Raw genomic sequence first — 576,716 nt, 5'->3', positions numbered from 1 at the left:
ATAGGGAGGGACCCATGGCTCCAGCTGTATATGTAAGGGAGGAAGGTCTTGTCAGGCATAGGTAGGAGAGGAAGTACTTGGTCCCATGAAGGCTGGATGCCCCAGTATGGGAGAATTCAAGGGGGGGGAGGTGGGAGTGGGGGGGCACATCCTCATAGAAGCAGGAGAAGAGGGGATGGGATAGGGGGTTTCTGGGTGGAGGGGTGGGTGGAAATGGGGAAAGGGGATAACATCTGAAGTGTAAATAAAGTATCCAATAAAAAATTAATTTCAGAGAGAGAGAGAGAGAGAGAGAGAGAGAGAGAGAGAGAGAGAGAGAGAGAGAGGGTTGTTGTCCAGAAGCAAGACCTTCAGGGGAAATCACATCATATCTGGGACATAGCAAGTCCTTTATCATAGTGACAGGCAGTAATCAAGTGTTGAAATGGTAGAAGAGACTGACAAAGTAAACAAGGGTTACATCAGTACTGAGCTTGGGAATTATAGCTGGTACTGTGCATGATAAGAAACTGGTACAGATTTTTTAAACAGGAATAAAAAGTCAGAGTGAAACACAGATTATATAAAAGCCTGAGAAACTTTGCCTATAAAGAACCAGATATCAAATACATAGGGCTTGTTAAGCCACAGAGTCTCTGTAACTGTCCAGTTATGCAATTAAAGCATGAGGCAACCACAGGCAATATGTAGATAAATAGACATGGTGGTGTCTTACTAAATAAATCTTTAGTAACAAAAAAGCAGACAGCAGCTGGATTTAACCCACAAGTCACATTGTTTGTCAACCCCTGGATTCAATTATTTATTCCAAGTCAACAAAATCATCCTGAAAGCTATTGCTGTACTTTTGATGAGTGATAAAGAGAGCTTGAAGAAGCTGATGAGGTGTATGGTGGAGATGACCATAGAAACATCCTGGCAGGACTGGTGACAAACTGAGATACCTGTTACCACCAAGAAAAATGGAAATTAAATGGGAAAAAATGGAAAAAAATCATAAAGTCAGTGATTCAAGGACCTGATCAACTAAACAGAATTCTCAAAACACCAATGACTGAGAAACACTTAAAGAAATGGTCAATATCCTTAGTCACCAGGAAAATGCAAATCAAAACTACTTTGAGATTCCATCTTTTGCCAATCAGAATGACCAAGATAAATAAAACAAATGACAACTCATCCTGACAAGGATGTGAAGTAAGGGGACACTCACCCACTGCTGGTGAAAATGAAAACTCGTATAGTCACAATGAAAATCAGTGTGGTGGTTCTTCAGGGAGATGAGAATACCTTCAGGAAGATGGGATATACTACTCCTGTGTATACACCTAAAGAATTTCATCCTACCATAGAGATCCTTGCTCAACCATATTCACTGATGCTGTAGAGATAATAGTCAGAAATTGGAAACAACCTAAATTTGTGTCAACAGAAGAATGGATAAAGACAACATGGTACATCATACTATAGAGTATCAGTCAGACATTAAAAAAAAAAAAAGTGGGGCTAGATAGTTCAGGAACCTAGAGGAAATTCAAATACTACTGTTCTATGAAGGAATGAAGCAATAAAATGACTCCTGGCACCATTTTTCTATACCCATAGATCAGTGTCTTTCTCGGCCATCATCAAAGAAGCTTTATCCTAAAGTAGATGGGAACAAATACAGAGACCCACAACTGGACAACGTGCAGAAAGTGGAATACTCAGTCCTACATGAGCTGTCTCCATCAAATTTCTCCTTCCTTCTTAATTGAGGTTTTATTGTGCCAGAAGCATTTCTGAACCCCAAAAGACCACCAAGGAGCTGACTCTGATATAATTGTATTAGGGTCTCTTTATTACAAGCTTGAGCTTGGGCTTTCCGCCAATCCTGACACAGCAGGATGGGAAGATAGAGCAGCCCTGAGCCCGCATCACGGTAAGGTTTTGTAAGGAATGGCAAGCAAGTAAGGGGGTTTAAGCCAGCAGGTGGGTGCTCTGAAGCAAAACCATGAACAATCACAAATGGTCTAAAAGTGCATCTGAAACAATCAGACCAATCTTTGGTTGACTGTTGCTAGGAAGTAGCTAGGGAGTAACTCTGGGGTATGGGCCAAGGACAAGCCATGGGGTCCTTCCTGGTACTTGGGTGTAGCTTGGGTTTAGCTGCAGGTCTAATTCTCAGGCTCTTTTCTTTTTAAGATGGAGGAAGTTCTCAAGATGGATTAGGTTTGGCCTCTTAGTTCCTTTCTCTTAGTTCCTTTCTGTAGGTTGTGCGAAGTTGACACAAAATATCCAGATATTTATATCTTTCATATAATACCATATATATTATATATCTTTATATAATGATATTATATTACCTGGAAGAATTTAATGCCATCAGTAATTTTATCTGTTCAAGTAGCAATAACAGAATGCAGAAGATAGGTGACTTATACACAGAAGAAGCTTATCTCTTGTACTCTAGAAACTACATAGTCATTTAATGCCAAGGAAGTGTAAGTGAACCCCAAAGGACCAGTCAGGAGCCAAGCCAATCCAATCATACCAAGGCCTTTATTCGAGCTAGCTCAGGCTCAGCCTACCACCAACACGCAGGACAGTTTTGGTGGAGAGGAGCTGCGAACATCTATAGGGGCAAGGTTTTATAGAAAGTAGCAAGCGGAAGCTAAGTGTTTCTAGCCTGGCAAGCATCTAATTGGAGTGCTCATTCCCTCCTTTCTCTGGTGATTAGAAGACCCAATCATGGGACTTCCTGAAGCTTCATGAAACCAGTTAGCAAGGTTCTTTGAGGTGTATCTGGGGCATGGCTGAGAGACAGGAGGAAGTCTTGAGGCTGAATTCTCCTGCTAGCCAGGGTCATCTTCAATTGCAAACGAATGTGTGGTGGATCCAGGCTGCAACTCTGTAGCACACAGACCTATTCAGTTAGGCTCTACTGACCCCTGGCATTGTGTCTTGATTAGGACCCAATCTCCCCATTAAAGTTGGTGGAGCTCCAGGGGTGGAACTGTTTTATGGAAAGCATGAAGTTTAGGCCAAACATGTTTGTGTACCCATTGGACACCCTCAAGATCATCCAATAATTTGTGATTGTCTGTTTCTGCGTTAACCTCTGTAAATAAATGAACCAAACATAATTTCAAAAGGGGTGAGTGCCATCTGGGAAGCTCTGTACTCTATAAAGGGTGAAGGGGAGAAGAGTCACCCAGTCACCGTCAGTCTCTAAGGTCAATTTAATTAAGGTCTCTTTTAGGGTTCTATTCATCCTCTCTTCCTGTCCTGAACTCTGGAGTCTTGAAGTTTCCAATCAATCCCCAGAATATTAGTTAATTCCTGACTCATCTGTGTGGTGGGATACATTTGTATAAAGCTCAGTGATTGGGCTATATGAGAGGTAGGCGAGGTGGAGTCAGAAGGAGAAGGAAGAGGAGGAGCTAGGAGAAGAAGGAGAGGTAGAAGCCATGGAGAACCATGCTTATATCCAGGACAGTCCTTGGTAATGATTTATATCATAAAGTTAGATATTGGGTTACAACTCTAATTGTGTGGGCATCTTGTTTATTGAGCATTTCTAATTGTATAAAGCCTTTGGATAGTATTAAGCGTTAGAGTCTCATTTCTATTCAGTACCATATGGATGGTGGGATGGTCTGGGTTCAGCCAAGCCTTGTGGAGACAGCATGGGAGATTGGCAGAGCCATCTCCCACAATGGCGTCTCATGGGTGCCAGGGCCAGTGTCTTTGGCCACCTGAGACAGCTAGTGAAAACATGCCTCTACTCATGGCCTCAGGCCTTGCTTAGTCGGGAACATGGCAGCTCTATAACAACAAGCCAGATCAGGTGCCCGCCATTTTAAATATTACCAGTAACACACCTGGGACAAGGATGCAGGTCCATTGTCTGACCCCATAAGCCTAGAAAAACCATGCCTTGGAAGAATTTCTTCTAGTAGTGTCTTTGTTACTTTGTGCAGTCTCATACTCAATTGGAAAAGCTTCAGTCCATTCTGAAAAGGTATCTATGAACACCAGCAAATGTTTGTATCCGATTTTTCCTGGTTTTTACCTCCACGAAGTCCATTTTCCAATAGACTCCTGGCTTGATGCCCCAGTATCAAGTACTGGGGTTCTTCTCATTGGCAACTGCATTGATCAATTGACAGGCCTTACAGTTCTTAAATATTTCCTGAATTCTCTGGGCTCCCATGTGTGAAGAACTATAGATTTTTTTTTTCAGCAAATGTAGACCTGTTTTCCTGGTACAATTTGTCTGCAGGCTGCTGTCCTCTACCGCCTCTTATGACACTGAGACATGGGTAGGTTTCTGGCCCAGACCATATCATATCTTCTGTAGTATAATCAGGCTGGTCAGGGAATGTGGGGTCTCCTGGGTCTAGCACAATCAAGGACATGAATGGCCCAGTTTCTAGGGCCACCCACCAGGCTGTTTCAACTGCCTTGTTGATGCCCTCTAAAATGGAATCTCTTTCCTTTTGATGCCCTGGACAGTAAATGGTGACCAGCCTTTTAGGACTCCATAGAGCCCTTGGTAGGGAGAGGCTTCTCTCTCTCTCTCTCTCTCTCTCTCTCTCTCTCTCTCTCTCTCTCGCGCTCCCTCTCCCTCTCCCTCTCCCTCTCCCTCTCCCTCTCCCTCTCCCTCTCCCTCTCTCCCTCCCTCTCTCTCTGATGGTCTTTCCATCTGTCATCAGAAGGCATATATATATATATATATATATATATATATATATATATATCCCCATGAACATGAATGGCAGCAAAGGCACACTAGCTCTCTGTGTCTCTTGCCTTTTCTTAGCTCTGACACCTTGACCAGAGCTACCAGTTCAGCTTTCTGGGCTGACATTCATGACAGAGGTGGTTCCACCCATATGATCTCCGTGTTTGAGACTACTACTGCCCGAGCATACCTCTGTCCATCCTGAATGAGGCTGTTGACATTGGTGAACCACATTACCTCTGCATCCATCAGGGGGTTATTCAGATCTAGTCTGGTCCCATGGATATGGGCTAAAAGGTCGGAGCAGTCATGTAGACTGACTTAGTCAAGCAACGGGGGCAGCTGAGCAGCTGAAAGGTTCATCCTCTTTCTCTGGAAGCCTCCTGGTTTTGGCATCTCCTATGGTCTTATGTTTTGGCTATGGCTGCCAGCTGATCTTTGCCAGGTCACGAGTCTGTTGCCTCTGCCCTTTCATCTGCTTCTCTTCTTCTTTGAGACCTGCCAGCAGAGGTCTCAAAGGTAGAGGAACCAGGTAGAGAGATGGTGCAGGAGATGGATGGTCTGGTATCTCTTCCTTCATATCCTTTAGCTTTTTGATAGCCAGGGCAAAAACTTCTGCTTCTTGTCTAGGGAGAAAAGGTTTAAGCCAGATGGCGGGTCCTCTAGGAAGTCTCATCAAACCATCACACAAGGTTCTGGGTGGCCAACTTTGGGTTTAAAAATTACTTTCTCAATCCCTTGGACCAATCTCAAGTCAACTGACCTTCTGGGGGTCAGTTGGTATTGAAAATGGGCCATTCTGACCTGCACAATGTAGTCAATTTATGGTTTTTTTTTAACATCCTTAAAATTACTGAACAGTAATTCTAAATGGGTTGAGGGTGCCTGTCCAATGTTAATACATCCATCAAAATCACCTCGTCAAAGTCACCTTGTAACAAGAAATACAAATATAACATACAAAAACACAAATGTAACCCTCCCTCTCTATCGGGCAGAAAAGAGAAACAACCAGAAAGTGGCACTCAAAAGAAGAGGAAGAAAGAAAGAAAGAAAGAAAGAAGGGAGGGAGGGAGGGAGGGAGGGAGGGAGGGAGGGAGGGAGGGAGGGAGGGAGGGAGGGAGGGAGGGAAGAAAGAAAGAACTCTAAAATACAAAGGAGTCTGATCTCTCCTCTCTATCTAGCAGAAAGGAGAAACAACCTGTAGGTGGCGCTCAAACACACAAAAAGAACCAAATTGGTATCTATCTTTCTATTCTCTGAGTCCTAGCCTGCCCCAAACCAAGACTCAGGACATCTCCTGGACCTGTCATGGCCACAACGACTCCCAGACACATCTGTTCTAATCACAACAGACCACAGATACAGATTCAAGATCTTTTTCCCAAATGGGTAGAACACCCTCAGCTTTCTGAGCCTACATGCCCACCTCAAATAGAGACTCAGGACATGTGTCTGCGCCATGGTTACGGCTCCCAGATACATAGTCCCTAACCACAACCAGCCACCGAAATAATTTGAAGGTCTTTTTCCAGAACAGAATTACAAATATGACACCACTCAGAATTTGTGAACAGAGAAAGACACACACACAGCCAGCAGTACTGCACAGATGTTCAAAACCAAACTCACCAACCACAGCATAGCTCAGACCTGGAAGGATTACCATAGCAACAACCAGGCCGCTGGGCAGACCACACAAATTTAGCATGCGAACAGTCAAAACTAGAGTCACCACAGCACTACTCTGCGACACAGACCGAGGCACTGTGTGGGTCCAAACCTCCACTGCCACCGCCATGGCACAGGCACAGGGAGGGGCCACTGCTGCTGCTACGTGGCCGTGGGCACATGGGCTACCACTACTGCAGCCACCGGTGCGCACAGACATATTTAGCATGCAAAGAGACAGGAAGCTCTTACCAGGGTCAAATTTAGCTTATGGACAGACAGGAAACAGGAAATTTATCATACCCTACAAACACACACATATATCTAATCCTTCATTTAAAAAAAAAAAGTCTTCGAGAGAATATAGAGCTAAACAGAACATACTTCAACATAATAAGCCATATAACGGAAACGCACAAGCAACATCATTCCAAATGGAGAAAAGCTTGAAGCAATCCAACTAAAGCTACGGTCATCACGGGAAAGTTCATTACCTCACTCATTGTCAACTTCGTGCTGGAATTACTATCTGAAACAGCAATGCAAGAGAAGAAAGTCTCTGTCAGATGGATAGCTGACAAATATTCTCTCCTATTCTGTGGGCTTTTCCTGTTTTATGGAAAGTGTGAAGTTTAGGCCAATGCCCATTGGACACCCTTGAGATCATCCAATAATTAGCGATCGTCTGTTTCTGCACTAACCTCTGTCAGTGAACCAAACGTAACTTCAAAAGGGATGAGTCCCCAGAAAATGAAAAGGATGCGAATAGGAAAAACAAAGCAAACGATCCCTATTTGCAGATGACATGATGCTGTATATGAGAGATCCCAAAATTCTACGAGCAAACTCTTAAAAGTGATAAATAAATTCAATGATCTGGCAGGACCCAACCGTTGCCCTGAATTCTTAGGTAAATGCAGTCCTATTCGGGAAGTCCTTTTCTACGCCTACATCAGGTAAGGTACCGCTTGTTTTCTTCTAGGAGTTTTAGTGTTTCAGAATCAATTTGCACAGATCAATAGCTTTTTCTGTACACCGACAGTAAACATACAGAGCAGGTGATCATGAATACATTCCTATTCAAAATGGCCTCAAAAAAAAAAAAAAAAATCTAGAAATAAACCAAGGAAGTGAAGGACCTCTACGATAAAAACTAAATTTCTAAAGAGATAAAGACACTAGAAAAATGGAAAAGCATCTCATGCTCATGGATTGGTAAAAGCAACATTCTTTTTTTATTTATTTATTTTACTTTGTTGTTGATGATGATGGTGATTGTTTTTTTTTCCAAGACAGGGTTTTTCCTCTGTCTACCATTGGTTGTCCTGAAACTAATTCATTCTCTCTCTCTCTCTCTCTCTTGACCAGACTGGCCTCAAACTCACAGAGACCTGCCTGCCTCTGCCTCCTAAGTGCTGGGATTAAAGGCGTGCCCTAAGGCCAGGCAGAACTAACATTCTAAAAATGACCATTCTACCAAAGTTTACTTACAGGCCCAATGCTATTCTAATCAAAACCCTTATCTCACTCTTCCCAGAAATAGGAAAAATATCCTAAAATTTATATGGGACCAAAAAAAAAAATCAGGAGAGCTATACCAATCCTTAGCAAAAATAAAAAATAAAAACAAAATTGGAAAAAATTGTCATTTTAGATCTTAAGATACACTACATAATCATAGCAAATAACAATATGGTATCAGCACAAAAACAGACATGTAGATCCGTGGAACAAAATTTAAGACCAAAACATGAGTGCACATAATTCCAGCTACTTAATATTTGACAGAAATGCCAAAAACATACACTGGAAAAATGAAAGCATCTTTAACAATGGTGCTGTGAAAATTTAATGTCCCATGAAGAAGAATGAAATCAGATCCATATGCATCACCTTATACAAAAAGTAACTCCAAATGAATCAAAGACCTAATTGTGAAACACTAAAACTACTAGAAGGAAACATAGGCTGGCGATACCTTATCTGATATAGATGTAGGACAGGAGCCCTGAATAGGACTCCATTTACTCAAGAATTCAGACCAACAACTGGCAAGTGGGACATCAGAAAACTAAAAAGCATCTGCACAGCTAAAGAAACAATCAACCAGGTAAAGAGGAAGCCCACAAAATAGGAGAGAATCTTTGCCTGGCTATACATCTAACAGAAGTTTAATATCCAGAATATATACAGAATTAAAACCTCAAAAAGCAACAAGAAAAAAAAAAAAAGACCCATTCAAAAAATGAGCCTGGGATCCAAATACAAAGTTCTCATAAGAAGGAAAAAGAATGGCTAAGAAATATCTTTTAAAAAAATATTCATTATCCCTAGCAATTATAGAAATGCAACTCAAAACAACCCTGGGGTTTCATCTTACCCTAAGTCACAATGGCAAAGGCCAATGGAACAACCAACAGTAAATGCTGGAGAGGACGCAGGTAAGTGAGAATGAAATGTGGTACACGCACTCTATGTAATAGTATTCCTCAGTAAAGAAATATGAAATCATGGACTTCAAAAGTAAATGGATGGGACTAGAAAAAAATCATATTGAGAAAAAAAATCATATTTCATACATATATGAAAACATGTAACAAACGTTACATGTTTTCACTAATTGGAAGCTCTTAACTTCACATCTTCAGATGTCAGTACATAGCCTGTAGTAACTACAGAAACCAGGAAGGTAACATAGGACCATTGCCAGAATAAGGATGTTGGAAAACCAGAGGGTAATAGCAGGGTACAAGTAATCTGAACAGGGAAATGGCCTCTTTGAGCACCCATAGAGGACTCCCTCCCCTCTTCCCCACTACATGCCTGGTCTCCAATAGCTTTCTTTAACCATGGAGGAAGATTCCACAACTCCTTTACTCCTGTGTCCTTTTTGACTCAAAGCCAGAACCACGTGGTTGATATTATCAAATTCAGTTGCCTACTTAGATAGAACCTTGGCCTCTCCTTAGATGAAATATGCATAAGCTTCGAATTGTCCTAAGAATCTGCTGAGGGTAAATTGAGTAGTTTTAGACTAATTTCATTGGAAGAGGTAACTTCAAGACAGACTAATATTGACTGAGTATTGTAGTTACCAAATTCTGTCTTGGAGAGAGAGTTGGACAGGAGAGTTAGGCACACATCACATCCCTACCCAGAGAGGTATTGGCAATTGTTAAGTGCTGGGAGAGGGAGAGTCAGTGTTCTCTAAGAGTGTTAACTTTCAGAAAGGAACCATGCTCCAGTGAAGACCATTGGGGTGATATAATTTGGTCTTGATGTACTCAATTAAAAAAAAAAATTAAAAGGACACAAAGTTTCATGGGTAAGGGAGGTGGGGTGGATCTTAGAAGACTTGGAGAAAAGATGAATATTATCAAAATATGTTATACAAAATTCTCAGTGAACTAATTAAAATATTTTTAAAGACAAAAAAAATCCTCCACCCTCGATATCTCTTTGGACACCTAAAAAATTGACCAGTTCTTCTCTTACCATATGACACTATTCCTGGGATAATGTAAACAAATGTCTGCTCACCCTATACAGGGGATTGACAACAAATGCAAAGTAAAGATACTACTTACTAACTTGTTCAACTTGCACACCAATGTTGGGTTTACTTGTAAGAGTCTGGGTGGGGAATTACTTTAGGGACAGAAATTAGTAAAAGACAGCTCCATCACAAAAGCCTATGTAGGCATGGATGACAACTCATGTAAGCTGTCACCCTGGAAGTCAGTGTACACCATGAGTTCCTGAACACCATGAAAGTAACTCAACAGGTTGGAGGATTCCTCTTCTAGGCACCTCAGCTTGTCTGATTATCTCTCGGCAGTACTCACTGCTTATACATACTTGGAGAGGGAGGGACCTAGTGAATCTGATCAGTTTCAGGCACTTCCTAATGCTTTGGAGTTGTTTACTTCCTATGCTTAAAGAGCTTCCCTACAGGATGGAACGTTTTACCTCCCTTTAGAGCATCCTGCCTATGCTATAGATTCCTGCCAAAATAGAATGTTTTCTTCTGATTTAGAGGAAATTGCTATGCCAGTGTCCTCCAGACCCCAACTAGTGTAAAATCTCTTCCACCCTGTCCCACTTCAACAAAAATCTGCCAGATTATTCAGAATCTCCCCTGCCCTTGGTGTCTCCTGTGGGTAATTTTTCCTCCACTAACCCCACCCCTCCTTGGCTATAAATCCCCATTTCTCCATCCTGTATTGGGAATGGAGCCCATGTCTATTCTGAGGCCTCTTCTCATTGCAGTATTTTCTGCACACAATAGTAACCTGTTTTTACCACATCATTGTCCAGCTCCAGGTTTTTCTTTAATTATATGCATTTTGTGATAATAAAATGATAGCAAAAAGTAATAAACATTTGCTTCAACCTGGAAAGTTTTTATTTAAAGTATTTACATATATTGAAAAAATCAGACTGGTGCCTTTAAAGCTCCAAGTTCTCTGTTTATCTGTAAAATGTGTGTATGATCACCACCAGAAAATTCTACACTTCCTTTAGATGTGAACCTCTGTCTGCTCCTCTTAAAAGTGAGACAAGGGTTCAGATTCCAGGTCCATTCAATTCTTGGCTCTGCTGCTCAGACTGCCAATTAGAGCATTTTGCAATGCAGACATCTGTCCACTGGACTGAGACCAGCTCTTTTCACAAAGCAGTTGTCAAAAGATACTGACTTTCTGTGGCAACCTGCGTTGGCTTCCAGCTCATGCCCTCTGAGGTTACAGGGCTTCCTCTTCTATCACTAAATCCTTTAAATGGCCAGAAGTTAAGCAAACTCATTTTCAAAGCTAACTAATTACAAAATCAAAAAGTCATCCTTCTGTCCTTTGGTTTATGGGACTTTTATGATGCTCACATCTATCGTTTACAAAGAAAAAAATCACTTAAGCCCAATTTTATTCTTGTAATCTGTGAGTATTCGAATCATCTTGAGAGAAATGTATGTAGTAAACATGGCTTAGATGGATTCCCTTGAGCCATTGTTATCTTTTAGGCAGGGAACCAATGACGCCAGCTTCAATTTCCTGAAGGTATCTGCTGAATACCTGAGACATTTTCTCTTTGCAACATAACTAATTTTTCTTTACAAGGTAAGAAGTTCTAAAAAGAGAAAGATAACACTTGAAGTTTCATTAGTCTGGATGTAGTTTAGATTTTCAGCTACATAGAATTGCTTTGAAAGAAGAAAATCATGAAAATAGCTTTATTGTTACATTTTTTTTTTTATAGTGGGTGTGTGAAGTGATTAGCTTCCAGGTAAAGATTATATAACTGTATTGATCAGGGCACCTGGCTCTTCTACACTTAATCGAATCATGCAAACTGGCAGGAAGAGCTATAAAAATTCCACCTGCTTCTTTTCTGTCTCCTGAGCTTGCATTTTAAAAGGAGAGACGCCTTGCTCACAAGTTAGGAGAGACAATGGTGAGAGAGGCGTCAATGATTCCAGATCATGGGTAGAAACAAAACAAGGTGCTGTGTCGGTTCCTTGTGGTATAATTTTAAAATTAATTGGGTGATGGTAAAGCTATCCAGCTGAAGTGATGCCTGTGCCCTGGGACACACAACACAAGCGTCTGTTAGACACCTGTCATTCAGACAGAGCTCCAAACTGTATCAGGCTGAATGCAGACAGCAGCTAACCACACTGAACTACTGCGTGTTTGCCCCTATTTTACCTTTCTAGGATGCCGGTGTTGAATAAATCCCACCACTTTTTTTGGACAGGAGGAAACAACACAAAATATAAAGGTTTTCTCAAGCCGGGCGGTGGTGGCGCAGGTCTTTAATCCCAGCACTTGGGATGCAGAGGCAGGTGGATTTCTGAGTTCGAGGCCAGCCTGGTCTACAGAGTTCCAGGACAGCCAGGGCTACACAGAGAAACCCTGTCTCGAAAAACCAAAAAAAAAAAAAAAGGTTTTCTCGTCATTCTGTATACCTGGGCAATTCAATTTTCTTTCTTCACAGCCAATGGCCCCCGTAGCTGCAGCTAAAAGTACAAAATTTTTATGATCTGGGGAATATTTATGCCAGGACAATGCTTGACCAAACATAATTAGCCGAATTTAGATAAACTCTCAATCTGGCTTTCTTTAACTTGAATAGAAAAACATCACACACTTCACTGAACATGAATGGATTTGAAAATGAACATTTGGATTATCAGTAAGAATATTTTCCCAGAATAATAGGCCCAAGATTTTTCGATATGCCGCATAGAGTTCTTTGTTGACCCAAAGAATGCGTCAGCCTTCTGTTTTCTCTGTCTACTCCTATTTGCTGATTTTCGTTAATATTTATAATAACAGAAATAGTAGGTGAGGGAAAGCAAGAGAATAACAGATCCATTGAAGTCTTTGCTCTTTGTTTTTTCAGTGCTTCTCATGCATTTTCTTGGGGATAATTAGAGATAAATGGTATGGTATTATGTTTGCTCAGATAGCAATACAAAAATGCCTATTTCTGTCATTTTCAGTAATAGACTTTCAAGCTATATTTTCCTCAAACTTGATCCTCATTATTCCAGTAATATTTAAGCTATTAATTTCTCCAGAGAGTGCTTTTTGAAAATGGTAAATTATAAGACAAATCCTAAAATTACATTTTCTTTAATTTACAGTATTGTTCAAGCCATACTGTTAGCGTAAATGAATAGTCTGAGCCGCAGTCTGCAAGAAAGCCTTGAGCATTAAACAGTTGGCTTGGAGACAGAAACATTAAGAATATGATTGAATTTTTTTTTTTTACAGAAGATGAAATAACAGCGTGCGCAAAGGCTCATTTATGATAATTCTAACATTTCTGCTACAGTTATAGAAACGTAACAACATTTACCAAAGAGAAAGGAAGAAAAGAAAGAAAGCGAGAGAGGTGAAGGGTTTTACTTTCTAACCGACTGCAATGATATCAATTTTGCCCTTCGTGAAGCGATATTCGCAGTTGCATGCATTCTCCTTCATTTGAGTTTCAAGTTTACCCTTTGGGGAAAAAAATACAAAAGCAGGGCTTTTCAAAACAGAAGTCAGTGAAAGCAAGTGTGTTTGTACTCAATGTCTAAAGCGCAGGCATGTTATAAACACGTAGGGATGGAAATGAAGTCAGTCAAGCTGCTCCCAACTGGGGGAAACAATGGAATTTATGAGGGGCTATAAAACACCAACATGCTGATTTATTTCATCGTGAAAAGACACTAATTACGCTAATGTACAATGAAATTTTGTGGAAGTTTGTCCTGAGTCTAAGGGTGTATTTATGTCATTTATTTACTATGCTTCATTGCATTACACACTAGTTATAGTTGCTTTCCTTTTGTTTTACCTTTTTCAAGGATGGGAACTTTAAAATAAAGATAGAGACTACCTTTCCATGCGACTATGAAGACAAACCTACTTGAAGACATGGACAATCTGGTTGGTACATTGCTAACAATAACCAGGGCTAGGCAAGAAAAGGAAACGCTTTAAATTCTCCCAGACTAAAATCACTACCGCCATCTAGTGGTAACTGACTGTGAGTCTCCCAAATTCCAGAACACATCAACAATTTTTTTTAAATGCCATTTTGTTTCTGAATTCGTGCTTATGTCAGAGAGTTGCGCTTTATAGGGAATCTGGCGAACTCTTCTTAGTTTTTCTGGAAGACGACACTACAATTTGAAGAAACGTGGTGTCGTGAGCTGCAGCGTTTCACTTCTGAAGCCGATAAGCATAAAATGACAGGGCTGCCATGTAGGTAGGGAGACATGACACCCGTGGGCAGAACACATACTAGTCACCACTGAGTGACAAAAGCCCTGCTAGGATTCAGGATGGCGCCTGGAATACAGCACGCTGGCATGAGAGCAGGTGGAGGTACCACGGCATCAGAAACTAGTGTTTTTAAAGACTTTCATGAACTGGTGTTTTTAGAGGTTTTCATCAGTCTTAAGCCCTGAGGGAAGAAATGTTAACATGGGAGTCTCACCAAGAAGAATCTGAATGGACAGGCCCTGCTAAATTCACCCCAGTTTACTACCATGAGATTATATATATATATTTTTTGGTCTAATCATATTAATCTATACAACTGTCCACTTCGCATTTAGCCTACTCATAAAAATTCAGTTTTGCCTGTTTCTTTGGGTTCGAATTTCTGAAGGCTACTACTGTGTCAGAGAAAACTGACTAAATGTGTTTTGTTTATTTGTTTGTTTTTCTTTTCTTTCCCTGTGGTCGGATGTTTGTTTAGTTAGGGGAGGTTTGTAATTTTTTATTTTAATATTATTTTATTTTATGTGTTTGAGCATTTTCCCTGCATGTATGTATTTGCAATATATATATATACACCCTCGGAGGTCAGAAAACAAAAACAAAGTATCTAATTCCTGGAACATAGAAGGTTGTAAGACATTATATAGGTACTAGAAACTGACTCCAGGTCCTCTGAAAGAGCAACAACTGCCCTTAACCGTTGACTCCTCCTTTAAGCTCCTGTTTGGGGTTTTTTGAGATGGGGTCTCTATCATGAAGCCCAGATAGACATTGAACTTGCTGTGCAGCTGAGGAGGATCCTAAACTCTTGATCTTCCTGTCTCTTCCTCCCAAGCCCTGAGATTCCAAGCATTCACTGCCATTCCTGGCTTTGGAGGGAAGATGTGCTGTTCAGGGGGTCAGGCTTAAGCACTGATAAGGGGAGGAAAAGGTTTTATTACATGCTATCCTTCTCGGCACATGACACACACACCACACACACGCACGCACGCACGTGCGCCGGTGCTCGCGTGCGCGGGCATACACACACACACACACACACACACACACACACACACACACTGTAGCTGTAGGTTACCGGGTTCTCCTGAGAGGAAGCCTAGGAATGAACTGGAATGGAGGGCGAGAGAAACGTGGGGCCAAGACAAAGTATTCTGATCAAGGCCCGAAGTTTAATAATTTGCTTTCACATATAAAAGGGAAGCCCCACCCCCCAGAGTCTCTTCTCAGTTCAGCCCAGGGGCTGGGCAAGGAGATTGCAGTCCAAAAGGTGTCAAGGTTAGCTCAGCAGGCAGTCCATTCTTCTTAGCTCAGGTAGCAGGCTCCAAGGCTGGTAATGCAATGCATCTCAGGTCCTACTGTTGCTTGGTCTATTGTGGTAAATGACTTTGCAGGCCTGCTCAGACCTGGGGGAAGGGCACAACACAACACACCACACACACACACCACACATACACACCACACACACACACAACTCAAATGAAAGTTTTCTTCAGTGGGCATGGACTGGGAAAGACTTCAAAAGACAGACAAAACTTAAGTCATTTCGGAAGAAAGAGAATGAATTATATAACCAGAGAAGACCAAGAAAGGTTGAAACAGTCAGAGAAGCCTAGAAGACAACGTCTGGTCTGGCATGTTTGGAGGATCACAGACAACTTATTGCCTGCAAAACTTTCTCTTATATACAGGTGAGGGAGAGTGGGAATGTGTGGAAATTAATATAGGGATAACTATTAGGATGGTCTTACATGTCAAAATAAAAAAAAAATGCTTCACTATATCTGTGGACTATACGCAGCTTACATTATTGTGTATAGGCATTATTGTGTCCAAGAAACACTGGGCGTTGTGTTCCACGTAAGCACCAGTCAATATTGTCTTCAGACTCTCTGTGGGGGTCACTGTTCTCTTATCAGGTGGAGAGTAAAGGTGTTGAGGGACACAGTGGCATGCTGAGCCTTGGAAAGACCCTTATGTCACTGATGTCAAGACAGTGGATAGGAGCACAGTGCATTCCATGTTGGCTGGTGTATTTCCCTTGTCTGCCATCCTGGTTACACGTACTTTGTTCTTCCTCTTCTCCCCTCCCCTTTCCTAACCCTCCCCTCCCCTCTCCTTTCCTTCCCTTTCCTCCCAGAGCACTTAGTACTTCCCTGTGAAGTGTTTTAAAATTATTATTAGTTCTATAGTAATTTGTCAATCCATATTTGCAATCTCAATTATGCCTGTGTTGGTTAGCTAGGGTTTTGATGTTGTTATTGTTGCTGCTGCTGATGTTTTGTTGTTGTTGCTGTTGTTGTTTGGTTTATTTTTGTTTTGTCTTGTTTTGTATGCAATCTCTTAGCAAATTATAATTTGTAATAGATTATCTATAATTTGTCATGCATTCACTGCCATTGCATATGTGCAATTTTTTAACAAATTATCTAGAATTATCCCTGTGCTGGTTAGTTAGGGTGTTGTTGTTGTGTTAGGGTTGGGGAATTGCTGAAGGAAGACCCCAAACTCAAATAGTATGCAAGAACAAAGAGCATTTATTCTGCAGAAACAACCAGCATGCAGGGGTCACCACTGCATCAAGATGGCAACCCCAGACAAAGGCACACAGGCCTTCTCATAGGGAACTGGGAGATCTCTCTAGAAGGATTAGGTAGCTCTAATGAGATTGGTAGGAGCTAAAGCCCTAACATTAGTACAATTTTGATTGGCTACTATGTTAGGGTTAGGCTATCTAAAACCTCATTGGTGGGTGCCAGGATGCCCCATGGACTGCATTCCTGGGTCATGAATGATTAACCACCTGATGGGCTGCCCAGCACAGATGGTCTATCCTGAGGCAAGACATCTCCCATTCATGTGGCTTCAGGTTGTTCCTCAGGTGGGGGATTTTATTGTCTTATTCCTGGACTTCGGGGTCTGCTACTGGAGTGGAGGGCCTGTTAGTATTCCGTCTAAACTCCACCTCCCCAGTTACCTGGCAACAGCCAGGTATGCTCCGCCCCACAGTTACCTGGCAACCGCCAGGTAGGCTAATCCACTATAAAAGGGGCTGCTTCCCCCCCCCCCACTCTCTTACTCTCTTAATCTCTTATTCTCTTACCCTCTCTCTTACCCTCTTGCCTCTCTGTCCCCTCCCCCACCTTCCTCTCTCTCCACATGGTCATGGCCGGCCTCTACTTCTCTCTTATCTCTTCCACTTTCCGCTCCCCACCTTTGCCTTGCCCTATTCCCTGAATAAACCTCCTCCCCCTCGGAACCGCCTGGTCTGGAGTGGTCTGTTCTGAGCTTCGGTCGGACTTTTGCTTAAAACAACTAACAGGGCCTATGGCAATTTCATTGTCTGCTTCTGGAGCTAGTGTCTTATGACTTTTTTTTTTTAAATCAGGCCTGGTCCTTAAGTGGAGACAAATGGGATTTATGTTGCCCTTTTGGTTGTTGTTGCTGCGGTTGCTATTTGTTTTTTTGTTTGTTTGGTTGGTTGGTTGGTTGGTTTTTTGTTTTGTTTTTTTTTTTTTTTTTTTTTTTTTTTTTTGGTTTATTTTGGTTTTGTTTTGATATTTTAGTCAGTTTCATACAAACTCAGGTCACCTGGAAAGAGGGAACCTTGGTTAAAGAATGACTCCATCAGACTGGCCTGTAGACAAGTCTGTGAGACAATGCTATCCCAAGACAGATAGACTGGGAAATTAAAGAGGCAAACTGGGCAAGACAAGAAGAGCAAGCCAGTTTTTTGTCATGTTCATAGATTAAAAAACCAAAAAGCTAGAGCTAGCAAGATGCCTCCATGGATAAGAGCACTGGCTGCTCTTCCAGAAGACCTAAGTTCAATTCCCAGTATCCACAAGGCAGCTCACAACTGTCTGATGACTAATTATTGGCCATGCAATAATCCCAGGATTAAGGAGGCAAAGGCAGGCAGATCTCTATGAGTTCGAGGCCAGCCTGGTCTACAAAGTGAGTTCCAGAATAGTCAAGGCTGCATAGAGGAACTCTGTCTCCAAAAACAGAAGAAGAGGGCGGGAGAGATAAAACACACACACAGGAAAAGAAAAACGGGAAACTATAATGAAGATTAAAAGATAGATAAGTCTACTTATGACTCATGACAACTCTTTTCAGACTTGTTTGACCAAGAAATCTCTTACCATAAAATTTATACTAATTACACTGCAGAGCTGTGTCCATGGGCAAGCAGTGGCCATCATAATGACAAATGGAGTCTTTGATGACAAGTTGGTCCTTTACGGAATTAATGTCACACTCTTAGCACCAACACAGATGAGTGTCTCTGTCCCCAAACACTTCATGTATTTACTTTCATAAATGCCAGAGGTCCACCAGGATGCATAAAAATGAATGCAAGTCTCATTCAAGTACACAACAAATTCCAGAATGAATCTACTGAACTCTACAATAAAAGCATCAGCTACTCACTAACTATGATTTCTCACGGGCTGGAAAGATGCCTCACTGGTTAAGGGCCACTTGTTACTCTTGGCAAAGGACCAGAGTTTAGTTCCCAGCACCTACATGGCAATGCATAACCATCTTTAATTCCAGTTCCAGGAAACCCATTGCTCCCTTCTGGCCTCTGCAGGTATCAGGTGCATATATATGGATGTAGGCAAAATACTCATATGCAAAAAGTAATAGATCTTTAAAGATATATATTATATATTATTATTATTTTAGTATCATTAATTTATTATTATTAAAATACATTGGTATTTTGCATTAAAATACATTGGTGTATACATTAAAATACATTGGTCCCTCATTGGTAGAAATATGTGGCAAGAATTAGGAGATACAGCCTTCTTAAAAGAGGTATGTCATTTAATGCAAGCCTTGAGTTTCCAAAGCCCGGGGCCATTCCAGTTAGCTTGCATGCTCTCTCCCTCTCCCTTGCTCCTATTTGCTGAAAACATCCTCCAGCACCATGACTTCTTCCCTGATGCTATGTTCCCCACCATAATGGTCATGGACTTTAACCCTTTGGAACTGTAATCCTCCAATAAATCTTCTTTTTTTTTTTTACAAGTTACCTTGGTCATGATGTCTCTTCCCAGTCAAAGAAACTAAGACACTTGGGAATGGAATCTCATGAGAAGCATCTCTGTGATACTAGATTTCCAAATCTGCAGGGAAGCTAGAACCTAAGAAGGATCCATCCCTGCACTGTGCACACTCCATGTTGCCTCTCAGAGACTCCCTGGAGCCACCCATCCTCTGTGGACTTTTGCCTTTGAGGGACATCCACTCAGAACCTTATTCTTAAGACCCCATTCTTCACTTCACATCTATTCCACATTTCTCTTTCCCTTATCTTTAGTGTTTAGTCTGACTTTCGAGCACCCAAGTCTGAACTGACAGTGGAACCTGGGAACAAACTCCTCTGCCCTTTTCTGAGCACAGAACACTACAGTGATGTGGTGGAAGTCACACAGTCTCTTTATTTTTGTTTTGTTTTGTTTTGTTTTATTGAGAATTTAATACATGAGAACTCTATTTACATCATTCCTACCCTTCCTCTCAACTCTTCTCCATGTCATCTCTCAAATTGAATACCTCTTCTTTAATTATGTTTACATGGTGTGTGTGTGTGTACACAGTCTGCTGAGTCTACTTAGTATTTATTATTCATGTGTGCATGTGTTTAGGGTTGACCACTTGGCATTGAATAACTATCAAGGGAACGCCTCCCTAGAGAAGACTAATTTTCCCTGTCTCAGTAGTAATTAATTGCTTGACTACAATGCAGTAACTTTTATCCAGTGATGGAGCTTCGTGGATCTTCCCCCATCCACATTTGGATATCAACTGGTGCTGCCATTGTACCAGTCTTGTTTAGGCAACCATACTGGTGAGATGTTGCAGGTACGACTTCCCTGTCACATAAAGAAGACATAACTCCTGGTTCTCTAGCTCTTAAACTCTTTCTGTCCTTTCTTCCATGATGCTGGCTGAGCTTCAGGTGTCGGGATTGTGTCGCAAATGTATCACCTGGGGTTGGGTACTCCACAGTCAGCTGTGCTCTGTACTTTGATGGGTTCTGACCAAGCCATACAGCCTTGATCATCTCAAGCTGTCCCTCTCATTTCTTCATCTCCAACGGATGTCTCAATGTGGATTGCCCAAGACTACAAGAACGGCCTCTGCGCTTGCCTTTTCTAAAATTCCTCAGGCCAGTTCTGCCATGTCCCTCAAAGAGAAGGCCTTTTGCTCCCACACAAAGAGGAATGTAGTTTAAAGGAGCTATTGGTTATACAGCATCTATGGGATTAGGATAAAATTTGAACTGGGTTGCTATTTTCAGGCAGTGTCTGAGAGGCATTTGGAAAAAAACATACCCAAAAACTGAGAAGAAAAATAAGAAAAGCCTGCCTCACGCTGTCAAACTTGTCAGAGTAAGTATTTATCAAACTATCTTGGAGAAATAAACATCTTTGGAGTAAGGAATTCTAAAATGAATTATTATAAGAATATTATTATTTATCATTTTTTCAGTAGCAAGATGGACAGTGATAATATTATTGTTTGATAGGAAATATGGGGGAAATGGAAGATATTTTTTGGACTTAACAGACATTGCCTCCCAATTTTATAATCATATTTTGATACTTATGTGTGTCTTACAATATTTGCTGCTAACACAACATAAAAAGTTGCAAACTCAAAGTTACAATAAATTATACATAGTATAGTTTCTTAGAAGGTCTCTAAACAGTGTGAAGTGTTCAGCATGTTGCATGATGCAAGATCCGAAATCATATTTCTCTGATGTGTTTATCTCAGTGTTATAATCGTGAAATGAATTCTTCCCCATTTATCTTGTCTGCAGAAAGCATTTTATTAATTAGTTACACCACTCTCAAGGGTATTAGGTTTTGTTTTGGTTTTTTTTTTTTTTTTCAGAACCTTCAGTGTCAAAACTTCTGCAAGTATAAAACTGCAACTCATTTGCAAAAGAAAAGAAGTGTTATGAAATAATTTCTAAATACAATTTGAATAGCAAAAGTATGCCCAGGGAACATAATTCCCAAACTTCGCTAAGCATTGAAGCACTTATAAACTGTATTGTTTATTGATAGTTCTTTATTGCTATCCTTTATTGATAGGTCTTTTCATAAAGGCCAGAAGGTGGGGATCTTATTTTTGTATTCTGTCAGGATAGCAACCCAAAATTTTCATCTTATTTTATGATTAAAATTGTTTGCAATTCTTGGTTTTGTTTTAATTTTATTCATACATTTCAAAATGCTTATTGTGTTGAATCTTTATGTGGGAATATATTGCATACATTGTGTTTCCATTTAGAAATATAACTAATTCTTAAAATGAATATCTTTGGGTGTTTAATGATTTTTTTTATTGCAACCTTATGCTTATTAGAATTTTGTATAAGTATAATTTTGTATAATTTTGTATTATTTAAGAACTGATTTTAAGATGAGTTTCTTCAGAAAAACGTGAGTGTTTCTAAAATGCACCTATGGAAACAACCTAACAAGCTTGGAGCAGGGACACTGATCCGTAGACCAGAGGAATTCTAGCCCCAGACCTGTATAAACAAGTTTAAGGCTAGCAGTATTCAAGTAAAGAAGCAACACTGTTAGCTAATAACCAGTTAGCTCTCTTGCTATCTCATTCTGCCTGGTGGGATTTTTACCCAACTTAGCCTTTCTCTGAAGGTACCATCTCTCCAGGGCCCACATCCAGTATCAGACCTTGTTCATGCCTTAGGATGTTTTTCCATCTCCACACATGTCTAATTTTTAAAAGTCCTTTTGCCTACCTACGATTGGCAGATGGCTCCTTATGACCTGAGACTAATAAGTGGGGATAGTGTTTGGATTTACTGATTCTTGTACTGTTTTGGCTTTGGATAGGTGCCCTCACTTCCCATACAATTTCACTCTTGAACCTAATTAGACATATAATTACATTTTATTTCATGTGAACAGCCCTTATTGTCTATGTTACAAAAATCAAAGGCAATAGTCACACTTTTTAAAAACTAGTTTTTAGCGAGCAAATACCCACATTTTCAGCTCCTAGCCGTTTCTTACATTACCTCAATATTCCTTATTTTTCTTTTGATTTTAACGGTTTCAGATTTTATCAAGTTTCTATGTTATCTTTTTCTTTACATAAAAACTTATTTTTCTACTTTTTAAAACATGTCTCATGTAGCCCAGGCTAGCCTCTAACTTACTAAGTACCCAAAGATGACTTAGAACTTCTGATCTTCCTCCTCTATCCTCCAAGTAGGATAGAACTGTAGGCACATAACATCATGCCCTGTTTTACTATCATTGGGGTTGAACCCAAGGCTTCATGCATCTACCAACTGACCTACATCCTCAGAAATTTCTATTGTTTCTTTAATAAATGGGAATTCCCTACTCACACGTGGTGGTGGTGGTGGTGGTGGTGGTGGTGGCTGTTTTAAAGAAAAGTTCTCCTGTAGCCCAAGCTTGCTCAAACTCACTACGTAGCAGAGGATGACTTTGAACTCCTGGCCCTCTTTGACTCTACCTCCTGAGCACTGGAATTGCAGGGGTGGAACATCACACCCAACTACTACTCACATTTCTGAAAGTGAAACAGGCTCTTAATTATAAAATCTCTGGGGTTTTTTTTCTGCAGTAACAGATGATGCCAGTAATTATAGTGGCTCAGAACAATTTTTCCTCCTCTGACTCAAGATGACAATGCAGTAAATTAAGTAGATTGTCATCTTCCATTTCATCATAACTAAGATATTCAGGTTGACAAAGCAGCCGCTGCAAGGAGTAACATTGTATAGTATGTCACCTCACCCATCAACTCCTAAAGCTTCCACTAGAGATGTTATGTATAAGTTCTTGCTTCCAGGAAGCAGGTAAATCCTTTTATTTATTTATTTTTATTTTATTTTATTTTATTTTATTTTATAAAGAATAAAACATGGCTCCTATAGGTGGAGCCATGCCATTGTCTCCTTCCTTTAAGATTAATCCAGGCGGTCAGCCTGGCCCAGGAACCTCCTCTAGAGAGGCAGGCTTGCCCCAGGTCATGCTAAAGAGGTCAACAGAATAAGTTATTCCTATAATGGATGCTGTACTTTTCTTTCCCAAAATTCCAGCCCCCAGCACAGAGCAAAGCATAGCTACAGTTTTGCAAGTGTGCCTGTTTTTCTGAATACAACTTTTCCCTTTCTTATTTTTTTTTTCTGAGCATTCTTTCCTTAACACATTAGATTTCATTCTTTCTCTAAAGCTTCCCCATCTTCTGTGTGGGAGCTTGCCAGTCTTGTGCTTGACCTACAGGCCAGCTTAACCAACAATGCTTTTTTTTTTTTTTTTTTTTTTTTTTTTTTTTTTTTCTTATCTTCTCCATTCTCTTCCAGGAAGCTGCTGAGATTTACAACTTGCTTGCCCTGAGGGTTTTCTTTTAAATGCTACTAAAATTATCACAGAGCTTCTCTTTGAGTCTCTCCTTAAATTGTCTTATTAACGAGACTAAGAAAGGCAAAAGGAGCCCCTGATCTCTGGTGATCATCTGGTGACCATCAAGGGACATTCCAAAATGTCACTCATTCAGGAGGGGAAAAAATTGCCATACTAGAAAAAAAAAAAAAAAAACACTAACAATAAACACAGGTTTTTTGCTATTGTATTACTGGAGGAAAAAAGTACTGTTTCTAGTTGTGGTGTGACTCAGCCCTTAACACACACCTGGCTGGAATACAGACATGCTTTAATACACACCTTTTAATCACAAAAAATGAAGGTAAAGTTAGTTTGTAGAAGGAAGCAGCCATGTTTGAAAGTGGTGTTTAATTGGGTAGCAGACAAAGTGATGAATCACAGAAATATTTGACAGAATAGGATATGACCACAGTGCAGGGGAGAAAGGAGGCAGTTTTACTGGGACAGTTGTACAGAGACAGGTTGTAGAGAAAGAACAAGTTAGACATAGGTGAAAACAGAAAGAGCCAGAGAATGAGAAAGGGCCATAAGATTAGAAGAGATTGCCAGAGTTAGTTTGAGGCCAAGCAGAGCAAGAGAGAAGTCAGATTGAATCAGTTATCTTGGAGAGGAGTTTGAGTCAGAACACCTGAGTTGAACCAGCCAGCCAGAGTTCAGAAAGAGCTAGAAAGGTTGAGTTTATTCAGCAGTTAAGTCTCAGAGGCTGAAAACATTCTAGGACTAGATAAGATTATAGAGAGGCTAGAAGCTTCTGGGACTAAGCCTAGATTAGCAAACAGAGGCAATAAGCCTCTGAGATAACAATTAATTCAGGAAAATAAAAGTTACCCTTCTCATTGCACTTTATGTCCTTGTTTAGAATGCATGATGCTCTCCTGTCATGGACTCTTGCCTGCCCCTCTCATTTCATTTCTGTGAAGGAATTGTCTACCAGACTTGTGTTAATGTGTACGTATCTCACAGGCTTCCATCTTGGGTCTTGTTTTCATCCTAACCTCCTTAAAACCTTACAGGCTTTCTTAAACTATTCTCATATTTATTAAGAGTCACTCAATATCTGTAGCTCTAATCCAGATGTCTGTCTTGAGCAGATATTCAACTACCTCCTGAGTGCATCTACTTGTTTATGACTATTAACTAAATGTTAAACCTGTATGTCTACACAAGCAGATGCTCTTTCAAATGGTACCTGTGAGTTTCCTGTCTATCCATGCAAAACAGATAGATAGATAGATAGATAGATAGATAGATAGATAGATAGATAGAAGATAGATGATAGATAGAAGATAGATAGCTAGATAGCTAGATAGATAGATAGATAGATAGATAGATAGATAGATAGATAGATAGATAGATAGAAGATAGATGATAGACTGGATGGATGGATGGATGGATGGATGGATGGATGGAAAACATCATTTCTGCCACTTCAAGCCATTCTGACATTCAATGCAGAACAAGATCAGCTATTCAAAAAATTTACTGGGCAAACCCTGTGAAAACTAAGCAGAGAAAAAACTGAACTTAGATAGGTAAAGCCTTCAGAACACAATGTGGGAAGCTTTTCAGTCTAATTATTATTTAAAATCTCTGACCAAGCTAAAGGAGTAGTACTGAGAAAGTTAAGTTAGAGAAGTCCTATGGCGTGCACAAGAGCCCAGCTCTCACAACCATACCAAGCTCAGTCATTCACTGAGAGCCACTTTTAAGAAGAGTGACCTGGGAGGGAGGCTGTGGGTGGGGGAGAGGATGCAGGAGGTGGAAAGATGGCTCAGTGGTTAAGAACACTTGCTGCTCTTCTACAAGTCCTGAGTTCAATCCTCAGCAACCTGTGGTGGTCAAGACCATCTATAAGCGGATCTGATGCCCTCTTCTGGCATGCTAATGTACATGCAGATAGAGCACTCATATACATAAGATAAATAAATAAATCTTTAAAAAAAAAAGAGTGACCTCATCATACACACCATAGTAGGTCTAGAGATGCAGCCACTGGAGGCTGTCAGTCAACTAAGTTCACAACCACAAATTCTCTTGGCAGATCTATGGCTACCACACAAATGCTGTTCTTTCTCCTACCAGGTCAGAGGAACAGCCATCCCATCTTCAGACATCTCAGGGTTGTCAAAATCTCTGGTCTCATAGGACTCTAAAGTTCACAAGAGGAACATTAGAAAGTCAAGGGTTCAAAGAGAAAAGAGCTGTCAGTGTCCAACACACAGGAGAAACATAAACACTGCACAGCAGAGGGAACAAGTTGACCACTGCCAGTCACTACAACACATAAGACAGTTCTGACATGTCCTTGAGACAAGAAGAAAATATATCAGGCTAATTAAACTTAAGTATAAATCTCTTGCTTGAATATGTGTGACTGGGTGTGTGGGCTTTAGGAAAATAGGAGCTCTGCGTATCATTCTAAATGTCAGTCATCTCTTTCCAGTACCCAACTTGAAGACCTAGTATGTGTAAGGTAAAAAGTCCAAGCTCATATCCCAGTTTTGAAAACCCACCAATCCCTGAGCTCAAAATCCCATCAATCCCTGAGCTTGCCCCCAGATCAGACCATAGAACCTCCACCAATCCCAGGCCACCCTGGAAAATTCCATCCCTTCCCAAGAAACCCCATACGTGATGGTTTGTATATGGATGGCCTAGGAAGTGGCACTATTAGGCGGTATGGCCTTGTTGGAGCAGGTGTGGCCTTGTTGGATTAGGTGCATGGCTCTAAGACTCTCGTCCTAGCTGCTTGAAAAACAGTCTTCTCCTTCAATAGCAGCCTTCAGATGAAAATGTAGAACTCTCAGCTCCCCTGGCACCGTGCCTGCCTGGACACTGCCATGCTCCTACCTTGATAATAATGGACTGAACCTCGAAACCTGTAAGCTAGTCCCAATTAAGTGTTGTCCTTATAAGAGTTGTCTTGGTCATGGTGTTTGTTCATAGCAGTAAAATCCTAACTAAGACATCATATAAAGCCTGCCTCCTGTTCAGTTCTTTGTTGCTTCTCATCCAAGCAAAGCCAGCCACTCTCCTATGTCTTTCTCAATAAATCTCTTATGTAAAGTTTGTTGTGCACTGGGACTTTATGGTATTTGTTGGCTACTACCTGCCAAGATATCTTTCCCTTCAGAGCTGCAACAACTGTATTGGGGAAACCTTTTTCCTCAGAACTATAACACTTATAGTATGAAGTCCTACAACTGAAGATAACTGAGTATATAACTGAACATATTTTTTATACAGAAAAAAATATCCTTTTTCTCTAGTTTTTCAATCTCATTTGGTGACTCAATGTTCATCAAGTCACTCAGTTAGAAAACTAGGAGATATGTCCTTCACTTCCAACTTCAAGAATTTCATAAAGTCATCATCAAATCAGTCTATTCTATCATCAAAACTATTGTCTGTCTACTGTCTTCTGTTTATTTCTATTGTTTTGCTGTTAGAAGCATTTATAGTAGCTTCTACTTTGCCCTGGTCTAGCAGATTTCAGTCTCTCGCTGTGTCAATACATGTTTATGGTTGGAACAAGAGTTGTTCCTCTTCAATACACCTTTAATTATATTTTCCTGTATGAAACAATCACATTGATCCGTATTATATATGAGATATATTCCAATGTGTTTTACATACCACAGACTCAGCTCAACATTGAGTCTGTGGAATTGATTACCAACTCTCTTCCTTCATTAATTTAGTCAGCACTTATTGGTTATCTACGCTGTCAGAGATACATTTTTCCCATAGAGTAACTAGAACTTGTTTTGCCTTAATAAGCCATATTCTTTCTTGTTTTCTAGGTTTTGTACACTATACTTCTGATGTCCCTGACTTCAAGATCTATTTTAAGTACTGCATCCTCTGTGAAGTCTTCTATGCCCTTGTGAGGGTGTGCTTCAACATATATAACTTAATATGACATTATCATATTGGGTTTCAATTTATCCAATATATATTAGGTATCTGCTAAGTTACAGCACTAAAATTAGGTACTGAGGTTACAAGAATGAGACATGGACCCTTCTATTAAAAATCTCAGGACTTACTATATCTTTTCTTCATGAGACTAAAATCTCTTAAAAGACTTGGGTTTGTGTTTCCTAAATATGGCAAGCATTCTGCTATTGGAGAAGCAAATTATCCAGTTTTTTAAAAATCTCTTTTGACTTTCATGGATTTTATTGTGTGACAAAACCTTCCCTAGAGAGATATAACAAACACACATCTACTCACCCCAGATAGGAGCTCACGACAGACCAAAGTATGGATACCACCAAAGTCTACCTTGATGAGCCATTAAATTTATTGGGGTTACTTATAGAACAGAAACAACTCAAAGACAGCTGCATTTCTAAGGCCCACCCACCCCAACATGTGTGACATTTCACAAAATCTGGGAAACCTGGAAATCAGTGTAAGGGGCTCTAGCAGGCCCAAGCATGGCTAACATGGCTCTGGCAGACCTTGCCCTTCCCCCTTCCCTCTCCCTTGTAAACCATAGATTGCATCCCTAAAGCTGGCCACCAAGGTCTAGTCTTTTATTTGGGCACTTTTTCTTGCTAGACTCATTCCTAAGGCTGATCACCAAAGTCCAAGTATCAAAGTATTGAACCCCAATGAAGCAGAAACTTAAGGGTTCTTTGAAAGTCAGTTGGACTAAGTGGTGTTTTGCTGGGGCAAACATGTGAAGGAGTAGTTCCCTGAACAGACACAGGTGAAAGACTAAGACAGACTTGTGACAGAATGTTTAGCTGAAGCAGACACAGGTGAACGGAGGTTCTGCTAAAGCAAGCACGTGAAAGGACATATGATGGATTCTTTGCTAACAAAATGCAGGTATTGTTCACCTTACATTGCATAGTTGAACTGCATTTGTCGGGACTCCATAGAGAGAATTCCCAAAAAAAAAAAAACAAAAAAAAAAAACCCTTTTGGTGGTATGCTGCAGTTTCTTGCAGGTTCTGCAGATACTAGCTGATTGGCAGAGTGATGTCAGCTGAGGCTAGATCATACCACCATTATTGACTCGTGTTTGCTATCCTGACTCTACCAAACTGGACTCTACCATATCTGTGAAGAGTTTGCGAGTGGATCCAGTTGCTGCTGCTGACCTGTGAACTGAACTGTTGATTTCCAGACAACACAGATGGGAGTTGCTCCAAAGAACAATGGTTCTAAACAGGTCCACTTCCCCCACATCCTTTCTTTTCTACTACCTCTGGTGGGTGGTGGGCTAAATGGGAGGTTAAAGAATTTAAAAACTATCATTAAAAGTGGGTTTTGAAAAAAATTAAAGTTACAGTCTAGCAATGAAAAGTCCCCTTTTGGCTGCCCTAATTAACATCCCCGGTTAAAATATACCACTACCTTCTAGCCCATTCTATCACAGACCTCCCGGGTTTTTCCCCTTAAAAATTTCACCTGCATAGTCAATTTGCTGCTGGTTTCTGCTGGGTCATAAACCACTTTACTCTTCTTCCTTGATTAATGATGGATCTCTCTATGAAAATGAGTATTTGGGTATGGTTTGGGCCTAATCCAGGGTCCAGGAGGCAGTTCCCTGCAGTGTGCAGATCCCTTCACACCACACAGCCTGAAGGCAGCTCAATAGGTTGGAGAGTGTCCTATCCTTTGCTTTTTCTTCCAGGCAACTTGATTGGTTTCTGCTTCTCCTAGATAGCTGGTCTAGTCTCAGAGTCTTCCTTGCAGCTTGGCTTGTCTGAATCTCTGCAGTTTTTATTGTTTACTGTGGCAGGGAGGGGCCTAGTGAATCTGATCATTTTCAGGGAGTTCCTGAAGCTATTTTGAGTTGTTTACCTTCCTGCCCTAGGAGCTTCCCTGAAGGATAGAGTGTTTCAATTTTGAATGAAACTGTAACACTATACTTCAAATTTTCTGTGGTCCTCTTGAAGCCATGCAAAGAATACCTGTTTCTTCTAAGCCTAATGATGTTAGTAAAGGATCCAGTCTGTCAACTTAATTTCCCTCATCATGAGGTTTGATGATCTTATAAAGAGTAGCAACTGATTCTCTGTAGTGAGAATCTTGGTTTCTTTGGGGGGAAAAAAACAAAAGTATTAAGAGAGTATGTTTTCATTTTAATCCCAGGTGTGGGATATGTGACGGCTTCAGATTGTCCACAGCAGATGACTCGCTTCATGCTCTAGCAGGGGTGAGATTTTGCCAGCAGCAGACAGTTTCTTTGATTGTACAATATTTAGAATTCTGAGGATTTTCAGAGGCTAATATATGCTAGGGCCCCGAGAGGTTGGTTGTGTAGATTGTCAGTTGTTGGTTAGTTGCTTTTGGTTGTAGTTTATTAAATAGTCCTACACAAAGCAAAAACAAGAAAAAAGTTAGATATCCTGACAGTGAAGATTAAACTTGCCCCAAGGAACTCAACATCCCTAATCAGCAGGAAGTCTAATGATAATGTCATCCCCTTCCTCCTCTATTCTTTTTTTCTCTCCTGCCTAATGTTAGGGGGTTGAAAGAGTGGAGAAGGATGAAAGAAAAAAAGAACCCACAAAGTAGCCAAAAGTCCAACTCCAATGCTCCTCTTAGAGGTGGGTCGGTGTTACTTTTGCTTCTTTTTAAGGAACAGAAAGCTTCATAAAGGAATGTGCATGTGTTTCAAACGTGATCAGAAAAGCTATCCTTGGCTCCACCTGGCTCTCACTAGGAACCCAGCCACCATTAGAGTTCTGGCCCTTCAGAACCAAGCCACCATGTTGTAAGGGGGTCGCGTGGAAAAGTGGTCTGTGCTTATTTATGCATGCTGACCCCAGTTGAAGACCCAGTTGACAGCCAATATCAACTGCAAGGTATGGGTAACCCCATCTTCAGATGATTCCAACCCTCTCAGTTGATGCCATTTTCGGCAGAGAGAAGCAGAAATGGCAACGTCAGCCAAAATGAAAGATCTTTTGTGAGCAAACCAAACGTCATTATTTTAATCCACTAAATTTTTGTACATTTACTATGTAGCAATGAGTCGCTGAAACAATACTAAAATAAATTACAACCCAAATGCTCAGAGCAACTTCTTAGATAAGCCTCCAACTGGATACAAATGTTGTTTTAGGATCACAAACCCAGAATGCTCCAATGAAGCATGAAAAGCTGTGCCCAGAATTACAATTGGCTTATATAATTAGCAGAGCGCAAGATGCATACAGATAACCTAAACTTTTTCCATATTGAAATACTTGCCATTGTAACAGGCTTCTGGCTTCCTTTCCCAACCGCCATATACTCTTCTTCACACGGCAGCCAGAATAGAATACTTAAAATGTTAGTCAAATTATGTCTTCTTCCTACCCCCAAAGCCTTCAGTAGCTTTCAATTTTACACAAAACATAATTGCAATCATCCCTCTGGCCAGATGCCTACCTATTTTTGCTTCCCACCTAGCTCATTTCCTTCTCCCACATTTCACATTTATTCTGCTTTACCCACTTGACATCCTTCCTGTCCCTAGAGCTTGCCAAGTGTGTTTCTATCTTGGAATTCCCCCCAGCTTATTTCTGCCCATAGTCAAGATTGCTATAGTGTGGGGATGAAAAGATATCACAACATAAAATAGAGCTCCCAACCCTCTATTGTTTTTCTTTATAGCTAACCATCAGTTGACATATTACATGAATATCTGTTTACATGTTTATTTTCCATCTCCTTCCAGTCGAATGTGGGCAACATGGAAGCAGGAACTTTATTGTTTGTCTCCAGAGTTTAGAACAGCATCTAGAACTCAATAATTATTGTTAGATATATGAATAAATAACCTTTAAAACAAGAACCAAGCTAGGCATGGTGGCGTATAGCAGTCATCCTAGAGCTTTGCAGGTAGAGGTCAGAAAAACAGGAATTTGAGACCTGTGCTGTACAGTGACTTTCAGCTACTATACAGTACTATACAGTACTTTCAACTACTACAGCAATACCTTGTCCAAAAGAAGTAAGAGGTACAAGATGTAAACATTTAAATCAAGTGTGATTTACACTTAAGATTCTGTGTTCGCCTGTGTACTCAGGTATTAGTAACTGATGGTAGCTGTGTTATATATGTTTCTGAATGCAAAAACACAAAGATCTGTAAAAAAAAATTTTAATATGAAACATTCACTATGAATTGCATGTATAAGATGAAAAATGCCACAAGAATGCAAGATATAGCCTAAAACCACAATAAATAACTTGACAGCATTTCAGAAAATATTACATGTTAATTGGTATATTTACCTTTAGTAATTCTTGTTTAACGCTATTTAAAACCTTGGACTAAAGTAGAAGGCTGAAGGGATGCAGGCTTACACTGCTGTGAACATCCTGAACACAATTTGTTTACATCTAACACCCTTCATTCTTTGCCCAGCCTCAAATCTCCTACAGACGTTCCTTTAACATTTCTATAGTGTAATGAAGCTCATTTAAAGGCCTAGAAATAAAGTTTCCATTTGTTTATAAAAGAAAAAAATGTACAAATATATAGAACTCTGGCTTAACAACTATGCTTTCTTTTAATGTCTTCAAGCTGTTGTTCTATTGACTTCTGGATCGTGAAGGTTCTATGAAGACATAAAAGGATGGAAATAAATCTATAATATTTACAACAAAAACAACAGAAAGTAAGTGGAAATTATATATTGCCAACTGAACTTCAGAATAAGGATTGCCAAAGGTTCTGAAGGCTACCACCTCTCATAACAAAGGTGCCAATTATAAAGATCACATATGTATCCACCAAATAATAGTTTCAAATAAACAAATGAGAAATAGTTAAAGAGAAAGGGATAAATCCACTTAATCGTAAATGTCAATGACCTTACCTCAATATTTGATAGAAACTGTAGAGTGAAAATTTGTAGAGACATGAACAGCTTAAACAACATAATCTGCTGATTTAACCTGTTTAAATTTGTTAACAAATGAACAATCAAATATAGATTTCTTACATGTACATGTGGGACATTTAGCAAGATAGGTCCCATTCTGAGCCCTAAAATGAGACTCAATAAATTGTAAGTGATTTAAATCATATAAAATATATTCTGTCACCCTGTTGAAATTTAATTAGACAATTCCAGTTTTCTGAAAAATCTTTCAAGATCTTAGAAATCTTAGATAGCATAAGTTTAAGTAGCCTGTGATAGTAATGAAAAGACACCATATCAAATTTCAAAGAAAACTACTTAAATCAGTAAGTACATAGGAGGAAAATCATAATTCTAAATAACTACATTGTAAAAGAAGAAAATTCTCTAATGGCTACACTTCTATTTAAAGAAATCAAAGAGGCAGAGCTAAGAAGTACACAGTAAGTACAGGAGAGGATATATATATTTTAAAAATGCTTAAATTAATGAAACTGAAAACAAAAGCAATAGAAAAAAATTAATACAGTTAAAAACATTTTTGACCATATCAATAAAATTAACAAAGTTCTAACAAGACTGACGAAATAAAAAGGAATTCATGCCAGGTAGTAGTGAGTAGCACATATCTTTAATTCCAGCCTTCAGGAGGCGAGGCAGGTGGTGAATTCTAGGCTAGTCTGGTCTACAGAGTGAGTTCCAGGACAGCCAGGGATACACAAAGAAGCCATGGCTCAAAACCAAAAATCAAAACAATAAACATGAATTCACATATTAACAGCATGAGGAAAGTAGCACCGCATTAAAGATGCTACAGGTATGTGGAGAAATGTGAATAACATTGGAAAATAAGTTTAGCAGTTTAGACAAAGTATCTTTCAACCTCACAGGACTAAACTCACTCAAGAGAAATCATCTAAAGAGCCCAACATTCCTCAAATACATTGTTTATAAGTAAACACCTTTCAAGACACACAAATATAGTCATTATCACTGGTTAATTCCTTGCTATCAAACAGTTGAGCAGTAAAAGCTAAACCCACAAAATCTCTTCTTCAGAATGTTGACCCATACTAGAGTCATTCTCTGAGAGCATTTAGCCCAATACAATACACTGGAGACTTAAGAGTCATAGACATGGTGAAAGTGATACATCAAAACGAGAGGTTCAAAACATCAGAGACAGCCGGGTGGTGGTGGCCCACGCCTTTAATCCCAGCACTTGGGAGGCAGAGGCAGGCGGATTTCTGAGTTTGAGGCCAGCCTGGTCTACAGAGTGAGTTCCAGGACAGCCAGGGCTACACAGAGAAACCTTGTCTCGAAAAAACAAAAACAAACAAACAAACAAAAAACATCAGAGACACAGTCAAACTCAACAAGAAGAAAATAAAGACTTAGTTATAACGGGCAAAAACTTAAACAGATCCTTTGCCAAACACACATAGAAAGACGGTCAATATCAGTAATTCTCAGGGAAATGCAATTTAAAGCCACCGTAAAATCTCACTAATGAAATTTTAAAAGCAGGAAGTATCAAGACCTCATATTGCTATAAACTTATAATAATATTTAAAAGACTATTCATACCAAGTGTTTATTTACAAGAATGTGGAAGAATTGAAACCATGATATGCTGATAATGAAATGTAAAACGCTACAAGTATTTTGAAAAAATGATTGAGCTATTTTTTTTTAAAAGCTTGACATATTCAAACTCTGATCTAGCCATTGCACTCCTAGGACATGAAAGAAATAAGTCATATACATAAACATAAATTTTAAAGTTTATCAATAACAAATGTAGATGTGAGATAAATGCCTATCAAAAACTAGACCAAGCCTCACAAAATGGCTCAGTAGGGTAAGCCACTTGCCATCCAAATTGAGTTTGATCCCCAAATCCACATGTTGGAAGGGAAGAGCCAATTTATCCTCTGACTTTCACACATGCTGTGACATGTATGGGCCCACACACTAAACAAGTCAATTAATTAACTAATTAAAAAACAACATGCTTTTAAGGAATTTAAAGTAATTGAAGATAAAAGTTCTAAAATAAAAGTTAGAAAAGTCATTTTATAAGATAACTATATCAACAAATGCAAGTTCTGTTCTGATTATAAAATACATATCATTTATGACACATATGTTTCTTTAAGACATCCTCAGTCCATCAACACAAAACCTAGCTGTGGTGTCTATTCATGGTTGTTAACGTGACTACATCTGGAACTAAAACCCAAAAAATGGAGGGCACACTTGTGTGAAGGATTTTTGCTTAATTTCAAGTAGGAAGATCCACTACTAATCTGGATCTTTGAGAAAGGAAGGCATGCCTTCAATCGAGATCTTTAGTCAAAATCTAATCTGGGGAATGCCTTGTGCTGGAAGCCTATATAAGGACAGGGAAGAAATTTTAAAATTGTTAGAAAATAATGTTAGTCATTCACACAACTCCTGGCCAGCAAGACAATAAAGAGGCATGCAAAACTTTTCAGTAACTATGAAAAGATGAGGGAAAATAAAAACGAAGTCACCAGTGTTCTAAAATTTGATTAATTTTACAAGTCTGCAAAGACACTATTGTGCCTGGAGCAGCACTGGGTTCTAAGGCAGGTGAAGACAACCTATTCAACACGAAGGGCGGAGGACGCTGAGTGTGCACAGTCAGAAGGATGGAATCAGAGCCAACTCCATCACCCCACACAAAAACTAAACTGAGTGTATCAAAGGCCTCCATTTGAAACCCAAAGACCTCCATTTGAAACCTGGAACGCCTACAACTGCTGGAAGAAAACACGAGCAGTACCCCACAAGAGATGGGTGTAGGAAAGGACTTCCAAGAGAGGGAATTTCCTTGCCTGAAAAATAAGGCCAGTAATTGACAAGTAGGACCTCATGAAACTAAAAAAAGCTTCTGAATAGCTAAGGAAACAATCAAGTAAAGAAGAAACCCACCGAATGGGAGTGGACCTTTGCCAGCTACACATCTGGCAGAGGATTAATATCCAGAATACACAGAGGACTCGAAAACAAGGAGTCAAGAAAACAGATGCCCTGATTACAATTTGGGCTAGGAAACTAAATAGAGCATTCTCAAAAGGAGAAATAAAAATATCTAAGAAATACTTCGAAATAGGGCTCATTGTTCTTCACAATTAGGAAAATGCAAATTAAAAGAACTTTGAGATTTCACCTCACCAAAATTAGAATGGCTAAAATCAACAAAACAACTGACAAATGCTTACAAGGTTGTGGGGAAAGGGGAATCCTCATTCGCTGTTGGTGGACAAATTGGTACAAGCAGCCAATCGGTATGGAGAAATGTGGAAAATAAAATAAAATAAATCCCCATGTGACCTAGCTATACCACTCCTTTGCATATGCCTAAAGACCTCAACATCCTACTCCACAGATTCTTGCTCAGCTATTTCTATTCACAATAACTAGGAAGTGGAAACAAACTAAACGTTCTCCAACAGGACGGATAGATGGATAATAGGAATGTGATACATATACACAGTGGTTGATACTATCTGTAAAGAAAAATGAAACAGTGAAACTTGCAAACAAATGAGTGGACCTAGAAAAGATTCTATTAAGTGAGATTATCCAGCCCCAGGAAGACAAACACTACCTGTTCTCTCTCATTTGTAGTTGCTCGCTCTGAATCTTCAGATGTGAATACATAACACGGAGTAACCGTAGAAATCAGAAAGGTATGAAACGATGGAAGGGAGGACCTCCAGAGAGGAGGAGAGAGATGACAATGATATGAAGCATGAAACAGAAAAAAAAGGAAGGGGGATCTCTAATCGGGGAATACAAAAGAGAAACAGTAAGGAAAGACAACACCAATGCTGTTTGATAGAAGCCTCGAGGAGTTATATTTTATATTTACCTAAATTTTCATAACAATATGTAACTGTGAGTACATACATGCACACTGAAGGGACCAGTATCAGCAAAAGACACTACAGGACCAAGTTCTCAGCACAAAGGAGATTTATTTGCCCTAGAGGGACAAAAGGCAGGAAATAGGGACAAAGAGCCAGAGGATGAGGGAGAAGGGGGAGAAAGAACAAGGGAGAGGGGGAAGGGGAATTTAGGGGTGGTAGATAACAAAGGATTGCCTCTGGATAGAGAGACACGCAGAGTCCATAGGCAAATGGCAGTTTATAAAGGTAAAATGTGTTAAGATATGGTGTTTAATTTTGATTGGGCATGTTAATTAGGTGAGCCAAAGGGGGTTTCTGATTGCTGGACCTTGGTAGTTAGCCTTGGAAGGAAGAAGTGGCCATATAAGGGGATAGACCTTGGTGGCTAGCTTTAGGAATGTCATCTAATGGTTTGTTAGTAAGGCAGAGGGAATGGGGAGAAGGGGAAGGCCTGCCAGAGGTATATTTGCTGTGCTCAGGGTAACTAGAGCCCCTTCATATACTATACATACATATATACATACACACATTTCTTATATGAAATTATGCCACTTGGACTGACAATGCTCCATAAAAGAACCATATGCTAACAAAAATTCCAGTACCACATGAAAAACCTCCTTTTGAGTGGTTAGTCAGGTTAGTCCATGTGACTCCTAAAACAATATAAACTTGCTGCTGCCATGTATGCTTCTCAGAGGTTGAAAGTCAACATCTGTCACAGAAGACACTGCACACTTAGGACAAGGGACTTAGATGATTCAAGTGGAATCTATCCTGAAAACCTTCTTCCTTCAACTTAGCTTCCTTCGTACCTGTCTTAGTCAGGGAGTCATTGCTGTGAAGGGACAACATAATCAAGGCAACTCTTATAAAGGCCAACATCTAATTGGGACTGGCTTATAGTTTTAGAGGTCAGTCCATTATTCATGGCAGGAAGCATGGCAGCTGAGGCAAGCAGACATGGTGCTGGAGGAGCTGAGAGTTCTACATCTTGATCTTGAGGCCGGTAAGAGGAGACTGTCTTCCACAAACAGCCATAAGGAGACTCTGATTCCATACTAGGTGTAGCTTGAGGTCTCAAAGCCCACCTCCACAGTGACACACTTCCTCCAACAAAGCCACGTCTTCTAATAGTGCCAATCCCTATGAGCCAAGCACTCAAACACATGAATCTATGGGGGCCATACCTATTCTAACCACCACAGTACCAAACAGTACTATTCAAACTGACAAGAGAAGGCCCAGCTACCTTTCTAATAAATAGCATCAAATTAATACTCACAAATACTTCCAAAGCTTATTCACCTTAGTCCGTCTCCAAACCTGCATAAATTATCCTGTCTTTGTCCATATTACTTTCAGATCTTATTTTTTAAAATCTGTCAGAATATTAATAGTAACCCTTGCCTGCCACAGTGACAATAGACTTAACTCATCTTTCTATCCCTTCTTTCTCTTATCTTCTCTCTCTTTTTTTTTTTTTTTCAGACAGACTCATATAGCTCAGGCTGGCCTTGAATTCTGATCTCGATGCTTATATGTCTTCAGTGTCTTCAGGAGTTAGAGGCATGTGTCACCATGTCCAGCTTAAAAGCTGTCTTATTAAAAAAGTTTTTACTTTGGCCAATTTTTCAGAAAAGTAACATATGATCTTAAAGACCCTGACAAGAACTCATGAAAGCCTCCTTGTCATCAGGTCCCCAAGACTCTAGACAGCAAAGTTAGAGGTCTGCTGAGCCTCCCAATTAGGCTGAGAAGCATAGCTCTGATCATAAGAGTGAATTAAAAGTAACATTCCAAACATCTCTGAGCAATCATAAGTAAGCTCTAAAACAATTAAGTTTATGTCCTAGTAAATAGGACCTAATTTTGTTGGGGTTTTCTGTTTAGTTGGTGTGTAATACTTTATCTGGTAAGACTCAAAAACCCTTTACCCTTAAGAAAAATTTGTCTTCCTCATAATAATACTTGTGTTTTCTTTGTCGAGATTTTTAGTGTCTTTAAGGGTAACATTTCTTGGGGTGTGCAAGAGGTAAGTCCAAGAAGCCAATTTCACAAGATGATCCTGAGGACTGAAATGTTGAGGTTTCTTTTGAGGCTAGCAGGTTCTTATGAACTGGTGTCAACAGAAACCTGTATCTACAATTTCAAGGTGACTCCTGTTTTTCTGCATGCATTTATACTACGCCAAATTTGTATACTAACTTGCTTTCACAACATCATTTCATCAAGGATAATTTAGAATGAGATTTGCTGATGAGGTGCCTGGACTAACAAAAATTATTCAGCTGAGATGTGTCTCAATAACAAAACCGAAACAAAATCCCCAAGATCCAATGGTCTGGTTTTCTTTGTATTTTTTTTTTTTTTTTTTAATGAGGAAACTTAAATTGCAAAGAAAATTAGTTAGTATTCTAGAATCTCTTCCTTAAGAAGAAGACAGGGAGATCTGAAACAAAGAGAATGCCCTACAATAATGGAGGCAAACTTCTGAAGCCACTGATCCTGAAAATGTAAAAAAGGGATCATGAGCCAAAAATGTCCTCCTAATATTTTGACTATCTGGAGTCCTGGGGTCCAGGACTGGAAGAGAATAAATCTGTGGTACTCTAATCTACCAAACTGGTGGGAAACTAATATAAGTGTCTATAAATTATCTTTTTTCTAGTAACATTGCTGAGTAGACAAGACTGACCTTGACCTGCCTCAGCCTTCAACAAGGTAGCACTTCTCAAGCCAATTAGGAAGTTGAGTAGACCTTTCACTATGCTGTCTAAAGTCCTGTGGACATGGCTATCAAGAGGCTGAGGCAGAAGAATCAGTAGTAGTTCAAGGCTAGTCTTGCCTGCCCAACAAGGTTGAAACTAGTCTGGGTTGCATGAGACACTGGCTCAAAAACAGAAACAAAAATAACTCATCCATATTTAATACTATAGTTGGATAATTTTTGACTCTCATACACATCTATGGAGCCATCACTAAGCTCAATCAAAATAATCAACAGAGGGCTGAGAATATGATCCTTTCTCTACTAAATTGCCTTTCATCATTGTCAAAAGTCAGTTGTTCAGAAAGGTAGGTCTGGACTGATTCTGTTGAATTAACCTATTATATTTGACTTTTTAAAAATTATTTCTTTTATTTTTGAGCTGTAATTACATCATTTCCCTTCTTTTTCCTCCCTGCAAACCATCCCCAAAACCCTACTTTTCTCTCTTTCAAATTTACAGCCTTTTTAAAATTAATTGCTGTCACATACATATACACTCCTGAATACAACCTGCTTAGTCTGTAAAGTGCTGCTTGTGTGTGTCTTTTCAGGACTGACCATTTGGTATTGGATAAACCAGTTGCTGTGATCTTCCCTGAAGAAAACTGTTTCTCCACTCTTGGCATTACTTAGTTCCCTGTAGTTCTTTGTGAGGATTGAGGCCTGGTGGTCTTTCCCCCATGTCTGTTGTTCTCGTCCTTATTCAGCTCATGTTTGAGCTTTATGGGTGCAACTTCTGACATTACTAGGATACAAATTCTCACAGCAAAGTCCCCGGTCCTCTGGTTCTTACAATCTTTCTGCCCTCTCTTCTGCAATGTTCCCTGAGCCTTAGGTGTGAGAGTTGTATTTTCTCTCTCTTTCCCTCTCTCTCCCTCCCTCCCTCCTCTCTCTGTTACTTCCTTTCTTTAAAAAAAACAAAAAAAAAAAAAACAAAAAAAAAAAAAACTTCTTCTTTAGACAGGGTAGCCCAGGCTACCCTCAAACTTTCCATCCTCCTGCCTTAGCCTCCTACCATACTGGGATTGCAGGCATGTGCCAACATGAGAGCTGGTCTATTCACCTCACCACACTCTTACCAGCAGCCCCTCTCAATGACTAAAGCTTTATAACAAGTTTAAATCACAGTGTTTGTATCTTGCAGCTTTGCATTTTTCACCAATGTTTGGCCTATTCTAGTCATTTCCATAAAGATATGAATTTTATAACAATCTTGTCAATCTCTTTAAAAATCTGTTTCAGATTTTCACTGAGGTTTAGTTGAACCTTGTGATTAAATTGTGACAGGTCGGTCCCTGTCCCACTACTGAGTCTCCTGATCTTGAACAGAGTAATATTTCCATTGACTTAACTTTAGTTTGACTTCTCTCAGCAATGTTTTCTGGCTTTGTTTGTTTTTGTTTTTTGGTGACTAAGTCTTGCACAGTTTGCCACATTTATACCTAAGATTATACACTTTTGTTTCTATGGTAAAAAGATTGTATGTTGTGATCTTAAATGGTGATTATGAACATATAGAATGACAAATTATTTAGGGTACTATGATAATATCAAGAAACCTTGCTAAACATTAGTTAGTTCTAGTTTGCTATTTGTGGATTCTAAATTTGTGCTTGCAGAATGATGTCATTGGCCATCGAAGTTTTGCTTCATCCTGTCCTGTTTAATGCCTCTCATTTTTGTTCAAAGCCTCTGTTCTTATGTGGCCTCACAGAGTCTTTGTTCTTCATATTAAATGTCAAACCTTTAACATTTGTCCATATGATAAAGAAAGCTTGATAAAAAAAAAAAGAAAGAAAGAAAGAAAGAAAAGAGAAGAGATGAGTAGAGAAGACAAGACAATAACATACCATTTGTTACCTTCTAAAACTATCTTAACAGAGACTCATGTTTCGGAGGTATTCATGACTGGCCATGAATATGTGATACAAAAGGCTGTTGTTTTGCAAACTGGGCACGCTTCTCAGATAATACATGGGGTCCATTTTAGAAAATAAATCCCCCTTCTGAGAAAGAGAAATCTTTAAACAACTAGACGAGAAGAAAAATCCAGAGCGATGATGATTCTACAACTTCCTAATGCTGCAACCTTTCAATACAGTTCCTCAGGTGTGGTGACCTCCCCAACCATAAATTATTTTTATTGTTACTTCATAATTCTAATTTTGCTACTATTATGAATCATAATGTAAATGTGTGATAAATGCAGGATATCTGATATGCTATCGATATATCAAAAAAAGAATTGTTCTAACACACATACACACACAAAGGTGTTGCAACCCACAGGTTGAGAACCACTGATCTAGAGGATGGTTTGAGATCCAAGCCCTGTATGCAAGGGGAACTCATAACTGGTTTGTTTTTTTTTTTTTTTCCCTAGTTTCTTTTTCTTTCTTTCTTTCTTTCTTTCTTTCTTTCTTTCTTTTTTTTTTTTCTTTCTTTTTGGTTTTTCGAGACAGGGTTTCTCTGTGTAGCCCTGGCTGTCCTGGAGCTCACTCTGTAGACCAGGCTGACCTCGAACTCAGAAATCCACCTGCCTCTGCCTCCCAAGTGCTGGGATTAAAGGTGTGTGCCACCACTGCCCGTCTGTCCCCTAGTTTCTTACTATTACCAAAGGCATAAAAAAAACTGGGAAGATTTTTTCATGTTATGTCTTAGAGACTAGCTGAAGTGTGAGCAGACGCTGTCTGGGCTACTGAACTACTTGCCTAGGGGTTCATGAAGTAGGACCAGAAGTGCTTTTGAACAGAGCCAAGAGATGTAATGCCAGGCATTCAAATGGGAACATAGGCTGTTTTAAGGAAAGAATCTGTGCTTACATACCTGCAAACATCTCTGGAATCTTTATTACAAATTAAGAAAACCCTGTTGTCTAGTTTTCTGTCAACTTGATCCAAGCTACAGTTATTTGAAAAGGAAAAAAAAAAAAAAAAAAAAACCCTCAGTCAAGAAAATAAGATCTAGCTGTAGGGTATTTTCTTAATTAGTGATTGATGCACAAGGCCCAGCCAGGTGGGTGGGGCCACCCTGGGCTGGAGGTCCTGGGTTTTATAAGAAAACAGACTGGACAAGCCATGAGGAGCAAGCCAATTAAGTAGCACCATGGCTTCTACATCAGTTCCTACATCTGAGTTCCTGCCCTGTTTGAGTTTCTGTCCTGACTTCCTGAACAGTGAACACTGATGTGGAAGGGTGAGCCAAACAAACCCTTTCCCCCCCAGTTGCTTTGCTCATGGTGTTTCATCACAGCAATAGCAGCTCTAAGATAAGCAGTAGCAGCTCTAAGCAAACAGCCAAATCTATGTTGGCTGGTTTAATATTGGCACTCCAGAGTCATGATGAGAAGTCACCTTTGAACACTGATCATGGTTCTTCAGGCCTGTTTCTCTCAATACTAGTCACATACGTGACAATGCAGTCAGTGATTTAACAAGTGACTTCACTTCATTTATTTTATAAATGAATAAAGCTCAGAGAAGGTCTATACTTCATACTTACATTGAAAGTAATCCTGCCAGTATTGAAGCTTTGGCCTGTTTGGTTTAAAGGCCAGTGTGAGAAGCTGAGGAAGCCTTTAGCCAATGAGTAAAGAGCAGATGAAGTCCTGTGTTAATGTATACTGTGGACAGGCTATGACTATGTCAAGGACCCCAATGCCTTAGACCCCTAGGAATGGCAAAGCCTTTCCCCAGATCACATTTCAAGGAAACTGATGCAGAGAGCTCTGAGAGCGAATGTTGCCAGTGTGCTGGTACACATGTTTACAAATGATTGACAACCAGCTGTGTGCAAAGACTAACATCTGCAGCTTCTCCCGCTTAGATGTTTATAGCCTGAGACCACCTGCCGACAGAGACCTCCTACCCACACTGGCTAACCTTCCCCCCAGTGGTGTGCATGATAAACATGCTGAGGTTCTGGGCTGCCATAGTTGGTACTGCTCTGTCAGAGCGTGCATGTTCCACTTGATCCTAGCTTTTCTGCATTTGTGTTTGTGTGTCTGTTCTTCCTTCACTCCCCTGCTGCCTCAGGACTCTTAAGAATGTCCCCAAGGGGTAAAGGTAAGCTTTAAGTAAGTACTTGCTACCCAAGAAAAAGTCTATGCCCTAGGCCCTTTTGAGAATTGTTTTTCATGCCTATCAACACACACAGGTGAATTGGGCTTATAATCGAGTCACTTTAACAAACATTTTGAAAGGAGGAAAAGAATAAAAATATAGTGAAAAGAATTTTGATTGCCATAAATTGTATCCAAGGATGCTTAAGATTGAGTTCAAGTATGTTGTCCTTACTTGCATCACTCTAGGTAGAATTCCCAGTGTGTGGTCCTATGTTTTGAGTTATTCCCCACAGGGGAAAAAAAAAAAAAAGCCTCTGATTTTTAGGTACACTTCAAAACCAAACAGCAACTATAAAAAAAAAAAAAGGAATACAAACAATCGTTGTTTCAGCTGTAGTTAAAGGAGATAATGCTATCATAAACAGGCAGACCTGCAGCCTGCTCCGAAATGTCTCGTCTGGTACTGGCTGCAGGCAAACTTTGAGCCCTTCTTGCTAAAACCACAGAGTTGCTCAGCAGGAATAGTATCATTCGAAATCACTCCTTTTAATATACCTACTGATTATCCAAACAACCCTGAAGCAAGAGATCTGAAACTCACTGTTCTGGGTGGTGCTTCCTGCTGCCAGAGGTGGTGTGTTTTACTTAAAAGACACCAAACCACAGTTAGATTACAATTTTAGATCAAAACATCCCAGTGAATAAAGCAATGAGAAAAAGAATTCTCTTTGGTAGCAGCAACTTACATCCGGTGATTCAAACTCAAAAATTAGTGTAAAAAGACTAATATGAAAAGTACTTTAGTGGATGTTTGACTAACATTAGCACTGTTGATAGAACAGTAGATGCTGGGACTGGAGAGATGGCTCAGTCATTAAGAGCACTGACTGCTCTTCCAGACGTCCTGAGTTCCTTTCCCAGCAGCCACATGGTGGCTCACAACCATCTGTAATGGGATCCACATTTAAATTGTTCATTCACCCACTGATAGGCATCTAGGTCAGTTCCATGCTTTTGCTCTTGTGAGTACAGCAACAAAGAACATGATGTCCCATTGCCTTTTCATACCTTGCCTTAAGCACACGATTATAGGACTCCTTAGCACATACTGAGATAGAGAATCACTCACTGCTGTGATTCTTTCTTTCTCTTTCATTCTTTCTTTCTCTTTCATTCTTTCTTTCTCTTATTTTTGAGATTATAATAGAACTGAGTCATCTTCCCACTCTCTCCCTTTAAACCTTCCTCCTATATGCCCCTCCTTGCCCTTTTTCAAATTCATGGCCTCTTTTTTTTTCCCCATTACTTGTTATTACATGCAGAGCTGCCAGAGGGAGTCTATCCGACCCCCCACCCAGAGTCAAACAATCCCTATTCAGTCCCCACTCATCTGCATGCTAAAAACAAAAATCAAAATGGGAGTAGCATTTCTTAATTAGTGATTGTTGGGGGAAGGCCCAGGCTGTGGTGGATGGTGCCATCCCTGGGCTAGTGGTCCTGGGTTCTATAAGAAAGCAGGACGAGCAAGTCATGATGAGCAAGCCAGTAAGCAACGCCCTCCCGTGATCTCTGTATCAGCTCCTACCTCTAGGTTCCTGACCTGTTTGAATTCCTATCTTGATTTCCTTCAGCGATGGACTACAATGTGGAAGTGTAAACCAAATAAAACCTTTACTCCCCAACTTGCTTTTGGTCATAGTGCTTCATCACAGCAATAGAAACCCTAAGACAGGCACTGACAGGGTCCAGTAGGGCACCTTGTTATCTTCATTTTGTTAAAAAATGAAGAGAAGAGAAGAGAAGAGAAGAGAAGAGAAGAGAAGAGAAGAGAAGAGAAGAGGAGGAGGAAGTAGCAGCAGCCATCTGAGACTACATTGTAACCTCAGTGGATATGCAATCGCAGGCAAATACCTGACTATCTGGTCAGGCACTGAGAGAAAGCAGATGGGATATGAAGTTAGGAAGTGGACATGCTGGGGTGGGGGGGGGGGCTGTCTAAAGACAGTGAGGGGGTTCGGGTGGATAAAATCAAGCTTATGGTATTCATGTATAAAATTGTCAAAGAATAAACAAAGAATAATTTTTAAAGATGGAAAAATTGCCATTCATGTTTGCTTTCTTTAGCAGAAGTGTTTATTAGTATACATTGTACAAAATAATGGGTTTCATCATGACATTCCGTGCATGTACATATTGTACTTTGATCGTATTCATACCCCCATTACTCTCTTTTGTCTCCCCTTCTATTTAAATGTTAATTTGTTTCATTCCGGAATCAATTCAACTCAACTCTGACCCAAAATCATTTCCATTGGGGGGGAAAAAAATCCACACTTAAGAGTTTTGTTTGCAACAACCAGTTCCAGGATGGTTACTATCAAATTTGCTTTTGGTCATATTATTGTGATTAAGAGAATCAAATATTGGTTAACAAACAAACAACAACAAAGCCAATCTCAGTCCACCATCTCATGGCAGACGGCTCTGCACACGATTCCATTTCAGAAAACTTGTCTTTTTTAACTCTGATTTTTATGGGTGGAGTCTTTCATGCCCACCACTCTGGCCCACCACATTCAGGGCTCAGGAGAGACAGAAGAAGAGCACTGAGGCCTCACGGACTATAGAATGTGATAGGCCAGAGACTTTTAATCATGTCTGAGCCTTCTGAGGCCAGGGCGATTCTCTGATGAAGCCAGAAGGTCTCTCCATTCAAGCTCACACTTGTCATTACAAATAGAGGAAAGAAACTAGTGTTCCTCCAAGAACCTTCTTTCTCTACCTCTTTCTCCACAAAGCCCCCATAGCATTTAATACTTTCCAGCCACAGTGACTCTCCAGTGAGACCCAAATATCTCCCGCAGGTCTTAGGGATGAGGAATCTGATTTCTAACAGATTTTTAGTACATAGATCTTCCTCCCCTGGTAACTAGTGATGTTTGGTCAAAGTGAGTGGTGAGATTTTGAAGTCTTAGAAAAAAATGTCCCAACTATTTAGCCCATCAGGAAGAAATACATGTTCCTGTCTCATATCTCAATCCATAATCTCAACATGCATCACAGTGGGCAGCACCCGCTCCTCCTGAACACATTCATGTATGTCACAGTGGATAACTTTTTACACACTATGGTGTCTCTTTTCCTTCTCCTCTGGCTATATTTCTTGAAACTGGGAATTTTCCAGAAAGAACAACTTGGTTAGAGGTCCACTTACCAAAGTGAGACTGTGCACCCAATGTTCATCCTTTTAACTGTTAGTCCTGTACCAAGAAGCTCTTGCAATGAGGTAAAATGTCTCTTGAAAGTTGCTCTTGAGTCACTTCTTGGTCCCTTGGACTCCTTTCCTCTAGAAAACTATCTCACTAAGAATAAGAGTGACTCAAAAAACAAAGAATCAAAAAACAAATGATGGGCTGGAGAGATGGCTCAGAGGTTAAGAGCACTAACTGCTGCTACTCCAGAGGTCCTGAGTTCAATTCCCAGCAACCACATGGTGGCTCACAACCATCTGGAATAAGATCCAATGCCCTCTTCTGGTGTGTCTGAAGAGAATGACAGTGTACTCATACAAAAATAAATAAATAAATATTAATAAAAAATAAAATAAAACAAAAATTTTTAAAAAAAAAAAGCTTGGTCTGTGTCCTGAACAGAAAGTTTTCAAAAGAAAAAAAAATGGGTAAGAAATAGCTCAAAAACATGTTTATTTACCTACATGTACATATATGCATTCAATAACAATTATTAAAAAACAAGAGGCTATGAATTTGAAGGAGAGCAAAAAGGGGTATGGTGAGAGAAAAGAGAAGCAGTGTAATCATAATCTCAAAAATTTTTTTTAAAATTAAAAATGTCCTTTATCTCTAGCAATTAGGGAAATACAAATAAAAACAACTGGGATTTCATCTTACCCCAGTCAGAATGGCAAAGATCAATAGACCAACTAACAACAAATGCTGGAGAGGATACTGGGAAAAGGGAACCCTCATTCACTGTTGGTGGGATTGCAAACTGATGCAGCCACCATGGAAATCACTGTGAAGAAATTCTCAAAAAGCTATGACCCCACTATACCACTCCTTGGCATGTGCGTAAGAGACTCGGCATCCTACTTCACAAATATTCACTCAGCTGTCTCACTGCAGTTCTATTCACAATAGTTAGGAAGATGTTGTCTCCAACCAATGACTGGTTAATGAAAGCGTAGTAAACATACACTATGGAATACTATTCAGCTGTAAAGAAAAATGAAATCATGAACTTTACAGGTTAAGTGGATGAAACTGGAAAAGACCATGCTGAGGGGTGTAACCAGACCCCAAAACACAAACACTACATGTTCTCTCTCATTGGTTGCTCCCAGCTCCAAATCTTCAGCTGTGAGTACATATCCTAAAGTAAGTGCAAGGAAAATAAAGGGGGGTCATTTCTGGGGTAGGAAGTGGAGGAAGCATTATGAATAGCAGGGTACAGTGTCTGACAGAGGTCATGAGAAAGGGGGCTCTAATTAGGGAGGGAAGACATAAATATATGAGGGAAGAGTGTAAAATAACAGTAAGGATGTCTGAAAAAGTCATAAGAAGTCATACTATTAACTATCTACCTAAGAAAACTATAACACACACACACACACACACACACACACACACACACACACACACTATTCTCATTCTCATCTGGATGAACAATGCTCCCTCCAAAAGCCAAAGACTACCTAACAAAACCCCAACACCAGACATGAGAAGTCCTCCTTTGTTTGTCAGGGTTGTCCAAAAGACTCCCAAAACATTATAAACTATTTCTATTGCCTTTGGTTCCCCACTAGAGATGGAAGGTCAGTCCCTATTGAGGAAGACACCATGCACTTCAGATGTAGAGCCTCTGAGCTGGAACTGATCTGAAAACCTCCTTCCTGAGGACTAACTTTCATGGTACCAGAAGGTGCCATGCAAGCTTCCAAAGGAGGGAAGAAACCAACAGCCCTCCTTCGCACGGCACAATAACCCTACAGGTGCATTCGTGGCACATAAACTTTGACAGTAACCAACAGCTCTCTAGACTTAAGGTCTGTTCAACAAAGGGAAAACCAGTGCTGAAAACTTACTGAACTACCCGAGAGCTAATGAAGTTGTGGATCTTGAAAAATCCAAATCTATACTCTAAATATTTGTCCTTACATCCATAGATAAGTTTAGTTCTCACCCCTCATCAAGGAAACTTCTCTTTGCAACAGACTGAGACTACTGCAGAAACTGACACAACTTATCAAAATGCAGAGTTGTGGAGCCCAAACCCAGTGGTGCATCAACAAAATAGTCCCCACACCTAAAGGCTCAGGGATCATTGTGGAAGAAGGGAAGGAGAGACGGTAAAAGCCAGAGCATCAGGAAGATTGCCAGGAAACTGTGTCTCTAGTAATGTCAGAGCTGTACCCCAAAAATCTCACAGATGAGGCTGCCTAAACATGAGCTGAACAAGGGCAATAACAAATATCACAAAGAGGATGGGGGGAGACCATGAGGCATCAGTACTACACAAAGAACTTGGGGCAACTAAGGAACACTGAGAGCTGGAGAAATAGTCTTCCCCAGGGAAGAGCACAGCTACTGGTTATCCAATACCAGATGGTCAACCCTGAAAACATACATTCAAATAACACTATTATACATACTGAACATGTTATATTTAGGAATATATATGTATACATATATGCACGTAATAACAAGTAATGGGGGGGAAAAGAGGCCATGAATTTTAAAAAGAGCAAGGAAGAGCATATAGGAAGGTTTAAAGGGAGAGAGTGGGAAAATGATTTAATTCCATTATAATCTCAAAAATAAGAGAAAGAAAGAATGAAAGAGAAGGAAAGAATCACAGCAGTGAGTGATTCTCTCTCTCAGTATGTGCTAAGGAGTCCTATAATTGTGTGCTTAAGGCAAGGTATGAAAAGGCAATGGGACATCATGTTCTTTGTTGCTGTACTCACAAGAGCAAAAGCATGGATCCAAGCTAGATGCCCATCAGTGGATGAATGAACAATTCAAATGTGGTACACATATACAATGGAAACTTGTTTAGCTATAAACAAGAATTAAATTATGAAAGGTGTCCAAAATGAATGGATCTAGAGAGGATATTAAGCACTATATTTAATTGCTACATTTGGACTCAGTTCCTGTTTTCTTTAGAACAATCAACTAACTTAGACTGTCCTGTCCCGGGCCTTCCAAAATAGCCACCACCTGTTTGGGAAAGCCTTACAGAACCTTTCTTCCTTCTCAATGGCATCTTCCTTCAGTATACAGATTACCTGCTTGTCTGTGGCCCAGATAAAGAAACCTTTCATCTAACTGTCATTTGGAGGTCATACCTACTAGTGTCTTCTGGCTACTAGGTCCCCACTCAAGACACATGTACTTTCTCAAGAAGTGTAATTACTAAGACAAGTGCTAACTCCAGAGACATGGCAATTATCTAGACACCAAACGAAATTGCCAAAAACAACAACAACAACAACCCCTTATGTACTGTATGGACTACTTTTCTGTTGCTGTGATACCATGGCAAAGGCAATATATAGAAGGAGGAACTTGTTTGGGTTTCCAGTCCATATGTATAAAAGTCCATCATGTTGGGACAAAGGCATGGCAACAAACAGTATGCATGGTGGCAGGAGCGGGGAGGTGAAAGCTCACGTCTTTTAACACAAGCACTAAGCAGAGAAAGCAAACCACAAGTGGAATGATGTAACCGCTTCTCAAAGCTTCCTCCAGCAAGACTGAACCTCCTATATCTCCCCTAACAGGACCATCAACTGAGGATCAAGTGTTGAAATACCAACGTCCATGGGTAATATTTCTCATTCAAATCATCACACACACACACACACACACACACACACACACACACACACATTTCTGAGAATGCTGGGCTACTGTTGCATCCTGATTCCCTGACTTGGACTCAGAGCTAAAGCTATTTGTGAGGTCTGTATGTGATGACCAGAGGATGACACTTTAAATTGGACTCTGTCTTTGATTTATGCTGCTGCGATAGAATTGTCTAGCAATAGCAACTTAAAAGAGAACATTTGATTCTGGCTCACATTTTAGGAGGACAATCCGTCATGGCAGAGAAGTCAATGTGGCAGGAATGTGACATAGTTGGTCAAATCACATCCATAACCGGGAGAGCAAAGGTTGCTGCTGCTTACCTTCTTTTTTCCACTTACACAGCCTAGGATCCAGGACAGGGACTGTCACTACCCACAGTGCATGTCCTTCCACTTCAATTGATCCAATTAAAATAATTCCCTACCGGCATGCCCAGAGGTGCTTCTAGATTTGGTCAAGTCACAATCAAAACTAACCATCATACACTCTCTGTATGGAAAAGATCATAAAATCCTTTAAGTAACCCCTAATTATTGTTCCTTCTTGACCCTACTGGCCATAAGAAAATTCTTTTTTATATGCTCATGAAATAAATTACTTTAGTGCTCATCCAAATGCCGAGACTAGGTACTCAAGAGCCTACCTGTCAAAAACCTTAGGCCATGCCTTTGAACTTTGGCCTCAGTCACTCTCTTCATTAAAGAGCTATAGAAGCTAACACTGGGACAAGGAATCACTGAGTAATACCCCAGAATATGCTAGATATGTTAAACTCTAACGCCTTTCACTGGATTTCCAATATCTGTATTCACAAATACCAAACCTTCTTGTGGAAACCCTATCAGTCAGTATCAAACCTTGTCAAACCCTAAACATGCTACCCTCCTACCATACCTAAGATCCCCTTTCCCTATACTAATATTTTCAGCAACAAAGCCACACCTACTCCAACCAAGCAACACCCCCTAACAGTGCCACTGCCTATGGGGCAAGTATTTGAACACATGAATCCACAGGGGCCATACCTATTCTAACCACCACACATCCTAAAGGTAAAATCTGTCTTTGTTCATGGTATTGACACAAAAGCAACACTCACTTCAAAGGGAGTAAGAGGGAATTTATTCTGGAGTCAACTACGAATGGCAATAGCCCAGAAACAAGGATTTAGGTAGCCTCAAATTTCATGTTCCAACATGGAATCCGTTTCATAAAATTGTTCGTAGTAGCAGAACAAAGAAAAACATAAATCAAAACACTTTTCAGATACTTCGGTGAGTGCAACAGGTAGACAAGTTATAGCAATACAGGTAGAGCTCAGCTTTAGAAGTTGGGTGCTGTCTGAAAGCATTCTCAACCCTTTGGTTGTTGAAACCAGGGCTTCTTACGTTAATAAATTCCAAAAGAGCTTTTTTCATTAGTCACAGGATGTTAGGTCCAAGATGGAGTTGGGTAAGGGATAGTAGCTATTTAGGAGTCGAAAGATGGCCCAAGATAAGTTGTAACTAGGCTGTGAAGTTCCAGCATTCCACCTTTTCCATCACTGAAGTGCTAAGCAGTCAATCTGATTTGCAGATAGAGCTTCTCTCCAGGGATTCTCATTCACAGTGGTTCAGGGACATTGGAGCATGACTCCCTTGGCAAGTCAGGGCTGACCTTCCTATTGGTGAGAGTCTGGTATTGAATAACCAACTACCACTGTGTTAGCACTGATTGTGAATTGATATCTAATGTTTCTTTCATGAAGTTGGTCACCCTTGTGTTTGTGTGTAAGTCTTTAGAATTGTAATCTCTTCTTGGTGCATCTCTCTCTCTCTCTTTTTCTCTTTCTCTCTTTCTCTTTTTGTTAGATATTAAAACTATGCCTTCTTGATAGTAAAGTGTGTTTCTTGATGACAACAGAAAGACAGAGCCTCTTTTCTAGTACAATCTGTTAGTCTGTGTCATTGTGTTGGGGAGTTGAAAGCCTTGATATTGAGGCTTAAAACTGAACAGTTTATTTTTTAAATTTATTTATTTATTTATTTATTTATTTATTTTTTAATTTTTTTAAAGATGTTATTTATTTCATGTGTGAGTATACCATCGCTGTCCTCATAGACACCAGAAGAGGGCATCCCACTTCAGATGATTGTGAGCCACCATGTGGTTGCTGAGAATTGAACTCATAACCTCTGGAAGAACAGTCTGTGCTCTTAACTGCTGAGCCATCTCTCTTGCCTCTGAACCGTGTTTATTTGCCGGGAGCCAAACTCAGGAAATTACCTGCTATTCTAGAAAGACTAGTCAGTACAAGGTTAAGAAAGGACGTTCACAAGTCTCAGAACCCAGGAACTTAAAGAATGTCTGGCATTTCCTTGGAGCTGGTTATGACAGAAGGATGGTCTAGGGCAATAAGGTTATGACAGTGGGATGGTCTAGGGCAATAAGGATTCCATAGTAGGATAGCCCTAAGCAATGACCCTCTCCCAAACTTCCCGGTTTGCTGTGTCTTTATAACCTGCCCCCAAAATTAAAGTTTCAGAGCTTGATGAGAACCCCAGACTTGCTCTCATTCTTTGTGTCTCTTGTCCTTTCATTCTTTCGCCCCCTTCCCTAAGGTCTCGTCGAGGGCATTTATTAACTCCTGTTATTTTATTGTGGTGATTTTTTTTCTGGTCTTTGTTGGTTACCTATTCTGGTATTATTTACTCCTTGTTTCTTTTGAGAACCTTTCTTCAGACTGAAGTGTTTCTTTATCTGTAGAGCTGACTTAGTGAATATAAATCTTTAAATTTGCTTTTATCACAAAACATTTTTCTTACTCCTTGAATTATAACTGATGGTTTTCCTGGGTATAGTAGTCAGGGGTGGTAACTATGGTTGGTCACTCAGAGCTTTTAGACCATCTGTCCAGGCCTTTTTGTCTTTCACTCCACTGAAAAACCTGGTGTTATTCATTCTAATAGGCCTGTCTTTATATGTGACTTGGTCTTTATCCTGGGCAGCATTTAATCTTTTTTTTTCCTGCACATTTAGTATCTTGATTATTATATACTATGTGGAGATCCTTTTTTGGTCCTATATATTTAGTGCTCTGAATGTCTCTGGAATCTTGATAAACATCTTTCTTTAGATCTGGAAATCTTTCTTCTGATACTGTTGAAAACATTTTCTGAGCCTTTGATCTGGGGTGGGTTTATTTTCCTCTACCTACTGTGTTTGGCCGTTTCACAGTGTCTCAGACTTCCTGGATGTGTTATGCCTGGATTTTTAAATTTTTCATATTTCTTTTTTGACTAAGTGATCCAATCATTTTACTGGCTCAAGACCTAATATTCACTGATCTCCTTATCCAAATGTTGGTGTTGCTTTCTTCTGGGTTTTTTATTTGATTTCCTTGAGTTTTTCATTTTGAGTTTTATTTCAATTTGTCTTTTCTACAAAGATTCCATTTCTTTGTTAAGTTCTATTTACATATCTTAACTGTTTTGTTTTATTTAACAATTTTATTTCCATATTCCTCATTCAGTCATTTATTCATATTCTCTTTGAAATCCTTGAATACATTTTTTTTTTTTTTCAAGACAGGGTTTCTCTGTGTAGCTCTGACTGTCCTGAAACTCACTCTGTAGACCAGGCTGGCCTCGAACTCAGAAATCTGCCTGCCTCTGCCTCCCAAGTACTGGGATTAAAGGTGTGTACCACCACCGCCCAGCCTTGAGTACATTTATAATTGCTATTTTTGTATGATTTTTCCCTCTATAAAGTTTTTTATTATTCATTAGTTGAGATTTCTACCAGCGGGGCATATGAAGACTGAAGTGGCTACCTCCTGTAGCCAGTGAAACTTCTAGGAGGGAGAAGGACATCAACCCACCCACAAAACCTTCAGCCTAAATCGTCCTACCTACAAGATGCACAGGGATAAAGTCGCGCAGAAATTGGGGGAATAACCATCCTATGACAGACCCAACTTGAAACACATCCCATGTAAGATAGCCAGTCCCTGACACTATTAATGATACTGTTGTTGTGCTTGAAGACGGGAAACTAACATAACTGTCTCCTGAGAGGCTTTCTCCAGCAAGGTGTGGAGACAGATGCAGAGACCCGAAATATTTGGGAGGTCCTGGTTGCTGGAAGAGGCATTTCATCTTACTTGTTCTTCTTTGTATTTTTATAGTGGGACTTAAGCATTTGGAGTGAGAATACTTACAGTGTTTCATGTTGTGGAGCTCTGGAGATTGCCTTTGTTGGGTAGGTGTTTGAATTTTTGTTTGCTGTTAACCCAACCTATCAGGTTGTAGACCAGCTGTATGATACTGGGTTTTCAGACTGTGGTAAGATGGAATGTCAAACCTTTATTTACATTTCCCTGTTGGCTACCAATATTGAGCACTTTTTACGATGTGTATTAGTCACTCATGTTTCTTTTGAGAACTCTATTCAGATCCATAGCTTGTTGTTAATGGTTTTCTTGATGCTTATTTTTTTAAATATAAACTATACTTTTAGTATTCTGTCTAAACTCCACCTCCACAGTTACCTGGCAACAGCCAGGTATGCTCCTCCCCACAATTACCTGGCAACCGCCAGGTAGGCCTGACCCACTATAAAAGGGGCTGCTTGCCCCCTCCTCACTCTCTTACTCTTAATCTCTTACCTTCTCTCTTACCCTCTTGCCTCTCTCTCTCACGTGGTCATGGCCGGCCTCTACTTCTCTACTCCTCTGCTTCTCTGTCTCTGTCTCTGTCTCTGTCTCTGTCTCTGTCTCTCTCTCTCTGTCTCTCTCTCTCTGTCTCTCTCTCTCTCTCTCTCTCTCTCTGGCGGTCTCTCTCTCGCTCTCTCTATTTCTCTCTGCTTCTACTACCCTCCTGGCTCCCCTCCCCATGCCCTCAATAAACTATTCTATACTATACTGGTGTGTGGCTGGTCCCTCACGGGAAGAGATGCCTCTGCATGGGCCCACTGAGACATCCCCTTCCCCATACCTCTCCACACACCCACAGAACATACTCTCTTTATCTTTTTATAAACACTTCAATACTCTTTATTGGTGTGTGTGTGTGTGTGTGTGTGTGTGCATATGCATGTCACAACACACATATGGAGGTCAGAAGACAACCTTGTGGAGTTGGTTCTCCTGAAACATTCATGTGGGTTCTGGGGACTGAACTCAGGTCTCTAAGCCTGCATCTTCAAGCACCGTTGTCCTCTGAACCATCTTGTCAGCCTCTGATGCTTATTTTTTAAATTCCTTATATATTCTAGATAGTAATTCTCAATCAGATATGTAGCTAGCTAGGATTTTTCTCCCACCTTGTACACTGCTTCTTCACTTTATTAACTCTTTATTGTGCAAAAAGAAGTCTTTAATTTTATGAGCTCTGATTTTCATCTATTAAGCTGACTTGATCAGCAACTAGAGTCCTATCTTGAAAGTCCTTATCTGGGCTGGAGAGATGGCTTAGCCGTTAAGAGCACTGACTGCTCTTCCAGAGGTCCTGAGTTCAATTCCCAGCACCCACATGGTGGCTCACAACCATCTGTAATGGGATCTGATGCCCTCTTCTGGTGTGTCTGAAGACTGCAAGTGTACTCACATATATGAAAAATAAATAAATCTTTAAAAAAAAAAAAAAGAAAGAAAGAAAGTCCTTATCTGTAGCCATATGGTGTATTGTACTCCTGACTTTTTCCTGTAGCGGTTTCAGAGTTTTGGGTTTTACATTAAGGTATTTGATTTACTTAGAGTTGATTTTCCTGCAGGGTGAGAGGAAGGAGTCTAGTTTCATTCTTTTACACATAGATATCTAGTTTCCCCAGAACTAGTTGATGTCTTTTATGCAATGTGTACTCTTAACATCTTTGTCAAAAACAATGTAGCCATATGAGCTCTATGCTATGATCGATCTGCATGTCTATTTTGTGTCAAGCTAACTTTTTATCGATGGCTCTGTAATATAACTTGAAATGCCTTCAGCATTATAATCTTCACTCATGACTGCTAAATCAATGTGTACTATATTGTTCCTGTGAATTTTAGATTTTTTTTTTCTATTTCTGTAAAGAAAGGCACTAAAATTTCAGTTGAGAGCATACTATATCCATAGGTTGATTTTGGTTTTATGCTCATTTTCAAAATATTGATTCTTCTGATCAGTGAGTCTGGGAATCTATATTAGTTATTGTTTTATTATTGTGATAAAACACCATCACCAAAGCAACTTATGGGAAGAAGGTTTCCTTAGAGCTAACATCCTGCTGAGCCCAGTGTACCTCTGGTGTGAACAGAATGACACGGTTCCTGTCCCTGGGAAAAGGCCCCAGTGTGAGCCTCCACGAGTGTCAGTGGCTGTCATGGGTGTAAGGCTTGTCTGTTTAATAATGTACATATTTTCACATTCCTCCCAAGAATGTCCTCCCTGTTATTAATGACTCCATAAGAATTAGAGTCCAGGAGTCCAGGGTATAACTATGTCTCTACAAAACAGTAAATGCTGGGACCTTCAGGACAGCCTTTAAGGCTATGGGAAAGAGCACTAAATACATGAGTTCAAAATATAGATAATTTTTCAGTTATGGAAAATATAACAATGCAATATGAATTATGATGGGCTTCATGAATCTAAAGGAACAAAGGCAGCTGCACTATGAGCCAGCTTGTCAGAAAGATACAAAGGCAGGCAGATTCCTGAGCAAGGTATGGACCAGGTATGGTAGAAACACTAATTTCAGGGCAAAATCCCACACAAGTAGCTTATCGCTTCTGCTGTACAGAGGCGGGCAGATCTCTGAGTTCTTTTGCAATGTTAAAAGAAACTGTGTGCTTGCTGTTTCCTAAGAATAAAAGGGCTGGGGTCACAGGATGCTGATTCATAGGTTTATCAAAAGGAAACCAGAAGTAAATGACTGGATTGATAGGTAAAATAAAAGACTGGACCTGTGTTCTGGGGAGATGAGCTATCCAGAGAATTTTTTAGGATAAAAAGAGAGAACTGCTTGGAGAACTGACAAACACATGGACACACACACACACAGCAACACAAGTTGTTAGCTCAGATCCACGATTTGACTTTGAGTCATTCTTTTCGATGTTCCCAGATACCCCTTCTCTCAGAACCCCTCTCTAAGCCAAGGCTGGTCTTTGACAACATCCCAAAAAGCTAGCATGCATAATGGCAAAGACAGGCCTGACAGCAGGCAGCAGGCAGCAGGCATGGCCATTGGAGCTGGTGCCTGGTAGAAGGTGGAAACTGAGAGTTCACACTTCAAACCTCAAGCAGGAAACAGAGAAAAGTGGGGATGGCAGAAAGCTGTTAAGCAGTAAAGCCTGTCTCCAAGAATATACCTCTTCCACACATCCTAAACCTACCCAAGTGGTACCATCAATTTAGCATCAAGTGTTCAGATATCCAAGAGTATAAGGGATATTTAGCAACCAAACCACCACATTCCACTTGTGATTGCCATAGTCTTGTGGCTATAACATAATGCAAAAAGTTGCCTTCCAGGAACAGAAATGCTTTATGCTCTCTTTTGCAAGTTGGAAGCTTAACTGCGTGGTACCATATCCTGAGGGAATCCTTTGCTTTATTCCAGTGGAGATCTGGCTTCTTCTCAGTGGTGCTCATCCCCTTAAGAAGGACAGCCTCTTCTCAGGCATAAGCTTTGACTATAGCATTAATCTTGCCAGTGTCTTATTTCTCTCCAAAATGTACATTTTGTTATTCTTTTCTGGCCCCTTTTTTTTTCTTTTTCATTGTAGACCTACATATAAGTGATTACTAATAACCACACAACAGAGTCAGTAGTGGGATGTCTTGAAATCTCCTTTGTCAAGGGAAGTAGTGTAGCCTCCCAGCAGCCACGGACAAACTGGGTTCACCTGAAAGGAGGGCTGGACATGAAAAGGAGACAGAAGGGTGAGAAAATCATGGAGCCAAGACAAAGTTCTCTGACCAAGGCTCAAAGTTTAATATTCAGCATATGCATATATATATATGGCACTGAACCCATCCTTGGTTTCAGCTGGATTAAGTTGCAAAGCAGGCTCAGCAAGCAGTGTCTTCTAAGTTCTTGCAGGAAGCTGTAAGTGTAAACAAAGCAGATGACTTCCCCTAAGTGTTAAGGTCCTATGTGGCAAACAAGGTCTGTTCTGTCTGCTCAAGGCTGGGAAGGGTACAAATTAGTCCATTACTTGAAAATTTAGCCTCATGTAACATCTTGGGAAACACAGATAGAAAGCAGCCACAGTTTTTGCCAAAATACTATGGAAGCAGTCTCTAATCCAATGGCTAACATTGTTCTCCTCTGAAACCTCTGGAGCTGGGCCTCCACGGCTTTTAGCAATACTGTCTTCTAAGCTCAACAGGGTAAGTAGTTCTTTAAGGTCTGCTTACAACATTCATGTGCTTCTCTAGTCCAGAGTTCCAAAGTCTTCCTCAGTTTGTTTTCAAACAAACAAACAAACAAAAACAAAACAACAACAACAAAACCAGCATGGTCATGTCTGTCACAGTATGCTGTCTAGTTTTATGTCAGCTGGACACAAGCTAGCATTATCTGAAAGGAGGGAACCTCAATCGAGCAAATGAGATTTTTATAATTAGTGCTTGATGGAAGAGGGTGCGGGTGTGTGGGGAGGGGCACCTGTCCCAGCAATTGACAGGTTCCAGTACAGGTAAGGAGTAGGTGAGGGAGAATAAAGTCAGGCACAGTGGTCAGGAGAATCTTGCAGCCTTGATTGGCAGTCAGAGGCTTCTTGATTTATACAGAACTCAGTAGTCGGGGATAGATACGTGTTGCTCCAAGAGATGTAGATCGTATCATTTTTGTTCCCAGACACGTTGTTTAACTTCCTCTTGCACGTCTGGAGTTATAAGTTTAGTCATCATTGACAAACTCTAACACAACTGAGTTATTTCTTACAATCATTTCCCCTCATCAGCCGTAAAACCCAACTTCTAAGAACCTAGAGGCATATTTTGCCAAAGCAAACATATATGATAAGTGACAGCCAGTTCTCAGGCTGGCAGCATTTGTGGTTTCAAGGGCACTAAATAGAAAAAAAAAAAAAAAATCTCCAAGCCAGCCCAGGCAGATTGCCATGTCTCAAGTTGTGTATTATTAACTCTTAATGGTCAGAGTGCCAATTGTCATTAGGCCCAAGAAAAATCTTCAGGCCAAATCTGCTGCAATTATTATTCAATTTCTGGCGTAATATAATTGTTTATATTTTATACAAACAGAAACCCCAATTAAGACACACAGCAAGAGCCCACTCCTTGGTACCAACTTATGTTTTAGTTACTAGCCTATAGCTATGATAAAACTTGACTATACATGGAATTAACTAAAATTCAAGTGGGAGTATCCCTGTGAGGGTTTTTTCTTAGTTTGGAGAAACCCAGTTTTAATCTGGACCACTTGAGCTTGGAAGACACATCCTTAATCCAGATCTTTTGGGGTGGGAAAATCCACCTTTAATCTGAGCTGCAGTCGACCTAATAATGGACGTGGAAGAAGGAAGCTCACTCTCTTTCCTGCTTGCTGTCACTCTCCTGGCAAGTCTCTACTTCTTCAGGACTCTGGTGTGTACTAAAGACCATCTGAGACATCCATCCTTATGAACTGAACAATTACTGGATTCTCAGACCTTCCATTGGTAGACAGCCATTGTTGGACTACCTGGATTACAACTTATAAGTGTTAGTTGTCCGCGTTAGAAGTCTGACCGCAACTCGGAACAGACCACTCCAGACCACACGGTTCCAAGTGGGGGAGGTTTATTCAGGAGATAGGGCAAAGGTGGGGGGAAGAAGATGGAAGAAGAGGGAAGAAGAGGGAAGAAGAGGAAGAAGAGAAGTACAGGCTGGCCATGACCACATGGAGAGAGAGGAAGAGAAGCAGGGAGGGGACAGAAAAGCTAGAGGCAAGAGGATAAGAGGGTAAGAGATGAAGAGAGTAAGTGAGAGAGGAGGGGGCAACCTGCCCCTTTTATAATGGAGCAGGCCTACCTGGCTGTTGCCAGGTAACTGTGGGGAGGAGCATACCTGGCTGTTGACAGGTAACTGTGGAGGTGGAGTTTAGACAGAATACTAACAATAAGCCATTCTAATATATCCCTTTTCTATCTATATATGTGTAGATAGAAAAACATATATAAAAAGATAAGAGATAGACAGATAGATGATAGACAGACTTTTTTATTTTATTGGATATTTTATTTACATTTCAGATGCCATCCCCTTTCCCCATTTCCCCTCCCTAGAAAACCCCTATCCCATGCCCCCTTTTCCTTTTTGCTTTTATACGATTTTTTTAAAATGTTGATCAAAGGCTTTATAAGTTTGGTATTGGTCAATCAGAAGTGTAACCCAAAACCCAACCTAGATATATCCACTATCTTTGACTGGTGGAGACACGTGAACATCTGCCTCCATGCCCCCTTCTCTTTCTCTCTCTTTCTCTCTCTCATCACCTAGTTTCTCCTCTCCTTCTTCTCCTCTCCTTACTCCTTCCTCTCAGTACTCCTTCCCCCTTAGCTCCTCCTACATATCATCCTTCCTGTTAAAATAAAACTTTTCTCTTTAAATACAATTAGAGCATAATTATGCCTATTTGTATCAGTGAGGTACAAGATAGTCCCAATACCCAGTCCATCATTTTGTTGACTAACCAGAACCTCTGTCATCTCTCCTAACTAACACACTTAGTTCTGAACCTGGCTTTTTTTCTTGGCTTTAGAATGAATGTCATCTGAAAACCATCCACTCAGATCTTTTCTCTCGAAGTGAATAGCCAGAATTGGCTATGAGACTATAGGTTTTCAACCCCGTCAGAAATCCAGAATGACTGAGTTAACTGAAATTATGGGAAGCACAAAGCATAGCTTCTAAAACTTAGCCAATTTATAGAGACTGCTGAACACCTGGACAGTCCCTATACTACAGAACATTGAAGTATCAAATCTTCAGCCTTCTGGCCCAGAATCATCTGACAGACCTTAGTGATGCAGAATTATTAAGGGCTGATTACTCTGTCTAGGCAGATATAATCAGTCGACTATTCTGCAAGTGTGTCCTTTTCTGGATAGTAATTTGTCTGTAGATGGAAAGAGGCAATTCTTGCCTAGTGGCTGTCTCCCCACAGCTGGAGTAACTCCAAAGATACTCAATGTCTTCTTAGAATCCAAGACAGGAAGCTGTCAGGAGCAAACAGGTCTCTAATCAAAATGAACATTAATATAGAAATGTTTGTAACATCAATTCTGTGGACTTCTGACGTTTTGAAAACCAACTATCCATGTAAGGTAATCTGGACTGTTGGATGGACAGACTTTCATTCTGCAGTTTCTGTTCCTTTAGAGAAACCTACTAGAGGTTTTCAGTACCAGAAGTGGTTGTAGAACAGAAGTATACAGATAAATTTGTTTATTTGTTTGTTTGGTTTGATTTTTTGAGACAAGAATAAACACTGGCTGTCCTAGAACTCAATCTGTAGAACAGGGTGGCCTCAAACTCAGAGATCCACCTGCCTGTGTAAGGACAACATAAACCTCATTTGTCTCCATTTAAGGACCAGGTTTGATTTTTTTTAAAAAAGGCCATAAGGTACCAGCTCCAGGAACAGACCCTAAGTCCCAGAAACTAGGCCTTAAGACACCAGCTCCAGGAATATACCATAAAATCAAGAACAAGATCACAAAACCCCCTCCCAAAGAACAGCCTGGGGATAATCACAAAATTGAGGAAATATCTTATTTGTGCATTTGTGCAAGTCGGTCCTATCTCATCTTAAGGTTAAATGTTCATGAGATAGGAATGCAGACCACTGACCACCTGTAACCCCCTAGCACCCACCAATGAAATTTTAGATTAGCTAATCCTTTTAGAGAGTTCCCCAGTTCCTTATAAGAAGTCCTATGTGCCTTAGTCTGGGGTTGCCATTTTAGAGAATTGTTAACCCCCTGCATGCTGGATGTTTCTGCAGAATAAACACTCTTTGTTTTTGCATACGATCTGAGTTAGGGATCTTCCTTCAGCAATTTTCAGATCCTTATACCTGTGCCTCTGGAGTGCTGGAATTATAAATGCATCTACCACCTCACAGCTGGCTTCAAGGATTGAAGTTTTTAATATTTAAAATCAACTTTCCAATTTGGCAAATCCCCACAGTGATTGAAGCCTCTCCAATTGCCGAAGCCTCTTCTGGAAACTCAGAGACTATTCTAGACTCATGGGGTTAACTATATTAAGAGCTTAAGGAGATTAATGCATTTGGTTGTCCTGATTCACCAGGTATGAGAGGCAATGGATTGGATGACTCTGTATATAAAACTTTTGACAATTTGTGGAAAAATAAGAAAAATGATGATACTGGTCAGTTTCTCTTACCATCTCTGGATAAATTGACAAAGGACAAGAATGAGCTCTGTGATAAAACTAACCAACTTAGCATCTCAGGGCACAGTGAAGGATAACAATGAACTTAGTGATAAAACAGATGTGTGAGAACAGTCTAAGGGTTTCACAGTATGCCCTGGAAGAGAATCTCCCCTCCAGCAGCCACAGAACTCAAGATGTAGAAAATTAAACTGAAGCTCTCATTATAAAGTTGGCTGAGTTAGGGCTGGAGAGATGGCTCAGTGGTTAAGAGCACTGACTGCTCTTCCAGAAGTCTTGAGTTCAATTCCCAGCAATCATATGGTGGCTCACAATCATCTGTAATGGAATCCAATGCCCTCTTCTGGTGTGTCTGAAGACAGCTACAGTGTACTCATATACATAAAATAAACAATTCTTAAAAAAAAAAAAAAAAAAAAAGTTGGCTGAGTTATAGTGAAAAGTAGAGTCCTAGCCTTGGAAGATGTCAGCGGTTAAAGTGAGGACATTAATTGGTAAAGAATGGGATCCTGTAACCTGGGCTGGATATGTGTGGGTAGACCCTATTGAAGCTGAGAACTCTGAACCTCCCTATTCTCAAGGGTTCATCTCACCTGAGAAAGTAGTCTCTCTACCCTAAGCAGATTTACTCTCATTCCCACCCACTGAAAATTGCCCTTTTCACCTTTGACTGAGGAAATTAATCCTCCACTGTTTGCTAAATTAGCAGTGACTTCCCCTGAAAGAGATGCCAAGCAAGACAATACTGATGTCCCTCAGGGCCCACAAATAGTTGCTTCTAGATTAGTAACCAGACTAAAGGCTGAGAGAATCCTAAAATGGTATCTCAGGGTTTTACTGCTCTGAGGAGAAACTGTATGTGACCAAGGCAACTCTTATAAAGACAACATTTAATTGGGGTTGGCTTACAGGTTCAGAGGTTCAGTCCATTATCAACAGTGGGAACATGGCAGCATCCAGACAGGCAAGGTGCAGGAGGAGCTGAGCGTTCTATATCTGTATCTGAAGGCTGCTAGGAGAAGACTGGCTTCCAGGGAGCTAGAATGAGGGTCTTAAAGCCCACGACGCCTACAATGTCACACTTCCTCCAACAAGGCCATATCTCCTAACAGTGCCAGCCAGTCCCTGTACCAAGCATATTCAAACCATCACAGATGGAAATAGAGTTAAATCAATGAGGAGGTATGCTACACTACTAAAGGGCTTAATGAATTAGCTAATTCATTCAAGCAGAAGTCTGAGGAATATGTGTTTGAATGGATATTAAGGTTTTAAGATAAGGGTGGAATGAAAGTAAAACAGAATCAGGCCTGAGTTTATTGATCTGAACCCACTGAGGGAAGATTCTAGGTTTAGTATGTGTAGTGGCCAGTTTTGTGTCCCTGGAGTAGTCCTGGGTTCTATAAGAAAGCAAGCTGAGCAAGCCAGGGAAAGAAAGTCAGTAAGCAGCACCTTCCATGGCCTCTGCATCAGCTCCTGCCTCCAAGTTCCTGCCCTGTGTGAGTTCCTGTCCTGACTCCCTTTGGTGATGAACAGTGATGTGGAAGTGTAAGCTGAATAAATCCTTTTCTCCCCAACTTGCTTCTTGGTCATGATGTTTTGTGCAGGAATAGAAACCCTGACTAAGACACTATGGAAGTTTGCACAGTAAAAATGGGTGTTAAAAGTTGGTTTGAAGTTGGCTGAAACGCTTGTCAAAAAAGATGCCTGATATCTTCTGGCTTAGTGTTGATGAAGGGATTTTCAGGCTCTGGGAAATTGCAATGCTAGAGTGGGTATACTGTGTAAAACCCAATCCTCCACAATGGGAAGACCCAGAAGACATGTCCTTCACTAATCCTATAAAAGGTAAAATAATTAGAGAGACACCATCACATCTGAAGAGCTTTGTAGTGCACTTCTCCCTGTGCCAGACTTAGGGTTCTTTAGAGATGTTGCTACTCAACTGGAAGAATTGAATGCAATGGGTTTGATTGAGCCTCAGAGTTGAAGAGGACAGATGGCAACGCTGAATCACCAAAGGCCAGATGATGATAGTTTATTGTAATGGAACAAATAGACAGCACAATGTTCATAATGGCCTAACCCATAATGATCAGCACAGGCAAAATGATTTTTATGGTTGCATGACTCATATGTACTTTGGGGTATTAGCTAATCAATCATAGTTTTTCCAAGCACGAAATAGATAAGAAGCCTACTGCTTCTGGCCTTTGATATGAGTGCAATTGTAGTTGGAAGCCTTTAGATATATTGCCTTTGCCAGAGAAAATAGTGAATTAAAAATGGTATTGCATCTCTGGAGGACTTGCAGGAATAAAGTGCCAGCATCAAGGACTTGAAAGATGCAGGTGTAGTTTGGTTCCTACCAACCACATCTACCTTTAACTCTTCTATCTGGCCGGGGCAGAAGACAATTTGATAATGGAGAATGACAGTTGACTATTGAAAACTCAATCAAGTAGTGACATTAATTGCAGCTGCTGTACCAGATGAGGCATTCTTACATGAACAGATTAACACATCTGGCACATGGTGTGCAGTTAATTATCTAGCAAATCTTTTCTTGATATCTGCCTGTAAGGACCACCAGAAGTAATTCACTTTCAGTTGCCAAGGCCAACACTATACCTTGACGGTTTTACCTCAAATATATATTAACTCTCCAGCACTGTGTCATAACTTAAGTTAGAAGGGATCTTGATGGTCTTTCGCTCCCACAAAATACCACATTGGTACTGATCCACTCTATTGATAACATTATGCTAACTGGACCAAGGGAACAAGAGATAGTGACCACTTTGGAATTGTTGGTAATACCTATGCACATTTGAGGATGGTGTGATGGTTTAAATATGCTTGGCCCGTAGGAAGTGGCATTATTAGGAGGTGTGGCCTTGTTGGAGTAGGTGCGGTCTTGTTGGAGTAGGTGCGGTCTTGACGAAGGAACTGCTGCACTATGGGCTTTGAGGTTCTATGCTCAATCTCCAACCTGTGTGGAAGAGAGAACCTCCTCCTGGCTATCTGTGGAAGACAATATCCTGCTGCTTTCTTTGGATCAAGATATAGAACTCTCAGCTTCTCCAGCACCATGTCGGCCTGCACGCTGCCATGCTTTCCCCCATGATGATAATAGACTAAACCTCTGAAACTGTAAGCCAGCCTCAGTGAAATGTTTTCTTTTATATGAGCTATGTTTGTCACGGTGTTTCTTCACAGCAATAAAATCTTAACTAAGAAAGATAGGAAATGAATCCAACCAAACTTCAAGAACCTTCTACCTCAGTGAAATTACTAGCAATGCAGTTAGTTGAGAGAGGGAAGACATTCAGAGATATTCCTTCCAAGGTGAAGGTTAAGTTATTGTACCTAGCCCATCCCATTCTCAAGGAAGAAGCACATTTAGTAGGCATATTTGGATTCTGGAAGTAACACATTCCTCATTTGGGTGTTTTACCCCAGCCCATAGACAAAGTGACCCAGAAGGCTGTCAAGTTTGAGTGAGGCCAGGAATAGGAAAAAGATCAACATGTCCAGGCATTTCTACCACTTGGATGATATGATCCAACAGACCTGATGATACCCGGGGTAATGTCAGTGGCAGAGATGCTACAGCAGGTCCCAAAGGTGAATCGTAAAAGTGATCTTTGGGATTTTGGAGCAAGGCCTTACCATCATCTGCAGACAACTATTCTCTCTCTGAGAGATAGCTATTGACCTACTTTTGGGCCTCAATGGAAACGTAACGTTTGACCACAGGACACCGAGCTACTATGTAACCAGAGCTGTTCATCGTGAGCCGGGTGATATCGGACTCAAGTCATAAGGTAGATTCACAGGAGCAATTTATTATCAAATGGAAGAAGTATGTATGTGCCTGGGTCCATGCAGGACCTGATGGCACAAGCAAGTTACATGAAGAAGTTGCCCAGACACCTATGGTTTCTACTCCCAGTATAAAGTAGTCTACTGACAAACATGCATTATAGCTTCCTATGACTGGTTGACTGAGGAAGAGAAGACTAGAATCTGGTTTATTGATGGTTCTGCATGTTATACAGGCACCACCCAGATGTGGACAGCTGCCCCATCAGAACCCCTATCTGGGACAACCCTTTACAACACTGGTAAAGGGAAAATTTCATAGTGGGCAGGCCTTCAGGCAGTACACATAATACTTTTTATTTTGAAGAAGAAATGGCCAGATTGTGATTGTTCGTTGACTCCTGGGCTATAGCCAATGGAGTGGCTGATGGTCATGAACTTGGAAAGGACACGATTGGAAAACAAATGAGAAAGTCATCTGGCATAGATTTCTCCAGATGGGTAAAGGATGTGAGGATACTTGTTTCCAATGTAAATAAATGTTCATCAAAAGGAAATCTCAGCTGAGGAGAGGTTCAGTAATTAATTAGATAGAATGACCTGGTCGAAGCACAGTCAGCCTCTTTCCCCAGCCATTCCTATCATTACCCAGTGGATCCAGGAACAAAAAGGTCATGGTGACAGAGATGAAGGTTATTCATTGGCTGGACAATACTCCATTCATGGAAGCTGACCTTGCCATAGCTGCTTCTGAGTACCAGATCTGTCAACAAGCGGAGACCAACAATGAGCCCCAGATATGGCATCATTCCCCATAGCGACCAGCCTGTGACCTGGTGGCAGGTTGACTGCATTGGACCACTTCCTCCATGGAAAGGACAACATGTTGTCCTTACTGAAGTAGATATTTGTTCTGGTTATGGATTTGCCTTTCCTGCATGTAATGCTTCTGCCAAAGCCATCACTCATGGACTTAAAAGAATGTTTTATCCACTGTCATGGTATTCCACACAGTTTTGCTTCTGACCAAGGAACTCACTTCACAGTCAGAGAAGTGTAACAGTGGGCTCACAACACACAGGATCTGGTCTTAACCATGTTCCCCACCATCCTGAGGCAGCCAATATGATAGAAAGATGGTATGGCCTTTTGATGACCCAGGTACAGTTGTCATTTAGGTGGCAGCAGCATGAAGGGTTGGGGCAAAGTTCTCTAGAAGACAGTATAAGTTTTGAATAACATCTGATATATGATATGGTTTCTCTAGTAGTCCAGGAAACAAGGGGTGGAAAGGGGAATAGTTCTACTCACTGTCACCCCCATTAGCCACTAAGAAACATTTTTTTTTTTTTTTTTTTTTTTTACTTTCTGTTCTGCTGGCCCAGACATTTTGGTTCCAGAGCTGGGAATCTTCCTTCCAGGAGCCACAGCACACATTCCACTGAACTAGAAGCTTGGGCTTCTCCCTGGCTACTTTGGATTTCTGAGACCCTTAAGCCAACAGGTTAAGAAAGGAGTTATAGTATTAGGAGGTGTGGTTGATCCGGATTACCACAGGAGGATTGGGTTGCTTCTCCACTATGGAGGCAAGAAGGATTATGTCTGAAGTGCAGATCCTTTAGGGCATCTCTTGGTGCTACCATGTCATAGGATTAAAGCCTATGGGAAACTAATCCAGGCAGGATGACAAAGGGCACAGACCCTTCAGAAATGAAGGTATGGGTCACTCCTCTAGGAACAGAGCCAAGACCTGTTGAGGTTCTTGCTGAAGGTAGAGGAAAGACAGAATGGGTAGTAGAGGAAGGTAGTTGTAAATGTCAGCTAAGATTATGTGACCGGTTGCAGAAAAAGAGGATTATAATTGATTTTAGTGTTTCTGTTGTATTTTGTTAAGAATAAGTTCATACGATATTTGTGGGTTTTTTCTTAATTACTTTAGCATATGATGTAACATCAATTAGGCATAGTTATGACCTGGTATATTATATAATATATAATATTATATAATATATAATATATATATAAATATATAATTTATATTATATAATATATAAAGTATAACATATAACATATAAAATATGATACATAATATAATATATAATATATAATGTTTGCAATTGTACATGAAATAGTTATATTAGGTTTAGGTGTTACTATGTCCAGGTTATTGTTTTCATTTGGAAATTAGTTGACAAGGAGTGAGTTTATGATGACTACTTTTGGTTGTCAACTTAACTATATCTGGAATAATTTAAAGCTCAGAAATGGAGGGCATGCCTGTGAGGGATTTCTGCTTAATTTGAAGTGGAAAGATCTACTTCTAATTCCGATCTTTGAGGTAGGAAGAGCTTTAACAAAGATCTAATCTGGTCCACACTTTCTGCTGGAGCCTAAGGACACAGAAGAAGGAAGCTTTCTCTCTTTTCCCGCTTGCTAGCAAGTGTATTCCTTTTTTGGCATTAGAGCCAGGATTCCAGTGTACACTGAAAACCAACTGAGACATCCGGCTTTATGGTATGTATTCTTGAACTTTCTGTTCATAGGCAGCCATTGTTGGATTAGCTGGACTTCAGCCTGCCGAGTCATTCTAATAAATCACCTTTCTATAGAGATTCATTCTATAAATTCTGTTAATCTAGAAAACCCTGACTAATACAAGGAGTATTCTCAAAGAAATCTGAATGCACTCAACTTTTTGGATGTGTGTGTTTTGTTTTTTGATGGTGCCAGAGATTACTAGGATAGAGCTCTAGGAAAGTGCTCTATCACTGTGAGAAACTAGGAGTTAGACATTCTGGCTGGCAGACAGATGGGAGCCGACCACGGGAAGGTAATATAAAGGTGACGAATTTTCAAAACAGCAGGCTTCTTCCTCACCATCCTGATTTGAAGTAAGAACCAGGCAATTTAAAACAAAGGCCCTGTAGGCTTCCGTCTCCTATCTGCAGGCCCCTTGCTGAGAGACTGGCTCAACTGGTTCAAGGCTGGATCAGGACTGGTTATACCACAGTGGTGGGCTAATTAACCATTGCGTCTTTCTGCAAACCCGCCAACTCTTCAGTAGGTGGAGAAAAACTCTTGGGGGTTGGGAGGGGGGCAGAAAGCCAGCCCCAGAGAAGTCTTTATTCAATAGCTGATTCTGTCTGCTGCTGTCTCTGGTATTTGTTGAGATTTTTCTGATGCTACCTGTTATGCTCAGGATTTTCCCTGCCTCTTAATTCTTTAACTGGCAGAGAAAATGAACCCATCAAGACCTCTTGACTTTATCAACTGAACTACATTGCCTACCCAAGAATTTTTAACTTTGCTTGAAGGTCAGCTTGAGACTTAATCCTGTGAGAGATAAAACTTACTGGAAAGAAAGTGCAAAGAATTGTAAAATACATAGGAAAATATATTTAGTTTCTGCCTTCAGTGACTATATATTTAATGAGTACATACTATTAATGTGGAACATTAAGTACTAAAACAGGAAGGGCAAAATATGTGGCTATATATATCATGCTTAATTTTTGTTTTCATTTTATGTGTTTGGGCGTTTTGCCTGCGTCAATGCACACCATGTGTACTCAGTGACCGAGGAGACCAGATCCCCTGAAACTCAAGTTCCAGGCTGCGAGCCATCTTGTGGGTGCTGTGGTTGATCTTAGGACCAGTGGAAAAGCAGCCACTGCTCTTTGCTGCTGATCTGTGTCTCCAGACCCTCAATGACCGCTGAGTGAACGTAAACCGCATAGCCAACTAAGATACATTCACACATTCATTGACCCTACCTGTTTCTGTATTCAGAGTGTATTCCATTCCTAACAATTCTCCTTTAAGAAATAAAATTGGAAGTATCAAAGTCTTAATCTGAATATCCAGTTGTTTATAACGTTTTTTTTTTTTTAAATTCCTCCCTCTTTTGCCCTCCCTATTTACCAATCACATTGCCAGATGTGACGAATTAGTACAGTTTGCTGTTCCATCCTGAAACCTTTGTATTGCCACAGGCACACACATAAACACTTCAAAAGAAGGGTACTACATAGTCCTAAAGTTGACGTCTCAGTATTTCAAAATCTTATCTTTGAACGTTTTCAGTATATAAAATCTCAAAACATCATACTTTGTTTATTGGTGACCATATCATTTCTCACCGATGTGAAAAAACGTTACATCGGTTAAAAACTACTATCTACCTCCGTGCTAGGCATCTAGATTCTAGAAATCCCGCGAATCTTTCAAGTTGTGTTTTGAAAGGCGCTGTTAGGATAAATCAAGCTCGAATGAATCAGTTCTATCAGGTGTTAGTTGACCCACTATTAATCCTAACTCTAATGCTTCCAGTTCTATTTCAGATGTCTGCCTAAAGGACTTAAATCCTTGTGCAGGTTTCTTAAACCTCTCAAATGCAATCCCTTCAGAAACTCCAGACATTTGGGATTAAATTTTTCATTCTGGCCCTCACTAAAGAAAACCGACATCCCAGAGCCAAGCAAGGATCTTTTAGGACAATAGCGAACTGTGATGCAAAAGAATTCCTTAAGGGAGAGGGCAAGGGGAATACGCATTCGCGGGCGTTCTCATTAGCATGGGCAAACCTATTTCCAGCATGTGGCCTGTTTGGTGGGGGTGGGTGACTAGTGCACTCAGCACGTCTCCCTGGACGTGCAGGACGAGGAGTTGTTTTCCTGGCCAAGTCCGCGTATCCGCCCCTGCGCACTCGCCTAAATTCAAACCAGAAGCCACGGCGCAGACGCAGCCTCCCACCGACCACTTCCCCGGGGAGGGGCGGAGCAGCCGTGTCTTCCGGGTCGCAAACGGAAGTGGAGGAGTTTGAATTCTGCGAGCCGTTGAATGGGACTGAGCCGGGTGGGCGTACGGCAGCGCTGCGGTCGACGTGAGCGGTAACGCAGCGATCCTGGGACATCTGCTCCGTGCCAGGTGAGGACGTGTCCGGGAGGCACGGAGGGTCACTGGCGGCCGGGTAGGTGTGAGCGGTATAGGCTTCTCCGTGCGCTGGACGGTGCGCACTGCGGCTGGGAGCCCCGAGCTGCCCTTTATTAGAGACAGAACGGGGGGAGGGTTGCACGGAGGGGTGCTCGTTGTGGCTCCCAGTTGCTCCTGAGACCGGTCCCTTACCGCAGAGAAATGACAGCCTTGAAATGCCTCGAGGGGATTTAAGCTGAAATCCGAGTATCCTTTGTGTTTTAAAACCGGGGTATTTTTCTTTCACACCTTGACGTTTCTCGTGTACCACAAAAATCTGAGCCCCATTGCTCATTTAAACAGGCTACAGTAGCAGCGGTGGCTCACAGATGTAAGTTTGCTAACAATGGGGATAGGGTCTAGTGTCACCCCCCAACCCCCACCCCGTTCCGTCCCGTCCCCGCTTTTCACCCTTTTCATTCATTGCGTGACTGTTATTATCGAGTTATTTTAGAGGAACTCAGTGCCTCAAGAATTGATTTTTCTTCGAGCGTTTTTGTTTGGGTTTTCTTTTTGTTCATCTTTTATGATGAACTGGACTCTCAGAAACCCTGACAAAAAGCCATACTTTTTTTTTTTTTTTTTAATAGATGTGCAGGGTAAACGTAAACTTTCTTCTGAAAGAAGTTCAATACTTTTGCCTTATTGAAAACTGTCAGGTTGCTTGTGTGCTTTGTAGAAAAAAGATACAAAGATCCTTTTAAGGTTTTAGCAACTGGATAATGTGTCATCAAAATGTATAAGTATCATTTTAAAGTGGTACTTAGTAACATCCAATGTAAAGCCATTTCTCCATCCTCCTCCATGCCCGCTAATGAACGTTGTTTTCAGTATTCACCAAGAGGGAGAGAAACTAAATAGCAAGATCACTGTAATGAAAGTGTTTTCAATAAGGCTGCCGAAAAGCTATTGGCTGTCCTTTGCCAGAGAGTGCAGTCAAATCTGCTAGCTTCATAAACGGTACCAGCAAGCCACCTGTTTTAGATTTTCTGTATCCTAATGTGCTTTTGCTTCCAATCTCTTCCTTCGGTTTTGTTTGTTTGTTTGTGTATTTTTTAAACCTACATCAGTAAGTGTCATATCTAGTTTCCTTCAATGCTGGTGCCTTGCACTCCGACTTCACAGATTTTAACTTTCTAGAGGGTGGACTTGGATAATTGCCTTTTAACTGAAAAATTAGACTGTTCTACCAGAGGTTTAAAAACATGGTCTTCCTAGAAAAACCTGGTAATATATTAATTAAAGACTTCTGTTTAGAATTCCCGTCACCAGTACCTCATAGCTGTGTGATCTTGAGTGGGGATGTTGTTAAACCTCCCTGACTCAATTCTCTTAAGTGTATGGTGCAGATAAAGACTTCGTTGTGTGATTATTGTGGGAATTCAAGGAACTATTACATGTATATAAAGCATGGTTATTAAAGTGTATTTTTTATGTTTGATACTATGTGTGAAAATGAGTAATGGACACAGTATAATTAACTAGTGAGAACTACAAAGCAGAAGACCTTACTATCTTGCCTGCATTCTTTTCTGTAAAAAAAAAAAAAAATCTGTCTAGTAATGTTGGGCCATCATCTTTCTAAAGACCACTGGCTGGGTGAGGTGATCTGCAAACTATATTCTACTATCAGCTACTCCTGCAAGAGAAAATGGTACACCTTTTTGAATTAAGTTTGCATACTTAGCACAAGTCTAGAATTAGATCATTCATGTGATTTCTTCTTGAATTTTGGAGTTGGAATACAACAAGATTTTGGAATCCAAGCTGCAGAGATCTTTTTGTGTGTTACAATGAGCAGTGGGCATAGTGATCCAGTATGTAGACACCAAAAGAACCTGTTTCCTGGGATATATAAAAATCAGTACACGTTGGCAGCTCATTCAGGTTTCTTTTGAATTTAAAGGGATATCACTAATATAAAATTCATCTGGTAATTCAGTTTGTAAGCAGTACACATGATCCATCTTAGGTGTATAATTAAATGTATTTTAATGATATTTCATTGTAAAGATGTGTTTAAATCCATTCATCTATTAATGCATATTTAGATCACTGGGATTTTAGCCATCACTGAAAAACTACTTGGACATTTGTGTGCAGTGAATATGCGTTCATCCAGTGTACTCTAGAAATAGTTGTACATTTAACATTTTCTAGGTAAGAGTCACATGAAATTAACCATTGTACATACAGTGTTCACTGACAGCACATTTATAATGTAAAGCCATCACCCCTGCCTAATTGAAAAAAGAGTCACAACAACAACAACAAAAAAAGGCAGTTAAAGTTTTCAGCCTGCGCCCTAATGAACCTCCCATTTCATAGGTGACCGATTTAATGTCTCCCTGTTTTCACCTTATTAATCTCTGATTTGTATTTTGGTTACTTTGGCTAAGAGTGTCATCATATTTCAAATCAAATCATTTCTTGAGTCTTTTTCGTGTAAATGTTTTAACTCTTGTGTTAATTTCGTTCTGTCTCTTCTGGCTGCTGCTTTGGTGCTTGGTCTCTGTTTTTCTTAGTCTTTGATGTGTGTCATTGAGTTCTCTGGTTTTAATAATGTAAGCATGCATAGCCTTGAACTTTCCTCTGCTTTTACTGTTTCTTTTTAGGGACTAGAAACTCCCATAGGGCTCAAGTCACTGAACTAAAGCCAATCCTGCTTTTAGTGCTTCTTAAAGGTGCTGATAACTTATATTTTCTTTTTCAGTTAATTGTAAATTTATATTATTTCTTTAAAATACATTTCAGATTTTATCCCCTCACCCCATTCCCCCCACCACCCAGGAACCCTCTATCTTGTCCTCCCTCCTGCCTCCACAAGGGTGTGCCCCCACCCATTCCCCCCTCCCCCCTCCCCCCTCCCTGATTGTAAATTTTTTTAATGTAAGTTTTTAAGTTTTTTCAAGTTCATCAATGACCTAGTAATTTAAGAGTATATTACTACATTTCATAATTTATGATTTCTGTTGATTTCTAGTCTTGTATTATGATCTGATCTAAGTACAAGAAATTAATTTTTTGTGGGTCTTGGCACTCTTTCAATCTTTCTTAAGCATAATCTGTTATTCGTTATACACAAACAAAAAGAGCTAATTGTTCACTACCTTACTCTAAAACCCTCCCAAAGTTTTCTTTTAAAGCTTTGTTAATGTATATGAGTGTTTTGCCTGTATGTATGCTTGCATGTGAGTGTTGGGAAGGAGGGATCTTTGGCACGAGCACTGCCCTTAACCATTCAGCCATCTCTCCATCAGTCCAGCAAATCTTACTTCATGTCAACGATTTTCTCGCTTGCTTTGTCTAGAAATGTACTTTTAGTTTTTGAGACAGGATCTCACTGTTGCAGCCTTGGCTGGCTTGAAGCTCACTGTAGACCGAGTCTAGCCGTGGACTCAGACATCCCCCTGCCTTTCTTTACCTCTTGAGTGCTGTTACTAAAGACATCACCACCACCATGCTCAGCCAAACTGTACTTTTAGAATTTATATATTAGCTCTGTGATCCAGTTTTTGGTTTCTGATATAGTTCTGAATCTGTTTGAGTTGTTTATTCAGTTATTTTGTTGCAGCTTCTACTTTTGTTAATTTTTTCTGGTGTTAGGAACCAGACCCAGGGCCCTCTGCGTACTATACATGCCTTTCAGCAGGGTCTTAGCTCCCCACTTTGTTTCTTATTACTGAGTTGTGTTCTTCATGCATCATGAACGTAAATCCTTTGTCAGGTACATTCTGCAAATGTTTTTTTCCTTGTACATCTTTCCATTTTCATAACTTGGAAAATTCTTCTTTTACCACAATCAAAACTAGTTTTTCTCTTAGAAAATTAACGTTTTTTAATGTAGTTTTTCTGTATGGAAGTCAGTGTTTATTTTTTCTTCCCAAACAAACAAGTCAGTTATTTCTACAGTATTTATTGCACAGACTGTCAATTCTGGAATTTAATTACCATGCTTTCTTTGTTGTGTAGCCCTTAGGCGGAGTGGGAGGGAGTGTGGCTTCCTTTGTTATATTATCCATCTATTAACGCTCTAAATCACCTCTGAAACTTGGCTTAAAATAAAACAAAAGCCATTGTAATATCTCTGGATCAAGAATTAGGAACCGCCTCAGGGCCTCTCCGAAGTTACCCCAGACTCTGTCTCCAGAAGTCTAAGACAGATAGTATGTGCTTATGTAGTAAAGCTCCTGTCTAAAGTAGAGATATGCATTCCATGTCCTCTTCATGAGGCGTCTTGGAAGTTCTTGTCATCTGGCAACAAGCTGCTAGGCATGAGAGAACAAGGAGGAAGTGGCTGACTTATGCCATGGCAGTGTGTAAGAGGTTTGAGCACTGGGGAGCACTGGGGACAGTTGGCAAGTGCGCCAGGCACAAGAGACACTCAAAGTAGTGCTGGACAGGGCACTAATGCAAGAGCCACTGCTGCTCACCTGCTGCAAGGGGTTTCCTTCCTAAACAGTGAGAAGATTTTCAAATGAAACACAAAGTGTTTTGTTTTACACAAGAGTTGTAGTTCTGGACAAACACTGTCCTAACATAGCAAAAGGAAGTGGGGAAAAGGAAAAGATGTTTAACAGGTATTAGTTTAATATTTATTCAGAAATGTAAGAGTCCAGGCAGTTCTTTGTTGTGTAGGACCTTTTGGTGTACTACAGGCTATCCCATAATCCTAGTTTAAGTGTTTTAATAAATACTCTCTAGTATCTTCAAATCTACCATTCTACTTGAACTATTACTTGTTTAAAAGTGAGGAAATTACCTAACTGTACTATAGTATGAAATGATTATATATTATTTGATTATAATCATATACTGACTAAATCTAATAAAATAGTTAATTTGAGATTTTTGAAATTAAGATAACAATATGCTCTTTTTTTTTCCTAGTAAAATGAATGAAAATAAACCTGATAATTCACAAAGTCTCGGTAAGTAACTGAATTTAAAATATTTTTATTATAATAAAATCCATTTAGAATGCTATCCAGCCAGTAAGAATGAGTATTCTGATACATGCTTAGTTAATATGTTCTATTAAATTATAATGATTATGTTCATTTCCACAAACTAAATTTGCTGCTAGAAGACATTTGTCCAATTTATTTTTTTATATTTTATATTATTTATCAAATACGCTTTGAATCTGAATAAACTGTTTCATTTTTGATGGTTTTCCCTTTGATAAATGAAGACAATCTAAGCAGTAGACAAAAGTCTAATATGGAAAGGAAATTTTCTAAGTTTACAATTCCCCCTGTTGATACATAGCGGTTTTATAAACAGAATCTGTTTATAATTTTGCTACCTTGAATGATGAAGAATCTAAATTATTACTGTATACTCGTATGCACCACTCCTCCATTTAGGCTTTGTGGGGCTTTTATTTGTTTTGCTTTGAGACAGTCTCACTATATTTTTGTCTGACTAGCAAATGTAATGTACTCACTATGTGGACCAGGCTAGCCTTAACTCAAGAGAAATCCACCAGGCTAGCCTTAACTCAGAGAAATCCACCAGGCTAGCCTTAACTCAGAGAAATCCACCTTATTCTCCCTCCCTTGTGCTGGGATGAAAGGTGTGTGCCAGCTTGCCTATGCCAGCTTGCCTATGCCTAGCTCTTTTTATTTTTTGAGCTCAGATCTCCTTGAATGTTGAGCTCCTCCATCTGGCTCAGCTGGCTAGGACAGGATCCAAGTTTCTGTCTCCTTGGTACAGCAATGATAGACAAGCACAATTGAGTCTACCTATTTTATAGGTGCTACACAGATTCAAACTCAGGTCTTCAGGGTTACATGATAAACCTTTTGCCAACAAACCACCCTTAATATTCTCTTGACAGTCTTTTTTTTTTTTTTTCTCTTGAGACAGGGTTTCTCTGTGTAGCCCTGGCTGTCCTGGAACTTACTCTGTAGACCAGGCTGGCCTCGAACTCAGAAATCCGCCTGCCTCTGCCTCCCAAGTGCTGGGATTAAAGGCGTGCGCCACCACTGCCTGATGACAGTTGCTTTTATTGTGTCTGTTGATTTGCTCCTCCCAACTCCTGTACCCCATATACCTATTGTCTTGTTATGCCTCCTGATGATATCAGCAACGCCAGGCGTTGGGAAATGTTGAAGATGTATGTAATACCATTGTACAGTTGCTGGGTGTATTGTTAACTTGCTTAATTTCCCTCCAGTCTTTACTTACATTAATGTGCTTAATAGGAACCAGTATTTGCTGTAGTAAGAGGTAATTTTAACAGTAAATATAATGGACTAGAAGAGTTTTGATGAATTTTTAATAGTCTGCTATAAAAATTAAAAAGTAGTCCGTTACAGAGATGATTACTTGAACTGCAGTACCCTGTGCCTTCAGGGTCTTTTATTGATTCCAGGTCTTTTTAATGTATTGGCTATTTAATGAATGTACCTCAAGATCCTCCAGCAGCCTTTTTTTTTTTTTTTTTTTTTTCTCTTTTTTTTTTTTTTTGTATTTTTATGAGCTTGTCTGTGGGTGCACACAAGACACCTGTGCACTTCAATACATGTGTGAGCTTTATAAAACCCTTACTCCTGTATAGATCCATTCTCCCCAGCTTCTAAGCCGGTTTTAGACTGGACACTCCTGCGAAGCTCATGAGTCAGCTAGGAAAAGGGAGTTCTGAAACTCCTGAGGTGGCTTTTGACCCACATGTGTACCATGGCCACTGTTCCAACGGGTACACTTGTGCACACGCGTGTACACTTCAGAGAAGCACTAATTCTATACATGATTTTTTACTTTTCAATTTACTTTTTTGCTATTAGCTTGTGTTTTCTGCCGAAAAAACGATGACTGTCCCAATAAATATGGAGAAAAGAAAACGTGTGAAAAATGGAATTTCAGTGTCCACTACTACTGTTTGGTAAGTCAGGTGTTGTGAGTTGCCTCTTAATTGGTCGTGAAGATAGTAATGTATACATTCGTTAATTCCAACCTGTTTTCTTGGAGTGTATTTTCTAACTGAGAATATATTCATAGTTAATGTCAAGTGGAATTTGGCAGAGAGGTAAAGAAGAAGAAGGAGTTTATGGCTTCCTCATAGAAGACATCAGGAAGGAAGTCAGTAGAGCTTCCAAACTGGTAAGTTCTTGTTCCTTCATTACGCTGAGCACCACAGGTGCTGCTGGCGCTGCCTTGGGACGTTTCTTGTGGGTCTCTGGATTAGAAATTCATGACTTCGTATTCTAATGGATAATTTTACCAAATGTGATGAGTTTTAATAAACATTTTTATATTTTTACAAAAGAAGAGTTTTACCTACACTGAAAAAGAATTTATCAGGAGGGAATTCCTGTTCATTATCTCACTCGCTTTCGGGTTTAATTTAGTTTTAGTTTTTGAAGCTGGCCTACAAGCATTGCTCTTATTAGTCTCTTTCTTCCCTACCCTTTCTCCGCTTTCATTTATTCTCATTAAAAATTATTACTGGCAGGTGTTACTTACACATGCTAACGAGTTACCTACCTTTGATATATACATACATCTAGAGATGGACGACCGACGGACGGAGTCTGTTTGTATTGTATTTGCCTCAGTTGCCTCGTACTCCTGTGCGTCCCTTTCACCTGGTCCTTTCACACTCATGTTCTTCCTTACATTGTGATGACCTGACTTTTATTAAGAGCACGTCAAGCATCCTGGGTGAACGTCTGTTTTCAGGATCATGGGCTCCTTACAGTGGCAATACCATGGAAGAACCTGTCCCTCCCTCCCCTAGTAACCATTAACTTCCTGTAGATACTCAGAAAGGTATGGTGCCTCTTTACCCCAGCCTCCCTAGCTGCTGTCATCGGCCTAACCAGCTCAGAGGCAGCAGGGAGACCTATGAACTCTTCCCAAGACAGGGTGTCAGTGCCAGTCTTGTGGGCTTTGGTGCTGGTAATCACAACTGCTATGAGGGTTTGGGCAAGAACAGTGCCCTGGTCCAAAGGCACCGTTCCCCCTCCCTCCTTCTTCTTCTATCCCCTTGTTCTGTGATAGCCTCTGGGCCTGGGAAAGGGTAAGATTGAACACTTCTGTTCCTTACTAGGAGTTTGATCTTCTCTGGAACAATCTAGTTTCTTATGGTTCCTGTCTTAGGTTACTATTCTGTGATGAAACATGACCAGAAACAACTTGGGGAGAAAAGGATTTGTTTGGCTTACACTTCCACATCACTGTTCTTTAAAGGAAGTCAGGACAGGAACTCAAACAGGGACCATGGGGGAAGGGGCTAAGAATGCAGGGGCTTACTGACTTGCTCCTAGGGCTTGCCCAAGCCTGCTTTAAAAAAAAAAAAAAAAAAAAATAGAATTCAGCATCATCAGCCCAAGGGTGGCTCCACCTACAGTGGGCCTTTCCAGTCAGTCACTAATTAAGAAAATTTCCCTCAGGTTTGACCACAGCTGGATCTTCTGGAGGAATTTTCTCAATTAAGGTTCCCTCTCTAGCCTAGGTCAAGCTGACAAAACTAGCCAGCCCAGTTCCTCTCTCTCTTTCTCCCCCTCTCTCAATTTTAGGATTTGCTAAACTTGATATAATATCTATTTTGAGTTTGTTTTGTTTAGTGCAATAGTTTCCATTTCTATCCATTTTTGTGCCAATATCTGCAAAAAAAAAATAGTCTATATTTGGTCTGAGTAGAAATAATGAGAGTTGAAGACTGAAAAACTTGAAAATACTAGAAGTTCTTTTCAGGAAATGTGATAGTAGATACTGATTTTCATAGTAAACAGCTTTAGATATAATTTACCATTTTGTTCATTCCAGGGCGAAGAGTGCTAAAATATTGTAGTTCAGGAACTCAAAGGTTGTCACAAAAACACTGAAGTCACTTAGATTAGTGACAGGTATTAAATTGGTATAGAGAAAGTCTTTGACTTCAGTTCCAAAGTCTTGAGCTGGAGGGAAGACTGGGTAACAGAAGGCTAGGTTACAATTGACATAGTTTGTGATGCCCTGTAATCTCTAACACAGCCCGGCTCTTCCTCCCTGCCCCATGCTTGCAGAAAGAAGACTCAGACTCAAAATATATTTACAACTACTTTGGTCTTATTGCTAGCCTCTTCTCTTACTAGAATCATAACTTAAGATAATCCATTTATTTTAACGTGCATTCTGCCATGTGTCTGGTTACCTGTGCTCAGGTACCATGTGTCTGTCTCATTTTTTGGGCAGATCTCCTACCTGGCTCTATCCCAGAATCCTTTCTCTCTTCCCACCTCTATTTCCTGCCTAGGCATAGGCTTCTTTATTGACAGATGATGCTTCCATACCACACACAACGTATTCTCTCTACAAAGTACTATGTTTCTCTCCCCTGTCACTATAGTCCATTCTCAGTGTGTGCCGGTTGTGAAAACTAAGGTTGATGGGAAAATAAAGCAGTGTCACTCATGAAAACTTAACACAGAACAAATATAGCAGAAGCATTTATTTGCTGGAGATGGTCACTTTTTAAGATGTCATATGTAAAAACATTGGGTGAGTGGTTAGCATAAAGAGAACCAGTGGTGAAATCTGAGGATCTGGGGCTCTAGAGGAACATTTCTGTGAGTGGTTCCAATAAGCCAAAGGACTTATTCAGGATGCAGGATCAAGATTCCTTAACCTCTTACTAATAGCAAACTTGGAATTAAGGGGAGTCTCCCTTACAAGTTTTTATAGCTGTCAGTTTTCTTAATATATCCAAATCTTCTAAGTATGTTGTGAACCTATGGGGATATTTTCACCTGAGAGAAGTGCTCCCACACCAGAAGAGGGCATCAGATCCCATGATTGATGGTTGTTGGTTGCTGGGAATTAAGCTCAGGACCTCTGAAAGAGCATGCAGTACTCTTAACCGCTGAGCCATCTCTGATCAAGTCTTGGTGTATTTTATCTTTAATTTCCATGATGCAGCCTTTTGTTGAGGGAAGGTTCTCAAGAAAGAAACCCAGGGACAGGAAATGAAATAGAGACTGGATGGCTGGAGAGATGGCTCAGCGATTAAGAGCACTGACTGCTCTTCCAGAGGTCCTGAGTTCAATTCCCAGCAAACACATGGTGCCTCACAACCATCTGTAATGTATACAATTCCCTCTTCTAGTGTGTCTAAAGGCAGATACACTGTACTTATATACATAAAATGAATAAATATATCCTTAAAAATTAAAAAAAAAAAAAAAAAAAAGAAATAGAGACTGGAGGAGTGCAGCTTTGGCTTGCTCAGCCTGCTTTCCTGTACAGCCCAGGACCAGCAGCCCAGCCACAGTAGGCGGAAATCCCACACATTCATCACTGATGGTAAAATGCTCCCACAGACTTGCCTACAGGCCAATTTGATGGAGGCATTTTTGTAAACTGAGGCTCCTTTTCTCTGACACTCTAGACTGACAAAAAAGGAAAAACTTACCCAGTGCAGATCTTAAAACTTTGTCATTTGGGTTAGAATAGAGTATACTATAGCAATAATTAATTGTCAGTCTTTTTTGCCAGGAACACTCATTATTTTATCAAGCTATAGTACTGAAAGTTTTTATATTATACTCCTGTTTTCATCTCTTCTAGAAGTGTACTGTTTGCAAGAAAACTGGTGCTTCAATTGGATGTGTTGTACCCCAGTGTAAACGAAGTTATCACTTGCCTTGTGGACTTCAGAAAGAATGTATTTTCCAGTTCACTGACAATTTTGCGTGAGTTATTTAACTGCTCATTACATATTAAACACAAGGAGCTGGAATAATGATTTAGCCGTTAAGAACACTGACTGTTCTTCGAGGGGACCCAGGCTTGGCTTCCAGCACCCCCCTGGCATCTCGAAACTCTCTGAAACTTGTGTCCCAAGGGATCCAGCACCCTGTTCTGGCCTTTGTGGGCACCTGGCATACAGTTGATGTACAGATATATTTCCTTTCAATATGCCTTGTATACATTTAAAGAAATTTTAACTAAAAAAATTAAATATAAATGTTAAAGAATGATGAGAAATGGCCCAAAGATATAGTTTCCAAGTAAAATTACATTTTAAAGTTGTACTGAATTTATACATGTTACATATGCAATATACATAAGGAGTGTGGGTGAATGAATGTGTACTTGTATATAATATTATATTGTATTACATATCATTTCCTTTTGGAGTTCGTTCTATATAGTAAAACTTGAGTTACAAGGTCTGAGATGGACCCCAAGATTATTACTCACATTCAACTCTCAGCCCTAGGATGAACTTTTGATTTATATTTTTCTGAAACATTTTATATCACACAGTTCAGAAATTAAATTGCTCTATAAACTTTGTTGAGTTAATAAAAAATCAAATTTACTATGACATACCCCATGAGTACAGCTTCAAACATGAAGATTTGTGAATTTTGGCGTTTGGTACCATGAGTATTTGTTGAGTCTTCGTATTTCTATTAATATAATGGTTAGGCAAAATGGGAAAAAAAACCAAAGCCTTAGAAATACAAAGGAAAGAAGTAGATTAGGAGCAGTTTGTTACTTGCATAGGACGTGCCACCTGATGGATGGGTTAAGTTCTTGTACCCTAGGTGATACCGAATTCGGTAGTGTGTACCCGCTGGGTACAAGGAGATACAGGCTGTATTAGTAACTAGTGCAGTGCTGTGTACTCTATTCCTAACAAAATAGTGAGAGTAGCCTACGAGGAAGTGTTACCACCACAGTTTGTTTCAAAGCATTTCCTTGATTATCGGCTGTTAGACTATAGGGCCCACATTTGTGAAATAGAAGAGGATGTTAACTGAGTTGTGTTTTTTCTTCCTTATATAGTCTTAAAATTTTTCTATTTTTAGGTCATTTTGCTGGAAACATCGACCAGTTCAAGCAATTACATCTAATAAATACAGTGGCTCTTTGCCATGTACTATCTGTTTGGAGTTTGTCGAGCCTATTCCCACATATAACATATTACAAAGTCCCTGCTGTAAGAATGCTTGGTTTCATAGAGACTGTTTACAGGTAAGATAGCCCTTTTAATCTTTGTCTCCATAATATAAAATCTATTGCTTGTCAATTTGAATTTTAATCTGGTGTCATGAAACAAAATATCATAAAATTCCAGTATTCCTCTCTTGGAGCCTATAATACTCTTGGGAGTTCTCTTCTCACTTCTTAATAAATCTGTGTTTACTCTGCTCAAACAAAGAAAACAGTATCATAACAACATTGGGGCCAGAGATGTAGTTCAGTGGTCGAGTTCTTACCCAGTGTGCATATTGTATAGAAAGTGCTGTCAGTCAAAACCAGGCCAAATAGCAAAGATTTAATGTTTTAAATCTTCATGTGTATCCTTTTTTTAAAAAAACAAAACATGGCACTTTTAAAGCTAGGCATGTTAGTTAGCACAGTAGTACTAGGCAGTAACTCCACCCTGGGCCTTCATGGGATGGTAGTGGAAGGGTTCAGAGAGGCATTTTTGAAACTCATTGCCCAAATCAGTCTAGATGAACAGATGAAAAGCCTGACTTCAACCTCTGACCTCAACATGCACACCCAAGAAGACATACATACACTGCACACACATATGAATAACACTTTACTATAGTTGTACAGGATAGATAACAGATTCTGAGCAGGAGGCAGCTGCTCCAGGCTCCAGGCTCCTGCCCTGAATTTCTTCCCTCAGTGATGGTGTGACCTAGGAGCTGAGCTGTAAGACAAAAATAAAAAATAAGCCCTTTTCTCCTGATGTTGACGTTCACGAGTGTTTTCTCATAGCTACCGACAGCAAACTAGAATGGTATTAAAGTTTGAGAAAGTAAATTGGTGACTGCTGGAAAGGCAAGAATCATGTATTCATCAGATGTTTTTTAAACTGAAGAAAGAGTTGTCTTTGTTTAGGATGGCTCTGTTTATAGGTCTCAGAGCCATTGCACAGGAAATACTCCCGTGATACAAGAAAGCAAAGAACATGTTTAGTTATTTAATTCACAGCCTGATGAGAGATGCATTGCTAACTAGATTTTCCCATTTTTGCTGTAGGTTCAAGCAATAAATGCAGGAGTGTTCTTCTTTAGATGTACACTATGCAATAATACCGACATCTTTCAGAAAGAGATGTTGAGAATGGGAATTCACATTCCTGAAAAGTGAGTAACATTTGGCTTTTTGACCAAAAAGCATTTAAATGTAGTATTTACTAATATTAACAGTAATCATTTATGTCTGATTAGTGATTGTGGCTAAGTAGCCATGTCATAATGGGTCAAGTGCCTTCTCCCAGATGCCAGCTTTTGAAGAACAGGCACTATGATGTCAGTATCTCCTTAGCTGATGTGTCTCAGTCAAGTCCAGTTCTGGGTGATTTGTATAGCATCTTCAAGTGTTCTAAGCCAGGCTAAATGGGTTTAAAACGGAAAAGGAGAATTTTTGTAATGCCACAAGGTGAGAAATCCTGAGAAGTGATAGTAACCTTGAAAGCTAAAGTTGGATCCTAGTCCTTGGTTTATAGGCCAGCATTGGCCAGGAACCGAGTTCCAGGCTTACCCAGGCTACATAGTCTTGGGCCAGAGAGAGTGAAAGAAAGAAGCACCAAACAAACATGACTTATTCCCAGCACTTAAGAAGCTGGAGAAAAACTTGAATTTGAAGCCAGCCTAGAATATAACAACAAAAAATTGGAATACTAGAAAAATGTAGATTTTAGAAAGTTTGTTCAGTTTCTCATGTAGTATTTGAAAGTTCACTGTGAAATTGAATGTTAGATAAATTAACGTAATGGATTTCTGTGCTGAAAAGATCAGCCTAAAAAAATGGTATAACTTTAATCCTTGCTTCTAAATTATCAATTCTGTTAAGCCAAAGCACACATCATATCTTATTTCATTATAGAGATGCATCCTGGGAATTAGAAGAGAATGCATATCAAGAGCTGTTGCAGAGCCATGACCGCTGTGATGTTCGGAGATGTCACTGCAAAAATGGCCGAGACTACAATGAACCTAATAGGTATTTCTGCAAGTTGTATTTTGTTTAGTTGTTTCTTCCTGAGACTTAGCTAAGAATGTCAGTTTTCTAGTAAATTAGAGGATGCTTGAGGTTTTAACTTAAGACTAAGCATGTTTATTAAGTGTGTATGTTACAGAGAAATTTCTGTAATCAGTATAGAAGATTGTTTTATAAATTGTCATGAGCCAAGTTGAGGGGGTGTTGTAAGTGTAAACTTTGTTTGTTTGTTTGTTTGTTTGTTTGTTTTGATTTTTTGAGACAGGGTTTCTCTGTGTAGCCCGGGCTGTCCTGGACTCACTCTGTAGACCAGGCTGGCCTCGAACTCAGAAATTTGCCTGCCTCTGCCTCCCAAGTGCTGGGATTAAGGCGTGTGCCACCACTGCCTGGCTATTGTAAGTGTAAATTACACCCAGAGCTCCTGTAACAAAACACTGAAGTTTGTTCATAGGCTAACGTCCCAGAACTAGGTACTTGTGACTAGAGTGTTGCCTGGAGATGATGCAGATGACTGTCTCTTCACTGTGTCCTCGTGGTTCTCTCTCTTGTCTGTGGCCTGTCGCCTTCTAAAAATGTTATTGTTCCTGTTCACGTAATCTTCCTTACCATAAGAGGCTTAGAATGTACGAGTCTTGTTTTTTCATAAAAAAATGATTCTCATGAATCAAGTAGTAGGTGTGAAGAATCTGAGCACTGTCCAGCTTCTGAAGCATCCTGTACATCACAGGTCCCCTACTATTTGATGTTACTATCATGGTTTAACCTTTTGTCTTGGAACACAAACATCTGTTACCTAGATGCTTGCCTTTCGTTCTAGTGGTAATGTATGTAGCAGCTGGAGTATGGGTCTAAAGTCAAGGTAAACTGGGTGGAGATCCTTACTTTAAGGCATGTGGCAATATATAAGCTTAGAAAGACTAGCTCCCTGTGAGTAGGTGTCCTCCTAGTCACAGAATATACACAGCGGTGCTTCTTTCCACTTTTAAAATTGTGAGAATCTTAAAGGGGGCCTAGTATGTGATAAACACTTTTCACTGTCTTCTTCCTCTTTGTGAGTGGGCAGAACTCCTTTGTAGAAGAGAGTCAGGCACCTATGCCCTATCCATTCACACTCAGGAGAAGATGCCCATACATACAGGTATTGGGAGATTATCTAGCACCTAACTCTCACAATATTTTCACATTTTCAGGGAATATATTTGTTTCAGTGCAAATGATTGTGTACTCATTCCCACACAATGTGAAAAAAGCTTCCTGCCCAGTACCTTTATGTGTGTTGAATAGTTTTACGACAACTTGACACAAGCTAGACATCTGGGAGGAGAGAAACTCAATTGAAACAGTGCTTCCATAAGATCTAGCTGTAGGCATTTTCTTAATTAGTGATTAATCTGGGAGGGGCCAGTCCATGTGGGTGGGGCTGCCCTTGGACTGGTGGTCCTGGGTTCCAAAAGAAGGCAAGGCAGGCTAAGCAAAATATGGGGAGCAAGCCAGTAAGCAGCACCCTCCATGGCCTTAGCATCAGCTCCTGCTCTTAGGTTCCTGCCCTGAGTTCCTGACCTGCATTCTCACAGTGATGGGCCCATAAATACTTTCTTCCCAAAGTTACTTTTGGTCGTGGTGTTTTATCACAGCAATAGAAACCCTAATATATGCACTTGTACAGGAATGTATATGGATTATCATATCACAGGGCAATGAGAGACAAAGAGGAGCGAGAATATGAATATATGCCAGGAACAACCTCTAGATCGTGCTGCATTGCACAGCACCTGAAATGTTGGAGAAAAGTTTCTTTGTTTGGTTCAGGATATATACTGTGTACCTGGATACTACAGATCAGATACTGCTAATACTTAATACTTCCATATCACACACAGTAGTCTCTCTGGAAACATACTGTCTCAAATGTAAAGGGAAATATATTTCTGCTTATCATAAACCTTTCAAGTAGCTACATTCTTTGTATATTTGTGTATGTTGGTATTAGTTTAGGTTTTTAAGTTAAGGAGGTCTGGAGGAAGAGATTACAAAACTTAAAATGAGAGAAAATACTTTAGAGTCATGTGTGGTGAGGCATGTCTGTAATCACAGCACTTGAGAGAATGGCCAGCCTGGGCTGCATAGTGATTCTAAGCCAACCTGGACTACAGTTCAGACCTTTCCTAAGATAGTCAGTACTTCATAGGCGGAGATGAAGTATTGGAGGTCTAGTGTTTTCCTTCCTTTGGTAGCTGGTTGCGGTTTATGGCAGAGCTAGTGATCCAGCACTAACAGACCACACATGTACTTTTGTCTGTGTCCTCAGCAAATGGGAAGTGAAGCGATGTCAGAGCTGTGGTTCCAGCGGAACCCACTTAGCCTGCTCCTCGCTGCAGTCTTGGGAACAAAATTGGGATTGTTTGGACTGTAGAAGAATTACCTACACTTCAGGTAATAATTGTAATGTTGAATAAAGTTGGTTTTGTTCAAGTACATGTTGTTGAAAATGTTTTGCTGATGTTTCTGTTGAGCTAACCTCGAGATTTAAATATGTAGATTTCCAAAAGGCCCCCAAACACCCATTAGCCAACTCTACCAACGTGACACTGACTGACTGCTTGCTGGAAGAGTCATCGCCTAAGCTCCCCAGACAGTCAACTGTAGCCCCGCATAAAGAACTACTGAGGTATGTATTTTGAATTTTAGGGAAACATAAAAATCACTTTGAAAAAAGTTATGACTTCAAATGCCACTCATACATAGGCTATTGGCTGATCATGCAATTGTTGAGAAGAATGATTTTTTTTCAAACTGTAGGACCCAACATGGGATGCATGAAGTTAGGAAAAGGCAGGGGGAAGTAAAATAGCTGTGAGTGGTCACAGAGCTATAGTTGGAATTGGAGACCCGCCTGAGACATGAGGATCTGTGTCATAAAGGAAGAGAAGGGGAGTGAAGGGAGGGAGGGGGGAGAGCAAAATATCAGGCTGCATTAACCAGTTGGTATATTTTTCTTCTATACTGAGTTATAATATAAAATAATTTTGAAGATACAAACATTATAGAAAAATATCTTTACAACATTACTTGATTCCAGACTAAAGCAAGTAATTGAGTTATCAAGCACAGCATATCCTTCTAGAAAAGAGTCCCGTTTAACACAAAGGTTGATTTTTTTTTTTTTTTTTTTTAATGCTATAACCGTTGCTTGCTTTATATATAGTCAATGTCAGGAGCCTTAAAATGTCAGCTCTTCCTTTAAAGACTCAAGGTTTATTTGTAAATGTCATTGTGCTTATTTCTACTTCCACAAAGTTCTAAACTGAGTAATTCTCGTAATCGTGCATAAACATTTAAATAAAACTAGAATTGAATTTTATGTTTTATCAGGTATGTTTTTATAGTTATGATTTTTAACTTTGCATAGCTAAAAAAAAGTTGGAGTCTTACTTTGCACTGTAGAAAAATGTAACTGTGCATGAAGGGAATTTTTTGAAAGTATTTAATAATTCTGTTTGTAGAAAAGTAGAATATTAGATACTTGCCAAAAAAGTGAATTACTAATTCAACTGAAAAACTTCTTATAAGTACTTTTACATTAAAATGATTCCTTGTCTTATATTCATGTAGCTTGAAAATAATTTTGATATTTAGGTTTCCAAAGATGTTGCACTAGAGAAACGTGACTGGTTTCTGCGTTAATGTCCAGTCATGCTTGAAAAGCGGCAGCTTTGACATTCTTAAGGAGCAAGAACACAACTGTTAGGATAAAATGTGTCTGCAGGGTTTGGGGCAGGACAGTGTTACAGAAAGGTGACCCATGCACATTGAGTCCATTACTTGTACCTGCAGATGGGAAAGTTGATGCAGGAAAAGGCTAACTCATGTGACTCATGGATGTTAGTTCTCAGAGGTTCTGATTGTGCACACGGACCTTCGGGCTCAAGGATGCGTATTTATAACGACTTCATAGATGATCCTCTTGCTCTAGGACTATACTTTTAAGAATTGTTGATCTAGATGGTCTAGACTAAAAGATATTGAAGGAAATGTGACTTCTGTTGATAATATTAGCTGTATTATCTGTTAAAACTTCATTATAGATACTTGTTTTAGTTATTGACAAGGAAGCAAGAATTCAAACTTTATACCCTTAAATCTGAGTTCACATTAGACATTCAAATAATCTTAACATTTCTGCAAATGATCATAAGTTAGTAGATAGTTATAATGGGGGAATTTAAAAGTAGATAGTCAGATAAATGTTTTTGTTTATGGTTCCAGTATTAGAGAAGATCTTTTTAAAATTAAAAACTGAACAAAACAAACAAACCTACATCTTTTAATGTTCTGTAACTGCTGTTTCACATAAACTCCTTTAATGTTCTTTATTCAAATCTGTATTTTATAGGCAAGGCAGCAAATTTAGGAGAGACATTTCAACAATATTGATAGAGTTAGGATTCCAAATTAAAAAGAAAGCTAAGACATTATACATCAACAAAGCCAATGTGTGGAGGAGTGCCTTAGAGCAGTTCCAGAGCCAGAAGTTTAACCCTTCATCCTCCATTGAAGTAGTGTATGTTAATGCCAATGATGAGGTTGGAAGCCAGCATCCGGGATCAAAGCAAGAATTTCTGAGTCACTTAATGCTCCATCTTGAGAATTCATCAGTGTTTGAAGGGTCCTTGGCAAAGAACTTATCTCTAAATTCTCAAGGTAATTATTTTTATTATTATACACATGGAAGGTAGCATGTGTAGCTAAAACCAAGGTACTTGGTTTGAATATTCTTTAGGTATATCTGGAATAAATAGTTAATATTTGTCAGTAAATGAGAATTTGATACTTTTAAAAGTAAAGACTGAAGTATATCTGGGTTTGGAGAAATGACTTAGTGGTTAGGAATGCTTGCTGTGCTTGAAACGACCCAACTTCAATGTGCAGTACCCACATTAATCGGCTCGCAACTCCAGCTTCAGGGCATCCAACAGCTGTGCCCTCCTTGGACACCTGAACTCTTATACACAGACGGCTTAGTTATGCAGGCTCATAATTAAAACACAATTCTTACATCTGTACTATAGCAGTGTGATTAGTGACTTCATAATTAAATATGTGTATTTCAATTTTGTATTTTCTTGAATTTCATTCGACTCACATACCAGGTAAAAGGGATAGTTATTTGGGCCCTTCGTGTTCATTCTTAGACTTTTGAGACAGGGTTTCTCTGTAGCCCTGGCTGACCTGGAACTTGCTCTGTAGACCAGGCTGGCCTTGAACTTAAGAGATCAGCCTACCTCCGCTTCACAAGTGGGATTGAAGGCATGTTCATTATAATTAAATACTTAGTGTTTTTTTGCAATATGGACTTTATGTTAAATTTGTTTTATGATTTATGCCTAACTTTTTAAAAATAAATGCACTAAGTCTCAGGAATGAGAGGCAAGTGTGGGGCTACTGCTCTGGAGTTGACACTTTTACATGAACTTGCTAAACAGGATTTTCTTGTAACAGTTTCATATGTGCTTTTCTATCTTTAGGTAAAGATCTATTTTGGTTGAGTAAACACTTGAAAACTTGGTAACTCGGTTACAAGTTACAATGGGTAACTTGGTGTTTCTTCTTAGGAGGTTTTTCTTGCAAGGAAATTGAAAAAGAATAAGAAGGTTTATTACATTTTAATTTCTTCCTTTATCATTGCCTGAACCATAATTTTTTTTCTATTTATAAACGACTTAGTTCTACCCCCTCTCTAATGCCTTCCCAAATAATTAGTTGCTATTTAAGGATGTTTTGGCATAGTGAGTGGAAAGCACAGAAATGTAACCTATAAAACCTGAATTTAAGACTGTGTATATCTATCTAGTGGCTCTCACTTTCGTGGTGAATTACCCTCCCTGGATATAAAGTTTTTTTTTTTTTTTTTTCCAGCTGGAAAATCTAGCTGCATAAGATTATTAATGAAGATATAATGATATAATATATTAAATGTTACTTATTGTTTTGAAGAACTAGTGTAATTATAAAATAACATTTACATAACTTTCTTACCCATTATAATTACTACTAAAACATTTTTAATAACTTTTAATTATTTAAAGCTATGAGTGTTATATGGTAGCATATAGTGTTGAGTAAATCTCCCTTTTTGTAAGATATATACTGACAACCTTAAAAATGTTCCTATGCTTTGATTCACTGATAGCATAGTATGAACAGATCTGCTCCAGTCGTGTTTGTTTGAGTCAGAATATGTAAGCCGATAGTGATTGCAACATCATGTCTCACAGTTAAATATGTCACAGAACCTGAATAGCCAGTAGGAAAGGATGCTTTGTACTGTAGTACATTCTCAACTAATGTACCTAATAATAGCTGTGACTGTAAACCTATTTTGAATAAATTTAGAAAATTTTATAATACAGTACATGGGAAAAATTGGAATATAACTATGTATATATTTACTCAATAACCGACAAAAGTAAGGCAGGAAATATACACTCACTATGATACAATTAATTATAATCACATTTTAAAAAATTATTTCAAGTGAGTGGGTGTTTTGTTTGTGTGTATGTTTACGTACCACTTAAGTGCCTGGTGCCTGCAGAGGTCAGAAAAGGGCAGCAGATCCCCTGAAATTGGAGTTACAGATGAGTGTGGGCTGGGAACAGAACCCATGTCCTCTGCCAGTATAACTCCAGTGCCCACTCATAGATAGTTTCTTTTGCCAGAGATTTACATTTCGTTCTACATTAGGTAATTTCTATCCACGTGGGATGTTTTTAAATAGATTTCTAGGGAAGGTCTATATACAGGATAGTAGCTTCTTACGGTTATTTTACAAATGTTCAAAATTTTAAATTACTTTCTCGCTGTAGATGTCCTCATTTTAAATTGTCTTATATATTTTATTTTTATCTGTATTTACAGCTATGAAAGAGAATCTTTACTATGAAGCTGGCAAAATGCTTGCCATTTCTTTAGTTCATGGTGGTCCTTCCCCTGGTTTCTTTTCTGAAACTTTGTTTAACTGCCTTGCTTATGGACCAGAAAATACTCTACCAACTTTGGATGATATTTCAGACCTTGATGTGGCACAGATTATAATCAAGGTAAGAAATAAACCTGTTCATTAAAATATAAATTACATTCTAGTTGTATTTTAGTATAAGTGATAGATCTGTTGTACATACCCAGAGTTCAGAACCCAGATCAGAAACTAATACAGTTGGTCATGGTTGAACACGCCTGTATAAATGTCACCAATTTAAGTCTTCAAGGCTAGCCTGGGCTGTATAGTGAGACCTGTTTTAAAGACAACAACAATCAAAAAGGAACATAAAAAACAGCTAGAGAATCGGTTTTCTTTTTTCATCATGTGGTTTCTAGGATGGAAAATGGACATCTCTTACATATTTCTTGGCATAATTTTATTCTACCCTGTTTTACTAAAGAATTGGCTATAGGACTGGAGATCTGGTTCAGTAGTTAAGAGAGCATACAGCGAGTGACCTGGAGTGGTGCTGCATGCCTTTAATCCCAGGGCTTAGCCGGCAGAAACAGATGGATCCTATAATTCATGGTCAGCCTGGCCAGCATAGAGAATTCTAGGCCAGCCAAGGGACTGCGGAGTTAATACTCTGTCTCACAAAAAGAGAGAGAGAGAGAACTGCTTTTGGCAGAAGATCCAAATGAGATCCCAGCATGCATGCATGGCAGGCACCTCCCGCCCACTTCTCGCTCCAGATCATCCACAGGTGCCTGCACTCACAAGCACATACCCCACACATGGAAAAAAACTTTTTAAAAAAAATTTTTATAAAATTGAATATAGAATGCATTATCTGAGAATAAATGGGTAATGTGAGCATACTTTTCCTGTTACAGATAGATGCTGCAGCTGATTTAAACATTTTAAAGTCAGTAATGAACGAATACTATAAGTACCTAGAGTTTAGTGGATGTTTAAGACTTATGACAACATTAAGTGATAAATACATGTTGGTAAAAGACATCCTTTTCTACCATGTAATTAAGAGAGTCAAAGCACCTTTTGAAAGGTAAGTTGCTTATTTCTATGTTAAAGATTCTATTAAATAACTTATGTTTATTTGGTAATAAATATAAATGTTTAACTTCAGAGATTTTTTTTTTAAAGATTTATTTATTTATTTAATGTATATGAATACCACCATTCCTGTCTTCAGATACACCAGAAGAGGGCATCAGATCCCATTACAGATGGTTGTGAGCCACCATGTGGTTGCTGGGAATTGAACTCAGGACCTCTAGAAGAGCAGTTGGTGCTCTTAACCTCTGAGCCATCTCTCCAACCCCAATTTCAGAGAATTTTAATGCTATTTAAAATAATACTTTAAATTTTAACCTCTCCTGAATGAGCGCTGTTCTAATTCTGTCCAGAATTACATGAAAGGCTTCCTCAGGGATATACTATCAGCACTTCAATTATTAATTTTTTTCCTAATAAAAACTCACTTTTGTAACCATTTGAACTGCTGTCTCTACTCATTCATGTAATCAATAATGAATACCTGTCATCTGCTGGGTAAATAGGAACCAAATATAGTTGGTGTTAGCTACATTTTTTTTTTTTTTTTTTAAAGACCCAGGCTGTCTTCTAAGTCTTTATATAGCTAAGGATGACTTTGAGCTATGTTATGCCTTCTCTACTTCCTAAGTGCTAAAATGACAGATACATGCTGTCATATCTGGTCAGTAATCCCAAGTCAATCCTAATACTTAAGGATAATGTTGAATTATGGGCTAAGGCAGTTCTCAACCTCCTGATGCTCTGAATCTTGAACACAGTTCTTCATGTTGTGCTGACTCACAACCTTAACTTACTTTGCTGCTACTTCTATTTTCTTTTCTCTTTTTTTTTTTTTTTTTTTTTTGAATTTTCTTGTGGTTTTATTACTTATGAGATAGAACTCTTTATTTTCAAAACCATAAAAAGATGGTCAATATTTTATTTATGACTTAGATTCTTTCTTTATTTTTTACTATACACTAAATCATAGGAAACATAGTCTTCCAACTGTCAAGTTCTTTCTTCATTTATGGGTCTCGTGGATGTCTGTTTTCTCTACAACCCAGAACACACACACACACACACACACACACACACACACACAGAGGTATATGTACATATACTTAATCTGTATATTATTGTTTTGAATGTTTAGGTGTTATCACTACTCAAAGAACTCTTTCTTGGTGAAAAAACTTAAATCAGATTGTTTGTTAGTTCCTCATCTCTGTTCAGCTGACAGCTTAACTGTAATTTTGCTACTGTTGTAAATTGTAATATCAAGATATATGACCTCTGAGGGAGTCTCCACCCACTGGGCTAGATAGATGGCTCAGTAGTCAAGAGCACTGGCTGTTCTTGCCAAGGATCTAGGTTTTGTTCTCAGTACTGCATGGCCTCTAAAAACCGTGTAGTGTCCTCTTCTGGCCTCTGGGCACTGTATTCACATAGTGCACAGACATGCATTCAGGCAAAGCTAGCCATACAAATAAAAAGAAACCTTTCTTTAAAATGGATACTGGAGAATTAAGAGTACACAATGATTACTTGCTTGATTCATTCAGCATTTCATAAACAGCAGTCTCAGAACCAGTAACGTGCTATCAAAATGGAGTTGTTTTCTTTTGTACAGAGATTCACAGCCCTAATATGAGTAGTCTCTGGGTAGCTGTACTGTACGCTTAGTATTTCCTTTCAAGTTTTAGTTTTTAACTTTTTATTGATTATTGTATACCTGGACATAGATATCTATGTGGTTATAAAATTCTTAATGTTCCTGTTTAAAAAGTAGAAAGTGAAGTGTGTTTCTAGCCTCATTACATCTGTTTTCTGTCCACTTGTTAAACAACCATTTTTATCATTTTGGTGGTTTTTTCCCCAGTTATGTGTTTGCATGTGTACATATCTGTGTGGGTGACTGTAGGCCAGAAGAGGTGGTCAGGGTTCTCTGTCAGTCTCTACCTACTCCTTTGAGGCAGGGTCTCTCCCTAAACTTGTCTACTGGGCCTCCTCGTGTCTTTCTTTATCTTCCTGGACTGGAGTTGTAGGCACGTGCAGTTTGCTTGGCTTGTTGCATGGGTTCTAGGATCTGAACTCCATTCCTGATGATGACATAACAAAGCCTCTTAACCATTGAGCCAACTTCCCAGCCCCTCGTCATTTTCCTTTATATTTTTAAATTTTAAATAATAGCAAATAAATATGTATTTATTTCATTAAACATCATGGTGTGTCAGCCATCCCTCCCTCCCTCCCTTTCTTTCTTTCTTTCTTTCTTTCTTTCTTTCTTTCTTTCTTTCTTTCTTTCTTTCTTTCTTTCTTTCTTTCGCATGACAGTATAGTCTTTAGACCACGCCATAACAATGATTAGACATTTTTCTCCTTTTTACATTTTTGTTTTATTTTTTTGAGGCAGGGTTTCTCTTAGTTCTGGCTGTCCTGAAATTCACTCTGTAGACCATGCTGGCCTTGAACTCAGAGATCTGCCTTCCTCTCCCTTTGGAGTGCTTTCAATAAAGGCATGTGCCATTACACCTGGTTCCTTTTGTTCCTTTTCTTTTGTATTTTAGTTTTTCAAGAATCCATTATTTTAATATATCAATTTGATTTTTTTCTTCACAATTTCATGCTTTATTCCCACCTGCCATCTTTCTCTCTAATTTCCCTTGGTCCATTTACCCCTGTCAGTATGCACATGGGTGTGGCAACATCTGCTGGAGCATGTGCAACCCAGTGATGGCTAAAATCCCAAAGAAAATTGACTATCTCGTCCTATCTGTCAACAACTGACAGTAGTTCCCCAGCTAGTCGGACATTGTAAGCCACTCTCCCCCATCCATGCTGGAATTTTGAAACCTTTTTTTGTGAGTTCTTAAATACAGCAACTATGTTATATCCTGAGACAGATTTACAACACTCTCTACCATTTTCCAGCTTTTACATTCTTTTTGTCCCTTTTCCCCTTGGCATGGGAACTGAGGTGTAGGGAGATTAATAAAGGTGTCCCATTTAGGGCTGAGCACTTATTCTTAGTACTTCATCTAGGTGCGAGTCTTTACTGTTCATTGCTCTGACCAAGGTTGAGAACAACCCAGATCTATGCTTTAAACAAATTCAGAAGACAGTTTGACAAAATGACTGGTTAGCAAAGAGTAGATTTTTTTCTAGGAACTATGACATGGAGGTTTGATCTGGCCTCATTTCTCCCTTCTGCAAAGCATCCAGAATAGGCTTTCCACTATGGTCCCAGTGAACACATCTGGCCTGTTAGCTTTTTGTGGCAGGCATAATCTAGTTGTAGCTGAGACTGGTGATAGCTTTTCTACCTGGGCATCTGCATAATACCTTTGGCACTGTGGAAGCTCATCAGCAGTGAGTAGAGTAGTGTTGGGCTGGAGACTGAGATTTTCCTGTTTCTTCCACTCAAGGTTCATGGTGTGTGCATGCATGCATCTGTAAGGTTTTAACATATAGTTGGGTAGGCAGCCAAGAGCACTGCCAATTTTCCGTGTACAGACCTCCCTACTTACAGGGACGTATCCCTAGGATTTCATTTAGCAACCCATGTGTAGGACGTTTGCCCAATCATGTGACATAGTACTTACTACTTTCAATAAAATACAATTTTAAATCTAGAAAGGCAAGTGATTGTTTCCATAATTATCAATCTTTTTGCTTGTTGATTTGAAAATATATCCTAGTATTTTATCTCATATCTAAAGGCACGTAGTAGTTTTTGTTGGGCTCTTTTGTTTTTTTGTTTGTTTTAATCAGCTATTTATAAAATGCCAGGTAAGAGCTGGAGAGAAAGGCCAGAGGTAAAGAGCACGGACTGCTCTTTCAGAGGTCCTCAGTTTCAATTCCCAGCAACCAACCACATGGTGGCTCATCACCGTCTATAATGAGATTCGGTGCTCTCTTTTGATGTTCAAGCAATATTCAGGCCCAACACTGTGTATATAATAAATAAATACATCTTTTTAAAAAATTCCAGGTAAATTTGCATAAAACACACATGTATGTATGTTGCCTTATTATTTCTCTCTTCAAGTTTTAAACAGGGTCTGAAAACACTTGGTGTTTTAGAGAAAATTCAAACTTACCCAGAAGCATTTTATAAAATCCTCTGTCATAAACCTGAGACTCTCTCTGCAAAAAACGTCAGTGATCTGTTCACAATTCACACGTTACCGGATGTGCAAACTTTGAGGTTTTGGAACAGTTACTTAGAGGCTATAGAGGGTATGTGAAGTTTTTTTTTTATTATGTTTTTTATGATTTTTGTTCTTGCCCTAGGAAGACTTAAATCTGTTACTTGTATTTACAGAGGAAACAAGCATAAGATAAAAGTGATGAGAAAGGTTACTCAGCACACTTATATCATAAATACAAACAGATACATAGTTTAAGATGGAAACACTTTTTTTATTAAAAAAATAAAACTTTAAATATGCGTGGTCATAACAGCAAGGAGCAGTCTTGGCTAGTTTGTTTCATCTGTTTCAGTTTAAAGTCAAACTGAATTATTCTATATCAGCTTTACTCATGATACCATTAGTATTTGTTAATAAATATTACCTATATTATTTCATTTTATAAAAGAAAAAATTTTTACTTTCAACTTAATTTCATATAAATTTTTGCTTTTTACCTGCATTTATTTTTCTGCATTGATTAAGCTGTCATATTAGCAATCATATAAAAGAAGTTAACAATAAATGGGTAGACATTGATTTTCTTTGAGTTCTGCATTGATTTGCGTATTGAATGTGCTGCTTAGCACATCTTGTGTCTTAGTTTGTCCTAGATGAATGTCAGAATCTGTTACTTCAGTAATCTCAAGTCTAGTTAGTCTTTGCTAACAATGCATGTTTCATGGATTTAATTATCTTTTCTCTTCAATTGCCAACTTTTCAGATGGTAAATCTGCAACAACAATGGAAGACATTCTTATTTTTGCAACTGGTTGTAGTTCTGTCCCACCTACTGGATTTAAACCCTCTCCTTCAGTTGAATGTCTACATGTGGATTTTCCTGTTGCAAACAAATGTAAAAACTGTTTAACTCTACCAGTTACCAACACATATGAAGAGTTCCAAGAAAATATGGATTTTGCCATAAGAGACACTATAAGACTAATAAAGGAAGAAAGGTCTCACTACCTCGGACACTAAATGTTTCTTCTAATGAAAATGCTTCTTTTAAGGCTGCTATTGATACCTATTTTTATTAATAATCACTTTTGAACATTCTGGCCAGCCTCTTGGCACAACAAAATTTATGACTTTCTCATAAAGGGATGGTTTGGTTTCTAAACCACTGAAGGTTTGGTTAAGGCCTTCTCGTTATGTTTGGTGATAGCTTTCTATTCCTGTGCTGCCTTCATAACTTTAATATGAATATTTTCTATTACTGCGCTTTCTTGATAACTTCATATATTTTTAGAATGGTTGTACAAACCGTTCAGCTGTACAGGTGCTCAGCTATATTAGCATGACATGAAAAACTGTTTTCTCGATTTTTATAAATTAGAATTACCTTTTTAGGATGACACTTTTTCTAGTTTTGTTCAGTTGTCTTTTGTTTGTTCTGCTTTACTGTTTGTGGTTTTTTTTTTTTGTTTTTGTTTTTTTTTTCCCTCTCTACATAGTCCTGACTGGGAACCTGGCTATGTAGAACAAGCTGTCAAATTTCTTTATTTTAAGCATTAAATAGAAAAGTTGGCTAAGTCATCTCATCAATCAGAGATATTTTTAATGTTTTTTAATTAGGTCACCAATACAACAATTAAATAATGACTAGTTGGAAATAATGTATAAAAAACAAAGCTTTACCAATAACTCTAGGACCTATGTATGTGTCCTTGAGCTTTGAATCATGGCTGAGGAGTTTTCAGGTGTGACTGAAAATACCTTAGAAAGTACATATTGTTTATATCCTTGTGTAGTCAGCATGTCTCATGTTTGAAACCATCTAGGTGTCTGAAGAATCTCTGTGGACAGCCATATGGTTTCACTACATAACAGCTGTTATTAATATTGTTGTATGATTGGTAAGATCTCACCGTAGCATTCTATAGTTACCTTCTTTTGCTTTCAAAAGATACATTGTATAATCAATGAATGATTTATAATTTAAAACTACATATTAAAAATACTCTAATTTTTCCACATAGAGATAACTAATGTATTTTGTATATTCTTTATAAACTATTTATTTTTCAATTTTTGTTGTCTTATGACTGGGTCTTTCTATAGAGCCCAACTGTTCTAAATTTGCAATCTTCCTGCCTTAGCCACTTAGGTGCTGGGTTTATGACATATATCAATGTGTCCAGCAACATTTATTTTTTGAGTATATGAATGATATCAAGAGTTGTCCAGGCCAACTGGACAATCAAGTGGGACCCTTAGACCCTGTGGAGAGGACTGAGATTCGTAAGAAAATAAGGAGGCACAGCAAGTCAAGAAGTCTGATCAAGGTGGCAAAATTTTTATTGTTCACACAGGTTATATACTCTGAAAACAGGATATAGGGAGGGGTAGGAAAGGAAAGAGGGCTTTGCAGGTGGAGGATGCTAGCTGCAGCTGCAGGGTCTAAGTTATTCTCACAAAGCCTTTCCCTTACCAGGGGTTCTAAAAACATCTATCTAGCAGGATGTTGTCTAAATCTAGAGATCAGGAGGAAGGGTTACTAAGGTGGGTTGCTATGAGGCCTTGTTTGAAGTTCTGAGAACTGACAAGTGAATCATGGAAGGTAAGCAGAAAGAAGAATAGTAGATAGGAGAGCCAAGGGTGAGTGTTTGCCAAGAGTAAGGCCTTGCCATGGCTTCCCACAAAGAGTAACAAGAAACCATGTAATAAAATCAAGATATGTACAGATTCTTTTCAAGGCATGATGGCACACTCCTGTAATCCAAGTCCCAAGAGACTGAGGCAAAAGGATCAGGAGTGATAGCGCAAGTTTAAAACCATCCTGGCCTACAGGAGGTCCTGCTCAGTAAAAAAATAAGTAAGTACATGTCCCACTTGATGGTAATGTCTTCACACATTAACACATAGTATGCGTTAGCTGTTGGTCATGGATTGTTACTCCCCAGAAACACAAGACTTAAAAGGGATTCAGGTCCCTTAAACAACAGGATCGAGCTGGTATTGGTAATGCCCTTCTTAATGCCAAAAGAAAACTCAGTTGTCATCATAGTGCCGTTTTCGTGGTTACCTCAGAACCTCCCAAGTTGTACTTAACAGAACTAATAAAGTTTCTCTTTATCTTGAGCATTTAGCAGGAAGGCATTTCTTGTGTTACATTTTGCTAGATGTTTCAAAAGTAACTGAGTGATCCATCATGAATAGTTTTAGCCTCAAACTCAATAGACAGCCTTTATTCCAAGTGTGGTGATAAGTTGGGTCTTTACGTTTTAAGCTGTTTAATTCCTACAGAGTTTTAAAGCCTGTTAAATTCATACAACTCCAAAATGCTATTTTTCAGCTTGTAGTTTGAATTATCTTTTTTTTTTTTCCCCTAGGATAGTAATTAAAGTGAGCACAGCCTTCATAGAGCATTGGGTGGGATTATGGAGCATTCGACCAGCTGGGTACAAGTGATTTTATTGCCTTTACTTTGTACGTAGAACATGGCCTTCCTTGGTGATGAGATGGTCTAAACATTAATAGGATACTTCAAGTGAAACATTAGATTTCAAACTGTCTTCTGGTTCGAAGCTTTTGTTCCATGGTCTTTAGATCAATCTATATACACTTGAGGCTTATGAGAGAAACTGCAGTATTACTGTATCATGCTTGTAATTGTTACTATTCTGTTTTGTAGTATAGTTCTTTTATTAACATACTTAGTTTCAAAATCACGAAGGAACAGTTTTATGTTTGGTTAAGTAAAAAGACTGAACTAGCATGGTCTCTGTTGTCTGCATTAATGTTTCCCCCTAATGATATTGGAAGCTTTTGGAACTTGCACATTCTGTGTTTGTACAGGGGTGTATAATGGTAAGTTTTTCCCGTGACTTTCCTTTAGCATTCAGTCATAAGAAAATGGTAAGAACTAGACTCTGTTGATAAACATAGTTACTATTACATGTTTGTTATGCTTCGGATAATGCAGTGTAAAGCATTAAACACACACTTAATGGTGAATAACTTGAATTTATATTATCTGTAAGTCGGGAAATTTTGTAGTCTTTGAAAGAGACCCAGTTTTCAAGTTCTATTTTAACCACCTTCAGATATACTCTACTACCCACTGTGTACCGGATTCTCTGCTTAGAAATCGTTTATAAATCAGCCTGTTTAAAACTTATCAAAACGCACAGTGCTGGGGATATAGGCAGAATGGTTTGCCTAGCTAGCATGGGTTTAATTTTAAAGTATGACCAAAACATTAAAATAAAAGCATGAACACTTAATAATGTTTCTAAGTAAATGTTTTTATGCCACTAAATGTGAAGTTGTGAGGTGCTCAAACATTAAATAAATGTGTTGAGAATCTATCGTAGGTAAGATTACTATTGCTGTGATGAAAACTGACCAAAAGCAACTTGGGAAGGAAAGGGTTTATTTTGCTCACTGCAATATCACTGTTCCTCAGGGAAGGAAGTCACAGCAGGAATCTTCAGTTGAGGTGGATACAAAGTGATTGCTGCCTACTTGCTGCCTGCCTACTGGCTTGCTTGCCATGGTGTGCTCATTTACTTACAGAAGCCAAGGGCACTGGTCCAGGGGTGGCACTGCACAGTGGGCGGGCCCTTCCCATCAGTCACTCATTAAGAAAATGCCTTTCAGGCTTGCCTACTTCCTGATCTTATGGAGACATTTTCTCAGTTGTAGTTCTCTTCCCTTGGGTGTTTCTAGCAGTGTCTAGGATCTAATAAAGATGTGATTATCTATTAATGCAGATGTGTTTCTTTTCCTTTTGATTAGTATATAATTTTTTAAAACAATGGCTATCATGACATGCGTACATGTATGTTATGAACTTTGGTCATCCTCCCCTTATTACCTCATACTTATCCCCTCCCCTATTTCCAATATTGACTTAAACAAACAAGCTAATAGTAGCTTTGTAATAGCTTATTAAAGTGGATAAGATCCAAGATCCTTTACTCTCCTTGTCTGAGTGTTCTTGGAACTCAAGAATGAACTGTTCTGGGCTATTTTTTTTTTTATGATAAAACCCTATTGTGGTTCAATTATTTAAAAAAATCTGGAGTTAGATCAACAGCTACAGTAAATTCAACTCTGAAGTCATGATTTTTTTCATAATACAATATAAATATTATTGATCTTAGGTTTGCAAGGACTGTTTTATATAGTTTCTCTTCTGAGGAGTATATTTTTGTTTATTCCCCACATTACACTTGGGTGGAAATACAAACATGCACACTGTATAAATGTTAGCATTATCTTAGTATTTATATTGTGCCTTATGTAGGTATTGGAAGGAGTTTGTAATGGAGCTGAAAAAATGGTTAAATGACAAATTTGTACTTAAAAGTGGAAATCCTCAGGTGAATAAGATTAAACTATAGGAAGGTGGAAAGCCATTCTCCTTTATAGGCCTTGTATACCAGAATCCTTCCCCTGGGGCACAAACTGTTAATTTTAGATAGCCTGTTGTAACTATAAAGATAGGTATCTTTATATCTGTCAAATAGAGCTCATGTTTTTATTGTAAAAATGCAATCTTGATTTTCAAAAATAAAATTATTTCTATAACTTTGAAAGCCAAAATTTTGAAAGTGTAATTTTATCTCAGGATCTGACTGCCTCAGAATTAACCCCTAATGCAATGTCATCAATGGATTCATTGATTGGTAATAAGTTGTCATTGCATATATTTTTGACATTAATAAAATGCATTAAACGGTCGATATGGGATTTATTTCGTAATCACAGGACCAAACCTGGCTGTGACCATCCAGATTCCTCGCAAAATCTTTTTGTTGTTTTTTAATTTGCACTATTGAGGAAATTCTGCCATTTGGCTTTTCTCTGATTTTATAGCCTAGCAGGCCAAAGCCTAAGCTAGGTCATTTTCCTGAAGAAATCCGACTGAGAAAATGACCACGTTTGTAGTTTTTGTTTTCAGAGAAAGGAAGCGAGGGACACTACTGTCATGGAAATCAAGAAAACGCAATTTGTGGTGTCTCATTTGGTCTTGTAATGTTTAGGAGGATTTACACTTCACGGAAAGCTCAGTATCAATTAGATTCTAAGCACTACATGGCGCCCCTGCCCTGAGAAGCAGGTTGAGAGGAGCGATCTCAGGAGGTTTGCTCCAATTGGTCGGAAACGCTGCTGGGAAATCAGGAAACACCAATGTCTGGGACTAAAGGGGCGGGACTGAGGAGGCGGGTCCGCTACCTCTTGACCTGCCCCCTGATTCTGCTTCCGGCGCGGGAGGTCGGGCCACGTCATCTTCGGGCTCCCAGTGCCAGCCGGGCAGTGGATGGTGGGAAGCAAGATGGCGTCCCCGCCCAGCATTCGGGAGAGGCAAACAGGTACTCGGTATTTCCTTCTCTCCGGTTTGTGCCTGAGCAGCGACCGCTCATCATCTCTGGGTTGTTCGTACAACTCGGAGTTGAGCTTCGAGAGCTGCTCCACTTTGAGGTTGTGGGGAAGAGATGGCTGTAGCTTCACAGCCTTTGCCTGTGCTACAAGAGGTTTGAGTAGGCTGGTTGCTACAGTGCTAGCTACTTACTTTTTAATTACAGAGTTTCAGAAGGCCGTCACGGCAAGGACTGGCAGCTGGTGTTTTCTTTTCTATATTGTCACTTAACAAGGTTTATAGGTTTGTTGTATTTCAAGTCTCCCAGGTTGGTTTGGTTTTCACTTTCAGTTTTAGGTCTTTTAAAAACCTGTTTTTGACACTTGAGCCATTATTACAAAATCTAAGTATTCTTTTCAGAGTTCCTTACTTTATGCCACCTTCTTTGGACCCGTATTGGTAGAAGAAAAATGCCAGCTGATAATGATTCCTTCTTCAGCTTGCTGGAAGGGACTTCAGAATATCCATAAAAATTAACAGCGTCTTAGTTCAACTGTTCGACAGATAGTAATTTTAAAATGTATAATAGTTGCATCTTAAGTAGAGCATATTTGTACACCCATTTATAAAGCAAAATAAATTTAAGGATACATATTCCCTGATTTTAGATTTTTTTTCATGTGAGATACACCTGTTTTTCTTTAAGTAAACAACTCTAGTAAGTTGGTGTATGTATATTGGCCCCAAAATAATTATTTATACATATGTATGTATATCACGTATACGTATGATATGTATAAGTCATAAATGATTTACATATGTATGCAATACTACTTGTCTTGAAACTTCCAAAGAGAGTAAAAATAGGCCATAAGCCATAAAGAACTTTAATTATCTTGAATGTTTGCTTATTTGTTACAGGCAATACAACATAACAGTAGAATTTCAACTGTGCCTGATTCCTTCCCTTGTCTTAAAAAAAAAAGAATGATAGATTTGAATGTAGCGTACTGAGCAGAAACCGTACTGAATTGTACATTTCTCAGTAGGTAATTCAGTAAAACTGGTCATGGTAAAGCATAACTTAAATTTGGTAAATATGATTTGAGTATGCTTGAGAATTAATTTTATTTGCAAGCAAATAGAAGCCTAGCTTCTCTTAGAAGTTTGGGTCCAATATCTTAAGAAAACTAAATGAACTAGATTTTACTACCCATCAGTAAAACTGTCCTGATGAAAGGGAGCCTTTTTAAAGTTGAATTTATACAACAGTATATTTTAATATGCAGACATTGTAAAACTGCACTGAGAATTTATCATTAGTTTAGGTAGTTTCTGCTATCTCCATTTTACAGATGAAGAAACTAAAGTACAAAGGTGTTGACTAGCATGCTTATTTCTTGGTTTGTCTCCCTGTAGTACCCCTGTCACCTTAAATGCCACCTTTGTGAAAACTTCATGTAACACATTTCTTCTCTTTCCTGTCTAACATTCAACAGAGTAAGCTGCTTCCTCCTGTTACTCAGTGTTTCACAGCCCAAATCAATTACTTTTTCTCTTGCTGTGATTTCATCTGGCCTCTTAGCTTTCAGCAGTACATGCTGGTGTCTTGGTCTTCTGTTGCTATGAAGAGACATCATGAACATGACAACTCTTATAAAGGAAAGCATTTAATCAAGGCTTACTTACAGTTTCAAAGGTTTAGTTCATTATCATCATGGTAGGGAGAATGTTGGCCTGGAGGCAGACATGATGTCGGAGAAGTAGCTGATAGTTGTTCACCCAGATCCACAGATAACAAGGAGAGAGAGTCTGAGCTTGGAAAGGGCTTTTTGAAACTTCAAAGCCCACCTCCAGTGACTTCCTCCAACAAGGCCACACATCCTAATGTTTTCAACTAGAGCCACTCCCTGGTGACCAAGTCATTAGATCTCTGAGTCTAGGGGGACAATTCTCATTCAAACCACCACAGCTGGTGAGTCCCATGTCTACATGGCTAATGTAGACCTCTATTCTGAAATCAGGCCACTTGATATCATTAATGAAAGCTTCTTTCTTGTAGTTCCTCATGCAAACTCCATATGGTTTGTCTTTTCTTACTTTAACTCAGTTCAGATTTATCAGTAAATCATGCCAGTTGCACTCTGAAACTGTCCAGTACCTGTTGCTATCCCCAACACCGTCTCCTTGAGTTTCTGCAATAAGTTCTATCTGTGCTGTTCCTTTTACAGCCTTGTTTCCTTTAGTTCATTCACAGAATGCACCCATACTAAGCATGGCACACATTTGTCTGAAACCTTTTAATAGCTTCTTCTTTTGACTATGATAAAGGAAAGCGATCTCCAAGTTCACACATGAACTAGTCTCTGCCTTGCTTGATCACTTTTGTTACTTTGTTACCTTTCCTCAAACTCCACACTTGGATCCTCCCCCCCTCCATTTTTTACCCTCTCTGTAGATTCTTTCATAGTAATTTATGTGGCTCACTCCCTCACTTCCTCTAGGCCTTTACTCAAATGTGCATTTCTCAGGAGACCTTCCTAATCACTATTTCAAATTATATCTCACCTTACTTTTCTCCTTTCCTTTCTCCCATTTTTTTTCACAGCATTTATTGTGATTCCATACATCCTAGGTTTTACTTAATTTGTAAATGACCTTTGTCCCTTGACAATAATGAAAAAATTCATGAGGACAGGTAGTTTTTATTTGGTTTGTTTTCCTTCATGTGATGCCCTATAGTTAGGCAGTATCTAGTACGTAGTAAACACTCAGTAAACATTTGCTGAATGAATGAATGAATGAGCAAACAGTACATATAAATGACAGTGTTTACTCAGTGAATGAGTGAAGATATTTTTCTGGGTAAGGGTGAAGTTACCTTAACCAAGTGTAAAACTGTAGGGTAATATATTTAGAGCTCATAAAGAAAATTAGTTTATTGTTTCCATTAGAAGCAGTGATTTCTTAGAGTGTTAAGCTCTGGTCAAGTAGAATTACATACTTTTACCACTCCTTAAACATACACTGTATGCTTAATTAACAAATTTTGTATCAAAACATCTTTGAACAAGTTAGCCAAGGCTTGGAGTTGGAGAAGCTTTCCTAGTTGAGCCAAAACAGTGTGAGATTATCTGCTGGAGCTGGTCGTTCATGGTGAGATGAATTAATGTCTATTAACTCTGGAGAATGCCACATGCCATCTTACATGGCACCAGGCTGTGGTTCTTCCTGCTTGTCATTAAGAATATGATCAACTTCTAGAAATGGGGTTTTCTTGTGTCTTTAGTGCCTGGGCGTGCGTGGGAGGAGAGCACCATGAAAGCTCTGAATCCAGGAGCACTGTGTTTGTGCTATTCATGTGTATTTATAGAATTCTATAACCTCTGTCACTCTTTGAAGTAGGCATAAGTTGATGGTAATGTGTATACTGTAGTACCAGCATTTTCAGGGAAAATAAATATAGGTTGGGCTATATTCTAAGAACTATATCCTAGTTCTTCTGATGGGTGACGAGGCTGTAAGGGCATCTGTATATTATAGAGTGCTATATTTGTAGTTTGGATTGTTGGTTATTCCATATTGCCTGATGTCCAGATGTGTTTAAAAATCAAAGTAGCCAGGCATGGTGGCACATGTCTTTGATCCCAGCACTCAGGAGTCAGAGGAAGGCAGATCTCTGAGTTTGAGGACACCCTGGTGTACATAGTGAGTTACAAGGCAACCAGAACTGTATAGTAAGACCTTGTCTCAAATAATAAAGTAGATTTGAAAGTAGTCACTCTTAAATCACCCAATCTGTACATTGTCTTGAATGCTTGGCTGTCTCAGTTTCAAGTGTTTGCATGCAGGAAGTCATATGTTTAATCTTCAGCACCACATAAAGACCAGGGACTGTGGTAGTGCATGCCTGTCAGTCACCCCAGCAGTTAGGAAGCAGAGGCAAGAACGTTAGAAATTCAAGGTCACTGTCTGCTACACAAGGAATTTGAGACTATCTTAATACAACTGTATTGGAAAAAGGAAAAACTCACACAGCCACATACACACATAGAGAAGTAGCACCAGCCAACATAGCAGATTTTCATTTGCCTTAGGAAAAAAAAAATTTTTTTTAATCTACTGTGGTTTAAACAGGTGAGCAATAAAACCCACAAAATCCTATAACCTGTAAAGCATGGCTGCTGTGGTTTTTTAAAGTGGATAACTTCAGTCTTCTACATTATGAAGTCTCATTTTCTCCAAGGATTATAAAATAATGAAGTTGTATAACCTTTCAGTGGGTTTACTGGCTGTAAAAAGTATTCTTAACTAAAAAAAATAGACCTCCTGTCATGGATCTCCATAGGAAGCAGTTAAGCCTGCCATAGATAGTCTTGGTTTTATAAGGGTTTTCTTCATCAGTAAGCAGTTAGCTACTAAGACTGTTTTGAGATATGAGAAAGCAGTTTCTTTTGGTGTGTATGTAAAAGGCATTATGGGATTGTCAGGGGAAACACACATGCTTTTTCAGGAACGTGGGGTTTTTGTTTGTTATTTTTGTTTCCCACAATGTCAAGGATCAAACTCATGTGTTCTGGGCAAATGCTATCCCTGAGCTATCCCCCAGACCCCAAAGAGCTTTGTCCTGTTTAGTTTTCACAACTTTTGGGACAGGTGCCTTGTTTTGTTTTGCTTTGTTTTTTTTGTTTTTTTTTTTGTTTGTTTTTTAGCTCCCAAACAGATGCCAGTTATCTGTTGGTGAAATTATCTTAAAGATCTGACCCAAGTTTTTACACATCCAGTCATTTCTTTAGTCAGTTTTGTTAGCATTTATGCATTTTGTTTATGGTGAGAAAAATCCAAAGACCTACTATAAATAACTGATGCAAACTTTATTTTCAGTGGCTCTGAAGCGGATGCTGAATTTCAATGTACCTCATGTTAAAAACAGTACTGGAGAACCAGTATGGAAGGTAAGGGCTACTTTAGTGGGAACTGTGGGCTTTTTCTTAGCACCAAAACGATAGGAATTGGAAGAAATTTCTTGAAAATATAAAACCAGTAGTCTATTTTAATTAGAATTACTGAATATTTTATTTATTATTACTTATACAATATAGCTGTTTATATAGCATGTGTAGTCTACAAGAGGATCATATAGGATATGTGCTAAGCTCTGTCATTTTGTAGAAAGGACTTGAGTGTCCAAGAATTTGGTACCTTGGCAGGTCCTGGACCCAAACCCAAGAATACCTAGGACCAACTCTATATGTTCCCCTGGCTATACACATATAGTTGTAATAATGTTTACTTGTAAGTTAAGTACAGAAGAAATTACGAGTTGGAACTGATGGCCAGCATCACTGCTCCTGTGATCTAGAGGCACTGTGATGTAAAACAAACGCTACTGGAAAGTAAGCATTATGGTAGCGTGGTTGGAGATCTGATAACAGACAGCACTGGGTGACTAAAGCGTGGGGAGAAGCATTGAACAGGAGATTTCTCATGCCGTGGGCAGTGTAGAGCAGAACTGCAGGAGACCTTGGCAGAGTGGGATAGGACATAGGAAACTTCTTTGTGCTACTCACTGTGGGTTACACTGTGGGTTGCTTATTACTGTAATTTTCCATTTAATATTTTCTGATCCTGGTTGTTTAGAGATAACTGAGGCTGCAGAAGTAGAAGCTGCAGATAAGGGGCTACTATATATTTAAGAAGTAGAAGCTGCAGGTAAGGGGCTACTATATATTTAAGAAGTAGAAGCTGCAGGTAAGGGGCTACTATATATTTAAGAAGTAGAAGCTGCAGGTAAGGGGCTACTATATATTTAAGAAGTAGAAGCTGCAGGTAAGGGGCTACTATATATTTAAGAAGTAGAAGCTGCAGGTAAGGGGCTACTATATATTTAAGACCTAGAGAGGAGTTTTGGACTGTAGCCCAGGTTGGCCTGAAATTCACTACAGTCCTGCCTCAGCCCCCGAGTGTTCCATTGCCGGTGTGAGCCACTGCATCTGGGTTAGGGACTTAACTTTTTACAACACTCTCTAGTTTACCTAAACTGCTTAAATTTCTAAATTTTCTTTATAGTGTTGAAACTTGTTAAATTTTGGGCTTTTACTTTTCTATCTATTCGTGTGTGTGTGTATGTGTGTGTGTTTTCCTTGCATATGTGTGCACCATGTAAGTGCCTGGTGCTCACAGCCACCAGAGAAGGGTGTTGGATCCTGTCTTAGGGTATCTATTGCTTTGATGAAACTCCATGACCAAAAAGGAAAGGGTTTATATGGCTTCCACGTCCATATTGCTTGTTCACTATTGAAGGAAGTCAGGTCAGGAACTCGAACAGGGCAGGCTCCTCGAGGCAGGAGCTGTTTGAAAAGCTGTGGAGAGGTGCTGCTTATTGGCTTGCTTCATTGCTTCACTTGGCTTGCTAACCCTGCTGTTTTACAGCATCGGGGCAACCACCCTGGGATGGCACCACCCACCATGGGCTGGGCCATCCCCCATTGATCACCAATTGAGAAAATGCCTCACAGCTGGGTCTAATGGAAGCATTCCCTCAACTGAGGCTCCTTCCTCTCTGATGACTCCAGCTTGTGCCAGGTTATTCCAAAGAACCAGTCAGTACAGATCCCCTGTAACTGAATTATCAGATGGTTGTGAACTGCCATTCGGGTGCTGGAAATCAAACCTGGGTCCTCTGAAGAGCAGCCAGTGCTCTTACTACAGAACCATCTGTCCAGCCCCATAGTTTAGTTTAGTTTAGTTATCTCATCTATACATGTTCTTAGAAAGAGTGTTTATAGACTAAGAAAAAACAAGTATGAATTTGTTCTAAGTTCTTTATGAAAGGTTAAAGACTTTATAGTCTGACTGTTAAACTTAGAATATTTTTATAAGAAGCTTCTAAAAGTGTTGCTTTATTTAAACCTAACTGATAATGTTTTAAATAATATATAACTATATAGATGAGCATTTGAGAAGTAGAAATACTAAACTGAACATGGATAAGAATTCAATATAATGATTACTAAATATGATTAACTTATGTTATCATAATGTGGGTTCTCAGGTGGTTGTTTATTAATAATGATGTTTAAACAAACCACTTTTTTAAAGGTACTCATTTATGACAGATTTGGCCAAGATATCATCTCTCCTCTGCTGTCTGTGAAGGAGCTCAGAGACATGGGCATCACTCTGCACCTGTGAGTTTTAACAGATTTAAAGTCAAATTTTTAAAGATTGTTTGTAGAGAAAATTAAAGTTAGGTTATAGTGCCTGTGTAACCTTGAGGTTTAAAAATAGTCTGACTTTGAGCTATATAATTTCAGAATTTAATATTTTTTTTAATTTTCCATTAGACATGGCTGATCTTTGAAGAAAAATAATTTGTGCTCTTTGGCACTCTTCAATCTCTAAAAGGAGTTTGTCTAATTTAAGTATACTTTGAAAAAAACCTATAAATTAGTTTATCAGTAATTGAGCATGTTAAGTGACTACGTGAAATAATGGCCTTCATTCTTTGCTTTCGTGACTTGTAAGCATGCAGCCTCTTTATGTTACCAGTGAGCAGACTGTAGTGTAGAAAACTAACGTAGAAAACTATGATCACCACATAGTTGGATACCTGCTTGATGACAGAGCTGTGGTCATGCTGTTTGTCTAATGGCTCCTAGTGGCAGTAATATGTACAGTTGAGATCTAACTCCATCTGGCATAAGGGTAACAAGACAGACTCCAGTTTGCAAGTAGAGGAAGCAGAACACTACCATCACCAGATGGAATGGCTTATAGGCATGGATGATCCCTGAGAGCCTGGCCTCTGCATGAATAAACTTTATCAGAAAAGTTAGCCTCTGCAACAACCTAGTTTAGACCACTAGTTTCTAGAAATGGAGCTATACCAGGTAGACGGTTGAGTAGAGAGCACACAAAGAAAACAGCCTATGGCTTCCATCACATTCCTCTCACTGTGAGTAGTGACATCTGCACAGACAGGAGTTACTGAGTACATCACGACCAGCAGCATGAGCCCGTCCTTCTTGTTGAGTACAGGCATGACTGAAGAGCTCTGTACCTAGAACGCTAGCCATAGTTCACATCATAAGCATTATAGCCAGTACATCGCATGACAAATAGATCTTCTTACATGGTGAAATGGAGATAATTAGATGGAATTATTCCAAGAGAAGTCGTGAGCATGTCATGTTTGAGATTATCCGATGATCTCCTGTGCGTTCCGTTAGGAAGCAGCCTGTACAGATGTGTACTTAGTGAGTACAGGTTCCTGCTCTCTATCCACAGCGTCATGCAGAAAGTAGAGCAACAGAAGGGCTACGTATTAAGCTGGAAGAAAGTTCTGTTTACTTTTCACTTCTAAATGCCTAATCATGTGTGCTTCAATTCTTACATTCCTTCCACAGGGCCAGCCTTGCTTTCCTGGTTTTCGTCCACCACCCTCCCCATGTATTTCTATGAAAGTTGACATTGACTTTCAATGTATAGTTGCTCTTCCAGGAGGATGGTGGTAAAAGAGAATGTCTGGCCATGGGAAATACTAAAGACCTTAAAAATGGGGGAGAAATGAAAATAAACAGAAGTGACCCTACAGATAGATATGAGTAATGTCAACAGTGTGGGTTTTCTTTTGTTTTGTATTTTCTTCTTTCTAAGGTAAAGACCAGGTTAACTAAGTGACTAATAGCAATAGGTACTAAGAACACTAGTCGCTGAACTATAGACTTCTAGTTTGAGAACTGTTCTTTTAAACTGTCTCTTTAAAAGTACCTGAGGGGGAGAAGTGAGTTGCTGTTCTTTCTGTTTTCCAGCCTTTTGCACTCAGACCGAGATCCGATTCCAGATGTTCCTGCAGTGTACTTTGTGATGCCAACCGAAGAAAATATTGACAGACTGTGCCAGGTGATAAGTGGATTTTATCTGGAACTTAAAATTACCTGATCATTTGAATATCAAGGCAGACTTTTTTCTTTAAAAAAAAAACAAAAACAAAAACAAAAACAAAAACAAACAAACAAACAAAAAAAACCTCAAAACCCAAAGAACATAGATGCTCATTATGGAGAATGTGAATTTCTTTACCGGTTTCCACTTTGAGTTTTGATACTATCTTTTAGTTTTAGTGGAGTAGATTTCTAATTTTTGGCTAGAGAAGCATTATATCAGTAAGACTAAGACTCACTGGCAGGTGGAGCCTGCCCCTACTCCATCAGCAGGGCTGATGCAAGAGGATTGTTGGTTGAAGATTGCTACGAGGTAGACTTTGAGGCCCATAGGTGCTGCATCGTTAGAGCATATCTCAAAACAGTAACAGATTTGAAAATAGAAAGCCTAAGAGGGTCTCATGTAGCCCAGGCTGGACTTCGATTCACCATGTAGCTGGAGATGACCTTGAACCCCGTAATTCTCCACCACGGGATGCACTCACCACCTACCTAACTCTCCTTTATCCACTGACAGTATGATTGTAGTTTTAATCATTGAGTTGTTAGCATATTTGTTAGTTTTCTTTCTTTTTTGAAACAGAGACTCAGCCTCCAATTCGTAATCTTTTTGTGTTGCTGTCTGAAGCTGGGATTAAAGGCATATACTGTCAAGTCCAGCATCTTAGAGATCTTTGTATGCTAGACACTTAGCAGGTTTTTTTTTTTTTGGTTTTTCGAGACAGGGTTTTCTGTGTAGCCCTGGCTGTCCTGAAACTCACTCTGTAGACCAGGCTGGCCTTGAACTCCCAAGTGCTGGGATTCAAGGCGTGCGCCACCACTGCCTGGCTACTTAGCAGGTATATGATAGTATTTTTATGCATTCTATAGACAGCCAGTTCGTGCTTTTGATGTCCTGTTTAAGAAACACCCCAAGTCCATGCTTTCTTTTATAAGTTTTAGGGTTCTGGCTCTGTCATTACTTTGTTCTTATAGAGTACATTTTTGTCATTTATATATCCTGTCTTTTAAATGTGTCACATGCTCCAAAGCCTGGCTTTTAGTTTTAAGAGCTTTTTTCATGGGCATCCTTTCTACTGTAAGAGTTATACATTGATTATATTTCTAGGATCTTCGAAATCAGCTCTATGAGTCCTATTATTTAAATTTTATTTCTGCAATTTCAAGAAGTAAACTGGAAGACATTGCAAATGCAGCATTGGCCGCTAGTGCAGTCTCACAGGTTACCAAGGTAAGAGGCACTTGGTCAAGAGCATTGCTGGTGTACAACTCAACAGTGTCTGAAAGCTCCCAGTTGTTCACACCCAACCAAAACAACCTATGAAGCTAGACGTTCTCCTTGAAAACATGGTCATTGATTGTCTTTAAATTAAGCTAGGAAAAATAAGGCAAACTAGAAGAACTTACAACTTGTTGACTTATGAGACAAATTCTAAGTAGATGTATGTTTATTTCCGGCCAAGGGTCATGAGATCCTTGTAGCTTATTTTAGAAATAATTTGAAAGTTTGTTGTACATTATTTGTAATCATATTGATATTGCTTTATCTGTACTCACTGCAGTAAGTCACTGGATCCTCCTAATCTTTTCTTATTTAGGAAAGCAGGTCTAAAGAGACCACAGAGTATACTATAAGGATAAAAATGTACAACAGGCCAGCATTCCTAGTGACATCTTAGCCAGTGACACTTCAGCTACAGGCACTCTCAGATAAATCCCAGCTCTACCCTGTGTTATGTGTGCCTTTAGAATTTTGAGAGGACAGCAGTTGTGGGACTGTCTAGACAGGAAAGATGAAGCATGCATTTGCACACCCCTCACTGCATCTTAGACGTAGGCATAGCCCATTGCTGCTTGTAAGTAGCTTTTAAGGCTTCTTCATGTGTGTGTGTGTTGTCGCTTTGAAATTCTCATTAATTTCACATAAGCATAGAAATTGTTTTCAATTTGTTGAACTAAATTTAATATCATTCAGATAGGTTTTTTTTTTAGAATACTTTAAAATTTTTACTTATGTGTATGTGTGTATGTATGTACACATGTTGGGGTCAGAGGAGGGTGTCAGATTCCCCGGAGCTGGAGTTACGAGCAGCTGTGAGCTTGTAACCCCACCTGATGTGGTTGCTGGAAAACTAACTCTGGTTAAACATTTTCCTCTGGGAAAACAAGTGGCCTCTGATCCACTCCGCCTGGATCAGTGTTATAAAATTAGTAGTTATAAATTCATAAATGTTATGGTGCCGAGACAGCTACTATGTGGTTGTTAAGAACACGAGGTTACAGAGTAGAGACTGTAACTTACAGTTTTCCCTCAAAGGGATGTCCATTCCTGTCACAGCCACAGTTTTACTTTTTGTATCTTTTTAAATTTTGTTTTCTGAAAATATCACTCTTTTTATTGCCCCAAATTTGTTTTCATTGTTTTAAAAATATTTTTGTTTTTATTATTCCTTTTTAAAATTAATTAATTAATTAATTAATTTTTGTTTTTCGAGACAGGGTTTCTCTGTGTAGTCCTGGCTGTCCTGAAACTCACTCTGTAGACCAGGCTGGCCTCAAACTCAGAAATCTACTTGCCTCTGCCTCCCAAGTGCTGGGATTAAAGGTGTGCGCCACCACTGCCCGGCCTGTTTTTATTATTCTTAACCTCCTCATTAAAAGATGCATATTTTATTTATGTGTCTGTGTGTATGAGTGTATGCCACATGTGTGTAGGTGCAAGTGGAGGCCAGAAGAGAGTTGGACTTAAGAGATTTGTAACCTACTACACATGAGTGCTTGGCACTAAACCCAGGATCTTAGGGTGAGCAAGCAAACACTCTTAACCATTGAGCGATTTCTCTAGCTCCTGTTTTTCTTTTTTATTTATTTTTATTTTCTTATTATTTTATTTTTTAAAATTAATTATTTTTTTTCATGTATGTGAGTACACTGCTGGCGTCTTCAGACACACCAGAAAAGGGCGTTAGACCCCCATTACAGATGGTTGTGAGGCACCATGTGGTTGCTGGGAATTGAACACAGGACCTCTGGGAGAGCAGTCAGTACTCTTAACTGCTGAGCCATCTCTCCAGCACCCAGCTCCTGTTTTTTTTTTTTTTTTTTTTCTTGTTGTTGCTTTTTTTTTTTTTTTTTTTTTTTCTTGTTCTTTGAGACAGGGTTTCTCTGTGTAGCTCTGGCTGTCCTGGAACTCACTCTGTAGACCAGGCTCGCCTTGAACTCAGAAATCTACCTGCCTCTGCCTCCCAAGTGCTGGGATTAAAGGCATGTACCACTACTGCCTGGCTCCTGCTTTTAACTCTTTATATTTATATAGGTAGGCATCCTGCTACTTGGTATAGTTTTTAATTTTTATTTATATTTAATTTTAATTTCCTTATTTTTGCCATTTGGTGATTTAGCCAAACTAAATTTTTACTATAGCTATATTGTAAAATTGTTTTTGTTTGTTTGTTTCTAGGTTTTTGACCAGTATCTCAATTTTATTACTTTGGAAGATGACTTGTTTGTATTATGTAATCAAAATAAGGAGCTTGTTTCATATCGTGGTATGTAAAAACATAGTTTACAAGTCATTGTAATATTTGACAAAATAGCAGTATATCTTAAAGTACACAAAACACAAGCCTCAGATTAAATTATGTCATAGATAAATAAAACATACTAAATTTGGTTTGTAATTGAGTTAAGTACAAGTTCTCTGGCCTGCTTGAAATTCCCACAACGGCTTGCACAAGTGATGCACTCCTGCTAAGTAAGACCGCATCTCCGTGCAGGACAGTTAGTTATCTTGTGCTTTGACCCTCAGCAAAAGGAACATACTTTACTTCTGTATTTATTTAAATTCTGGTCCAGATTGTAAAAACAAAAGACAACATTCTCTTGGCTTCATTGAGATCTCTAGTACGTTTTCTTACTGAAATCAGAGAAAAAATTTTCTTTAGGAGACATGGTCTTGTTTTGTAGCCTAAGCTGGCTTCAAACTTGGGATCCTCCTACCTCAGCTTTCCAAAGGCTTTTAGATATCAACACTGCCATCCTGGGCTCACCTGAGGGTTTTTTTTTGTTTGTTTGTTTTTTTGGGTTTTTTTTGTCAGTTGTTATTTATAAAAGTCTATTTACAGTTTGTTGTTTTTTTCAGACTAATTAGCACCTAACCTAGCTTCCCATAAGTCTTTAAACTTAGAAATTTTATTTATAAATCTGATAAAAATGAAAACAAGCATTTTTTTTTTTCTTGGCTGATTCTATTGACCTGCTAGTCTCTTGTCCATCCTGTCTATCAGGCTGGGCTAGGACACTTCACTATAAGTTCCATCAGGCACTCTCCATAGCATTTATAAATTTGGTACAGTCTTTTTTTTTTTTTTTTTAAAGTAATTCAGTCAGTCCAGGCAAATTTATAAACCTATTAAACAAAACTGCCAAATGTTAAGTAATTTAAAAATAACTAAACTTGTAATAAATTTGAAGTTTCCTAAGCATTCAAATGCTTTCATAGTGACACTTGGGGTAAAATTTGCATTCCTGTCTTTTTAATGGGCTGATGACATATTTACCCAATAAAGTAACCATGTCTTGTCTCAGTCAAATGGAGATCATCTGAGACAAGGGAACTTGATGTTACCCGTCGGGTTGGGATTCCTGATGAACAGTTTGCAGCTGTTAAGGCCGCTTCCTGTTCGTAGACATGGGGCTGGAGTTTGGACCGCAGGGCTGTACTTGTGAAGAGATTTTACTCATGCCAGGTGATTGACAGATTGACCCAGAGTTAATGTTCATCGCGTGTGTTCCATGCTGCCTGTTTTCATCTGGCCTGACTGGATGACAGTAGCGCCTCAGTGAAAGCAAATTTCCTTGGATTTGGTACTGCCTGGTGAAATAATTGTTGTTATCTTCTCTGTTCAGACACACTCTCCTTAGGTACTTTGATATGTCCAGTTAGTTTTTGCTTTCCTCATATGCTGATCATGTTATATATTGGTTTTGTCATTCAGGTTAGTATCTATATATTATATATGTATGCAAGCTTAATAAAGATGTAAATTTTGATTGCTTATTTTTTCCTCTTTATCTTAGCCATTAATAGGCCAGATATCACAGACACAGAAATGGAAACTGTTATGGACACTATTGTTGACAGCCTCTTCTGCTTTTTTGTTACATTAGGTAAGCTTTTCAATCTATCTGTTACTTCAAAGAAACTGATTATTTAACAACTCATTTTGACATGTTACACACTCTAATTTTTTTTGAGACAGGGTCTTACTGGCTGGCCGTGAACTCATAGAAATATGCCTACCTCTGCCTCCCCAGTGCTGAGATTAAAGATATGTGCTATGATATCTGGCTACAATGTTATTTTAAGCTGTCTGAATGTAGAGAGGTTCTCTAAAGTTGAGATAAAGCATGCATTCTATAATATTGAAATAAAATAATTATAGTAACTGCATACCAGTATTCCATGTGAGAAAGCATTCACATTTGCCTTGTCTTTTGAGGTGAGTTCTCATGAGCTCAGGCTAGCCTCCCATGTGCTGAGATGACAGATACACATCACTATCCCCAGCTCAGCAGACCTTTTGAGTTAACTCCTTAGATATGATGGGTAGTTTCAGCTCCTTAATGTACTGTTTAAGTGGTTTGTCAGTGGTTCCAGCCTGTTGTTGACTGTTTTCTAGCTGTCTTTAGTTACTATCATAAAAGCTTTCAAACGTACTTCTGAGTAGAAAGGTCTGTGCGTGGTAGTTTTTAAGGCAAGTGTAAGAGCATCCAGAAAACACTGAACTTAACACAAAATGGTAACCTGCATCATCTATTCAAGTTTAGCATTTCACTGAATTATCTATGTATAGTTACTTCAGTTACATTGAATTTACTATCTAGAAGATAATTTTATACTTTAGTCTTAGATCTTACAGAAAAGTGATTGCAATTTAGATTTTATATATACCTAAAACCTCTTGATTAAGGTAACCCTCACGGATTAATAAACTCTATTAATAAATATTAATAAACTCTTTCACAAGTAGAAATAAAAGAGAAACTATTTGAAGCATATATGGGGCTTAGATATATGAGGAGAATTTGTATAAATTCTTGGGTTCCTCCCTTTCAGAGAGTCCTTCCCCAATTTTACATCTTAGCCTCAAACTCAGATCTTTGGTTTCTGGCCCAGTAGGTCCCCTTATTTTTAGTCTGTCATTTCTCTGTTGCCACATGTCTCCATTTTTTCGACTTTTGCCTCTGTCTAGTGCTTTGCCTGTGTCCTCACTACCCTGCAGTGGACTTGGGTGTTGGTTGGCTGATGGGCTGACCCCAGGGCTGTACTAGGTCAACACTGCAGTGCAGTGCTGATCTTCAGCCTTTGTGTTTGCTGTCCTCACTGGTAAGAAGGCTGCAGGGGTATAACCTGTAGTTAAAAACAGGCGTGTTACCTCTCTCTGCTTTCCTGTACTCTCTTGCCTTCTGCCTGTGTTATGCTCATGGCATGCATGAGAGTTGTTACTGTTACTAGCAGAAGTCATAGCAATAGTAGTAGTTACATTTTAAAACAGTAGATTAGAACAGAGATATACAAAAAATAATATCCAGTGTTTTCCTTATATATACTACATAGTAGGTAGAAAATAGTCTGATGATGTCATCGGTTTGTTGTTGTTGCTGTTTGCTTGTTTGCAGAGACAGGGTCTTCCTGTGTCACTTGAGCTCATCTTGAATCTCTATTGTTCTGCCCTGCTTCTGAGTTCTGGGATCGCAGCCTCCTTGCCCAGATGGCTGTCTATGTATTCTCCCTTTTGCTATTTTTGGTTGGGGATGGTTCTTTTAAGGTACAGGATCTCATATATAGCGCAGCCTCGCTGGTCTTGAAGTTTCTTATCTCAACTTTCCCAAGGGCTAGGATTATAGATGTGTGCCACCATGTCCAGGATTTATACATTTCAAGTACCATTTGAACTTTTTATAACAAGCATGTATAATGTAGGCCATCAGAAGGCTTTTAAAATTAATAGTATTGTACATTTTCACTTGAAAGTAAGCATGTTTTCCTCTGGAAAAGCAAGTGCTTCAGTGACAAACAGTCATTAACACACTTCACGGTTTTCTGTCTGAGGTTTAGCCTTTGATAAATCACTTACTGCATCATAGAGAAAGGTACGAGGAGATTCAGTGAGTTGATGTGGGTGTGGAGAGACATTGAGGGTCACTCCGAGCTAGTGAAGACCGTGCTTGCTCCTACCATTTAAGTTGGCATTACAAAAGGATTACAGTCATTTACTGTTACGTTATTTTTTAAAGTAGTCGCAAACTGTTGTAGTCCCTAAACAGTTTTTATCCTTTCATTTTGAACCAAATAAAGCAACTGCTGTGACTAGAGGGTAAAGTTATCCTTTGAACTACGAAAGGAAGTCGGGATGCTGATCTAGTCCATCCCCTGAAAATATTAGACCTGCTGATCAGCTCCATATAAACAGATGCCTCTGCAGCCTGTTTATTTCTTAAGGAGAGGTTAATTTCTGAAACCTTGTTTTCACTCTTGAGATGTTTAAGTCCTTTTGTGTCTAGCATGAAGTTGTATGTATGGTGACATCTGCTGAAGTATGCATTTTAACTAAGAGCGGAGGTTATCGCTAACACTTACTATTAACATAGGTGCTGTTCCCATCATCCGATGCTCAAGAGGAACGGCAGCAGAAATGGTGGCAGTGGTGAGTTTCTGCCTCTGAGCACAAACACTGCTGTGTAAATTGCTCTCCCATAAGGTCATTAGCTGTCTCTGTCAAGGACTCTGGCTACCTGGGTTGTCCGTGAAGTAGCAATGACAGAGACTTGGTTACTTTGAAATTACTGCCAAAATAGAATGCCCTTTAAGAATGTCTCTGCAGTAGAGTAAAATTGTCAGTTCCGTGTGCTTGTCTTAATCTTCACTGCACTTTGTGACATGCACTTTTACGTATTTTACACTTACCTTTCCCCCAAATTATTCCATATTCAGCTTTTTGTTAAATAGCAAGTGATTATTAACAACATACATTTTTAATATTCATGTTGAGTTGAAGAAATTTTCCTTTAAAGATTAAAAGGGGGATTAGGGAAACCAAAGAATTTCTTTTTTAAAAAAGTATACATGGCACAGAAAGACTGTGTAATACACTGACTGCTGTGTGGCTCGGCTGCCCGAGTAAGCCCTGGTGGAGGCCGACTCCCTCACGCGCCACATCTGAGCTGAGCTTTCTGTACCCTGCTCTCTCTTTATTCTCCCCCATCCAGATGAGCCTGCTTTACTTTAGTCATGCTTAAGAGAAGCTTGGTCACACTGCAAATGCTCATTACTTATACCAGGATTGAAACACATATTTTTAAATTGATTTTCTTAAATACAAGTTATACTGGTATTGAGATAACTAAAATGCTAAGATATTTAAGTTTTAGAATTACCACTTTGTAAAGAAGATACAGACTTCTTGATTATATAACTAAAACACATTGAGTCACCTACATAATGTTATAAGAAAGTGTTAATGGTTCATCTAAAATTTGCTTTTCAGAAACTCGATAAAAAACTTCGGGAAAATCTAAGAGATGCAAGAAACAGCCTTTTTACTGGTGATCCACTCGGAACTGGCCAGTTCAGGTATTTATTTGCCTCTTGAGTACAAACAAGAGTTAATGTACTTGAAAATAAAATAGGAGTTTTTGTTTTGTTTCCCTTGTATGATAAGAATACTTTTTATCGTAAGAGAACTAATTCTTACTTTTTGATCTGACATTAGAGTCAAGGTTTTGACTTAAATTGAAGCATAGGAACCATGCAGAAATTATCTTCTTTTGGTAGAAATGTCTCTATATGTTTCCATCTGTAGAATGCATTTTGTTTGCATGGCTTTCAAGGTTCAAAGCAATTTTTTTCAGCTCTCAGTCATCTTCTTGGTGATAAGTGGGAATGCTCTGTTCCCTCTTCCTCTCTGAGATACTAAGACCTTGCAAGCTATCTCTGTCGTTTAGCATGAGCAAGTAATGCCAAAGAGACTGACTTGTCAGTTCCTGTCAAGTAGGAATATTAAAGACCCATGTAGAGTTGAGTGCATTTTGATTTGTTTTCTTTTATTTTTTGTTTCTCTTTGTTTATAGCCCTGGCTGTCCTAGAACTTGCTCTGTAGACCAAGCTGGCCTTGAGATCTGCCTGCCTCTGTTTCCCACATGGTGGGATTAAAAGCGTGTGCCACTACCACTTGGCCTGAATTTTGATTCTTAACAGAAGTAAACATTATTGACATAAAGAAATAAATTTATGGAAATGTCTAAGAATTATTAAGAGGAGAGAGTTTTGTAAAATGACTTCTTACCAACAGTTTTAATGAATTAGTAAAGCCTGTGGGGGCAGAAACTATGTCTAGAAATAACATTTACTTATTCATATACTCTTAACTGTGAGGGCTTCTTGACTATGAACAGCTCACAGGGGCTCTGTGTTTAGTTATTTGGCCCTACCAACTCTCAGTCATTGTATGTCCTCCTCCACTTTCCTTGCTGTTCTTAAGTATCCTTAATATTGTTTCTCATTAAGCGGACACATCTGTTCTCACTGGTTGGTTTTCATACCTTACCTAATAGTCTCCTTTTTACCATGCTGTATTATGTACTCTAAAAACCAATAAAAGGGTGCTATTTTATTTAGTTGGATAAACTTCAAAAAATTTCATCTCATTGCAATATTATAACATTTTATCATAATTTGTTGAATATATTTTAAATTATTTTAATTAGCAATTTGTTGGATAGGTGTGAAATGTGTTTAAATACAACCATAGACTAGTGCTTATCAACCATCTTGATTCTGCTGCCCACAGACATGCCACGTTTAATAGTCTTAACCAAGTGTGTGCTTCTCGAATCTAGTGGTGTGTAGTGTAGCATATCTAGAAGCATGTAATGCTAACTTATCATGCACAGGACAAACATAATGAGCAAATTATGTAGCCTCAAATGTTAGTGCCACAGTTAAGAAACCCTGCCATAAGCCGTCTTCCTCTCTTTCCACATGTGCTGGGATAATAAGACTGTAGTCGTAGTGATATTATCACTGATATTTTAACCTTGAGTCAGTGCACTTAGGAAAACCCACTGACCTATGCCTATGGGGTAAAAAGGTACTGGTGTGGTCCTTGCACAGGGAGATCTCTATAGCTCATGTGACCAGGTAGAGGAGACTTGTGAAAGTGGCATGCACTGCAGAACAGGAATGCCTCTAGAGAACATCACTAGTACTTGGTAACACCTGGTAAGCAGACTCTGTGCCTCCATTTTGTTCTTGACCTAAATTGTGATACTGGAATACTAAGTATATAATACTAAGTAATACTAAGTGAGTAGTTACTGCTGTGGAAGGTGTCTTCATTTTTTATATCATAATGTGATAGAGCTTTTTAATGCCCTTCTTACAAAGCTGCTTTCTTGAATTTGTGTTTATATTTGTAGGAAGGAATGTAATTTTAAAGTATGAAACTATCAAACATTTGGATAAATTTATGTAATTCTACTATTTTCCCCAAAGAGAGCGATACCTATTCCTTTTTTGTTTTTGTTTTTTTTTTTAAAATATGCACTTTATGTCAGAGAAGCAGTTTCATTGACTATAAAAAATATTCTGTAAATGTATTTCTATAGATCTCCTTTAAGAAATTCTTCTGAGACTTAAAAATCTAATATTAAGTATTAGTTCATGATCATAACTGACTGTAGTAGAAATGTTGTTTTACAGTTTTAATATCAGCTGTTCATATCAAAATGATACCCTGGAAAGTACTAGAAAGTTTTAAATATGTACATTGCTGTCAAGTTTATATAATGCTTTGACGTACATTTGCAGCTTCCAAAGGCCTTTATTAGTCCTTGTCGACAGAAACATTGATTTGGCAACACCGTTACACCATACATGGACATACCAAGCGCTGGTACATGATGTGCTGGTAAGAGACTAAATATAGCACTTCTTATTGAAATGTGATAAATTCAGTAGTTACCTTAATTTTAAATGAGCCTTGTGGCTATAGACACAAAGTTAAGGGGAATAAAACTGAAAAATCTGGATAGAATAATAGTGATATAGATGTTCAAGAAGTTTGTAGTTGGGAATTTATGATTAGAGGCATTATTGGCAGCGATGGAAAGGAAGCAATGAAAGAAATAATCAACCGGATTGTTTCATGCTAAGGCCATAAAATTTAAAATTGAAATCATTTCTCTTAGAGAGCAAAACTAGTTTTTTCCTTTTCTTTAGGGTTCAGATAAACTTCATTTAATGGTAAAAAGGAGCAGTATTTTCATGTTGTCTAATGTTTTCTGAAGCAATTTTAATTACATGCTTAAAAATTTGTATACCTATGTTCATATTCATCAGCTAAATGTTTGTTTTGTAATGTATAGAAATAAAGCACAGCCTCAACCTTCAAAGGCAATGTAAAGAAAATATATGCAAAATAATTTCTTTAACAACACTAGTAACATCACAGTAGTCTTCCATTTCATAAACAGAAAAGCTGAGAAGCAAGAGAGTTTTCCAAGCATAGTGCTCATTTTAGTCACCCTGATGCCCTGGGAGCTATGGCAGGAAGATAACCTGGAGGCTATCATAGCCGTAGGGGAGACCCTGCCTGAGAGAGTTCAAAGAATCTGAACCCAGAACATTGGCTCTAAAACAAGCATTCTAGTTAACTGACTTCCAGGACTATAACATAGCATCACAAAGATGAAACTATGCCAGCGGCTCTAGGAAAACTGTCAAGGAAATACTAGTGAACATCCTTTCAGTACAGAAGCAAAAGGAACCAATGAGAGCCTTAGAAATAAGCATGAAGGCATAGCTTAAGAGGCCAAAGGAAGGTGGAATGAATGAATGGGTATTTTGGACCTAGGCTTTAACAACTACAAAAAGACACAAGTACTACTGTTTCCCTGAAGCTGCTTTCTAGGAAGAAGAGACTGGCAATAAACAAAGGAAACAAAACCTTCAGAAGGTAGAAAAGTACTCTAGAATAAAATGCTGATGAACAGCACTGAGATTTTAAACCCAGACAGACCTCACTTGTAAAATGACAGGCAAGGAAGATGCAAAGGTCAATTATAAATCGTGTAGCCTCCTGGGGCAGAGTACTCTAGGTGGGAAGGTTCCAGTGTTTGAAGAGTGGAAGGGTAGCACACTAGCCACAGTGAGGTAGCAGAGAGAAGGAAACAAGGTTGTGTAGGACCTAGAAGCAATACAATACAGTACATGGGCTCCCGTCACACACCAAAACAGATTGAGATGAGCTTAAGGCAGTTGGCGAAGAAAAACAGTTCCTTTTTTTTTTTTTCTTTTTTTACCTGCCTAGAGAGTTGAGAAAGGAGAGTGATTGCTGGAAGGATACTTGTGAGGTCCAGAAAAATGAGAGTAATTACCACATTTTTGTGACCCAGTGGGAATGATGAAGAAAACATTTAATGATGCAGGAGCAACAGTGAGTCATATGGACCATAGCATTAGCATTCGGACCATTTGTTGTGCAGGCCTCAGGGACATTCTGACATATTTGGCAGCATCCCTAACCTTGATCAATCCTCAAAGTTTCTTTGCACCATGCCAAATGTATCCTGGGGAAAAGAGGTGTAGAACGAGGTAGTATTTGCCTCTGATTGAGAGCAATTATTACTGACTAGTGAAGTGAGTTTCAACACTGGAGTAGGTTTAGGGAGGAGGGGTAAGCCAGTTTGGAGATAGCAAAAAGAAGACGGACAGTCCCAGGTCCAGAGCTGTGTGAAGGTGAAAGAAAATTATCTCATGCTGAAAGAGGTAGCCCTCTGGAGTTCAATTAGAGAACAAAACCACAGATGTTTAGAGAGAGATTCAAAATGCCGTTTCTCAATGACTGAGTTTTAGTTTCAGAGCTTGTAACAGCGGGATTTTCAGACCTGAGTTCAAATGGGAGATGAGATCTCGTGGTGGAGAGGCCTGCAGAGTGGGCATGTTGAGCATCTTAGCTGCCTCCAGTCATGCTTCATCAGTAGCCCTCCAACTGTGTCAAGGGAGCCAGGGGTCTAAGGGTCTGAGCGAAAGCATGCCATGTAGGGATCATCTCTCCTGTTTGTGGCCGTGTGGAAGCTATCTAGAGCACTGAGGTAATCTAGTGATCTTTCCTTCCTACTTTCCTTCCTTCCTCCCTCCTTCCCTTCCTTCCTTCTTTCCTTCTTCCCTTCCTTTCCTTTCTGTTTTTTTTTTTTTTTTTGTTTGTTTGTTTGTTTGTTTGTTTTTGTTTTTGCTTTTTTTGTTTTGTTTTGTTTTTGAGACAGGGTTTCTCTGTCCTGGCTGTCCTCAAACTCAGTATCTACCTCTGCGTAAAGGCATGTGCCACCACCACTGGGCTAGGATCCTTTTTAATTGCTACATTTAAAGCATTATTTGGCCCCTTGACTCTCCTAGATATAGGAAATTGAAATATAAAATTCTGTACATATGGGAAGGAAGACATATGTACATAATTTCAACAGAAAAGATTAATATTGAGTCCTTGTCAGAAGACAGGAACATAGAACTGACCAAGGCTAACACTGGCTGCTTGTGATGAAATCAGAGTGAGGGATGGAAGTTTTCATGTAGCAGTAGTACTCTCTGTCAAGTTAGAACACACTCTGTATTGTTATTTAAATAGTAAAAACTTAAGACAGAGCAAACACCATGGCTCACGTTAGAGCTTGAGGCAGAGGAGCAAGTGGAGGCCAGGTTATTTTCCTAAGTGTCCTGCAGCCTCACAGAGGTTGCTCACAGCAAACCACACAGCTGTGGTGACCTACTTCTGCTACTTTTAATGCAGTTTTAACATTTTTATTTGTTGTTGAGTTTTTCGAGACAGGTTCTCACATCATAGCCGTGGCTGATCCGGCTCACCTCACAGCGGCCCTCCTGCTGTTGTGGCAGATTATAACTGTGCTATTATTACTTTTTTAAGCTCAAGGATGGTTTTATTAATTTAAAAAGAAAACCTCTGGGGAATGTGGACTGTAAATCCTGACAGTGTGCAGGGAAGAATTGAGGAGAGGTATAAAGTCCTGTCACGAGAGGTAAGCTGGCATGCGCCATCCACATGATGGGAGCCCATGTACCAGCAAAAGCTCCCCTGGGCACCTGCTAGTGTCCAGAGGGAGACAGAAAAGGAGGAAGTCAGAACTGACAAAGATAAGGAAGACCCAACCTGACAGTGGTTTTAGGGACCCTTACTTACTGATTTTTTTTTTTTTTTAAGCTACTTTGGAATTTTCAGTTTTCAGAAGTCTTCATAATTAATTCTCTTTGTTTCCACAAGATGGAGTAAAATGTCTACTTTGGTAACAAGGTTGACTTTTGATTTTTTATGTTGGCCTGAAAAACCTAAACCACTGATAATTATTTCTATATTAGATCTTGGAAACAACTACGATAATTGAGACAGCTTTTCTGTGCGTCAGAATGGTTAGTTTTTAAATTTAAATGGAAACTATACTCTTCAGACAAAAAAGTTTGCAACACCCTTCTTGTTTGAGAATATAAGAACCAATAAATGATTAGACAGTCAGAGGCTTTCATTGTGCCTCAGCCTTGGGTGGGCAGATGTGACTGTCCACCATGGGAGAATGCTTGGTCAGTAGTGGACACATTTCAGTTTGGTAGCTTTGCTTTTTTTTTTTTTTTTTTTTTTTTGGTTTTTCGAGAGAGTTTCTCTGTATTCTCTGTATAGCTCTGGCTATCCTGGAACTCACTCTGTAGACCAGGCTGGCCTCACACTCAGAAATCTGCCTGTCTCTGCCTCCCAAGTGCTGGGATTAAAGGCGTGCGCCAGGTATGTTTTCTTTTACTAAGCTTTGTTCTCCAAATCACAGACGTCTCTCCTACTAACTAATCTTAATTCCTGTGCTGTTTCCCTTCATGTTCTACTTGCTTAGTGACTTTTCTATCCCTGTTTTGAGACATGGTCTTCCTGTGTAGCCCTGCTGGGGAACTCACAGCAGTCCTTCTGCCTCAGCCTCCTAAGTGCTGGGATTACAGACCTGAGCCGTCATGCGTATCTCATTATATCCTTCGTTGTTGTTTTCTGGGTTTATTTCCTCTCCCCACTTGTCATCATTGACCAAAGTTTTGTGGTTCTAAAGCAATATGTTATCATCAATATATTATCATCTGCCAATGTAAATTTGGATTTTTTCTAGTAGTCACACTAAAAAGATAAAAAGGAGCAGATGAAATTTATTTTAATAATCTAATAGTGTGAGTTTTAGCTCTCAGCACAATCAATGTATATACCATTAAATTTTATATTCCTCCTCTATAAATGTGATTCTATTAATTCAGGGTTTTTATATACATCTTTGTTTAGGGTAGCTGCATTCCAGGTATTTAATTGCTACTAATGACAATAGAATTGAACAGTGTAGTTCTTAATCATAAGGCCCAAGATCTTTATCATTTTTAAAATTGAATAAAATATTAAAGTTTTCAAATATTTTCATTTGCCAGCAATGTACATAGCATAGATTCCGTCCAGTTCACAGATCCTATGCTCACGAGGAGATCTAAGAGTGAGCAAGCTTTTTAGAGACATTGCTGACACAAGATTCCTTGGGTTCTGAACTAAAATAAAATAGATGATGCTTACTAGTCTAGTCAACATTCACACTTAGTGGTTTAAAAAATTCTTAATTCCTGTGGTATTTGTGCTCCTTGCCCCATCTGTATGGTCAGGGAGCTCTGTTCACATTCACACAGAGATTGAGGATGATGAAACCATCTCAGTCCATACTTTCATATCACTATTGTGGGTTACATTTCATTTAAGGCACATTTCAAATGAAAACAGAATCAAAGTATAGGGTTGTGGGTCAGTGGTAGAGTGCTTTGTAGAATGAGTGAGACCTTGGCTTCACTTCCTAGTACCACAGTCCTCTCATGATGCCTGTAGCAGTCACTCAGCTTGAGATCTTATGCACATAGACTTCATGTAAACAGGGGTGTTCAGTAAGTAAAGTACTTGCACAAGCATGAGGACCTGAGTTTGGATCCCCAGCTCCCATATAAAAGCCAGGCATGGCTGCAGAGCTCAGAGATGGGGACAGACAAATCCAGGGGCTTCTTACTTTCACATTTTGGTCACAGAAACTGAGTCATGTTTTTCTAAAGACTTCCCTACTTTCTGCGTTTGGCTGATTGGTTGTACTGATGGTACATTTCCCCGTGTTGCCTTGCTCCACAATGGCCTGTGTATAGCTGGAGGTAGAAGTTTGATTGGCTTCAACTCTGTTAAGTCCCCTTCATGCCCGTGTTGGATAGTTTCTGCTTTATGGCACTGTCAGAAATGGAATGTTTGTCAGTGCTATAGCGATGAGGCAGGTCAGCAGATTAAATCTGCTCTGCCCCCTGCAAAGTTCTCCGTGCACCTTTCCTTACTGACATTGGTGATGGTTGTCCAGGTTATGTGAATGGAGACTGTATAATGCTAGCATTCCATCTATATCTCTTGCAGCTGATATGCCTAAATAAATAAATTTCCTTACCAACTACTTAACATGAATGTTTAGTTTATTTGTTTACTTGTTAGTTTGGAGAGTGAATTCATGCCTTAGCAATGTGCAAAGCAGTTAACAGTGGTGGTAGTTGTTTGGTTTTATGAAATGGACTTTTATATTTGAGATAATATGAAATAATTTTAGTCATTCATTTTGATATACACATTATGACATCTTTGTTCTATCATATTGGCCAGGGAATCTAATTAATGTAACTCCTATTAGTCTTCAACAGCTCTCTTGTTTTCAGTCATCAATATTTTTTTCCTGGTTCATTATGAGATCATTTCCTGACTCAAGCCTAGAAGCAGCCATTTCTCCAGAAGCCATGATTCCTTTGGGTGACAAATAGCACTTAAAGAGCATTGTGCGATATGCTGGGTCTGTTACTTCTTCTGCTACTTCTTTGCTTGTAGACATTTTCAGTAGTGAGAGACATTGCATAGTATTCCTCATTTTCTGAGAGTAAAGGATGTGTCTTGTTATGACTTACTGTAGTAATACGAAATTATAGCATTACATTAGACAACCATTGGTTTGTGTACAATTTAAAAGCATCACTGTGGCTTAATTTTTCACTTCATTCTTATGTGTTATAATCCTTGTTTTGCTTGAGTTTTATTTGACAGCTTGATTTGAACCAAAGAAACCTTATATGGCTTTTGTAAAACAAATTATTTGGATTTAAGTTATAAAACAACTTAAAATCTGAGAAATAACATAATAATAACTTAAGTTGTTAAATAACTTCATATCCCTACGTCATCATGCTGATACTGTTCTCTCTGCTTATTCAAGAAATAATTATGATTTGCAGAAGAGCCGTTTACCAACTCTAGATACAGTTTATCACACCTTTTCCTAACTGTTTGCTTTCTCACTGACGGTACGTCAGACCCCACACTACTGAACTCTAGAAGAGTTGAGTTCCTAGGGTGGTAAGACAGGACGATGCATTTCTTCTGTCCTGAATGGGCAGGGCCAGGATAGGAGCAGATCCTTGGCAGATGTGAGAACTCGTAGATGGTACCTTGCATACCTGTGTTGTGTCTACTTCCATCATTACCCAGAAGCATGTGTTTTGACTTCCTGTGTGTATTTCTTTATCATTGGTTAATATAAGGATTACTTAGTGGGAGCTACTGTCATTAGTATGAAAACTTTGGTTGCTGACACTTTACTTTTGGCTCCTAAGTACATATTCAATAAACGAGTTGTTCAGTGATTACCATAACAGCAGTTGAAATTAAAAAGGTTGTAAATTCTTGTCAAAATGAGAATTATTTACTTTTGCTTTGTCACGTATGAATGAATATACATCTTAGCTCAGCGTAAGTAGGTGTCACCTGCTGTTCCAAGTAATCTTGCTCACTCACATTAGCTGTCTGTGGCTGTACACATAGATTTACCTTAGCCTGTGAGAAGAGACCAAGATTGTCAAGGCGGTGTTGAGCACTTCCCTGTGGGCTTTATTTCTGTCTGGTCATTTGAGGTACCATTGTCCATCCTTTCTGATCTGTCAGTGGCAACAGTGTAACTCCTATTGTATTATAAACCATTTGTATTGTTTTTTGTTGGTGTCCAAATTTTTTTTATATGATTGAGCAGAGTACAAATTGTTCTACCTTCCCAGTTTTTGATATCAAAATTAACTTTTTTATTTGCCTTGCTATTATATAAACAGTGGGAATGTTCTTTCTGCTATTGTTGTTATTTCTCAGAACTCTTGGCATCTTTCGTTCCTTGATCATTTTGTGTTTTGAATATTCTGTCAATACTCAGTAATAATATGCTCTCCTATTTTTAGAGCAGCACTTTTTGTATTTGAATGTGCTGTGTCATCACCATGGAAATAGTACTTCACTAGAAATCTAGTTAGTAAAGCTTAGCTGTTTAAAGATGTATCCCTTCTGTGTTTTGTTTTCATAGGCAACTTTTAAACGCCAGGCTTCTCAGATACAACTCTCAGTGTCTATTCATTGTTTAAAGTGCTTTCACGGTTGTGCTATTTTTACTTTACTCCTGTATGGATGGCTTTTGTGCAAAGTGAAGATTAGATATTAAAATGGGACATTGAGAAGAATTTAAACCAGTCACTAGTATATTTGAACTGTGATGCAGAATTTTTTAGAAATATATTAGAGGTTAAAATATAATAGTTTATTCTTTGGGGCTTTTTTATTTTTTTTGAGACAGGGTTTCTGTGTATAGCCCTACCTGTTCTAGAACTCATAGACTAGGTCAGTCTTGAACTCACAGAAACCCACCTACCTCTGCTTCCTGAGTGTGAGGATTAAAGGCATGTGCCACCACACTCAGCCAACAGTTCACTCATCTTTGTCATATTGGACATTTATAGTCACTCTTGTTAGCCTTTATCTATACTAAAGCATTTGGTTCCAAGTAGCTGTGCTGTTTGGTAAAGTTAGCACAATATTTATGCACAGGGCCTCCAAAGAAATAGAATCTCATCCTGTTTCTGCCACATTCTGTAGATCCTTGGCACCAAAGTCAACTCTTTAAGGTTTACTTGTTTCTTCTTTTAAATGCAAGTTGTATTAATTTTTCTAACTGTTATGGTAAGGATAACTAATGGATACAGTCCCAAGAATAGCACCTTCTCCATGCAAGCAAGCTCATGTAATGGACTTCATGTAGCAGTAAGAGAAGCCTGCTTTATTGATTCTGTGGTTCATTTGAGAAAAAGTAGACATGCTTGTCTAGTCTAGCAGTTAGGCATCTGTACATTTCACACTTTTTCAATGTTAGAAAGGAAATGATGCTTCAGTAAACTGTGGTAAAGGATCAGTTTATAAAAGTGAGAGAATATGCTCTTAAGGATCTCAAGTCAACACTGTTGAGCTTGCTTTTACCTAGAATGACTAAATTGTGCTAGGTCTACCTAACTTGCCCAAACCTAGAAAAACCATTAATACCTCAGAACCAAGATGATTGCGTCACGGTTACACCTGATAATTTCCCTTTCTTGCTCAGCATTCTGTTTATCACCATCAAACAGCCATGTTTTATCTTATCCCCTTATCCCATCTGGCCCAAGGGAAGGATTATTTGACTCATGGTTTGAGAGGATGTAGTACTTTTAGGCAGGAAAGGTGACAGGACCAGCTTCTGTCAGGACCTTTTTGCTTGCTGCATCATGTCAGCATTTAGGAAACAGAAGGAACTGGAACTGTGACCCCAGGTGGTCCCACTTCCTTCAGCATCTTAACCTTATCCCTGAAATGTTTTGCACCATTAGCTGGGGAGCAGGCATTCAGGCATGTGAACTTGTGGGGGACATTTTCCATCAAATCAGGTTTTATCTCTTAACTGACTCTTCTCGAACAAAGTTGATCCTAAAGTGTGAAAGAGGCCACACCATAGGTGAAAAAGGGAAGAAAGCAGAGAAGAGGTTTACTTTATTTTTACCTGTTGTGTGTTTGGATTTTGAGAAAGAAAAAACAAAGCAATTAAGTTAAGCCTCAGCCTCACATGAGTAAAATTAGTTAAGCAGAGATGGGTAGCCACTGCTAGTCTGACCCACGCTTAGAATTTATGTGAACAGAGGTGCTGTTAGTCTTGTGTTTTAACCTTTTAAAAACATAATAATGACCATTGAAAATATAACCATCATCATAAAAACATCATCAATGAGGAGGGGATGCTCTGAGATGTGTTAGTGACTGATAGAGATATAAAGTGTGCACTTGCAGTATAACAGAAGTGTTGTCTATGAAGAAATGTTTCTAGCAGAAACCATATGATTTTTCTGCATGTATATATTTGAAATTGTAATTACTTTCATTAAAATTCAGCACAATGAGAGCACATTTATGAATAGAGGAGGGTTGAAAGGGCACCTGTTCAGTGTTAGTCTGTATTGTGCTTGGAAATACTAGAAAGGGCAGCAACACTGGTTATTTTCCTTGTCTAGGAAATGTGGCTCTTAAACTGAGAAAAGCAGTTATTTTAAACAAGTTTACTGTTCCCTAGGATTTCCACTTAAACAGAGTACATTTGGAAGAATCTACAGGAGTGGAAAATTCTCCAGCTGGTGCTAGACCAAAAAGGAAAAACAAGAAGTCTTACGATTTAACTCCAGTTGATAAATTTTGGCAGAAACATAAAGGAAGGTAAAGTATCAGAAATTAGAAGGTTTATCCTTGAAACAGAACTGAAGTGCTGCCTGACCTAAGACACAACACACAGGACACTGAGTGACCCGTCAGCGGCAGCTCTAATGAAATCAGACACAGTGAGAGTCAGGACTGCGCCACTTCTTCCTGACTCCCTGGCTTCTCACTGCAGAAGCTCAACCTGCGGGCTGCCCAATCTTTCTCCGCTCTGTTGTCGGCTCCATGGACCTGTCTTTCACTTAGTGTTCCCTAGGAAAACTTTGAGGTCATATTTTTCCTTTTTGTTGCATGTTGTCCCTGATACAAACCCCATACTTTATATCTTTAGTCAGTCATCAGAAGCAATGAGTGAGAAGATTGCAGTGTTTTGCCACACGATGTTGTGGACCAGTGTGTACATCCCCTTGCTGAGTCCTTTTAAAGTACGTAGTGGGGTCAGTGACTGTTGTAAAAGTTATCTAGTTGCCATTATGTCCAGAGAAATCATTCTGAACAAAGAACAGGGGGTTCGTTTTGTTTTAAGAACTAGCACAATGTTTTTCATTGATTTTTTGGAAGCATTTTAAATGTATGTCTGTAAAGATACAGGCCTGTCTCTGTCCTTGATATGGGTGCTCTGGGGCCTCATCCTTCATTGTGTTTAAAGAGAAGTAGAAGGTAGTAGTTTGACATGCTGTGGAAGAGGGTAATATTTATTTTTATATTTAGAATGTAAAAAACGAAAAGAAAGCCATGCGTCTTTAACAAAGATTTGGTTTCTAAGCGAGAGTTGTTAATGCCTTTTTCTGACTATTGTAGCTTGAGATAGTATTAAAATATTTTAAATAGTACTCTTTACTTTGGAATTCAATGTCTACATTGCCTTCTGTAATAGTGGCATACATGACATTACATATCACCAGAGAGGCAGTAAGAGATGATAGAAGTGTTCTTTTTACCAGTAAGGATACTGAGAGCACTGAATTAATACTGAACATTTTTTTAAATGTTGTCATTATAGTTAAATGGTCCCTCTGACATCTGCTAGTTTTGGTGGTAATATTTAGTTAATGTTTAATATATGAGACTTACTTTGATTTTCAGTCATATTTATTTGATATTCAGTCAAAAATATTTTTATTTAAACAATGTATACTTGAAAAATGTTAATCTCAATGAAAAAGCTTTTAGCTGTAAAATTTATTCAGATTTATGATTATGATACATATTTTAAATGATGCAATTTTGTCTGCTGTTTTGTATCCATGCTATATATAAAATATATTCAAAGCTATACGTGTTTTTAAGATAATAATCTTATATATTTCAAAATACACACGTAAAACATGAATCTTTTATTACCATGCTCATAGTTAATCTTGTGCAATTTTGCTTCAGTCCATTCCCAGAAGTCGCAGAATCGGTCCAGCAAGAGCTAGAATCTTACAGAGCACAAGAAGATGAGGTCAAACGACTGAAGAGCATTATGGTAAGATCCTGTTTGCACTGGAGCATTATGGTAAGATCCTGTCTGCACTGCAGCATTATGGTAAGATCCTGTCTGCACCCCGAGAGTAAAGGTATAGGAAGGACATCTGCAGAGGATTACAAAAATGTTTATTTCCTTTTCCTTCATAAAAGTCTAAGACCATTTATTATTACTTAATAACAATAAAGTTATTATCAACTTACTTAATGTTGTTTGTTTTTGAGGAACTGTCTCACACTATAGTGTAGGCTAACCTCAGATTCCTGCCAGTCCTGCCTAAGCCACCACACCCAGCTTAGGTTTTTTTTTTCTTGTTTGTTTGTTTGTTTGTTTGTTTGTTTTAAATCCAGCTATTAAGAAGAAAGTGTATTTTGAGGAGTGGGATGTGGTTTGAAATAATACAAGTAATATGATTATTTGTATGGATGTATATCCCAGGATGGCTTCTTCTTCTATACTGTGGTCAGATTTCAGCTGAGTCCTGTGTCACCTGCAGCAAATGCCTGGGCATTTCTTGTTTGAAAGTGCCAGCTGACCCTTTACTTACTGTCCTGATAAACCGGTAGCTACTAGAACCTTTCTGTAGTTGTCAAAATGTGTGTGCTTCCCCCCCCCCCCCCGCCCCCAAGATACTGTTTTTGCTCAGTGACCCAGTTTATTATTGCTTATCAGTAATCTTTGGAATGTGTTGATTTTTCTGTTTGGGCCTGACAATTTTAAAGTTGTAAGAGCCTTTTCTTTCCTTCACAGGGACTAGAAGGAGAGGACGAAGGAGCCATCAGCATGCTTTCTGATAACACTGCTAAGCTCACATCAGCTGTCAGGTGAGCACATAATATGTTCCTTTGTAATCTCCTATTGATGAGACCCACTTTGGAAGGTAAGAATCTGTAGTAATCGTAACAATAGGGAACAGTAGATAATAGCAAATGTACCTCTGAGTTTGAAGAATTGAATGCTTTGAACACATTTAGGTTGATTTCTGTTCCTCTCAGATACAGAAGAATAACTGCCTCTGTTTCAAATTTCCAATTTGAGTAATTTTACTAGGAAAACAATATTAGTGATAAAGTAGGGCCAGTCATCATTAATTTTGCTATTGCTGTTAATTCAGTTGAAGCAGGTTTTGATACTTTTAGAACTATAGGTAAAAGCATGTATTCATTAATCTTATTTTATTCTAAACTTCTAAACATTTTAAATGGTATGTGAAACTGTAATGTGTTCTCAGCAGACTATTGTATTAACATGATGCACATGGTATGCGTGCAAGCCTAAAGATTGAATTCAGTTGGCAAGTTAATTTGTCCCTTCGGTTCAGTGTTCTGAATCATGAGTTTCCTCATGAGGCACCAGGCAGGGGTTTTGTTAGAGTCTTCATTACTTTCTTTAAAATTTTGTGGTTAATTTTCAATTTTTTGTAACTTATAGTTCTTTGCCAGAACTCCTTGAAAAAAAAAGACTTATTGATCTCCACACAAATGTTGCCACTGCTGTTTTAGAACACATAAAGGTAAAAGTAACTTTTTCTATCTGATACCCTGATGTCTGTTCATCATCTCACTGAGCGAGTGTCATTATAATGTATGATTACAGAGAGCAACAGTGCGGTGCTCATTCTCCTGGAGCCCAGGAAGACCACGTTTAGCAGTTGGGGTGTGATACTGTCTGTGCCGCAGTGTCTCAGTTCTGTCTCTACATTTGCTGTGTTCATCCCGTTAACACACAGCTGTGTATCCAGCCATGGGCAATGCAGATTTTAACTCCATTTTGTTTTGTGTGTTGGTTTTTGTGTTTCAGGTGGTTTTGCACTGTAGCTCAGGCCCTCAAACTCACTGTCCTCCTGCCTCAGCCTTTTTAAATTCTTTTCTGTTGTTCTTATGATTATTATTTTTCTTTCTCTTCTTGTTATCATTGGCCAAAGTTCAGTGGTTATACATCAGTGGGTTTTAACCAGAATATAATATCAGTTGCCAGTGTAACTTTTGATTTTTCTAATAGTTGCATTAAAAAGGCAAAAGCAATAATTAAATGTACTTTAGTAGTATATTGTATGTAATCCTTAATGTCCAAAATATTAGTATTTCAATATATGTCTAGAACATGAAATATTTTATATCCTCTTTTATAGATGAGATCTGGTAAATCATTTTATATTTACAGTCATATTACATCTCAATTCACATCAGCCTCAAACTCTTTGTCTTCCTGACTTCACCTCCCAGGCCTGAGATTATATACCACAATGCCCAGTGTAGACTTTTTTTTTTGATATGGTACTGTCTAAAATCCACACTAATCACATCACTCATTTGTGTAACGTGTTCTAAAATTTTTGGATTTAGATGACTATTAACTTAAAAGCACCTTTGTCTTTTTATGACAGTCATTTTTGAAGAATATATATTGGAGCTTACGGGTGTTCATAGTTCTTTTTTTTCCTTTCTTGCTTAATGAATTCTTCAGTATTTGGTAGTACTAGTTCTCAAGGCATCCAATGTTAAACCCAATGGCCAAATGGCCAGACCCAAAGACTTGTTTTCCACTCAGTATGGCCATTTGAATCACTCTAAAGGAGAAGTGTATATGCTGCTTACAAAAGATGCAGAAAGTACATTGATTTTTTTGTTTGTTTTTGTTTTGTTTTTTTCTTTGAGAAGGAACTTAGACATTTTATTTGTTGATGGTTTAAAAAAACCCAAACACTAGAAAAGAATCCATAGATAATGAACATTGTGCAGTGTGGTATTCCAACTTGCATAATTCCTGTTAAGCTGATACCTTGATATTATTGATAGTGTTTTCACATTCCCACACATATAAAAAGTAGTTGTGCAGTCTGTCAGTGTTTCTGTTAGTGTCCCCACTTACGTTTCATCTCTGTTAAATGGCAGAACAACTGTTCTACCCGTTTATGTGAGGTCATTGTCTCCTGAAGAGATAACGTTGTATAACACCAGGTGAGACGCTGTTATTTTCTTCTGTAGGAGAAAAGAGTCTTCTCTTACAGTGCTAAGATAAGACTGTAAGTCCAATACAGAAAGTAAAAAGTTAACTGCCCTAAACTAATAAAATATAGATCCTGGTATATATGTAATATAGTATAATTATGTAATTAAAACTCTGTGATCTGTTCAACAAACATTTTTGACTATTCATTTTTTGTTTTTTTGTTTTTTTGGGTTTTTTTTGGCTTTTGGATTTTCTTGCTGGCCACCATGTGAAAGTAGACAGTTAAAAATAGATTCTTGAGGAAAAATAGATTCTCGAGGCTGAAGAGATGATCCAGATAAGAGCACTTGTTGCCCTGGCAGAATTTCCCAGCACCCAACATGGTATAGACCCCAAACTTCCAAGGGGTCTGATGCCCTCTCCTGGCCTCTGAGGGCACACAAGTGGTGCATAGACACATGCCAGCAAAACACCCATACACAAAATAAAAATAAATATTAAAACAAATTCTAGGAAGTGTAGCAGTTGTTTATAGTCTGTGAATGCTTTGAGATTTAACATTATTCCCTGGTTTTCTTTGACTTATAGATATTGTTTCATTATTGAAAATTTGTTAATTCTCATATAATATTTTCTGACTTCTTATAGCTGTGAAAGTCAGAAAAATGCAAGCTCCACTCCTGCTACTAAACTAGGTTGCATGGCCCCAAGATGCTAATTGTTATACTTACAGAAAAGTTTGGTTACTTTTATACAAAAGGATACATTTTATAAATGTATCTTTCCACCACACATCTTTTTGAATATACTCTTTAATAGGTGCTACTAGAACTTTTGGTTTTAGAACATTTTGGTTGAAATAATTTACTCATTTGGTCATGTTTATTGGGTGTCTATATATTTGCTCATGCTCTAAAAATGCTATAGTAAACAAAACAATTTCTTCCTTCTATAGCTTGTATTATAGTCATAATAAATATAGTGGAGAAAAGATGTCAAGAAGCAGTGTTAGAGCAGCAAAGCAGGCAGAGAAGAGGCAACAAAGAACAGCTGACAGGCCCGGTCTGAAGTTAGGAACTTGATTAGGAACACAAGTCAGCAAGTATTTGAGTTGAGTTCTGAGTCACTGGAAGCAGTCGGTTAGAGATCTCAGAGGCAGCCATTGTAGGCAGAAGGAGTAAAAGGTAAAGACTTGGGGACATGGAGGACTACAATGTTTCACTGAGGAGACAGTAACAGAATATAAAGTTCAAAAGGCAAGGGTTTCATTAAGATGGAGTCATGTGACACTTCAGGGCAAGTATATTGAATGAGAGGCAGAGTTCTGGAAATAGAAAGCTGTCTAAGAAAAGCACAGTTGGCATGTGAAATTTCTTGTGATTGTCATTTCACACACATACATTGGGTACGTTTTCAGAATTAGTTTATACCAGTAGAGGCTGTCTGTGTAAGATAATTTAATATGCCATTATTCCTGACCTAAGCAATTCTTCTTGAAAGACCCTATGGTTTTAGGAAAGTGTTTAGTCTAAGGTTGTTATTGCTAGGAGCTAATTTACCAGAGTGATTTTTGTATTTAAAATAACTTGTATGCAAATAACCTTATTCATTGATCAACAGTCAGGACATAGGAAAGCCATGTGCACTACAAAGAAAACCATTAAAGCAGAGGTTTATAATACAGATTATGTAAAACAAACGAGTATTCAACAATCATTCTTTAATTTGTTAGATCAAAGTGAACTCTAGGGCCCCAAAAGATTAGTAAACTTAATTGAGAATATTTCCCCACTCCTTAGCCAGCTAGAGTGTCTTCTAATGTTCCACCAAAACATTAATTACAGATGATGCCCAGGACTCCTAAAAAGGTCAGTTTCCTTGTGTCCTGCCTCAGAAAATTATCTAAGGGGATATACAAAGCAGCTAAACTCCAAGGCAAATATTGAAAAGAAATGCTCAATGCTGTTTCTTGGGACAGGAGGTTTGCTTTGCAGAAGAAAACAATCATGTATTGTCTTCTGCAAAGAGATAGATGAGTGACAGGCCTTCCCAGTGTATGTGTCTCTTTATTGTTTTTATTTAATTTTTTTGCATTTATGTATACACATGTGCCACAGTGCACATGTGGAGGTTAGAAGACTGTTGTCAGAAATCAGCTGCCCTACTTTGTAGGTTCCAGGAGTCAAACTGAGTCCCAGGCTTGATAGCAAGTACCTTTATCCAGTGGGACATCTTGCCAGTCCCATTTTTACTTTAACTGTGTGAGTACTTCATGACTGTAAAACTGTGGTCTTGTGTTTCTCTGTACAGGAGTGGATTGAAAAGACTGTTGCTGGCTTCCTTATTGCTTGTACACGAATCCATTCCTTTGTCGACTTACTATTTAGATTCTATTCTGTTGTGCCCTGGTATGATCTAACTGAAAGCAGCTGGTTCTGTGTCCCCAAATCACTTCAGACTCAGTTCAGAAACAAAATACAAAGACATGAAAATAATAAGAGGTCTTGCTTCTTGGAAAGAGTCTACAAATAATTACATGACTAGGGTAACTCTCTGTCTGCTTAAGTGAAATGTGTGGATCCACATGCCACAGAAGTAAACACAGTGTGACCTCCTTGTCCCCTTTCAGTCTGTTGGCCACTCAGATCATTCTGATGTGACCAAAGTAATAAACTAGGGCTGGAGAGATGGTTCAGCCACTGAAGGCTAGGCTCACAACCAAAAAAGACAAAAGACACTCAACTCTGTGTAAATAAACATTTGGTTATAAATTTGATGATTAAAATAGAAATTTGTTGAGATTCTTACTATATTTTTATTTCTTATTATATTTTTACTTAGTGTTTATTTTGAAACAGGCAAGAAAACTGGATGTGTATTTTGAATATGAAGAAAAAATAATGAGCAAGACTACTCTGGATAAGTCCCTTCTAGATGTCATATCTGACCCTGATGGTATGTGCTATAAACCTGAGAATATTTATAAGGATGAATCTAGTGCTTCAGGCCAGACAGAATTTAAGTAGAATTACTGTATTAGTAATTCTGGTATTAACTATAAGAACTATTTTATGCTGAAAATTTGTCAACATATCAGTTCTTAAAAATGGAAAAATGATTTCTATTTTATTTTATTTTTATTCTTCTTTGGTAGTGTGTTTAAATACTTTATATTCATTTTTTTAATGTGATAAATATGGTCACTTTTATTCATTTCTTTAATGTGATGTATATGGCCATCAGTTCCAGCTCTCTCCAGAAGATTTGAATGAGTGACATTGTCTCTGCCTCACTATAGTTTATCCAGAGAATATAGTGGAGGATGTAACTTAAGACTGTTTTTATTTTACTTTAAATGTTGAGGAATACACTTTTAAAATCAATGTGGAGTGCTTCACAAACTGCAGTAGGGACATCGCTCACTGGATAGAGTGCTTGCTGTGCAAAGCACAGGAGGACCTGACCAGCTGGGTGCTTCAGTATATGCCTGTTCTCCTGCTACTGGAAGCAAGAGACCCAAGGGCAGAGTGGAGCCCTGCAGCTTGCCAGTTGGGAGGGTCAGGGAGCAGCTGTACCCTGCCATTAGATTCTGGCTATACATGGCATTTTCCACTAGGACTACGCACAGAAGGAGCTGATAAATAATAGGATAAATAATTGAATTTTTCTTTAAAAAAAAATGAGATTAGAACATTAGTTGTGCCAGAAAACAAGTAACAAAAAAGGAAGGTCAAAAAGACCTAGCAGTCAGTGTGAAAGGCTCCAAATCATGACCATCTATCTGACCATCAAATAAAAACATAATAATAAATCCTGGGTTAGAGCCCGTGGGATAAAAAGGAAGCCATGATTCTGTAGAGGCAAAATAGGTGAGATAACTGAGATTTCATAGAACGTTTACATGATGTCAGAGCACTGCGTCTTTTAATGAGGCCTCATCACTGTGACAAATGCCTGAAACAGTTTAAAAGGACGGAAGATTTTAGAAGTCTTGGTCCACAGTTGTCTGGTTCCTCTACTCTTGAGGTGATACTGAACATTGTGGTAGAGCAAACAGCTCACCTCATGGCCACCACACTAGAAGATCAGGGTTACAGCACATGGCCAGGGATCTCCTTCCACCTGCCTCCTACTTCTTATCATTTGCTAATAGTGTCATCATTTTGTGAGTCTATTGGATCAGAACTCTTAGGAACCAATCACTTCTCAAGGCTTATCTGCTCACAGCCAAGGGTCCTACTACATGAGCCTGCTTGAGACATTTCATATTTGAACAATAGTACTCTAAAAATACCTGTTCATCATAAAGAGAGAAATAGAAACTTTACAGTAAGAACCAAAGTTATACCTCATTAGGTAATGTCATTAACGTTATCAGTAATGAAATACCAAAATGTTGTAAAACCAAAAACTTGGCAAAACTGCCACTGAGGTTTCATATTTGGGAAATAAAGATAAATTGAGGGGTGTCTGGATTCTGAATCCCATGAAGCTTCGAGCTTCATCAGCTGTCTTTTTTTTAAATCTGGTTTTACTATTAGCTTGTTGTAATGGTGGGCTTTTGTCTTTTTGGTTTGTTTTTGTTTTGTTTTGTTGGTTAGTTGGGTTTTGAGATATGTTTAGCCCAGGCTGGCCTTGAACTTGGAATCCTCCTTTCTCTGGTCTTGTTAGTGCTGAGAGTACAGGCATACTTCCGCATGACTAGCTCTTAGTTATGTCTTTACATCTTAGGACACACTTTCGAGTGAGATCTGGTAGGTTACTGAGGCCACTTCTTTATCAGTTTTCTGACAGAGTGCACCGTGTGAAAGAAGAGGGATGGTTGAGTTGCTCTGGAGAATCTGGACCTTGAGTTATATCAGTAATCACTTGGAAAACTCCCAGGGAAATGGGGAATTTCCTTGAAACCTTAGTTTTGTCTTAAAAGTTTGAGCTAAATATATATCCATTTCATGTTTTAATATAAAAGTATGGTTTTCACCAACCTTGTAGTAAAAACTCCTCAGAAGGGGCAGTTGGGTTTAGGAAATAAGACTTTTGTCTCAGCTTCTGATGTCATTTAGCTAGCAGATCTTATAACCCGACACCTAGGGATGATGCCTCTGCCTCAGACAGTCCTGTGTTCATTCCTTGCCATCTGAAGATGTGCCGCTTAGACTTGTACTCCTGCCTGGGTCCCTCCTTCCCTTTTAGGTTCCTGCCTGAGGGTGCTCGTCGAAGTTGGGAGACAAGTGAGGTGTTTCTGTAGTCACTCCTCTATCCCACCCCTCCTTCCCCTGTGTATGCAGCTGTGCTTTTGTTCCTCCTTCAGCCCATGTGAGCAAGAACCACATGTTTATGTATAATCCTGTTACATGTATACATGCCTTGAGTCTTAAGGTTCTTCTAAGTGTTAATTATAATGCTCAGGAATCACAATTATAAGTCTTTTTTTTTCCCCTTCCCATGTAGCAGGGACTCCGGAAGACAAAATGAGGCTGTTTCTTATCTATTACATCAGCGCACAGCAAGCACCATCTGAGGTATGGAAACTGACATGGGTGGGGGTGGGGGCTTATCTCCAGGTACCAGCTAGACCTTGTTGTTCAAAACAACAAGAAGAAGATCACTAAATATGAGATGCTCATTTATTCAAACAAAACAACTGGAACAGATAAGGTGGATTCTGTTAGCTGCAGTTGACACCACAGTCACCGTGTGGAAGTATAGACTGACCTCACGTGTCAGAATTCTTACTTCTGAAAACCGACTGTCCTAAACTAAGTCAACCCAGTTTGCTGTACTTTTAAGAAGATTGATCTTACCATTTTAAGATTGTTTTAACACCATACACTATTCCAGAACATATCTTGTGTGCTGTTTCGTAAGGAAAGGGGATTGGAAAGGCTGGACTTCTTAAATTAACCGAGTGTAGCTTTATGTAATAAGCAGCAAGCAAAACAGCCTCCAAGATGCCATTGCGAGAGAATTGTTCACACCAGTTTTTGTTATTGTTTGATAAGTTGTAAAGCGTCCACTGGTCCAGAGTTACTAACATGTTAAATCACTGTTCACTTAGGGCCCTTTCACTCTGCTGTGGGCAGTATTCATCACTTAACTTTTCTTATAATTTATGCAGGAAAAAAAAGTGTGGTTCTTCTTTTCTAGAAAAGCTTTCTTATCAGTGAAGGTCTGCCTGTTTCTTAGTTTCCCATATCCTATCTACAATATTTTAAGAACATATTCTTTGAAAACTTAGTATTGCCTTAATTTATCTGTCTTATTTTTAGTAAAGATTTTCATAAACGTTGGTGATCATTAAGAGGTTTAAATCGTGATGACCAGTATTAATTTAATCATCCTGAAAATACAAAGGAGTTAAAATCTCTAGTTGATGATGAACTTAAGTTTTGCCTTGGCAGGGCAGGGGAGATGACTTGATTCATAAAGTGCTTGCTTGTCATGCAAGCATGAGGACCTGGATCTGGTCCCTAGCATCCATGTGTCTTAAAAAAGTGCCAGCTGTTTACCAGTAAGCCCCATCCCTGGGGCTTGCTGAGCAGGCAGTCAGACTGACTCCATGGCCTCCAGTGAGAGACCCTGTCTCAAAAGGTGAGGAGTGATCAGGGTAGCACCTGACTCCAGGCTCCGAACTCCACACTTAGTCACAAGAACACACACAGAGGTTTTCTTCCTTTTGTATTGGAGTCACTATGGTGCTAGGCTGTTAACTTACACAATTTCATCAGGCTTACTCATCAGGGGAGAAATAGTCAAAAAAGAGAAAACAATTTTAAAGTGGGAAGACAGCTGTTCTTCAGCAAGAGACTTGGAGCCCTCCAGTGTAACTGAGAAGAGAAGTCTGACCCACAGGCCCTCTCAGGCTGTGTCACTCCTCCATTTTTCTGGCTTTGAATCACTTCTTCAGGGCTTGTCCTGAAGAAAGCCAGGAGAGAAGAAAACTGATGAATTTCCCGAGGGAAGACCATGCTTTACACTTTCTGGGCTCTCTTCTCAGCAGGTGTGCTTTCTGCCCCAGATACCCGCTTGGGTGGTCATTTAAGGTCCCTGACATAAACAGCAAACATAGTCTTCTGTAAATGTATAATTTTTTATCATAGAGTTCTTTTCTTATGCAGGTTGATTTGGAGCAGTATAAAAAGGCTTTAACAGATGCAGGATGCAACCTTAGCCCTTTACAGTATATCAAACAGTGGAAGTAAGTTTTAGATTCTTTTTACTCTCCTAATGTTTAAGGTAAGGTCGTAATTCAAATTTTGTTCCTAAGAAAATAGGAATGCTTGTAAGAAAGCTGAATAATGTCATGGAGAATTTTTATGTCCAAGCACATATCATCTCCTCGTCTAGCCCACCTTATTCACAGCTTAAAGCTACATAAAATAGTGACTCCTTTTATTCGGGAAAACTTGGTATTTTCTTTTCTGATGCTTTAGAAAGTTGGAAACTGAAATCTTGTGTACCAAATGTCTCTAAACTGTCAACTAGTATCAAGAAAAATACCAAATTTTAAGACCTTTGTGCCAAGGAAATGGCAAATTAATTGGTGCATCTATAGTCTACTAGAAGGAATGTAAATTTCAATAATTTTCCAGAATGCCATAAAAGGACCTTCTACTCCTTTTAAGGATTTATCCGAAGAAATTACTGAAACCATAAAAGTATAGCAGTGAAAACCAGCCTGAGTATCCAGCAGTAAACTGGGCAGGTAAATGGTGGTACTTTAGCCCCGTGCAGTGGCACACTCCTGTAATCATAGTACTTGAAAGGCTAAGTTAGAAGGGTCCATCACAGGTTAGGAACAGCTTGGGCTATATAACAAGACCATGTCCATCTGTCTATCCTTGCTAAAACTAGTATTTTTGTAAGATAGAATCCAACTGGATGGTTAAATAAGATAGAAGACTTAATGGCATTGGTGACATTCGTGTTATGTTAAGAAAAGGAAAGTTGTTTTACAACACTGTTGATTAATTTGATAAATACTGTCAGCTTTCCATACCTGTCAGCTCAACATTTATGGGCTGAAAATACTCTGGAAAAAGCAATTGATAAATTTGGTATGTGTTTGTTTTTCTCCTTAATGGTTATTCCCTAAACAATACATATAGTAGTTATTTACATATCCTTTATAGTATGTGTTCTTATATTTTTGGTTGTGAGCCTAGCCTTTAACGACTGAGCCATCTCTCCAGCCCAATGTGTTCTTTATAATTTAAACATGGTTTCAATTATAGGAGATGACATACAGAGGTTGTATGGACATACTATACATTTTTTATAAGGGACTTGAACATTCAAAGATTTTCATATTTCTGAGGATCCTGGAACCAACTCTCATGAATGCCAAAGGATGCTGTCTAGATTTCCTAATTGGGATTATGATGAGCAGGGCCTCACTGTCATCGAATTTACATGTGTTGAAGAAACGGTTAATAAACAAATGAAAGAGTAATGTTGAGCTATGCTCAGTGATTCAGAGACAGTAACACTGAGTGGTCTGATCTTAGCCAGTGACTAGATTTGCTTAGTAGGGTAAACATCTGCGTAGTGACAGTTGAGCCAGAATTAGAATGACAGATTACAGTATGATCTGCCCGCATGTGTACGTGCATACATTTGGGTGTGTCTCAGAAATGCATGTACCTGTGCCTGAGTGTCACTCCACATACGGGCATTAGCCTTTGGCTGCTTTTCCTTTCAGACCTCTGAAGCAAGCATTGCCTCGGAAATGCTCTTTGCATCTGTTTCAGACAGTAAGATTAACTCTGCAGCTAGTCTCCACTATGGAAGAGCATGTCACTGTGCTTCTGGTGACATTTTAAACTTCTCTTCTATTTGACCATGTTCTTTGCACTTAAAATATATTTAATCTCTAATTTGTAACATCTGTTTACTTTCTGATTGTAAAATATTAGTTTAACAATTTTAAGAAATTGAGAAAGATAAAAAGAAGGTAAAATTCACCGGGTATTGATGGCACACACCTTTAATCCCAGCACGTGGAAGGCAGAGGCAGGTGAATCTCTGAGTTTGAGGCCACAGAGTGAGTTCCAGGACAGCTAGAGCTACACAGAGAAACCCTGTCTTGAAGAAGGTAAAGAAAAAGAAGGTAAAGTTTGGGCCAGTAAGATGATGGCTCAGCAGGTAAAGTCACAGTAATGCTGGTGACCTGAGTTCAATTCCCAACATCCACTTAAAGGTGAAAGAGAACTGACTCTACATGTTCATCAGAGAATACAAGCATACAAAACAGGAATAAATACTTTTTTTTTTTAAAGAAAAGGAAAATTTTATTTGTTCCAGTAATCATGGTGCAGCCTGTAATTCCAGGACTTAGGAGACTGAGGCAGCTCTTAAGTACATGGCTATCCTGGGCTACATCATTTCACTGTCCAGAGAGTAATTCCACGTTTCACCTGCATCAGTGTTGCAGTGTGGTGTCCTCTAGTCCCACTGTTAGAGCAGCACCTCCTCAAAGCTGAGGAAGCTTTGTCACAGTACTCAGCCCTAGAGCTACTTCCACTCGTTCCCCTTGGCTGTTTGTATAGTTTCTAATAGAAAAGCCAGTTCTAGTGAAGGCATTAGTCCCAGGCCCCTGAGGTAAACAACGCCCTGTTTATAACCTCATTTCTGAACAAAACTGAAAGCTTTGGGTTTACTTTGGGATTTCTCTCTTGATACTCTTGATACTTGATTCTTGTTAGGACAGAAGCTGAATGTTTTTAGCATTTCAACTACTCCATTGTTAATGATTTTTTTTTCACTTCTGCCCACCCCCCTCGTGTAAAAACATGAAGTAGCTAAAAGTCATGAAAAAATACAGTTGACATAATGTCTGTGGCATGCTAATAGTGTGTAATGGGCCAGGGCTACAAAAGGATGCTGGCTCTCAGTCATCTGGGTTGCGTTTTATGCGCACATCTATAAAGGGAAGAGCAAGCATCAGCATCCTGGCAATTGACTACCTAAGAGTACTGAGAGCCTTTTGGGAACATTTTGTATTCCAGAATTGTATAAAGAATTGTAAAAACATATTAGAGGAAGGTATTTTTTAAAACACATGAAGTGTTATTTTTCCCCAGTTTTTAATAATTACAGTTTAAAGAGATTCTAAACTTTCATAAAATACATGACCATGTGCAGTTACATACAAAGCTGCATGGTTTGTGATATAACTGATGGGAAGACATCACTGGGTAGTGACCTAAAGGACTAGTGATGAAGGAAGTGGCTCTGAGCTGAGTCCTTAGAGGAAATGTGGCATTTCTTCTGGTGTTAAAGAGGGTAGTGAGTTTGAAGTCCGCAAAGGACAGCTTGAGCAAAGGTCTGTCAGGAAGCAAGGGAGTCTGTGCTATGTACAGCACTAAGCTAAGCTTAGTTGGTACACACTCATTGACCATATGGGAAGAGGAGAACCCCTCCCATTGGGGCTATACTTCTGGTTTCTGCCTGATTCTGCAGTGTGGAGTTGGAACCCCGGCCCTCGACCTGCTCCAGTGTTCTGCCACTGAGCTGCCTCCAGCCCTGCGTTGGTGTGCGCTAGGGATTCTCAGGTTTTGATGTTAACTATAATGTAATTAGTTGGAAACAATTTAAAAAAAAAAAAAGTCAGTGCATCTTAGAAGTCAAACAGCAACTCTTTTAATACCAACATAATGAACAAATAACTGTCTCCTTGTAAATACAAATCTCCATATTTCATAGGGCTTTTGCCAAGATGGCCTCAACTCCTGCCAGCTATGGGAGCACTACCGCTAAACCAATGGGGTGAGTATTTAATAATGTTGGTTGAATCTTTGTACTCAAACTTTAAACGTTCATGTCTTAGAAACACAGTATCTGATACCTTCCTGAAATCCCATTGTGATACAGAAGGTCAACATTTTTTCTGACTTCCTGGAGTAGTCTTAATTCTCCTTTTAAAATGTAAGGGAATATCTTTCACAAAGTATGAGGCATTGGCTTCATATGCTTCTTTCTTCTTAATACATCTTTCTAATCCCAGCACTTGGGAGGCAGAGGCAGGTGGATTTCTGAGTTCGAGGCCATCCTGGTCTACCAAGTGAGTTCCAGGACAGCCAGGGCTACACAGAGAAACCCTGTCTCGAAAAACCAAAAAAAAAAAAAAAAAAAAAAAAAAAAAAATATATATATATATATATATATATATATATCTTTCATTTTTAGAAATATATAGTTAAGACTGGAGAGATAGCTCAGCAGTTAAGAGGACTGGCTGCTCTTCTTCTAGAAGTCCTGAGTTCAATTCCCAGCAACCACATGGTAGCTCACAACCATCTGTAATGGGATCTGATGCCCTCTTCTGGTGTGTCTGAAGACAGCTACAGTGTACTCATATACATAAAATAAATGAATAAGAAAAAAGTCATTAAAAAAAAACCCCAGAAATATATAGTTAAAACTATTTTATATTGTTAAAGGTAGGCATGCAGCCTACACATGACAAATACAGTTCTTAGGGCTGGGGATGAGGCTCGCTCTAGAGCACCGGCAGTCGACCTGTGGATCGCAGCTCCTTTGGGATATCCCACGTATCAGCTATTTATACTATGACATAGTTCATAACAGTAGAAAAATTAAAGTTGTGAAGCAGTAACAAATATAATTTGATGTTTGGGGGTCACCACAATATAAGGAACTGTGTTAAAGGGTCTCAGCATTAGGAAGGTTGAGAACCACCTTCTAGAGACTGCTATAGTATTTGTGTGACCTTCCAATTTGATGACAAGGCAATTCTGGTTACTCTTTTCTATATCATACACATTTCAAATTCCTAATTTTTGTTAAAGCTAAACTGGTGCCCAGGGGAAAAGAAATGTGTCTAGTTCCAGCAACCCAGCAGGCCTCCCTCTGGAGGTGTGAGCCGGGCTGCCCTAAACCCAGCCGCCTCAGTAACAGACCTACCTGGCATGGAAATCGTCTCAGGGCCGTGCATCCCACCAAAGGTTCTTCTCTGATTTCTGTTCACAGAGGCTTTCCGTCCTGTTTCTCTTAGTTACATATGGGAGACGGGGCAGGATAAGGGAAAGGAAAATCATTCCTATGAGTTTAACAAATAAATAACCCAGGGTTGTCTTCAAATTTTATAGACTATGTAAAGCCTAACATTTATTACATATTTTATTCTTGAGGATATTAATAAATGTGCTTTAAGAAAATCTTGGCTAAATTGAAAACTGCCACTAGCTTTCTTATGTGGTATAGAATTACTCTTCTCTTACCAAATGTCCTTTGAGCCGTGTTGTAAGACTTAGAAGTAGAGCTATAAACCTAGGGTGGCAGTTACTCGCATTCTCTGTGTTGGTTAAAAGTTCACAGTGGAGGCGGTGCTCACTGCTCATTGTGCGTAACATGTTTCCATGTAGGTGTTGTGTGTGTAGGGAGACGGCACACAGAACAGAGTTAAATGCTACTCTGTGATACAGAGAGCACAGCAGCACTTGACCTACTTGTAATATTGACAGGCAGTGTGGTGCTGTGTATGATTGAACTCCAGAAGCAAAAAAATGAATTACTGTTTTTCATCTGATGTATTTTTGCATTAAAACAATCAGAAACTATGTGTAAGGCTAAGCAATTATATTTAGGGCATCTCTTTATAGCTTTTAGTGATTATTTTATCACTTTTATTATTAAATAAGTGTTTATTAACTTTTTATCACTGCAGCAGTGATAGCCATGGAAGTAGAAATGCTCGCAGCCCTTTGATTTATAGAAAACAAGGTGACGGCAGAGGGAGCAGCCTGCAGTGTGTAACGGGCCCATCGTGTCAGCAGCCGACTGTGCAGCATATACTGTATACTGTATACTTAATGCCGTCTTTGTTTGTCTTTTGCCCATACCTAGTCTCCTATCCCGAGTCATGAATACAGGATCACAGTTTGTGATGGAAGGTGTGAAGAACCTGGTATTGAAGCAGCAGGTGAGTACACTTGTCAGAAAACGCTCTGATGACTTAGAAATATAACTGTTGATTGGTTCACTACCCAGGCAGAGAAACTTCTGAATTTTTTCAAGTAAGAACTATGGGGAGAAAGTTAGAACCAAAGGGTCCTTATTGGCATAGTAGAATGAGATTTCTTTTTATGTGTAGTTTAGAACTTTATGACTATATACTTTTTTTTTTTTTTAAAAAAAGATTTGCTTATTTGAACTGTACTGTCTTTACATAACTCCAGTATTTTGATGAATTTCCATTTTTCTTTTATCACCATTTTGTTGTTGTTGTTGTTTTTTAAATAACTGGAACATCTCTAGCAAATCTAAGATTTCACATCAATACTAAGATACAGTGTTTCTCATCAGTACCAAGCAGTATCTAGATACAGGTTTTGCATCAATACTGAGATACAGTGTTTCATGTCAGTGCAGAGATGTACTGCATCTTTACTGCTTAGAAGAGTGTGTGTGTGTGTGTGTGTCTCCATCAATCCCAAATGTTGTCCTCCTGGTCCCCCCTCATAGAGTTCCTCCCCCGTTCACCCTCCCCTTTGCCTCTGAGAGGGAAGCTGCCTTCCCATATCCCCCCACCCTTGGACCTCAAGTCTCTACAGGAGTAGATGCATCCTCTCCCATCGAGGCCAGACAAGGCAGCCCTCTGCTGCATCTGTGCCTGGGGCTTTGGACCAACCTATGTATACTCCTGGGTTGGTGGCTCGGTCTCTGGGAACTCACAGAGGTCCACGTTAGTTGACACTGTTGGTCTTCCTGTGGTGTTGCCATCTCCTTGAAAGCCTTCAATCCTTAGAAGAGGTTTTGAAAGCTAAACTAAAAGACAGCTGGATCTTATTGTGTAGATACCTGTTTTCAGAATGTTCTCTTTCTCTGAATTTCTTCCACACTTTTTAAATCTTTGTTGTGTTTTCTTGTGGTATTTTATATAATCATTATATGTATATTACAAATCCCATGGCACTTTGCATAAAGTGAATTTCTGGTTTCAAAGAACCTTCAGATTTTTTATTTAGTAATAAATAACAAATGAGCATCATGTGTTGTTACTAAAGAATAGTGAGAAATCTTCATTTGCTCTGTGGATTAAAAGCTTTCTTTTTCAGATAATGGCATGATTTCCCGAGTACTTGGAAATACTCTTGAGCCTCAGTAGAGGAGGTGCTTTAGTGTTGTTGTCAGCACCCATCCTTCTGAGTGTTCAGGCTGCTTGTTTTAACTAGTTCACAGTACTGTCCTGTGGCACCTGAAAATAATATGTAAGGTTGTCAAAATTGGTTTGCTATTATTTTATTGTAGCAACACAAAAATTTGTTTTAGAGTTTATGAAATACAAAAATTATCATTTATGACTTTAAATTACTTTGCTTTTCATAACATTTCAAACTGTTAAGACATCTGTTTTGGCATAGGCAAAAGTTAAAATTTAAAAGTAAAAATTGAGCCCAATGGTGGTGGCGCACATCTTTAATCCCAGCACTCAGGAGGCAGAGGCAGGCGGATCTTTGAGTTCAAGGCCAGCCTGGTCTAAAGGATGAGTTCCAGGACAGCCAGGGCTACACAGAGAAATGCTGTCTCAGGAATGAATGAGGGGGCGGGGAGGAGAAGGAAAGAAAGAAATCAAATTTCTCTGTAGAGGAAATTGAATTTCTCCTATTTCTATAGCTCTTCTGCCACCATCAGAGCCATAGTATTAACACGGAGGGTGTATGGACACAGCTTCAAATGTCGGGTTGTCTGGATGGGTGTTCATCTCTAATTACTCCAGCCCACTCTGTAAATTCCTAGCATTGAGAATTTACTTAAGAGTCACAGAGTATGGACATTTGTAGTTACTCCTAATGATTTGGCAATAATGTAGTTATTGCCAAATTGTTCTCCAGTATAAAGTCTCTCTATTGTAGAAATACATGCTAAACTCATAGAAGCCCATTGTGACAGTGCACTGTCCTGATGCCTAAATATCTAGGGCACTGTGGAGTTGTAGGGGATGCCGGAAGGAAGAGTCATCAGAAAAAGACTGAGCAGAGACTGCATTTTATACTGCTTACATCTATAAAGGATAGTTTGGGCTTTTTAATTTTTAAAATTTTATCATGGGGACATAAGTGGAGTTGGCTCTTTCCACCTTTCTCTGGGTTCCAAGAATGGAACTCAGGTCACTAAGCACCTTTTCCTGCTTGAGACTTTTCATTGGCACGATAAAGATTGTTTTGAGATGTTTTTATCAGAATAAACTTTTTTTTTGGTTTTTTTTTTTTTTTTTTTGGTTTTTTTTTTTTTTTTTTTTTTTTTTTTGTTTTTTCGAGACAGGGTTTCTCTGTGTAGCCCTGGCTGTCCTGGAACTCACTCTGTAGACCAGGCTGGCCTCGAACTCAGAAATCCGCCTGCCTCTGCCTCCCAAGTGCTGGGATTAAAGGCGTGCACCACCACCGCCCGGCCAGAATAAACATTTTAAACTATAAATAATCAGACAAGAATTGAATTAGCCAGCAAATTGAAAAAGAATAGAATTAGCAATGTTCAGTTTTCTAGGTTACTAATAAGAGCTTTTTGTATTTTGTTTTATGGACAACATGAGTTTTCCGCATTCTAAATATTAACCTTCACATAGCCAGTTGAGTAATATTTATAGATTTGAATCAATTTGAGTAAGGATAATTATATAAGAATATGATGATATAAGCATGAAGTTGCAAATTTAGAAACCCCCACTGTCCTCGACTCATCTACCAAAGCAATTTATCTTTAAAAAATAAATTATTAATAAATAAAATACAACCAATTAAAACATCCTGGAAGACAAACATAATTCCATGTATGATCTCTATTTAGGATTATTATTTGTAAGAAAACTAAAAATTCTATGCAACAGAAAATTTGAATTCTGAATATTATATAATAACCTTTTCACAGTATAAATAGACATCATTGTACATTAACAGTCTAAATGTCAAGCATACATCTGTAAAGTGAGCAGGAGTGGAGATAAGGTGATAGGTTTCCTTCTAAAGCCCTGTTACATTTGGGCGATCTGCTGAAATAGCTGTGGTCTGTCTAGTAATGACTATATAAGGGGCTTGTTTGAACACTTTAGGGTTTAGGGAGGGTTGAAAGATTTGCATGAGTTTGCAGCTCTCTGGTGAAATTAGGTGTGGAGGGATAGATGTGGGCCTATATAATCCTATTTTGTCAGTTTTCTTGGTGGCATTATTACACTGTGATAGAAAAGAAAAGTCACTTCTTAAGATTTTATGGCTTCCTCATCCATAATATGAGCATTGGAATTAGTCTGTAGATTTGCTTCTAGACTATAATTGTAAAACTTGGGAAACATTGATATTTATTCCTTCGCCTCTGAGGATTTCCATCTTTCCAGCACATTGACTGGGACAGCAGAGCCCTGCCTCCAATCCTGCTCCCGTCATCAGCATCAGAACTACAAAGGAGAAGTTAGGGATGGTACTACAGAGCGAGCAGTCAGCACTTCCAGGGAATCCTCTGCTGTGGCTGTGCAGTATGAGTGTTTAGGTTCCAGTTTTGTTCATATCTTATTTTCTTTTTTCTTTTTTTTTTTTTTTTTTGTAAGAATTAGATCATTGGAGAGGTTAACTTGGATTTTTTTTTTCTAAAACTTTCCAGTGACTAAAATCATAAAGCCAGTCTTAGGAAATAGTTCCAAGTATATAGTTTTTTTCTTCTGGTAAATTTCTCTCTATTTAGAAACAGATTTTAAAAACTATGATTCATAAATTATGATTTATTGTCTATGGGACTCTGAGTCCTAAGGCTATGTAGTGTTTTCTGCCAGGCATGCCTAGCCTAGGCCTTTAATCCTAGCACTAGGTGCTGAGACGAGTGGGTCTCTGTACTTACCAGGCCACCTAAGAAACTTCCATCCACAGCAAGTACTGGGCCAGCCAGGGCTACATAGCGAAATCCTGCCTCAAAAACAAAGGAAAATATATGGTGTTTCCCATTTTATTTCTAAACTGTCATGTCTAAGTATAGAGAAAATTGTGTTTAGAATGTTTCCATCTAATTTTGTTTGTACTTCCTTCAGCGAGGTTTATAAACTAACAGCACTCTACAGAGAGACTGGTACATTCTACTGTTGTGACCCACATGTGCGAGGTTTATAAACTAACAGCACTCTACAGAGAGACTGGTACATTCTACTTGCTGTGACCCACATGGCTACAATCCAGTTTTTCTTTTTTTGAGATCAAGTCTCCCTGTATCGCTATGTAGACCAGGCTGGCCTGAAACTCACAGAGATCTGCCTGCCTCTGCCTCCTCAATGCTGGGGTTAAAGGTGTGCACCACCACACCCAGCCATTTCAAATTCTTCATTCACTAAAAGTTTCTCCTGGTTTAGCTTCAGCTGTTATTTAATACAGCCCAGAGCCTTAGGGAGTCTCAGTTGAGAGACTGTCAGTTAGATTGATTTGTGGCCATGTCAGTGAGAAATTATCTTGATTCTTTATTCATGTGGGAGGGCCAGGCCCACTATGGGTAGAACTGTTAATGGTCTTGGGGCTATGTGATAGCTGAGGGTGATCCTGTAAGCAGGCCAGCAAGCACCATTTCTGCATGGGTTCTGCCTTCCCTAGATGAGCTACAACATGGGAGTGTAAGCCAAAGAAACCCTCTTCCTCTGGTTGTTTTTGGTCAGAGTATTTATCTTAGCAACAGAGAGAAAATTACAACAGTTTTCTTACCTTATATAAAGAGATTTAGTGTGTAATGAATTTTCCCCCTTTGGTTATTGAGACAAGACTCAGACACTGTAGCCCAGGCTGGCCACTAACACATGGTAGTCCTCCTGCCTTAGCTACAGAGTGCTGAGATGATAGGGATAAGCCAGGACTCCTGATTTCTCTTTTAAACTATTAACCCAAGCTTCCGTTTACACAAAGGACACCTGAGTGGAGTGTCAGTTGGTGACAGATATCCATTATTTGCATAAGCACTGTGGCTTCTATCTTCGAAGATGATTCTTCCTCATTCTCTGCAGCTGGAGGCACCTCTTAGTCATACGGCCGTCTGTGAATATTGACTGAGGGGTGAATCAGAGGTAGTTGGTTTCTTTTTATCGGATTATAGAGACCATGGAAAAACATAAAGAGTTGTGAGACCTTGAACAGCTTGCTAAGAAGACAGTTTAATTGCATTGTAACATACTTGTTGGTAAACATGTCATCATTTGTAGCACAGCCATCAAATACAGAATAAGATTTAATTATACCCTTTCTGAACATCTCTTATGGTACACGAAAATTACTGCTTAAATGCATGAATTCCTGCTTATTCTCAGTATGGCTTTTTCCATATTCTTTCTATGCTGTACAGCTCTAGCTGTGCATTCAGATTCAGAAAGGTAAGTGGGACTTGGGGGTAAAGCAAGAAGGGGACAGAAAGTCTTCAGCTTTGTAGTGTTCCTTTGCCCCAGAAATTCTTTGAAATGTGCTTTATTAATTATTGTGTGCGTGTTTGAGTATTGGCATGGGAGTGCCACAGCGTGAGTATGGAGGAGTGTGGAGGGCAGAGGGTTAGAAGGAGCTTTTACACAGAATTGGATTTTCAGTGGGAACTCTGGGTGCCAAGGCTATTTACTTCTGACAAATAACTGTGCACATAAACTTAGCTTTTGTTTGACAGAAAGGTAATCACATATATAGAGTGAGCAAGTCGTTATTCTAGTAGTTAACAGAACTAATGTCTTCCACAGAATCTACCTGTTACTCGAATTTTAGACAATCTCATGGAGATGAAGTCAAACCCTGTAAGTAGCATTTATATTATGTAAATTCTTGGATGTACCAGACCAACTGATACAAAAGGTGATAAATCCGGGCTGACTCAGTGTTGTTGAACACAACCTGTGAGAGAAGCAGAGTCTGTGTACTCAGCGCCATCTTGTAGCCATTATCACAGAATTGTGATTCAACCATCCTGACCAGTTGTCATCTGAATTAAATATATACTAACTCTTACATGTTTAATGGTAATACATCCTGAAGAATACATTTCTATAAAAAAAAAACCAAACAGGTGACCATCAATAATGTAAGAGGAAACAGACCAATTTAAGGAAATTAAATTAGAAGAAATATACATAGTAAAACTTGTGACTATTTCAGATGGCACTAAATTCCCTTGGGCCAAACAAGTAAATAACAAAGTTGTTGGCTGGATTAATAATGCATAAATATTATTAGCATTTCCTAGGCAAATCGTTGTCCAAGCTGTCTATCCATTGGCTGGCTGCCTCTGCCTCCTCAATGCTGGGGTTAAAGGTTAGCGGTGACTTGGAAAGCCGTCACCATGGTTCAGCACTGGCAGTCAAGCTGGCTAGCTCATGAGTCCGCCCATTGAGCTCTTCCTTTAGGTCCATCAGAAGCCTGTAGACTGGACAGAGGGGCTGGGGATTTCAGACCTGAAAAAAATGAAAATAATATTTCAACCAATATGACTCCTTCAGTAATTGTTAAAACATGGTTATGATAATTTACAAAAACAATTTTTAAATTCACACATGTGGAAACTGAAAGACCAGGAAATGTCCAGCTGCTGTTATGAAAGTTACAGGAAAATTATATGGTATGATAAACTTTAAAAGAGTCTTGTGTTGAAGAATCTGTATAATGGAAGTGATACACAGTGCAGTTGTAATTGACTTTGTCACAGGCTCCTGTGCACATATGACCAGTTGTCTTAGAAAATACTTCATTCTGGGCAGTATATTCTGAAAGGTGGACCAAGCATATAAAGGTCAGAATACACGTGAATGTAAAGATACAGAGGACAAATACAACAGGTTCAGCACACTCAGGGTGCTTTGTTACTGATCTTTGTCTGTCTTTGTTTGATATTTGTTATAGACCAATAACTATAACAGCAAGTACATTTATTGTGTACTTATGTGCCAGGAACCACTCAGCAAATTGTTACCTCATAAATAATTTAATCCTCAGTTAAACCATCCAAGAAAAGTATTACTGTTATTCTCATTTATAGATAAGGAGAGTGGAACAGGATGAGGTGGGTTAACTTGCTGGGGTTACATAGTGCTTTTACTATTATACTGTGTTAGTTAGAGTAGGAACTGTGTGCCCTTCACAGTCTGACAGAACTACAGAATGAAAACCATTGCAGGTCATTTACAAGGGAAAGAGGGTGACAAAGAGACATGGCCGCTGCATGCAACAAAACTGAAATCAAGTCCTGCACCTCCTGCTCCTCCTGCCCAGAACTAGTTGCAGCCATTCCTTCCTCAGTCTTTATAATGAACACGTGAAGAGCTAAATTTGAATGAGTCTTAGTCAGATGTTTCTTTGAGTTGTAGAAGTTCATTTATCAATACTCTTGAGTTTATAATTAAAAGCACATTACTACAAATGGGTTTTTTATTAACTAGAAGAGACTTTTTTTTCCCATTTTGAAAGCATTTCTTCAGCCATCTGCTGTGTAAGGGAGCTGTCTGCATTCCCAGTTCTCTCCTGTTTGTAGATAGGATTCCAAGGTGATTTGGAGACATTGAGGAGATTAGCAAAGTACAATAAGTCAGACCTGACAGTAATTGTGAATGGCTCTGTGCATCTCATTTCTGATGCTTTGAAATACTGGAGCCTGAACTGAGCATGTAGCTCAGCTGGTTGAGTATTTGCATGGCATGTTCAAGGTCTGGGTCGCCTCCAGTACCACATAAACCTAGCATAGTGACAAATGCCTCCGTTCCCAGCACTTGGAAGGTGGAAGCAGGAGGATTTGGAGTTTGAGGTCATCCTTAACTACACAGTTAGAAGTCAGGCTTCATAAGTAGGCTACATAAGACACTCTCACATCCTTACTGCGTTGTGTGTATGTGTGTGTCCACGTGCATGGCACATGTATAGATGGTCAGGAAAATTTGTGGAAGTTGGTTCACTCTTTTCAAAATCACAGGTCCTGTGGATCAAATTCAGGGCATCAAGCTTAGCTGCAAGTGTGCCTTTAACCGCTGACCTTCCTGTAGGCCCACGAATGCATTCCTGTCATTTAGACTTTAAGTGTCTCCATTTGTTCATTAAATTTGTTGAACTTAGGTAAGATTCTCAGAGAGGCTCATCTTGCCTCGAAAGTCCAGTTCCCATGGGCTGAAGGATTATGGCTACCCTGAGGTGCTATATTGATTCAGAGTACTGACTGCTAGGTTCAGGACTGAATATTATCACTATGTATACATTTGTCATTTGCCAGAGGGTTGGTTTGGTTTGTTTGTTTTTGCAGGGAGCAGGAGAAATCAATCATTTGGTTGGTTCTGCTGTTGAACAAGAAGACAGATCAGGAAGTAGTTATATCGTAAAATAGCGGATCTGTATATCACAATTCCTTTAGTATCAAGAAGCTTCCCACTTGTAAACTTGTAAAGTTTCACAAGTCAGAGTCAGAGAAGCTTAGAAAGCTAAGAGTGTGGGTGACTCAGTGTGAGGCACATCTGACCTGGACTAAATTGAGGGTCTTTTCAGCTTTTATTTATCCTATTTTATGCTAACAGTCATGCATTTATCTGGAGAAATTATAATGCATTAGATGGTGAAATGCTGGCCACATATACAGCTGATATCCAGTATTTTCTACATTTTAAATTCTAAATTCTAAAATTGATCCGGTCCCAAAACTTGCATACAAAAGACTGAGCCTCTATATATTATGTGTTCTGTATATTCAGTAGAGTCACAGAAAGACAGAGTCCTGAGCTAATCCCTTGGGCTGTAAAACTATATTCTTTAGGTGGGTTCATATCCTATTTCTGTTACTAAATGTGCGACCTTAGGAAAGTCACATTATCCCAGCTTGCCCATCTAAAACTGTGGGATAATAATAGGAACTGCCTGAAGAACTGAGGATTAGTGCATGGTTGCATGGAGTGCCCTGAAAACACACCTTAGTAACACATAGTAACATCTCATTAAGGCTTACAGACAGTGGTTACACATTCCGTGAAACAGAAGAATTGTTACAATCAAATACTGTGCTAATCTATGACCTTCTAAACAGAAGTTCCATAGTCATGGCAGTGTGTCCTATTTTTGTTTTTAATAGGAAACGGATGATTATAGATATTTTGATCCCAAAATGCTGCGGAGTAATGACAGGTGAGGAGCTTTTATCATGGGTGGTGTTGGTTGTGGGGTCTCCCTCTGAGAATGGAAATAGTGTTTTACAAGACAGCCTGCTGTTTACTAAAATTCTAACTGTGGGAGACTAGTTAAAAACTGTGTATTGTAATCTCTTCCAGAGATAATCACTGGTAATTAGGATTAGTATCTTATTTTCCTTTAATGTACACACAGAGACATACATTTAGCTGTTTACTATTTATGCAATGGTGTTATAAACAAAGTGGGGGATTTAGAGAAAGTGTTTTTAAGTGAATATAGTTATTGAACTAAATGAGAAGAAAATACTTCTGTGATGGAAACAGTTGTTTAAGGTGGTAGTGGCAGGAGTGGTGGTTTATATTTCAGGAAGTCATGTCCCTGAGAACCATTTCTATAAAAGCATTTTATGCCAATTAAACCATTCAACTGTATAATTTCTGTGTTCTGTGAAAGACACAATATGGTTATTTACCTTGGTTACTTTTCAAGAGTTAATTCACGGTAGTATGAAAAATAACTTAAAAGGCAGATAACAAATAGGCAGAATTAGAAGAAATGACTGAATGTCCCTAGCAGTAAAACTTCAGGAGTAAGTTTCCTGAGTACACCTGATGTTAACTCGTCAGCACTCTTCTCCCAAGCCTTCACATTTTCATGGCTATGTGGAAGGATGGTCTAGCTACTAGGATTTAATTGTTTATTAAATTGCTATTCTCTTTTTCTTCTGAACTTAGCAGAGGTGCTGTTATATAAGAACTAATAATAGCTGCCACTGGCAAAAGAGAATTTAGCAGCAAAGTACAGAAGAGGGAATGAGGACGGACCTCTGGTAGTACAGGGTTTTCCTTAGGAGTGATGAGATCTGCACATGTACCACAGCCCAGGGTCATTTGCCTCCAAGAGAATGTGTACCTCTGTCTATGCTAGTAATCTAAGCGTAGCCATAGGACTCTTTAATCCTAAATGCTAAGACAAACAGGCTCAGAGCACTGTTTTATCAGCCTTTTCCTGTGTTATCCCAAACCCCGATTATTAATAACTCATGTTACTGTGCTATTTAAGTCTCCGTTCTCTCCACCTCCTCTCTAACTCTGAAAAACTTAAAACTCTGAAACTAAACCATTGAAACATTTTGACGAGGTGCACATCTCTCCCTTTTTGTGGAGTATAGAATCCTCTAAACAGGCCATAGACGTGAGAAAAGATGGCAGGGATATGCTCAACAACTAAACAGTTCACACTGGAAGAAATCGAAGTTCTCCTACCACACTGTGCATTTTAACTCTGACATGTGAACACTTGCATTTCTTATATGCCAGGCTATTATTTTTAAAATGTCATGTGTGATAAATTGGAGGCTAAAGCAGAATGTAGATCCGGCCTCCCATTTTCCCTTCCCATGCTGAGGAAGATGCAAAAGGAGGTGTTACTGTCTGCGTGTGGCATTGCTTCACCTGTTCCCACCTCCTGTCCGTCCCACAGAGGCTGTCTAGAGTTTATGTCAGTTGTTAGTAGGTTGTCCCATTCCCTCGTAGACATTGAGATATCTACCTTCTAGCTCCTTCCTCTACAAAACTGAAGAACCCCCTGCTTCCCAAGAAGGTGGACCTGGAATACCTTCTTAATGCTGCTCACAAGTGCACATGAACGTGTGTCCCCATACCCATCTTTCCCATAAAAGAAGCCAAGGATGAAATTTTCAGTGCAGTTTCTCTTTATTGCAGCTCAGTTCCTAGGAACAAAAATCCATTCCAAGAGGTAAGTTTAACAAAAACCTTCTCTGCTCCTAAAAAAGAAAGATACTGTAACAGTAGTCCTGAAGAAGAACTAGTTTGTCAAAAGCATGGCTTGTGATCAGTGAAGAGCCATTCAGGTAAATTCAACTCTGCACACCCAAGATAGTCTTATAAGTCCTCAGCAACTTGTATTGCTCTGCTTTTCTTAAGCTTACATGTGGCAAAATAGAAAAAGGAGTCTTTTGGATTACAGTGAGAATTGTACATATGGAATTTCTACAGTGATTCCAGTGTGTATGAAGATGTGACTATATGCTTATTTGAATACAGACACTTCTCATTGTGAGTGATGTGTTGAAAGTTGCATGTTGGGTTTTCCAGTGTTTCTGCCTACAACAAATAATAAAAATTCAAAACTAACCTTTAGAGCAAGCTCTTGCTCTTCTTTGCTGTTACTGGATCGGATACTGCAGTTAGACTGTGAGACAGCAAAGGGCTTAGACTGTAGTCTTAGTCATCGTATCTCAGTTTCAGAACAGCTTCCAAATGAAAAGCCATGTGCTTAAAAATTAAAATGCTTTAACTGTGTTTTCTCCCTTTTCCTCCGTCTGTACTTTTAGGCCATTGTCTTTGTGGTAGGAGGAGGCAACTATATTGAATATCAGAATCTTGTTGACTACATAAAGGTACAGTTGAGCCTTCTCCTTCTGTCTCTTGGTGGTGTCTCATGTCATTAGAGTTTGAGCATTGGCCAGTGCCTATCCTGACCTCTGCATAACTACTTTCCAAAAGGTGGGTTTTTAAGTTATACTTGTCAGCATATGCCTGAAGTCCCAGCTACTTGGGAGGCTGAGGCAAAGGGTCACTCAAGCCCAGGAATTCAAAGCCAGTCAAGGCCATGTGGCAAGAGTTCATCTCTTGTAAAAATAATAAAAATAAAAATACCATATATAGAGAATTAACAATTTACTTGTTTTCCTGTCATAGTCATGATTCTACTAAAATTATACTGGATTAGAAAATTTCATAAAAGTATTTGGGCAATCTCTTGATGCATTTTAAATATTTAGAGACCTAAAGCTCCCCTTCCAAGATTTGTCTCCCTTAAGATGATTTATAGAACTCATTCACCTAAATAATACATGCTTTCTCAATTGTACTAACTTATATCAGCAACATACTTCTAAAAAGCATTTAGGGTAGCAAACTATAAATAGAATCCTACTGCAAACCATAGAGAGGAGAAAGCTAAAAATACATGAGGCACTAAGCCGAATTTGAAGATTAAAATAAAATTTGTAGGCTGGAAAATTGGCTATTTCATATAATAAAGGACTCTCACTTGATTGCTTGTCCTCAGTCATGCACACTAATGTACTTTTTTTTCTTTAAGATTTATTTATTTATTTTATGTGTATGAGTACACTGCAGCTGTCTTCAGACACATTGGAAGAGGGCACTGGATCTCATTACAGATGGGTGTGAGCCACCATGTGGTTGCTGGGAATTGAACTCAGGGCCTCAGGAAGAGCAGCCAGTGCTCTTAACCACTGAGCCATCCCTCCAGCCCACTAATGCACTTTTAAGAATCTGTGTCAAGGGCTCCCTCTCTTGCACAAGGAATAACTTTATGTTGCATGCACACGTATGTACAGGCCTAAGAACAGGTTAGTACTGGAATACTTGGTAAGCTGAGTGTCTTTAAAATTACACCTGATTCATTAGACAATACAAAGGATTAGTACTTTGCTATTTTTTGCTTTTATGTTATACAGATGTTGAAAACATGGTGCTACGTCCATTGAGAAAGCTTAGCCAAGCTAGGGAAAAGAAAGGAAAAGGCATTCTTATGCCCATTTCACCTTATTCCTGTATGTTGATGCAGTTTAGGATACACACGCGCACACACACACACACACACACACACACACACACACTTTAAATATAACACCACTTAGAGACAAAAGACTTTTAAGAATAATCCCTCTCCCCAAAATGCCCAGCAGGCTAGCTAATTCCTGGGAATATTTATACTATTTCTTGTTGCACAGATATATCTGAGTTCTCTGTTTTTTACAGGCAAAGCAAGGCAAGCATATTTTGTATGGCTGCAGTGAGATTTTTAATGCTACACAGTTTATAAAACAGGTAAAGTGTGCCTTTTTGTAGTTGTTTCTATTAGCGTGACACAAGTTGCTGTTGGTCTCCTTCAGAAGCTATCGGTTATTCAGTTGAATTCAAATCAAGTAGAACAAAAGCTCATCTCGTTATTACATTTCACTATGGGTATAAGGACGGTTCCAGTGAGTAACATTTTAATAAGGTTAACAACTCCAACTCTTTTGAAAAGGTAATTATTTAAAATTGAAGTTATCCTAGTAGGCCATATTTAATTCAGCATTTCTTATATGCTGTCCACATGTCCAGTATTGTCAGGCACATAATATTTGGGGCTCAGAACTCCTTTGTTGATGAACAGTATGTGCTCAGTTGATATGAGTATGTTCACTTTGAATGTTAATGGCAACTGTAGCTGAGTGAGTGGGCTCATTTCCATAGTCCTTTAAATTGTTCCCACTAATGTTCTCAGCAATTACATTGATCTTAGATTTTTTAATTGGTAGGCAGATTACTGATCAGCAGCCTGATCAGTAATGTCTAGATGTCAGCATTTGGGGGTATAGGTAAAGGAGATACAGCTTCTGTCACCCTCAGACCCTGGGATTTCCCTACAAATTAGGAGCCAACTCAGGTCAGACCATGATTTCATGGTTTTGATGCTGAAAAGAATTTAAGGACTAACAAGTTTATTAAGCAGGTGTTGGAGGCGCTATTAAAGCCATTTTATTAAAACCATTTTAAAGGTTGAAGCATGGAGCTAGGCAAAGGAAATGTGTTCAGGGGAGAGTAGGACACCCCTGAGAATCTGGATGTAGCATCTCAAAGATGAGTCACAAGTAACGGGCCAACATGTGGCTTTTTCTTTTTAACAGAGTGCTGTTTTTCTTCTCTTGTGTGTTTTTACTCTCTAATGTTTTGTTCTAGTTACTTTAATGTTGTTCTTTTTCCTCCTTAAACTGGAATAGAAGTTTAGTTCTAATAAAAAAACTCAGTATTTAGCTGGGCAATGGTGGTGCATGCCCTTAATCACAACACTTAAGACACAGAGGCAGGTGGATTTCTGAGTTCGAAGCCAGCCTGGTCAACAGAGTGAATTCCAGGACAGGCAGGGCTACACAGAAAAACCCTGTCTTGAAAAATCAAAAAGAAAAACAAAACAACAAAACTTTAGGGTTTAAATGCCTGGACCTGTGTCAGTTTCATTCAACAAATTTGTATATGCTGTACTTTCATGAAATTTGAAATATTTTGTAATTTACCTTGTGATTTATTCTGTAGCCCAAATTTTGTAGGTCTGTTGTTTAAATATTTTGTGGTTTCAACAACTAATTATCAGGATATATACACCTGTTTTAAATGAATTATAATTTCTTTTATGTTCCAACGTACTGTCTGTCATGCTAAATTTTCCATGTTTATTTAAAAAGAATGAGCATCCCCAGAAGTGTATGTATCAGCTGTTTGTGTCAGCTTAATCAATGTAGCCTAATACAGTGGCCCATCCTGTAACACCAGCTCTTCAGAACAGGAGGATGCAACTTCCAAATGAGTTTTAACTGTGTAGTAAGATCCTGTCTCAAAAAAAAAAAAAAAAAAAAAAAAAAAAAAAAAGATAATTAGAATTCTTGAACTCTCTTTCTGCTTTTACCTCTATCAATTGCTGTATTGGGTTTTGATTTATTTTTTGAGACAGGGTCTTATGTAGTCCAGGCTAGCCTTTAACTTAACTTGGTACATAGCCAAGGATGACCTTCCACCTCTCAAAGGCTGGGACTAGAGATGCTTGCTCAATTTCACAGGGTACTGAAATCAGATTCTGAACTTTGTGCATGCTAGACAAAGGACGGGACACACTGACCCACGTCCCTAGCACATTCTGTATACAGAGACATTAGGTAGATACACTTAGGACTCATCACCAAGTCTTCCAGACTTTTAGCTGTATGCAGCACACATGTAATCCTGGTAATGTTGTTTGTCTTTCCCCATAAACACAGAATTCACCACACACTGCTTTATGAGGTTTCTCCCTCACTTGTTGCCCTAAACTCTGCTCTGATTCTTCAGGCAAGATAATCAACTCCAGGATTTCTGTCACAGGTCTGCCTGCCTTGTGCAACACTAGCTAGAGCCACAGAACCAGTGTCATCTAAAGGTTTTCCCTCTTAGGCTTGAGTTGTTCTCCACTGCTTCTGGGGAGTTGGTTTCTGTGGTTTTGCTGAAGGCTTAATACTGTTACCACTGGGAGAGTTAGTTCTATAGTTTTTCTGCCTTCCCAAACTGGAATGGGGTTGTTTTTTTTTTTTTTTTTGTTTTTTCTTTCTTTCTTTCTTTTTTTTTTTTTTTGATACTGCTGCAAACTGTTAGCACTTACATTTCTTAAGAACTTATTTATATTTCTGATAAAGAGTTTCATAGAGTTTAATATCAATTACTTATAATTTTATATTTTTATTTTTCCAAGATTGCTTGTAATGTTTATATTTACATGCCGTGACAGTGTTATGTTTGAAAGCATATGTTAAATTATTTTGTTGAAATATTTTTAGAAATATATTGTAAGTAGGAAACTTAAGTTTTTTGTAATATGAAAACAAAAATTATATTTATAATTTTTTCTTTCATTTTAGTTGTCGCAGCTTGGACAAAAATAACACAGAAGAATAATAATGGGGTAATGAGTTTGGATAAATGTAAAAAGAGCCAGATGTGTCCTTCTCCATAGCCGTGTCCTAACGGTGCAACCTGTCAGAATCAGTCATTTTTAAAGAAATTCTATACTTCATATGCTGTATAATGATTAAAATAATAAACCATTTCAGAAATAACTTTGCTTATTCTTGTTTGAAAAATGAAAACATACACTGGGAACAAGGAAGCCCAATATAGAGATACTAAAACAGCTTACAGCTATCAGGTGAAGTTGGTGAATGTTGCTGTTGTCACACACACACCAATGTTGCTTGAGGAATTCCCCACTTACATTTTCATTTCTTTTCCAGTGATTTCCCATATTGCTTCTGGATTTTTAGGTGGAGATTTTAAAGCCACTTTAATATTTCTTCTGGCACATATATATGTATTCATCCGTAAAGACTGCTTTTTATAGAATGTTGATAGGGCAACATATGATTTGCAATGGACAGATATAAAACATCAATTCTTGAGAGTTCTGAATTTAAAGTAAAAATATGCAGTACCACAGAAAACAGTAATTATTCATTCACTGTTACTCACCTGAGTGATGCTCAAGAAATGACAAGGCTATTTTTAAAATATAAAACCAAAGAAAAATGAAAATAAGGCTGATAGAAATGACAAAGACAACCCAACACTTGAGAAAAGAATTCAATCAGGAGATTCAAAACACTAAAGAGCTGAAACGGAAAAACTTAGTAGCTCAAGTAGAACTTTCAAAGGAAATGATTTATAAATAAAATAAATTGAGCAGAAGATAGAATATCAGGACCCAAAGATAAAGTAGAGCATCTAGAACAAATAAATATCTAAACATGTACACACACAACAAAGGGAAACACAGGAAATCTGGGACATCATGGGAAAAAAAAACCCTTAAAATTATAGGCATAGATGAAAAAGAAGAATCACAAGTCAATTGAATAGACCAGATCTTCAACAAGATCATAAAAGAGAACCACAAACTAAGGACAGACATATGTGTACAAATACAAGAAGCACACAGAACGCCAAATAGGCAAGACCAGAAAACAAAAATCCTCATAACAACTCTGTTAAAACACTAAGTTTACATAACAAAGAATATATTGAATACTGCAAGAGAAAAAAATACAAGTCAAATATAAGTGAAAATTCATCATAATGACAGCTGATTTCTCAGAGGAAACTTTGAAATCTAGAAGAGACTGTACCAGTAAATTCTATATCCTAAAAGACTTATAAGCCAACCTAAAATAATATACCCAGCAAAACTATCTTCCATGACTGAAATAGAAAACCTTACCACAACATAAGCAACCTAAAAGAATTATATCCAACAAACCAAACTTAAAAGAAAATACAGGAAGCATTATCTCAGGCCGAGGCAAGTAATGAGAGCATAGCAGAGGAACTGTAGAAAGGAATATAAAGCCATAAAAACACCATTGAAAACAACATCAAAAAAACCAACATGACCACAATTAACACAATTAATTTCCATAATAACTTTAAATATCAATGGCCTCAATTCTCTAATCAAAAGACATAGACTGAATGGGTCCAGAAACAAAATCCATCTATCTGGTGCCTACAAGAGATACATTTTAGTTTTAAAGATAGGCACCACCTTAGATTAAAAGGATAGACAAAAAGTACTCCAACTGGGATCAGGAAGCAAGGTGCCACAATATATGACCAAATAGACCAAACTAAAGCATACCAGAAAGAGTGACATTTTATTCAAGAGAACAACCAAGAAGATACTACTACCCAAAACAAAACTGCACCAAACTCTGGGGTGTCCCAATTTCATAAAAAAATCTACTTCAGGATCTTAAAAATAAAACAAACCACAGATTAACATCAGTCCATTAGTAGTGATTTCAGTACATACAGCCTATTGCTATTACCTTTGCTTGTCTGTCCCACAGAAGCAGAAGGTAAGTTCCAATTGCTAAAGACACCATGCATATTTGACACAATCTTCCAACAAAGAAGGGAAATCAACAGTCCTATCCAGCTATAGCACCTGTAAACCACATCCATAATCAAGATGACACAAAAACTCTTAAGGGTGTAATAGCGGCATACATACCTTGGCAGTAACTAGCAACTCTCTAATTGGACTTAAGACCTGCTCAACCCAAACCTGCCAACTCAAGATGTCCAACAGAACAAGTAAGTATCTTTACCTAATGAGCTCACCCACATGACCTGGCAGGTTTAGACCTATGGGGGATTGGGAAGGAACTTAATACTTTGGGGTATGCCATCAGAAAGGTCAATTTCATGCAGTAGATGAAGCTGTACTAAAAAGGGGGGGGTGTGCGTGGAAGAAATTCAGAAACCTTGTCCAAAACCAGGAGCTTCCAGTCTGTCACTCACTGTGCGGTTTTATACTGAGACAAATTACATGGCTCACATCCTGACTGGTTCCAGATGGTGATGTTTCACCTCATACCCTTAAGTTTCCTGATGTTTAAGTAATGTTCAAAAGAAGAAAACATCTGCACCGAAATGTCCCCTCCCAGATCATCATATTCATGCTGACAATTTTTCACAACTTTTTGAAATGTTACAGCATTTGAGGGGAAAAGAAAGCTTCAGGAAATGAAGCTTCCAATCTGACATGTGAGTAAATGAATCTGGAAGCCAGAGTTCTGATTCCTTCAAGTGACCACACCAAATAAATAGACTGAGAGGAAAAACAAATGGGAATGATTCAACTTTATTGAACACCACTGGGCTCAACAGAACTAGGAGATTTCAAAAGTTCATACCCAGTGAGACTCCAGATGGTTGAGTGTGTGCCTGGCTTTAAACACTGAAGCTTCTTATACTGTGGAAAGCTCAACACTATGATCTGTGAAGAATCAGCCCACCACTGTGGTTCGATATCAAGAGGACAGGTGGCTACCCTGAAAGCAAGCTGGCTGTATCGTGCTTGATAGGTAGCACTCTGGGAATCCAGAGGCAGCTGTGTGAGCGCTAGCCATCTCCAGAAAGTGCAGCTGATTGTAATATCATTTTGACTTGCCTGTTACAGTCATTTTCCCTGAATTTTAATTTTTTTTTTTACCCAGATATTTTGTTCCCCAATTTTCACTGGTATATGTCAGGAGAATAACAGTAATTCATTAAAAGATTGCACATACAACCAAATGCACTTTGTTAGATCATCAGGCACTTGTCACCAAGCCTGATGGCCCAAGTTTCCACCATTCACATGGTGGAAGAGAAAAACAGACTTTCACAAGCTATCTTCTGACCTCCACCTTTGTATCATGGCATATACACACAATAAATAAATGTGATTTTTTAAAAGAAAAAAATATCAACAGCCAAATAGAGAAACAGACAAAATTAAGTGAGCTCAAACAGGTCATTCAAAAAATGCATAGCCACGAGGAGATAAAAGAATCAGGAGGAAGAACTGAGACAGCCTTCAGTAACATATGCATTACAAGGATAAACTCCCAAGTTCCTGGAAACTGAGAGGGCCATGGGAATATCAAAGGGCTAGGGGGAAATCATATTCAAAAACAAAAGAGATAATGGCCTAAAGAGAAAATAAATAGGGCAAGTCAAAGACACCAATACAGCTTAACCAACTCTCCCACAAATCATCCCAGAATGAGCAGAAGACACAAAACTCACTGGTAAATGTAACTATAGGACAGATATGCTGTACAAAACTAATTCATGTCTTAATATTCAGACTGACTTCTAAAAGAGAAGAATTACACTTATATATAAAATATAAACAAAACTTTGAGTATCAGGAAGATGCAATGCAGAAAGAAGTGGAAAATGCAACAGCTAAAATTCTTTATGTGATGTGGTAAATGTGATGAATCAGAACAACAAAGAATGGACTCTTCCAAAAAGAGAAGAGTTCGGAAATCCTAGGAATACGATAGATAAGACAGCCAAAAAACTCATATGCAAGAATGGCAGCATGTGCCTCTAAATCCTAGCAGGTAGAAAGCAGAGGCAGGTGGATCTGTGAGTTAAAGGCCAGCCTAGTTTACACAGTGAGTTCCAGGACAACCTGTATCAACAAAAGGAAAAAGAGGAGGAGAAAGGGAAGGAAGGGAGGCAGGGGAGAGGAAAAGAGGGAACAGAGGAGTGGTACAGCAAAAACAAGTGGGCTCAATGGCTTCAGCCATCACAACCTCACCCCAACCCACCTCCGTGTGTGTGTGTGTGTGTGTGTGTGTGTGTGTGTGTGTGTGAGTGAAGGGGAAGCCTCACAGGGTGAGCCAGGCTGCCTTGTTGGGAAGATGCTGGCCGACCCTACAGGACAAGCCTACAAGCTCCATACCCAGCCAGTTAGGCATTGTGTATGGCTGGATCAGCATTCAAGAGAGTCCTTGTCTAAGATTATAGAATTGAAAATAAGTGAAATCACAAGTCAGAGGACCTAGGAACCACTGTCAGAGACTCTGAGTGGGAGACAGACACAAGAGGCAAATGCAGAAATGGAGAAGACTGAATGCAGACATTCAGGAAGGAGGAGAATTGGCTTGGACAAAGGGTATGGTAGTTGGCAGCCTCATTTGTGGTACAGTAAGCAGACCATCTTCCCTAAGGATAACTGGGTACCAGTTGCCCACAGAATGAAGTCAGCAGGTGTCCCCACCAGCATCACCTGTCCTTTATGCAGCTCACTGTTGGTGGAACTGAGAACTCTGAAGCTCTGCTGGAGTTTGTGACTTACACTGCCTCTTGCCTTGGTTCAGTGTTTAATGCTGAACAGGATCTGAAAGCACTGCGACTGTGGTTCCTATACAAATCTTAGTGCTCAGTCTGCTTCAGCCATCCCCATCACACCAGGAGACATTCACGGACAGAACATTAGCCACCACAGATTATGTGAACTGGAGACTCTCCAGAGCATAGGAGACCTTCCTACCCATGGCTGCAAAGCTAAGTATGGCCAGCAGTAAGTATCTACCAGACACCCAACACTTGACCAGTCCAGACTTACTACCAATCTAAATGGTAAGAAAGACAAAAGATTCCATCTCCTCCAGCTGCCATTCTCCAATGTCAGAGGACCTAAAAAGACACCACTCCAAAATTTTGTTGTTTTAACTTTGTGGCACTTGCTTTATAGTTTTGCTTTAAGTTTTATTTTTTGGCTGGGCAGTAGTGGCACATGCCTTTAATCCCAGCACTTGGGAGGCAGAGGCAGGCAGATTTCTGAGTTTGAGGCCAGTCTGGTCTACAGAGTGAGTTCCAGGACAGCCAGAGCTACACAGAGAAACCCTGTCTGGAAAAACCAAAATAAAATAAAATAAAATAAATAAATAAATACGTTTTATTTTTCTTTCTTCCTTGTTTTCTTGTATAAGTGGTTATGTGTGTGTGTATCATATATGTAATGTGTATATATATGTCCACGTGTGTACATGTTCACGTAGATATCCATGTACATGTGGAGGCCATCAGGTATCTTCAATCACTTACTACATCATTCTTAAGGCTGAGTTTCTCATTGATCCTGAAGCTAGCTTATTCAGCTAGAGTGGCTGGCCAGCAAGCCTGAGGTACACTCCTTCCACCATCTCCCTAGGGTTGGAGTTACAAATGCACAGGACAGTATTTGGCTTTTTAAAAGTGAGTTCTGTGGATCAAACTCAGTTCCTTGTGCCATAGCAACAAGTACTTTACCAACACAGCCACCTCCACAGTCCTCCCCTTTCCCCACACTTGGGTACTGAGGTTATTGTTACTGTCACAGCACATTCTAATCATGCCAGTTTCTGTTCTGTAGTTATTGGTAGCATAGCACCTAGCTTTAATTAATTTAAGTGTATTTCCTATCTGAAATGTATTATTTGGTTTGGTGTTGTGGTCACAGAGTTTGTTTTCTCCTCAGTGAGGGACACTGAAGATTAAGCCCTCAAGAAAAAGCAGCTCACTGAGCTCTTCAAATAAAACCGAAAGAGCTATGCATGCCAACAGATGTGCAAATTGTAGATCAGAGATACAAGAAACATGAAAATATAAACAAGAAAATGTTGCTCCTAGGAGATCATAACTCCTCAATTAACAAATCAAAAGAGACAGAAATAGCTGAAATTCTAGACAAAGATTTCAAAAGACCACCTGGAAAAGAAATCACTGGCTTCGAAGAGAATACAAGCAAGCAAATGAAGGAAGTAAAAAACCAATACAGGGTGTGCATGATAAATTTTAAAGCAGATGAGGTGAATAATACAAATGAGTAATTCAGTAATGAAACAAATTAAAATAACAAAATTTGAAAATGAAATTTCAGAGAATCAAGCATACAGTGGACAGCATCACCAACAGGCCACATCGAGCAGAGGAACGATGATCAGAGATGCAGGATAAGGTCCACAAATGCTACACCCAACACCAATTCGGAAAACATTACAATCACATATGTCCAGCTCAGTAAACCAGCAAGTCCTTGATATGAATATGAGACAAAGAAAAGAACAAAGCAATATTAAAAGTAGTTGGGGAATTAAATAGCAGGAATTATCAAGGTATTAACTCTCCAATAAAAAGATCTAGAGTAGCCGATTGTGTTTAAAAACAAGGCACAAGTATTATTCTCTACAAGAAACAAACACTGACAAAGACACACAGACTAATAGTGGCAAGATGGAAACCAATGTATGCAACAAGTGTGATCTATAAAGCAAGCAGTACCGGCTCGTATCTACCTGATAAAGTCAATTTCTACCCAAGGTATAGGCCAGTAAGCTGGCACTGTGGGTAAGGACACTTGCCACCATGCCTGATGACCTGATTTCAGTCTCTAGAATACACATGGCAGAAGGAGAAAAGCAATGTCTACATGCTGTCCTCTGACCTCCTGTGCCATGGCACTCCTGTGCACATATGCACACACATAAATAATATCTAAAAAACAAAATTGCTTAGTAAAGAAACTCACTAATAAAAGGACCTATCCAGGAGCAGATCTTGGGTGGCAGCTCTGCCCCCAACATCCAAGAACCCAGAGGAAGCAGGGATCCCAAGTGCTCGAACTCAGGCAGTATCTTAGATAAGCAGACAGCAGGGCCCGCCCTAAACAGGGAGTAACTGGGAACCAAAAGGACCCAGGAAGTCACTCCCAGCCTGGAACACTGGTTTCTTCCGGTCTGGGCCAGAGCACTGAGCAGATCTTGGGTGGCAGCTCTGTCCCCAACCTCCAAGAACCCAGAGGAAGCAGGGATCCCAAGCGCTCTAACTTGGACAGTGTCTTAGAAACTAGTTCTCAGATCTGAGGCCTAGATCAGACCTCTGCCAGGTCGGCTGTTGTGTGGACCCCGGATTCCACCTGAGACATGCTGGAAGGTCCACTCAATCCAGATCCACAGAAGAACAAATGAACTCAGAGCTTCAGACAACATATCCTGAGATATTCTAGAGGAGACACTGCACCCAGAACAGCAGACACCTAGCTGGACTACTACCTTGGAGGCACCATATCCTGAGGCATCCTAGAGGTACCACTGTAATCAGTGCAGCTGGAAAAGATCACAGAGACATCTGGACCCCTAGGAGATCAGACACAAGCTAGATAACTAGAAAGACAGGCTTCAGTCAGAGACAGCAAGTACAGGCAGCACTAGAGTTAACCAGATGGCAAAAGGCAAGAGCAAGAATGTAAGCAACAGAAACCAAAGTTACATGGCATCATCAGAACCCAGCTCCCCCATCAGAGCAAGCCCTGAACACCCCATCACACCAGAAAAGCAGGAATCAGAATTAAAATTACTTCTCATGATGATGATAGAGGGCTTTAAGAAAGACATAAATAACACTCTCAAAGAACTTAAGGAGAGCACTGGTAGACAGATAGAAACCCTTAAAGAGGAAACACAAAAATCCCTTAAGGAATTGCAAGAAAATGCAACCAAACGGGAAAAGGAATTAAACAGAACCATGCAGGATCTAAAAATGGAAGTAGAAACAATAAAGAAATCACAAAGGGACAATACCCTGGAGATAGAAAACCTAAAAAAAAGATCAGGAGTCATAGACACAAGTATCACCAACAGAATACAAGAGATGGAAGAGAGAATCTCATGTGCAGAAGATACCATGGAAAACATTGACACAACTGTCAAAGAAAATGCAAAATAAAAAAAGCTACTAACCCAAAATATACAAGAAATCCAAGACACAATGAGAAGGCCAAACCTAAGGATAATAGGTATAGATGAGGGGGAAGACTCCCAACTAAAAGGACCAGTAAATATCCTCAACAAAATTATAGAGGAAAACTTCCCTAACCTAAAGAAAGAGATGTCCATAAATATACAAGAAGCTTACAGAACTCCAAATAGTTTAGACCAGAAAAGAAATACTTCCCGCCATATAATAGTCAAAACATCAAATGTACAAAACAAAGAAAAAATACTAAAAGCAGTAAGGGAAAAAGGCAAAGTAACATATAAAGGCAGACCTATAAGAATTACACCAGACTTCTCACCAGAGACCATAAAAGCCAGAAGATCCTGGACCGATATCATACAGACCCTAAGAGAACACAAATGCCAGCCCAGACTACTATACCCAGCAAAACTGTCAATCATTATTGATGGAGAAACCAAAATATTCCATGACAAATCCAAACTTACACAGTATCTCAACACAAATCCAGCACTTCAAGGAATAATTGGTGGAAAACTCCAACACAAGGAGGGAAACTACAACCTAGAAAAAGCAAGAAAGTAATCTTCCAAAAACCCCAAAAGAAGATAGTTACACAAACATATCTCCACGGATGTTAGCCCAAAAGCTTGGATTAGCGAAGACTCAACCCACAGACCACATGAAGCTCATGAAGAAGGAAGACCAAGAGGGGATGCCTCAGTTATACTTAGAACGAGAAATAAAAATGCTCAAGGGAGCAAATAGGGAAACAAAACATGGAACAGAAACTGAAGGAGGGGCCATCAAGAGACCTTTCCACCTGGGTATTCACCCCATGTACAGCCACCTAATTTAAACACTGTTGTGGATGGCTGGAAGTGCATAATGTGAGGAACATAATATAGCTGTCTCCTTAGAGGTCAGCCAAAGACTAAAACACTCAGAGGACAATGTTCACAATTAACCACTGATATGATCAGGGGTTTCCCAATGGAGAACTTAGTGAGAGGACTGAAGGAGCAGAAAGGGTTATTGACCCCCAGGTGGAAAGCAACAATACCAAACAACCAGAGCCCCCCAGGGTCTAAACCACCAGCTTGGGAACACATAGGGAGGGACCCAAGACTCCAGAGGTATATGTAGGGGAGGATGGCCCTGTCAGACATAGGTGGGAGAGGAGTTTCTTGGTCCCATAAAAAAAATGAATGAAAAATGAATGAATGAACACACAGTGGGGGGGGATGTGAGGGCGGGGAGGGGATAGTGAGGGGGGGGTAGGTGTGGTCACTGCCTCATAGAAGCATGAGGATGGGATGGGATAGGAGGTTTCTGGGTGGTGGGAGGAAGTAGGCTAAGGGGATAAAATCTGAAACGTAAATACTACAACCAATTTTAACAAGCGGGGGGGGAAAAAAGTCTTCAGAACCAACATCTTTAAAAAAAATGTCAGCCCCCTGGGGGTGGGTTTTTTTTTTTTTCTTGATACTAAAACTTGTTCTGTGAATTGTATATTGCAGAATACACAGCCTTGGTGTATCTACTCATCAAGCATACTGAGCAGACCTGCCCAAACCTCTGATGTCCTGGAATTCCATCTGGATTCAGTGAAGACACAGCATCAGAGGCTTATCAACTTACTCTCCCCCCACCCCTCTTCTAAAATCTCAAAGCCCTTAATCAGCTTGAAGAAGTTAAAGAAGAGTCAGCGCCCCTATTCCCTGAGCTTGGGGACTAATGTGGTTAATAATGGTCTGTCTTTCTAGGGACAAGTAGTGGTTTTGTTGGAACAGGGGGGATTAGCTAGGACTTACTGCATAGCCATAACCTACTGGTAGAAATCTGTATAATTATTATCAAGATGAAGTTATAAATTCTTAAATGGTACAAAATTTACTTTGATCTCAAATTTAAGGTTTTCATTGGTACGAGCCTCTTATTAATATAAAAATGAGATGAATATTGATACACTCATGGGCATTGTGCCTGTATAACACATTTAGGAATACAATGCCTAGACCCAGCCCTTTTTTTAACTTTTTTAACTGATTTGGGACGCTTAACCTATGAGTTAAGGGACTATAGCAAATTCATATTTTTGAGTTTATTGTTAGGGTGCTTTCCATATTTTACTTAGAAATAGCTGAGAGGAGTTAACAGAAAACAGTCAAGGTTACCTTACATGGATAGTTGGTTTTCAAAACATTAGAAGTCCATAGAACTGATGCTACAAATATTTATATATTAATGTTCATATTGATTAGAGACCTGTCTGCTCCTGACAGCTTCCTGTCGTGGATTCTAAGAAGAAATTGAGCATCCTTGGAGTTACTCCAGTTGTGTGGTAACAGCCACTAGGCAAGAATTGCCTCTCTCCATCTACAGACAAATTACTGTCCAGAAAAGGACACACATGCAGAATAGTCGACTGATTATATCTGCCTAGACAGAGTAATCAGTCCTTAATAATCCTGCATCACCAAGGTCTGTCAGATGATTCTGGGCCAGAAGGCTGAAGATTTGATGCTCCAACGTTCGGTAGTATAGGGGCTTTTCAGGTGTTCAGAGGTCTCTATAAATTGGCTAAGTTTTAGAAGCTATGATTTGTGCTTCCCACAATTATAGTTAACCCAGTCATTCTGGATTTCTGACAGGGTTGAAAACTTATAGCTATTTACCATAAGAGAAAAGATTTGAGTGGATGGTCGTCAGCTGACATTCATCCTAAAGCCAGGTTCAGAACTAAATGTTTTAGTTAGGATAGATGACAGAGGTGCTGGTTAGTCAACAAAAGGATGGATGGGGTATTAGGACTATCTTGTACCTCACTGGTACAAATTGGCATAATTATGCTCTAATTGTATTTTGAGAGAAAAGTTTCATTTTAACAGGAAGGGTGATGTGTAGGAGGAGTTAAGGTAGGAGGGGTACTGAGAGGAAGAAAAGGAGTAAGAAGAGGAGAAGGAGGAGAGGAGAAGCTAGGTGATGAAAGAGAGAAAGAGGGGGGAGACAGGGAGGCAGATATTCATGTATCTCCACCAGTCAAAGATAGTTGTTATATCTAGGTTGGTCAGTGGGTTACACCTCTGATTGAACAATTCCAAACTTATAACGCTTATGATTAACATTATTTAAAAAAAATGTATAAATGCAAAAAGGAAAAGGGGGCATGGGATAGGGGTTTTCTAAGGGGGGGGGATGGGGAAAGGGGATGGCATCTGAAGTATAAATAAAATATCTAATAAAAAAAAAAAAAAAGGACCTATCCATCAAGAAGATAAAGCAAGCTGAGCATAGTGGCACACACCTGTAATCACAGCACTTACGAGGCATCTCTGTGATTTCAAGGCCAGCCTGGTCTACATAATAAGTTCTAGGACAACTAAAGCTCCATAGTGAGATTCTGACTCAAAAAAAAAAAAAAAAAAAAAAAAAAAAAAGGAAGAAGAAGGTGGTGAAGGAGGAGGGGGAGGGGGAGGAGGAAGACAGAAGAAGGAAGGAAGGAAGGAAGGAAGGAAGGAAGGAAGGAAGGAAGGAAGGAAGGAAGGAGAAGAAGAAGAAGAAGAAGAAGGAGGAGGAGGAGGAGGAGGAGGAGGAGGAGGAGGAGGAGGAGGTGGTGGTGAAGGAGGAGGGGTAGGGAGGGAGGGGGAGGAGGAAGACAGAAGAAGGAAGGAAGGAAGGAAGGAAAGAAGAAGAAGAAGAAGAAGAAGAAGAAGAAGAAGAAGAAGAAGAAGAAGAAGAAGAAGAAGAAGAAGAAGAAGAAGAAGAAGAAGAAAGAAGAAGAAGAAAGAAGAAGAAGAAGGATGACAACGACAATGATGATGGTGATTTAACAACTGTAGGGGCTGGAGAGTTAACAGTGTATATTATTCTTAGCCATAGACTTGAGTTCAGGTCTCAGCATGTGCATGAGGCAGCTCACACCTGCTTATAATCCCAGTTCTGGTAGATTCAATGCCTTTTGACTTCTCAGACACCTGCACACATATGCACATACACATAAATAAAATTAATAAAGAAACATCAATTGGGTCAAATGGAATTAGCACACACCCACAGAATATTGAATTCAACATATATAGAAAATACATTCTTACCAACGTTTTTCCTAAGTAAATCACATTTTCAACCATAAAGCATATCCTAATAAATACAAATAAATTGAAGTTTATTTTTGTGCCTTATCAGAATATCTAGTAAGTAAAACTAGAAATCAATAGCAAATACAAATATATGAGTATTAAATAATGTGCTCTTCAATTATTAGTTGTCACCTTAAAAATTAGAGAATTTTTAAATTCTTAGAGTCCAATGAAATGAACTTACTGGGACCTTTAGGACACAGCCTGGGAACACAGAGGTGAGTTCAGAGGTGTGAGTCCTGATGCCAAAGTCTCCAAGGGTTCTAACAGCCAAAGAAAGTGACAAGTAAGTGTGTGTGTTTCTGTGTAAACAGGTGAATATTATCAAAAACTTAGAAAGGAATCAATAGAGGCATCAGGTGACATTTAAAAAAAAATAACAAAATTTTAAAATTCCTTTTTCCAAGTGGGTCAATGCAAAAATGTACTCAGTGACCAGTCAGTGACTGTAGATCCTGTTGCACTGGTGGTCAGTAGAATTCAAAAGAAAGCTCAGTGTTCACAGTTACTGCCTCGGGGGATTGCACATAGTGGGTGCTTCTGCAGTGAAAAAGTGCTTCTGGTTACTTCTGTACTCACAAAGTTTAATCCACATATCCAGCGCACACACAAAAGAAAGAACAATTATGGGATTGGCAATAGAAACAAAATTAGCTTTATATCCTTTCTTGACTCCTGTGCCCTTTTCCCTGTACTCCGTCCTTCGTTACCTAATGCTGCCCACTGATCTCCCTTCTCTAAATTTTAGATACCCACCTGTTTGTGCAAACACTCACTTACATGAATATATTATAGGTTAAGTTCCATATATGTGGAGTTCTGAGTTTGAGTCACCTCACTTTACAGGTCTACCCATTTCCCTGATAGTTTCGAGTTTTTCTTTATAGCTTCATTATATAATATTTATTATATTCTCATTATGGTTCATGTGTTGTTGGACATCTAGGTTGGTTCATTTAAAAACAGATCATGTGACTTCGAAATTCTACTTGAATATATGTGTGCAGTAGATATACAAAGGAAATGAAATTGCTATGTTGGAGAGTCACGTGTATCTGCACTATACATGGGTAAGGGAGAAGGGAGCTGTGGTCCGTATATGTAAGAGAGGAGGAGATCCTGTCATTGGTTATAATGTGGTGGGACCAAAGATCATTATGTCAAGTGAAATGATTGAGACACATGAAGACAAACCTCATGACCATCACATGTGTCCGTATATGTAAGAGAGGAGGAGATCCTGTCATTGGTTATAATGTGGTGGGACCAAAGATCATTATGTCAAGTGAAATGATTGAGACACATGAAGACAAACCTCATGACCATCACATGTGTCATCTAAAGAATAATGTTCTAACAGACAGAGAATAGAAGAGGAGGAAGGGCGGGAAAGTTGGATGAGTGGAACTAAGTCATCAATACATAGGACAAACAAGCACTGGGGTGTTACTGCATAGTGGCCTTACACGTAAGTTAAGCACTGTGAATTTCAAAAAGGTAGAAATTGTACACCTACTGGCCATGCTAGCCTGGGGAAGCAGGTTAGCCCTGCTGGCCCAGGAAGCAGGTAGGTGATCTTTATTCTCCTTCCTGTCCTCCAACTCCCCAGTCTCATCTCCAGGCCTGTCGTAGACCACCGGCTGGGGCCTATCCTTGTCTGCCCCCAATTCCCAGTGGAGCCTACAGATCTTCTCATTCAGCTTTCCTCTCTCAACCCAGCCCTTTGTCTCCACCAACATCAGATGTGCACACTACCTGGAAAGCAGCTAACCACACTGGCCTGGGAAGCAGGTAGGTGATCATCTCTCTTCTTCCTGTCCTCCAATTCCAATTCCCCAGTATCAGCCTCAGCCCTGTATAGGAGCAGAACTCTAGAACCACTACACTCTCCTAAGATTCAGAGAGGAAAACAGAAACCAGGAAACAAAAGACCCATGGAACAAAGACAAGACCAGATATCAACACCTAGAATCACAATCATTCCAAACCCAGACACAAGCATAGAAACACAACAAGAAGAGTCAGGACAATGTGTCTCCATCAGAGCCAGCAACCCTACTACTGTAGCCCTCAGAAATGTAATATAGAAGCACAAGACAAGGATTTCCAAATATCTAGTATGAATATGATCAAGGGCCTTAAATTGGTCATGAATAAATCCTTAATGAAACCTGATAAAATACAAACAGTGGAAGGAAATACACAAAACAACTTGAGACATGTAAGTAAAAATAGAATCACTAAAGAAAACCCAAAGTAAAACTGGAAATGAAAAAGTTAGGAACTCAAACAAAAACACAGAAAAGCTTCATCCACAGAATACAAGAGATGGAAGAGAGAAATTCAGTGACTGAAGATAAGATAGAAGTATATATAATTGATCCTAAGGGAAACTCCTATGCCTGATAAACACTTTCAGCAAAGATACTGGATGCAAAATTAACTCACAAAAATCATAGCCCTCCTATTTACATACTAGTGACAAACAGACTGAGAAAGAAATCAGGGAAGCAACACCTTTCACAATAGTCTCAAATACTATAAAATATCTTGGGGGCAAGTTTATTCAAGCAAGTAAAAGACTTATATGATTAAAAACGTCAAGTCTTTGAAGAAAGAAATTGAAGATATATATCAAAAGATGGAAACACCTCCCATACTCATGGATCGACAGAATTAACATCGTAAAAATGGTCAGCCTACCAAAAGCAATCTACAGATTTTATGCAATCCCCATCAAAATCCCAACACAATCCATCCCAGATCATGAAAGGACAATTCTAAACTTCACACGGAAGCACAAAATCCAAAAATAGCTAAAACAATCACAAAAAAATAGAACTGCTGGAGGAATCACCACCCACAATCTCAAGTTGTACTATAAAAGTATAGTAATAAAAACAGAATAGTATCAGAAATGTTGATCAAGGGAATCCAACAGAAGACCCAGACCACATAACTATAGATACCTGATTATTTTTATAAAGAAGACACTAATAAACACTGGGGAAAAGACAGCATGTTCAAACAAATGCTGCTGCTCAAACTCGGTGGCTACATGTAGAAGAATCTAAATAGACCCATAATTACCACCCTGCATAAGACTCAGCTGCGAATGGATCAAAGTCTTCAACATAAGGCCAAATATACTGAATGTAATAGGATAGGAAGTGAACCCCCTGGAACAGGAGAAGACTTTCTGAGTGGAAAGTTCATTAGCACAGGCACTAAGGTCAACAATTAAGAAGTCAGATTTCATAAAACCTGAAAAATCTTCTGTATGGCAAAGGACACTGTCATTTGGACAAAGCCATAGAGACAGTTGCTCAAATGTGTTCATTGCTGCTCTATTATTAATAGCCAGAAATTGGGAGGAAAAAATCTAGATGTCCATCAACAGAAGAATAGATACAGAAAATATGATACATTTGCACAATGAAATATTACTCAGCTCATAAGAAAATAAAATCATGAAACTTTCAGGTAAATGGATGGAACTAGAAAAGAAATTATCCTGATGTAACACAGATCCAAAAAGACAAATATGGAATGTATTTATTTATTTGTGGATGTTAGCTGTTAAGCCACTGACAAGCAAGCTACAATCCATATAGCCACAGAGGTTACATATAGAGTAAGGGAGTAGGTTGGGGAGGGATCACTGTCCTTAGGAAGGTGTTGTGGATAGTTTTATGTCAACTTGACATAAGCTAAAGTCATCTGAGAAGAGAGAGCTTCAATTAAGAAAGTGCCTCCATTCGATCAGGATGCAGGCAAGCCTGTAGGGCATTTTCTTAATTAGTTATTGTGAGTGGTGTTATCCCTGGGCTGATGGACCTGGATTTTATAAAAAGGCAGGCTGAACAAGCCATGAGGAGCAAGCCAGTAAGCAGCACCCCTCCATGGTCTCTGCATCAGTTCCTGCCTCCAGGTTCCTGCCCTGTTTGAGTTCCTGTTCTGCCTTCCTTCAATGATAGACCACAAAGCAGAAGTGTAAGCAGAGTACCTTTTCCTCCCCAGTTTGCTTTTTGGTGATGGTGTTTTGTCACCGAATTAGAAATCCTGCCTCAATCAAAGGGGGAAAGAAAGTAGTTATGAATGGAAAAAGCAGGATCAAATGGGTGTGGAAGAGGGGGAGTGGTGGAGAAAATACAGGGAGCTGTCTGTCTGTTTACCTGACAGGTCTTTTGTGTATATATTACCATTTCTAATTTTGTGGTTTTATGGGTTTTGTGTGTGTGAACATGTGTCTCTGCATCTTTGTGTTTCTAACACTTTTCCTTTGGCTCTATCTTTGGTTTGTTTTTGCTATTTCTATTTCTTTTTTATTTTATATTATTATCATTATTATTATGTAGAGGCTTGTTTATTTTTTCCCCTAACGAGAGAGAGAAAGAAAAGTGTGGATTTGAGTGGGAGGGTTTGGAAGGAGCTGGGGGGCGGGGAGCAGTAATAAGGATATTATCATATGAAAAAGATCTATTTTCAATAAAATAAAGCAAAAAATAAAATTTACAAAACAGATATTGTTTTTATAACATTTTAGCACAAGGAGTTGATAAATATATTTATACTGATTTTAACACTATATAATATAATCATAAATCAAAATATTTGATGGTATCCACAGCACCTCACAAATATTCATTATTTATCAGTTTAAAGTTTAAGAAGATTTTTTTCCTTAGCTTTAATAGAACACAAGCCTATTTTAAACAAATAAAAAATTCCTAAATAATTTTTTGACTAAAACCTTACATTGACTAGACAATGCATATTTGAGGCTCTTTGGCAAATATTTTGTCTGAGACAGTATCCCAGTTATTTGTAAAGTGATGCACAGTAGAGTTATCTGAAAACAGGAGCTACAAATCAGAAAATGCTTCCATAAGATGGCCCAGAGCATTTTACTGTCTTACTAGTTTTTTGTTTTGGTTTTCATTTGTGTGGGTGGGTGTATGTTCCTTGAGCTACTTTTGCCTTTGTTTCTTATATGGTTTGCTTGTTTTTGAAAGGAAAGAGAAAAAGCATATAAAGTTCGGTAGGGTAGGAAGGATCTGGGAAGAGTTAGTAGAATGGAGAAAAACATAACCAAAATATATCAAATAAAAAAAATGTTCAATTAAAAAAGGATTGGCCCATAGTGAAGGCTGCAAGCCATTTTCTTAATTAGTGATTAGTTCGAGAGTACATGGCCCATTGCGAATGGTGTCCCCCTTAGTTCTGGGGTGCTAAAGAAAGCAGGATGAGCAAATCATGGGAAGCGAGGCAGGAAGCAGTGTTTGTCCATGTCTTCCGCTTCAGTTCCTGCCTTCAGGTTCCTGCCTGGAGTTCCTGCCCTGACTTCTCTCCGTGATGGAATATGACCTGAAAGCTGAAGTAAACCGTTGCCTCCCAAAGTTGCTTTTGGTCATGTTGTTTTGTTTTATCACAGAAATAGAAGCTCTAAGTAAGAGAGGCAGCCTTCTCTGGAGTGTGTGTGTGTGTGTGTGTGTGTGTGTGTGTGTGTGTAAAATGAACTATTCAGGGATTTGTCAGATTGTCTAATATGTTAATGGCTATCTAAAAATGGCTATCTGCATGAGCAAAACCTTACAGGTACTCAGTCTAAGAAACTGAACACCTCAGCAGTCCCAGTTGGGTAGTGAAAGCCTACAAGTTTCTTGGAGGGTTACCAAGGGCAACGAAGCTGGCATGGATAGATGGCAGGAAGCAACAGTGAAGGAAGCATGCACATACCACCTTTCCTCCGACTTTTTACCTCTTGACTGCCCACGTTGAGGGTGGATGGTCTCTTCCATCACCATCCCAAATGTCAAGCCTCTGAAAACTGTCCCCAGACACACAGCTGTACTTCACATCTCTTAAGCCAGCCAAGTTAACTACAGCCATCACTCACGCCAAAGATTCCTCTTTTGTCTTAAGACAGTTTGGGAAGATTTCCATTTAAAAAAGAAGTCTTTAAATCATTGCCATTCTCCTTCACAAAACTGCCAAGATGGACATTGGTGACATACCCATATAAGTCTATAAAATTGTCAATGAATGTAAAATATTTTTAAAAGATATAACTATAGAATAAAAGCTACAACTCAACAAGGTGCTCATAAGTTAAATACTAGAGTGAGTGATTTTTTTTAAACTTATGTCTGACCAATTATTTATGAGTCTTTCTCAAAATAATTGGTGTTTTCAAATCATTTGTGGGTTACAATGCTAAAATATTTTTAATTTAGTTCTATTAACTTTTAGATGTATTTATTTTATGTGTATGTTTGTGTGTCTGAGGTTATGCACATGTGTGTAGGAGCCTGAGAATGTCGGAAGAGAACTCTAATCTGGAACTGGAGTTACAAGCATTTGGAGGCTTCCATGTGCTGGGAACTGAACCCAGGTTCTCTGCAAGAACAACCAAGAACTCCTAACCTCTAAGCCATCTCCCAAGCCCCAGTTCTGTTAACTTCCTAATTATACAATTATACACAAATAAATGTTGATTTGTTATTGTCGGCTTTAAGAAAAGCACAGGTAGGATGACCCTTATCATTCTCGGATACCAGTCACAGAAATCTGACTTCTAAACTTGATCCTGTTATTAAATAGCATATACTCAAAATCCACAGTGATCAATTGCATGGGTCAACCTTACAAGAGACAGAGGAAAATATGTTTCTCTTAACTTTCATGGATACTGTTATGTCCACTCCATGTAAGTTCATTAAGCCTAATAAAAACACTGTGGGTTCCTCTTGCCTGCATGCGAGGGAACCCCAGTGCACTGGTTAATATCATTAAACCTCATGTTTTTGCAGCGAATCCCCTGTCTGTGTGTTTCTGCAGGAGCGCGTCCCCTGGTTTGGATCTTAGAGTCCAACATTTGGAGGCCCCAGCGAGATTTGCGCTTTCTGACCCCACAGCTCAGGGATTGGAGGTTTGCTCGAGCAGGTTTGTGTGCTTTCTGTTTTGTGTTTTGTGTCTGTGAAGTGTATAGCCTGGTTTCTGTACCCATGACAGGGGCAAGAATTCGGCAAGCCATGAAGAGCAGTCTGTATGTGACCCTGGGATAGGGTCAGGTCCCGAGTTCTGAGAGGGAATTCATGGTAGTGCAAGCAGCAGCGGGTGGGTGGGGGGTGGGGGTGGGGGGGAGGGGTAGACATACCCGCAGGCCACAGGCCACAAGACTTTGGAGGATACTCCAGAGTCGGTCTGGGAGATAGGGTCAGGAACGACCCTTCTCTGTCTGAAGGTGGTTTCACAGCCACCACTGCCTGGGGTGGCTTCTGTTGCTGTCTTGTGGCAGTCTCATGCCGGACATCAGTGTCTGATTTTGTTTATCTATTTTGTTCGTGTTGTTCATTGCTTGTGGTGTTGGAGGGTGTTGGAAATTCCTTTGGAATCTGTTAGATTTGGTCTAGCGAAGGCTGGCCAAGTTGTCTGAATCTGTTAGATTTGGTCCAGAATAAGCTGACCAAGTTGCCTGGTTACTGGATTCTTCCGTTGGCAGTTTTTCTATCTTGATTATCTGTAAAACCTGGTTAATACGCCCGTGACAGGGGTGAGGTGAGCTGTCTGTGTTGTTTTTCTCTGTTTTCTTTGTGAACTTTCTGTGTGTTGGTTGTTATTCTTTGTGTTCTTGAACTTTGACTGATGTTATTTTGGACTGAATCTACTGTGTTACCTATCATGGGACAGACACTCTCTACCCCTCTCTCTTTGACTCGTGACCACTAGCAAGGACAAGATGGTAGCAACTCCCTAACCTCCACTTTGCTCATCCCCCAGCTCTACAGAGAGGGCTCCTTCACAGCTAAAAGCTGTCTTTCAGGCCACAGCACCTGTCACGGCCCTCGTTCTAAGACTCTTTACCTTGGGTGAGAGATTCTTCTTTCATTCTGAGCTCTCAGGAGTGCCAACTTCAGTCTTTCTCTCTTTTTCTAGCGTATCTCCCCCAGGGTTCAGTCTTTCACGTGTCACCTGCTATCGTAGGCTTCTTCCCCTCCTCCTTGGTCATTTGTGGCCGGCTACAGCCCAGCCGGCTTGCTTGAAGTGGTGGGTCTGGGACCCTGCTTGCTACCATAGCCCCTGTGTTCTTTGGACTCCTATTCTAGGACTTCTCCCCTTGGGCAAAAATTTTCCTTTTCGTTTTGAGACAGCTTTCTTTCTCATGGCTGAGAACTCCAAGCTGGGGCTGGAAAAACTGCTCCCAAGAGCTGCCAGCTCCAAGCCAGCATCCTCTTTCTCTCACGACTCAAAATCTCACTCCTTCTGACTCTGACTCTCCTAGCAAGCCTCTATGTTTCTTCCTCTAAGCTTTTCTTCAAAGTTTGTCTTTCCTCTCCTCTACATTTAAAATTTACCAGCTTAAAAAAAAAAAAAAAGAAAAAGAAAAAGAAACGGGGAATTCAGGGGGCCTCTCTGCTGGAACACCCAGCCACCACGTGGTAGAACAGCTGCCACATGGCAGGGCAGGCCCCTCCCCCACTGCTTCTAAACTCGCCATTGAGATAGACACTGGGTTCCAACTGACCAGACCCGATTGAGACTTCAACATGCCTGATGGTAGGGAGCACCTGAAGGTCTACCACCAGACTCTATTGGCAGGTCTTGTGGGGGCTGCATGTCACCCCACTAATTTGGCTAAGGTAAGAAAAGGTCCAAAGACCTACCGAATCCCCTTAAGCCTTCCTAGTATGGCTGATGGAGACTTTCCCTTATTCACGCCCTATGACCCTACATGTGCTGAGCATAAAGCAACAGTGGCAACAGCCTTCATTGACCAATCTGCAATGATATTAAGAAAAACTACAGAAGTTAGATGGATTAAAGGACAAGTCTTTTAAAAAGATTTGGTGCAGGTAGCTGAAAGGGTGATCTATAACAGAGAGACTGAGAAAGAAAAAGAAGGAAAAAAAACAGGAAGAAAACTTGACTAGAATCTCGGCCAGTAGTTAGAGAGAGTCGAGGGCCAGGTAAGAGAGTACCGGGCAACCAAAGGAGGCCCATAGATAAGGATCAGTGTGCCTATTGCAAAGGAAAAGGACACTGGGAATGAGATTGTCTGAAGAAAAGGGGGGATGGACCCCGCCGAGCCTGAGAGGAAGCCCCAGGCCACGAAATACTGGCCCTAGGCGAAGACAGTGACTAGAGAGGACAGGGCTTAGACCTCCTCCCTGAGTCCAGGGTAACCCTGAGAGTGGAGAAAATGCCTACCCAGTTCCTGGTGGATACTGGGGCCCAACATTCAGTCATTTTACAAACCATGGGCTCATTGTCTGGCAAGAGGTTGTGGGTCCAGGGAGCTACTGGCAATAAACAATATTCATGGAACACCTGAAGGACAGTGGACCTCAGCGTGGGCCACGTGTTCCACTCATTTTTAGTCATTCCAGATCCCCCTACTCTCTCCTGGGTAGGGACCTGCTTGCAAAGATTGAATCCCAGATCCACTTTCTTCCAGAGGGCCCCCAAGTAAAAGACAGACAAGGAAATGTGTTACATGTGTTGACTGTAAAACTTGAGGATGAATACCGCCTCTTTGACCACCCAAAAGAGAATCCTGGAGATATGGACTGGTGGCTGAACCAGTTCCCTCAGGCATGGGTGGAAACCACAGGCATAGGTGATCAATGAGTAAAGAAGTCCAAGATGGAATTAGACCTCATATCCTCAGATTGCTAGATCTGAGATACTTAAGAGGTATCAGTCAACATGGAACACACCCCTGCTCCCAGTATGGAAGCCAGGTACCAACGACTACTGACTGGTGCAAGACCTACGTGAGGTAAACAAGCGGGTGACGGATTTACATCCTACACCTTCTCCAGCTGGGTAGAGGCTTTTCCAACAAAGAAAGAAACAGCAATGATGGTGGCGAAAAAGATCCTAGAAGAAATCTTTCCATGGTTCAGGGTGCCTAAGGTAATCGGTTCAGATAAGGGGCCTGCCTTCGTTGCCCAGGTAAGTCAGAGATTGGCCAAGTACCTGGGGTTTGATTGGAAACTTCATTGCATTTATAGACCCCAAAGCTCAGGTCAGGTAGAAAAAATGAATAGAAGCCTAAAAGAGACCTTGACTAAATTGTCCATGGAGACTGTCAGTACAGACTGGGTGGTGCTCCTTCCTCTGGCTCTTTTTAGGGTTAGAAATACCCCTTCAAAGTTTAACTTAACTCCGTTTGATATTCTGTATGGAGCACCCGTTCCTCTAACTACCTTAAGAGAGGTTATTGAACTTACTTGTCATAGTAACAGTGATTTGTATGCTAGGTTAAAAGGACTTCAGGCAGTGCAGAAAGAAGTGTGGACCCTCTTGGCCCATGCCTATGAACCAGGGACCCCAGAAACATCCCATAGGTTCTGGGCGGAGACACGGTCTACTCTAGAACCGCAGTGGAAGAGACTGGTGTTGCTGACCACTTCCACTGCTGTGAAGGTTGATAGAATATTGGCTTGGATTCATGCCTCTCATGTGAAACCAGCTCTGTGGGGAGCTGACAGAAGGTGGCTATCATCCTTGCAGCCATCTTGAGCATGTACCCTGACAAAAGACTTGTTTTCAATAGCCTACAACAGCTAAGCACACTCTGATAACATCTTGTTTCAGATACCCAGGATTTTCCCTTGGGTGTGTGAGACTTATAGGTGTGATTTAGAGATAAGACCTGAGGGTGTGACTTAAAGGCGTGACTTAAAGACATGGCTTAGAAGTGAGACAAATAAAAGTCGAGAGGCAGACAGAAGAAATTATTAGATACTTGTACTTGGGAGTAGGCACTTGAGACTCAAGACAGGCAACTATTATTAGACACTTACACTTGGACTAGACACTTGGAAGAAGTAACTTGGAACTGGGAAAGAGACTAGCAAGTTAGGACTGAGATTAAGACCTGAGACTTGGTACTAGGAACTAGGGACTAGGAACTAGGGACTAGGAACCAGGAACTTGGAGAGAAGAAGAGAGACTGAAGAATAAATGGGATTGAATCACACACACACACACACACACACACACACACACACACACACACACACACAAAACACTGTGAAGAGAAATCAGGTCTTTCCTGCTTTGCAGATGAAGACATTTAAGTATAGATTTCAGTCCCTGTCTAACTTGGAAACCAATGGTATTTGAATGGGACAGATCTGAGTTTAGACTCTTCCATTTGAAACAAGAAATTCAATTACAGAAAACCAGGTGACTAAGGCACTCCTACCAGTACACTTCTGCCTAAGGACTTGATTAGCCAAGGTGGCTCAGTGGGTCTAGTCCTTACAAAAAATGTCTAATGGACGAACTGATGGCAGGCAAAGATGATCAGAAACACACCTTATTTTGATGTTGCTTCAAAGTGCCTTTGTGCTTGCTAGCAGTCATCCATCCATCCATCCATCCAGTCATCCAAGGAGGCATTCATTAAGCCTCTGTCCATTCAGCATACTCTGGAAGCTAGAATTACAGAGACGGAAAAACAGATTTATAACTTCCCAAACATTGGAGCCAGTACCATACATGACACATGAGGAAATAAGCCATGTTCAGAAATGGGAGTGTCTAAATCATAACCAAATTTCAGCTATAAGAAAACGTTTGGCAATATTGGGATCCTTCTTAGGTTCAGCTAGGCCAACCAACAAGGTACAGAGTCTAAGAAAATCCCTTGGCAATAATGGGATCCAGTCTGAGCCCCTGGTGTTTGCTTGGCCCTCAGCCCAATCTTCTTGCTTCAGAGAGGTACCCTGCTAACTCTGAGTAGAAGTACCAAAAGGGGTACTTAGCCCTTAGCACCTTTCTTCAACCTAACACTCTTGAGCTGAGCTGTGTCAGCCTCATCTGGTTTCTCTCCTGGATAGTAGTGCTTTTGTTGTATCAGCTCAAGACAAACCATCATCAGATCAATTGTCACATATCCATACTGTGAAGCTACCAAAAGTAATGGGTATCCTCTTTGCTATATACATTGTTCTGTTACAGTTTCATTGCAGCTTCTTAAACTACAGGTGTGGCCCCCACTGAGTGTGGAGATCATGAGAAATTTGGCCACAGAAGAGGGGCTCTGAATGCACAGCAGCCAAAAATTAATTTGTAACCAGAAGCACGATGAATACGAGGTATGTTTGTTTGTTTGTTTTTGTTTGTTTGTTTTTCAAGACAGGGTTTCTCTGTGTAGCCCTGGCTGTCCTGGAACTCACTCTGTAGACCAGGCTGGCCTTGAACTCAGAAATCCACCTGCCTCTGCCTCCCAAGTGCTGGGATTAAAGGCGTGCGCCACCACCGCCCGGCGAATACAAGGTATGACTAGCAGTGTTTGCTGGAGGGCAGCTGACAGTGTCACTCAGCCTGTGTGCACTGCACTGTATACCATCATGCCAAACACCACCAATGTCAGATGTGAGACTATGGTATGTTCTTAACCACCATGTTTTTGCTATACATTCAAGGTTTCCTGTCCTTATAGAGCATAAAGTCACGATGGGACACGAAGACAGTGTTTCCTACCATCATGGAGCCCCTCAGCACATACTGAGTTGGTATAGCCTTTGATTCCATTGTGTTAGAGTATTTGGTCTAAAAGGTAGTTCACTGAGTTGCTGACTTGTTTCATTAAAAAAAAATTACTGAATGAATTTGGACCTGGAACTCCTAGTAATGGAGAATACAGAGCCTGAACCAGCCATCTTCAGTAACCAGGCAACTTCCAGTAGAGGGAGTGGGACACCAACCCAGACACAAAACTTTTGACCCATAAACTATCCTGCAAGGTGTGCTGGGGGAGGTACAGAACTTGTAGGAGTGGCCAACCAATGACTGGTCTAATTTGAGGACCATGCCAGAAGAGGAAGCCTGTGGGGTAGTGGGCTATGAGAGGCAGCTGGGTACCTGGTCGAATGCAGGCCTTGAACCCCAGAGACCCTAAAGGAACAGTTGGGCCTTGTCCTGGGCTCTGGTTCCTTTCACTTAGCTTCAGGCCTCCACGGCCCCTTCCAAAGAGAGGTTTGTGGCCATTGGTCAGGTAGCACAGGTAGAGATGTGACCACAGGCCTCAGAGCCTCAAGATATCTCCATATTCATGAGATACCTAAAGGCCAGAGGATGTAGCCAATTAAAAATTCCTTCCCAGACCCTCCTCCTACTTGCAAAAGGTATTTAACCTCAGGCCTGCCCTGAGAACACAGGGTACAGCTTCATCCACTGTTTGCCATGACAATAAACATTTTAAGACCCGGACTACCTCTCGTCTTTGGGGCCTCCTTGGGGGCCGTGGGGTCTTGCCACCCTCTAATCTCCCACTGAACACTTCTCTGTGTTCCAGCCATGGAGCCCACCAACTCAAGCAGCTAGCTGAGCCAGCCGTGACCCAGTAAACAAGTCACTGTGACCAAGAGTCTCATTTCCCTATGGGGCGCCTTTGGAGCTCATCTTTCCCCCAGCCCATACACCCCATCTCAGTCATTCCACAGCCTCTCAGAGGCACCTGAGAGCCCAAGGGCTGAGACCAGTTGGTCTCCAGACACCTCCTGGCCCGGGGATCTCCAACCCAAAAGCTCCACCCCCACAGGACCTCAGACTGTTCTCCCTACACCTGGAGTGGAGTTATGCATTTTCCCCCAGCCCGACATTGACCTGGCACAGCATGTCATGAACTCGGTCAACTTTCCATGCTTCTGTCCCCTGAGCCATGGTAGGGCCTTTCCATGCCTGCTCTTAGAACCCTTTTTCCTCCTACTGGGTTGGTTTGCCCAGTCTTGATATAAGGGTTTGTGCCTTATTGTATCTTGTTATGATGTGTTCAGCTAATATCCCTGGGAGGCCTGTTTTTTTTCTGAAGGGAAATGGAGCAGGAACAAATCTGGAAGAAAGGGAAATTGGGAGGAGTAGAGAAAGGGAAACTGTGGTTGGGATGTGTTGTATTAGAGAAGAATCTTTAAAGAAAATCGCTGAATAAATGTGGGATTAAGATAGAATTCCCAATAATTTATAAAATGGCCCTAAAAGTACTGCTTTCTTTTTTGTACTTCATATTTATACAAAGGCATGACTTTCAGCATTGGCAACTATAAAATCAAAATATTGATACTGGCTGGTCTATAGTATGAAATACTCAGTCAAAATTTAATTCTTTGCATAAAATAAATGTTTTCATCTCATTAGTATGCAAACTTACTTTTGTCCTTTAAAATGATAAAATTATGTGTATAACAAAGAATTAGTTTAAAATATATTTCTTCATGGTTTGTCATTAGTAAATGATGGATTTCTATAACATACTTGGCGGGGGGCACATAAGAGTCTCTCAGGCAGAAAAGACTCACCAGTAGAGAAGTCTAAACACATCCTAGTCTATATGACGATGGATATAGGGTTAATTTTAACTGTAGAGGAGCGGTGTAGATCACTAATATAGTATATTTTGTATGTGTGCATACAAGTTAGTAATATTGTTTGCTTCCTGGAAAGGGGACAGGGTTTCAGGGGTACATGGTTATGTAAGGAAAAACAACTTCAACACACTAGCTGGAACTGTGAATCTGATGGACTGCTGACAAACTCACTCTTGCCTCTCTGAAGCATTTAACATTGCCATCAACTCTCTTCTTGACCTCATTCTCTAGCCTTCTTGAATTCAAAGTACCAATAGAATAATTTGACCTATAACCTAATTTCTATCACTTTCCTAGGTTTCAGCATTTTGGATAAGAATCGAGGTAAGAAAATACCATGGCAGGTGTAAGGGAGAGAGACACAAAAATCAAACTGAAAAACAACGGTGGATTTGCCACAACACAGTTTGGAAACAGCTAATCTCACTGCTTATTGCCATTAGTGAAAAAATAAACATGGATTGCCTAGCATGTGTAAAGCCCTGAGTTTAAGCCTGAACATGATCTCTCCTTACCCCACAATTAATCCCTAGTCAGGCATCTGAAACTAGGCTGCCTGAATTCAATTCCAGTCTCAGGTCCTATTAGCTGTGTTGCCTTGAGAGGGCTACTTACCCTCAATAAGCTTTAATCTTCTTACCTCTAAAAGGGAGGAAATGCATATCCATCCTGCTAGATGTATGTGGACTGGAACACTCCTTCATGGATTATGCTAGGTCCCATATCTAAAGTTCAGTGCCTGTTCACTGCTGGTCTTACATCCCGTACCACACACACCAATACCTGGGCCACTGCTAACTGACCCCAGCAGAGGTCTATAGACATGGTGTGAGGTAGCTCCCTTGGAATGGTTCTTGCCAAGAACCAGGCATCTTTAACCCCTATGTGGCCAGACTCCTGCCTGAGAGACTTTTATAAAGCCACAGAGACTTTGTTGTCCTTGTTCAAATTGCCCACCATGGTGTGAACTGTGGTCCAGATAGCTAGGCATGATTCTGTGCCCCATGCTGTACCTCTCTCAAGATGCAGCCAGAGGGGTCCATGAGCAGCATACTGCTCCAGTTGGAAAGATGTGGCTTCTTCATAAGCCCTGTGAACGCAGTGATTCAGACATCTGAGTACCAGGAAGCGTTCCAAGTCATCCCCAAACTTCAGTTACAGGAAGGGAGGAAACAGGCCAGTCAATTTTCTCATTCCTCGGTTGTCATGTGTGACTTGCTTTGCCTCCCTCCTGGCACAGCAAAGGATGTGACCACTCTCATGTGGTCTATGTATGGAACACATGCCAGCTGTCACATTTTCCCTGGCTGCTCTTGTAGTCACGTGTGCCAATATCCACACCCACACATCTGTCTTGGCCCACTCTGCATCCTGATACATCAGGACATGCTCCAGGTTCAGCAAGGTCAGGATTCAGCCTCACTAGCCCTGGCATACAACACCTGAGTTCAGGGAAATGATCAGTGGGGGACCTAGCCTGGAGACAATCTTCTGGCTCCAGAAGCTTGCTGTATGGCTTTCTAATGAACTGCTTGTGATCAGAGGGATATCGAGTCAAAGGCAAGAGGGACCTGAAGCTACTGAAAACAACAAATTTTCTCCCCAAAAGTGAAAATAAGCTTCCACATCAAAGGGATCTTTGTCCTTTGTTTTTCAGGCAAGCACCCTTCTTGCCTAATACTTTCTTCTTCCCCTCCACCTCTTCAAGCTCGCTTCCCTCCCCATCTTTCAGATTAACAGGGTGTTCTAGTTAGTTTTGTTAATTTGACACAGCCTAGTCATCTGAGGCATAGTCTCAACTGAAGGACCACCCAGAGCAGATGGCCCATGGGCATGTCTGATGGTTCGTTGATACAGGAGGGCCCAGCACATTGTGAGCAGCACCATTCCCTAGGCAGGTCCTGAGCTCTATAAGGAAGCTACCTAAGCATTAACCTGAGAGGTCCATTTGCTGAAAAGCATCTCCTGTATAGTCAGCCAGGGTATGTGTAAGGATACACTCCCTAGCAAGCGCACAATAACTGGGTCCACCAGCATCCTTCAGATGAAAAGCCCATCAGGAGGAGGCTGTTAGCATGGGAAACTCAAGTCCAATCTTCCTTTTGCCTGTGCAGTGTTTCCTTTGAGGACCCACGTAAATTACAGAAGAGACTCACAGTGGACATGTTTGCAGAGGCCACAGCAAGGCTAAGCAGCTCATGTGCTTAAGAATTTTGAGAAGCATCTAACCATACTTTGTTGTATGTATAGTGTCTTGTGAGGCAGTGGACCGGGCTACCAGATAGAAAACCTGGTAAAGTCGAGTGGATTCAGGAACCTCAGCAATTCTCATAATTGAGAATGGTAGGCATTTAAATGTACTCCCAAGCAGGTTCCTGTCCTGGAACACATGACTATGACACCTCATTGAAAGTATTGTGACCATCAGTCACATAGGGACAACACACCTGAAGTCCTTCCACATACAGACAAGGCATCCCTAACATCTCAGATCAAGCCAATAAAAAAAATCTGCCTTTAGATTTCAACCCACCCCAAAATGTTTATCAGGTCCTATCAACAAGGAATAAAGTACATTAGTTATTTCACCCAAGATGTCTGAGATGCCTGTCTTATCAAGCTGTACCACTTCAGGGAAGAATATTCGCTCAGGAAGCTTTTGATGCTGCCCCAGCCAGTTGAATGCTTAAGCCTACCACAGCCACTTCCTGCTTGGTGGCCCTGACCTTGGTCCCTAGCTGCCTACTGCATCCTGCTGCCTGCTACCAACTCTGGGGCAGCAGAAGAGGCCTGGCAGCCCACCTTGCTCCAGCTGCCCCTCAGAGAGCTCCAACTCTTTGGCCACTCCAACCGGGCCAGAGTTCTGTGGATCCCCCCAGATAGCACCCAGTACACAGACCAGCAGTGTCTTAGATTAGTGTCTATTGCTATGATAAAACACTATGACCAAAAGCAACTTGGAGAGGAATTATTTCAATTTACAGCCTATAGTCCTTCATCCAGGGAAGTCAGGAAAGAAATTAATGCAGAGGCTATGGAGGGGTGCTGCTTGTTAGCTTCCTCTTCATGGCTTGTTCCACCTGCTTTGTTATACCACTCAGGACTACCAGCCCAGGGTTGGCACCACCCACAACAAACTGGGACCTCCCACATCACTCATCAACCAAGAAAATGCCCCACAAATTTGCTCACATGCATACCTGGTTCCATCTTCCAAAATGACTCTAGCTATGTCAAGTTGACAGAACACTAGCCAGCACAGAGAGCAATACAATTTACATATTAAACAACACTATGTAGATTGATCTAAGTTCATTTTAAACAGAAGAAGAAAAAGAAGAGAGAGAGAGACAAATTACAATTTACAGATCCCCTCTCCCCAGAACAAAAAACAAATTTTAATCACTTTTTTTCTAGGTGGGTCACTATGAAAAAAAAAATGGCCTCCATCCTAGTCTTCCTAATTCCTATGCACTAACAGTCAGTGGAATTAGAGAGAGAGCCTGACTTTCACAATCACTGCTTCCCTCGGAGGAGGAACACATGCTGGATTCTTTAGGAAAACAAAAATGGTTCTTGCTACTTCAACACAGAAAATTAAATGCATACATCCAGCAGGGGATGAGGGCGGAGTGAAGTCGGAGGGTAGGGAAACAGTAAGGAATGACGATGGTGTTAAAACTAGAAAAAAAATCTATGTGCTCTCTTTCATGACTTGTGCATCCTTTTGACTGTACTCTCTGAACTTCCTCATCGTGGAAAAACTACCTTCTGTTGCTTTTATTTCTAAATTTTAGACTATATTCACACTTAACTAATTTACATATAAAGGTACCTTACAAGCTAGGATCCCCATATCGGGGAAAATATGTGATTTTTCCCCCCGAGTTTGTATTACCTTACTTAATATACTTTCTAGATCCATTCGTTTTCATTTAAATATCATGATTTCATTTTTGTTTATGGCTAAATAGTATTCCATTTTGTGTATGCACCACATTTTATTATCCATTCATCAACTGAAGGGAATCTAAAGTGGTTCCATTTCCTTGTTGCTGTGAATGGAGCAGCAATAAACACAGATGTGAAATTATCTCTGGTAAGATCATGATCATGGGAAGAGCTTCCATGCTTCTGGATTGGCAGAATTCATATCATGAAAAATGGCTTACCTAAAGAACCCCACAAATACAGTGCAAATGCCAATCAAAATATTCATATCATACTTCACAGATCTAGAAAAAAGTAACTCAAGAATTCACATGGAGCCATAGAATACCTAAAGTGATCCTAAGAGCAAAGAACACAGCGGCAAGGACTTCAACAGCCACAGTGACAAAGTGCCCAGTACCAGTCTCACACCCATAAAAACAGACTGGTAGACTAATAATAGTACAGACTAAAAGACCCAAAATAAACCAAGGCCATGGCTATTCAACAAATGGTGCTAGAAAAACTGTCTTCCAGGATATGGAATTATACCCATATCTTTCACCCTGTACAAAAACACAGTGATCAAAAGACCCTAATTTAAAACCCAAACACTGAAACTCCCCAAGAAAAAGCATAGTGAATATTCTTTAAAACACTAGGGTGGGCAAAAATTCTATTAGAACACCAATAGCACAGAAACTTGCCTCAGGGATTGGGAGATGGAATGGCATGAAAATAAAAGATCCCTGACAAACACAGTTAGCTATCAGTAGAGTAGAAAGATGGCTCACAGAGTGGGAGAGGATCTTTACCAGACATAATTCAGACAGGGGGTTAACATCCATAATATACAAAGAACTACAAAACTTAAACACCAAAAAAATAAAACTGCCACTCAATAAATGGTCTAACGAAATGAACTGGTTTCAAAAGAAAGAAACGTAAATGGATAATAACTTTTTAAAAGTGTTCCACAGCCCTCAATATGTGAGGGGCATGTGAAAGTGTGAGCTAGCACGCTATAACCACACAGTGGGGGGTTTGAAAGCAACCCGGGCAGCAAGAATGGTTGCAACAGCTACTTGTTGAGCATCTAACATGTGCTAAGAATCAGGTAAGCATGTTGCATGTGTGTCCCTGGGTAGCAGCTAGGCAGGAGAGATGATTATTACTGTGAGCTATGAAATGAAAAGCCACCCTTCAGCCTTGTGTGCATGGTGCAGGCTGTGGTGAGCACCCCGTCAGTTCCCCTGTGCATGTGCACAAGGTGAGCATTTACCCATCACGTGTCAGACATGAGTCATAAACAAGAGTCTAGAAAATTGCCACCAAATGGGGAAGAAACCAGGCCTCCAGGGACTCTGTAGAGGTCTTGGAAACAAGCCTCTGGGGTAAAATAAGCTGTGTCAAAAAAAGTTCCAGGAATTCTGACAAATGCACTGGGTGTTACTTCTGTGACTTGTGTTCACTTCCAGCAAGGCACAGCAGGAGAGGGGCTCCTTTTGAAATTGTCTAGTGAGAAGATGGCTGTCTTAGTTGTTTTCTGTATCTGTGATAAAGACCATGATCAAAAGCGACTTAAGGAGGAATTGGCTTATAGTTTTATGGTTCATCATGAAGCAGAATCAGGCAGGAAGTCAATGCAGGAACCTGCAGGCCAGGACTCAAACAGCAATGGAAGAGTGCCACTCACTGGTCTGCTCTCCATGGACTGCTCAGTTTTGCTTTTATACAACTAAGGCCCACCTACTCGTGGGTGACATGACCCACAGCAGGCTGGACCCTCCCAACCAATCATTAATCGAGAAATTTCCCACAGAAATGGCCACAAGCCAATCTGATGAAGGCCATTTCCCACTGAGACTTCTGTTTCCTGGATGAATCTAGCTTGTGTCAAGTTCACAAAAAAGACAAACAACAACAAAAACTAACTAGCACCGTGGCCCAATAGCTGGATGAAAGCCACTAAGGTAACTGTTGTGCCAAAAGTCCACAGAGCCACTGTAGTAGGCTAGACAAGGGAGCCTACAACCTTGGGCCCTACTATAGAGCTTCATAGGGACCACAGGAACAGACCATGCATCTTGCTTGGTGCTAGGGAAGTCCGAACGATTATGTTACACACTCTTCCTCCTGCCGCCTTCATGATAACTCACTGAAAGAGTTACTCATATACCCAATTAAAACATGAGCATTGAGGCATAAGACGTTGTTTAATAATGTTACCAGTCAAAACACAAACAAACCAACCCATGGCAGAGCTGGGATTAAAAGGCAGGACTATAATTCCAAAATCCATCCTTTACTGTGCTACCTGCTCATGGGGCAGCATTCGAGTTGCCTGGCCAAAGACCCAAGGATGCGTAAGAGATGGGGTGGGGCTGGGGGGTGTTAGTGTGATCTCTGTGACTATTTATGAGAAAGGAGATGGAGTCTAATATCATGGTAATCCTTGATTCTTTGTACATGACATATTTTACCCTACCTCAGTCAGGAAAGGGTAGCTAATTAGCTTCAGATTACAGTAAAGCTGCTCCAGTAAGAACCCTGATACCTACCTATTGTTTGGTCCTTTCTGAGGAAGACAGCCCTAATTATACCTCTGCTATCCAAAAAAAAAAAAAAAAAAAAAAAAAAAAAAAGTACTAGAACACATGGCCTACCAATCTAGCCAGGTAATTGGACCAGAATAGCATCTATAAACTGAGGCAGGGCAATTTTAGCTCAAGGGGACCCCATGAAGGGGAAGCCTCTGATGGGTGGTACCAGAGCCAATAAGTCCTTTCTTTTAAGGAGTGTGAAGACAAGACACAGAGAAAGAAAGAGGTACTTTGTGTTAGGCAAAACAGAGTGAGCATGCAGAAGAGATCAGGACAAAGGCCCTTGTGACTGAGTCCACTGATAGAGGAGAATTACTTTTAGTGAATCCCCGGCTCAAGAGAAGCCGCAGAAGAAAAGTTTGTACTGCTCAAATCCAAGCATCTTCACTGACCTCCCAGGACTGAACTATTCTCCAGACTCATGAGTCCTAATAACAAAACGGTTCCAGGGCCTGCAATGTGCCTGCAGTCTGGGTCCACATGAATCCTCCCAGTGACGCATCCAGTCCGTCAGCATCTGGATGAGATTCTGATCATTCAGCCAGCAACCAAAAAAACCATGAGAAGATTATGCGAGGAAACAACAGTCAATTCAAGACAGGTTCTACTGGGATAAAATACTTCGGGAATGGATACTCCTTCTGATGCAATCTTGAGACCCAGTGGCCCCAAAATGGGAAACAAATGACAGTTGCAGCCCCTGTGCTGTGGCTTCCCCATGGCAGCTTTGCTCTGTCAGTGTTCTTGCTCCTGACAAACCCAGCACGTTATCTTCCATCCCTGCCGTCAGCTTTGTCATACTCATGACATTGGTTTTGTCTGACAGTGAGATTCTAAATACTCTGAGAAACTTGACAGAAAAATGAACAGGTTAAAAAAATGAATAAATAACTGGAACCTTTTCCTAAATCTCATTTCCATCATTTTTATTATTTCTTTGAGAATTTCATACAGTGTACTAGACCATACTCACTTCTCCTTCCAGATCTTCCCGCTGCCACCCATCTTTGTGTCCGATGTTTTTCTTAAAACCCTGTGCTGCTCACATACACTGGGTTGTGTGGGCTTCTATAGAGCATGGTCAAGCCACCGGGGCAGCACCCTTAAAGAAAACTTCTTTTCCTTTCCCAAGCCGCCATCAGTTGCCAACAGCTCCTTAGCTAGAAGTGGGACTTCATGCCCTCCTCCCTCTCCATGCTGTGATCTCATCTGTCTTGAACTTGCACAGACTTGTGGTCATTCCTTTAAACAACAACAACAACGAAGACAACAAAAACCCAACAAACAAAAAGCAAAACCAAACAGACAGAAACCTAAACAGAGAAATCCTAAAGTTAAATGACATCACAAGTCAAATGGATCGACAGAGTATCCACCCAAACACTAAAGTATGTGCATTCTTTTTAGCAGCCCATTAAACTTTCTCTAAATGGACCACATATTAGGTACAAAGAAAGTCTCAACAAGTATACAAAATTGAAAACATTTCTTGCATTGTATCAGGCCGTTACATAATAAAGCTGGATACTGACAGCAATAGAAACTACAAGAACTTATAGAAACTAAGAATATTCCCACCATCTCTTTCTTGAGATAATTGTGGTACCTTTGTTAGTTCTAGACTACATCTCTGGACCAATCTGTATTCAAAGCAGCAGTGGTCTGGCCTCTTCTTCGGGTACTACAGCATCCTTGGGGCTCTTCAGGGTTTGCCATCAGAGACATTACTGTCTTCTGACATAACAAGATTAGCTCATGAAACAGCTGTTGGTTTTGACTATTATGCTTGTATTTTTTTTTTTTCATGCCTGGCAATTTTTCCCCTTTAGATAGGGATTGGGAATGAGACCCAAGGTATTGTATATTCTAGGCAAGTCTTCCACCACTGAGCTGCACACCTACCCATTCCTGTGATGATAGACAACTAGAAGGCTAGGAAAATCTCAGTATCTCTGTGCTTCAACTTCGACTTACTATGGTAATACTATGCTATTAGGGAGGCCTGAAATTATTTTAAACTTTATTTAGAAGAAATATTTTCTCAGGCAGGAGACTATTCACATATGATCCTAAAGTCTCCATCACCTCAGTTCTCAGCATAAAATGCCTGTCAAGGACTGTAAATGATAAAGCAGGCCTCATCAACTTCCTACATAATAAGCCGCATGGTGTCATTAAATGGCAGGCTTTCCCAGAATAGTGTCAAATTCTCATCTCAGGCATCATGCCTGATACAAGAGGAATGAGGGGGGAAAATCTTTAAAATGATGAAATGACAGAGAAAAAAAAAAGCAGAGAAGCCCACCAGATGTATAAACCATAGGACCAGACACTAAAAACATGAATTTCATACAGCAGTATCTCCTCAATGCATCCATCACTGGGTCAATATGAGGTGGGCCACTAGCTGCCTGACTTGTTTCTGGTTCTTCTGACCACAGTCTCTTCTCAGCTCAGCCTATTCACTGGAGGCATAGACTCTATGCTGCAGGGGGACAATATCTAAAGCACTGAAATCACCAGTGCCAAAGCGAGAACAGCACTGACCTGTTTGTCTGTGACAATGAAGCTATTCTCTTCATGCTTTTAAAGATGTGGTGGGAGAGGCCACTGGGCTGTGTGGTCTTAACGGCTGTCTGCTCACATGTTGCTGCTGAGAGGCATTCTAGAACAGAGACATGATCCACTTTTAAGCTAAAATCTAAATGTTAATTTGTGTAGCTGAACAGTTTCTCTTTTCTCCAAATGGTTTTTACTAGCCAAACAAGTTCTATTTTCAGACTTGACCACATCATTATCTAGCATCTCCCATGTGGCTGAAAAATGGAAGATTGCACTTTCAACCGTTTCACTGAACTTCAAAGCCAACATTAACATGCATAGTACAAGCTAATTTTCAGGGAACAGAGTTCCACAGAGGTCAGCTGCCTTTCACTTGGATATTTATTAGGAGTGAAGCTGGTGAAGGGAACAATGAGACCTTTACTATCCTGGTAGCTACTGTTGCCACGCAGGCAAACTCGTCTCTCACCCTCTCAGGAGGCCAATACCCTAAGAAGTCCTACCCTGTCCACTTCTCCCTTGGGTTAGCCAGGCCAGGTGTGCATGGAGCTGAACAGCAGGGAGGGAAGCTTAGTGGAGATCTCTAGGGTAAGGTATATGTGGCTATGTACCACTGGCCAGGGCAGTTGGAAGATGCTTCATCTACACACTCAGGCTATAGAGTGTGTATGTGTGTGGTGGGGGAGGAGCCTTAGAAGGTCAAACAAAAAGTGAAGTCTGATAACTGTCATGATAATAAATTCTTACTAGGGTTCATGGTGGGGAAGCCAGCTTTATGGTGCCAGGTTCCAGGTTGGAGCTCCCTCAACAGTTCATAACATTGGGCCAAAACAGTCCCATAAAAAAAGGACCTAATTCTTCACAACCGAAGGCAAGTGGATCACCCTGTACTGGCTAGGGTCAACTATCAACTTGCCAGAGTCTAGAATCACCCCCCCCCAAAATGGGCCCCTGAGCATGCCTCTGGAGGATTATTTTGATTTTGTTAATTGAGGTGGAAAGACCTGCTGTTGTTAGTCCTATTCTCTGGCTGGGATCCTGGTCCAGACAGACAGACAGAGAGCTTGCACTGAACAGAAGCAAGTACTCATCCCCTCTCTGGCTTCTGATTGTGGATGACATGCCACTGGCTGCTTTGAGCTCCTGCTGTCTTGACTTCCTCTCCATCATTCTTGATGAGCTAGAACAAATCCTTTCACCTTCAAGTTCTTTGTCAGATTATTTTATCACAGCAAAGGGAAACAAGTCAGACACACTCTTAATTAGTTTACATTAACCAACACCAAGAAGAGAGTTTACATTCCTGGGAGAAAAGAGGAAAGCCAGGCTGATATGTTATCTATGACATTAAGTGATTATAAATTTGTTTGAATAAAGCAAAGTTTGTGCAGTTTCAAGGATGAGAGTGTAGTAGGAAGACTTAGTAGTCCAGGGTCAGCTCTGTTGAAAGTGTCAGTTTAACAAGGACACAGAAGAGATGAAGCTTGAATAAATGCTGAGCCTTGTCACTCCGACCTCAGAACACAGAATAAGCTAGCTCGCAGGTTACAAGCTTGGCAAGGAGAAAAGGAAACCCCAATATTTCTGTTCTTCCTCAGGGTAAGATGGTGGCGGTCACTCTGTATTCTGGTTAGCGATGTTCTTTAGCCATGCTTCTTGGCATTAGCGAGCTGGGATGCCCACTAGCGAGCTAGGCAGCCTCTCTACTCTTGGCAAGTCCTCAGTATCATCCTCCATGGTCATGCATTAGGTTCACCATTATTAAATGCATTTGTATGACCATATTTATTATTACAGCTGTTACCAGAGATTTTAAGGAGTCTGGTCTGGTGAACATGTGTTACCACTGAAACTGGAAACCCCCTGTCCCTTGCCACTTACAGTTCTTAGTCTCATTAATAAAAGAATGTAGGAATAGTTTAGAAGGATGCTTGAAGACAATTTTATTAGAGATTAAAGGAAAATCACAGGTCAGGCAGCTCTGAATCTCAGCAGGTAGCCAGAGCAGGTGGAGAGGGGAGGGGGGGAGGGGAGGGGAGGGGAGGGGAGGGGAGGGGAGGGGAGGGGAGGGGAGAGGGGAGGGGAGGGGAGGGGAGGGGAGGGGAGGGGAGGGGAGGGGAGAGGAGAGGAGAGGAGAGGAGAGGAGAGGAGAGGAGAGGAGAGGAGAGGAGAGGAGAGGAGAGGAGAGGAGAGGAGAGGAGAGGAGAGGAGAGGAAAAGCATGTCTCTTGAAGTTAGGCATGGCGCCCCACACTCTGCTCTCTTTCCACCTGGATATCCTTTAATATGTCACCAGGCTTATTCATGTATAATTGAAACCTAACAAGAACTCCCCATTGAGAGTTCTCTACAGTCAGGCATTGTGCTGAGTATTCTATACACATTTTTCATTCTACCCTATCTTCCCGACGAGAAAACTGAATGACAGCTAAATAATCCACTCAGTCTCAAAGTTCATAAAGTTAGTGGTGAGGTAAATGGCAGAGCTGGGATTCAAAGCCAGTTGTGTCTGAAGGCTGCTTTTGTCTTAACTATTATTCTTCATTACTTCCCCTGTAAGGCAAAATTCTTCCGTGTGCAGAAATGGCTTAAACAGAAAAACAGGGTTATTAAAAAAAATACTAACTATGGTTCTGCTTCCACTTAAAACATAGAAAAGCACAAGAGAAGATTGCTTCCACCCTACAATACGGAAAGACTTAATAGTTCCGTTTACAAAATTTTAGCTTCTGTTGAGCCTATCAGATCACAGGGTCCCTCTGAAAGCTGTGGGCAGATCACAAGGGCTAAGAAATCTCCAACATCCTGGGCCATTTGCAGAATTGGTGGTGTCCAACATGTGACAGTTTGACACGATGCTGCCATCAACAAATGTGTTGGGCTGTACAAGTAGCCATCCATGGATGCCTGGGACCCAGGCCACGTGCTAGACATGCCTGGAGAGTCCCGGCAGCTCAACCCAGAGGAGGCAATGTCTATGTCAGATACAAATAAACAAACTCCACTGAATTATTGACCAGACTGACTCAGATTCTTGCAGTCCGAGCCTGATGGATGAAAAGCTACCCCTTTGATTCACTTCAGTCTTTTCTCTTTTACAGTGTCTAACGCCCAAGGACAAACTGTGCTATGGAAAGGAAAAACCAAAACACAGTGTTCAAAAGCTAGGCATGGTGGTATATGCCTTTAATCTCAGCACTTGGGAGACAGAAGCAGGCAGATTTCTGTGAGCTCAAGGCCAGGATAGTCTATATAGTAAGGTCTAGGCCAGCCAGAGTTCCAGATTCTGACTCAATGATGATGATGGTGATGGTGATGATGATGATACAACAGAATCTGACTCATAATGACTCTAGAAGGATGGAGGCCTAAAGCAGCTAAAATTTACTTATTAAAAGAACTGTCAGAAACAGTGAACAACATCTACAAATGGAGAAGCCCAAAACACCAATAAAAATTAATTTTGATAACTCAGATGAACATTCTGAAAATAAAATGTGTTATCAGAAATAAAATACTTTTGTTGGATTTATTAGCAGACTAAACATGGCAGAGAAAAGATTCAGTTAACATGGAGACAGGTAAACATAAATTATGTAAACTGAACCATAAGAGCATACTATCTGATCATAGGGAGAAAACACTGGGGGTGTTGGTGAAGGGGCATGGTAATGTAGGATTAACTGAATCACAGGGAAAGAGACAGGGCTGAAAAAAGTGACAAGAGATAATGGCTAGAGTCTCCCCCAAAGTCACGAGCCACAGAAGAAGCTCAGAGACCCCAAATAGACTAAATGCAAACACACACACACACCCTCGTCTCTGAATACTAAAAATACTTGAAATCCGTAATAAATGGGAATTTTGGACAACAAAAAAAAATCAGAAATGTTGTATAATAAGAATAATACAGTAAGCTTTTTGTCAAAAATATGAAAGCCATAAGGCAAGTGGTATTTATTCAAAGAAATATAAATGTTATAAAGAATTATGTCTTTCAAAAGTAATGATGGAATAAACCTTTTCCAGACAATACATTGCCAGCATAAATGAACATGAGGAATATCAGAAGAGAGCTTTTAAGACAAGTGACTGTCAGAGCAAATGGAAATTTTTCTTTTATTATTACTATATAAATTTTTATATTATTTTATGTATATGAGTACACTATAGCTGTCTTCAGACACACCAGAAGAGGGCATCAGATCCCATTACAGGTGGTTGTGAGTCACCATGTGGTTGCTGGGAATTGAACTTAGGTTCTCTGGAAGGGCAGCCAGGGCTCTCAACCACTGAGCCATCTCTCCAGCCCCCACAAATGGAAATTTTGTTGTATTCAAAGAATTGAAAAGTCCTCAGTGATATTTTTGAATACAGACTAAAATGTTGGGCATAGCAGTGTGTGCCTGAAACCTCAGCACTAACCAATCAGCGAGCTCCAGCTTCAGTAGACATCTTGTCAAAGGAAAAGCCATACAACAGTGACTGAAGAAGATGTGCAAGCTCAAGGCTGAGTTCTGGCCTCTGAACACCCGAGTATGGGCACGCACACACATACACAAAAACCGCACACATACACAAAAACGCACACCACACGTTTTAAAAGTAAAATTAAAATCTGGAGATGAACATTAATTTTTTTCTAATTAAAGCTTGTTAAATTATTGATTACTTAGAGTAAAACTAATAAGCTTGTGTTGTGGGATTGACACGCACAGAAGTTACAGGTAAGACACGACATGGAGCCGGGAGATGAAGGCGCAGTGGATGAGTGTCTCCTGCTCAAGCTTGAGTTCAATCCCTAGAACACACAAAGAAGGTGGGCTTGGTGGAACAGGAACGGGAACCCCATCACTCCATCCCTGGGGAGTTTGGGTGTAACACATAGTCAGGCGGATTTCTGGGATAGCTGGTTACTTGCCTAGCTCCAGTAAAGAGATCCTGTCTGGCCTTCACGCAGAAATGGGTGCAAATACCACCTCCTTTTTTTTTTTTTTTTTTCCGAGACATGGTTTCTCTGTGTAGCCCTGGCTGTCCTGGAACTCAGTCTGTAGACCAGGCTGGCCTCAAACTCAGAAATCCGCCTGCCTCTGCCTCTGCCTCCCAAGTGCTAGGATTAAAGACGTGCGCCACCACTGCCCGGCTCAAATACTACCTCCTAACACACACATTTATACCATATACATATACATATACACTCATGCACACACATATACACACTCACATACACACTCATACATGTTCATGCATACACGCTTACACATACACATTCACACATACACACACATACACGCTCACACATACTATCTGATCAGCACTTGCAATCTCAGTTCTTGGGAGGTGGAGGCAGGAGAATTATGATTTGGAGGCCAGGCTGAGCTATACAACTAGATCCCCTGTTCCCCCCCCCACCTCCCCACACACACACTCAAAAATGCATTTGTTCATATCACATTCTTCAAAACAGAAAAAGGACAACTGACAGAAACCAAAAGCAAAGTAGACAAATCTACAAACCAGTGTGGAGAACATGACATGCTCTCTTCCTGCCATGTGATGCAATAATATAGACGCACAGAACACCAGCAACTAACTACATCTCACTAGAACAGCGCATCCAGGAAGTATCGGGTTAACGTTTTCTCTAGTGCACAGGGAGCACTCATCAAGAAGGACCACGCTTTAGGCCGTAAAACAAACTAACTTTTCAAGTAATTGAAGTCTTACATATTATAGTCTTTGCATGCTATGAATTAGACTACAAGCCAGACAGAAAGACATTTGGAAAATGTACAAAGATTTGGAAACCATACACTCCATCTCTAAATAAATAAGCTTTGAGCCAAGTAAGAGCTGATGGGAGAAATTAGTAAATATTTTGAATGTACTGAAAACAGAAACATCACACATCAGAACTAGTGGAATGCAGCTACAGAAGTATTTGGGGCAAATAGCACTGAGTGCTTTATTCAGAGAAAAAGGGCTTTGAAAGATGCCTGAAGCCCAGCATTAGAACCTACAAGAAGAGGAACTAGATAAAATCAAAACACACAGAAGGAAAGAAACGATAAGAACAGGAAGCAAGAAAAGGGAATGCAGAAGCCAAAGCTAGCCCTTCGAAAATTTCAATGAGGTTTATAAACAGTTAGAGGAAATTATCAGGAAAAGGAAGGAAGGGCTTGGAGTGCAGCTGAGTGTTCCAGTGTTGGCCCAGCATGCACAGGGCCCTGCGTTTAAGCCCCAGCACTAGTGGGGAGGGAGGAGAAAATATGAGTTGTCCCTATCACAAGCTAAGAGCACTATTGGATTTCACAGTTAAATGATAAGGAGAATTAGTAAAAATCTTAGGCCAACAAATATGACAGATAAAATGGACAATTACTTAAAAACAGTGGTACAGCCTACCCATGAGCAGCTGGAAATTAAAAAATACCATGTCAACAAATTATAACACATGAACCACTTGAGAATAAATCTAACAGAATACATATGAGCTATGTGAACCGAATATTAACCATTATTTAAAGAAATTAAAGATTTGAGAAACAGAATTTGAAATCATATTGTGGGCCAAGCAATTTAACATTATAATTATAATATACCCATCCCACAATTGATCTATAGAGTCAGCGTAACTCTGTGAAAACCCCGATAAGTTTTACTGATAGGATTAAAAGCTAATTGAGGGGCTGGAGAGATGGCCCAGTGGTTGGGAACACTAGCTGCTCTTCCAGAGAACCCAGATTTAATTCCCAACACCCACATGCTGGCACACAACTGTTCATAGCTTTAGCCTCAGGGAATCAGTGGGCACCAGGCACAACACACAGTACACAGACATATATGCAGACAAAATACCCATACATATCAATAAATTAATTAATAAAAAAAATGAAAAGCTAATTGAACTAAGGAAACTTTTGTTACCTGCTTTCAAGACAGCACTGACATGAGCCTAAGAGAAGAAATACAGACAGAAGTCCAGATGCAGAGTGTCCCTGTGACATCATCAGTATTCATGGTGAGACAATGGTGCTTTCTATAATGGTGCTAGAAAAATCTACCCAAAGAAACCATTAGAGTACCAATGGAAACATTTTAATCTTCACCTATGTATAAATAAATGAACTCAGGGTGGATCATGGTCCTAAAGGCAAGAATCAAAGCTATTGTATCTGCAGAAGAAAGGTTTTGTAATTTCAGGCTATGCAGATTTCCTAAATAGGACATGGAAATTATCAACTATTGAGCTGGAGAGATGGTTGAAAAGTTAACAGAACTGGCTGCTCTTCCAGAGCATCTGAATTCGATTCCTAGCACCCACATGGCAGCTCACAACTGGAACTCTAGTTCCAGGGGATCTGACACTATCACACAGACATAAATGCGGTCAAAATAGCAATGGACATGAAATAAAAATTAATATTAAATGTTAAAATATGAACTATCAAAAGTTCACAAATTATATCTCTTTGAAATGTTGGTTCTTTGGTGATTGTCTTATGTTACTTTATGTTGTTGTGATAAATACCATAACCAAAATCAACTCAGGGAGCAAATGGCTTACTTCAGCTTACAGTTTATAGTCCATCATGAAGGGAGGCCGGGACAGAAACTCTGTGGCAGAACTGAAAGCTGAGGCCCTGGAGGAAAACTGCTCATTGGCCTTCTCAGTCTGCTTCCCCACCCCCATCCCAACACCCATGTACCTGCCCAGGGGTAGTATCACCCATAGTGAGCTGGGCCCTCCCTCGTTATCATTAATCAAGAAAGTGCTCTACAGACTTGCCTACAGGCAATCTTATGCCTACCCTTAATGAGATAGAGTTATATAAATAAAGATATAGTTAAACTAAAGAATGCTAGGCTGTCTTGGAGACACATCTAGGGAGAAGGTGATGCTAAGAGACCAGTTGCCACTGCTAGAAAAGTCTCTCTAGACCCCCCACCACCACCCTTAACCCCCACCACACACTAGATATCAGCTCTGGTTCCTGTCATATCTAGACAAGGAGGACTCCTTCTGACATGAAGTTCACTTGGGATCCCTGCTTTGTAGCATCTCTTTGCAAACTCAGGGATGGAGATGTGACTGGCAGAACCTCCATTGTGTAATAGTACTTAACTGCAGATGACACGCTGAAAGAAAGCATCCCACCCACACTGCCTGCCTCCACAGTGGGCTAGTGCTGCTTGTACAGTGGGGTACTCCTTGACACGAGAAGCAAATTCCCAGCTTTCTCAAGCACAAATCTTCCCATTCACTTCGCTCATCATTAAACATTAGTAATCTTAGGTGAATGGCCAGTGTCATAAAACCTGAACTCTCCCTGTGACTCAGGGCCTGGGTCTTATCTATCTTCCTGACCTCAATGTGACCCCTTCATCCTATATCTGGGTGACTCAGGGCCTGTCTCCATGGCTCTGGCAGTTGAAGCAGGTTGAAATGCTGGCCCTGTCAAAGCCCCACCTTGGGCGACATGAATCAGATGTTCACTGAGCTCTGTTCTACCACACTGTTCAATGTGTATCATGGGAGTGAATGCCTCATAGCTAAGAACCTTTCTCTACAGTTAAAGAAACAGCTTCCCATACTCACTATAAAAATAAATAAAGGCAAAAACTACTCACAGTGTTTGAATGAGAATGTCTCAAGTGGGCTTAGGTATCTGTACCCTGGGTCCCAATTGGTGTTGGTGTTTGGGAAATCCATCCTTGCAGAAGGAAGTGCCTTCCCAAGAGCAGGCTTCTAGGGTCAAAAGCCTTTGCCCAGTTCTACTTCGGTCTCTCTGCTTTCTCCTACTGGGCCCACTCCGGCTGCTATGTGTCTGGAATGTGCTGCAAGTGCTTCTCTCTGCTAACTAGCAAAGTCAACAAAATTACCACAAAATAAACAGAACCTAGCAAACAAACACAGAAGGTCTGAAACTCAGCGGCTCCATCCCCACTAACTGACCCAAGCCACCACCTAAGACATAAAGAAGGGGATGTTCCAAGGAAGAGAATCCCAAGGAAACATATTTATGGATCACAGGATCGCTCAAACAGAAATCCTGGTAGAGCAGGCAGACCCCACTGTCTCCCACATTTACACAGCGGGGCTGTGTCACTGGTCTCTATAGGAATCACTCGCCTCTGAAGAGATCCCTGCTGATGCTTACTCTGCCTCCTCGCTTAAGATGGCTGCAGGCCTTTGTTCTTTCACCTTTGCTTTTTTTTTTCTATAGATTTACCTTCTGAACACATACAATTTTTAATTTTTTGTTTTTGTTTTGAGGCAAGGTTTCACATAGCCAGTCTAGCCTCGAACTTGCTGAGGTTACCCTTGAACTGCTCATCCCCTGCCTCCACCTCCCAGTGCTGGAATCACTAGGAATGTTCCATTACGCAGTTTATGAAATGCTGGGAGTTGATCCCAGCTTTGGGCATGCTTAGCAAGCAGTCTACCACGTAAGCCGCATCCCACAAGCCAGCCGAGGCCTTTGATTTCTTATTTGTGGGCTTCACTTTCAGCTCCATTTTTATGATTTCTTAAAAGCCTGTGGTTTCTTAGAAGCCTTTGCCTCCCCAAAACACTCTATACCTTACCTTTTTTAGGCGGTTCTATAAGACTAATTTCAACTGAGTGGTTGTGTGCAAGTGGCCACTCATGGCCAAGTGGCAATACCACAGTAGCAAGCAATGGAAACTCAGAGAAAGGGAGAGATTCATCCAGAGCTCAACAAATCTGGCTCAGCATGCAGAAGCCCCGGCAAGAGCCACCGTGGCCCTTAGCCCCTTCTCCTATCCCGTGACATCAGGATCTGTGCTAGATCACCCTGCCTGTTCTCTTGGAGGGCCCTGACAACAGCTCAGGGACAACAGAAATCTGTAATTTACCCAGTTCCCAACAATGGTCCCTAAGAACCTTTGGAGAAGAACATTTAAAAAAAAAATCATAAGAGAAAAAGGCTGAAGTCATTAGCAAAGAAAATCCCAAGAGGAACTCTCGCTTACCCCTGCAGCGCATACCCAGCTTGTACCCAGAGAGAAAAAAGGTTTTATGACCTTACAAAAAAGTTACATAAACAACACTATCCCCTTTGTTGGTTCCCCCTCCTCCCCAACCTCACTTTTTTTTTTTTTTTTTTTTTTTTTTGGATTGTTTTGAAATAGATAATTTTACTGATCCAGCAGCCAAGAACGGTTACTCTGTCTTGAGGATCTGTCGGATGCCCCTTGGCAGCACTGTTTGTTTGCCTAAGATTATTCATGTCTGCTGGGGACATAAAAATGAACCCAGGGTAGGAGATCACTGCACCTGAGTGCATTTGTTGAAGCTGACGCACAGACGGTTCTCAAGAGCCTCAGCCTCCTCAGTTGTTTGAAGCTCCCCCTTGATGAAGATACAGAAATGGGTGTCTTTACATTCGGGCCAATCAAGTAAATGGTAACACAGAAAGGAGATGCCAAACCTGCCAGTGTCCAGAGTCAGGAAGGCAAAAGGAGGAGAGAGAGGTAGAGTGCCAGGCAAAACTCTGCAAGAGCGTTCAGTGCTCAGGAGCTGCTGTGCCAGGAAAAGGACGTGCCATGCCGCAAGGGAGGAAGAACGCTACAAGAGGAAAGTTGTCTCAGACATGCACATACCTCGGGAAACTGATTAGTTCCACGGCTACCATTCCCTCCTCGATCTTCTGTCTCAAAGGAGGGATTTCCAGATGTTCTGGCTAACCGGGAGGAAATGGTTATAGGATCCGTGCTGTTCTGAAATGAGGCTACATTATGCAAATCATAGAATACAACCTGGTGAGAAGGGAAGTTGAACAGCACATGGAGCTGCTTCTGCTTTGATGTAAATCTGCTTGAAATACAAGTATAGAAACATCTACAGATGTGCCCTCCTCAGGCCAAACACACAAAACAAGGACCTTAAGAGAGACAATCAAAACTAAACTTCCTTCAAATAGGAACACATCCCCACAGAAGGTCTTTGTACGATAGATCTCTGAAAAAGAAAGTCTACCAAATCATAAGGCTGAGGAGAGAGGGGGTTTGCCTCTCTTTAATTATGGACACTCGGAACAATAACTTTTAAATGTCTTTTCCCTAGCAAAAAGATAAAAAGGAAATCTTTGAGAAATTATATGTAGCGTGTAATGCCAGGTGTTTTTAGCTCCACGCTATCAATGTTCAATTCCTTGATGCAATACTTGAGCCCTCCCCTTTTGTAAGAAGTGTCTCTAGAGTAGATACTTGGTCACTGTCCTGTCCCAATAACAAGCACAGAACCGGACTCACAGTGGGGCTGGGCAAGTACAAGTGTAATTATCCTCAATATGAGCAAAGCCCACGATGTCACAACAGCTATTTACACTGTGCCCTTCCTGCAAACTGCCTGCAGAGTTACTTTCTGAGCAGAGGGGACTGTTTTGAAATTGGCACATCAGGTTTGAAGAATGAGCAGAGGGTCCATACTTGTTAATTTACAAGAACACATCGATTTTTATTAGTTTTGAGCTGAGAAGCATCCTGGGAACACAAGAGGAGGCAGAAATGAGGCCATGTTGATTCATGAGACCCTGCCAGCCAGCAGCTCCCGTACCACAGCAGACAGCATTCCTCACTGTTTGTACTGGAAAGCCATGAGAGCCCAGGGAGTATGTCTTATCAGTTTCCAGGTGGAGGCAGTGGGCCCAGCCACTTCAAACGGGGAAGCAGGCCAGGGGGAGGCACAACAGAGTCATGAAACCCACTGTCCCCTGCTGGGCCCAAGGCTGTGTGGACACAATACCTGACTGTTGTCCTTGAACCTGTGTTGCTGCTGCCCCCTCTGATACTTGCAAAGAGCCTCAGTAGGCTTAAGGAAGAGTCTTTTTCATCCTGATGGAGGAAGTGACCAAAAACAAAAGACCCTTGCTGCCTCCTCTTGCTCAGTGAAACCTGTTAACTCCTTATGATTGCATTGATGAAACAGAGGAAGGAGAGACAGAGGAAGAAACAGGAAAATCAAAGCCCCCAGTCCTGCAGTCTGAAGCAGCTGTGTTTCCCATGGGAATATCTATCTGAATGTGCCCTAAGTGTGCTGCTTCTTATCCAGCTACTCATCTCCCTGCTTCTTATCCAGTGTGCAAGATGTTTTCCTCCCCTGTCCCTTCAGTGTGCCTCATTGGACCAAGTAAGAACCAGGACAAATTTGTGAAAAGTTGGAGGGTGATATTTTTTTTGCTCCTTTTCTTTCTCCCTGCATGGCAGCTAATGGGCCGGTTCTCCCCACACCGTACTCCTGAATGCCATGGTTTGTCTGAGGTCTTTAAAGTATCTCTGCCTTCTGGGGAAAACAGTTTCTATATCCTCCCGCAACCCCAGAAGCTTCAAAACCCACATCAATCTGAAACAAAGTGTATGTATCCTTCAGGTAAGCCAACTGGATTGAATTCAGCAGAAGTTCCCACACGGTCCAGTGTTCTGAGCTGGTGGTTCCCAGGCATGAATCACTATGAATTCCCCTCTCTGGACTTTCTCACAGCTACTTTGCTATTCTCTACAGGAGGGAGATGCAGCATCCCCCTGTCTGTCTCCATGAAGTGCTTGTCAAGGACTGGAAGTCATGTTCCTTTCCTCTTAGGAATTCCAGGGGAAATGGTTTCTGGATTCATGTCTCAGAGTTGATAAGCGCTGTGACTTCAGACCACAAAATAGCTTGGGTGACAGGACCCTTGACAGATAACAGAAAGACAGAAATGGCTAGGAAGAACAACAAGCCTTTTTTTAAAAAAAATTCAACACAATCTGATACTGATTAAATCACTAGCTTAACGTGTCACACCGGTTCACAATCTACATATTTGAGATATGCCCATTGCCATACATTGTATTAGAGGCCATGATAGAGTTTCTATGATGTGTTTGCTAGCAGTGTCTGATTTCACCTGTTCAAGAACACTGTGTTGAAAATGACCTTAATAAGTCCAGTGGCATCTCCAAAAGAGCTATCAGTTTGACTGAACATTTCCACACACCAGGGACACAGTTTTATCCTTAGACTATTAAGACTGTCCAGGTACTCAGTAGTTGTTTCTGTTGGGTTGACGGTACATGGAGTAGAAGATAAACAACCAGTCCAGGCCCATTTGGCACAACAGTCTGATAACAAGGACTGACAACCAAGGCCGGCTACGGCCACCCAGCTCATGTCAGGACTTGGTCAGCAATGCTTTTTGGTAACACAGAGCTAAACAGCACCACTGAACTCTGCCACACAGGCAGTATACTGTCCAAAACACATGGGTCATCCAAGAAATATGAAGCCAAATGAAGAAGGCCAGAATTCCCTTTGAAAGGCCAGCAGACAGCATGGCGCCAGCCGGGCATGGGGCCTCAAACCAACATCGGTTTCGATAAATCAGTAGCATCTAACTTCCCACCCTGCAGGGCAGAACTTGGACCTACCACAGATGCTGCCTCTGACCTCTCTCTCACTTCTTCTAGTGCTACCTTTCAGCACTCCCGAAATTTTAAATTCAGACACAGACTTAATGCCACTTAAGGCCTAAGATGCTATTGGTCTACCCAAACCAGAGTGCTTTCTTAATATAAGGCCAGAGACTGGATGCATAGCCATCTACCATACAAATCACAACAGCAGAGATCTCTGGGCATTATTGGCATGGAGAGAACCTGAAAGAATCTTCTGAGAGGTAGTTACAACTGGGAAACATGCACACCCTGTTGCCAGCCATCCCAGCATCCATTTGGGTTTGTTTTCTTTGAAAGGGACTACAAGGTTTGGGTTAGCATTCATGGTATATTTTTAAGTAGTGGATAAATCTTAAATACCATTGTTCTGTCTAAATACTTGCCCCACCCTTGTCCTCGGCTCCTCGTTCAGACAGCTGAGAAGAAATGAAGACATCAGACTAAACCAGTGATGACACTATGCATCCTGGGTAAAGGGCAGAAGAACACGACTATGGCATTTGGTTCTTTTCCTTTAGGTAACGGGACTGTAGTTTCACACTGACTATAACATAATAAGGGTTTCTATTCAAGTTTCCCCAAGGCTTCACTGCCAGATAAGAACAAAGGAAAATGGTTGAAAACTAAGCTGTCTGGGCTACTTTACTGACAAGGAAGAAAGCCACCAACAAAGCTACAACCCATGACATCTCATTGTATACAAGTTATAAGTTGGGAAATTAAAAGCTTCCAGTACAGTGTCTCTGGGAGAAAAAAACCACAGTAAGGAAGGCCTCAGTACCTTGGTATAATCAGGGGGGTCTACTAAGAAATCACAGGCCCTGACCAAAAATAACAAAGGTTTTATTTAGAAAACATGTCGACAGAGTGAAATCATGAATTTATAGAGAAGCCTATGTATATTATGTGTTATTAAGAAAACCAAAAAGAAAAACAAAAAAACAAAACAAACAAAATACTAGGAATGTTAACATATGATGAAAAGACCAAAGACCACGGTGAACTTCAAGATCATTGACATTCGTGTGGTTCAGCTACCCCATCTATACAGTGGGAAGACAGAGTCACAGCGATACATCAAGGCAAGCCAAAGCCCACCCAGTGCTGCAGCTGCCATAGAGTAACCTGTGTGGCACGCCCCACAGCATCTCCACTGACCTTTCCACTCTACTGGCTTAGCCATCCTACCCAAACTACATCTGGTTTGTGGAAGACTTGACAATGGTCCAGAGGAGCAACAAAAGTTTCTGGGGGAAAAAAAAATGGGAGAAGGGCTACAAAGAGAGATGAAAACCAAATGGAACGGAGAAAACAATTCTGCAGAAGATGTGGTAGTTAGGTGACGGCTTCTATGATACCCTGGAGTGCATGCCTCTCTGCACATGCAAAGAAGTTTTTTAAAACATCACAAGTGTTTGGAAACATAAAGTTCAATGCGTTAAATACATTTACCACATCGCTGACTGACACTGCTATCATGGACACCAAACTCTCTTCATCTTGGAAAACTGAAGCCATCATTCTGATTCCTCCTAGCTGCTGGCAGCCACCATCCCACTTTCCGTCTCCTCACATTTGACAGCTCTGGATACCACATAAAGTGGAATCACACGGAATTTCTGCTCTGGCAACTGGCTTAGTTTCCTTACCATAATGTCCCCAAGTAAGGGTATTATTTTTGAGAAGGCATTTAACACGCATCAGCTGAGGATGCGGACCAGCTGCTTCCCATCCTCCATAAGAACAAAGAAAACGAGTTTAAGTTGTGGGGTTGGGAAAGTTGTCAAGCGAAACACAAACTCCTTTAAAGAAAAGACTATGCCTTTTCTCAACACTTACAAACCAGCTATAACCACAGTGCGCTCGCATACACGGAACTGACCTGCCCCTGTTACAGGATCATTTAAAATTATGAAATTGTACAAGCCCTCATTGAGCCATTGCTTGTAATAATGTGGATTGTGCTCAAGAACATACCACCCTCGTCTCTGAAAAACATAAGATTGTCTCAGAAACAATTATCTTTCTTCAAGTTCTGACAGTGCTTGTCATTTTTACCACAGTCCAAGGATCACAAACAATGTTCAGATTAAAAGCCAACTCTCATAAACTGTGAGAGGCTGTCTACAGGCCTGGAATGAATCCTGAGTTCAAGAATGAACACAGAGAGGGCGCCGCAATTATTACTGATCATGGGTCCAGAAGAGTCAGTCGGGGTGACCGTGTGACAAAACCCCTTTCCAGACTCTCAGTCTTTGTTACTTATTGGAAATTGTCAAGTGGGATCTACATCCATTTCATGTTTCTCTCCAGATAATCGAGTGTCACAGTAACTGTTGGTACTCCATTCACCTAGCATCTCAGCCTCTGCAGGGATGGAGCAGATAGTCATGTGACAAGACATAGTAACCATGGCGATTACTCCTTCTCATATACGCCCACTTACCTGCTTTCTGGGTCCCAGCCACTGATTCCTCCTTTCTGTTTGCTCCGTTGGTACTCTTCCCCTGCCTTTCATGTCTTCCACTGTTCTCTTAGGGGACTCTCTGCCTTGGGGCCCGGAGTGCCCCAAGCTACTTTCCCTCATCCCTTAAAGCACAAATGAAGTGCAGCCTAGAGATGTTGCCCACATGTCCTCTTCCTCCACTCTCTGCAGTCTAGGCCTTCACACGGACACCTGAAACCAGTTTTGACCACTAATTACCCATTTTAGTGGTTATGTTCCTTATAGCCCTTAAGGACTTCCCCCGTGCTGGTTGATCACGTGACCTACCCACATCATAGACTTCTTTCAATTTAACTGGCCACGCACATTTCTACTTTTTTTTTTTTCTCTTTTCCCCTCTTTGTCTGCACTTTCAAAGCATAGCCTAAATGGCTTTGTCCCAAGGGTCAGGACCGCGCAAACTCTTGCTGAATATTTTCGCATCTTCTCACCCAAGTGTCTCTGGCTCAATCCAGCTATAGAACCCCGCAGACCAGAACCTCAGCTTGCCCCAACTCAAGCTCATTCCCATTGCCCCTTCTCCTCACAAGGTCTCTCTTCCACGTTCCTTTCCTCCCTTTCCTGTTCTCTTACTGTCTACAGCCAATCACTGCTATCCTGGGTAACCTTCCTTCCTTAATCTGTTTTGTTATTTTATCTTTTCTCTGTTCTCCCGCTAGTGTCCTGTCTTGGTGTTTCATCATTTCTCATCATAACAACTGCCACCAACCTATAATTGATGTTCCCGGTGCCTCCTGTAGGACAGTCCTCTAGCCTACCAATATGCTCACCTTACTTCCTTGCTTGGGTTTCTTTAATGGTTCCCTATAGTCTACGCGATGGAATCTAAGCATCCTAAGAGATGAATCTATGTATCCTAAGGGCTCGCAAGGCTTTGGCCTGGGCCTGTGAGAGCAACCTCTTCTACCTTTGTTCCTTTCTGCTTAAGTTTCCAACAGTAATGAACTCCTCAGATCCTCAGGACAGATCAGTCTCTCAACTGCATCCATGTCAATACCTCATGGCCTCCCCAGTGCCAGCTCCCAGTCCCACCCCAACATGAGGCTTCTTAGTTAGCAGCCAACACCCTTCAAATCCTAACCCTAATACAAAATCCTCTTCATTGCCGACTCTCTAAGCGGGAGGTGGCATATGTACTTCCTGACTAGCTTGAGCCAAAAGGCATGTATAAGGTTTCACAGTTATGAGGAGATGGTAGGTCTCAGATGTAAGGTGGTCTTAACGCTTCCTTGGCCCATAGCTCTTCCTGGCTGTCATTCAAAGAGTGCTCCTGAGTAGTGTCTCTGTTCTACTCTAAAGTTCAGTCAGTATGCTTAGATCCTAAACACCTGTAGTCCTAGTGTCTCAGGTGGGTGAGGCAGGAAGATTGCTTGAGCCCAGGAGACTATTCTAGGTAACACGTCAAGACCTCACCTCACTAAAAATCATATATATATTTCAAATTTTAAAAATATTCTTCAAGAACATCTTTTTAGCCATCTCCCATGTTAATCTAAACCTAGAAATTAGATCTTTTGAAAATCTACCCTATTCCTAAAGTACACCAATGGTCGACAGCATTGTATGGGACACCTCACTGCCAGAAATGAGCAGCAAGTGAAAGAGTTTTCACCGATTGAAAGCAACTGGTGTAGTTAATGGAATGGCTTCAACAAATACTTGTATGATCTTTTAAAGGCAGTTAGTAAAAGAATAAGTTTTTCATAAAGACTACTCCGAGACTCTCCCCAATATACTCCAAATGTCCCAAAAATGCAGTCCTAGAAAAAAAAAAAAAAAAAAAAAAAAAAACCTCTCAGAAGAAACAAATAACCTCTGCAAAATCAATCAGCTGACCCACCCAGGGCAGCGAGAAGCCAAGTTCACTTGTAAAACATTAGTATGGGAAAATAAAAAGCATCTTTCCTTGTCTGTTTACAAGTTACTACAGAAACGGATCTTCCCAAGAAACTCTTCTGTCTCCTACACCAGAGATCTATCTGCCTGTGGGCCAAATCCAGCCCAGCACCTGGTTTGTAAATAAAGTTTTATTAGCACACAACCACACCCATCTGTTTATGCATTGTCCAAGCTGAAAGACTGTTACTCAGAAAGCTAAAGATGTTCAGCACCTAACCTACAAAAATGTTTGTCAATCACAAATTGGGAACTTTTTCTTCTTTGCCAGTGACCATGAGGAAGGGCTTTTGTAACAGATTTGATGTTTCCACAACAATGCAGGATTATCAACTGTTTAAAATCAAGCTTTAAATTCTTTGAGGTCTTTACTAAGATATTGGACTATCTTCTTGCTATTTTTTTTTCTTTTTCACAACCTTGGATAGGATATGAAGGACACAGACCAATGGAGAAGACAGATGATCCAGATAGAAAACCACAGAGCAACAAACACCTGAATTTCACAAAGATCCCCAAATACACATTGGAGAAAAGGCACCGTCTTCACCAGCCAGTGCTGTTAAAGCTGGACACTCACACGTTGGAAAGCAAAGCTATCCTCATCTCTCACTCTGACTGAATTCCAAATGTCTCAAAGGCCTTAACATAAGACCTTGAAGAGGAAGTAAGGACGCCTCTTCAAGGCCCAGGCCCAGGCAAGGGCCTTCACAGAACGACCCAATTGCTCAGGAAATAAGGCTAGCAATTGACAAATGAGACTTCATGAAATGAAAAAGCTTCTGTACAGCAAAAGAAGTAGCTAACCAAGTGAAAAGACAGCCTACAGAATGGAAGAAAATCTTTGCTAGCTATCCACATGACAAACCGTTATTGTCTAGAAAATGAAACAATTCAATACCCAGACAAAAAGAAAACACCCCAGTCAACAAGTGGGTTAATGAAGTGAACAGATAGTTTCCCAAAGATGAAATACAAATGACCAATAGCATGTTTTCAAATGCCCAGTTTCACTTGCCAGCAGGGGAATTGAAAATTAAATTGTAAGCGTCCATGATTTGCAAAGAATGATACCCCAGACTCAAATAGTATGCAATAGCAAAGAGTGTTTATTCTGCAGAGAACCTATATGCAGGGGTCTACAATACATCTGGTGGAAGACAGAGGTGTGGACTTTGACGAGTCAATTTAAAGCCTGTTAGGAAGGAATGGATGACTTTTATCAAGGGATAAAAAAGGGAAAGGGATTTCTTTCCCTCGATTTGTTGGCTCTATCTCCAGGGATATGGGTGCCTTTGTGACTGATTAAGGCTCTGGGGAATTTAGGGAACTTTTGCTGATATACTTGGCTCAGACTAGGTGGTGGGGTAGCTTCTACACCTCTTGATTGGCTGCCCACGGGATTGGCTCAGACTAGGTGGTGGGACATCTTCTGCAGCTCCTGATTGGCTGCCAGTGAAGTTGACTTAGGCTAGGTGGTGGGGCAGCTTCTTGATGGACTGCCTGTGAGGAGTGGTTTTTCCTGGAATTGACTTGTTTCCGATTTTTTCAGTTCTTGGAAACAGAAACTGAGGCCTAGTCTTCCAAACTGTCAGTCTGTAGCCTGCCATGGCGTCAACCTGGTTCTGATAGACTCTGTCCTCTAAAAAAAAATCTTACTTTGAGACTCTATTTTACCCCAATTAGAATGTCAGTCAGGAAGAAATCAAATAGCAACAAAAGCTGGCAGAGGTGTGGACAAAAGGTAACTCTTAAGACACTTGGTGGTCCAGCCACTATAGAAATCCACGTGAACTAAAAAACTGGAAGTAGATCTACCATATGACCTAGCTGGACCACTCCTGGGTATTTATACAAAGGACTCCACAACAACACCTCACTGAGATACTTAGCCGTCAGAGTTTATTGTGGCACTATTCACAATCTCTAAGTTATTGAGCCAACCCACATGTCCAAAATTAAAGAAATGGATTGACAAAATAAATGATATAAACACAATGGATTTTTTTTCATGCATAAAGAAGAATGAACCTTGGGCTGACAAGATATCTCAGCAATTAAGACACTTGCTACCAAGCCTTATGACCTGGGTTTGATCCCCAGGTCCCACATGATAGAAGGAGAAAACCTACTCCCATAAATTGTCCTGTGTCCTATACACTTGCCCTTAATTTGTGGGTGTCCATACACACACTCATCGATTAATAAATGTAATAAAAAGAATGATGTTATGCCACTTGCAGAAAGATGGATGCAAATGGAAATGATCACATTTAGTGAATTAAGCCAGTCTCAGAAAATATTGTGTGTTTCTCTCGTTTGTGGTTTCTAGGTTTTGTAATGTTCCACAATCCCATGTATACACACATAAAGTGGAAGTGAAACTGCTTAGCTCAGGATGAGAAAGGTTGAGTAGAGAGGAGACTACACCCAATGTAAAATACATACCTGTATGAAAAAAAATTAATTAAATTAAATTTTTAATTTTTAAATGTAGATGCCAAATACATATGCTTATCAAAACCCCTCAGAATGGGTATTTGGGTCCAATAACAATCCATTAAGAAAATTCAGGGCAGGTGAAATGGCTCTGCAGATAAAGGCCCTTGCCAGCAAACCCAAGTTCAATCGCTGGCACTCTCATGGTAGAAAGAGAAGACTGACACCCAGAAGTTGTCCACTGTCCTGGTTTACATAGCAAGTTCCAGGTGTGTGTGTGTGTGTAGACAGTACACACTAATTTAAAACTATATGGAAATACAAAGAACCAGGCAAACCCAAGACAAATTTGAGGAAGAAGGCCATGGTGAGTGTTTTAATCAATACTCTATTGCTGTGAAGAGACACCACGACCACAGCAACCTTTAAAAGGAAAACATTTAATTGGGGCTGACTTACAATTCAGAGGTTTAGTCCATTATAGTTATGGTAGAAAGTGTGGTGGCATGCACGCAGACATTCGGGGGTTCGATGCCCAGTGTAGGGGAATGCCAGGACAGGGAAGGCAAGAGTAGGAGGGTGGGTGGGGGAGCACCCTCATAGAGGCAGGGGGAAGAGCTATGGAATAGGGAGTTTCCAGAGGGGAGATCTGGAGAGAGGATAACATTTGAAATGTAAATAAAGAGAATATCCAATAAAAGAAAAAAAAGACTTGTGCTTTCTTCCCCCTCCTGGGAGGTCTGAAGTGTAAGAATGATGGCTACTCCCTTGACACAGAAAACTCCAGAAAACCAACCAATCAAGAGACTGAAATCTCCACGCTCACTTTAAGAACACCCGTGAAGCTGCCCAGGCCAATAGGGCTAGTCCAGGGTATGCACATTTGCAAACTCACCTGTATGCTTTACATGAGCACCAGTCTGTGATGGAGTCAGCAGAAATGCCCAGACCAAACAGTGGGGCAGCACACAGGATTGGTGACTGCCCCTCAAAAAAAGAGTGTTAAATTTTGGCTACAGTCGTGGTAAGTAATGTGATCTGTTTACGTTAAATGAACAGACTCAGGTAAGCAAACATCCAGGACACTTTCAGAAGTCAAAGTGCAATTAACTTGTTCGTTAGCTCCCCTCGGCATGAGGGGCCAATCCTCTCTGAAGAGAAACAAATTGTTCAGAGCCACAAGAAGAGGCTTCGTGGAAGAAAACTATCCCAGAGGAAACAAAAATAAATGTGGGAGCCTCTGAGGTGGCTCAGTGGATAGATACTGGCTGCTCAGCCTGACAACCTGAGTTCTATCCAGGAGAGAATGGCTTCCTGCAAACTGTCCCCTGACCTCCAAACCTGTGCAAAAGCATGATGCACACACATAGAGAGACAAAATGAAAGAAGCAATTATAAAACAAATTAAATGTTTTCATTAAAAATGTTTTATTAAAAAAGAATAAGATTGGTATAAAATAAATGCAAGTAAAAGAAAAATTAAAATGTATTACAAATAACGCTGTATTCATTGGTTAGAAAATGTAGGCTTAACAATTTTCTAGAAATAACAAAAAAGGGACTGGGGAAGAATAGTAGAAGGAACTGGTCTTTTCCCAGTAGGTAAAGTACTTGGCACATAAGCACACAGACCTGAGTTTAGATGACTGTACCCGTGTAAAAGCACCCACCTATGACTGTAGTGCTGGAGACGTGGAGGCAGGCGAGATCCCAGGGGTTTGCTGGTCTGCCAGGCTAGCTGAAACAGCAAGGTCCAAGTTCAGTGAGCGAGTTAGGAATCCAAGATTGGTTTGTTTTAGAAACCCTATTGATGGGCTGGTGAGATGGCTCAGTGGTTAAGAGCACTGACTGCTCATCCAGAGGTCCTGAGTTCGATTCCCAGCAACCACATGGTGGCTCACAACCATCTGTAATGAGATCTAATGCCCTCTTCTGTTGGGAGCAAACTTTTAGCAGAAAGCAGCTATCAGCTTTGCAGCCATCTTGAGCCATATACCTTGACATGAGACTTGTTTTTCAACAGCCTACAACAGCTGAAGCACACTCTGATATCCAACATATTTTGTTTTGCTGTTTATTGCCCCCAGCTGCAAGGCGCACGTGGTAGCCATGCCTGCAAGGCATGCAGTTCACGTGCTGTCCACGTGCTATCCACGCCATACATGCCTATAAGGTGCATGTGGTATCCACGCCTGTAAGGCTTATGTCATATCAACACCTGCAAGGCACGTGGTATCCACGCACCTACAAGGCACGTGGCAAAAGCGTATAAATACCCCAGATTTCCCTTCAATAAACGAGACTTGAGACTTGATCAGAACCTCTGTCTTGTCTCCATTCTTCGCGTCTCTTCCCCTTTATTCCCCCACCTCTCTCTTCTCTCTCTCTTCTCTCTCTTTCTTCTCTCTCTCTCTCTCTCTCTCTCTCTCTCTCTCTCTCTCTCTTAACCCTGACCTGAAGACCGGAGCGGCAGCTTGGGCCAGGAAACAGTGGCCGCCAAGCGTGGAGTGGAGAGGGCCACAACACTCTTCTGGTGTGTCTGAAGACAGCTACAGTGTACACATATACATAAACATAAATAAAAATCTAGAAACCCTATTGATATAATTCATTAGAGGACTAGAGACCAGAATGTCAAGAGAGATAGAAGTTATGTTGATACCAACAGGGATAGTCCAGAATAAATTAACCAAAGACATGCAAGACTCTATGGAGAAGCAAAGAAAGCCCATATAGCAGAGAAATACTCAAGTTTTTATATTAGAATTATGAAGCCAGTGAAATGACCAGTGGGTAAAGGTGTCATACCTGACAGCCTGGGCTTGATCTCAAGGAGTAAAAGAAAAACTGACACCTGCAAGTTGTTCTCTTACCTCCAAATGTTCTCCATAGCACACACCTGCACACGCGCACGCGTGCACACACACACACACACACACACACACACACACACACACACACACACTAAACGTAAAAATTATTAGCAAAAGAACCTCAATATTGTTAAGCAGCAATTCAATATGACACCAATAAAGCACAAGTCTCCTCATGTAGGTTTCTGCTTCATTTTGATTGTTTTAGTGTCACCAAAGGAATTCAGCACCAAGGGAATATGAAAGTACCGAGAGCCCAGAATCCCAACAGGTTCTGACGATAGGTGAGCCTGCTACGGCAGGTGTCATGGTGATAGCACAATGTGACATTAGTCTCAGAACATGAGGTTGCTAATCTCTGTCCACTGGCCTGAATTTAGAATCACCTAAGAAACAAATGTCTGAGATGTTTGTGAGGGCACCGGGAGAGAGAAGATCTATCCTGAATGTGCAGTTCATGGGGGTGGGGGCTAAATGAGAAGGAGAAGAGGAATTGAGCAGCAGCCTTTCCTGCCCTTAGCCATGGACACAGTGGGATCAGCTGCCCCATACCAGCCGTCACCACCTCCTCCATGATAGACAAATGAAGCCCCTTTCCCAAGGTTTCTTTCATTGGCCATTTTGTCACAGAATGAGAAAAAATGACTCACACAGATAGACAAATATAACACAAGGCTCTGTGAAAGACAATGGAGATGACAGTGTCAATCAGAGATGACAGACTTTATTAGTGGTGCTGAAACAATCAAATAGCTACACTTCTTCCCACCCACTCCCTTGTCTCCTTCCCTTTCCTGACAGGGATTTCTAAATGTGCACACAACGTTTTTATTTAATATGGTGTTTGGTTCCATTCATTTTCCTGTGAATGATTTGTTCTTCTTCATTACTTAATAATACTCCCTTGTGTATCTATGTTGTATTTCCTTTCTCTGTTAATCTGTTGATGGCAGGCACCTAGGCTGCTTTTTCTGTGACGAATTTTGCTATGGCAAATAGTGCTAGAATAAACATAAGTGTGTGTATTCTGTTATAGGCTGGCTCAGATTCCTTTTATAGACAAGAGGAAATAAAAATGGCCAATAAGTAAATGGAAATTTTTCAATATCTTCAACCATCAGAGAAATGTAAATCAAAGTACATTGATTGGGGGCCAGCAAGATGGATACAAGATGACAGCACTTGTCACAGGAACCTCGCAGCCTGGACTTGGTCCCCAGACTGCCCACAGAGAGAAAGAATACACTCATGGAAGTTGTCCTCTTACCTCCACGTGCATACCACAGCATGCATCATACACATACAATAATAATAAATAAAATACATTTTAAAAGGAAAACTCCTACACTGATACTCCTCTTGCCCCAGTCAGAATGGCTGCCTCCAAGAAGACAACAGTTAAAAACCCAACAAATGCTGGCAAAGAATTGGGGTGGCTGCATGCTGTTGGTGGGAACGGAAATCAACATAAGTCAAGGAAATTAGTAAGAAGGTTTCTCAAGAGAAACTCAGGACAGACGTGATGGTGTACACATTTAATCCCTCTACTCAGGAGGCAGAGGCAGGTGGATCTCTGAGTTGAAGACCAGCCTGGTCTACAAGGTGAGTTCCAGTACTACCAGGACTACACAGAGAAACCCAATCTTGAAAAACCAAAGAAATAAAAATAATTTTTTTTTAAAAATATCACTTAAGTGGATGGCAACTCTCAAGTTCACTTGTTAGAGGTGATGTGAAGAAGTGCGATTTCTTATTTATGGCTGCAGTAAATAGATGTTAACACAAGAACTGCAGCTGGACATATGCACCACATAAGGGATAATAAGTGAACATGAAGTAACGCCGTGGAATATTAAGTTGAAATGAAAATGAAGGAACTGAATTCCAGCTGTACACAAACATGAAAAAAATCAGGAGGCAGAAAAGTCCACGATTTATGAATAATTATACAATATTTAAAGATAATATACAAAACAATGGATTTCATTTTGATGTCATCATACATGCATATAACACTCAGCTCACACTCATCCTCCAGAATATGCAAACTGAATCATAACCAGTAACTCACAGTTACACTGCTCTAAGTGAGCCAGGTAGGGCGCTACCGAGAAGAACCAGCAAAGTCCAAAATAAGTTTGGAAATGCTGAAAGACGTTTGGAACTCTCCCAAAGCAGTAAGAGCTTGACTGAGAATCAGAAGAGTGCATCCAGAGAAGCAAGCATCAGTCAAGTACTTCCGCCTTCCAGGCATCTGCTGACTTGGAAGAGGCAGCTAAGACTCACAGGCACTAAGAAAATGGCAGAAAATGCTGATGTTGAGCAGGGACCATGGGACATAGCCTGGAGGTCAAAGCCCACAGAGAGGAGGCTGGGGCAAGTCTGCAGCTGCTGGGTGAAATCCCAGAAGTTTTGAGTCAGGAATAAGATCAGATTAAAACCAGAAGGCCAGTAGACACAGTCAGATTACTATTTAATCAAATCGAATTGACTGGACCTGGCTGAATTGGTTGGCAGACGGGCAGTGCGCCCTTCCTAGGCAATAATGTCATCTAAAACCTGAAATTATCCCTACAGTTTCTATATATGATACCTAGAGCCCCATCAATCTAATCAGCGAATGGGGGGGGGACTATTAGAGCATATTAATGTACAAAATAATGGACAAAATATAGCATTTCCAAACATATATATAAAGGAAAATTCTTGACCAAAATCCTGGAGGAAAAACAAGCATCAAATAGAAACACATGTTTCTATGTATTAATACTGGGGGGTATCAATATGGGCCTCCAATCACTACAGCTGGGCTGGTGATATGGCACAGCAGGTAAAAGCACTTGTGCCAAACCTGACCTGATCACCAGACTTTGATCTCTGGAGTCCACACGGTGGAGGGAGGGAATCAACTCCAGAAAGTTTTCCTATGAGCACCACACCCGCCAGTGAGAAGAAAGATAGGGGATCGGAGTAGAAGATCAGCAAAGAGTTTGAAAGATTAAGAAGGCTTGAGTGGTCCAAACCCCAGTGTCAGGCAAGAGAAGCCCCTGTCAAGTAGTTTGTCAAGGAAGTCCAAGAGTCCCCAAAACAGTGCAGGTGTTGTTGTTGCTCTGGGGGCCTCTCACATGTTAAAGGTGAATCCCCAATGCTAAAGACACCACAGGACTCAGAGGCCTTGAGCTGGATCTGACCTGAAAGCCTGTATCCCGCAGTCTAGCTCTCATGGTACAGAAGGTGCTGGGCGAGCTGCAGAGCAAGTGAAGCAACAACATTCCTGCCCATCGGTGAGGCCCGTGAACCACCACAGTGAACAGCATGGCAAACCAGCCCTCAATGCACAATACTGGTACTTTTGTCTTGAAGGTAACTAAGAGCTATCTAATTGGATTTAAGGCCTGCTTAACAGGAGAAAACTCATGCCTGGTAACAGATACCTAGCCAACTTCCCAGATGGTTTAGTCAGGGTTTCTAGTCCTGCATAAAACATCATGACTAAGAAGCAAGTCGGGGAGGAAAGGGTTTATTCAGCTTACACTTTCACATTGCTGTTCATCACCAAAGGAAGTCAGGACTGGAACTCACACAGGGCAGGAAGCAGGAGCTGATGCAGAGGCCATGGAGGAATGCTGCTTACTGGCTTGCTTCCCCTGGTTTGCTCAGCTTGCTTTCTTATAGAACCCAGGACTACCAGCCCAGGGATGGCACTACCCACAATGGGCTAGGGGTTCCCCCATAGATCACTAATTGAGAAAATGCCTTACAGCTGGATCTCATGGAGGCATTTCCTCAGGGAAGGCTCCTTTCTCTGTGATAACTCCAGCTTGTGTCAAGTTGACACAAAACCAGCCAGTACAAAACAATGTATATTCATATGTATGTACACACATGAATATATATATATATATATATATATATATATATATATATATATAATGTATACTATATGAGGTGGCTCAGAGGGTAAAAGCTCTGAAAACTTGATAACCTGAGTTTGATCCCCAGAAGAATATACATAATTTGTACATATTAAAAATAATATAGACATATAACAATAATAACTAAAGAAAAAGAGTCCCTGAATTTGAGGAGGGTTAAGAGGGAGATGTAGGAGTAGTTAGAAGTAGGAGGGGAAAATAATACAATTATATTTTAATTGTAAAAACTTAACGCCAAGGGTGGTGGCGTACACTTTTGGTCCTAGCACTCAGGGGGCAGAGGCAGGCTGATCTCTGAGTTCCAGGACAGCCTGGTCTACAGAGTAAGTTTCAGGACAGCCAGGACTCTACAGAGAGAACTTGTTTTAAAAAAAAAAATTTTTTAATGCAAACATTTAAAATAAAAAAATAAAAGGAAGTCAGGAAATTTAAAAATGTTTTCTGAAATTAGGAATTCAATAAAGCTGGGTGTGGTACACACCTTTAATCCCAGCACTCTGGAAGCAGAGACATGCAGATCCCTATGCTCTCAAGGCCAGCCTGGTCTACATGTCCAAGACAGCCAGAACTACATAGTAAAACCCTGATTTGAAACAAAACAAAAAGGATTCTATGAGTTGGCTTAAGAGCAGATTAAAGCTGGGAAGAGAAGCAGTGACCTGAAAGATAAATCAATCAAGACCAGTCCAGAATGACAAGTGAAGAAAGAGGAACTGTAAAGTCACAAGTAGTGTGAGGAATATACAGGAGACTGCGCAGAGCTATATTGTGGCACTGTAACTATAATCTAGAACAGCAGGAGAAAGAACATGGACAGAAGAGATGGTGGTTCAAGGGTTTCCAAAACCAACAGAAGGTTCAGGAAGAGCTTACACACCCTCATAAGATAGTTAAAACCAAAAGAGAATAACAACAGTTACAATGCAAACTTATAAACCAAAAAATAAAAAAAACTAAGCTTTTGTCTTTGTTAGGGTTTCTATTGCTGTGAGGATACACCATGACCAAGGTAACTCTTATAAAGGACAACATTTCATTGGGGCTGGCTTACAGTTCAGAGGTTCAGTCCATTATCATCATGGCGGGAAGCATGGCAGCATGCAGCCAGACATGGCGCTGGAGGAACTGAATGTTCTACATCTTCCTCCAAAGGAAACCAGGAGCAGGCTGTCTTCTAGGCAGCTAGGAGGAGGGTCTCAAAACCAACCCCGCATTGACATATTTCCTCCAACAAGGCCACACCTCCTAACAGTACCACTCCCCTGTGGGCCAAGCATATTTAAACCACCACAGCTCTATTGTTCAGGGGTGAATATGGAACCAGTGCAAATTTTAATCATTTAAAAAAAAATTTTTTTTTTAAAAATATTTCATTTAGTATTGGTGTGTGTGTGTGTGTGCGCGCGCGCGTGTGAAAACTTTTCAGACTCTGTTCTCTCCTTCCACTATGGGTTCTAGGGTTCAAATACAAGTCATCAAATTTGTGCAGCAAAAGCTCTTACCTTTTCAGCCACCTCATTGGTCTTAAAGAACAAGAAACTATTATTTAAAAGTTTTAAGATGGCTCTCACTTATAGAGAGAATAATGGGTTGTGATCAGGAATGGAGAAAAACAAAAGTGTCTTTGGTGCTGAGCCCAAAGGTGAGGGTAAGGTGAGGTCTCTTAATCTGAGTGGTGGCCTTATTCAGTAAGCTGTACGCACGTTTCTGCATAGATTTACATCTGCAATAATGGGGAAAACCTGCTATAGAAGCCATGCTGGTGAGTGTCTCCTTGGTGACTGGTAACAGAGCCTTTGCTGAGGACGTTTTCATCCTAGAGATTTTGTTAGCATTTCCCTAGTTTTATTTGATCTGTAGGAGTTTTCCCCCAGAACTGGGAAATAGTCACTCCTTGAAGATCATGCAAATAGAGAATTTCAACCAAAGCTTGCATTTTCAAAATTAAAAGAACAGTTGGTGGGAGAGGGGAAAAAAAAAACTACCCAATATAATTGCAGGAGCAGCACCATATGCTGTGGATAAAAGATAATATATTGTAGTGCATGAAATTTTCTGACTGCTTTGACACTCAAATCCAACAATCTGATCCAGCAATCTCTGTTTTAGAGCCCTGCCCTGTCTAGAAGGGTGATGGCTCTAGTCTTATTAGACACCACTATCTCTACCCTATGAGCCATCCCCAGTGGCTCACCACCATTGCTAAATATGCCATTCTGAGCACCTACTACTGCACACACTATCACACAGCTGGAGTGGCCAGTCCCAGAGAACAAGGACATGCCATACCTAGAACTGTGGTAGATGCTCAGAAAACAGTGTCGTTGTATCTGTTCCAAAGAAGCCCCTATTGTTCTAGAAAAGCAATTTCCCACAATTTCAAGCCAGAAGTGGTGTCTAGCTGGCAGAAGTGGGTTGCTATGGGGAACCTTGGAAAGAACCTCCCTCTGGCTCCTGAGGTGGACAGCTGTCACCCACTGTACACTCCCGCGGCCATGATAGTCTACCCAAGTATTGTGGGGCTAAGAAACTAATGGCAGAACCCTGTGAAACGGTGAGACCAAACATCTCCCCTCACTTGAGTTGTTTCTGTCAGGTTTTTTTTTTTTTTTTTTTTTTTTTTTTGGTCAAGGCAGTGTAAAAATAGCTTGCACACCTTACAACTCTCTTTATCAAGCATGTGTCAGGGGCCAGAAAAGAACTGCCATAGTAACATCCAAATGCGCATGCGTGGCCTTGTTTCCCTCCCCAGGTCACTCCTGTTCCTTTCTTTGGCACTTTCATTTCCCTGAATGGAAAGCTCTAAGTATGAGGCTCCTCTTCCTGACACTCGGCTCTTTTCGGTATTTCCACTCATTCTTTCTGGAAACTTCTGTCTTCAGAATGTAATTAGGACTCTGTGCTGATGACTTTCGACACATGAGGTCTGAAAGCTTCAACCACCCGCCCTCCTACAGTCTCGCAGCCATCTGTCCTAGAATGGCCCACCATCGGCTCAAACTCTCCACCCTCCACACTGAACTCATTTTCTCCTCCAGCAAACCAGCTGACCCTTGCAAATTCCGTTCCCATCTAGCACTCTGCTGGCAATCAAAACCTCATTGTTCGCGCCGCCTTTGCCTCTTTCATCTTCTACATCCAATCTCTCCTCAAGCCCTCTCATCCACGTCTCAAGACAGATGAAACTTCAGGCAGCAGGTACAGGGAGCCATTGACAGCGGCAGGGGCGTCACAGGGGTGCAGTTAGCTTGATTTTGAATACAGGTCTGATTGCGATGTGCACCGTATACTGGAATAAGAAGTGGGCATTCAGCTACACTTTCAAAGTCTGAGAAACCAGATTTGGTTCTGAGCCCTGGTTCTTAATAGCTATGAGATCTTCAGACAAAAGCCTGCCCTCTCTGTGCTCCGTAAAGTCTGGCAATAATGCCCACCCTGAAGGAAATATTAGCTCTGCCTTTTCTCCATTTCTACCACCAGCAGTTCGCTTCAAACCCCATCTTCCAACTGCTGAACTGTGACCAGATGAGCTCCCGACTTCTGATTCCAGTATCACAAGCAGCCTCACATTCAAAGCAATACAGCCAACCACATCACCACGATACGCCCACTGCTGCCAAAGGCTCCCTACATACCAAATGGTTGGCGTACATATTTGTAGCTACACCACTAAGAATCATCAAGTCTGGGCTGGCAAGATGGCTCAGAGACTAGGTAAAGCTTGCCATATGAGCTCAACGACCTGAGTTCAATCCCCAGAACATACATAAAGGTGGTAGGAGACAGCGGATTCCACAAAATCGTCCTCTGACCTCCACATGCATGCTACGGCACATAGGACTGCCATCCCCTCCCCAACCCCCACGGGTATTCACAAAAATGTAAGAAATAAAAATTTTAGAAAGAAATCTCCATGCATGTTCCATTCTATTCAATTTGCCGACTCCCTGCTCTCCAAAGGAAGATTTTACTAATCCCTTCAAACCTACTCAAAGGCTCCCTCAATCCCAGTGTGGAGCACACTTTACTTCTGTCAGTTTGTTAACTCCACCCTGCAGGTCACTCCTCTGCCAGTTGCCTCTCCTCCATGTCTTCCAGGAGCTCTGAGCTTTAGGACTTTATTCTATGCCTCATTTTGATGTGATTATTCTGTGTTTCCTTCTAAGACTTAACAGCTTAATATAAAATTGCAGCACTGTATCAACTGAGAAAGCAGACCAGTTCCTGGGGAGCAAGGCTCCTGCCTGCTACCATCTCACCGGAACCCCTTAGCCTCCAACACAATAGCCCAAACATTATTCCTCAGGAAATACTATGGGATGCATGGAATGTGTCACCGCTGGCTGTGGACACATTAATTACCTTTGGTTGTGATTAGACAGGTTTCAAATATAGCAATCCCCAAAGAGTAACGACAAATTTTTAACTTTTTTTAATGTTATCATACTGTCCTATTGAACTCAAACTTCCTTTAAGTAAATGAAGCTTCGTAAATGCCACTGAACTCTAACCTATGGTATCATTCTTGTCCTCTTCCACTAGAGGTACCCATTTAGATGGCACTGTTCTTAAAACTCCATTCATAAATAAGATATTGATATTACTTTTAAAATGTTTAAAATCATATACCTATAATCCCAGCACTCAGGTGACTAAGGTTGGAGAATCAGGAGTTCAAGGCCAGCCTTGGCTTACATCAAGATTTCAAAGCCAACATAAACTACATGAGGTGAAACTACTGTTTCAAAAAAGCCAAGAAAAAAGTGGTTTTGCATATAAATGTTTATGTCACATTTACATAAAAATGTTTATTCATATGCCATTTATTTTCAACTGGCGTTAGATTTTAAAATCCAGTCTACACCAGTCACATCGTGATATAGTTTTGTCTCCTCACTGTTTCACAATGCTCTGTTGTACAACTCAGCCCTCATGTATTTATCCCAGTGCTGACAAACAGGTGCATTGCTCCCATCTGTCTGCTAGCATAAGCAGTGTAGCAAGGAACACTCTGAAGGATGGAAGGCAGCCTGCTTCAGTAAACAAACCCACACGTAGTCTGTGATTGTTAAACAACTCTTTATGTGTGTTCTCTAGTTTTTAAACTTTCAAACAGTCTAATCATGTCTCAGGCTGACTTACAATATTCCACAGTTGATGTGGCATATGAAGAAGATCCAGCACACTGGAGACTGAGGCAAGAGGATTGTGAGTTCAAAACCACCCTGAGCTTCACAGCCAGTTCCTGTAACAGCCAGACTGTTAGACATCCGTGTTAGATGTCCACGTGCAGCTCAGAACAGACCACTCCAGACCAAATGGTTGGGGGGCGGGGGCGAGTTTATTCAGGAGATAGGGCAAAGGTCGGGGGAAGAAGATGCAAGAAGGCGGAAGAAGAGAGAGGAAGAAGAGAAGTAGAGGTCGGCCATGACCACGTGGAGAGCGAAGAAGAGAAGGGGAAGGGGGGAGTGGACAGAAAAGCTAGAGGCAAGAGAGTAAGAGATTAAGAGGGTAAGAGAGAATAAGAGATTAAGAGGGAGGGGAAGGGCAAGCAGCCCCTTTTATAGTGGTCCAGGCCTACCTGGCTGTTGCCAGGTAACTGTGGAGGTGGAGTTTAGACAGACTATTAACACAGACAAGCAAAGACAAAGCTCAATTCCCCAATGCCAGAATAGTGACGTTTTTTTCTGAACTCTACCAGTCCCAATATATTACTAATCAATGTATCCTACACTGTCTATCAATATATCACAGGTAATATTTAACAACAATAAAAAGTGAGAAATTAGCATATACATCTTGGCAAACATCTCTTAGCCCAAAGCTTTTGACTGTTCAATCAGCCATCACTGAATTAACATTATTGAACTTCAGCTTCAGACAGTTTCTAGAACTTGGGGACCAAATAGAAAGTAAGGCAGAGGCTGCTCCCCTAGAGTGTGTGCTTGTTCTAAGATAGTCAGAGCTACATAGTGAGACCCTGTCCTGAAAAACCAGGACACAGGAGACAGTAGCCAAAATGGCAAACACAAAATATTCCACAGGTTGACACTTGCTGTGCTGTGAAGGTGGGTGTGGTGTAATTCAAGGCATTCCCTGCAACTAAAGTCCAGGAGAACTCTCTGAATGAAGGACCAGTTTAGCTGCTCATCCTCTCCAAGTGAAGAAACAAATGTATAATTTCAGTTAACTTTAGTCAATATTAACTTAAATGTTAAAAGCCACACATGACTAGTGGCTACAGTGCAGGACGGCTAAGTTTGTCCAGGACCATGGGAAGAGTGGCTGTCCAGAACCAACGCACACACAAAATCCTCCACCCAAAATTTTCCCTGCCTACAAGAAGTGCAGGGATAAAGACAGAGCAGAGACTGAGGGAATGGCCAACCAATGACTGGCTCACCTTGAGCCTCATCCTATGGGAGAGAACCAACCCCTGACACTGTTAATGATACTCTGCTATGTTTGCAGACAGGAGCCTAGCACAACTGTCATCTAAAAGGCTCCATCCAGCGGCTGATGGAAACAGAAGCAGAGACCCACAGCCATACAATAAGCAGAGCTCAGGGAGTCTTATGGAAGAGCTGTGGGAAGGATTGAGGGACCTGGAGGAGTCAAGGAATACACAAGAAGACCTACAAAGCCAACAAAACTGGGCCCATCAGGCTCACAGAGATGAACCACCAACCAAAATGTATGCATGGTCTGGTCCTGGGCCCCCTGAACATATGTAGCAGATGTGTATCTTGGTTTTCATGTGGGTCCGTTAACAACTGGGCGGTGGGGAGAGGAGGGAGGGCTGTCTCTGACTCAGACTCTGTGCCTGCCTTTGGATCCCTTTTGCCTAGCTGGGCTGACTTGTTAAACCTCAGGAGGAGGGTATGTGCTTTGTTCTTGATGTGCCAGGGTAGGATGGTACCCCTGGGAGGGAATGGGGGGTACCAACCTACCCTGAGGAGCAAAGGAGGGGGGAATGAGGGAAGGGGTGGAAGGATGGGATTGGGAGGAGAGGAAATGGAATGGAGGCATCTTGGGGAAATGTGAGGTGACAAGAAGCAGGACACAAGAGGAAGGGCTGGTCTTGGAGAGCCATGGTAGATCCACTCACCGGGGAGTGGCAACAGGAGCAAGGAAGCTATGTGCAGCAGGCAGAGACTAGCTAATGAGGGAGTGGCAGCCCCTTGCTGTGCTCCCCTCAGAGAAGAGCTTTGGGAAAGCAGTAACAGATGGGAGGGGGAGGAAACTTAGGAGGAAAGATAGGGGAGTGGCAACTTTGGAGAACAGCAGTGTGATGGCTAACAGTCTTGAGTCACATTTTCCATTCGTGGTTGTGAGTTTTTCATGTAAGCACACAGTATGGATAATTTTTTTTTTCTGGTAACTTTCTTATGACACCTGGGAGTTAGTGCCAGAAAAGCACTGAGCATTGAGCTACACCCAAACCTAGCTTCTTCAGCAATTTGAGCCGATTTGAGCTCAGAGCTAGCATGTTTGTTAGCAGAATAAAGAAGAACCAGAGGGACAAGGGAGTTCGGTGTGTTTGCAAGTAAGTTATTAAACACGAAATCTAAGTTGATTCAGGAAGGAAATGAGAGCATGAAGCTGACGACAGTGGAGATGTAATAAAGCCTGCAAGTCCAAACAAAAATATGAATAGGGATGTTGTTTGGGTTTTGTGGTTTTTATTGAACCTGACAACCTGATTCTAGAGTTTATGTGAAGGCACCAAGGACCAAGAATATTCAGGGGTCTGGGGTCTTCGTTCTGTGGTACAGCACTTGTCTAGAAAGGACCTGGTTCAACGCCTGAACAAAAAGGAAGGAAAAAAAGATCATGACCCAGTAAACTGATGAAGAGCCAAGCTGTAAGACCCAATAGTAGATACCAGGATTATTATTTTTTAAATATAGTAATTATTGTAACACAAAATGGATCACAGAGAAAAATGTAGTACTGGCCACACATACCTAATAGAAGACAGAACTTACAAGAGAATGTGAATATATGAAGTCCTGGTAGAAGGAACATCGGAGGCTGCAAATGGCACTGAAGGGGTCCATAATAAGTGAAGCTGGTAAAATAGGATGTCCATATTAAATGAAGGGAAATTGATCATTAAGCCACACCATACTTATGGATTAATGACTTTAATATGAAAACCAGAGCTATAAAACTATTTTTTTAAAAAAATGAAGAATATCTTTATGATAGGGAGAGTAAATGAGAAATAAAAGAAGGACCCCAAAGAACAGAACTAATGAATTTGAATATATTAAAATTTGGAGTGCATGTTCAAACAACAAAATAAAGTGAAAGATAAGCCAAAAAAAAAAAAAATGGAATGGGTGTTTTCAACACATAAAAGGCAACAGAAGACGCTACTGAAAATATAAAGATCTAGTAGACCATTGCAGCCAAGAACAAAACAAAGATGCTCTTAGACCTTCGCAGCACAAGAAATACAAATGGAGGTTTGCAACCCCATAGGAAGAACAATAATATCAACCAACCAGACCCCCCAGAGCTCCCAGGAACTAAACCACCAACCAAGGAGTACACATGGAGGGACCCATAGCTCCAGTCACAGATGTAGCAGAGGATGGCTTGTCGGGGGATCAGTGGGAGGAGAGGCCCTTGGTCCTGTGAAGGCTCAATTCCCCAGTGTAGGGGATTCAAGGGCAGGGAGGCAGGAGTGGGTGGGTGGATGGGGGAGCACCCTCATAGAAGCAGGGGGGAGGGGATGGGCTAGGGGCCCCCTCTGAGGAACAGAGAACTCTCATGCACTGCAGGTAGACCAGCCAAAGAGTACAGCTTAGAAGACTGCCTCTTGACTCCACTCCATACACACCACCTACAATAAGAAGTCTTTTGGCCCCCAAATGTCCATGAAGAAGCACGATGAAAAAAAAAAAAACTGCTCAGTTACAAACGTGAGCTGTTTCCCATGAGAAGGGAAGTCTCAGCTGAGCACCATGGTGAATCATTCCGAAGAAGCAACATGGGACTACTTAAAAGATAGCTGTGAGTGTCCCAGCAGCTTCCGGATCATGTGGGTAAGTGCCTACCGGAAGTCCCACCCTTTGTACAGGATTGCTTCCTGAATCACAACTATGTCCCAATGTGCAGAGGACAAAGCAACCTGTTTCTTTATCTCAAGGTAGCCACAGTAAAAGAAATCAGATTCCCTGCACTTGGGAGGCAGTGGCTGAAGGATGCATGCCTGAGATCAGCCTAGATGACATAGGAAGACCCTCCCTCGGACCTTCCTTGTCAGATGGCAAGGTCCTGGACTTTGACCCGATTCTGAAATAAAAGGACGCCTTGGGGATCTTGGCAGAAATGTGTGATTTTACATGTGGGTTTGTTGTCATCTGTGGGGTCAAGAGACCAGGCCATGGACAAAAGTCCAAAATCATGGTATCAATTCCTCCCCACTCACACTTGCACACTGTTCTTGCTTCCAAAGGTGGAGTCTTATTTCCCTTCTCTTGAAACAAGGGCTTACTTTAAGTATGTGTTTAAAGCAACAGAGAACAGGGGAAAGTTCCATGATACCAGAGGACAGGTGATGAAATGACTCCAGATTCCATCCTAGAACACGAGTTCAGATATGCCTTCTAACCCAAGAGCCCATGTGAGGTGAGGAGGACCCTGCCAGACAAGCAATGAATGTCTAGCCTAGAGATGCTATTAGGATCCTCTCTTCTCTGCATCCTTCCGAATGCTACTAGGTGAGAGATCTCCAAGACAGGACTGCCTGGTTGATCACTATCAACTTGAAAGTGTAAAGAAAATAATAAATCGCTGATTTAAACCATGGTATTTTAAATATAGTGTGTGTGTGTGTGTGTGTGTGTGTGTGTGTGTGTGTGTGTGTGTCTGTGTGTGTCTGTGTGGGTATCTGTGTATCTCCCAGCATCTATGTGCCAAACCATATATTTGGAGGTCAGAGGACAACTAAGAGAATCCGTTTTCTCCTCCCAAAATGTTGGTACCAGGGATTGAACTCAGCTCTTGGGTCTTGATGTCAAGCACTTTCACCCACTAAGCTATCTCACCAGTCCCATCTTGGTGTTTTGTTACACAGTGACACATATAAGAAAGATAACATGGTTTGAGTTCCTTGCATCCTGATCATTCTGTTCTGTATATTCTCAAGGAAACAAACAAACAAACAAACAGGTATCTAAATCACGGATACTATGGCAATATATTTTCTTTTCATTCTCCCATTATGAAATATATATATACATACATATATGTGTATATATATTCTAACTTTTTACTTATTATTTATTCGAGCTTTGTTAATTATTATTAATACTCCAGCATAATAGGATAGATATAGATGTAGCTCTATCCTATTATGCTGGAGTATTTTTTGTTTTACTTTCATGTATTCTTTCTCATGGTCTGTGAGCCAACATGCTGGCTAAGCACTTTGCCCCTGACCAACAACCAAGTCCCTCCCTCCCTTTCTTTCTTTCTTTCTTTCTTTCTTTCTTTCTTTCTTTCTTTCTTTCTTTCTTTTCCTTCCTTTCTTCCTTCCTTCCTTCCTTTCTTTCTTTCTTTCTTTTTTTCTTTCTTTCTTTCTTTCTTTCTTTCTAAGATTTACTTATTTGTCTTTTACTATAGAGTTGTTTTTTCTGCATATATGTAATGTACCGTGTATATGCACTACCTATGGAGGCCAAAATGAAGCACCAGATCCCCTAGAACTAGAGCTACAGATTGTTGGGCTGCCACTGTTTGATTCAGTGAACTTTTTTTTTTTTTCAAGACAATTTCTCTGTGTTGCCCTGGTTGTCATGGAACTTGCTCTGTAAACCAGGCTAGCCTCAAACTCGGAAGCCTGCATACCTCTGGTGCATGACTTTAATCCCAGCACTCAGGAGGCAGTACATATACTAAACATTATTATACTAGTTAAAAATAAACATTTTGTTTAGTTTAAAATGAAGATGTATTATACAGCTGTACAAAAATATTTTCTTTATATTGTTCTATGAGCTTTTTCTATTCAATTTATTTGCTTCTGAAGTTTTGTTTAAAAAAAAACAATACATACAAAATTTAAATAATTTTAAAATAAGACATACCCAAACACAGGCACAGTCTAAGCCCACATAGGGTGAGAAGGGTCAAGGCCATCTGTCACTTTACCAACTCTCACATTCTTAGCTCCAGAAGTACTTTAAGGATGATAATTTTCAAATGTGCAATATACAATTAACTGTAGTCTCCACTCCTGATCTTAGTCCTCCTGTATCATTGAAATCTGGGGCTCCTGGGGCAGTATCACTTTATCCCCCTGTTCTTGGGTTTCTCTCCATTCTCCCCTGTTTGTATGAATCAACTTTTTAAACTGCACATGAGCTATGCTGCCGTTGTCCAGCTAAGCCTGGCTTTTCTCATTTAACACAGTGTCCTTCAGGCTCAACCTGTGTTGCTCTTCTTTGTAAAGACTGACCTGGCATTTCACTGTGCATATAGACCACACTTATCCACATACCCACTGATGAACACTTAGATCATCACATGTCTTGGCTAATGGTGTTGAAATAAATCTGGGAGCACAGATATCTTTTTAGTTCACTGAATTACATTTCCGGTAGATGTATATACAGGGTGGGGCTGTGGGTCATATGGGAATTCTTGTGAGGAACTTCCATACTGCTTAACATAAAGGCAGTGCCAAGTTCCATCCCCATCAACATCTTTTTGATGATAGCTATTCTAACAGGTGTAAAGTGAGATCTCTGACCACTGGTGATGAAGAACATTTCCCATCCACTTAGCCATTCTAACGTTTTTCCGTTGGGACCTCCTCCCCCCCCCCCCCCCCCCCCCATTTAGGTCATTTACCCATTTTTAAAACCAGCTATTTGTTTTCTCGCTATTAAGTTGTTTTAGTGTCTTATGTTTGGAACATTTGCTCTTTTATCAGATGTGTGCTTTGAAAATGTTTTCTCCCTGTCTGGGTGGGATAGTCTCTTCACTCTGCTCTAGGATTTGCTGGCTGTGCAGAAGCTTCTACACTGATATAACCCAACTTGTGTAACTGAATTCCTTTTTTTCCCCATTTTTATTGAAAGTTTCATACATGTACATAATGAATTTCAGTCTTTTGCACCTTCCCATGTCCTCTCACCCATGTCCTCTCACCCCCCCCCCCCACTTTCCCACTGAATCCCTTCTTCTTTCCCTATCCCTCCTTTCATGGCTTCTTTCTGTGTGACCCCCTGGGAAGTTATTTACTGGAGCAAGGGCAACTTACCAGTAGCTACACCACTGAAGAAAATGGCTGTCCTGCTCCCTAGCTATGAACTGCCATAGACTCTCAGGGTGGATCCTCATTTCCCCTCTCCCTCCACAGTGAAATACTGATTGATATGTGAATGGATTCATTAATGTATATCAGCATGCATGCAATTAAAGAACTCTCCTCAAATTAAAATTAACCCCTTAATAGGAGGGTAATTTTTGCAGAGTGGTTGGATAATTTTTTGAGTCACTAATCTTACTGTTATCTAAATTGTTCCTTTGCCAGTTATCTCTAAAGATATCACAGGAAAAGTTAAAGATATTAATGAAACCCTTAACCTACAGACACCCATAGGTCACTTCTCTCCAGTCTGTTTCTTTAAGTAATTCACCTGACACGATGCATTTATAGAATCATGCAGCTCCTGCATGTATTCAAAACAAAACTGTCCATTCAGCTAATCACATACACTTTTGACAGGGATTGAAACCCATGAGCAGCTGTCTTTAGGAAGAGCAGTCGCCCTCACTGCACCTGCAGCTCCTCTTTTCACAGTTCAGTTTATACGCAATCACCTAGCTCAAAAGCAGTTCATATAAACATCTCACAAACACATCACACGTTTTAACCTGCACGCCACTCTGAGCAGTGTGATAAAATCTGTACCATGCTCTCCAACCTGCACAGGACACAAGTTGTCTCTTTGTTCTTACATCTGTGTCGCATCTGTCACCTGCCCGTAATGCTTACTTTTACTGTTGCATGACGAGATACCTTTTCAAAGTGGTCATTTCAGCTCCCAGTTCCTCACACAGTCCTTCAGGTTGGGGCAGTCTTGCTGGCAGGAGCTTGCAGCAGCTGCTGCATTGCATTCTGCTCAGGAAGCTCTGTTCCCTAGCTGCCTGTCATTCAGTTGGAGACTGCAGCCCATGGAATGGATCACCTGCACTCGAGACAGGTCCTCCCACCTCAGTTAACCCTCTCTGGGATCCCTTTCACAGCTAAAAGTTTTGTCTCTTCTGTGATTCTAAATCCTGCCACCCATTTGTCTCTTTAAAGCTTTCTCAGTTATCAGATTCACTGTCAGGGTATCACAGAGCTTGTGTGTGCATAACTGTAATATCACTTTAATAAATGGCCAGAAAGCACAAGAGCTTATCATCATTCTGTTTTATTATTAACTACTATTAATACCTTAATATATCTAATTCATAAATTACACTTTGGCATGGTTGTATACAGGAAAACTCCATAGTTTATATAGGGTCCAGTAAGTGCTATCTATGGTTTTATTGGTACCCACTGGGGAGTGCTGGAGCATATTCTGGGTGGTTAAGGGGGGACCATTCTCACTTCTGTCTGAGAGCCAGAGGCTTTACTCAAATCCAGTCAGGCCCTCGAGAAATGACTCAGAGGTCAAGAATGTTGACTACTCTTTCAGAGGAACCAGTTTAATTCCCAACACCATATGGTGACTCACACAGTCTGTAACTCCACTTCCAGGGGGTCTAAAATACCCTATTCTGACCTCCAAGGACACCAGGCACCCATGTGGTACACAGACATACATGTAGACAAAACATCCATATACATAGAATATTATATTAATGATAATGACTGTTGTTATTTTCTTTTAAAACCCATCCAGGTTAAGGTTTTGGAGGTAATTTGACACTTTGGACATCTTTGGTGACTCTAGGCACTTCTGTGTATTAGCAACTTATAAAAGTGTATGATTTAAGTTTGTCCTATAGAAATATTGATTTCTCCAAATTATTGGTTACTTCTAAGCCTTCTAAATCTTGATTCTGCATGAATAAGGTATTATCCTAAGAATGGTGGCCCTGGGAAACACCTAAGCCTCAAACTGGAGGCTTTAGCTCCTCAGATGCCATTAGTATCTTGGCCTTGCAAACGGTTATACTGACCATTACAGTCATTCAGCAGACTTTGGTTAAGATCAGAGAAACTGAAAACTAAAGCTACGAGAGCCCAGAATTTGTAAGCATACCAGCAGCGTTGACATTGAAGTTGGAGTCCGTAAGGAGAGGGTAGTCACTAAGACTGCTTTTTTGAAAAGGGATTTGATGCTGAAACAAAGACTGCAACAGCAAAAAAACAGGTCCAGTCTGCTTTCTAATAGAAGAATAGACGTCCAGACGTGATGGCAAATTTAGATGTTTAAATGGAACATGAATAAGGGAGGGTTTTTTTTTATTATTATTATTTTTATTTTTTAGAAGAAAGCTGCCAGTAAATACAGGAATTTCTCTGAGTGCCTTCAACTTCCTTCCATCAATACACAGACCTTACTTCCTTTCTCTTACATCTCTTATTACTTCTAAAGATAAACTACTTCAAACACTTAGGCTCTGTGAGGGATGCAATGAATAAACATGTTTTCCTGCTTAACAAAGGTATAGTCTCTGGGAAATGATCCACCACTTAAAAAGATGGAGAAAGTCTGATATTTATAAAATAATGTACTCTAATGGGGGGGGGCTGTTCTGTAACTCTGGATGCTCCTCTGCATCTTCACAAGAAGATAGTAATCAGACATCTTAGGATGGCTCATTCACACCCACTCCCAGCATACTCCTTCCTGGAGACCCCTTCCGTAGAAGATTGTATACACTGAATAATCTACCTCTGACTCCTGTGAAGCCTGTGTGTATATACATTGTGTACATACACTAAGACTTTTCTTGCCATTTATAGAGTTGAATTAAAAAAAACCACAAATAAATCCTTACTGTTCACTCTATGATATATTCAATAGTCATTAAACATACAAAAATACTAGATGCAAGATATGACGGGTAGATGGCACTGGGGTGGTAAGCATGGCCATGCCATAGCCCCCAAGACTCTCACAGGTTATTTAGAAAAAGAGTTCATATTCAAGGTTTAAATGGCTGGAGAAAAACCAAAAGGAGATATTTCACAGTGTTCTATGATGAATAAAGGAGAGAAAACTTCACAATGTGTTGACTGCTTACACTGACCCAAAAAAGGAATTAAGACTCCCAGAGACACAGAGAAAACATAGGCTTTGGAAGAAGCATGGTCAAGCATATCTCTCACAGGGTGGAGGTCTTGCTTGTCACTGCTAGATAGAAGCTAGTCTCAGACACCAGTCCTTTTTTCCCAGATGCCTCACATCTAACGTCATTGCAGCAGTTATTCTACCACAAAACTCGCATTGTCTCTTCCACCAAGACAACAGTCTTCTCTGGCCTTGTTCAGGCATTAAGTCAATCTTCAGTATCTTTGCCATTGACCTCAGGCTCAAGTCATTGAGTCATTGCCCCTCCTCAGAAAATGACTAGAGAAGAAAAAAACAGAAATTCATCTTTTCTTTTCATTCACCCTGAAAAAATTCAAAACTAACCTTGAGCTATTTGGGGACAACCATAATAAATTTTACACAAGAAAGTTAGAATCCCAATCAATCAAAACGACGGTTTAATATGATAGAAAAATGTGAACAAGCAAATACCTAGCAATTTGGTTAGTAAATTATAGTGCATTAACATGTAGTACATCAGCATGTCAGAAGATTACTCAGCCCTAAAGAGACCATTAAGATGACTATGTATGGCATATGGGAAAATAAAACACAAAATGATGAATATATGTTATGCTTACAGGAAAATACAAACACTTGAAAATGACATTTAAAGTTTTAAGGATTAATTAGAGAAATATTTGCTTTTCTAAAATGCTACTATAGGTTATCTTTTTGTTTGAAGGGTTAGTATATTTTAAAGAGAGATCAGTTGTGATCTGACTAGTTGTTCAATACACAGTCACCATATTCATTGTCCTTCACAGTCTATATGGATGGAGGTAGCCCATGACCTCAAGGGTTCTGAGCTAAAACTCTCATATTCTGTATCTTATAATTTAAAAGTAACTAATCTACAACCTTTAAGACTATTCTTTTTATTTATTTTATTTTATTTTTACTATTTTTGGACACTGACATATCATTGACCACCACAAGAAGATGATACAATAAAGAAAAACAAGGCCAATCTTTTTCCTTCTGGCTCCAATCCCTCAGACAAGTTACTCTGGCTCTCTGGACTTTGTTCTCTCACTAGTGAGAGAAGGTGACAGTAATGGAACCTATTTCACATAATGTCACTAAGGTCTAATGAGATGATGCACAGAGCTTGGCCCAGAATCTGTGCCTGACGATTGATAACTCTTTCTTAGCCATACAATTTCACAAATTTCATGGGTGACATCACTCTTTCTGACAGTTTTATATAGTTCTTATTCTTTTCTAAGTTAATAAACTGAAAGATTCTTTACATTTTACTTATGTGTTTGTGTATGTGTGTGTTTGTCTATATGTGCAACCTGTGTGTGCAGTACTCACAGAAGCCAGAAGAGGGGGTCAGAAACCCTGAAACTGAAGTTACATGCAGCTGTGAGCTGCTATAATGAGTTAGCTATAAAAAATGAGATTCTGCCATTTGCAATAACATGGATGAAACTATGGATCCCTAAAAACTACAGATTGCCATGATAAATGAAATAATCCAGACACACAAGCTCGAGGACTGCATGGTCTCGCTCACACATAGACACTACAGAGTTGCTCTCATAGGTGGAATAGAATGGCCATCAGGGGCTGGAGTGTGCACTGAACAGGGAGGGATTGGAGAGAGGCTCTAGAGTGGGTGCTAGGTTATAGTAAGATAGGAGGAAGACTGGTGTGAATGACCTGGGTACTGGCAATCTACTGTATAATTCAGAACACTAGAAGGAAGGAGTTTGCACAATAAAGCCATAGAAGATATCAGCAAAATAGATGTGTCTAACCTGATTTTGATATCATGTAAAAGCATGCATGGGTTGAGATGCCATGTGGCATCACATAATTTCATCTAACCTTAATGTTTTCATTGTAAAAAAAAATTAAAATTTTTAAAATTAATTCCTCCCCCTCTCCCAGAGGCAAATGTTATTGTATGTTTAATGTATCTTTTGGAAGTACTCTATGCATTTTTAAGTAAAACTATTTAAGGACATGCGTATCAGATTTTAACCTGAGCTGGAACACACCAGATACACTATACTGCAAGTTGCTTATTGATATACCTTAAAGATTGTTTCACATCAACACAAACAGCACTATAATTTTTGTTCAAAGCTATATAATTTCTTATTAGCTTTTTTAAAAATTAGTCCCATATACATACTCATGTAAGGTTTGTAAGTTTTAAGCTACAGAGATGGCTCAGAGGTTCTCAGCACTCACACTGAGTGGTTCACATAACTATAACTCCAGATGCCCTGGATCTGGCCTCCAAAGGCACCTTCATACATGTGCACAAACCCCTACACACATGTATGTGCATACTTTAAAGTAAAATAAATCTTTAAAGAAGAATATTTTGGGTCACTCCCAGCCCAGAGCACTGGTTCCTTCCAGTTTGGGCCCATGAACTGAGCAGATCCTGGACGGCAGCTCTGCCCCCAATCACACAGAACCCAGAGGAAGCAGGGCTCCCAGGAACTCTAACCCAGGTAGTATCTTAGGTAAGCAGACAGCAAGGCCTGCCCCAAACAGGGAGTAACTGGGACCCACAAGGACCCAGGAAGTCACTCCTGGCCCAGAGCACTGATTCCTTCCAGTCTGGGCCTGAACACTGAGCAGATCCCAGGCGGCAGCTCTGCCCCCAATCTCTAAGAACCAAGAGGAAATGGGGCTCCCAGAGCTCTAACCTGGGCAGTATCCTGTCTGCCCCTGAGCACTGAGCAGATTTTGGGCCCCAGCTCTTACCCCAGTAGTTACACCCACCCCACAAAGTTCTGATACAACCAAGATAATAGGAAAGACAGGCTCCAGTCAGGGACAGGGCAGGTAGCACTAAGGAGATACAGATGGCAAAAGGCAAGTGCAAGAACATAAGCATCAGTAACCCAGGGTACTTGGCATCATTAGAACCTAGTTCTCCCGCACAAGTCCTGAATTCCCCATATCACTAGGAAAGCAAGATTCAGATTTAAAATCACTTCTAATGATGATGATAGAAAACTTTAAGAAGGACATAAATAACACTCTCAAAGAATTTGAGGAGAACACAGGTAAACAGGTAGAAGCCTTTAAAGTGGAAACACAAATATCCCTTAAAGACTTACAAGAGAACACAACCAAACAGGTAAAGGAATTGAACAAAACCATCCAATAAAAATGGAAGTAGAAACAATCAAGAAATCACAAAGGGTGACTACCCTGGAGATAGAAAACCTAGGAAAGAAATCAGGAGTCATAGACACAAGCATCACCAACAGAATACAAGACATAGAAGAGAGAATCTCAGGTGCAGAAGATATCATAGAAAATATTGACACAACTGTCTAAGAAAATGCAAAATGCAAAAAGTTCTTAACACAAAATATCCAGGAAATCCAGGACACAATAAGGAAACCAAACCTAAGGATAATAAGTATAGATGAAAGTGAAGATTCCCAACTTAAAGGGCCAATAAATATCTTCAACAAAATTATAGAAGAAAACTTCCCTAATCTAAAGAACGAGATGCCCATAAACATACAAGAAGACTATAGAATGCCAAATAGACTAGACCAGAAAAGAAATACCTCCCGTCACATAATAATCAAAACACCAAGTGCACAAAACAAAGAAAGAATATTAAATGCAGTAAGAGAAAAAGGCCAAGTAACATATAAAGGCGGACCTATCAGAATTATATCAACTTCTCACCAGATACTATAAAAGCTAGAAGATGCTGGACAGATGTCATACAGACCCTAGGAGAACACAAATGCCAGCCCAGGCTATTATACCCAGCAAAAATCTCAATTACCATAGATGGAGAAACCAAGATATTCCATGACAAAACCAAATTTATATAATATCTTTCCACAAACCCAGTATTACAAAAGATAATATAGCAGGAAAGCTTCAATACAAGGAGGGAAATTATACCCTAAAAAAGAGCAAGAAAGTAACCCTTTTCCAACAAATCCAAAGAAGATAGCCACACAAAGATAACTTCACCTCTAATAACAAAAATAACAAGAAGCAACAATCACTGTTCCTTAACATCTGTTAACATCAATGGACTCAATCCCCCAATTAAAACACATAGGCTAATGGATTGGATACATAAACAAGGCCCAGCATTTTGCTGCATACAGGAAACCCGCCTCAGTGACAAAGACAGACTCTACCTTAGAGTAAAAGGCTGGAAAACAATTTTTCAAGCAAATGGCCCTAAGAAACAAGCTGGAGTAGTCATTCTAAAATCTCCAGCCCGAGAACACAAAGGGAGGGACTCATGGCTCCACCTGTATAGGTAGTTGAGGGTGGCCTTGCCAGGCATCAGTGGAAGTGGACAGCCTAGGTACCTGAAAGTTTGGATTCCCTAGTGTTGGAAAATTTCAAGAGCAGGGAGGTGGGAATGAGAGGATGGTGGGAGCACAACCTCATAGTAATTGGAGGACGGGGAATGGGGTAAGGGGTTAGGCATCAGTGGAAGTAGAGGGCCTTGGTGCCTGAAAGTTTAGATTCCCTAGTGTTGGGGAATTTAAGAGCAGGGAGGTGAAAATGGGAGGATGGTGGTAGTACACCCTCATAGAAACTCCCAGAATTATATGGATTAGACATGACAGAGGCAGGCCGCCAGAAGACTAGATTCCAGAATTCAAACAAACAATTATCTTGATACTAAAATTTGTTTTGAGAATTGTACATTGCAGAATACATAGCCTTGGTGTATCTACTCATCAGGCAAGTTGAGCACACCTGCTCGAATCTCTGATGTCCTGGAATTTCAGCTGGATGCAGTGAAGACACAGTGTCAGAGGCTTATCAATTTATTCTTCCCCCAACCCCTCTTCTAATATCTCAACACCCATAATCAGCTTGAAGAAGTTAATGAAGAGTCGGCACCCCTATTCCCTGGGCTTGGGGACTGAGGTGGTTAATATTGGGCTATCTTTCTAGGGAAAAGTAGTGGTTTTGGTGGAACAGGGAGGATTAGCTAGGATTTATTGCATAGCCATAACCTACTGGTAGAAATATATATAATTGTTATTAAGATGAAGTTATAATTTCTTAAATGGTACAAAATTTACTTTGATTTCAAATGTAAGGTTTTCATTGGTACGAGCTTCTTATTAATATAAAAGTGAGATGAATATTGTTACAATCATAGGCACTGCGCCTGTATAACACATTTAGGAATACAAGACTTAGATCCAGTCCTTCTTTAACTTTTTAAACTTTATTTGAGATGGTTAGACTGTGAGTTAAGGGACTATAGCAAATTCATGGCTTTGAGTTTATTGTTAGGGTGTTTTCTATATTTTCTTTAGAAAAAGCTGAGAGGAGTTAACAGACAACAGTCCAGATTGCCTTACATAAATAGTTGGTTTTCAAAACATCAGAAATCCACAGAATTGATGTTACAAACATTTCTGTATTAATGTTCATTTTGATTAGAGACCTGTCTGCTCCTGGCAGCTTCCTGTATTGGATTCTAAGAAGAAATTGAGCATCTTTGGAGTTATTCCAATTGTGGTGAGACAGCCACTAGGCAAGAATTGCCTCTTTCCATCTACAGACAAATTACTGTCCAGAAAAGGACACACTTGCAGAATAGTTGACTGATTATATCTGCCAAGACAGAGTAATCAGCCCTTAATAATTCTGCATCACTAGGTCTGTCAGATGATTCTGGGCCAGAAGGCTGAAGATTGGATGCTCCAACATTCTGTAGTATAGGGACTGTCCAGGAATTCAGCAGTCTCTATAAATTGGCTATGTTTTAGAAGCTATGCTTTGTGCTTCCCATAATTTCAGTTAACTCAGTCATTCTGGATTTCTGATGGGGTTGAAAACTTAAAGTCTCATAGCCAATCCTTGCTATTTACTTTGAGAGAAAACATTTGAGAGGATGGTTTTCAGCTGACATTCATTCTAAAGCCAAGAAAAAAAAAAAAAAAAAAGCCAGGTTCAGAACTAAGTCTTTTATTTAGGAGAGATGACAGAGGTTCTGCTTAGTCAACAAAATGATGGACTGGGTATTAGGTCTATCTTGCACTTTACTGACATAAATTGGTATAGTTATGCTTTAACTGTATTTTGAGAGAAAAGTTTTATTTTAACAGGAAGGGTAATATGTAGGAGGAGCTAAAGTGGGAGGAGTACAGAGAGGAGGAGGAGAAGAAGAGGAGGAGCTAGGATGAGAGAGAAAAAGGGGGGGGGGCAGACATGGAGGCAGATGTTCACATGTCTCCGCCAGTCAAAGATAGTAGTTGATATATCTAGGTTGGGTATTGGGTTACACTTCTGATTGATATTGAGCATTACCAAAGTTATAAGGCCTTTGGTTAACATTTAAAAAATTGTATAAAAGCAAAAAGGAGAAGAGGGTATGGGATAGGGGTTTTCTAGAGAGGGGAAATGGGGAAAGGGGTTGGCATCTTAAATGTAAATAAAATATCCAATAAAAAATAAATTTTAAAAAAAAAGAAGGATATTTTGTCCTTCCATTATTATAAACATACTGGTATTGATAATTCCTTAGCTATCCATATATATTATATTTAATGTTATAAATACATCCAAATGAATAAATAATTTTGTGTTCTCCTTTTTCTACATACCATGTACTTTGAAAGCTTTAGAAACGCACTTTAGTTTTGCTATTATAGATAAATCACAATAGATATCTTTAGTAAAGCAGGCGTCAAGGGGAAGTGTCATTTTGATTAATCGTGACTCCAGCCTCTGTGAGTACAAAACACATTGGAGCTGTCTTGACAAAGCCCCCAGCAGTTTACAGAATTCTGCAGAAATAATGAAATAAGAAAAAAGATACTAACACTGCCTATGCTTGGCAAACCCTTTCTATCTGAATGCCCCAGTGTTGCAGTTGGAGCTGTCAAGAGAAGAAACTGGAGGTCAGCTTTTCTGTCAGCAGCCATGTGAGAGGGCCTGTGAGAGCCCGGGACAACAAGCTGCTGCTCAAAGCACACACACATCAACTGAATGTGTCACACGTCCCCCGGAGGCGACATACGTACATACTGTGTGTCTTCTTTGAGCTCCTCATCATTTGTCCAGTGTCAGCAAATTTTATCTGTTGCAATCAAGGTTTGACAGAGCACCAAGCTCTGGTGTTCGCTTCCTCTGCGTCCCTCGAGGGCGTCAAAGAACAGCTCCTGCGCTGACTCTCGCAAGTCTTTCAAAAATACCTTTCCATCCCAGTCTCTGTCACCAACATCCTGCAAGAATTGACCATGAGGGTTTAGTTGTGCACGCAAGGACAGGAAATCCTGGGGATTTAAATGAGCGCTTCCCTTCCTGCATGGTGCCATCGGATCATTTTGCTAATGACAGGTTCACATGTTTTAATTTGTGCCTCTCGGTATAACACTTGCATGTTAATAAAAGTGAAAATGAAGGTTGTTTTCAAGGTTTCAGACGTTTGTCAGCTTATCCACTTTCTAATTGCCTAAGACCCAGAAAGAGACAGGAAAGCAAAGGCTCCTCTCAGGGCAGAACTGAAATTCCACAGTGCTTCAGCGGTGAGTCCTGATGCCAACAGACCCTACGAACCAAACCAGCATATCCAGGTCCAGAGTCCCACATCTTCCTTTTAAATGGCAGAATGCACAAAATGGTGGGCAGGCCAGATTTCTGCAGCATCGCTTGCATCCCTCTCTCAAAGTCCAGTGTTGGGGCTGAGCCCTCATTCTCAGCTCATTAACATTAAAGACTACGTGATGCTTGCTGTGGCAGCCCAAGGTCAAAACAATGCTGTGAACAAAACCAGGTGCAGTCCTCCTGGGGAACCTCCTCGGGGAGCCTGCATCCCAGGTGCATGGCAATACCCCAGATATACACAGAGAGGACTGTAAGAAAAAAAAAAAAAAAACATTATAACCTAAAGACTAAATTGGAAAATCTTAACAAGTCAGGAGGGTTAACCAACATCCTCCTCCTTGTGATGGTTTGCTATGATTTTGTAAACTGTTCTCACGGGGAAAATCGGTGGAGAGTCCATGGGATCTGTCTGTGTTGTTTGTACCACAACTATCTCATTAATTCCGTAAATGTAAAGGGAAGGTCAAAGTTTTAAAGAGGGCTGTCAAGTAAGGATTTACCAAAAAGGCAAGAGAATGAAATTTTGAGAAGACCAAGCAAGGCAGATGACAACTCAAGGTCAAGGTGCACCTGATAGAGGGACCAAAGAGCCACGTGGAACCAGAGGCAGAGCCTAAGAGACAGCTATTGATGTGGAGGGTGGCCAGAGAGGGGCAGGTGTCCAGGTAGAATGAGGGCACACACTGTAGATCTTGGGATCCATTCAGAGAGGCAAAGGGGCAGTGTCATTAGGAGGGCCACTGTATCACCCTAAGACAGTAAAAACAATAGGTGGAGCATAGATTCAGGAGGCAGGCGGCATGCCGCTCCATCAATTCAAACCAAGGAACATGTCTCTCTTGGCCCAGTTGGTGGAGTGCTTACCTAGCATGCACAAGACCCTGGGCTCAAATCCCAGCACAGCATAAACTGTATATGGCAGCACAGCCTGTGGTCCTAGTACTTGGGACGTGGAGGTAGGAAGATGAGGAGTTTAAGTCAGCCTTAGCTATACAGGGAGTTTGATATCAGCCTGTAAGCTACAGAGTGAGACTCTCTCGAAATACAAACAGAAACTTTAAAGTACTGTAAGCTTATTAATGATTTTGAGTGTATGGCTGTTTGTCCTGTATATATGTGTGTGTCCCACATGTATACCTAGTGCCCTCAGACATCAGAAGAGGGCATCAGATCCTCTGGAACTAGAAATACAGGTAGGTGGTTGTGAGCCACCATGTAGGTGCTGAGAACCAAACCTGTGTTCTCTGCAATAGCAGCAAGTGCTCTTAGTGCTGAGCCGTCTCTCCAGCCTCCCAAAACCCTTTTTTGACAGGACATTTCCTAATCCAGGAAATTGTAAGATGAATCAAAATACATGAACACTGAACATAAGCTCCATCCACAAAGTTTTGCTTAAAATTCTAATGCTAGCTATTAAAAATCAATCAGAGGACAGTAGCTCAGAGAAGCTACAGGGCACCATGTTCTTTTGAAATATTAACACATTTTGCCTATTCCCAGAGGCCTTTTGTAAATTTTAATTAAAATGATTGTAATTTTTTTTCTGTTGCAACAGTACCTCCTGAACTCAGTATTTGCTATACGCTATATGATCCTGAAGTATGTGTTGGTTCTGTGAAAAATAAAAGATGAAGAAGAGTCTCTTATGAATCCTGTCTTCTTCAAGGAGCAAAACATCTTAAAAGATCACATAGAGCATGAAGTGACAGCTCTACTTTCATTGATTGATTGACTGACTGGCTGATTTTGAGATGGCGTTTTACTATGTACTCTAAGCTAGCTTTGAGCTTGCAATCCTCCTGACACAGCCTCCCAAGTTGAGATTAGAGGCAAGTGTCAACATTCCCAGCCTAAATTTTAAGTTAACATATTCATAATGTAGACTTCATAATCAAATATTATTTTATTATAAGTTTGCCATTCATTTTATTTAAAACTTTAGTATATTTAAATTACTTTGAGGTACCCAATTTTATTAGCACCTAATAATTTATTTTTGTATTATGTTTATTGTTTACATTTTATAAATGTATAGTTTACCTCATATGCCTTTTATGTGAAGTATATGAAATAAGATGCTTTTGTAATTTATATCTTAATTTTAAGATCTGGGAATGTAACACCATCACTAATTCTTACACATTTCTGTTATATAAAAGAAAGAGGCACTAAACATTGCATTGCTCATCTATAAATGCTAATGTCACTATGTGTGTGGTCCATCCACACTTGTGGTCACACAGCTCAAGAGAGGCTGAAGAAGGAAGGTAGCAAATTTGAGGTCAGCATGGGCTCCATAGCAAGACAGTACCTCAAAACAAACAAATAACTAAACAAAGTACCTCACCCTCCCCAACATTCTTCAGCATCACTTGTAATACTCAAAGCAAATTTGGGGGGATGGAATGACATTTAAAACATGAAATCAAGAAATCAGAAAAGGTGTAAATTTGTAAGACTTTCCTGTTCAGTCATGATTGAGGGACTGGTATCAGAACAATACTTTGGGAACAACTAAATATAAAATTGGACAAAATGCTCAGATGTACTGTGTCAGATGATGGGCTGACACCTGCACAGTAATACCGTGATCCTCAGAACAAGAACTGGGTCCTCTAAGAATGGAACAATGAGATGAAGCCACTGCCATCCTGCCTTCTGACTGGGAGGCCTACTCCAGGGTGGAGGCAGGAGGGAGACAGGAAACACAACAGGGTGGCCAAGTCTAGGAATGAGGTGCTCACATTCAAAGCATCAGAAACTCCTTAAGTTTGCAGCCAGGGTCACTAAGAAAGGAGGTGAGGGGCTGGAGAGATGGCCCATTGGTTAAAGGCACTTGTTGCTCTTGCAGAAGACCTGGGCTTGGTCCCCAGCACCCACATGGTGCCATGCAACCACCTGTAACTCTGACTTCAAGGGATCCATGTCCTCTGCTGCCCTCCATGGGTACCAGGTACACAATTGGTACACACTGTACATGCAGGAAAAAAATCCCATACACATAAAATAATAAAATAAAAAATCTTAAAAGACACACATTATAAAACACAATATCACCATGCAGATAAAAAATAAAAGTATAATCAATAAACAATAAAAGATAAAATGAAAATTTTAAACTACTCAATTTAAAAGAATACAGAATAAAAAAAACAGCAAAATGCAGATTTAATCTACACTGAGTAGATACAAACACTCGAGGTAAAAAAACAGGTTTTTATTTTTTTTATTTTTTTTAATATAAAATAATATTTATTTAGAACTCAAGAAGATAAAAACAATAAAACAAAGATTTTTTAAATTTTTAAAAAATACCATTTTTAAATTAGCCTTTTTTATTTTTTATTGGATATTTTATTTATTTATAATACAGATGTCATCCCCTTTCCCCATTTCCCCTCCCTAGAACCCCCTACCCTATCCCCCCTCCTCCTTTATGCTTTTATACCATTTTAATTACATGCAAGTATTAAGGTCAGATCTAGGTTGGGGGGTCTAGCAATACAATAGATGCAAATAGTCAAGGAGCAAGCAATACAATAAACACAAATAGTCAAAGAAAAAGCAAGGCATTAAACCCAGTTATGTGAACACTCCCATGATCACTGTTTCTAAAGGCTTATCTGGATGACCAAAGTATCTGAGCCTACTTCCCTGTCCTAGCCCAAAGTCATTTTCATGTCTGAAGACTACTTCCTTTTTCTAGCCTAAAATTTAGATTCTTGTCTGAAATTACTTCTTTGTTCTAGTCTAATATTTAGGTTGCTGCCTGAGATTACTTCTTTGTTCTAGCCTAAGATTTAGATTTCTATCTGAAATTATTTCTTTGTTCTAGACTAATGTCAGATTTTTGCCTGAAGCCTACTTCCTTGTCTTTGGCCAATGTCATATTCCACGCAGAGGTTTTTAAATGAAAGTGTTTTCAAAGCATAATCTAATTGCTTGCGATCAACAAAGGGGCTCATAAAGCACACCTAGGCTACTGGAGACACATACCATGACTGTATACAGAAAGGCTTCTTTAGAGTCTCCTCACTCCCGAAGCTCCTCCTTCTATCTTCTGGTAACACTGCCTCAATATATCAAAGAAAGTGGACTTTCTAAACTTTCTTGTTATTTTGAGACAGGGTTTCACTTGTGTAACTCAGACTAGCTTCAAACTTCCAATGCTCCTGCCTCGGAGTGCCTCAGACACAGAGGTGATACATGCCACCACACTCTGCTTTATCTTATTGATTCTAAATACATACATTTGCTTAAATCTGTCTCCATCCATCCTTCTTACTCATTAAAATAAAGAAACACACTCCTGAAGAAAATTAACCTCTCTGCCTATCCTTGGATTTAGAGCCTTCAAATGATCCTGCTGCCAAGCCTTTCCCTCTTGCTCTTGGGGGCTTCCCATCCTTCTTTCCACCTACAGTCCACCTATAGTCCACCTACAGTCCTGTCTCCCCTCCCTCCTCACACACAGACCTCCAACCGGGCCTCACTGGAGGGTGTTTCTGAGGAAGGCGACCCCAAGAACTCAGCAAAAGCTTCCAGCTGCCTGAGCACGTGTTGAGACACTGTATAAACAAGAAACAAATTTTTAATTGTGCTCAAGACACGGAATCTTTGGGCTTCCTTGATTGGTGGTTTATTTGGCCTCACAACACTGATACAGATGCTTTTTAACCCTTCCACCTCACTCTCAGTATTCTTCTCTACTTGGAATACGCTCACTCTAGCCTGGCTCTTGTCCATTATTTTCGCCCTCTGTGACAGGGTGATTACTAATGTCTCCTCCAAGTGCCTGTGCTGATCCCTGTCCCCCACAACCCCTACATCTCCAAAGTCCCCACCCCCATGAGTATGTTCCATGCAGCCTTTGAACAGTTTTTAGGCTTAAATGAGGCCCAGAGAGTGGAGTCCCTTGATGAGGCTGATGCCCATCAAAAAGGAGGGAGGATCGGTCCAGTTCCCACCCTTGCTGAGGACAGAGCAGAAGACTGTCCAAAGCCTGGGCACCATCCTCTTCACAAACTGAATCTAATGGGGCCTCAAGAATGGGATCCCTTAAGCCACCAGGTCTATGGGACCTTATTACTAGAGTGGCCTGAGAGGACCAGCGCACCTCTGACTCTTCTGTTGCCGCCACAACCCTCACCTCCTTGCCTTTTTTGGTCTTGACTTTTAGAAATAGAAACACAGTTGTTCTTCAGTTCTCAGTCCACGAATCTCAACTGTGTGTATCTAAGTAGTGATCGAGTTAGACTAATTTGCATAGCTGTCACTTCAAATATTTATCATTTCTTTGTACTGAGATTTTAAATCTCCCTTCAGCCTCCTTGACTTTGAATTTAAATGAAGAGAACACAGTTCTTACAACACCTCACTCTCTCAGACCCACTCAAAATGGCCCTTTCCTGTCCTAACACTAACCACGACCCTGCACCTAACTCGGGACTTTCACCCAAGGGAAGTTTCCACCCAGCATAAACCCACAGGTTTCTGTCAGTCTTAGTGACCATTATCCTTCACCTACTATTATGTACTTTGCTGATACACTATTGTTCAATAAGTGACAAATACTGTAGCAATTTAACCTTAAAATGTACTTATCTATTTCTCTTACGATCCACATACTAACCTGAGATAATACTTGTTGAATGCATGAATGAATACTCTCTCCAAATAATGATTTCATAAACTGTTTTCAATAAATTTTCCTAGTCAGTATTTGTAGGCAAGACTAACAAATGTCTTTATGCCTCTACTGTTTCACCAACAAAAGAGCTATTTGTCTTGCTACCACACTGGGTATTTACACATATAAAAATGATTGGTGTTTGAGATTAACACTGGAAATGGGATCTTATTATTTGGGTAGGTTAGTGAGCAATGGAATCAAAGAAACACACATGCTTTGTGGCTTGTACACAGTAGTTCATTTCTTGTTTATATAATAGTTCACAACATGTGTTCAAGGCAGCTGTGCTTCCAGACGGCTTCCAATGCCTCACCTGCATCCACAGTACAGGGACAGAGGAGCTCGTGTTTACTGTAATGCCTTGGAGCAGAAGTGATACCGTTGGCTTCTGTTAATCGGTGACTGTGTAATCCCATCAATATGGAAGAAGAAGGACTGTAGCCAGGATGCTCTGCTCCCATCACCCACTTCCTCCCTCCCACTCTGCCTTGGCTGTGCCTTTGAGCGTGTGATAATGGCATTCTAGTGGGAAATCAGATCATAGTAGATGGTGATTTTGATTTTTAACTTTTTATATTGATAGAGGCAACAGGACCCCAATTTTCTCCCGGTAACATTGTTGAGAGGTAAGGGACTGGGAAGAGGGCAGTAAAGAATATAGCATTTAAGTCACATGTAAAGAATATGTTCAAGAAATTTGTTGTAGATAATTGACTATAAGATATTTAAAAATTGCTGAGTAGATTTTTAATACAAGAAACATATAAGACTATGCCTGATTTAGATGTTTTACAATGTATACATATGTCAAACCACCATGTTGTTCATTATAAATGAATATAACTTAACTCAGATAAAAATAATCCCACAGAGTCAGGCGGTGGTGGCACATGCCTTTAATCCCAGAACTCAGGAAGCAGAGGCAAGCAGATATCTGTAAGTTTGAGGGTAACCTAGTCTACAGAGTGAGTTCCAGAACAGCCAAAGCTTCACAGAGAAACCTTGCCTTGAATTGCCATCATCATTCCAAAGAAGCCCATTCACCCAAGTCTGCAATGTGACAGGACAGAAAGATGTTCCCCATGATCCAAGAAAGAGGCTCTTGTCAGACAGACATGGTATCTGCTAGAGTTCGTATCAGTTACTTTCCTCATTGCTGAGGTTACTGCCTGGCAGAAGCAGCTCCAGGCTTGACTTTGCATGACTCGGCTCACAGTTTCTGAGAATTCAGTCAAGAAAGGTATAGCAGAGCGGGGAGGCCCTGGGCAGCAGGAGACTGAAGCTGCCTGTTTGAATATTTTGACAGATCTGGAAGCAAAGAATGGGACTAGAAGTCTAATGGTTACCCTTAGGGTCCCACCTTCAGGGCCACACACCACCAGGCAAGTACCACACCTCCCAAAATAGCACCACCACCTGCAACAGGAAGGGATGTGTTGTTTTGAACCAAAGCAGAGTTGAACCATAGCAGCCTTTGATCTTGAATTTACAGAACTATATCGCTCAATTCCTGTCCTTTAAAAAATTTTTAATGTTAATTGTTTCTTGTTCTATTTTCCAAAATATAGAACGGAAGAACACCTGGGGGACGTTTAGTCACAGGCATGTCACCTAATCGCTTCCAATGGCAATTTCTAAAAGTTCTAAGAGCTAAAGGCTGTTTTCCTCTGCAACAAATCCATCTCTAACTATTTATAGCTGGCACCCGCCCTTTCTGTTCCTGAGAGTGGCAGCCATGTGCCTAAAGCCACAGGCTTCTCTGGAACCAGCAGGAGACCAGTTGGCATTACAGGCTGCTTGACTGGCTTGTCACTTCTACCAGAAGAGCCTCTCCTTGAAGTGCCCTACACAGGTGAGAGCTGCTCTGTCTCTGACCCCTTCAGAACTCAGTGTTGATGCTTCCCCTCGGCCAGCTCCAGGGCACTGCAGCGTGCCTGGAAGTTCACTAAATTCTACCTGCAACTTTGTAAATTATTTAATTAAACTCTCCACAACTCACCCAATCTGTTTCCTGCCCAACCCTGGTATCTCAAAGTGATGTCACAGAGTTCTAATACTAAAATAGAAACTAGAAATTTCTTAAGGAAAAAAAATCACACATCAAATCACACACCACCTCTTCCAGGCTATGCATATAAATTGCATTTGCCATGTACTTTAACCACAGAGTATCTCCCAGCATCTTAACAGCATCTGAGAACTAGTGTTCTCCATTAACACCTGAGAAAAATTCAGATGGCAATAGAGAGGAGGAAAAAGACACACACAACAATGTAAAGCCTCTTAGAATGGGTTGGGGACTTTTCTCTTGGCTGTGCTGAGATACTATGACCAATGAAACTTATATCTAGAAGAAAGAGTTTATTTAGGGCTTATAACTTCAGAGGGAGAGTCCAAGGTCATCATGATGAGAGCATGGCAGCAGCAGCAGCAGACATGGCCCTGCTGAGAGCTTACAGCTAAACCACAAGCAGGAGGCAGAGACAAAGCCTGAAGCTAGCATGGGCTTTTGAAACCTCAAACCCCTTCCCCAGGGATATACTTCCTCCAACAAAGCCACACCTCCTAATCCTGCCCAAACAGTTTCACTAACTAAGAAACAAGCATTCAAATACATGAACCTATGGGAACTGTTCTCATTCAAACCACAACATTCCACTCCCTGGCTCCCACAGGCTTGTGGCCACACCATGATATAAAATGCATTTAGTCCATATTCATATGCATTTAGTCCATACTCTTTCACAGTCTCAACCCAGTTTCAAAGTCCAAAGTTTCTTCTGAGACTTAATGTAATTTCTTACTTGTAAACCCCTATAAAAGCAAAAAAAGAAATTACAGCCAGGCATGATGGCAGATCCCTTTAATCCCATAATTTGGGAGGCTGAGTCATGCAGATGTTTGTGAGTTCAATGCCAGTCTGGTCTACATTGTGAGTTCAAGGACAGCCAGGACTGTGTAGAAAGACTCTGTCTCAACCCCTCCCTCCAATTTTTAAAGCAAATTACATATTTCCAACATACAATGGCACCGCATATGCATTACCATTTAAAAGGGGAAGAAAGCAGACATAGTGAGGAAATATTGAACCAAAGCATGACTGAACCCCAGCAGGACAAACTCCAACCCCTGTAGCTCCGTGTGTGATGTCAAGGGGCTTAGATGGCTCCAGCCTTCCCACTTTGATGATCTCAGCACACTTTTCCCTTGGGCTGGTTCCACCCTGTCTGCAACTCTTCTTGTCAGATATTCCATGACTACATCTTCAGAATCTCAGGGTCTCCAACACAATTCAGGCTTCACTTTCACAGCCTCAAGCAGAGGCCTGTCCAGACCTCCATGTAGGGACATCCTTCATGCCCGTCCACAGGAGCTTCCTTAACCATGGAGGAAGATTTCACAACCCCTTTACTCCTTCATGGTGCTAAAGCCAAAACCCCATGGCCAATGCTGACACATTCTGATGCCTGCAAAGGATGAAACATGGTCCCTTCAAATTACATTTACATAAGCTTTTGCTTTATTGCTTCCCTTTATTGCAGTATTTTTTTCTTATTACAAGTTGTAAGTTATGTGGATGGAGTCTCGACCTGAGGTTACCACTTCCTTTATTCCATTTGTACCAGGCCTCTCCTTATCTCTTTCAACATACACCTTGGTCACCAATAGCCACAGGATAGAGTCAACATTAAACTGTCTTGAAGTCTCTTCTGCCAATAAGGTTAGTTCAACTCTTCAGTTTAGCCTGAGGCAGGTTCTCAGGACAAGGGTAGCCACATTCTTTGTTAAAGTATCACAAGAATGGTCTCCAGTTGCTAATATTGTTCCCCTCTGAAATCTCAAGCTAGATCTCTATAGTTCACATTGCACCCATGTTGAGAACCGCACTAGTCCCACATTCGGGCGCCAAAAATGTTGGGGCCTAGGCTGCCCCACGTTAGGCGCCAAAAATGTTGAGAACCGCACTAGCCCCACATTGGGCGCCAAAAATGTTGCAGCCCTCTCCACTCCACGCTTGGCGGCCACTGCTTCCCGGCCCAAGCTGCCACTCTGGTCTGTGGGTCAGGGTTCAGCAAGAGAGAGAGTGAGGATGGACACAAGGAATGGAGACCAGACAGAGTGTGATTCAATCCTGTTTATTCTTCAGTCTCTCTTCCTAGTCTAAGTCCCAAGTCTTGAGTTCCTAGTTTCTAGTTCCTAGTTGTACTCATTTTAGTTCCTAGTAGTACTCCTTGTTGTTTCTAGTTGTACTCCCTCTGTTCTCTTCCAAGTGTCTAATGTCTACTCCTACTCCTAGTGTCTGAATCTCTGTTACTCCAAATTGTTCTGAACTCTCCTGTCTGCCTCTCACTTTTTATCTGTCTCACTTCTAAGCCATGCCTTTAGGTCATGCCTTTAAGTCATGACCTTAGGTCTTGTCTCTAAATCTGATCTCTAAGTCACACCTTTAAGTCACACACCTTTAATCTCACACACCTTTAATCTCACACACCCAAGGAAAGTCCTGGGTATCTAAAGCAAGATGTTATCAGAGTGTGTTCAGCTGTTGTAGGCTATTGTAATACAAGTCTCATGTCAGGGTATATGGCTCAAGATGGCTGCAAAGCTGATAGTCGCTTTCTGCTAAAAGTCGGCTCTCAACACACCCAGTACTACTATCTTCCAAGATCCTATTAGGATGGCTTCTGATCTCTGCTTACAGTCTTCAACTGCCTTTCTAGTCCAAAGTCCTCTACATTCCTCCAAAAAACAATATAGTCAGGCTGTTACAGCAATAGCCCATTCCCTGGTACCATCGTCTGTCTTAGTTACTTTTATATTGCTGTGAAGAGATACCATAATCAAGACATCTTAGAGGGGGAAAATGTATTTCAATTCTTCAATTTCAGAGAATGAGTCCATTCAAATATATGGAGTCTTGTTCTCATTCAAACCACAGAGCACTCAAGTTGTTTCTATTTTATCATCACAATGCAGCTGATCTTTCACCCTGATGGCAGGAAACTCATGGTCTGCCCCCCTATACCTGCATCCACTGCTCAAACCTCGCACATACCTCCTGGGTTTCCAAGTCATCATCTAGGTAGGTCATTAGGGAGAGTCTATAGCAAACAAGATGCCCCTGGGACAAAGAAATGCAAACTGTTGACAAATGATCAGACAAAAGGTAGAGATACTGTTGAATATCTGGGGTCAGTTCATTTCACACAGTATACCAGAGTTATCCTAGACAACCAGGAATCTATGTTGAGACAATGTTAACCCTCCAGATACATAATGTTTCTCTGCATGCATTCCCCATTTCTATTCTGACCAGCACTTCCCCTATGAAGAGCAATTGTTGGCCTCTCTTCAAGCACAATGCAAGCTCTTTGAGTGAAGAAAATAAACCTTTGATTTTAACACTTGCCGCAGGGCTATTAAACATTGTGAACAAATGAAAAAAATCTGACAAATTAAAGAACTGATAAGACCCATAATTTCTCCATTCTAACTCATTGAGTGTTCCCTCATTCCCTCTCAATGTCATGACCACTTTCTCTTTTTTATTATTATTATAAACATGGTACTCATTCATGAAATTCTCAAAAAAATATGTATACATTTAATAACTCTTGTATTCTTCACATTCCCTGTACCTCATATGGATCTGAGAGATGCCCCTACCTACCCATGCTGAAACTATTGGCTGATGGGTACTGATGGATTCTGAGGGAGGAATAGTCATTGTCTTCAGTTGTGCACTCACCAAAGACAAGGAGCACGCCAGGCCCCAATGTGTTGGAACACAAAGTCCTTGTACCCACAGATCACCAGGGAAACCAGGAATGCTAAGCACATGGAGTGGTCTTTTCAAAGGAAAAAACCTGTTTTCCACTCAGAAGGTTGGGAGTGGGTGTGGTGGCTATTCCTGGTTGTCAACTTGACTATATCTGGAATGACCTACAATCCAGAATTGTAGATCACCTGTGATCCTGATCTTGAGTCATAGTGGCCATGAAAAGCTTAGGCCCAGGCAAGGCAGTACACACTTTTAATCCAGATCCAGGTGTGTTGGTACACACCCTTAATCTGGGCCACACCTTCTGCTGGAGACCTACATAAGGACATTGGAAGAAGGAAGACTTGCTCTTCCCCTGCTTGCTTTGTGGGACTGAGCAACTGCTAGATCCTTGGACTTCCATTCACAGCTGCTGCTGACCATTGTTGGGGAGTTGAACTACAGACTGTAAGTCATCAACAAATTCCCTTACTATATAGAGACTACCATAAGTTCTGTGACTCTAGAGAACCCTGACTAATACAGTGGGTGTGGTTAATGACCTGGTGACCTCTGCTACCTGTAGAGCCGAACCTATCCAAATCCCTCAGAACGGTTAGCCTAGACTCCCCCTCTATATAGCTTTACCTTTACTGTTGTTTCTCAGTCAACAGAACCCATCCTTAGGGGAGCCATCACATGACCTTTACAGCCTGCTTGATCTCCATCCCATCTCAGGCAGAGACCACACCAGAGCCTAGGCCCTTAAGTTAATACATTTAGCCTATCCTAGAACCCATCTTCCTAGAAGGAATGACTTGTACTTTTGAGTGAGTTTTCATATATTTATGCCTCCTTGTGTACCAGGGATTATATTATACCAGAAAACGCTTTTTTCCCAAACTGCACTGTATTTAAATATGCTTACAATAAACTGCCTGGTGTCAGACTTCAGGAGTTTGAAATAACACTGATCTGAGTTTTCCTTTCTTGTTTCTCATAGTTCAGTTCCCTCTCAGCTGTAGCATGTCCAGTGACACCGCCATACACACACACACACACACACACACACACACACACTGAATGAGCTAAGCTCAGGCTCACACAGATAATACCTGTTAAACTCAGGAGTAAGTAAGGGATAAGACCTGAATGTGGGAACCTTACAGGAGGAAGACGGAATAATAACGGTGGGCAGGCAGTGAGAGAGGGTGGGTAGAAAGGCAGGGAGGAGAAATTCCAATAACAATACATTTTATACATGTACAAAATGGTCAAAAAACCAAAATTGATGAAAGTTTGTTATTAAACAAAAGTTTTCTTGCTTGTTACCTAACCTAACCCTGAACTCACCATCATCCCAGCAAGCCTCCAGGTGGCTGGGATTATAGGCATATACCACCAAGCCCAGCTTGAAACCCCCACTTTGTAACAGTTAGAAAGTAACTTCTAGTTCCTTCCCTTTCCTTCCCTTCCCCCCTCCTCCCCTTTCTCCTTCCCTTCCAGCTCTCCCTCTTTCTCTTTCTCCTTTATCTCTCTCCCTCCCTTGCTCTTCTTTAAAGAAAGCCATAAGAAGGTGGCTCTATGAGGTGCCATGCACTGCTCTGAACCCAGTGCTTACACATGTCCTGACGTTTTGCTATTTGATATCATACTTTTCTCCTATTAATGTTGCTGACTTATTGTAGGTTTTTCAGTCCCTTACGTTGAGTCTTCTCTCTCCTAGCTAGCCATATTTATCTGTAAGTCCTAATGATAGATTAGGGGGTGAATGAAATAAAAAGGACAAGATCGGACAGGACAGGACAGGACAGGACAGGACAGGACTGCTCCTAGGTATAGTGGAGAATAAAGTTTATTACAGACTTGTGGGAGAACATAGCCAGAGGCACAGACATCTGGGAGCATCTAAAGTGGACACGACCGGGCTGACCTGGGTCATGTGTGGAAGGTGAAGAAAGGGGGAGGGGACAGAGGGAAAACAGGTGCAGCAGCCAGGAGGCCAAAGGTAAAAAAAGGGTGGGCAGTCAAAATGTCTGGTTTACATAGGGAAGGGCAGCCCAGCCCCCTGGGTGGAGAGTTCAGGGTAGGGAGTGGGGTATGCCAGTCATACCAGCAGTAGGTAAGGACTAAGGCATGCTGGGAGAACCTGGAGGCCAGGTCTGCTTTAATAGATTAAATAGGTACCTTAGCTGTTTGTCCTAGGTTTGAAACTTATAGAGTAGTCTAATTTTTTTTCCTCCTGCATTTTATTCTGGCCACATCCCACACCCTGCCACTCAATAAGTCCACAGTGAATTCTAACAGACACCCTTCTATACTCGTCCCACCCGTCCTCAGGTCGTACTGTTCCATTACGTTGTTCCAAGCATCAGGCAAAATACCAAGAGTCATAACTTCCAGGTCAGACCTTTAAAGTACTGTTGCTATGCTCCTCTCAGATTGACAGGACACAAATTACCACGTCTTTAATTACATCTAGGGAATGTTGCAGTGTGTTTGTTCTCACTGTGTCACTTTTTGAAGACTGGTAAATGCTGTTTTCAGAAATAATTACAAGAATTTCTACGGGAAAAATACCAGCGATCTTTCACCATGACAAAACATTTCATATGAAATGTCTAGATCAAAGCATGGATGCGAAATTTAGGTTGTTTTTGTAAAAAAGCACAAATCTACCTTCCTTTGCAACTTAAACTTCCAGTATAAGGCAATGGACTGGCAGGTAAGACCATTTGGGGACAAGCCTGATGACACTGCAGTCAAGCCCTGGGACTCACCCAGTGGAAGGAGAAGACCAGCTAACTCCCACAAGTATTCCTCTGACCTCCACACATGAGCTGTGGCACATTTACACACACATACAATAAGTAAATATATTTAAAACTTTTTCAATATAGTTGTGAATATTCAGCCAACAGTGATGCATTGAGTCATGCATTTGCTTCAGGTGGTCTCCTGTAACTGTGCTAGATTTTATGAAAAAAAAAATTCTACATACAGAATGCTTTTAGAGAAATTTGGCAACTAATTAAAAGCTAGAGTGATTACTGGATAGTGTGATTCAATGTTACAAGCACACACATCCTAGAGTTGTGTCCACAATGAGGAAAGAGCCAAAGGCAGGGGTTGGGGGAGCAGAAAGTACAGGTGGTGCTCAGGACAGCTAGAGCTATACAGAAAATCTCTGTATACAGAAAATCTCAAACAACAACAATAACAGAAGTGTAACCCACAGCTTGATGTAGACTTTCTAACAAAGCTTTAAAGGCAACCCCCCCCCCATCCCGCAAAAGAGTCAATTTCTCTGATGTATGTACCTTTATTATGAATCTTCTGAGGTGGAAATAGCTTCCAGTGGCATTAAGAAACCGCAAGAGTATATTAGTAGGCTAATTAAAAATATTTAATATCTAGGGATAGAGATACAATTTTCTTCTGGTAAATTACATGGTGTTAAAATATACCTAGTAATATTATAACATAAATTTAAGAACCCTACGTATCAGTGAAGCCAGAGTTCAAAGAAGAAGATAAAATCACTGCATGGGAAGGGTAAGATTAGGACTTCAGTACTCTTCGGGGGATTACCCAGCAACCTGACACTGCAGAGTCTTCTTCGCAGGTGAGGGTTGTTCACTGTTCCGTTTGTTTTGAATTTGGTTTGATTTTTTTTGATTGGTTAGTTGGTGGAGTGTTTGTTTGTTTGTTTTGTTTTGTAGGTTGGTTGGTTTGGTTTTGGTTTTAGAATAAACATATTTAAATGTATATATTTATAGATATATTTATATAAATATAAAACAATTATATAAATATTTTAACTATTATATAAAATACACATTATATATTATAAAAAATATATAAATATAATTATATATAAATATTATATACATGTGTTATATATATAATATTATATATGCATATATTATATATTAATATATATACATTTGAACTCAAAATGCTCTTTTTCCTGCTGTTCTTAGAAAAATCTTGGAAAGGAAAGTCACGGTTACACAGGTGTACTGTGAATACTTAGTGAAATACAAAAGAAAATCTTGGTAGAGGGATAGTCAGAGAAGCAAGTTCAACCATCTGGTACAGGTTGACAGGTCTTCACCTGCATCACTAAACCTGCCCAGGATCCTGGGTCTCAAACCAGGAAATCAAGGATTAATAACCAAAACTACTTGCTTTTCTAGTGGCACCAGAATGCTAGCTGAATTCCACAGTGCGTACATCTGAGCCGGTGTCTACTGCTGATGCTAACAGCTACTAAACGTAAACACAGACCCATGAAGACTTGTTCCCTTCATATATCTATATGAATAATTTCATCCAAGTATGTCACAGAAAGGGGTTTGCTCTCACTGTTATGAATTACGAACTACAGCTTTACTTGTTTGTGGTTCACTGTGGTCTATAATAAGAGCTTCCCAGCTCTCTTTATCTACAGAAAAACTCTCCTACATAAAAATTAATGTTCTCATTTTACACTCAAGAAGGCAACAGTAAGGGGAAATGTACTTGTTCAGCAGTAGTCTAATGGCTTATCTGTCACTCTAGGTCCCCAGGAGGGACATTAGACTTTCAAGTGTCTCCATTAGGAAACCAGAGAAGGCATGATGTGTCAAGTGCCTTCAATTTTAGCATCAACAAACACAGACAGATCTCTGTGAGTTAGAGCAGGCTCACAGAGAGGTGTGCATAAAGTTTGAGGCCAGCCAGGGCTACATGGAAGTTCCTGACTGGGAAACAAAGTAGAGTTGAGGCTGGACAGACGGCTCAGTGGTTAACACTACTTCCTGCCTAGTTTCCAAAAGACCCAAGGTAAGTTCCTAACACCTATACCAGGCAGCTCACAACTGCTTCTAACTCTTGCTCCAAGGAGTCCGATGCCTTCTTCTGTATACCATAGGTACTTCATTCACAGACACAAACTCACACCAATTTTATTTTTTGTTTGTTTTGTTTTTCAAGACAGGGTTTCTTCATGTAACTTTGGCTGTCCTAGAACTTTCTCTGTAGGCCAGACTGGCTTTAAATTCACCTGCTTTTGCCTCCCGAATTCTGGGATTAGAGAAAAAAAAAAATCAATAGAAAAAACATTCCAGAGAGAAAAGTGGAGAAACAGGCAAAACTACCCACACTCATCAACTGGAAGGTTTGATAATCTGTAAATGGTTCTTGCTAAAATCTTCTGTGTATTCAACACAATCTCCACCAAAATCCATTTTATTTATACATATATAAAATGGAATATATATATATATATATATATATATCCTATAGTATATCTTATTATATATATCCTATAGTTTATATATAGGAGCATAAACTACCTCAGGTAGACAGAGCAATCCTGGGAAGAATAAGGCTGGGAATGTCACCATATCTGACCTGACTTCAAGTTATACTACAGAGCCATAGTAATAAAACAGCATAGAAATGTCACAAAAGCAGCCATGTTGACTGATGGCTGGAAGAGAAGATCCAGATATAATCGCCATGCACAGCACCTAACGTTTGACAAAGATGCCAAGAGAACTTGTTGGAAAGAAAGAAAGTCTCTAACATGGTGCTGGGTAAGCGGAACATCCTACTGTTGAAGAGCAAACGTGACCTCGATCTCTCACTACACACAAGAGTAAATCCCAAACAGATCAAAGGCTTTACCATAAAGCCTGAGACTCTGAAACCGCTAGAGGAAAAAGGCAGATGGTGCTGGATGCAGGCATTGGTGAGCACCTTCTGAACAGGACTCCAGTTGTTCAGCAAATCAGAACACTGATGGACACGTGGGACCTCGTTTAAAAGCTTCTGTTTGGGGAAGGAAATAGTCAAATGAAACACAGCCTAAAGAGCTGAGGAAAAGCTTGATCTGCTCTAAACCTGCCATAGGACTCGTGTGCACGCTTTCAAAGCTATTAACAAAATGGCTGAGTGAGCAAAGGCACTCGTCTGCCAAGTGTGCTGACCCAAGGCTGATCCTCAAGAACCATATGGCGGAAAGAAAGAGCTACCTTTTGTCCTCTGACCTCTAAATACCCTGCGGCACATGCACCCTTTCAAATAGACAAATGTAATTTTGTCCTTGATGCTATTGTTTTGTTGTTTGTTTTTGAGACAGGGTTTCTCTGTATAGCCCTGGCTGTTCTGGAACTTGCTTTTCCAACCAGGCTGTCCTTGAACTCAGAGATCTGCTTGCCTTGTCCCCTGAGTGCTAGGATTAAAGGCGTGAACCACCACCACCCAACAATAAATGTGTTTTTTAAAGTAATAAGCACGCACTAGACTTAGCTAAGCTGGGTGATTTTTGTCAACTTGACAAAAGTTGAAATCACTTGGATGAGGGAATTTCGATTGAGAAAACGCCCCCATCAGACTGTGGAGCATCTTTTGATTAATGATTGATGTGGAAGGACTTAGCCCACAGGAAGCAGTGCCACCCTTGCACCTGCAGTTCTGGGTGAGAGATAAAGCAAGCTGGGAGCAAGCCTATAAGCAGCACTCCTTCATAGTTCTGCTTCAGCTCCTCCCTCCAAGTCCTGCTTGAGTTTCTGACTTGACTTCCTCTATGATGAACTCTAAACCTCTAAAATTAAGTAAATCCTTCCCTTCCTAAGTTGCTTTTGGTTATGATACTCATCACAGCAATAGAAAGCAAACCAGGAGCCCGGCAGTGGTGGTGCACGCCCTTAATCCCAGCACTTGGGAGGCAGAGGCAGGTGGATTTCTGAATTCGAGGCCAGCCTGGTCTACAGAGTGAGTTCCAGGACAGCCAGGGCTACACAGAGAAACCCTGTCTCAAAAACAAAACAAAACAAACAAAAAAGAAAGAAAGCAAAGGAGGACAACAGGCAACAGAGAAATGCAAATAAAAACTACTCTGAGGCGCCATCTCCCTCAGTCAGGATGGCTATCATCAAGAACACCCACAGATAAATGTACCACTCATCCCTCATCAAAGAAGCTTCTTTTTGCAGCAGGGACCATTACAGAAAGTCACAGCTGGTTGAAATGCAGAGAACAGCTGACATGGGGTCCCAGCCTCATCCACAACACAAACCCTCTACCTATCGCTCAGAAAACATTGTAGAAGAAGGGCAGTCTTCTAGACGTGGCCGGGAAATCAACAGAGCTACCTAAACCAGACCTGAACAATGGCAGTGACACACCACCATGGGTAGGAGATGGTTCATAGGGCCCCTTCCCTAAATGAAGAGGACCGAGCAGTTTAGGACTACTGAGAGAGGGAGAATTAGTTTTCCCCCAGAGAGGAGCTTAAAAATTTATTAGGAAATCTGCTACTTGGTAAACTAATTTTAAAAATAAAATAAAATTTAAAAGGGGGAATAAAGGCATTTAAACAGAAGTGCCCTGCATAAAGGAATTAAGTTGCTCAGAGAAGGCAATTGTAATTTAAAACAAAAACACACCAGTACCAGGGGCTGGAGGGATAGCCCAGCAGTTAGCACACTGCTGTTCTTTCAGAGGACCCAGGTTTGATGTTCAGTACCCATATGGTAGCTCACAGCCATCTATAACTCTAGTTCCAAGGGATCCAACACCTTCTTCAGACCTCTGCAGGCATACACATGTGCAAGCAGAACACTCACACATGTAAGAATAAAATAAGTCTTTAAGAATGTTTTAAAATCCCAGTGCTGGGGTAGGCTACCTCCCTCGTTACCCAGGAGGCCCCTGAAGCCCTCAAAACTCTTGCCATTGCCACTGGTTGCCCACTAGAACTAGATGGTATGACCCTGTTGCTGAAGGCACCGCATGTTGCAGTTGTAGGACATAAAAATCAAGCCAGAATAGAACTAGAAGCTGCCCCTTGGTAGCTAGCTAGCTAGCATAGTGCTGCAGGGAAAGCATTCCATTAAAGAAGAAAATCAGCAGCCATCTTGCCCAGTTCTGAATCCTGTGAGCTGCAATGGCCAGCAAGACACGGTCCAGAAAACGGCATGACTGTTATGGGATTAGCCAATTGCTTTCTGATTGGATGTGAGGCCTGCTCTGAAGGAGAACATTTCTAACTGGTACTGTAAGCCTAGTTAAGTAGACCATGGCTAGGGAGGTTATAGTATAGCAGAAATGTGCCCCCTTAAGAGTTCACTCCACACACTCAGGAAAAATAAAGGAAAAGTTCTTTAATAATATCACTTACCTGGCTGGTTAATGCCCAAGAAGGAGCCGGCTGAGAACATGTTTTACCATCTTACAATTTTGGCTCTCAAATTGTGGTAGTTGTCTTATTATTGCCCAGTGGGATTAACACCTACCCCCAGCTTAACACTTTCAACAGTCTAAAGAAAGATAGAATACTGTAAGTCTGGCCACTTGTGCAGATGGGAGATTTACACAGCAGCTATAGTTTTTAATACATCAATGGTGTTCTTTTTTTCAAATAGTTGTTACCTGGGGGCATGTGGGACCGTGAAAGGATGGCATGGTTTCTGGTGGAGCACTGGCTAGAGATGGCCAGAGATGCAACAGGTATCCCTGCAAGGGACAGCATACATTTTTGCTACCCTCCCAGACTCCAGGCTCCTGACATGAGGCTGAAGACCTTCATTGATCCGGGCCTTTCAGTCATGTAGGGCAACGCCCCTACCTGTAGCCGCCCGCGGCCACAAGTCAACTGGATTCACCTGAAAGGGGGGCTGGGAATGAAAGGGGAAGGAGGGCGAGAAGAGATGAGGCCAAGACAAAGTTCTCTGATCAAGGCCCCAAAGCTTTAATGTTCGGCTCTCAATTTGAGAATTAGCAATATCTAAAAAAGGAACAATTCTAAGCAATTATAAATTATGAGCCATTTACTGGCTATAAGTATATAAATTGAAAGCTTGATTTTCTAGCATTTTAAACAGTGGCTACAACACATAATTTAATTATTTGTGCTCAAGTAGAGAAAACTCAAGAAAATAAATATGTGATCTAAACATGTGATCTAATTACATATACTGCCTTCTCAATAGATGAGGCATCTGTAAATACAGCAAATGTCTTCTCTATGAGCTGCATGCGTAGTAAACTTCAGGAAATATAAAAGCATGCAGAGAAAAACTGTAACAACTTTTGGATAGTGATCACCAAATTTGCTTAAAATGTTTGCCATAATAGGCCAAATATCATTTTTCAATAACCAATTTAATTGCTATTTGGAATAAGGAATATTTTATCAAAAATGTTCTTAGAATTTTATTTTACAATCTTTTATTAACAAAAACTTTACTTGTAGATGAAGAAGGATGAATCTACATTAATGGTTTTTTGTGAAAGGGCTGCTGTGGGCATGAGTAATAATAACACAAAAAGCCAACAATTTTCATACTCTATATAATTTATCTGTTGATAACTAACAGCTTACTCTACTTTCCGCAAAGCTATTTTTCCTTTAGTTAATTGTCAAGGGGAATTAGGACTTGTATGTCCCTTGAGAATATCAAACATAGGTTCAAATCCTCTTACGGTAAGCTTAAGATGAGGTTTTAGCCAAATAATATCTCTTAACAAATTTTGAAAATCATTAAATGCAAATGAAATTAAAAGCAAACCTTTCCAATGATGAGGACCATGGATTCTCAATTAAGACCAAACTTACTGAATGCAAACCTAACACCTTTACCAGAAATGTAAAGGAATGGTATAAAAACAAACTTCTAGATCTATAATAATTATATACGTATTTACTGAAATGGCAGCTGGAGTAGGCAAGTCAGGCTGTAATGCCCCATTAGTTTTATAAATCTTAAGTTTAAAATTTGTTTTGGATTAATTCAATAACCAATCTTTTTTACCTGAGTGAGAGTATAAGATGAATGCCAAGCTGAAGGCAATCTTCTAATTATTGTTACAGAACTTAAGATTAGGTCTCTTGCTAGTAATAGACTGAACCCAATATATATTAGAGGAACCAAAGCCATCTTGTCCTTTCTCTTTCTTAACAATTTGGAAGGAATTAGATGCAAAGGAACAAAAAACAAGTTGAACAATTCTTTTTCCAGCAGGTAGTTACAATGCCATGGGCGGAGCAGCCATTATTTAAATTTCTCCAGCATAATCATTACAACTCTTGGCCCTGAAGCTGACCCTTCCAAGGAGCAAACAAGGCAATAAACAAATTCCAGAAAACACCCTTCAAGGGGCTGGTCAGGATGACCTAGGCAAAAAGAGTATTTGTCACACAAACTTCTGCTGCACCCATTGTATAAACTTAATTCAAATGTAAATGTTTTTAATCTTGGCCTATATCCTGAGGCCTGGCCCAGAGATTATCTTTCCTGCACCAAGGACAAATGTGTCATGTGACCGGATTATTTGCTGGTGTGTTTTTGAGACAGTCATTTTAAAAATGACTTGAATCTCCACATTTAAAAACATCTTTTATCGGTTCTGTGCAAGCATTGCTTGTACAGTGGTCCCTTGTAAGGCAGCAGCCACGGACAGACCCTGATTGTAAGAGGGCCCAATTTTAGAGCAAAGACGAATGTATCCATGTAAGTCTGTCTTTGCTTTGTGCAACAGGCTGCATTAGCATTCTCATAAGCCAAATGAGTAACAAAAGGAATTCCTGTTTGAGGATCTCCAAAAATTCTACCAACTGCTTTCAGCAGCCTGTCTACGAATTTCTGGAATGGTTCCTCAGAACCCTGGTTAATACTGAATAAGTTTCCACTAAGGTCCCCTTTAGTAGGTAATTGATTTTAAGCACAGCAGGCAACCATTGCAACCTATGTATACACTCCTGCAGGCAGTTTAACCTGATTAGCATTACCTTCACATTAACCTTCTCATAGAAGCATGTTAAGATCCCAATCTGCATTGCCTGCCTGGGCAATCATCATGGCGGTTTTCTTACTGGTATCACACCATTTTGAGCTCCAAAGCAAGTAATCTCCTCCTGACAACGTAGCCTTACATATAGTTTTCCAATATTTGAGCATTAAATTTGCTTCTACCACAGTATCCAATAAAGCTTGTGTGAAGGGGTCAGTAGACCCATATTGTGCCACAATTGTTTTTTAACTCTTTTATTTAACTCTACCTGCTATAGCCTTTCTTCTATAAACATAACCGAGTCAAAAAATTTCAAGCTCACAATTGAACTGCCTGTCAGCTGCAGCCAAAGGAATGTTGGCAGTTAACCACATTTTTAAGTTTCCTTTGCAATATTAGCATAACCATAATTTTTGGAAACAAAACCAATTTTTAACAATGTAAGCAATCTATTTTCTCTAAAATCAACACCAAGTGGATTACTTTTACCTTACAAAGTTTGGCTGCCAGTTCTTATATATGAATGCACGATAGTGCAGCCTTTAATATCTCACTAAATAGACATTGCTTTTATATCTTTTATACATCTGGTTTTTGAATGACTAACCCTGTGTTACCAGTTTTAAGCCAACTTTTTGTTACCAAAGTTGTAAATTTTTAATCAAACCCAATAACTTATAGGCCAATAATTTATAACCAAAATATGTGGAAGATATTTATACCTTAAAACCAATTACAAACAAAAATGAATTGACAACACAGGTAGAGGGTGTGACTACAGGCAGCAAAGCCTCAAACGATCTCCATATTAATGAGATACCTAAAGACCAGAGGGCGTAGACAATTAAGCATTCCTTCCCAGACCTTCCTCCTTACAAATGGTATTTAACTTCAGGCTCACCCTGAGGACATGAGGTACTGCTACATCCACTTTCCGCCATGACAATAAACCTTTTAAAACCATGGACTTCCTCTTGTCTTTGGGGCCCTCCATGGAGAACTGTAGAAGGGCCCTTTGACTACCAAGCCGCCATCTAATCTCCTATGGAGGACTTCTCAGTGTTCCAGCCACGGAGGCCTGCTAACTCAAACAAGCTAGCCCAGCCAGCCTTGACCCAGCCAAGCAAGTCGCAGTGGCCAAGAGTTTTTACTCAGCGGGGCACTGCCCGAGCTTCTCCCTCTTGCCCCTCTTGGGGCCAATCCAGCCCATATGCCCTCAAGTCTCAGTTTTTCCACGGCTCCTGACAGCATCTGGGATCCCAAGGACAGAGACCACTGGTCTCCTAGTCAGCTGCCTCAGCCGGGAGACCCCCAACCCAGGAGCTCTGCCCCTGGGGAACTTCAGGCTGAGATCTCTCCATGGTCAGGTGGAGTGCCAAGGCATCTTATAGTGCCCAGCATCCGCAGAGTGAACTCAGTCAAATTCCTCTGCTTCTGCTCCCTGAGCCGTGGTTCCAGCCGCCTGGGGCAGCAGATACACGGGATCCATCCACAACTCAGCCCAACAGAACCCACACCCACATGTGAGCTACAGACCCGCAGGGGCATCTTGCCCACCTGGCAGAATTACGTTTTGCTTACATGACAACTGGAGTCATTATGGTAGGCCAGGACTTGATGATGGCTGTCACCCTGAGTGCTCCTCAGGCAAGTTCTCTGCTAGGGACACAAGAGTAAAGAAAGGTGGTCTCCTTTGTCATGGGGATGGAGCCTAATGGCTGCTCGGTACTGGTGAACAAATATTTACATCCTGGCATCCTGAATATCCCTTGTCTCTAACAAGCCTGGTTAGCACGGTACTTATCTTTGAGGTGTTTTGGAGGCAGCACTCCCTTCGCTAAAGTCTACTTTGTGTGACCTAATGTCTCCTAAGCATATCTAGTAACAAATCCTGCGTAATATCAACTCTATTACTTGAGGCTTTACATCAGTTAGTCCTGGTGGTGAACCTACTAATACTGTTTTGCTAAATGAGCGCGTTTTCAAACTGCTTTTACTTAACATTTGCACTCATGGGTTACCTTTCTGCAGACCCGAGAAGCTTCTGTTTGCAGGACAGCGGTTACTCCAGAGACTCATAACTGCTTCGAGTGCTGAGAATAAGTAACTGTTGGTTGGATGCTCACATTCATAAATCAGACATCTATATTACTCACTCCGGGACTCGAGGAACATTGCAGAAGAAGGGATGGTAAGAAGGTAAGAGACAGAGAGTGTGGCAGACTCTTATGCAAAGCTATCTTCCGGGCTTGAATGGCCATTGGACTAATGAGCTGACAGCAGCTATCATTGCCTGAGCAAGGACATACAAGATGGGCCATTGGCAGTCCATCATGGAGCAGAGGCCCCAAGGTCACGTCTGTCTATATGTTGTTAATCGCTGGCGGAGACAGAGATGTTTGCTTCAGTGGTGTAGCCCACCAATACCCTCTCACCCAGGCTGTTTAGGCATCTAACTGTAAACTCACTGGATTGCCAAAAACAAACACAAGACATGAAAACAGAAGGAGGTCTAGTTAGAAAGAGAAAGGAGATCAGCAGGAGTGCAGTGGGGTGAGGGATAATGAAGAATGACTATGAGCAAAATACATTACATATATATGAAAATATCACAGTGAAACCCACTAATATCATAACTGTTATATATGATTAATATATATGTTATATAAATATAAATATGTTATATTTATATAAATATGTTTATATATATATAAATATGTTATATATGATTAATGTGTGCTAATTTTTAAAATGTTATTAATTCCATGCATTTAATTTTTAAAATTTTAACAAGTGCATTTTACATTTCAAGAAATCTCTCTCTGTCTCTGTGTCTCTGTCTCTCTGTGTCTCTGTCTGTGTCTCTGTGTCTGTCTCTGTCTCTCTCTCTCTCTGTCTGCTGTCTCTTACAACCCCACTTACTTATTCCTGGCGTTGGCAGGTGGGGATGCTGTAGCTGTAATTTGATTGGTTGGCTTGGTAGATTCTTATTGATCTTTGTGTGTACAACCATTGTTGCCTGCCCTGAGTATCATTCCATTAGCAATTAAGAATCTATTTTAGGCCATGGTGGCACATGCCTTTAACCCCAGCACTTGGGAGCAGAGGCAGGAAGACATCTACATAGCAAGTTCTAAGACAGCCAGGATTACAGAGACCCCGTCTCAAAAAATAAAACAAAACAAACAAGCAAAAAAGAATCCACTTTAGGATGGCTAATCCTATCAACAATCCCAAGAATTTAGTCTATGGGTGTCTAAATTTGTTACTTTTCAGATGAGTCCACACATAATGACTTGCTTTCCAGTGAGCATTGTGACCTATAATTATGAAATAATTGCTTAATCTGCAAACCAAATTGTCGAAGATTTCCTCCCAAGACAATTATTTCTGCTGTTGCCAGGAGCAATTGATAACATGGCCCAGGGCCTGCTTCCCAGACTCACATTGGATGCTCTAATCTCCATTCCCTCATGTGCTCACCAGGTCCATAGTCAGTCTACTGGGACAACCCGACTATTGACATCTGCTTTCAGGAGATGCTCAGCCTACACTTTCCTGGCCCACTGTCTTGGCCTCAGTGAGACCAGAGATGGAGGCATAATCAAAGATTGTCCTAGAGAGCCAGGCTGCCAGAAGCACAGATTTATGCTGACTTGGTTCAGCTGAAAATGTTTCCCCGAATGCTCCCCTTTCTACACTGATTGAGTTTGAGTAGCCAAAAGGAATTAGTGTGAGATTTAGAAAACAAAGGAGAAACAACAGCTGCACATCTGCAGTCAGACACAGTAACAGGAACAGCCCAGCTTGCCTTGGCTTTCCCATGTTCCAAAGGAGGTCCTCCATCCACTTTTTCTCTCTAACAGCAAACAGAAGTCAATGCCTGCACTGGACACATAGGCAGTATCCAAACAGCACACCGCGCTTCCCATGAAGTCACTGTCAGTAGACCAGCTTCTCGGAGCCTTCTGGTGACCCTGTCTCCTAGTATCAGAGTCCATCCTGGATTTAAGCTCCCACCTCCTCCTCACTTACAGTTACCTCCTCAAAAATCCCTTACGATTTAACACTGTTCAAAGTTTTGTCTTGTCTTTTTTTTTTTTTTTAATTGTTTGCTCTTATGTATTTCTCTCTCCCACCCCTCCAAAAGAGGTCTTCTTTGCAGGTGGAAGTTTGGCTGATAATTATTTGTTAACTTAATTAACAAATAATCAGTCCTTTTAAAAGCCCAGAGTGTCAATGTTTTCTTTCACCAAACAAAACTTTCCCGTGTCTCTAGAGAAAGTTTGAAAACTTACCTTCAAGGTCTGAGAAATGGACAAGTTACAATGTTGCAAGATATGTTCAGTGACAGAAACCCACACTGACCCTGGAGAGAAATAGCTACTAAAGCTGGTTTTCGAACAGACTCTCACACCAAGTAAGAACCCTAAGACAAGTCCTTAAACGCGAGATGTATTGCTTCTGCTTTAAAAGCATTCGCATCTTCAACATCCCTGCCACTTTCCTGTTCTCATTCAAAATATCCTAAACTGTAGCAATCTTTACCATATTTAGTTTGCAAGAACGGATTTGCTCTTACTCACACAGAATCATTAATGGTATGAAATTAAACTTTTAAAGTTAGGGTTAACATATAATTATATAAACAACTTTAGAGTTTATATTTAGTTTGCAAATCAAATACATTTTGGTTTTATAAAACTAGTAAAAACAAAATGATGCCTAATTTTTGAGTATGTGCATATTTAGATGATATTAGAGAATTAACTCCAGAATTGTTTAGTTGTTGTTGTTGTATTTAGAGAAAACCCTTTCTTTGCTTCACCTGGAGAGATGTTAGGCTGTCTCCTGTTCAGTGTCCTGAGTCTTCACCAACAACCTCCCTCCTCAAGAGTCGCCAAGTCATGCTGATTGATGCTGTAGGCATTCCTTCTTCTCCACAGTCTCACCTCTCTTGCCTTAGTTGGATGCCCCAGTGGTTAGTCATCAGAGAAGATGGGAGAAGGGTAGTCATTCAGACTCAGGCCCCTGTGTATGATGTTCTCACTTCACTTGTCACAAGTGTGCTATCACACAGTAAGTGGCCTCTGGTTTTTGTTTGCTTCAGTTCGGCTTAGTTTTGTTATTGTTGTTTGTTTTGTTTTGTTTTGTTTTTAGGACAGGGTTTCTCTGTGTAGTTCTGGTTATCCTGGAACTTGTTCTGTAGACCAGGCTGTCCTTGAACTGGAGATCTGCCTGCCTCTGCCTCCCAAGTGCTAGGATTAAAGACATGCACCACCACCACCTGGTGACCTCTGTTTTTTGTTTTTTGTTTTTTAAATCTCATATTGCACAACAGTTTCTCAAAAATGTTTGAGGCACTATAGCAGCCAAAACTACAAAGGCAGATGCATATAGTGGTATAATCCCAGCATCATGGAGGCTGAAGCATAAAGATGTAAGTTCCAGACCAACCTGGGCTACTTGTGAGACTCTGAATTCTGTTCCCAGCATCCTCACATTAGGGGACTGACAACAACCTGTAACTCCAGCTCCAGGGGGTTCAATATCCCTTCTTCTAGCCTGTATAGGCACCTGTACTGGCATACATGAACTAATACACACACTTACATACATACATCATATGCATCCATATATAATTAAAGAGAAGTTCTACAAAGCAAAATGAAGCAACAAAAACAGAGGCTATGTGAGAACCGGGCTATGGTGGGAGGGTTTGGTGGTGAGATCAGCCTGACGACCTAGAATAGGCTCCCGCTCCATTTTTAAATTATCAGAGTAAAAGCCACAAAGGTTTTAAGTATTCCCACAGACGAGTCATGAGCAATGCCTTCTCATGTGCCAACCAAACATGTGGCATGGCGACATCACAAATTAGAGATATTCCACTAACCGCTTTAATGTTTAACAGCCAATAATGCCGCCTCCTAAGGCGATTCTTTGAGATGATTTAGGCCCAAAGTAATACCATTCACTTGAGGGAAATGTACAGGAAAATGGAGGGTTAGTGTTACAATAGGGTGAGGTGGTTTGATTTTACAGTCTTACCAACACTTCTAAGTACCATAGCTTAGAGCATTGAGTGTGCTGCCTCCCTCCCATCCTCCACCAGGGCTCCCCAACCTGCTGTTCTTGCCTATCACCCTAGATTATCAGTTAGCACCACTTGCTGGTGACAGAAACAGTCCTGTCAACCTAATTAAGGTAACTGCTGCTTTATAGGAAAGTTTCAAATCTTCGATGAGTTTTGCAATGAGAAAAGTTGCTGAACCAGATGGATTCATTTATACATTCTTTTTTAAAAAAAATTTTGTCATTATATTTATGTACAGAAAACTTAGTGTACACATTTTTAACCCAGTTTAGTGGCGAGTTCTTTAGCCTTTGCCTTTTCTAGCTTGGCTATATATATATATTTATATATATATATATAAATATATATGTGTATATGTATACATATATATATGTATATATCCAGCCCCCTAATATGGGTACTGAAAACATAACTCATACACACACACACACACATATATTATATATATTATGTATATAATATTACATATTATATATACATATATGTTATATAATATATATATGCCTGTTTAACATAGAGTCCAAGGATCCAGTAGTTGCTCAGTGCTCAGTCCATGAGGCTGGATGTCGCATCTGTCTTCAGTGTATGCTGGAAACTGGAAGAATTACGCCCTGATGCTAATGAGGAAACGGACTTACTAGAATGGTGAGGACAAGCAGGCAAAGAGCAAAAGCTTCTTTCTTCCATGGCCTCAAAGAGACTTCCAGCAGAAGGTGTAGCCCAGATTAAAGGCATGTGTCTTCCCACCTTGAAGATCAATCAGGATTGGAAGCAGACCCACCTACTTCAGTTTAAGTAGCAATCCCTCACTGGTGTGCCCTCCAGCTTTTGGTTTTAGCCAATTGCCAAGTTTACAAGCAAGAATAGCCATCTCTCTGCCCCAGTGACTTCTAATTCTTCACAGTCTAGAGACAGAGCACCTTCCTGGCTACAGAAGGTGCCACATGGTCAACACAGTCTCCAAGGATTTTTTTTCCAGCAGAATGTTGCTAGGCCGGACAGCCTATGAGCTGGTCACAGTTACTCTAACAGACAATATTATACCTCCCAGAGACCTGTATTATGAGTAAGCTTTTTAACAACTGTAACACTGAAATTCACTAACAAATTTGAACTTAATATTTAAGGAAAGGGGTGTTTCTCAAAGTGTGAGCCCCAGACCAGAAGCAGAGTGTGACCTGAGAATTTATAGAAATGTAAATTATGGCCCCTGCCCTCTCCCACCTCACCACCACACACTGAGTCAGAAATGGCCAGTGTGATGGTTAGAGTAGGAATGGCCCCTATAGGCTCCCATATTTGAAGGTTTAGTCACCAGGGGGTGAAACTCTTTGAAAGGATTAGGATTAGGAGGCGTGGCCTTGGAGGAAGTGTGTCACTGGGGGTGGGCTTTGAGGTTTCAAAAGCTCATCCCAGGCTCTTGTGAGCATGCTCTCCCCCCCCCCCACTCCACCCCCACAATCTCTCTCCATCTCTCTGTGTATGTATCTGTTTCTGTCTCTCTCTCCCTCTGTCTCCCCTCCCTACCCCCTACCTACCAGCCTGCCTGCCTGCCAGCCTGCCAGCCTGCCAGCCTGCCAGCCTGCCTGCCTGCCAGCCTGCCTGCCTGCCTGCCAGCCTGCCTGCCTGCCTGCCTGCCTGCCTGCCTGCCTGCCTGCCTGCCTGCCAGCCTGCCAGCCTGCCAGCCTGCCTGCCTGCCTGCCAGCCTGCCTGCCTGCCTGCCTGCCTGCCAGCCTGCCAGCCTGCCAGCCTGCCAGCCTGCCTGCCTGCCTGCCTGCCTGCCTGCCTGCCTGCCTGCCTGCCTGCCTGCCAGCCTGCCTGCCTGCCTGCCTGCCTGCCTGCCTGCCTGCCTGCCTGCCTGCCTGCCTGCCAGCCTGCCTGCCTGCCTGCCTGCCTGCCTGCCTGCCTGCCTGCCTGCCTGCCTGCCTGCCTGCCTGCAGGTCAAGATGTACTATGTAACTCTTTGCCCGCCATGGTGATAATAGAGTAAACCTCTAAAACTGTAAGCAAATCCCCAGTCAAATGCTTCATTTTATAAGAGTTGCCTTGGTCATGGTATCTCTTCACAGCAGTAGAACAGTGACTCAAACCAGCAATCTATATTTAATGGGATTTCCAGCTAATCTTTAATGTTAGGGAACCACTGATCCAAGGCACCCTAAAAAGACCTCGTCATGATTGGAAAGAAGTAGCCTGAAAGTGGTGCAATCTAGCAGACGACAAACTAGAACACTTTAAGAACACAGCAAGCGAAGCTAAGGGAGAAAGTAGATTACTTGACTTCACTCCGTGGATTCTTTTCTACGATCTGGGTGCTGGAAGGAAGGTATGGGACCACCTTGTTGTGTCTAAGCAGCTAACAGCTGGGGTCAGATCTAGACAGAAGGCAGAGGTGCTGCTGAGTGCAGAAAAGCAAAAGCTCCAGGATACCAGCTGCTCTTCATCATTTATGGTCAGATTGGACGCTCTTAGGCTCCACCCCATACCATGGCACATTAAAAACATGCCCATCTGCTTCAAGCACAATCCCACCCTGCTTGTGAATTGTTCTTCCACTTCCAAATACAGCACATGTTTTAAAATACATCACTGCAGTTTGTAGGTCTGCGTATTTTGCAGACGCAAGGCAAGTTAATGGCATTCTCAGCTGTGGCCTTTCTCGCGCTATTACACAATTGGCTGCCTGGAGTGGATTCTCTGCAAGAGCCACCAGAAGTCTCTTCTCCTCCCTCCTTAAGTAGTAAAGTCCAGAAATACTCAGACCCTGGCAGTGTAGGAAATTTGGTCTCTTGCTGTTCCATCAATAAAAATAAAACTGGGCACAGTGGGTGATTGCCTGTGATCCAGCACTCAGGGTGCAGAGCCAGGAAGATCAGAAGGTCCAGGTCATCCTCACCTACGAGGTAAATTCAAGGTCAACCTGGGATGTGTGAGACCTTGTCTCAGAGAAAGATTGTAAAAATTAAATTAACCAAAAGAAATCGTACCCTCCAAGGTAACTGTCATTGGTAAGTAAAAGAGAATAGATGATACTCTTCATAGAGAAACACAAGACTTAAGATCAAGTAGACTCACGGCTCCAATCTCAGAACTCAGCTACAAAAGAAGTTCCTTCCTACATTAACTACAGAAATGGATGCTGTAGGCATTTCGTCTAGGCTCCGCCCCACAGTTACCTAGCAACGCCAGGTGTGCCTGACTCACTATAAAAATCTTTTGCTCTCTTCTCTTGCTTCTGCTCCCTCTTCCCCCTCTCTCCTCATTCCCCTCCCCCCAACTCCATGTGCTTTTGACAGGCCTCTACTCCTCTTCTCCTTCTCTCCTCCCCCAACCCTTCTCTCCCTCCCTCTCTCTCTCCCCTCCCTCAACTCTCCTCCCCACGCCCTCAATAAACTCTATTCTATATTATACCGTATGGCTGGTACCTCAGGGGAAAAGGATGACTCAGCATGGGCCCTCAGAGGTACCACCCTCTTCCCCCACACCTTACCGCACTTCCACCAAACATATTCCTTCCTTCTCTTTCTTTTTATGAAACAAAAGAGGGTTTGATTCTACAGCTCTAGTAAGGGTGAATTCAAGCCGCAGTATGGGGGGTGGGGTTTGTCTGTGTGAGACTACATCTCTGGGTTATCTTTCTTCGCCACCACACCCAACCCAGCCAATTATTCCACTGTGGCAATGTCTCACTTATCACCTTGACCCAGATATCTAAGGCTGAGGGAAAACAGTGCTGTCAGAGTCCATAAATGTGTGGTGACGATGCAAAGTGAAGGAGACATTCTGTCACAAGGGAAGCAGAGCTTGTCAAAAAAAAAAAAAAAAAAAAAAAAAAAAAAAAAAAAAAAAAAATCACATTAACTTTGGGAAGCACTCAAGTTTAAGGTTAGAGGGTTTTATTTTTAGAGATAAGTTTTCTATTTCATACTTTGCAAAAGGTACAAAGTCATAAGTGGTCCTTCGTTTTAAAAACCAGAACTAGTATTTTACTATCATGGAACCATTAAAATGTATATTTGTCAAAATTAAGACAATTCCTGGTCTTTAAAAAGTTTAAATTTTTTTTTGGACTATATTCTGCTTATTCTAGAAATTGGTTATCATTTCTTACTTTTGGCCTGTAAAACATTTCATCCTTCCAACATGTCCAAAACAAGCTAACTTGCATGTGCTTTCCACATGGTTACCAGGGCCTCAGAGGCAGGTAAGAGGGACACTGCCTTCATTCTGCCCTCTCCCAGGAGTCCTCCTCGACACCGATTTCTGCAGCAATTCCCATCTCTTCTCTCTCTCCTTTCCTCTGTCTTCCTCCCTAACAAAAAAACGTTCTGTGGGTGGAGGCGGGAGAAGCTAAAGGCAAAAATATTTACAGGGTGAGAATTTCCATCTCCAGCTTCTAGTTGAAGCGAAGTGTGAGGGGTTGAGACTTTTCTTTACTGGGCTTTGCATGGCCCTTGCTAGGTACAGAAGATCCCTTGGTTTTATGATTCTTTCCCATCTTGGTGAGCGGGCAAACCGCAAAGGGGTCACTTCTGCGCTGCCCCAGGATGAAGTGCTTGGTTAGCACAGGAGGACACAAGAGGGAACAGCATGCCCCCAACAGCCCTGCCAGGAAAAGCAGACCTTGGAGTCAACAAAAGCAACCCAGCCCACCCTGGCATCCCTCCCTGTGAGAATCACACCATCTATGTGTTTACAGGGAAGCTGTGGGAAAGTGCCCACTGCAATCCTAGCAGCCCACCTGCTTGGCCAGGAATAGATGGCTCCCCAACCCGGGGCCTCCAGCCCTGCAGCTGGGGTGGCAGGTGAAGTACCTGGTAATTTTCCATCAAACAACAGGAGATCCTCTCCTCAGCCACCCAGCAGTGCTCAAAGCAATGGGTCAGAAACACAAGAACATTACAAGTCAGGGGTCAAAGAAAACAACACAGCTTAATGCAAAAAAAAAAAAAAAAAAAAAAAAAAAAAAAAAAAAAAAAAAGACAGAGGTGGAGCTGCAGATACAACAAATGCAAAATGACTAATAATGTGGAGAAAGGAGGGCAGAGGAGAGAGCTCAGTCAGTAAAGTCAATGTGAGGACTCAAGGTGATCTTTTGGTGTTAATCACATGCTAATGAGACAGAGACAGGAAGATCTCAGAGGCCTGTTGACCAGTCAGCCAATGAGAGACTAAGTAGAAGCAGCCTGAGGATGATACCAGAGGGTGACCTCTGGCCTGCACATGCATGCACATTCACAAGCTGCCCCACTCACACATATATGCATATACATGTGCAGCTACACCCATGCATGCCCATGCTTGCATATACATATGTGTGTCCTTGGAGATGCATACACACACACACACACACACACGGGGGGGGGGGGGGAGAGAGAGAGAGAAGATAAGCTTGTGAAGCCAAGGAGACTATGACAGACTAGAAACTGTGCCTCATTCTTAAGAGATGGTATTCATAACCATCACATAAGCGAAATGAGCCCATCCTATAAAAATATCTATGTTTTCTGTCATATGTGCCAACTGGAGGCAGGGAGAGGACATGCTTACAAAGGGACGTTGTTTTAGTTAGGGTTTCTATTGCTGTGCTAAAAGACCGTGACCAAAAGCAAGTGGAGAGAAAAGGGTTTATTTCCCTTTCACTTGCACATCACAGCCTATCCTCAAAGGAAGTGGAGGCACGAACCTGGAGGGGCCATGAAGGAATGTTGCTTCCTGGCTTCTCACAGCCCAGGGCCAGCCCGGTGAGCTGGGCCCTCCCACATCAACCATCAAGTCAAGAAAACAGACTGCAGGCTTGCCCACAGGTCAGCTGGTAGGAGAATTTTCCCAGCAGAGGTTCCCGCTTCTAAAATGGCCCTGCTTGTGTCAAGTTGATATAAAACCAACCATCCCAGATACACTGAAGATGTGGAAAGGGAACAGAAAGGTAAGAAAGTGTCCTAGAGGGGATAGATGTGATTTTAAACGGAAAATGCTATGTGCATGTATGGAGGTGTCATAAAGAAGGCCGCTGCTTTGTATGATCAGTGTGTTCTGCACACACATACACACGCACATGCATACACACACACGCGCGCACGCGTGCACACACACACACACACACACACACATACACACGTGCACACATGCACACATATGCACACACATACACACTCACACACATGCACACACATGCACACACATGCACACACACATGCACACGCGCACACACACACGCACACATGCACACACATACACACGCACACATGCACACACACACGCGCACGCGTGCACACACACACACGCACACACATACACACGCACACACATGCACACACATGCACACACACATGCACACGCGCACACACACGCACACACATGCACACACATGCACACACATGCACACACACATGCACACATGCACTCACACACACGCACACACATGCACACACATACACACGTGCGCGCACACACACACATGCACACACATGCACACACACATGCACACACGCACACACACGCACATACACACACACACACACACACACACACACACACACGATTGGAGGCTATCCAGGCAGGACGCAGATGTTACTAAGTACAGGTGGAGAAAGAGCTATATAAAAAACAAAAATAAAACTAGAAATCAGTATGATGGTTTACTAACTACCTCTTGCCCAGAACGTCACAGGTACTTTCATACCCTGTAGGGCTGTGACAAGTGTCAGTGTATCTAAACCAGGGAAGGAGAGATGGCCCAGCAGTTAAAAGCGCTGGCTGTTTTTCCAGAAGACCTGGAAGTTCTTCAGTTAAATACATGAATTAAATTTTAAAAAATATCTGGACCAGATGAGGAAAAGTTTTAGTTGTTTCTGTTTAGTAGAATTAATTGAATGCATACATGCTCCCCATTCTTTTTTTTTTTTTCTCTTTTTTTTCTTTTTCTTTCTTTTTTTTTTGGGGGGGGGTTGGTTTTTTTTGGTTTTTTTTGGTTTTTTCGAGACAGGGTTTTTCTGTGTATCTCTGGCTGTCCTGGAACTCACTCTGTAAACCAGGCTGGCCTTGAACTCAGAAATCTGCCTGCCTCTGCCTCCCAAGTGCTGGGACGAAAGGCGAGTGCCACCACTGCCTGGCCTCCCCACTCTTTATATTATAAATGGCAACCAGTTTGACTCCAAAAGCCTGGGAGATGAAGAGGTGACAGCCAAGGACGCCCCTTAGCACATAGGCAGCGACTACACTGCAAGTTGTAAACTCCCTAGACAAGCATCTTTGAAAGACACTAGTTTCCGTGTCTGCTCCAGAAAATTCACTCACAATGTGTTTCATTCTTGTAGAACGGAGGAAAGACACAGGAGTCCCTAATCTAGCTCACTTACTTAAAAGAATAGGTGTGTCTTGTGACAGCATTGAAACCATTCATTATATTGTGAATGGCTGTCTGAGTGTTTTCCTATGACCATGCTCAACCGCCAGTGCTGATAACTAAAACACACTGTGTTATGTTCAAAACACTGGAACAAAACCTGCCTTTTCACCAGGGAAGATAACTGGAGTAAAATATTTTCTAAGTAAATATTTTTGGTTTGCTAAGTCACACAGTCAGCTTTCATTTTATGCATCAAAACAAAAGGCCTTTTCCAAGTCTAAAAAAACCTCACAACTATTTTGTAAACAAAACATTGAGCAAACATGAACTTGAGTATCCCTGAAGGTCAGATCTGAGACTAATCTTTGATGATTGATTCTAAATCCACTCATTATAATTAATAAAAGTATGCCAATATGTGACTGGAATTTCTTACATAATAGGTAATTCTAGATTATTCAAATTTTTTTTGATTATTTGGGCTGTAAGCAACTTTCACCCAAAATAATTAGAGAGTGGAAAAAAAAAGACAAAAACTATTCAAACAGACTACATCAACAGAATGCAGGATGAGGGACCACAGGCAGCCTGTGAGATGTGTAGGATCCTGGATTATATACACACACACACTCACACACACACACACAAATTAATTAATTTAAAGTTCCTTAATTTAAAATCTGAAATTAATCCATCAATTAAAATTGATTAATTAAAAATAATTACTTAAAATTACCTTATTAATTAAAAAGTAAAAGATGAGGAACTCACATAACTAAGAAATGGACTCCCTTCACTGCCACTGTTTGGTTAGTAGATAAGAGACACACGGAGACTGATCCTCAACAAAGTTAAGTATCAGAAATAAAATTGATTCAAGTAGAAGATGAGATCACTCCAGGGCCCACGCATCCAAAGCATTTAAAACTGAGTGTTTCATACACTGTCACACAGGTGCACCATGTGCTCTGCTTATGAGCACCCCTCATTATACACTCTTATTTCTCCCCTCCCCCTCCCTCCTCCCATTGTCCTCATTTCTTCTTCCAAACAGTACTCCTCATACTTTTGTGTCTTATATACATGTAATAGAGATTCCACTTAAGGGAAATGTGCTGTTTGCTATTCTGAGTCGGACTTATTCACTGAACATGATCGTCTCTAAGTCATCCCTTCAAGGTAAGATAAAAGAAATTTAAAAAGATAGAAACAGGAAAAAGAGGAAGTAAAGTTGTGCCTACTGGCAGATAAGATACTTAAAAGACTGTATCTTGGATTTGATAAACATTCTTAGCAAAGCAGCAAGACACAGAAATTCACATCCTTTTAGCTTAGTCCCAGAAGCCCCCCCAAACAGCCCAGACTATTCCCATCGCTCTCACAGTCTACCATAACTAGATGGTAAGACCCCTATTGCTAAAGAAACCGCACACTTTGGTTACGGGACACAGGGAAACCATTTTCAAACTGACTGGGAAACTTCCTGCTGGCTTACGCAGTGCCAGGATGTGCAGCAGGCCTCTGGGGGAGGAAGACGTCAGTGGTCTTACCCAACACTGGACCTAGCATGCTGCTATACTGACCTCTCAGGAAAGATGTCCACTGGCACAATGGGGTCATCATGGGCATTCTGGGGATAACTAATAGCTTCCTAATTGGATTCGAGGCTTGTTCCACTGGAGGGAACGCATGGCTGGTACTATAAACCAGGTCAAAGGCCCATGCCTGGGGAGGTCATAGGCTCTTGTGAGGACCTACTTCTGTTGTTTTTTGCTAACTGGTCATGGTGTCAAACTGTCTTCTGTATATATTTATACCCATATTTGCACTGCTTTCAACCTGACTCAGGAAGGTTCCTCTCTTTCTTATAGTGAGTGGTTTCCTGTGGACTAAGGACTGGTCAAATGGAGTTACAAGAGGAATGTGTTGGGGTATCTGGAGGGAGTTGGAGGGGGTACAAATGGAATTTTATTCAGCTGTAAGGCAGAGTAAAGTGACATTTGCAAGAAATATTTGGAAATTGAGGTCATTAAGCTAAGTAAAATAAGTCTGACTCGGAAGGACAACATATTTTTCTCTCATTTGCGGAATCTGGGTTTAAACTTATATGTGGAGATATATATATATATACACACACACACATGTATACATATACTTATGTACAACATGGAAGTGTAAGAGGACTATAAGATGGAGAGAGATTCCTGAAGAGATAGGCAGGATGATAGACCATATACAACATAAAAGCAGGAGTGATCATTTGGGGTCAGGAAGGAAGGAGCTGTCAGGATAGTAGAGGGAGGTGAGTGGAGGTACTTCGTGACCTGCAGGAAGAGCAGCCAAGTTACAGACTCGAAAATATCTCATGTGAGGAAGAAATAAATACAAACCCTAACACAGCAGAGTTCAGAGCTGGAGCGATTATTTCTAAAATCAGAATAGTACTCGAAGTGCAAACAGTCACAGGCTCTCAGAGCATTGGTTTCTTCAATGAACAAGACACTGAATCAGACTCAGAGAAAAAGAAAAACTCAGTTAAGACATGAAAGTTTCCTTTTTAAGAATTTATGATCTCACAGGGGAAAACACCAAGTCAAAAGACATTTACAACAAACTGTTAGAAACTTTAGTCATAGTTTTTTTTGTTTGTTTGTTTGTGCTTCCCAAATCCCCTGCTCTGCTCTGCAGAGGATCTTTCTCTGTGTTTCTGTTGCATGTGTATCTGTTCTCACCCCCATTAAATATCTTTCTCCAATGGCTGAGAAAATAAATAAGTAAATAAATCCAGTAAAATAAAATAAGTAAAGTTAAAAAATAAAACAAAAATAAGTTTTTAAAAAGTAAATATAAGTAAAATTCAGTCACATTGCTCACCCAATAATATTAGATTAAAAAATAAAACACCAAATAAGGAAACTGATGAAGACACAGGAAAGTCGAGAGATGTCCCACACTTGCGGGCTAACAGAAAATATCTATTATTTAGAGCCACGTTCAGATTCAATCCAATCACCATTAAAGTTCCAATGATACTTCTCACAGAAATAGAAGAACTCATCCTAAAAGTTATATAAGGTCATGAAAGACTCCAAATAGCCAAAGTGACCCTAAGCAGAAAGAAGCACGTTAGCAAAATCAGTATAGCAAACTGCCCCGTGGCACAGAGATACAGGGACACGACTTGGAGATCACACAGCATTTTCCTGCACAGAACAGACATGGAGATCAGTGGAACAGAACCCAGGACCTGGACACACACTCACAGAGCTACAGCCACCTGATCCTTAACTCCTCAACAAAAGGTGCTGGGAAGGAGGTTGTATAGTCACACGCACAAGGGTGAAACTGAACCCTAGCTCTAATCCTGTACAAAAACTAATTCAACCTGGATCAAAGCGCCCAAGGCCTGAAACAGCCCAGGGAATGTCAGCCAGAGCTGACAAACAGAGCTGCAGGAAATCAGCTAGTGCCTTCTCAGCTTTCAGTTCTCACACAGATACCGTTCCTTCAGAACATGGCAATCCAAATCACAGGCTCTGCGATATTCTGCTGAGTTGTTCTCTATTCCATCCCATCGTTTTGCAACTACACGTTTACCTGTGTTTCCTCATTTGGTGATATCTTTTCTGCTAAACGGCAAACTCCAGGATTACATAAGCCACAACATTTATTCTGACTCCATATGCAGGATGCACCCAAAGCAGAATGCATTTAACAAATACCTTTGAGTAAATAAGAAGTGAGACGAAAGTTGGGCATAGTGGTTCATACCTTTAATCCCAGCACTCGGGACACAGAGGCAGGTGGGTCTCTGTGGGTTTGAGGCCTGGTCTACAGTGACTTCCAGGACAGCCAGAGCTACCCTGTCTCAAAATAAAATAATAAAAAAAGAAAGAAAGAAAGAAAAAAGTTGTGATGTACAAATTGTCTAAAATACCCGTCACCTGCTCCAGTTTATCTAAGAAGGTAAAGTTAACCAAGAACTTTGGAACTGATGATGGCAAGGAACCTCTTCAACCTACCGACAGGCCAACAAGAAAACACTTATCAGAATCTCGTTATGAAGTAGAAGCTATGGCCACCTCATGACACTAAAGTTCCTCGCCGTGCCGGGAAGCCAGTGTTCTTTGTAATGTTTAGGGCCTCAGTCACTACGGTATATCCACTCTTGATCAGCAACAGACAGACTGAGAAAACAGTGCGTCCCCTCTCCTCAGCAACGTTGTCAACACTAATCACTTTTACACACGATTCACGTTTGCTCAGGTTGGTTTTGTTGGATGAAAAGCTAGCACATTCCGTATGCGCACAGATTGAGCCAGATATCAAAATATTAGGCCTGTCACCCCCAGTTGCGACACCTGTGGTACAAGTAATCTTAAGCCCTCTCATTTGCCATCCCATCTACAAAACTGTTCTGACACTCGGCTAAAGCTGCTCTGAGGGTCTGTGAGAGATCCAAGGCATCTTGATGACCAAGTTCAGCTCAAATTCAGCAGCTCTAAGGTAGAAAATGACACAGACAGACTGTACTAGCCAGGGAAGGGCGGCGGTGGGAGAAGAGGGTGCCCAGACGCCTAGGTGAACCATGTATCATCAGTCCCTGTGGTCCTATATAGAACACCAAGATTTATGAGATGCTCCTTGGCAAAGCTCTGATCATGAACATGAAGAGCCATCTGGGCCTGGGAGGCAGGTAAAGACTCTGCCCACTGAACAGCAACTCCACAAGTCCAACCATGACCCTTGTTGCCTCAGACTCAATCACACACAATAACACTGAAACCCAGGGTCGGGATGGGACCTGGGGGCTTCCACACTGTGACTGTCAGCCATTATCCTCTCCCTGTGTGCCCCCGGAATACTTCATTCTGTCCACATTCTTGAGGCACCTATATACCTGTGCCTGGCTTCTTCGTCAATCTGAACCTTTAGCCGATGATTATCGGCACAGTGCTAGCATAGGTTCAGGTGTGCTTTGAAGACACAAAATTATTTCACAGATAGGAATTATCATTAACTGCCCTCAAAGCTGAATCCTGAGTTTAATGCCTTTTGTGGACAAAATAGATCCAATATGGAAGTTCCTCTAGATGCAAAGTCAGATGTTAATTGCGACACGCTACCTCGCCGATAAGGAGCACATCACACTCAAGATTCTTCTGACAGCGTCTTTTATTGTTACAGCTCTTTTAGTTAGAAGGATGCAAGATGGAGAACAAAGGAAGGACCCCAAGCCCCAGAATGTTCTGACTTATATACTATCAAAGAGACATGATCTGTCCTCATTGGCTTACAGACTGGGGTCTCATTTACATATCCACTGATAGTACTTTCAGCGGGAAAATTCTCGCCTACTCGTGTGCACAGCTGCAGACACCAAGGCCAAGAAGAACCAGGAACAGGAAGCCAGCGCCATCTTATAATGGCGAGCGTATAGCTACTTCAGCAAACGCAGCATGGCTCCTAACAGTTAATCCCACCTGCTTTCTCTAGAGATGCCCTGATCGCTGAGAATGTATCTAATCTGCAAACCAGAAATTCAACAGTGGGAACATTTTCTCTCAAGGTTACTGAAAGTACAAGATATAATATGGGATCCACAAAGCCCCTGCTGGTTCAGGGATGACTAAACATCTGAACCTGGATTTAGGGACTCAAAAGCTAAAAGAAGTAAATGAATTCTCAAACTCTGTATGCATAAGAATGTTTTATGATTTTATGATGAAAACACTATAAAATTATTTCAAACTGGCTTAAATGGCAGTAGCAAGACTCACTGGTTATTGTCGCTGGAAAGTCCCTGGATAATGTGTGTGTTACACACCACTCATTTTAACCACTCCAGTTACCCCTGGAGTTGTCTTAGCTGCTCCTACCTGGTCCTATCTTGCCTCATCCTCAAGCTGGCTTCTCTCAACATTGTAAGATGGCGGCTGACAGCTACATGCTTTCTCATTCCCATCCAGAGAAGAGCCAAGGTGGCTTCTCACTATGAACAAGAATCTTCATCTTTGGGGACCCTTGAATTTGTCACTGTAGCTGGGCAAATGCCATGCATTGGACTCCATTGGACATGGAGTGTGGCAGACAGGTATTATGCCACAAGAAGGGGTGGGATGTATGCCTTGTATACTGTGGTGATTGACACATTCTTCCCTTAGGCCAACAGCAAGATTTGGACTCCAAATGGAAAATAAAAAGGAAAAAAAAAAAAAGAAAGAAAGAAATCCCACAGGCTAGTAAAGATTTGCTTCTCTTCCTCTTCCTCTTTCTCCTCCTTTTCCTCCTCCTCTTCCTCCTCCTCCTCATCTATCATTTTCAAAGAAAGACTTCAGACAAAATCCAGTACAAAACAATGATGGGCACCAGATGCAAAGTCAACGAGTATTTTAAAAGAAAACTTCTGCCTGCCTGCTAACGCTCGGAATGCTGATTTGCTGGGGTGAGCTGCTGTCCTCTCTGTCTTCCCACTGTTTCTGTGGCTTGAATGCCCCAGGTCAGTGATGCCCAGTCCACCTGATGTAGAGATAATCTCCTGTGCACTGTGGAAAAACATTCACCTGCCAATAAAAAGCCTTTGGCCAATGAGCTGAGGCAGGATTAGAAGGTGGGACATTTGGCAGAGAGATAGATTCACAGATAAATACTTTACTTTTGTTGGATCTAAAGAATGTTTTGGGTAGTTTCTTCCAGATAAAGCTGCTTGCCCTTATATGTCTTATATCAACCCTCTTTCCAATAACAGAATAACAGAGCATACTTGTAGAAAAATCAAACCTTTGATTTAATTTTTAAAAATTCATTACTATTTTGTTAGCATATAAAGTAATAGATGTCGTCACATTTTCTGTGTATGTGTCTTCATCATTTGCTCCAACTCCTTCCTCTTCCCGATGGCCCTTCAAGTTAACTGTCAAAGCAAATCACTTTGGTGTAAGATGGTAGGCTATCCAACCCAGTTTCAATGTAATTTTGAACAAATAATAAAAAAGTTATATAATCTCTACAATTTACCCATTTCTTTAGTGCTCTCTAGTTTGTGGTTTTTAATGTGCATACATAGATTACGTTCATAGAATTGGTTAAAATAAAATACAACTTGACTGATAAAGAGAAAAAGAAAGAAAGTTTCCTAATGCTGGGAAGGTTCTCAAGGATGGAAGCTCCTCTTGGGTTTTATATCAAAACCTAAAGTCCTCTGTTAGCATCACCAAAAACCTAGAGGAAAATCAAAACAACAACAAACAACAACGAAACCACTGATGTAAATGGGGCTACACTTAGAAAGCAACACCCAAGAGCTGAAGGAAAAACCAGGGGACTTGATGCAGCCACCTGAGCACTTGAGTGCAATTTGCACAACAAGGCGTGTTTTCATTATGACAACTCCTTAGCCTGCTTCTCCGGCCAGCAAGGTCAAGGTTCTCTAAAGCACAATGTTGTTTGTCTTCAGAAAAACATGCAAGGTATGAAAGCATCATTTACCCTAACTATTCCCTAGAAACTGAGGAAGGCCACAGGCACGCCTGTGTTCCTTCCCACATTTGTTGGCGTTCCAGGTTCCCCTCTCGAGAAATACCAAAGTCACATTGCCTGTGTCACCAATCCGTAAAACACACACATAACCTTACTTCCAACCCCATCACACACCATCTGAAGATGCACTGTTAGGTGTGTTGGATGGTGGAGTACTGCAGCCTGTGAAAGATGCTTCCTCAGCTGCAGACTGTCTCACGGCAAAGGATAGAGCTGGTCTCAGAGGACTGACCTCTGTTGACCTGAATGTGAAACCCACTTGTTTCAGTCTTTGCTTTATGCCAGATTTCCTCCTGAGTGTGTCCAAGGCTCAGCAGTGGCCATACACATCAATTGTTTAAAAAGCAATAAGAATTGAGTGCTTACAACCCAATTTCTAATTTCTAGACAGAGCCTGACTATTCATTCAGATAGATCAGGCATTCATTCCAACCAGCTGGGGCTGGAGCAGTCAGTCACTGGGTGGATCTACTGCAGGGGAGTAAGGAAGATCAAATCCATCAGAGGCCTGGGGTACACACCACAGCTCCCCACCCCACCCTGGTAATAGCATCCATCGTGAAGTGTTTTTATAAAAACACCCCAGAAATAGAAACCAATAGACAAACACAGACTAGGTTTTGACAGCTTATTTCTCAGCTTGGCCCCCTGTTCACACATTCTATGCATCCGTCTTCATTCAGCATAATTTCTTGATGCCCCATTTTAAAATTTGTCAGATAAAGACAATCACATTGTCCTTGTAACTCTCGGGGTTAGAGAAGGGATAAACAGGCAGTCGATCAGAAAGCACTTTATCTAACACTTCTGAGTCTTAACTTCATCCCCACTGTGTCTGTGGAAGTGCTTTCGAATGCAAGGATCATTTGTCAGAACGGTCATCTAGAGTCAATGCTCCTGGACGCATCAGATCTGGGCTTTCCCTGTGGCTGTGATGCTGCCTGGCATCCTACAGGCTATGAGACACACATGAAATAGATACCATATAGGGCAGTGCCAAGGACCAACTCCAGCACTCCAGAAAGCTGAGGCAAGAAACTTCCATGAGTTCAAGACCAGCCTGGGCTGTATAGCCAGATCCTATCTCAAACACACAACAAAAGTACAGCTTCTGTCCAAAGGGGAAAAACGGGAAAAACAGTATGTCTTACGCTTGTCACTTCCGTGGTTCTGGCAATGTTTAATTACATCTAAAGGTTAATTCAAGCCAGCCAAGATGCCACACACGTGCAGCCCAGCACTGGGAGGTGGAGACAGCAAAAATGCTCAACAGTGTCTTCAGCTACGTTAGCACATTTGAGGCCATCTTTGTTACAAACGATCGAACAAAAGAAAAACAAATAAATAAAAATACATGGCCTTATTCTATGTCTTAGGCAGTGCATTTTTCTTTAAGGATTTGGGTCCCGGTTTCTTTATCCCCTTATAAGGAGGCAACAATAAACACCAAAATCAACTTTAAAATGAAGCCGAGCTTGGGCTCACCTGTAGTCACAATTACTTGGGAAGTTCGGCCAGGAGGATTGTTTATACCCAGGAGTTTCAGACCATCCTAAGTAACATAGTGAGACTCTGCCTCTCAAACTACCTGGAATAGAATTTAAGTATAAATTAAAGGAAGGTTTCCAACACTAACCCCACCACCGAATGGCTGAAGGAAGTCAATGAAAAACAAACATTGCTTCAGCAAAGGTCTCCTCTGTCAAAAGCAGTAACACATGAAGTGCTCCCCGCAGCTCAGCCAGGGAAACCCAGGCACCAGCAGGTCCAGGCAAACATCGCCAGGAGTGGGAGTGAGCACCCCATTAGACACAATTCAAAACAAATTTTTAGACAGAAGAAAATTTGTCCTTCCAGAGAAAAACAGGAATGGACCGGAACTTTCTTTTAGTTTTGTAATGACATTAGTGCACTCAAAGCCCTTTAATCATAAACTAGCTCGCCAGAGTGACCCAAGGCAGCCCCTTAGTGGCCTGTGCCCACACTAAGACATCCACTGAGTGCCGTGAACTGCTCTCTTATCTTTGTGTCTAGAATAGTATCAGCCATGTCCTTGAAAGAACTGAGAAAAGTCGTCTGTACCATACATAGTGAGGAAGACTCTGTAGCAGTCCCTGTGGGGTGTGTGTGTGTGTGTGTGTGTGTGTGTATGTGTGTGTGTTACTGGAGATTGAATAATTTAGTACAGCACTTGCCAGACAATCTGTCTATCACTGTGCTATTGCCTCAACCCTTGAGTTTTAGATTTTGAGACCGGATTGTACTAAATTGCCCAGGCTGGCCTTGAACTTGCAACCCCCTTTACCTCGTCTTCTTCAGTAGCTAAGATTACAGCCTTCATGACCAGACCTTCTAACTCCCAGTTCCAACTACTAGAAACTGGAGTTCCAAGAAGAACTGGCTACTTCACACCCTGAACAGAAAAGCTCCAAGATGAGCATGGGACTTTTTGTCACACTAGACAACAAGAAGCTATGAACTAGTCATGTCAGTATCTAACATGAGCAAGCTAGGAAAAGTTGCCACAGGTCACAAATGAATGGACCAACCTGAAAACCAGATCAATCTGAAACAAATGTAACACAGCCAATCTGTTGACATCTGTGAGTTCATAATTATGGTTAAAATAGACAAAAACAAATTCAGTCACCTTTGGCATGTACAAAAGGGTCTATTTTATTTTTTTACTATGGTAAAAACCATAAGAGAAAACAAACCTTTAGGTTTGTAGCTGAGTGGCATTAAGCGGATGTGGCGTTACGCACATGCACGTAACTGTGCAATTACACCTACCTATCTCCAGAACTCCATTATCCCAAACCACAGAGCAAACTTTTATGCAGTGACTCCCCAGACTTTATAAATAAAAGCTAAAAATAAGCATTTACCCTGCCATCCCAACAGGATACGTATCTCTGAGCAACCAAATGAAGGGGTACTCTTTTTCAAAGTAGTTGAGCTAATGAATGAAGAAGGAATGCTAACATTCATTGTTTTATCATTCTAAGGGCTGGAGAGATGACATTTCTGCAGTTAGTGGCACACACTGTTTTTGCAGTGGCTTTCAGGGACCACATCAGACAGCTCATGACTGCCCCTGTGATTCCAGCTTCATGGGATCAGACGCCCTCTTCTGGCCTCTGAGGACACTGCAGTCACATGCACACACCTATGGGTCCTTTGTATACATAGAACAACAAAATTATCTGAATTTTAAATACCCCTAACAGTGTTAGACTATAACATTTTGTGGATGGGTTTGCTTGCTTGCTTGTTTGTTTGTTTGTTTGTTTGAGACAGAGGCCTATGTAGTCCTGGCTGTTCTGGAACTTATTGTGTAGACCAAGCTGGCCCCAATCTCGAAGAAATCGTCTGACCGTGCCCTGAGCACTGGGATTAAAGGCTTGTGCCACCAGGCCCAGTAATGTATACTTTTGTAAGAAAGCTAAACCATGCTGGAAGTTTAGCATGGAGGGTAAAGTACATACACAGCATATGCAAGGCCCAGCACAGTATCCAGAACCACACAAAAAAGAAGGTTGGGACAATAGGTTTAGTGTTTTGTACATGTTTTTTTTAATTAGGAAAAAAGAACCCAAATCTTACCAAACCTCCATAGTTAAGTGTCAAATTAATTGTATTTTACAGGTCCAAAAAAAAAAATATATATACTGATGTCACTAGGAAAATATAATCAAATGATCAACAGATTACAAGAAAAATTACCCCCAAAATATTACCCTGACCTTTTTAATTTAAAAAATGAGCATGACATAATAGTGCACACCTACAGTCCCTTGTTGGCGGAAGTGTGCCACTGGGGGTGGACTTTAAGGTTTTAAGAGCCCATGTCATGTCCAGTCTCTCACCCTCCCTGCTGCATATGCAACAGGATGTAGAAGTCTCAGATACTTCTCCAGTATCACTTCTGCCTGCTACCATGTCCCCTGCCATGGTGACAATGAACTGACTAAACCTCCGAATCTGTAAGCCAGCCTCAGTTAAATGCTTTCCTTTAAAAGAGTTGCCTTAGTTATGTGTCTCTTCTCAGCAATAGAACAGTGACTGAGACAAGTTAGTTAATACCAACTGATACATCACCAATGATCATAAAAGTGAAAATGGCAACAGTAATGTAGAGTAATCTATGATATTAAAACCCCTGAGGGTAAAGCTGACTTTAATAGAGTCCACTGTGATCCCAGCACTTGGAAGGCAGGAAGATCAGAAGTCCAAGGACAGTTTCAACTTTATATTGAATTTGAGCCTGGACTAATAAGACTCTGTCTCACTGGGGAGTAGTGATGCATACACTTAATTCCAGCACTCAGGACACAGAGACAGATTTAAGAGTTCGAGGTCAGCCTGGTCTACAGAGCGATTTCAAGAGCAGCCAGGACCACAGAGAGAAACCCTGTCTCACAACAACGACAACAACAACAACCAAAGAGAAAAAAAGAACCCTGTCTCAAAAACCATAGATCCCCCAAAATTAATGAGGAGAGGAAGGGAGAAATAGCAGTAATCTAGCCAACCAAAACATCAAGTAACCAAACCTTAGAAAATAGCAAATCCCTTTCGACAATAGCCTTAAGAGTAAATAAACTCAATTCATCATAAAAAGAGGCAGAGTTACTACATTAACCAACTACCTGTTGTCCCCAAGAAACAAACTTTGATAGCAAAGATGTCCCAAAGCTGAGTGTCAAAGGGTAAAAAATAAACCTCCGAAACAACCAGAAGCCATAACTAATCAGGAGTAGCTATTCTTATACCTGATAAAGACTTCAAACCAAAACTAGTCTGTACTAAGAATTATGGAATTTTGGTTTCTTTTTTAAAAACACAGAAATATTCTAAGAACGTACTTTCATTTTAATCCCTGGTGTAGGGATGTGGTGCTGCTTCAGACTGTCCATAGCAGCTGACTATGATTTGCCTCATGCTTTAGCAGAAGCATGATTTTGCCAGCTGCAGATAATTTCTGTGACTGTGTGATGTCTGGAACTCTGGGAATCTTACAAAAGGTACATAAATTCAAGGGTCCCAAGAGGTGGGGTCTATGGTTGTTGGTCGTTTAAGGAGGTTGGTTGGGGTTTGCTAGTAGCCGTGGTCAAAGAAGAAACAAAAAGAAAGAAATTTTGTCCTAATTCCTCTCTCCCCTCTATCTTTGTTTCTCTCCTATCTAGGGGATGAGACCAGGGGGCTAAAGGGTGGGAAAAAGAAGAACCCACCAAGCAGCAAAGGCTAGCTACACTAGTCAGAGAGATAAACAGGGGAGCCATGTATTAATAAAGAGGCAATCATTAAGCATTTATGAACATTGTAAATATTTATACATCAAGTTTTGGAGCCTCTAATTTTATAAAACAAACACTAAAGGCATAAAATACCATGTAAGTCCAGATTCGGTTATAATGAGAGACTTCAGTTCTCACTCTCACTAGATAAGTCTTCCATATTAAAACTCAGCAAAGAATTTTCAGGGCTAAATCACACCAGAGATCAATTGGAGTTTACAAACACTACAGAGCATTCCAGGCACAGATGCAGATGGAATATACATTCTTATCAGCACCTCAAGAGGCCATCTTTAAATTGGCCGCATATAAGTAATAAAACAAATACCAAAAAAATTTTGAGAAGATTCCTGGTACCTCCCCAGTCCACAGTGGACTAGAAGTAGAAATTAAGAGAAACTTTAGAAACTACAGATGCTTGAGACTAAACAGTATACTTCAGTTTTTATTTTATTTGGTGTCTGTGTGTGTGGGAAGTACATGACGTGTGCACGCATGCCACAGCACACCTGTGGACGTCAGGGGACGACTCTGTGGAGTTGACTTTCTCCTTCTCCCTTTGCATGGGTTCTAGGGACCAAACTCAGGCCACTGGACTCACACAGCAAGCACTTTTATCCGGCGAGCTATCTCACCAACTTTGAACAGTACACTTTTGAATAAAGGGAACATTGGGGAAAGTGCAGAGGAAAATTTAAAGTTCCTAGAAACAAATAAAAATGATAGCACACCCTACCAGGTCCTCCAGAACCCAGTTAAGGCAATCCTAAGAGGAAAATATAAAGCTATAACAGATCACACCATAAAATCAGAGATGACAAATCAATAATCTGATGGTTCACTTTTAGGCTCCAGAAAAAAAACAAGACAAACCCAAACCCAGTCAATGGCAAAAGTAATAACGTTTAAGAGAGAAAAATCATGAAACAGAAGGCTAGCAGGTGCAATCAAACGGAGTTGTTTCTGTGAAAAAGCCAGCAAGATCGACAAATCAGTAGCCAACTAACAAATGAGAGAGATGACTCAAATCAATAAAATTAGAGACAAAAAGGGGGAGACCTCAATAAAATCCAGATCATTGGAAAGACTTTGAAAACATATTTGAACAAGTTGGAAAATCTAGAGAGAGAACAGGGTAAATTTCAAAACACTTGTAGCATTTACAAGTCTCTCCAGGGCACAGCGGGCTCAGTGCTTAGTCTACCAAACTTTCAAGGAAGACCTACTACCAACACCTCTCTTTCTATTCATTCTGTTCTTTCATTTTCGCCAGGCAGTAACAATTCTCAAATGTAATTTTTACATTCTTAGATTTTTATTTTTCCCCAACATAATATTTTTTATTCTTTGGAAAATTTCATGCCATGTACCCAATCACACTTGCTTCCCATTCTCCCAGATCCACCCACCCAACCTTGTGTTCACCAAGAAACCACCAAGTCCAACTCATGTTACCCATATACTCACTGAAACATGATCAGACTCCCAGTGGCCAGCCCCTTAAAAAAAAACCGAGTGTCTGTCCATTCCTTCCCCTGACAGAAGTCATCTCATGAAGAGCTGTACTTCAGCGTCACTGTCACAACTTTTAAGGACTCTCTTCAGTAGGTTCATGTCTAGATCAGTTCTTTTGGGGGTAATGGGGAGACTGACACAGAAGCCATCAATGTCTCCAATCCTCAGTTATGAGTCTGCAGTCATCGATACCACTGCAAAAGAAGCTTCCTTGCCCTCATCAGCCAGAGGCAGCACGGATCACGGATATCAATCAACATGGCCTCCAATGGTGGCAGGGATCACAGTAGTCTTTTGAGGAGATGTAACCCAGAAAAGTAACCATTCTTCATCCTGGGTATCTTTTTGTTCAGAGTCAGCGTGATCAGGCTGTTGGGCAGTGTTTCCGGAGACAGAACCGACTCGACTTCCAAGGTGCTGTACACTGGCCACCCTGCCAGTTCCCCAGGCATGACCATCGTTGTTTGCATCCCTTGGGTAGCACTGCAGCCCCATGCCCTCCTCCCCACAGCAGTTTAAGCAGCAGCAGTGGCTCCATGCCACAGGCCAGGCGAGCTGGACCCAGTCACGGCCGGAGCCTCCCTGCAGCCCAGGGACTGGCTCTGCTCAGCAACACTTGCTCCTCTGTCTTACTAAGTCTCCTTTTTTGTTGTTGCTGGCCTCAAACTCACAGAAATCCACCTGCCTCTGGCTCCTGACTGCAGGAATTAAAGGCATGCATCACCATCACCTGGCTAACACCAACACTTCTTAATGTATGAACAAACTAGAAAGACGAATAAGAAGGTAAAGACACACCAAGCCTGATGGACTGGGTTCAGTCAGTTCCACACAGTAGGATCCACACATTGATCCTCTGACCTCCACACTTACTAATACACACTCTCACACACAATTAAAAAACAAAACTTGTTAAAGACCTGCACATGCATGCAAAAAGAAAATCACAGAGGGAGCTTGAGAGAAGGTTCAGGGTTTCATGCCCCGTTGACTCTTATCAATATAGTGCTTTAAGTGTTAGCTAGAGCAATGACCCAGGAGAGAAAAAATATAAAAGGAAAAAAATAAGGAAGGAAACAAATCCATATTTACAAACAACATGATCCTATACCTAAAACCGTGACTTTACCAGAAAACTCTTAGACCTAATAAACACATTCAGTAAGGCTGCAGGATAAAGTAATCAGTATATAAAAACAAGTAGCTTTCATATGTATTAATATGTATCAATAAAAACTTGCTGAGAAAGAACTTAGGAAAAATATCATAGTCACAAAAGTGTCTTTTAAAGTATCTGGGAATAAACCAAATGAAGTGAAACACCTCTACACTGGGAACTTTAAGACCATTTTTCAAAAGAAATTAAAGAAAATACCAGACTATGGAAAGAGCTATGTTCCTAGATTGTCAGAATACATACAACAATATATATATTATATATTGCCCAAAGTGATCTACAGATTCAGAGCAATATCATAAAAATTCCAGTGATTTTTCATAGAACTAGTAAAAAAAAAATCCAAAACCCCATACAAGAGATTGTGAGTTGCAAATCAGCCCAGAACAGAGACTGCTTGAGGCACCACAGTACCAGACCTCAAATGATGCTGTTGTGTTTTATATAAATATAAGCGCAGATTCAACGACAGTGTTAATGTGATTGTCAGCTGGACAGGATCTGACATCACAGGGCAGAGAAGCTAGCTTCCCAGGCATTTCTGTAAGGAATTTTCCTGATCAGGTAAATGGGGATGGGAAAACACAGACAACATCATCCTGTGTCTTAAATCCTGGGCTGTATAAAAGGGCAGAAGCTAGGAACTGGCCAGATGGCTCAGTGTTCAGAACACTTTGCTGCTGTTTCAGATAACTGGAGTTCGCTTCTCAATTGCTGCATCTAGCAGTTCACAACTGCCTGGACTCCAGTTTTAAGGGATCTGAACCCTCTTCTCTCTCTCTCTCTCTCTCTCTCTCTCTCTCTCTCTCTCTCTCTCTTAATAATTCATCTATTTGCATTTTATGTGCATTGGCATTTTGCCTGCATGTTTGTCACTGTGGGGATGTGGGATCCTCTGCAGCAAGAGTTATAGACATTTCTGAACTGGCATGAGGGTGCTAGGAATTGAACCTGGGTCCTCTGGAAGAACAGCCAGAGCTTTCAACCACCAAGCCACCTCTCCAGCCCCATGCAGACCCTCTTTTAAGTTTCCACAGCAGTCACACACAGGCACACAAACACATCATAGTTAAAATGGGGAAGTCCAGCTGTGATTCAGTAGTCCCTGCTTCCTTACAGTAGATGCAACCTGGCCATCTGTCTGACGACTAATACACAGAGACTGCCTGGTAATAGCACAAAACAGACGTGTAGGCCAATGGTGCAGAACAGAGGACGTCAGGAACAAACCCACATAGCTATAACTACCTAGATTTGACAAACACTGGAAAATAGTGCTGCCAAACTGGATATACATCTGCAGAAAATGAAATTAAATCTGTACTTCCTACACTTCGCAAAAATCAATTCGAGTGGGTCCTCGACTTACTTAACATTTGAGCTGCTGAGGCTGGAGAGATGGCTCACAGGTTAAGAACATTTGCTGCTCTTGTGGAGGACCAGCATTTACACTGGGCGCTCTGTAACTCCAGCTCCAGGGAATCCAATATCCTCTTCTGGCCCTCAGTGGTACATGAACATATCAATACATAGACATACGTATATGCATATTTAATAATACTCAGCTGAACCAGGTATGGCAGTACAAGCTTTTAATCCCAGCACATTGGAAGCAGAGGCAGGCGGATCTCTGAGTTTAAGGCCAGCCTTGAATATATAATAAGTTCCAGAATAGCCAGAGCTACATAGAGAGGCCCTGTCTCAAAAAATAAAAATTAAAAAAAAAAAAAAATCTGGCGGTCTGGGCCAGAGCACTGAGCAGATCTTGGGTGGCAGCTCTGTCCCCAACCTCCAAGAACCCAGAGGAAGCAGGGATCCCAGGCGCTCTAACTTGGACAGTGTCTTAGAAACTAGTTCTCGGATCTGAGGCCTGGATCAGACCTCTGCCAGGTCTGCTGTTGTGTGGACCCCAGATTCCACCTGAGACATACTGGAAGATCCACTCAATCCAGAGCCACAGAAGAACAAATGAACACAGAGCTTCAGACAACATATCCTGAGATATTCTAGAGGAGACACTACACCCAGAACAGCAGACACCTAGCTGGACTACTACCTTGGAGGCACCATATCCTGAGGCATCCTAGAGGTACCACTGTAATCAGTGCAGCTGGAAAAGATCACAGAGACATCTGGACCCCTAGGAGATCAGACACAAGCTAGATAACTAGAAAGATAGGCTTCAGTCAGAGACAGCAAGTACAGGCAGCACTAGAGTTAACCAGATGGCAAAAGGCAAGAGCAAGAACGTAAGCAACAGAAACCAAAGTTACATGGCATCATCAGAACCCAGCTCCCCCATCAGAGCAAGCCCTGAACACCCCATCACACCAGAAAAGCAGGAATCAGAATTAAAATCACTTCTCATGATGATGATAGAGGGCTTTAAGAAAGACATAAATAATACTCTCAAAGAACTTAAGGAGAGCACTGGTAGACAGATAGAAACCCTTAAAGAGGAAACACAAAAATCCCTTAAGGAATTGCAAGAAAATGCAACCAAACGGGAAAAGGAATTAAACAGAACCATGCAGGATCTAAAAATGGAAGTAGAAACAATAAAGAAATCACAAAGGGACAATACCCTGGAGATAGAAAACCTAAAAAGATCAGGAGTCATAGACACAAGTATCACCAACAGAATACAAGAGATGGAAGAGAGAATCTCATGTGCAGAAGATACCATGGAAAACATTGACACAACTGTCAAAGAAAATGCAAAATACAAAAAGCTACTAACCCAAAATATACAAGAAATCCAAGACACAATGAGAAGGCCAAACCTAAGGATAATAGGTATAGATGAGGGGGAAGACTCCCAACTAAAAGGACCAGTAAATATCCTCAACAAAATTATAGAGGAAAACTTCCCTAACCTAAAGAAAGAGATGTCCATAAATATACAAGAAGCTTACAGAACTCCAAATAGTTTAGACCAGAAAAGAAATACTTCCCACCACATAATAGTCAAAACATCAAATGTACAAAACAAAGAAAAAATACTAAAAGCAGTAAGGGAAAAAGGCAAAGTAACATATAAAGGCAGACCTATAAGAATTACACCAGACTTCTCACCAGAGACCATAAAAGCCAGAAGATCCTGGACCGATATCATACAGACCCTAAGAGAACACAAATGCCAGCCCAGACTACTATACCCAGCAAAACTGTCAATCATTATTGATGGAGAAACCAAAATATTCCATGACAAATCCAAACTTACACAGTATCTCAACACAAATCCAGCACTTCAAGGAATAATTGGTGGAAAACTCCAACACAAGGAGGGAAACTACAACCTAGAAAAAGCAAGAAAGTAATCTTCCAAAAACCCCAAAAGAAGATAGTTACACAAACATATCTCCACGGATGTTAGCCCAAAAGCTTGGATTAGCGAAGACTCAACCCACAGACCACATGAAGCTCATGAAGAAGGAAGACCAAGAGGGGATGCCTCAGTTCTACTTAGAACGAGAAACAAAAATGCTCAAGGGAGCAAATAGGAAAACAAAGCATGGAACAGAAACTGAAGGAGGGGCCATCAGGAGACCTTTCCACCTGGGTATTCACCCCATGTACAGCCACCTAATCTAAACACTGTTGGATGGCTGGAAGTGCATAATGTGAGGAACATGATATAGCTGTCTCCTTAGAGGTCTGCCAAAGACTAACACACTCAGAAGACAAGGCTCACAGTTAACCACTGATATGAGCAGGGGTTGCCCAATGGAGAACTTAGTGAGAGGACTGAAGGAGCAGAAAGAGTTATTGACCCCAGGTGGAAAGCAACAATACCAAACAACCAGAGCCCCCCAGGGTCTAAACCACCAGCCTGGGAACACATAGGGAGGGACCCAAGACTCCAGAGGTATATGTAGGGGAGGATGGCCTTGTCGGACATAGGTGGGAGAGGAGTTTCTTGGTCCCATAAAAAAAAAAAAAAATGAACACACAGTGGGGGGGGGGATGTGAGGGCGGGGAGGGGATAGTGAGGGGGGGTAGGTGCGGTCACTGCCTCATAGAAGCATGAGGAGGAGGATGGGATAGGAGGTTTCTGGGTGGTGGGAGGAAGTAGGCTAAGGGGATAAAATCTGAAACGTAGATACTACAACCAATTTTAACAAGCGGGAGAAAAAGTCTTCAGAACCAACATCTTTAAAAAAAAATGTAAGCCCCCTGGGGGTGGGAAATTTTTTTTTTCTCTTGATACTAAAACTTGTTCTGAGAATTGTATATTGCAGAATACACAGCCTTGGTGTATCTACTCATCAAGCATACTGAGCAGACCTGCCCAAACCTCTGATGTCCTGGAATTCCATCTGGATTCAGTGAAGACACAGCATCAGAGGCTTATCAACTTACTCTTCCCCCCACCCCTCTTCTAAAATCTCAAAGCCCTTAATCAGCTTGAAGAAGTTAAAGAAGAGTCAGCGCCCCTATTCCCTGAGCTTGGGGACTAATGTGGTTAATAATGGTCTGTTTTTCTAGGGACAAGTAGTGGTTTTGTTGGAACAGGGGGGATTAGCTAGGACTTATTGCATAGCCATAACCTATTGGTAGAAATCTGTATAATTATTATCAAGATGAAGTTATAATTTCTTAAATGGTACAAAATTTACTTTGATCTCAAATTTAAGGTTTTCATTGGTACGAGCCTCTTATTAATATAAAAATGAGATTAATATTGATACGCTCATAGGCATTGTGCCTGTATAACACATTTAGGAATACAATGCCTAGACCCAGCCCTTTTTTTAACTTTTTTAAACTGATTTGGGACGGTTAACCTATGAGTTAAGGGACTATAGCAAATTCATATTTTTGAGTTTATTGTTAGGGTGTTTTCCATATTTTATTTAGAAATAGCTGAGAGGAGTGAACAGACAACAGTCCAGGTTACCTTACATGGATAGTTGGTTTTCAAAACATCAGAAGTCCATAGAGCTGACGTTACAAATATTTTTACATTAATGCTCATATTGATTAGAGACCTGTCTGCTCCTGACAGCTTCCTGTCGTGGATTCTAAGAAGAAATTGAGCATCCTTGGAGTTACTCCAGTTGTGTGGTAACAGCCACTAGGCAAGAATTGCCTCTCTCCATCTACAGACAAATTACTGTCCAGAAAAGGACACATATGCAGAATAGTCGACTGATTATATCTGCCTAGACAGAGTAATCAGTCCTTAATAATCCTGCATCACCAAGGTCTGTGAGATGATTCTGGGCCAGAAGGCTGAAGATTTGATGTTCCAACGTTCGGTAGTATAGGGGCTTTTCAGGTGTTCAGAGGTCTCTATAAATTGGCTAAGTTTTAGAAGCTATGCTTTGTGCTTCCCACAATTATAGTTAACTCAGTCATTCTGGATTTCTGACGGGGTTGAAAACTTATAGCTATTTACTGTAAGAGAAAAGATTTGAGTGGATGGTCGTCAGCTGACATTCATCCTAAAGCCAGGTTCAGAACTAAATGTTTTAGTTAGGATAGATGACAGAGGTGCTGGTTAGTCAACAAAAGGATGGATGGGGTATTAGGACTATCTTGTACCTCACTGGTACAAATTGGCATAATTATGCTCTAATTGTATTTTGAGAGAAAAGTTTCATTTTAACAGGAAGGGTGATGGGTAGGAGGAGCTAAGGTAGGAGGAGTACTGAGAGGAAGAAAAGGAGTAAGAAGAGGAGAAGAAGAAGGAGAGGAGAAGCTAGGTGATGAAAGAGAGAAAGAGGGGGGAGACAGGGAGGCAGATATTCATGTATCTCCACCAGTCAAAGATAGTTGTTATATCTAGGTTGGTCAGTGGGTTACACCTCTGATTGAACAATTCCAAACTTATAACGCTTATGATTAACATTATTTTTAAAAAAAATGTATAAATGCAAAAAGGAAAAGGGGGCTTGGGATAGGGGTTTTCTAAGGGGGGGGTAATGGGGAAAGGGGATGGCATCTGAAGTGTAAATAAAATATCTAATAAAAAAAAATCTGAGACAGAGGAAAGCACAGGAAGTACATTCCAGATAGCAAGGACTTCCTGAGTTACTCAGTAACACAGGACATAGCTCCAAGAATGTACAAACAGGATTACATGAAATTCAAATGTTTCTGCAGAGCAAATCAAGTTAGCAACAGTGTGAACAGACAGCCTACAGAATCAGAGAAAAATATTTATCAGCTACACTTCGGACTGAAATTACTATCTAGATTATATCCAGAACTTTGAGAATTTAACAGCAAGCAAGAACACTGCCAGTCAGCACAGGAGCAAACACAGTGAACAGAAAATTCTCAAAAGAAGAAACACAAATGGCCAGTAAGTAGTCCTTAAAGCATTTAGTATTTCTTGGCTATGAGAAAATATAAATCATAACTGTTCTGAGATACCATCTCATTCTGGTTGGTTTATTATCAAGAACCCTGGCAAGACAAATGATGGTGGGAAAAGATAAGCCTTCACATAAACTGGTACAACTACCAGTTTGGACCTACCAAAGAGGTCCCTATACACCCATGTGTTACCTACTGAATTATTCACAGTAGCAAGGAGGTGGAGCCGGCTTAGATGCCCAGCAACAGAGGAACAGACAATGAAAATGATACATGCAATGGAATTTTATTCAGCTGTAAAGAAAAGTTAAATTACAATTTCTAGAAGAAAAAAATTGGGTGAATATTAAGCAAGGTGACCCAGAGTTTTATACATGTTCACTCTCATAGGCAGGTCACTGCTTTCAACGCTTATATGTATGCACATAAGTGCTGAAAGCGTAACTGTAAGCTATAAAACTACAGAGACCAGGAGAGGGTCAAAGAGCTGTTGAGGAAGGGAAAAGCAAGGGGACCCTGTGACGTGTAAGTGGAAGAGAGGCTGCTAAGAGAAGAAGACTAAGGAAAAAGAATCAACAAAAACAACTTCTGTCTGAAAATATTGTGATGGGACTGGAGAGATGGCTCTGCAGGTAAAAGCACTTGCACAACCATGAAGACCAGATCCCAGCACCCACATAACAAGTCTGACATTCTCAAAAACACTTGTAACTCCAGGTTTGAGATTCAAGCCCCAGTTTCAAGAAGAGACCCTGCCTGCCTCCAAGGAACAGGCAGAGACTAATGGAGGACACCCAACAACCCTCTTTCTGGCAGGCACACACACACACACACACACACACACACACACACACACACACACACACACTTTAAGAAACAAACAAACTTCAAACAAAACAACCCACAAACCATGCATAATTTCCTTCTGAGTTCTCTAATATTGGGGCCTGCCAGTTGGAAGAGTGGTCAGTTGAAGTTAGGGCCCCTTCTGCTTCATCATGTTCAAACTGATACTGGGTCTGGAATGTGGAAAGTCATCTGCCCAGGACTGTAATCTTTTTAGAAGGTTCTTTTCTTCCTATACCAGAAGCCATTTCACACTGCGGGCCAGACAGCCTCTCATTCACTCTAAAGACTGTCCAATTTTTATATCTTGGGCAGTGAGTGGCTAAGTCAAGAGGTGTCATCCAAGCATATTAGGTTGTGGGGAAGTAAAGCCAACCACTACAATCTATTTGTGGGGTACCCGTGTCAGTATTCTGACCTGTTTAGTGCTCTGGAGAAGGAAGCAGGCGGTAGCGAGTGTTCACTAGCTCTGAGCTTCCCACTTCTGAGTCCTGCATTTAGAAAAGTGTTGGCCAGAAAGGAAGCCGCAGTTTGAGCATGGACATCTTTAGACTATGACTTTCAGTCTCGGAGGTTATCTTGCTCCTTGCAAGGACAAGGCCACTAACTGCCAGCCCCTCACCATCCATTCTTGCCCGAGCGCCTCAGCTTGTCTCCTAAGTCCACCCCAATCGCTGACCGCCTAAGCAGCTGTCTTCCATCCAGGAGCTGCAGGTAGCTGACAAACAAAAATGTAACCCACAAAACCACGATGATAACAATGTACCATACTTTATGGCTAGTTAAATTTGACAAAATACTAAAAGGTCTTTAACAATTGTACTGAAATAATGTCAATGCAGAGTAGCAATAAACTAGATTAAAATGTAAAAAATTAGAACTTAAAAAAAATACCATAGATCCCCTGTTAAATACTTAAAATTATATATATCCTGCCAGGAATATAAAGGTGTGTGCTTTAATCCCAGCCATAGGGAGACATTGGATCTCTGTGAGTTTGAGGCCAGCCTAGTCTACATAGTGAGTTGCAGGAGAGTCAGACTATTGTAGAAAGACCTTGTCTTTATAGACAGACAGATAGATAAAAATTTATATATTCCACACTTAATTTTCTGAACACATTTTATATTCAGCCTATGTTCTTTGATCTATAGAAAGTGATTTATAAACCTTACCTTTTAGCAACATCATCAATACATAACCCTGGAACCACCCAGACAAGAAAGTTTACGTCAGACCTCAGTAGCTCAATGAGAAGGCTTGCTGTATCAATGGCTTCAGACAATTGGTCCAAACAGCAGTGGTTGCACACCACAGGTCAAGCACTTCTCCTGGGGCAAGAATGAGCTGTCTCACAGCTAGAGCATCCTAACAGTTGATTCCAAAGGGGAGTGTTAGAGTGAGGACCTGAGGTCAGCACTAGTTCCCACCTATCTTACAGGCCAACGGTCCTAACTTCAGTTCTGTTGTGATAAAACACCCTGACCAAAAGCATCTTGGGAGGAAGGGTTATTTGGTTTATACTTCCAGTCTACAGTCCATCATTGTGGGGAAGTCAGGCAGGAACTTGAGGCAGCTGGATACGTTGAATCCTAGAGCAGAGAGAGAACTGAGAGATGGCTCAGTGGTTAAGAGCACACAGCGCTCTTGCACAGGACCCTAGTTCAGCTCCCAGCTCCCGTATCCGATGGCTCACAACTCCAGCCCCAGGAGATCAGATGTCTCTGTGGGCTGTGCTCACCTGGGTGAACTCTTCAGAACCACAATTAAAAATAATTCTTTAAAATGTGTTTTTAAAAAGAGCAAAAAGAGGATAAATGCACGCATACGTTGTGAGCACAACTTGCTTTTTTTACTCTCTCAAAGTCCAAAGCCCAAACTCAGAGAATTAAGGCAATCAAGACAGTCCCCCATAGCCAGGCTCACGGGCTAACCTGATCTACATAATCCCTCATTGATATTTTTTTTTCCCAGAGAATTTTAGGTTGTATCAGGTTGACAAAGGTAGCCAACATATCATGTTAGGATTTTTTTAAAGATAACTTTATTTTTTTTTCTCATATATCACATCCCTACAGCAGCTTCCCCTCCCTCCTCTCCTCTCAGTCTCTCCCCTCCCCACCTCTTCCCTACCCATCCACTCCTCCTGTTTCCCTTCAGAAAAGGGCAGGCCTCCCAGGGATAGCAACCAAACATGGCACACCAAGTTGCAATAAAGCTAGGCACCTCCCCTTATATTAATGCTGGATGATGCAACACAGTAAGAGGACAAGGGTCCCAAAAGTAATTCTTTACAGAATTTGAAAGAACAGTACTCATCTTAATATGAAAAAAAGATAGGAGAGCTAAACCAACCCTATACAGTAAAGAACTCCTGGAGTATCATCCCTGATTTCAAGCTCTACTTCAGAGATATAATAATAAAAACCACATGGTATTGACATAAAACAGACAGGTTGATCAATGGAATCAAATCAAAGACCCAGACATCCACACACTTATGGATACCTGGTATTCGATAAAGAAGCCCAAATTATACAATGGAAAAAAAAAAGAAAGCATCTTCAACAAATGGTGCTGGTCTAACTGCATGTCTACATGTAGAAGAATTCACATACACATATACCTCTGCAGAAAATCCAAGCCCAAATGGATCAAAGACCTCAACATAAAACCAAATACACTGAAGCTGATAGAAAAGAAGGTGAGGAATAGCCTTGAACTAATTGACACAGGAGATAACTTCCTGAAGAGAGCACCAATAGTGCAGGCTTATATAAAGATCAACAATAATAAATGTTTCCATAAGGGATTTACTCATTTTGTTTATTATCAAGTGTGGGCATGTGTGAATGTACAAGCTATGGCCCCCACCTCTGGAGATCAGAGGACAACGCTGCAGCCGGTTCTCTCCTTCCCCCTTTATATGGGTCACCTAGGGTTAAATTCTGGTGGCCAGGCTTACAAAACCAGCACCCTTCTGGGCTGAGCCATTTCAATACCACTGGACATTGTTTTTAAACAACTACTATAGTTTGTGTTTCATCGTGGAAATGTAGTTGACACATAAAATCTCAATGAAAAAGTGAAAAGCTGGTGAAAGATTAGAATTATTAATTCCCCTGCTAACACTGAACCAAGTATTATGTATCTTGGGCTATGCATTAAAATCATCCGGAGAGGTTTTTAAATGCATAAAGCTCTGGCCCCAGCCCAGAGAAAAAGGATCAGGATCTCTTGGGAAAGGGAACCCCAGGCTACCATACAAATCAGTGCTCTCAAGGTGGTCCCCGCGGCAACCCAGGTAGGAGCCAGCTGCTCTCTGTGTTTTTGTTTGTTTTTTTAATATTAAATAGTCTTCATTAGAGCAAGATAACTAGCAATCTTGGACAATGATCGGAAATGTCACCCAACTGAATAAAAAAAAAATGTGATTTTAACTAACAATTTGTCGTTTTCAGTCAAGTGTGTCAGATCTGCCTCTCCCTCTGGCTCTGAAGACTGGTCTCTTAAAGCACATATTTTCCCTCCATATATTTATGGTGAACATGAAAAACAAACTAACTGAGGAAAGAAAATATCACCCGGACTCTTCCACCCTCCTTGGTTGGTCTTTCCAAAAGAATAAAAATAAATAAAGACTTAACTTCTCTTAAATGTTTCAAAACAACATAATTAAAATGCCTGGGTAAACAACCATGAAACTTAATGAGCTATTTCCTCTGTTTCTTAAGTCACAGGCTCAGGGTTTATCACGAAAATAGCTGCAGGATTTTGATGCTGCCAGATCGCTGTGGACTGGCATCAGGGACTGTGCCCTGCAGGGACTCTTTCTCTGCCTTGCACCCCTTTGGCCATGCTGCCTGAGTTGCTGCCTGGCAACTAATTATACAAGATCATGATAGTTTCCCTGGCCTGACTGGAGGAGCCTGTCCAACCCTGGTGCAGGACACACAAAGAACAATCGTGACAGTTTTAATTGTCTTCATCTTCAATTTTTTTCTCCCAAGGAAAATATCAAGGATGGTTAGGTAGACTTCTGAGAAAAGGCACAATTCTCTCATGAAAGAGATCAATTCTTTAAAGCAGCCATGGAAAAAGAAACATCCAGGACTTCCCAATTCACCATTCAAGCAACTTTGTCTCTTCCTGGTCAGAAGACATCCAGGTGGTAAAAGAAAGGCCTGGTAAAAACACCAAGGCATTCTGCCCAGGCAAGGGCTGTTCGCCCAACAGGGGAATGCTCCACATACACTTCAGCATAGGCGTCCTCAACATAGTGTAGGACTCCACTTACATAAATGCCCACAAAAGACAAATCTGTAGGGAGAGGAACTAGATTGCTGAGGTCACGTGGTGGAGAAGAAAGGGCCTGCCCGTTAATCACCAGGAGGCATCATTTTTATGTGATTGAATATTCTGAAATTGATCTACGGTGAGGACCATCAACTTACGAGAAGTCACTGAATCCTGTTCTCTCAATGGATGGATCCTATGACGTAGATTATAACTAAACAAAGCTAGATTTAAAACAGGTATTGTAACCAGGTGTGACGGTCCATCCCTGGCACTTCGGAAGGCTGAGGCAGGAGAAAATGAATTCAAGGTCATCGTAGTCTACCTAACACCATATCTCAAACAAACAAACAAACAACAAAAGCAGAAACTGGCGGGGTCTGGAGTTCCTCAGCTACCTTGCAGGTCTGTCATGAACACTCCCTATGCGTTCTGTTTTCTCTATGCCCGTCATGAAAAGTTACTGTAAAGAAGTGCAGAGCACATATTACCAAATCTAAAGGTCTACATAGCCACCAGATTTGAGTCTGGAAACACAAACAAGGACGAATCTTTCCTGACCTAGAGAAAGAGGAAGAAAAGAAAATGTAAATATTGCCTGGAGGTTAGGGACACACTCTACAATGTACCTACCCTTTACAACAAATGACCCACAAGAGAAAAGAAAAGAAGTCCAGGGGCCGAGCCCCTAGGACAAGTTTTCCACCACAACATTCACCAAATGTTGCTTGGTTTTACTTTTAAAGTAGGCACTGTTCCCACGGGGCGCGAAGCTGGGAAGTTTTGTTCTCAGAACCGGGTGACTTGGCTGCTCTGCACCCTGCTGCGACTTGAGGAGGGGCCCCTCAATTCCCTCAAGTCGGCCTCCTAAGACCATCTCCGTCCGGTGCCCTGCACGCCCTAAGCATCCCTAGGCGTGTCCCCAAGCGCGCTCCGACGCCTTTTCCCATCAAGTCCCCGGACGCCACTGGCGACCTTCACGCCTCCCTAGTGAGCCCCCACACCGCGGGGAGAGGCGCCAGAGCGCTGACCTCCCCCGGGGGCCGTCGGGGGGCCGAGGGCGGAGCTGGCCAGCCACCGCCCTACGTGGGGGGACCGGGGACCGCTGCTAGCCCCCGCCGGCGCCCCCCACACAATGCTCATGCGCGCCGCCTGCCTTTATAGCCGCCGCGGAGCCGCGCTTACCGCACTCGGGTGTAGCCGGGCGGATCCCACGCAGGTGCGGGACGCGGGGTGGTGCACAGGGTCTGCGTCCCTGTCTGTGTGTCCTGGCGTCCCCCTCGCTGGTCCGAGGTGGCACAGCGCGTCTGGAGCTGCTCGATCTGCAGCGGTCGAGCTCTCCTGCCGTCGCCGGCTTCCGAGGAGCGCGGGGCCGTGCGGTCCCCGGCGAGCCTCGCTCACGCCTCACTCTCCCGCAGGTCCACGCAGATCCCCGCCATGCCCTCGTCCTGGACCCCTGCTCTCTGCCTCGGTGGGTACACTCGCACCCCCTACCCCTCGCCTTCCCGCGCGGGCGGAGGCTGCAGCCACCTCGCTGTCCTCTCTCCGCAGGTGCGTGGCTGCTGCTGCTGCTACTGCCCCGGCTCGCACGCGCCGAGGGAGCAGGTGAGTTAGATGCGAGCAGAAGAGGGAGGGAGGGAGGATAGGGTCAGTCCGCGCAGGCTGAGGACCTGCAGAGGGATGCGGGGTTGGAGAGGCAGAGACCGCCCGCACCCATCTCCAGCGCAGCCCTCTGGCTCATCCGTTTTTCCACGCCAGGGTCCCCGGGGGGTCGGTCCGTGCCTCCTTCCCGGGCGCACGCCACGCAGCCTCGGGACCATTCGTCCCGAGTTACTCCATTGTTATCTGGGCTGGGAAAAACTGTTTGGTCCCAGCCCACAGAGCAGGGCTGCTCACGTCCTGGTCCCACCTTGCTGTGCGTTTGTGCATGTAACTAATCCCTATGGAAAACAGCGTTGGCGGTTCCCATCGCTCACTGGGAGCCTCAAAAGAGTTTGTTCCACGTGTAGAAGTCCGAGTGTGGTTCGGGGTCTTTTCTGCCACGTAAGAGACAGTTTCGTTTCTAAAATCTTAAGCTTGCTTTTCTTCAAATGAAATGGTAAGTACCCTTTGCTCAACGAAGCAAGTATTAGCAGCTCCAAACAGTCTCGGTTCAGGATTCCAGTGTCGCCGCCGCCGCCCCACTCCCACCTATCCCCATCCCGCTCGCTGAAAACAGAAGATTGGGGTTATTTGATAGAGGTGCTAGGCTCCTGTTTGAAATTACGATGTTAACCGAGCCTGAGGAATTGGTATTGCACCTTGCGTCTTCCCCTTCCTTCCATGGTCCAGGCAAGGGTTATTGACAGAGACAAGTTACTCAATTTATAAAGCAAGCCCCTGTCTTGCCAGGTGGGGAGACTTTTTTTTTTTTTTTTAAACATCTGTTTACAAAAGTCTTGGATTACTTTAATTCCCTGTGTTTGGAAAGTCATATTTAATAACCTTAATCTCTATGTAACCATCAGTAAACTGACAGATTACCATATTTCGGGGTTTGTTGTTATTTGACAGATTAACACCTTTCCTAGTAACTTTCTTGTTTGTTTGCATTTTTGAAGCGGTGTCATTGGTAGCTCAGGCTGAGCTAGAACTCACTGTGTAACCCGCTCTAGCCTCGAGTTCAAGGCAGCGTTCCTGCATCAGCTCTCCCGAGTGCTGGGCTGGCTTCATGAGTTACTCTGGGTGTAAAACTTCGTATTTTATTGGTCCGACTGATTGTAAGGTTTAAGCACTTTAGCTGTGTTTTCTTAAAAAGAAAAAAAGAAAAAAAAAAAAAAAAAAGGATTTGCTGCCTTCCATATCCCTTTGGAGAGATCTGGAGGAGATACAATCAGATTCAAGCAGAGGACTAATTTCCTTGTGTCCTATCCTTTGGGAGTTGCCGAGTGCTCCGGAGGCTGACTCTGTGACTTTCATGTCTTCCACTGTAAAACGTGCAAATGTGAGAATAAATATCATTCTGCAGATTCAGGCACCAGTTAACTGGTTGGTTTCTGTGAATGTGAGATGTCAGGCCCTGACTGTATCAGCCCCCGTAAACAGACTGTAAACAGCCCCTGGGAAGGGCAGCTTGAAGACTTTCGCATGTGTCTATGAAGACACTCTACTAGTGTCAATACAGATTTACCGTCACCATAAATAACTGTGAACAGTTCCATCACAATTAAGATTCTTTTTTTATTTCTAGGTCAAAGACTAACGTGATTTTCTCATTCTGATGTACTTTCAATTACATTTTCCAAATTGACGAAGAACGGGGAAGAATGTCACATTAGGTGTCTGTAGTAACTGGGCCCTAGATTAAATTGGAAACCCCTTTGGACTCTCTAATATCCAAAACGGTGTCAACACTGAAGTCAGTGTTTTGGTAGAAGTATAGAAATCGGGAGAATAAATATAGTCCCTGCAAGGCTCCCTCTGTCAAGCAGCCCAGGAGCTCTTACATGACATGCCCTTTCTCCTCAGTTCCCATCCCCATCACCTGCTTTACCAGAGGCCTGGACATCCGAAAAGAGAAAGCAGATGTCCTCTGCCCAGGAGGCTGCTCTCTTGAGGACTTCTCTGTGTTTGGGAACATAGTGTATGCGTCAGTATCCAGCATATGCGGGGCTGCTGTCCATAGGTAAGCCGGAGCACGTGCGAAGGGCGTGTGGGTGGGAAGCGGCACACGTGTGACTACTTCCTTTCTGACTTAAGCTGTGTGGACCCCTCTCCTATCTGCTTGCTCCTTTTCGGTTTGCCAATTTTGGCCATAGTTTTGAGATTTTCATGGGCATTCTTGCATGACCTAACGGGCAAGTGAAACTTTCTGACAATGAACAGAGTACATTGGGGTTTTTTTTGGTTTTTTTTGTTTTGTTTTGTTTTGGTTGTTTTTTTTTTGTTTTTTCGAGACAGGGTTTCTCTGTATAGCCTTGGCTGTCCTGGAACTCACTCGGTAGACCAGGCTGGCTTCGAACTCAGAAATCCGCCTGCCTCTGCCTCCCAAGTGCTGGGATTAAAGGCGTGCCACCACCGCCCGGCAGTACATTGTTTTTTAAAAACTGTGTTTTTAAAAACCCGCGCGCACCCATGGAGGACAGGTGAGGTTGTTGAATCCCTTGGAGGTGGAGTTACATGTGTTTGTGAGCTACCTCATAGCACTATGAACTGAACTTGGGGCTTCTGGAAGAGCAGCAAGCTCTTGAATGCTTGGTGGCCACATTTCTATGATTCTAAAATATTCCTCATTGTGTCATATATTATAGGGCTTTTATACTACACCTTGTCATTTTAACTTCCCTCACAAGTCTTTCAGTAGACACAGTTTTGTTCTGGTTTTCACGTGAGGAGACTGAACTCACCAGGGTTGTCAAATATTTTACTGAGTGTCACTATGGTAACCCAATACCATGCCATCCTACAGTAGAGACAGGAGTATGATTTTTTTTTTTAATACAGGTCAAGGGTCCATGCAGTTAACTACTTTAAGAAATTTGACACCTCTTTATTCTGAATCTCTGAAACGTAGGAAACAGGGTACCAGTGTGTTCTTACCATCGCTTTTTAAAGTTTGACAGTACAAAGTTATTTCTCCGGACATACTTGCTTCTGTGTAAGCAGGTCTTCAAGGGCCAGCAGCAAGCATCCTTGGGCAACTTCTCCACTCAGCTGTTTTCTTGGCCAATGTAGGCAACAGATGGCTCTGTCTATTGGGTAGTGTCTCAGTTGAAACTCTTGCATTGCAGGGGAGTTATTGGCATCTCAGGGGGACCTGTGCGTGTCTACAGCCTTCCTGGTCGAGAGAACTATTCCTCGGTAGATGCCAATGGCATCCAGTCTCAGATGCTTTCCAGATGGTCCGCTTCCTTTGCTGTGACCAGTAGGTACAATTTCATTGTTTACAGCTGTGTATAAACACTGCCTCCTCTCCCTTCAAAGGGTTCTCTGCTTTTCTTAGCCCTACCTTTTTTCTTCTGTTGGAAAACCTTGTAGTTAAGAAGTCAACTGTGGGACAGAGTCACACAAACCAAACTTGGGTGACTGGGAGAGTAACAATCTCAATTTCCACGGTGGAAACCAGAGTCTGAATTGGTCTGGGTGTTTTCAAATACGTCAAGAATGCATTTTGAGTCTCTGAACCTGATGGTCAGTGTGACGTTTTTACCTGAGTCACCATTATTCCCTTAATTATCATGTAGAACTTTAGATTTATAATGTCCTAATGGCACAGAAGGAAGGAGAAAAACAATAAACTTCTCATTTCAACAGAAGGCAAAAGCAGTACCCAGGAAGCCACAGGACGGGCCGTGTCCACAGCCCACCCACCTTCAGGTAGGAAACACTGAGTCCATCCCCTTGTTACCTGACAGTAATTTGGAGCCATAAATGTTTGTGGTGGGCACTTTCCTTCAGAACACTAATATTAACCAGAAACAAAGCAGCTACCTCATATTTACTGATGCACTTTTAGATGGAAGCACTCTACTTTATATTTCACAGTTCTTCTTCTTCTTTTTTTTTAACCTAACTCAGCCATTCTCAGGAAGTCCTTTGTATTTCTCCCTGATTTGATGGACCATGAGGAGAAACTGGTCCACTTTCCGGCTGTTTGCTTCATGAAATCACCTTAGTTTCTGCACTGTCATGTGACTAAAAGAAATCAATGTATGTCTGCTATAAAAAAATATCCAGAGATCTCTTTTTCCAAAAACCGTTACCATTTTGCTTTATTTTATTAGAGATTTAGTTTAGGTGTATATGTGTGCTTGAATGTATTTATGTGCATGGTGTGTGTGCAGGCAAAGGCGGAACCAGAGAAGGGGTGGCCATTTTGGAGCCTAGGTTACAGGCTTAATGCGAGTGATGGGAACCAAACCCGGGTCTTCTGTAAGAGCAGTGAGCACTCTTGCATGTTGCTCCATCTCTCTGACCCTGGTTGTGGCCATTTTAAATTCAAAGAAATTATAATCATGTGGCTCTCTCTGTATTCCCATTTTTGCCTTAATTGTGGGTTTAAGATATCAAAGTCTTGAATAGATTCATACCAAGAACATAGGCCTGCCACGGTTCTGCTGTGTTTCTTTGTTGAAGTATTGCATTCTCAGCCCATTAGACAGTGAAAAGAGCTTAAAGGTCTTTTTAAGAATGGCACCCCTTGCCATGGGCTCACCCAGGTAGAAGTTCCTGCTGTGTAAAGGTCTTCTTGTTGCCAAGAGCTTACTTTGTTTCAGGTAAAAGACTAAAGAAAACACCAGAGAAGAAGACCGGCAATAAAGGTGAGCTATGTGTTTGGGAAAACGGCATTTCCATCAGGTGCTCTGGAGACTAACGAAGCCCTTCTTTGCCTCTCTGTAGACTGTAAGGCAGACATTGCATTTCTCATCGATGGAAGCTTTAATATCGGGCAGCGCCGATTTAATTTGCAGAAGAATTTTGTTGGGAAAGTGGCACTAATGCTGGGAATTGGAACAGAAGGACCACACGTGGGCCTCGTTCAAGCCAGGTACCAACTTTAATAAAATAAAGAGATTATGGATGCCTTGAATGATGACAACTTACCAAGCTGTTACATTCATTTCAGTTAAACATAACTTAAATCTGGACAAGCTGTTATTCAAACTATAAACTCAGGATTTAAGAATGTCTATGCATGGCTGGGCATGTGGTACATGCTTTTAATCCAGCACTCAGGAGGCCGAGGCAGGCAACTGCCTTTTATCAGCTTTGTACTCATCTCTGTGAGTTCAAGGCCAGCCCGGACTACATAACAAATAGGCCAGCCAGGGCTGCATAGCAAGACCCAGTCTCTCTGAAAGCACTTGCATGCACATGTAAAGTTCTCAATCCCCAACAACATCAAAGACTGCCTGGGTAGAGTGAGCAGGGCTCAGTGTGCCACTGGCATAAACGGACTTGGTGAACTATTGGAGAACCAGAAAGAGGGCTCAACAGCTTAACCTTCCATGATACCTTTCTCTGCTTCACTCCGTTCTTGGGTTTTCCTTAAGGGAGGAAGCAGCCAGGAACTCTGTTCTCTGCCTTTTTTGTTGTCCTTGTTGCCACCCTTTCTATGTTCCTTCACTGGGGATCCTAGCATGGCTGTCACCGCTCTAGTTGGCAGAGTGAACTTGGGAGAGTGGAGCCTAAAAAAAATGAGGTGGACTAGTGTCTCATCCAGTAGGCAACTTTATTCAGGCAGGGCATCAGACAATTTATAATCTGAGGGCATTCTGAGGATTAAGCTAGGTCATATGAGCAAAGTTCACTTGGAGTTCAAGGTGTATACAGCCACAAAGGCAGTGTCACCTGAGTTTAGGCTGTATAGAGTCATGAAGGCGACCCTGGCTTGCAAACGTCATTCTGGATCCTAGTGGGTAAAATGATGGATAATTTGAGTAAAACCCACTGCTATGATTACCCCTGGGAGGGGCATGAAAGCACGTTCCAAGAGCAACCCGTGTGATGAGGAACAGAGATCACAGCCTCCAGTCTTGTTTACTTGGAGTTTTCTAAGAAGCTCTCAGACTCTCCTCACACACCTTCATTCATGGACCATGTTCTGATGCATGACCTCTTGCACTTCCTGCCTGTAAAAATAATATTGGTGGGTCTTAGCAGTGTACTACGTTCCTTATAGGAGGCTTCCGAAGTTAGGTACAAAGAAATACATTTCTCGAATCAACCCTTTATAAAGTGTTTCCTCTGCATTTGAGAAGAGGTTTGTCTGTACACATGCCCCTTCTTTCCCACAATTTAGGCTATAAAAATGTTGTTTTCCCCCTTAGTGGTTTAGCATTTTCTTGAGGCAAATGTGCATTGCAAGTTGCTTTACAGTTTTCTTTTGCATGCTTGTGTAGACATTCTTCCCTTGCCTTTTACAGTTGCACAGCATCCTGTGACAAGAAGCCTTCTGTCACCTTTGTATCCATCTTTGATTACTTCATTCAGCTGAATTCCTGGGTGTGAAGTTCAGTCGCTTTCAAAGTCTCCAATAAAATTACTAAATTAATCTATAGAAAGCTGAGCAGCTAATACTATCAGTGGTGTGTAGCCCCCACACAACCACAAGCACTAATTTTTACTTTTGTTGTGTTGTTTTTCAAGACAAGAGTTTCTCCTTTGTAGCCTTGGCTGTTTTGGAATTTGCTTTGTAGACCAGGCTGGCCTTGAGTGTAAGATATCACCCTGCCTCTGCCTTCCAAGTCTGCTTGCTACTTTTTATAGTTGGCTCTGCTTAAAAGTTATTTAACTTTTCTATACAGTACAGCCATTCCCCTTTATCTTTAAAACACTGAGCTCTATGTTGTGTTGACTTAAAATGAAATATTAATTTCATGAACACCTACAAAAGTTTCTTTGACTCAGCTGCTGATTTTTTCTTTCCTTTTTTTCTTGTGATTTTGCTTGTTTGGTTGGTTGGCTGGGGTTTTTTGTTTTGTTTTATAGACTAGAGTAGCCTTGAACTCAGAGATCTGTCTGCCTCTGCCTCCCAGGTGCTAGGATTACTGGCATGCTACCATGTCTGGCTCAGGTAGTGATACTTATATTTTCGAGGTATTTTGATTATTATAGCTTTACTCTATATTTTAACATCCCCTGAGGCAATTCTTCAAGATGACTTTCTTTCAAGATGATTGTTGTTTGGGCTAATTTAACCCTATGCTTTTTTCAAAATGAAAGCTGCGTTAACTCAGGTACTCAGAGTTTTTCTGCTTTAGGAGACACTAAAGAGCTCATATTTGAATAGAACAAGATGACCCTTGCATCATTAAAAATACAAAAAATAAGACAAATCTCTTAAGTTAGAATTTGAATAGTTGGAAGTGGCTACACACTGAAAAGTAAGCATACTATGAAATGAGATTGTGACCTAGTATTCCGCTAGGAATGCTGACATAGACCAGCAGGCATGTGGAGATGAACTCTGAGCTCTTCTTGTCACTCAAAGAACCTCGGAGAGTTGAAGGGGAAGATCTTGTCTTAAATAAACAAAACAAGACTTAACATTAAAATGGCTACTTATTCTAAAAACTTAAAATTTGCACTTAATGAAATACTGACTTTAAAGATGTGCTATTGCTTTACTTAATATGGTCGTGTGTGTGTGTGTGTGTGTGTGTGTGTGCGCGCTCATGTGCACAGGTGCATAGACATGTGTATGCAGAAGGTAGAGGACAACCTCATGTTTTATTCTTCAGGTATCATTCACTTTCTATTGTTGTTTTAAACAGGTATTTCATACCTGGAACTAGTCACGTAGGCTAGGCTGGCAGGCATGTCCCGGGGACCCGCCTCCCCAGCACTAAGATCACAAGTCTAGGCCACCACACTCAGCTCACTTTACATGGGTTCTGGGGAGAAACCCAGGTCCTGGACTGAGCCATCTACCCAGTCCTCAACATGGTATCTAATGAACAAAATATAGTTAAAAATGAACTGAAATTCTTTAAATCTCATAACTAGGATTGGCAAATGTCATTGTTTATATGAGTAAAATTATAATTTTTAAAACATTGTAGTGTTTTACATTCCCTTGCACTCTGTCCTCAATCGTAGGGGCCGGAAATGGCTCAGCGATGAAGAGCACTGGTTGCTCTTCCAAATGACACATGGTTGCTCACATGTATCTGTCACTCCAGCTCCAGGACATCCAACATTTCTGGCCTCTGTAGGCATCAGGTATCCATAGGGTGCACTGATGTAACATGCAGGCAAGATACCCATATACATACAAATAATAATTTAAAATGTCTTTTGTCGAGAGACTTAGGTTAATAGATTGCTGATGTACTCTCACATCCAGTTGTCTGCTGCCTACTCAGTGCCCAGTTGTAGACTTCCACTAAAGCCAGAGCCCAGAGGCACAGCTGCTTGGACATTCTGCATACACATACTCTGTTACTCCAGTTGCAACCTAGATTTTGGAGCCACCTGAATCTGAATTTAAAAGGCATCCATGTTTTCTTAGGCATATTACCTAAGTGTTCTGAGCCTGTTTCTTTAAATAATTGGTATAATTCTACCTTGTGAAAATGAAATGAAATTGTATATGCTTAGCTGTCATCCAAAATATAGCAAATGCTGCATATAGCAACTGTACTTGTTATATCTTTGCAACATTCCTAGTGAGTGGAAGCAATGTGCTAATTGATCGTGTATCTGTGTAATTTAAAAAAAAGAATTGGGTCTGACTTCAAGTTTTTATTTACTTTATATGAGTCCCCCCTCCCCCCCATGTATGTCTCTGAATCATGTATGTGCCTGGTGCCCACAGAGGTCAGAAGAGGTGTTAGATCCTCTGGAATTGAATTAGATGGTTGTGAGCTATTATGTTGCTACTGGAAATTGAACTTGGGTCCTCTGCCAGTAAAATTTTTTTTAAGGTCATCTGTTTGCCTTTCCTGAAAAACTTTCTTTTTTCATTTTCATAGTGAACACCCCAAAATAGAATTTTACTTGAAAAACTTTACTTCAGCCAAAGATGTCTTGTTCGCCATAAAAGAAGTAGGTTTCCGAGGGGGTAACTCCAACACAGGTAAGCACACAGATGCTTAGATTCCAACTGAAAGCAGCATTGTGTTCTATGACGGTTCCTCCTAGCACGTCGGTTTTGGCAAGATCTGCATATCATCACCTGACAACTCTGTAATGGAAAACATACCAATGAGCCAACTGATTTTTCTTTTTTGTGACAAGATTTCTCTTGTCAGGATAGCCCTGACTATCCTGGAACTGTAGACCAGGCTGGTTTCAAACTCAGAGATCCGCCTGCCTCTGCCTCCCAAGTGCTGGCATTGAAGATGTGCACCACCATGGCTGGTGCTGACAATTCATAAAAACAAAACGTCTACATCACTGAGTTTATAATCCTTACATTAGATAGGTCAGTTACTTCTTTAGGAAAGTACCTGTTTATAATAAAAAATCAACGGACTTAATCAATGAAGGAAGGTAGGGCAGACTTTGGAAGGCTCCTTGTTCCCTAGCTGTCCTCTCATAGGTCAGCAGGGTTGAAGGATAAACTAGGCATGAAGAATAATAACCTTTTTGCTAACTGAATTCCACGAGTTAAATTCTTAATGGCATCAAGTTACTACCCTGAAATAGAAATATAATCTGAGCTACCACAAATGCTGCTCATTTGCTTATTTTTAGGAAAAGCCTTGAAGCACACTGCTCAGAAATTCTTTACAGCAGATACTGGTGTGAGAAAAGGAATACCAAAAGTGGTGGTGGTGTTTATTGATGGTTGGCCTTCAGATGACATTGAGGAAGCAGGCATTGTGGCCAGAGAGTTTGGTGTCAATGTATTCATAGTGTCTGTGGCCAAGCCCATCCCTGAAGAACTGGGGATGGTTCAAGATGTTGCATTTGTTGACAAGGTAAGGTGTAACGGTTCCTGCTAGTGGGGAGGAGTGATTCAGTCTGGGGTCGACAAGCCCATAACTAAATTAATGAACATAAAATGTTTGATATAAGCCTAGAACAAACAACCTGAAATCCCAGCTATTCATGAGACTGAGGCAATAGGTTCAGGTCCAGCTTGTGCAACTAACACCCCTAACTCAAACTGAAAAGTAACAAAAGGGCAGGGGACACGTGTCAGGTTCTAGGTTCATTCTCCAGTACTACATAACTTTCAAAATATTAAGCAACTTTTGATCTTTCTGGGTATATTTTGTCTTTTCCCATTAGGCTGTGTGTCGGAATAATGGCTTCTTCTCTTATCACATGCCCAACTGGTTTGGCACTACAAAATACGTAAAGCCTCTAGTGCAGAAGCTCTGTACCCACGAACAGATGATGTGCAGCAAAACCTGTTACAACTCAGTGAATATTGCCTTTCTGATTGATGGCTCCAGCAGTGTTGGAGATAGCAATTTCCGCCTCATGCTAGAATTTGTTTCTAACATAGCGAAGACATTTGAAATCTCAGACATTGGAGCCAAGATAGCTGCTGTCCAGTTCACTTACGACCAGCGCACGGAATTCAGTTTCACTGACTATAACACCAAAGAGAATGTCCTAGCTGTCCTAGCGAACATCCGCTACATGAGTGGTGGGACAGCTACTGGTGATGCCATTTCCTTTACAGTTAGAAATGTATTTGGTCCCATAAGGGACAGCCCCAACAAAAACTTCCTGGTTATTGTCACAGATGGGCAGTCCTACGATGATGTCCGAGGCCCTGCTGCAGCTGCCCATGATGCAGGTGAGATGGTTGTCCTCTGTGTTATGATTAAGGAAGGGATCCCGTTAATTCTAGGAGTCAGCATTTTTTGTAGAAAGGATCCTTGCAGTGTGAATTTATAATTCTACAAGCTTTGGAGTCTGAGTGAACTGAAATTCTTCCAAGCTCCACTGAAATCCCTTTGGGAGGTTTTGCTGTTGTTTTGCAAGACAGGGTTTCTCTGTGTAACAGCTCTGGCTATCCTGGAACTTACTTTGTGAACTAGGCTGACTTCAAACTCAGAGATTGCCCTGTCTCTGCCTCCCAAGTGTTGGGATTAAAGGCATGTGCCACCAAGACCCAGCTCAAGAAGGGGAGTATTTTTATTCACCAGATTGCTTTAAAGATTATCAATTTAAAAATAACTATAATTTTTTCAAAAGATTTGAGCATTTTTCCTACATTTATGTATATGTACCATGTGTGTACCTGGTGCCCATGAAGGTCATAAGAGGGCATTGGATGCCCTGGAACTGGAGTTACAGATGTTTGTCAACTATGTGGGTGCTGGAAACTGAGCACAGGTCTAGTGCAAGAGCAATGAATGTTCTTACCTACTGAGCCATCTCTCTAAGATTTACAATTTTTGATTACTGGATTTGTCACTATAACTTCAAAGGCTGAAGTAGAACAAACAAAATTATCACTAGCCCCATCCCTCAGACAATACAACCTTCCCATTTATCTGTCCTCTGTGCCAGTCTCACTTTAATGTGCTTCTTAGGACTCCAAGATGATGTCTGAAAGTGACAATAGCAGGGCACCCTTTGCACTGCCAAACGTGTGCCTGCTGCAGAAGGTTCATAAACAGCTTGATTTTCTTTCTTCTTCCTAGTTTGTTCAGTGTGGTCTTGAATAGATTGACAATCTCAGTATTTTCATCAAGTTATTAACATATAGTTGCTGATGGCAAAGCTTTTGGTTTTGACCAATTATTTTTGACATAATCAAAATGACTGTGGTCTACCTAAAACTTTAGTATAGATTTCACTTAAAAATTTATTAGGCAGTTTCCTCTGCAGCTATGTATTAATGTATGGAATATACAACTATATGTAAGCTAAACCTATTTTTAACTTATTTAAAATATTTCCACTTTAGGTATCACCATCTTCTCTGTTGGTGTGGCTTGGGCACCTCTGGATGACCTGAAAGATATGGCCTCTAAACCCAAAGAGTCCCACGCTTTCTTTACCAGAGAGTTCACGGGATTAGAACCAATTGTCTCTGATGTCATTAGAGGCATTTGTAGAGATTTCTTAGAATCCCAGCAATAACTGATACTCTGACAACTCAAGGAATACGTACAAGGGGATCTAATGTGCAAACTGTACTCTCAATGCCTATGTAACTTTATCGCTTACCAGTGTCAAAAAAAAAAAATACATTAACAGCTGTTTAAAGCAAATGAACACTCATTTGAAGCTGACAATTTTGAAGCTCACAGTCTAATTGGCCAAGACTTGATAATCAGGTCCTTAGGAACTCAGGATAAGAAGAGATGTCATGGATTAAAATTGGGAGCTCAAATATGCATGCAAGGGGATAGGTAAGCTACACAGCTCAATAAAAGAACTTGACACTTAGACACAAAGCACTGTTTCCTCTTTAATCACTATGCATTGACCATCAAGGAAAACAGAACAGCTTTTAAACACAGATCAAGTATAAATATTGTGACCCATGTGGACGTTTTCTTAAAACCAGCCAAGAACAGACAGCTGTTACTATGTATACTAGTCATAACGACACATTGTATGGAATCATGTATCAAGCTGCTTTTGTAGTGTGTTTCGTAACTTAATGGCTGAAATATCACACTGAGTAAAGGTAGGATTGCCTGGTATTTTTCTATTTATATCCTTAATTTTATGTGTATAGACAGGCATGTACTCCAAGGACTAAGAAAATGTTTAAGCAGGTAATGTTTTTTTGAAAAAAGATGTTTCAAGTATTGTAACAGGAAAAATACATGGCATAATAGCTTGGTTGTCAGCAATAAAACTGATAGTGACTAAGTGCCTATTTATTAACACCAGTGTTTTTCCTTTTAAAATTTTAATGTACATTCGTGTTTTGACTGCATGTATGTCTGCATGACAGTGTTGGAAATTCTGGAACTAGAATTCCAGTTTTGAGCTGCCATGTGGATGCTGGGAATTGAACCTGGGTCCTCTGGAAGAGCAGACAGTTTTCTTAACCATGGAGATACCTCTCCAGCCCCTAGCTTTTCTTTATGACAAAAATCTTAAACGTGCTAACTTACATGGAATGAGGAATCTAAATTAAGTGACGCACTAACAACATCTTTCTTAAAATGACATACTGAATGCCTAATGTAGGCACCACCATGGTCACTACCGGGGTTAACTACCAGGGCGGGAATGCTTTAGAACACTGGCTTCCAAAGAAATATAACTAGCATCATATTAAAAACTTACATTTGTAAAGCTGATGTCAAACAGAATCCACCTCATATGGATCAGAGCGCACGCACCACAGGGGAGCTCTCTCTCACCACAGGGACCCGTCACCACACCTTGCCTACCTTCTCTGAACTAGCTTCTGTCCCTCTCCTTACCCAACTACGGATCCATTTACTACCAACTGACTTGGAAAAAATACTTGGTTACTGACTCATGATTTATTCGAATATACCCAAATGTCAAGCCTATGCAGAAGGATTATGTGTAAGAGCTAGAACTTGAATATCTCAAAAACTACATAAACATTTGATTAAAAAAAAAATTCCTTCTTAAAAAATGCTGCAAATGGTTCAATGTGAACCAGGAGGATCTTACCATGAAAAAGTGATTTAATTTAACCTGATTTCAGAAGTTCTCTTCTAGAAACAAATGAAACCCCAGTGTCTCTGTAAGTGAACAATCAAAGGATTAATAAGGATGTACAATAAAAAACATTTTACCGAGGACAGGCTAGCCTTGACCTCAACATCCTCCTGCCACATCATCTTCGATGCTGAGCTTACAGGCATGTACCACACTACTCACAGCTTTTAAGAAATGAAGTTTTAAAAGACATGCTCCAATCCAATCTCAGCAGACACAGCCGGACTTCAAATAGGCTTGTTCATTTTGTAAAGTCTTGCTGTTTTTTGTTTTGTTTTGTTTTTTGAGATAAAGTCACACATATCCCAGGCCAACCTTGAACTGAGGATCTTGCTGACATGACAGGCATGAGAACCACACTGCCAATGCCTGCTGCTTCATTTTATAACTTGTAATGAGTTGAATGTTGGTTTTCAGATTTTAAAAGCTTGAAATGAGGAAAGTAAATACAATCAAGAGAAACTAATGATTAAACATCAAAGAAGAAAAAAAGCCCTGTAACATTAAAATACCATTGAAACTTAAAACATTTGAGCCATGTTATTTTCGTTAAGTCACATATGGAAACAAACAAAAAATAAGACATTATTTTATTTCAACCTTTTAGTCTTTTCCCATGTTTACCATCATTAAAAATATATACTATTTTTAAAGCCCACTGTAAATGACACAAACGTCTATGCACTGCAATAATGAGTGCATTACAGTTGAATGCTTAGTCAGTGACTTCAGAATGCTTCCAGAAATAGAACTGGCTTTGGAGGAAATTTGCTAAAAACAGGGGTATGGAAGAAGAATATCCCTTTAGTTTTCTTCACTTTTCAGCTCAGAAAACAAAAATCATTTAGTGTCTTTCTGGCCTAAGTGGTGCATGTGTGTGTGTGTGTGTGTGTGTGTGTGTGTGTGTGTGTGTCTTTCTGGCCTAAGTGGTGCATATGTGTGTGTGTGTGTGTGTGTGTGTGTGTGTGTGTGTGTGTGTGTGTGTGTGTGCGCGCGCGCCCCTGTGTGCATGCAGAGGCCAGAGCAGCTTGTTTTCCTCCAGTGCTGTCCAGAGTGAGGGTCAGGGTGGGGGTGGAGAGGGTGTTTTCTCACTGAACCAGAAGCTCACCATTTAGGGATAGGGTGGCTTGCCAGTGAGCTCTCACAATCCTTTCTTTCCCTCAACACTGGGGCTATATACATGAACAGTCACACCCTGCTTTGTATGTGGGTACTAGAGATTTAAATTCAGGTCCTTATACACAGTCACTAAACCAACGCCCCAGAAAAAATTACTTTTTAAAATTCTGAAGTCTTAGTTTTGCTTTGCTTTTTAAATCAGCAACAACTGAGTCATCTGAAATTTCTCAATGTATAATTTTATAAGCAGGAATCCAAATAGAATTTTGCATGTAAGTTCTGTAATGTCTAATTCAATTCCATTTACAATTTATTTTTAAAAACAGAGTACTAATATCCTTAATTTTCTTTCAAATAGCTAACTTTTAACTTTATAAGGGCAACTTTCTACTAGTAAAAAGTTTATTCTTTGCTAAACATGTCTGTGGATACAGGTATAGCTAAACAAGACAACACTACTTACTATAAAGTAAAGCTCAGATTCTAAAGTAATAGAATATTTAAGCAGATTATTGAAATTGCATCTCTGAAATTTGAGGAATGACACTGGATGCTATATTTTAATAGCTTAAAAGCTACCCCCTGGTGGTGCAAAGTACTTTGAAAAGTAGCTGTAACCTTACTAGAATATCATTAAATATTACAACGTATCAAAAGAATAGCATAAAAATGAAGGACTCACTAAGAAAGCACCTCCATTTCCTAGTTTAATTGTGGAGCATATTACATTTTATTATTCAACACGAAATGATGTGGCCAACTGCAACATACAGGTACACAATTTAATATTTATTATATGCATTTTATATACATTATTTTTCAACAGCTGTATGTTTGCTCTGGGGTACAATCTTAAAAATTTGCTGATTCATAGTCTGTAAAACAAAAACCTTACAAAACTCATCAAAACTCGCAAACTGATCAGAAAAGGCTTTTGGAAGACTAGAAAAAATACTTTATTGTCTTAATCATGCATTACACAAAGAAAATCTTCAGTTACACCATAAAAGCACACCTAAAAAAATAAAACAGGGGAGACTAGTCCAAATCCAGCAGACTTCTGTATCCTGATTCAACTTTTTTAAATATCTTAATTGTTATGGTAATAAAATATTCTCCAATTTTTTTTAACTAGTTCATTTTGTTTTGGAATCATGGTAAATCAAGATAGTATCTTGGGGAGAACCACCTTGGTTTGTAACTTAACTATAAAATATTCCATTTTTAGTCTATTTTAGACTGTTCAAAGAGTTCCAAAATAGATATACAGGTTCCTTTAGCGCATTAATAAAAGGATATAAAGACCAACAAAAAGTAAAATAAATAATAGGCCATTAGCAAGATGGATAATCCTTGATAAATAAACTTGTAAATACAGTAAGATGTACAAAATATCACATAGTGATAGGATGTCAAGATTAGTTTTTAGAGAGTTCATCTGGAGTACTAACTCCACAGCTTTGTTTCATACACTTAATAGTCCTTGGTGCGTGAAGACATGTAGACGAAGGTGATTTACCATCTTTATGAAGGACTTAGCTGAGCTGTATTAGGCAAAAGGAAGAAAGAAAGTGGTTATAGGTGGCAAGTTAGTGAGCTCTCTGTGTTTCAGGGTTGTATAATGCAGAAAAACATCGGTATGATCTTGAGCACTGTTGTGACAGGCTAAATATATAAAAAGACTTATAAAAACTAGAATTTTATCCAAACATTTTGTGCAACTAATGCTAAAATATTTAAGTTAAATTTTCTTTTCTTTCTTTTTTCTTTTTCTTGTTTTTTTTTTTAAAGCAAAATAAGTTTAAAAGGGAATCTGTGGCATTCAACTGATAAACATAAGATCACTAAGAGATGATAAAAGCTACTCTTGGAGCTTGCTTCCCCACAAGAGCACCACATTCCTAACCCTAAGGCAGCACACAGAGTCCAACAAAAAGTCCTTTCCCCCTAAGATCAGACTCCACATTGGCTTAAACATCTTCAAAAACAAAAACAAAAATTGCTCAGTTCATATCCAGTACAGGACACATATACTGGAGTCCTTTTTCTTTCTGTCCCACAAAATACAGTTAATTACAGTTAAACTAATAAGCCTGACATTAGGATGTGATTCCCAAATTCTGCCTGCCCCCAATAGCTTTCTCCAGGCAGATCACATGTAGTGTCATATCAGTAACCTTCATGATGGCAGTGATGCAGACCCCTTTCTGACCAAGTAAATCTTTTTTTCCACGATGCAAGTCTATGTTGGTTCACACAAATACTTTGGCAAGAGCATCAGCTCCTGCACTGGCGATATATGCCTTTGATGGATGGAAAGCAACATCATAAATTGACTCATCCAGTTTCTTCCTATGAGCTGTTATTTCTTGTACACATGTCTTACTGTCCAAATTCCACAATCTGATGGAACAGTCATGGCCTGTAAAACACGAATAAAGCTTGTGACTAAGGAACAATTCTTTCATAAAGTTTGTAGGTTGTACTCAAGTTCAAACTTACTTCCAGACATCAAATAGATTCCATTGGGATCCACTGCTAAACTTGTAACGGCATCCAGATGAGCTACCATAGAATGGATCATTTTACCTATAAAACACAACAAGATTAATGTTGAGAGGCAGAAGCTAAAATACACTACCAACACAAAACAATCACCATCACAGTGCTCTATATGTGTGCCTGCAAAAGGTACTGGATCTCATGGAACTGGAGTTAAAGATGACTATGTAGGTGCTGGGAATTGAACCTGGGTCCTCTCCAGAGCAGTACATTCTTAAGCACTGAGCCATCTCTTCAGCCCAAACAACAATAAGAACATCATCACCACCACCACCACCACCACCACCACCACCACCACCACCACCACCACCACCACCACCACCATCTACCAGGTCCAATTTGTGCCGCTCATATATTCACAGGTGTACAGTCAGCAAGAGGTCAACCTACCAGAGGCCACATCCTTAAAGAAAATAAACTCTTTTTTCCAGACGCTATCACCTGTCAATAGTTCCCCACTTAGGAGTAACAGCCCTTGAGTTCTTCTGCCCTTTCCTTACACACCCTGGAATGACTTGTTTCTCTCTCTCTCTCTCTCTCTCTCTCTCTCTCTCTCTCTCTCTCTCTCTCTCTCTCTCTCTGTGTGTGTGTGTGCGTGTGCGCGATAGTGTGGGTACATGGGTATGAGCACACACACAGAAGCCAAAGCAAGATGTCACATATCTTCCTATGCATCACTCTCTTGACTTACTGTCTTACAGGGTCTCTCACTGAGCCAAACGCTTACCCTTGGGGCTAAGTTGGTTAATCAACAAGCTGTCAGAATCTGTTTGTCTCTGTCCCCCAGTACTAAGATTACAGGCACATATAGTCAGTCATGCTAAATTTTTTATATGGATGCTGGGAATTTGAACTCAGATCCTCAAGGTTGCAGAGTAAAAGCTATTATACACACAGCTATCTCACCCAGACTACTGCCTAATATTTTAATCAAGGCTTTTCCATATTATGTACAAAGTCACTTTAAAATGTACACTTCAAAAGTCACACTTCCTGCTCCTGTGGATGGCGACCTATGTTTGGTTTCTAGTACCAACAGGCCAGATGATTTGACAGCCTCTTTTGACCTCCAAAGGCAAAATACCCTTACACATAAAATAAATTTAAAGTGTAACTGAATTAATATATGCAAATCAAATAGAACAATATTTCACAAAGGATAAACCATAAACAACAGTCAGAGAACCCTTTGTTTTGCTCTGTTCACCAAAGACCAATGGTATCAAGACTATGGTGGATACTTGGACTACAGATGACTTGGTGTTATTAAGCGCACTTATTATTGTAGAGGATCAGGTTTGGGTCTCAGAACCCACATGGTTGTTGAGAAGCATTTGTAACACCAGTTACAAGGAATCCAGTGGCTTCTGACTTCTCTGGTCACTAAACATACATGTGATATACACATATGTGGCAAGCAAACACTCATACATATAAAACGTGTGTGTGTGTGTGTGTGTGTGTGTGTGTGTGTGTGTGTGTGTGTGTATGTGTATGTGTATGTGTATGTGTATGTGTATGTGTGTATGTGTTTGCTTTTCAAGACAGAATGTCTTTGTGGAGTCCTGACAGTGCTGGAACTCCCTCTGTAAACAAGGCCAGTCTCAACCTCAAAGATCTACCTGACCCTGCCTCCCAAGTGCTAGGATTAAAAGTGTACACCACCACTGCCCAGAATAAAATACAATCTTTAAAAAGGAAAAAAAAAAAAAAAAAAAAAAAAAAAATGGGGCCTGTAGAGACAGCTCAGTGGTTAAGAGCACTGACTGCTCTTCCAGAGGTCCTGAGTTCAATTCCCAGCAACCACATGGTGGCTCACAACCATCTGTAATGGGATCTGATGCCCTCTTCTGGTGTGTCTGAAGACAGCAACAGTGTACTCACATACATAAAATAATTATCTTTAAAAAAAAAAAAAAAAAAAAAGAAAAGGAGAAAAAAAAAAAAAATAAAAGGAGAAAAAAAAAAAAAAAAGAAAAAATACAAGAGATAAATGTTGCCACATAAACAAGTTCCCAACCAGTTCAGGTCCTTTTTTCCTCTAATTTCTCTTCAGTTCTCACTCATACAATACCCTTTCCTAGAATCACACAGGCACAATACAGGAAACTCAATATTTTGTCTTTACCAAAGTTATATTATTTTTGCAGTACCGATGACTGGGTCTAGGGCCTACACATGCCAGTATTGTTCTCTGACCCACTAAGCTATCCTCCCAACACTTTTTTTCTTTTATTACTTTGAGTTAAAGTATCATTGACTTGACACAAGCTAGAGTCATCGGAGAAAGGCGCCTCAGTTGAGGAAATGCCTCTATGAGATCCAGCTATAGCGCATTTTCTCCATTAGTGATCAAAGGGAGAGGGCCCAGCCCATTGTGGTTGGTACCATCCCTGGGCTGCTGGTCCTAGGTTCTATAAGAAGGCAGGCTGAGCAAGCCAGTGGTAGCAAGTAGTAAGTAGTGCCCTCCATGGCCTCTGCATCTGGTCTTGCCTCTAGGTTCCAGCTCTGCTTGAGTTCCTGTCCTGACTTCCTCCAATGATGATGGACTGTGATGTGGAAGTGTAAGTCACATAAACCTTTTCTTCCCCAAATTCCTTTTGGGTCATGGTGTTTTGTCACAGAATGTAAACCCTAATAAGATAGTAGGTAATTAATTATCAGCATCCAAAGTAAATGGACCTATTAAAAATTAAGTAATTTTTTTTTGAGACACTTTTACTTCATGGCCCTAGGCTGATATGTCCCCCAGCCCCGGCTTTGGTTTTTTGAGGCAGAGTTTCTCAGGGTAGCCCAGGTTGTCCTGGAACTCTCTCTGTAGAGCAAGCTGGTCTTGAACTCACAGAGATCTGCCTGCTTCCAAAGCACTGGGATTAAAGGTGTGTGCCACCACTGTTCAGCTTACTAAAACTTAAAAATAAAAACACCCCCCCCCCAGAAGAAGAAAAAAAAATAAATAATTGAGGGGCTTGAGAAAGATAGCTCTGCATTTAAAAGCATATACTTAGGTAACTGAAGTTCAATTCCTAGCACCTGCATTAGGTGGCTCGAAACTACCTTCCAACACCAGCTCCAGGGGATCTGACACCCTCTTCCAGCCTCCACACACACATGCACACACACAATTACAAATAACATAAAACCTAAAAAACAAAAACACCCAGAACTTACTATTTCTTAAAAGCATCACATCGTAATGTAGCAGGGCTTACTTTATGCACACATATATTGCTCTCAGACAATAGTAAGCTCCCAGTAAAGTAACATTTTTCTATGAAGACATCAAGTAAAATATAAAACTCTAAATACATTTTTACAATTAAAATTATTTTTTCAAGTATGGGGGAGGGTGTGACAAGGCCTCACTTCCTACTCTGGAGTGCCCTAGGACCCCTTTCCTTCTGCCGCAGCCCCTATATGCATGGACTACACGGCCACAGAACAATGCTCGGCTCACTCATCATTTATTGAACCTATTTATAGTCTCACTTTTCAGATTTGTCTTTTTTCTTCTTTTTTGTATTTAGAGACAGGGTTTCGGGCGGTGGTGGCACACGCCTTTAATCCCAGCACTTGGGAGGCAGAGGCAGGCGGATTTCTGAGTTCGAGGCCAGCCTGGTCTACAGAGTGAGTTCCAGGACAGACAGGACTACACAGAGAAACCCTGTCTCGAAAAACCAAGAAAAAAAAAAAAAAAAAAAAAGAAGGAGACAGGGTTTTTCTGTGTCTGGCTGTGCTAGTCTTGATCTGTAGACCAGGCTGGCCTCAAATTCACAGAGACCCACCTGCCTCTCTCTGCCTCTGCCTTTGCCTCTCTACCTCTCTCTCTCCTGAGTGCGAGGACTGACTACAGGAGGCATGCCCTACCACAGCCAACAACCATGTTTCAGATTTTTAAAAAAAACTCCACAAATTTACTAAATTTTCTAGCTAATCAGAAACACCAGTTATGGGAATAGGCTATGTGACAATATATAAATGAATAACCAATTGTCTCTGAAAACACAGTATGTGAAGATAATTTAACTGTTTAATGTAGCAATGTAACTAGATGTGCATGTAGTCCTGGAAGATTAATTTTTAAGAATTGTTTTATGTGTGGAGCCTATTGTACAAACAAGGTTTTAGACTTGTAAACAGAAATAAATTGGTAGAATTTAGAAACAATTTGTTGTTTGGTTGGTTTTAAGACTGGGTCTCGTGTATCTCAGACTGGCTTTGAATTGGCTATATACTCAAGAATTATTTTAAACATTAATAAGAATTTTGAAATGTATATTTATATGCCTAGATTTTGCACACCATGTGCATACAAGAGACCATAGACGTCAGAAAGGATGACCGATTCCCTAGAACTGGAGTTATAGACAGCTCTGAGCCACCATGTAGATGACAGGAATAGAACTCAGGTTCTCTGCAAGAGCACTAAGTGCACTTGAACACTGAGCTATCTATCCAACCTCTGATCTTCAACTTTGATCCTTCTACCTCCACCTCTTCCTCCAGAGTGATGGGATGACAAGGATAACCATTACGTTCAGTTTATGTCATGCCGAGGATCGAGCCCAGGGGTTTATGCATGTTAACCTACATCCTCAAACATGCATTTATTATTTTAGCATGTAAAATCTTATCAACTCACTTACTGATTTCTTCACCCCACCCCACCCCCCCAAAATAGTGCTAGGGACACATCTTGCTCACCTCCTGGGGTATTTTGAATTAGGCCCACATTGGCTCATGTATATGAATGCTTAGTTACCAGGGAAAGGAACGGTTGGAAACGGTTAGAAGGACTCTGTTGAAGGTGGTGTGTCACTAGGGGTGGGGTTTGAGGTTTCAAAAGCCCACACCAGGCCAATCTCTCAATCAATCTCATATTAATTCTCATTCATTCATATTCATTCATATATATTCTCATTCTCATTCTCTCTCTCTCTCTCTCTCTCTCTCTCTCTCTCTCTCTCTCTCTCTCTCTCTTCCTCCCTCCCTCCCTCCCTCCCTCTCTCCCTCCTTCCCCCTCTTTCTTGTCTTGGTTATGGTATCTCTGCACAGTAACAGTAACTAACACATCCCCCTAAAAAATAAAAATTTCTCTTAAGAAAATTTCTCAAAGTAGAAAAGTAGGCCATTTTGTCAGACTTCCTGAAAGACAGTATTTTTTTTAAAGCAGACTTTCTAGGGGGTGAGGGGCGATGCCTGCAAAGGGGAGTGGATGTCAGTAGTATTGGATCCTCTAAAGCTGGAGTTACTTGTTACATGCAGTTGTGTATGGATCTATATAGGCAATGGGTACTGAACTTAGTCTTCATTAGAGCAGTACCAGCTTTAGCCACAGAACCGTCTCTTCAGCACCCCAAAAACAGTATTTTATGTAACCTCTACATGGTAACAGAAAAAGCAGTTCTTAAAAATAAATCCACTGGACCAGTGCAATGGTTCAGCAGGTAAGAAATTTGATATATAAGCCTGATGGCTTGAATTTAATGCATACATCCTATATAAATGAAGGCCACCAGAACACACGCCACAAAACTCTTCTATGACTTCCATATGTCTGCTGTGAAACCATGCTTCCGATTACATAGATCATACACATAATACATTTTTAGAAGTTAAAAACTGTATATACATCTATGATTCAACTATAAGCTATCCAACAAATGTATCTACTACACCAGCATTTGATCCACCAAGAAAGTTTTAAGAACATACTTGAAATGCCAGTAAGTGATACAGTTTGGTGTAATGAAACATAGTATGAAAAATATTCAAATGAAAGAAGGTATATCTAATGAAAATGGTAATTAGTTAGGCAAAGAATTGTGTATAGACAAAAATGAAACTTGGACATTAAGATATATTTATAAACCGGGCAGTGGTGGCGCACGCCTTTAATCCCAGCACTTGGGAGGCAGAGGCAGGCGGATTTCTGAGTTCGAGGCCAGCCTAGTCTACAGAGTGAGTTCCAGGACAGCCAGGGCTACACAGAGAAACCCTGTCTCGAAAAAACGGAAAAAAAAAAAAAAAAAAAAAAATATATTTATAAGTAAAGTAAAACTGAGTTATAATAGCTTAGTAGAGGAATACAGATCTGTGGTGGAATACTTAAGCACTTTGTGAATCCCCAGCACCTCAGGAAAGTTTAATTATTTCATAAACCAAAAGACAACATGCTTTATATAAAAGAACAGTACTTTCAATCATCTTAAATCAATAGCCTTACCTGTTTTATTGTCAAAAAACTTGATGTGTCTGTCTTCATGAGCAGTTATTGTAACAGGAAGTGTAGGGTGACTTACTACTCTGTTAATGTGATTACTAGATTGTAAACCTAAAACATGAAGAAACACAGTACTTTAAAATACAAACTACCCAGGTTAAGGCTATATTAATCACAGCTCAGCAGCAGAGCCTATGTCAGGACCTGGTCTGGATCTTTAGCACAAAAACTCATCTACAATTCAAACCTTCAAGCAGAAAGTGGATAACAATCTTTTACTCTTACTCACTCTGAATTCATGTTAAGAATCCTCAGGTACAAAATTTAAGCACCCATTTATCTTATCCACACTGGGGAGGAGGAGGACAGGGTTGAAAGGACACCGGGAAGGACAGCCACCACAACGTGGGCTAAGTTTACTGTAGTGCTTGGGAGGCTGAGTCAAGACTGAGTTCAATGACAAAACAACCCCTCCACCTCAAATATAATCTGAGATCTGACCAGAGAACCATGTAAACATTTTTCACATAACTATGAAACAATTCATATTTTAAAAAGCAATAAGCTTAATTCAGTGAACTGGTGATATAATCTCAAAAGAAAAATATTTCAAGTACCATAAAGTGCAGTGACTATGAGCACATGTCCACAGGGGAATATATGCTAGGTACAGACTACAGTTGAGCTGCTGGAGGTGGCAACACTGACAGCTGTGTGGGAGTGGCAATCACAAGATGTATCAAATGAGAATGACAAGATGAGGATTCTGTGAGAACCAAGATAATTCTGAGTTTGAACCACACAGTCTTTTACATTAAAAACAACAACAACAAAAACATCTTTCCTAAGTCTGTTTATGAAAAACAAACAAACCACCAAACAGTGAACACTCTGAAGCCAGGAAGACCAGCAGAGTGAGGCTGATAGGTTAGCAACCAGACTGTTGCCATTCCTATTAACACCAACCACAGTTTCTTAAGGAAGTGGATGAACTCAGACCTGAGTTACAAAGTGAGCAAGATGAGCTTACACTGGTTTGTTATCTTGAGAAAACAACAAAGCTATCAGAACCATGTCAGAGACTTAGGAGTCAACCTGAATAAGCTCCCATTCCCTAAACTGGATCATCTGAGCAGTGTACTAAAGGGAACACCTTCAATGAACTGAAAAACAAATACATTTTAATATATGAGATATTTTAATACTAAAAATATTTTTGAGAACTGACAAAAGAAAATTTCTGGGTATTTTAGTTAACAAACAGGGAAGGAATAAGAAAAGCCAATTTTCCACAGTTAATGAAATGAACCTAGACAGAAAAAAAACACAAAAAGATAAACAACAGATAATATATATCTCTGATAAGAGGAGCCCTCTGAAAATATCACCACAGGAATGCCATCAGCAAAACCCCCATTGGGAAACTCGATAAAACCCCAAACTTCTTCAACTTAAAAGGCAACTTAGAGGTAAACTGACTTATTATAATTAACCAAAGCTCTGGACTTCTGAATTCTTTAAAGAAACTTATAACATACATCAAGTGCAACATTTGGAATGCTGTTTGTAGATAAATTCTGAAAATAGGTCATGACTATGAGGTTCCTATCGTTTTTCGTTTCTTCTTGTAAACAGGGTTTCTCTATATAAGTCTGGCTGTCCTAGAACTCATTATATATATAAGGTTGGCCCCAAACTCAGATAGCTCTGCCAGCCTTTGCCGCCCAGGTGGTGGAACTAAAGGTGTGTGCCACCACACTTGGCTCACATCTATTTCCAGATAAAAATAGTTCCTTTGCTTTCATTTTCAAGTTACATTTTTGTTTCCACATACCTACTCTATCTAAGCAAACAGCAGAAATGATGTACAATGAGTATAAATTATTTTCTAACCTAAATTCATAGTCAATATGAAAATCAGCTAAAATGCCATCCCTCCTTCATGTAATAATAATGTTTTCAAAGATATTCAAGAAAAGTTACTTACCAGAATCTACCTGTGAGGAAAGCATCACTAATGACTGTGATGTTTCTAAATCATAAATGACCGCACTACCAGTGTTGAAAGAGGTAACCATATGAGCTGGATCGCAGCCTATAAAGTCAACTGATGTAGGTATTCCATGTTCTGTAAGGGGCCCAAAATAGATTTGTACATATTTATCTGTGTACATAAATATTCTGTCTCTCTCTCTCTCCTCCTCCTCCTCCTCCTACTAATGATGATGATAATAATAATGAAAAAGAAAGCAATGTGTTAGGGTAGGGTGGCAAGAAACATGTTTCAGTTACTTAAAAAGTATGGAGTAATCCGTATTCTGTGATGTATTTTCTTTTAAGGTAGGTAAAGAAAAGAAACTGGTTCATTTGAACTATCTGCCAATTTTCTTAAGGAAAACAAAATGAAAACCAACCAAACAAACAAACAAAAACCAGACAAACAAAAATAACCCAAAATATCCCCACCTCCTAACCTGGCATTCTCCTGTATCATTCTCAGGGAGACTCTTGCCTTATGTATGTAAGCTTTACAAGTCTACAAGTCAAATTCTGGATCTAGAAAAATTAAGCTTGGGACTGGGCATGGTAGTAGATGACTTTAATCCCAGCACTAGGGAGGCAGAGAGACAAGTGTCTCGGTGAGTTTCTGTACAACCCAATCTATAAAGCTCTAGGTCAGCCAGGCCACACGGTAAGACACAGATAGACAGATAGACAGACAGACAGACAGGCAGGCAGGCAGACATGTTGGGGTTTTAAAAGCAGGTATATTTGAGAGTATGATCCCATCAGTTTTTAAGGGTAGCTGCCCCGGTAAGTAGTATTGTTTGTCTACCTTAGTGTTTGATGCAAATATGTTTATTTTAAAAATAGAACATGTTCTGAAAAATGTCAAAAAGCACTGAGCTATGCTGTATATCTGCAAGGCACTTCCAGTCAAACAGGAGTAAGTAAAAAGATCATGGTGAGTTTTATAAAATTCTTTAAATATTTCTCTTTGAATCAATAAACAATTACTTTGTCCTTTTTATTTTCCAGTTTTTAAAACAAATCTTGGGACAGCAAGATGCCTCAACAGGTACAGGAGGCCCTTTCAATTAAGCCTGACAATCTTAGTTCCACCCCTATGATCCACATGGTGGAGAAAAAGATTCCTGACAGCTGTTCACTAATCTTCCTCCACCTGTATGCCAAGGCATTCCTATATGGGTATACATACACACACACACACACACACACACACACACACACACACACACATTTTAAAATACATAAATTATTTCTAGCCTCTCTGGGAACCTGCAGTCAAGTGACATACACAAGACACATAAATAAGTGACAAATCTTAAACAAAAACAAAAAATACTGCCCTTGATAGAGGAAAATTTGACTTACCCTTGTCTCCATTGTAAGTGCAAATACATGGCAATTTTTCTTGTGGATTCCATAACCTAATAGTGCCATCTGCTGAACAAGAGAGTAATTGATTTTTTATGCCACTATAGGCAAGACCCCAGACTGCATCTGTATGAGCAACTAAAGTGCCAGCTAGAACATTTGACTCTGTAAAGAAACATATAAAACATTAATTGGAAAAAGCTTGACAAATAATATATAACTTACCACATAATGAAATATAAAAATACACGTAAAGCCAGGCATAGTAGCATATCACTGTTATCCCAGCACCTGGGAAGCAGATCTCTGTGCTGTATAGACCAGCTTGGAATACATAGAGACCCCAAGGCCAATCAGGGCTACACAGTAAGACTCTGTCTCAAAACAAAGCACAGAGAGTGAATATTTCTAAGTGTGGAATTACAAGTGACATTTATTCCCACAATATTATTGTATTTTCACAATTTCTATAAATTGTGTGCAAAATAAATCGGACATATGGAGACATAATTTATATAACTATACTACTCAAAGGGCACAATGGTGGTAAGGAACTGCAATCCTCAATGTGCTGAATTTCACGATACTTTAATTTTTATTTAGTTAATTTATTTACTGACTTGTTTATTTTGGTTTTTGAAACACAGTTTCTCTGTGTAGTCCTGGCTATCCCGGAACTCACTCTGTAGACCAGACTATCCTTGAACTCAAGAGATGCACCTGCCTCTGCCTTCTGAAACTTAGAAGTCCTAGGTGACCACAAATCCAGTGGATTAGTGCAAATATGCCTCTTCTCCGAACATGTTGTATGAACAGAATCATACAGAATGGGACTTGTGCCTAGTTTCTTATTTTAAGGTGATCCAGTTTGTGGCACACATCAGTACTTCACATAGTTTTATTGCCAAGTATCATTGTACTGTTTGGTATTTTACCATCTTATTTGACCATTCATCAGTAACTGATGGACGATCTGAGAGCTAATTATGAGTATCATATTAGGTTAGCCTCTAGTTCCAGTTTCCTCTACATTTTTACCATCTCTTTCATCCTCATAGCTCCCAACTTTCCTTTATCGTGAATGACTACACTTTATCCTATACCAAGAAAACACATCCTTCCCCCCCCAAAAAAAGGCAAGAAACAAAAGAAAACAAAAACCTCTTCCTTCCTATACCCAATTTCAATCCATGTCAAAAACCATCTTCTCACTCCCATGAGGACACGAGACAGCTAAGTGGGTGAAAGCACACTTGGCACAGGAACCTAGGAAAAACCCCCATAAGCTGTCTCTGACTTTCATAGGTGCCCCACATAATACACGTAAATCACACGTAAGTGCGCGCGCGCGCGCACACACACACACACACACACACACACACACAAATAAAACAAAGCCAATATTTGTTGAGACAAGGGAAGAGCCAGTTCTCCTTTCTATTAAGAGTGAAACCTACCAGGTGCATTCCAGAACTCAAAACACATTTTCTTGCTTTCACACTTTCTACTAGACAAATCTTTGTCTTAGAATCATTAATACAACAAATTAAAATTTAAAAATAAGTAATATATGTACCAGATACTCTTTCAACCTAAACAATAAAAACATTATCCTTCCCAACACCTTCTGTAAAACTGTTGAAAAGTAAATTATCTTTCATCTCCTATGTATTCTTCAAATCATTATAATTAAGTTTCTGAAACTATAACTACACCAAAACAATCCATGCCAAAATCAGCAGTGACCACAATTCTACAAACACAGTAAGCACTTTTCTTTGATAATACAAAACATTTATTCTTTCTGGTTTCAATACTGCTTTTATTCATAAAATCTGACTTAAATGTTAACGTGGGTTCTTCAGTGGCCGATCTGCCATCTGACTTCCAGGTATCTGTCCAGTGACCTATATATAGTACTTGCAGTCTGCTTCCTTTTCAAAATGATGATCTTCTTTGGGTATGCACCCATAGTTCCATTCTACTCTACTTCCTACTACCTTCAGCCAATGTTAGGTCTGGTAAAGACTTCAGTCTCAAGTCATCATCTCTTGACTGATACTCAGTCCTTCATACGCACCCACAGGTTAATATCCTCACTCACTCATTCTCTTTCATAGCCTATCACTATTACAATGAGAACTACAACCTACACAGTAAGCCTAATGTCACAACTCCAGATTAGTGGTGAAAATTATAATTAGAAAATGGTGATGACTGTACAACTGTGAGCACACAGTAAAACTACTAAATTAAATACCTGAGAACAACCAAATCAGTCAGGCAGTGGAGGCACATGCCTTTGATCCCAGCACTTGGGATCTCACTGTTAGTCTGAGATCAGCCTGGTCTACACAGAGAAACTTTTGTCTCCAAAAACAAACACACGTGGTGTCAATTATTATCAATAAAACCATTCCTTTTTAAACACAAACCAAGAGTCTCACCTATTATTTTATCAATTCAATACAATTTATCAATAAAATAATACACACACACACACACACACACACACCCCTAGGTCTTCTGCAGGAACAAGTGCTTTTAATTCCTCAGCCATCTCTGCAATACTTATCCCACTTCTTACCTGCTCTACTGTTATTATTTAATCTTGGTGATGTCACTTCTCATTTCCTAGGTAACTCCTATTTTATGCCTGTCACTGCAGCTGCTATCAATCCCTTTCTGCCTATGTGGGCCTAGAACGTTTTATAACTTAACTCCTTTACCCTTTAGCTCATAACTTAAAAGAAAATCATTATTAAATACAGACCATTCCTGAGTTTTCATGCAAAAAAAGGTCATGAGTGATTATTCTTAAAGAAAAATTAAGCATAATCCCTCCCCTAAGACTTATTTTTCACATTCATCTTATTTCTTTGAACAAGTATTCACTATTACTTTGAGCACCAAGTATGTTAACCAAAACAATGAGAACTTGTTGTTTTAATGACATAGCGTAGTTGAACATTTAATTTTAAGTTTTAATTAAATGTTTAATTAAAAACAAGTATCTCAAAGTGCCATTTATAAAAGTCAAAGTTTTGTTTTGCTTTTCATTTTGAAATTACTGAATTTTTTGCCCCTCATGAAGAAATGAATTAGGCCCTGGCTACCCCTAGTGTTTCTGTTGTCTTTTACTTAATATCTAAGTATTAATCCTATCATCTTTTAAGTTTAAAAATGGTTTACTTCAATTAATTTTTTCCCTCTTCTTTTTGTTAAGTGAGATTAACATTTAAGAAATAGGTTTTAGGGCTGAGAGACGGCTCAGCAGTTAAGAGCACTGGCTGTTCTTCCAGAGGTCTTGAGTTCAATTCCAAGCAACCACATGGGGGCTCACAACCATCTGTAATGGGATCTGATGCCCTCTTCTGGTTTGTCTGAACACAGCTACAGCGTATATCTATATATCTATATCTATCTATGTGTGTATGTGTGTGTGTGTGTGTATATATATAAAATCTTAAAAAGGGGGGCTTTAAAATTTCTCTCTTTAAAAAAATATGTTTTAGACATAAGACAAAGTACCAATTTATGCACTAAAATACTTCTGGCATTACATTTCTCTTTTAAATAATGAAACTTTCTAGCAAGAAGAACAACTAAATGAACAAATTAATGTATGTTTGAACAACTTTGTAATAACATTTGAACTACAGAATTTCATCAGTTCTATTAACTAAAATGATGCATTATACCCATCTGCTTACCATATGTGTCATAGGGATCCACATTAGGACTGGGCATATTCCACCACTGAATGGTTGCATCAATACCACCACTAAAACACTGTTCTCCATTAGAACTAATAGCTAATGATAGGACAGGGCCACTATTATAGAAAAAGAGGAAAATTAGTTACAAATTCAAAGAAGAAACTCAAACCCCCTGTTTCCCACTCAATCCATTCACTAATGTAGTATCTAAAAGCAATTTTAGGTAAAAATGTACAATTGAAAAGTACTATTAGATTATATGCAAATATAATTAATCAAACAAAACATTATTAAACTAATGTATCTTCTCTGACATCAAATGTTGAGAAAATTAGGTTGAAAGACAGACTGCTAACTATAAACAACAACTGTTGCTCATTAAATACTAATTCAAGAAAACTTACATGTGGGCCCTAAATGTGTAGATAGGTTCTACATCTAAAGAGGCACTCCTAAAAGAGAGAGAAAAGGGATGGGGAAAAAGAATATATTACATCATCATAAATCACTAGCTGCTATTACAGATGTACTAAAGATACAAGATAGAGTGCTCATATGAACAAAACTAGAAGAAAAGTCAATATTAAAATACTTGCTTTTTGGCAGGAACTGTCTTTTGCAAGTTCCAAAGTTTCAGGGTGTGGTCCTCAGAGGCAGTAACAAGCACAGGTTCTACAGGATGAAAAGCTAATGCTCTCACTCCATCAAAATGACTACGTAGTGTATATTTGGGGTTCCAAGTTTTTCGAAAGGCATCTTTATTGGCAGGCAACTAAAACGAAAAAGTGCACTATTTACAGGTAAAAGTAATAAGCTCAAAGGCATGTGGACTTTTTCTGTTTTCTTTTTAGTGTGTTTAAAATACATATTTAAAACTGTTTCACTAAAATATCCAGGGGCTTTTAAATGTACCTTAAAAACTTCAGAGCAAATCTGTTTCTTTTTGTAAGAATTCAGAATAATTGTTAGACTTTCAAATACCCAGATCAAATGAAAAGTTCCTTACTTAATGTTTTCATCTAATTATCAAGCTGAATCCAAAGCTCATATCAAATGTTAGATGAGAACAGAAAATTGCCACTGCCGTAGTAATTTACACAAAAGCAAAACAGAAATATAAAAATTACCAAATACTCAAGGGTACAGTAAACACAATAGTTTCCATTTAAGAAATTGACCACCACGTAAAAAATATCAAGGCAGAAAGTTAAGGGACTTTTGAAGCAACAAACTAAAAATAAAACCCTTTAAGAGTATTTTCCTACTTTTGTTCGTTTGTTTCATTTTAAGATGGAGTCTTCTGTCACCATGTTGGCCTTGACCTCACTATGTAGTTATCCTGAAATGACAATCCTCCTGATGCTGTCTCCCAAATGCGAGGATCACAGGCACTGGCTGCCCTGCCCAGTTTACGTGGTGCCGGGGATCAGACTCAGGGATGTGGGCATGCTAGGGAGGCACTATTCCTAACTCTTGATATTAATAAAGGTTACTCTTTTTACCTTCATTTCTACATCAGAAAAGATACGCTGTAAAACCAGTTCTAAAGCAGTTAAAAGTTTACTACAATTTAGCTGAAAATGTGCTATAAAAATTAAGCCCACCAAAAGGCAGGTATCTTTAAAAAAAAAAATCCTAAATTAAGTTTAAAATTTTTTAAATGTTTAAAAAACAAATTTGCTGAAAAACTGAAGTGAATGTAAAAAAAAATTTAAACAGTTAGCTTTCAATTGAGTGTTTATGCTTAGAAAATGATCAGCACTAGTTTAATAGTAACCCAGTTCTTCCAACTCCTTTTTCTAGCCCTCAAGTGAAGTTAAACATTCAGGAAGTGATAAAAGCTAACTTTGTGGTGACTGACAAAATAAAAAACTCAAAACCAAAACATGGCTTTTAAGACTTATCCTGAGAGCAAAACCCTGATTTCTACAGCCATCTATTTTGTTAATACCAAAATATGGCTTCAACTGAATTAGTAAGAGTTAACAACTCAAGATGTATTTATCAACCAATATTTTGAAGTAATAATGTCTACCTAATCCACCAAAATTCCCAAGATTTAAACACCACAAAATAATTACACCAAAACTACATGTTATTGTAAATCAACACATCGACACACTTATCTTTCCCATGCACCTGGACATTAATTCTCTTTTACAAATGATTCCAAAGAATAAGGAGCCTTCTATTAAATCATTAAAAAATTAAAAATAAAACTGCACTTACATCATAACTATAGTCTGCATCATTTGTTACCGTCAAGTCTGCAAGGTCTCCAAGGCCCAGTACACTTAACAAAACATCATCAGAACCCATAATAAATGACTTGCCTCCTCCAGATGGAAACGTTATTGGTTCAGCTATAAAGAACAAAACCGCTTCTTAAATGCTGAAAAATCATACAGTACAATACAATATTGTGGGGAATTTAAGCACGAAACAGTTACAAAATTCAGCAACATTATGAATTCTACGTCCCACTTCCACACACAAAAACCCTATTACTGAGTAGAAATAAACAAATGTATCCAAACTACAATGTAGTAGTTACTGTCCATAAACTAAATATAAACTGTATATATTATCCCAGAGTGGAGGCAGAACACACAAATTTTGTCTATTTAGATCCCTTACAACTTCGGTAAACTGTAACGGGACAGTTTTGATTAAATAATCAGATTTCAGCCACTTTTGGGGAACAAATGTCTACCAATCTCGAATTAGCACAGATGGTAGTCAATAAATGACTGCTAAGTCTTTTAGTTTCTGAGGAAGTGAAAGAACATTAAAATATGACAGTTTCCAGACACTCTGACACACCACCTATCAGTGCCAGACAGTCTAGGAAATGATGACTCTTCTAATAATAAATATCCTGAAGGGAATACCTTCCAACTTTAAAACTTTCACTATGGCTTCATTTTAATGCCCTCTTTCATTTATTATGATGTTGCTAACATAAAAAACAACTAATTTACATTAAGTGTAAAGCTCTGGGTCAGAATGAAAGGAAAGCTTTACTCAGCCACCTCATTTCTGTCTTGTGCATGATTACACTTTCTGTATTGATACCTCAGTTCAAATTCAACTGTCATCATTAGAATAACTAACTATAACAAGATAGGTCAAAGTGTAAGCAACAATTCTTAATTTTAAGTATGTGCCTTGAAATCATAATAGAAACATTAAGATGGCAAGAAAGAAATAATTACAAAATGAGCCAATCTAAACATTTAAAATTCAGGAACTTCAAAAATATTCAAAAACTCATGCTAATGAATTATAAAAAATTCCTACAAAATGTCATCTATTTAATAACTACAGGAAACAGATACAATGAAATATACTAACACTAATTTACTAATAATTCTGAAAATAATTTATTCAACTCATATATACTATTACCAAAGTAAATTTGTTAATTTAAAATTTTTAAAATTTTATTTGATAGTTTCCAAGCTCAAGTGGTCCCTTAAATGAAGGTATAATTCAGCAACTAATCAAATTTGGAAATACTTCATAAAATATATACATATTTAAGATGCTAAGTATCTCACACATTAAACCATTATGACAGTTACTGTTATTGTTAAGCCATCATTCAATGGTTGTATCTGAATATGAACAATACATAGTACTGATCTCTATCAATATTAGTACATAGTTACTGATAATGCAAGCAGCTAAGAACTATATGATTAATAGTTTAAAAATCACATTAAAACTAGTAATCAAATTTTACTTCATTATTTTTACCAGAACAAACAATTATTTAAGTTCATAATTTGTTTCTAAGATAATTTAAGACAAAATGCTACAATTCCTTTCACTAATAACTATACAAATATTCATTAACACAAACTTAAAAGTGCAATAAAAAATATTACCATCACAAATCAACTCATTTCTTTATAAATTCTTTTTGTGAGATTATTTCTGATCGACCACTGACGAGCTAGCTTCTGGGCATAAGAAGACAAGTGGCTCAACAACTTTAGCTGGGTTATCTAGCAAAAAATATTATACTCATTTCTAAAATTAGTAAACTACATTTCTATACCTTTTCTATATAGATACATGTTTGTTTATATATAGCAAGCTATACTACTCTTTTGATACTTATTTACATGTCTACATGCAAAAAGATATTTTAAGTTATTATTTCTGCTTTCCCTATCACCCATCATTGCAGCATGTAGTAATCACAGTAAATTCTTAACTTTTGCTCTAATATCTCTGCTGAAAAAATTAATGTCTATTTTACAAATCATTTTAAGTTCATATATAATTACCTATAGCAGTATATAGCATAAAATAAAATCAACAAATTAAAATGAAATTATTAAATGAGTATTTTATTTTATTTATTTTTAGACAGGGTTGTTCTATGTAGTCCTGGTCATCCTGGAGCTTTGCTATATCCTGGAGCAGGATAGCTTTAAACTCACAAGAGATCCTCCTGCCTTTGCCTCTTACCGTGCTAGGACCAAAGGCATAAGCTTTATTTTAATGACAAAAATTTTTATTAAGCAGAATTGTCTTTCATGAGAATCCTAGGGGCCATGAAATAGAATCTTTCAAAAAGGTCTTTTTTAAGAGTCCTGTAACTAGTTCTCCTTTTGACAGACAGCATGACCAAAGAAACCTGTAGCTCATATCAAATTCCTCCTTTTTCTTGCAGAGTGACGTGTGTGTGTAAGAGAGAGACAGAGACAGAGACAGATAGACATTGTTAGACAAGCACTCTGCCACTGAGACACATCCCCAGCCCCTTTCTTCCAATTTGATTAAACCTAAAGAACATGCAGTCCAATGATTGATCCCAGTTTTGCCAGTGACAATACAGAATATAATTTGGTCTTTAGTAACAATGGTTCAAAATGTTGTAATATTAGACAACAGGTATTTGTTCTTTATGAACTGAAATGGTTTTTTTAAATCCAAAAGCACCTAATTTTTTGTTGACAAAGTCACTTAAAATAGACTGTAAAAGTCACTCTTTAGAAATGTAATGAAGGTCAATCAGCCCATTTACCCCACTACTGCAACAGAGATTAGTGACTTACTTTCATCTAAAATAAACATTCACACACTTGACAAACACAGAGAGAGCTCTATAATGGCTTTTATACAGAGTAAGCCTATTGGCTTTTCCCCTAAGTTGGTTTTAAACATTAATCTGACTTTTCCTTAAACTGCAAACTATGCAGTCTAAACTATAAGTAACAAAAATTTTAATAAAACACATTACACGTTACTTAGAAAAAAAATCCCAAATCAAAACAATAAAATAGTAGAGGTAGTATTTATATTTTAGAAAACAGTAAAAGAACATATTCAGTGGAAAGTACAAAAAAAAATCCAGATTATTTCAATTTTCATTCTTTAGTATTAGTTTTATTACATGATTTAAAAAAAACCTTTCCTTAAAATTCTGTGAATTAAAGAAAAAAAGGTAAAGAAGTCATAAATGAGGAAAAAAGCAAAATTATTAAACTTTGCTGTAAGAAAAATATGTCCAGAAAAAATTAAAACAAAATATATACAAAATTTGAGGAGAGTGAATAAATCCCCTTGCAAGCATAAATAAAAATAAACCTATATAAAATAACTAATGTGTTATCATACATGCATCATATTAAAATAATTTGGGTTAAAGCTGAGATTATTTAAAAATATATCTTCACCTAGAATTATACATTAGTCAACTATATCCATGTTTCTTTAGGTAAAAATCTGTTTCAAAAAATGTTTAAATAGTATTTTCATTTCCTATGTACTTCTGGCTTAGAAAATTTTAGAAACCTCTTACTTACTAGGTCATGAATACTTGCTACAAAGTTGAAAACTGATGTTATTTATCCTCATATGATGAGCAGGTACATCTACTTTTAGGAATAATGTAAGATGCACATTACAGTTCCCAGCACTTCTGCTAAGTGGTAGTGGTTAACAGCTGCTGCATTTAATCCACACTACAAAGAATTAGTTTTCTCCCCACCTGTATTTTTAAAGTCTATTTATTAAATTGTTCTTTTCTTAATACTAGATTTTAGGGTAAAGTTAGATTTAAGGATGGTACTCTGAACTGACCTATGATAGAGACAACTACATCTAAAATAAAAACAAAAACAAATATAAAACCCTAGAAGGCACATTTCATCCCTGAGTAATTATAACAAGAGCTTGCCCAACACCTCTAAGATCATGGAGGATGATCTTCAGCATTTTATACAATAGCATGTTTGCAATATGAAGAGGTGGTTTGGAGTCAAGGAACTCAGCAATACAAACAAACACGATAGCTAAATGCTGTACCTTCCTCTGCTCTTGCACCTTCATGATCAGCCATTCTAGTGGAGGCTGACCTAGACTGATTAATGATTCCTGAAGGGATGTGGGGCAGTTCATCATCTCCCAGATCAGTTATCATGTCGCAGAGGTTTGTCCTGTTGACCCCTGTAAATTAACGTCAGCAGTAGAGGTTCATTTAATAGCTACCGCCTGACTTGCTGGCAGCCTTACTAAAGCAATTTACTAACAAAACAGGCTTTTAAGAAGTTGAAGTTATTAAATATCGTCTTAGACACAATTTTCCAAAATACACTGAAAACATTTAAATATGTTGTATATAGTCACTATTTAATTTTGTGGCTCATTATGGATACTGGATAGGTCAGTCAATAAATTAAACTGTATTTGAAACATAGAGGGAGGAGAGAAAAAATAAAAACTTCTATTACTCAACTTGGATTAAGTTAGGTTCAGCCACAGAAAATGCTATTAAATCAATGAAAGTCCATAAAACAAAACATAGGCCTTTCAACTTAAATCATTGTTTTAAATAGTCAAAGAAATACATACAAAATTACTTTTATGAGGGTGCAACAAACAATTAACTTTCCCTGCTGTTTTTAATGGATATTTCCCCACCATATTAGTACAAATATGTCATTCACAATTTAACCCAATTTGTTAAAAGTTGTTTCTTAGAATTGTTTACCTCAAATTTTCACTTTTCCAAATTTGGAAACAGATTTATCCTTGAGTTCTTTGAAATTCTTGTAATGATATAAAAAGCCAGCATTGTCATAGGCCACAAATTTAAAGAATAATTTCAACTAATGCCTAGATAATTTAGATAGAAAACACAAAATTCAAAAGCTTCAGCAGTTTTGGTATATGTGTTAACTATGAATTACATTGTATACTTTTAAGCTATGAGTTACAACAGGATGAAACTCAGTTTCAACAATGTCAAAAATTTAGAATAAAACATTTAAAATCAGCATAAAAGGAATTAAAATAGGTCCAAGGTCAAAAGTAGTGTCCTCATATTCATTAGCATGAACACTAAGGAACTGAATTAGGCTGATTTGTGATTAAGATCACTGGCAGGTATTTGTGTATCAGGTAGTCTACAAGGAATGTCATTTATCTATGTATCCCAAATAGCATTAGAGGCAACTGGAGGCCAGGATATAATGAAAATAAATGAAATTTGCTCATTATTTTATAGAAGCTCCTAACTAAAAATGGTACAAAAGTCAATTTTTGAATGTATAATATATGATATCCTCTCAATTTCCAACAATATTTATAATGGAGAAATTGTGACCTGGGCATTTTTTCCTTGCCAGTAAACATAAATTCTCAAAATAAAGGAAAAAAAATAAAAACAATATTGACTGGATAGCCAACAACTAAGTAAATTCAATGTGAAAGAAAAGAAACATAATCTTTCTCACATAAAACTCTTCTTTATAACTTTCTGACTTGTGATTACTACCACTATTGATTTAGTTTCTGCAGTTAAAACTCTGTATCAAATATTAATAATTCTACAACTTATATAATAAAGAGCAAAATGTTATTTTTTTTTACAAAAAATTCTTTAAATTGTTACTTAATCTTTTTCTCAACTTTGTTAATCAAGACTCTCAAGGTTGTACTAGTCTGTACTAGACTCAACTTTTTAAAAGATCTTCATGCCCCATCAAATATGAGTACTACCAATTAAATTAAGAGTTCCAAATTATCACATTCATTCTACTGCTTCCTTGCTCAGCAGTGCAAAGTACTTAGTACTTTGTACTTAGATGGGAGTTTTTCTATCTCATCTTTTACCTTGACCCATAACACAAATTTCCTTAACTTTCTGTATAATGTAAGTTATTCTGTTATGCATTCTGCTTTATTTGACTCTCCAACTCACACTCGTACTCTCTTTCCTCCCTCCCTCTTGCTTGCTCACATGCAGGTGTGCACATGCATGCACACACAAGCATGTACACACGCACGCACGCACAACGGCCTATACAAATCCTATGTATTTCTCTAAGCAAATCTATTTCCTCAGAAAATATTTTACTAATTTTTTTCTGCTATAAGAATTTATTATGTATTTGTGTGATTTAGTAAATACCTATGTGTGGCTTTAGTAGATACTTATAATTTTCTTATGATAGCTAATAACAAACATAATAAAAATTCTAAACCTTTATTTTGTTTTAGAAAATATGTAAAAATAAATTCCTAAGTAGACTTGGAAATATAGACGGGAGCAGAGATGAATATTAATGTCATTGCTTAAATTTAGGATCCAGAATTATATAATATTATCTTTACATACTTACAGCTAAACATTAGTCTTTGAGTAGCACAATGCTAAGTTTAGGAGAAGATGAAACTTCTCTGCTTTAATACTAGTTTCTCAAAAGCTGTTAAAAGATGAAAGCAGATTTCATAACCAGAGATCATAGTCTCTGCTCTGCAAAATAAAGCATCTTCAACTGCAAGTTAATCAGTGTATTTCCTTAGGTCCTGAGCACTGAGCATAAGGACTTGCACATGCTAGGCCACTATTGCGCCACTGACTCTATGTTCACTCTTCAAATGAAAGCTTACTGCATCTTCATATTCATCTGAAACCCAAAGATTCTAAATAATTTAACAGTTTTAAATGCTGACCAATAATGAGATTATTATGTATGATATTATTATACCTAATGTTAATACAAATATTCAAAGGCATAGAGGCTCAGTAATTTCCTATAAAAACATTAGCTGAGTTAGGTTTAGGACACACACTTGTAATTCTGGCACTCAGAGGCTGAGGCAAAAGGATTGAAAGTTAGAGATCAGCCTGGACTATCCGGCTGCTTCCAGGTCAGCCTGGACTATCCGGTGAGGCTCTATCTCAAAAACAAGTAACAAAAACACAATAAAAATACTCCTTCCGTTCTTAAGTATTATAGGAATTTAAAAGAAGTATTTTTCTGTATGTGTGGTGGCTTACAGTTGTAGTCCTAGCACTCTGGAGATAGAAAGAGGAGGAAGTAGAGTTTCAAGGCCAGTCTAAGCTATAAAAACCCCTCTGCTTTAAAAGAGGGGAGGAAAGGGGGTAGATTTCTAACTCTTAAGTGAGAAACACTACTATGAATTATAAAACACAATATATCTATGTCTTAACATGACTTTCAGATTTGACATAAATGTAGACTCCTCTAGATGGTAGCATTATGAAAACATCTGTAAGCTGACCACTGTTATCTACATACTTTACACACTCAAACGTTAACTTCCTTTACACACCACTTACAAATCTAAATCTAACTTTCCCCAAATCTAAAACTAACATTTTCCATTTCTTAAATGTGGTCTTTGCTAATTGATATTTTCTTTAGCAAAACTAATGGGTAGGAGGGAAAGAGTTTTATCTTTTAACTATCACTATAATTAAAACTTTCACATTGTTAGAAATAATTAATCTCAGTGTCTTGAAGTCACACACACACACAAAAATGCATACAAAAAAGCAAGAGAAAAAAATGAAAATAAATAAAGTGTACAGAACCTAAACTGCCAACCTTTTGAACTTGGCTTTATTCCTGATGTATGTGGTGACTGTGTCTCATGCTGTCAGTGGGACTCAACTTCATAATCTGACCTGAAAGTTCAGGAAATGAGTCCTTGCAGGCTATCTTAAAAAAAAAAAAAAAAAAAAAAAAAGCCGGGCAATCCCAGCACTTGGGAGGCAGAGGCAGGCGGATTTCTGAGTTCGAGGCCAGCCTGGTCTACAGAGTGAGTTCCAGGACAGCCAAGGCTAACAGAGAAACCCTGTCTAGAAAAACCAAAAAACCAAAAAGTTTCTCACAATATGGCAACTGTTGTTTTAAATAAATGTGACACTACAATATTGAAGAAAAATAAGCAGAACTACAAAGTGAGTCTGTGGCTTTAAAAAGTGCACTGACTCTTGAGAGTATCTTTCTGACCTGAGATGAAAATAACTGAAAAAGAAAAGGAGGGAGAGCAACCCGGAGCACATGACTAACTGGTCCTTTTGAAATTGTGACAGTGGGGGGAGGGGGAATGGGAGGAGCAAGATAAAGCTAGTTAGACAGTGAAGAAGATGAAAAGAGTCGATGGGCACTAACCTGAGATAAAAAACAAACAAAACCCACAAAACATTGGCTTGTTTGCATTTTTAAGCCAGGATTTCAAGTAGTCTAGGCAGGCCCTGAATTTCTGATCATCCTACCTCTGCCTGCCAAGTGCTGGAATTATAGGCATCTGTTACTATACACCTATCTCAGGTCTGTTTTAAAAGAATAAAATTGAAGCCAGAAACAGAAAACCAATTACTCTTTATATAATAATGTTCCTTTGCTATGAAAGAGATTCACCTTTCCCAATGTACTGATTGATATTATATTAGAAAATGTACAGTGATCCAGTAACATTGGCGAAGGAAATGGTAAAATCATTCTACATATTCAAACAGGAGGGCAAGTTATTCTAGGGAACATTAAATTAATCTTTTAATCAAATATAAAACTTGAACTTATGACAAAGACTTATAATCATTTTATTGCCCCCACCTTGCAAGACTTTTATGCAAATATTCTAATCTTCCCATTCAGTAAAATCTTTATTATACAAAGGTCCTAGTACATTTTCCAGCTAAAGAGGCTGACCCCCCCCCCACACACACACACATTTCCTATACATTGATTCTTTTAAGATTAGCCAATCAAGTAAGACTTCAATTGAACCCTAGCTAATGGGGAAAAGACACAGTCACCACCTGTGCTGGAATAAAAACCAAGTATACTTTCTGTCTCAGTGTATTTTGCTCTTTGGAGAATCATCCTCTTGATCAAAAGTAAAGCCTGTTTGTCCAGATATTTCATTTGAAATGGTGGTTTCTTTCTTTGCAATACCCTCAACTTATTTCTAACATTAGTATATATGAGATTAACTAGAAAAATTAAAACAAGTTGCTCTGTTAAAAAACTAAGATTGCAAATATATGTACAGTCTCAAAATGTGAATCCATAAACTCCAGAAAGGCTATTAATCTTTTGAAGAAAGAAAACAAATTTGAGGCAGGATCTCATGTAGCCCAAGTGGGCCTGAAACTTTATCTATACATCTGAAGATGCTGCTGAACCTTCTCACCATCTTGCCTCTCCTTGAGATTACATATATGTGCTACCATACTGCATTTATATGGTACTGGGCGCAGAATTCACGATTGCATGGATGCTAGGGCAAGCATTCTACTGCTTGAGCTACATTCCCAATCCAGTTTTATGTTCTCAAGTCAACACAAATTTTATGCACAGCAAAAGTAACAATTGGCAAAGAATAAAGACAATAATAATGGAGTTTCATTCTTTTCACGTTCAAAGACAAATAACAGAAAATGTTAAAAGACTTTTAGTTCCTCTTATAGTCTAAATAAAAGGTCCCAGGATTTTCATGTGAAACAATCAAGTGTATAATGCTTGCTCCCAATGCTATAAACCATGTGCTACTTAATCATCATTAGTTTATATAGCTTTACTGAGCTAACACATGTAGCAAAAAATGCAAACTGTCAAAAGCTAGAAAATTCTATGAAACTGAGATTTTGTTGTTGTCATTTTGTTTCCAGACAGGATTTCTCTGTGAAGCCCTGGCCATCCTGGAACTTACTCTGTAGACCAGGCTGTCATGGCATTCAGAGATCTGCCTGCTTGTGCCTCCCCCAGTGCTAAGACTAAAGGTATACACCACCACTACCACATGGGTGAAACTGAGATTTAAAAATAAAAAAAAACATTTTTCTCACTCTCCACTCTCAGGTATACACCATTAACCCTAGCTCCTTTCTCCAACTGTTTATTTGATGTATTTTGTTATCGCAATGAAAAGCTGACCAACAAAAGTGTCTATATAGGTATTTAAAAAAAGATATACTTGCAATATACAGGGTTTGGTGTTATTCAAGGTATTGAGCATCTACTGGTGGTCTTGAAGCATCCTCTAGCTAGGACACTACCACTTTTCCTTAAATTACACCTACATGACAGATTTACAGTTAATATTTTCATACTAAACTCTGAATTCATCAATTTTTAATTTATAATTTCATGAAGGAAATGTGAAAAGTAAATAATTTCTAATCATTTCTTTTAGAAACCTAATTCCTATGTCCGCCCTACACAGATACACATAGCTGATATGTACATATATTTAAAAAATCAGAAACATCTTTAAAGTTTAACTAACAGAGACCAGGTTAGATGCACAGAAGTATTATATAAGCACAAAAGTTTAGATTTAGAAACTAAAATAGGTTAAGGGCTAAGGATGTAAGTGAGGAGTCATCTGCATGTGTAAAACTTAAGGTTCCATACTCAACATGGTCAAAAGCCAGAGGTTTCACTTTGAATGCATGTAAAAGAACAGATCTATAATCCTAGCACTAGGTTGAGAAAGAGAGACAGAAGGAATACAAGTTCAGTGGTAGCTTGGGCTAGATTGCTGTCCTGCCTTAAAACAAGTAGACTCTCTTAAGAGAAGCCTACAACCACACTCTTGGGTATGTCTACTTTATTTCTGACCACCTCCTTTTAATCCTCATGCCTAAATTAAACCTATATTAAAATACCTTTTGTAAAATCCCAACTCCATGTCTAGATAGATAGATAGATAGATATAGATATGCAAACAAAAATATAAATTAAAGCATATAAAATACAAAAGGCTTATACATAAAGGTATTCCAAAGTTTTAAGAAAATATTATTACATGCAAATAGCCCAGAATGGCATTGAACTTGCCAGGGCTATACATATAAACCCTGTCTCAAAACAAACACACAAACAAAGCAACAAAACAAAAAACCTTGAGTGGCTAGATATATTTCTACTAACTCTCAAAAAGATCTAGGTCTAGTCTTAGTGTACATAGAAACAATATTAAAATTTTACCAGATTAGGTCAGTACACAGCATATGAAATATAACCTAACGTTATTTTAAAATAAGCTATTTTCCTTTACTCAACCTTTTGTTGTTGTTTGTTTGTTTCTGGTTACTCTCCTTAGAAACAGGGGTTCTTTGTGTAGCTCTGGCTGTCTGTTAGCTCTGTAGACCAGGCTGACCTTGAACTCAAAAGATCCATCAGTCTCATCAGCCTCTGCCTCCCCTGGGATTAAAGGCATAAGCCAGCACTGCCCAGCTATTTTATTTCTTAAAAAGAATAAAACTTAAATCCTAAAATTCAAATATGATTTTACCTAAATTGAAATCAACCATGCAATAGTACCTTCATATTCAACATGCATATATTATAGATAAATGGTGTTAAAACTAAACAGAGCTCCAGCCTAGCACTGAATGTTTTAAGATATAAGTAGTTCATAATAGAGTCTGGAACTTCCTTTTATTCCCATGCAACAACACAACTAGCACCACGTTATAAAATTAGTAGAAGGTGGGGATTTAGCTCAGTGGTAAAGCACTTGCCTAGCAAGTATAAAGCTCTAGGTTCAGTCCCCAACACCAGAGAAGAGAGGGAAGTGAGGAAAAGGAAGGAAAAGAAGGAGGGGAAGGAGGGGAAACTAATAGGTAAAATTCTCAAAACTCCAGTTAACTCCACAATAAATTAAATGATTCAAAAACTGCATTATTGAAGAAAACACTATTTCTGATATTCCTGCCATTTTATAAGCTAATGTATCTGTCACTAGAAACAAGAATAGAAAAGAATGTCTCTGGTCTTTGTTTTGCACTATTGTCTTTGATGCACTTGCTACTTTATTTATTTATTTATTTATTTATTTATTTATTTGAGATAGGGTCTCATGGCAACCATGGCTAGCCTGGAGCTCCCCAGGTAGAGAAGGTTGGCCTTGAACTCACTGCCTCTACTTTGCCTCGTGAGTGCTGGAATTAAAGATACGTGTCTCTCTGTCTTGGAAAATTTATTTATTTTTGTGGGTACGGATGTTTTGCCTGTATGTATGTTTGTGCATCATGTGGATGCAGTACCCATCAAAGCCATGAGGAGCACTGGGATTGGAACTAGGTAAGCAAACATGTACATGTGGGAATCCAACCCAGGTCCTCTTCAAGAGGAGCCAAGTACTCTTAACTTGATACACTTAAAAAAAAGAAAAAAGTTGGACTAGAAGTCAATAGTCAATGAAAATTTTCCAAACAAAATTTCAAGTCTCCATTAATATCACAGGTATGAAGATTTCCCTGGGTACTCTCAAGTATAACTCACAAAATAGAAAGTTACCTGTCTGAGAGGTTCTGCAGTCATACTTTTACAAAGAACACACATGCAGGCACCCAAAGAGAACCAATTATGGACTAACTAACCCTTATTATCACCATTTGTAGCATCATCGCCTCTGCCAAGTGGTGTGTAGTCAAGTAAATATTACCCAGAAAAAAAACTGTGTAATTGGATTATGACCAAAAGCAAAAACCTAGGGAAGGATTACCTACACCACTTACTCAAAGATTCTCAAACTAAGAAATGCTGGTAACAAGGAATACCTTTAAGTAGAAAACAGAAGAATTTGTACTTTCCTTCCTTCTGAACAAATTTCTATTATTTTAAATTCCAAAGCCAATATTTCTTTTAATTTGATAAGTTTTTTCAATTTTTGGAAATCTTTTCACCTTTACTTTACATATTTGAAGTGATTTTTCTATTTGACCAATTACAGACCCTATATTTCAATTACACAACAGACAAAGTTTAAAGTTAGTTGCTCCCTTTATGACATAAAAAGTAAAATTGCATCAAAAAAACCCTTTTGTTCAATATTAGCATACAAAAACGGTAATAGTCATAACTGCACTTACTCTTCACCCCTTTCTTCCCCTTTCGCTCCTTCTTGTACTGTTCCTTCAGTTTACTTATTAGCCCCTGGTCTACATCCCAAACCTCAGCAGTTGGGGAGAGGTCATCTTTATCTACATGCAGCATATTATTAAAAGAAAAAAAATCAGCAGTTGGCAATGCAAGCTGTTGGCAGTAAACTGTTAAAAGCTTTACGTCATCATAATAAAGATATTATAATAGCATATACTCAAAACACTTTAAAGGTGCAGTCTCAGTTTGGTACTCACAACTCAAAGTAAATGTTCTTAAGTTCCTAAGCCTTCAACATCATCAACAGGTAAACAATACTTCATTTTTATATATGACAAATTTGAGTATTTCATAAGTGAACTAACATTAAAATCTAATATTAAAATATAGATCACTGCATCTTTATAAAAATGTTAATAAAAACTATTCAGCCAGCATCATATAAGCAAACGAATGAACTGCATGCAAATTAATAATAAAATGCAAGCTGTAAATGTCAGTGCCATTTCATTGATGAAATTAGTCATGCATCCCCGTCATAATAGTTTTGCATGCATAGGATAGTTGTACTATGACAGAAAGGTATTCTAGTCCAACATAATACATATAGTTTCCAAATACAATGTCTCAGATAATTCACACAAAACATTCAAAGAACACCACCTGTCGCCTTCCCTTCACAGTAGTTCAACACTTCATTACCTTTCCATAGGACTACAACTGAAGATTAGCAAAATAACAGAATAAAAATAATAGAGTAAAACTAAAACAAATAAGAAAATTCAAATTCCACTGAAGTTTTGATTTGAGCAGACTGTTTTGTTTTGTTTTCAGGGTAAAATAGCAACAACTACAGAGAAATTAAAACACATATTGCTTTATACTTGGTAATATTTTTCTTGTGCGTTTTCAGCAATAAGTAAATACTTATGCGGTGGGGGGGGTGCAGATCAACTCATAGTAAACTAGAGAAGTCTTAAAACAAAATAGTATAAAAATGATTTTCTTAGACTTAGTTTACTCATTAAGGATTTTCCTTCATTGCATTTTAAGGCAACATTATTATTATTAAATTTAATAGTCACACATGAACTATTTTAGAGTCCTGTTAATAAATAAAAAAAAAAAATCATACCCAAGCTCTTAGGTTTTAAATAAATTACAGTAAATAATAAGATTTTAGTTTTAAATTTTACTAACTAAGCATATTCTGTTTTCTATGTCTCAGAAGCTCCCTAGGCCTCACTCAAGCACAGGGAGTGAGAGAAAGGATGTCCTGCCTCTCTGGGTTGATGTGTAAAGCAAGCATAACAAGGTCTCATGTTTGAACATCAGGGAGAAAATATTCAGAGAGTTTTTATACTCTGATTCTTTTCTATGGTTGTTATGCCTTTTCTCTATCAACCATAGGTGGCTGGTATGTGAAAAGATGTTATTTGCTAAATTCTGTTACCTGAAACTAACTTAAGATTAGTATTTTCATGAATTGTCAAATATGTAATTGTAGCAGTTTTAATATTTATATGAGAGAAAACTAATTTTTAATGTACTCTTAGTCATAAAGCTTCCTGAAAACTATGCTGTATCAGAAATCTTTACTGAATAATGTGACCTGAATCATTTCAACTCATCTCTTTTGCTGGTGGACTGGGTCTCAGAACATAGCACCAGCTAGCCTGGACTCATGATCCTCCTGTCTCAGTCTTGCTGTGAATTATGGGCTTGCACCCCAAAACCTCATATAGTCACCTTAATGAAACTAATGATTCCTGTTGTCAACTACTTACACTAAGACAAATTGACACATCTTAAAAGAAATGTTTTACAACCTATAGACTAAAAATAAATAAGTAAACCTTAGGCCTTAAGTGGCACAATACTTTACACAGAAAAGAAAACTAATTATAATGACCAATTTTCTAAAAGTCCTGAGTGGCAAGAATGAAGCTGTGAATGGCTATAAGTACAGTAGCAAAGAATAGAGTGAAAAAGCAAAGGAAAAAGAGTTATTATTTGCAAGATAACCTCAAATCTAGAAAACAAAATATACTAAGGCAGTGCAAAGAACAGGTTGGTGGATGCATATGTGCACAAAAACATCCTGGAACTTGCCTGGTAAGCAACAGATGATTTGGTATTGCTTATAAGAAATAGGTAAGAGCAAAAGGGAAGAAGCAGGAATACCAAGAAATGAAGTTGAATCAATTATGGGAACCTTTTTTTTTCCCTTAAAAGAAAACACAAACATGTACAAAAAGTTGATTCCTAGTAACTTGAAACCAGAAAACAATAAAATTCTATTATGATAATTCTATTATCAAAGCAGAATGCCTATTAACCATGATATAAATTTATAACTAGTTTCACATCATGAAAACAGAACTACTTTATCATTTGTCTGTAAACACCAATATTCAGGTATTAATTATATTTTGTGATCTTCATTAAGTCCAGAGATCATAATTTCAAAGAGCTGAAGAAAGTAAGTGAATCTTTTTTTAAACATTTGTTTATTTACTTTAGGTATGTGAGTATATTGTCACTGTCTTCAGACACACCAGAAGAGGGGATCAGATACCATTACAGATGGCTGTAAGCCACCATGTGGTTGCTGGGAATTGAACTCAGGACCTCTGGAAGAGCAGTCAGTGATCTTAACCTTTGAGCCATCTTCCCAGCCCCTAAGTGAATATTCTTAAAACACCACATATCCCCATGAGAAAAAGGCAAATGACATACCTGCTAATACTTGTAATTATATGAAGAACATAAGCTGCTAAAATTAAACTATATTATCTAATTAAATAACAGAAGAACAAGACTTAACAGCTTCCTTTAAAAGCAATGGTTTCATATGATAACAAAATTGTAGAGTATGTTTAAGACTCTTGAATTAATGTGAATCTAAAAACCTTGCCATTTAAAAACCATTATAACTTTGAGTAAAGTAAATTAAATATAATAGTAGTGATTTTTATATGCATTCTCTTAGTTTCAGAAAAAATGAACATAATAGCTGTTACATAAATGAACTGCACGAACACTGCATAGATCCTTTTTGCTTTTACACAGAAACTGCTTGGATCACCAAGCATATAACATGCTTTAAAGTTTCAGTCTTGTTTGGTACTAAGAGGCTTTCTTGGTTACTTCCACTTAGAAAGAAAATGAAGATCAAGAGTTGTCACTCACAAATCAAGGCCTCTTTACAACTCCACAGCCAAAGTCTATGAACAAAGTACTAATCACTGCATATGACATCATTAAAAAAAAAATTCCATTTCACATCTATTTCTTAACTGTTTGTCCTGTGGGCTAAAAGTAAAAATTGTAGCAACTTTAGTTAAAGAAAAAAAGTAATGGTTGTATGCCAAGATTTAGCTGAACAGATGCTCTACAAACTTTTAACTAATAAGTAAATTTATACATAATCACATATATATGTGTATATATATTTGTATACTTCATATGTCTCTATAATACTGTAGGTGGTTTCTAATTTTATATCTGACATTTATTTATGGTCCCTAAAATAACTTATACTATAAAAAGCTTGTATAATTTCTACTTTTACATAATAAATTTTCTGAAAAAAAAAAAAAAAAACCTAGTGCTTTTGAAGTTATAGGAATAATACAGTCAAAGATTTAATGGGCTGGATATAAACTTAACATTTTTTTCTTTTACTGTTTCTCCAATAAACAAGTAATCCCCTAAGATATAGCATTTCAGGAAAAGTCCAAATATGTCCAAAGTCTAGATAGTAACTGTAGTTTATATTTTCAATTAATGTGCCCCTTCTATTTCCACTTAAACTAAAAGTGATGCTTTGAATTACGATAACTCTAGTAAGTAAATTAAAATATTTTAAATAATTGCTTTTTATATTAAATCAATAAATACATTATTTATTAGGTTTGTTTCTCCTAATAGCAATGTTCCATTTCAATATATAAATAAGACTCTCTAAAAAAGATTTACTTTATTATTATTTATATGTGTGTGCATGCAGGTCCTCTCAGAGGACAGAAGAGAGTATAAGATCCCTGAAAATGGGAGTTACAGGTAGTTGTAAGCCCAACATTTGTGCTAAGAACCAAACGCTGGTCCTCTGACAAATAAATGCTCTTAACCACTAAACTAACCCCCTAGGCCCAACATTAAAAAATAAACAAAGAAATAAAAAACCTGAAGTGTGTTTTTCTTTCTTCTGGTTTGCTGAGATGGGATTTCTCTCGGTGTACCCCTTGCTGTCCTGAAAATCCCAGGCAGCCTTGAACTCAAGAGACTTGCCTGCCTCTACTCCTGAGTGCTGGGACTAAAGGCATGAACCACCAACACTCAGTCCAAGTCCACCTACCAAAGCTATTACCCTGAAACATTTTAACTACTGATAGACCTTTTCTTCCTTTTGATTATAGATGGCCTAGTATTAGCTTTATATATCGCTTTCACAATTTAGGTCCTAACGTTTGTACAGAGACTACTACAAGCAATAAGTGTAATATCCTCACTAAATCCTGCTTATTGTTAGGGCTATGAGTCAGAATTAATTTTTAATTAATTAATTAATTCAGAATTAATTAATAATTTTATTCCTACCCAGCACTTAAAATAGGTAACACCATATGGACATACAAAGAAGTTCTTTTAAAGCCTTGATTACCTAAAATTAAATGATGGGTATGAATAAAACTAAATGATTCTTGCTTTAAAAAGATCTGTTAGAGGGAAAAAATAAATTTGTAAATCAACAGAACACTTCAAGATCAACTTCAGAACTCAAAACCAGACTAAAAATCTCAGTCACAAAATCTAATAAACCAAACCAAATAGATGATTATCAATATCACTTATCCTTGCTCTTAATTTACCTGCTACCATACATTCAGAGCCCACACCGTGTTTAGTAATAAGCCACCTGAAAAAGCTAGATTTCCCCCCACCTCAGATTCCTTGGTCCCCTTACCCCATTCTGTACCATCCCCTGAACTTCGTGCTTCACCAGCCCCTTCACCATCTTCTGCAGTCACTAAAAAGTCGAATTCTTTCAGTGCTTCCTCAGTATCAGGATCATCAGTTAAGTCAGCAGCTAAACCTTCATTACCTATCTGTAATGAGAAGATAAGCCAATAATTAATACTTCTTATTCAACATTTTAACGAGTCCTTTAGTATTTCCACCTAACGATATTTACAGATCTACTTTGAAATTATTCAGATCCACAACTGTCCTTTTTCCTGTGATTGATAAGTCTTAAACTATGCCCTAGATAAACAATTCAGCACTGCTGTATGAAGATCACTTGTAACATGTGACACAAGTGGTAAGGGTGCTGGAAAAGGCCAAAGTTTTACTCAAGAGCTTTCTTTATTTATAGTAGGTTCACAGACGATCCCTACGAAAGAATCTTCTAAGCTATCTTGAACTGGCTGAAGACACTGAGAAATGTGTACTAGCTCTATGATTCACAGCAACAATAATCATCAATAAACTTATATTAGTTGTACAGCAAATAATAAAAGTAACCTACCTCCCAGAACAAACTAGTAAGAAAAATCAAAAACTCAGGTTTCTGAAACGGCTCAGCAGGAAAAGCATTGGCCTGATGAGCCCAGCTTTATCCTATGAACCAAATGGAGGTGGGAGGAGGAAACTGACTGCACAAAGCTGTCCTCTGACTTTCACATATGTGCTTAGCACATACACAGTCCTCCATACACATTATATAGCACATAGCAAGTTCTACAAAGTAAACCTCTATCCAACAGAGTATATCATACATGTGAAAAGCTGGAGAAAGGTTGAAACTCCTTTTGTAGACTGGAAGCTCTTGACAAATACTTGTGGTTTTTTTCTATAATACTATAAAATTTCTAAGTACTACAACTGAATTTAACCACTTCCCCCCTTTTTTTTGATAAACAGGGTATGAAAAAGCCAAATGACTTCAAACTCACTATATATATGGGTGACAACATCCTTGAACTCTCTATCCTCCTTTATCCACCACATAAACATCCAATTTATGTGGTGCTGAGGCTGAATGCAGGAATTTGTGCATACTAATCAAATACTCTGACATACAACCCAAATTGGCCCAGGCCAATTAAAAACAAACAAACAAACAAAGAAACAAAAAAACCCACTTGAAATATTGAACATTACTACTTGATGCTTACAAACGGGGCATAGTATACAATGGTCCAGGAGAGCCAACTCCCCATCTACTGCTAAATACATCAAGTCTGCTTCTTAGTGTATGAGGAAAAGTAATTGTTTATTAATCCTTACCAAATAAGCAGAATGCTGGCACATACTGACAATCCATACATCGGACTCTCACCCAAGGTGAGGACATCTAAACTACAGTTTCTGTTCATTTAGCTCCCATGTGATAGTGTACATGAAAAGATAAACTTCAGAGTGACCTCAAATTGAAATATGATTGAGGAGTATTACTTTTTTTGTTGTTGTGTTGTTTTGTTTTAACAAGACAGCTTCAAACTACTGGACAAATACTTTAAAAACAGACCTTCTCTTAGGTCATTTAGTGAATAATACATGAAATTATAACTCCTGCCATATGTACATAAACTGAGTAGGAGCTGGCAGTTATTATATACCTTTCAAGGGACAACTAAAATAATTACTTTTCAAATTACTGTGTAGAGATAATATAAATCTCCTACTTTGTGCTTATGGATCCGAAGCTTGTCTTTTCCTTCTGGGATGCCCTCAATCATGTCATTTTCTTCTTCATCACTGTCATCGGCATTTTCTAAGAAATTGAATGTCTCAAGAACATCACCAGAGGGCCTGTACAAAAGAGAAAAGATGATTCCAACTATTTCAAAGATTAACTCTGATATTTCTTCCTGCTTCCTTGTTTTTGTTAATCTAGTAACCCAGGATGTCACACATGCTAGACAAGTGTTACTCAGTAAGCCACATTCCGACCCTTCTAATTCCTAGTTTAAAACTACTTGAAAGTGACATTTACAATTCAAATTTGTTGTTGTGAGACAGGACCTTACATAGTTCAGACTAGTCTCAACTCACTATGTAGATGAAAATAACTTTTAACTCCTGCTCCTCCTTTTAATAGGCTCCTGATTCAAGACACCCTATTTATATTGCCTAAAAGTTTTATTCTAGAGTATCTTTAAAGATTATTTGTGCTCTACAATTAAAATAATGATTGTTCTATATTTAATGAGTTTCATCCAAAGCTTTTTGTCCAGAACATTTTAGGTAAATGCTATTAAGAAAATAAAATCTGGGGACTGAAAATGGCTCAGCAGATAAGAGATCTTTCAGGGGTCCTGAGTTTGGGTCCCAACACTCACATCAGGTGGCTAACAATAGTGTGAAACTTTAGCTCTAGTGGATATAACACCTTCTTTGGGCCTCTGCATGCACTTACACTTATATGTGCATAACCTCCCACCACATACACAAGCACACCCACACCAGCATAATTAAAAATAAGTCTTTTAAAAAAAACAATCTACTAAGATCAAATGATCAAACATGCTATTACTTCTGAAAAATATCAAAAAATCAATTTAGAAATCTTTTTATAATTATAAACACATATTTTAGCCTAAATATTTGAAGACAAAATAGTAAAACACAAAAGCTAAATTTATTAAAGCTGCTCATATTTAAAATTATAAAACATATATTACACAAGATATACCAATTTGTGAGGAACAGAGAAGTTCTGAGTAGATGTGCCTTGTTGACATGAGCTGGCCAGGCTTGGTGTGGTTATGCGGAGGCAGGAAGACCTGTGTGTTACAGGCCAGCCAAGGGCCACCTAAAGAACCTTGTCTCAAAAATAAAACAAAAAGCAAAAAAAAAAGACATGAGTGACGTCAAAAGACTAAACCTCAGCCCCATGGGGGCGGGGGTTGCAAACCCTTTACAGGATGAGGCTCAGTGTGGTAGGAAGCCCTTTCTCTGATCCAATGTTGACAGTTTGTGTAGAAATGCCCATAGTCGTTGCTTTCTAAAAACCCAGAAATGTATGTCCTGACGACTACACCCTGTAGAGACTGCTCCTTACCAAGACTAGCTAACCGCCTTGATTCAGCTGCACACCATAAACCCTGCTTCCTTGTTCAATTTTATATAATAAACACACTAAGCTTCCTGGGTGATGCCCTTCTCCTTCAGAGAGTCCAGGAAGCCATACCAGTTTTTTTGTATATATGTGTCCAATGTCTGTCATTTCTTCATTCCCTCCCAACATCTAGTTAGGGTTCCGGGACCCAAGAAGTACCAATCCATTTTATAAATTTCTTATGTAGCAAAAAAGTATCTTTAATCTGTTAAAATGTTTTCAAGTATTTCAAAACTACTCAGGTACAAGTAATAGCAATAATCTATTTTACTAAAACTAATTTAAGTTTCTGTATGTAAAAAAGTGGCTTTCATAGATTCATTTAATATCTAACAATAAGTCCAACTATAGAAAATCTAGCAAAAATGAGACTCCCAATGAAAAGTCTCTGCTATACCACTGATTTTGGCCAATTATCTCAATAACTTAAGTTAAACGATGTTAATCAGCAGGGCGGTGGTGGCGCACGCCTGTAATCCCAGCACTTGGGAGGCAGAGGCAGGTGGATTTCTGAGTTTGAGGCCAGCCTGGTCTACAGAGTGAGTTCCAGGACAGCCAGGGCTACACAGAGAAACCCTGTCTCGAAAAACCAAAAAAAAAAAAAAAAAAAAAAAAAAAAAAAAAAAAAAAAGATGATGTTAATCAACAAATATAAATCATACCTTTTGATTTCTTGTCCCTTTTGCTTAGGAGATTCACCACCATTCAGGATCTGTTCTAAATTCTTTGCTTCTACGGATCCATTTGGCTCTGAATTAGACAGTCCAAGTAATGACCTTACCCGCTGAGATCGTACATCTAATATTGTATCTGTGTAACCTACTTCCTGAAGATACCTATCAAGAGAAAATTAAATACTAAAATTCAACCATTTGTCAACATCTGCCACCTTCAAATCATATTAAAAATTGAAAAAAAAAAGTTGACAATCATACAAAATTACTTTTTCTTTGTCTCAATAGCTTCACTATAGCCTAATTCCAGGTCTAAGAGAACAATGTCAACTTTAAGTCAAAACTGAAATATGGGCACTGGAGTCATATGGTGGTTTACAATCATCCATTACTCACGTTCCAGGAGATCCTAAACCCTGACCTATATAGGCATCCAGCACGCATGTGGTGCACATGTATACCTCCAGACGAAACTCATGACTTAAGGCAGGTGTGATGGCACACACCTTTGATCCCAGTACTCAGGACGCAGAGGCCAATCTAATCTACAGGAGTTCCAGGATAGCCAGGGCTACACAGAGAATCCTGTCTTGAAAAAGCAGGAAGAAAGGGAAGGAGGGAGGGAGGGAGAGGGGGAAGGAGGGAGGGAGGGAGGGAGGGAGGGAGGGAGGGAGGGAGGAAGGAAGGAAGGAAGGAAGGAAGGAAGGAAGGAAGGAAACAGAATGACTAACTACCATTAAGAGCCAATTATCTCAATACCTGAAAAAAACCTCAGTGTTGAAAAGTTTTTTAGATACACCAACACATATGGCCTGCCTCTATATAGACACACATAAGTATCCTTTAAAGAATAGATATGTGAATTTATAGACATACATATAAGCACAAATACACAATTTTCAGATGTCCAGTGTATGAGAGAGTAAGTTCTCAGCCAGGGACTGACAGAGGTACTAATCCTCCTTCTAGGATCTCAGCTTCCAGACCCTTCCTCCTGTCCTATGGTTTTCAAAGCTCACTTATCTAAACCCAGTATTTAAATCATAGATAACAGGCTCTGGCTTTAATCTCATGAGGGTCATCAGTAGGATACAAGTAACAAAATCTCCAACTATAAGAAAAAGAACCACCAGATAAAAAGACATTAAACAGGATTTGCCATAGTCATCTCTCCATCTCTAGTACATAACAACGAAGTCTCAACAGTTTCCTCAAAAATTTTAACTAAGTTTTGGAGCAATAGCTCAGTGGTTAAAAGGACTTGCTGTTCTTGCAATGGACCTGAGTTGAGTTCCAACTACCCACAAGTTAGAATGCAGTGCCCTCTTCTGGTTTCTAAAGGTACCAAGCATGCACATAGTACATGCGCGCGCGCGCGCACGCACACACACACACACACACACACACACACACACACACACACACACACACACACACGGAGAGATGCAAAACTACTCGTATACAAAATAAAATAAATAGTAAAAAAGAATTTCAACGTAAAAGATTTGGCAAGCTGTCTTTGAAGAGTTTCAAATAATCAACACTTCTCTATACCTTCCATACACTGATTTAAAAGAGAACCCATACATGTAAACTTCGTGGTGAGAGTGTCTGTGCCTTAGATGAATGAGGCCATACTAATTTATGTATATGGGTACTTTTCCTACATGTATGAAAGTATACTAGGCACATAGTTCCTAGAGTAAGATGACCAGTAGAGGCCAGATAAGGGCACCGAATCCCCCAGAACTGGAGTTATAGGTATCTGTGAGCCACAATGTGGGTGCTAAGAATCAAAATTGGAATTCTCTGCAAGAGCATCTAATGCTTTTAAATGCTGAGTCGTTTCTGCAGCCCAACTCCATCCACTCCATACTACTTTAGAAGAAGCCTTCATCCAGCTTTTTTTTTTTTCAGATTTTCTACCACATAAGAAATTAAATAGAAGAAAGGGGCAAGGTAGGGAGGGGAGGAGAGGGAGAGGAGGAAAAGAGGAGGGAGAGGATGGAATGAAAAAAAAACAGAAAGATGTCAATGGCATCCTTTAGTAATGTCTGAGCATATAAAGTGACCTACAGCCAAGCCTGATGACAGGGGTCCAATCCCCACGACCCAAAGGTGAAAGGAGAATCAATGCTGAAAACCATCCCTGATCTCCACAAGCAGGTATGGCACATGCCTGTGCCCATACCCACATACATACAAATGGATTTTTAAAAAGCATCACTATGAAAACCATACAGTAAAATGAAGCATGTTTTTATGTATACATTGACTCAGTGTAAGCACTTTCATAACTTTTTAAAGTTGAAATCATTACTCACTGTCTTAATAGCTGTCTGCCTTGCTTCCATGTTAGCTGGCTATTCTGGGGTGCTGGAGGAGCCTCCACATCTTTGGTTTCCTCTGGAAATTAAAGAGGGGAAGTTTTGCATACATTATTTCAACTTATTATTAGTGTTCAGTTTTTTTTTTCAAAAACAAATTTACACATGAAAATATTTTATGTAAGACAGGAAAAAAGTTAAAGATTTGCTACAGATCATTTCTTCTTTAATGTTTGGTCAATAACTCAGGTACTCTACCTGCTTTAAAATCAAAAGACCTCAGATGTGCTTTAGCAGGATTAAAAAACTAAAAGTCCTAGACTTGAAAATATAATTCTGCTGTGTCAAATACCTTTAAGATTAAAAAAAAATCTATCACTTATGCTACTCAAAATCACCAGATACTGAGGATACATGCACGCACAGAGACTTCATTTTGAATTTAGATCAGTAAACATTAAAGTCTCTATTACACTTTATTTCTTAGAACAAAAGATTAAAGCAAGGATTAAGCTAGGAATCCAGGCTGCTGACGAGTGGCTAACTCAGATCGCTGTGATGGGCACACAGGTAGAGCCTTTTCTTAGGCCCTAAGGCAGCAGTTTGCAGCCAGCCAAGCAGCCACTTATTCTTGGGACATGCAGTCTATAGACCTGCTGGGCCTCAGTTTCCAGGAAGCCCAGCATATTGTCCACGTCTCCAAGCAGAGTCCTAACGGGTCCACAAGTATAAACACTTACTTAACGTGAATGACAAAGCCATTGGTAGCTTACTTGTAGTCAGAGGTTGTCTGTTTAAAGCCTAGATGAGGAACTTAGTACTCAAGTCAGAGAGACTTTTGGCAGACATCCAGAAGTGACTACTTGCCTCCTCACTCCACTGATCCCTTATAATTTATAGCTTAGAAAAAAAAATCTTTTATATACACAAAAACAGAAAATGGGTTTATTACTTTGGAGCTTTCTGTCTGCTTACTGAGACAGTCTTATTTATGGATTTAGGCTGGCTGGCATCAAATTGCTCTCCCTATTTCAGCCTCCTAAGTGCTGGGATTAAGGCATGTGTCACAATACTCAGTATTATAAACAGGGAAAGAGGCATATTTCAGTCTCAGCTAATAAAGTGTTTACATTTACAAAAGAAGAAAACAGAAAGAACCCACAGGTTCAAGTATAGCAGGATGTTTACCATGTACAAACCCTAAACCCAATCCTCACTGAATTCAACATGTTCAGTGAGCAGTATAAGTTCAGTTAAATTAAGTTTTCAAAAATTATCCCTATAGTAGAACTTAGAACTATTGTGGGCACTATTATCACCACATGGATTCACAGTACCAAAATAAATGTGGAGAGACACACTTGAAAAATCATCCCCCCACAGCCCATACTGAGATTATTAAGATTAATTCTCAACTATTAGGTTCCCAGACTCCTCAGAGTCACTTAGTACCTACTGGTAGGTAATATTATAATATCTTTTGCAGCCATTACTTCCTAACCATAACAATCTCATCATTTTCTTCTTCTTCTTTCTTCAAGCACAAGCAATTTTCTAATTTCTAGAATTACCTAATTCTGATAGTCTCTTAGTTTTCGTTTTATAGCATTTAAAATTAACAACTGGAGAGAAAAACATTTTTAAAAATATGACTGTTCAAAATCCAATCACCAAGGCCCTTCATGTTGAAATGAGTTTTCATTATTTCACTATGACAGTTATAAACTTTGAAGTCCATTTTAAGCACATAATTTAATGGATTTTCGAATAAACAATCAGCACCCAGCTGAATAAGCATCAGTAGCCCTAGAAACTCTTTACCTCTAACCACTTACTAGCTATTCTTAAAATCCTATTAACACTATCTCAATCTCTAAAACGTAATTTGTCAATGTGGCAGAATGATTTCGACCAATTGTCAATTTTATAAACCTGACACCTATGTTGTCAAGTTTAGCTGTAGTTAACTTACTTTTATTGCTAAACAGCATTCTGCTAATATATCACATTTATCCATTTTAATGCTGACATTCTAGTTGTTTCTAGATTTTCACTATCATCAAGGATATATATATACACACACATACATACACACGCATACATTCACGCATGCATACATACATACATACATACATACATACAATTCTTACATAAGCTGCAGTGAAATTATCAAGTTACTGGGTATGTATGCTGTGTTCCCTTTATAAATACAAGGGCACCTCAAGGCCTCAGCTTTATTTCCTACCCTACAATCAACATATACAAATAAATTCTGCTAACTCTAAAGCCTCATCAACACTTGACATTCCTTCTCTGTTGTTCTCATAAATGCTAACTATACTTCACTGAAGTTTTTTGCCTATACTTCTTGCATAATAATGTATCGCATTTGCTTTCTTTTTTTTCTTTTTGCTTATTTTTTGAGACACAAAAAGTCTCTCTATGTAGACCTTGCTGTCCTAGAACTCCAATTATGTAGACCAGGCGGATCTTGAACTCAGAGATCTGCCTGTCTCTGCCTCCTGAGTGCTAGGATTAAAGGTGTGTGCCATATCCACTTTTCTACTGAATTATCTATTTCCTAAACTTGTAAAAATTAAATCATTAACATGCTTAGATACAATTGCTTTTAGGTTTAGGAAATATGTAAACTGATGAGGTATAAACCTGTACCTAGCTCCAATATCTATAAATCATATTTTCCTTTTTAATGTTGATTTGAAGCAATTTATAAAGCCAATTCTGTTTCATTTAGTATTTATATACTTTGATGCAGATAATTTTATACTTAGCATGGTATATATTTGCTTACTTCATTTTTGTTTTCTATTCAATATTCTGAATAGTTTTCTTTATCAGTAAAAACATTTTACTTAGTTTTTTATAATGTTTCATATAAGTGAAAGATACTTGTCTGGGCACAATTTTAATTATGGGTAGAAGGAAATTACATGCTAGCAATCTTGTTTTATACAAATTACTACAATAAAATGAGCTAACAACTGCACAAGCTCTACTCCAGGAGCAATAAGCAAAAACAACTCAACTTTGCTCATTTTCTAAAAATGAGCTATACTGGAAAAGAAAATAAGTGAAGAAAATCTTTAAATCCATTTTTTCCTGTATATGTTTTGAGCCTTATTTACTACAGAAGCCTTATTGTAATTAAAGGCAGTAAATATATACAAAAATATTTCCACTTTCCATTTTTCTAAGACTTATTCTTACTTTTGTAAGAAAGGGTTTTTCTGTTGTTTGTTTCTTTTTTGTTTTTCAAGACAGGGTTTCTGTATGTTTAACTCTGGCTCTCCTGGAGCTCTGTAGCAAGCTGGCCTTGAATTCACAGAGATCTGCACATGCCTAGCAGGAAAGGGTTTTTTGAGACAAGGACATAGTAGTTAAAAATGACCATGAGCTCCTGATCCTCTGAACTCTGTCTAGCCTGAGATGATGAGTATCAGATAAATACTGTTATTCTCAGTTCTTATTCTCACTCCTCTATAGAGAAGAATATGATAGTATTTTCTATCTATTCTATTTCTAGAATCAGAATGAGCCTTTAGAACCACTCAAGAACATGAATGGCATCTAAATCTCAGTTTGTGACAACTGAAAGACAAAATAAAAGGTTCTGCTACTAAAAGCCAAAGCAGGGAAAACCAAAAAAAATAAACAATTCAGGTGATATTCATGGTCTGGTTCTCAGTACTTATCATTAAACCAAAGTCTAACCAGTATTTTTTAAAAGTTTATTATTAATATCAACACCTATGTAAGTTTTATTGTCTTACCATACACTTTGAAAAACCTTAAGGAAACAAAATTTTCATATTAAGATAAAGAAAAAAATGGCTGCTTTAGCAAGCTACTAATAACATCACAGGCTTCTATTTGACTGCATCAAAAACATCTATAAAATTGGGCATTCTCATCTGTACCTGTAATTCCAGCACTCTGAAGGTGAACACAGGACAGTCAGATGTTCAAGGTTATCCACTGATATCTATGGAGTTGAAGGAATCCTAGGATACACAAACCCCTGCCTTAAGAGGGGGAAATGGGATAACCACGATCCAGATACTCAAGAAATAGAATATTGCTAGTATGATTCCCAAAGCCTGCTTATGTTAAATACTCATCTGTCTTTTAGACTCTATACAATTATATGGATTCCTAAAACTAAACTTAACTTTTGTTCTATATCCAGTCCACTCCAGGGCACACATTTATCAACTATTATTCTCATATTTACTACTTAATGCAGAAGAAAGCTAATTGGGGATAATTTTTCTACTCTAAATTTTATATGGCTGCTATAAAGTCCAACCTAGCTAAATTTCCAGTATCTTAGAACTACAATGAGCTACTTAATACTTCTCCAGATAAAAGAGCCTTTTTAAGTATTAAAGATTAAGCTTGAGCTGGTGATTGCTGCCACATCAAACAACCTGAGCCCAATTCACCCAAAACCCACATGAGAGAAGTTCACAAGTCATTCCCAAGTGGTCCTCTGACTGCCCCCAACACACAAAATACATACATAATTGAGAGGATACTGGAGAGGGGACAGCAATTCATGTAGCCCTTGCTGGCCTAGAGCTCACTATGCAGAACAAGCTGGTCCTGAATCCAAGAGATCTGTCTGCCTCTGCCTCCTGAGTGCTAAGATTCATGGCAGTGCTAGGATTCACCACATCCAGCCAAATATAAATAAATAAATATACATTTATATACTCATATATGAGGGACAAAAATTGCTTACAGGTTAAAAAAAAAAGTTACTTTAACATATCTTGATTTTAATTACTAGCAAAAAATGTATCCATAATTTTATATAGGTTTCACTTTGGAGAAAATAGGATTGAGAGGCAGATGAAACATTTTTTTTTTTTTTTGGTTTTTCAAGACAGGGTTTCTCTGCGTAGCCCTGGCTGGCCTGGAACTCACTCTGTAGACCAGGCTGGCCTCGAACTCAGAAATCCGCCTGCCTCTGCCTCCCAAGTGCTGGGATTAAAGGCGTGCGCCACCACCACCCAGCATGAAACAAATTTTTATTTGTTTAGTATTTTCAATAAGGGCTAGAGAGATGGTTCACAGGTTAATAAGATTCTATACTGCTCTTGCAGAGGATCCAAGTTCAGTTCCTAGAATCAACTCACAACTATTTGTAACATCACCTCCAGGGAATTTAATGTCCTCTTCTATACTACGGACACCAGCACTCGTGTGCACATATATGTATATGCATGTACACACGTATACATAATTTTAAAATAATAAAAATATATTATTAAAAATTTTCATCAAATTTTTCAGTTTATAATAATCATTTATCTGATGCTATAAAATCAAAATCAAGATAAAGAGTACAGGCCTGTTACATAAAGATGAATTTTTTTTTTTAAAAGAATAAAGTTTACCTGATTCAAAGGTGGGCATTTTCAAATCACCTTGGTTCAGCTCTGTGCCATATTTTAATTTGTGATACTTTGCCCTGAAAATTTAACAATTGGCAAAAAATAATTATTTTTTTATAACTGAGTACTGCTATGCATTTTCTAAAACCAAAACAATGTGCCCATTTCAAAGGTTTTTTTTGCTAAAACCACTGAAAATGTATTAAAATGTAGATAAAATATATGAAAGAAAATTACCCATGTAACAAATACAGATGTGTAAAAAGATAAATTTCTACTTATTTTTAGAGAGAGAAAATATATTACTTCTACTTCTCATTTTTTCTTTTCTTTTTCCATACACAAACTAAGTAAAATGTGAAAAAGCTTTCCATAAACTGTACAATGATGTAAATGGGGATAGCACTGTTGTGTTCTAGTCATATTAACAAATAAAATATACATACCTTTCTTGTTTTAATGCATACTCTAACATCTTTATTCTTCTCACTAAATCCTTCTTCAAATTCTCTTGACCTTTCCTTTCTCCTTGTAAAAATGCAATCCGTGCCTAAAAACATTAAAATGCATTTATTTCATTTTTCCTTAACCAACCACAAACGGCAAATTAAAATAGAAAAAATAATAAATGTAAAATGCAACATTTTTATACATGACCTCAAGACAAAACTCATAGAAATGGTCAACCAAACTTTCCACTAGATACCATATAATATCTTTGAAAATAAAAATAACCATAAAGAGGCCATTTTCTTATGATTCTTTAGAGCCTCTCTAATAGGATTAATGCTTATCCTGACAGCTTCCTGTCTTGGATTCTAAGAAGAAATTGAGCATCTTTGGAGTTACTCCAGTTGTGGGGAGATAGCCACTAGGCAAGAATTGCCTCTTTCCATCTACAGACAAATTACTGTCCAGAAAAGGACACACTTGCAGAATAGTTGACTGATTATATCTGCCAAGACAGAGTAATCAGCCCTTAATAATTCTGCAGCACTAAGGTCTGTCAGATGACCCTGGGCCAGAAGGCTGAAGTTCAGATACTCCAATGTTTTGTAGTATAGGGATTGTCCAGGGGTTCAGTGGTCTCTATAAATTGGCTAAGTTTTAGAAGCTATGCTTTGTGCTTCCCATAATCTCAGTTAACTCAGTCATTCTGGATTTCTGACGGGGGATGAAGACTTATAGTCTCATAGCCAATCCTGGCTATTTACTTTGAGAGAAAAGATTTGAGTGGATGGTTTTCAGCTGACATTCATTCTAAAGCCAAGGGGGAAAAAAAGCCAGGTTCAGAACTAAGTCTTTTAGTTAGGGGAGATGACAGAGGTTCTGGTTAGTCAACAAAATGATGGACTGGGTATTAGGACTATCTTGTACCTCACTGGTACAAATTGGTATAGTTATGCTCTAATTGTATTTTGAGAGAAAAGTTTTATTTTAACAGGAAGGATGATATGTAGGAGGAGCTAAGGTGAGAGGAAGAGAAGGAGTAAGGAGAGGAGGAGAAGAAGGAGAGGAGAAGCTAGGTGATGAGGGGGGGGGGACATGGAGGCAGATGTTCACGTGTCTCCACCAGTCAAAGATAGTTGATATATCTAGGTTGGGTATTGGGTTACACTTCTGATTGAGCATTACCAAACTTATAAAGCCTTTGATTAACATTTTTTAAAACTGTATAAAAGCAAAAAGGAAAAGGGGGCATGGGATAGAGGTTTTCTAGGGAGGGGAATTGGGGAAAGGGGATGGCATCTGAAATGTAAATAAAATATCCAATAAAAAAAGATTAATGCTTAATCTTTATATAACCCTGGAAGAAATTCTATGGGTAAAAACTAGCATAATTAAAAAACTCTGAGGGTGGTAGGAATACAGAATAGCCATAGAGAAAGAGGGGTATAGAGAGAAGTTCTCTGTACAAGGTGGACAGGAAGCTAACATCCACTTGATTATTTTCCCCCCATGAGTTAATTAAAAATTAGAGATCTAAAAATAAGACTGAAGTAAGGCTGGGGTTTTATCCATACTCTGGTGAGTAGTCAGTAGTTTAAAACTGAACAAGTAATACTAAAACAAATGGATCATGGGGCTTCAGGTAGGGCTAAGAACAACATAAAGCAGCCACAGGAGAGGAGATAAAGAGAAAAAATAGAATGGCAAAGGGCCTAAACATCAAAGTATGTCATTTACATATTTAAATTAGCATATTTATAAAAACTAAAATCGTATTCACAAATAAGTTCTTTAAGAACAATAAGAAACTAAGTACAGAACATCTCTTATCACCGTTTTTTGAAATAATTAAAGTTATACTTTGCTTTTGAAACAGGGTCTTATTTTAGACACCAGATTGCCCTCAAACTTCATTCATCTGCCTCTGCCTCCTAAGTGCAGGGATTGCAGGCACACACCACCACCATGCCCAGCCAAAAATGTTTTATTATACATTCCCACTCTACTATCCCATTCCAAATGTGTTTCAATTCTTGAAAATAATTTCAGAGTATTACAAATAGTTTAAGTTCAGCTATTTGTTTTGTGGTGCCATATCTTTTTGCTACCACTTCCTACTATAAAAAAAAAGGAGGTTTCTTTAAAAAATTTCAAAGTCATAGTGGTGAATGCCTTTAGTCCCAGCATTTGGGAAGTAGAAGCAGGCAGATATTCGTGAGTTCAAGGCTAGCCAGATCTCTATCTAGAGTTCCAAGACAGCTAGAGTTTTATTTTGTCTGCATGTATGTCTGTGCAACATGTGAATACAGTGCCTATGGAGTGAGCATCGGACTCCCAGGGACAGGACTTTGAGATGGTTGTGAGCTGAACACCCGTCCTCCAGAACAGCAGCTGGTGCTCCTAACACTCAGCCATTGCTCTAGCCTTTCCTTTTCTTTTTCTAAAGTGCATTATGAGGATTGAATGCAGGTCCTAAGTCTAGCAAGACAAGCACCTTACAGAGCTATCTCCCCAAGCCTTTAACTTTTTCTTAATTACCTTATGTCCTCTCTTGGTGACTCTGAGCTGGTAGTATAGTCAAATATTTACTAGTTTTAATCAAACTGAAACAGTGTACAGGTTATATTTGACTAAATAAGTAACAGATTTAGCACTTAGTAAAGTATAAAAGACTTCCAGTTACAGGTCGTAATTTATCATTAGTAGCACTCATCTCTGCAAACAAACACTTAAATATAACCTCAAAAAACAAATTTACAAGTCAGAGGTAGTAGCCCATGCCTGTAATCCTAGCACTAAGGAGACAGAAGCAGGAGAATTAAAAATTTGAAGTCTGTCTGAGCTATAGTAAAATTGTCTGAAAAAAAAAAAGATACCTATTAATAACATAAACATGTATGAGATTCTCACAGTTTAGTAATGGCACTGAAAGAGAAAATAAATGGACTAACAAACCCACCATGCGAAACCATCAATATTCTCCCAAATTAATCAAGAGATTTAATTTCAATCAATCTCCAAATGTATGTGTGCATATCTGTATGTAAAAAGAGATGGCTCAGTGGTTAAGAGTGCATGCAACTTTTGCAGAGGACCAGTTTGGTCTCAGTATCCATTTGTGGTGTTGGTAGTGAAGTAGAAGAAATAAAAAGCTTACAACTGCCTTTTAACTCCAGCTCCAGACACACACATGAGAGAGAGAGAGAGAGAGAGAGAGAGAGGGAGGGAGGGGAGGGGGGAAGGGGAGGGGAGGGAGGGAGGGAGAGGGGGTGGGGGAGAGAAGGGGAGAGAGGAGAAGAGGAGGAGAGAGGGGAGAGGGGGGAGAGGGAGAGAGGGAGGGAGAGAGGGAGGGAGTGAGAGAGGGAGAGAATGAATTTGAAGAAATAAAAATTTACAAAGAATTTTAGTTGCCAGAACAGCTCTGACCACTTGAGAAGGAAAAACAAAGATGTTAAATGTCTTGGTTGGGTTTTTGTCAACTTAGTAAATGCCTCCATCAGACTGCCTATAGGCAAGACTGTAGGGCATTTTCTTCATAATGATTAACGTGGAAGGACCCAGCCCACTGTGATTGGTGCCACCACTGGGAGGTGGTCCTAGGGTGTTCCAGAAAGCAAACTGAGGAAGGGGATGGGAGGTAAGCCAGTAATCAACATTCCTCCATGGCTTTTGCTTCAGTGTTTGTCTGCAGGCTCTTGCCCTGACTTACCCCAGTGACAGAGCATGACCCAGAGATCTGTTAGATGAAAACAAAAAACCCTTTCCTCCCCAAGTTGCTTTTTATCATAGTGTTTCATCCCAGCAACAGAAACCCTAAGGCAGAAACTGGTACTGGCAGTAGAGTACTACTGAGACAGACCCGGCCCATGATTTTAGGAAAGTTGTGAGTGTTCAGAGCTTAATAATCAGTAAGATATTGTGGGAACATAGAAGAAAATGCTGAAAGCAGCACACAGGATGGAAGTGAGGCCTGGCTTGTCAAGCTTCAGAGACAAGTTTTGAGTCTCTTAAAGGCTCTGTCACAACCATTTAACAGTATTTTAAATTAAGAACCTGGGTTCTGCCTAGGCGTGGTGGCACAAATCTTTAACCCCAGCACTTGGGAAGCAAGAGGGTCTCTGTGAGTTCCAGGGCAGCCCAGTCTATGGTCTATGTCTAAGGTCTATGCAGTGAGTTCTCAACAGCCAGAGCTACGTAAAGAAACCACTTTAAAAAAAAAAAAATCTGGGGCTAAAGATGATTAAGAAGTGACCAGCATGGGGACTGTAGAGATGACAGGTTAAAAGTATCCCACTGCTGCTCTTCCAAGAGGAATGAAGTTCAACTCCCAGCACCCACGTGAGGCAGGTCACAACAGCCGTAACTCCAGGAGTGTTGGGAGCCGACTTTAGCAGAAAGCGGCTAGATTATCTTTGCAGCCATCTGGAACCATATACCCTGATAAGAGATTTGGTTTTCAATAGCCTACAACAGCTGAAGCACACTCTGATATCCCACATATTTTGTGTTGCTGTTTATTGCCCCCAGATGCAAGGCGCACGTGGTAGCCACGCCTGCAAGGCATGCGGTTCACATGCGGTCCACGTGCTGTCCACGTGCTATCCAGGCCATATAAGCCTGTAAGGCGCACGTGCTATCCAAGCCTGCAAGGCGCACGGTGAACGTGCTATCCACGCTATAGACGCCTGTAAGGCTTACGTCATATCAACACCTGCAAGGCACGTGGCAAAAGTGTATAAATACCTCAGAATTCCCTTCAATAAAGAGACGAGACTTGAGACTTGATAAAAGAGACTTAAGAACTTGAGAGAGAGACTTGGTAAGAGACTTGATCACACCCTGTCTTGTCTCCATTCTTCGAGTCTCTTCCCCTGCAGCCCCACTCTCTCTCTCTTGACCAAAGCATTGAGGCAGAGTACGGGTCTCAACACAGGAGGATATAAAACCTTTGGCTTCTGCAAGTACCTGTATTCACACATATACAACCAGACACAGTCACACACATTTACACAACTAGACAGTCACACACATACAAAATAAAAACAAATAAGTCATTGCTGGGCAGTGGTGGCACATGCCTTTAATCCCAAGGCAAAGGCACTGTTTCAGGACTGCCAGGGTTACAGAGAAACTCTATCTTGAAATATAAAACAACAACAAAAAAAACCCCACAAAAAAAAAAAAGTGTGTGGTGGGGGGGGGGGGGGGAATGGGACCAACATCACTGAGGCAAAAATCTGGGAAATGTTTCCTCAGATCAGCACACAGAAGTTATAGTTCAGAGAGAGCCACGGCTGTATTTCATACTACTGGCTGAATTTGGTATTGTGTAAGAGTCTCCCAGGTGGTAATGGTTTTGAAGGTATGAAGGGGTCATAGAGTACAAGCACTGTAATGGGCCAAGAAAGGTTTATGGTAAGGGTGGAATGCAACTGCAGCTGGAGCAGAAGCCCCAGGACTGAAGTGGTCATGGAGTGAAGCTGAGGCTCTGGCACTAGGTGGCTGGTCTTCAGAGCTCATAAGAGGGTAAGGTTGAAGGTGTAGCATAAATCCCAGCAGTTTGGGGACCCCAGTACCAAAGTCAATGGCAGATGCGGGGTGGAGCGGGCAAAGCCAGAAAAGTGGAGTTGCCAAGCCCTTTGGAGGGCAGAAGATCTTAAGTCCCCAGTGTCTGACTCTGAGCTTTATACTGCTTGACTTTGGTTTTGCTTTAACTGTGATCATGCCCTGATTTGTCCCTCTTTGAGTAAGAAAATATATAAGTGATACACAGTTCAAAAGTTGGGCTTTTAAAGACATGTAAAGATACAATAACAATCTATAGAAGTTATTGTGTACTGTGTAAAGTTTATCCTTGTGTTTTTCAAATGCTGATTTTCGCTGCCCTCATATCTTGTTTCAATCTGGGACACAGCACTGTAATGCTACATCAAGAATCTCCTGTCTTAAGAATGATGCTGCCGGGTGGTGGTGGTGCACGCCTTTAATCCCAGCACTTGGAAGGCAGAGGCAGGCAGATCGAGGCCAGCCTGGTCTACAGAGTGAGTTCCAGGGCAGCCAGGGCTATACAGAGAAACCCTGTCTCGGAAAAAAAAAAAAAAAAGATGCCGACCTGTGAGCTTGCTGAGTGCCCTGACAATGGTGACTGGGGAGCTGTATTGGACATATGTTCCTGACCCATCTTTGCTTGACTATATCCCAGATAGGACGACCTGCCTTGCCTCAAGATTTTAGACCTTGTGGGATAGAGAATCGAAAAGAGAAACTATGTCTCTTGTATTCTTCTTAAAGGTGCCCAGCTATTAGGACTCAATCATGTACTGGTCTAGAAATCAATCCAATATGGGAAATAAACAGTCTACTTTTGGAAGACTGGATCGGGACTTTGTCAGAGACTTATTTGGAAGCTGGCTGTAACTTGTGATGATGTTAGGATAGCAAGAGATAATGTTGGGACAGGATCTGGATTTCAAACAAGGGTTAGTGCATGTTTTAAGGTTCTTTTAATTGTCAAGCTAAAATTGGTTTTGTCTCTTCTACAGCATTTATTGTAAGTTGCATTGACTGTACAATTTCCTGTTATGTTAGTGTGTTGAAACCTGGCATGTCTGTTACAGGAGTCTATCAACCAGCTTTTGTCTGACTGCCCTGAGTATTAGAAAACCTTGATTCTTTGAAAAAAACTTGAATGTACTGGAAGTGAGTTAGGCTTTAAGCAGAAGCAAGAGGGTAGTGGGCTTGATCATTGCTGGTATAACAGCTTTAATTCCATTAATTGCTAGCACCACTGTTTCTGCAATAGCATTGACACAAGGAGTTAAGACAACTATTTTTGTTAACCACCTAGCAAACAATGTTACTAATATATTGAGTATACAAAAGGATTTATATAGGTATCTGGAACAAAGAATGATGCTTTATAACCCATTCAAATTATCTGAAGGAGGTTCAGGGTTCAAGAGTTAGGAGCCATCCCAAGTGTCATGACAAATATTATTGGAGTAGTGTTATTTTTGAAATTCACAATGATTTTATTATAATTAGAAAAAAAGTTTAAAGACATCTGTAGGATATTTGGCATAAGCCTAATACCTCTCTGGGTGTGTTAACTTTGCATAATGAGATTATGAATTTAAAGAATGGTGCTCTGTTGACTTTTGATGCTGCAGTTAATCCCAGTAAAATTATCCATGGCCTGAGCTCAGTATTTCCATTTTGGACAAACCTCAGGAATGGCATATATAGCTTGATCAGGCTAGCCCTTCTTGTCCTGGGAATACTTTTATTCCTGCCCACCATGTTAAAGCTTATCTTTAACAACATCAACATGTTGGCAGCCAAAGTACATGGCTTAGACCTGAAAATGGAGCTATTAAATTAACAGGCTGGCAAGGCAAGGACAGGTAAGATTCTGCACAGAGCCTTATCAACCTAAAACAAAAATGTATTGCCTTTGCTAATGCCTATTCCATGATGGGTAAGAGAGGCATTCTTGTCAGAATGACCTAAGACAGGCTCAGTCTTGTTAATGAAATAAAAAAGGAGGAGAGGTGGAGAGCCTTTGGGGCTGCTTGGCAAGAATCTGACATGGGCCAAGGACAAGGAAAGGGGCTGCTTGACAGGACCATGACATTGGCCAAGGACAAGGAAGTAGGCTTCAGGCAGGAATCTGACATTAGACTAGAACAAAGAAGTAATTTCAGGTAGGAGTCTAAACTGTAGGCTACAACAAAGAAGTAATCTCAGGCAGGAATCTAATACTAGGCCAGAACAAAGAAGTAATTTCAGACAGGGTTCTAAATTTTAGACTAGAACAAGGAAGTAGGCTTCAGACAGGAAAATGACCTTGGGCTAGGATAGGAAAGTAGGCTCAGATACTTTGGTCATCCTGATAAGCCTTTAGAAACAGTGATCACGGGAGTGTTCAAGTAACTGGGTTTAATGCCTTGCTTTTTCCTTGACTATTTGTATTTATTGTATTGCTTGTTCCTCGACTATTTGCATCTATTGTATTGCTAGACCCTCAACTTAGAACTGACCTTATTATATGCATGTGATCAAAATGGTATAAAAGCATAAAGGAAGAGGGAGTATAGATGGGGGTTCTAGGAAAGGGAAAGGGAAAGGGGGAAAGGGGATGACATCTGTACTGTAAATAAATAAAATATCCAATAAAAAAAAGAAAAAAAAAGAAATCTCCCATCTCAAGTTTGGGTAAACAATTTTCTGCCTTGTCAATCAATAAAAGCTGATCACCCAATAGATGGGCAGAATATAGAATAGAGCAGGGCTTCCAACAGCCAGCAGAGGGAGAGAGAAGAGTAAAAAGATTGCACTATGAGGAAGAGAAAGGAAAGCATTCATAAGATTTCAGCTAAAGAATGGAAGGCCCTAAATGCAAGTATTATGGGCATTTTAGCCAGATTAGTTTAGGAGATGAAAGTAGATCAAATGACTGCCTAGGTATTGAGGTAAAGCCTTAAATAAATCTTGGTCTCTCTGTTGTTACTGAGGAACTAGCTAGGATTAAAACAAAACAGTCCCTATGTTAATATTTACTACAGTTATATTAAAATTACAATTTACACTCATAGGAGAGAATTGACTCTTAAGTCGTCCTTTGACCTCCATATGTGCATGCACACACACAAAGACAGGCAGATGCAGGCACATACATTAAAGTTTAGTAGAAAGTCTCAGCATAAGCTGAGCTGGTTTTAGCCACCTGCCTGTAATTCCAGCATAGAAAGAGACAAAGACATTCAATCTCCCCCAACAAGCTAGCTGTGGGTTTATCTGAAAGACTGTGCCTTGATGAAATCAGGTGGAGAATCACTAAGAAAAACTCCCAACTTCAACCTCAGGCCTCTCTACGCATAAGCATGCATATGCATGTCCATAAGCATATGTGACTTAGGCACCCATACACACATGTTAACACTCACAAAGTAATTTTTTTAAAAGATTCATTTATTTATGTATGAGTATACTGTTGCTCTCTTCAGACACATCTGAAGAGGGCAGTGGACCCATTACAGATGGTAGTGATCCACCATGTGGTTGCTGGGAATTGAACTCAACCTCTGGAAGAGTAGTCAGTGCTCTTAATGGCTGAGCCACCTTTCCAGTCCACAAAGTACTTTTTTAAAGGATAAAATATTTAGGAATTAACCAAGGATACAAAAGATTTGCACTTTCACTGGTGAATGAAATTACAGAGGATATAAACACATTCTGTGTCCATGCAACCCAATTTTAATAGTTTAAAATGTCAACACCACCCAAAATGATCTACAATTATGTTTTATGCACCTTATGTACATACAATTTGTAACTTACTTTGTTTCTTTGAGGGGCTATCTCACTATTATAACCCAGCCTGGTCTAGAACTCTCTATCTAACCAATTTGTCTGGCCTGAAACTCAGAGTACTCTAATTAAAGGTGTACATCAGCATGTCCAACCTTGTAACATTATGATGATGACGATGATGTTTATACAGGCAGGTTTTCTCTGTGTAATGGGGCGTTGGCTGCCCTGGAATGTGCTCTGTAGCCATGCTGGCCTTGAACTCACAGAGATCTGACTACCTCTGCCTCTCAAGGGCTGGGATTAACGGTGTGCACCACCAATACCTGGCTTAAACGAGGGAGGAGGGCATTTACTTCCTAAGCCCCGTGATGAATTCCAGGCTTCCTGAAGCTAAGTTACCAAGACCTGTTTCAACAAGCTAAAAAAGTAGGGGAAGAGCACCCTGCAATGGAATGTGTGGTTGGTTCAATGAAGGTAGGACTTCCAATTGCTTTTTACCTAGAGTGCTGAGGTTTGAGTCCAAAGCTTCACATTTGCAAGGCAAGTACTCCAATGAAATGCTGTCCCCAACAGAAAAACAACTGTTGAGCAACAGCAAAATTCTTTATCTGTTGACATCAACTGATGTTTTTAACTACCCTGATTTTAAAAAGTAGAAAGGTAAGCCAGGCATAGTGGGGCTTACCCCATAGTAGTTAACACATTACCAAAGCAAAAATGTATAAACTTGTTTTTCATCTATCCAATTTTATTTAATAACTCAGTATAAAACAACCTTGTTCCTGATTTTCAACATCTGGTACCATATTCTCCTGAATTCATTCAACATTAAACATCTGATTGCCGAAGGATTTAGTATTTGCTGATGTTTGGCGACAACCACTAGAGGTCACCAGCATAAAACTTTCAATATTGATTCAAGCAGGATCAGTCTACATGATTCAAAACTACTTGTTTCCCTTTCCAGTACCCTTTACTAAAACAAGATTCAGTTATAAATAATTTCAGTATATTCAGGCGAACCCCCCTCCATACATACACCATATATGTGCATATATATTATGGATATCACTCAAGGACTGAGAAAAATGGTTCAATGGTTAAGAGAACTTGCCACAAAATTGTAAAAACTAGAGTTTGGATCTAGTACTCATGTTACAAGCCAAACAGCTTGTGCATGACTGTAATCCCAGCTCCAAGAAAAGCAGAGACAGGAGGATTGCTGGGACTTCCTGGATTCCAGCCTACCTGAGAAACCCAATTTCAGAAGAAACCCTACCTCAAAGGTCAAAAGAACAGTTGGAGATAGACGAGGGCGGCTACATCCTCTTCTAGCCTCTGAGTGTGCACACACATAGGTACATACACATGCAAATAAATAATCTTACAAAGGATTCAAATCTCAGGATGGTTGTGGTGGTACATATCAGTAAGATATGCTGAAGAGGTGAAGGCATAAGACCACCGTGTTGAGGCCAAGCTGGGTTACACACATGCACTGCGCACGTGCGCATGCACACACAAACACACAAACACAGAAATAGTTTAATTAGTAGATTCACCATAGAATTGATATTATTTTTAAAAACCACACGCAAATGATTCGTTCCAAAATTCAGTGTTCTGAGGTAGAACATACAAACCTTTGTATAATCTATCATGTTGTAATAAAAGTCTATGTCCAATTCAAAGGGAGGGTACTCTATTTTTATCTTTTCAACAAAAATACATGAACAAAAAGCTTGTATTCAATAGCTTACAAATTTTCTATTAAAATGTTTTCCAATTTTATTGATAAAAAAGAATTCCAGGGAAAAGAGAAACACTAAGGAAAAAACATACAAAAGCAAGTAAAACTTGATTTTTTTTTCTCTGTTTGACACAAGGTTTCTCTGTATTGCTCTGGCTGTCCTAACACTCACTCTGTAGATCAGGTTGGCCTCTAATCCAGAGATGTGCCTGCCTCTGTCTTCTGAGTCCTGGGACTAAAGATATGTGTCACCACTGCCTAGCGTCAATATTATTTTTTAACCCTTCTATTTAAAACAAGGTTTAATGAATAATCTTATCAGTATCACTCTCTGTGGCTCAGTGATTCAAAGCAGAGTGCTCTTCCTGAGAATGCAAGTTCAGTTTCCAGAGCCCATGTTGGGCAGCAGGTCCTATGGGAACCAAATTTTAGCATCCATGGATACCTGCACTCTTGTGCATGTAATTAAAAATGAAATAAATCAAAATACCATCAGCCTCTAAATTTCCAACTTCATTTTACATGACCATAGTTGGTTGAAGAATGGATTTTCTTTCTGTTTTCAAGGCAGTCTCACTATGATAGTAGCTCTGGCTGGTCTGGAACAAGATAACAGAGTAAAGATACTTTCCTTCTTTCTGGGAATGGTATAATCTCATCTCTCAGGAAGTTAAGATGGAAGCACCCTGAGTTCAAGGCCAGCTTAGATTATATAAGAAGACTATGTCTCCAACAAACAATAATACACATAAAAGGAGAGACTAAATTCAAACTGTAAAAGAAAATCAAGATTACAAATAATACTAATTCTACATTCAAAATAATAGGTGGAAATCATTCTCTTTCTTAAAATTCAAAGAACACTTAATAATCAACAATTAAATTAGCAATTGACCAAGGAGATTCCTAAAATTATTACAAATCTTGATACTCTAAATGTGAGAAAATGGCATTCAGCAATGTAATATGACTTTCACTATTAATGCTCAAATCCTTCCCCTAAGACCTTGAAACTAGGTGTGTTCTAGAAATTATAAATGCATATTCCACATATAGTATTACCTAACATATTATTTGATGCAAATTGTGGCATAAAGTAATAACCATCTATAATATTTGTTAATATATATGGGTAAGTCTCATTTATGCCTTACAAACAAACCTGTGAGTTAGTGTATTTTCCCCACTTTCTTTACAGAAGACTTCAGGGAAGTATACTGTTAAAGGAGATTCTTTTGCTTTTCTCAAGAGAAACAGTAGAAACACTAAGACCTGAACCTGACTCTAGACAACCTTAGTTCAGAGTATACGTTATAAATTACAGTTTTCGGCTTTCTCAATTATAAAATATGGGAATAATCTTTTCTCAATTATAAAATATGGAAATACTCTTACATTTACAATTCACTTTTATAAGGTTTTTCTTAGTTTTATATATTTATTTTTATGTGTATGGACATTTGCCGAAGGCTATCAGAAGAGGGTGTAAGATCTAGAAATTAAACCTGAGTCCTCTGGAAAAGCAGCCAGAACTCTTAGCCACTGAGCTGTCTCTCGACCCCCACATGTACAATTCTTAACAATTTTAGCCGAGAAGTACTTATTTTATCTTTGATATTTTACTTTAATAAAGGCAAAATTGTTTTATATGATTAAAGGGGAATTCATTTGGTCCAAATAAGTATGTTTCTAATTTCAGTTTTACTACTCTACTGCATATTAATTCAGAACACTCATGGCCAAAATTAAAAATGTATTTATTTGAAAATCTAAACATGAATAAGATGAAAGAATTGTAGGTTTTAAGAACCAGGTATTCTACTTAAAATCTATGCTATAGTATAATCAACATTTATTCATGTAATCTACTATTAAAATTTTAACCCCTTTGGAAATTTTGTTGTTGTTTTTATGAGATAAGATCTCAAGAGCCCAAGCTGACCTCAAACTTCTTATTGTGCCTCTAACTCTCAAGTGCTACGACAGTAGATGTGTAGCAACACGTCCAATTTTATGTGGTATAGAGGATAGAACGGCCTGGGGGCTCCAATCATGCATGCTAAGCAAGCCACCACTCTATGAACTGAGTTACATCCTCAAGTGAACAACGTTATTCTATTTGGGTAGCTTAAAATCAATAAAGATTAAATTAAGTTTTACCAATTTTTTTTAAAGGTTTCATTTTATTTTGGGTTTTTTGTTTGTTTGTCTGGGTTTTTTTGTTTGTTTGTTTGTTTGGTTGGTTTTTTTTGTTTTGTTTTGTTTTGTTTTGTTTTGTTTTTTTAAGGCAGAGTTTCTCTATGTAACTCCGGATCTCACTAGGCTGGCCTCGAACTCAGATATCTGCTTATCTCTGCCTCCACAGTGCTGGGATTAAAGGCATGCATCATCATGCCCAGTTAAGATTTAAAAAATAACCAAATTATATGTGTGTGGCATTTGCATCTGAGTGTAGTTGTCCATGGAAGCCCAAAGAGACTGTCAAATCTCTTAGAGCTGGAGTTACAGGTAATATCTAATGTGAGTACTGAGAAATAAATTCGGGCTCTCTGTAGTAAGAGTAGCAAGTGCTTGTAACCTTAGTAAACCACTCTCATAATTTTTTTCTTTTAAAAAAATTTTTAGATTTATATATTTTATTTTTAAATGTATGTGGGGTTTTTACCAATGTATCTGTGCACCATATCTATGCTTAGAACCCTTGGAGTTCACAAGAGTGCACCAGATCACCTGGAACTGGAGTTAATGGACAGTTGTGGACCACTGTGTAGGTACTGGTAAGTAAGCCAATCAAAGGACAATTCTCTTCTTCCATGGGGATCTCAGATCCCTTCTTTAAAATAGCTGTCTTGGGGGCAGGAGAGATGGCTCAGTGCTTAAGAGCACTGACTGCTCTTCCAGGGGACTTGGATTCAATTCCAGGTACTCACATGGCAGCTCAGAACTCTCTATAACCCATTTCAGGGGATCCAACACCTTCACACACATATACTCAGTTAAATTACCAATGTATAGAAAATAAATAATTTATTTAAAAAATAGTAGTCTCTCTAGCCCCTTCTTAAAAATACAACTACCATGTGACCTAACAAGCCCATCTCTTGCCCTTATCCAGAACTGAAAACATACTCTCAGACATCTGCACAAGTTCACAGTAGCACTGTTCTCAAAAGCTAACAAGTAACTCCAAATGTCCATCTACAAATTAACAAACAAGCAAAAAGTCATATATACATACAATAGATTATTCATGTAAAAATGAAATTATGGGCCAGTATGGTAGCAAGTGATCCTGGCACTTGAAAGGAAAAAGGATCAAAAGTTCAAGGCCATCATCAGTTATATAGTCACTTCAAGGCCAGCTTGGGCTACATGAGAATCCATTTCAAATATAAGCTCAAGTGGGCACACACACATTCACATTTGAGAGGGAGGGGGAAGGGAAAGGGAGAAGAAGAGGGGGAGGGGGAGGGAAGGGGGAGGGAGAGGGAATGAATAAAAGGAAATTTTGGTATATGACACCTTGATGATAGTGTAAGTGGGGGAGTCACAAGAAAAATATTGTGCCATTCCACTTGTATGATGTATCTAGAGTGGTCAGATATGTGCGGACACAGCACATTAAATAACTCAGAAACAAAGTAAAATGAGGGCTGGCAGGGGGCTGGAGGAAAGAGGAAACGTTCTGGACACAGGATGAAGTATTTAACCCCACTGAACTGTATATTTATAATGATGGTAAATTTTAACAGGTTACAGGGGCATATGCATTCCTGGAGATGCAAGAAAATCATTAGTTCAAAACCAAACTGGGTTACATGGGCAGACCTTGTCTCAGAAAGCAAAAACAAACAGTAGAATGATTCTTCTAAGACTGGAATGTTTGTAACTCATGACAAAACATGTAATTTTTCTGCCTTTTATTATAAAATTATTCCATTAGAAATAATTTCAACTTCGCTTAAAATGTCTTAAAACTACCTTTATGATTATCCTTGATATGAGTCCTCAACAATCAAAGTACTATTACTTGACATGAGCATTAAGTAAAATGCAAATTGATACAAGCCAACAGTAATGACACAGATGATCTATAGTTCAAACAATCCACCACTGATACTACAACACTGACTTAATTCTACAACACACATGGACTTCTTATTTATACTGATTGTGCCAGCAAATGAAGAGTTTCCATTACCTGGTAACTCACAGTCATTAGGAGACATTTCCAAAGTTAACTGTGAAATCATCTTCCTGGAAAGTTAAAAATACATCAGATCCATCTGTCCAAAATGCTATCAATCCAGAAACTACTTGTTACTAAATATCTGAGTACTGTTTAATGTTGCTCCTAGGAACAGGATGATTCCAAAAGCCATTTAAAAAAACGACTTAAGTTTTAAGGCTCCAATAATCTTTCCTTAGGAATTATAGAAAATCAGGTGAAGAAATAAGACACTGGTCCAAGCACACTATACTAGCCTGGACATCTAAACAGATATATATTCAAATCCCTCTTGTCTCTAACTAGCTTTATCAATGGCCAGCAGCCTTGTTCTTATCTTCTTCAATTCTGAATGTGAAGGCCAAATTCCATGTCTTTTTAAGATATACTAACTATAGGGCTAGAAAGATGGCCTAGGGAGTAGCATCAAGCCTGCTACCTGAGTTTGGTCCCTGGACAAAACTATGTGACAAAAGGAGAGAACCAATTCCCACAGATTGTCTTTTGTCTGTCCATCTCTGCTCCCCCTACCCCCCAACACACAATGTACATACATTAGTTGAAAAGGAACTTGGTAAAGAACTGGAAGACATATATTCCAGGCATGCAAGATTTGAAACTTTTAGTTTCTCTACCCATTTACCACTGTCACCACACTAAGTAATTCTACTAAGAAGCCAGTGACTACACACAACAAAAATACAAAATCAGTTTAGAAAACAATCAAGAAAGGACACAGCAAACCTGACTCCCAGACTTGCTGTTATTAAAATATTATTTTAAGTGAACCAAAAAAATGTACTAAGCATATAGTGGAGAGTGCTTGCATAGCATAAGGCCCTGCATTCAATCTCCAGCAGTACAAATGAAACAAAAAATTACTAAGTATGCAGCAAAAGGTATAACACGAATTAGATATCATAAAACATAGGGGAGAAAGCAAAATAAGTAAGTGATATTCCCCAAGAAGGCTCAAACACAGATTTTACTGGGTATCTCAGTTACATTTCTGTTGCTATGACAAAACACCATGACTAAAAGCAACATGGGAGAAAATGTTTATTTCAATTTACAACTTAGAGTCACTCCTTCAGAGAAGTCAGGACAGGAACTTAGGACAGGAATCTGAAGACAGAAACTGAAGCAGAGGCATGGAGAAGTGCTGCTTCCTGGCTTGTTCTCCCTGGCTTGCTTAGTCTGCTTTCTTCTTTATCTGCCCAGAAAGCCCATAATGAATGGATTGGTCTGTACTGTAGCTGGAATGAAGGAATGGATTGTTCTGTACTGTAGCTGGAATGAATGAATGGATTGGTCTGTACTGTAGCTGGAATGAAGGAATGGATTGGTCTGTACTGTAGCTGGAATGAAGGAATAGATTGGTCTGTACTGTAGCTGGAATGAAGGAATGGATTGGTCTGTACTGTAGCTGGAATTTGCTACTTTGTGGGCTCTTCTTTTTCCCACTCTTTATAACCCTGGTTTCATCCCCTATCATTAAACAAAAGAGAAAGAAGGATAGAGGAGGGGAAGGAGTGAGGGAGGGAGGGAGAGAAAGAGAGAGAGAGATTGAGAGATCTGTGAATCTAAATTTCGTCTTGTTTCTTCTTTGAGCATGACTATGACAAACCGCAACCAAACCCTCTTCCCCAACAACCACCAACCCTGCCTCTCAGAGCCCTAGTATTTACAAACCCTCTAAAAAATTCCCAGAACTCCAAATGTCACACAACTGTAGAAACTATCTGTACCTGGCAAAACCACACCTCTGCCATAGCATGAGGCAAATCATACTTAGATGCTGCAGACAATCTGAAGCAGTCCCATATTCCCACACTTTCTTAAAATATTTCTGGTTTTTAAAAAAATTAAATTTTCACAATTCTCACTACACCCTACTATATCAATCACTAATCAAGGAAATGCTCTATAGGCTTGCCTACAGGCCAATCAGTCTTACAGAGGCATTTTCCTGATCAAGAGGGGTTTTTTGTTTTTGTTTTAACTGACTAACTAAAAATTCCAGAACTAGACTGGAGAAATGTCATAGTAAAGGAGTGCAATCTCTGATACACAGAAAGTACAGAACAAACTTCCATAAGTTGTCCTCTGACTTCCACATGCATGGTATTGTATTCACACATGTGTACACACACTGTAGCTCAGTTGGTAGGATATGTATCTGGCATGTATACAAGGCCCTAAACTGGCTCCCTACCTTATTGCATAAACTGTGTGTGGTGATGCACACCTCTAGTTCTGACAGTGAGTGTGGAATCAAGAGTATCAGAATTCCAAGGTCACCAGCTACACAGTGAGTTCTAGTGCAGCCTGTGATATATGAGGCACTGTCTCTGGAAAAGAAAAAAGAGGGAATAACTGAAAAGTGACAAAAATTAAAAACTCAATAAACTGATATACAGCAGATAGAATAATCAATTTGAAATTTTGTACTCTGAGAACTGAACAGAAAAAAATTAAGCCACAGAATCCCATAAGACACAATTAAATAAACCAATATATTCATAATGAGAACAAAGAAAAGAGATATGCAGAATAATTATTTGAAAAGTCAGAAACTTTCTAAATGTGATGAAAACTGCTCAATGAATTACAAATAGAATAAACTCAGAGATTATTATCATGATATACCAGAATCAAACTGTCAAAAGTCAATGAAAAAGAGAAACTCACAAAAAACATCCAAAGAAAAGTGACTCATCACAGCTGAATTCCCACTAGAAATAATGAAGCAAGTACAATGATGAGTTCAAAAAGTTGAAAGAAAAAAAAAAAAACAAAAAACAAAAAAACTGCCTACTTGCCCAGAGTAGACTCAAGCCTTGGCTTAATGTGTGTGTGTGTGTGTGTGTGTATGGGGGGGGTGGAGGGGAGAGGGGGGAACCTACCTAGGGCTGGAAGGTTGGCTACATGAGTAAAGGTGACCAGACTCTAGTCCCCAGAATCCACTCAACATGATCCTAAAAAGCTGGCCTCTGACCTGCATGCTCGCACACACACACACAGAATGATGATTATTAAAAAAAAAAAAAAAAAAAAATGGCAGTGGTGCACACCTTTAATCCTAACACTTGGGAGGCGGGAAAAGGCAAATTTCTGTGAATTAGAGGCCAGCCTGCTTTACAAAAGCAAGTTCTAGGACAGCCAGGGCTAAAGAAACCCTATCTTGAAAACAAAAAAAAATTTAAAGACTCCCTATATCCAGCACTGGTAAACATACAGAGTGTACTGGTATACCTGCAATCTGAACACTTGAGATGTAGGAGGGGATTATAGTGATTCTGAGGCCGACCAGGTTACTGAGTTAAACTCAAGTTCAGTCTGAGCAATTCAGAGAAACATCCATTTAAAAGTATAAAGTGAAAGAGTTGAACTATGTTTTTCTTCCCAATTTAAGAAACAAGTTCATTTAGTAATAATCAGAAGTCTGCACTGGTTGGACATACACTGAACATACATAACTTGCAGGAGACCAGGGCTTTGCAAGCACTCTACTAAACTCAGCTACATCCCAGCTGCAAAATTACCAAGTATTGTAATTAGTATTTTCAGCACCACGTGTTCCATCTGTGCCACGCTCCCCACTACAGTGATAATAAACTAACTCAATGAAACCACTAAAAAGCTCCCAATTAAATGTCTTCTTTCATAAGACATTCCATGGTCACGATGTCCCTTCACAGCAACAGAACAATGACTAAGACTCTACTCTTACCCGCTTTCTAAATATGTAAGCTTATGTATGCCCCATTCAGTTTTAATGGTTCTAGAAAAAAGCAACAAAGAACATTAAGTAAGTACTTTAAGAAAAGCTAGGTATGGAGGCACACAAGTATAATCACTTGGAAGACCTCTGAGGCAGGGCTTCATGGATTGCAATATCCACCTGGGCTGCATAACAAATACCAGGTCAGCCTAGTGAGACCCTAACTCAATGATTAAATAAAACCATAGTCTAGGCCACTATAAAAGTTCTATTATTTGACACAACCCATATACTTGAATGTTTGGTTCCCAGTTAATAGACTTTTTAGGGAAGATTAGGAGGTAAGGCCTTGTTGGAGATGTGTCACTGGGAGTGCCAGGTAGGCCAGTCTTACTCTCTCTCTGCCTCCTACCTGCAGATCAGAATGTAAGTAAGCTCTCAATTACTAATCCAGAACAAGCCTACCTACTTGCCTGCCTGGCACCATGTTCCCAGCCAGGATGGAAACGGACTAACCTACTCAAACTACAAGCAAACCTGATGAGATGCTTTCTTTTATAAGTTGACTTGGTCATGGTGTCTCTTCACAACAACAGAACAGTACAGTATCTAAGACAACATCGAAACCATCACATCTCCATTAACAAGTAGCTTCATGAGTTAAGACAGAAAATTTTTAAAAAGTGCATTAAAAACTATAAAATGTTCTAAATATGTTCAGGGCAAGTCGCTGAAATTTCAGAGAGGAAAGTAATATGCTGGTTAAAACTTCAAATGCCATTAGAAGAAAGGAAGTTAAGAGACTTCTTTAGGAAGTTAAGACATGGATCACAAAAAATCATTTTAAAGCCTTTAACTACACAACAACTTGTAAGGCACAACTATCAAACAAGGATTTTCAAAATACGTATTTTCAGACTAGTGGGATCATCAGCAGACAAATGAATTTGTCACCAAGCCTAAAAACCCAAATTCAATCTCCAGGTTCCAGTGGAAGCAGAGAACTGACACCTAAAAGTTCTTCTCTGACACATGAGCTTCAGGAAAAAAAACACACACAAATATAGATTCTGAGACTTCTAAGAGTGAAAGCTGAGACTCTCTTAAGTGACTTATAATAAGATTACATCTGGGAGCCAATAAAAGTCTCATTCTTACAATTAGGGATTTTACAAATATCCTTAAATCATGTAACTGCTGTCTTTGGTAGCAGCAACACTAGGAGAGTGATAGGCAAGTTGATATTACCCATGTCTTTAAATTAAGTCATTAAAGAACATTATAAATACATATATAAAGCCAGGCACAGTGACACAGGTCTATATATAATCTCAAGGATTTAGGAGACAGAAGACTAGAGGTCTGTCTCAGCTACACAGTAAACTTAAGGCCTGCCTGGCCTACATGAGCTCCTATCTCAGAAAAGAAAAAGAGACGGAGGTAGGGAGGGCAGATAGATGATAGACAGATACACTGATAGACAGATATAGATAGATCTTTTATCATTATTAACAAGTAGTAACTAAATACCACCCCTAACACTTACTGAGTACTTACTTATAACTGAGTTAAAATAAATATATAATACCCCACCCAAAAATCAAAGCAAATGTGGGGAAAATTAAATTTTTTAATTTGCAAAAATTCTGAATAGATATTTCATTCAAACAAAAAGCATAAAATGACTGTCTAACTTAAGTTGAGTAGCCTGGGCTTATTGCATTAAAAACAACAACAATAATAGTCCTTCTACATGACCATTCCTAAGCCTTAGTATCAAATAGCTGGCAACATCACAAAAACAAAGCTTATAAGCGACCACATGCCTTCTGGTCAAAGACCTCACCACCACCTGGAAAACTGACTTATCTTCCTCACATTCCTCCCTCCATGAAGAGCAGGAGAAAATAAAACAACTCTGATCAAGCCCCTAGAGCCAAAGAATCAAGTTTTAAGGAAAGCAAGCAGGATAGTACAAGAGACAAACTACAACACAAGGTTACTGCTAAACAAAACCCAGACACTGGGAACCTTAAAGAAACAATGGATCTGCCTCCTTCTCACTGTGTGTGTGTGTGTGTGTGTGCCGCCCCCCCCCATACATGTACCCATGTGTAGATATGTCTTCAAGCACATACACAAAGTCAGAGAACAACTTAGAGCAGCCTATCCTCATCTTCTACTATGTGAGTCCCAGAGATTACACTCAGTCTTAGCAGCTAGTGCTTTACCAGCTGAACTATTTCCCTGGCCTTTGTCTAATTTCTTGAACAAAAATGACTGAGATAGAGATGGGCCCAGCCACAATGTGGACTCTGATTCAAAAAGACACCAAGATATCTAAGTTGGAAATCTAAACAATACGTATTTGATAAAATCAAGGATAATAATCTATCTCAACAACATGACATATAGCAGTCATTCTGTGGTTGTGTTTAATAGCCCTTATCTTTAAATATATGTATTACTTTCTTTGTTTTGTTTGAGACAGGCCCTCCCTGTCACCCAGGTTAGCCTAGAACTCACTTAGCTAACTAGACTGGTCTCAAATTAACAGTGATCCCCCTGTCTCAGTCTCTCCAAGTGTTAGGATTATAGACATGAGCCAACACACACAGGCTTTATATTAAAATGTCATGGGTGAAATTACATGGTTCCAAGACCTGCTTCAAAATAATGACATGTGAGCAAATGGACAGAAATAAGTTAAAACAAGACTGATCAAGAAAAAGGCTATATAGCTCAGTTTGCAGAGTGCTTACCCAGCATGCACAAAGCCCTGGATTCCATCCCCAGACCCACATAATAACCAGGCATAGTGTTACACTCCTATAATCCCAATATTGTCAAGAGTTCAAGATTATCCTTCTCTACAGTGAGACAAGCCAACCTGGGATACAAGAGCCTCTGTCCTAGGGAAATGAGACTCATCTTAGGGGTTACACTTTAAGATGAGAAACAGTTTGTGGGAGATCACAGACTGTATTTTCTAAGCATATATTTAAAACATTCCAAAATAAAATACTAAAGCAAGTTTATAACAATACAATTGTAGTTGCAATATAAAAGATAAACTTAAAAGACGGGCAGCATATAGAAGAAATTTTAGAGAATTCAGGCAAGAGGAGTACTATGAACAAAGATGATGGTAGCAGTGTAATGGAACACACAGAAGAAATCAGGGCTATTTTCCATAGGCTAGTGGTCAGAAGCCATAGGCGAGCCAGGCAACATTTCCTTACCCTCTTCCTTTTTAAGCTAAGAGATCCATATCCCTGTAGATGCAAGAGGACTATAAGCCACTCAAAAATGAGTGAGATAGACTGTATTTTAGGATGAGCCTATTTTACATGGCCCTTTCGATCACTTTAGTCTAGTTCTCCTATTCTCAATAGCCTCTTTCCTGCTTCAGGACTGTCTACTAACAGTGTTTTCCCAGGTGCAATGTTCTTAATATGATTCAGTATTTCCTTTTTTTTTTTTTTTTTTTGGTTTTTCGAGACAGAGTTTCTCTGTATAGCCCTGGCTGTCCTGGAACTCACTCTGTAGACCAGGCTGGCCTCGAACTCAGAAATCCGCCTGCCTCTGCCTCCCAAGTGCTGGGATTAAAGGCGTGTGCCACCACTGCCCTGTTCTGTGTGCTGGATTGATGTTTCAAAATATGCTTAAAAATAGTCTTGTGTTCTCCCACAAACTCTGGATATTAAGTTCTTCAATATATCCTTACTCTTTTATTTTTATGAGGTAGGATCTCTTGTATCAAGGTTGGACCTTGAATTTCCTTTCCACTTCCCCAGTGCTGGAATTACAAGTAAAAACTGGTTTGTATGGTACTGTGAGTCCAACCCAAGCTCCAAGGCTTCATGCATAGTAGGCAAAAATTCTACCTGAGTTGTAATTCCAGCCCTTCATTTCATTCCTGCAACTCCCCCAACTCCACAAATCTACCTTTAGATCTTAAGTTTAGGAAATACTGAATGAGGGCAGTGGTGGCACACACCTTTAATCCCAGCACTTGGGAGGCAGAGGCAGGCAGATTTCTGAGGCCAGCCTGGTCTGCAGAGTGAGTTCCAGGACAGCCAGGGCTACACAGAGAAACCCTGCCTCGAAAAACAAAAACAAGAAGAAGGAGGAGGAGGAGGAGGAGAGGAGGAGGAGGAGGAGGAGGAGGAGGAGGAGGAGGAGGAAGAGGAGGAAGAAGAGGAGGAGGAGGAGGAGGAGGAGGAGGAGGAGGAGGAGGAGGAGGAGGAGGAGGAGGAGGAAGATGATGATCCAGCACTATTAACTAAAAGCTTGTAAGGTTCAATCTCATTTCATTTACTTTCTAAATCCCTTTAATTGAAGCATTTTATCACCTCCAAAACAAGCTCCCTAAGGTAAAGTCTTGGTTTCATATATAATTATATATACAGAGAGTAGCACAAAGCAGCACATATTTACTGAATAAATAACTATGAGAAAAAAAATCAATAAAATTCAAGAGACTCAATATAATATGGAAAAGACTCAGTGACTAAATACTAGGAATAACATTAATGGAACAGGTTTAGTGTGGTTATAAGAAAGAACAGTGATACACAACCAGCTGAAGAGATAACAGCTGAACTGGTATAGAAAAGTTAAACAGGAAATGTACAAATAAGCTAAAGGCATGGCCCTGGGTTTAAACACCAGCTCTGCTTTCTGCTGTCCCCATATGTATATTTAAGCACATTACTTAAACTCTGGGTGGATCCCAATAAATTCTACCAACCTACAAACCTGTGCATTAGAACAGCAAATAGTAAATCTGGGTACTACTAAGATGGTAAACAGGAGCTTAAAAAGTGGATTATGGCTCTGGAGGTAGCTCATATAGACATCTATCAACTACTATACCCGCTGACCTATTCAATGCGCAGGTAGTCCACATGGTCCTCTAACCTCCAAACATATGCTCTGCCATGCACGTGCCATATACATACACACGCCATATACATACACACAGGCACACAGAAAACAATAAAATTTAATAAAATACAGTGAAAGCACAAAACAATTAGTACCTCAGACTACAACTAAAAACAAAAGGATATATTACCACAAGTAGACAGGAATGGAGTTGCCCCACACTATTCCTTTTACTGAAAAAGGTAAGTCAGGAAGATTGCCATTAGTTGTGAGGCTAGCCTAAGCTACACAGTTGAGCACCACACCAACCAGGAATATATAGTTAAGACCCAGTCTCAAAAACCAAAAGAAGATGAAACTGAGAAAAACGAAAGAAGGAATGAATAGAATGGAAGCCAAAGAAACAGCCCATCGTTGGAGACAGTCTCACTGTCTACCTCTGGTTGTCCTGGAATGCAAGAGAGGTCCACCTGCTTTTGCCTCCCCAGTTCTAGGATCAAAGCCCTAAAGGAAAAGATCTGGGGAAAGAAATAGTTGAGAGCAGAAAATGTAGTTTAAACCCAATACAGTGTATAAACCCACTGGATTGGGAAATTTGAAGGTCAATCATGAAGGGGCAGGGGCAGGACTTGTGTTATTCGATGTTCATAAGGGACAAGACTACAGACCAAGGATAATAGGTAAGTGCCAGAGAATTTAAAAAAAAAAAAAAAAAAAATGTAATGAGAGTGAGATGGCTGAAGGGGTAAAGAAGCTTGCCACAAGCCTGACAACCTGAGTTGGATCCTCAGGACTCTGACAGTGAAAAGTGAAAGCTGGCTCCCATGAGTTGTCTTCTGATCTGCATCTGTGGGAGATCACAAACCACAGACACACTAAGTAGCATGCACAAGCTCAGGGTTCAATCTCCAATCCTGCCAAAAAGTGCAGGTTCCCATCTTAGTCCCTGCTAACCTAGGAGGCTGAGGCAGAGAGTCACTTATACCCCAAGAGTTAAAGTCTAGCCTAGGCAACATTATAAGATAGTCTCAAAAAAAAAAAAAAAAAAAAAAGTGTGGATGAGTATTTTTAGGAAAGTAACAAATAACTTTAAACTTACAGCTTAAATATAACACATACATTTTTACACATACATTCACACAAACTTTTAAGTATGTACTTACAAGCAGCTCTAATTAAAGACAAATAGCATTCAGGCCACTGTGAGCCACCTACCAAGGTCCAGGCAGCTTTTTCTAAACAGTCCTGCACCCCCACCCACACACAGAGTGACAGCACTTAAAGCAAATTCAATATTCTAGAAACAAATCTGAAATACTATTAACCCAATAAAACAATTTTTAAAATATACAGCACACACAAGAGCATATAAACAATTCAGTCATGAACATTTTATTCCAAAAATATCAGTACAAAATAATGAAAATGTCTCTGGATCAAACAGAAACAGAGTACACCATATAACATTCTTTAAACCGAATAAACAGGCTGGAGAAATGGCATGTCTTCTTCCAGGATACCAAGTTCCAGTCCCAGCACCCATAGCAGGGAAGCTCATAACACATGCAACTCCAGCTCCAGAAGAACCCAACTTCTGGCCTTTGAGCACCTGAACTCATGTGCACACACACATACACACACATGATTAAACATAATAAAAATGTTTAAAAGGGAGGAAAAAGCAAGTAAACAAAGACTATCAATCTGAAAGAAACCAAACTACAGAATCCTTAAAAATCCTTTTCTGTTGCTGTTAAGATCAGGAACAATGAAAAAGAAGTGGAAGAAAACCATATATTTCAATAATGTAAAACTTGTTAATTTGGACACAAGATGCTTTCTTAGCTAGTTACATTAATCATGCCTGAACGACAATTCAACTGCTAATTTGAAAATTAAAACAACAGTACAGGATCAAATACTATAAGGACCTGGTGGTTTATTAATTCAGCAAAGGCCTCAATGCAATTTTGTAATGGATGAACCTCACTCTGCCCTGTGGAAAAGTCGGTATCAACACACTAGAAAGTTGTATGCCCACACAACTCTAAATCCAAGAAGAGTTAAGTACACTACAAATTTAAGGGAAACCACAGGCAATTCCGACATAAGCTTTTGAAAGTAGTAATCTCTAAAACACAAATGTATTTTTAAGCACAATTTTAAGACTACTAAATGAACTAAACATGTCATATAAAATATGTAGGATTTTGTTGTTGTTTTAAAATTTAACTTCATGCATTTTATGGAGATATATATGTTTACTGGCTTGCCAGGTGAAGTGGTGCAAGTCTTTATAATTCCAGCACATAAGGAGGAGCATGTGGGCCTCTAAGAGATTTAAATCAGTCTGTTGCAGTAGTGAATTCCAGATCGTTCAAGACAACAGAGACCCTGTCTCAAAAGCAACCATGATACTAGATAGTGATGGCACACGCCTTTGATCCCAGCACTCAGGATGCAGAGGCAGGTGCATCTCTGAGTTCGAGGCCAGCCTGGTCTGCAAAATTACTTCCAGGACACCCAGAGGTACACAGAGAAAATCCCAGTTTCAAACAACAACAACAAAAGCCCATAACCAAAAAAAAAGTTTACTGGTTCAATCAATTGCTCTGCAATGCTTTTGGCAGCTAAACAACCTTATTTTTAATCTTTTACATTTTGCTTGTTTATAAGATAGACTATGTAGCCGTGATTGTACTGGAACGGTATCTAAATCAGGCTGGACTGAACTCATGGATATCAAACTCCCTCTCCCTCCTGAGCACTGGGATTAAAGACTTGTGCCTCTACACCTGGGTATTTTAAATTTTTGAATAGAATTGTTTACATTGTTTGTAAACAATCAGGTCAGAAATAAATTAATCAATGTAATTAAATGTTCACTATTCTAAACCAAACTGAAGATTCCTATTGATTTGAGGATACCTTTCTACATTCATTATTTAACATTATTTCTCCCTAAATTCACCAAAGGAATTTTGTGTGTGTAATAACGAACAATATTGCTTACGTCGAAATTTATAAGTCTGAAAAACAGGTGCAACATTTAGATGCACGCTTTTTTTTTTTTTTTTCTAAGCTTAAATTATACCCTGGAAAGGAACTTAAAACTAAATGTAAACTATCCTACAGCTTGAATAATCCTTTCAAACAGATGCAGCAATTTAAAAAATTCAAGGCATGAAACCGCAACTGCCACCTTCCAAAAGTTAGGATAACTTAAGCCTGTCAGAGGATATTAAGTGGACATTTAGCTCCGTTTTAGCTTGTACCAAACAATAAGTATGTTCTACTTCAAATTAAGACCAATTCTTTCCGTAGACATTTCATACTGTACAGAAAGCACAGTTTTGCTTTGTGTCAGTTAAAAAAAAAAAAACATGAATATAGAAGGGAAGTCTGGTGAAGCCGACTCATAAGAGAAATATCCAGTTAAAGTGTTGATGAACCATTAAGCGCTAAAGGAAATCCATGTGAGTAGAGCGGCACCCCGGGTACTTAAAAGAGTTGAGGATGGGAAAGCAAACTTCGCCGGTCGGCCGCAAGCCATTGTGCGCGGTGTAGCCCGAAGCGGCGTGGCTGTCAAGGGGCAAGTGCGTACCGAGGCGCGGGGGAGGGGGCAGGACGCCACATCGGAAGGGGGTGCGGGAGCCAGGAGGCAAGACACTCATCCCAGGCCCTCTCCGCGTGTTCTCGCCATCAAGAAGACCAACCAGCGCAAACTCAACGCCCAGCGGGCCCACGCCACACTCTCGCCCAGAGGCGCTGGGCCCAAACCCGGAGGCCCAGTAGGTGCCTCCGGAGGAGCCCTGAGGACGCCATGCTAAAAGCCAAAATGGCTGCCCCAAGGATGCCCGCAGCGCGCCGCCTGTGAGGAGGGTGCCGGCCGCTGCGGGAGCGGGGGAGGGGGCGCCGGGAGCGCCGTCACCGCTCGCCAGCCCGAGCCGCTCAGGTAGGTCCCCTCCGCCCCTTAGGGCACGGGCCCCAGCCCGGGCCCCACCCCCCGGCCCGTGCCCGGGCCACAGCCCGTAGTTGACCCGGGTGAGGTACCTGCAGCTCGGCCCGCTCCACCTCCCAGTGCGCCCGCTCCATCTCGAACCGAGCCCACTCGTGCTGGATGTAGTGCAGTATCCCCGGGATAGTGTACTGTTGCGGCCGGGACAGCTCGGGGCCTGCCGGGGGCCCCGCCGCCTCCGCGGCCGGAGGACCCCCACCGCCCGGCGCTCCGTTCGCTCCCGGTGGAAGGCTCAGGTTCCCCCCGGGTCCCTGCTGCGGCCGGGGAGGGGCTGCCATCCCCTGGCCGCCGCCGCCTCCGGCCAGCTCGTCCATTGTGTGTGGGGCCCCGGCCGGGGCGCAGAGCGAGACGCCGACAGCTGCGGGGAGGGCCGGGACGGTGGCCCCGCGCTGACGGCAGGGCAGGGGGCCGGCCGGGAGGAGGCCGGGGAGGGGGTCGCTGCCGTGTGCTTGCCGCGGATCAGAGCAGGGAGCTGCCGGCCGCCGCCATTACAGTCCCTCCTCCATCTGCCCGTCTCACTCACTCACTTTGGGGAAAGGGGGGCCGCGGCAGGAGGGGGGGAGGGACGGATGAGGAGGGACGTAGGGCCGCCGCTCGCGCACAGCACGCTGGGTAGCGAACGCCGCGGCAGCCGCACTCCGGATAACCAAATAGAGTCCGGCCTCACCCTACGCAGGCGCACTAAGGGTGTACTGCTCTTCGGGGGGGCGGGGAAAGGCCTGGGTCCCGCCCCCACTCGGGCGCCGGGTCCCAGCTTTTTGCACCGGTGGAATCGGGCTGCAGCCTTGACTTTGCGGAGCGTGTGGGCGTCGGGCTTCCGGGTCGTTTTCTTTATGCACATATCCTTAGGAGTAGCATGGGTCTCAGCCTTCGGCTTTGGAGCTGGGTTCAAGCCGGCCTTCGTACGGTCCTGGAATTCCTGACGTTTCTCTAGAATTCTTTGCGTGTTTTGCTCAGTCCCAGAGGGTCGGGCCTCCTTTCTCTGCCTGTCACTCACTTGACCTCTGGTTTCGTGGCACCAGTCAGTCTGCAGGATTTGGGAGACGTTTGCTTTTGGCAAATAGCCCAGATTCTTCCGGACTTTCTCACTGGTTCCTGGGCTTCGTCGCGACCTGCTTCTTTGGTCCCACTTCGGTGCTCCTGGCCACCAGTTGTAACTTGTCTTAAGTCTTTATTATTCTTTGATAGCCTGTGTTTGAGGGAGTTTGAGCTATTGCTTCTTCTTTTTTTTTTTTTTTTCCTGGAAGAAGTCATGATATCTTGAATCTTGAGAATAATGGCTTGGATGGCAAATGATAACTTTTCGAAGAGACTGATGTTTAGAAGTGGATGAACGCAGATATTGTCATTAGTGGCAGAAATTTTGATCGAAACAAAAGTATTGTGAATAGAACTTAAAATTAACTAAGTCAACACGACGATCTCTTCCTTCATCATTAAATGGTTTTAGAGTGAAATACTACGTACAAAGAGGGTCCGTTTTTAAGTACTGTAGTGTGCATTTTTCTGTGCTTGTTTTACGGGTCTTGTCCTCATAAACTCATAAGTTTTTAAAGTAAATAGAGCTAACAACCTGGCTGCCTACGTTAGTGACCCATGTTTAATCCAAGCACTCTGGAGGCAGAGGTAGACAACCTAATCTGAGTTTCAGTCAGGCCAGCTTGGTCTACAAGAGTTCCAGGACAGCCAGGACAACACAGAAACACTGTCTGGAAAAGCCAAAAAAAAAAAAAGAAAGAAAGAAAGAAAGAAAACTAATAACCATTTGGTAGTACAATAAGATAAGAGCAATATTTAAAAGCAAATGAAAAAAGTATGCACAGTATTTACAGCTATACAAGAAATAATATATAAAATTGGTTGTGTTTTTAAACTTTTATTTTCACTATGAAAGTCTATAAAATTTTCACTTTGGAGCATATAAGTGACCACTCAGGATATAACTTCAGAGACATAAAGAAATACATTTTATTTTGTTATGTCTGCTGTGTTGTTACAATTTTTGAAGAACTGGTTTTATCTGGTACACTTACTCTTACTACCATATTTATGTATGAAATGTGATCTTTAATAATATGAAGAAATGGAGAGATGGTTGAGCGGTTAAGAGCATTGACTGCTCTTCTAGGGGTCCTGAGTTCAATTCCCAGCAACTGCATGGTGGCTCACAACCATCCGTAATGGGATGCAGTGCCCTCTTCTGGTGTGTCTGAAAGGAGCAACAGTGTACTCACATACATTAAATAAATCTTTTTTTTAAAACATGAGGAAATAGTAGTTATCTAAAAATACTGTTTCTTCACATATTGACAATCAACATACAGCTGGTTCAAGCAGTCTCATTCCTTGCAGGAGGACACATAAAAAGCTCAGAAATATTTACACACATTCTCAAGACCTTTTTACAAACATATGAGGAAGCCTTTTTAGGGTCCTAAAGCCCACTTGGGTGGTGATTATATCAAAAAAGCAAGATGCATATTTGTATTTCTCACTTCAGCTCAGGTAAGGTTGCCCCCCCCCACCTACCCTGCAAAAAGAAAACTGTTGCTCTTCTATTGTCTGTCTTAAGTGGAGACAGGCAGACAGACCTCTGACTTTGAGGCCAGCCTGGTCTACAAAGCAAGTTCCAGAATAGCCAGGGAAATACACAGGGAAACCCTGTCTCAACAAACAAACAGAAAATACAAATAGCAAAGTTTTCTCCTCTGTTGAGATGACATATTACACTGTTAAAATTATGCTTCTTGCCCCATACTCCTGAAAACACTGAAATGAGTTTCTAGAACTTTTAGATAACAAGTTTTCCAAGTTACGCTGTCACAGTTGAGCTTACCTAACTGGAATTCCCTCCCTGATCTCTGGCTGAGTCATTTCCTCTCTTCAGTCCCATTTGAAGTGTCCTATCTGTTCTGTCCTCTGACGGGTCAATCATCCCTGCTCCTGCCCAGATTCTCCTCCTTTCAGAGTGATTTAGGTGGGAGGTAAAATGATGGGCCGCCCTTGACTGTAAGGTTCTCCTGTTGCTGCCACCCAAGTGCTGGGATTGCAAATGGACTTCAGCTTGCTCAGTTCATGATGATCTTCAAGAAAGTCTATTTAAGCCATGTATGGCAGCTCCATACTTTCTGTACTGCAGAGGCTGAGGCAGAATTATTGTTGGGAGTCTGAACCCTGAGCTACATGATGAATTCCAGGCTAGCCTAAAGTACACTGTGAGACCTTGTTTTGTTGTTGTTTAGTTTTGTTTTAAAAAAGAATGCCTATATTTTTGATCAGCTTAGTTTTTGTTTTCTTTCCTACAAGTAATATTTGAACCAATATGCTTATTCAGGTTTTGTCCAGCTGTACTTGTCATATTTAATTTACATGTATTATGCAGACCAAAGTATATCAGGGAATTCTAGGCTTTTAAGTAAGTTGGGAATAGATAATACCCAAATGCCTTCTTATCAGTTACTATATATGTGACTATGAGGAGTTTGTACTCTACTCTGCCTTTGAGAACCAAGTAGTGACTTGTGATTATCTAAGCACTTTGTCTTGATGACCATACACCTATCATCTTTCCACTGAAGAACTTCAGCAGATTCATAAATACTATCTTAGTTGTTGTTTTTCCTCATCATAAAGGATGTGACAAGAACTGTTATTTTCATGGCTTGGAGAACAAGTCACAACACAGTTCTTGGTGACTTTAGCAAGTCCCATTGTATAATAGGAAGTGTCCCCACCCCTTCATATCAGTGACTGTGTGTGCATTTGGAAACAAGGAAATGAAATCCCCCATCACAATTTGCCTATTGTCCTGTGACTAGGCTCAGTATTCATCATTAGCACATTTGAAATTATAGTAATTTCAGGTGATTCAGTTACTCTGGGAAATAACAGAGTATTTACACTTATAACGTAAGAGAGCAAACAAATATTACAGCCTACAGAAGGTTCACTAAGAACTGACATGAGTTCAAGCCAAAGGAACATACCACATTACATAGCTACAGCCAAAGAGAAGGAGGCAGCTCTAACCTGCACTGAGGCCTAGCCAGTAAAATGAGATCAGATACTGACTCATTACAGAAGTTGCTTGTGGCTGTGTTTGCTTTTTATTGCTAAGAACAGACACCACGACCAAGGCCACTCTTATAAAAACAACAGTAAATTGGAACTGGCTTACAGGTTCAGAGGTTCAGTCCATTATCATCAAGGCAGGAGCATGGCAGCATCTAGGCAGGTATGGTGCAGCAGGAGGTGAGAGTTCTACATCTTCATCCAAAGACAAACAGGAAAAGACTGGCTTCCAGGCAGCTAGGAAGAGGGTCTTAAAGCCCACACCCACAGTGGCACAGCTACTCCAAGGCTACACCTCCAAACAGTGCCACTCCCTAGACCAAACACATTCAAACCACTACTCTATGAAAATTACAAATATATACTTTATATATTATGCAAGCCAAGTATACCAGGGAATTCTGAGCTTTTAAATAAGTTGGGAGTATATAATACTCAAATACCTTCTTATATATCTACAAAGTACTTGAGTGTGTGTGTAAAAGGAAAAAAGAAAATGGACACCAAACCTTTAAGAAACCCATGATACTATATAAAATTCTAGTCCAAATTCATTTTGCAATTGTCTCCTGGGTATTATGAGTCAGAAAAAAGTAGGCTGTGGTAATATTGTATAATAGCTATCTTACAGAGATGTCAAAATTGAAGAGAGAAAGGAAAATCTCCTGGAGCCAGGTCTCTTCTATATATTGGCTAAGAGTGTACAACCAAGTCTCTAAACATGAGAGCAGACTGATTAGAAAATATGAACAAATGGGAAACTGGCCAGACTCTCCAAGGTGATAATTTGACAAGCTTAAGAATGTGGCTTGTCTCCCAATGGAGCATCAGGGTATATTCAAAAAGATGGTGCCAGGCAAGGGGCACCTGTGCTGAGCAACTTGTGTAGGACAGTGGTCTCCTCTGGAGATGGCTGTGGTTTGGTTCACTCTTGTCTTGTTCTTTCTTTGTCCTTTGTGTTAATGATCAAATCCAGGCCCTCACACGTGGCACACCACTGAGGCCATACCTTCAGCGCCTTGAAAATATATAACAGCATATTTTAATCACTTTTAATTGTGTCTTTCTATTAGCAGCCCAACTGAAAGTACGTAACAGTTATCCCACTGAAAAAGATGGAACTCCTTTTTTTTTTTTTTTTTTTCCTTTTTGAGGACTAGAAATTGAAGCCAGGGCTTTGTGCATGCTAGGCTAGCACTGCTTCCAACGCTTCCAACTCTTCTTCCCAGCCCTTCTTTTTGACATGTATTTATTTGTCGGGGTGGGGATGGGGGGAGTACACATGTGCACACACAGACATACATCAGGGCACACACATGGAGGTCAGAGGACAACTTAGTGGAGTCATTTCTTCTGCCATATTGGTACTGGGGTTGGGGTCAAATACAGGTTGGGTAACAATAAGAATATTTTGTTTTTGCAATACTGAAGATTGAATCCATGTTTCTGAGCATGCTCAATAGTTCAAAGTCACTCAGCTCACGATGATATTTTAACTTATGTCGGGATGGACTGGTTTTGGATGGTTTGGGGAGTGGGAGTTAGCTCTGGGGATTGAACCCACCTGAATATAAAGCACATGCTCTATCACTGACTGATCTTGCTACTTTATTGCATCTACTGTATTTTTTTCTCTGCAGGAGGAATATTTTAAGTCTCATACTATTTCACTAGTACATAAAAATCTCCACATTTGCCAGTCCCTGCTCACTTAAAGTGTCCTTGCTGCCTCCGTACACTGCCCTTAACCTGCTGACCCCCCTCCCACACACACGCTCTCTACTCCTATATCCTGGATTTCTTCACTCAGACTTTTCACCTGGCTCCTCTTGAGTCTGAATGTTTTCTTGCCCTATTCTGATGGCTCTCCTTGGTTTTTATATACGGATCCACTCCACTCCCTCTTACCTCAGCTCTCCTTATTTTTTTTAGCTTTTAGTGGGGGATGGAGAAATGACATCGTATCACAGATACTTGATGCTTCTCCACACGAACCAGGGTTTAGATCCCAGCATCAGTGATGTAGCTCACAACCCCCTGTAACTCCATCTTCAAGGAATCTGATATCTGATAGAATTCTTCTAGCCACCACAGGTGTGCATACACATAAATAATAAAGAAGATAGTAAACATAAATTGTTATTTACCTGTTGCTTTAAAGTATTATGTGGTAGCCCTATTGAGATGCTTTTATTTAACCACTATTACAGTACTTTTGATAATTTTACTATTCAAACATTGTAAGATATGGGTGATTGTACTGAAGTTTATGTGCTCTGCTGACAATTGACAGGCTCTTACTCTGATAACTTTAATTTCCTATTTATATTTCAGCAGAAATTATATAGCATTGCTACAATTTATTATGAAATACAAAGTAGCAATAAATGAGCTGGACAGTGGTAGCAAACGCCTTTAATCTCAGCACCCAGGAGGCAGAGGCAGGTAGATATCTATGACTCGGAAGCTAACCTGGTCTACCGAGCAAGTTCCAAGACAGCCCAGGCTATACACAGAGAAACCCTGTGCCTTAGTTAGAGTTTTATTGCTGTAAAGAGACACCATGACCAAGGCAACTCTTATAAAGGCCAACATTTAATTGCGGATGGCTTACAGTTTCAGAGGTTCAGTCCATTATCATCATGGCAGGAAACATGACAGTATGAAGGCAGTCATAGTACTGGAAGAGCCAAGAGTTCTATATTTTAATCCAAAGGCAGCCAGGAGGATAGTCTCTTCTGTACAGAGCAATGTTTGAGCACAGGACCTCACAGCTTGTTCCCTAAGTGACACACTCCCTCCATCAAGGCCATACCTTCATGAGCTAAGCATCTCAAATCACCACACCCTGTCTTAAAAAAATAAACTAGGGGGGTGAAGAGAGAGAGAGAGAGAGAGAGAGAGAGAGAGAGAGAGAGAGAGAGAGGAAGAAGAAGGAAGAAGAAGGAGGAGGAGGAGGAGGAGAAAGAGAATATATGATTTTCAATTCAGATACATGGCTAAAATTTTCTTGATCAGTTTTTGCCTGCTAGACTTTAATTTTTAGAAGTAGAAAGGAAGCTGGGGATGGTAACACACAACTTTAGTTGCAGCACTTGGGAGGCAGAGCCAGTTCCAGGACAGCCAAAGCTACATGGAGAAACTCTGTCTCAAAAAACAAAGAGGGTATGGGGAAGAGAAGAAGAAGAAAAAGAAGTAGAAAGATAGGTTACCTCAGCTTTCTCAAGGAGGAAACCAAACAGGAATTTCAGAAATAGGTTAATCACACATATTTGGGAGTTGGTTTGGTTTGTTTGTGACAGGGTTCTATACAGCCCAGTCTGAACTCATTATGTAGCTGTGAATGGCCTGGATGCTTCAGCTTCCACCTCCCCAGGACTAATAATACTGGTGTTCGCCACCACATCTAGCCCTAATCACAGATGTTAAGCACACTATACAGAATGTAGCATGTCTTGTCTCACATGGCTTCAGAGGGGAACCTAACTGTGGTGCTGAGGCAATGAAGAAAAGACAGACAGACACATGGGCAGAAAAACTGGGATCAGGTGATCTGACCCCTCACCTGGAGAAACCATAGCATCCCTGAAGTACAGTGTGTTTTGCGTTGAACAGAGAAGCAGCATTGCCTACAGCTGGACAAGGAGGCAGAGTTAGTACATGCAGATAAACAAGGGGGTTTATGGTACAGCTGGATAGAAGGGTTAAGTCTAGCTAATCTCAGCAGGAGCAGTCTCTGCAGAGGAGCTGTGTTCAAGCTGTAAATACCTAGGTTGGGGAGAAAGCTTTGGTGGACATTTTCTGCATACTATCAATTTCCACACGTGGATAAGAGGAAGATGGGCATTTGTGCGCGCTCCTGAAGGGGAAGGGGGCTGCTTTCCCATTCCTCCGTGGGTCTGAGGCCCTGGGTCCTTGACATGGCTGTGCCTGTGTCACAGCACACATTCACTCAGGACTTACACAACTCAGGGCTTCCTCCTCTCCCTACAGTAGCGGCTTTAGCTTGACTGTCCTAATTTTCTCATTGTATAATTGGGTCACTTCTCGGACATTTTAGGTTTCATACTGTCATTTTTAAAAAGTGGATAGACTGTCTCAAAAACAAACAAATGAAATAACTAAGTAAATAAATAATGATAATAAAAATAGCCAGGCATGGAGGTACATTCCTTTAATCCCAGCAACTGGGGGAGGCAGAGGCAGGTGGATCTTTGTGAGTTTGAGACCAGCCTAGTCTACATAGTAAGGTGGGGTTGTTTTTCTTCTTATTATTTTTATGGGGATGGGGACAGAACACAGGGTCTTACAGATACCAGGTAAGCGTGCTACAACCGAGCACCACTCACAGTCCCAGTAGATTTATACCGGTAAGCAGTGCAGGGCATGTGCAGCTATGGTCCTATTTATAGTCATCACTAAATGGCTAAGTCTTTTGCTCTTTTTTTCAAGGAAAGAGAGATAGTAAGAAGCAGAGTCACATGTATCTCAGCTTTGCCTCTAACTTTTACTGTGTAGCAGACTGGCCTTAAACTCCTGACCCTCCTGCCTCTGTCTCCTGAGTGCTGACACTATGGGTATGTACCACCATTCTAGCTGAATGACTGCTCTTTAGAACAGTGTTCTCTCTCTCTTTTTTTTTTTTTTTTCTTTTTTTTTTTTGGTTTTTCGAGACAGGGTTTCTCTGTGTAGCCCTGGCTGTCCTGGAACTCACTCTGTAGACCAGGCTGGCCTCGAACTCAGAAATCCACCTGCCTCTGCCTCCCAAGTGCTGGGATTAAAGGCGTGCGCCACCACCGCCCAGCTAGAACAGTGTTCTCAATCTGTGAATCTCAACCCCTTTGGGAGTTGAATATCAGACATCCTATATATCATATACAATTACATTATGGTTCACAACAGTAACAAATTACGGTTATGAAGTAGAAAGGAAATAAGCTTAAGGTTGCAGGTCACCACAACATGAGGAAGTGTATTATAGGATCACAGCACTAGGAAGGTTAAGAACCACTGCTTTAGACAAACCCAGAAACAACAAATCCTGAAGGGAACACAGAAATTGAAGCCAGACCAGCAGAAATTGGATCCTTCCTCCATTATTTTATGGATAACTTTGGCAAGCATATTACCATATATGTAAAAGGGAGGTAGGGGGTCTGTACCTCACAGGGCTTTTAAAAGAGCTAGAAGAAGGTAAGTCGAGTGTTCAAAACTCCACCTGGCACTTAGTAAGCCCTGCATAAGCATGGTCTGTTTCATTTCCTGAGTTAACTGTCTATCTTATTTCTCTTTATCCTATTTTTATTCTATCCTATGTCTATTTATATCTGTATGTATTTCATATTTTGTGTTATAGTATGTCTCAGTTAAACTTCAGTTACTCCAATTCTTTTGGCCCATAATTTGAGGACATCCTGGCAGGAAAGGCCTGATGGCAGAAACTTAAGAATGCTGATCATGGGCTGGAGAGATGGCTCAGTGGTTAAGAGCACTGACTGCTCTTCCAGAGGTCCTGAGTTCAATTCCCAGCAACCACATGGTGGCTCACAACCATCTGTAATGGGATCTGATGCCCTCTTCTGGTGTGTCTGAAGAGAGCAATGGAGTACTCATATACATAAAATAAATAAATATTAAAAAAAAAAAAAGAATGCTGATCATATTGGATCTTCAACCTGGAAGCAGAGAGCAGTGAGTGCCGCCGCTGCTGCCGCTGCTGCTGCTGCTGCTGCCGCCTGCTGCTGCTGCTTTCTCCTTTGTGTCTGTGCAGGGCCCCAGCCCATGGAATGGTACTGTCCGTTAACCTGATCAGGATAATCCCTATAGACTTCTTCCTTTGATGATTCTAGATCCTGTCAAGTTGACAGTCTTAGGCACCATATAATAGTGATAGCTTTGGCCATTGAGAGATCTTCCAGATTGTCTAGTCTGCCTGTCTATAACTTCTTATAATAACTTTATCTAATAGCTTTATTTCACATACTGTAAAAGTGAATGGCTTTTCCTGGGCTTACATATTTATACAACTACTACCCTAAATCCCTGCCTTTGAGAAATCACCTTCTATCTCCCTCTGGTGCTTTTAATGAGAATAGCTCCTAAAAGCTCAAATATTTGAATGCCTGGGTCTCAGTTAGTGGAACTGTTTGGGAAGGATTAGAAGGTGTGGCTTTATTAAAGGAGGTGTGTTACTGGAGGTAGGCTTTGAGGTTTCAAATGCCCACCCCAGGCCCAGTGTCTTTCTCTGCCTGCCTGCCTGCCTGCCTGCCTGCTGCCTGCCTGCTGCCTGCCTGCTGCCTGCCTGCTGCCTGCCTGCCTGCCTGCTGCCTGCCTGCTGCCTGCCTGCCTGCTGCCTGCCTGCCTGCCTGCTGCCTGCCTGCCCGCCCGCCTGCCTGCCTGCCTGCCTGCCTGCTGCCTGCCTGCCTGCTGCCTGCCTGCCTGCTGCCTGCCTGCTGCCTGCCTGCCTGCTGCCTGCCTGCTGCCTGCCTGCTGCCTGCCTGCCCGCCTGCCTGCTGCCTGCCTGCCTGCTGCCTGCTGCCATGCTCACTGCCATGATGATCATGGACTAACCTCTGAAAACTGTAAGAAAGCCTCCAATTAGGTGCTTCTATAAAAGTTGCCTTGATCATGATGTGTCTTCCCGGCAATGTGACACTAAGACACTCCCAAACCCTGAAAACCCTGAATCTTCTGTCTCTTTAGATTTGCCTACTTTGGATGTTTGTGTGAGTGGAGTTTTATAATATGCTGTCCTATTTACTAACTTCCTTAACCTAGTGTTTTCAGGGTGCATCTGTCTGTTCTATTTGTAGCCTATATTTAGATATTCCTTTCATATAACTGTAATCCATGTGAATGTAGCATATGGTATTCTGATTTTATATTTTCATCATCATTATTCATTTTTCCCATTCTGGGAACCAAACCCAGGGGCTTGCACTTGCTAGGCAAACACGCTACCACTGAGCTAAATCTCCAACTCCATTTCCCCGTTCTTATCTATAGCCTGTATGTATCCATTTTTTTATTTTCCTGTTTTTATTTTATATGTGTGTGTGTGTGTGTATGTATGTATACACACACACACACACACACACACATATGGTGTTGTTGCTGCTGCTGTTTTGAGACAAGATCTTATTCCATAGCTCCAGCTTGCCTGTAACTCATTATGCAACCCAGGCTGGCCTGGGCTTCACGATAATCCTTCTGCCTCTGCCTCCCCAGTCCTAGGAATACAGGAATGACCTACCATATTTGCCTTGACTACTGTTACCAGTCTTTTCTAATTCAGTTGTCATGAAGGGAAGAGCATAAAGTCAGCACAGCTAGATGCCGCGGTGCAGCAGTAGATGCAGATCTGAGGCCAGGGGATATTGAATTCCCAGCCATCATCAGCTAAATAGTGAGACCTTAAAAGAAGTAAGTATGCTAACTGTGTTACGAGAATTACAGCATTTATTTCATTTAACCTTTGCCTCCACTCTGTAAGAGAGCTGTTTTTCCCTTTGATGATGCAAGGACTGGTACCAGAGGCTCCACAGGTTATATATAGCCAGAAATCAGTATTACTCTAGCCAGAACTAGGATGAGGAAGAGCCCAGGTACTAGAACAGAAGAGGGCAAAACCACAGGAATGCCTGAGCTAGACTGGTTAAATGAGAGGTTCTTTAGGTGAATCCCAGCACACAGACCCACTCACCATTTCCTTTTGTTATCTGTTGAGACAAGGTCCCACAAATTGGCTCAAAATTCACTGTGTAGCCCAGGCTGGTTTCAGCTGTCCAAGCGTCGGGTTACAGACTATACCTCCATCCCTGGCAGCGAGTCAGCTGGTGGTGCCCCTACTGTTCCAGATTCTTCTCCTCTTCCGGCCCCTCCCCCTCTTTTCTTCCTCTTTTCTTCTTTGTTATTTTTCTTATGAAAAAAGATCTGGCTGTGTAGCTTTGGCAAGGCTACAGGCCAGTCTGTGGACTAGACTGGCCTCTTTCTTTTTTATTTTATTTTATGTTATTTTATTTTTCGAGTCATGGTCTCATGAAGCTCAGGCCTACATTTGTAGCTCAGGCTAGTCTGGAATCATGGCATCCCTCCTGCCTTAGCCTCTCAAGTTCTGGGATTCTAGGCATGACCTACCACAACTGTCTTCAACTACAGTTTTTCCAAAACAAAATGCCATTTGAGAAATCAAAGTGCAGGCCAGTAAGATGGGTTAAGATCCTGTGGACAAAGCAGGGGGTGGGGGAAGCATGCCTTTGATCCCAGAGGCAGGCAGATCTCTGAGTCCATCCATCTCCCCAATCCTGGAAGTTCATGCTCATTAATTTTAAACAAACATTAAATGACACTCGTTCACTGAGTAAGGCAGTGGCAAGGTGGTAAATTCACTCCATAGCAAGATGGTCCTCTGCATCTCTGATTATGAGTTCCCCATGTGCAGACTGAGGCAGTACATAACAGGGAAGACAAACAAACAGGTGTCTGCTGCCCTCCCTGCTCTGCTCCCACAGGCCCGACCTCCAGCAGTCAGCCATAGCCCTTTGTTTTGAACCTGAATAGAACTGCATAGTCCTTCCTAAAGCAGGAGTGCAGTTAGTCAAAATTGACACTCAGCTGAAAACCTGTTTGCTATTCAAGAGTCTGACAGTCCGTGAAGTCTCCAGTTCAGCCCCTCTCCTCTGAGTGTCAGTTGACATCCTGTAGGACACTGAGACCTGGATGTGTTCAGGCAGCTGTGAATCGACCTAGTCTCACAAGTCTTGAACTCCAAAGCTTGTCCATGCTGACTTAAGAAAACTTCTTTTTCAGGAACTGAGGAGAGGGTTCAGTCAGTATAGTGCCCCCCACGAAAACGTGAGAACCTGAATGTGGGTCCCCAGCAACCACATAACGAAGCTAGGTTTAGCAGCACACATCTGAGATCCTAGCAGTGCTGATGCCAAGACAGGTGAGGCTTGCCAGACAGCCCGGCTGGCCAAATAAGTTAGCTCCAGGTTCACTGAGAGACCTTGTCTCAGAAAATAAGGATACAAAAGCACTTTCTGTGACAATGACCTCAGTGTGATCCCAGAAACCCACAGTGGAAGGAGAGTACTGGTGTGTGAACGTTGTCCTCTCACTTCCACAAGCACTATGACAAACACATCTTCACACACACACACCAGTGATAGATGGATAGATAGTAGATAGATAGATGGATAGATAGATAGATGGATAGATAGATAGATAGATAGATGGATGAAAGCAATGGAGGAAGATACCAAGTGTCATCTTCTCATCTTCTGGCCCCCAGATGTGCACATACAATTACACAACTTATTTTCAATCCCCTTCCTCTTGAGATCATCCCTGTTAGGACATCCAGGCACCCTCTGCGGGCTGTTTTCACCAGTGGAGCTTCCATTCTCCGTTCTTCCTTTATTCACACAATCTTTTGTGTGTGGAATCGCTTACCTTCTTTTCCACATCAGAGCATCATCCACAGCTTTGTGCATTGTTGAACACGGAGTTCATGAACACAGGAAGTCCATCCCTGTTCCCTGACCACGCCTGGCCATCATTTGTCTGAGCATGTATGCTTTCTCATCTTACCTCAGTTTCATAAGGATTTGACCTCCTTCCTCCCTGATGACTTACGAAGGACTGGTGCCCACTGCACTCGGGCTCGCTTCTCAAACTCGTTCTTATCTCTTGAGTCCCACATTGTTTGTCCTGGCCTTGAACCTTTTTTTTTTTTTTTTTTTTTTTTTTTTTTTTTTTTTTTTGGTTTTTCGAGACAGAGTTTCTCTGTGTAGCTCTGGCTGTCCTGGAACTTACTCTGTAGACCAGGCTGGCCTCGAACTCAGAAATCCGCCTGCCTCTGCCTCCCAAGTGCTGGGATTAAAGGCGTGTGCCACCACCACCTGGCTGGCCTTGAACCTTTTAAAGCAGTAACAGCTGAGTGATCCACTCTGTTGTTTCACTGTGCACTTTACAGAGTTCTGTGACTGTATATGAGCAAACAAGGAAAGCAAGGTCTCCTCTGTAAACCTTCAGGTGTTACAGACTGCTCTGTGGAAAACCTGCATGCTGCTGCGCCTCCGTTCAAATGTCCTTGTCTGCCACCCTTACTCGGAGTCAGGAAGGGAAAATGCTGGTCTCATAAGGTAGAAAGCAGCTTGCTCTCTTGATGTGAGTCACAGGGGAATCTTTCTCCATCTCATTTACCACCTAACGCAACCAGGACATTTAAAGGCAAATGGTAATCATGGGTATTTCTTTGAAATATTTTTTTCTTTTGTCTGATCATAAAATACAAGTAGGTGTTTGTTTATAATTTCTTAAAAATTTCAAAATTGTGTTTATGTTCATATGTGTGCAATGCCCTACATATATCTTTTTTTTTTTCCATGACAGTGTTTCTCTGTGTAGCCCTGGCTGACCTAGAACTCACTGTGTAGAGTACGCTGGCTTCGAACTCCAAGATCCACTGCCTCTGCCTTCAGAGTGCTGGGATTAAAGGTGTGCATCACCACCTGGCCATATGCTGCATCTTGAGTATAGAGGTCAAAGGACAACCTGTGGAAACCAGTTCAGTCCTTCTTCAGGGTGAGTCCTGGAAATTAGACTCAGGTCATCAGGCTTGACAGCAAATGCCTTTACCTACTGAGCCATCTCTCCACTTCACGATCGTAATTTCTAGCTATTATAAAGTTGGTCTTAAAATAACTCTAGAGAAGCCGGGTGGTGGTGGCGCACGCCTTTAATCCCAGCACTTGGGAGGCAGAGGCAGGCGGATTTCTGAGTTCGAGGCCAGCCTGGTCTACAGAGTGAGTTCCAGGACAGCCAGGGCTACACAGAGAAACCCTGTCTCAAAAAACCAAAACCAAAACAAAAAAAAAAAAAAAAAAACAAAACAAAACAGAAAAAAAAACCCAACTCTAGAGAGACGATGCAGTGGCAGTAGAGTGTACTTGTTCTTACAAAGAACCTAGGTTCGATTTCCAGTATCCAAGTGGAAAGTCACAACTGGCCATAACTTGAGGGCAGTGTGGTGAACAAATGCACGTGTGAGCAAAGCTTTTATACACATAAAATAAAATTAATCATGTATTTATTTGCTTAGTTAGTTAATTAGTTTTTTTGACTTTGGGTCTTTTTATGTGGTCCTGGCTGTACTGAAACTCTCTATATAGACCAGGCTGGCCCTGAACTCACAGAGAACCATTTGATCCCTCAAATGCTGGGATCAAAGATGTGGACCACCATTCCTCCCCAAATAAATCTTTTAAAGATAAAAAAGAATAATTTTTCTGAGTAATAACCAGACTTAGAAAGACAAATACTGGGGGAAGGAGGTATGGCTTAGTGGTTTAAAGCACTGCTGCTCTTCCAGAAGACCTGGGTTCAATTCCCAGCAACCACATGGCAGCTCACAACTGTTTGTAGCTCCAATTCCAGGGGACCTTCACAGACATACATGCAAGCAATGTATGGAAAGGAAAGAAAAGACCAACGACCAATGCACATAAAATAAACCATAAAAAAAGAAAGACAAATATTGCAATTTTCATATATGCAGAATCTCAATTTTGTGTGTGTGTGTGTGTGTGTGTTCATGCACATGTATGACACAGGTAGAAAGAGGACTGAAGGGTGAGGAGGGAGAACAACAGAGGGTAATAGAGTAGTATGTCTTGAGAGCAGGAGAGCTTGTCTGGAGGAGGCACAGTGGCGCTCAGGAACAACATGCATTGATATGCATGTAACAAGGTCACAGCCCACTTCTGAGCTCATACCTGCTTCTTGCTCACTGGACCATTTCCATTCAAGGCATTACTTTTTCTGTCTTAATCAACTATTTCTACTTCCTTAAAGACAAATCACAATTAATTCTATTTGTCTGTGTGCTGATCATTATTGTTGTTGTTTGAGGTAGGGTCTCATTTAGCCCAGGCTAACCTTGAACTCCTAATTCTCCTACCTCAGCATCCGAAGTGCTGGGACTATAGGCATGTACCACATTGGGCCACAATATATTTTAACTACTCATTAAAAATAAAAATAAAGATGCTTGTTACATGAATAAAAAAATAAAATAACTAGGCTGGGTGGTGGTGGCATACACCTTTAATCCCAGCACTGGAGGAAGCAGAGGCTGAGGGGTGGGATTTCTGTGATTTCAAGGAGTGAGTTCAAAGGCAGCCAGGACTGTTACACAGAGAAGTCCTGTCTCAAAAACAAAAATAAAAAACAACAACAAAAAAAAAACAGTAAACTAGCAAACAAACAAATAACTTTGCTGAAGGATGATAATTTTTTGTTATTGTTACTGTTTTGACCAAAGTGTCCAGGCAGGCCTTGAACTCACCGTATCACAGAGGATGAATTTGAGCTTCTGATCCTCCTGCCCCCACCTCCAAGTGCTGGGGTTACAGGCATGCCCTGCCACACCCTAGCTACTGGCAATATTTTGTAAAGAGAATAAAAGTAACGTATGACTAAACACCACAGCATACATGGCAGTTCCGCCCACCCAGAGAGTTTATCTCCCTGGAAAAGGGAGTGAATGACCACAGCCTCCCACTCGGCCCAGCTGTCATATCCCTGGGTGAGCTGGTCCAGATGGCATCCTGTTCCGTTTCTTCAGTGAATGAACACTGCAACCCCGGGCTTTGCTACACGGAGCCCAGCCTTTTATAGCACAATATTTGAAATTACTGTGAAGTAACCACCTGCCTGTCAGGGAGGGCTTAGGAAGGAAAGGTGCGCTGGGAGGAGATGATGTGATGCGTAGCGCATGCGCTAGGGATGTAGCTTAGAAGCAGAGTGCCTGCTTACCGCGTGCAGGACCTGAGGTTCAGTCCCTTCGACCCTGCACACCACCTCAGCTCACTTTCAGAAGCCGGAACCAGCTGTCGACTGCAGATCAGGTCAGCAAACTGGAGGAACCCTTCAGGCATGTGGCAAAGCCACAGCTTGAGGTTCGTCGTCCAAAAGTCCAAGCTTTTAGGTAACACATTCTCTTAATCTCAAGTGGATAAAATCCCCAGTAAAAAATACTTACTAATGTCTAGCTTAATTTAGCACCTTCGCCTAACCAGTCTCTTTGTGATGGTGTGTTTCAACTCACTCTCTGCCTGCCTCTCTCTCTCTCTCCTCTCTCTCTCTCTCTCTCTCTCTCTCTCTCTCTCTCTCTCTCTCTCTCTGTACTTGGGGGAGAGAAGGGGGGGGGGCTGGAGTTCTGGTTAGTCTTAGTCTCAGAACCACTCATTTCCCAAAGGTAGGAATCTCCCGTGCAATCTGCCTGTGTCAGAAGGGCTGAGCTTACTGTAGAGGCCCTTTGGTTTTTCAGTTTGCATCTTAAGTTTTATTCCTGATACAGGACAGATCTTTCCATTCCTCAAATGTATTGCATATTGCCATGGAAGGGCCTAGGATGCCTGCTCCCATCTCCAGGGACGGTGAGAAAAAGGTACAGATTGGGAGCCAGTCCAGGATCGTTCTGCAGTTCCTGGCTCTTTTACCCTCCCTTCTCAACAGAGGAATTATCTCTTATCCATTCAATTAAAAAGAAAAAAAAAAGATCATTAACAAAACAAAGCATACTGTAAGTATTGGGCAGGGGTGTCCTTGTCCTCAGTTGGACATCAAGTCACTGATCAGGAAATGAGAGGGAGGAGAATGGTGCCATCAGTTTCTGCTGAAGGGCTTCCTTCCTTGCTGCATCCTGTAGCAGCTGTGTGTCCTCCTCATCTGCTGGCAGATGCACATAGCAGACAACTGAGCCCCTGATGAAGCAGTTCTTGACCGATGATAACATGTGAGGGGATCCCTCAGGGTCTGTGACACTGGTGTCTGTTACTTTGATTTTGAGGTACTTGTCCACAGATGCCCAGGTCATTCTTGAGTCCCAGGACTACATCCTTGCCCACAAAGGACTTGAAAAAGGAGTAAAAGAATATGGTGGCTGGTGCCATGCAGGGCGACCTGGACCAGGAAGGAAAGTGCCGGGGTGTGTCTGGTGTGTGTGTGTGTGTGTGTGTGTGTGTGTGTCTGGTGTGTGTCTGTGGGAAAGAGAGTGTGGGTCTTTTGCATGATTTTATGTAAATGTACCACGTGTGTCCCTGATGCCCACAGAGGCCAGAAGAGGCATTAGATCTCCTGGAACTGAAGTTACACATGGTTGTGAATTGCCCTTCCTGTGTTAGGAATTGTGATGGTGTCTATATGCTCGCCCCGGGAGTGGCAGAAGGTGTGGCCCTGTTGGCATAGGTTTTTTTTAACTCCTTGTTGGAATAGGTGTGTCACTGTGGGTGTGGGCTTTAAGACCCTCACCTTGGCTGCCTGGAAGTCAGTATTCTGTTAGCAGCTTTCAGGTGAAGAAGTAGAACTCTCAGCTCCTCCTGCACCATGCCTGCCTGAATGCTGCCATGTTCTCACTTTGATGATAATGGACTGAACCTCTGAACCTGTAAGCCAGCGCCAGTTAAATGTTGTTCTTACAAGAGTTGCCTTGGTCATGGTGTCTGTTCACAGCAGTAAAACCTTAACTAAGATGGGAACCAAATCAGGTCCTCTGCAAATTCTCTTAACTGCTGAGCCATCCCTCCAGCCTCTATTGTAGAATCTTAATTCCACTTTTTAAAAAAAAAAAAAAGAAAAGAAAAGAAAAATGTATTATTTACTTTGTTGTGAGTGTGTGGGGGGGGGAGCATTGAGCATACAATCAAAGCACAGTGCACATGTGGAAGTTAACGAACAGCTTGCAGGAGGCCGTTCTCTTCTTCTACCATGTGAGTCCCAGGGATCTAACTCCGGTTGTCTTGCTTGTTGGCAGTTATCTTTAGCCACTTTTGTATGCTGAGCCATCTTACAGGCACTTAATTCTACTCTGAACAGACACAGATGACTCACCAAACAATCTTCTATACTCAGAGACAAACTCTGTCCTCCTCCTCCTCCTAGTGCCCTGGCAAGTGAATCATTTACAGACTGACCCTTAGGAAACATCTGTTCTAACTAGTTTTATGTTAGCTTGACACTAGTTAGAACACTGTTTGTTTGTTTGTTTGTTTTGGAGGGACAGGAAATCTCTTCATACCCCTGGCTATCCTGAAATTCAGTATGTAGACCATGCTGGCCTCAAACTCACAGAAAACCACATGATTCTACATCCTCATTCTGGGATTAAAGGTGTGTGCCACCAGGCCAAGCCCAAGTTAGAGTCGTTTTAGAAAAGGGAACCTTAGCTGAGAAAATGCACTCACCAGACTGGTCTCTAAACAAGTCTTTGGTTTCTTTTCTTTTTTTTTCTTTCCTTCCTCCTCCTCCTCCTCCTCCTCCTCCTCCTCCTCCTCCTCCTCTTCTTCTTCTTCTTCTTCTTCTTCTCCTTCTCTTCTTCCTCCTCCTCCTCCTCCTCCTCCTCCTCCTCCTCCTCCTCCTCCTCCTCCTCCTCCTTCTTCTTCTTCTTCTTCTCTCTCTCTCTCTCTCTCTCTCTCTCTCTCCCTCTCCCTCTCTCCCTCTCTCCTTCTCTCCCTCTCCCCCTCTCTCCCCCCCCCCAACTCTGCGTGTGTGTATGTGTTTGAGACAGGATTTCCCTGTGAAACCCTTGCTATACTGAAACATGCCCTGTATACCAACCAGACTGGCCCTCAGACTCAGAGATCTATCTATCTCTGCTTCCCAGAAAGAACATGGGAGAACATATAGTATAAGCTGCACTCCTCCCTGGCCTCTGCTTCAGCTCCTGCCCCGACTCCCCTTAGTGATGGACTGTGACCTGAGAGTTGTACACCGAAATATACCCTTTCCTCCTCAGCTTGCTGTGGTCATGGTATTTTAGCATCCAACTATTGCTAGGGTGTCAGACAGAGATCATGTAGAATGATGCTTCTACCTGCTTTGCCCTTCCTTGTCAGTCTCCTTGGCAGTAGATTGAAAGACTGAGCTTGGTAATTGCAGCTGCTAAAGTGTCAGCTAATATTTATGTGCAAATAGTAAGTAAGTATACATTAAAATCTTTTTTTACAAGTCAGATTAATGTTGGGGCTCATAAGTCACCCTACAAGCCACATGCATGCCAATTTCAGTCAGATAGGAATAGTTGATGGAGCTTTCACCTCAGGACTGATTGATCAGGGCCAGAGACCAGACTCGGGAGCTGGCTGTGGCCATGAGCCAGGATCCTACAGAGCTTTTAAGCCTGAAATCCACAAACATCTATGCCAAGTTATTTCCCCAGTCAGGATTAGGGATAGGAAACTTCCTTAGGAACACTTCTCCTATTGGTTGGGATATTCAACTGTGGGTGGGGTCTTGCCTTGTCTAATATACATGTCTTAACTTGCCAACCACGATGTCAGTTAACCACATACATGTCTCTTTCTGCCAAGTAGAATGTCAATTCCCAAGGAGGTCTTGAGAACTTAAAGCTTTATTTGACCCCTGCTCAAAATGGAGGTCTTGTTCCAAATGGCTTATATTGGTGCAGGTGTCTCTTACAAGGTCCATCTCAGAGGCAGCTTATAAAGACAAACCCATAAAAGTTAATACAGAGGTGCGTGAAGTGCTGCTGGGCAGTTGGTTTGGGTCTAAGCTTATTGTGGCTAATTATACAAATCAGTTCCTACTGACCTTTATTGTGATTGGTTTCCCAGATCACCAAAGCACAGAACGTAACAGAATGTACGGTCGCCTTGGGCATGAGAAAGTTTTCTCGTAACAGTAATAGCATTAAATGGCTGGCTAGATAGGCAGCAGCTACCCAGGGCTTAACAATTAATCTGTGCCATGCTTGTTTTATACCGTTTTAAAGTGGAAACTTATGGTTTCTTTGGAAATTCATTTGTGTCAGATGGTGTTTTGCTGGGCCAGACACATGAAGGAGTGTTTTACTAACGCAGACACAGGTGAAAGAATGTTTTGCTAAAGCAGACACGTAAAGGACTCATGATGAAGGAGTCTTTGTATGTACTTACTTATATCATGTTGCTGGGCTCCATTTTTTTTTTTTTTTTTTTTTTTTACTACATCAAGAGAATCGCACAAAACAACTTCTGGTGGTGTCCTGGTGGCTTCTTGCGGCCTCCTCAGACTCAGGCTGATTGGCAGAGTGATGTCAGCTGAGAGACACACATGGAGTTTTGTAAGTCAGACTCACATGCTGAGGCAAGACCTGTGGGTGGACACGTGACGATTGAAGGGAGTATAAATAGGACACAGCAGACAGTGGCAGAGGGCTTGCATAGCTAGCGTCGCCCCGTTCTTGGTCTCAGGTCTTAGCTGATTTTCACTCATTGAGAGAGACACGGCAGAGAAGTTCTGGCATCTCTGCTGGCTCTGGCCACTCCTGCTGACTCGTGCTGTTTTGGTGGAGGCCTGGCTGTTTCTGCTGGGTTCTGCCAGAGCTGCTGTTTCCTATCTGCTCTTCCCAATACTACTGACCCGGTATATTCGTGAAGTGTTTGCAAGGGGATTGAGCTGCCACTGCCAATTCCTGTGAACTAAACTGCTGATTCCTGACAATGCATATTGGATTTGCTCCAAAGAACAGTTTATCCTAATAACCTTTGTTTTCTACTACCTCTGGTGGATGGTGGGCTAGAAGAGAGGTTAAAGCATTAAGAAATCATATTAAAAATAGGATTTGAGAAACTTAATTCTACACCATTTCATTCATTTATGGAAGATATGGATAGAACGGATTTTCTTGGGTGTGTTTTTGCATTTTTGAGATAGGGTTTCACTATGTAGCCAGGTGGGCCCCAACTCACCATCCTTCTGCATCAGCTACATCCCTGGCTAGACTACAGTGTGATTTGTATGTACCAAGTAATAATAAAATGCCTGGGAAGATAAAAATCTTTAGGAAAAGGTGATGTGGTACACACTTGTAGTCTTAGCAATCAAGAAGCTGAGGCAGGGGACCTGGAAAGATGCCTCAATGGTTAAGAACACTTGCTACCCAGGTCAAGAGGACCTGGGTTCAATTCCCAGCACCCACATGGCACCTCAAAATTGTCTGTAACTCCAGTTCCAGGGGATCTGACACCCTCACATAACATACATTGAGGCAGAACACCAATGCATATGAGTAAAAATAAATAATCTTTAAAAAAAGAAAAAGCTGAGGCAGGAGGATGTAAATTCAAGACTGGCCTGAGTCACCTGGTGAGACCCTATCCCAGGAAAACTGGAATCTGTTTGTAGGCCTGACTAGTCTGTGCTCTGTGGTGCAAGCTGGCCTCTTCTTGCCTTTTCCTTCCTCCTTCCAAGCTCAGGGACACATGAATATTCCTGACTCGGGTTTGGCTTTTTCTTTGTTTGTTTTAGTTTAGGTTGGGTTTTGTTTGTTTGTTTGTTTGTTTTGTTTTCCCCCAAGAAGAGGTCAAAACAAGGTCTCATAACTGCAGCCCAGGCTGGCCTCCAATTCACACCACCCTGCCAAGCCTTCCAAGTGCTAGGATTACATCATAAGCCAGCATGCCTGTCAAGCTGGCGCATGCCTTTAATCCCAGCACTTGGGAGGCAGAGGCAGGCGGATTTCTGAGTTCAAGGCCAGCCTGGTCTACAGAGTGAGTTCCAGGACAGCCCGGGCTATACAGAAAAACCCTGTCTCGAAAAACCAAAAAAAAAAAAAAAAAAAAAAGAGAGAGAGAGAGAGATCTTACAAGGGACCCTATCCTACGGTGGGTCTCCCACCTGGACCACTGGGCAGGTGTCAGGAAGGTCTACACCGAAGCGGCTGTGCGGTGTTAGTTATATAGCACTTTGTACAGTTTTCTGGAAAAGATTCACTGTCTTTGTATTCTTATCAGGATCTATGGTCTGGCTTAATTTACATTTAAGGTAACATCACTAGAAGACAACCTATTGCATGATTATCTGCTAGCACACAGTATGAACTCACCAGGAATTTGCTGGGCTTGGTGGTGTACGCCTTTGATCCCAGCACATAAGCTTAGCTTGGCCTACAGAATGAGTTCCAGGACACCCAGGGCTACACAGAGAAACTCTGTATATAGAGCTCCCCATCCACCCACAGGATAATGAATATTAATGCTCAGCATACCCTGACATAAGAAAGCTACACCTATTTATTGTATGTTAGTAAGGGAGTCTTTATGTAAGCAATTAGGCCCTTTAATATACTTAAGGAAGTGAATTCAAATGTTATTTACCTTTAACATATGTAAGTTAGATGTCATATACCTCAGATACAGTGTGATGACAAGGACACTTCACCTACTTTGCTGTTGGTTTTATTCATGTATGAATTTAATTTCATATGTTTTATTTTGTGTATGTTTTCCTGCATATATATGAATATATACATGTGTGTGTGTGTGTGTGTGTGTGTGTGTGTGTGTCTGTGCAACACATGCATGCCTGGTGCCTTGGGAGGACAGAAGTGGGTGTCAGATCCCTGGGAACATGGCTGTAAGTTGTTGTGTGGGTGCTGCCAATCTAGCGTGGGTGTTCTGGAAATACAGCCGGTGTTCTTAACTGCTGAGCCATTTCTCCAGCCTATCATTTTGTCATTTTGGTTTCTTGAGACAGTCTGACTGTACTCAAACTTGCCTTGGTTCCCCTGTCCCTGCCTCCCTAGTGCTAGGACTATGCCACCAGGCTTCAGGCTTCTGTAGTTTTGTTTTGTTTTTGTTTTTTGTTTTTTGTTTTTTGTTTTTTGTTTTTTGTTTTTTGTTTTTTGTTTTTTCCAAAGGAAAGCACCAGGCAATTCTAAATGAGGAGCCTGGATTCATTACTTTTCTCGATGCCATGATGAAATAGCTAACAAAGGGAATTTAAGAATGGAAGACTTCTTTTGGCTCACAGTTTCCCGGTACAGCCCATCTCGGTAGAGAAGATGTGGTGGTGGCTTGTGGTTCTGGTCACATGGAAGCTGCAGTCAAGACGTAGAAAGCAGTGATTGCTGAGGTCACATCTCCTTTCTACTTGGTAAACTTAAGTTCATAGAATGCTGCCACCCACATAGAGGCTGGGCTCTCCTAGCAACTAGCCTCAGCTAGAACTCCCTCTGGATGTAGTCAGGTTTGTTTCCATGGTATTTCTAAATCTCATCAAGTTGACCATCAAAATTAACCACCACAAGGACTTTCTATTAGGTGGTTGGCAGTATCATCAAGACTGTCAGCCATGAGTAACAATGACTGGACACTGTAATGGGTGTTCCATTCCAGGTGGAACACAAGGACAAAAGGAAGTCTAAGGGAAAATGGCTGAACTCCAAATTGAGCCTGTAGTTGGGCACACTGTGTGTCAGTCAGTACTGCTTTTTTTTATTTTAAGACTTATTGGATTTTATGTTGGGGAGGGGGTGGGAGTGGCGCACGCCTTTAATCCCAGCACTTGGGAGACAGAGGCAAGTGGATCTCTGAGTTCAAGAACAGCCTGGTCTACAGAGTTCCAGGACAGCCAGGGCTACACAGGGAAGCCCTTCCTCAAAAAACAAACAAACAAACAAAAAACCTTTATTGGATATCTTTATTTATGGATATTGTGTATCTTTGTGTGTTGGAGCACTTACATGTGGTGATTGTAAGCTCTCTGGTGTGGGTTCTCCAAGAGTAGTGTAACATGGGAACTGCTGAGCCATCCCTCTAGCTGCCTAGGATGGGTTTCTTAGTTTTAACTAATGTGCCTTGCTCATGTGAGATTCCAACAATGGCTTTGTATTAGAAACAAAGAATAATCTCAAGTGTTACACAAAAGATACAAGAATAAAGTGAAAGGAGCCCAGCAAGACAAGTTCTTACAAAAGAAGGTTGTACCAGCACACAAATCAGGTTAACACACCAAGGCCAGCATGGCTCCTGTCTTTTGTCCCTGACATAGGTGGTGGCTGGGTCTCATCTCACTGGCAGGACATCAAATTCACAGTCTGAAATGCTTGGGTAATGGGTACAGAGATTGAGGAAGGTTTAGGAAATATGAACCCATGGATTCAGGAAATATGAGCCCTTGTGGGCTCACTACCTTAGATTTTTAAAAATAAAAAAGCATTTCACCTGTGTATCTTTTCTACAGCTCTAAAATTATCCAAATTTTAAAAGGTAATTAAAGAATTGTTGAGCTTAGTATTTTTCTTGATTTTTCAGTTATTACAAAATGTGAATGAATATGGTATTATCCAGAGACACGATAAACAAGATATTCTCTTCATGAAAGAAAGATCACCTTTGTTCAATTATTGTAGTCTTTTGTATTCCTTATTTCAGACATTATACTGAACATAAAGGGAACAAATGTGAAACTCAATACAACTGTATAGAAATAGAACCTTAAGCACGAGCCCCTGACTGACAGTGAGTTAAGTTAGGGTGTTGCAGCCCCTGTCCAGGGATGCCACCTCTGTCCCAGTATACTGCAGACTTCTGTAGTGTTCACTCTCCTGTGCTCTAGAATTAGGGTAGCAGAAGCGCCTGTCCCCACTCTTGGGTGAGGGGATGAGGCGATGACTTCTGGAGCACAGAGCTGTTACTGACCCATTAAAGGAGTTTGGCAATAGTCAATACTACTTATTCTACTACTGAATAGAGATACCTTAGATCTTCCCCCACTGCTGCTAATAAAGCTCAGGTCCCTTAGCATGGCCTCTGTTTAGTTTTCTGAGACAGAGTTTCTCAACTGGACAGACTGGCCTTAAACACGTGGCAATTTTCCTTCTTCATGCACGTGACATCCAGCTCCATAACGGAACTACTAAAGCTCTTTATGTTCTCTGAAAGCAGCTGGATTGCCTACAGCCAATCTTTTTAAAAACTATTTTTAATATTACTTTTTATTATGTATATGCATGTATCTGTTATGGGTTGTGTGCACATGAGTACAGATGCCTGTAGAGACCAAAAAAGGGTATCAGATCCTCTGGAGCTGGAGTTATACATAGTTATAAACTGCCATGTGGATGAGGAGAACTAAGCTGACCCTTTGAAGAGCAGCAAGTGCCCTTAACTGCTGAGCCATTTCTCCAGCCCCCTCCTCAGCTATTCTTGCTGTGCCCTAACCTTCAACCAAAGGGAACTTTCCAGCGCCTTCATCACCCTGTTTTCCCAGCCACAGACTCTCCTAGGTCATCCTTCAATATACTACTACCGTGCCCTTTCCCTGGGATGTCCTTTCTAACCGTTCTGTGATGGTCCCTCTGTGGGCCCTTGAAAGTTACAGTTTATCAGTTTGTACTGCTATTATATTTACTTCTTTGTATTTGTATTGCTATTATATTTATTTCGTGTGTGTGTGTGTGTGTGTGTGTGTGTGTATGTGTATGGGCAGGAGTAGGACTGTATGTTTTGTGGTAACTGATGAAAATTGTGTTTGGCTCTTATTTCTTTAAACCTTATTTCGTTCATAGGAATGAGTACTGTGTGTGTCCAATATTTTATTTACTTCTGGCTCACTCTATAAAACAGACATGGTGTGAGTCTGTGAGAAATGTAATCTTGCATTTCTGTTGTTCATTTATTCCTCAGGTTCTAGCTACAGACATCCCTTGCCATAACTTTTATATGATATTTGGAAAGGAACTGGCCAAAGGCGAAAAAATGATAAAGTTTTTCCTTATGGTGAACAAGCAAGGGCAGACCCGACTGTCTAAGTACTATGAGCATGTAGACATTAATAAACGTGCACTTCTGGAAACCGAGGTCAGCAAGAGCTGTCTGTCACGATCCAGTGAACAAGTAAGTGCCCGTTGTTCTTTGCTCCCTGTGTAGACAACTCTGTCTTCACTGGTTTGTTGTTGTTATCTCAAGAGCCATTCTTTTCTCTGAACTGTATTCCTTCAGGGGCTGGTAGGGAAATAAAGACTAAAGAGAAAGGCAGATGAAAGGAAGTGTGGCTCTTACCATCCCTGTATGAGAGCAAGAGGCAGGCCAGGCAAGCCTTGGATTTTTATTTAGGACAGTTGTCTTAGTGTATCATAGAAATAGCTGCTAAATTTACACTTGCTTGAAGACATAATCTTTTTTTGCTCATATAAATTCAGCCCTTGGAACTCTCAGCAGTGTCTGCAGCTGGTGGCTTTTCTGTTAGCCAAAACATGAAGGTCAGATGACTGGCGTGGCAGCGGAATCCAAGGCCCATGTGGTGCCAGAGGATAATAATACGATTTCCATGTGCACAATAATTCTTTTCTGCTTACCATCTTTTGTAAATATACAGCTGTAAAAGTAACTTTTATTTTCCTGAATTGTCATCTCAAAAGCTTTATTTACTGCCTCTCTCTGCTAATATAAGCCTAGTTCTAGAAGCTTCTAGCCTCTGTACAATCTAGTCCTAGAATGTTTTCAGCCTCTGAGACTTAACTGCTGAATAAGCTCACCCTTTGTTGTTCTTTATGAACTCTGGCTGGCTAGTTCAACTCAGCTCTTCTGATTCAAATCCTCTCCAAAATAACTGACTTAATCTGGCTTCTCTCTGGCCTCTGACTTCTTTCTCTGCTTGGCTTCAAACTAACTCTGGCAATCTGTTCTAATCTTCTGGCTCCTCATTCTCTAGCTCATTCTGTCTTCACCTGTGTCTAGCTTGTTCTTTCTCTACAACCTGTCTCTGTACAACTGTCTCAGTAAAACTTCCTCCTTTCTCCTCTGCACTGTGGGTATATCCTATCAGAATCTTTCTCTGATTTATCACTTCGTCTGCCACTCCATTAGATCACTTTCAAACATGGGTGCTTCCTTCTACAAACTAATTTTGCCTCTATTGTTTGGGATTAAAGGAATGTCTGTATTCCAGCCAGAGGGATTAAAGGTGTGTGCTAAGGGCTGAGCCACACCACAACTGGAAACAGATTTTTTCAGTAAATAATACAATATCAGGGTTCACAGTGTGATTAAATATCCTACAACATACAATCAATATAATACCAGAACTAGTAATTTTAAAACAAACTTAGTTTGAACTTGCTTTTTTATTATGTAAAATAAGAGAAATGGAAGTCAAAAAATAACAAATCTATTTCTCTTGCCAGAACCCAGAGGCTCACTACATAATAAAGAATGGCTTTGTGGTGCTAGAGTTGGGGCCCGAGGCCATATGTGCGCTTAGTTGGCCCGTGCTCTGCCACTCTGCTAACTGTAGCCCACTTTAAGAACTGAGTCCATTTTCTCAAAGAATTTAGAGAATTATTTAATCAGAGTCCTGTCGACTCCATTACAGAGTGTTGGGCAGCTGTTACAAAGTCAGAATAACTCATTTTTTCTCAGTTCTCCCTCTCACCACCCTGGAGAGGGTGCCTGTGGCAGCATCAGCTGTCATACAATACCAAGTTGCATCAACACTCAGAAGTTCAGAAGTTGCATGTTCCAAGTGTGTTTCCCTTGGCTTCAAAATCAGTTTTCCAATTGCAATCTCTCCTGGTTCCTCTTTGATTACTACTGTGGCCTGCTGTGGGCACACGCTGCTCCATGCCATCAGATGGAAACAGGAACTATTAAAGAACTGTGTTTGTCACTACATGTGGGAAACATTGAGAGACATGCCTGTTGGCGCCTTCCCACCATCCACAAGCCTGCCATAATTTAAACAGCATTTCCACCTGAAGTTTGCCATTTGGTGTAAAGATACTGGTGGATTTTTGGAGTACTCTAAAATTATTTTTATTTTAAAAAGAAACCACTGAACTTTTAGCCTCAGGCACCAGAGTATTCTATCTGTCCAAAGTTTAATTCTGTCCAAAGATGTGCTTAGTTTTGTTTTGTTATGTCAGAACCTCTTGTGAGTCTGGAAACTGTTACTCAAGCCACTCACGGTAATTTCCAACCCCAATAAGCCCGTGTGAAACCACACAACCCAGTTATCATAGTTATGAGCTATCTGCCTAGATGAGCAGCTCCATCACTATCCTCTCTCTCCCCAGTTGTGAGACCCCTGGCTACTTGCAGTTTTTCCTGGCCAGTGGTTCTGCTTCATATTGGCTTCTACCTCTTCCTCCTCTGTCCTCTCTCCTTCTGCCCTTCCCTACACCCCAGACTTCCAGTCCCACCTTTCCCTCTCACTGCCCAAGCATAGGCTCCAGCCTTTATTTGACCAGTTAGAATAGGAGAAGGTTCAGTGAAACCTCCTGAGTAGGAGATCTGCTCCTTGTCGGCAGCTCCTATTGAGGTAGCAGAATTAACATCAAAATGCAAACAGCATCAAGACAACCCACAACATATTTGCTTTTTAAACTTAAGGCAGGTCTACATTCTGAATCCTGGGCTGTCCATAAATTTGAGATACCCTTGTCTCAGCCTTGGATTAAAGGCATGATCCACTGCTTGGCTCTATCCTAATTTTGCATTAAATCCTGAAATTTCTCCATGGTATATAAACTGCCAAGAACCCTCTCCATGGAGGGATTTCTATAGTCAAAACATGTAGCTTCATTCCCAGGTACATTGGGTGTCCAAGAGCAAAACCACGAAGTTCATGCTCTGTCACATTGGCCAAGCACACCTTGACAGTGAAGGTTTACACTGTGCCTTCAGCATTCTGTCTCCTGCCCATAGCCCTGTGTACAGACGCTGACGGAAACAGATAAATGAGAAAGCTGTTTTATCTTCAGGCCAGTAGTCGTAAGCTAGTTATTAATTCATAAGAAGCAATATTTACAGTGGAAAATCTTGTGTAGTATCTGCTGCACAAAGGCTCCTATTACATAATTTATAAAATAATTGACATTGGGTCTTTTCACACACCCTGGAAAAAGAGGTTACATACAGGTAGGTGATGGATGGGTAGATGGGTGGTTGGATGGATGGATGGATGGGCGGGCGGGCGGGTGGGTAGATGGGTGGATGGATGGATGGATGGATGGATGGATGGATGGATGAATGGATAGATGGGTGGGTGGGTGGGTGGGTGGATGGTAGATAGATAGGTAAGATTCTTGCGCTGGTTTCTCCATGACTATTAAATAGTACAGAACTGAGCAGATCTAATTGCTCCCCAAGAATTCATAGAAAGAAGCCGGCCAGCATGTTTATGCATCTTCGACTGATAGTCACGCATTAGCTCTGCTTGCTGAGCTCACAGGGAGACAAGAGAAGGAATGAACAAGAGGCAGAGGGGGAGCCCGTGCAATCACTCTTTTTCCAAGACTTTTTTCAATTTACTTCACTGTTTAACATTTTAATGTTTAACAATTTAAATTTCTAGGTACTCAAAATGTAACCTAGGAATTATTCATGCTGTTCGAAGACACCTCTGTCAACCAGACATTAACATCTAATTGTCTTTCATCTAGTGCTCATTCATTGAATACAAGGACTTTAAACTGATCTACCGGCAATACGCAGCTCTCTTTGTTGTGGTTGGAGTTAATGACACTGAGGTAAGATGCTAGAAAGGCCTTGGAAGATGCAAGACGTTTCGTTTATTCTCGTTAAGTTACAGTTTTCTTCCTACTTCCTCCCCGAGAGCTAGTAAGCCTCTGTCAGAGTATGTGAGTCTCAGCAGAAGCTGGGAAAGCTGCGTGGACGGAAAATACTCTAGATGCTTATCCGTCTAGATGGACGGGTTACAGTTAAAGAGGCCAGACATTACAAAATGCTTTCCTTTTTGTGTGTGTGGGTTTGTTGTTGGTTTTGGTTTCTCTCTCTCTCTCTCTCTCTCTCTCTCTCTCTCTCTCTCTCTTTCTCTCATTTGAGTTTTTATTTTGTATTTATTTATTTATTTAGAGTCATTCTCACTGTGTAGCCTTGGATGGCCTCGAACTCAGAGATCTGGCGCCTCTGCCTCCTGAGCGGTGGGACTAAAGTCCTATACCGCCACACTCAGCTGTTTTATTACATTTTATTTATTTGTGCCACAGAATACATGTGGAGGTAACTTGCAAGAATTGATTCTCTCTCTTCACCATGTGTGTCCTGGGGAGCAAAGTCAGGTCATCAGGCTTGGTGACAAGTGCCTTTACCCTCTGAGCCATCTTGCTTGCCCTTTTTGTGTGTGGGTTTTTGTTGCTGTTTTGCTTTGTTTTGTTTTGTTGTGGCAACTTATGCTCCCCAGGCTGGTGTCATACCTGGAGACTCAGTCTTCCCAGCTCAGCCTCCAGAGTGGCCGGGACTACATATGGGCCGCCATGCCTGACCAGAAGTGCTTCTTTATCATGAGTGGTACTGATGCCCTCCTCCTGTCCTGTTATACAATGGGACAGGTCACACAAGCACAGGAGCCTGCCAGGCATACTATTAAATTTGGGTACTTTTTTAACCTGAGGGCATGATAACATTAATTACACTTTTCTTTTATTTTAGAATGAGATGGCTATCTATGAATTCATACATAATTTTGTGGAAGTTTTAGATGAGTACTTCAGCAGAGTGGTAAGTCTTAACCCAGTTTTCTAGAAATTGAGTTATTTGGGTGCATGTTAATATTATGTATTAATATAATTAATGTGTAAAAGCTAAAATAAATGCTGTTGTATTTACCGTCCCTTCTTGCTCATCATAGGTTTTACAGACCTATGTGTGCCTTAGATCATCACAAAGAAGACTATTTTAGTTTGCTTCTATTGCTGTGGTGAACAACAGGCAACTTGGGGAGCTTACAACTCTGAGGTCACAGTGCATGACTGAGGGAAGCCAGCACAGGAGCTTAGGGCAGGAAGTGAAGCGGAGGCCATGGAGGACTGCTGCTGACTCGCTTGCCCCCTGTGACTTGCTCAGCCTGCTTTTTTATACAGCTCAGGATCATCTGCCCAAGAATGAATGAATGATTGAGTGATTTGATTGATTGATTGATTTCTTCTCTCCTACATTTTCTGAGATGCGATCAGCCTTGGCTAGATGATCAGTATGTAGACCAGGTAGAGCACTGCAGTGCCTCCAGTGTCCCAGGTGGCTTAGTTAGGGTTTTATGCTAAAGAGACACCATGACCAAGGCAGCTCTTACAAAGAAAAACATTTAATTAAGGCCGGCTTACATTTGCAGAGGTTTAGTCTGTATGAGGTTTACTCAGTATGTAGACCAGGTTAGCCTCAAACTTGCACAAATTGGCCTGCCTCTGCCGTGCAAGCACTGGTATTAAAAGCAGGCATCACCATGCCATCCTACTGAGTATGAAGTGAATTATTGGAGGTCAACCTTTGGAAAAATATCTGTTTAATCCTTTGCTTAGTTTTTAATGGCACTAAAGATTTAGTAATGACAGCCAGTCAATCTATGGTTGTGGTGGTTTGAATATGCTTGGCCCAGGGAGTGTCACTATTAGGAGGTGTGGCCTTTTGGAGTAGGTGCGGCCTTGTTGGAGGAAGTGTGTCACGGTTGTCCCGTGGTGGTGGTGAAGGACTTTGAGATCCTCCTAGCTGCCTGGAAGACAGGCTTTTTCTGCAGCCCTTCGATGAAGATGTAGAACTTTCAGCTCCTTCTCCAGTACCATGCCTGTCTGCACACTGCCATGTTTTCTGCTATGAGAGTAATGGACTGAACCTCTGAAACTGCAAGCCTGCCCCAATTAAATATTCGCCTTTATAAGTGTTGCCTTGGTCATGGTGTCTCTTCAGAGCAATGGAGACCCTAACTACAACAATGATTTTCCCTGTTGCTTATGTTTTAGTGTTGTGTTTAGAAAGCCTTTAGATTCACCCCCTTGTTTTCTGATTTTAGTTTCTAAATTTGTTTTGGATCCATTTTAAGTGATTTTTTTTCTATGTTGTAAATTATAGATTACCTTGATTTAGTTTTTTCTTATTTTAGTTTGGATGGATGTGTAGCTCCAAACTGGCCTTGAACTCATAATCCTCATGCCTCTGCTTCCCAAAGGCTGGAATTACAAGCATGCAGCATCATTTTTTTTTATATGTAGGTATCTATTCATCTCTGTAGCAATTATTGAAAGAACTGTCCTTCTCCATCCATGACTGTCTTAGCTTCTTACTGTGAAGCAACTGCTCACAAGTAAGGACTGAGTCAGGGATGGTGGTACACAGATGAGGCGGAGGCAGGAAGGCAGGGAGTTCAGGGCCATCAGCTGCAAAGTAAGTTCAAGGCAAGCTTGGGCTGCATGACGCCATGCAGCAAACAAAACAGCAATTTTATTTAAAGCAAATGCAAAAACTTATTTCCAGCCTCTCATTTCTATTCCATTGAACATAGCATTGTTAGTATCATACTGTCCTGACTAATGCAGCTCTACAGTAAGTTGGAAGTGAAGCTGTCTTTTAAACAAGAATCAGTGGAGATGGTTGGTATCATCAGCAACACCAGCTGCAGTGCCTCCAGTGTCCAGTGGCTTAGTTAGGGTTTTATGCTAAAGAGACACCATGACCAAGGCAGCTCTTACAAAGAAAAACATTTAATTAAGGCTGGCTTACAATTGCAGAGGTTTGGTCTGTCATCATCATGGCAGGAAGCATGGTAGCCTGCAGGCAGACATGGTGCTGGAGAAGGAGCCAAGAGTTCTACATCTCGATCTAAAGGCGACCAGGAGGAGACTGTCTTCTGTAGGCCACCAGGAGGAGGGTCTGGACCACACTGGCCAGACTTGACCATATATATGAGACCTCAGAGTCCCACCTCCACAGTGACACACTTCCTCCAACAAGACCACACCTCCTCCAATAAAGCTATACCTCCTAATAGTGCTACTTCCCATGGACCAAGCATATTCAAACCACCATACTAGGTATTCTCGAACTAAAGGCTTCCTCCTGCCTCTACCTCCCTAGTCCTGGGGTTTACAGACGAGTACTGCCACACTCAGTCGGCACAGTACTGAAGGCTTTGTGCTTACTGGGCAAGCACTGTACTGCTGCGCTACATCCCTACTTACTGTTTCTCAGGTGTGTTTATTTCATTCTGCCTTTATATAAAAAGATTAGGAAGGCCAGGCGGTGGTGGCGCACATCTTTTATCCCAGCACTTGGGAGGCAGAAGCAGGCGGATTTCTGAGTTCGAGGCCAGCCTGGTCTACAGAGTGAGTTCCAGGACAGCCAGGGCTACACAGAGAAACCCTGTCTTGAAAAACCAAAAAAAAAAAAAAAAAAAAAAAAAAAAAAAAAATTAGGAAGGAGTGGATCCACACTGCTGCCTTCTGTGGCAGTTAGCAATACTGAGCACACTAATACCAAATGGCCACACTCGTGTTTCGAAGCTGTGTCTTCTGAGGTATATGAGAGGTAGAGAGAGGCAAAAGGAATGGGAGTTCTAGGTCTTTCTTGATTGCATGGTGGATTAGAAGCCAACCTAGACAACACATACCGTGTCTCAAAAAGAACAAGGAAGTTATGTCTTTAATCCAATTGAATTCATTTAATTCATGGCCTGGGATGAACTTTAGAAGCTCTTCCTGGGGAACCAACCAGTTCATTGCCTCAGTGCAGTGGCCCCCAGAGTCTGGCACCTTGAACAGCAGTATAAACTGGGAACTTTCTAGAAACCCAAGCTTTGGCCTTCACCCTGTGCCACAGGATCAGGAACTCTGCCTATGTCCCTCAGTCTGATTTTTCCAGGCCTTCCAGTGATTCTGATACATGTGGAAGTTTAGGAGCAGTAAGGTAACCTTAATACATAAGGCCTGTCAGCAATTTCCTACTTCAGTTGATGGCACTTGGAAGATGGCTGCTGGCCTGTGGCATGACAAGTCATGCATCTCCAGGGGATGGGCACCTCCCCCTAGGCTGGAAACAGAAAAGAGATCAAGTGATTTCCCAAGCTGGACATGCTGGGATAGAGAACTGGAGAGTAGCCTTAAACCTATGTCTGTGTTGGCTGTGTAGACAGAGAATCGTAGGTAAGCAATGTCTATAATCCTTTCCTTATACTAGAAAGACTGCCAGCCCGCCAGCTACCACTGTGGGCAGCTCTGAGTATGGACAGCGCACTTAGTGTGACTAGGAAATTGAAACATTATTGGATTGTAATGAGTTCTGTGTAAACCCACATTGGGCAGGTGGTGGCCATATTATCAGCAGCACAGTCCTGGCACTTGCTCCTCGAGGAGACCACTCTTATGTTAGAGTAGACTGGATGCAAGCCAGGGGCTGTGATACCCATAGCCACTTTCAAGTGACACTCACCCAGAAAGAATATAATTTCTAAAATGTCTGAAAGCAGGGAGGACAAAAAAGGCTCACACTGTTGCCGCAAGGCGTTTAAGTTATTGTTATATCCAGTCACTAAAAATAAACGGCACATGTAGAATTGTAGCTGTCATTTTAGGGAGCAAGCCAGTGACTGAATGGACCACGAAAGTCAAGAGTCGGATTTAACTTAACCCAGGCGACAGTGCAGGGCTTGTGCTGCACCAGGAATGACCCTGTCAGGATCTAACCAGAGGCAGTGACAGGAAGAAGGAAGAGCATGGGGAAGAAACAAGGCCTAGGCCCTCACTGAGGGTGCCCTGTCAGCTAAGACTTATTTTTAGCTTGGTGAGTTTTGAGCATTCTTCCTGGGGTATTTTTATCTTAGAGAGTTTCAGCAGCTTAAATTTGGAATGCATTTCATGCTGTTACACCAGGAAAAGCATCTCGGTGTCATACTTTCAAAAACAAAAGCCAAACTGGTTGGTCTCTGGAGGTCCCCGGTCAGCATTGCTGTTGTGGAGAGAGTCAGCCGGGCTTCCTCTCCCTCCCCATCACATGTGACCTCACTCCCATTTCCTGTTCCCTCTGCACAACTATTTTATTGACAAAAAAAAAATCAGTACAGAGACGCAGGAAAACAAAGAGGATGGGTTCAAGGCATTATCCATCTGTTAAGACTCAGACTGTACACTGCCAGAATGGCGCCCAGTGTGGACTCCGTGGGAGTGACCTATAAGCAGAAAAGTAACACCCTCACTGTGAACAAAGATCTGGGCAGGCTGTGCATGTGAGATAGTTCTATCCCTTCAGCTCAGTTTTACTGTGAACCTCAAAGTGCTTCAGATAGGATGCTTTCAAAGCGGGTGGAAGACTGTCAGCTGGACCATCATTTAGGGACATCTGTTTAGATGTCCATGCCCTTTAGACCTAATGCACCCACCTGTAACTTTGTAACTGGACATCTGGATATACATCTGTCTGTAGGATAATACTGACAGTGGTGGGAGATGAGTTCCAGGCCCCACCACAGCCTGTGGGTACCAAATCCCTACAAGCTTAAGTCCCTTATGCACAGTGTCGGCATATATCTGACACACACTCTCGATAACTCTAACTCATCTGAGTTACTCATCCGACTCGTCTTTTAGCACCTAGCACAGAGTAAACGCTATATGAGCAGTGGTTACGCCTAAGAAATTGTGGCAGAGTAAAAAGTATATATGTTCAGTACAAGCACAGTTTGTCCCAAGCATTTTACAGACTGCTTAATTGAGTTAATGGATATGGAATTCATTGATACAGAGGACTGATTACATACTGCTTTTTAATTTTATTTAATTTTGTGGTATGGAGGTCAACACTAAGGCATTAAAAATGTCAGGTTCGCACTGTATACCCTGAGCTACCTCTCCCAGCTTGCATAGCAGTTGGTAACCTGCATTCTACTTTGCAGCTTGCTAGTAATTAGACATCTACACCATCTTTTGTTGATGGCTACTATTTACTGACCTAACCCCCCTTGATAGTCCATTGGATTACTATCAATAGTTTGCAGTTGTAATGGCTTCCCTCTGACTCTCCTGCCGCCATTCCCTGAGCTTCCTCACCATAAGCCCCTGAAGTAATCGATGGATGCAAAGAGAAGGCACACTCCTGAGGCTTTGGACACTTTATTATTCCCCGTACTTTTTGCTTGCTTTTGGTTCTGTCTGGTGTTTTGAGACAGGATCTTACTCTGTTAGCCCAGGCAGACCTGAGTTTGTAGCAGTCCTCCTGCCTCAGCTTCCCAAGATTCCAGGCATGAGCCACCAACCCCAGCTTTCCCGCTACCATTTGCCCTCTAACCTGCAGCTTTCTTTTCCTCATGTTTCTTCCTGTCTCAGTTTCCAGCTCGGCTCCCACTCTGGGCTCCAGCAGGTGTAGGAGCCGCACCTGCCGCTCCCAGGCTGGGAGACAGGGCAGCCCGTAAGGGTTCAGTTGAGCGTGCTGTCTGGGGTCATCTTCTCACCGTGTGTTCTTGTTTCCTTTTTCAGAGTGAACTAGATGTATCCTTTTTCCATACATTTTTCTATGGTATGTGGCAAAAGCACACTCAGGATGTAACCAGGTAAGTGTCATCACGCTGGAGGATGACTTGGCAGAATCCAGGACGATAATTTGCAGCGCTGCCAAGCCAGTGCCACAGCCACAGAACTTCCCAGCCCTCTCCTTTCAAAGATGGTACTTTGTAAGGTTCCTTTTTCCTTTTCTCCAAACAAAGAACTGAGGTGGTGGTATTTAAAAATAACTGTTATAGGGCTGGAGAGATGGCTCAGTGGTTAAGACCACTGGCTGCTCTTCCAGAGGACCCAGGTTCAATTCCCAGCACCCATGTGGCAGCTCACAACTCTCTGTAACCTTAGTCCCAGAGTTTCTGACACACTCATACAGACATACATACACGAATGAATATATATATATATATATATATATATATATATATATATATATATATCAGATCTGTTCAAAATGTGTATCCCACAGATGAAGTGCTTGGTTTTCTCAGAGAGACTGAACTTTTAGGCCTCTGGGATAAATTTCCAGAAAGCTCCTCATGAACAGAAAAAGGTATTCTGGGGGATTAGCTGGAGGGTTAAAGACGTTGCCTGGCTTATGTTCATTTCCTTTATAGCAGAAAAAGTTCTTTCTCTCTTTTAAATCTAAATTGTCTGTGTGTCCTGGGGATGCAGCCAGTGGTAGAACACCTCCTAGCATGTGCCTGGCCCTGGGTTCAGACCTAGCACCTTACAGCAGAATAAACATACCCCTGGTCCCAAATGGAGGCAGGCACTCAGCAGGCTTTTTGTAAGTCTCCAAAAGTATAGTATTTTGACTTCTAAGATTATCTGCTGGCTTTGAAGCCAGAAAGAAAGCCCAGTGGTTAAGAATGCATGCAGACTGCTCCCGAGAAGACCTGGGCTTGGCTCTGAACACTTAGGTCAGGCAGCTCACAACTGCTTGACACTGCAGTTCTAGGGGTTCTAGTGAACTCTTCTGGAATCCTCAGGCACCTAAGTACATGGAGGGCACGTAACTGCACCTGAGACTGGACATGGGGGCGCACACCTTTGATCTCAGCACTCGGGAGGCAGACACAGGCAGATCTCTGTAAGTTCCAGGCCAGCTAGGTCTACACAGTGAATTCTAGGCCAGCCATTGCTACACAGTGAGAAACAGTATTCAAAAAGCAATAAAATAAACCCACTCATGCGCACACACATAAAGTAAAAGATAAACATTTTATTAAAATATGCCTATCATTTGACAGTGATAAAGACAGCTTTTGAAAACACTTCAATCTTAAATCTAAAATAACTATTTATTTATGTATAATATTAGCAGATAACATGAGTATAACATGAAATTCATATATGTGTGTGTGTGTGTGTGTGTGTGTGTGTTTATGTGTGTGTTTATGTGAAGCCACTGCTCGAATGAACATATCTGTGCCAGCACAGTCTTCTGGAGAAATCTAAATCATTTGGAGACCTCTTTTTAAGTCACTGTGGAAAGGTGATTGCGCCCTAGTGGTGAATGACCCAAACATATGATACGTCTGGCCTAAGATCAGGCCGTGTATGTGACAGTCTGTCTTTTATTTTTTTAATATGTATTTATTTATTTATTTATTTAATGTGTGGAGATGTTCTGTGTGTACATGTGTGTACATATCTGTACATGTATGTGTTTGGTGCTCTTGGAGGCCACAAGAGGGCATCAGATTCCCCCAGAACTGGAGTTAGGGGTGATTGTGAGCCACCAGGTGGGTGCTGGGAACTGAGCCCAGGTCTACTGGAAGAGCAGCAGTACTCTCAACCACTGAGCCATCTCCTCACCCCATGGCATTTTATCTTAACTGAGCCATTTTAAACCAATTCAAAATAAATCTGCTTCTGGAATTCAAAAACTCAAGATCCAGTTTGGCCTTGCCACTAACTGCCCGTTGTATTGAACAAGCCACATTTCAGAGGGATAACCAGATTAGAGAAGCTTGGGTACTCTATCAGTGGTTCCAGGGAAGGGACTAAGTAACCTGCCACCCGAAGAAGGGTTCTTCCAGATCCAGCTGAGACTGGCCGCAAAGCAGCCGTTGTACACTAGAGTTTCACTGGTTGTATTGGAGTAGTTTATGCAGACTAGTGTTTAGTGGAAAGAGAGGCAGGTATGTTTGTCTTTATAGACTTCTGGAATGATCCAGCTTTCTAGTTTCAACTTATTTTTTATACCACAATTTGTGTTTTTATCTCTCCTTTACCTTTTTGTTGTTGTTGTGTGTTTTTGTTGAGACTGGGTTTCTCTATGTAGCCCTAGCTGGTCTTGAACTTGCTATGGCCTGGAACTGACCAGATGCCCCTGCTGGGGTTAAGGTGTGCACCACCACACCCAGACCACGTGCTTTCATTTCACCCTTTCTTCCTCACTGTGTTGTGTATGTTAGTCTGGGGGGAACCATCAAAAAAACAGCAGATTCAAAACTCAAGGCTCACACACGGTCCTCTGTAGCATATCACCTCAGAGAATCAGCAGTCCATGGAGGCGCCACTCTAGTTCCTGCCTTCCTGGGGAGCTACACTTCCTGCAGCTCACTCTTCAATGCCACAGAAGCTGCTAGAGCAGTGACTGCTCCCTGGAGTGCTCTCTTCAGCCTCAAAGTTTGAAAACAAGCGGTTGCCACATTTGAACACTCAGGTCCCTCAGTCTTTGAGAAAGCCTTCCTGTTCTGCTCACACGTGAGCAAGGATGGGTCTGGGTGTGGCTACAGAGGAGGGGTGTCAGAGCCCCAGGAAGCCCCCAGGAAGCCCCTTTCCTCTCTGTGATGTTTAAGGCTGAGGTTCCCTGCACTGGGCTTTGAGAAATAAGGCCGACCAGTTACATTTCCCTCTGTACACACTACTGTTCTACTTCCCGCTGAGACTTACAAAATCAGATAGATGGGATTTAAACAGAAATGACCCAGCACAAGAAATCAGGAATTCCGGCTTGTTGAAACCCTTCATTCCAGTATGTGGATCCCCCTTGGTGCAGTGGTGTCCAGGGAGCAAACTGTCCCCTTGAGACTGAGCACCTCAGTGACTTCAGTCACCGCTATGGGGAGTAAGTGTCTCACATCGTCCTCCCAAGTGCTGGCTGGGATTACACTGTGAGCCACTCCAGCTCTTATCTTTAAATGTGTTCTCTGAAGCCCCACGGTACCATACCCTGCTACCATCTCTTCCAAAGCCCTCTGTCTTGCCCTACTCACTTTGTCCCTAGCGTCTTGGTTATTTTAGTCAAAAGTAGTGACAACAAGTTACAAGCAGCAGCAGGAGTTGGGGCGCATTTGTCCCTGTGCTGAGCTGGGGTGCCGTTCACTGGGAGAACACTAGCCTAGCACTCCTAAATTCAATCCCAGGAAAGCAAGCTAGAAAGAAATACAGACAAACCCACAGCTTACAGTCATACTTTAAAAGTATTATTTTTTAGATTTTATATGTTCAGGTGTTTTGTTTGTATGTATTTCTGTGTGTCACATCCGTGCCTAACACCCAAAGGAGTTCAGAAAGGGTGCCCCATCTCCTGGACCTAGAGTTACAGATGGTTATGAACTACTATGTGGGTGTTCTTAACTGTTGAGCCATCTCTCTAGCTCCCTAGAGGAAGCCATTTTGGTGTCTAGGCCAGACTGTGCCTTGCAATTGTTCTGAAATTCCATTTAGCCCTGGTTTGATCCATTCTCTCACTTCCTAAAGACGATATTCCTAAACCCACCATATTTGTATTTAAAAATCCTGTAGGGCTGAGTACAGTGGAAAGGCAGAGGGAGAAGAGTCAGGAGTTCAAGGCCATCTTCAACTACCAGAACAAAGTCAAGGCCAGTCAGACTACCCAAGATCCTGGCTCAAGTAAAAACATATAAGAAACCTATGTTTTAGGAGCTGGAGATCAGCTCCTTGTGTTCCATTACAGTTTGCCTTCTATAGAAATCCGTAACGTTCCTGGGTTACCATGTTGAGAAACCGGATTTAGTCAGTGTGCTCCTTGGAAAGTTATATATGGTCTTCAGGGTCAGTCATGTTCAACCCAGGCTGAAGGGAGCTCTTTCCCTGGCTACCTGAGTTCATGGAGTCCAGTTCCTTTTTGCCGCCTCCTGTTCCTCATGTCAGAGCTAAAGTATTTGCCTGTGTTTATTGCCTTGAGGCTTGGCATATAGGATACTTTTTTGGTCCTTGGCATATGGCCCACCAGTGTGCACAAGTTGCTCATAAACCAAACCAAGATCTGAACAACAGCTGTATTCCTATTTTAAAGGAGGCATGTGATTTTGGGGAGCCATCAGATGTCAGGCCTCCGCTTTGCATTGGGATCTGGTCTAGGTTTGCTTGTGTGGTGCAGAACTGGGTGATCATTAGGATTGAGCCAGATACAGAGAGCCAGGCAGCCACAGCACATGACCTCGCTGACCGACTGTGCCCACAGCACATGGCCTCGCTGACCGACTGTGCCCACAGCACATGACCTCGCTGACTGACTGTGCCCACAGCACATGACCTCGCTGACTGACTGTGTCCACAGCACATGGCCTCGCTGACTGACTGACTGACTGTGCCCACAGTACATGGCCTCGCTGACTGACTGACTGTGCCCACAGCACATGACCTCGCTAACTGATTGACTGTGCCCACAGCACATGACCTCACTGACTGACTGTGCCCACAGCACATGACCTCGCTGACTGACTGACTGACTGTGCCCACAGCACATGACCTCGCTAACTGATTGACTGTGCCCACAGCACATGACCTCGCTGACTGACTGTGCCCACAGCACATGGCCTCGCTGACTGACTGACTGACTGTGCCTACAGCACATGACCTCGCTAACTGACTGACTGTGCCCACAGCACATGACTTCGCTGACTGACTGACTGTGCCCACAGCACATGACCTTGCTGACTGACTTGTGTTTCCAGGAGGTTGGAAAGGTCAGGCTTGCCACAGAACCTTGTCCTTACGATGTGGGGTGCCAGTGGTTGTTACAATTCAGCAATTAAATTCTGATTGGAGTTTCAGAACCGTCGGCAGTTGCTCAAGGGGACATCCAAACAACAGCTGTTTATATGCTAAAGATGCAAGACTTTGATCAGTGAAACAATTTAAACAGATAAAATGAGGTTTCCTGATTCAAAGATCAAGAAAATCAGTGAAGCCCCTGCCCTCGACGCCTGCAGAGTCCGAGTCTGTTTCATTCAGCCGCCTGAGCTGCTCAACGCCTCCTTATTGTTGAGACAGGCAGATCTATGCCAGGCAGATCTCTGGCTTGTTTCACAGCCAAAAATGACCCTGAACTTCTGATCCCTGTCCTCACTTCCCAGGAGTGGAGATTCCAGGTGTGTGTTCCTGCACCTTGTTCAGAGGGTGCTGGGATAAACCCCAGGATGTCACAAGAGCGAGGCAAGCCCTGCCCACTGAGCTGCACCCTTCCCAGCTTCAGCTCTATTTGTCTGACTGGTTCCCATTTTGTCTCAGCTTGTAAACTCTGGCCACTGGTTCTGATGAACAGGGCTGAGCCTAACTGAATTCCAGTCCTACTTTGGCCTAGGACAAAGCACAAAGCAATCATCTATATAATTGGAAGACATTATTAATAGGTATGTCAGAGCAAAGGGTTTTTTTTTTTTTTTTTTTTTTTTTCTGGGTCACTTAGGGACAGTTCCCATCAGCTCCTGAAAAAGTTTATTCTGCTAGAGGGCTATTTGCACAGAACTTAATGAGATGTTAACAGAGTGGAAATTGAAGCCATTCACAGGCTGTCCCATTCTCTGTAGACAGACTTCACTGAACAAGTACAATAGAGACTTTGAATATCAGGAATTGAACAATATCAGGTAATGATTTGTTTTGCAAATATTCCCTAATTACAGACTCACTGGTGCTTCTAATCACCTATTTGTCAAATGAAGTTTTTCCATTTGAAGCAGCTGTTTCTTTTCAAACAGCTCCTTAAAAACAGAATCTCAAATTTCAAATGTAAAATTAAGAAACATCCAGCCATTGCAGCCACCTTGGTCCATAGTTAGATGCTCAGAGGAAAGGATTCCCAGGGAGTCTGGAGCCTTCTGGTTCCTTACTGCCAGTGCCCTCTCCTTCAGAGACTAGCTTTCCAGTAAGTGCTTCACCAAGCTAAGGCTTAAGAATCTGAAGAGATTCCATTTGTGAAACTCAGGGCTTGGGTCTTGGGGAAGTTTAGTCTCTGCTTCTATATTGTTTTCTCTCTGGACTATTTTTTTCTAACTGGCAGAGAAGACAGCTGATGCTGCCGATGCTGCAGGCCTAGAACGATGTTTGTTGTGGGTAGGTAGAGCCTGGGGCTCCTGGAGAGAAGCCTGGAGAACAGAGCAGTCAGTCCAGCCCAGCTCTGGCTTATACCTGCTCCATGACCTTGGCCAGACTTTAGACTGTTTACTGCTGAATAAAATGAGGATTGTACAGAAGACTGTATATTAAGGCATTTATTACAGTGCCTGGAACCCTGAACTTCCAACAGCATCACTGCTGTTACTGAGGCTGAATTGTCACTTGCTGTCTTCTCTGGCACTTAAACCTTCTGCCCCACTCTATGCTCCTCTGGATTGGGATGTAGCTCAATGCTAGAGTGTCACCTAATGTGTAAGGCCCTGAGTTCCAGCCTAAGGACCTAAGCACAGATACATATACACACACACTCACAAGCACACGAGCATGACGCAAGCACACTAACATAATTTAGGTAGCTGTTTCATTTCAACATCTACTTATCTCACGTTTTTAGCCAAGATGAATATAGGTATGTACATGTATATTGAGGTAATGTCTACTTAGGATTTAAACATTTTTTGTTTAGGTTTATTTACACCAGGAAATACCAGGCTAAGCCATGTTACTATTTATATTCATTAAATTCTCTGACAGATTTCCTTAATGCGACCTAGATACTATTTAACTTGGATAAAGTGCACATCATTTTGGATGAGATGGTGTTAAACGGCTGCATTGTGGAGACTAACAGGGCGAGAATCCTCGCCCCTCTGCTGCTTCTGGACAAGACGTCGGAAAGCTGACGACGACTAAGGGGGCACGAGTGAAGAGAAGGCCAAGGCAGACGTCACTGCCAACAGCAGCCTTCCGAGAACCGTCTCTAGCTATCACCCTTAGTTCCCAAAGGGAAAGCAGTCCATGTGTACAAGCAAAATTTTTCTCTTCACAGAGCCACAGTTTTACTTGGTAACTATAAGCTTGCTTTTCCTTCTGCAGGAACAGCGGGGTCACAGTGTGAAGAACGTGTGGCAGTTGTCTATCAGCCAATAAACTTGACACTGACCTGACCATGTGATATCTGAGTAAAGTCCTGCTTGCTCCCTCTTTCCTTAAAGTCCTGAGTACGCTGTCTCCATTGTGCTACATATGGCCCTGCCTGGGCGCGCCATCACTTTTCTTAAATGGTGTGTGTGTGTGTGTGTGTGTGTGTGTGTGTGTGTGTGTGTGTGCGCGCGCGAGCGCATGCACGTGTACGCTTCCACAATTGCTTTTACTGTATTTGAAGTATAGTTCTAATTTATTCTTTGAGAACTTCATTATGTGTGTGCAATGTATTTGGTCACATCCACCTTTCACTCCCCATTTTTTTTGTTTGTTTGTTTGTTTGTTTGTTTTGTTTTGTTTTGTTTTTGAGACAGAGTCTCTCACTGAGCCTAGAGCTCACTGAAGGGCTGGACTGGCTGGCCAGCAAGCCACAGGGATCCTGTCCTCAGCTTCTCAAGGCTGGGATCACAGCCATGTACTGCTCTACTGGACTTAAGTTCTGAAGATCTGGACTTGGGTTCCTGGTGTGGTACAAGCACCTTTACCACCTAAGCCTTCTCTTTGGACCTATTTCATTGTATTTTATTTTATTTTGCAAGGTTATCTGTAGTGCCTACAGCATCTATAAGAGGGATAACCTTGTTCTGGGCCTACCTGAGATGTGTATTAAAATTCTGTCTCAAACAAACAAACAAGCACCCAGAAGTTTATTCTAATGCACACCTAAGAAATTCAGTTTTATTTGCCAGTTTCTGGAAGTATTTGATAGCCATTTTAAGGATATTTAGCAATTATGATGCCAACATGTAATTAACAATGGTGCTATGAAATAATCATTGAGCATTACAAGAGCTCTAACAGCTGTTATGATGCCACATTTTACTATTTATTTTTGCATATTTAGGCAGGGTTTCACTGTAGCCAGGGGTGGCCCCAAAATTCTTATGTAGCTGAGGATGACCTGGAGCTCCAAATCCTCTGGCCTGTGCCTCCCAAGGTCTGGGACTACAGGTTATCATGTCTGGTTACTGCATAGTCTAAAGTGTCTTCCTACTAAACTCACTAATAAAATTTACTTTAGTCCCAAGAAATAAAACAATTTTATCAGGCTGGTGCAAAATAGGCACTTTCCTTCCTCTTATTCTATAAAAGTTTCATTTTTAAATTAACCCCCAAGGTATTTTATAGGACTTGGGAACATTTGATGAACGTGTGTGTCATCCTGCACAGGCCCATGCTAACCTCTGTATCGTTCCAGTTTCACTGTACATGGCTGCTGAAGCGAGCACAAGTCATGTCTAACTCCTCTTCATTGTTTTAGAAACTGTCAGTACAGAAGGACCTGTTCCCCACACCCCTCCAAAATCTTCTGCCACTCAGACAACAGAGTACACTGCGCTCTTTCCAAGAGCATGTATGTGCACACTGGTGTGGAGGGGCTGTGCACTGGGGGGCCAGAGCTCTGGACACTATGCAGGACTCAGAGTTCTCCCGCCTATATCGGTCCTCCGAGAGGCATGCGCCGTGCTGCTCTCGCTTAAGGATGGGGAGAGGAGACAGTTCTTTTTCTAAAATTCTATATACCGATTTTAGAGTTTTGATCTATAAAGACCAGAAAAACGAGTCATACCAGACTCTAAAGCAAATGTGGGTTGTTCTGAACTCACTTGGGAGGCACGGGACGGCTTCTGGCCTGTGGGAGCGATACACGTTGCAGGTACTCCGTCCTCAGGAGTTGGGGAAAGCCCCGTCTACATCAAAGACCTTCAGACGTCTTGTGGAGATGCAGCAGCAGGGAAACACTGTCCTAGTTGGTAGGCACTTAATCAGTAGCCTATGGAGGTAACTGCAGAAACTGGTGCACCACAAGTAGCTAGGGAGTGGACAAAATTAATTTTTGGGTCACACTAAAATAGTAGATGAATTATATCTTGGCACAGATTCTAGTACCTTTAGAGAATATTAAAGTTTGAAAAACATTAAGTAGATACCATAGGCAGATATGCTGAAGAGCTTCTGTGCTTGGAGACCCTGGTGTGTCTGACACCTGACTCTTAGTGAACTGTGATTCGGCTGTCGGCTTCGTGCTGTGCGACCACCATTCCAGCTAAGAGCCTGCAGTAACTTTTAAACTGATCTAAAAATCACAACATAACCCACTGTAGCAACTTGCTAGACTAGGACCTGGCAAGTGGACTCAAAACAGGCAGGGGTTGAATATTTTACGGTATGTGAGCTAGTCTTGGCTATCTTCCCCACTCAGACAGTGTCATGCAAGAGCAACCATACATTGTCCATAAGTGAAAGAACATGACTGTTCTAAGACTATGGACATTCCAGAGCTGGGGGTGTCAGTAGGACATTTGCCTAGCATCCATGAGGGCCAGGGTTTGAGCCTAGCATGGCATAAAGCAGGCATGGTGGTGGTACATGCTATAATCCCAACACTGGGGAGACAGCAGAGGAGCCAGAAGTTCAACATTCTTGGTTACATGGAGTTTGAAGCCAGCCTAGGTCAGAGATCTTGGGAAAAAACATTTCTTCATGTCATAAAATACTACCTTTACTCATATCTTTAACAGTCTAAAAACCTGGGGGTAGTGAATAAATGCACTTATCACATAGTCTGGTGATCTGAATGTGAGTGCGAGCACCTACACGGGAGGAGACCAGCTCCTTTTTCTCTTTCCAAGACAGAATTTCACTGACTGCCCTGGATGGAACTCAAGAGATGCTCCTGCTTCTGCCTCCCCACTGCTGGGATTAACAGTGTGTGCCACCACACCCAGCTGGAGAAAACCAACACTTACAAGTTGTACCTCCATCCAAGTGCAGGGGTATACCACTCTCCACCACTCCCAAATCAGTGTTTAAAAGCAAGATAAACCATTTTAACATCACACTTACCACACAGTCAACAGGAACAGGCAGCAAACCATGATCTGTTCTCCTACCACCCAGCAGCCTTCACAAAAGCTTACCACACACAAGGTTTTCACCTTAGAAATTTAAATGATGGCAATCCTGTACACATGAAGTGAGTTTCAATTCTAGTATGGAGTTTAGTTGTGTAGCCATGACTTCAGTGAAAAGTTAAAATAAAGCCAAACAATAACAAAAACCCTTTGTTTTTCTGATTGAAAGTCAACGCTGAAATGCTGCTGTTAGGTCTTACTTAACTTTCAGTCTCACAGTCAAGCGTAAAGCAGATGAGGTGAAATACATAAAGCCCGTCTCTGGCTACACAGTTACAACACTGGTTCTATATCCAAGGAGTCACCGGAGAACAGGTTCACAATATTTCAAGCCTCCAAGAGGACATATGCAAATACAATGTGATTTATGTAAAAGACCATCCTGCAACCAATCCTCTGGGGACTCTGATACTACACACGGGCACTGACCATAGTCTGGGCTCTCTCTTGTGGTAGTAACTGTAGTCCTGAGCAACCTCAAATGTGCTCCAAACACCTGTTAAAAGCCACTGTGGGGAGCTGGAGAAATGGCCCAGTGGTTAAGAGCACTGCTTGCTCTTCTGGAGGATGCAGGTCAATTTCCTGCACCCATAAGGTGGCTCACAGCCACCAGTAACACCAGTCCCAGCAGTATCTTATGCCCTCTTCTGGCTTCCACAGGTATTGCACTCATGGTACACTCGTTTGTGCAAGCAATACATACAAAAAAAAAGGTTGTTGTTGTCATTATTATTATTATTATTATTATTATTGCTAAAGCTATTGTGGTAGCTATTGAGTATGGAAGTTAGAAAGACACTCCTTTCTTTAAAACCAGAAGATAGTAGTATTCTGGTTTCTTTCCACAGGAACAGAATATAGGAAGTACTTGTTGATCTCACATCTCCTCCTCCCTGAAGATTCAGTGCTAAGTAGCAGACCTGCTGTAGTTACTACTAGGGGCTGGAGAGATGGCTCAGCAGTTAAGAGCACTGACTGCTCTTCCAGAGGTCCTGAGTTCAATTCCCAGCAACTACATGGAGGCTCACAACCATCTGTAATGGGATCCCATGCCCTCTTCTGGTGTGTCTGAAGACAGTGACAATATACTCAACATATATAAAGTAAATAAAATCTTAAAAGAAAAAAAAAAAAAAAAAGGGTTTAACACTAGTTGGGTATGGTAGCTCATGCCTGTACCCCAGCATTCAGGAAGCACAGGCAGGAACACCAAAAGTCTGAGGCCAGTCTAGGCTACACTGGATGCCAGGCTAGCCTGGGCTCTAGAGTTAAGTAAGACCTGTCTCAAAATAAAATTTAAACATTAAATAAATGTTCATTTCCAGCTGAAGGGTACGTTATAACCAAACATGGCAAGTATTTCTTATACTTGTCCAGTTTTACCAAGTATCTTTCCTGTAGAAAAGTCTATTTCTTCTTGTCTTTTCATAAAACCGAGTAACTGAAAATGAAAAGTGGGCAGAGCTTCACCTCTCCCTCTGTTCCCCAGATCCAGTCTCATCCCCGGCTCCATCGTCCCCAGCTCTGCAGCCCACCACCTATGGCACCTTCCCTCACCTGGTCCCTATCTCCGGTAGATTCCACATATCTTCCACCCTCCCTCCCCAGACCCACGGCTTTGCAACCCCCACCCAGCCTCATCCCAGCCCTGTAGAAAACACCCACTGTGGTCTCCATTTCCTCTCTGACCCCATGCCCAGGAGATCACAAGTATCTTCTCCAACTTTCCTCCTCCCACCCCAACTCTCCTCCTTATTCCAGCCTCCAACACCAGTAGGAATTCCCTGGGAACATACCAGCTGAGCAGGCCAAGGAAGTAAGTCCACAAAAGTTTCCTAATAGGCTGCACACAGCCATTACACTCTCTTAAAATCCAGGGAGGAAGCAGAAACCAAGGAACAGAACACTAGCCCAACAGAGAAAAAAACAGTTAACAGTTCCCAGATCCAAGATGCTACAGTAAAACACAGTAGCATCCAGGACAGTATGTCTCCACCTGAGCCCAGGTATCTTACCACAGCAGGCCCTGAATATTCCAATATAGCTGAAGCATAAGAAAAAGACCTTAAAACAGTTTTTGTAAATATAATAGAGGTCCTTAAAGAGGAAATGAAATCCCTTCAAGAAATCTAGAAAAACACAAATGAGCAGTGTAAGAAAACAAACGAAACTGTCTAAGACCTGAAGATAGAAGCAGAATTGATGAGAAAAACCCAAACTGAGGGAATTCTGGAATTGAGAAACGTGGAATTCATACAAAAACTACAGAGCAGCTTCATGAACAGAATACATGAGACAGAAGAACCTGAGGTCCTGAAGATAGGGTAGAAAAAGTGGATATATCAAAGAAAATGTTAAATCTAAAAACAAAACAAAACAAAAATACTCTTCTTGCAAAAAAACAAACTTCTTACTAGAACACGGGAGGCAGAGGCAAGCAGATCCCTGAGATTCTGAGGCCAGCCTGGTCTACAGATTCTAGAACTCGACAGCCAGGGCAACAGGGAGAAGAAACCCCTTGTCTCGATAAACAAAAAAAATTTACAAAACCAAAAAGGTCTTCCATAAGCTCAGAGCCAGACGGTTTTAGCACCAGACTTTCAAAGAAATGTTAACACGAATACCTCTCAGATTATTGCACAAAATAGAAATAGAAACAACATTGCCCCCCCCCCCCAAAATCAAATAATCCAATTTAAAAGTGGGGTACAGATCTAAACAGAGACTTGTCAACAGAGGAATCACAAATAGCCAAGAAGCTTTTAAAGAAATGTTCAACATTCTCAGCCATCAGGAAATGCAAAATCAAAACAAGGCTGGGATCTCATGTCAACACCTATCAGAACGGCTGAGATCAAAACCGTAAAAGCAGGCAGTGCTGGAGAAAGGGCTCGGAGGTTAAGGCTGCACTTCCAGACGTCCTGAGTTCTGTTCTCAGCAACTACATGGTGGCTCACAGCCATCTGCAATGGGATCTGATGCCCTCTTCCGGTGTGTCTAAAGATAGCTACAGTGTACTCATATATAAAATAAATCTTTAAAAAAAACCACATAAGAGAGACAGCTCACGCTGGTGAGGATGTGGAGCAGGGGGACCGCTCCTCCATTACTGTAGGTGTGAAAACTTGTACAGCTACTATGGAAATCAGAATGGCAGCTCCTCAGAAAGTTGGGAATCAATGTACCTCAAGATCCAGCTATACCACTCCTGGGCATATACCCAAAGGACACTTCATCTTACCACAAGGACACTTTCTCAACCATGTTCATTTTGCTTAAACATCCAGAAACTGGAAAGAACCTAGATGTTCCTCAACAGAGGCGTGGATAAAGAAAATGCAGTGCATCTATGCAATGGAATACTACTACTACTTGCTGTTTAAAGTGTGTGAGGGTGTGTGTGGAGGGGGTGTGTGGAGGGGGTGTGTGAGGGTGTGTGTGGAGGGTGTGTGTGGAGGGTGTGTGTGAGGGGGTGTGTGAGGGTGTGTGTGGAGGGGGCGTGTGAGGGTGTGTGTGAGGGGGTGTGTGGAGGGGGTGTGTGAGGGGGTGTGTGGAGGGTGTGTGGAGGGGGTGTGTGAGGGTGTGTGAGAGGGGGTGTGTGAGGGTGTGTGAGGGGGTGTGTGTTAGGGGGTGTGTGGAGGGTGTGTGTGAGGGTGTGTGTGGAGGGGGTGTGTGAGGGGGTGTGTGGAGGGGGTGTGTGGAGGGTGTGTGGAGGGGGTGTGTGAGGGTGTGTGAGAGGGGGTGTGTGAGGGTGTGTGAGGGTGTGTGTGTTAGGGGGTGTGTGGAGGGTGTGTGTGAGGGGGTGTGTGAGGGTGTGTGGAGGGGGTGTGTGGAGGGGGTGTGTGGAGGGGGTGTGCCATAAGATTTGCCAGCAAATGGATAGAACTAAAAAGAATCATCCAGACTGAGGTAACCAGTCCCAGAAAGATAAATAAGGTATGTATTTGCTTATATGTGGATATCAGCCATTAAAAAAATGATAACCAAGCTACAATTGGTGGCCTGGAGAAGTTAGGCCTAGAGGAAGGGACAGGGAGAACACCCACAGATCACCCTGGGAAAGGAAAAGAGATTTTATGGCTGGACTGGGGCCGTCAAACTCCTATGACCTCATGGGACTGTAGCAGGTCTGCATCAGGTCCTATGCATACAGTTTAGTATTCTTACAGGACTTGTGAGCGTGCTAACAAGTGGGTCTCTGATTCTCAAGCCTTCTCTTGGGGGTCTTTTCCTCCTGTTGGTTTGCCTCGTCCAACTTTGATGTGATAGTTTTTGTTTTATCTTATTATATTTTATTTTGTTTTCAAAAAAGGAAATCGATGTTACTGTGATGAGTTAAAAAAGTGTCTGGTTAAGCCCTTAGGTCTGAAGGCTGCAGTAAAATAGTGACATGACACAGTTTCCTACGCTGCAAACATTTTAATGATTATTGTTGAGCATACATTTCAGAAATTTACTTCAAACTGCAACAAGTTAAATAAATGTTTATAATATACAAAGAAAATACAACCAAACATAAAAGTCGCTGTGAGTGTGCCTTGCACCTAGACCAGTGTTTGCCCCTCCCTTAATATATCTTTATTTTTGAGCTGCACAAACACACTTTAGAATTAAATCTTTATAGAATGGTATTTATGAAAAAAAAATATACTCCCACCTTAAAGAAATGACAAGGGTGTGCATGATTATATGCCGAACAGACAGAGAGCACTGGACCTCTGGTAGTGAGGTGTCGTGAGAGAGGAAAGGGACAGCTGGAGACGCTCAGTAGCACTCTATGTTTTAAGGAAGCAGTATTTTTGACCAAGTAGCTAAAAAGCCAGCAAAACGGGGGGTCAGTGATGGCAACTGTAGTGTATGAAGTATGAAACGATGACAGACTTGATACAAACACGGCTACATTTACAGTGAGCACTGGAGATCTGAGGCTGCTCTGTGGATCAGTTAGGTAGAACCACCTTTTCCAGTCACGTGAGCCCTTGTAAAGCAACACAGTGTCCTGTGCTGGATACCTGCTGGCTGGGTAGGTAAAGGATTTAGTTTGTCATTAGCAGCTAAGGAACTTATTCCACGTGTTCTCAAAGCCTCAATGGTGGGAACAAGGCAAGTGTCATTACTGTGGAGAATCATACACTTCTCTGCAAAGAAATGCAAGAGGCTTCACCCAGACTCTGTCTTTCTTCTGCATTTCAAAACTCAATTGAGATGAAAGCCTTTCTCCATTGTAGCAGCTAGCAGGCGTTCTCTCATGATCTCCTCAGAAGAATACTCAGGTAACTTCAGATAGTGGACACAAGTGTTGACCGATGGATAGCTCGCATCAGTAGCATCAACCTACAGTAAGAAAGAAAAGAGAACCAGCATGAGCTGATTGTTTTCATTGCCTCTTAACCCTGAGGTAATTAAGTTCCCACTGGATTCTCCACTAGTTAGTTTGTACCTTTCGGACAACTGTGAGCCTTGGATGCAGGTTAGCCAGTCCACCTGGGGGTAGAGTTGAACAGCCAGTGGTGAACTGCAGGAATGCTTTCCTTTCGTCTGATGACATGCCACATAAAACCCTCACAAACCTAAGGAAGCCAGGACTGAAAGAGTAAAAATACAGTTATATTGATTTGACCATGAACTGTAAGGAATACAAAACACACAACTACTACTGCTACTTGTTAAGTCAACAGTAACCTCGTATAAACAATATGCAGAAGACTGTCTAGAAACTGCTGAGTTAGGTAGGAAATGGCTGACATAGCTACTTAAAACCTCAAAGGCTGCTGTACACAGAGTAAGGACGCAAACAATGAGGAGGGTAAACACAACAAGTTCAAAATCAGAGTTTAAGATAAACTTGTAAAATTAATAGACAAGGCTAAATTTATCAGAGTATATCTGATCTATTTTCATCAGTCAAATCTTGTGACACCTTTTACTAAAGTAAGATGGAATCCTATCTATTAATGAAATACATTACTACCACATGTCACAATGCAGATGAATTTTATAACCATACTGCTAAAAACCAGACCAGAAAGAATATACAAAAGACTGCATGGTTTCACTTATTAAAATTCAAAACCAAGAAAGTGAATCAATGGCTGTTTTAATTACTAGAAAAGGATATCATAAGACTGTGGATTTCTACAATTGTGTTTTATTCAGCATCTATTATACAGGCATGACTACTTTGTGAGAATTCCTGAAGCTGGATAAACAGTCTGGCGCTTCTCAGTCACACTTTAGTAAAAACATCTGTGCAATGTAGCTAAGGGTTTCCAATGAAGCCAGTTTAAGAAATAATGACTGAAGTCAGTGAGAGAGGCGTCTGCACACTGCTTCGGCTCAGCTTCCTGAAGAATCCTCAGCCTCCTCACTGCACCACCTCACAGGCCCACTGCTTGTCTACTTGTGTTGAATGTAGTTGTCTAAGTCATAGTTCTTTAGAAAATCTGTCAGCCGATTTTTAAACATGAAAAAGTCTGCACCTTAGAAATTATCGATCCATACCTGTCACGTGTGTAGCCAAGCTTAGGTTCAGTGTAACTGATAATGTCCTCTGCTGCCCAGGATGGTGACTGATTTCCACAAAGAATCATCTGAACTTCCTCGTGGCTGAAGGAACTTAATTTCTCCATTGGAAAAACTTTATTAAACCCATCTACATTACATACAGAGAGAGGGGGGAGGGGGAGGAGGGGAAAAAAAAAAAAAGAGCAAAGCACAGACTCAGTTCTTAAGTCATGATTCCAAAAATTACAAATACAAATCTTTGAGGAGAAAGATGGGCCATGGGATCAGTCTCCAGCGCCCGATCCCTCACAACACAGACAAAATCAATGCTTAATATCACAAATGTGACCAGAGAGAATATTTAATCAACATAGTTAATAGCCAAATTGTCCCTCACTGTAACTCTCAGTCTGACCTCACCAGTCTCTCATAACAGAGCCAAGGTTGGGTTCCTGTTTTCAGGTGACTTACAGTATAACTCCCCCTCACTGTGTTATACAGTATGTGAATAAATTTATAGCCACTTACAAATGAACAAATGAGCTGGGCAGTGGTGGCGCACGCCCTTAATCCCAGCACTTGGGAGGCAGAGGCAGGCGGATTTCTGAGTTTGAGGCCAGCCTGGTCTGCAGAGTGAGTTCCAGGACAGCCAGGGCTACACAGAGAAACCCTGTCTTGAAAAAACCAAAAACAAACAAATAAAAACAAAACAAAAACAAAACAACAACAACAAAACCAAATACACAAATGAGGGTGAGAAGTCTCCATTCCTCCAGAGGAGTAAGAGGAAAGAATAATACAACTGTGTTCAAACTTGTCCTGCCTACTCTGCTGGACCAGAACCTAGGTGCAAATTCGAAGACACTCAGCAGTGTTGATGTTGATGTCAAAGTAGAGGGGATGCATTGTCCTTTAAAATTACCTCGAAAAGCTTCCATCTGTTTCTGAATACCCGTATGCATACAAAAGTCAAACATCAAATCCACATATTCTTCTGCATTATCCATTGTTATGATCTGAAAAGCAGAGTTTGCTATTAGCGCTTTGCTAAGAGGACGCTTCAGAGCTTAGTGACTGCACTAAGAGCAAACGATCCTTACCTCGTCTTCGCCACTTGGCTTGAGATCCACAGCTGTAAAGCCATATATTCTTGAAGAAGGGCAAAACTGGAAATTTAAACTGAAAATTCAAAAAGATCTGATTACTATTCAGTGGCTGTCAGTATTTATAACAGTGCTGCCAAAACCATAAATGCTCTCATGTTCCACCAACAGAAACCTACACACAGGCTAGAGTAAGATCAGGCCTACCTGTTTTCTTCTGTATTTATCTGGAATGCAGGGGATCGAACCCAGGGCCTTGTATAAGAGTTTGAGTTTTTAAGGGCAAAACCTTGTGCATAAAAACTATTAAGACAACTGCTTGCAAACTTTTTGGGCTTTGCAAAGACTACATAAAAACATAGCTTGCCATGTATCACTTTCTCTTTAAGGAAAAAAAATTATCCAACTGAAGATTTTCATAGTGACTTATTTTAGGAAAATGTTTATAAGGCTTTTCTCCCTGAAAAGAAACTATTGCTTCATTATTCACAATGTATACAAACTGTATACACACACATACACACATACACACACATACACACACATACACACACACACACATATTTAGGGGAAAAAAACCCAAATCCTTTAACATAGTTATCTAATACTTTTTGACTTTTTGATAGTATGTCACTATGTGCCCTGGTGGCTAGCCTGGGACTCACTATGCAGATCACAGGACTGTGGAGCTCATGGAGACCTCCATCCTCAATCCCCAGTTCTCAGTTTAAAGGCATGCATACCCTAGCTGGCAGTTGTCTAACAGTGACAGAGTGTGTCCATTAGGCAACGCTTTTGTTGCACAAACATGAGCTACAGGTGAGCAAACGTGGGTGATTTACTTTACTACACACCCAGACTCTATGACAAAGCATATGACTGCTCAGCCTCAACCTTGTACAGCATGTTACTTTGCTGAATACTGTAGGCAAGTGTATTACAATATTAAGTGTCCCTGATTAAAAACAGGTAAATAGAGGCTTGAGAGAGCACTGTCCTCTTTTCCAGAGGCCCTGAGTTTAATTCCCAACAACCTCATGGTGGTTCACAACCATTTATACTGAGATCTTGATGCCCTCTTCTGGCATGGAAATGTACGTACAGATAAAGCACTCATATACATAAGATAAACAAATCTTAAAAAAAAAAAAACCCAGCTAAGCATAGCAAAGACACAATGAAGAGATCAAGTCCATGTTAACTGTATGGGAGCAACCTTGTTTGTGTGTTCCATTTATGACTCAAACAGTCATGTAGCATATGAACGCATAGCCAAACACCATTTCTTACGATTACTAGCAAACATTAAAAAGGATATATGAGGGCTGGAGAGATGGCTCAGTGGTTAAGAGCACTGACTGCTCTTCAAGAGGTCCTGAGTTCAATTCCCAGCAACCACATGGTGGCTCACAACCATCTGTATATGGGATCTGACGCCATCTTCTGGTGTGTCTGAAGGTAGTAGCTACAGTGTACTCGTATACATTAAATAATTGATTTTTTAAAAAGATTTATTTATTTATTTTATGCATATGAGTACACTGTGGCTCTCTTCAGACACACCAGAAGAGGACATCTCTCCAGCCCTGATTATTATTATTTTTTAAAGGATATATATAGGAAAAGAAATTTATCAATAGCTGTAGTATTGGAGTTAGTTGACACAGCCAATAAGGTTTTTATGCCAATCATTTCTGACCTTTGCATGGTACATTCTGCACATAAACTTTAAGTTGCCCAAATATTGGCTTTGAATTTTTTTATACAACACAAATTTATCATATTTGAAAAATCAGATAATCCTTTAAAAATATAATGATTTGTGTTTTTGTCTTGTCATGTTTTGTTGTTGTTTGTTTGTTTTTTAAGCAATGTCTTATGTATCCCAGGCTGGCCTCAAGCTTTCTATATAGACAAGGATAACCTTGAACTTCTGATTCTCCTGCCTATGCCTTCCCAGCACTGGGATATAGGCACATGCCCCATGTCAGGTTCTAGGCAGTGCTGGAGACCCAACCCAGGGCTTTATGGACACTAGGAAACAACATACCAACTAAGCATACATACACATGACACAGTAGTATCTCTTATAATAGCAATCAGTCAAAGGTTCAAACAGACAATCACCATTTTCTAGTCTACAGACTTTACTCACAGACTGCATACGGATCCACAGGGACAGAAAGACAACAACCTTTAACTGTCCTCATCTGTTAGGTTGAAGACTGTGTATAAAGTCTTACCCTAAGTCCTCGATGCTCAGTGGAGGTCCAGAGCCTGACGGGTTCTTGAGCACGAGTTCCTGTAACTTTGTGTTCTTCTCATCCTCAGAAAGACTTTTATTGCCCAAAATTTGGCGCCTCTTAATAGCAAGGTCTTTAATTTCTTTTAAAAATCTGGCCCTGTGTGGATTTACTAGTTCAAAATCTTCCCAGGTTAAAATCCCATTAAACCAGGCTGGGGGTTTGGGCTTAGGGGGATCAAGGATAAACTCTGATTTTGAATCCTCTTCAAAGCTTCCTACTGAGAGGGAGTCATGACCTTCTTCTGTAGAAGCTTCAGACTGACTTTCAGTGCAGTGCAAGTCTCTGTCGCCTCGGGACTCATAGATCAGTTTGCTCATGTTGCTTTTAATGTCACCCATGCACATAAGTTTAAAGAAAGGCTTAGAGATGGGCAAGTCCACCAATCGATTGTCTTGAATACATTTGGCCAAGAAAATCCCAAGGAAATGGAAGAGCTTTGTGATCCTTTCCAGCTCATCACTGTCCTGTGGGTATGGCGCTGTGAACAGTCCACATGACCGCTGTACATAGTATCCAGGAGGCTTCAACCCACCCCCAAGATCAACCTTAGAAAGGGAAAACAACGAATCAGTAAGTACCTAGATAAATAAAATAGTAACCAAACCTTCCATTGCCACAAAAAAAGAATCACAAACATAAACATCTTTTGAAATTTAGTCATCTGAAGATGCATACATGTTAATTAATTTGGCAACCAAATTTAATATTTTAGAAATATTTTTAATGGCACTAAGATTATTTAGTAATAAAAGTAGAGGTCAGCCTGGGCAAACTAGGAATACCCTTTCAGAGAACACCAGTCCTAGGGCTGCCAACTGTCTACCCGGGTGAGAACTACTGCCACTGAAGTCAATCACCTGAGCTCATACCTGTGACGAGCAGAGTAGAAACAGAGAACACTGTTCCCACAAGCTGCTTTTCACATGCTACATGCATGCACTTGTCCACACAGATGGAACAAAAAGTTTAAAAGTGAATTTAAAAATGTTTAAAGAAATAAAAACCTGGCTGGCGAGAAGATTTGGTTGGTAAAGCAATCACCACTAAAGCCTTTTGGCCTGAGTTAACCCCTGGGACCTATGTACGTAACAAGAGAACCAACTTCTGAAAGTTGTCCTCTGATCTGCCTGCCCCCCCACCCTGTCACACACACTCACATACTCACTCATATACACATTTAATTTAAAAAGGGCTTTCCTAGTATCAGTATTCAAGGTAGGGATGGGATCTTTAAAAAAAAAATTCTTTAAAAGTACAGCCAGGAGACTGCAGAGCTGGCTCAGCAGTTAAAAGCACAAGCGCTGGCTCCTCTTGCAGAGAACCTGGGCTCAGTTCCCAGCACCCACACAGTGGTCATGACCGTCCATCTCTCCATCTCCAAGTACTCCAATGCCTACATCAGATCTCCCTCAGCATTAGGCGTGCATGTAGTGCCTATACATACATATAGAAAATACACTCACACACACCAAATCAACTAGATATATTAAAACAACCAAATAAAACACAAGCCAGCATGTATAGTCAGAAAACCTGGCTCATGTTCTAAAAGCATAGCCTAGTTTAACATTTTGTGAAAGCAGTCATAATTCAAAACACAAGATAAAAAATTCAATCTCACATGGCGAGATTCATCATCTGGAAAATTATCATCACAAAGCCAAGTCCCCAAGTCAGTCCTCTGGAATTCTGCTGCCACAAGAGCATAAAACTCTAAAGTGGGTCCCAAGCCAGTTCCTTCTTCTCCTAGAAATTCAACCTGAAACAACAGAAGAATGATAGAGAAAGGATTATGTAAGTATAATATTTGAGGTTTTTTTGTTGGTGCTTTTATTTCAAGATAGGGTTTCTCTGTATGGTCCTGGATCTCCTGGAACTCTCTGTAGGAGGCTAGCCTTGAACTCAGAGATCTGCCTGACTCTATTTCACAAGTGCTGGATTAAAGGTGTGTGCTGCCAACGCACCTTATAGCACCTTGTTTTAAATGGACCAATCCTGTCACATCCACTCAGTAGCATCTCCTTCTTCAGAACAAGGTGGACTATAAGCAGCAGACGTATGATTCCGAGTGTTCTAAAGTTTGTCATTTGACATTACTGGACCATCAGGCACTGCACTGAGTACTGTGCAAACACTAATTACTTTTCATAACAACTTTGGAGATTATATATCACAACTCAGCAGAATAATTAAATCTGACCTTCCCATCAGAGAAATTCAAATCTCAGATAAAGTGGTTCCACTATTTGCTTGAGGAAAGGATGATAGACAAATTTTTCCACCCCGTTTTTTGTGACCTAAAGCCTAATTCTTCCAGTTATTGTGACTTTAAGTAATCACCTTGAAAGCTTCTGAATATACTATATCTGATACGAAAATAATAAAATTTTCATAAAAACTTAATATAGCATATATCAAAACAAAAAGTTAAAAAATATGATGGGAGAATAGGATAAATGCAAAGAAATCTTGTATATAGAGGAAAAGTAGCAGAGCCTTGTACTTCTAGAGACATGACATCTGATGAACAAATTAAAGAAGCAACACTTTATGTAGGCATCCATCTTGGTAATCACCAGTCCCTGAAAGATAAGTTCCCAGTAACCCTGACTCAGTGACTCCCACCATGTACTTGTTATGATGTAAGTAACTGCTTTCTTTGCTTCTGTAACATGCAGACACCCAAGATTGCTTTGCATTGTTTTATCACCTAACTTTGCAGAACAGAACAGCTTTTGCTGGCTTGCATAGCTATCAACGGTCTTCATGGGGTCGTCCCCTTTAAAATTCCTTGCCTACACTTGTTCACAGCAATCTCAAATTTGGCTCAGAGATTGTTTGTCCTACTAATAGCTAGTCAATAAGTCTTTTAATTGTAATTAGATTGAGTCTACAGTCTTTTCCCAGGGATGACAAACTCCCTAGCCCTTCACAGCAGCATCTGTGCAGTAAGTGATGCCAGTGCGGACAGCTCAACCTTGCACCACAATTTAGGTAAAGTGACACTGCAAATGATCTGCTCTAAAAACACAGTTTATCTAACAGCACGGCTTAATATAGGGGTAAAATTTAGCTGGACAGAAAGAATTCAGCCAGACTTAGGTAAGTCACAACCCAGGCTTTTATATCAAAAGAACAGGAGGGCAAGCATTCTGAGATGCTGTGCCAGGGAGAAAACCTCTACAAAGATCAAAGAACCCCTCTCCTTGTTTTTCTGCCATGGTTTTACACAGATCACCTGGTTCCCATGTGTCCTTTTCCATAAAAACAAAACAAAGCCCCTCCTTTACAGGAGGTTACCTCGAGAACTGATTTCCGATCTGCATGTATTTGCATAACATTCTCAGCCCACTCCATCAGAGACTCTCCTCGGGGAACTTTTACTCTTTCATGCTTGAGTCGACCAACTCTAAATTCCCCAGGATCATCTCTCCGTACACTGCTCGTGGTCCTTGTTCGCTCCACTGTGGCTTCTCGTCGGTTCTGTAGCCATACTATTGCTCTGAAACACAGTATCAGAGTCCTTACAGCAGTTGAATGGACTGCTAAACTAGCAGTAGAAGGTAAATGTTGGGATGGTTGGTTTTTAATTTTTTTTTTAAAAATGTTGTTCTGAGACAGGCTTTTCTATATCCATCACCCAGTTCCCAGGATTACATAATGCTGTGCTCAGTTAGAATATTAAGAATGTGTTCAGTCAGCCGGGCAGTGTGGCGCTCGCCTTTAATCCCAGCACTTGGGAGGCAGAGGCAGGAGGATTTCTGAGTTCGAGGCCAGCCTGGTCTACAGAGTGAGTTCCAGGATAGCCAGGGCTACACAGAGAAACCCTGTCTCGAAAAACCAAAAAGAATGTGTTGAGTCAGGTAATTTTTTGTTTGTTTTCTTGAGACAGTGTCTGATGATATCCCAGGACGGCCTAGAACCATGTAACTCAAGTTGGCCTCTTAACAATCCTTTTGCCTTAAACTCCTGAGTGCTGGAATTATAATGTAAGCCAATATGCCTAACTAGTTAATTTTTAAGCAACAATTTATTAACTAAAACCACACAAATTCATTTTATTATAATATTCTTTAAACAAATGCAGAAGAACTGGCTATATATTTTCCTTTTTTACTTTATCAATTAAATAAAATTAAAGGTCTGTGGTATAAGCACTATATAATACATGAAAACAGTGTTAGAGAAACCAAAAAGTAGTTGTGTTATCTTTATTGACAGGCACTGAACGACCACCATTAAGATAGTTATTTTTAAGATAATTTTTGTGTGTGTGTGTGTGTGTTCAAGCATACATGTGGAGATCAGAGGGCAGCTCTCAGCCCTAGTCAGCTCTCTGGTTCTACCCCATGGGTCCCAGGGACTGTACTCAGGGTCTCAGGTCTAGCAGCGGGCATCTTTGCCTACTGAAGTAACACTTTCTTTTAATTCCATTGTATTAACTGAGTGTGAGGAAGTCAGTGGAGTTGCATGTAAGCTTGTGTGCAGGAGAGAGCATGTACACCAGACATGAAGTGCTTAGCACACAACTAAGGGGTGTAAGAATCAGTTTCTTTACCTACTTTACTTTCTAAAAATCATAACCAATGCCATTTATCACAACAGACCCACAGATTTAACATTTATAAATGTTTTTGAATGTTATTAAAAGGTAGAAAATTGTAACAGTAAGAATAGAGATACAATCACATTTATGATTTTATACCTACTTTGCCAGAACAGGTGAGATATAAAATCATTCTCCCATATATCTAACATCTGCAATACACACTGTTTCAGGAATTTCAACTACAATAGATAACAAAAAGGCATAAAAAGCCCTGCCCTTGTGAAATTGTGGTCTAGAGGAGGGAGACAGAATAAAATCAATAAACACACCGTACACGGGACGGTAGGAAGCAAACCGTGATCTGTTAGATCCAAATGCTATCTGCAAAAAGAGGGGCTGCTGCTCACTGGCTGAGGACCTGTCCAGCTGGCTTTACCAGGCCTGGGCTAGACTCTAGCACTAAACAAAAATAAAAGGCTCTTTGCCAGCAATCAGTTTTATGTGGCTGAGAATTCTGACAATAATCTATGTAAGCTACAAAGAACCTCGAGTCAGGAAATAAAAACTGATGCTACAATCCATGCTGTACCAACAGAACATATATATTCAACTGAAAATGTAGAACTTTTAGGGTGTTGACAATGCTTCACAAAAACTAAAGATAATATATTCCATCAATCTTAGTATATTTGCATATTTTGAACTTCTATAATGAAAAACAACTTTACTCTATAAACATAAAAGCTTCATTTCCTACCTGGATGCACCAAATGCAGTGCAGGTGAAATAAAGCTGTCTAGTTTCAAATGGAATTAGGAAAGGACACTTGCTGGTTAACTGTTCACACCAGTCTGGCAGAGCCCCGCTTGCCAACGCCAATGGTTCCTGCAAATCGACACGAAACACATTAGTGCTAAGAGGCATTAAATGTAATGTATAGTGAACACAGACTATGTGAGCTCTATTGCTGCAGATAAATGAAGAGATACCCAGAGGCAGAAGAGCAAAGGCAATCCAAGGAAAGTACACCCAAGGCCCCACGCAAGTACAGTACCTCAATCTGCTGCAAGATTTTTGTGGTGATTTTTTTACTAGTAAATTCATCAGGTGGAAAAGTAAACTGAGGCTGCTCATCACCATCTGTAAAATTAATTAACATAATTAATAAAAATTAAAAATAACTTGTTTCCTATCTGATAGAGAATTAAAAGATGGTTTCTTACAGACCTTCTTGGGATATCCTTGAATAAGGATCACTTGCAACTATGTACAGAATGCGCAGAAGCTGCAGGACGTCTTCTACTCCACAGGGGTTCTGGCCGGTGCCTGCTTTAGCCTGAGGCTGTTCTTTTGTCAAATTAAGAATATCACTACTGTGAAGACTAGAAATAGGCCCCTGATTTAATCCAGACTTTGTTCCATGCTCACAAAAATCCTGAATAATTAAAAAAATTAGCAATTAATCACTTTTCAATAAAAACATTTATTATTCTTAGTACTAATATGACTGTTGAAATTTTTCTTTTTTTGAAATAAACATTATCACACAAGACAAAATTTTATTCAAAACCATTCACACTGCCAAGGATAATGAAGCCAGCACGAGCTTTGGTTTGTCCAGGTCCAAGGCCACAAGCAGTATTCGTAATTTTAACACTGACACATAAACCATGCTCATTCAAACTCCAAAAAAAATCCCAATAGCCATTTGTTTATGCTGTTTTTCTTTCTCTCTCTGTCTCTGTCTCTGTCTCTGTCTCTGTCTCTGTCTCTCTCTCTCTCTCTCTCTCTCTCTCTCTCTCTCTCTCTCTCTCTCTAGGGATCTAACCCAAGGCCTTATACATGCTGTGTAAGCATTCTATCACTGAACTGTACCCTAGCCCCTCAATTTCCAAAGTAAAACAAAGCTCAAAGCCATTCCACTCAAACCAATGTTTTAATGCAATATATACCTTATATGCGGCTATAAGCTGAGAGCAATTTCTGTTTTTCCTAATACTTTTATTAGTGCCAGTTAATTTCCAGTGGCGCAGGAAAGCGGCGTCTGCATTCTTCTGCAGGTAGGTTATCAAGTCATTCTTTGGTAATTCATCAGTGCCAAGGTACTGTTCCACATGCTCTATAGACCAGCAACCCTACAACAGGAAAAACCAAACATTGGCCTTTCCCAGTGATGAGTTCTATGAAGTCTCACATGCATTACATGACTAGCTTTAAGATCATGCACTTAATCTAACTTCAATAATTCAATGTTAGTTCCCTTTCTCTTCAACTGTTTCTCTTTGTGTTGGTTTGAATAAGATGGCCCCCAAAGGTTCATATATTTAAATCCTTAGTCACTGGGGAGTGGAACTCTGTGGTAGGATTAGAAGGGTTAGGAGGTGTGGCCTTGTTAGAAGAAGTGTGTCACTAGGGGTGGGTTTTGAGGTTTCAAAAGCCCATGCAGGCCCCGTATTCATTCTCATTTTCTCTCCTCCCTCCTTCCCCACTCCTCTTCCCCCCCACACACACACTTCCTCCTCCAGTCTCTCAGCTCAAGAAATTTTCTCGAGAAAAATAATATTAGTAAGTGGAGTAGAGACTATTCTTGTGATATTTTGACTAAGAATGTGGCTGCCTTTTACCCTTCTCCTAAAAATCTGCCTGAGGCAAAATTAAAGAGTTTTAGATTAATGCCTTGCTAGAGGAGATTTCTAGACAATCTAGCATTGACGCTGTCCTATAAATATTAGTAATAACTCTTATGCATACTTAAAATGAAAAGGAATTAAGCTAGCCAAAGAGAAATACAAAATGTACTGTTTGAGAATGGTAGCACCAGGAAGTGTAATGGGGCTAAATCCAGTGCTCAAGGAGATAAAACATTTAAAGAAAAACCTGCTGCTAAAAGGGAAGAAAGAAGTGGTGAGTGGCCACAGGACAAAACCCCACCCTACTGAGTTTCCAACCTGTGAAAAAGAACCAAAAGCTTAAGCATTGAAGAGAACAATTAACAGAAAGCTGATGCAAGTGAAATGATGCAAAGATCAGAACTTGGCAATTTTGAGTATGTGGTTTTAGAATCAAGGATACAAGAAAGGGGCTGTAGGTCTCTCTCCCTGACTAATAAGGAAAGCCTCAGCCAGGCATGTGCACAGGCACAGCCAGGCATCCCTGCACAGAGGCCCAGAGAAGACATTGAATGAAAAAGCTGTGAAGATTAAGCCTGGATTGCCTTGGAGAACTCAAGATCTTGGAGATGACAGAGCTGTGGGAGAGCTGCCAAGGAGAGCTGCAGAGCAGGGGTAGAACCAGCCCAACAGAAAGAAGTGTGCTGTAGTCAACAAAGCTGAAAGGAGTTAGAGATCTGAAGACCACTTTGACATTGTAGAGTGAAAAATTATAAAGGCCACTTTATGAAATATGTGTAGATTTTTTGCCTTAGACCTGAGCAGGAAAAGTGCAGATTCCAGAACGAGGAACTGAAAATAAGATTTCAGGCCTTCACTACCCCGGGGCACATTCCGGGTGAAGGACATTGCCCCTGAATCAGAGGACACTTGCTGGATTACATTCCTCAAGCCTCAGGCAGCAGGCCCACCTGGGGGGGTGGAGCCCCCCCCCCCCAAGTAGGAAGACATATTCCTGACCATAAAAAATACAAGCCATCTAGGTGGGGCTGTGACTGGAGGAAGTGAGAAATATTTTGTAATGACAGTATAGGGGACAGTGACTAGGCTACATTTTTGAAAAAAATGACTGTACTGAGGAATTTCCATGGCTATTAACCTTTCAGGGTGGGTTTCTCTGGAATGTTTCGCTATTCTTATGTTATATATCCTTGGCAGCCCCTCACCCCCTCCCCACTCCCCTGGTTTGTGGTTTTCCTCTTTAAAAGACCCCTTAACCTGTCACTCGAGGCCAAACCTTGCTCTTGAGAGAGAAGCTTATGGTTTGACCGCCGGCCAACTTCCCTAATAAAGCCTCTGCTGATTGCATCCAGGTATGGTTTCTTGTGATCTTTGGGTGGTCGTGATTTCCTGAGACTTGAGGAAGGGTCTCCCGAGAATGGGGGTCTTCAACATCAGACACAGAAATACAGAATTTAAAGTCTGCCCTGCTGGTTTTCAGCCATGCTTTGGTCCAGAATTTCCTCACTATGCTCCCTTTCCTCTCTTTTAAAATAGTAATATATATTCTGTGCCATTGTATGTTAGATGTGGTCTAAATCTTGACTTTACAAAGGGTTACAGTTAAAAGATTCCCACAAGTCTCAGAGACTTTGAACTTTGGACTTTTAAACAATGTAGAGACTTTTAATAGACCATGGGAACTTTAGAAGTTGGACTGAATGCAGTTCTCCATCAGATTAAACAAAGCTATGGGGGCTGGGAAGTGGAATGTGTTGGTTTGACTAAGATGGCTCTCATAGGCTCATACAGTTGAATGCTTAGTCAACAGGGAGTGGAACCTTTCAAAGGATTAGGAGGATTAGGAGGTGTGGCCTTACTGGATGAGGCCTTGAGGTTTCAAAAGCCCATGCCAGACCCGGTCTCTGCTCTCTGCCTGCTGCCTACCGGACAGGATGTAGCTCTCAGCTACTTCTCCAGCACCACTCCTACTAGAGGCCATGCTCCTCAACACAAGGAAATGGACTAAATGCCTGAAAGTGTAAGCAAGTCCTCTCTTAAATGCTTTCCTTGTAAGAGGTATCTTGGTCACGGCTGCTTCCCAGCAATCCCACAGTGGCTAAGATACCCTTTTACTTTTTTTCACTAAGTAACTAAAAATACAATCCCCTTTCTAAAAATAACTTACCATTTTCCCATTTTCCTTTTCTTTATCAGAATCCTTCATTTCTCTATACATGATTCTAAAATAAAAACAATTAATTCATAAATCAAATGGTTATTTCCAAATAAAGCTGTAATCTTTAAAAATATATGTTAACAAGGTGATTCATTAGATATGCACTAACATTAAACTCAAGAAACTGCTAGCAAGTATTCTCCCATTGAGGTATCTCCAACCCTGCTCTTGATAACAACCTTTGCTGCGTAGCCTCGGCCTCTCATGACTATGATTCTGCTTCCAACTCCCAAACGCTGGGATTATAGTCACATGACACCTTGTCTGGCTCAAAAAGAAATTTTAAGGCAAATTATCCAAAGAAAGCATACATCACCAGATGTGGTGCTGCAAGCCCAGTTCTCAAAACTAGGGGAGCGGGGGCAAGAGGGTCGCAAGCTCAGAGTCACCCTTTGCTACATAGGAAGTTTGAGGCCAACTTGGGCTACATGAAACTCTACCTTAAAACAAAACAAAACAAAAAACAACAACAACAACAAAAAAAACACCATACAAAGGACAATAAAAATATGTATCAATTCTAGAGTTTTTAATTTAATTTTTAAAAATTACCATAGTCTGTGTGTGTATATATGTGTGTGGGGTGCACATGTGTGCATGTATGTACACGTGCACCCAGTAAATGCACATATACCACAGAAAGCATGTGGAAATCAGAGGGCTAAGGGTCAACTCTCTCCTTCCATCAAGTAGAGCTTGGGTGGCCAGGCTTGGCATCAAGCACTGTTTAGCCAATCGCCCATCTCAACAACCCCAAATCTAAAGGGTTAAAGATATGAGTGCTCTCTAGACTAAGTGTTTTGTCTTCCTTTATTGTTACATAAATAAAATGGGGTAAGACATTTCCCTATGACTAGAAAGGCTAGGATAACAATGATGAGAAGGGCTCTTTTTCTAAGACAGTGAAATAAATTTTCAGTGTCTGAGGAGGTGATAAAATCATTGTATTATCTATCTCAAAAAGCTCTACTATTATCAGATAGCATCCAGGATTATGACTATTAGGAGAACATCATAAACCAAATTAAAATGTGAAATTAAATATCAATGTGTGTTATAAAATACTAATTAATTACTTGTAATACTAAGCACCTAACTATGTCCGAGAAACAAGAGCTAAAAACACTTTACATGTGTTAGTCCACTAGTTCCTCATAATAGTGCTTCATTTTGTAGATGTCGGAACTGAGAAACACAAATGGTCAACCTTTGGGGGCATAGCTCAGGTGGAGATCTGACTGAAAGCACATTAAATCTGTCATGTCGTTGACATGATTTGCAGAATGAATAAAAGAGGTAGTAACCCAGATATTCTGCTACAAGAACAAATAAAGTATATTTAGTGCTACTGTCACATGCAATTATAAAAAATCCAGCTGACATTCCTTTCAAGCCTGAGCCTAGATTAGTATGTACTATTTTTTATTTATTTTTTATTGGATATTATTTATTTACATTTCAGATGCCATCCCCTTTCCCCATTTCCCCTCCCTAGAAAACCCCTATCCCATACCCCCTTCTCCTTTTTGCTTTTATACAATTTTTTTAAATGTCAACCAAAGGCTTTATAAGTTTGGTAATGCTCAATATCAATCAGAAGTGTAACCTAATACCCAACCTAGATATATCAACTATCTTTGACTGGCAGAGACATGTGAACATCTGCCTCCATGTCTGGCCATCACCTAGCTCCCCCTCTCCTTCTCCTCCTCCTCTCTTTACTCCTCCTCTCCTTACTCCTCCCATCTTAGCTCCTCCTACATATCACCCTTCCTGTTAAAATAAAAATTTTCTCTCAAAATACAGTTAGAGCATAACTATACTAATTTATGTCAGTAAGGTGCAAGATAGACCCAGTTCATCATTTTGTTGACTAAGCAGAACCTCTGTCATCTCTCCTAAATGAAAGACTTAGTTCTGAGTATGGACTATTTTTAAAGGTCCTTTCAATTCTAAAGTTTAGCCACCCTGCATCTGGAGTTGGAAACAACCTCATTGGTTCTGGCAGAGCAACAAACAAAAAGCACATCTTTTAAAAATTCAAAAATTCAAAGACACATTGTTCCTTGGCTCATAGATAATAACAGTGTTTGCTTAAATATCAAGTTAAAATCTCTTACGTGTAAGTTGGCTCCCAAATACGTCTAAGTTTATCTGACTTCACATTGCCATTACAAGACAGCTGAAGCAGTTTCTGTACATAATAAAAGATGGTTGATCTGAAATTGGTAAGTGGCAGTTCAACTTCCCGAGTTGTTCCAAGCCCAGTTACTTTCAATGTGAGAGCCAATCGAGGTGATGGAGTGCATTCAACTTCTTCCAAGAGCTCTGAATGCGGTGTTCCTAAAGATATCAGAGATGTGAAAACAGTCTCACAAAGGGCACTGAACTAGAAAACAAGGCCATACATTCACTAATCTATGTCCACTTTAGACTCTCCTAGCTTCAAGATTTAACTTACTACATCTGGTTTGTGAGAAAAGGTCTTCTTAATGGAGTTCAGGATGGCCCTGGATTATACAGCATATTCTAGGCTGGCCTTGAACTCATGACAATCTTTTCCCTGAGCCTCCCAATGTTACTGAAATAACATGATCCCTGACTGTTTTATTTAAAAATAAAAATAAAAGATTAAAAAATTTTCAATGTATGGTCTGTCTTGCCTGCATGAATATTATGTGTGTCTCTACCACATATTCGACATAATGCCTATGGAGGCCAGAAGAGGCCATCAAATCCCCGGGTCTGCAGCTCCAGATGGTTGTGAGCTGTCATGTCAGAGTCCTCTGAAAAGCAGCAAGTTTTAACTGTGTACCATCTCTCCATCCTGTTTTGTTTTGCTTTTAAGTGGGAATTATTACACCTAGGTCACTTAGAATAATAGAACAGGAGATTATATATATATATATATATGTTTGTGTGTATAAACTTTTTATTTAAAATGCTTAGTAGCTATGAAGATAGTCAATGTTTAATTTTATAGATTATAAACTAAAATTATCACTGACCCTACACTCAGCCAATGATCTGTCAAACTTTTATTTACAATAAGTGAATAAATTAAGATCAGCACAAATATAAATAGATTGATGACATACTTAGGAAAAAACTCATCTTTTTATTAACTCATAATTTTTTTCTTCTTTATATCATCCAACTCTTAAAGTATTTTTTATTCATTGTAGCACATTCCACTGTACTTTTTGTTGTTGTTGTTTCAGGACAGGGTCCTACTATATAGCCCTGGCTGTCCTAGAACTTACTCTGTAGACCATGCTGGACTCAACTCACAGAGATCCATCAGACAGGAAAAATACTGATAGAGCTGACTAATACAGACAGTCTGCAGCTATATGCACGCCTTAACTGTTCTTGTGTCAAGTTCAGAACATTTTATTCAAGCTATACCTATCCTCACATAGAATACTGTATTACAAATTACATGTGCCTTCGTATTAGACACAGTATCTGTATATCAATAAAACATACTTAGTAACAAATCTTTAAGAATCATGAATTAGAATACTTGGCATTTACTTACTGATGCACAATCAGGTACCATGATAAACTACTTCATTTAATCTTTTAAATGAGAAGTAAAGATTCATTATTACTACAAAATGCATGTTCTTACAACACAAGTTTATTATCTCATAGTTCCTGAGATTTGAAGTCTTACTTGGGGTGGGGATGCCACAGAGCACATGTGGAAAGCTCTCCTCTTCCACCATGTGGATTGCAGGGTTTGTCAGGCTTTAGCAGTAAGTTCCTTTACTCACTGAACCTTCACTGGCCCCAACATCTACACAACTTAGTGTTTAAAAAATTGTTTTATTCATAACCTAGAAATACAAGTGGCCCTTTACTTTTCAAACTGTATATAATCATCTTATTTTGTATCAATTAAAACTAGAACACAACATTTAAATATACTGTACCTGGGGGAGGAATTTCTAGGTCAGTTGTCTGTTGGACATTAGTACGACCAGGTCTAGGATCAAAAGCAGGAACCAGTGCAGAAAACTGCCGCTTTAGCACATAGTCATCATCCCAGGTTCTTCGGCGACCTCCTTTGGTTTCATACTCTTCTTCTTCCTATTACAAAGAGATTCCACACACAGTTACAGTTGAGGGGGAAAATTCTTCCTAAATTGACTAGCCATCTACCAAATGCTAAGTAACTCTTTAACTTTTAAATTATACTTATTTATGTGTCTATTTTTATGTGGAGGTCAGAGGACAACTTGTGGGAGTTGGTTCTATCCTTCCAACTTGTGCATCTCAGAGATCAAATTTGCATCTGTCAGGCTTGGTGGCAAAAGCCTTAATCCACTGAGCCTACTTACTGTCCTTTAGTTCTTTGTAAGAGCTATATTTCCTTTACTTGAACTGATTGCTAAAGCATAAAATAAGCTAATACGAATGTGTAAAAATACATGTTTATCAAATGTATACTGTTTGGTGGTTAAAGAAATCCATACTATATCCAACCTGTTTCCTAGCTTTGATATTACAATTTAGTAGTATAGCGCTAACCACTGGGGAAACGGGTCAAAGGCATATGCAACCTTTTGTAGTACTTTTCCAATTTCCTATGAGCCTATTATTTTAAAGTAAGTTTTTCTTAATGTCAATTTAATTTCATTCTGAACTATTCACACAAAATAGATGAGTCACTTGTGAAGTGCCTTAAATTTCTGCACGACAAATAGATGAAGTGTTGGTTGTTAAAGTCAAATGACATACATGCATACATATGCCTCTCAGTTTAAACACTTGACTGAAATAACTTTCCAAGAGATAACATGGCACTATATACCTATGGTGTTAGCATGTCTAGGTCCGTAGTAGCTTGGAGGTCAGGATGCAAACCTAGACAGTGCAACTCTAAGACTCCATGTTATCTCCTCTGATAACGCACACATAGTTGGCGGCCTTCTTTAAAGAATAAAAGTGTAGGGAAGAGATTTCTTAATCAGAAAACAATTTAAAAAAATAAAAAAGTAAAGAAAAAAAAGACTACTACTACTTCTTTGAGAAATACCAGAATTACTACGACTACTACAAACCTCAACTGTTTAATATATGCTTATGTTTACTCAAAGGCCAGGATGAAACAGTTTCAAGTAAGAAACTCATGCTGCATTATACCAGAGTAATCACGGATTCTCTGTAAAATATAGAACCTAAGCATCAAGGGAAGTTGGTTTCTGTGACTGATAGTCCCCTCCTCCTCCTGTGGCACATACTATACGCATTTTGGTTGATGCTGTTCTGTGAATGCAAAGCATATACAATAGGTTTGATATACATGGTAGTACCTGTTCCCCAATAGGTCGGCTCCCTGCTCCAGAAGGGACCTGTGGTAGTTGTGAGGTGACAGCATGATGTGTTACATCAGAGCGAGAGCCAGCTCGACGTTGCAGGGATGGACGTCTCAGAATCTAAGATTAAAAAAACACCGAGACATATGTTTAATTATTTGATCCACACTCTTCAATCAGTCTAGCCCCCAAAGATTGTTACTTAAAAATCTCTTTTAGCCAGGCAGTGGTGGCACATGCCTTTAATCCCAGCACTCAGAAGGCAGAGGCAGGTGGATCTCAGGGTTCCAGGATAGTCAGGGCTACACAGAGAAACCCTGCCTAGAAGACCATAAAAACAACAACAAAAGTTCTCTTTATCTTCAGCAAAGATGGCATGTTTGGGGTTTTTAATTTTGTCATGTATTACATATTAACCTTCTTTGTTAGAAATATACTTAGTTTGTTTTTCTTTTTTCACTATAGTGGAGCTTGAACCCAGAGCCTTGTATCTGCTAAATAAGTACTCTACCATTCACTGAGTTACACCTCTAGTCCTTTTAGTACAAACTTTATTCTGAGACCAAATTTATTATATAGCCCAGTCTGGCCTGGAATTTACTATGAATTCCAGGCTGCCCTCAAATTTGTGATCTTCTTGCTTCAGGCTCCTAAGTGGTAGGTCTACAGACATATATCATCTAAATTTTTTAAAATATATACTATTTATTTTGTAGGTGTACTGTGAGTACATACACACATATATATGTACCAGGTGTACAAATAGAGATCAGAGAACAACTTGCAACAATCCAGTCTCTCTTTTCACTATGCGTGTTCCAGGGATTATTCAACTCAAGTCATCAGGAATAGTGGCAAGTGTTTTTACCCACTGAGCAGTCTTATGTGCCCCAGGCATACACCATTAAATGATACACACTAAAAAGCATTTTTTAAAGCTCCTCATTTCAGTAACTATTTTTTTTTTTTTGCTTTTAATAATATTTTATCCCATCTATTTTGTTATCGAGACAACTTTTTATGCAGCCCAGACTAACCTCAACTCCTCAGGTGCTGAGGATGGTCTTGAATTTTTAATCTCCCTGTCTCTACTGCCCAATTGCTGGGATTACAAAAGAGTACCACCATGCCTGGCTTTCAATATCCTACATTAGGGAAGGGAACGGAAGATTCTCTACCATAACCTCCTCGTATTCTTGGTCCTCCTGATTGTCATCTTCATTCTCATCATCTTCCTCGTCAGGCTCAGGCAAATCCTCATCATCATCCAGCTCGGCCAAGAGAGTACTGGCTCGGCAGCTATCAAGGAAATCTAGGAGGGAAAGGCAACAACCTTATTGTCAACACAATTAGTATTGACAGCAAGGTATCTTTGCATCTGGGGTTATACAAACCAAAGGTAAACTCAAAAGACTCAAGCACAAATGCCAATTAATGATGCCACCGATTTATCCTAACAATATACATAACATAATAACAACAGACAAGCATGGCAGTAAAAAAAAGGGAATGAACTCAAAGGATATTTCAGTCAACAAAATCTAAGAAAGGGCAACCGTGTAGATGATGTTTAAAACAAAACGAAGCAATTCCACCTTCATTCTCTGAACATTACACAAAGTACAATTTGAAATCATTTATTTTACCCAAAGATACCTACTGAGCATATCCTATGTGCCAAGAACTGTTCTATCACATATATACCATTGGAAACAAAACTCAAATGTCCAAAACTCTAAAAAACTTACAGAAGACAGAGGAGTCAATAAATAAATAACTAACATCTATAACACTAGCTTTTCTATAAGACCTTATGAAAACATACAGAATTAAAGCTAATCAAAAAGAATAAGTTTAGACATGGCAAGTTACTTAATGATAATGACTACTTAAGAATAACATGGATTTGTTATGGAATAAGTATATAGTATTTTTTTTTTCTTAGGATATCTCCCCCAATGAAGACTGGGTCATGCTACAGTGATAGTGCATACCTGTAATACAAGAATTCAATAGGCTGAAGCAAGAGAATCATGAGTTCAAAACCAGCCTGAACTACACAGTAAGATTCTCTTTAAAAAGTATGAATGAATGAATGAACGAACAAACGAGAGGGCTGAAGAGATGGCTCAGCAGCTAAGAGTAACAACTACTCTCCCAGAGATCCTGAGTTCAATTACCAGCAACCACATAGTGGCTCACAACCACCCAAAATGGGATTTGATATGTGTCTGAAGAGAATGATAGTGTACAGTGTACTTACATACATAAAATAAATAAATCTTAAAAAAACAAAACAAAACAAAACAAGGACCATCAAGAGGGTTCAATGGGTCAAAAGTACTTGCACAAGGCTGACAACCTGAGTACAATCCCCAGAATCCACAAAAGAAAGGAAAATTTGTCTCCTGGAAGCTGTCCTCTGACCCCTACATACACGTATCATATACTCATACAATAAAATGATAATAAAAAAATAATCTAAAAAAATAATTTTTAAATATGTCAAGTTTATATTGCCCAACATAAAGACATTAATAATCTGTTCTTTATGAGAGCTAAAAAACAAAAACAGAATAATGAGATTAAATAAGAAAGTTTTCACTAGCTATATAAGGGGAATACAAACTCAATACTAGAACTAAACCAAGGTGAAAATACATATTGATAAAGGACATCAGATTATCTATAATTATTTAGCAAACTGCATTTACAGACCTTTGAACCAAAAGTTTTTTAATCAAAATTTAGTAGAAAAGTCATGATATTGGACTTAATTCGTTTCAAAGGTAAACATATTTTAACATTGTGAAGTCAATATGTGTCCTATAATTACTGGTAAATCTCAGCATGACTGGCAACAATGTTAGCATCAGTGCATGTTTTTACAATCAATGGTTATCTTAAGTTTAATGGAATATATCTTTGGCATATGTGAGGGGCTATCCTACAATTTACAATAGCTCTCATGAACATTAATATGGCTGTATACTATATAAACCCATTACACCTTTGGTTCAGGTTTTAAGGTATATACTCTTAGCTTCTATAATAAAATTTTCTGATCTGTTACAATTCATTTAAGTCATTTTCCCCACATTCCTTTTGTTATTAATATACAAGAACAATAAAAGCTTGAGAGCCAATGGTGGTCCACACCTATAACCTTAGCTCTTAGGACTCTCTTGGCAAGAAGATCAACTATGCAAGGCTAGGTTGAACTACACAGCGAAATTCTATCCTGAACAACCAAACAAACCAGAAATGCTCCAAATTTCAAATATCTGAATATGCCACAGAACCAACTATGTCTCTCAAAATAGAAATTACACTGCATTAACTTTATACCTAATTAAAGCTTTATAAAGACTTTTGTTACTGTCATCCTTCAAACTAGCAGTCGTTAATGGTCTGTTAGTGTCAGGCGCGGAGACGAGCCACTTCATCACCTGGCACCTTTAGACAGCCAACAGCTGGGCATCGTACCCCTTTCACATGGCACCCTCACAGCCCTATTTAAGATTACCACAGTCAGGAACGAAAGTGAAGAGCTGGAGAGATGGCTCAACACTCAAGAGCACTTGCTCTTGCAAAGGACATGAGTTCAGTCCCCAGCAGCCATGCTGGGCAGGTCACAATCACCTGTAATCTAGTTCTAGGGATCTGACATCCTGTTCTATGGAACCCAGAATACCCATATTCACATGTACATACATACTGCACATACACAACTAAAAATATTGTATTAACAAATGAGTAGAAAGGGGCAGAGGGTCTCCATGATAACTTGCTTTTTTTTTTTAATAAGACTGTGATGTAATAATCACCAAATTTTGTACATTCAATAAATGAAGTACAGAAATTGAAAAATATGACTTTTATAAAAGTCATAACACATTAAATGTTTGGCTTAGAAGAAACCATATTATACAGGAAAAAAAAAAGAAAACCCTTTAAAAGAAGTATGCATTAAAAAGTAATTGAAATATATCCTTACATAAGCTCTTATTTTTGAAAGTATCAAAATTAATTTTTTAAAAGAACAGACGGCAGAAGATCCAGTTCAAGGACACAGAGCTCTCCCAGCCTGCAAGTCCTAGACTGGATTTCTAGTGTTGCCAAAGGGGAGAAAAGGAGCAACATGATCAAGGCTCTGTGGTAACAGTATTTCAACTCATCTTGACAGGAAGACAATTGTTTTATAGTCATTATTTTAAAGGACTGAACCTGAGGTGATCCACAGCAATACAATCCTAAGTTGTATATTCATGTTTATGGGAAGGAAAAAGCTGTAACTATTCTACAAAGTATAATTATCATGATGATCCCATGGTGGAGTATTTGGCAGTAATTCCAAATGTTGTAGAAACACATCAAGCAATGGGATATATTTTCAAATGTACTGAGTAAAAGAAATAGCTAAAGAAAATAATTTCCTCTAGTTAAAAAAAAAAAAAAAACCCACACACATAGGCATGTATCTGATCAGGTTTGGAAGGTAGGTACTATACACATTTTTTATTAGTTTTTTCTAATATGCTAAAAGAGCTACCTATTTTTTAAATATATCTTTTTAAACTGTGTATCAGTGTTTAGCATGCATATATGCATGTGTGCCACCTGCCACATGCCACATGCATGCCCAGTGCCAGCAGAAGCCAACAGCAGAGGGCATTTGTTTCCCTGGAATTCCAGATAGTAGTGAGCAGCCATGTGGGTGCTGGGAACTGGACCCAGGACCTTGGAAACAGCAGCAATTGCTAGTACCTGTTGAGCCACCTCTTCAGTCCCTTTTAAAAAACATTAAGAGAATTAAATAGTTTTTGTCTCTGACTACTTACTATACTGAAGGCATGAAGATAAAACTTCAGAACTTCTATGCAAACTTTAATGAAATTGAAAAAGTCACACACATGTTAACCAAACATCATGGTAAATGCCTGTAATTCCGGCACTCAAGAGACAGAGCCATCAAGATCACCCCAAGTTCAAGGTTAGCTAGTTCTCTCTACATAGTAAGTTCAAGCTAACCAGGGATACATAGGCAAACCTTGTCTCAAACCAACAAAATGCAGCTATATAATTATTTCCAAAATATCTCATACTTGTATATGAGAAGTATCACTTCACAAAAAGCACTCTTCTGCCACACATCTCATTCTACTGTCAGGTGTCAAACATTTTGTTATAATGGTTATTAAAACTTCATAATTGACAAGAGGCAACAGAAGATATGAATATTCTTAGACATCTACTTTGTTTATAATCAAATACTTTTAAAAACTTTTTAAACTTGTTTTCTGTGTGTGATTTTTTTTTGCCCACACCACATCCATGTTGTATCCTTGAAAGTCGGAAGAATGTTAGGTCCTTTGAAACTGGAGTTATGGATGGTTTTAAGCCACTGTGTGGGTGCTGTGAATAAAACCTGGGTCCTCTCTGAGACCAACAAATGCTCTTAACCCCTGAGCCATCTTTCTAGCCCCTATAATCAGATAATTTTTAATTCTCTTTTACATCATGGAGCTTTTCCATTTTATACAAAGACATCATTTTACATAAAAGATTAAAAATATATAAGGATGGACGTGGTGGTACACACCTTTAATCTCAGCACTCAGGAGGCAGGGACAGGTGAATTTGAAGCCAGCCAGGTTTATATAGTGAGTTCTAGACCAGCTAAGGCTTCAAAGCAAGACCTTACCTCAAACTCCATTCCCCACCAAGAATTCCAAAGATAACGCACAATATTAAGGATGGATGGATAGATGGATGGATGGATGGATCAGATTGTATATTTAATAAACTTTGACCTGTAACTTACCATATAAGGAATATTCCGCTTCCTGACCTGTGTCACTCTCACTAGAGGTTGATGTGAGGCTGGTGGTTAAAGTATTACTTAATGATTGACCCACTGATAAAACTGTTGTTGCCGTAGCTACATTGCTGCTGCTAGTAACACTCGATGTTGACATTGTCACTGTCGATGTAGTACCAGGTGTGGTCAAATTAGGGAAACTCTGAGCACCCATAAGAGGAGAAGCTAAAAATAAAAATGAAGTAAATCAGTTAAATATATAGTATTGAAGGAACCTTAAAAAAAAAAAAAAAAAAAAAAAAAAGAATCAAGATACATACTTTAAACTCCATGGAACATATTAATAATGAAAACATTGAAAAGCAACAACTTTGGGAACCAAACTGAAAACCAACTAAAACTTACTGTTTTTAAAAACATAATTATCTTCAAAACATTTAAAGTCTAGCTTTCACAAAAAATAAGCAAGAGAAATAATTGTGTTGTAATCTTCATGGGAATCACTAGGAACTTACAATGAGACAGCGCTCGGAAGCTGATGTGAATACAGGAGCTAAATGAAAGCCGTACCACAGGAACATTACTATTTAACACTCACTAGTCATCTAATTTGTCACGTAATTTTATTTAACCATTTCTTATACATGCAAGCTCTCTGAACTCTTATACTATTTTAGATTCTTCAGAACTTGACTTCATAGTTCCAAGGTGCTGCGTCTGATGTAGTTTACCTGACATCAGCTAAAGGCTGTAGCCAGAACAACTGACCAACAGGACTTCCTGGGGATCCCTCAGAGGGGAAGGAAGCATTGGGTCCCAGAAGGAAAGGCTCACTTACTTGCGGTGCTCATCACATTCCTCCCCAAAGTATTAGTGTTGTTATCACTGCTGCTTCGGCTTAGGTTCATGTTGTTCGTGGCATTAGTCCGTGCTATGTTTGCCACTCTCCTTACAAAGCTCTCCAAGCTAGATGTCTCTCTTGAGGACAGGTTAGGTACACTTGCACTAGAGCTCATAGGAGCCCCAGCTGCCAACAGAGAGCTCACGGACAGTCTGTTACTTGCTGAAGAGCTAAGGGGTCGTTGTGAAGCTGCTTCCTTATTAGTTAATTCAGATACCGAACTAACATCAGGAGAGCTAACACTAACAATTCCCATGGATATTGCACTAGACTCCCCAGGAGCTCGAACAGAACTATCAGGGCCTAACTTCCTTTCAGCATTTTCACTTCCCGTTTCCGCTGTTAGGGTGCTGGTGCTTGCACTGGATGATGACCCTACTTCTGCTTGAGGGACGTTTTCAGCAGATGAAAGGACAACAATTGGTTCATGGACATCAGCTCCTGAAACTATACTGTGTTCCATTACAATTTCTGATCTCCGTTCCGTTTTGGTCGAACCCAAGCTGATGTCGCTGCTACTGGCCACGCTACACACAGAACTGCTGCTTCCTTTTCTACTTGAGGAGCCTGCAGCAGCAGACGTCTTGTCTGGACAGTTGTTTTTCACCAAGCTGCTCCATGACTGCGTTGTGCCTGAAACAGTGGATGAAACAGGTTTGGGTGATGCCACTGTATCAGGGTCGTACCCTGGAGCAAGCTTGAGGTCAAATTTTCCTTCTGCGCCCATACGGTAAGAGTTTGAGCCACCAGCATCCCAGGTGACATCAATCCAGCCTGGAAAGGGACAGGAGTTTGTGAGACCCAGCAGACAGCAGAGAGGAGCATCAGACAGTAGCTCCACAATATGGGATCAGCGTTTCATCAGCGCTGTACTTCCCTCAATCGCTAACCAACAGGCTTGCCAACTAAAAAACAAGTTTTGAACTCAGATTAATTAAAATATTATTTGATACTATTATTAGCCTATCTGAAGAAAAATACTATTTAATTATCACACAGTAATGTTAAGAAGTATGCACTATATACAAGGTTTCTGGGATATCTCTAAAATTCTTCCTTTTATTATATTTATCTCTGGACAGCCCAAGACTGGCAATATTTTTCCTTTATTTAAGACAGGGTTCCTTTGTGTAGCCCTGGCTGTCCTGGAACTCACTCTGTAGACCAGGCTGGCCTTGAACTCAGAGATCCACCTGCCTCCCAAGTGCCGGGATTAAAGGCGTGCACCACCACCACCAGGCCAACTAGTGATATATAAAAACATTGTAAAAGTGATATTTACATCTATTCTGTTAAAGGGGAAAAAAGACTTTTAAAAATTGATGCTGAGGGTGAAATCTATGGCCTGACACATGCAGGCATCTACCACTAAGCTACATTTCCAACTATAGAAACAATATTAGATGTAGAAGAAAAAAACTACTGAGATTTCAACTAGTGAAGATTTTTTTGAACTGTTATAAATATGTTTATATGATTACCAAATGTTTCTTCTTGAAAGAAGTAACAACCATTAATTTCTAAGGTTGAAATAAACCCTTAAAAAATGACAGATAAAGCATGCTTATGTCACTTATGGAAATCTTAGATTACTGGCTCAAATAAAATACTGAGTTGGCATTTCATTTGTGTTCTCAAAGTTTAGTGGTTACTTAATTTTATGGTTTAGTGTACTAAATTTGAGTAAGCACAAAAACATCTTAGAAATAATTTAAAAGCAAGCTGAGTTCCTTGAGACTTTATATACGAAAGCTAGTAACACACTAAAAGATATCTGATCTATACTTACTTATATATGAAAAATGTTAGTTTTTTTTTTAAAAGGGTAATAAAATCCCAAAACTAAAAAAAGTAACTGATTAGGAAGGAAGCTAATGAAAAATTCAGTTTTACTTTAGTTGGAAGCTAACTATCTAGCGGGGAAACATACATTAAAAACTTGAGCTAGGAAGTACACTGAGCTTGTACAGAGTTTCAGGAAGTTTCTGCACACCTGAGCACTGATCCACTGGCCACACAACCACCATACACTAAGTTCATGTTCATAACGGGGCTCAGTGGAGCACTGAACCTCCTGCACGTTATCTGTTTATGAGGTAGTTAAAAGGAAAACCAACTGCCTCAAGTCTACAGAAGCTTAGATAGTATGTATGTGTGTGTGTGTGTGTGTGTGTGTATATAACAGATATAAACATATTATATGAATTTTGTATTTGTATGTTGAAATAACTTTTAAAGAACCAACATTTAACTATCTTTTGCTACACAGAAAAGCATAAGAAAAGGTTCAATAATATATCCTAGTATTAAAGTTGAGATTTGTATTGCATTGATACCGATATATACTTAAATGACCAAACTATATATGAATATTATTAAATATAAATATGCATTTGTTTTACCCAGAAGGCAGGTGAATCATATTTTGCCTTGACCATTGAATAAATGAAGTTTAACAAAGTCCATTTACAATTCTGCAGAATAAGTAGATAAATGGGTAGTTCTAGCAACACAGAGACTCTCAGAAGAGCAATGGATATACCTGATGCAATGTGGGAATATACTAAAAAGTACACACCATTTATATTATGTTTGAGAAAAATTTTAAAAGGTGAACATATTTATACCTAAATATAAAATATTCCTATGCTCCAAACATAGATTAAAAGATAGAGTTAGTAAAGATTACCTATCGTGGGAAATGTATTTGAAAACTAAAAACTCTGACATTTTTGAAGCTAAAACTGGATTTCAACATTTAGAGGATGTGTCTCTCTTGAGTTCTAAGTTCTGAAATTAAGATTCTAATTTCTATGTGGTTGTTCCAGCTGTCTCCTTCCAGAGGAAAATGAACTATATTGCATATTACTGGCTATCATCCTCTTTGTAAGATACACACTTCAACTTATAAGAGAGAATAAGAACTTATTAACAAGAATAAGACACTTAAAATTTTAAATATCTTATTAGAATGGCGCTCTTTTAACCCAACCATTGCTGGTATTTTATTTCCCTGTAAACCTGTATATGTTTTTAGTGGTCTGTAACTGGCATTCAATGCTATAGAAATGTGTTTAGTAATAAGATGATCTTCAAGGAATGAAAACTTTAAAACAATAGAATTTGCTAATTTATTAGTTATTAGTTAAATTGAATGCTTTTAATCACATAAAAGTAAATGCATTAAAAATAACCACTATTCTCCTAAGGTCTATCTGCCTTTAACTTTTACTTTTACAGACAGGTCTCTAGCCTAGGAACACCTCCAGGCCAGGATTCATGCTGTGACTCAAACCCAGGGCTTCATATCCATAGAGCAAGCACTCTACCAACTGAGCTGAAGTTCCAGTCCCATAATTTTTATTATAGCTCTTTAAATATTAGAAAATAAGAATATAAACACTTTACATGTTTTAGTGCTCAGTACAATTGATAAGAAAGAATTTACTATGATTCAAGCAAATCACTTGCTACCAAGAAAGCCTTTTAAATGTTCTAAAAAACTAGCCAGGACAGCTGCTGTGAGAGTTAACAGTAGCTTATTATTTGGGTAAGGACTTTTGCTAAAATCTACAGCACAAAGATTAAACTGAATTTACCTTCTTTCTACAATGAGCCCTACTACAGAAGATATCTGCAGCCCTACTACAGAAGATATCTGCAGCCCTACTACAGAAGATATCTGCAGCCCTACTACAGAAGATATCTACAGCCCTACTACAGAAGATATCTGCAGCCCTACTACAGAAGATATCTGCAGCCCTACTACAGAAGATATCTGCAGCCCTACTACAGAAGATATCTGCAGCCCTACTACAGAAGATATCTGCAGCCCTACTACAGATAAATTCCCCCCAGAAGCTGGTAGACTGTAATAATCTACTGTGATCAAGAAACTAGTCCTTATTCCTTGCTCTACAGAAAAATAACTTTGAACACTAATCCTCTCTCTTCTCTATGTCCTCAGTACAGTAAAAGGGCACTACCTAAATCCCAAAACTACCAAGAAATTCATGTCAGGAATTAATGGTAACTTGAGAACAATGAACTAAGGAAAAAGAAGAAATGGATCTGAAATACTTTATTTATATTAGCTCAAGAATCACTTTACAATATTAGCAAATAGATTCTAGTCAAAATTCAAGATTTTGTTTTATTTTAATTATTTATTCTAAGTAAATGAGTTGTTACTTTTTAGAAAGGGTCTTAACCATGAAGCTCTGATTGGCCTGGAATTATTAGGCTGGCCTCAAACTCAGTGAGATTCACTGCCTCTGCCTCCGGGTGCTGAGATTACAAACAGATGCTACTACTTTCAGCTTTTTTCATTTTAATGTAAAGTCATTAGTTCTTCTAAAAAGTTCTGGTATATTTATAAAATCCACAAAGTATCCAAAGACAAAGGAAGTCACGTGGTTCGCCACCAAGTGCTACAACTCACCGTTGTGCAGCTCTCCGGTGACCGTGCCTTCTCCCTGCGGGCTGCCATCCTGATCTCGCCACTTCCAGTCAAGGCCTCTGATAACCCGTGCTCCTGGAACCATGTACTTCAAGACCTGAGAGCGCACCAGGCGCCTCTGCCTTCTAAGATTAGCTTCTGCTTCTTTAGCTGCTTTCCCTATGAGATCAGAATTAGAGAAATATAACCAAGTCACTTTACTAAGCAGCTATAAAAAGTGAGAGAGGCCTCATGTCTTCTCATTACCTAGTTGGTCTTCGCACACGCCATTTACAGTGCCGTAGAGTTCAAAGCCAGAGAGTGAGAGGTAGTGCGTCTGTCCACTGGCATTCTTCCCCATCTGCTTCAGCCTCACGTGCCGCCACCCTTGTTTTTCATCCTTTGCTGGGTCAAGTGGCCACGTTGCAGTTGACCTGTAAATGCATTAGACAAAGTGCTGTAAAATGATTTTTTTTTACAATTACATGAAAAAAGATAGTGCAGGAACACTTTTTTATACAATAACAAACTTTAGAAAAAAGAACACAGCCTTAATTTCACTTAAAATCTGATTACAAAAAAATAGAAAGGCCAGGCATGGTGTTGCATGCCTTTAATCCCAGCACCCAGGAAGTAAGTTCAAGGCCAGCCTGAAATACAGACTGAGTTCCAGGCCAGGCCATCCAGGGCTACACAGTGAGACCTTATCTCAAAAAACAAACAAAACAAATTGATTACAAAAAATGGATAAAACATTAAATATGAAATTTAATAAATACTTAGCTTACTTACAGTGTCAAATGATTTGGTTAATGCAAAAAGGATGTTTAAAAGGAAAAGAAGTATTTTTAAAATGAAATTTCTTTGTAAATTCTTGCCATTTTAAATATATTGAAATTTTTAACTTTAAAATTCAAAAACTTTGCCCACTAATCCTAATAATAATACCACTTCCTTTCATGCTATACCAAATATGGAAATCAATTTAGAAAAAATAATTTTTAAAATCTAATTGTAAAAAAAATATATATTCTGGCTGGGGGTGTAGTGTAGCTCAGCTCAGCACGAGTCCTCTGTTCAAGTCTTATTACCACACAAAGTCATACCTACACATACCTAAAGAAAAAAATTAACAATTCATAAAAATAAGACATTTTTCAATTAGCCATTCCACTACAACAAATAACTAGTGCTAGTGAGCTGACCATCTGTTCATCTTATCACGTCACATGATGATGACATAAGTGTGGAGCACTTATGGCTTCTCTCCATCTGTGTGCTGTACTGCTCTCAGAAGTGCCTATGCAAACACCATCAGCTTTCTTATCAAAATGTAACTAAACTTTACAAAAGACACTGTGTTTTATTTTTTAATTTCTATTTTTAGTTTAAAATATGTTTTAAGCATGTTTTGCCTGCATGTATATGCCCTGTGCATGCAGTATCCTTGAAGACCAGAAGAGGATGTCAGACCCCCTGAGAATAAAATTAAACACTGTTATAAGCTGCCATGTGGGTTCTGAGAACCAAACCCCAGATTCTCCGAAGCAGAGCCAGTGCTCTTAACCTCTGAGCCAACTCTCCAGCCACTACTGTGTGTGTGTGTGTGTGTGTGTGTGTGTGTCTGTGTGTGGTGTGTGTCTGTGCATGGGAGCACATGTCCAAGGACAGACATCTGGTAAAGAACACCTGGTAGGAGTTGGCCTTCTCTCTGTCCATGTGGATTCTGAGGCTCAAACTCAGGTTATCAGTCTGGGCAACAAAAGCCTTTACCCCATAGCCACCAGCTGGCCCCCAATCTGATTTTTTTTTCAGTTTCAGTAAAGCCAGTATTTCAAACTTTCAATGTCTAAACTATGTCTCAAGTGATTTGTTCTTAGAAAAAAAAAATTATCTTATTTCAATATTTAAAAAAATAGAGCTCTATAATACACAATCATAAAAATAAACAAAGCTCTTTACTGATTTCCCCAATTTTCAAAGACTCCTCAACTAACCCTGGTTCATTGAGACTGCAGTCATCAACATGGGTATACAAAGAAGTCCAGTTCTGTCCATCTTTGGATACCTGGAAAACCCAATTTCTCAGTGCAGATCTTCCGTAGCCACGAGCATGACGAAGTGTGTATGCTGATGGTATTACCCAGACACCCAGATCTATGGCAAACCAGGCATTTTTATCATCATTGCTGTGACAATTTAGAGCTGAATTATCTCGACTTAGTATGTCCTCCAAGCGGCCATATGGCAGATTTCTTCCTTCTGATGATGTTACGACTACAAGTCCATAAGCTGCAGGATTTACCCATTCATATGCAGTTCTACACAAAAATAAACATTTTAAATTAAAAACAGAAAACAAGGAGAAATCAAGCAAAGGCAATTTGCATTTGTTTGTATTAGTTTTTGATTCCAAATTATAAACTGAACATGGTGGATCACCCTTGGCTACACAGCAAGCTGAAGGGCAACGTGGGGTATAATCTTAAATTCAACACGCAAGATAAAGTTCCTTAGGTAGAAAGATGTTCAGTGAACGTCTAATCATTTCACTCTACAAACTTCAATGTTTTCCCAGTTAAGTATTGTCACTGTAGCTTAAAAGAAATAACTTACTTTGCATTTGTTCCAATCCAGTAAATGATTCCATTTTCATCAAAATCATGCTGGTGCCGAAATATAAAATTTTGGCCTTCTCTTAATTTTCGAACAAAAACAAATGAGGATCGATCAAAATCGTACCACTGCTTTGCTACCTAAATCAAAGTAAATACAGAAGACTTTCATTTTAATAACTCTATTTTAAAAAAACATTAAGTCACCCTTTCCAACCTTTTCAAAGTCAATTGTGTTATGACATAATAAATATTTCTAAAATGATCACCTAGCCAAGAGTTAAACACTTGAAGACTACACAAAAAACTAAGGTGTCCCCAACCCAAGAGCTGTGCTATCAGAAACACAGTGTGCTTGTATGTGCTGTGCTAAGCAGCACACAAGACTCTGCATGTGTACAAACATTCTCTGACACACACACCCAGCCAGAGTATTTTTCACATATTTTAATAGAAAAATGGCCTTGATTATAAAATGCCATCATCATAGTAAACAAAAACATTTTCTATTATCACTGGTCTTCAAATACCTTTAAAGTTATATAATATTCAAATTAAGAAGTAACTGTCACAATTCTCTATTAAAAATAAAAACAGGTGCAGTGACTCACATGTATAATTTGTTACTTTTTCAATACAACATTGTAAGATGGGAATGGTAGTCTGTAGGACCAGGATGTTCAAAGACAGCTCAGCTGCTCACTTAGCAAGTGCAGGACAACCCAGACTATAGTAGACTGTCTCAAAAGAATGTAATGATAATAAATATTTTAGAAATGATTGCTGACTCCTATGAGTAGATATACCTTTATTGAATGGTACTAAGATTTTTGTCTACTATTTCAATATTAAATGAACATGAATAAACACCTTTATGTTGAAATTGTTGTTAAGACATGTTTTCTAAAACAGATTTCTAGAAGTAGAATTACCATAACTCTGGATATACATTTACGTGACTTTCCTACAAAGGGTTAAAGTAATGCAGTGAACGCCTATTTCACAAAGCCCTGCCACTCAGAGCTCACCATTTTCAGCAGATACTGTTCCAGAGATTCAACTGTAGCTAACGGCTCCATCTTCAGCATCCTGCCTGTCCGGTCTATTAATGCCGTTTCACCAGGTGCACGTTCCAAACGAAAGCGTAATCTTCTTGTAAGTATCTAAACAAAACCCATCAACATCTTCAGAGATCTTGTTTTGTTATCATTGTAAAAATTATTCACAAACATGAACACAAACAACTGAGATTTATTATAAAGTATAGCCATAATAAACCAGGATAAAACCAAGTGTGGTGGCATATTTGCAATACCAACAGCTGGGAGAATGAGGTGGGAGAATTGCCACAAGTTTGAGGGTAGCCTGGGTGACCTGTAAAACTTGGCCTCAAAAAAAATAAAAAATAAAAAAAGAACATAAGGAATTAAATCAATAAATGTTTCTACATGACTTGTAAAAAGGTTCAATGACTGACATTAATTATAAGGAAACAAGTTAACTCACTGGAATTTAAAATCTTTAAATATACATTCTTGTTTTGTTTTGGTTTTTGGTTTTTCGAGACAGGGTTTCTCTGTGTAGTTCTGGCTGTCCTGGAACTCACTTTGTAGACCAGGCTGGCCTTGAACTCAGAAATCCGCCTGCCTCTGCCTCTGCCTCCCAAGTGCTGGGATTAAGGGCGTGCGCCACCGCCCGGCATATACATTCTTTAAGTAAAAGCATAAAGTACTTTCTCAGATGAGTCAGGAGTGGTGGTACGTGCCTTTATTCCTAGTGCTTGGGAGGCAGAAGCAGGTGAGCTCTAGGTGAGACTCTGAGTTTAAAGAGGCCAGCCTCATCTGCAAACTGAGTTCCAGGACAGCTATAGTGAGCCCCTACTCCTCCCCACCCCCCACCCCCCAAAAAAACAAAAATAAATGAAATGCTTTTACAGAAATATATAGCTTATAAGTCATAAATTAGTTAAATTTCTTTAAGTATCTAATCAACTTATTCCTTTGAAGACACAACATATACACGAACCTTTCATAAATGTATACATCTATTTACTTATTTACTGTGTGTGTAAGTACACATTAGCACAAGCAAAACGCAAAAGAACAATCCACAGTAGTCAGCCTCTCCCTTCACCACACTGGTCCTAGGAATCAAGCTTGGCAGCAAGCACTCACTGGCTGTAAAGTCAGGTTTTTAGTTGTTTCCTTTTAAACTATTATACTTTATTTAGCTGGAGTGGTGTAGGAAATGTGACAGTCAGAAAATGACTGTGGAAATCAGTTCTCTCCTTTTATCCCGTGGGTTCTGGAGATAGAACCCAGGTCCTCAGGCTTGGTTCTAAATGCCTTTACCTGCCATCTCTCAAGCCCCCAAAGTGAGTTTTAACTGTCAGGTAGCTTCCATTACTTTCTAGAACTTGGAATGATGTGAGAGGAGAGCCTCCCCTGAGAGGTCTAGATCAGTGTGTTCTGTAGTCTTAGTGTAGAGGATCCAGCCGAAGTGTGGGCGGCACCACTGAGAGTGGAGAGGACTGCCTGAAGGAGCACTCAGCCAGTACACGCACCTTCGCTCTGCTCCCCATGTGATGTGACTTGTCTCAAACTCCTGCCTCTGGGACTTTCCCACAACGGTGGACAGTGGACTGTCATGGTGGTTTGAATATACTTGGCCCAGAGAGTGGCACTATGAGGAGGTTTCTACATGACTTGTGGCCTTGTTGGAGAAAATGTGTGACAGTGGGGGTGGGCTTTGAGACCCTCCTCCTAGCTGCCTAGGAGACAGTCGTCTCCTGGCTACAGTTGGATCAAGATGTAGAACTCTCAGCTCCTTCTCCATCACCATGTCTGCCTTGCTTCCTGCCTTGATGATAATAGACTGAACCTCTGAACATGTAAGCCAGCCTTAATTAAATGTTGTCTTTTATGAGAGTTACCTTGGTCATGGTGTCTCTTCACAGCAATGGAAACCCTAACTAAGACAACTATAATATGGGGTTGAGGTCAGTTAACCCCTTTCCCCTCTAATTTGCTTTTAATTAGTGTATTTTATCACAGCAACAGAAATAAAACTAAGATACTGGGCTCTAATAAACTGAAAAATGCAAGATAATTTTTCATCTGATACATTTTAGCATGTAACAGATTTTAGCAAGGTTTATTTCTGCATAATCTTAATTCCTACAGAAAAACTGCTAAATATTCACTTAGACATTTGGCACATTTCTGACCTTGCTTCTTTGGATTTTACACAAATTTCTGAAATGAAAATGTACATAAGGCTAGGGATATGACTCAGGCAGCAGACTACCTGTCCTGGGTTCAATCCCGGCCCCACAGAACCCCAACATGGTGCTCACAGTTGTTATCCCAATACTCGGGAGGTGAAGGAAGGAAGACTGGGAGCTCAAGGAGTTCAAGGCCAGCCTGGGTTGTATGAAACCCATCTCAAAAATCAAACAAACCAACAAACAAAAACACGGAATAAGTATAAAATAAAAGACACTTGGAGCCTGAAGAGATGGCCCAGCCTTTAAGAGCACATCCTGCTCTTCCAAAAGACCAGGATTTGTTTCCCAGCATCTACATGCAGCTTACAACCTTATCTTCAGTTCCAGTTTCAGGGGATCTAATAATACCCTCCCTCCTCTGGCTTCTGCAGGCATCAGACATATATATGGTACACATAGATGCAGACATAATACTTATACACATAATAAGACATAATAAGAATTTGTTGAAGACATTAGCAATCCTATATAGATTTGAGGAAGTGAATTTGTAGTCTTTGAGACTATCCTCCAATTCACTCAGCAAGAATAAAGCCAAAATCACTGGATCAGTATCTTTGTCCCTATAAATTGTCTCACTGAAACACAGAGTAACCCTCCATATCTTTTTCAGTATGCGTAAAATCACAGAGACCCCTGGATGGATAAGCTCTGCAGTGCTGGAGACCAGTGGCTTTATTAAGTTAGGTGAGTTTTGTTTGGTTATTTTTGGTTGGTTGGTTGGTTGGTTGGGTTTGGTTTCTTTTCCTTTCTTTTTTTTCTTTCTTTCTTTCTTTTTTTTTTTTTTTTTTTTTTTTTTTTTTGATTTGCTTTTTGAAATAGGATCTTACTATGTAACAAGTAAGATTTGGCAGTTAAAAAACTTCACTGGCATTGAGTAGGCACTGCTTTGGCAAAGTAAATCATTAGCTGATTATTAAATGCTAAGTTTAAAAGAAACTATTCTACACATTGTAACAATTCCATATAGAATAAGTTAAATAAAGGTACAAACTTACTAAAGGACCTTGTAGGCAATACTAAATTAATCCATGGAGCATGTGATATAGATCATGGCTAAGATATCAGCAGTAAAATGTGGGCTTGTTTTTGCTGTTTGGGGGTTTTTCTTCTGTTTTGCCCTATCTAGATCTTGGCTATTAGCAAAAGAATGAAATGAATATTGGGATATATCATGTCTCTAGCTATATGTCTAAAACCAGGCCATAAAATCACATGGTTAATAAGAACAGAAAGCTATGAGGAGACTGAGCATGGTGACACATCTATAACCCAAGCATTTGAAGATGAAGACAGGAGGATCAAGAGTTCAAAGCACTCAGGAGGCTCCATTCGGCTCTCACCCTTCATCAAAGAAACTTATTTTTGCAGTGGTCAGAAGTTGATACAAAGAACCACAAATGACCAAGGACATCTATCACCACTCCCAGTCAAGGCTCGGTAAACACTGAGGAAAGGGGTAGAAAAAGAGTGTAAATGCCAGAGTCGGGAAGAACTTGTAACAGATGCTTCTGGACAGGACAGGCAGTTATACTCACGAACTGTCAACAACTGTGGTTGCTCATAATGCCTGCACAAGATCAATACTAGTCAATACTGCAGCATGGAATGGGAGCTCACAAGGCCCCACTCCTAGCTGGGAAACTACAGACTTTCAACAGCTATTGGGAGATGTCAATTTCTCCTCAGGGATAGGCCTGCCCATGTTAGAGTGGACAGCTCTATAAGCACATGCATGCAGGTAAACCTAACTACTCTAAGTAGGTTTTATATCTATACCTATACCTATACCTATACCTACCTATACCTATACCTATACCTATATGTGACATGAAATCAGGGAGATGAAGGAAGGGGCCCAGGAGGAGTTGTAAGGGGAGGTGAAAAGGAGGAATTTGATCAAAATAAAATGAATTAGTGTGTAAAGTTAAAAAAAAAAAAAAAAACAACCTAATACAATGTTTTAAAGAGTTTAATTGGAAGCTAGGCAGTGGTGGAGGCTCACATCTTTAATCCCAGCACTCGGGAGGTAGAGCCAGGTGGATCTCTGAGTTTCAAGGCCATCCTGGACCACAAAGTGAGTTCCAGGACAGCCAGGCCCACACAGAGAAACTAAAAACAAATGAGAAAATTTAATTTGAACACATGGGGTTGGGAGAGTTCAAGGTTATTCTCAACTACATAGTGAGTTGAAGAATCATTGACAATATGAGACTCAGTCTCAAATTAAAAGCAAAACCCAAAACCTCCATGTTTAAAATACTTTCACTTTTCCTTGTTCTATATCTCAACACAGATATCCAATGAAGAGACCTGATAGAAGACTACAGTCTAAATATGTAAGTAGACCTCTGGGAGGTGATTAGGTCCAGTGGGCACAGCCCTCAGAAATTAATTAGAAATTAGAAAGGAGAATGAACACGGTGATTCACGGCTGTAATCCCAGTATTGGAAAGGCAAAGAGGCAAGTGATCGATCCAGGCCAGCCAGGACCATAGAGTATGAAACCCTGTCTCAAAAAGAATGAACAAAAAAAAAAAAAAGATGAAATCCTGCTAGAGCTTGTTCTTTCTCTTTAGCATGAACACATAGCTAGAGGAAGCCATAAACCAGACACCAAATCTGCTGATGCTGTTATATACAAATGACAAAACTGTATCTGGTATCTATTTTTTCTTATAACAGTGCAACTAAACTAAGAGCAAACTCAACTTATAATTTTGAATCTTTTAACTTGATTTTTCAACTTAAAAAATACTTAAGTCTATAAAATATAATTTACTTATGTTTATTAAATGTAGTATTATATCACATAATATGTTCATACAAAACAGATTTAAAATAACACATGTAAGAGTCATATAATAGGTCGATTTAAAAAATCAAATGGGTAGAGAGATGGTTCAATAGCTAAGAGTATTTGTTCTAGTTCCAGTTCCCAACACCCACATGACAGTCCACAACCGTCTATGATCCTAGCTCCAGGAGATTCGGTACCATCTTCTAGCTGTCTCTGGTACTGCATACATGTGGTGCATTTAAATGAAGGCAAGATGTTCATACATATAAATAAATCTTTCTTACAAAAATCAAGTGGCATTTAAACTAGAATCTTAAAGACTAAGGTGAAATTTTTCTTACTCCAATATGAGAAGTTTTTTTTTTTAAATAAAGTAAAGCATATCATTGTTCCTACATACACTTGGTTACAAAGCTATGTTTCTCACACTTACCTGGAGGTTATATGTGGATCCTGGTGTGTCATACAAATGAAGAGGTAGTCGTTCAATTGATTCTAATACAGCTATTAACTTTCGAATTAATGCAACTGCTGGTCTACTATAAAGACAAAAGTAAGAGCTTTTATGTAATTCATGTAAATAAATATTCATGTACAAGTCTCAGTCACCCACTTCATATAACCCTCTGCTTTCTTTCTTTTTTTTGTTTTTGTTTTTCGAGACAGGGTTTCTCTGTGTAGCCCTGGCTGTCCTGGAACTCGCTCTGTAGACCAGGTTAGCCTCGAACTCAGAAATCCGCCTGCCTCTGCCTCCCAAGTGCTGGGATTAAAGGCGTGCGCCACCACCGCCCGGCAACCCTCTGCTTTCTTTAGGGGTACAAAGATAGGATGCATTAGACACCTCCCTTCCTTACATTTATTTGTGTGACCAGTAAAGAGGTCAGACAACAACTTGAAGAAGTGGTTTTCACCTTTCACCATGTGAATTTCTGGGATTCAACTCAGATCACATAGACTTAGCAACTTCTGAGTGGTCCAAGATACTCTCCTAACTCAAACTTCCTTCCTTTAAGGATAAAATATTTGAGCTAGAGGAATGGCTTAGGAGCTAAGAGTATTTGCTGCTCCTGAGGAGAACCTGAGTTTGGTTCCTAGCACCTACACCAGGGGGCTCCTAACCACCTGGAACACCAGCTCCAGTGGATCTGATGCCCTCTTCTGGCCTTTGAGGGTAGTACCTGTGCTTATACAAACCCACAGACACACAATTAAAAAGGTAAAACTTAAGATATTTGAATTTTATAAGAAATGAAAAATTATATACAAAGTATATGTATATTTTTATATTCAGACAGCTATAATATTTGTTGTATTTAGTAAGGTCTTTTTTTCTTTCTTTTTTCCTCTGGGGATGTATAGTGACAGGGTTCTTGGAACTTGTTCTGCAGCCCTGGTAAGTCATGAATTCTGCTTCTGCCTACTTAGTGCAAGCATTACATACATGTTGCCACTATACTTGGCTTAATATAGAAATATTTAAATCAATTTTTGTCCCTGAAGATATACTGTACACTCAATGAAAGTCACTTATTGTAGAAGAAATTCTACCACATTCAAAAGTAGGAAAAATGGTGCAATGTAACACCATCAACCAGAAGCACAGTTAAAGAGTCTGCTGCTAACAGCCTATCTGCATTTACCTAGGCTCCAGCAGACCTCGTTCCATTTCATTTTGAAGAAAACAAAGTATATCAAGTATATGAACACTACAAGTATCAAAGTAAAAGAAATTTGGGAATAATTTTTGGTTTTGGCACTAGGTATTATATCCAAGCATTGCGTCTGACAAGTATGGACAGCATGTGACAAGTATGTGATAAGCAGGTAACAAGCATGTGATGATGAACAGGTGACAAGCAGGTGATGAGCATGTGATGAGCAGATGACAAGGTGACCAGCATGTGAGCAGCATGTGACCAGCATGCCTGATGGCTGCACACTCCCCTCTCTGCGGTTTACCTTTCATCATCTTCACTTTCACTAAAGGCTGTTTTGAAGACATTTATTCTTTCTACCAGTTGACTACAATCTTGCTTCATATCCAAATCTATACTCTAAAGAAAAACAAAAAGTAGGTCAAATAAAAGCATATTTATAGATTTTACTATAAATTATTAGAACCTTATAAAAACATGAAATTATAAAACTATCAAGACAATTTCAGTAAACTCATTACTCATTCAACCTTTAAATAAAAAAAAAAAAAAAAAAAGGACCAGAGCTTCCTGTGGTTTCAGCAGGCAGTGACTGACATGCAGGTGTTTCTCTTCACTCTTGTTAACTATGCTCTCGTATCAGTGTTTCCCAAGTGATTTCAGACTGAATGAGAATCAATTAGTTTCCATTTTTACTCTATTAGTTCAATGAGTTTAAGTGAAAGAAATCAAAACCATGGCTTAATAGATATTAATAAATGATATGTTATAAATTATTACTATAATTTCAGTAAACAGAAATAAATACAAAAGGTAAACTATGAATTTGAGACCCACTCAAGTTAAAGATTTTAAGAAAATTCAAACTTTATCAACAAATACAAATATAAGAATTAAAAATTAAAGTTGAGATCCTGGTGGTGGGGGCAAAAGCCATTAATCCTAGCATTTTGGAGGCAGAGGCAAGGAGATCTCTCAAGTCAAGTCCAGCTTGGTCTAGAGTGTGAATTTCAGGACAGAGAGCAATACAGAGAAACCCTGTCTCAAAAAGCCACTCTCTCAAAAAAAACAAAACAAAGACTGAACTATGGTACAGGGGCTGGAGACGGGGCTTGGCCGTCAGAGCACTGCGGCTGTTTCTTCCAGGGAACCTAGATTCTTTTCCCACACCAACAGATCTGCTCACATCTGCCTGTAAGTCCAGTTCCAGGGGATCCACCGCCCTCTTGTGGCCCACATGGGCACTACATGCATGTGGTACTCATGCAGGCAAACATCCATACATATAAAATAATTTTAAAATTTTAAGTTAAAGAAAGGAACTAAAATGGCAAGTAGAACTGACATAAGAAAGCTCTTCTTTACTAAATAAGGGAAAATATTTTTATAAAACATATTTACAGCAGATCAAGTGTAAGAGAAATATACGATGATTAATAAATAGTCACATTGTGTTTCTAATACTGTTTACAGAGTAACTTCATGCATATGATTTGTACTCTATTTTATGTAACCTCTGAGGAATTAGAGCACTAAATGTTTAGTCTTAGGGTAAAATGCTTTTTCAACAAACTGTTCACTAAAATAAAACTGAAAAACTTAAAATCAAGTAAGTTCAATTATTTCATTCAATTGGTTTAATGTAATGCTGTAACTTAAAGGCAAAGTAATTAGAAATACTAACATTTACTTAGTATTAAAATATTTCTTGAATAACAGTACTTAAAATCAATCTACCAAAAGCATGGTCACAAACACTTTTGGAACTTCGTTATGCTTTTGTTTTATAGTACTAAATACACTTACGTTGTTTAGAACAGTAAGAAGTGCTTGGACCAAGCCGCTGCTACACATTTCATATGGTGAAATTGTGTTCTCATCCTTCAGAAGGACAATCAGGTTTTCTAACGCTGTCTTCATTAGGTCTCGCCAAGTGTTTTCACCTTCAATACACTGAAAGAAAAAATATAAACAATGTAAAACTACACAGTCCTTAAGAAAATAACATATTACAACACCATGAAAACTGAATAATTTAATACTAGATTAAAAGCCCCTATTACTAAAACAAATTATTTTACATAGGCCAGCAATATTTGTGTCTTAAAAAGCACATGGTAAATATTTTAGAGGTTTTTTTTTTTTTTTTAAATACTTAATTATGTAGGGGTTACACTGTATGCTGGGGCATGTAGAGAGACCCAGAGCATCAAATCTCCCCAGAGCTAACGTTACAGGTGGTTGTCGGCCACCCAATTTGTATGCTAGGAACCAAACTGAGGTCTTCTACAGAAGCAATGTACACTTTTAACCCCTGAGCTGTCCCTCTGTCCAGCCCTGCTATACTACAGAGCACTTCTATTACGCTTTCTAACTGCAACACTGCAAAGCACGCATAGAAAATATGAAGATGAATAAGCATGGTGTGTGCAATAAAACCAATTCAACAAAGGTAACATTTGATCTTCATATAACTGTCATGTATCATGAAAGTTCCCTTTTTAAAAACATAAGTCTAGAGCGAGGGCTCTGGTTAAGAGCATCTATTGTTCTTGCATAGAACCTAGGTTCACTTCCCAGCATGTACATGGTGACTCACAACCATCAATAACTCCAAATCCAGGGAATCCTATGGCCACTTCTGACCTCTGCTGGAAAGTACATACATGAAGGTAGACACTCATATACATAACATAAAAATACCTTTAAAAAACATAAGCATAAAAACTGTTCTTGCCTCACAAACCCACACTGAACTAGGTGTAAGAGAGATCTGCTTCTGGAGTGTAACTTCCTGGCTCTCAGTCACTACTCAGAACATAAAAGGTACAGGGTAAGGAGTGGGGCAAGAAGAGGACATAATACACTCTCAAATTCACTGTTCTTCTCAAAATCCAGAGACTGAGACTAAGCATACAAACCCAGAAACCCAAGCACTTGGGAGGATGAGGTAAGAAGATCTGAGTTCAAGATCTTCTCATAGTTATGAGCTATGCAGGTAAGTCAGACATGGTGGTGCATGCCATTTATCTCTCTGCATGTGGGACCCTTAGTCAGAGGACTTCCTAAAGTTTCAAGCCAGCCTGGCTAGCCAGGACTACATAGCAAAACCTTGCCTCAAAAATAAAAATAAAAAGCAGGGGCTGGAGAGACTCAGTGGTTACTAACACCTATTGCTCTTGCAGAAGATCCAGGTTCAGCTCCCAGTACCCACATGGTGGTTCACAGAAACAACTATCTGCAACAGGAGAGCTAGGAATTCTGATCGATGCCTTCTGTCCACTGTGGGCACCAAGCACACATGTGGTGTACAAACATATACATGTAGGTAAACACACAAACATATTTTTAAAAAATCTGAAAACAAAAGAGCTTAACATACCTGTCTATTTGTATGGAGTTCCCAGGATGACTCTAACTGAGTTGCTATATTTCTGAGTGTTACCACTACTCCACGAGGCATGCTTTCAACAGCTTTAAAGTGGTCATCATACAGGTCTCGAGCCATAGTGCGTACCTATCAGAAGAAGCAAAGTAATTATAAACCTCAGCTTAACAGCTTAACCAAGTCTTGAGCTTATCCTCACCCCTCGGCTCTCCTCTAACACTTGCTCACAGACCATCAGGAAGTGAGGTGAGGCTGTGGGTACTGACCTCAGCAGTCTGCCTCACACGTACACCCAAAGGTCAGTCCTCACCACCACATGGCAGTACAAAAACAGAACCGCTTTTGTCGAATGTCAGCTTCCACACTGCTGCTATTCTCACTCACATGTTCTAATTGCTGGAGACACTCTAGTAGATTTTAAATATTTACTAAAATAATTCTTTACAATGTCCTATAGTGTCCTTTCTTTTAAAAAAATAAAAGTAACTTATTCACCGTTAACTAATTAGAAATACAAATTAACACCAACCCTCCCCTAAAAAGGAAAATCAAACCACTTATAATTAATTCTAACAGAGAACGCTTACCCTTTTAAAACTCTGGGATATAACAGGTTTTAAGTCTTACTCATATATTATATGCATTATACTTAAGAATTTACAGATTTTACTACGAAAAGGAATAACTTGACTATCAGTTGAGTACTAATAATTTATCATTGAAGTAAAAGTAAAAGTGCCTGAGAGAACAACCCATACTAAGAGCTGGTAAATTTTAGTACATGATACTATTCACAAATTCTATACTACTGAATAACTTTACAGATTATGTAAATTATTTTAATGAAACAACTATTTGTACAATTAGCAAATGCAAATATAGAGTTTAATTTGATTTTAATTATAACTCTAATGCAAAAGAAAACAAAATATCCTTCAAGTACTAAAGGGGCTGGAAATATAGTTCAGAGGTGAACAGAGTACATACTCTTGCAAAGGGGTTTGATACCCAGCACTCACAATGGATGGCTCCAAGGATCTGATGCCCTCTTCTGGCCGTCACGAGCTACATACAGGTTGTAGGGACACACAGACACAGACAAAGACAGACACACAGACACAGACACACACACACACACACTAAACAAATAAAATATGCGCTCCCCCCATTTTGAGCCAGGGGTTCTCTGTGTAGCTTTGGCTGTCCTGAAACTAGTTCTGTAAACCAGGCTAGCCTCAAACTCACAGATATCCACCTGCGTCTGCCTGCTGAGGGCTAAGATTAATAACATATACCAACACGCCAGGCTTGAATCATTCCTTGAAAGTACTTAGTAATACATTTCCATTTTATTTTCCTTTATATTTTTAATATAGATTTCTATATTAAAAGATAGTAAGACCTAGATTATACTATGTAAAGTAGTGTTATAAATAAATCTGAGGTTAAAATCACTCATGCCTAAAATAAATATATTTCGAAACATACTGATGTTATGTGCCAATAGCCCACTGGTTAATAACTTGTCAATTTTAAGTCAAGAAATTGTGGCTGATGCCTATAATCCCAGCAACCAGAAGGCCTGAAGCACAAAAACTGGCAAGAGTTCAAGTTTGTGTGATACACCATAAGGCCTTGTCGCAAAATAGAAAGAAAGAAAAAAATTTAAGAAAGAAATAAACCAATCAAGAGCTAGGAAGCAGCTTAGAAATAGAATGCTTTTGTAACACTAAATAAAACTCCAGGTCTTATCTTCAGGGATAAGATAAAGAAGGACAAGGATGGAGTGAAACATTAATGTTGCCTGACTTTACAAGAATAAAAATGTAGGATTGAGCCAACACTCTCACTAACGTATAACTTCATGATCCAATTTTGGCTAGTTGTAAATCTGATGTGGTTGACGGATACATCATATAAGCCAAGCATACTGTTCTTAAAACCCAGACATTCCAAAACCTAAAACCTTTTAACTAATAATGTAAAATCACTAATGTAAAATTAATAATAATAAAATAACTAATAATGTAACACCATATATAAAAGGCTGGGAACAAAGCTTACTAGTACAGCACTTGCCAAGACCACATAAGCCATGATGGGCTCCATCCTTAGTACTGTAGAAAATGATTTGCACATGGTACATATAAAGTACAAATAATTTGGGTTTGGTCTTTACACCATTGACCCCACACACGCTAGGCAAGTGCTCTAACACATTTCCTTAGGAGAGGACCTGGGTCCTCCCCTCAGGGTAACTCATGAATATGCAAATTTGCAGAAACCAGGAAAATTTTAAACTGTAAACCACATCTGGTTAAAAAGAATAACTTTTCAACAACTAATAAAACACTAGGTATTCCCAGGAACTTCTGAGATAGCTATTGGCTTTATAAAAACATACAGTTACTCCTCAGTATTTAAGAACTCCATATTCACACATTTGCCTAGTCAGTAAAACTTACTTATACTCTTAAAATCTAGTCTAGTATTTCTAGGACTTCCACAGTTCTTCATGAATATGTGAAGCTCAACAAAAAAATTTGTGTTGCCAGATATTCATGTTCCTAGCTCAGTTCAAATAATGTGACACTTGTGAACAAAGTGAACAAATGTCTCCTGAGCTCTACATTTCTATTTTATATTTACATTGTTGTTTACGTTAATTCCATTGTTTAACACATAAATCAATGTGTTTTATAAACACAATCTGACCATGACTCAGAACAAAACCAGCTTTTTGCTTAAGAAGAAAAAAGATTTGTTCAGGCATGGCAATGCTATGGAGAAGCAAACTGCTAAAATCAACACCACACATGTTTTAACAGAAACACAAAAATAAGATCCTTCACACTAACCCACAAAATCTCTGTGAATAATGAATGCTGTATTCATTTCAAATTCCATTTAGTATCTAATAGATATCTATAGCTGAGTCAGATATCCCTTCCTCCCTCTCTTCCTTCCTAAGACAGAGTCCAACTATAACCCTGGCTGTCCTGAAACTCTCTTATGTAGAGGAGGCTGGCTTCAAACTCAGAACTCTGCCCTCTTCTACCTCCCAAGCATTGGGATTAAAAGTGTTTAACAGCACTCTCTGTGCATAAGATATTTCTCTCTGAAGTATTTCAAATATATTCTGAATTGAAAGTAATATCTGACCTTATGCTTTTTAAAAACCACACAAAAGCAAAATAATAATGATGATAATAATAATGATAATAACAGCTATAGAAGATATGGACTGATTAATTCATGCATTAGATTCTGTTGTTGTTTACAGTGTGTGGTGGTGTGCCAGAGAACAACTTGTAAGGACTTGGTCCTCCCTGTCTGCTCCTGACAGCTTCCTGTCGTGGATTATAAGAAGAAATTTAGCATCCTTGGAGTTACTCCAGTTGTGTGGTGACAGCCACTAGGCAAGAATTGCCTCTTTCCATCTACAGACAAATTACTGTCCAGAAAAGGACACACATGCAGAATAGTCGACTGATTATATCTGCCTAGACAGAGTAATCAGCCCTTAATAATCCTGCATCACTAAGGTCTGTCAGATGATTCTGGGCCAGAAGGCTGAAGATTTGATGCTCCAACGTTCGGCAGTATAGGGGCTTTTCAGGTGTTCAGAGGTCTCTATAAATTGGCTAAGTTTTAGAAGTTATGTTTAGTGCTTCCCATAACTTCAGTTAACTCAGTCATTCTGGATTTCTGATGGGGTTGAAGACCTATAGTCTCATAGCCAATCCTGGCTATTACTTTGAGAGAAAAGATCTGAGTAGATGGTTTTCAGCTGACATTCATTCTAAAGCCAAAAAAGCCAGGATCAAAAGTAAGTGTTTTAGTTAGAAGAGATGACAGAGGTTCTGGTTAGTCAACAAAATGATGGACTGGGTATTAGGACTACCTTGTACCTTACTGGTACAATTAGGAATAAGTATGCTCTAATTGTATTTTGAGAGAAAAGTTTTATTTTAACAGGAAGAGTGATATGTAGGAGGAGCTAAGTGGGAAGGAGTACTGAGAGGAAGAGATGGAACAAGGAAAGAAGATGAAGAAGAGAAGCTAGGTGATGGGAGAGAGAAAGAAAGAGGGGGCATGGAGGCAGATGTTCACATGTCTCCACCAGTCAAATATAGTTTTTATATCTAGGTTGGGTATTGGATTACGCTTCTGATTGAGCATTACCAAACTTATAAATCCTTTGATTAACATTTTTAAAAAATCGTATAAAAGCAAAAAGGAAAGGGGGGGCATGGGACAGGGGTGTTTTAGGGAGGGGATGGCATCTTAAATGTAAATAAAATATAAAATGAAATTTAAAAAAAAAAAAAAAAGGACTTGGTCCTCTTCTGGTACCATCTGGTCCACTGAGCCATCTTAATGGCTTTAGATTCATCTTTAAAAACTGAGATAAATTCTTCTAAACTCTACAATCGGAAAATGTCTCCAGGACGACCCAGAACATTTACAACAAAAACAGAAGAATATAAGTATCTGGTTTTGTTTGTAATGGTTTGTTTTTTTTTTTGTTTTTTTTTTTTTTAAAGTAACAGTGTCTTGTGATACAGATATGGCCTAGACTCAACCTGCCTCAACTCAAAGTATGGTCACCATGCCTTACCATTACTGCTTCTATTTTTAAAAGTATGAGTTTTTTGCTCCAACTAAAACTCATTATTGTATCTTTCCCTAATCTCAAGTAGCTATATACACTGTATTTTTAAAGTATTTCCTGGGCCAGGCAGCTTTTAAACTCAGCATACAGGAAAGCAGAAGCAGGCAAATCTCTGAGAATTGAGTCTAGTGTAACAGTGAGTTCCAAGCCAACTACATAGTGAAACCCTATGTCTAAAGAAGCAAAAACCATTTTGTATAACCATTATAGATAAGATACACCTATCTGTCACTAGAAAATGTTCATTCTAATATAATTTTAATTTCCCTTTTCAATATGCCAAATGTAAGAGTGACGGTAAAACGACAGCAGCCTTATACTGGCCATAGTTTACTTACTTGGTTTTTCTTTTTTTTTTTTTTTTTTTTTTTTTTTTTTTTTTTGGTGCTGGCAAGTAAATCCAAGCACTCTTCAACTGATCTATCCCCATTCCTCTATTTACTTCTTGAGATAGAATGTCACTAAGTTGCACAGGCTAGCCTTGAACTCATTCTGCAGGCCAGGCAAGCTTGACTTTGTCAATCTTCCTGTTTCAGCCTCCTGAGTGGCTAGGTTATAAACCCATGCCACAAGCCTTAACAACTAGCCATGCTTTCAAAGATCAATGTATATCTGATAAATAACATTTTAAAATTAATACTCTGGGTTTTTCTGAACCAAGTAACCTACTTCTCTCAGTGCTTAGGTCTGAGCTTGATCTGTGTGGGCGTGCTAGGAGCCAGGCGGGTCAGTTCCTCACTGTACTCCTGGGTGTGCTAGGAGCCAGGCGGGTCAGTTCCTCACTGTACTCCTGGGTGTGCTAGGAGCCAGGCGGGTCAGTTCCTCACTGTACTCCTGGGTGGGCTAGGAGCCAGGCGGGTCAGTTCCTCACTGCACTCCTGGGTGTGCTAGGAGCCAGGCAGGTCAGTTCTGCACTGCACTCCTGGGTGTGCTGGGAGCCAGGCGGGTCAGTTCTGCACTGCACTCCTGGGTGTGCTGGGAGCCAGGCGGGTCAGTTCTGCATTGTACTCCTGGGATCTTCATCTCTAGCATCCTAGTTGAGCTAAGTGAGCCATCAAATCAAGCACTAAAATTATCCAAATCAAGAACCAAGCAGGAAAGCTGCACCATCATGAAGTACTAAATTGGGCTTATGGAGTAAAATGACCATCTTTAGTTTATTATTTAGTGTGAGTATGCACACATGCACCGTGGAGACAATGGACAGGACTTGGTATTTTTCTTCCAGTGTTTGAGTTTCCAGGATCAAGGCTGTGAGGTTTGGCAGCAAACACCCCTACCCACTGAGTCATCTCCCTGGCTGTAAAACTAAAAATGAAACTGAAGTTTCACTCTTTTTCTCATTAATTCCAACTTTCACAGGTTTTCACATTGGTGTAGATATACATACTAAACATAATATTGTGCAAAACTAACAAGGAGAAAAACATAACTAAAAATGTTCCCTTTGGGAGGCTGAGATGGTGTCTAATCTTTCCAATGCTCATCAGCTGTAACTGAAAAGTTACCAATCAACATAAAAAGAGGAAAGAAAACTGTACAGATATACCTTTTGCTTTGTTTTTTCCAACTTGGATTTTAATTTTCTGCCTCTTTTGCCAGTCCAGCCAGTCACAAACTCTGAACCTGAGAGGGAGGGGACAGCAAAAAAGGTCAAAGAACATTTCACAAAAGATACTGTACTACACTACTGTATGCACTTATTCTCACCTGCACAACCAGCACAGCCTCACACTTACCCAGAGACGTTTCTGCAGTGAACGAATGTTTAGTTCCTCTATTAGATTCAAACACAAAACCAGGCAAATCTTCTTTTAGTATTGTAGCTTGCTGACCATCTGAGTTATGAATAGCAATTTCTCCTTCTTTCAAACATGTTAACGACCAGTTCCCTACGGTAAGTTTCGTGGGTCCTGGTACTGACAGGATAGGCTGACTTGATGTAGATGGCTTTACTTGGCCTCGGGCTCTTTGTAACTTCTCTAAGAATTCACTTCTGCTTTCTATAAAGACAAAAAATACTTGCTTTAAAAAAAAAAAAGAAAAAAAAAAAAAAAAGAAAAAAAATCTACCCTTTCAAATACACTGGCTTACTGACATATAACTTATAAAAAATTCCTTATTAAGAGTTTTGCTCTTAGCTGGGCAGTGGTGGAACACGCCTTTAATCCCAGCACTTGGGAGGCAGAGGCAGGCAGATTTCTGAGTTCGAGGCCAACCTGGTCTACAGAGTGAGTTCCAGGGCTACACAGAGAAACCCTGTCTCGAAAAAAATTATTATTTTTTTTTTTTTTGCAACTACAAATGATGTTTCTTAGAAAAGATACAATGAGACATCTATATACCCATACAATTAACCATTTCATAACAAGAGAAAGGATGAGATTAAAAGAAGCTACAGTGGGATTCCTTGGCACATAAAAAGCAATCTGTGAAATATTTTCTTTTCTTTTTTTTTTTTTTTTTTGTGAGTTAAGGGCCTATAGCAAATTCAAAATATTTTCTTAATACATCTTTTTTTTTTTTTTTTTTTTGAAGCAGGGGTTTAGCTAGTCCAGACTGTCCTCTAACACACTACGTAGCTGAGGATGATACTGAATGCCTAATCATCTTGCCGCCAATTCCCAAATGCTGGGATTACAGACACATTATCACCATGCCCTGCTACAGTACAGTGATTTTATATTAAAATAAAAAAAAAAATCCCAGCAACAGTGGCAAAACTATGAGCCATAAAACCAAATTGTATAAGCTAAGAAAATAATTAAAGTATTACCTGAACTATCCGATCCACCTTCAGGACTACCACTTGAATACATGGTGGCAAGTTTTCCATCCAAGATAAATCTGAACCATCCATTACTGCCATTAGACAACTCCAAAGCTGCAGCATCACTCCAAATATATAAGCAGTCCCTTCCTCTGATTACTGACCAGTCTCGCCAATGATACGGTTTACCTTGCTGCAATTCTTTAGCGTCTTCCTGCGGCTCATCTTCCTAAATATGTACAATAATCCCATGAAATATGTGAAATAATTTGAAGTATTCATAAGCATTTAAAAAACATGAATATGAACCAGGCTTATAATTAAGACATCTAAAACATATTAGTTGCTTGTAGTTCAATACATATTGCCATAAACGAATTACCTATAACAATGAAATCCTATTATTGTAACACCATGGATAACATGAGAGGACACAGTATGTTAAATGAAATAAATCTGACACAGAAACACGTGAATGCCAGGTGCTCTCACCCCTGTGGAAGTTAAAGTAGTATTTGGGAAGAGAAGAAGAAAATGCCCTCTAAAGGACAGAAACGGGAAAAGGGACTGGGAACACAGTGAAGTTAGGTAATAGGTACAACATACAGAAAGTTCTAATTTTCTATAGCACAGCAAGGTGACCAAAATCTACAGCAATTTATTCAAACTATGAGTCTGAAGGATCTCAATATACACAAGCGTCCAGTGTTGGAAGTAAAAATGCTAATCACTCTGATTTGATCATCACCCGTTGCATATATTAATTATCTTATCAAGCTATATCCAACAACGTGTAATTATGTGCCAGTTAAATATTAAAAAGAAATGAAAGTCTTGGGGGCTCTCAGAGACTGAACCAACAAACAGCATACACGGACTGGACCTAGGTCCCGAACACATACGTAACAGATGTACAGCTCAGTCTTCATGTGGGTCCTCTCCAACAGCTAGAGCGGAAGTTGTCCCTAAAGCTGCTGTCCATCTGTGGATCCCATTCCCATAACAGGTTACCTTGTCTGCCTCAGTGAGAAAGGGTGCACTCAGAACGACAGAGACTTGATGTGCTAGGATGGGGGAATACCCAGGGAAGCTTCCACCCTCTCAGAGGAGAAGGTGAAGGGTGGAATGGGGGAAGAAACTATGTGATGAGAGGATTGGGAAGAAGGGAACAGTGACTGGGATGCAAAGTGAATGACTGAATACATAAATAAATTCAAAAAATAAATGAATGAATGAAAGCCAATTCCAAGCCTCAGTTCCTAGTCAGGTACATCAAATATACTATTTCTGACAAAGGGTCTCATGTAGCCAAGACTGGGTATCATGTGCCTCATGTACCTCAAAGGCTAGGTATCCAAGGATGACCTTAAAATTCCTGGCTTAGGAAATGCTTTTTAAGAACTGAAATAAAATTAATTTGTAACCACTTTTTCCTATAGCCTAGGAGCCACAATTTTTACTGACATTTAAAGAATGAGAGCAGAGCTGGGGAAATGGTTAAGCAGGCAAAGGTTGCTAAGTCTGACAACCTGAGCTTACTCTCTGGAGTCAACTTCTGAAAGCTGTCCTCTGAGCACCACACATCAGTGTCTACATCCAAATAAACACACCATACACACATTATAACTAAATAAGTATTAAAAAGTAAAAGTAATAATATGTCAGATATGACAAGTGCCCATAATCCCACCCTTAAGATACAGAAGCAGGAAATCATAAGTTTAAGAACAGCCATTACACAGGAAGTTCAAATCTAGCCTGAATTACACTTTGAGATGCTCTGTCAAGAAACTAAGGGCTGAGCCGGGCAGTGGTGGTTCACGCCTTTAATCCCAGCACTTGGGAGGCAGAGGCAGGTGGATTTCTGAGTTCGAGGCCAGCCTGGTCTACAGAGTGAGCTCCAGGACAGCCAGGGCTACACAGAGAAACCCTGTCTCGAAAAACCAAAAAAGAGAAAGGAAGAAAGGAAGGAAGAAAGAGAGAAACAAACAAACTACGGGCTGAGATGGCTGACTGGGTAAAGGCACTGGCTGCCAAGCCTGAGAACCTGAGTTCAGCAGCAGATCGTCCTTTGGCAGTAACAACACCTTGAGTTCTCAAGCACAGCTCTGGTAGAGCACCTAGACAAAAATCACATCCTCATTACTTAGCTTGTAGAACTACCCAAAATCAAATAAATAAAGCACAATTTCTCCATCTCTATCAACTGCCTGTGAACTTCATTCCTAACATTTAGTAGAAAGTTACTGCAGATGACACAGTATTAACATATTGTTTTTAAATTGCAAGATATAGATTATAGTTGACAAAGAATTTTCAGTGCGTTAATTCTAGTTTGTAACCATAAAAAGTACCGTATCTAATCCCTGGAATGCCTTTTTTTTTTTTTTTTTTTTTTTTTTTCCTCCTCCCTTCCTTTGGGGTGAGGTGCTGTGGACTGAACTCAGCCAGGGCCTTACACATGCTAAGCCCGAGTTCTGCACTCTCAGCCCCATCTACAGGTCTTTCATTCAAGAAACTGGTCCCAACCCTCCTAACCAAGGCCCTGGCATCTTTTTGTAATCAGTATGCATGCCTGAATTCTAGGTCAGAAACCTGGTGGGGGATAACAGAGACACTGCTATTAAAGACAAGAGCAAACTTTGAACAGTCTTTCTATTAAATATTAGTTGGAGGTAATGATTTTTTGGGCAGTACTGGGGATCCAACGCCACACATCATTCATAGCAGGCATGGGCTATAACCCTGGCCTATGCTCAGACTACATAAGAGAACCTACTGGGGTGTTTTGATAGTATTTAGGTTCAAACAGGGGAATGCTGCATATAGTTTGCTCCCTAAATCTTTGAAATGTCCATACACAGGCTGGCTGTGGCAGCTGTGGCACCTGTGCCTGTATCTTCAGTACTGAGGAGGCAAGGTTCAGGTTCACCCTCAACAAAAGAGAATTGGAGGCTATGAGATCGTGTCTCCAAAAACATTTACACACACATAAGCACCTAAAAAACTGAAAGCAAATGGGACAAAATGGTGACAATTAGTGGACATGACAAGAGCTCTTAGATTCTTTAACTACATCTGGAATCTTGTTCTACATTGAAAATTCTAACAATTTTTTAAAGGAAAAAAGATACATACGTAGTGCTACTTTATATTGCAATTATTTTGTCAAAAACCATCCTAAGTTAAAAAATATTATTTTGAAAACCAACCCGGTTCTCAATATAACAATTGGGACCGTTGAAAACCAACCCGGTTCTCAATATAACAATTGGGACCGTTCACCTTTTCTGGTTTAGACTCCTCTTCATTCTCATCATCAGAAGACGGACCTGCCAAAGCTGACACTTTGCTAATCACACCAAGTCTGGCGAGCTGATCCAAAAACATATCACCACCTTTATCTACTAGATCCCGTATGATCTGCAAAGCTAACAAGTGGCCATCATCATCATCCTGGGGAGGAAAAGAGGGCGCACGTGAGAGCAACGAAGTCAGGGAAGTGAGCAGAACACAGCCTAGTCGCGGCAACAGGAAGTCCTGTCAGGGAGCAGTGTGATGTTTCACTATGAGAGAAAGACAAGAAACAAACCTCCTGATCAAGAACAGCTGCAGTGATCTCCACGAGTGTTGTGGGCAAATTGTGACCAACATCAGAATCACAAACTTCCTTTAACAGTGCTTCGGAGCAAAAATGAATCATTTTTCGGATTAAAGCAAGACTGGCTTTCCTTAAAAAGAGAAAAAAGAATTTTATGGAACAGAAAAGCTCAAATTAGATAAATAATCAGCTATACATTAGTAAAAACTTTTTGCAACAATTTTATAAGTACTAAGAAAAAGGATATACTTGAGAATACTAAAAACTTGAGACTATGCTGTGAGAACAGCTATGTTTACTATTTAGTTGTCTTATTTTCTATTAGTACAGTGTTAATCAAAACTAATTGTCCTTAATAATCTTGTTAAATGCTATTTTACATAGCATTTAACCAGCCTGGATGCTGAAACAGCATGTTAATTTTAGAAAAGGGGGTAAAAAAGCAAAGAGAACTGGTCTAAGTTGTAACTAACTTAAAATTTCCTATAACTCAAAATACAAAGCTCTAATCAAATATTTTTTAGTTTGGCAATTTGAAAACTCCACACTCACTGTAGCTATTTCTCAAATAAACAAAGATACAAGATACTAATCCCCAAGTTACAAATGCTTTGCTAACTTGTGTTCTTCATTCCTGTCACTGGGAATGTAACTGGGAATGTATCCTGAGGACCTAACAATACTCTAGGCACCAAGACATTGTATTGTTACCCTTGAGGTGACCAGAGGCTCAAGAGGCAATATGCTCCTGCCATCCCAGAGTGACTCTCCCTGCACCAGAACTACTACCACCCCTCAGTTTTCTTTGTTTGTTTTGGTTGGTTGGCTGGGGGGTTTCTTTTTTGGTTTTTCAAGACAGGATTTCTTTATGTAGTCCTGACTGCCCTAAAACTCAATCTACAGAACATGCTGGTCTCGAAATTAGAGATTCACCTGACTCTGCCTCCAAAGTGCCATGATTAAAGACTTTTTTTTTTTCCCTTGTCAGCACTAAGAACAAGTGCTTTAACAGAGTTACATCCCCAGTCATTCTAATTCTGTCTAGCTGAATTCTTAACATTCTATTTTCGGTAATAAAATCTAAATTATTACAAACTTAAATACAAACAAATAAAAATAAAAAGGTGAGTGGACAAAGGTCAGACAATTTTATTGGGATTAATCAAAGACTGTTACAGTTGTAAAAAATTACTGAGTATAGTAGTTTTAGATAATGAATTAAGTAAGAACAGTTAAGAGTAGGTCTCCTGTTTTCTGGCTCTGTGTCTGTCTCTCACAAACACACACACACACACTGTGTCTGTCTCTCTCAAACACAAACACACACACACACACACACACACACACTTGGACCCATTATGAGGCAGGAATTATTTCCACTTTATATTTTAAAACATTACAACTCTTTAAACCATACAACAAACCACATGAAGTAGGTTTTGTTATCTCAGTTTTACAAAGAATGTCTAAGAGATAACAAATCCATCTTTATCATTATATTTTCATACTTGCATATAAATGTTATACTTACAAACTGCTTAATTAACACAACTTTATGAAGTAAGTTCTCTTAAAGTATTTTTCTCCCTTCCGGTCTGGGCCTAAGCACTGAGCAGATCCCGGGCGGCAGCTCTGCCCCCAATCTCGAAGAACCCAGAGGAAGTGGGGCTCCCAGGTGCTCTAACCCTGGTATTCTTAGGTAAGCAGACAGCAACGCCCACTCCAAACAGGGAGTAACTGGGAACCCACTAGGACCCAGGAAGTCACTCCTGGCCTGGAGCACTGAGCAGATTTTGGGCCCCAGCTCTTACCCACCCCACACAGTTTTGATAAAACCAAGATAATAGGAAAGACAGGCTCCAGTCAGAGACAGGGCAGGAAACACTAAGGAGAACCAGATGGCAAAAGGCATATGCATCAGCAACCCATGGTATTTGGCATCAGTAGAACCTAGTTCTCCCACACAAGAAAGTCCTGAATTCCCCATATCACCAGGAAAGCAAGATTTAGATTTAAAATCACTTCTAATGATGATGATAGAGGACTTTAAGAAAGACATAAATAAGCCAGTTGGTGGTGGCACACGCCTTTAATCCCAGCACTTGGGAGGCAGAGGCAGGTGGATTTCTGAGTTGGAGGCCAGCCTGGTCTACAGAGTGAGTTCCAGGACAGCCAGGGCTACACAGAAAAACCCTGTCTCGAAAAACCAAAAAAAAAAAAAAAAAAAAAAAAAAAAAAAAAAAAAAAAAAAAAAGACATAACACTCTCAAGGAATTTGAGAAGAACACAGGTAGACAGGTAGAAGCCCTTAAAGAGGAAACACAAAAATCCCTTAAAGAATTACAAGAGAACACAACCAAACAGATGAAGGAACTGAACAAAACCATCCAGGATCTAAAAATGGAAGTAGAAACAATCAAGAAATCACAAAGGGAAACTACCCTGGAGACAGAAAACCTAGGAAAGAACTCAGGAGCCACAGACACAAGCATCACCAACAGAATACAAGAGATAGAGAATCTCAGGGGCAGAAGATACCATAGAAAATATTGAAACAACTGTCAAAGAAAACGCAAAATGCAAAAAGTTCTTAACACAAAACATCCAGGAAATCCAGGATACAATGAGAAGACCAAACCTAAGGATAATAGGTATAGATGAGAGTGAAGATTCCCAACTTAAAGGGCCAATAAATATCTTCAACAAAATTATAGAAGAAAACTTCCCTAAAGAACGAGATGCCCATAAACATACAAGAAGCCTATAGAACACCAAATAAACTAGACCAGAAAAGAAATACCTCCCGTCACATAATAATCAAAACACCAAGTGCACAAAACAAAGAAAGAATATTAAATGCAGTAAGAGAAAAAGGCCAAGTAACATATAAAGGCAGACCTATCAGAATTATATCAGACTTCTCACCAGATACTATAAAAGCTAGAAGATGCTGGACAGATGTCATACAGACCCTAAGAGAACACAAATGCCAGCCCAGCCTACTATACCCAGCAAAACTCTCAATTACCATAGATGGAGAAACCAAGATATTCCATGACAAAACCAAATTTACACAATATTTTTTCACAAACCCAGAATTACAAAATAGCAGGAAAGCTCCAATACAAGGAGGGAAATTATACCCTAGAAAGAGCAAGAAAGTAATCCTCCTCCAACAAATCCAAAAGAAGATAGCCACACAAAGATAATTTCACCTCTAATAACAAAAATAACAAGAAGCAACAATCACTGTTCCTTAACATCTGTTAACATCAATGGACTCAATCCCCCAATTAAAACACATAGGCTAATGGACTGGATACATAAACAAGGCCCAGCATTTTGCTGCATACAGGAAACCCACCTCAGTGACAAAGACAGACTCTACCTTAGAGTAAAAGGCTGGAAAACAATTTTTCAAGCAAATGGCCCTAAGAAACAAGCTGGAGTAGCCATTCTAAAATCTCCAGCCCGAGAACACAAAGGGAGGGACTCATGGCTCCACTTGTATAGGTAGTTGAGGGTGGCCTTGCCAGGCATCAGTGGAAGTGGACAGCCTAGGTACCTGAAAATTTGGATTCCCTAGTGTTGGAAAATTTTGAGAGCAGGGAGGTGGGAATGAGAGGATGGTGGGAGCACAACCTCATAGTAATTGGAGGAGGGGGATTGGGTTAAGGGGTTAGGCATCAGTGGAAGTAGAGGGCCTTGGTGCCTGAAAGCTTAGATTCCCTAGTGTTGGGGAATTTAAGAGAGGGAGGTGAAAATGGGAGGATGGTGGTAATACACCCTCATAGAAACTCCCAGAATTATATGAATTAGACATGACAGAGGCAGGCCACCAGAAGACTAGATTCCAGAATTCAAACAAATAATTATCTTGATACTAAAATTTGTTTTGAGAATTGTATATTGCAGAATACACAGCCTTGGTGTATCTACTCATCAAGTGAGCTGAGCAGACTTGCTCGAACCTCTGATGCCCTGGAATTGCAGCTGGATGCAGTGAAGACACAGTGTCAGGCTTATGAATTTACTCTTCTCCCTGCCCCTCTTTTTTTTTTTTTTTTTTTTTTTTTTTTTTTTTGGTTTTTCGAGACAGGGTTTCTCTGTGTAGTCCTGGCTGTCCTGGAACTCACTCTGTAGACCAGGCTGGCCTCGAACTCAGAAATCCGCCTGCCTCTGCCTCCTAAGTGCCTGCCCCTCTTCTAATATCTCAGCGCCCATAATCATCTTGAAGAAGTTAATGAAGAGTCAGCGCCCCTATTCCCTGGGCTTGGGGACTGAGGTGGTTAATATTGGGCTCTCTTTCTAGAGAAAAGTAGTGGTTTTGTTAGAACAGGGAGGATTAGCTAGGATTTATTGCATAGCCATAATCTATTGGTAGAAATCTGTATAATTATTACTAAGATGAAGTTATAATTTCTTAAATGGTACAAAATTTACTTTGATTTCAAATTTAAGGTTTTCATTGGTATCAGCTTCTTACTGATATAAAAGTGAGATTAATAGTTACTCTCATAGGCATTGTGCCTATAAAACACATTTAGGAATACAAGGCTTACACCCAGTCCTTCTTTAACTTTTTAAACTGATTTGAGATGGTTTGCCTGTGAGTTAAGGGCCTATAGCAAATTCATGGCTCTAAGTCTATTATTAGGGTGTTTTCTATATTTTATTTAGCTGAGAGGAGTTAACAAACAATAGTCCAGATTGCCTTACATGGATAGTTGGTTTTCAAAATGTCAGAAGTCCACAGAATCGATGTTACAAACATTTCTATATAAATGTTCATTCTGATTAGATACCTGTCTGGTCCTGACAGCTTCCTGTCTTGGATTCTAAGAAAAAATTGAGCATCTTTGGAGTTACTCCAGTTGTGGTGAGACAGCCACTAGACAAGAATTGCCTCTTTCCATCTACAGACAAATTACTGTCCAGAAAAGGACACACTTGCGGAATAGTCAACTGATTATATCTGCCAAGACAGAGTAATCAGCCCTTAATAATTCTGCATCACTAAGTCTGTCAGATGATCCTGGGCCAGAAGGCTGAAGATGGAATGCTCCAATGTTTTATAGTATAGGGACTGTTCAGGTGCTCAGCAGTCTCTATAATTTGGCTAAGTTTTAGAAGCTATGCTTTGTGCTTCCCATAATTTCCATTAACTCAGTCATTCTGGATTTCTGACGGGTTGAGGACTTATAGTCTCATAGCCAATTCCGGCCATTTACTTTGAGAGAAAAGGTTTGAGAGGATGGTTTACAGCTGACATTCATTCTAAAGCCAAGAAAAAAAGCCAGGTTCAAAATTAAGTCTTTTAGTTAGGAGGGACGACAGAGGTTCTGTTTAGTCAACAAAATGATGAACTGGGTATTAGGTCTACCTTGTATCTTACTGACACAAATTAATATCGTTATGCTCTAATTGTATTCTAAGAGAAAAGTTTTATTTTAACAGAAGGGTAATATGTAGGAGGAGCTAAGGTGGGAGGAGTAAGGAGAGGAGAAGGAGAGGAGGAGAAGGAGAGGAGGAGCTAGGTGACAAGAGGTGGGGGGACATGGAGGTGGATGTTTTCGTGTCCCCGCCAGTCAAAGATAGTTGATATATCTAGGTTGAGTATTAGGTTACACTTCTGATTGATATTGAGCATTACCAAACTTATAAAGCCTTTGATTAACATTAAAAAAAAATAGTATAAAAGCAAAAAGGAGAAGTGGGGATGGGATAGGGGTTTTCTAGGGAGGGGAAATGGGGAAAGGATATGGCATCTGAAATGTAAATAAAATATCCAATAAAGATTTTTACATTAAAAAAAAGTATTTTTCTATTACATTAAAAATAGCATCATCTGGGGAAAGCAGGTCTTTCTTTAATACACAGAAGAGATTTATCCATCTAAGTACTTTTTGTTTTGGTTTTTTTACTTTAGAAAGGGTTTTATTTATGTACAAATAATAGTTAACATTCTATTCATAAATTCTATTTTCCAAAAGCCAGAGTTTCTTTTTGGTTGTTTAAGGTTTAAAAAAATAAAAAATAAAAATGCTGGATATGATGGTGCAGAGCTTTAATCCCAGAACTTGCAAGGCAGGGGCAGGTGGATCCTTGTGAGTTCCAGGCAGCCTGGTCTCCAGAGTGAGTTTAGGACAGTCAGAGCTACACGAAGAGATTTCCCGCCCCCAACCACCCAAAAAAGAAAGAAAAGAACACACTAAACTTTGATAGGCACCAAGATTGTTCTGCTTCTAGATCACTGCTGGGCTGGAAGGAGAAGACAGTCTTTTGGGACAGATGTCTCAACTTGGAACTAACCATTCTCCAAAGCAAAAATAGCAAGATGCCATTCAGGTAAAGTTCATCAACCCAGCCTACCTTCAACATCACAGCTGCCTACTAGAATGGCTGAAGCAGGTCAGACGGCCCAACATAATTCATCTGTGTTGTATGTTGCCATTATGCAACTCTAAGAAGTTATAAAACATACTAGACCAAAACAAGAGACTCAGGTAGACATGAGAACAGTTAGTTCCTTGTGTGACCTCCATTTCAATAACCCTAATAAACAGACTATCCCAATGCAAGGAAAATATTACATCATTTTAAATTTTACTCTGGAAGACGGTTGGTTCAACCATGTTATGCCCATAGTTCATGTCTTCATCTACACACAAACTTTCCTGTTTGCGCGAGCATAACACAGTGAGGCAGAATGCAGAGCTGAGACCTAACACCCACTAGGGGATGCTTTTACAGGCTGCAGTGTTTAAGGGGGAATCACACTGAATCACCCTTGTCTGGGGGACCTTATGGAACCCATCAATAACTAAGTGGCCGAGAGTCTCCACTTTACTTCAGTGTGCACAGGGCTGGTTGCAGGCAGCACCGTTAGGAAGTTTCCTCCATGGCCACATCCTCCTGTAACTGCTGTACCAGTTTTTCCTCCAGCTGCTTTCCTTTGCCTGCAAGAGGAGCCCAGATAAGATTGATGTTCTGCTTGACCTTCTGAAGCTCTTTGTTTTTCTTCAATCTGTTCATTATAAATTTAGCCTGGCACTTCTGTTTGATCGCCTCAACTCTCTTCATTGCATCAGTAGTTTTATTCCACAACTCTCACCAGTATTTCACAGGCTCATTTCTGTTTTTCAAATCCAAATGAGTTGTCCATGGTGAGTTCTTTGCCAGCTGCTATTAAAGAAGGCTTTAGTCCATCTGACCTTGCGTGGGTTTCTATTCTTCTTGGTTTTTATGACACTTGGATTTGCAGAATCGGAACACCTTGCAGTCACTGCAGATGAACACCATGCTGTGGCCTGGGTAGATCGGCCGGAGCAGAAATAACGCTTCTTGATCCTCATGTTGACCCCGCATGGGACCCACCTTGCAGATGCGGAGCTTGAGTGGAAGTCCATCTAAGCACTTAAACAATTTTATACGGACTGAATGCATATGAGTACAGCCTCCACACCTGCAAATTGATTTCAAAAAGGCCAGAGAGCCAGGTGTGGTGGCTCATACCCATACCTATAGTTCTAGTGAACAGTTAAAGGCATGAAGACTGCAAATCTGAGGCTAGCCTGGTACACCATGAAGCTAAAAAGCTTCTGTACAACAAAGAACAACAGTCAATACTTTGCTAGGTATACATCTGATAGGGTTAGTATCTAGAATATACAAAGAAAAAAAACCACCTAAACATGAAAAAAATAACTCAATTAAAAATTGGGCCGGGCGGTGGTGGCACACGCCTTTAATCCCAGCACTTGGGAGGCAGAGGCAGGCGGATTTCTGAGTTTGAGGCCAGCCTGGTTTACAGAGTGAGTTCCAGGACAGCCAGGGCTACACAGAAAAACCCTGTCTCGAAAAACCAAAAAAAAAAAAAAAAAGAGAGAGAGAATTGGAACATGGAATTGTTTAGAGAGTTCTCAAAAGTTAGAAAAACAAATGCCTATGTGGATGTGTGAGAAGGGAAACAGTTACTCAGTGTTGGTAGGAATGAAACTATGTATAACCATTGTGGAAATCAGTGTGAAGATTCCTCAAAAAGCTAGAAATGGATCTATCACATGATCCACTTGTACCATACCTGGGCAAATACCCAAAGGACTTTCTATTGTACTGAGCGTGACTTTAACCAAGAAATGGAAACAGCATAAACGTCCATCAGCAGGTGAATAGATAATGAAAATGTGGTGCATATACACCCTGGAATATTCAGGAAAAATGAAATTCGCAGGTAAATGCAGGGAACTGTTAACAATGGTTATGAGTGATATAACCATGACCTAATCAGACAGGTATGACATGGGGTTATTTGGTGATACTAGCTTTCAAGACTATTAACTTTCAAACATTTTCTCCTCAACCAGAAGCCAGGTGTGGTGGGGCACAGCTTTTAAGGCCAGTTCTTGGAGGTAAGAGGCAGGCAAAGAGACCTCTGTGAATTCAGAGCCAGCCTGGTCTACACGGTGAGTTTCAGGTCAGTCAGGGCTACATAGTAAGACACCATTTCCAAATATAAAATAAAATAAAACAGAAGAAAAGATGATATTCCCATTTCCAACCTAATTTATATTATGTTTTTTCAGACATTAAAACAAATCCCAGATTCTTCTAAAAACTGGGATGTATCATCTATCAGTATTATTTAAGTGCAGTATGACGAGCTACCTTATTGAAGGCAACATAGTGTGCTGAAATGTTTGTGCAAACACGGGCAATAACCTCTTCAAGTATATTGGCGCCATTTCTGGGTCTCCTTTGGGCTCATTACATTCTTCTTCATCTTTGTTTGTATCTTTCTTTTTTTTGTCATCCCCTTTATTAACTGGACACATCCAATCACCTACAAAATATTATTTTAAAGAACATGTTTGAAATACAATTTCCTTCAAGGAAAAAAAAAAGTTATGATACATTCACTTCAAACTGAATGACCTAGAGAATAGAGTCCAATTTTGAACACAACAAAAAAGCCTGCCTACCTTGAAAACTTAAAAAAATATTCAAATCATTCTAATTACAGAGCTCCTAATTATTCGGTATATGATAACCCCTTAACTTAGATTTTTTTGCATTCTGGATTTATGCATCCAGTCTCAGAGACATAGAAAAGGGGCCAGAGAGTCTTCCAGAAGACCTGATTTCAGTTCCCAGGACCCACATCAGGCAGCTCACAGCTGAAGTGTGGAACTTCAGCTCCAGAGGATCTGATTTCTGGCCTGCACAGGTACTGCATTCTCACGCACAAACCCAGACCCACTCACATGCTAAGGAGATAGATCAGTAAGGTGTCAATGATTTCTCCATTGCCCCCCCCTTAAAACACACACACATACACACGCACGCACGCACGCACGCACGCACACACACTATATAATATATAGAATTATTTGGCTTTCTAAGAACGGTGCACTCATATATTGTTAGGATGTCTGTGGAAATAAAGCTGAGCAGCAAACCCAGATGGCCTAAAAGGAAAGCACACACAGCTAACCTGGAGACTGGAGAATTGCTACTACTTCACTGTGGCCTCTTTCTCGAGCTTTATCCAATGGTGTTTTCCCATCTTCATCTCTGAGATCCGGATTTGCACCATGCCGTAACAAAGTCTTATAAAGAAAAGCATTTCATTTAAGTACAACATTTCTTGTATCATTCAACTCTACAATTTAAAGATTTTCTACCAGCTAGAGAGATGGCTGAGCAGTTAAGAGGACTGACTGCTTTCAGAGGACCTGGGAGAGATTCCCACAACCACATGGTGGCTCACAACCACTTGTAATTCTAGTTGCAGGGTATCCTATTCCCTCTTCTGACCTACAACAGCTCCTGAATACAAGTGGTAAACATACATATACTGAAACACACAAACACAAAAAATAAAATAAAATGAAAGGAAAGGAAAAAAATAAATTTTAAAAAATCTTTAAAAAGGCTTCCCAGAATCAAAAAGGCAGATACTAATACAAACCTCACCTTGTACCTACCACCTTAAAAGCAGATATTCGTATCTCAAAAAAAATTATACATAATTTCACTTGGTGATTTACCATCTCTAAATTAAGATATAATCAATGATATAATAAAAATAATCAAAGATATAATAAAAATGACTCTGTCATTTCTTCAAAGTCCTCCCGGTTTTTACTCAACAGAAGTGCTGCTTGGTTTATGACAGGCAATCAGCCTCAGCATGTTCTGTACAATATCACCAATTCTTTGACCCAAAATGCATCAAGATCTCTTTCCTCTTTTTCCTATTAAATGTTTTATAACCTCATGGTGAGTCTATTTAATCATAATGGCTCAAATACTTTTTATAATGATGGAATCGATACAATTTAGAAATAACTGAAACAGAGTAGACCCCAAATGTTCTACGCTAGGTCTGATCCCCAAAACGGGAGTGGAGGGAGAGAATTCTCTCTAAAATAAAGACCTGCTTTGTTTACTGACTATTACCATCAAAGATCTGGCTCTCTCTAAAAACCAGTCAGTTCAAATTGCTAGCGTGAAGAGACTGCCTTCCTCTAGTTAGAAGAAATCCACCCCAAGGATGGTTATCAGAATCTCCATCACAGTCTAAGATGGCAAGACAGTAACAGCAGCTACCACTCCAACACCTGAGGCGTGCTGACCACCATAGGGGTCCAAATGCATTCTATTTTTTTCTATTTCTCCCAATTCTAACAGTAATATAACCACTATACAGACAAGACATCAAGACAAACTCAGTCACTTTTTTCTACATGGGCTGAAACTTGAAGCCCTGACTTCAAAGACTAAAGTCCCATATCACACATCTGATAGGAACACTTTCATTTAACCTCTAATTTTTTTAACGTTTTGTTATTATTTTACATGTATGGGTGTTTTGCCTGTATGTGTATCTGTGCACTGTGTGTGTATGATTCCCTAAGAGACTGTCAGATCCCCTGGTGTCACAGTGACAGATGGCTGTGAGCAGTACGGGTGTTAGAAATTGAACCTGGCTCCTCTGGAAAAGGAGCCAGTGCTCTAACTGCTGACACATCTCTCCAGCTTATGAATTTCAGTTTCTCAAAGTAGAAAGAGAAGTGTCAAAAGTAGAAGGTACTATGCATTTTTGCTTAAGAAACACTGAATCTATTTTTTTTAAAACTAGTTACAGTAGAAATAGGAGCAGCAGATACAGGCAGCATGGGCATGTAACTCATCAGAATGAAATGTTTTATGATTCTCATTTCTGAACCATGGGGTTGTTACAACAACACTTTAACAGCATGGGGCTGTTCAGATAGCTCAGGGGATAAAGGTGCTTGCCACCAAACCTAGTGACCTGAGTTCAATCCCTGAGACTGACATGATGAATAGAGAACTGACTCCTCCTGCAAGTTGTCATCTGACCATGGATGCCATGGCATACACATGCAAACAGACACACAAGTACACACACAATAAGTGACTAAAGATAATCTTTTTTTAAAAATCTGGATTTTACCTTTGCTACTTGAGGTCTTCCAAAACACGCAGCATAGTGTAATGATGAGGACCTTTGGCCTCTATTAACATCAGCGCCCCTCTCACAAAGAAATTCTACCTGTAATATGATGAAGAATCAGTGTTGCTCTATTAATATTTCAACACTTTAATTAAAACACCACCTTTTATTAGCTTACCATTTCCTGAGTTCCAAATGCAGAGGCCCAGTTTAATAGAGTCTGGCCCACATCATCCATAAAATTTACTTCAAAGGCTGAAAGTTAAAAGAACAAAAAAGTCTTTTATTTTTTAGGCCAATAACACTCAAATTTCTAAAGTTTAAACAATTTTGAGATTGCTATGAATATTTTATTAAGTACAGGAATAAGGTATTTAACATAGTGAGTTCAACTATATTAGGTTCAACCAGCAAACCTAAGGCCATCTAAGAAAAAGTATTATAAAACTTTAAATCATTCTAGGCACAGTAGCGTACACCTATAACCCCAGCAATCATGAAGCAGAAGCAAGAGAGTTACCACAAGTTTATGCCAATCTACTCTATATTCTCAAGTTCTAGGCTAGCCAAAGTTACAAAGTAAAACTTGAGAACTGGGGAAAAATGAGGGGGTATCAAATAATTGATGAATTATACTGTTTAAACACTAAAAATAGGCCGGGCGGTGGTGGCGCACGCCTTTAAGCCCAGCACTTGGGAGGCAGAGGCAGGCGGATTTCTGAGTTCGAGGCCAGCCTGGTCTACAGAGTGAGTTCCAGGATAGCCAGAACTACACAGAGAAACCCTGTCTTGAAAAACCAAAATAAATAAATAAATAAATAAACACTAAAAATAAATGTGAAATAAGAATGGAAAGCATTATGACACTCCTTTAAAAAGCTCTCAACCACCTCCACAAGTGTCTTACATTACCCTAGTACTTAAAATCTGTATTAAAATCCTGTAATAGGTGCTGGAGAGACAGCATGGAAGTTAAGAGCACTTGCTGTGCTTGCTAAAGACCAATCAATTCCCAGCAGTTACATAGTGGCTCACAGCCACCCAAAAGTCCAGTTCTAGGAGATCCAACTTCTGACCTCTAAGGGCACAAACATACAGTGCACATACATACATGCAGGCAAACACCAACACACACATACAAAATAAAAATTTAAATAGATAGATTACAGACAGACAGACAGACAGAGACAGAGAGAGAAAGAGGAGAAGAGAAAGAACTGGCCAGGAAACTTTCCTTCAAACTTCTGTCAACAAACTCACTCAAGCATTCTCATGCATCAGGCTGATAATATGCAACTATACATATGAGGAGAGGAATACCTAAGTGGTTAACACCCAGCTTAGCACAACTGATAAGCATATTGCCCAAAGCTGTCAACTAGGAATAACGTATACTTCCTTATCTTGTGGTTTCTGTTTACTTATTTGGTTTGGGTTGGTTTTGCTTTGTCTTTTGAGACAGGGTTTCTTTGAGTAGCCCTGACTGTCCTAGAACTAGGTCTGTAGAGCAGGCTGTCCTTGAACACACAGAGATCTGCCTGCCTCTGGGACAAAAGGTGTGCACAACCTGGCTACGATTTTTATATTTAACAGAAAACGTTCTGACCTCCTGTGTCAATTGCATCTATGAGAGCATCAGTATCTTTACTTCGAATACAGTCTATAAGCTGCCGATGGGAGCGCTCCCCAGAACTATCCAATCTCCGCAGTCCTGGGATTCTGCCTGTAGATCCAGCACTAGACTTAGGCAAAGCTTTCCGTCCTTCAAACAACAGCACCAAGAGGAGGTCAACCAGACGCATGGTATCAAGCACACATCTTTCATCACCCTGTAATGCACTTTCGATTGAATCTGGAAGCTCTGACCTCAGAAGATCCTAAAAAGAGAATGGGAGAAAATACCTAATACATTTGCCATTATACAAAAACACCTTTTCCAAAAGGTCAAAAAACCAAAAGATCAAAAAACATCCTTACGTGTGTTACTAGCGGAGAGCCTCTGCAAAGTGTTGAGAGAAGACTTACAATTGTCGACACCTGGTTACTCAATTTGGAATCTGCAGCTGTAGAGGGGGCGCCTGTGGTACTGCGACCTGGTTTGCATGCTGAAGATGGTCCTGATACAGTACCACCAGCAGCTGCCATTCGAGACAACAGCTCCTCAGTTAATCCATGCTTGGCCAGTGGAGCTGGGTCCACTCCACGACGAGTAAAGCGGTCAGCCAGTGATGCAAAACACCGCAGAGCTCCATCTGAGACCTAATGGTGTAGAACAATGTAAGTAAACTTCCCTCCAAAGAGCTAGCATCAGTCATCTCAACACAAACACCAATGAAAGGCAGGTAGAGCAAAACAATAAAGTGCATGCCCTATGGGAATTAGATGACAGCTCCATATTCTGTTAACTCCATAATCTGAGAAAGTTACATACCTGTCAAAAGGCCTGTTTCCTCATTTGTCAAACAGTTTTAAAATACTACCTATTATTCACTGTGTCTGCTTAGAGGTAGGACATATAAAGAATGTAAATAGTAAAAACTCAGAAAAATTAACTTACTGTGTACAATTTGCCAAGATAATCTATGAATGTAAGGTGAGATAATATCTAAATTTTAAAAGGCATGAAAATTCTAGTTTTGTTTTTTAACATGGTGATTTACAAAAAGCTTACAAATAATATTATATAAATACTAGGTTATTTTACTTTGGTAAGATCTAGCCTATTGTTTTCAGTAAATATTAAACTAAATTAACAAAATATGACTAAATACAAGTACAGCTATAAAAACAGCATTCCCCTAACATTTAAATTTTAAATATAGTACTTTCATAATAAAATGTTTTGTATTGTGCCTCATTCTGTAACTCTGTCTGGCCTGAGAGCTTCGGAGGTAGACTAGGCCAGCCTTGGACTCAGAGATCTGCTTGTCTTTTGAATGCTTAGAATGAAAGCTCTGCACCAGCATGCCTGCCTTATAATACATTTCACTGCCCTCCCAAAGGCTTACAGTGTAGAAATATTAGATAGGTAAATCTAACATTCTAAAGAGGGAACATTAAAAAGTCCCTTTTGAAAAAATAAATGTATACAATAACAATTTACTTACCTGATGATCTTCATGTTTTAATAAACTAGATAGAGACTCTACACAAATTTCTAAAGATGAATCCTGAGGTTCCATTTTGCCACAGAGTCTTGATACCACAGCCATTGCAGAGTGCAATGTATCTTTATGAACCAGGTGTCCACTGTCACGAATGAAGGTGAGAACACAATTCAAACCACCAGCCTCAAAGACTGCTCCAGACTCACGAGTGCATATCAGCTCCAGCACCTGCAACAGTGACACAAAATTAATAGAGGACAGCAACACTAAACTGAACCTGTCAGAATCACAGAAAACATAACAAATGCTCCAAATTCAGTAACCTCATTCAAACAGTAAAACATGTGAAATTAAATTTTATATCAACCCAATTTTTATTTAACCCAATATACAGAATGTATTATAAATGCAACCTATAATCAATAAAAAATAACTGATATAAACCAGGTAGAGTGATGCAAGTCTGTCATGCCAGCACTTGAAAGACTCAGGTAGGAGGATTAGGAACTCAAAACCATCTTTGGCTGCAAGAAAGTACAATGCTAACCTAAGCTATTTGGGGAAAAGAGAAAAGAATAAAGTAAGTCAATATACCAAACCTCACCAAGATCCAAGCTTAGAGCTCTAAATAAGTGATGTCACTGGTGACCGTTTTCCTGGTTGTTTTCAGGAGTGTTAAACACACACAAACCTGACTTCAGTGGGCTTAAGAAGTTCACCTTTTGCTACTCTTTCTAGGAGCTGTCTATGCCAGGAAGGTGGCTGAACTGGAATCAATAATCAAACAAGGGTCTTTGGCTTTTTTTTGGTTATTGGTTTTTTGGGTCTTCTTGGTTTTTGGTTTGTTTTTTGTGGTCATCTTGCATTCTTGGTTGTTGTTTTTGAAGTAGCAAACTACCAATAATAGTTTGCAATATATACCTTCTAAGGCTACAAAATATGAATTATGTAACAAAGCAGCAGCATAGCATCTTGCAAATAAAGTTTTCAGAAGAAACTTAGAGGCAGGGAGTTCTCTGTGCCTGTGAGACCAGCAGGGCTAACACAGTGAGACCCAGTTTCCAAACAGACAATTTAAAAAAAATGAAATTAATCACAACCAATCTGAGAATATAGAGCACCATAAAACATAAATGTCCTGGACTCTGTAAAAAGGACAGTGTATAAGGAAAAGAAACAAAAAGGTAATATCAAGTGTAAGACTTAACCCTGAGTATTTTTTTAGGTCAATAAAAAAACATGTTTGGAAAACAAAGTCTACCAACCGCATACTGTATATAACAGACTCACTTGATTTACATAGAATAATGACATTGTAGTTTGACAGAATATTATCATTCTTAGGATGTATGTGTTAAAATATTTATATATGAGTTGTGATGAACACAGCTAATTTTTCAAGAGTTCAGGGAGAAGGCTAGGGGGGAGAACAAGTGGAGGGAAAGAAAACTTGTTACCTGGCAAATCTGAGTGGACATAAGATGCTAACTGTGCCATCCTTTCAACTGCAGGTTAAACAGGCTAGAAACAGAACCCAACTGGTGGAGCACTCGCAGTAATGCTCAAAGTGCTAGTTCATGAACAAGAAGGGGTAGGGAGAAACTCTTAGTTGGATATAGTGGGCACACCTACATTCTCAATACCTGGAAACAGCAGGCCAAAGAATCTTTTGAGTTCAACGCCAGCCTGCCTACATAGCAAAACCTTGTCTCAAAAACCCCAAATACGGAACTGAGATGTAACTCAGTTGGTGAATTCTAGGCTAGTCTGGGCTATACAAATTTTTTGCATCTGTAAAATAGCTATGATATTAATGGTACTACTCACAGAACTACCATGATGACTTTAAAGTGCTCAGAAGATTACCTGTACTGAGTGCTAGTATTATTTGTCATGGTGAACTTTGTCACTATTTTTATATACAATTACTCTGGGTAAAAGCATGATAACTTCTCAAGAGCTAGTGACTACCAGAACTGAAATCACCGCCTGAAACCCACAGAAGCAAAGCAGGAAGCACATCTCTACCCAGGGCTGTCATCAGAGATCTCATGTCCCAACACTTAAGGAACCTTTGATACCACAGTGGTTGTCACTTCCACTGTTCTCAACCACGCTCAAAGAAAAATGATGACAGAATTTTACCTTTTCAGTAAAATGTACTTTTTATTCTATATACAATATAAGTACTACTTACCTTTACACACTGTTCAGCTAAATCTCTGCTGGTCCTGTTGTTAAGTTCAACTACCACCAAGCGATTACAAAGTGCTTTTATAGCTCCATCTACCCCTACAATCCTTCGGGTGCATTCTGCAGATACATCCAGGTAGTACGTTATGGCACGGGCTGTCACCTCTAAGACATTGTCTGGAGCACTTTCATCAAGGAAAATTTTGCAGAGAGCTGGTAGGAAAGTACGAGGTGGACATCTACAGTGAAAGAAATCGTATTGCAATTAGGATTACTTGACAAAATATTAACATTATTTTCAATATTATATGTAAACATTAGGTAGTATTTCCACATTATTTAAGTATACCCTGTTCCTTAAACCTAATAAAACCAGTGCATATAACATTTAATATATCTCTTTATTTCAAGATCAGGTATGAGTGCGTGTGCGTATGTGTATGTGTGAGTAGGTGCACATGTGCCACAGTGTGTATGCGTGCAAGAAGGTACATACATGCCACAATGCATGTCTATATGCATCCAGGCACACACATGCTACAACGTTGTCTGTCTCTGGGTGTGTGCACGTAGGTGCACATGTGCTACATTGTGTGTGTATATGCATATAGGTACAGATGCCACAGAGTGTGTGTGTGTGTGTGTGTGTGTGTGTGTGTGTGTGTGTCCTCCTGGATTTAGGTGCACACATGCTACAGCTCAGAGGTTGAAGGTCAGAAGACATTTTGTGGGAATCGGTTCTCTGCTTCCACCATGTGGGTCCAGGGGATCAAACTGAGATCACCAGGCTTGACAACAAACACCTTTTCCATTAAACCATCTCACCAGCCACAGCTCATGTTTTATATAAGCAAGCACCTCTTTGAAACCTCAACAACTGGGTTAAAACAGAAAACAACAGCTCTGTAGTCTTTCTAAGCCTATTTCCTCATTAGAAAAGAAAAGACAGTATCTAAATAACACCTACTTTACATGGTTATCATAAAGGAGAAATTGAACATTAAAGTTAACTCAGCACCTGCAGAATTTAATCCAGCAACATGGCTGCTCTGGCAAGGGATCACATCCAAAGACCTTTTAGGTTTGTGTGATCTGATTGGAATACAGACACACATTTAATTCCAGGAGACAGAGGCAAGGATATCTCTGAGTTCAAGGCCAGCCAGGTATAGAGCAAGTATCAAGTAAAGAAAAGCTAGGACTGGGCATGGTAGTGCATGACTTTCATCCCAGCATTCAGAGAGGCATGAGGATCTCTGAGTTCTAGTCAGTCAGGCTCAGTCAATGAGAAGAAGGGCAGTGCAGTGGAGTCTGGCCATTCATTCAGAGGCAGTTACTACAGAACAGTTTTACAGAGACAGGCTGCAGAAATAACAACCTAGACACTGATGAAGATAGAACAAGCTGGAGATGAGAAGGAGTCACAAGATAAGAACAGACTGTCAAAGTTAGTTTGAGGCCAGGCAGAGCAATTCAGTGAGAAGTTGAGAAAAGTCAGATTAAATCAGTCAGCTAAGAGAGGAGTTTGGGCCAAAACAGCTAAGTTGAACCAGCCAGCCAGAGTTCAGAAAGAACTAGAAAGGATGAGCTCACTTAGCAGTAACCTCAGAGACAACCTCAGAACTCCAGTTCAAATGTCCTCTTGTGGACTCGGCAGGCTTTACATACACATAGGGTACACAGGCATGCATGTAGACAAAAACTCATTTACCTAAAATAAAATAATTTTAACAAGAAAAACCAGAACCAGAATCAGTGAGGTATCAGTAAGATTCCCTATGTTACGGGGCTGGAGAGATGGCACAGCTATTAAGAGTACTTGTTCTGGCAGAGGACTGAGGCTCAGCTCCTAGCTTCCACATGGAGGCTCACAACCACTGGTAACGCCAATTCAAGGATTTGATGCCCTCTTCTGACCTCTGCCAGTACCAAGCATGCATGGACTACTTGTTTCAGGAGAAAAAAAACAAAAAGAAATAGAAATGTTTAGCATAAACTTATTGTAGTGTTAATAACTTTTGTAGGTTAATTAACTTTGTTTCTGAGATAAAAATAAACCTAAGATGCTCTACATAATATACAGTTTATTTTATGCCAACTATAATGAAAATCTACTTTGCATGCTTTGTTTTCCCTTTTGGTTTTCTGAGACAAGGTTTCACTATATAGCCCAGGCTGGCCTGGAATTAACCATGGGCTGAGATCCCAAGGTTCCAGGGCATTCTTCAGCTAGGCTTTTTGCTCATGAAATTTTAAGTGAAAGCACAAAATACCTGATGAATAATTGATTTTTTTTTAACATGGAAATGTTTTTCTTTCTATCTCCATCTCTGTTTCTGTGTCTCTGCCTCCTCCTCTTCTTCCTCTGAAACAGGGTTTCTCTGTGTAGCTCTGACTGTCCTGGAACTGTATCTGTACACTAGGCTGGCCTTGAACTCAAGAGATCCATCTCCCTCTGTCTCCCAAGTACTAGGATTAAAGGCATGCACCACTATACTGGGTACTATTATTTTTCAACACTAAGGCATTAGGAGTATATTCATATCCATGTAAAATTACTAATTTGGGAGACTGAGGAGATGGCTCAGTGGGCAAAGTGCTTACCACACAAGCATGAGGCTATGACTGTGGATCCAGTGGCATGTGTCTATAATCCCACCTAGCACTGAAGAGGAAGAGACAGGGCCAGGGGGACCCCAGAGCTCCATGGCCAGTCAGATTAGCCAATCAGGTGTCTCAAAAAAATAAGGTAGAGAATGACTGGGAAGACTCTCTATGTCAACCTGCGTGTGTACACACACATACACACACAGACACACACACACACACAGACACACACACACAGACACACACAGACACAGACACACACACACACACACACACACACACACACACACCACTAACATTTTTAAAGTTATGTTCATGGAGGCCAGAAGAGTGTTGGAGCCCCTGTAAGTAGAGTTATAGATGGTTATGAGCTGCCATGTGGCTGTTGGGAATTGAAGTAATATCCTCTGGAATAGATCCAGTGCTCCTAACCATGGAGCCATCTCATACAGACTAGCTGAAAGGACTATAGTTCTGTTAGTTTAAAATCATACAAACGTAAAGCAAGTAAGTAATGCATATTCCTCCCTGATGCACTCGGCTTGACTTCCCGATTTTAAACCACCTCTGCAGAAGATTCTTACTGGCTCATCAGTCCTTGGCTGACGGATCCTTTCTTAGGTTTCTTTCTTTATTTAATTTTACTGGGTTGCATAAAGTGGTGAGGAAATTTCTTGCCCTCGTTTTAGAAAAGCCCCTGGTTGTTGACAGATAATTAAACTTCAGCTGTATTATTAGTCGTATAATACTTGAATACTATCCACAAACAAGCAAACCCTTCAGATATCATCCCTTACTTCCTGACTACAACCACAATTCACCTTCTGTGGTCTGAACCCACTGCTAAAAATATACTTTAAAAAGTTTGCTTAATCAGGAAAACTGACCTCACTGTAAGTTTATGACATCAATGTTGAATGTCTACTGTACCTAAAACTCCCCAACTGTCTGCAATAAGTATCACCACATCATTTTTGCCCCTAGCTTGTCCATTCTAATGTTCCTTTTTTGTTGTTGTTGTTGTTTTTTGTTTCTTTGTTGTTGTTGTTTTTGTTTCTTTGTTTTTACTGCTGCTGTTTTTTCCAGACAGGGTTTCTCTGTGTAGCCCACGCTGTCCTGGAACTCACTCTATAGACCAGGCTGGCCTCGAACTGCACGGAGAAACCCTGTCTCGAAAAACAAAAACAAAACAAAACAAAGAAATTGCTGTCTCAAGAAACAAAACATTGTGACCACAATGGAATGAAAGCAATACATGAAAAAGCCTAACGCAATTTTTGAATGCTGACCTTTTCCTGGGCTACAAATATCCTCTCATGATTTGCAGTGGCAGCCTGCCACAGTAGCTACCAGGCAGCCACAATATCATGAGGGTAAACAACCCACTCCATACAGTGTATCCTGTCTATCAAAGGTAGTCAGCCCAACAAGGGATCTCTCCCTTTCTTTTGTGACAATCTGCCAGTTTACATCATATTGCAAAGTAATCTGCCACCAATAAAATGAGACAATGATCACCTAAGTCAGAAATAAAAAAACAGCCAGGCAGTGGTGGCGCACGCCTTTAATCCCAGCACTTGGGAGGCAGAGGCAGGTGGAGTTCTGAGTTTGAGGCCAGCCTGGTCTTCTACAGAGTGAGTTCCAGGATAGCCAGGGTTATACAGAGAAACCCTGGCTCGAAAAACCAAAAAAAAAAAAAGAAAGAAAGAAAGGTCATTTTGGCCATGCATACTTGCTAGCTGGTATGGGTTCAACATACCCTTTTTGCAAACAGATTGCCTTGCTGAGTGACTTTTCACGCTGACGTGCTTACTTGTATATCATCAAAAATTCACATTCCCAACAATCTCTTTGCTGAACTATGATTTCCAGTAGTTTAGATGTCTTAAATGTATTTCTATATTCAACTAACAAGAAATTTACTGGGCTCTAACACCATCTTAAGTCAAAAAGTTTCTATCTGTCACAAAAAATAAATTTAAACATTGATGGCTATCAATAGTGTAAACTTATTACAGCCTTCACATCCACAAAACTTATCAGTCAAAGACTCCGAAACAGTATCCAACAGGAGACATACTAGAATAGAGGTCAGAACATAAATAATAACACTACAAAGGTAGAATTCAACCTTTCTTTTCTTTCTTTAAAAATAATTTAATGTGGGCTGGAGAGGTGGCTCAGCACTTAAGAGCATTGACTGTTCTTCCAGAGGTCCTGAGTTCAACTCCCAGCAACCACATGGTGGCTCACAGACCATCTGTAATGGGATCCGATGCCCTCTTCTGGTGTGTGTCTGAAGACAGCAACAGTATACTTACATGTATTAAATGAATAAATACATCTTTTAACAATAATATAATAATATAATGTAGTATGTGTATATATCTCATAAGGCTGGATTTACACATAGTATTGAGTCACTCAGTGGGGGAAATGGGAACTGAGCTAGAATGCCTGTTCCTTGCAAGAGCAGTACACATTCCTAACCACTGAACCATCCCATCCTCCCCTTTCTCTTCTCTCTCACACTCTGGCCTCTGCTTGTAGCTTAGATCTGAATGTCCCCCAGAGGTTCATGTGTTCAAAGCAGACTGCAGAGCTGTGTCAGTAATAAGCAGTCTTTGGGAGGGAGCTAAGGCCTGGTGGAGAAAGCTGGGTCATCCACGGCAGGCAACGGCAGGATAGAAGGGCTCCAGTCCTCTCCTTTCCGCTTCCAGGCTGTCACACAGTGAATGGCTCTGCTCTAGTCCAGGAACCCTGCCAAACACCCTAAAGCAGTAAAGCCAAATGAATACATACTGAAACACTTAAAACCATGAACTGAAAGGAATCTTTCCTTTTAAGTAGTTCTTAAAAATTTTGTCATAGCTTTAGAGAGCTAACATACCATAGCAAAGCCACATACCAAAACTGTGTAGCAGAAGCACACAACAGAACTGAGAAGAAAAGGGAAATGTGGGGCGATTCCTTGGGGCTCCTAATGTGGCCCCAGAGCTGGCTTCAGCACATGCTTCAAAATCCCTGGGACCTCAGAACAAGGCTCCTGTGATCCAAAGAGCCTGAGAAAAACCATGTTATCAGGTGTTCTTGTTCCCTCCCACACCCGTTTTCTCACCACTTCACCCTGAGGGCAGTCCAAGTATAAGAACAGTCAATACCAGCCAAGATAGCGAAATGGAGAGTGGGACAAAACATGGCTAAAAACTCAGACCAATTAAAAGAGCTCCCGGGAGCTGAAGGGTTAAAAGATGGTGGAAGAGAGGAAAGAACTAACAAAGGAACCCTGGGAGGCTAGACAGATGTCAAGAACACTTGAAGCTCAAGGGTCAATTCCTATGTTCAATTCCCAGCAGCCACATGGCAATTCAAAACCATCTGTAACTCCGGTTTCCAGCGAGGATCTGGTACTCTCTTCTGGGCTCCCTGGGTGTCAGGAACATACATGGTGCACAGGTGTACATGCACATATAAAATAAAAATACTAAAATGGGAATGTGAGATAGCTCAGCAGGTGAATGCCAAGCCTAATGATCTGAGCTCAATCCCGAGGGCCCCAACATAAAAGAAACACACACACACACACAAACACACACACACACACAAATTTTAAAAAGTGAGCCAGGCAGTGGCACATGTCTTTGATCCCACACAACGTCCAGAAGGCAGAGGCCAGGAGGATCCCTTGAGTTCAAGGTCAGCCTGGTGTACAGAGTTCCAGGACAGCCAGGGCTACACAAAGAAACCCTGTCTCAAAAAACAAAACAAAAATTGTTTTTTAAAGTAGTTTAAAGAAACTCAATTAATAGTGAAGATATTCAGACACAATGAATTTATTCTTTTATGGGCTGTGCTTTTGTTAGTTGCCTGGAATATCTGCCTACTAACCCAACAGCAGAAAGTTCTCTTACATGTTCTTTTTTGTTTTGTTTTAAGATTTATTTATCTTATATATATGAGTACACTGTAGCTATCTTCAAACACACTAGAAGAGGGCATCAGATCCCATTACAGATGGTTATGAGCCACCATGTGGTTGCTGGGAATTGTACTCAGGACCTCTGGAAGAGCAGTCAGTGCTCTTAACTACTGAGCCATCTCTCCAGCCCATCTTACATGTTCTTTTAGTCTTATTGCTTTTGTGTTATACATTTATGTCTATAATTTTATATTTATTTTTATACATTGTATGATGCAAATTTTATTTATTTTTGTTTATTTGTTTGTTTTTTGAGACAGGATTTCTTTGTGTAGCCCTGTCCCAGAACCAGGTTGGCCTCGAACTCACAGAGATCTTCTACCTCTTGAGTGCTGTGATTAAATGCATACACTCCCACTGCCCAGCATAATGTCTCAGTTCCGTGGAACAGCCTTAGTGGAACAGCTCAGTGATGGAGTGCTGAATGCGTGCAAGGCCCTGGGTTTCATTCTCGGTACCAGGAGACGGGGGAATTATTCTTTTCCCGCTCAGCTGTCTTTGGTTCATTGTCAGAATAAGTTCTCCAGAACTAATGCACTGGCAGCACCCTGTAATCCCAGCAATCAGAGGTAGAGAGAGGAGGATCGGGAATTCAAAGTTATCCTTAGCTATAGCAAGTTCCAGGCTATCCAGTGGTACATAAACACTCTGTTCCAGAAAATACAAAATAAGACTATTTTCCTAAACAGTTACTCATACATGCATGTGTCTGGCTCTGAACTACTTTCTGTTCCACTATCTACTTGTCTGTCTTATCACCATCAACATCACTCCTTGGCTGCTGCAGCTCTATACTAAGTGGGGAAGCAGTTCTCCCACTCTCGCTTTCTTGTTTTGGTTTGTTTTTTTGGAGACAGGGTCTAACTATGAGCGCAAGCTGACCTTGAATTCAAGATCTTCCTATCTTAGCCTCCCAGTGTTGGGATTGTAGGTACAGCTTTTCATGCCCAATTCTTCTGTCCACCTATTGGCTAGACAGTTTGTGTTTTTATGTTTGGTTGGTTAGTATTGTTTGAAACAGGGTTTCCTATATAGTTCAGGATGTCCTCACACCATGAATCTAGCCAAGGATAACCTTGAGTCCTCCAAATACTAGGATTATAGGAATATGCCACCATGCCTGGCTGTGAGTCCACTCTATGTTCCAAATACTAATCCCCTTTAAGATTTATAATTGGCAAAGAATTTCTCCCATTCTCTAGGCTGTGGTGACCAATTCCTTTGCTTTACAGTGATTTACTTTTATACAATTCCATTTCTTGAAATTATTTCCTGAGTTTTTAAAGTTTTTTTCAGAAAGTCCTTGCCTATGCCTATACCTTTAAGTGTTTACCAACAATTACAAGTATGTTCACCCTGCGACCTGATGCAGCTGGTAGTTATGAATGTGGCTCAATGCATTTATAGATCACAAAGTCACTACAACGTCAAACAGATGAATGCCATTGGTATTAGCTTCAGAATTTCAGGCCTTCTGATTGATAATCCATTTGAAGTGACTTTTGTTCAAAGTAAGGAAGATGGATGTACTTTCACTCTTCGACATGTTGAAAATCAATTTACCAGCATCATTTATTAAAGAGAACATCTTTTTTCCAATGTAAGTTTTTGACAACTGGGTCACAAATTAGTAGGCTGTTTGGATAGTTCATCTTGGTTATCAACTTAACAGGCCCTAGAACCAACTAAGGCACACACTGCTGTGCATACCGGTTAGGGGACTTTCTTCATCAGTGTATGCAAAGTAAGAAGAGTTACCTTTCATGTTAGTGCCACTTTTTGACAGCAACTAGATAAAAAGAAGTCAAAAAGAAGAGAAAGGTTCTGCTTTCTGCCTGAAGGTTGCCTTTCCTGGTGCTGGCAATTCATCTCATCTACCTGTCTCTACTACTGCCTTTTTTTTTTTTTTTTTTTTTTTTTTTTTTTTTTTTTTTTTGCTAACATCAGCTTCTCTGACCCACTAACAAACTGAAGAGCAGTGCTTTCACAGGAATCTGGCTTCGGACCAGACTGAGACTGCTGAAGAAACTAAGTAGGTCCTGGTTCTCTCCCTGTCTGCTGTGAAGATAAGCCTTGTTGTAATACCCAGACTACAATAAGTCAGTCTAATAAAGGCCTCTTATCTGTTCCTATTAGACTGGAACTGTGGAGCTTTACTTCTGGGTCCTCTGGTCTCTATAGTCTACACATCTGTTTTCGTAAAAAGACCATGCTGTGTTTGTCGTCATGGCTCTGAAGTACAATTTAAACTCGGGTGCTATACATCTGCAGCCTTGCTCCTTCTGTGTAGGAATACTTTAGCTCTTAGCTCTTTTTCTCTATGAAGAACTAATGGCTCTGAATACTGACTCCACCTATAGGTCACTTCCAGTACTGCAGCCATTTTCACAATAGCCCTCTGCCCGTCCACAGCATGGTGGTTGGTGCTCTTCAGCTCCTAGCATCTTTCCCATGTCATCAGTACTTTACCTTGTAAATTCACAAGTCTTCTACCTCTTTGCTTTATTACTAGGCTTTTGTTTTTTCTTTTGAAACCATTGTTAAGGGAACTTCCTACCTGATTTCTTTGGAGATATTTTTAGCAGTCTATGAGCTACTTCCTTTATTAAAAGTAAATAACAAAAAACAGGGATACAGGCTACAAAGATGGCTCAGGTATTAAAGGCTATACTTACAACCAAAACAGAGAAAGAGGAAGAGGAGGAGGAACAGGAAGAGGAGGAAGAGGAGGAGAAGAAGGAGGAGGCAGAGGCGGCAGCAGCTGAAGCATTATTCCTCCCTTGGTTGGTATCCCTCCCACTTTCCAGAGTTCCTTCTGATTTTTCCTTAATAAGCTTAAAATAATTTAAGCCCTTTGACTGAGCCAGGCCTGGTGAGACACACCTTCAAAGCTCACGAGGCGGAGTCAGGCAGATCTCTGTGAGTTTGAGGCCAGCCTGGTCTATACAGAAAGTTCCAGGATAGCCATGGCTACACAGAGAGACCTTGTCTCAAAAAAAACAAAAACAAACAAACAAACAAACAAACAAAAAACAATGAAACCCATTATTATATTTGAACGAAAACACTAAAAATACAATTATATAAATGCAAAAACTTTTAAAATTTTAACTGAAAAATAATAAATTTGGCTTCTTCCCCCCCCCCCCTTTGGTTTTTCAACACAGTGTTTCTCTGTGTAGTTCTGGCTGTCCTGGAACTCACTCTGTAGACCAGGCTGGCCTCGAACTCAGAAATCCACCTGCCTCTGCCTCCCAAGTGCTGGGATTAAAGGCGTGCGCCACCACTGCCCGGCTGAATTTGGTTTCTTCACTATCCTTTAGTGTGGGTATTTAGAGACAAGGTCCACAGTGTATGCAGGCTGGCCTCAACAAGCTATATAGTTGAGGAATAGTATTGAAGGGAACAAAATAACTTCACTCCCTGTTGGGTAAGTGAGGAGAGCCAGAGGCAGGCGGAGCTCTGAGTTCGAGGCCAGCCTGGTCCACAGAGTGAGTTCCAGGACAGCCAGGGCTACACAGAGAAACCCTGTCTCAGAAAAAAAAAAAAAAAAAAGAATGTCTACAATTCAATCAGCACTTGCATTTAAATATTTATGTGCCAAGGGAGGGGGTAAGGGGCAATAATCCAGTGAAAAATTCATAGTAAGTATATTAAACAGTAGTCACACACATGAGACTACAGAAGTAGTCTTTAGATTGACCTACTAACTTTAAAAAGAAGAAAGATTCTCTAAAGGCCAATGATAGTATTTTAAGTCTATAACTCTGGTTAGCTTAGGGAGGGCTCAGCAGTCAGGAAGCCAGCCACTAGTCACTACATGAGTATAATCATTTCCCAGACCAATCCTAGATATAAACAGTCCTGTAACTCCTACCTCAGAGAGAAAATACAGGCCAGACTAAATGGGTTCACCATCTCACCACTGAACCTAGTCTGTTTACCTTTTTCTATAACTATCTTTAACCAGTACATCTGAGATTTGCCACCCAATAGCTTTTTTGTTTGTTGTTTGTTTGTTTGTTTGTTTGTTTTTGAGCCAGACGTGCTGCATAGTCCTGGCTGGCCTCAAACTCTTGGTGATCCTTTTGCCTTGGCCTCTCAAATACTGGGATTACAGGTATGTGGAATTTTCTGGCAAACTGTCTTTGCATTACTTAGAAGCATATTAGGAACACAGACCTGCAGGCCTAGAGAGATGGTTCAGTGGCTGAAAGCCCTTGATGCTTCTAGAGAAGCCAGGCTTAATTCCTAGCACCCATGTGGGGACTCATAAGTGTCTGTAAATTCAGTTCCAGGGAATCCAATGTTCTCTCTGGCCACTAAGAACACTATACATACACACACACACACACACACACACACACACACACACACACACACACTCGGTACACAGATCTACATGCAGGCAAAACACTCACATATATAAAATAAAAGTAAAAAAAAAAAGGAATACTGACAACTTAATCAGAATACTTGATTTAGCAAGAGCCCCAGGTGACTCTCACTGTGAACATTAGAAGTTAAAGCTCAGGGCTGGCTCAGTGTACAGCTCTTACCTAGGACAAGGCCCTAGGTCTGACCCCAGAACTGAAACCAGCAGTACTGCCTAGACAAAGGGCAATTCACACTATGGATTATTTATCCTCTGACCTACCTCCTTTCCTTACAACTCAAAGAAGCTTTCCATAAGTTCTATCTCCACATCTTCATTTCCCAGTGACTCCTCAGTCCATTCAAATCTGCCCTCATGACCAGTACACTTGAGAACGATGCTGAAATACAAAGGACACCTTTCAATCGTCACTCTTGACCTCACCAGGGCTCCATGAAACTGCACTTTGTTTTCCTGAATCACTGTTTCTGTGCAAACAAGTGCACTGATGATGAAGGAGCAAGGCGGGATAAAACTGCTAAAACTGGTGGCACAGGCATGCACACCACTGTGAATTCAGCCTGACCTACAGAGTGAGCTCCAGGCTAGCCAGGGCTACACAGTGAGAACCTGTCTTTAAAACAAACAACCAAACAAACAAGCAACTGCCAGTGCTTTACCCTGATGAAGACAGTTAATATTAGTAACTGTATCCTTCACTGTAGGAACTAACATAGAAATGAAGGCCAATCTCAAAAAACAACTCTGATGAAGCAACAAAATTATTAACTTTACTAAATCTGAACCCTTCAGATATAAATCCTTTTAATATTCTACAAAGAAAATCTGAAATAAGCACAAAGCACTTCCACATAAGCGAAGAAAAATAGCTTGTCAGCGAAAGTGCCTGCTCAGCTGCCCAAGAGCCGAACCAGTGGCTGTGTTCTTGCGGTAAAATTTTTACTCAAAGAACAAAGTATACAGGCTCAGTATCTGGCAAATAGTTTGTAAGATGGTTAAGCAAGCAAAGAAACTTGCCCCCAAGCCTAATAACCCGAGTTCAATTCCCAATAACTCATGTAATAAAAGAATAGACTCCAAAAATTGTAAAACAACAAGACTCACTATGGCAAACACACATACACACACACACACAGAGGCATGCACACATGCACGCACATACGCACGCACACACAATCAATCAATAAAATATAATAAAAATATCTGGTAAATATTTTTTCAAAAATTAATGAAGCGTACTTTTTACTGCAAGTAAAACAATTAATACAGGGCTTATTACCAACTATAAAAACATTCAAGCTTTCAAGTGAAAATTACAGAATATATTTGCCTCAAAAAGCTGACAGCATCCTAATAAAAATGCTTTTGATATAAATAACAAATGTATGCTTTTTACACTGTTAGATTGAAATATGTCAACATTTAAAATATCTGTATAACCCAGCGAAAAGTATTTTCTACATGACCAATGGAAGATTTTATAAAATTAAAAATAAGGGAGTCATTCTCGTAACATATAAGCCACGTCACACAGGTCTGATGGTTCAAGCCTGCAATCCTGCTTTGGGAGGCTAAAGTAGAAGGATCACCAAGTTCAAAGCCTGCTTGGGCTAGAGTAAATTCATGGCCAGCCTAACCAGTAAGTGTAAGACTGTCTTCACATACCATGTTTGTTAAAAGGGGCTGGAAAGCTGGAGCCATAGCTCAGTTGGTAGGCCTCCTGCCTGGAATGCACAAAACCCTAAGTCCAATCTTCAGCTCCACAGAAGCCACACATGGTTTACACCGATGATTCCAGCTATAATCAGATGAATCTGGGGAATTTAGAAATGTACTTACAGTTTATAATAACCCCTGGCAACTCTCCAGCATGAGATTCCCACACTTATATATGTCTCACTCTTTTTTTTTCCTGAGACAGGGTTTCATTGTGTAGTCATGGCTGTCTTGGACCTCAATCTATATACCAGGCTAGCCTTGAACTCACAGAGATCTACCTGCCTCTGCTTCCCAAGTGATGGGATTAAAGGTGTGTGCCACTTCCACTATGATGCATATCTCATTCTTTTCTAGACCATCCATGCTTAAAATTTGTTAAAATGTCTTTTAAGGGCTAGAGAAATGACTCAATGTTTAAGAACATTTGCTTCTCTTGTAGAGGACCAGAGTTTGGTTCCTCTGTCACATCAGACAGCTTTCAACTGTCTGTAACTCCTGCTCTAGGGGCTCTAACACCTCTGTCCTCTGAGAGCACCCGCACTTATACCCCCATACCCACACTCAGACACACATATCTGTAAATTTTAAAATGGCCTGAGAATCTGAGTTTGATTCCTGAGTCCTATGTGGTAGAACAGAACCAACTCCAGAAAACTATTCTGATATGTCCATTTGCAACACAGATACATACATGCACACACACACAAACATACACACACACACACGAACACACAAAATAAAATTTTTCTTAACTAAAAAAGAAAAAAAACACAAAAAAAACAAAAGCTGGGCATGTGTCATGGTTTGTATTCCCAGGACTGTTAAGGTAGAGATGTGGTAAGCCAGCTTAGTCTGGCAGGCCTCCTGTTCCACTGGGAGAACTTGTCTCAACACAGAATGCGTGGGGCAGAAGAGATGGTTCATTTGGTAAAGGAGCCTGCCTCCCCCCACCCCACGACCTGAGGTTAATCCCCAGAACCCACATAAAGCCAGAAGACAAACAGCTCCGTAAAACTGTCCTCTGACCGGTAAATTCAGGCCATGGCAGGTGCAGGTACAGCCCCTGCCATACACACTTACTCCCAATAATAAAGCTTACATTAAAAATCTGGATGGCCCCTAAGGGCCTCCATAAGTACCCACACATGCACACATGTCTTTTTAACAAACTGTAACTCTCTTTGAGAAGTCTATTTCCAAGCTCTAGGTGTATCTTCACAAATGCCTTCTTTCTGCTAACCCTCATGCTCAAAATTGCTATTCTAAAAGTCTTTAGGCCAGGTATGGTAGCACACACCTTTCTCCCAGTACTCACGAGGCAGAGCAGACAGACCTCTTTCTTGAGTTTGAGGCTAGCCTGGAATGTAGTGAGTTCCAGGCAGGACTACATAGTAAGACCCTGTCACCAAAAAAAAAAAAAAAAAAAAAAAGAGGGTGTCCTTAGCTGTGCCTCACAGCATTGGGGATATGGAACCTGAAGAAACCACCTCCTGTAGCCAGGCAGGAACCTCAGTGGAGTATAGAGACACGAACCCACAAAACATTCGGCCCAAAATTTATCCTGTCTACAAGAAATGCAGGAACGGAGGATAGGGCAGAGACTGAAGGAATGGCCAACCAATAACTGGCCAAACTTGAGACCCACCCCATGGGCAAGCACCAATCTACGCCACTATTAATGACACTCTGCTTCGCTTGCAGACAGGAGCATGCTGTCCTCTGACAGGCTCCACCCAGCATCTGACTCAGACAGATATAGTCACTCACAGCCAAACAGTGGATGGAGCTTGGAAACACTTATGGAAGAATAGGGGGAAGGATTGAAGGCTCTGAAGGGGATAGGAATGCCACAGCAGGACAACAGAGTCAACTAACCTGGACCTTTGGGACTCTCAGAGACTGAACCACCAACCAAAGAACATACACTGGCTGGACCTAAGCAATTGGGGGTGGGGAGGTGGGGCTATTTCAAAAATTGTTGCCTATATGTCAGATATGTTCTTCTAGCTGGGCTGCCTCATCTAGTCTCAGTAGGAAAGAATGTGCCTAGTCTCACAGAGACTTCATATGGGGGGGGGGGTCAGAGAAGAAGGTGGGGATGGGAGGAAGGATTGTGGGAGGGAGTGATGGGGGGGCAGAGAATGGGATATAAAATAAATAAGTAAAAAAATTTTTTTTCTTTTTTTTAAAGATTTATTTTTAAAGATTTATTTATTATATAAGTACACTGTTGCCACCAGTTGTCACCAGAAGAGATACATGACAGATGACATGTCAGATCCCATGACAGATGGTTGTGAACCACCATGTGGTTGCTGAAAATTAAACTCAGGACCTCTGGAAGAGCAGTTAGTACTCTTAACCGCTGAGCCATCTCTCCAACCCCCTTTTATTCTTTTTCTTTTGTAACTTAAAAAAAAAAAAAAAAAAAAAAAGCTTTTTATAGCAAGCTAGCTGAATAGACTTACATGATAGAACAACCCCTTGCAAACCATCCTCTGACCATGACCAGCATGTATGCCCATACACTCAAACACATGCATTCATTCATACATACATACATACATACATATGTACATACATATCCACACACACAAAAAATAACACATAGTAATAAAATGTAATATAATAAAAAATTAGAAAAACAGTGGGTCTGGAGAGATGGCTTATCGGTTAAGAGCACCTTCTATTCTTCCAGAGGACCCCGGTTCAATCCCTAGCACCCACATGACAGCTCACAACTGTCTGTAACTCTAGCTTCAGGGGATCTGACATTTCACACTGGCATACATGCATTGGCAAAATACTAATGCACATAAAATAAAAATAAATAAGTCATTTTTAAAAAATTAGAAAAAGCACCCCAACTCTGCTTCACTAAATAAACAAAACTGAAAATAAGATAGCCTTCTTATATGTTAACCATAGCTTGTAAAAATAGAGTTAAAATAAAAATAAACAAATAACGCATTTGAGAGAAGAACAGAAGTAAGGCAGTAATTAACATCTTTATAAATCTCTGAAGTGTGCCTAATGGGAGAGACCTTACTCTCCTATTTGCTTCTGTATGCGGTCTGCTGCATTATGGGATGTCTCATACTTACGTACATTTATTTACTTCTGTGTGCGATATGTATGCTATTGTGGAAATCAAAGGATAAATTGCAGGAGTCAGTCTCCTCTTGCAGTGAGTTAGTCTGCTCTTGCAGTGAGTTCCAGGGGTCAAATCACGGCCTCTATCCTTTAGCAGAGAGCCTTTCACAGTGCTAGAGACTGAACGCTAAGCCTGGCACGTGCAAGTGTTCAGGTTGACTGAGTTCAACCCCTAGCCTATGGCTTGTTTTTTTGAGACAAGGTCTTGCCTTGGCCTGAGTGTTAGGTTACAGGTATGTTCTATCATACCTGATTTAAGTAATCATTTTAAAAGACAAATTTAAGAACTGGGCAGGTGAACTTGATCCCAGAAGCACAGAAAGAAAAAATATAAAAGACGATCATAACCTTCATTGGCAGCATTCCAATGCCCTCCAGGTACTCCCATATAAAATCCAACACCTGTGCATCATACACACAGACTCAGCAGTCCAGTCCTACTCCATGAGGCCAAGTGCCCCTGCCCCTGCCCCTGCCCCTGCCCCTGCCCCTGCCCCTCCCCCTCCTGGGCTGGATTCCACTTCTTCCCAAAAGTCTTGTCCTCCTATAATCTCAATTGCCCTCAATCAAGTCCCTTCCTTTTTTGTTTGTCTTTTGAAACAGGGTTTCAGTCTGTTCCCCGGGCTGCTTACAAGATCATAATAATCCTCCTGCCTCAGCCTCCCAAACACTGGAATTATAGATGTGAGCCAGCAAACCCAGTGAAATCCTTTTCTCAAAGACCACTCAGGATCTAATGACTCCTATTACATGTGTGAGGCTAATGGTGATTACAAATGAACTCAACTTATTTTACTTTCCTGCCTTGGTAAATTCAGGCATTACTAAGAAGCACCGCATCACAAAAAGCATGTCCTTTCACTCCAAAAGGACAGTCAAAACAAGACCATAAAAATTCAGGAACAATTCAAAGGGGGAAATCATTTAACTATCATGCAAAAAGCACCTGATAGCATTTCACAGGAATAAATCTCACTTGGTTTTCATAAAAACCCAACAAGAATTAGGAATCAGGCTTAAAGTATGACTACTGAGAGCAGGAAAGGCAGGATTCTGAACTCAGCTCTAGCCCATCTCAAAGGCCGAGGTTTGCCATGCACTCTGTGCCCTAACTAAACAAAGACACACTTTCAATACAAACAAATAAGGAAAATGTATCAAACACATGAACATATAATTTATTAGACATAACCTAAACTATTAACCTTATAAAATCCAACTAGAAGATTTCCTCTGGTATATTCACATACATACATCTTGATTTCATTTGCCCTATTTGTTGACTTTAAAAAATTTTAAAAGCTGGATTTGGGGGATTCCTGCCTGAAATTCCAGCACTGAGGAAGCTGAGGCAGAAGGAGAGACAGATGCGATGCACAAACTGGAATCCCAGCACTCAGGCAGTTCCCCTTGAGCTGGGAGGCAGCCTGCATTACAGCATGAGCTCTAGGCCACACTGGACTACAGAGTGATACCCCGGCTCAAAAAACAAACAAAAGATAGCAATGCCAGCAGGTGGAGGCAAGAGAATCCAAGGCCATCTTGGCTAGATAGCAAATTTTAGGCCAGCCCAGGTTACATGAGAACCTGTCTCAAAACAAGAAAGACTCTCACATTAGTTTCAGGAAATAAAAGTACCAAAATGTAATTCAAAATCAGGCATTATATCACTTCTTCACTTGAAACAGTTTTTCACATACATTCTCTCCATTAATCCCCACAAGAAATCCACTGAAATAAGCTAACAGTCATTTTACAAACTAAGGCTTAAGGAACAAACTAAGGTTCTCTCAGAAGCTAAGCAGACAAGCAGACTAGGTTCAAGAAGCTGAACCTAGGGGCTAAAGAGATGGCTCAGTGGTTAAAAGCATCTGCTGCTCTTGCAGAGGACCCAAGTTTGATTCCCAGCATGCACATGGTTCCTCACACCCACATGCAGCTCTCCAGTTGCAGGGGACCTGGCATCCACTTCAAGTCACATGTCCATACATACAAGCAAAACATTCATACACATATAATAAAAATAAATTTTAATAAAAACAACTTGAACCTAGGACCATAATACCATAACCAAAACCAACAAGATAACTTTGTGTGTGTTGGGGGGTGGGGGGGGGGGGTGTGCAAGATAAGGTTTCTCTGTGTACCTTGGCTGATCTAGAACTCACTCTGTAGACCAGGCTGACCTTGAACTCAGAGATCTACCTGCCCCTGCCTCTGCCTCCCAAGTGCTGGGATTAAAGACATGTGCTACCACAGCCTAACAAGATAACTTCTTGTGGGAAAAATAAAAAGCTATGGAGTGATAACAAACAAGCCGAGACTTAAAGAGGAAACAGCCAGCGGTAAAGTCTAATTACCTAAGAACAATCTCCAGAGCAGAGTGAGAGGACAGAACTAGGTCCTGTAAGTTAGCCTTCGCTGTCCACACACACTGAGTAAAGGCAAACACACATACACTCATACATCACAACATATCATACATCAATTTTAGAAAAATTTTTAAATAAAATTAAAAGATGGAGAAGCAAAGGTTAGTAAGAGGGGGAGTTAGAAAAGGTCACAAAATGTAAACAGACGTCTGCTTTGAATACACAGCTGCCATGTTACATGAAGCAGGATAACCAGTCTAACTGACAACATCCCGGGCTGCAGAGATGGCTCAGTGAGTAAGAGCTCTTGGAGAGCACCCAGATTCAGTTTTCAACAGCACCTGACAGCTCACAGTTGACTTAACTCCCGTTCCAGGAGACCTGATGCCCTCTTCTGGCCTCCAAGGGCACCGGCACACACACGGTGCACGTGGCAGACAAAACTCTCATTTAAATAAAGTAAAATAAAAATAAATACATCTTTAAAAGTTTTTAAAAATCCCTAATCCTTTACATAGTACATCATATCTGAAATCATTTTAATTTCTTTTTCTTTTAAATTTCATTACATGAAATATGAAAAAGGAATGGAAGGGAAAGTAGAGAATGTAACAAAGCTGTTTTGTTTAGTTGTAAAATTTTCCATAAGAATCAATTGTTAAAATTTCCTTTTAAGAAGTTCTTTATGTATATTCATATACATAAAATAAATAATTCGTCAAAAAAAAAAAAAGAAATCTGATCAAAAGGAATTAAGCAAACCACTGAGATGTGGATGCTTGTTCATAAGAACTTTTATCAATCTGTGTATATGAAGATGTGAGAAGTTAGAGAACCACTTGTCAGAGCTGTTCTCACCTTCTCCAACACAGGCTCCCAGCGCGGAACCCAGGGCCTCCATAGGTACCTTTCCTTTGATTTGATTTGTTTTGTTTTGTTTTGCTTTGTTTTGTTTGAGACTAGGTCTCATCTGGCTCAGCGTGGCCGAGACCATACTGTGTGGCCAAGAACGACCTTTAACTACTGCTCCTTCCATCTCCTCATCCCAAATGCTGAGATTAAAGGCATGAGCCATAGCCAGCTAAAATAATACTGTTTTAACAAAAATACAAAATATTACTTAAAAATCAAGAAAAAAACCATGTAGATTTAGCAAGTAATATAGTCTATTTCCACCTCAAAGGCATTAATTACACCAAGCTTTAAGCCAATATCTCAAGTATTTTTTAATTACCTTTAAATAGCATTAAAGCAGATATAAAAGGTTTTAATGACGTATTGGAATTCGCAACTATAAATATAAATGAACTCAGAAGAATAAAGTTTATTCCTTTACTGAATCAAATTCACACAAGAGGAAAGCACGGCTGAAGTGACCGAGCCAGCTGAGACTTTCCTTTTATCTTTCTATGCAGTCTCTAGTATCACCTCTGAATACAACTGTTTAAAACTCTCCAAATGTGGGTGGTAAGATGGCTCAAGGGGTAAAGGTACTTACCATGAAGTCTGATGACCTGAGTTCAAGAGCTGCCCTGACTTCCACACGCACACCATGACACATACGTGCACACACACACATGACTTCAAAGCTTCTGACTTCAAAAAGTATAATTAATTAATATATATATATTTATCATCCAAAATGAAATGTTATAAACAGGAAAGTTATTTTAACAAAAGCAATGACATGTGAAAACCAAAAAAACAGACAGTTCTAATTTTATTCTCCAAGTCAAATAATATAGAAACAGATTTAAAGAAGATAAACATTTATAATCTTTTTAATTTATGAGATGGTTCATAACTGACTCAACCAAGCTATGGGTATTAGTCTAATCCATACTCACGGAACAAATATGTATTTACATAATCATGATTATCATTACTAGGGTTCCATTATCCACAGACAACTGCAGAAATGTCTAAAGGGATATGTTAAAGTTCCCTAGCAAAGTTTTCACACAAACTGAAGTCAGCAAATGGCTGGAAACAGATGTCAGCACAGTGGCCCTAGAGGAAGGTGATGGAGGAATGCACTTACGTTTCAAAACACCGATCCACATTGTCAGACATCAAAAGCAGCATGCATAGCTGTTCCAGGGCTATTAGCTGCATGTCCCTTTCATCTCCCTGTCCCATCTGCAGCCATTCCAGCAGCGTATCAGGATCCACATCTGCCATGGTCTTTAAAATGCCCCTTTGCCTGAATTGAAAAATGGAAAAGGGTTTTTCAAACATTTGCTGTGCATAGACTTTTTTCTTGTACATCTGCCAGAAACAAGTTTCTGTAAGGTCCTCAAGATAAACACACACACAGATACACGTGTGTGTGTGTGTGTTTGTGTATGTGTGTATATATATACACATAGCTATTCTCTGATTTCCATATTGCACTGTGACATGCACACGCATACATATGCACTCACACAAAATAAACAAATAAACATGATTTTTTTTAAAAAAACTTCCAAACTGCAAAGTGTTACTTCAGAAAGTATACTATATATGCAGCAGTTTTGGACTTCCCTCTACTTCTTGGGTTTAATGCACATACAATAAACACAAAACAGTTTAACACAGGAATATACGCTGATTAGGTTGCTAGTTAACTAGAAACCAGAGCTGTCTTGGTCAAACACTATGAAACAAGTTTTGGATCCCAATACTGTTATCACCAATGTCTATGCCAAAAGGCAAAGAACATCTACAAAAAAGTTCTTTTACCAGTGAACTTCTCCCTGCAACCTCCCCCCCAAGCCCCGCTAAAAATCGGGGCTTCAGATACGGGTCAGATCCAGCAGTTTTAAAGACCACACTTTCCGATTCAATTCCCCTTCGAACTGAATTTCTCTTCTCACAAATTTTGAATTCTCAAACTTATTCCTAAATTATGTCCAAATACAAACAGTAATTAGATAAGAAATCTGCCTATTCGGGGAAATACTGATAAGAACTTCTGGCAATCTTGGCAAATGTTCTTAAAACTTTTTTTTTTTTTTTTTTTTTTTTTTTGTTTTTGATGCTAAAGTAAATGCAACTAACAGGTTACCCATCCCCCCTCCCCCCCCACACACACACACACATACACACACTCAATGACATTCTTTCTCGGTTCCCACAGGATGGAGCACTTAGTTTTTATTTTAAAAAAAAAAATCGAGAAGTAGTCTAGGCAGGCAAGTCATTACAAAAGCTTCTAGGTGCCTGACCAAAGGACAGCTCTGGGTCCCACGCAATCCACCTGCCGGTGTGGGAACCTAGAGGCGGGTCACAGTGGGCACCCATCGGCCGCGCCCGGCGGGGCTGCCCCATCGTCCTTGGCCTGACCAAGGCCGGAGCCGCGACACTGACACCCAACCTGGCGAAGTTAGCTACCAGCCTCTGGGAGGAGGAGGGCGAAGTTCTAGAGAAGCAGCAAGCCTGCGAGCTCGAGAGGAAGCCGCCGAGCGGCCGGGGTGCGGGTCTCCCGGAACTCGGAGGCCCAGCGGGACATCCCCGGTCCCCGCCGGGCGGCTGAGCCTTACCAAGGACAAGGGGAGCGGAGCCGGAGCTCCGGAGCCAGCAGGCCAAGCCCCGTAGGGCCCAGGGAGGGGAACAAAGGGCCCGAGACGCAGAGGCGACGACGGACGACCGACCTACCGCGCCGGGGTCCAGCTCCGCGCCCGCCGCCGGACTCGGCGGCCCGGATCCTCGCGCAGGCCCAGCCTGCCGACGGCGCCCAGCGCCCCCGCCTACCCTTACCGCAGGCTCTTACCCTGGCTCGCCGTACCAAACAGCTCCGGTCCAGCTCCAAGCAGGCCGCGGGCAGAGCCTGGCCCGGCCGCGGCCCTCGAGTTCCTAGGAAACCGCAGGCCGCGCAGGTCGAGCCAGGCAGGCGGCACAGGAAAAGCCGTGTCTCGTCCCTCCCCTTCCTCCGCGGGGACCCGGTGACAAGGAAGCGAGAGGTTCCCCCGAGCGGCGGCAGGCAGCACGGGTCCCGACCCCAGCACGCGGCTCTTCAGACCCTGCGGTTCAAAGCCAGGTCCGCGCGGAGCTGCCGGCGGCAGCGGGGAGAGGCCGCGTCCATCGCCAGCCGGGCGGGGGCAGGAGAAGGGTCGGCCGAGCGCCGGGCGGGGAGGCTGGTGAAGGCCGCGCCGGCGGAGGCGGAGCGAACGCCTCCCGGACGCCCTGCCCGCGGCCACCTGGGGCGCTGCGGAGGCCGGCCCGAGGCACGGGGCGACGACGGGGGGCGCCGGGCTCCCTCGGCGGTCGGCTACGGCTCTCCTCAGCCTGGCCTCCCGGCGCCCGAAGCGCCGCGCTGTCAATCCGCGCGCGCCGCCAGCAGCTGGTTCGCGCACGCTCCGCCCGTCTCGTCCGGCGCGGGCCACTCCGGAGTCGTGCGGAACGGAGGCCACCGTCTCGCGGGCGCTCGGCCCTCAGGTCACCCCCTCCTCTGGACTTGTAAGGAGGGTCACCCAGCTGTTTACCGGGACGCTTCACAGCGAGCCTGGGAACCCGGTGTGCGTTATCGCCTCGGTGCAGATGGGAGAACGGAGGCCGCAGGAACTCGTGCCTCCTGGCTGCCCACCTCGGAGTCCCGGGGAAACAGCATGCACCGAGGACTTGCAACACATTTGCCTTCGACTTGTGGTCACGAGCACTTCCGTGATTATTCCCGTCAAGCCTTTATTTCATGGGCATTGAAAATCAAATGCTAGCCGCTGCTGTGGAGTAACTCACGTATCTGTGACACTAGAGCACTGGAGGCTGGAGTTCAAGGTCATCCTTGGCTACATGAGGTCGAGACTTGACTGGGCTATCGGTGGTGATGAAGGAGGTGCAGCAAAAGGAGAGAGAAAAAGGAAGAAAAAGACTCCTTACTGAACTCTCGTTTATTCATCTTTCGACCAACAACAACAACAAAAGAAAAATAACAGTAGATACCTAATTTTAGAAAGAAACTGTATGCAAAGACCGAGGCTGGTAGTTCTCAACCGTAGCAGCACATTACATTCACCCGGAAAAGTTTTCTTTAGAAGAGTTTTAGGTCCCCAGCAAATTGAACAGAAAGCACAGAGGACAAGTTAGGACTACCTTGTTCTACATAATGTGTTCCTGGCCAGGTAGGGCTAAGGACCGAGAGTTCCCACTGATCTCTTTGTTTATGGTTTTGCCCTTTGCAAAATATCGCGTATAGTTGGAAACATACTGTCCGTACAGCCCTTCCAGAAGGTCTTTTTAAATTCACTAGCACTTTTTAAGGGTCCTCTGTGACTTTTTATAGCTTGGTAGCTCATTTATTCAGTGTTTTGTTGTACTGGATTTTTTTTATTTGGTTTTGTTTTTGCTTTTTGTCTTTCTTGTTTGTTTTGAAATGGGAATGCTTATGTAACCCTGGCTGGCCTCAAAGTCAATATTCTCCTGCCTCAGCTTCCTGAATATGCCAACAAGAGTGCATCACACCTGGCTTGGGAGCCCATTTCTTCTTAATGCTGAAGAGTAGTAAGTTGTTTAGATGTAACGCAATGTGTTTATTCATATACAGATGCCTGGAGTCTGCCTTCACCGACTATGAATGGCTCACACATCAGAAATTTCCAAAGTTCTCCAACAGGAAAAATACTTTCAAACAACGTAGCTAGTACAGGACTGTTGACAAAACAAATGAAAAACTCTTCAAACCCAAGAGTAAGAAAAACCCTTGATTAAAAATGGTAAAAGACCCGAAGAGAAATTTAACCAAGAAGACATACCAGTGGCAAGTAAGCATATGGAAAGCCACTTAGCGTCACCTGGCCTTGAGAAACTGAAGATACTCCCTGCTGGTCTGTTCTTACAGAAGTCCTGAGTTTGGTTCCCAGTACCCATATCAGGCAGCGTAACTATTGCCTCAGCTCCAGGTCCAGGGCACCTGCTGCCTCTGGCCTCTGCAAGCACCTGCATTCGCATGCATTTGCCCACACACAGACATGCACATGTGCACCTAATGTAAAAGTAAGACAAATAAATATTCGAGGAAAACAAATTAGAAACAAGGCCTGGGTTCAATGCCCAGGACTGGATAGAACCAGGCCCTAAAACTGGGTATGGTGGGACAGATTATGATTCCCATCACAGGCACAAGAATCAGAAGTTCAAGACCATCCTCAGCGACATAATGAATTGGGTTCCAGCCTAGAATGCATAGAATGATCCTGTCTCAAGAAAGGAAAAGAGGGCAGAGGAGAGGAAGGGAACACAATACTTCTAAACATCGTTAGAAGGGTGAAACACTAAAGCCCAATGACACTAGACGCTGGAAGAGTGTGACTGAGACGAAGCACTCTCTTGGTTCCCATGTAAAGTAAGTGTCCCTGTGTGAGATATTTTGGCTGTTTCTTTAAAAAAAAAAAAAAAAAAAAAAAAAAAAGGCTCTGGTTTTGAAAAAGCAGTGGTGGACAAAGCTAACGACTTAGACCTCACATAGCAGCAGCAGGCAATGACAAGCGCCTGCAGTCCCAGCACCTCCAAGGAGAGATAGGCGAGATAGGCGGCAGATATAGAAGAATCACCTGGAATCTTACAGACCAGTTATCCAGCTACGGTATGATGCAGGGCAGAAAGAAGGGAGAAAGAGAACCAACTCCTAAAACTTGCAGGGGTTTGTTTTGTTTTTACTTTAGAAGTTGCTTTATTTCTAAGCCAGGATGGTGGCACCCACCTTTAATTATGGCGCTCAGGAGTCAGAAGCAGGAAGGTTTCTGGGAGTTTGAGGTCAGCCTGGAAAACTGCATAGGGAGGCCCTGTCTCCAACAAAACAAATTTGTTATGTGTAAATAACAGGCAACATTCTATGCATAAATTCTATTTTCTATTTTTTTTTTTTTTTTAAGAAAACAGACAATACTTTTTAAAAGGCACCAAGATTCTTCTGCTTCTAGACTATTGCTGGTCTAGAGAGAAAGGGAAGTTTGTTGAACCAAAAGTCACAACTTACAATTGTCTATTCTCCAAAACAGGAATAATAAGGCGATGTTTGGGGGCAGCTAAGAGGACTGACTAGCTGCTGTTCCAGAGGACTGGGTTTCAGTTCCCAGTGCCCACACATGGAAGCTCATATCTGTAACTCCAGTTCTGGGGTATCCTACACCCTCAAGCAGACAAACATGCAGGCAAAACACCAATCAATACACACTAAAAAATTAAAAATAATTTAAAAACCAGTAAGATGCCCTCAGACCAAATGTATTCAACATCCCTCCTGGACATCCACAGCTGCCTACCAGAGCCATTGAAGCAGGTCAGGCAGCCCAACATAATTCAGCTGCTCTGATAATCCATAAACAGAGGCTGCTAAGAAGCTATGGCCCTAACCTCCACATTTATACCAGGCATTCACGCACCCACACTGACACATCATTTATACACTAACAATAAATAGCTAGGCGAGGTGGTGTATGCCTTTAATCTCAGCACACAGGAAGCAAAGGTAGTAGTTCTCTATGAGTTCAACACCAGCCTGGTCTATGTAGTGAGTTCCAGGCTACTCATGGCTACATAGTGAAACCTTATCTCAAAAAAATAAAATAAAAATAAAAGTATATATATAGAAAAGATTTATATATATATATATATATATATATATATATATATATATATATATGATATATACTTTTACCAAACAATCAGCCACCCTCACTATTTACCCAAAGGAGCTGAAAACATAAGTTCACACTTAAGTACAAAGTTGAAAACTTTGAGGGGATTTTTTTTGTTTGTTTGTTTCATTTTGTCTTTTGAGATCAGGTCTCACCTGGCCCATGGTGGCCTCCAGTTCACTGTGTAGCTGAGGATGACCTGGTCATTTGGGTCTTCTTACCACCACCTCCTAAGTACAGGGATTACAGGCATGGATCACAAGGTGCATACAGATACTTACAGCTATTTTATTCATAATTGTTAAAATGTAGGGAAAAGACAGTATATCTCAGCATTGGGGCTCTCGTACTTATTATGTACAAGGTCTTTGTTCCACAAAATACTAGCAACAAAACCTAGAAGCAACTAAGACATCCTTTAGTAGGTGAGTAAGTACATACCCTTCAAAAACTGACATACCAGCATTTCTTCAAGCACTTATCCATCCATTAGGTACTATTCTCTGCTGTGCCTGTGAGACAGCTGTAACTACCTCAACTTCCATTTTAGAAATGTGAATTTTAATATGCTTTTATCTAAAAGGTGACAGTATTTGCAAAGTGGAATTTAAAGTTAACTATATAATACATTATGTATTTGTCTCCAAAATTTTAATGGATATCTTGGCAGATACTTTTAATTTTTTATTACATTCACTTATTTGGTGTGTGTGTGTATGTATGCCCGTATGTACCAATGGTATCTGTGTGGAGGTCAGAGGACAATTTGTAGGAGACAGTTCTCTCCTTCTGCCATGTAGGTAGAAGGATCATCAGACCTGGTGATAAGTGCCTTTACACAATAAGCCATCTTGCCAGTCCTCAAATACCTGCTTGAAATCCATTTATATCAACGATGAAATCTCAACAACATTTGGGGAACCTTGGTAAAGGCTGAATAGGAATTTTTAAAAATAATTTTTGCAACTTTTCTTGTGGTTTTGTGACAAGGGCTTACTACCTAGAACTTGCTTTGTAGCTAAGCCTGGCCTCGAACTCATGGACATCTGCCTCTCAAATGCTAGGATTACAAGCACAAATCACCAGATTTAGTTTATTTTTTTGCATTTTGATAAGCCTAAACTTATTTCAGAATAAAAAGGCTTTGATGACAGTAAGTTTAGCTTATATTGGCATTAGCCAATTTAAGTAATAACTGTCTTCCAGGGATCATCATTGTTTTCCTAAACATTTTTTAAATGATGCACTTAAAATAAATCCTAGAATATTAATACATTGTTATATGATTCACTATAGCCACCATATCCCTCGGTAGTAGAGTTAAAAACCAAACAGTAGTTGTAAATGCTGGGTACTCTGTGTTCCTAGCCAGTTGTTCCTGTTCCAAGGCTAATAAACTCTTGAATAATTTGCTAACATCCTGTTCCTTTTGTCTTGAGGAAATTTTTTTTTTTTTTTTTTTTTTTTTTTTTTTTTTTTTTTTGCTGGTAAATAAGAGGTCTGTTGTCCCCCTGTAGCATACTTAGGTGCATGAGTATCATGCAATAAGCTTAGTAAAAGGAAAAGTGGAGCCTAATTTGCAAAAGTAGAAATGTACTTCTACAGTAAAGTAGAAATGAGTTCTACAAAAAGTAGAAAATTTTCAGTAACCTTATTTTATGAAGAATATTATTACCAATTGCAAAATATGTATTGGGGAAGTTGCAGAATTTGTGCAGAATTTTTAAAACTTTCTTTCTGGATAAACTAAGTGATTACTATTAATTGTTTTCGTCTCTGATAACAATATAATGGTTTCTAAAAGAATCCTAATCCTAGCGTGCTTGGATAGCTAGCATAAACAAGCCTTGAGTTTGATCCCCAGCACCGGGTAAAACCAGGCATCATGGCGAAGGCCCATAATCCCAGAAGGGAGGAAGTATCAGGAGAACCGGAAGTTCAAGGACAACCTTATCTACACATCCTGAGTTTGAGGCCATCCTGGGATATGTAAGACTCTGTCTCAAAAAATAAACATATAAAGTCATACAACATATGTATGTGTGTGTGTATCTCATAATCTTATTGTTAACCAATATAAAGGGAATATGGTATTAAACTAGACCTAAAACCCCTTCCTTGAACTTTAAAAATTTTTTATCTACTTTTCTTCCTTGCACTTTTTATGCTAACCAAAATCATCTGCCAGTCAGCATCCCAGTCCATCTGTTACCCGGGGAACCATTTTTCCTGCTTCTGTTGGTCAGCCTGAGAAAGTAGATATGTGTTCATTAACATAAAAATTCTATTTCTCCTCAGATCAGTGGTCTGTAATAGCAGAATAGAGTGATGAATGGCTATCCAGGGAAGCTGCTTAGGAGAGAGAATCAATTTAGGTCATTCAAAACCCAAATTACCGCTTCCCTGGAGATGTTTTGCCACAAATTGTCTGAATTATTGTGTATAAAACCTACATTGGTACTAGCAGGCAAGTGCTTGCTACACAAGCAGGGTGACCTGAGTTTTGCTCACCAGCACCACATAGAAAGACTGGTACCTGTACACTATCTGTACCCCCCAGTGCTAGTGTTATGGAGACAAGAGACTCCTGCACTCCTTAACCATCTGGTATAGTCCCCAAAGGTAAGTTCCAGGTACAGTAAGAGACCTTGTCTCAAAAACTAAGGTGCAGGGGCCATAGAGATGTCTCAGCTGGCAGAGGCCCTTGCAACGAGATTGATGACTAGTTTGATCCCTGAAGAGAACCAACTCCTGCAAATTGTCCTCTGATCTACACCCACACACAATAATATACATACATATACTCCTTTCCCTCTATAAACAAACACCTAGATTGGAAAGTCAGAATTTAACATTTAATACAAACTCAGCCCAACGAACAATGTTCTAGGGAAATTCCAATGACTGGTAACAGCTGCAGACGGTGTATCTCGAATACTATGGAAATGTGGATGCTGAGGTATTCTAGAGATCAGGGCCCTTTTTCATCAACTAAATGAATCCCCAAAAATCTGCAGCCGACTGCTGGCTATACTAGTTTTCTTTGAAATTCATTAATGGCCATATGATTTCCATGTATTACTCAATTTTAATAAATTTGTATTTAATTTTCAGTCACATATATATGACATAGATACAGATATAACTACTTTATTAAAATTATTAAATACAATTTAAACACCATGAAGTTTATCATTTTCTCTTTTGTTTGGTTGTTATTTGTTTGCTTTTGAGATTGAATCTCCTATAGTCCAGGCTGGCCTAGAATTATATAGCTGGGGCTGGCCTCAAACTACTGTAATCGTGCCTAAGCTTCCAGAATACTGAGATTGCAGCTACGCTTGCTTGTGTTTAGGGTTTTGTTTTTGTTGACATGGGCTTTTATGTAACCCAGACTGGCCTTGAACTGATTTGTAGTTGAGGATGACTTAGAACTTCTTTTGTTGTTGGTTTTTGGGGTTTGGTTTTCAAGGGGGGGGGGGAGTTTCTCTGTGTAGCCCTAGCTGTCCTGGAACTCACTCTGTAAACCAGGCTAGCCTTGAACTCACAGAGATCCACCTAGCTCTGCCTCCCAAACGCTGGGATTAAAGGTAAGCACCACCTATATCCGGCCTCCATTTCCATTGTTAGGCCAGCTCCCCTACTTAATTACAATAATCCTGCTATGTGTTTTGAAATTAGGCATGCAGAATTCAAATTGAGTTCCCTTTTGAAGATTATTTTGGCTATGTCTTAAGAAGATCAGCCTGCCAATTGTGAAAAACATAAAGAAAAAAAAAAAAAAGCAACTATGATTTTTAAAACCTTAAAAAGTTTCCTCTTTGTTGTTTGTGTAAGAGTGTTTTGTCTACATGTTTGTCTGTGTACCTGGTGCCCTTAGAGGTCAAAAGAGGGCATTGGGTCACCTGGAACAGGAGTAAAAGATGATTGTGAATTACCATTAGGAGTTTGGGAACCTAACCAGGGTCCTCTGCAAGACCTGCAAGTGCTCTTAACTCCTGAACTATTTTTCCTGCTCTCACAGCTACAATTTAGTAAGGATTACATTGAGTTCCTAGTTTCTTTTTCTTTTTTTTTTCTTTTCTTTTCTTTTTTTTTTTTTTTTTTTTGTAAAAGATTTATTTATTTTATGTATGTGAATACACTGTTGCTGTCTCCAGACATACCAGAAGAGGGCATTGGATCCCATTAGAGATGGTTGTGAGCCACCATGTGGTTGCTGGGAATTGAACTCAGGACCTCTGGAAGATCAGTCAGTGTTCTTAACCTCTGAGCCAACACTTCAGCCCCTGAGTTCCTAGTTTCATTTGGAAATGTTAGAATTTATGGTATTGCCTTCAAGTCTATGGGCATAGAACACCATTTGTTCCATAACATCCTCTAGAACAACAGTCCCAGTGTTGAGAACCAGCCTTGAGGTACCATGAGACTGAAAAACAGGCAGACTGACTAAGACTGGCAGACATAGGTCCCAGGAACAACAAAACCATTACATCTCTGTGATGTGAGACAGACAGAAAGGCCTGTTAATGGGTCTGCATGAGTGATTTTTCCCTCACTGGATTGTCCTTGGTTGATCTTAGAGTGACATCACAGCTCAGGCACATTTTCATATGCAGGGACCATTTGTAATGTGTCACACAGCAATCTGACAGGTTTTGTTTTATATGACTTACGTGCATTGGTGTTCAACCTGCATGTGTGCCTGTGTGAGGATGTCAGGCCCCTGGAACTGGAGCTCCAGGCAGTTGTGAGTTGCCATGTGAGTGCTGCTGGTCTGCTTCCTAGCTTCTCCTCAGTCATTTGCCTAGACGTTGTAACAATGACTTGTTGTGGCCCGAGCTGCCCCACGATGGGCGTCAAAAATGTTGAGAGCTGGCCAGGCGGTGGTAGCGCATGCCTTTAATCCCAGCACTTGGGAGGCAGAGGCAGGCAGGCGGATTTTTGAGTTCGAGGCCAGCCTGGTCTACAGAGTTTCAGGATAGCCAGGACTACACAGAGAAACCCTGTCTCAAAAAAAAAAAAAAAAAAAAATATTGAGAGCTGCTCTGCCCCACGTTTGGGGGCCAGAAATGTCCTGGACTCTGCTCTATCAATGTTGAAACCCGCACTGCCAAAAGCCTTGGGGGCTAAGTTGTTAGAGCCCACGCTGCCCCAAGCTGCTCCAGTCCGAGGGTTGGGGTTCAGCAAGAGAGAGAGTGAGGATTGACATGAGGAATGAAGACCAGACAGAGTGTGATTCAATTCCATTTATTCTTCAGTCTCTCTTCTACTCTCCAAGTCCCTTGTTCCTTGTACCAAGTCTTAGGTCCTAATCCTAGTTCCAGTTGCTAGTCTCTTTCCCAGTTCCAAGTTCTCTTGCAAGTGCTAAGTGCCTAATGTCTAATTGCCTGTCTCAAGTCTCAAGTGCCTAATACTTAATAATAATAATTTCTTCTGTCTGCCTCTCGCCTTTTATATGTCTCACTTCTAAGCCACGCCTCTAAGTCACACCCTTAAGTCACACCCTCAGGTCTTATCTCTAAATCACACCTTAAAGTCTCACACACCCAAGGGAAGATCCCGGGTATCTAAAACAAGATGTTATCAGAGTGTGCTCAGCTGTTGTAGGCTAATGTAATCAAGTCTCTCGTCAGGGTATATGGCTCAAGATGGCTGCAAGGATAATATCCGCCTTCTGTCGGCTCCCCACAGTGACTGAAACTAGAATATGGCAGTTTTCCACTACTATTGTTGATTTGTCTGGTTCTTAACTTTAATACTGTTAGCTTTTTGTTATTTTATTTATTATTTCTATTATTTTTTATTTATATTATTTGTTTTTATTGCATTTCTTTTTTCTAGGGGTAGTCCATTCTCTCCTTCCACCATGTGGGCTCTGGAGACTGCACTCTGGTCAGACGTGGCAGCCAGTGCCTTTACCCACGGAAGCCTCTCTCCAGCCCCTTTATTATTATTATTATTATTATTATTATTATTATTATTATTATTATTATTATTGTACTGAGAATCCAACCGAAGCTGTCACACGTTAGGCAAGCATTCCAACACTAAGCTATATCCTTATCCTTCTTTAGCTTTCATTTCATGTATATACATGGGCGTGCACACACATGCACACACACACACACACACACACACACACACAGGCACACACCACTGCAATGTTTACCTGATATACTAAGCCATTTATCATTACACTACGTCCCTATTCATATCTAGTAACACTAATTATCTTCAGATTTAGTTTGCCTGATAGTATCATAGTCACTTCAGTTCTGTTCTGAGTACGGCTTAAATGACACAACTTTTTCCTTTCAACCTATTTGTGTTTAGAAGCTAAAGTCTGTCTCTAAGCACATAGTTAGCAGTTTCAGTGAGGGTACTGAGCATTGCACCCAGAGCCTTGCACTTAGTAGGCATGTTTTCTACCACAGAGCTACACCCTATAAGGGTCCATGATTTGTCAAAAAATGATACCTCAGAGTCAAATAATATGTAAATGTGAAGAGTGGCTTATCCTGCATGTTGGGGTCTCCCATGACCAAGAGAGACAACGAAGTGAGCTCAAAGGCCTGATTTAAAGCATATTAGGGGATTGCAGGGTAGCTGACCTATATCTTGCTCCATCTCTAGGGACATTTCATTACCAGGATGAGGAAACTGGAAACTGTTGCTGAGGAAGTCTGGGGTAGGTAGCCTTTATCTTACTCTATCTCTAGGAACATTCCACTACTGGGGCATGGGGGCTAGAAACTGTTGCTGACCCATTGTCTGACTAGGCAGCTTCTGATGGCAGGGCATTTTCTGACTAGCTGCCTGGAGCCTGGTTTTTTGGTTTTTGTTTTTTTTTCCCCCTAGTAACTGACTTATCTAGTCTTATCTGGACTTGCCCAGTTCTTAGGCTTAGTCTTCTAAACTGCTAAATTGAAGCCTGTCATGGAGTCAGCCTAGCCTTCTCAACCCCAGCCCAGTAAGGTCATTTAAAACATGGCAGACGTGGGGCCCCATATCTTTAATCTAGCACTTGGGGGGAAGATACAGGCAGTTCTCTGAATTTGAGGTTAGTCTAGAGGTCACAGAGGGAGTTCCAGGTCAGCCAAGGTTACACAGTGAAAGCCTGTCTCAAAAAAAAAAAAAAAAAAAAAAAAAAAAAAAAAAAAAAAAAAAAAAAAAAAAAGAAAACAAACAAAAAAGAGGGGAAAAGTCTATCACATTTAGACTTTGATATTGAACTATTGGGTCCATTTACACCTGGCATAGGGGTTCAGTCTGCAATTTTCCTGGTTATTTTCTATTTCATATCTGTTTTGCTCCACTTTTAAAAAAAGATTTATTTGTTTTTATTTCATATCTATTGCTGTTTTGCCTGAATACATGTCTCTGTGAGGGTGCCAGATCTCCTGGAATTGGAATTACAGACACTTGTGAACTCCATGTGGGTGCTGGGAATTGAACCCTGGTCTTCTGGAAGAGCAGCCAGTGCTTTTAACCACTGAGTTCATCTTTGATCCATTTCTATTCTTCCATTGTTGCTTTCTTTTTGTTTTAAATAATTTTCTCATGTACTATCTAATCTCTTTGTTATTTTCTTTTTTAAAAACTTTTTACTTATTTTTTGACAATTTGATACATATAAATATTTCTGTTGTGTTTTAAGTTGAGTTAGCTTTTAGAGGCTGTCCCAGGGACTACAATTAACATCTTTTTTTAATTAAATTTTTTCTTTTGTTTTTGAGATTATAATATAATTACATCATTTCTCACTTTCCTTTCCCCTTTCCAAGCGTTCCCACATACCCCTTTTTGCTCTTATAAATCAATGACCTTTTTTCCCCACTAATTATTACATACATGCACATGTGCATATACATATATACTCCTAAATATAACTTGTTCAGTCTTTATAATGTTACTTGTATGTACATTTTCAGGCCTGACTATTTGGTATTGGGTCATCTATTGATATGCTTTTCCACGGAGAAGACTATTTCTCCGGCTCTCCACATTGTTCTTAGTTCTTTGTGTAGGATTGAGTTCTTGTGATCTTTTTTCACCACCATGGCCAACCGTCTAACACCCTCCCACCACCACATTCACATCCACTTTGGTATGTCCATTGCTGTTATCTTTATTTAGCTCATGTCTTGGCAGTGTACTGGCTAGTCTTTCAACTTGACACACAAACTAGAGATATCTAAAAACAGGGAGCTGAAATTGAGAAAATGTCTCCATAAGATGTGGATATAAGGCATTTTCTTAATTAGTGATTGATGGGGGAGGGCCCAGCCCATTGTGGGTGGGTTCACCTCTAGGCTGGTGGTCCTGGATTCTATAAGAAAGCAGACTGAACAAGCCAGTAGGCAGCACTCTTTCATGATGAACTCTGAATTAGCTCCTGCCTCTAGATTCCTGCCCAGCTTGAGTTCCTGTTCCAACTTCCTTCAGTGATGGACAATTGATGTGGAAGTGTAAGCCAAATAAAGTCTTTCTTCCCCAACTTGCATTTTTGTCATGGTGGTTTGTCCCAGCAATAGAAACCCTAAATAAGTCATGCTGGTGGAACTTTATAGGTATAGCGTCTGACATTACTAGGAGATACAGTCTCACAGCAAAACCCTGACCCTCTGCTTCTTACAGTCTCCCTAACTCTTCTGCAATGTTCCCTGAGCCTCAGGTGCAGGAGATGTTTTGTAGATGTGTCCCAATGGGACTGGGGTCCACAACCCATAACTTTGCATTTTGTTTGTGGTTTTCCGTAATTGCCTTCATCTGTTGCAAAGAAAAGTCTCCTTGATGAGGTGTACAATCAATACTTTAATTTAAAAATAACTCAGAGAGCTGGGTGCCGTGCCATGTGCCAGCACCCGGGAGGCAGAGGCCAGCATATCTGTGGAGGACAGCCTGGTCTACACAGTGAGTTCTAGGCCTGCCAGGTATAAGTGAGACCCTAACTCAAAACCCAAACCAACCAAACAACCAGAAACAAAAAAAGCAAGCAAACAAACAAACAAAAAACCCCAGGCAAACAGGGACAATTCAGAGTTACAGGTGTGATTCACTGATAAGGCATTTGCCCACTATCTCCAAGGCCCTGCCTGGGTTCAATCCCCAGAATGCAAAAAAAAAAAAAAAACAAAACCAAAAAAAAAAAAACCAAATACCACCACCACCTAAACCCTAACCAGATTAAAACCAATTTAATTTTAGTATAATGATTGTTTTTACGCAGTTGTTTCTTACAGGAGATTTTTTTAAAAACTTAGAAATACACATTTATGGATTTGCCTTTATCCATATCTATACATCATATATTTATTCTAAAATAAAGTTTCTCAAATATTGAAATTATATGTGCTTTGCCCTTTCGTTTTCAGTAGTTTTTATACAGTAATTATCTAAAGGGAAGTGGCTCAGTGGGAGCACTAATGGGCTTGTATCAGAAGCCTTAGTGTCTGCTAATGGCCTTTAGTCCAGAACTGACGTTGTAATCCTGATTAAGCCATTGAGCTGCTGTCCGGCTTCAGGGTCCTTGCCTCATTTGTGGAGAGAATGCATGTAGCAGTGCATCTGTGTCACTCCTCCAGGTTCACCACCAGCTGCGGAAGCATTCGTCACTCTAGCTGGTAAGAGCATGTCCTGAGAGGAGGTCAAAGGTTTGATAATGTTGTCAACTCATACCCCAGCAACAGTGATATATAGGATTGAATAAGTAGGATTAGATAAACACTATGAGATGTACTTCAGGAGGGTCCACTGCTGTTTGCAATATGCTACGATAAGAGAAAAACATCCTTCATCTCTCAAATTGCTTTATGGGTACATTTCTAAGAAAAAAATGCAACTCAAAGAAATCTCTGATTGCTCAACAATACAGTATATATCCAGCCACAGGTGAATTCATTTTAAAAATATACTCATAGTTTTCCAATAGGGAGGAGACAGATGATTCTCCAAAATAGGTGTAATATGTCATCTTAATGTCTGTATCATTGGATCTGATGTTGACTCTTTCTATCAGGTTTTAGTTTTTGAGAGACAAGCTTTGGTGATAGCTCAGGATAGCACTGAACTTTCGATGCTCCCACATCAACTTCCTGAGTGATTTTTTTTTTTTTTTAATGGACCAGATATTGACTTTTAAGAGATAGGACCAGTATCATCTAGAGTCTTCAGCCCAGTGAGCTAGAAGCGCTATTCCAGGGCTAGCCTTGGAACTCAGTGGTAGAGTGGTACACTTACCTGGGCTCTCTAAGTCCTGGCTCTGATACCTAGAACTGAAAAAACACCTATTGTGTGCCAGAATGTTGTCCCAGCACTCAGATGGCTCAGAAAGAAGGTCTGACTACAAAGCAAGTTCTAGGCCAGCCTGAGCTACATGCAGTGAGGCTCTACCACAACCAGCAACAAAATTAAAACTAAACCAGATGGAAGAGGGCGAATGGAAGTGGTAGAAAAGAGGGAGTGGGGCGGGGCAGGGGGCACTTGGAATTTTAGAGGAGACACCATTTATACTCTGAAGCTGGTGGTTCATTATGCAGAAGATGAAGCTTGGCAGTTTACTCCTGTCCACATTGGAAGCCTGTCTATCTGTACTCAGGGGTTTTTTATTGCTGATTTGGACTGCTGAGGCCACCGTGTTCCCTAAATATTAGTGAAAGGGCATGTGCAATGCATGATCTGGTTAGTCCATGGGTACCATTTAACTATGAAGTGAGTCTCCTTCTGAAGAGCTCACATTGTCCTACTCAGTCTTGGGGAAGGGCAGCTGGGCTGACAGCCATCTTAACCACTACAGCACTACAGAGTGCTTGTTCATCTCTTCATATTCTCTCTCTCTTTCTCTCTCTCTCTCTCTCTCTCTCTCTCTCTCTCTCTCTCTCTCTCTCTCTCTCTCTCTCTCTCTCTCTCTCTCTCCAGAAGGGGAGGAAGGGAAGCGTATTTTGCTCTTTTACACTTAGAAACTGCTTTCTGTAGGAACCTTGCTCTCCTAAACTGAAGTAAACTGTCCTTTCATTAGTGGTCTGGCCATCTTATTAGCAAATAAAATCGCTTAAGGCTTTTTCTTAGTGTTATTGTCCCATCTGGACTCAGACACAGCAGACTTAGCTTCAACAAACAGACTGAACTCGATGTACGCGACATTCCCACGGACTTCAAGGCCTGAGTAAGACATGTTTATTCCTGAAAGAAACCTCTGAAATTCCTCCTTGGCAATTCGTTTTCCTCCTGTAACCTGGCTGAAGTCTTGGGGTTTTTCAACTCCCCACCCCCTCCCAAGAGGCAGTTTTCAGTGTCAGAAAACAAAGCCCAGAATGTTCTTCTCATAGTGGTGTCTTCAATACAACCTAACATGTAACACCAATTAAATTCTAGAATATTTTAGTACTAGGGCAATGCCTTTTTTTCTTTGGCCTGTTTTAGGGGAGAAAAAAGTACCTGCTCCAGAGATTGATTTGTGATGGGTAAACACAAACACGCTAGGGACTAATTTGTTTTAGTTCTTAAATTCCAGTTCACAAAATTGAGTTTCTTTGCAGTGCCAATCCATCAGGCTGGCTCTTCATTTCCTTCCTAAACAGAGCAGAGAGCTTGTTTGTGTAATCTCCTTCGGAGGCTTCATCGGAATCCTCCCCCTTCCTCCTCCACCCCTTCCCCAGCCTCAAGCAGCGCTCCGAAGGCAGGACGGAAAGTCAAGCCTTTCTAAAGAAGTGGGTGCTGTTTACAGGCTCCGGCTGCTGGCCCCGGGGGTGACTGGAGTCACATGTAAGCCTGGCGTTTATCTCTCGCAGTCAAACATGTTGTGCAACCGGGAGCAGCGGGCACTGTGTGAAAGGTGTCTCCGGCAGCAGCCCGGGTTCAGGATTACTCAGCTCGTCACCAGGAGCTATGTGGGACCAAGATACTGGAGGTCACCGGTGATGGAAAGGCCAGCGGGCCAATGAGAGGAACCGGGAGGAGGGCAAACGGCTCCCGGCAAACACTGCCGCACAGGGCAGAACATCTGAAGGAAAGTTGTTTTGTGACCTTTATTGTTTCCCATGAAAACTTTCTCAGGCACGAAACGTTAGAAGTCAGTGCAGTTTCTGGCAACACTGGCTTATTGGGAGCCAAAACGTGCTTTTTTGGAAAAGCCATTTTTTTTCTTCCTCATCTTGAGACAAGATCTCATGCAGCCCAGGGTACCTGAGAGTTGAGAATGTCCTCGAACTCTTGGTCTAGCCTCCACCTCTATTAAAGGAATGTTCCGCCATACCCAGCTAACAGTCTATTTTCTTTTGGTCGTAAAATGTTTAATTATTAAAAGTAACATCATCAAGCCAGACATGCTTTACATCCTGTGAGGCTGAGACAGACAGTTTGCCTGTGAGTTTGAAGCCAGCCTGGGCTACAGAGTAAAGGTGTTTCTAAAAGCCAAATACAAATACCTAAACAAGACAACAGAAAGTTAGGAAAATGAAACATAAAGGGAGACGTTTATAACCCATTGTGCTAAGAACCAGCTCTGTTACGGTTGAGGTCATCATACACTTATAAGATTGTCGGCACTTTTGGTAACTTATAAGCCTTTTCTCCCTTACCACAGTTAAAGCAATTAAATAAGTCTATTCATCATATTTTACAACGGGACTTTCTCAGACCTGCCAGTTTTATAAATAATGACAGAGGTTTATTAATATTTTAAAGCTTAGGCCTTAGCTGGCAGTCTTGCGACTACTCTATCCTAATTAATTCTGGCCTAGGTCCTGCAACGTGGCCAGGTCTACCTCTGCGCTCAGGTCTATCCAGCCACCTCTGCACATGCTGGTGAATCTCCTCGTCCCAACTCTTCTCCCGGAGTCACTATCTTTGCCAGGAAGTTCCGCCTTCCACTTCCTGCCCAGCTATTGGCAGTCAGATCTCTATCAAAGCCGATGAGATACGATTCTAGATTGCCTTAGGCAGGTGAGGAAGGAACAAATATTTTCAAAGTATGAGAGCAGTGATGTGCCATGGAAGTAACAATACCAGATCCTGCTAACGTTTAGCCAGTACTGCATTAACACTGACTATACAGAGAATACACCCTCACATGATGAATCTCAACAATATTTCACTTTAATAATTTCCACAAATAAACTGCTTTCATTCTATGTTTCTATACAAAACACCAAAATGAACATAATTGAAACAAAGCTTCCGATAAGAAAAGTTTTAAGTTCAGTGCCTTATAACACATATAAAACCTATGTAAAGCTGGGAGATGATGGCAAATGCCTTTAATCCCAGTGTTTGTCAGGTGGATCTCTGAGTTTGAGGCCAGCCTAGTCTACAGAGGGAGCTCCAGGACAGCAGCCAGGGCTACACAGAGAAATACTGTCTCAAAAAAACAAAACAACAACAACAACAAAAAACCAACCAACCAAACAAACAAAAAAGACTATGTGGAGCCAGGCTTGGTGGTGAATGGAGATGACCCGTGCTTCAGAAGAGAAGGTGGAAGCTGGAGGATCAAGGAGTTCCAGGTTAGCCTTGTCTACATAGCAGTTTTGAGGGATAGCTAGAGCTATATGAGACCCCGCCTTAAAAACAGACAAGCAAAGAGGTATATATGAGTAGCTCAAAGAACAATAACAAAGAAACAGCTGAGTGGTCACACTGACTCACAAAATAAAACATCTGTAACTTAGAAGCCTGCAGCATGTGTTCCTTCTCACCTCCTTCTTCTTCTGCACCAACAACCAACAGCGTAAATGTTTTGTTTCCTATGTGAATTTTCTGGGCATTAGTTTCCCTTCAGTTAGAATTTGATTGGTGGGGAGAAGGCTTTGGCTTAGGAAGGAAGAGGACTCTGCAGAGGACTTGAGTTCCGTTCCCAGCATCCACACCGAGAGCAGCTCACAGCTGCCTGTAACTCAGTTCCAGAGGAACCAGCTCCTCTTTGGGCCTCCCCAAGTACCCGTACTCGTGTACGCAAACCCACACTTAGATACAGATACTTTGAGTCATTCGTAATTAAAAGTAAATCTTGAAAAAGAAAGAATTTGATAGTGATGATAAGTGCCTTGCGTAATTGTCAAGCTACTTTCCTGGTGTTTGTGGGAAGTATTGGCTTCTATTTCCACTCCAAAAATGATCAGATCTGCTACACCTATTCAGGCGGGGGGGGGGGGGGGGGTGCGGGCACAGACCAGAGAGCCACTGTCTAGGTGAGCTCTGGAGTGGCAGCTCTGAGCACTGAGGTATGACTTAATTCTGAGAAGTTGTACCCTACAATGGTGTGTCAGTCTGGTTTTCCTCTGTGAGGTTTCTCTCTTCCTCCTCACTTTTCTCTACTAAGAATTTGGTTTGAGTTTTTAGTTTGTACTTTGTTATTTCCTTACTTCTTAAATGGGCGGTTAGGGTTGGAAATATGACTCAGTCGGCAGAGCGCCTGGCTAACATGTGAGAAGTTCCCCAGCGTCACATAAAACCAGACGTGCCTGTGGTCTCAGTATTTGGGAGATGGAGAGGCAGGAACATCGGAAGTTCAGTCATCTTCTGCTACATGGGAATTTCAGGCCAGCCTGGGCTACAAGGCCTTTCCTAGAAACAAAAAGTAAAACCCGAACTCAAATCCAAACAAACAAACGGACAAACGGACATTTCTCTTAGCTGAGCCTATTGATAGCTGACATCTAGTGTAAAAAGCCAATGTAAATGTCCTCAGCTTTATGTGACTCCAGAAGTCAGATTGTTCAGATTGATCTTGGCTCTAAAAATGTAGACGCTAAACTGAATTAAAAATAGCCAGGCCAGCTATTGATACACCCTCCCAGCACTTGGGAGGGTGAGGTGGGAAGATTAGGAGTTTGAAGCCAACAGCTGGCCAAATGGCTTAGTGGGTAAAATGCTTACACGGCAACCTTGCCACCCTCATTCCGTCCCTAGAACTCGTAGTGAAAGGAAGGACTTCCAAATGTTGTCCTCTGACCTCAGACTCAAGCTGAGGTGTGTATAATCACACACATTAACAATAACAATAAAAGCCGGGCGGTGGTGGCGCACGCCTTTAATCCCAGCACTTGGGAGGCAGAGGCAGGCGGATTTCTGAGTTCAAGGCCAGCCTGGTCTACAGAGTGAGTTCCAGGACATCCAGGGCTACACAGAGAAACCCTGTCTCGAAAAACCAAATAATAATAATAATAATAATAATAATAATAATAATAATAATAACAATAAAAATGTTAAAAGAAGATCTTGCTTGATGAGGTGATGAATGGTTTTAATCAGAGCACCTGGGAGGCAGAGGCAGACAGATTTCTATGAGTTCCAGGCCAGTTACACCTACAGAATGAGACCCTTTTTCTCTTTCTTTCTTTCTTTCTTTTTTTTTTTTTTTTTTTTTTTTTTGTTTTGTTTTGTTTTGTTTTTCGAGACAGGGTTTCTCTGTGTAGTCCTGGCTGTCCTGGAACTCACTCTGTAGATCAGGCTGGCCTCGAACTCAGAAATCAGCCTGCCTCTACCTCCCAAGTCCTAGGATTAAAGGCATGCACCACCACTGCCCAGCAACCCTTTTTCAAAAATAAAATCAAAATATAAACAAATAAAGATAAGAGTTTTGTGCTGTATTTTGTTGGAAGAGAATGGGAAAACCCAGGTCTTTATCCTACTCTGACTGGGAAGTATTAATATCTAAGAAAAACTACATTTCAAGAAGTTCCACCTTAATTATTGTTTCAAATTAGTGTTAGATTCTTATTGACTATTGGCCAAGAGCAAAAATAAGACTCAAGATGGCTGCCACCTGGAAGCTCTAGGCTTCAGTTCCAGTACTCTCTCAAGAACAGAGTCCCTTTCCTAGTGTTTTCTGATGTCCTATTCATTTAGGTGCTGAGGGTCTCCGAGCCTTCTGTAACTCAGGGCAAGCACTCTGTCAAATATCTACACCATCCCCAGACCTTTTCTTCTCAGTTTTAACTAATGCTCCTGTCTATGACCTTTGCATACAACCATTGGCCTGCATAATACTGATTACATAATAATTATCTTAGCATCAGGAGTCAGGAAGCCTACAGGCACTTATAAAGAAGGGAAGTGGGGGAAGCAAGTGGTTGAAAAGCTAGAAGATAAGGGTTGTATAAACAAAATGAAAATAGAAATAGAAAACCAAGTCAGAAAAATATCATTAGCAGTCTGGGAGACACTGCCTTTATCAAACTCACCCTTTGTTCTGTAGCTTGGGAGACAGATGTGCAAACAACTGTCTGGAAATGAACCTGAGGTTGTAGAAACGCATACCTGCTGCCTGCCACGGGGAAGAAATTTTCTCTAGCTGACACTTACATGCTCTAAAATACTTATTGCTGATATCTGACATTTTTTTTCCTAGCTTCTTTTATCTCATCTTTCTACTCAGGCTGTCAGAAATATACTGTGTTAAAGAATCCAGCAATGATGACGAAGGATATTATAATTCAATAATTAATATACATAGTATCGTAAGCATTGGCTAATATTGCCAGTGTATGGCTCGTGTTTTTAATCCCAGCACTTGGGATGCAGAGGCAAGAGGGTCTCTGGAAATTCAAAGCCAGCCTGGTTCTACACAGTTATTTCCAGGCTAGCCAGGGCTATATGGTGAGGCCCTGTCTCAAAAACTTTTGTTATTTGAATAATATTAATCCAGAGAAAATTTGAGAAGATAAATTAATTGGCAAAATGTCAAATACTTTGCAAATATATGAAGGGCCTTTTATTGTACTGGCCATGAATAAGGAGGAAAGAACCAAGTAATAAGCAATATTGCCATTAAAATAATGTTTTCAATAAAAATTTCACATTCAGGTTCTTTTTGACGAATTGTTGATGATTAATACTTTGGATTAAGTATCTGGAAGTGGAAAAAACGTCAGATTAATCTAAAAAATATTTATGAAGAAAAATGTCAAAGATGGCAAAAAAAAAAAAAAACCTTTACTCTGTGTAGGTAATACACATAAAAGAATAAGTGGTAACAAGAGAGGAGTGGGAAGATGACTTAATTGGTAAAGTGTATATCTAGCAAGGAGTGGAACCTGATCCCTGGATCAGGTTTGATCCCTGGATCCCAGGGCATGATGTTACAAATCTGAAATCTCAACACAGTGGTGGGGTGAGGGGATGGGGGAGTGGAGCCAAGAGATTTCCTGGGGTTCACCAGCAGCCAATCAAGCCTAATCAGTGAGATAGAGGCCCAGCAGAGATACTTTTCTAAAAGAAAGGGGGAAGGGGGGGATATTAAAGAAGGAAGTAAAGAAAAGAGAAAAAAGTGAACGACTCCTAAAGAATAATACCTGAGGTTGTGCTAATCCCACTGAAGTTTATTTAATACTGTTTAATACTGTCCAGAACGATGGACACTAGTCAGGTTCAGACCTGGGATTCCCAGGGAATGGCTGTGAATTGTGTAAGTTCATGGCCATTAGGAAGGCAAACCCCACAGGTTACATACTTCTTTTCCTGCCTTTTCCCCCTCTGGGGCAAGCATAAGCCCTGATGTACTTTCTGCCTATGGGCCTCCAGCACACAGGCCCAGTGCAGTTAGAACAACCAAGCTTGTTTATTGAAGTGAAAACTTGTGGCTTCTTATCTTACGCGTACAACAGTCCAGGAAGTTATCTGTCCTTGGGCAAGTAGGGTTTACAGGTTCGAGGCATTTTTGTTTTATAGGTCTCTTATGCATTTAAAACATAACTTTAGCCCTCATAGTTGGCCTTTGGTTTCCACACATGCATACACATTCATCCATACATACACACACAAACACACACACACAGAGAGAGAGAGAGAGAGAGAGAGAGAGAGACAGACAGACAGACAGACAGACAGACAGACATGTGACTGGGAAGTAAGCCAGGCCAGCATAGTCTGGTTAGAATAGCTCTGAATCTGCCCACCTTAGTGCCTGAAGCTTATTAATAAATATAAAGGTCTTCATGTTACTTATTCAGACCAAGGGCAGGCATAGAAAATCCCTGTACTTTTACACTCACATACATGTAAATGCATACACACACACACACATGCACATGCACACATATATACATGCACACATACATACACAAACTGTGTTAGGGTTCTCTAGCACAACAGAACTTATAGAATGAGTCTCTCTCTAAATATATATAAAGATGATTTATTATCCCCTGGTCCAGCTAATCCAACAATGGCCTCCTACAAATGGAAGGTCTGAGAGGCCAGTAGTTGTTCAGTCCTCAAGGTTGGATGTCTCAGCTGGTTTTTGCTCGGTGCTAAAATCTCAGAGAAGCAGGTTCTAATGCCAGTGAGCGAATGGAGTTGCCAGCAAGGATGACATAAAGCAAGCAAAGAGAGAAGCTTCTTTCTCCTATGCCATTGTATATATAGGCTCCCAGCAGAAAGTGTGGCCCAGATTAGAAGAGAGTCTTCCCTCCTCAAAAGATCTGGATTAAAGGTATGTCTTCCCATCTCAAAGATCAGGATTAGAGCTTGGGAGGCAGAGGCAGGAGGATCTTTATGAGTTTGAGGCCAGCCTGGCCTACAGAGCAGGTTGGTGGACAGCCAAGGCTACACAGAGAAACCTTGTTGTGGACTTGCTTTATTGCTTATATTATGTTAACTGGGTTCCCAAATTACACAGGAATTTGAACATCTGCATGTAAGATATCACGTGTCCCTGCCCCCAGTTGGCTCTAATTGATAAATAAAGTTGCTGGCAGCCAATGTCAGGGAGTCAGAGGTAGGACTTTAGATTTTCTGGGCAAGGGAGCCACAGAAAGAAGGATTTAAAATCATCATGCTGGGGAAGCAGGGGACTTGGCAGCTGCAGGAGAGAAAGCATACAGCCATGTAAGGGGTGGGGGA

At 40.3% G+C, this 576,716-nt stretch overlaps 6 protein-coding genes, 1 long non-coding RNA gene and 2 pseudogenes across 24 annotated transcripts; 4 read left to right on the top strand and 5 right to left on the bottom strand.

The window, feature by feature from the left end:
- Positions 1-70,951: 70,951 nt before the first annotated feature.
- On the top strand, positions 70,952-99,591 carry G2e3 (G2/M-phase specific E3 ubiquitin protein ligase). Its single transcript, XM_034514642.2, has 15 exons — positions 70,952-71,328; positions 76,264-76,304; positions 78,165-78,262; positions 78,379-78,480; positions 81,928-82,052; positions 83,178-83,343; positions 84,367-84,473; positions 85,216-85,332; positions 87,638-87,762; positions 87,868-87,997; positions 89,723-90,030; positions 92,248-92,429; positions 93,205-93,377; positions 97,419-97,609; positions 98,285-99,591. The coding sequence occupies exons 2-15, from the start codon at positions 76,268-76,270 to the stop codon at positions 98,539-98,541; spliced, it is 2,118 nt and encodes a 705-aa protein (XP_034370533.1). The 5' UTR covers positions 70,952-71,328; positions 76,264-76,267; the 3' UTR covers positions 98,542-99,591.
- Positions 99,592-103,746: 4,155 nt separating this feature from the next.
- Scfd1 (sec1 family domain containing 1) lies at positions 103,747-166,743 on the top strand. 2 transcript variants are annotated; one of them, XM_034514099.2, is made up of 25 exons: positions 103,747-103,883; positions 108,755-108,825; positions 110,972-111,060; positions 112,684-112,774; positions 113,924-114,046; positions 116,276-116,363; positions 117,895-117,984; positions 120,469-120,524; positions 121,365-121,450; positions 123,686-123,785; positions 133,378-133,517; positions 134,898-134,988; positions 135,739-135,812; positions 136,420-136,501; positions 140,799-140,895; positions 143,392-143,462; positions 145,059-145,138; positions 148,645-148,707; positions 150,808-150,883; positions 156,644-156,697; positions 160,000-160,052; positions 161,783-161,816; positions 162,415-162,480; positions 163,874-163,942; positions 166,546-166,743. In XM_034514099.2, the coding sequence occupies exons 1-25, from the start codon at positions 103,832-103,834 to the stop codon at positions 166,567-166,569; spliced, it is 1,920 nt and encodes a 639-aa protein (XP_034369990.1). In that variant the 5' UTR covers positions 103,747-103,831; the 3' UTR covers positions 166,570-166,743. The 2 variants fall into 2 exon arrangements, with proteins under 2 accessions (XP_034369990.1, XP_076798011.1); XM_076941896.1 differs by lacking the exons at positions 161,783-161,816; positions 162,415-162,480; positions 163,874-163,942; positions 166,546-166,743 and adding an exon at positions 161,617-161,775.
- LOC143443854 (uncharacterized) lies at positions 156,056-317,641 on the bottom strand. The gene is made up of 3 exons (XR_013113170.1): positions 316,239-317,641; positions 251,791-251,991; positions 156,056-157,351 (listed from the first exon to the last, which is right to left on the bottom strand). It is a non-coding gene; the product is annotated as an uncharacterized LOC143443854 (long non-coding RNA).
- Positions 316,064-329,339, top strand: Coch (cochlin). Its single transcript, XM_034514604.2, has 12 exons — positions 316,064-316,272; positions 316,472-316,524; positions 316,605-316,658; positions 318,561-318,717; positions 319,823-319,956; positions 320,346-320,408; positions 321,308-321,352; positions 321,432-321,579; positions 325,508-325,611; positions 326,232-326,458; positions 326,772-327,288; positions 328,408-329,339. The coding sequence occupies exons 2-12, from the start codon at positions 316,491-316,493 to the stop codon at positions 328,581-328,583; spliced, it is 1,659 nt and encodes a 552-aa protein (XP_034370495.1). The 5' UTR covers positions 316,064-316,272; positions 316,472-316,490; the 3' UTR covers positions 328,584-329,339.
- A 2,703-nt stretch (positions 329,340-332,042) lies between these two features.
- On the bottom strand, positions 332,043-407,801 carry Strn3 (striatin 3). Of its 4 annotated transcripts, XM_034514598.2 has the most exons (18): positions 407,295-407,801; positions 379,334-379,437; positions 378,891-378,964; positions 373,468-373,549; positions 371,132-371,305; positions 369,034-369,160; positions 367,311-367,452; positions 362,332-362,442; positions 353,499-353,639; positions 349,407-349,540; positions 347,774-347,949; positions 347,582-347,629; positions 347,172-347,293; positions 343,456-343,623; positions 342,047-342,187; positions 340,063-340,170; positions 333,777-333,863; positions 332,043-333,696 (listed from the first exon to the last, which is right to left on the bottom strand). In XM_034514598.2, the coding sequence occupies exons 1-18, from the start codon at positions 407,571-407,573 to the stop codon at positions 333,527-333,529; spliced, it is 2,388 nt and encodes a 795-aa protein (XP_034370489.1). In that variant the 5' UTR covers positions 407,574-407,801; the 3' UTR covers positions 332,043-333,526. The 4 variants fall into 4 exon arrangements, with proteins under 4 accessions (XP_034370489.1, XP_034370491.1, XP_034370490.1 ...); XM_034514600.2 differs by lacking the exon at positions 353,499-353,639; XM_034514599.2 differs by lacking the exon at positions 362,332-362,442.
- On the top strand, positions 406,695-451,716 carry Ap4s1 (adaptor related protein complex 4 subunit sigma 1). 7 transcript variants are annotated; one of them, XM_076941899.1, is made up of 6 exons: positions 406,695-406,717; positions 433,803-434,012; positions 437,558-437,644; positions 438,567-438,635; positions 444,371-444,382; positions 451,324-451,716. In XM_076941899.1, the coding sequence occupies exons 2-6, from the start codon at positions 433,839-433,841 to the stop codon at positions 451,450-451,452; spliced, it is 471 nt and encodes a 156-aa protein (XP_076798014.1). In that variant the 5' UTR covers positions 406,695-406,717; positions 433,803-433,838; the 3' UTR covers positions 451,453-451,716. The 7 variants fall into 7 exon arrangements, with proteins under 7 accessions (XP_076798014.1, XP_034370493.1, XP_076798012.1 ...); XM_034514602.2 differs by lacking the exon at positions 406,695-406,717 and adding an exon at positions 406,851-407,196; XM_076941897.1 differs by lacking the exon at positions 406,695-406,717 and adding an exon at positions 407,974-408,166.
- Positions 424,964-425,288, bottom strand: LOC117717351 (U6 snRNA-associated Sm-like protein LSm2 pseudogene; annotated as a pseudogene).
- Positions 451,717-459,067: 7,351 nt separating the features above from the next.
- Hectd1 (HECT domain E3 ubiquitin protein ligase 1) lies at positions 459,068-554,156 on the bottom strand. Of its 8 annotated transcripts, none has more exons than XM_034514353.2 (43): positions 554,012-554,156; positions 552,299-552,460; positions 532,036-532,270; positions 529,839-530,066; positions 528,709-528,990; positions 528,338-528,608; positions 526,910-526,986; positions 526,732-526,830; positions 524,746-524,860; positions 523,920-524,094; positions 515,244-515,382; positions 514,937-515,107; positions 511,658-511,880; positions 510,621-510,884; positions 510,431-510,507; positions 504,201-504,335; positions 502,625-502,771; positions 501,123-501,217; positions 499,597-499,702; positions 494,106-494,240; positions 493,079-493,218; positions 492,460-492,783; positions 490,730-490,896; positions 490,466-490,642; positions 485,962-486,798; positions 485,127-485,348; positions 480,481-480,614; positions 479,300-479,422; positions 477,917-478,073; positions 476,099-476,321; positions 473,928-473,982; positions 471,083-471,265; positions 470,358-470,565; positions 470,185-470,270; positions 469,888-470,015; positions 467,882-468,083; positions 466,203-466,340; positions 464,519-465,126; positions 462,273-462,351; positions 462,095-462,188; positions 461,170-461,320; positions 460,109-460,253; positions 459,068-460,002 (listed from the first exon to the last, which is right to left on the bottom strand). In XM_034514353.2, exons 2-43 carry the CDS (start codon positions 552,436-552,438, stop codon positions 459,865-459,867), a joined length of 7,833 nt encoding a protein of 2,610 aa, XP_034370244.1. In that variant the 5' UTR covers positions 552,439-552,460; positions 554,012-554,156; the 3' UTR covers positions 459,068-459,864. The 8 variants fall into 8 exon arrangements, with proteins under 8 accessions (XP_034370244.1, XP_034370245.1, XP_034370246.1 ...); XM_034514354.2 differs by having other exon boundaries at positions 480,487-480,614; XM_034514355.2 differs by having other exon boundaries at positions 485,962-486,657.
- Positions 521,986-522,784, bottom strand: LOC117717116 (putative ribosome biogenesis protein RLP24 pseudogene; annotated as a pseudogene).
- Positions 554,157-576,716: the final 22,560 nt, after the last annotated feature.

Source organism: Arvicanthis niloticus, chromosome 11 (genome assembly GCF_011762505.2).
Source record: "Arvicanthis niloticus isolate mArvNil1 chromosome 11, mArvNil1.pat.X, whole genome shotgun sequence".
Lineage (NCBI taxonomy): Eukaryota > Metazoa > Chordata > Mammalia > Rodentia > Muridae > Arvicanthis > Arvicanthis niloticus.
This window is presented reverse-complemented; position numbering and strand designations above follow the sequence as displayed.

What these genes read in the sequence shown, in the direction of transcription:
- G2e3 (XM_034514642.2), top strand. Translation starts at nt 76,268, where the DNA reads ATGAATGAAAATAAACCTGATAATTCACAAAGTCTCG. An exon ending in TGATAATTCACAAAGTCTCG is followed by an intron (nt 76,305 to 78,164) that starts GTAAGTAACTGA and finishes TTTTGCTATTAG; the next exon opens with CTTGTGTTTTCTGCCGAAAA. An exon ending in CTTATCTCTAAATTCTCAAG is followed by an intron (nt 90,031 to 92,247) that starts GTAATTATTTTT and finishes CTGTATTTACAG; the next exon opens with CTATGAAAGAGAATCTTTAC.
- Scfd1 (XM_034514099.2), top strand. Translation starts at nt 103,832, where the DNA reads ATGGTGGGAAGCAAGATGGCGTCCCCGCCCAGCATTCGGGAGAGGCAA. An exon ending in CAGTATATCAAACAGTGGAA is followed by an intron (nt 145,139 to 148,644) that starts GTAAGTTTTAGA and finishes CATATTTCATAG; the next exon opens with GGCTTTTGCCAAGATGGCCT. An exon ending in ATCTTGTTGACTACATAAAG is followed by an intron (nt 162,481 to 163,873) that starts GTACAGTTGAGC and finishes TGTTTTTTACAG; the next exon opens with GCAAAGCAAGGCAAGCATAT.
- Coch (XM_034514604.2), top strand. Translation starts at nt 316,491, where the DNA reads ATGCCCTCGTCCTGGACCCCTGCTCTCTGCCTCG. An exon ending in GACCCCTGCTCTCTGCCTCG is followed by an intron (nt 316,525 to 316,604) that starts GTGGGTACACTC and finishes CTCTCTCCGCAG; the next exon opens with GTGCGTGGCTGCTGCTGCTG. An exon ending in CACAGCCCACCCACCTTCAG is followed by an intron (nt 320,409 to 321,307) that starts GTAGGAAACACT and finishes ACTTTGTTTCAG; the next exon opens with GTAAAAGACTAAAGAAAACA.
- Strn3 (XM_034514598.2), bottom strand. Translation starts at nt 407,573, where the DNA reads ATGGACGAGCTGGCCGGAGGCGGCGGCGGCCAGGGGATGGCAGCCCCT. An exon ending in GGGGAAGAAAGGGGTGAAGA is followed by an intron (nt 353,640 to 362,331) that starts GTAAGTGCAGTT and finishes GTTAATTTACAG; the next exon opens with GGGTCAACAGGACAAACCTC. An exon ending in AGGTGCAAGAGCAGAGGAAG is followed by an intron (nt 349,541 to 353,498) that starts GTACAGCATTTA and finishes TGTTCTTTATAG; the next exon opens with CTGAACCAATAACGTTTCCA.
- Ap4s1 (XM_076941897.1), top strand. Translation starts at nt 408,116, where the DNA reads ATGGGTCTCAGCCTTCGGCTTTGGAGCTGGGTTCAAGCCGGCCTTCGT. An exon ending in TGTCACGATCCAGTGAACAA is followed by an intron (nt 434,013 to 437,557) that starts GTAAGTGCCCGT and finishes TCTTTCATCTAG; the next exon opens with TGCTCATTCATTGAATACAA. An exon ending in TTGGAGTTAATGACACTGAG is followed by an intron (nt 437,645 to 438,566) that starts GTAAGATGCTAG and finishes CTTTTATTTTAG; the next exon opens with AATGAGATGGCTATCTATGA.
- Hectd1 (XM_034514353.2), bottom strand. Translation starts at nt 552,438, where the DNA reads ATGGCAGATGTGGATCCTGATACGCTGCTGGAATGGCTGCAGATGGGA. An exon ending in AACTCCATACAAATAGACAG is followed by an intron (nt 502,772 to 504,200) that starts GTATGTTAAGCT and finishes TTTTTCTTTCAG; the next exon opens with TGTATTGAAGGTGAAAACAC. An exon ending in ATCGGAAATCAGTTCTCGAG is followed by an intron (nt 466,341 to 467,881) that starts GTAACCTCCTGT and finishes CTGTTGTTTCAG; the next exon opens with GTTGAATTTCTAGGAGAAGA.